Here is a 487587-nt window from a genome sequence, read left to right on the forward strand (position 1 = left end):
TATGAAATGGTACAATAGAGAGCAGGTTATGGACCGAGAAGAAATACAACCACTGATTATATGTGTAGACGACCAACAGGATGATTCAAGCAGTGAGGATAATTTTTCAGATTAATGTAACATTTCTATTGTTAGGTTATTAAGTAAATTGCACATGTAAAGGGTGTTTTTTTTCGAGGTATAGAACTTCAAGTTGACATTACTGTTCAAGATGGCGACCGATTTAACAGCTGTCAAGTGATTTATTCTCAGTTTGGTTTGGCAATTCATCATGAATAGACTCACGCCTGAACAACGCTTGCAAATAGTGCAATTTTATTTCGAAAATAATGGTTCTGTGCGGAATACGTATCGCGCACTACGTCCATTTTATCGTCGACAAAATCGTCCATCAGAGCAGTTAATTCGATTAACCATGGAACGTTTTCGCACCACGTTTACTCTTATTGATAACTCGCATCCCCAGAGACGCCGTACGGTGCGTACAGAAGAAGCTATTGCTGCTGTAGAGCGTAGCATTGAGGAAGACCCGAATGAGTCTATAGTTGGATTTTTACCTTTTGAGAATGACGTCATCTGTTTACATCTTTGTTTCTCGCATATCAAACATGTGAAATAAACAATTTTAACAAAAAAGGCACGTTATTAATTTTGTCATCCTGTCAAATTAAAAACGTTGACATTTACTGTCACTTTGATATAAACAAATATCAAAGCTATAAAAATAATGCGCTACAGTGTGCAAGCCCAAATGCTAGTTCTAAATGTGCTGCTTTTTTGAGTACGAAAAGAAACAGTTTCCAGGTGTCATCCCGATTGATCATCAGTCCCTTCTGAACACACTAATTTTTCAAAGCATTTGTAGGTTAAAACTTGTGATCTAATTCCAGACATGCGTGTTTTTTCACCTGCCTGACGTCATTCTCAAAGGGTAAAAATTTGACTATATCCGCCATCGAGCACAGGAATTGGATCTGTGTCCATCCACTTTATGGACGATTTTACGGAAGGATCTTGGTTTGCGTGCTTACAAAATCCAACTTGTGCAAGAATTGAAGCCAAACGATCATGAAGTAAGGCGTAGATTCGTCGAATGGGCCCAAAACGAGATTGTCGTTGTTCCCGATTTTCATAAGCGAATTTTGTTTAGCGATGAAGCGCACTTCTGGTTGAATGGCTACGTCAACAAACAAAACTGCCGCATTTGGAGTGAAGCTAATCCTCAAGTGTATGTCGAAACACCGTTACATCCAGAAAAACTGACTGTTTGGTGCGCTTTATGGGCTGGTGGAATCATTGGTCCGTACTTTTTCAAAAACGATGATGGCCAGAACGTTACAGTCAATGGTGATCGGTATAGAGCCATGATTACTAACTTTTTCATTCCTGAATTGAACAACCATGATGTCCAGGAGCTGTGGTTCCAACAAGACGGCGCAACATGTCACACAGCTCGTGCCACAATCAATTTATTGAAAGACACGTTTGGTGACCGCCTAATTCACGTTTTGGACCTGTGAATTGGCCTCCAAGATCTTGTGATTTAACACCGCTAGACTACTTTCTGTGGGGCTATGTAAAGTCATTGGTCTATGCGGATAAGCCACAAACGCTTGACCATTTGGAAGACAACATTCGCCGTGTTATTGCCGATATACGGCCACAAATGTTGGAAAAAGTCATCGAAAATTGGACAACCAGATTGGACTACATCCGAGCCAGCCGTGGCGGTCATATGCCAGAAATCATATTTAAAATGTAATGCCACAAGATTATCTTTCGAATAAATAAAATTCATGTCAATCGAATAATCCATCGTTGTTTTATTGCAATTTAAAGTTCTATACCTCGAAAAAAAAAACACCCTTTATTTTAAAAATGTAAGAGTTAAAAATGCGTAAGTAAAAAAGAACAGATTTTTTTTGTTACTTACATCTACATAACTTTTATTGTTTAAAAATGGACCTGAGACACTGCTTTGACCTATTACAAGGAAGGAAAACCATAAACGGATTTTTTTTGGTATGACACTGATTCAATAAAGAGAGACGCACTTTAAACTAAACTAATTAGATCTGCTTGTTAACATTGCTATATTGCACGTTCAAGTTAAAATATTTATGTAATTATTACTTATTTGCAATTATGCAGATTTTTAAATTAATTATAAGTAGTATAATAATTGTTAGTTCTAAGATAACAACTTTTAATTAAAATATTAAGTTTAAATATTTTTTTTGATTTTGCTTTTAGAAGCACAAGATAGTTTTAGCAATTTTCAAAAGGATTAGGAAATAAACCTGAATATTGACTAATAATGTTATTCAAAATTATGTGTTAAAAAACTGCCTCAACTTCTATATATGAAGTAAATAAAAACAAAATTTATGTAAAGTTCAGGTTTTAATGAAGAAACTAAACATCTGGCAACGTGGCGCGTTAAACGTCAATGGACGTGCAACGCTCTCATTAGTGCCCTCGACCATACCCATTTAACCCCATGTAAAATGCAAATCCACAAAACAGCTACTTTTGGACATGTCCCGTTATCTTTAAAACTTGAATCGGCGCCGGCACATCGGATGGAATGTTCGCGATACAATAAACGTTTACTGGACGTGTAGCGGGAACATTCTGTGCATACAGGAACATTCGAGAATCGATCACCCACACATATACAGGGTCCTGCACCTTGACGCCTTCGGAAGCTTACGAGTTTGTATGTTATTCGATTAAAATTAAATTTTGGGGACATGTACAGGGCTAATGGAGGCACATTTTAAAATTAGTCAAGACTCTACAGGGTGTCGCAGAAAAACGTGGCGTTATAAAGGTGTATTTTTTTAAATGGAACATCCTATATATTATTACATATTCGAAATCGGCTCGTTTTCCCGATTCCAAAAATGTAGCATATTAAGGGTTTTTACCGAGTGGTTCCAAAATTACATCTATTTCTTTGTGAAAAAGATGCTTTGTTTACGCCGTCTAAACTGAAACTGCAAAAGGTAATATCGAAAAATTATTATATCAGAGGATAGGTCACATAACAAAGTTATGAATTTAAAAAAAAGCATGATTTTTTATTTTCTTTAATACAGGGCGTTTAAAGGTATTAATTTGTAAATTGTCGCGTTTTTTCAAATGCAACACCCTGTATATTATTGTTTCATCAAACTCGGCATTATTTACAGACAAATACTTTTAGAATAAAGTCATTATTCATTGTTGAACCTTTCACTTGTTTAAAAAAATGGTCATATATTTTAAACTACTTGGTATAAAATATTAAAACCATATACTGTTCTCGCGGTCTGAGTTTACCCGTGCGTCATCCCCCTGTGATTTAGAAGTAGACATGCATTATTGACTTCATCCTGGTCTATTGTTCACTTTCAGAAAGGGTAAATATCTAAGTGAATGTCTTCCAAAAAAAAACATTTACTGATTAGCGCTTCTATTTCAGTCATACAACCATCGAAATTTATTTGATTTGTTTACTATTAATTCTTTTCTGTTTCTTTGTGTTGTTAATCATTTATAAAGTTTTCTATTTTCCACACCACCACAGTTCTTTTAAGAGCTATTGTTTCTACGCTTTTAACATACTGTAAGTACTTTCATAATATTATTATTAATATTTTTAGTTTTTTTATGTCGGCTGTCACGGTCTAACCAAAATTGGCACAATTACTAACCTGTTTTGAAAAAAAAGTGGTGAGTGTCTATTATGATTTTTATTTAGCCATTTGGTTTTTCCTAAATTCGGAATTACTTACTATTACAGTATTTTTTTAAAAAATGCCTGGAAAAATTCTCTACAGACAAGCCCAGCAGTTAATTCTTAACCTTTGTGAATATTTTGAATTGGAAAAAACTAATGGAGGACCTTTAGAAGCTTTATCATCTGTTCAGGAAGAAAATAAGAAATTTTAAGACCTTACATATTCTTACTGATGTATTTTTTTTGATACTACAAGGTTATATATAATATATCTAGTTTTGTAAGAAACATCTATTAACATTTCATTGTTTCCAGAGATTGAGATTTTTGGGTTGCATTTTAGATTTTTCATAAAAATTTCTTCAAACATATTAATAATAAAGTCATAGAAAAAATAAAATAAGTGTCTAAAATATTTCAGCGGGTTTAAAATAAGTGGATTGCAACCTGAAAATGAGATATGAGATACTACAGCATCACTCAGAATGTCTTATTGAATTTTTAATTTGTTGTATTTATTTTAGAGAAACATGTAACCATCCAGAACCTAAATCAAGAGCTTAAAGTTAAAGAAATACTAGATATTGGTGATACATCTCTGCGAATTTTGGTAAATAAATTAGGTTTCAAATTTAGACGGAATTCTATGATCCAAACGGAGACTTCTCATAAATAAAAAATGTTATTTCGGTCAAGATATTTTTGATTTGCTTTGGTATAAGGTTGTTTTAGTGCAAATTTGCAGCCAAAGATCTCTACTTTCTGACTTACAATACACGCAAAATTTTAAACATGACGAAGCTTTAGACACGCCCTTTTCTATAATATGAACACAACAGGTTTGTTGATGAAAACTTGATTTGATTCATATGATTATAAATGACGTAGCCTTCGTGACGCACGGGTAAACTCACTCCGCGAGAACTGTATTTTTAGTATGGGGATGAAATGCCGAGTTTCTTAATACAATAATATACAATTTACAAGTTTAAACTTTTAAACGCCCTGTATTAAAGAAAATAAAAACTCATGGTTTTTCTTTAAAATTCATAACTTCGTTATGTAACCTATCCTCTGATATAGTAATTTTTCGAAAATACCTTTTGCAGTTTCAGTTTAGACGGCGTAAACAAAGCATTATTTTCGACAAAGAAATGGATGTAATTTTGGAACCACTCGGTAAAAACCCCTAATATGCTACATTTTTGGAATCAGGAAAACAAGCCGATTTCAAATATGTAATAACATACAGGGTGTTCCATTTAAAAAAATACAGCTTTATAACACCACGTTTTTCATCGACACCCTGTAGAGTCGTGACTAATTTTAAAATGTGCCTCCATTAGCCCTGTACATGTCCCCAAAATTTCATTTTAATCGAATAACATACAAACTCGTAAGCTTCCGTCAAGGTGCAGGATATAAACCGACATGTATAAACCGACCGAGCCAACGGACAGTCAGTTGTAAGTTGCGAGTTGTGAAATAACAGTGGCGCGATAAATCAAAGAACGAGGTAGTGAAAAGTAATAAAAGTAACTTTAGTGGTTTAAAAGTGATTTCTAGTGTTGTAAATTGTTGTGTAATTAGTAAATAAAGTTTTTTGACTTAATTCAAAGTCTCACTTATCAAAAAGAACCCAGTAAAGTGTAACATTTGGTGTCGAGAAGTGGGATAAGTTAGTGAAGAATTGTACTCTAAGTGAATGGTGAATACTAGATCGACCATGTTGCCCAGGAAGTTTGACCGTCGTATGTGGGAGGCTTGATCTTGTTGAGCCCGTTTCCGGTGAGAGACTATGGGTTACATACTCTTGGATTTCTGTCTTGGTCCCCGCTAGAACGTCCAATATTTCTACGTTACGCTTTTCTTGCCGCTCTCTGTCTTCTTGACGCATTTCTATACCTTTTTGTCTCATTCTTTCTTCTTGTTGTCGAATCCTTTCTTCTTTATCTTGTTGTCGAATCTCTTCTTGTTTTTCAAGCATTGCCATAATAGCTGCAAGTTGGGCCTCTATGTTTGCACTTTGACGTCTTGTTATTGGCATAAAATAAATTTAACACATCACTGTTCCGAAAATCTCTAGTCCGGTTCTGAACACAAGTCTCTAACCCGAAGTTTAGTTCCAATTCACGTCGCACTGAAGTCTGATCGCACTTCTAACAGCAATTGTTACGATTTTTCCGTGTGTTTACAGAAAGTCAATTTAACTCAACAATTAATAAATTTATTTACACTTCAAAATACTCCGTACAATAATTAATTCAGCTACCGAAAACACTACTACAATTCCGCAATTGTTCCACTATTTAAACTTTACCGCGTTCCCAAATTCACTACTCCCACCGTCGAGGCCGCTTCTTTTATATTCGGTAAACCACGTTCTACTCGTTCTAGAACCACTGTAGTGTAATTGTTGGTTTTCAGTCAATAAAAACACCACTAATCAAAAATCGTTTAATTGCTAATTCCGTAACTCACTACTTAACACTTTAGTTTAAATTTAGGTAACAATTGTTTATGGATGATTGAGAAAAACGTGGAAGATGATTTTAGAAAGAAATGTTATCTTTTCTTGGGCCGGGCTAGGGCAGGTTGACTTTTGACGGCTCAGTTGTTTTGCGTCAAGCGCTGTTGCCAAAGCACCACAGCACTCCCTCCCCAGTGGGTAACCACGGTGAAGTTCATAATGGTCAAAATCGCTGCCATCCTGAAACCTGACCGTCTTGAGTCAATGATTGGTATTCTTCTTAGGGTCCAACTCTAGACAATTGGTTCTTGCATAACCATGATCATGTGAAATTGGGTCATCGTATAGCAGGCTGCTGTGCTGGCTTCAGGCGATCGATTGAAATGTTTGTTTCTTTCCCATTAACGTTAATGGCAAAGTGCTTGGAATTCCGTTGATTGACTTTGTAAGGACCATCGTAGGGCTGTTGAAGTGGCTTTTTGACCGCCTCGTTCTTTACGAAGACATGACTGGTCCTCTCGAGATCAGGATGTACAAAAATCTTCGTTCTGGCGTGGTTGGAGTCTGCTATGGGTCGTAGCAAATTGATCTTTTCTTTTAAACGAGCGACAAATGAGGTGGGGTCTGCGGTAACAGAAGACTCGACGAAAATCTCGCCAGGGAGACGTAACGACTGTCCATAGACCATCTCTGCTGGAGAGGATGGGGCGTCGTTTCTGGTAACACTTCGTAGGCCCAATAGAATAGTGGGTAATACTTCTGTCCATCTGTTTGATCCTGTTGCTTTGATTGCGCTTTTCAGCGTCCTGTGCCAACGTTCAACTTTTCCGTTACTCATTCGATGGTACGGGGATGATCTGGAGCGGTGAAGTCCCATCATTACCGAGAGTGATTGGTACAATGCGCTTTCAAATTGTCTGCCTTGATCTGTAATGATGCGGAGCGGTGTGCCAAATCTGGTTATCCAGCCATTGTAGAAAGCTTCAGCTACAGTGTCTCTCTACTTCAGCTCTCTATCTCGTTGGTGCTGCTCGATGTCTGATGAAGCGATTAAGATGTCGTCTATGTAGGGGAAACAACAGTCAAGTCCATACAAAACTTCATGGATTGGTCTCTGAAATGTTTGGGCGGCATTACGAAGTCCAAATTGCATCTTGGTGAATTCGAATAAGCCAAATGGTGTTATGATTGCTGTTTTGGGAATTGATGTTGCTTCTATTGGTACTTGGTGGTAAGCTCTGTTGAGGTCTTCTTCTTCTTCTTCTTCTTTAGCCTATGTCCATCCACTCCTGAATGTAGGCCTCTTCCAATGATTTCCATGTCCGTCTATCCAGGGCAGTTTGAAACCAGGATCTTCCTGCTATCTTCTGGATGTCATCCCGCCATCATTGAGGTCTATTGTGCTAAAAATATTTTTGCCTGCCAAGAGATGTGAAAAGTCCTGGATATGAGGCACTGGGTAGCGGTCTGGAGTGGTGGCAGCATTGAGGCGACGGTAGTCTCCTACTGGGCGCCAGGTGCCATTTTTCTTGTTGACCATGTGCAGGGGGCTGGCCCATGGGCTATTGGATGGGCGGCAAATTCCCAAATCCGTCATGACCTGAAACTCTTGTTTGGCGATTTTTAGCATTTCAGGTGATAAACGTCGGGCTCTGGCAACAACTGGTGGTCCTTTGGTCTCAATGTAGTGGGTCGTGTTGAATTGAGGTTGATCTACATAACCAGTGTAAGTTGTGATGCCAGGAAATTCCTTGAGTAGATTGGGGAACTGTAGCCCTGGAGCTAAAGTTGAGAATGAACTGTGATAGCTGTGAATAGTCTTACCGTATGCTGACAACTTGGTGACAGGGTCAATTATTTTGCTGTTACCGATATCAATGATGATCTTAGTGTGGTGGAGAAAATCTGCACCAATGATAGCATCTTTAGTATCCGCGATAATAAAAGACCACTGGAATGGTCTGCGTAGACCTAGGCTTACTGTCAGTGTGTGAGAACCGTAAGTCTTGATTTGTGTCCCATTGGCAGCAAACAACTGAAATTTTGATAGGTTATGCGTTACTAACCTGTTTGAGTGTGGGATGATTGACACGTCAGAGCCGGAGTCAATGAGGAATTGGATGTTCGTTGTTGGGTCCTGAATGACTAGACGATGGGTAAATTGACGACCTTGGTTGTCGCCTACATCAGTTGTCGTCCTTACTGATGTAGGTTGGAGTTCGATTTCTGCTCGCTTTTCTGGGTAAAATTGCAGGGGCTGGTGCATCTTCTGGCTTTATTGCCATACCTAATATGGTACCAGCATAATTCAGAACCTGTAGCATCTTGTTGTCTGCTGCGGCTGCTAGAACGATTCCTAGGTTTGAAAGAGTTGATTGAAGAGCAAAGTTGTGCGACTTGTGCTTCGAGCTTCGAAATGCGATCGATATCGTGCGGTAGAGTGGGAGTTGAACCACAGCTTGAGTTGAAAAGCTGGATGTCGATAGTTCCATGATTTTGTCGGCCATGGCGGCAATATTATCCAGTGAGTCGCTACTGGTGGCTCAAATTGCTCGCACATTGTTTGGTAGACGTTGAAGAAACATTGTCCTGAGAAAATCTGTCTGTTCTTGCGTTCCTGCCAGAACTTTCATCTCACGTAATAAATGAGAGGGTTTGCGGTCACCTAAATCAAGTTCAGTAAGCAATTTGTTGACCTTCCTGCCATCAGACTCTTCAAATTCCACTTGCAACCGATGCATAAGGTCAGTGTACGGTTGTGCTGATTGTGGTTGGTACAGGAAGTCTGATATCATTTCAGCTACGTCGCTGTCTAGTGCAGCAAGAATGTGGTTAAACTTAGTTTTCTCCTGAACTATGTTAGAGTTGGAAAACTGAGCTTCAACTTGCATTTGCCAAATCTTGATGTTTTTGCGCCATAAAGGTGGAATTTTCACACTCACCCTGTTTACATCAGCCGGGTTGGGTGGTGCTTGTGGTAGAATTCGGTCAGCAGGAGGTTGCTGATTAGCTGGGAGCACAGCGGGTAAATCCACAGGAGGTTGGCTCATGTTTGCTGAGAGTCACAGGATCGGGCAATTAAACTCACGTCACGATGTTGTGATCAGGCCGGGCTGCTGCGGTAGGTTGGGCGGGGCTGCTTCAATCACGTCGGGGTCACCAATGTAGTGTAATTGTTGGTTTTCAGTCAATAAAAACACCACTAATCAAAAATCGTTTAATTGCTAATTCCGTAACTCACTACTTTTTACTCTATTTTTTTTACTTTTTCTTTTTCGTCCTCCGTCTTGTCCGTCAACTGCCGAGCAGGTTGACTTTTGACGGCTCAGTTGTTTTGCGCTGTTGCCAAAGCACCACACCACTCTGAAACGCTTCGCGATTTGCGTCGAACGTCCAAGATGTTTCTCGCTGTATCGCTATCTAACGATGGCCTACTTTAAACTGGTGTGAAGGCAGCAAGCCGGAGCCGAAGATGTCCGATCGGTCAGTGGCGCCGGACTTATTTTTTTCTTCACTTAAAATGTGTTAAATAAACATTGTGAGCAGTTACTTCGTTCTTTCACTATCCACAGGACATTTTAGAACAACATATTTGCATACCTTTATTTCCAGCATTCTCCTTTTATATCTATAATTTCACATACAGTGTGAACCATTTAGAATGGAAACACTCCTATAAAATTTTAGGTTATTAACCGATTTCAATGATTTTTTTTTTGAAATAATTAGGAATGAAATTATTACGGGAGAAAATTTTAAATATTTATTTCAGTTTTCAGGTCATATTACGATACTTTTTCTTGATAGAAAATGGAGAATTTTTATTAGCGATTTTTTTATTGAAAAAATTACTACGCCACTGGATCTATAGTGCTTTGAAATAGCTGTGACCAAAATTTCATGAAAATCCATTCATTAATAACAAAGTTATGACAAATTAAAATTCAAAAATCCTCTAAGCTAACGGTCACAAAAGAACACCCTGCATCAACTGTTGCCATAGAAATGGTGTTACTATTTACTTGTTTATTATTAATTATTAATTGATTAATTTCTAAAAAAAAAAAAAATAATAATTTGGTCACAGCTATTTGGAAGCACTATAGGATCCAGTGGCGTAGTAATTTTTCGCTAATAAAAATTCTCCATTTTCTATCAAGAAAAAGTATCGTAATATGATCTGAAAACTGAAATAAATATTTAAAATTTTCTCCCGTAATAGACATTTCATTCCTAATTATTTCAAAAAAAAAATCATTGAAATCGGTTAATAACCTAAAATTTTATAGGGGTGTTTCCATTCTAAATGGGTCACACTGTTTATCTACTTAACGCTTAACATCTGCACCATCAACAACAAAACCAACAAACAGGCTTCTTACCTACCCTGTATGGTGTATATCAGGTTTTGCAGCGTTGCCACATCTACGATCTACATATAAGCGCGTTCAATAATACTATTCCTAATTTAGGAGTTCGATTTTCAACTTGAAACGTATCGCACGTCTGTTTCGTGGGCGCCATTTTTTTGTCGCTAAGAAACCACGTTTCTTGAAACGGTGTTCAGAGAAATTTGAAGTTGACGACCGAATTCCGCAGCCGATCGAGTGGAAATGTGGGGCCTCTAAGTGGAAGCGTCGATTCCTAAGGGTCTACGGGGAATTGTCTTGTGCGGTGCACTTCCAAGAGGCGGAAAGGGTGAAAACCTAGGTCAAGACCACGTGGATGTGACAGTGACGGTTATAGTTTCCACGAGGAATGACTATATCTTTCACTCGGATCGTGCCCTTAAGGCGATTTTTAGTCTTATTTACGCAAGCGGGAGAGATGAGAGTTTCTCAGACGCACGCAAGTGCCTCTTCCGCGGAACTTATGTAATCGTGTATCGCGTAATCGCGTTATTTTAATCTGGCTGAACGTCTCACTGACGAGTGGCCATCGTAACTACAACACACACACACACTATTCCTAATAATAATTATAATGTGACGAATTCCCTTTGGTACGTTTATAGGGCTCATAATGATGAACTCCTTTCACCCCGTCAGAGGGCGGCAATTTTGAATTCCCTAGTCTAGCAAGCCAGCGCATATGACATTCAGATTTAAATTAATCCAAAACTAATCATAGTATCACAACGCCCTTTGGTACGTTTATAGAGCTCATAATGATGTATCTTTAGAGGGTAGTGAGAACTCCTTACACCCCGTCAGAGGGCGGCAATTTTGAATTCACTAGTCTAGCAAGCCAGCGCATATGACATTCAGATTTAAAAAATTCGCGGAAAGCACGGATTAATTTGCCGACAAAAGTTCTCCACTCTGAAAGACTTGGTGTCGGAGATAATAAAAAAAAGTCGGCACGCTTTGTGTAACTGTCAAAAATGTTCGTTCTTTTATTTATTTATTTATTTAAATACTGGTCTAGCATCAATGATATCTGGTGTTAAGTAACTAAATTGCTGGCAAATTGAAAGAAACCGCAAGATTTCTTTCAAAGAAATTTCAGTTAAAATATTTTGAAGTTTAAGCGATGTTTTAATTGCCCAGCGTTTAATTTAGTAAAATTAGACTAGTAGTGATCGACCAATACCGATACCGATATAGCGGCCGATATACCTATGTATAAAATATCTGCCTCGCGGGGCCGACATTATTTATAAAGAATTAAAAGCTACCAATTTTGGGAAGGAAAAAACGGTATGGGTCCAAAATTTCATATCGGTCGATCACTAGACTAGACTACATTGTAGGTTGTTTAAATTACCCGCTTTTCAATTACATTACCAAATTGTTTCAGGAGCGAAAATAATGCTGTAAATTGGGGTGAGATGCCAGAGTTTAGTCTGGCATCCATCCCAGAAGAGGAGCTATTGTTGTCGGATGGTATGTAGAATTAACATTTCCAACAAATTTATCGCACCACCAAAACTTAAATAAATCGGAAAAAATTTGTATTTTTTTTTTTGCAGAATCGATGTCGGTGGATATTGAACCGCGCCCCCAGCGCCCCGAGCCTGGTCAGCAGCTCCCCGGGGCACTTGCAGGTGCTAGTAGCCCTGAAGTTGCTAGCGGCCCTGCAGGTGTTAGCGGCCCTGCAGGTGCTAGCGGCACTGCAGGTGCTAGCCGCCCTGCAGGCCGGGAAGATCGAAGCCCGGACTGGGGAGGTTGGGCCGAAGCCGTGGCCGGGGTCGTGGGCGAGGCCGTGGCCGGGGCCTTCGATTTACCAGTAGTAAGCTTATAGCAATAAAGCATATAGGTATTTTTTAAATAATAACTATTTTCTTCTTTTTGCAGACCAATTAGCTGCAGCCCGTTTGCGGAAGATATTAAACTAGTTCTCTAGTTAATAAAAGCTAGCAATGCGTAATAAAATTGTTTGAAAACACCATATTTGCTTTATTTACTGCCAACTCGTTACAGCCACCAGAACAGCAACAATTTTGAAACTTAGTTTTTCTAGGAATGTTTAATAATATACTATACAGGGTGATTCACGGTGATGGTTAATTAGAAGTATCTAGAGAACAACTCAATATTTTTTGTTGAAATTTCGAGTGTAGCCTAGGTTGGGTCCAATCTCTCTATTTAAAATATTTTTAACTTTGCGGTGTTGCCAGATCAGTCAGAATAAACACCAACTTTTGATTTTCAAATGGAAGTCTGTTTTTAATCTCATTTTTGAATTCCTCGCAAGAAGGCTAGTAATTAATTGTTAATACTTCCCTGTACCTATCGCACCGTTCCTTAGATATTTTATAAAAATGGTGAACTTGTCAGCAAAACGGTGGTCTAAACTTTAATTAATTTCTCAAGTCCTGAAAGTTTTGCTGATGTGACCTTTTGTCTTCAGTTAGACAATACTACATGGTTGAAAAGCCCAGACACAAAAAATGAAAAAAACCTACAGTGTGGTTAATATTAACCTTTTATTCGGACAGATAAAAAAACCCTATAATATACTATAATTAAATGGATAAAACTATATTTTTTGTACGACTGTCTAAAGCCATATCGGTGAAAAATAAAATCTTGTATGCAGACAGATTTTTTTATTGATCCTACTTTTGTAATAAATAACAACAGTTTTATAATAATATTATATGTTTAATTGCTGGTTAACTACGTAAACCTAATATGAAAAGAAAAGAGAAAACATTCCTTACAGATAATATGACATTCTCTACTAAAAATCTTTGGAAATTTTTATAATATTATCGGATAGTACTTTTCAATTAAAATAAAATTTTACATTCAATTATTGTTACATTTTCCAGAAATAAAAAATCAAAATTAGTTTCTGGCATTCTAACTATGACCAGGTACGTTGATGACTAGTTAAAAAAAGTTTATGACAAACAGTATTGGAGTATTATTGCTTTTCAAAAATATTTACAAAAACACATAACATAGGGTTAAGATACAACTATATAAATAGTTAACACAACATTAAAAAAATCACTTTAAAATCGGGTACAACAAATTCAGCATTAATCTTCCTTGCAATTTGAGAATGACCGTACTAGCAGCGAGATAACGGTTTTCTCCGGAATGCCACATAAAATCTCCTTTTTCTATTATTTCCTAGCGCACTTGTACTTTTCTAGTGTTATTTCTTTCCATAAGAAACCAAACCATAAGACTGCAGCTGTTGGGCTTTTTCTTCTGATCGTATAAATGATTGTTGCCAAAGCAAAACGTGTCCACCATATCATCAGGAACCTAAGCATTTTATAAAATATAACGAATGTTAACATTATTTTGTAAACCCTTACCTTCTTCTGAAATACTGTATTGCGACAAAGTAGACGGACACTTGCAACATACCCACGTTTCCTATAGAATAAAAAGATTTCAATGAGAATGAAATTTGTAGTCTTCATATTGTAGATACTGATCAAAAACAAAAAAGTATATACTTACTTCGGATTTTCCTTGTTTATCTTTTGTATTCAAGGTATCATGAGATACTCAGTAGGTATCACGTTGCTTCATTAGACATTTATCAATTAATAAATGTATCCTTATGCTGGACCCTGGTATACTTACATATGAAACACGTGTAGATGTACCACAAACTGTTAAAGAAGATGACTCCGAGAAAGATATATTACTGGGTGCCTTTCCTGCTTATGCTGGCTGCATCACATAAATAGAAAATGTAAAATTATAGGAAAACGTACTTTTAAATTCGTATTCAATAGCAGACAAAACATGACTGGAAAACATTTACCTAACTGCAGCAAATTAGTCAAACTCAAAGACAGGAGTTCTTATGTGGCTATCAACTCGATTGAAAGACTGTGCTGAAAGTATCAAGTTGTTCCATTTGTTTCTTTGCTTCATTCCGTGGTAATGGAAGCTGTAGCATATTAATGAATTAATTAAAATCGCAATTTATTATTATTATATGTAAATTTTTTCACAATTGCACTAAATTTACATATGATGCAAAAAGCTATACAACATAATAATAGTTACCTACACATAATAGTAATATAAACTCACCTGTGATTCAGTATTCTTCAACACACTCTGTGTGCAAATAGGAAACAAGGTCGCTAATGCAAAAAAAAAACCTAGAAAAAATTGATTGCGCAATTTTTATGTAATCTTTATTGTTCCAATAATGGGCATTTTTGATTTTGTGAATGTTATAAATAGAAGAGCATAAAGCCCTTAAAACACCATTGTAACTATTTGCACAATTTTGTTTATTGCACAAATTATTGTTATTAGGGGGTCCCTGTTAAAATGGTCATTAAGCCTTTATAACGCCATTGTAACTTTTATTTTTGACACGATTATTGATTGCTCACATCTTATAGGACCCCTCTGTTAAAATGGTGGTTTTTTGTACCTAATTGTTATGGAAGCACGATGGTGTAGCTATGTCATTGAAGAACATTGGCCCGCCATGCATTTCAAGAAAATATTTCCCTTTGTTCGTTGTTTATAGCAAATAATAATAAAGGTAAATTAATTTGAATGAAGCAATTATCATAAATTGTCTTTTCCTTTTATATAACAGTTAAAACAATGAGAAAAGAGAGAATGTGGGGGCCAAAATTTCTTTACTGAACACATTTATTATACATTTGAATGCTACGCCACCGTATGGATGATTGACGGACACAACTAAGATACTATAAAATCATTGACTATATTTAATTTTTTATTTGTATAAATTTATAATTAAAAAGGAAATAAATATATTTTCATTACGGATTTAAGATAATTACTTTCAATGATGATTAAATTGAAATCAATGATTTTAATGTATAAGGCTCTGAATGTCTAAAATGCCATTATAACATTTGCGCTTTTTTTCTGTTGAGGAAGTATCCTTTTGTATATATAGCTATGGAAATAGCATAATGTTCTTATAATGTCTTACTGAATTGTATATTGCACCTTTTTATGTTACAATGAGTGCAATAGACTTGATCCAACATTTGTATTTCGATCAGTATTATTTTTGCATTTATTTTATTTCTTTAAGGTAAATTTTGCAAAAATAACAACAATTCTGAAACGACATTTTGTTTCTTTCTAAACAAGAAATACAAAATGCTCTTTTGCAATAATTACATTTATTGTATTCGTGGTTTTCTTTGACGCAACGACAACACAATGGACAGATATGTTGCATATTTTCTGATTCAGACAGAAACATGTATTTGATGTCATCTCGAAAATCATTAATATTTGTTTCGAGTGTTTCGTTGCGAAAATTGTTTAAAGAAATAGATTACGTATACACCGCAATTATAAGAATCCGTCTGAACGGCGTGGTCATAAGTAACTCAAATTTAAATCAAATGAAGTGTTAAATTTGTTATTGTAAAAGTTAAAAAATTGTTTAAACTTTTTGAAATAATAACGTTCACTTTGATTTAAAGCCATATTACGCATTTGTGTTTGTGGATCTATAAAACCGAACGTAGCTTTTTCGAAATCTGCGATAGCGAGACACCAATGATTTTGATTTACATTCACTGGGAACACCAATATAGGGGCAGTTATTCGAAAATCGTTCAAAAAGTCATGATCGAAGAATCCACCTAAAACGACTTCCACTAAGGTTATATCCATTGTTTGAATTTTTTTATTCTTGTTGCAAATATGTAAACCAAAATTAATTTTGTTATCATATAACCAACCCTCTCCAAAAAGGCTTTCAAATTCTACACAGTTAACTTTTGCAACTTTAACATTGAACTTTTTAAATGTAGCAATGTAATATGTCGTTTTGCCGATTTTCTTGTAATAATTGGGATCATTTATTAATCCATTTTCCAAAATTTGGAAGCTTTGGGATTCAGTTTTAGTTAGATCATCTTGATCTAAATTATGTTTTTTAGCGGCGCTAGCATCCCTAATATCTGATGATAAGGAACGAAGCCAGTTGCTTTCATCTTCCGAATACGTTTCGTTTGGTGTAAGCATGGCGGGTAAATAATATTTGAAATAAAAATCTCGAAGTACCATAAGTACTTGGGTATCAAAAAACCGTTTATCTCGGTTTATTCGTTCTATTATCATGTCGCATTTTGTAAATATAACAAAATCACACCAATTGCGACTCGAAACCTCCATTAATCCTTGTACCTGATAATAGTATAAATTGGTTTTATTTGGTTGACCATTAGTCGAATTGAGGTATTTCAATTTTGTAAAAGTAATTTTCTCATTTCGAATACTGTAGGGACATTTTACCTCAACTATTCCGTCATTGCCCACCAAACCATCTGGAGAACCAGCTAGATATGGATATTTGTTGTGAATGATTAAATCACTTTTCAACACCACATTACCAGACCTCATACTATACTCTCGAAGGGCATTTGCTTCTTCTTTGATGTCATGCCTAACTGAGTCGACATGACTGACAAGTTAAGCGCTTTCGTCGCTCCTCTAACCAAAATTGAGATTTCCTCTGATTTTTAGTTGTTTCTTCTACACGTTTACCAAAGGGCGTTGTGATACTATGATTAGTTTTGGATTAATTTAAATCTGAATGTCATATGCGCTGGCTTGCTAGACTAGTGAATTCAAAATTGCCGCCCTCTGACGGGGTGTAAGGAGTTCTCACTACCCTCTAAAGATACATCATTATGAGCCCTATAAACGTACCAAAGGGAATTTTGTCACATTATAATTATTATTAGGAATAGGACTATTGAACGCGCTTATATGTAGATCGTAGATGTGGCAACGCTGCAAAACCTGATATACACCATACAGGGTAGGTAAGAAGCCTGTTTGTTGGTTTTGTTGTTGATTGTGCAGATGTTAAGCGTTATGCAAATATGTTGTTCTAAAATGTCCTGTGGATAGTGAAAGAACGAAGTAACTGGTCACAATGTTTATTTAACACATTTTAAGTGAAGAAAGAAATAAGTCCAACGCCACTGACCGATCGGACTTCTTCGGCTCCGGCTTGCTGGAATCCGGATTGCGGCTGTACTTTAACACGCGCCCGGCCAGATATTGCGGCGCGTCGATTCCATCCCGAATCGAGTGCTCGTTCAGAAGTATCGAGCATAGTAGGCCCAAACCGTAACAATATTGTTTACCATGGACAATTAATTGTTTTACTAAATTTAGATAACTTCTTCATAATTATTTTCTGAAATTTGTACGTAGAAACGTAGATAGAATAGTTATTTGTAAACCCAGGCCGTGAAATGGTATTTTTTCGGCCGAAAGAAAGTTTGGCGTCCGAGGCCGTCTTACGGCCGAGGACCACAATCTTGAGGACGAAAAAATTATTTCACGGCTGAGGTGTACACAAGATTTTTTGTTCAGACGATATTTATTTAGAAATTCTTAATTTTTGATAAATAAAATGAGAAGGGTCTAGCAATCACGGTGACGTTTATTGTTATGTTTGCTGGTTATGCATTGTTGATGTAACGTTAAATAATGAACTAACTCTTCTGATATTTTCCATTTTTTCATATACGCGAAAATGAAATTGGAAGACGAAGATTGCTGTACTGATATGGATGGGTGTACTGCTGTAATTGGTGCACACACTCACATAGAGCAATCGTAACCAGCAATCATAAGCGTAGACGGTGACATAGTGATTGTTAATTTACTTTTTCCCTGTATTTATTTTTCGGCCGTTGCTATTGACACTGGCCGTAAATTACTATTACTGTTCGTGATGCTTACACTATTTTTTGTACGTCTTCAACAAAATAATCATAATTATTAAATAATGTGAAAATATTCTAACAAATTCCCTTTAATCCTGTATGTTACAGAACAGCAGGTATTTACTTCCCGGCTTGTTAGCCCTAGCAACCAGAAACTAGACAGGAACTAGTCCTTTTTTATGCTAATTATTAAAGAGCCTACATTCTTAGCTCTAAAACTAGATGGATGTTAGATTAACATAGTAATAAAGGTAATAAGTAAATTTAAGTGTTATTTTAAAAAACGGCCTTGCCATACCAAAGTAGTTTACTAGTGTATGAAGTAAGTACATACTTCACGTCCGTTTGAACAAAAACTTATTAAACGGTCATTCACTGGTTGGTAAACCGAGAACAACAGTGTTTGAGACACTTGACAAAAAATATCCAGGTACTTCTCGAAATGTCAACAGCTTTGTGCCGATGAGTATTTTAAACCTACTTAGGAAAAATTATTCAAGGATAATCAAACAAGCACCTTTGTTCCCTTGTACTGGTTGCTAATGGATTCATCTAGAAGTACTTTGGTTTGTTATCCTCTGAGTGTATTTACTTTGTATGTAACTTAAGTCTACTGTACAGGGTGTCCCAAAAAGCCGTACCCGCAGCTGTTCCTTGGAGACTATTCATCGCACTTGGGAAATAGTGATATGTATATACTGACATTACTAGTGTAGTATGACCATTTTTATAGTCATAAGTAGGAAACATCCTATAAAAATAGCTATTTAACAAGAAGAGACAGTTGAAAAGAGAAAGAGAATTAGAGAGAGATGAACTCTTCCTATCAAAGTTAAAGGGACAATCGACTGATATCGGCTTTCCTGCTAGTCAACGAATCAAGTTGACTATCAGGAGTTTCATTAGGTTGTTGAAGAACGTTGCCATATCTCAGACCACATCAAATATTTGTTTTAAAACACCGGTTTTATGTTAACATTAGTTCACAAGGATTGATATCTTCCAATGATTAAGAGGCAAACTTAAAACAATTTGGCTCAAAAGAAGTAAACAATGATTATAAGAAATTAGTTTACATTTCACACTGGAAATTGGATGCAATTTTTAATTCAAAATGTGATGATGATGAAGAATTATTACTAAGTAACTATAAACTAGTTTTGATTCAAGAATGGCGGATCACTATTTGTTATGATTTTAATGGGTTGGTAGCATTGAGTGTGTTTCAGCTCTAGAAAGATTAGGAAACGCCAAAAGGTGTTAATATCGATGAAGAAAAAATCCGAATCTGCACCTGCATAGAAGACGGGCGTCAATTTTGATGCGTTAGCAGATAGGGATCGCGTGACTAGTATAAGCAATTCTTTACTTTGGACTTCAAACGGCTTCGGGAGAATCATCTGATAAGTCGACTCACTCTTTTATCCTGAGACTGAAAAATCAGTCTCGAAAGCGGAGGAACCAAGGAATAGTCAACGGCATAAGGATGCAGAAGGTAAGAAGAAACCCCTGAATAGATATCTCTAGTATAATTATCATGGCTATGCAAAATGAAATAATTTCTAGTACTGATCATAGACGGAAACCAAGATACGGCAAGAAAATTATCTCAAGATAACAGGGCTTCTCAGGTGGTCATCCGGCAAAATCCCTGTTTCAAAAATACAACCAACAATACAATGAATGGGTACATGGAACGTCAGAAGTATGTGATACCGTTTTCGTTGATTGTGCCAATAAAGTTGTTTTTTGACGACTGACTTTGCAAGTACCTCATGTACGCTTCCATTTAAAAGCAGAAAGTGGTTATTCTCCGCGCGTGCGTAGAAAGTGAATCATTTTCTGCTCTAGAGCGTTTTCGCTTTCTACTAACAAACTACTCACCAACTTTTTCGGCGTTTCCATAACAACGCTTGACATACCTGTTTGAAATAAAGCCATTCCGTCAAAGTGATTTATCGGTGACAATGAGTTTGAGCTACGAAAATGATGTGAGTTGTCGAAAAAATATCGTCTATATTTCGAGCCGAAAGTACTTTTGCCGCTTTTACTATGATTGCAGCGTTCGGCTTCATGTGCCAGCGGCAAATATGTACTTTCCGCTCTTAATATACAATATACTATTTTTTTGTAACGCGAGAGTTTTTTTATTTTTTGCCAGTAAGTTTTTCCCGCGTCACGTTCGATTTCTTGGTAAGCTTCTAGCCATTTTTCTTGTCTACATTGATCTATTGGTGTTTTTACGTTTCTGTTCAGTTTGTTTAGTTTTCTTTTCAGTTCGTCATCATTCGTTTGTGTGTATAATCTGTATATTTTCTTTTACGTTTGAGAAGTCTGAGTATGTACTTCGGAAGGATATGTTGATAGAAGGTGTTTTTTATATGGGGAGAAAATTTTTCTATGGCTGTCGTCAATTGTTCCTGTCAGTTATCCATAGAACAATTTTCTGGCTGCAATGAATGAATGAAGTCATGTACGTGTTGTTTTACTTTATCTACGTCTGTTTTATTTAGGTTGATTAGCTTTTGTGAGTTTTTCTCTAATCCAGTCGTTTGTGTCTGTCCGAGGTCAATATTAAAAGTTATCGCCAAATGGCCTGACCCGAGTTCGTTTGTCAAGTTGACATTTGTAATCACATTAGTCAAGTTAGCTGTATGTTGTAGTAAGTCCGGGGTTGAGTCTTGGTTTCCTATCATTAGAAATGTAGGTGGTGTGTGTTTTCGGTGTGTGCAGTCGGAGTTGTTCAAAAATTGGTTCAGTTGCGCTGTCTTGTGTCGGTTTACGTCTCCAATCAGAATTGCATACTTTCGTGAATATATTCGGTTCCATATTAGAGTGAGGATGTACATATACCACAATTATATGGATGAGATCTTAGTAAGTAGGGTATAGTAAAATGCAGGCAGTCATTTAGTGGAATGTTAAGAGGCTTTTCCCAAGTTTACTTTAGGCGTGAGAAATACTGTAGCACCTCCCCTGGCATTCTGAATTGTATTGCCATGTCTACAAATATAATTGCAGTCTCTGTATGTCGGTGTTTGTCCAGGTATGGTTTTTGTCTCCACAAACATACAGCAGTCACAAAAAGCTTTCTGAAAGTGTCTGGCAAATGGGTTAGCTTTGTCTTGGTCTGTGTATTGATCGGTGTCATTTTCGTTTATTGTCCCTAGCGGATTGGTTTTCTTATACCGTGATAGTTTTTTTATTTTCTGCAAGTATGTTTTCCGTTGTCATGTTCGATTTCTTGGCACGCTTCCGGTCACTTGTCTTGTCTGTATTGATCTATTAAAGTCTTAACGTTTCTGTTGAGTTCATTAAGTTTTCTTTTTAGTTCATTGTTTTGTGTGTGCGTGTATAGTCTGTACAGTTCTCTTTTTCGTTTGATCAGTCTCAGTACAAATTTTGGCAGAGTATGTTGGTAGAAAGTGTTTCTTACCCGTGGAGAGAACCTCTCTACAGCCAATGTCAATTGTTCTTGTAAGTTTTCTATGGAAGGTGTTATCGTTTGTGATTGTATGTAGTCATGTATTTGTCGTTGTACTTTTTCTATGTTTGTTTTGTTTAAGTCAAATTGTTGTGTGTTCCCTTTCGTATTTAATATAGGTTGTGTTTGTTGTGTGTCAATGTCAAACGTTATGGCTAAATAATCGGAACCAAGTTTGTCAAATTAACATTGTTTTATAATATTTGTCAGGTTTGCTGTATGTAGAAATACGTCTGGAGTCGAGTCTTGGTTTTCTGGCATGAGAAATGTTGGCGGGGTTTGTTTTTTGATAAAGTCGGAATTGTCTAGAAATCTAGTCAGCCGTACTTTTTTGTTTCTGTTTAAGTTAAAGTCTCCAACAATTATGGCGTACTTGTACAGGCATGCTTTAGTCAGTATGTTTTGTTCAATGTCTGAGTGGGGATGGATGTATACAAAGAAGATATGAAATTTGTGGTCAAGGTAGGGTATAGTAAAGTGGAGACAGTCATTTAGCGGGTTATTCAGAGTGGGAGCGTTTGACTTTCCTAGTTTTATTTTTCGATTTAGCCACGCTGGGGCTCCTCCTCTAGCATTGTTAAGTATGTTACAGTGTCTGCAGATAAACTACCAGGCTCTGTACGTTGGTTTCTGTCCAATTTTAGTTTTAGTTTCTACAAACATACAACAGTCAGTATTGTTTTGTTCAAGGTAATTGTAAATAAGGTATTTTTTACTTTTCAGTCCGTTAATGTTGGCGTAAAGTACTTTTATATTGAATGTTCTATATTAGTGATTGTTTATTTTAGTTGGTCATAAACGTTCTGTCAAGGATTGTCTGTTAGGAAGAAGCAGGTCGAACATTAAACCATACATATGACTACCGAAGAAAACAACCGAGATGTCAATATTGTCACGTTTAGGGGTGCGTAGTGAGGGATGGTAGAGAAACAACTCAGGTCACAGGTAAGCCTCGTTTATTATAAAAAATAATGTAAATAAGGTATAAAGCGGGGTTAATCTTGCCCCTAGTTTTATTATGAGGAGGGCGAGTCTAGTTCAGCCCTTCAGCTACACCGTAAAGGGTGACACGCAAGGTGCTCTTGTACGGTGAGACCAAAGAACCAAGTAGTACACTGATAGGATTAAGGGTTCTAACGCTTAAGTTAGAGAGTTAAGTTAAGTTAACTCTAACTTAAGTTAAGTTCCGAGAGAACCCTTCTCTTTTCAGCCTGGGATCCTAAGAGGGCCGCCCCGCCACTTTAAGTTAGGGACTGTTACTCGCCGACCGACCCGGAGACCAGTGACCTCCCCCTGGGGATGACCCCAGAGTTCGGTGGTTTAGTCGAGCTACGGTGCATCTTTTATACTCGTCAACGACCTCATTATGCTAACCTTGCTGACTATGCTTGGTTACTGGGTGTGCTCCGTAACTACTAACACGGGTGTGACAATATCATAATCTTCGGTAAACTGTTTACGTAATTTTTTAAAAGTTCTTCTCTATTGATGATAGTCGTTTTATTAATTTCATGTTTGTACGTATTTATTATAAAGTGGTGTGTTGTTATCGGTTTACCGATTCTACTCTCTTTTGGAACCGTTTCTGACACCTCAGCTGTTCTCTTATTGAGGCATTTAATTCTAACATTGGGAATACCTTCAATAGAGGTTGTAGGTTGCTTCGGGCAATTTAGACTCCATGTCGCTTCATCACCGGAATTGCAGGCCACGCACTTGACAGGAAGTGGAGAGCTGCACGTAGAGGTTGAATGTTGCCCTAGACATTTATTGCATTTGATTGGCGTTTTACAATCTTCTGATCGATGCTCAAAAGAATTGCATTTCCTGCCAGGGGCAGAGATTGGCGGTTGTTGTTTGCTTTCCACAATAATTCTAAATACGTGACCGATGAACCCGTCCTGGGAAGAATAGTCGGATTCCGACTCTTCCATCCTTACTTTTGAAAGACCCTGTAGGTATAAGCCGCAAAGTGAAACGGCGTACACAAAACACTTAAAATTTTTCAACAATGTTAATGTTTTTTGTATGCAGAATGGATAAATATTTATTTTATCAAACTCTCACTAGCACGTCTTATCGGTACGATGGTTCCGACTCGAATCTGAGGAAATTCGATTAACGTTTACTAACCAAATCAGACATAAGGTAAACCTAACTGACGAGACACCTATCTTAACATAACATATCGTTATCCTGAGATTCATAAAACTATATGGATCGTCCCTAAAAGATTAGATGCATCAGGCAATAAGAAATGGAGATTACCCAGAGATTATAGAAAACTTAACGAACACACTATCGAAGATAAATATTCACTACCAAACATTGCCGATATTTTAATAACTAAGCAAATGCCAGTAGTTTGCTACATTAGATCTCGCAAATGGTTTTTATCAGATAGAAATGTACATGAATGATATTCAAGAAACGTGTTAGGTTCGATGTGGTTGAACAAGTAAGATACACGAGTACTGGTTAAGATGTTTAATGTACTACGCTCCTAAACTAAAAATCTATGATAACATGTCTGGTTGGGAGTCGGAATGAGAATGCTTGCGGCCTAACTTAAAACTAGTAAGCGAAGGTGAATTGCGATTAAAGAGAGAGATGGAATGAAGTGGGTCTAGAGCTGACTAAGTATAAAACTAAATATAAGAAAATATAGGGAATAACGTTATAACATAGGGAATAAGCGTGGGAATATAACATCCCTCCCTCCTTAAGATTAATCAATAAGATAAGAACAAGATGTCGTAATTGATTAATTTGACAACAAAATATTAATATACAATAAAATTAAGAATATGACAACATCTAAAAATAACGATTAAAAATAATACCATAAAATAACATAATGTAGTTATCTACAGTAAGATAGATAGGTAACTAACCTACCAAAAATAGTGATTAAAAATAACAATAACACAAATAAAGAATATAGGTAAGTGAAACTAGATAAATAATTAATTGTCTCTGATCGAGGTGGATTTTCGCGGTTTAAGAGGCCCTATCCAAAATACAGCGCGCGAACTGCATTCTCTCTCGACGAGTTCGGAGTAAGACAAAAACGTGCCGCGTAAATACCAAACCATTCGAGACACACTGCGTTTCGGATGGTTTTGATTTACGTCGCTCGGGTCAGGTTCGCTTGCATGGAACGTTTATTTTCTTCTTTTCACGACGATTTTCTTTGTAAATTTTGTTATAAAATATTTTGTGAGTAACTTTTTACAACAAACATACGACATTTGTCGTATTCCTTAATAAACTAAACTAATGGTCAATTATTGACCGACTGACTTTTTAGCGTACATTTGAAATGAAACATTTATTTTGAAAACGCAACAATTACAAATATTCAGTTTTGGGTATCGATTAGGGTCATTATCGCTTAAGGTAGCGTATATACAGGATAATTTTTAAAATGGCCGTACGTATGTATAGTTAAAAAAAATTCTTGATAAACGATAGTCATTCATCGATACCATAAACCGCATTTTTATAAATTGTTTCGTTTTCAAAATATTTCAAATCAACTGTATGTGTACTGTCCAGCAGTTTAGGTTGATGTCTTACGGAAAAGTTTAGATATTTTTTTTTCCGATTTTATTTCAAAGCATTTGCAAGTTATAATAAGTGGTGATTTAATTCAAGATATGCGTTTTTTTTCACCTGCTTGACGTCATTTAAAATGGGTAGATATTTGACAAGGTATATACAGCGTGAACCATAAGTAATAAGCAAACAGCACATTCCTGACATCCAAATAATACGATTTAGCTAAATTTAAAAGTCCTATAACGAAAGTTATTATTAAGAAAGTTACAGGGTGTCAAATTAATTTTTTTTCTTGGTTTATTTATTATAAAAAATTAATTTTTTGTTTTTGATTTGATTTGGTTTTAATTTACATTTACGTTAATATTGGACATAGACCAAAACTAATGACACTCCTCCACAGCAGTTTTTAAAGCGAATCAGTTTTTTGATTCAGACGTCTCGTCTTTGCGAAACCATCATCAGCCTAATTTTTTTAAATTCGAATATTGTTTTTTAATATCAGATTCTGATAGCCCTTTTTATTCCGATATAAATAATGTATGGCACTTTATGGTGTAAATGCGTTTTACTATGTTTTTTTAACCTTAATAAAAAATGTCCTATTACGGATCTGAAAATGATTTTTTATTTTTTATTTTAATTAAAAATTGCTTATGCCATTAAATTGTTCAGTTACTTAGATGGTTATCATTAATTTAAACTTAAAAATAAGACAAAAAATACATACACTACTAACACTAATTTTAATTTTTCTTCATGGTCAGATATGTTTGAGCCTACGATTACTAAATCATCTAAGTAGACAAAACATTGATTTCCTTGTAAACCAGTTAAAACATTATTCATTAATCTCTGAAATATGGCTGGTCCACATTTTAAACCAAAAGGCATTCATAGTGGGCATTTGGTGTAGAAAAAGCCGTTTTTGGGATATCGTCTTTATCCATTTTTATTTGGTGGAAACCAGAACTCACATCTAATGAAGTGAAATATTGAGAATGTCCTGACTGATCTAAAATTTCATCGATACTTGGAATTGGATGATGACCTACGATGACATTGTTTAGACGCCGATAATCTACTACTACACTCGAAATTTACGTTGTCCTGATGTATCCATTTTTTTTTCGGAATTACCCATAATGGTGCGTTATATGGGGAAACTGAGGGTTGTATAATTTTTTGTTTCGGCATTTTGTTGATCTGTTTAGAAACTTCTTCTTCATGCACTTTTGAAATTCTATAAATTTTTGATGCGATTGGAATATCCGTTGTTGTCTGGATTGTGCTCTGAATTGCATCTGTGTACGTAAGATCATCATTCGGTAAATGAAATACAGGGTGTCCCACGACGAAAGACCTCGATTGATATTGGAAAAAGTATAAATAGGAGAGTTTTGAAAATTTGGTAGGATACTGATGTGGGCATCCCCAATCCAACTAAAATATTTTCAAGATGGTTGCACTTCCGCTTATACCGGAAGTCGATCACAACTTTCTTATTTTAAATAGAACACCCTATATATTATTACATATTTGGATTCCTCACAAAATTCTGACCAACTTTTGTATAGAATGCCCTATGCCTATCTCTAGCCGTTTTCGAAATATTTGATGTTTTTCCAAAAAAGTGACAGTTGCAACGCTCAACATAACATGCTTTGCAGTTCTCCAATATCACCGTGTGTCAAAAGCATGGCTAACTAGAGTACCAGCTAATCCCAACCATGCAGCCTAATAAAAAAATGTTTATTCTCAAATAAAACGAAATGGGTTGGATTTAGGTATAGGCAAGTAAATTGAAACTTATAGTAATTTTTAATGCTCAAAATGATTCCGTCATAAAAAATGGGGGTTTCCATTTAAAAAACTTGAGATTTCTCATTTTTTTTAGTGGCAAGTTTATGATTTTTTTTTGACGACCCTGTATACAAATGAGTCGTTACGCACCCTCAGTTTAATAAAACGATCCTTTATTTACAATAACCCAAAGTTTCATTGCAAAATGAAATACGGTTTTAACATAGTACAAAAATATGTTGAGCGTTGTAACTGTCACTTTTTTGGAAAAACATCAAATATTTCGAAAACGGCTAGAGATAGGCATAGGGCATTCTATTCAAAAGTTGGTCAGAATTTTGTGAGGAATCCAAATATGTAATAATATATAGGGTGTTCTATTTAAAATAAGAAAGTTGTGATCGACTTCCGGTATAAGCGGAAGTGCAACCATCTTGAAAATATTTTAGTTGGATTGGGCATGCCCACATCAGCATCCTACCAAATTTTCAAAACTCTCCTATTTATACTTTTTCCAATATCAATCGAGGTCTTTCGTCGTGGGACACCCTGTATATGATTGAATTCTCTACATAAATTGATCACTGACTCTTTTTCTTCAAGGTTTGATGCCTTAATCTGAGATTTGCTTCTAGCTAGGAAAACTCCGTCGATAATAGTTTTATCGCAATAATATCCTTCTTTAACTTCATGACCATTTGTGATATTTACTCGTATTACAGTCTCAGAACGCGGTTCCAAGACCTAGATTTCTGCATCGTTTCCATTTGAACAAAAATGTATTTTGATTGGAAATGGAATAGATTTAAGTTTTATCTCATTTTTACTGTAGGAAAAAAAGGTTTCTTCAGCTGTTAAAATATCATTAGATATTAAGCCATCAAAAGGAATGTTTGTATTATCTCTGATTATATGGAACTTAGGATTGAATTCATGTTAGTCATGATATTTGATACTTAATGTTATGGTACCTGCAGTTTGAATAGGCTCACTTTTGTTTATGCCATGTAATAAGAACATACATAATTATTACACTACACATACAATATGAATCACACATAATTACACCTTACAATTATTAAAATAAAAACAAAACAAAAAGGCAGTTACCCTGTATAAGAGAGGAGAAAGAGGATTAAAAACACAAACAGTGCTGCTTGGTCAATTTATGGCAGAACAAGGCGCCTTAAGAACTGGAGTAGAAATCGTCCAGAGAATAGTACGCCCCGTCAAGCAAAAACCTCTCAGCCTCACGCCTAAATCCATGCGCAGATGGCTGGCCTCTCACGTGGAGAGGAAGGTTATTGAAAAGTCTCTTGCCACCGTAAATAAGCGACGACTTAATCTTCTCAGTGTGAGGAATGGGAAGCCTCAAAACGAATCTACTGCGAGTCACCGAGCCGGAGCCTTCGGACAACTGACCCCCAAACTTGTCACGGATAAGACAAATCGTCTCCAAGATGAAAATGCAGCACAAGGTGAGGATACCATGCTCAATGAAGAGGGGTCTACATGAGGCCCTGTATCCAACACGACACAAGCACCTCAATGCTCGCTTCTGCAGGACAAACACAGAATTGAAGCGGCTTCGAGAACAAACTCCCCAGAAAGCTATGCCGTAGCGGAGATGGCAGTCAATCAGTTCATAGTATGCACCTTTTAGCTACATGGTAATCCAGATTGCCAGAGATCACCCTCAATGCATGGCAACCCGACGCCAGTCTACAGCACAGACCGTCCACATGCTCAGCGAATCGAAGCGAGTCGTCAATAATAAGACCAAGAAACTTGTTCATTCCAGGGGCGCACAATGGCTCACCCTCAACAAAAATCTCCTGCAATGAGCATCCAAAATGTATGATCTTGGTCTTTCTGATATTTAATGACAGTAAGTTGGAATTGCACCAATGTTTGATTATGGAGAGGTCCCCATCAATAGTGGCAGTCAATGAATCGGCGCTCTTGCCGCTCCAAAGAATGGTCGCGTCATCAGCGAAAACAGTAGGCCGGCTGTCACAAATTATCTTTTTTTTAACAAATTCACACTATCTGAGCAAGTAAGCAAAATGTTTCACTTCTTCTAAAGTAATCTAACATTAAAAATAGTTATAATATAAAACTTTAATTTCAATAAATAAATACATGTAAACATTCTCTGGTTTGACATTGACGTGATGGTTCAGCGACGGTTGACTGTATTGATTGATGTATTGATTTTGTGGTTTTGTATTCTGTCATATTTAGAGTTCAAATTAACGACCAATAGTAAAATAGTTTTATTACAGGTGACTATTTTGACCAATTTCAGTTTAACTTAAAAATGGTCTAGAATCTAGTTTAGGCAAACTGCCATTTTTCGTTTTGGGATTTTGATTCCACATGGTGGACATTAACTATTAGGTTCGTCAGTCTTTAAAATATTATAGAATTAAGTTTCTAAAATACCTTCTTGGGGATTTAAGGAAAAGACTTGGGTAAATTCCTATTTTGTATCGCCAGGAAAAGCCCATCAACAACTTGGGTAAGTTTAAGTTGCAATTGTGCTTATAAGTACTCACTTAATGTAGGTTGCTATTGTCAATCCTAGCGTGCTTGACAGTCATTGTAACTAGAACATGTTTTCTAGGCTTTTCCTTTCCCACTTTTACCTCCGGTGCTCCACAAGGAAATCAGCACTTGACACAATTACAACAATCGATCACCAACTTAACGAACACCAGCACATACACTTGCAATCAGCCCTTGCTGAGAGTTTAAGCTGTCCTGATTAATTGGCACAATAGGCCTGCCTGAGCAGCATTAACTGAAGTGTCCAGGCAGTATTAGCAATCTTGAAATAAGGTCAGTCTAGTCATAAGCAAATCTGCTGGCTGCAAATACGGTTTCCTGGTCTCTGATTCACCATCGAGCTCAAGCCATCGATATATGGTAGTAATATGGAACTTTGACATCTTCCATTACCAGTGAGAGTGTGCTTACTAAGATTTTTGGGTTTGTAAGCTCACACTAAATGCATTTAGTTGTGGTCCAGTGCTGCTTGAAAGCACAAGTTTGTCTAATTTGATCTAAAATATTTGATTGAAGGTTACCCTTTTTGCCAACCTTCTGTGGACACAATTTAACACTCACCTATCCAGACTCGTACTATAGTTAAGGTTTCGTATTCCCAAATACCCAACTTTGAGCCCATCATTAAAGTAACCATTTACCCTCCCCTTTTGTAAAATGATATGATTATAAATAGTATACCAGGTGTCCAAGAGCACCTTGGGCATAGGAGATTAACATGGGAAAACGGTTTTGATTTTTTTGCGCCTGTACGGTTGATTTGATTGAAAAATCGTAATAATGAAAGTTGTAGTACCTATCACGGACTAGTTTTCTGTATTTTTTTCGAATCTCTAACTTGAGCCCTTTCGTCGTAAAACACGAACAAAAATGAGAAAATTTAAACTTTTGGCCTGCACTGTATAGGCGGTTGTCGGGCAACGGGTAAACAGATCATTGTTGCTGGTACGGTTGCTCGACAACCGCTTAACAGTGCAGGTAAAAAGTTAAAATTTTCACATTTTTGTTCGTGTTTTACGACGAAAGGGTTCAAGTTACAGATCTGAAAAAAATACAGAAAACTAGTCCGTGATAGGTACTACAACTTTCATTATTACGATTTTTCAATCAAATCAACCGTACAGGCGCAAAAAAATCAAAACCGTTTTCCCATGTTAATCTCCTATGTCCAGGGTGCTCTTGGACACCTGGTAATATATGGTACATTTTGCTGTGCTTTTAAACTTGACATTTTAAGGTTAGGTTCTGAATTGTCACTTGTCAGTACATTAACGTCAATTTTACGTATACCTTTGATTTTTGACAGTCGTTAATTTTGTTTTTAATTAAAGAAGAGGCCTTTGCCATTAAACGGGGTACTTGGTAGTATTATTTAGGATTTGTATTTTGCATTACTGATATTTGGTCTAGCGTTTGGGGATTTCCCGCTTTAACGTTTGTTTACTGCTCTTCTCAAGCCCTACACGACGGTGTAAAGTGGGTGGCGCCATTGAAATTTATCTTGTTAACCTACACCACTCTCCGTGAGTAGTTAGCCTGGGGCATTCACCGAGTGGCTTGAAGAGGTCATAAACAAAGGGGAAAAGGTCAAAAGGTTGTAAAATAAAATCTTTCATTTAATCTTTAGTATTTTCAATCAAGCAAATTCTATTGTTACATAGGGAGCGAAACAATATCATTGATGTATATCAAGAACAGCAAAGGTCCAAGAACAGAGCCCTGAGGGACACCCGAAGTTAACATTAACTCTCCAGAACCATGGCCCCCGATGAAGACTTCTTGGCTCCGGCCGGACAAGAAAGAGCGAAACCACAACAAAGAAGCGGCTCGGAAGCCATAAGCTTCAAGCTTCCAAAGCAAGATCTGGTGGTCTACGCAGTCGAACGCCTTCGACAAGTCGCAAAATACCGCGGCCGAAATATCGCCGGAGTTCATGCGACCATACAGATCCTGAAGAAAAGAAAAAATAGCATTATTCGTGCCCATCGCTGGCCGGAAGCCAAACTGAGATGGGCTGAGAAGCTCATGACGCTCCAGAAACGACATCATCCGCCTCTGGACCAGCTTCTCCAGCACCTTAGACAGTGCCGGAAGCAGGGCAATCGGTCGATAGTTAGCCGGGCAGGAGCGGTCACCGGACTTGTAAAGAGGAATAACGTGAGCCCTCTTAAGACATGATGGGAAAACTGCCTTAGAAAAGGATGCGCTGACTGCATCGGCGAGAAAGATGCCCAAGGTAAGATCTAGGGTCGCTGGAGCCCGACGGAATATCCCCAGCGAGGGCAGCTGCCACCCCGCAGTAAAATGAGAATAGTTTTGTAATTTTGTAGTTTCTTTAATTTTGCTTTAACATTTTTTTTTATAATGCTGGTTCGAACGTTCTAGAAACAATTCTGTGTGTTTCTAGTGTTTCTAGAACGTTCGAATCAGCATTATAAAAAAAATGTTAAACCAAAATTAATCCGTAATTTGTATAATGTGATTAATTTGTTATTATGGATTAATTGTATTGTCGTATGATGGGAATCTACGTTGATTGTTAGTGGTGTATGTGGTTGGGGTAGTTGCTGAGGTTTGTGATGTTTTACCTACTGCTTTTTATTTTGCTTCGGGTGTTACGGGAGTTCACGGGTTGAATGAGGAAGATTTTGGGTTTTGGTCCCGTTTTTTAAATTTGACGAACCCGCCCTGAGAAGAATAGTCGGATTCCGGCTCTTGCGAGCTTCCAGGGTACATCCTTACTTTTGAAAGACCCTGTATAAGCCGCAAGGTGACACGGCGTATACAAAACACTTCAACAAAAAATTTCAACAATGTTTATGTTTTTTGTATGCAGAACGGATAAATATTTATTTTATCAAACTCTCACTAACACGTCTTATCGGTACGATGGTTCCGACTCGAATCTGAGGAAATTCCATTAACGTTTATTAACCAAACAAAACATAAGGTAAACCTAACTGACGAGACACCTATCTTTACTAAAACATATCGTTATCCAGAGATTCATAAAACTATATGGATCGTCCCTAAAAAATTAGATGCATCAGGCAATAAGAAATGGAGATTACCCATAGATTATAGAAAACTTAACGAACACACTATCGAAGATAAATATCCACTACTAAACATTGCCGATATTTTAATAACTAAGCAAATAGTAGTAGTATTTTTCTACATTAGATCTGGCAAATGGTTTTTATCAGATAGAAATGGACACGAATGATATATTCAAAAAACTTTATTTATTTATTTAGCGTATGGAGCTACAGTGCGATAACAAATAGAAAACAAAAATAAAACTAAAACAATATATAAAAAACACAATACAGATAACAAAAAAAAAATTCAGATATATAAGGACAAACATAATTATTATGACAATATATCTATAACTAAATTATCTATAACGAAACCATTAACTTTCTAACAAAAGATTCCAAAGTAGTACATGATTCAGATTCCATAACATCACTTGATACTTGTAAAAATATTCTTATCAGTGTCTCATTGTTACATTATCCTGATTTTAACAAGCCGTTTATCTTAACGACGGATGCTTCGAATGTAGCAGACAACCTATAGCTTTTGCTTCTTGTACTTTTAATGAAAGTGAATCACGTTATAGTACTATCGAAAAAGAATTATTATCCATAGTATGGGCATGTAAATACTTATTAGAAAATTTACAATTTATACAGACCATAAAACCATTCATATGGTTGTTCAAATTAAAAGAACCGAACAGTAAATTAGTTAGATGTAGATTAAAGCTGGAAGAATTCGATTATGATATTATATTATAAACAAAGTAAACTGAAGAAGCTTTCAAAATAACCCCGCCCCAATGAAGATGTCAATATCTCTAGATTTATGGAATATTGGGTCGGCTAATTTAATATAGGAAGGAATATTAAAGATACTTGGAACTAAAGAAACCGTTGAAAGGCTATCAGTAATTGCAGGTAAAATTAGACACTTAATATCTGCAGTGAAACTTGAATAAAGAGACTGGAACTTAACATTGCATATTTTTGATACTTTCACACAAACTCCATCAACACCACTCACCAAAATCAGCTGAATCTTGTGACAATTTCAATTTTGAAACTAAATTGCGTGTTATGAAATTTGACATGGAGACACTATCAAGGAGCGCACGACAAACATGAATGTTACCTGGAGCATCTAAGACTTGGACTAACGCTGTAGCAAGTAAAACTTGACTTGGGGATACTGTATCACAAACTGTAGTTTTTTCTTGAATCTGATTATCAATGAAACTATTACCAAAATGATTAACTAATGCCAGTTCTGAAGCTGGATGTAGAAGCGAGTTATGTTTTTCATTACAATGCCTACATGAACTAAAACGACAGGTACTGACGTCATGGCCTTTTCTAAGACAATTAGTACATAACTTTAAAGACTTTACTTTATCATTTTTCTCATTCAGAGACAAGGAAATAAACTCCTGACATTTATTTGTAAATTGAATGTGGCTTATTACAGTAAAAACATGAAAACCCTTTTATTTTCAACCAGGTATGTAATAAAGTTATTTCTTATGTGTAAACCAGGTGGAAAGATGAAAATTACCTGCTTTTACTTTCCACCCGGGTGAATGTCAATATGCGTTTTGTCATATCTGGGCTTACTTTTTATATCGAAAATTAGTAGTCCATATGCACACAGTGGAGTAGTGAGTGTAAGTGAAAGCAAAACTCAGAGTCGATCTCCACAAATATACAGGGTGGACCATAAGTAATGGGACATAGAGCTACAGCATATTCCTGACATCAAATAATACGATTTAGCTGAATTGTCCTATACCGAAAGTTAATATTAAGAAAGATACAGGGTGTGAAAGTTGAAATTTTATTTTAGCTTTTTTGTCATATCTTCACGGTCTTTTGATATAAATTACTGAAAGTTGGTATAAAGGGGTTTTGGCAGGCGTAAAATACGATGCTTTCATTTGTTTTGTAGTAGCTGATAGGGGGCGCTAGCGGTAACCATCTCCGTCCCTTCAAAAGGCTCAAACTTTTTTTTACGGAACTGAAATGGCCATATGACTTCAAAATATGATTCTAAGATGTTTTCTACGTAAAAAAGGTATACTTGTTGTAAGTCTTAAAAGTCGACCGTTTTCGAGTTATTTAATCTTTTATTATTGCATGCATTTACATGTACAGCAGATTTTAATTACTATTTTTTTTAAATTCTAAGTAGGATTTGATACAAAAACAAAAAGGGCGTTCATAACAACTAGCTTTATTTTAAAGTTTACAAACATTTTTTAAACGGTCAAATTTACATACAGAAACTGTTATGTGTGTAACTTAAGGGTATACAGCACATATCGTATTAACATACGACAATGCATGCAATAATAAAACATTAAATAACTCGAAAACAGTCAACTTTTAAGACTTACAACAAGTATACCTTTTTTACATAGAAAACATCTTAGAATCATGTTTTGAGAGCATATGGTCGTTTCAGTTCCGTAAAAAAAAGTTAGAGTCTCTTGAAGGAACGGATATGGTTGCAGCTAGCGCCCCCTATCAGCTACTACAAAACAAATGAAAGCATCGTATTTAACGCCTGCCAAAACCCCTTTATACCAACTTTCAGTAATTTATATCAAACGACCGTGAAGATATGATAAAAAAACAAAAATAAAATTTCAACTTTCACACCCTGTATCTTTCTTAATATTAATTTTCGGTATAGAACAATTTCGCTAAATCGTATTATTTTGATGTCAGGAATATGCTGTAGCTCTATGTCCCATTACTTATGGTCCACCCTGTATATTAATGCTAAGTTGTTATCTGCCTAACATGTTTCGGGTGTATACACGTTTCGGCAAACTACCTAATTTCTCGACAGAAATATAATATACTATTGCCTGACCTATGAATTGACCACCTACCTGGTGAATTGTCACCAGCATCAATATTATTTAGTAAACATTTATTGGAATGGTTAGGTTTGACTATTTTGGGAGAAACTTTAGACTTTGGTTTATGTAAATTTACTTTCTCTAGAAAATCCGCACGAGCCCTTCAAAACGTTTTAAGTTCTTCAATGGTAGGAAGTTCATGTTCATGTACTCATATTGTTCGCACTGAGCTAATGTGTTCTGATCTAGCTTAGTACTGATAATGTAGATTATCAGTGGATCTCTAAACTCGGTATTTATGCCAATCATTTGCAATGATTTTAAACACTTTGATAACAAATCTATAACATTTCTTAGAGCACTTGGTGTATCTAAAATTAGCTCGGGAATATTGAAAATCGATTTTATGAACCTTTCACAGAAAACATCCCATGCTAGTTCATAGTTTTCACCTGTGGTTCAGGCTGAACTTTCTAGAGAAGCCTTTAAATAATGTAGTTTTTGAACTGGATCCAAAGTTGAATTGTTGTGAATTAGAGACACTCGTACACAGAGTTCTTTAAATTTCAACCAATTATAATAGTTTCCTGAAAACTTGGGTAATTCTATAACTGGAAGTTTTACATTCATTGATTTATGAAAATTGCTTCAATTATTTTCTTTATTTTCACTTTGAAACATGGAATTTGAATTGGACGGTTTGGGGTCAGAAATATTAAAAATGTGCTGTTTTGCAGAAGAGATAATTTCATAATATTTGCATTCAAATGAATTATAATCTTCTTCTCTGTACCTTTCATAATCTAAACCTTCTAATTCAAACTGAACTTCGGTATATTCTGTCAGTAAATTGCTTTTCAAATCATTCAGTCTCGTATCTAGTTTTATAAGTTTGGATCTATCAGGAGAATCATTTTTTAGAGAGTTTAAAAAGGACGTAAATCTTGCCAACTTGGAACACAACAGTCTTCTTTTACGTTCTAAGGCATTTTATTATTTAAAGTAAAAAACTAGAAAAAACTTAAATTGAAAATGCTGACACTTGAGACTGGAAATAATTGCATTGTTTTTCTCAACAATTCTTGGAGAAAAACACAAATAGTAACTTTTATTTGCAAATTCCTGAAAGACTGGGTATTAAGTGTATGGCGGTCACTATGCCTTTCCCTGACCATCTGAAGTTCCACGGCACGACGGACTTTAATTCAGTGACGTGTTCAGCAACCGTTTCCTTATTGTTGTTGTTGACTGTCAGTCAGAGATTTGAGCGTTCAAGAGATAGTCGCAAAACTCTAGTACTCACCTTCGTATCCGCGTATACATTTATTTATTAAAAGCATTGTTGCATTTCTGCCCCCTTTTATTTGTGGACATCAGTACCCACAATTTGGTGACCCCGACGTGATTGTGGAGGCATTAGGATCAACTGAGGAGCGACATACTGTGAAGATACCAGGAAGTCTACTCCCAGGACTCAAAAAATGAACGGAGACGACCCAATCAACGAAGGCGCTGCCCCCGTATTCTTCGCCAGTAGCATTAAAATCCCGCCAGTTTGGAGAGACGAACCAGATATCTGGTTTCTTCAGATAGAGGCTTCGTTCTCAATCGCAAAGATTACCAAGGATGAAATTAAGTACCATTTTTTAATTGCTAACCTCGATACCAGTGTTCTTTCTTTCATAGCGGACATTTTGCGAAATTCACCTAGCACTCACAAGTATGAGGTCGTTAAAAATAGAATTCTAGCTTCATTTGGACAATCTAACGAAGTCAAGATCCGACGGCTGCCAGAAACCATCGCACTTTTTGCAGCATTTGAAGAACTTGTAACGTCTGTACTAATGATATACTCAAATGCCTATTCCTAGATCAGATGCCTGTTCGGATTAAGGAGATTTTGATCGCTAGTCCGGAAGCTGAACTTGATAGCAGTTCTTGCCGACAGGCTTATAGATCTCGACCAGCCAAGTTCAGCAGTGTTTACCACGACTCAGGTTAAATCCCAGCTCGAAAATCAATTAGCTGCATTAACCTCGAAAGTTGATCGCCTCTTCCAAGAACCGCCACAAGTGTAAATAAGAGTTCAGTAAATCCTCAGACATACGACTTATGGTTAGGTTAGGTTAGGTTAGGTCGAAATTTGCTTGTCGTTTAAGTATATTTTAACTGGACTCAACTTACTTAAACTTATAGTTGCACTCGAGGTACCTACTGTATGTTCTGTACTGCACTGGATCAGGATACTGCAACTGTATTTTAAGGCCAGGTTTGCCCAAAACTCATCCGGCTCGAAGGACCAGACATATGACTCGATGGAACTGAATCTATTACACCGGCGCTTATCCGACTTGGTTATTTTGTCAACCACACGGCTTTTGCTTTTATATAGAAACTTAGTAAAACGCCAGGCAACTTTTAACCACTTGTATTGAATACTTAACCAAAGACCTAACCTAAAGACAACCTTCTTCGTCCGCACATTCTTAAGTTCTCGCGACTCCCAGCAGGACCTGTTCCGACAAACAGTGTTGTAACGTTTAACTTTTAGAATTTAATATGTTCTTTAATTAACATATTACTTCGAAACACAAACTAAAGGTGAATGCAGATGCATTATCGAAAATTCAGTTAAATGCTCAGAATCACTTTTAAATAATCCAGGTGATATTAATGAAGATCAAAAAGAAGCTCTTGAATATTTACAACAAATAGGCGCTACTCTTGACTCCAGTGAAACTACCACTACTCAAGATATTCCAATTGAAGACCCATTAATAACATCATTACGATAATATACAGAACAAGCTTTATCTCATTTAAATAACGATACTTCACAACAATCAAAAGTTCTAATAATATCAGACGTACAAATTCAACCACCTAATATAGATGAAAATGATGATAATAGTCAACATTCTAATACAATGAAACTTCCAATGACGGAATTAAGATTCTTGATGAAATGATAAATAATAAAACCAATCAAAATTTAAGTTTTTCCAAATGCACATCCTAAAATTGTTGTTAAACAAGAAAATTACTAACATAATATTGTAACGATAAAAATTCCATGAATTAACAATGAAAAACTAATTTTGCAATTCTTAAAAGACTATACCATTCATAACAAAACGTATTGCATATATTTCCATACAGCTGATTTCTATTTGAAATTTAATAAAATATATTTAAAACATTTTTGTGAAAAAGGACCTAAACTAATACGATGTACCAAACTAGTCAACACGAGAACAAATTTTGTTAGTAAAAAATCACCTCGAGGGAAAAGTTAATCATAGAGGTATTAATGAAATGATCGAACGATTAAAACGAAATTATTATTGGATTAATATGAAGGCAACAATATCTCAATTTATTATCTTGTGATATTTGTCAACATGCTAAATATGCAAGAAAAAATCCATATTCTCCTTTAATGCTTACAGAAACTGCCTCTAAACTAGAAAAAAATTAGCACTTGTGTTATGACCTATGCATCTACAGTTAGAATTATCGGACGTGTCACGAATGGAAAATCCATTAATTTAAAAGATGGATTTATTATTTAAAAGTATAAATTCATTAAATTAAAACAGATATTCGGAGATGGCAAAATAATAAAATGCGCGAGGCTAAACATTAAGTTCGACATGCGTTGGTAACGGAGACGGTCGAAGACTCTGCCTCATAGGGCCATGATGTAGTCGTTCCTGAATTCTGCAACCAGCACCGGGTTCGTAAATTAATTAAATAGTAAACCATTTCTCAAATTATAATAAATCGCGAGTGCCAAACCCTCCAGAAAGCTGCCCTCATCATTGTTTAACAAATGTAAGTATGAATTTAATTATTGTAATATTTTGTGCATGTAAAAGGTACTGTTTGAAGTGTTACTTTTGGGAATTATGTTGATGATTTTATTTTGATTTACTCAACTGATTTTGAACTGAACATTTTGTCATTTAGTTTTAACTGGTATTTAGTTATTAAATTATATTTTTCTACCAAGTGGTTTGATTCTACCTCTAAAACAAGATCTCGGTAAAGGCGTTTATTAAAGTATTAAACGCACGTCTCGTTTAACTTGTTGGGCCAAAAGGGCTTTACAATTTAAACGTGACAATATGTATAAACAGACCTAGAGACAGTTAGACAATTATTAGTGAAAAAAGTGGTGTAACAGAAAGCAAGAAGTAATAAAAAGTAGAAAAGTGACTGTATAAAGTGATATAAATTGTTATGTGTTTGTTTAATAAAGTCTGAATAAAAGAACTACTGATCAATGACAAAGTTTGAAGGCTGAGTGTGGCGAAGCCTCTAATTTGTCTGAGATCCGTAAAGCGGTTACTGTTCGTGATTTTTACAATATTTTTTGTAGGACTGAATATAAATCATCTCAAATAGTCGGTAAAAATGTTTAACATTAACTTACAATTTGATACAGTGGCCTATCTCGATTAACCAACTTATATTATTGTTATGACTATAATTAAACACATTATACAAATTCAAGCATTTATTGTTCAATATTTATCTTATTTTTTTCATCTTTTCTTCAGAATTTCTTCTGGAGCAATACAGCTAGTACCTATGTGACTATTTAAGATTTTCTGAAATTAGATATGTGAATTAAGAAACCCATTAATCATAGGCAATTTTAGCAACCAAGAAGAGGGATGAAATTGTTTGTCAATCAAGAAATTAGTCAGCAACCATAGATAATTTGATTAAAATGGATCACTAATTTGATTGAAAAGCAACCAAAACCTTAAATCAGATTGCTACTGTATTACATAGAGAATGGAAGAAGAAATAATTGCAAACTTCAATGTTGCTTCCAATTGACAATATTAATAAGTTTTTCGTGTAATACCGTTTTAAAATGTTTTTTATTGTTAAATTTGTGCGTTTTTCGGATAATTTCTGAAATCTTTCCTTTAAATCAATTAGAATAACAATTGAGTGATAAGAAATATGATTTAAGTACGTAGTTCCAGAGTGTCCCAAAGTTTATACTTTTTCAAACCCATACATTTAGTAGCAAGCAATCAACAAAAATAAATATTTCTGTTTGAGATCATACATTAAAGTTGTACAAATATTTATAAAAAGATACAAAATATTGTCGCGTTAAGGAGTAGCCCAGAAGGAAGAATACTCAGGTTCCCACAAGTAACCCACTTTATTTGAAAAGTTAAGTCAGTAGGTACAGTAATCTTACCCCCAGATCGCCAAGATGGCGAAGAGCATGATGTGGGATGATGGTCAGAGTTGATGGGAGGTTCACGGAGGGCAAACGCTTTATTGGGGATGAATGAACCCTAGACTCGTGTCCGAGGGCATTCACCGGGCCGGTAAAGACGTTATGGTTCTAGCAAAGGTAGGTAATTACGTGCGGCAACTCTTGCTGCACGCCCACACTATTTCCTTTGCTAGGGCTGATACTCGGGTGTGGCACTTTTGATTTTTACCCAAGTTTTGATAATAAATTCTCGCCACCTGGGGGGAAAGTCGTTGGTGGGTCGGGTGGTCTTCTTCATCTTGGCTGGATTGGTCATGGCTGTTACCTGAAACATAAAAACAGAAAACATTAGTAATAACTTACTCCAAAAATGAAGTTAAAGTCATGATCGGGTGTTGTCAAATCCGGGTGAGGTCATAATCGAGTGTTCAGTGCTGTCATCTATCGTCCAGCAACTGGCCGTTTATGGGGGGCTTCCATTCCTGGGTCATAGTCGATGGCGTTCCTTATGAGTGGATTCTGGTGTTCCGCCATCTTGCCAAAGAACTTGTGTGCATGTTCTTTGATCTTCTCTATCGCTGTTTTGTATTGGAGATCTCTGGTGATGGTGTCGTTTCTGACATACCACGGGGCGTCTATGGCTGATCTTAGCGCTATGTTTTCCACTGCTTGAAGGCGTTTCAAGTGGGTCTTCGCTGCAAGCTTTGCTTTCGCCCGGGCTTTTTCGAATTGACACTTCCATGTGTTTTGTCTAGTTCTACGCCGAGGTATGTCACGTTGTTACTCCATCTTCATCTTCATCTTGAACTCGGAGGTTGGTTTCCGGTCTGAGTTTGCGCCGCTTGCTAAATAGTATAGCTTGTGTCTTGGCGGCGTTCAGTTGGATTTTCCATTTCGTGCACCATTTTTTTTCTCCAGTTCGCCTTGGAGTCTTCGAGTGAGTAGCCTGACGTTCCTGGATTTGGCCAGTAGCGTAGTGTCGTCTGCGTATAGCGCCAGGTTACATCCTGCTGCGCGCGGTATGTCGCTTGTGTATATGTTGTACAGGAACGGTGAGAGGACTGCCCCCTGCGGTACCTCTGCTTCCATCTCCCTGTATGTCGAGCAGACTTCTTCAGTCTCCACTCTGAATTTTCGCGCAGTCAGGAAAGATCTCACTATCTTTACTTGGCTGATTGGGAATCCGGCATCCAGCATCTTGATGAGCAGTCCTTTGTGCCAAACGCGATCAAAGGCTTTTGATACGTCCAGCAAGCTCCGGTTGCTTCCTTGTGATTGAATCCACTTGCGATGAATTCAACCATTCGGTGGATCTGTTGTTCTGTCGACTGTCCATGTCTGAATCCAAACTGCTCATGATGTGGAGTTCTTCTGCGGTTTCTTTGAGCCTCTTCAGGATGATATTAATGGAATTAAGCTGATTGGTCTGTAATTTTGGGGAAATAGGTGATCTTTTCCTTGTTTTCGAAACAAAATCACATCTGCCATTTTCCATCGCAGTGATGCGTTGATGATGTTGGTCAGGGCGGCTAGTTGTTGTCTTGGCAGTTTTCTCAGTGGAATGTTTCCATTCCAGCACATCCTGGTGCCTTTCTGGGTTTGAGACTCCGTGTGATGTCTCGGAGTTCTTCGGGTGAGGTATGCCGAATTGGTATGTTGTCCGGCTGCCTGTTGATACCTGGCTCTTCTCTCGCCTTCGGTTTCCCAATATTCAGCTTTGAGGTGATCGGTGTCATGTTCTCGAAACTGTCGGCGAATGTTTCTGCCTTGTCTTGTTTCAGGGTTCTCCCTGCAGAGGTGGTATTGGCTTTCTCTTTATTTTGAGAGCTCTGCAGGTTTTCCAGACGCTGCGGGTCTAGAGTTTCCAGATGTTCTTGCCACTGCTTGTCTCGATGTTCTTGCAGGGCTGCCGTCACTCTCCTGTTGAGTTGATTCAGGAGGTTTCTGTATCCGAGATTGTTTGTCCTGATAGCTGTTCTTTTGGCTCGTCTTCTTTCCTGGATCAGCTGTTTGGTAGTATCAGGAATTCCAGCAAGGTAATTCCTGATTCTTGGCCTGGTTTGTGTGGTTGATTTGTACGTGCTTTTGGTGCTGTATACCAATATCATGACCTCAATTCGCCGATCTTGCTTACACAGACATTATACTGGGGGAGACCGAGGCAATATTTGGTAACGGAACATAGTGTAATTTCTATGTTACAATATGACATCTTTCTCTACAGAAACTATACTTTCCTTCCCTACATTAAGCTGAGCTGGCCACTTCTTAGCACTCTTATTAGTCTTATTTCTGTGTAAATAACGCAAAATTTTGGTTTTGCCAAACTTATTGTAAAACGTCAGTCATTTTATCCGAAAATACATGCAGAAACCAAACCAAACAGCAAAGACTCATTCATCGAAATAAATGTTCCAATAGGCCAACAACAAAATTATGTAACGGAGAATATTCGTTATTATAATATAAATATGTAATGAATCGAGAGGATGAAATCAGATAAGCTTCTAGCAACATTGTTCCGAAGTTTTAGCTGTATTAGGTTTTCTGTCTTTGTCTCGCTTATGCTATTATTAATGTTTCTGTCAGTTACACGGTTTTCTTATGGATGATTTTTTTACCTCACCTGTATATCCAATAGTTTTCAAGACCTTGACGTTTGAAAAGAGTGCCATTGTTCCTAAACAGATTTGTTTTGATCTATTGCAGCGTAATATTGCAAAGTTTTACAGGTGTCAAAGTTAAAAAAATATAGGAACGTCAATATTTTGAAAATCATTGAATACAGAAATAGGCTATGATACATGTCACATACATAATAAAATCGTCAGGAGTATTCACAAAAGTATAATAATATAAAAATGTGTCATAACATTGAATATATTTTAGCTGAAATGACTTTCCTACGTTGCCAAATTTTTAGTTTTACTTATACTTACTTTTGACGTGGAACACTCTGTATAAGTAGGTGTGAAATAATTTAAACACGGTATTTTTTTCACGTTTAAACATTCTTAATGAGTGCTGTATTCATTTCGAGCAATTACCAATCTTTTTTTAATTCATTAATTAGTTTAAAAAGGTAATTTAAGTTTTTTATAACCTTACACTAGTTTACTTTTAAGTGACGTCAAGTTCGAAACATATATTGTATGCCTAATGTTTAGTTGTTTAATTAAAACGGGTACAATGTTTGCTTTACAATGTTGTTTGTTGGTTATCGGCGTTATTTTAAGTAGTTTACTTTCCAGTTTCTATGTCATATTAGCACCCCCAAGTCTTCCGGACGTCAATCATGACGCTTGGTGGGGTAATACTAATCGAAGTTTAGCTCAACCTGACATTCGGGAGTTTAAAATTAACGTAACCAAAGAGGTAAATCTATGTTTAAATTAACCAAAACTGTTAAGCATTTATTAATTTTTAGATAATCGAAGATCTGAACTATAGACTGAAACATTCAAGAATTCTAGCCCCCTACTTTGAGAATTCGGCCAATAAATATGGGACTAATCAACTTGTATTGAACGAAATAGTCGATTTTTGGCATACCAGGTATAACTGGACAGAACGGCAAAACTTTTTGAATAGATATCCTCAATTTTTGGTTAACATACAAGGTAAGGCACTTTTTGAAGCAGAATTTTAATTATTTTGAAAAGTTGATTATCATTTGTTTTTTGACAGGATTGGATATACACTATGTTCACGTGAAACCGAAACTGTCGAAAACCACTCCAATTTTGCTAGTGCACGGCTGGCCAGGTTCCGTAAGAGAATTTTACGAGTTAATCGAAATATTAGAAGCCAACAAACAATTTAATCTGGAACTTATCGCTCCAAGTCTTCCAGGTTTTGGATTTTCCGAAAAACCCGGAAAACCTGGATTCGGATTAGTGCAAGCTGCTATTATTTTCAAAAAACTGATGACACGGCTTGGACATCATCAATTTTATATTCAAGGTACGATTGCCACTCCCATTTTCACCATATTTCATAGGTTTTACTTGTCTTAAACTATACAGGGTGTTCCAAACATTGATGTTAAAAGAAATTTGAAAAATTGATTCTAGAAATTAACTAAATATATCGCAAATCTACCGTAATTATGATAGTCACCACCGCAGAAATGTGCATCGTATAGGGCGTCCAAATAAAAGTGGTACTCGGATTTTGACTAAACGGTTAATTGTAGAGGTTGGGGAAAATAAACTTTTGTCATAAAAAGGGGTTTAAAAAATCGCTAGAAAATATTTTCAAAAATGTCCACAAGAGGGCGTACTAACAACTTTGATTCAAAAAAGTGCATATCTCCAAAATTTCAAATACAATAGCACTTTGAAAATACTTACACACCCTTAAGTTAAGTTTGGTTAAAAATGATTGGTTTAAAATATAAGCGATGTTATAGATAATCTTCATTACTTCTTCTTACTCTTTCGGAACATGGAATGTCTTGACGTTAATCAGACCGGGAGCCCAGGCATCGCTACTTAACGAACTCAAAAAATACAAGATAGCGGTGACGGCAATACAAGAAACCAAGTGGCTAGGAAAAGGAATAAGAGACACAAGAACACACACAATTCTGTACAGTGGGAAAGAAAATGGACACAAAGAATTTGGAGTAGCCTTTATTGTGGATAACAAAATCAAACATAACATCTTAGACTTCGAAGCAGTAAACGAGAGAATATGTAAGCTAAGACTAAAATCAAAATTTTGTAACCTCTCAACCATCAATGCCCATAGCCCAACGGAAGAACACGACGTGGACATATAAAAAGAATTTTACGATCAGCTTGATGAAGTATATGAAAACTGCCCCAGAAATGATATCAAAATTATAGTGGGTGATATGAACGCGCAAATAGGCAAAGAAAAGCACTTATCGGGAACAATAGACACTCGAACGAAAACGAAACGAAATACTAACGAAAATGGAGAATTTCTTATTAATTTTGCTAGTAGAAAAAACATTATTATCAGCTCAACATTCTTCGCACACAAAAACATACACAAAGCGACATGGATCATGCCTGGCGGAGCTGTCGCAAACCAAATCGACCACGTACTGGTAGATAAAAGAGCAGCAACAAGTATTTTAGATGTTAAGAGTCGAAGAGGGGCATGCTGCGGATCGGATCACCTATTAGTACAAATAAAATTCAGATGCCGAATATCAAGAAACATCGACAAACAAGGGTGCTAGGCGAAAGACTGACAAAATATGCCGCAATCGAAAAAGAAAAATGACAGAACTCAGGAAATGGAGAATGGCTTTCAAAATAACGATCTAAGGGCAGCATACAAACATCTACGTAATCTGAGAGAAGAAGGATATAAACCCCGGACAATATTGTGCAGGCACGCAGAAGGGCAGATAACAAGTGACCCACAAGAAATAAAAACGATATGGAAAGACTATTTCCAATCCCTGTTAGGAACACAGGAATATGGTCACCCCTGTAACATGCAGCACCGGGACGGAGGAGAGGAAACAAAAGAACAACAAGGCACCAGGAATCGACAAACTCCCGGCAGAATTATACAAACTAGGAGGCGAATACCTAACAACACAAATGTATGCACTGATCACCAAGATATGGGACGAGAAACGCATTCCTAGCAAATGGAAAACAGGAATTATCTGCCCAATTTACAAAAAAGGGGACAAATTAACATGTGGAAATTACCGTGCCATAACACTACTGTGTTCGGCTTACAAAATTTTCACACATATACTCAATCAACGCATTCAACCCATTACCAAAGAGATTATCGGCCAATACCAAACAAGCTTCAGGCAAGGACAGTCCACAACTGAGCTTTTTACGGTGAAACAAAACCACCTGAACAAGTCCGGGAACACGACATAGACGTGTACAATATTTTCGTTGACTTTAAACAAGCATACGATTTCATTAACAGAGACCGACTGTACCAGATATAAATACACAAAAGACAAAAACACTAACCCAGGCAAGAACAAGAGGAAACGAAAACCATGCCCAGAGTAGAGGATAACGTGGATGCTGTCCAGAGCTTTACATATCTAGGTGTTGAACTCAACACGAGAGGATCAGAGGAATCGGAGATACAACATCGAATAATGTCGGCAAACAAAGCCTACTTCGCTCTGTCCCGTATATTCCGCTCCAAAATCATACACAGAAAATCAAAAATCAGGATATACAAAATCATCATCAGGCCGATACTATGCTATGGATGCGAGACATGGGTCATGACAAAGAACTCACAGAACAAACTGGAGGTGTTTGAAAGAAGAATACTAAGACGGATCTTCGGGCCACTAAATGAAAATGAGATATGGAGAAGAATATATAATCATGATCTCTACCAACTTTTCTCAGAATTCGTCAGACTACAGAGGCTACGATGGGCAGGCCACGTAGTAAGAATGCCGGATAACAGGCTACCAAAAAGGGCCCTCAATAGTAGGATGTAGGGCAGAAGACCGAAAGGGAGACCACGGAAAAGATGGGAGGATGGAGTGACATAAGACGCGCAGAACTTGATAGGTGTCAGAACCAGGAGGAGAGCGGCGTTGGATCGACAGTGTTGGAGGCGGAAGATAGAGGAGGCCAAGGCTCAATTTCTTCAATCTTCAAGCTTCAACTTTTATTTTGACTTTTTGTGACGTTGACGTGCCTATTGAGGTTAGGTTTAGGTTTTACGTCATTAAAAATATTGTATTGCCGTACTGTTAAAATAAAATTTGTTTAAGCAGGATACAAATACACTAGTTTTGCAATAAAATTGATAATGGCGACCCGAAAAGTGAACAGAGTGTCTGCCGTTATGTTAAAAAGGCTGGTACGTCATACTGACAAGATTTCTAAACAAAACAGTTTTTTATTACTATTTTTATTAGAGTGAGTATTTTGAAAATAAAACAAAATACGTGTTTATACGAAATAATAAATATCATGGAACACCCCCAGTTGAATCATAATTGTACAAATGTCTATATTTTCGACACACTGTAAATTTCACTAAAGTTTTCCAATAAGTCTAAAGAAACCTTAATTATTTTTGTATTAGATTAATATAGACTTGTTAAATTAGATTTCAAACTGTATTTCAGGTGGAGACCTAGGATCCATAACTTTGCACATTCTAAGCGTGCTTTATCCAGAATCGGTTTTGGGATTTCACACCAATTTTCCACTAGTTTACACATCACAAAGCTACATTAAACAAACTTTAGGGTGGATTTGGCCCTCTCGGTTTCTTAAACTGGAGCATTACGACAGAGTGTATCCGCTCACGGAAAAGGGCAGGTTTATTTTTCAGGAAAGCGGCTATTTGCATCTCCAATCTACTAAACCGGATTCAATTGGTCAGATATTTATTTCAGAGACTGGATAATTGTATGTAAGTTGTGATTGCAGGTCCGGCGCTGGATGATTCTCCTTTAGGTTTGGCAGCTTACCACGTGGAAAAGTTTATTACGGGAGCTAATTTTACCTGGATATCAAAGTACGAACAGGGAAATCTGCAGACTGTGTTCACTTGCACTAGTTTAATAGACAATTTGATGTACTATTGGATAACTGGAAGTGCTACCAGTGCTTTTCGGATTTACTATGAAACATTTAGTAAAACTTTATGGAGTGACACATTTACAATATTAAGGTAAAAATATTAGAGTTAGTTAACGTCAGTCTCGGATTTGTTTAATCTTCAGGATCCCTGTCAAAGTACCCACTGTGATATTAAGATCAAAGTACGATCTTTACATGGCCGACGGTGTTTTAAAAGAAATTTTTCCTAAACTGTTGCATCTAACCGATAGACATACTGGCCATTTTGCCGCGTTTCAAGAACCGCAACTAGTCGCCCAGGACCTGCTAAAAGCGATTAAAATTTTCCAGTCGTACAGTTTAGCACTTAAAGAAACATCGAATACCTGTTGTTTGTAAGAAAGTTTGTTAAACAGTTTCTGAAAAGATTTGTTAATTACCTTAACCATCTTCCTATTATTATAGTAAGTCTTCTTCTTTTGGTATTAAGCCTATGGCTTGTTCTCTCCAGTTCCACCTCTCCGTTGTCCTGCGATCCTGACGTTCAGCACTCTCTCCATCTCTTTGGTGGTCTGCCGAGTGGTCTTCGTGTTCCCAGTCTACCGTTTCTTGCTATCTCGACTAGTCAGTGAATTTCCATCCTGGTTACGTGCTCATTACATACTCTTCTTCTTTGCTTTATCCATCTTACTAAATATCTCACGGAAAAGATCGATACAGCTAAATTTTTGGCTATTTTTAACGCCCTGTATCTCCGAAATACCTCAGCCGAATTTAATGAACCACTATGGAATTGAAATACCGTTTCTTCTAAAATCAGGACCGTCATTCATTTTGCCTCAAAAGTGATGTCTTCACAGATATCATCATCAGCCTATACCAACTGTCCACTACTGGACTAAAAGCCACTCTCATACTTTGCCATTCCCTCCGGTCCTGTGCCATCAGCATCCAGTTTCCAGCGAGGATCCCTATGTCGTCATTCTATCGGGCTGGTAAGCGTCCTCTGTTTTTGCATGCTTCCACCCTTGGTCCCCATTGTAATATTTTTTTTGTCCATCGGCCATCGGTTACTCTGGCCACATGACAACGCTCACTTCCACTTCATACGCAGAATGGTCTCGACAGCATCTCTTACTCTTGTGTTGCGTCTGATGGTTCCATTTGGGATTCTATCTCGGAAGGTTAGTCCCAGCATTGATCTCTTCATTTTACGTTGCATGACTTGTATTTTCTTAATGTTGTTTTCGATCATTGTTAATGTCTCTGAACCGTAAAAAAAAAACTTGGAAGGCCTTTGTTGGCTGAAGCAAGTCATTCGATTTGGTAAATTATGACTTGCTCCTGGAAAAGCTGGAGTTCTATGGCCTTGCTCCATCTGCTTGTAGATGGTTTTCAAGCTATCTGTGCAACCGCATGTAGATTGTAGAGCTGTTTGAGGCAAAGTCAATTGTGATGGTGGTGAATCCAGGGATGCCCGAGAGTAACATTCTCGGACCCTTAAGGCCGAGTAAGAGTTTTGTAACGGCATGAGGTAAGAGCTAACAGTAAACAGTAAGGAAACTAAAGAGTCACACATCCATTCATAGACTTCTGTAAGAGGTAAGCAGTACGAAGTACAGAAAACTATGAATGGATGTATGCATTTGCACCAACCTTTTATGAGATGTTTAAGAGAAGAAAAAAATGAGGAAAAGTAACTTTACCGCACTCAGTGTGGAAAAGTACTCTTTCCACACACGAGTAGGAAAAAAATTAAACAGTTGATATGTCATACACCCATTCATTACTGGTTCTGTACCTCGTACTGCTTACAGAAATCTATGAATAGATGTGTGACATGTCGTCTGTTTAGTTTCCTTGTTGTTTACTGTTACCTATTACCTCATACCGCTACGGAACTCTGAACCGGCCTTAAGGGTCCGAGAATGTTACTCTCGGGCACACCTGGATTCACCACCATCACAATTGACTTTGCTCCAAACAGCTCTACAATCTACATGCGGTTACACAAATAGCTTGAAAACCTACAAGCAGATGGAGCAAGGCCATAAAACTCCAGCTTGGCCAGAAGCAAGTCATGATTTACCAAATCGAATGTCTTACTAGTAGTATAACACAATACATGACACAAGAGACCTGTCTGTTCTCAGAACAATGTCGTAGCAGTGCTATGTCCCGCTCTAAAACCTGACTGAATAGCAGGTAAAATAAACTGATCACGGAAAAGATCGATAGACAAATATTTTAGCTCAGAGGGAAGAATATTCGGTCCATTAGTAACTCGCTTTATTGTCTAAAACATACAGAGGGCGCGAAGGGCGAATGCTTAGTGGGGATGAATAGAACCCTAGACCTAAGTCGGAGGGCGTGCACCGGACCGACTAAGTCTCTTTGTTACTAGCAAAAGGAGATAAGCTGGTACGACTGCTTTTGCAACACACCCATACTATTTCCTTTGCTAGGCTGATTTCCGAGTGTGGCACTTGGTCGCAATGGTCGCCTAATGCTCCACTTTTGTTGCACAAGAAGCGTACTCAGACTAACCCAGAGATGGAAAGAGGACCCCAGATTTCGGTGATTTAGTCGAGTTACGGTGCATCTTTTATACTCTCCAGCGTCCTGGATTATGTTAACCTTGCTGACAATGCTGGTTACTGGGTGTGCACCGTAACTACTATCAGGGGTGTGACAATATTTCGGGACATATGATTGGAGTTTTCCTCGGAGTTTTTCAATTTTCGGTGTACAAAAGAAAGTTTATCTGTAAAATCAGTGACGTACATTAAAGGTTAATAAACTTCTTTTATTTTTTGTTGTATAAGAGTGGCAACAAATATAATAAAAAAGCTCTCAATGTAGTCTTAATTATGCTAGCATAGCGGTATTATTAACTTCCGTACTATCGTTGTAATGGCTTTTAGTTGCCATGGTCTTAAAACGGTTTGTCTACGTTTGTAAGTCCACTTACACTTTGTGTCGGCCTTCCTCAAACCCTCACTACTTTGAGCTGTTCTTCTAAGCACGCTGCCCACCAAGACACGAATGAAATCTTAAGGAATAGCTTATCATTCTTTCCTAATCGCATCCACCCATTCATTCAAAACTTGAAATTCTTGCTCTCTTTGATTTAGTTTCAGTTTTGATCTACTCCATACATGCTCAATTACGTTCACATTCGGCGAGCTATCATGCCCATTCAATCCATCAATGTTATTCTCTCTCAGAACTTCTTGGTCAATACGTGCCCTGAGGGGACGCGCATTATTGTCTACTACGATAAATTAATTTCCGAAGTTCTGAGCAATGGAAATCACAACCTCATTTAGACACAAATCACGATACCTAACTGCATTCATCGTAAACCACGAAATCAGTCTCATCACTCGTCCGCACACAGTCACCTCTACCTCCATATGGCACTCTAGCTTCCATATTTTCCTCAGAAAATCGTTCGTTCCTTCTCACCAAAATACGTCCATTCAGTCCATACAAAGCAAATCGACATTCAACACTGAACATTCATCCACTCCATTCAGCTAGTCCCCAGTTCAGTTGGTCTTCTGCCCAAATTACACACTAGCATGGTAATATTTATTTACATTACTAGTGTGGTATGAGCATTTTTATAGTCATGATTGGGAATCATTGCGACGACGAGATCGTAGATCAAGTTGTGGTGATCACACGAGTCCATTAATTTGCCATACCACACGAGTATTGTACAATAGTTATTTACATTACTAGTGGGGTATGAGCATTTTTATAGTCACGAGTGGGAGAGTTTTCAAGAAGAAGAGAAGAAAGGTTTCAAAGTACACGAGTAACATTTTTTCTTGAAAAGGACTCTTTATGTTCTTGGTCTCGCACCAGGTGACAAAACGTTGATACATTTTTTCATATTTCTCCTTTGACTTGGCAGGCAACAAGCCAGATACCACGTTTGCGGCAGCTTCTTCAATATCTGACGGAAGTTCTTCAGACATGTTCATAACGAAATGCACTTTTAAAAATTTGTGACTGACACTGTTAAATTGTCGCTTAAGTGATATGTGGAAACAAATGGCCACCATGGCAACAACACCAAAACAGTACAGCGTAGATGACAAAATTTAAGGGTAACAAATAACTACCCGTAGCAAGCATATACGAGACGTTCCTAAATAGTTCACATTGCACAAAATATGAATTTTTTTCTTACTTTACGCTGCTTCTGATGGTCGTAGATAAAATGTTGTACATCACCCGTGGGGTATGGCAAATTAACGTACTCGTGTGATCACCACAACTCGGTCTACGACCTCGTCGTGGCAACACTCCCACTCGTGACTATAAAAATGCTCATACCCCACTAGTAATGTAAATAACTATTGTACAATACTCGTGTGGTATGGCAAATTAATGGACTCGTGTGATCACCACAACTTGATCTACGATCTCGTCGTCGCAATGATTCCCAATCATGACTATAAAAATGCTCATACCACACTAGTAATGTAAATAAATATTACCATGCTAGTGTGTAATTTGGGCAGAAGACCAACTGAACTGGGGACTAGCTGAATGGAGTGGATGAATGTTCAGTGTTGAATGTCGATTTGCTTTGTATGGACTGAATGGACGTATTTTGGTGAGAAGGAACGAACGATTTTCTGAGGAAAATATGGAAGCTAGAGTGCCATATGGAGGTAGAGGTGACTGTGTGCGGACGAGTGATGAGACTGATGATTCGTGGTTTACGATGAATGCAGTTAGGTATCGTGATTTGTGTCTAAATGAGGTTGTGATTTCCATTGCTCAGAACTTCGGAAATTAATTTATCGTAGTAGACAATAATGCGCGTCCCCTCAGGGCACGTATTGACCAAGAAGTTCTGAGAGAGAATAACATTGATGGATTGAATGGGCATGATAGCTCGCCGAATGTGAACGTAATTGAGCATGTATGGAGTAGATCAAAACTGAAACTAAATCAAAGAGAGCAAGAATTTCAAGTTTTGAATGAAAGGGTGGATGCGATTAGGAAAGAATGATAAGCTATTTCTTAAGATTTCATTCGTGTCTTGGTGGGCAGCGTGCTTAGAAGAACAGCTCAAAGTAGTGAGGGTTTGAGGAAGGCCGACACAAAGTGTAAGTGGACTTACAAACGTAGACAAACCGTTTTAAGACCATGTCAACTAAAAGCCATTACAACGATAATACGGAAGTTAATAATACCGCTATGCTATCATAATTAAGACTACATTGAGAGCTTTTTTATTATATTTGTTGCCACTCTTATACAACAAAAAATAAAAGATGTTTATTAACCTTTAATGTACGTCACTGATTTTACAGATAAACTTTCTTTTGTACACCGAAAATTGAAAAACTCCGAGGAAAACTCCAATCATATGTCCCGAAATATTGTCACACCCCTGATAGTAGTTACGGTGCACACCCAGTAACCAGCATTGTCAGCAAGGTTAACATAATCCAGGACGCTGGAGAGTATAAAAGATGCACCGTAACTCGACTAAATCACCGAAATCTGGGGTCCTCTTTCCATCTCTGGGTTAGTCTGAGTACGCTTCTTGTGCAACAAAAGTGGAGCATTAGGCGACCATTGCGACCAAGTGCCACACTCGGAAATCAGCCTAGCAAAGGAAATAGTATGGGTGTGTTGCAAAAGCAGTCGTACCAGCTTATCTCCTTTTGCTAGTAACAAAGAGACTTAGTCGGTCCGGTGCACGCCCTCCGACTTAGGTCTAGGGTTCTATTCATCCCCACTAAGCATTCGCCCTTCGCGCCCTCTGTATGTTTTAGACAATAAAGCGAGTTACTAATGGACCGAATATTCTTCCCTCTGAGCTAAAATATTTGTCTATCGATCTTTTCCGTGATCAGTTTATTTTACCTGCTATTCAGTCAGGTTTTAGAGCGGGACATAGCACTGCTACGACATTGTTCTGAGAACAGACCGGTCTCTTGTGTCATGTATTGTGTTATACTACTAGTAAGACATTCGATTTGGTAAATCATGACTTGCTTCTGGCCAAGCTGGAGTTTTATGGCCTTGCTCCATCTGCTTGTAGGTTTTCAAGCTATTTGTGTAATCGCATGTAGATTGTAGAGCTGTTTGGAGCAAAGTCAATTGTGATGGTGGTGAATCCAGGTGTGCCCGAGAGTAACATTCTCGGACCCTTAAGGCCGGTTCAGAGTTCCGTAGCGGTATGAGGTAATAGGTAACAGTAAACAATAAGGAAACTAAACAGTCGACATGTCACACATCTATTCATAGATTTCTGTAAACAGTACGAGGTACAGAACCAGTAATGAATGGATGTATGACATATCAACTGTTTAATTTTTCTCCTACTCGTGTGTGGAAAGAGTACTTTTCCACACTGAGTGCGGTAAAGTTACTTTTCCTCATTTTTTCCTTCTCTTAAACATCTCATAAAAGGTTGGTGCAAATGCATACATCCATTCATAGTTTTCTGTACTTCGTACTGCTTACCTCTTACAGAAGTCTATGAATGGATGTGTGACTCTTTAGTTTCCTTACTGTTTACTGTTACCTCTTACCTCATGCCGTTACGAAACTCTGACTCGGCCTTAAGGGTCCGAGAATGTTACTCTCGGGCATCCCTGGATTCACCACCATCACAATTGACTTTGCCTCAAACAGCCCTACAATCTACATTCGGTGGCACAGATAGCTTAAAAACCATCTACAAGCAGATGGAGCAAGGCCATAGAACTCCAGCTTTTCCATGAGCAAGTCATAATTTACCAAATCGAATAACTTGCTTCAGTCAACAAAGGCCTTCCAAGTTGTTTTTTTTACGGTTCAGAGACATTAACAATGATCGAAAACAACATTAAGAAAATACAACTCATGCAACGTAAAATGAAGAGATCAATGCTGGGGCTAACCTTCCGAGATAGAATCCCAAATGGAACCATCAGACGCAACACAAGAGTAAGAGATGCTGTCGAGACCATTCTGCGTATGAAGTGGAACTGAGCGTGTCATGTGACCAGAGTAACCGATGGCCGATGGACAAAAAAAATATTACAATGGGGACCAAGGGTGGAAGCATGCAAAAACAGAGGACGCTTACCAGCCCGATAGAATGACGACATAGGGATCCTCGCTGGAAACTGGATGCTGATGGCACAGGACCGGAGGGAATGGCAAAGAATGAGAGTGGCTTTTAGTCCAGTAGTGGACAGTAGGTATAGGCTGATGATGATGATGATGATGATATCTGTGAAGACATCACTTTTGAGGCAAAATGAATGACGGTCCTGATTTTAGAAGAAACGGTATTTCAATTCCATAGTGGTTCATTAAATTCGGCTGAAGTATTTCGGAGATACAGGGCGTTAAAAATAGCCAAAAATTTAGCTGTATCGATCTTTTCTGTGAGATATTTAGTAAGATGGATAAAGCAAAGAAGAAGAGTATGTAATGAGCACGTAACCAGGATGGAAATTCACTGACTAGTCGAGATAGCAAGAAACGGTAGACTGGGAACACGAAGACCACTCGTCAGACCACCAAAGAGATGGAGAGAGTGCTGAACGTCAGGATCGTAGGACAACGGAGAGGTGGAACTGGAGAAAACAAGGCATAGGCTTAATACCAAAAGAAGAAGACTTACTATAATAATAGGACGATGGTTAAGGTAATCATTTCACTTTTAATATTTATAAAAAGTAAAATATAGTTATTATTTAAGATAGGTCTGTTCATGGTTTTATCAAAGTTATGTTTAAATTCAATAAACAATTACAGCAGAAATTTTCATTTAAAGTTTTTTTATCGCACTAGTGCGATAAAATCGATTATTATCGCACTAGTGCGGTAAAATCGCTCATTACGTAACTCAAAATGAGCTATGTAATGAATGATTACCATGCTAGGAGTAGATAAATATTTTATCTACGATTAACACAGAAATTATCAATTTTTAACTATAACTTTGAGTTATGTAATGAGGAATTTTATAGTCACTAGTGCGATAATGATTTTTTTATTGTACTCTTAGGGTGCTTTACCGCACTAGTGCAATAAAATCAATCATTATAGGTTCACGGTGTTGTTTCACAGGGATGGGCGTTGACACAGAAATTGGAATGATGTTGAATGTTGACGACACTCGTCAACAATTATCAAAAATTAATATTTGAGGTTAGGTTTTGAATGTTTTGATCAGAAGGCGAACTCCCTAACGATGCATGAAATAGAAAACGTATAGTGATAGACAAGAAAGAAAATTTCTTTCTATTAACAGTTGGTACTCTCTAAGCTGTTTTCTATCACATTCGGTAGACATCGGCAACAGAAAATGGGAACCTATCCGACCTGAAAACATTGACTCATTTCTAGTAATAAATCTAGGGATTTTACTTGTTTCGTTTTATTCCGGTAAATTTTAAATATTTAAATTTTTAGTTCCATTTGATTGTGGATGGTGGATTTCAAAGTTTACAGTATATTATAAAATAGATCGTTTTGCGTTTCTTTGTCATTATTGTTGTTTTTCTAGTTGTTTCTTATTTCCTTGTTAGACCATAAACTTTTGTTTATTCCTTGTACATAAACATTCTACCAATGTTTATGCATTTTGTGGAGGAAGTAGAAGGCGAAGAAATCCTGGAAGGATTGCGGGTAGAACGAAGAGCACTACGAGACCATTCTAACCCATTTGAGTTTCCTGAAACGGAGTTTCGCAAGCATTATCGCCTAAGCAGACATTTAACCCGAAATCTCATTGAGGAGCTAACACCTAATTTAAATATGGGCAGAAGGAGCACAAAGATTTCGATACCAGCCAGAATTTGCCGCTCTTAGATTCTTTGCACAAGGGTCTTATCAAAGAAGTGTTGGGAATGAAGCACATGTTGCATTGGCCCAACAAACTATGAGTAGGGTACTTAATGAAATTTGTCAAGCAATTGAAATCATTGCCCCCCGATGGGTGAAATTTCCGACAAGTCCTGAGGAGAAGGAACAGAAAAAGTTAAATTTCATGAGAGCATTTGAGTTTCCTGGGGTTTAAGGATGTGTTGATGGAACCCACATATCCATAACGCAACCATTCCATGATGAACATCTTTATTTCAACAGAAAAGGATTTTACTAAAAAAATGTACAAATTATTTGTGACTCTGATTTGTTAATTTTAAATGTGAATACCAATTTTGGAGGGGCTACTCATGATGCTTTCATTTGGCGAAACTCTGCAGTCAAAACCCATATGGAACAGAGTTTTAGGGCAGGTGACAGAACTAGTTGGTTATTAGGAGATAGTGGTTATCCTCAGGAGCCTTGGCTCATGAAATCGATAAGAGGTGCTCCAGAAGATAGTCCTGAAGGTCGGTACACACGGGCTCTAACAAGAACTAGGAATTGTGTGGAAAGATGTATAGGTATGAATATTTACTAGTTGTCAATACTAGTAAATATTCAATACACAAGTCGAAAATGACAAAAACAGATTTGAAACATGATAACAATAATGTATTTTTTGTACTATTATACTTCCATTCCTAACATCTTCTGTACAAATTAACAATTTTTACAATATTGAAATTGGTGGAAAGTTATATTAGAAACATCATGACTTCAATAACTAAAATTTGATATTTTTGGACTTGTTACACTACAGAACTAAGATATCAATAATATGATATATTACACCCTTGTATCTATTATAAAAAACTTTTTCGTAGGTGTCTTAAAGATGAGGTTTCGCTGTATATTGAAAGACAGAGTATTGAAGTATCAACACCATAAAGCAGGGCAAATCATAAATGCCACTTGTGTTTTGCATAACATGTGCATTAGAGGAAATTTGCCTTTTGAGGAAGCTGAGATCATCCCTCCAGAAGAAGTTGACCAACAACTACAAAACAATGATTTAGTTGCAAGAGATGACCTAAGACAGGCCCAACAAAGAAGAAAGGAATTAATTCACCAAAATTTTAATTAATATTTCATATAACATTAACTGATAACTGTTAAGTGCTTTAATTTTATTACATAAGTACTTGTTTATAGACCATATATTATTCAAGTGTAAATAAACAGAAAAATATATAAATCCATCATTTTTATTATTAAAAACATGAAACAAACCAAAAATTAATTTTTCATAAATTTTTCATACCCATAGCATTGAAATAAAAATCAGTAAATGGAGTCATAACATTTGAGCAATCTTTAATAACTAGTTTTTAACAAATAAATATAAACCAGCTTCAACATTTCTAATACCTTAAAAATATTAAACTTTAAACTCATCACAGAAAAACAACAACAGGAACATCACTTAAATGGTTCTATTCACTAATTAAGAGTATATCTAAGTAAGACATCACATCAATTTCAGTCTTAATGAGACTACTTTTATAGCAGTAATCTTCATAAAAAATATAAAAGAAAAAAGCTGAGTAGCCCTAACAATTAATGATCAAAAACTAAAAAAGGTAAATTCTAAAGTCACAAAAAAAATAAATAATTAGGGCTGTACAAACATAATAACTAAGTAAGTAGTAACCTAATAATCTTTCATTTTATGTTGACAATAGGCTGTTAGGGCATTGCTCATTTGTACTAGGGCACTTGCCATTGTACCCACATTCTTATCAATACTGCTCAATTTTTCCATGAGCTCTGCGTGCATTCGATTCATATTTACAAATCTTCTGGTTTTTTCACCAGTAGTTCGAATTTTTTTTCTTGGGGGAGCACCTGTTGTACTTTTCTCAGAACCCCTTTTTGCTACTTTTGGAGTCAGAGGTGCCAGGGTAATATTTCATCAGACCCTTTGATGAGGCCACTAGCTTCATCTATGGTTTCTACTACTGCTACTGGGGCCATTGGCAAAATATTGTATGTTGACTAAGATATTGATTTTTTATGTAAACATTGCAATTTTTTAAATCATTCTTATATAAAAATACTATATAATACTCACAATGCCTAATTCTTTATTCATGTCCCCGGTGATGGACTTGTTCATTAACCGTTCCCCCGTTGTATTTAGAGGTGGGGCAATAGTTGGACCTCCTCCAGTTCTTTGAGAGTCCAGTCTTATGGCACTGGCTTTGGCCTTAGTTTTTGATTTCCATCTTCCAACTGCCTGGAGAAAATTATATTTTATATTCGGTAAATCACTCTTTATTCCCTTATTAAATATTGGACTTACAGCTTGCCATTTGGAGACAGTTCTTATTCCCAGCCCCATTGAATTTAAGTGGGTTGCAAGGTTTTTCCACAATTTTTGGTGTTTCTCATAATCACCATCTAAAGATTGAAATTTGTTTTTTAATAGAATGGGATATTCTTCTAGATATCCTACTATTATCTTCCATTGTTCTGGAGACGTTTTAAATTCCCTTTGTCTAGTTTGGTCCTCTGCAATGAGTTAGTGCAATGTAAAGTGATATTAATTTAATAATTTTAAGTGATGTTATCTACTTACCCATTTTGAAAAAGTTTATCTCGGTTTATTCACTTTGATAAAATTCAGTACGGATCAAACTTAACCAAAACTAAACACAAACTCTAAAACAAAAACCACACAAAAACTAGTAAATAAAAAAACAAATTCTAAACACAATCAATAAATCAATATAGCCTATATAGGGCACAACTCACAACATTTATTATTAAGATGGGTACTTTAACCACACTTTTACGTCTAGGGAAAAGACAAAGGAAAAGAAAGATAAACCGTCAAAAAAAGAATGTAAAATTTCATGCCCCAAAAAGAGATAAAATCAATAAAATCATAGCAAGACCTTATTTGGTCTTTCTATTTTGCACATCCCGAATAGCTACGATAAGTGCCGATCTTCGCCGATCGAAACATAGAGAGTGCCGTGTTTTACGATAGAGAAGAGTTTGCTATAATAGCAATTAATTTTTCTTGCTATTCGTTAGAGAGTTCGCCTGCAGGTTTTCATTTGTAAACAAACCAAGCTTCATTGCTTAAACTTGAAACTAGTGAATTAGTGAATCTTCTAGAGGCCGAAAAGTAAATAAAAATTTCAAAAAATTAGGTTTTGATTTAATTAAGGACAGAAGAAAATACAGGGCAAAAAATTCAGTAGTTTTGTGATTTGTTGGACTTTTTTAGAAAGATGTGCCGAAGTAAAACAAACATAAACAAGACCTCAGAGAAAGTTGAGGTAGGTGGACTATTGTCATTTTGGTTGGTATGCTAAGTGCTAATCTTAGTTTTATTATTGTCACAGACTGCCAAAGCTAAACTATGCTCGTTGCCTTTTTGCAGTTAATTTAATGTAATTTCACTTTTCACTAGGAGATTGAGGTAGAAGAATACGAAGTTATGGACAATGGATCTTTGATACTAGTCCCATCTACATCCTACAGCATAACAAAAAATATTGAAGGTGATAATAAATCAACAGATTCTCTGAGTGAAACCTGTGACTTGTTAATTAATAACATTGATGCTGATAGTAGCTTAAATTTTGATGCTGAACTGGATCAAGAGACTTTACTTAATTTTCGTACAACATCTAGAGTGAAAGATTGTGACAGTGGAGCTACTCCTAAGACTGCATCAAGGAAACAAAATGTAAGGATATTTTTATTGTTTTTCTTAGGTCATACATGACAATAAGCACAACTTTTCGATTACAAGTACCAATAGCCTCTGGAGGGCCTCTGGAGCCACTCCAAAGTTAAAAAGTAAAAAATTAACTAAGTACTTTGATGTTCTACATCAGGATGAGGTCGAGATCGATAAAACTCTAGCAAGATTATTATTTGGATGTAATCTGCCGTTCTCCATAGTGGATTTACCCATTTTCACGGAATTTATTAGAATAATTCGTCCAGCATATGAGGATAAAATTCCTGGTCGTAAAAAACTGAGTACCACCTTGCTACCACTATGCTACAAACTGTCGAAGGAAAATGCGCTTTTCTTGATGCCTTTTTGAAATTTGAAATCTATAGCAATTGTTAAAGAAAAATCCGGAGTTGACTGTTATGCTGTAGTATCTGACAATGCAAGTTCTATGGTAAAAATGGGATCCCTTATGAAACACGCTATATGGCATAGTACATGTAGCAGTCATACGGGAAATCTTTTAGCAAAAAGTATTTTGAACAAAGATTTGGCAGATAAAGTTAGCCTTGTACTTAAAGAGTTCAAAGAACCAGACTTTGAAAAGAACATAATTTTCAAAGGAGGACACCGCATTCTACTTCCCGCAGAGACACGGTGGTGTTCGTAAAGAGACTCTAAGTCACATAAAAGCAATAGCGGCATTTACAAGAAAGAAAATTAAATGAACTGTTAAAGAACTTCTATTTAATGATGAATCTACAGAATGAGTAGAAGAACATCTAAAAATACACAACCCAATATTGTCACACCCGTGTTAGTAGTTACGGTGCACACCCAGTAACCAGCACAGTCAGCAAGGTTAGCGTAATGAGGTCGCTGACTAGTATAAAAGATGCACCGTAGCTCGGCTAAGGCACCGAACTCTGGGGTCATCCCCAGAGGGAGGTCACGAGCGACAGTCCGAACTTTCTAGTGCCCGGACGGCTCGTTACCCTGTTGCAGTGTCTTAAGTAAATCCTTTGGGCGTGTCGGACATAGGGGCACCCTGCTCGTATCGAGCGGGTTCCGCTTGGCGGCACATCAGAAGGCCTTACGCACATTCACCCACACCCACACACCCCCTCTTGGACAGTGTTCACTGCCTAGCCTAATAAAAAAGACATACCTACTTGAGCTACAGTCTTGTTTCTCTTCCTACGCTACCCCCTTAAACGTGACAATATGTAACTTGATCAACTAAACCATACCAAAATAAAGTGAAGGATAGACAACAGATGGCATTAAATACTTATGCCTTGGTTTGGTTTTTTTTTGTAGTTAGTTTAAACCGTTTTGTATAGTTACTTTCACTTCAGTTTTGTGATTTGATTTTATAAATAACAAAACCAATAAAGCAATAAAACAATTGTTGACAATGTTGAAATTGTTGACTATGTTGACACGACTATTTTTATTGACCTCAACCTAATTGTTGACATGTCAACAATTGAATTGTTGACTCTGCCCATCCCTGGATTTCAATTTACATATAAAACGTTTTTTTTAGCCTTTTACAGGTTCCAACGATCATGGGTCGCATATGCCTGTCGATGCAACGAATAAACTTTTTTGGATATCAGCTAAGTCCAAGACAATAAAGGCGGTTATTTCAAGAAGCTTCACGATTATTGAAGAAGCCTCTACAGTCAATGCTGTAGAAATATGTCGAAAATACATAAATTTACGACCTAAAACTGCTGATGGGAGATTGTACTTGCGATATGTGGCTGGAAAATGTACCAATGAAAATGTAAAATGTAATAAGCGTCAACACAATTTCGAAAACTTGATCCAGAAAGTTTTACCGGACATGGAATGAGGCGCTCTTTGGCAACATCATTGGTCAATGCTGGAGGCGATATTACCACTCTCAGTTATATTGAAGATTAATTGTGCCACAAAATGACAATTGCTGAAAAAATAGAAGTATTACCTAAAGACCGCAAAGTGGTTGGCCTCCCTCCCCATTTCTTCAGAAACTCCCAATCAAGTGGATTCGATTCTTTGTTTTTGACATAAATGTTAATGTTAATAATAATCCCAAATAAAATACTATAAAATCAAAGGGTGGTTTTTATTGTGATTCCGACTACAGCCTAAACTGGTCAATTATAGAAAAGTGAAAGCGGAGTAATGGTAATGGTAATGGTAGGTGTGGATGGTGACAGATGTACTGCGACCTGATTAGATCTATTGTACCCCATCTTCTTCTGCTATCTCAAGGTTTCCTTGTTCATAGCAGCCCCTCAAGATTTAGTTCCTTTACAAATTTCAGGATCTTGAGTGAGTCTGTTCGAGGTTTTTCTTCCACAGTGTTTAATCTTCTGTGGCGTACAGAATAACACTCCAGCAAGATGTGGTGGGGTTCTTCTCCGCAAAACCTGCAGGTACTGTCCTCTTCTAGGCCTTGCTTCCTTAGGTGTTCTCTGAGTCGACAATGACCCGTTAATACCTTGAGACTAATTTTGCTGAGGTTAACCAGTGTTTTCGATCTTGCTCGGTTAAAATTTTCGAGGAGATCTTTGGCCTGCCTCAGTCCTGAAAGTCTTTGTCAGTGCTCAGTTCTTCTTCAGCTTTATTAAGTACTTCCTGGACATATGCTTTCCCAAGGCCGCAGAATGGTTCTGGCCCGATCAGTGGCGCTGATGACCCTCTAGAAAGCGGAGTGAGAACAGGAGGAAACAAATTTTGATAAAAATAGGTACCTACTGATTTTGCAGGTAAGCGTAGTGTACTTTAATACACTGTCGTGTATTGGAAGGTCTTTAATCCACGCCAAACAGACGTATTACACCTTCATAATATACCGGTCGTGTCTAAATAATTATATGCTATTTCTTAAGTAACACTTACATAACATGCAGTGCATTTGTACTGTTGAATGGTAAAAATGGTAAGTGCACTGCAAGAAGTAGACAAATGACATCATTCACAATAAACTCAAAATTAAAATTAGAAAATAGGAATCAGGTTAGGATTTCAGAAACACAAGACATAAACGTCATCATACAAATAATCGGAACCGTAAATACAAACTAAACACTTTCATTCATAAACAAATACAAAAAAGCATTCTTTCAAATTTTCGAATTTTGAATAGTTAATTGACAAGAAAAATACGCATGTATCAAACTGAAACCTCTGAAACGACTCTCCTTATTGGTTGATTGTATTAAGGCAAAACTTAAGAGTAAAATCTAGATAGGTTATGCACTACTATTAAGTTATTAATTCCACAGTGTACAAGTATGAACAGTGCATTAGTTCATAATGTACCTAACCTTTAGCAGTGCACATACCTTACCGTTGCAATAGCCATAAAGTTTCTTGCCTTGACTTGCACTGACCTTTCTTGCAGTCTCATCAATCTGTTCCATGGCAATTTCTTCTTTCATTTATGCGACGAAGCTGATATCAACACGTGTCAAAAACTATATTTACAAAATGTTTTTAAATTAGATGACGACCTATAAACAAACTTATTTTTGAAGGCAACAATGATCTTTATGGAATTATTGACAAATTGAACCCTTATGTATTTTTAACACGATTTTTAACAATATTAACTTTTTATTTGTTTCAATGTAATACGATCATTCTATATGTTTAACACAATTTATTGGACACAGATCACTTGAGATTTGAGACACTTCAGTTATGCTTCAATAAAAGCTAGTCTAAAGCAGTATCTCGAGCAATGTTTTTTAATACTGCAAGCACTAAACAGATAAAATAATGATTTTCCATAAACTGATTAGAGCGCCACATATTGTGCAAAAATGTGTTAATTTCCGTAAAATAAATTCGTTTTACAATTTCAAAAAATATTCCAGTTCTGCAGACCTTCCTGATGGATATATTTATGTAAAACCTAAAAGGTAAGTTAGATTTTTTTGTGTTTTACAATAACGTGAATTTTTAATAGGGGTGTTAAGTCTGCAAAAAACAATACAGTTCACAAAATCACAATGTTTATAGCGCATTGTCCTCGATGTGCCCGATAAAATTTCTTTTCAATAACATTGAAGCAAGACTTAGTAATAATTTCATTACGTAAAGTTATTCATTAAAAATGCAGGCACCCAACAAACTCCACTCTGAAATACACGGAATATTCGAAAAATGTTATTGACGTTGTTGTTAATGAAATTTTATTGACCTAGGTAAATAATAATGTCAATGTCTAGTCTTCTTCTGCTTCTGCTGCGTGTCCATTAATGGATGTTTTCGATCACATTTGTCCACTCTTCCTTATTGCGTGCATATATGCATTAGTTCTTGCCTTGTCCTCAGTCCTGTCCACTGCCTAACGTTGCGAAGCCATGACAACTTTTTCCAGCCGATTCCTCTCTTTCCCTCAATCTCCCTCTAAATTATCAATTGCAGGAATTGGTACCTCTTGTTGCGTATTACGTGGCTCAGGTATGCTGTTTTTCGACGTTTAATGGTGTCTAAGAGTTTGCGGTCTTTATTAATTATTCTCAAGACCTCATCGTTGTTCTTTTGCAGTCCATAGAATCCTCAGTACACGCCTATAGCCCCACATCTCGAATGCTTCCAGCTTGTTTATAGTGCTAACCTTCAGTGTCCATCCCTCAATGCCATAAAACAACACTGTCCAGACATAGCATTTGACAAATTTAATTCTCAATCCAAGATCGAAATCAGTATTAGTGTACACTTTTTTGAATTTCATGAATGTGTTGCGGGCATTTTCAATCCGGCATTTGATTTCTGTGTTTGATTCCCAGTTTTCACACAGCAACGTTCCTAGATATTTAAGTTTATTAACTTGCTCTATTGGTTGATTCTCAAATGTTAGGCTTGAGTTTTGAAATTCTTGTGGTTTTCGACTAATTATCATGAAATTAGTCTTTTTGGTGTTAATATTGAGGCTCATGTTCTTACTGCATTCCCCGACAGTCCCCGCATAACGAATATTGTTGACCCATACACCATTTACCTTAACGCCCACGTTGCGTTCTTCTAGGGCACTACACTTCTATTGTTACAATGTCTCACCTTGAGATTTTTGCTGGCACTGTCAATTTTGATTTTTGTTCGTATTGTTTTGGTTATGGCTCGCTTCGGATAGAGTTCTACTGCAGAAAATCAAAAGAACCAGAAAAATTTATTTCTGCGAGTACAAGGCAGTCGCAGTCTTATGAGTCTTATTATATTATTGATTATATTCATGGAATTGTCTTATCAAATACCATTCGAGCTCAGATTTTGAACAGGATAATTTTTCCGCTTGTCTTCTCATACTTTGTTTATGGTACAAAACTCGACCTGTTTGGCACGACAGGTCTCGTGCAGTTACACTAAAAAGAAAGTGTTCTAAGACAAGCACAAACATTATCCGGCTAAATCTGAGCTCTTATGGTATTGCCCCCGACAATTCCACTCATGTACAAAAAATGCCATATATAAGACTTTAATTTTTGTTCATATTGTTCTGGTTATGGCTCGCTTAGGATTGAGTTTTACGGCAGAAACTGAAAAAGAAGTTGAAAAATTGATTCCTGCCAATACAAGGAAGTCCCAGTCTTCAATATGGAAACAATTTAGTCAGTTTTGTGAAGAAAGGCAGTTCGAACTGGAGACACCGTTTGTGTCTACCGTGGTTTTTCTTACTGTGTATTCTAATGCTTGAGCATTGAGGCTCCCTGCTTCAGGCTTGGTTTATTTAAAATTGTTCTGTTAGGTTTCCTTGTATCTTCACCCGGCTTTCAGAGATCTCCATTGTTAGTCGTGTTAGCCTTTCACATTTTGGTGGTATGTTAAAGTCTAACATGATTCTGTAGAACTTTTTTTCTGTTCATGCTGCCATATGCCTGTCTAAAGTCCATGTAGAGTTGATATACATCAACGTCATATTTCCAGCATTTTCCAGAACTTTTTTATTGCACATAATTGGTCTGTGGTTGATCTTTCTGGCCTAAAACCTGTTTGATATTCGCCAAAGATGTTTTCGGCTATTGGTTCTAGTTTGTTTCGGAGGATGGTTGTGAAGACTTTATATGTTGTTATTAGGATTTTTACATTCTAGCTTGTCTCCTTTGTTGTGGATTGGGCAGATGATGCTGGTTCTCGTTGGGCATTTTTTTGGTTCTCCATTTAATTAGGCCCGTTATCGCTTTTGCTAATTGGGCTCCTCCATATTTTATTACTTCTGACGGGATGTTGTCCATACTTGCTGATTTGTTTTTCTTTAGCGGCTTGATTGCTTTTCTCACCTGATCTTGAGTTGGAAGGTCGTGCTCCTGTTTCGAGGTTGGATTCGTTCCTTTGTTGGTTCGATTCTGTTCTACCACACAAAGACCAGAGACAAGATCACGAATCACAAATCACTTTAAAAATGTTCATACCATAATAGTAACGCATGTTAACGTTAACAACTATTTCCGAAGTCTTACGACGAATCGTCTCCGAACAACAGCAAGATTTAGCTTGTTGATTCAGTTTGTTGCGACTCCCTGTACGGGGTGATTGATTGAATTTTGACCACCCCCTTAACTTTCTTAATTTTGATTTTAGCAAAAAACGTTAAATACAAAACTAGTAGATATTTAGGTCTACTTTATTCTTAGATAAACAGTTATTATACAGGGTGTCCCAAATTTGAGTAACGATCCAAACTTATGTTTTTTTAAATACAATGACCAACTTTTTATCCGATATTTGAATTCTACGCCAAATTCTAGGCCTAATTGATGTAAAATGTCTGTATCGATATTCAACTATTTCCGCAGCAGCGTCCTTGATTGAGTGAATTTTGACCACCCCCTTAACTTATTTAATTTTGATTTTAGCAAAAAACGTGATAACGAGATAACTGGCAAAGAGTGGGCTGCGCAAACTTCTTTTGTTTCAAAGATACGGGTGGTTTTTGAAAAATGGTCATTTTTGAACCTCCTCTGTATTTCATTTGCTATTAAAGTTATCAAAAAAGTTTCTGACATATGACAGTAATTTTAAATTTAAAAAAAAAAAAAAAATTACAAAAAATTACAAATTACATTTTTTTTTTTTAAATTCCTAGATTTTGGAACGCCATCTGTACTTTCTAACTCATAGAGTTGAGTACAGATGTCACCAGATGTTGCACACAACTATCATATGACAGTAAGTTATATATTTTTTTTTTTTTTTTTTCACCCTATATATTTTTAGTTCATTTAATTCTGTTAATTTTTACTTTTTCAACATATAAGTTTGTAAACGTTAATCTTGGTAATTAGAAAAAAAGCGTTTCCTTGACAAAAAAGTGCTCAATAATATGTTAAAAATACCCACAGTCGAAACAAAATTTGGCTATGTTGATATTAACATGTTACCTGTCGTTTATAAACAGTTTTTTCAACTTCCACCTTAAAAATAGTAGAAAATAGAAATGGCCACTTTTCTTATTAAAGTGACGGTAGAACTGTTTGTAACTTAGATTTTTAATAAGATTTATTAAAAATATTTAATTTTCTGATGTGTTAGTTTATATGATTTCCGATTTTGTTTGGTATTTTAGATATTGGCTTTTTTTTAGCTTAGCAAAGGTCTTTTTTAAAAATAACAGGATTAACCTCTACAAACTTATATGTTGTAATATACCGTTGAAAAGGTAAAAATCAACAGAATTAAATGACGTAAAAATATATAGGATGTTCCATTGAAAAAAATGTAACTTACTGTCATATGTCAGAAACTAAACGGAACAGAAAAAAACTGACTACGCCATTGGATTCTACATGAAAACTTGTACCAGAAACCGTCCTTCCTTTTTTGATAACTTTAAGAGCAACTGAAATACAGAAGAGGTTCAAAAATGACCAATTTTCGAAAACCCCCCGTATCTCTGAAATAAAAGAAGTTTGCGCCGCCCACTTTTCGCCAGTCATCTCAGCTCAGAAAAAGAGATCAGAACACGTATGCTACTTTTTTTCTATCTATTACCGTTTTCTCTGTACCCCGTAAAACCATCGAAAATGCAGCACCCTGTACAATACCAATAAAATTAACTTGACGACAACACTATTTAATGACTAAACTTAAAAGTAAAGTGCTTTTTAATTTAGATTCAAAGTAAAAAGAAGTCAGACGCTAAAAAAGCGAAGTACTTCAAGATTACATTTTTTAAGAAATAATGAAGTATCACAAAACCATAATGCTTGTTTGATAATCGTTATTGTGTATAACGAAGGTACTTAAATTCTTAAAAAGATATTTTTTTGAGACGTACAACCTTGTTTTCGTATTTCTAAACTGTTGATAACCATTTAGTAATATTTTTTCTATTCCTACAGGGATATTAGCTAATTCTTAACAGTTCAGTGAATGGATAATTAAGCAATTGCCGCTGGCTGAATGAAAATGGTATCACAGTTTATTCCTAACTGTGAAATAGAAAATAGACCAACCACGTGCAGTTTTAAGCGTGATTTATGAAACAGACCAATTACAATTTAGCTTGCTAGTAAAAAATGGTTTTTATCGTCACTGACAGTTTGCCAACAAAACATTTCGGTTTGGCTTGGGTTGTTTGGCCAAAGGGAGGCCTTTCAAGATTCAATTACTACTCACTTAATATGTAAAACGCATCTGCTTTATTATATGCTTAAGAAAGTGATGCAATCTACTGACTACTGAACTTAAAACGCCTCCCTCGAGGTTAACGTTAAAGTGACAGTACGCAACACCGAATTAACTATACCTATGCGTATTTTTAAAGTCACTTTTACGTATTGTTGCCAAACAAAAGCACCACAATAATGTTACGGCTTTCCCGTGGGTTTAGACAAAGTCAATTTAACTCAACAATAAATTTATTTACACTTCAAAACACTCTGTACAATAATTAATTCAGCTACCAAAAACACTACTACAATTCCACAATTATTCTACTATTTAAACTTTACCGCGTTACCAAATCCACTACTCCACCACTGGTCCACCGTCGAGACCGCTTCTTTTATATTCGACAAACCACGTTCTAGAATGACCGCAAAACGCTTCGCGATTTCGAAGATGCTTCTCGGTGTATCGTTTTCTAACGGTGGCCTACTTTAACACGCGCCCGGTCAGATATTGCGGCGCATCGGATCCATCCCGAATCGAGTGCTCGTTCAGTAAGTATCGAGCATAGTAGGCCCAAACACTGCCCCCCTCTTAAAGCTGATCATCCCGATCCGCTTCATCTAGTCCCTGGTATTAACACAACATAACACATCATATGTGAATGTGAAGCACTTGGTCAAAGGCGACAAACAATCTTCGGGAAAACTAAGTTAGTACTGAAAGAGATACAAAGAGCACCAAGCAAGGACCTTCTTCACCTCGTACGGGAAACAGGGATAATGGACTGGTGTAACTAAAGTACCACAAACATGGGGACAGTACAATAAGCCATTAGGCTTACGTGCTATCTGGAGCTGACAGCCGACAGACCCATGGAGAAAGAAAAAAAAAAAAAAAAAAAAAAGTCCCTGGTATTTCTTGAGTCTGTCCAGATGGACAATTTTCATCTTGCCTTTGGGGCTGCGTTGGACTCTGTACCCGACGTCGTTGAATCTTTTTACCACATTGTAAGGTCCCTCCCAGTGTCGTTGCCATCTTTGACTTAATCCTTTGCTCCTCCTGGGTTCAAAGATCCACACAGAATCACCTTACTTATAATTGCCACCAGCTGGTCTGTGGTCCAGTGTCATCTTCATATGGTCGTTGTTTGGTTTCATCTTCTCTCTTTCAAGTTCCTGAATTGTGCTTGATCCCTTCTGTAACGAACACTGGTCGCACCGTTTACACCATTCCTCAACGTCCTTTCTGAAGTTAATCCATTAAAATCGATTTCTTATTCTAGCCAAAGTCTGGTTTACTAGAAAGTGTCCTCCTCCGCGACTGTCATGTAGTTCTCGCAGTACATTCTCTTTGCAGGATTCGGGCACTATTTTTGTTTGGTAAACCAAGCGTTTTCCGTCTAGACTTTCCCATTTGCGAGTAATTAAGTCATCTCGCAGTCGAAGCGAATTCCACTGCAACCAATAACCCGTTACTGTTCTTCCATATCTGGAAATCTGTTGCTGTCAGAAATGTTGGGTATAAGAGACGGTTGAATGGGGCGGAAAAGAAGAGAAGTAGAAGACAACCTAAAAAAGTGTGGTTAAGCAAGGTTGTTATTGGATGGATGTAGAAGGGAAAAAGATAGCGGGAAACTTTATTAGATTTTGCTAGTTTTGTCAGGAAATTAAAGTGTTTTGTACAGACCTTCCGTATTTTATTTAACGAACCGGTCGACGGCCCTTGAAACGGGTAGTTTCTTTGGTGCACGACACAACATTTGGCGACCGTGACAGGACTTATTGTGGAAAATAGTGGAACTCTTTTTCGGTCTGTAAATAAGCTGGAAAACCCCCGTGTTACTCTGGAAAGTGCGTGGAAAATCCGTACCATTGCAGTCGAGTTTTGTAAACTTTTACCGGGTTTCGAACTTTGTCGTTTTAACCTCGAAACTTTGAGTGATTTTGAATCGGGTTTGCAAATCGTTTATTATGGCTACGGGACTTGAAATTACAAAGAAAAGCCGTACCGTGTACCGGAGTGCGTTTACACGAGCCGCGAATGAACTAGAAGTGGGGTTACAGTCGGAAAATCCTGACAAAGACTTAATACAAGCTTCCCTCGAAATGTTACAGTCAAAATTCGAGTGTCTGAGCAAAATTGACTGTGAACTATATGATCTTTTGTTGGAAACGTCGACAGCCGCTGAACTGGAAGCTGATATAGAAAGCTGTGATGTTTATGCCAAGAAATTTACTATACTGAGGCTGAAATGTAACAAGGTTATTGAATCTAGTACCCTAACTGGAAGTAGTGATAACAGGGGGGCTGATGGAAGAAGTACTGTGAGTATTGAAGATAACCACACAGGTATGCGTAAATTTAGACTTCCTCGTATTGAGTTCAAACACTATGACGGTAGCATCAAAGACTGGTTGGCTTTTTGGGCTCAATTTAAAAAGGTTCACCAAGACGAGAGTATCGATAACCATGATAAAATTGAATATTTAATCCAGGCAACTTTAGCTGGAAGTCGAGCACGACAACTTGTTGAGAGCTATCCGGCCATGAGTGAGAACTATTATAAAATTATAGAAAGCATGCAAAGTAGATTTGGCAGGGAGGATCTCCAAATAGAGGTATATGTTAGGGAGTTATTAAAGTTGATTTTAACCAACACAACCTCTAAACAAAAGATGGAGATAAGCAGTCTATATGACCAAATTGAAACTCAGTTGCGAGCTTTAGAGACACTTGGGATAACAACTGATAAATGTTCCGCCATGTTGTATCCATTGATAGAGTCTTGTTTACCCCAGGATTTACTTAGGGTTTGGCAACGTTCAGCTATTTTTAATAGCCCTGCTAGTGGTGACGACCCAACCGACTTTTCGTTGGAAATTCGGCTAAAGCGACTTATGCTTTTCCTTAAGCAAGAAGTGGAAAATGAGCAGCGCATTAGTCTAGCAGCTGAAGGCTTTGGTTTAGGAAGTGGTATGAGGTCGTCTGGAGGAGACAATGCCGGTCAAAGACGGGGAAAAGACAGACTTCATAACGAACCAACTGCTTTGGGTCTTGTAAATGCAGAGGTTGGTCGCATTAATCGCTGTTTGTTTTGTTCAGGTACTCACTTGTCCGAAGCCTGTTTTAAAGCCCAAAAAATGAGTCTAGAACAACGGAAAGAAGTGGCCGCTAAGTATAAAGCCTGTTTTCGTTGTTTGAAAATTGGTCACCAGTCGAGACAATGTAGGGGCAGAATGAGATGTTTGTTATGTGGTCGTTCACACGTTTCTTTAATGTGCTCAGAGTTACTCGCCACTACTAAACAGGATGGTGGAAATGACAAGCAGTGCGAACCAACTACGACGGAGGAACCAAGTGGTAGTCATTTTCGTGAACATACGCTAGCTAATCACACGTCTACTCAAGTATTTTTGCAAACGCTGCGTGTGACAATAAAAGGAGATAGAGGGTCAAAAGTAGTTAGGGCTCTGGTGGATACTGGCTCACAACGGTCGTATATACTGAAAGATACTGCCACACAGCTTTACTGTCAACCCAAAAGAGTGGAAAAGGTTGTACATTGCCTTTTTGGGGGATCAGAGATGTGGGTGACGCATGAGTGTTTTGATATTACTGTTTGTAGAGGTCTATTTTCCCATACTTTTGAAGCCCTGGATCAACTTACTATTTGTGGAACTGTACCACCGGTGTTTTACGGACCTTGGACCAATGAGTTAGACATTTTGGGCGTCCAAGTATCAGATAGTGGGCAGTCTGGTCCCATAGAATTGTTGTTAGGGGCTGATGTTATAGGCATGTTGTACACCGGACGACGAGAACAGTTACCCTGTGGATTGATCGCCATGGAGACTCAACTAGGCTGGACACTTATGGGAAAAGTTTCAAGCAAAAATGGCGCTCGTTCAACTACCGTCATGACGACGTTAAATTTGTTCGTGCAAAACGCGTCCCTTACTCAACTGTGGGAACTGGAAGCTCTTGGGATTAAGGAACCCTCGGATAAACGCAGCAAAGAAGAAGCTGCCATTGCTGCCAGGGAACTTTTTAATCAGACAATCCACATCGATTCAGAAGGGCGATATGAAGTCAGGTTACCATGGATAGAAGACCATGCTCCACTTTCCAGCAATTATAGCTTAACACAGAAGAGATTAGAGTCTGTTGTTCGAAGGTTGAAATCCACCGGTTTATGTGATCAATACGAACAGATTTTTGCCGAGTGGGAAGCAGAAGGAATTATCGAGAAAGTTAGTCCAGACAAAGTTAATCATCTTCTGGGACATTACCTGCCCCACAGGCCCGTCATCAAAGAGAGCAGTCTAACTACAAAAATAAGGCCGGTTTTTGACGCTTCGGCCCATGAGAAAGAGAAACCTGCTCTAAACCACTGCCTTGAAAAAGGACCCAATCTGATAGAACAAATCCCTTCCATGTTATTGAGATTCAGAGAAAAAAGGATTGGGGTAGTGGCGGACATTCGTAAGGCTTTCCTGCAAATAAGTGTACATACTGCAGATCGCGACTTCTTAAAATTTTTATGGCTAGACTCTCAAGGACGCGAAGTCGTATACAACCACCGAAGAGTAGTTTTTGGTTTGAATAGCAGTCCTTTCCTTCTTGGGGCCACTTTGGATCATCACCTGTCCCAATGTTTAAATTTATGCTGTTCCACTAAGTCGAGTAGTAATCTGCTGTATACCCGTGAGACGGTGGAAAAATTGAAACGAAGTTTTTATGTGGATAATTGTATGGTTAGCTTATCCACAGAAGCAGGAGTTGAAAAGTTCATCAGAGAATCAACAATCGTCATGAAACAAGGACTGTTTGATCTAAGAGGGTGGGAGCGCACTGGAGGAATGGATTTTGGTGATTTTGAAGAAACCTGCGCAGTGCTCGGACTGAATTGGCACCCCAAAGGAGATTATCTTACTTTGAATTATAGTTTCATGAAAGACGTTACTTTGGAGATGAACGCCCTTACTAAACGACAGATACTTGCTTTGACACAGAAAGTTTTTGACCCAATTGGTTTTGTCAGTCCCACTACGCTCATACCGAAGCTGATGCTTCAACAATTATGGAAGGACGACCTGACCTGGGATCAACCAGTGACTGAAGACTTAGCTCACAAGTTTATGAGTTGGATTAATGAGTTGCATTACCTGCAACAGATTAAAATACCTCGTTGGGTAATGGCTGGTACCAACGAAGCGGAGGAATTGAATTTGCACACGTTTTGTGACGCCAGCCAATCAGCATATGCTTGTGTCGTCTTTCTACGAGCTGTCCGAGGCGGTAAAGTGTCGGTATTTCTGTTGGGTGCAAAAGCAAGGATATCGCCTCTGTGTAAAGCAGCTACAAAAATGACCATACCTCGACTGGAACTGTTGGCGGCCACCATAGGCGCTCGTCTTTACTCATCCTTGGTGGTAAATTTTGAACAAGAAGTTCCATGTTTTTTTTGGAGCGACTCTTCCACTGTGGTACATTGGATTCAACGAAAGGAAGAATGGGGAGTGTTTGTGTGGAACCGCGTAAACGAGATAAGAAAGCTGACATCGGCAGACGACTGGCGACATTTACCTGGAGTGTGTAATCCAGCTGACTTACCATCCCGTGGGTGCTCTCCGAAGCAGTTACTCGACTTAAAATGGTGGGAGGGACCCCGATGGCTTTACGACGACCCGGTTACTTGGCCAACTGCCGTTGAAGTTCCCAATGAGGAAGAGATTAATGGGGAAAAGAAAAAGAAACTTGTCACTACATTGAACCATTTGGAAAAAACCGATATTTGGCACTTTAATTACTTTCAGAAGTACACCAAAACCGTACGTATGTTTGGGTGGATCCAGAGATTTATTAACAATTGCAAGCGCCCAGATACAAAGAAGTATGGTGAACTTGATGCGGACGAGCATAACGCGGCAGAGGTACAAATCCTGAAACTAGTGCAAGCTGACTGTTTCACTGGATTGAATGACTCAAGACTAATTGGTTTTTCCCCCATGTGTGACGAAAAAGGATTAATTCGTCTCATGTCCAGAATATCTACAAGGTCAGATAACGATGACTTTCGTTTTCCCATAGTGTTGCCATCTAAACATCCTATAGTGAAGAGTATGATCATGGAAGTCCATATTAAGTCATGTCATGTCGGAACCCAGGGTCTACTTTCACTCCTTCGAGAGAGATTTTGGTTGCTTAACGGAAGGCGTACCATTAGATCCGTAATAAAGCACTGTGTGGTTTGTAACCGGTTTAACTCCAAGAACTTGTCGGCGAAAACGCCACCGCTACCTATGGATCGTGTACGAGATGCGGCAGTTTTTGAGGTGACCGGAGTAGATTTTGCGGGACCGTTGTATCTCAAAACTGGAGAGAAGGCTTGGATCTGTTTATTCACTTGCGCCGTGTATCGAGCCGTACATTTAGAACTTACGACTTCACTCTCCACTTCTAGTTTCCTCCAGGTACTTCGACGATTTGTAGCGCGTAGAGGAAGACCTAATACGGTTTACAGTGACAACGGTACGAATTTCCTAGGAGCAGCAAATGCTTTTGCGACATTAGATTGGGAGAGAATTATGCGAAAACCCACAGATACCGCTTTCTCAGGAGAGTTGTGAACCTGAGATGGAAGATGTTGGCATTGAAGTCGAGAAAACAACTAGGTGTGGACGCATTAGTAAGATTCCAAGTCGTTATTTAGACTAGTGTTTGTTCTATAGGAAATTTGATGTAGTTACCATCTTTGGTTTGTTTAGCTTTACGAGCTTAATTTTAGTTTTAAGAAACATTTTTTTTGTCAGCAATGTTTCTTAGGTGGGAGAATGTCAGAAATGTTGGGTATAAGAGACGGTTGAATGGGGCGGAAAAGAAGAGAAGTAGAAGACAACCTAAAAAAGTGTGGTTAAGCAAGGTTGTTATTGGATGGATGTAGAAGGGAAAAAGATAGCGGGAAACTTTATTAGATTTTGCTAGTTTTGTCAGGAAATTAAAGCGTTTTGTACAGACCTTCCGTATTTTATTTAACGAACCGGTCGACGGCCCTTGAAACGGGTAGTTTCTTTGGTGCACGACACAACAGTTGCCAATCAGGTTTCCAATCCTTCTCCAACCATCTTCTGATTACTTTCAAATCAGAGTCTGAGCGCTGTCCTTTTATTATGTCTTCCTTAGAAACGCTGCTCTTCATTCTTTTTGTAGCCTCTTTATCTGTCACCTTCGCGATTTGACCAATCCTCCAACCATCATAAATTTGTCCTTTCCGGTACCTTAAGTCACTATCAAAAGCTTGACGATCCTCTACATAGCGTGGTATTTGTCCTTCCGGGTTCTTCATTTCCTGCTCCTGGTTACGCCAGTTCTGCGGGGTCGGCAAACGAGACTGCTGTCTGCAATTCCAGCGGTAATGTCCTTTACGTCCACAATTATAACACGAAATGTTTCTTTTAGCAGAGGAGTTCCGGTGATTTGTTCTGATGTCCTGATTTCGTCGGCACTGCGGGTTTGGAGAACAAGACCGCTGCCTGCAATTCCTGCTATAGTGTCCTTTGTGTCAACTTCCAGCGCTCGAACCATTAATTTGCTGCTGTTGCTCCCTTTGAATATCTTCAGCATTTTCTTCACCTCCGGATCTCGAATTCCTTCTACAAAATACTGTGCTACAAATTCTTCCTGGATTTCATCCGGGACGGCAAGGTAAGCCAGATGCACAAGGCGACGAATATCGGCTTCAAACTCTTGTAAATTTTCACCAGTTTTCTGCAGTCTTGCCTTTAATTGTGTTTGATACACTCCTTTCTCAGCTCATCTGGAATGTTGTATTGTGATTTGAACTCACATAAAAGACTGAGATGCTCCCGCATTGCCCTAAGATAATTGTCAAGCCACGTAATGTTTCAGGATGTAGTAGTATAAGTAAAAATAATAGCGCTGTTTGGTAGTTGAGTCAGCTGTTATTCTCAACTTGCTTATCTAGAAGAACTACTACTTGATTAATTATTATTCGTGAAGTAAATGAGTGAAACTTGCACATTATAAGAATTTTCAATGTTAGTATAATATAAGTTCTATGGATTTTAAAGTCTGATTTATTTGCAGTCACTTTTGTTTCGTTAAAGTGCTTTTCATGCCTCATAATCAAAATCTGTCGGGAAAAGTTACATTATTTTTGCTCACAAATGAATCTCTCTAACAACGAGCGGGCCTAGTGCCAATTAGCCTGGCTCGGGTCTTCTGAAAACCCAATAACTGCCGAACCAACTCGGATCGAACTGACTCGGCGCTTGAAGGTACCACAGAGACGTGGAGAAAGACGAAAGGGTGCAGACAAGCCAAAGAATTGATTGAAATTCCAAGCGAAGCCAAGTCAACCTCCAAACGGTTGATGTCAAAGAGTCGCTGGCTAATAAAAACTCTGGTGGCGGTTCTGACAGGCCACTGTGGCACAGACATTTGCATCTACTAGCAACTGGTTATAGCCCTGTTTGTTCACAATGTGGAACGGCGGAGAAAACATCATATCATCTTTAGGAGTCTGCTATCGCTGTGGGCTTGGGGCCTCCCTTGGGGCCAGGTTGAGTTGGCTAGGTGGGGCTTGTTTGAGGGGAAAACGGCAAAAAAGGACCTAAAAATACTCGCTAGACCAATTAGATTCCCCGGCATTACTACTAACTAACTATCTAGCCTATTTCCTAAAAGCATTTTTTAATTTTAATTTTCTACGGTTAAAATTTAAAATCCTAGGAAAGGATCATTTCCTACAAGTTCGCAGTTGATCCGTTTATTTTCAGCGAGCGTTTAAAAATGCCTACCAATCAGGAAAAAATAGTGTTAGCTAGTGCTGCTTAAGTTGTATTGAATTTACTTAAAAAGGAAACGGAAAATGATAGTATGAGGTGTGGTTCCCATAAAGTTGAAGTGAGTGAGAGAATGACAGGGATGGCGCATGACATTGATGTCATGTCAAGTGCTTTCTTTGATGTACCGCCTTCTTCTCGAACTTTTTTGAGCGCGAACATACAAACGTTCGGTCACTCACTAGATGATTATTTGTGTAGAATGTTCGCTCTTGCTCGCATTTTTGGTAAATACGAACACTAAGATGATTATTTGTCCAGAATACTCGATCGCTACTGTTCGATCTTATAATATACCGAATACACCTTAAGGTATTTCCAAGGGTATTTTCAATTTTTATCCTCGGTAGATAAGGATGTCATAAATACCTTTGTTGTTGTACATGCAGTATTAAGAAAACCATTCCCACATACTTTAAATCTAAATTTATATTTACAGGTTACTGAAAATTCCATATGCTCTAACGATACCGCCATTTGCAAATAACCAGGAAGTCATAAGTAACTTGAAAGAAATGGACGATTTGTTTCCGGAAGTAATGGACAATTTAAAAAACGAACCACCTTATCAAGAAATACCAGAAATGATAGATCATTTAAAAAGAGTGAGAGCAACTTTTTTTGTGATGTTTTATAATGCTTGTATACTGGGTTTTAGGCCATTGAGTATATAGTTCCTTACGGGAAACGGGTGAGAAGCATTCGTATTATGCAAGATTACAACAGGCTAGTCAAGCCCGAGGATCAAACAGCCGAAAAGTGGAAACTCGTCAAAATATTGTGTTGGATTCAGGAAATTGTAAGTTTATACACTTTAATGACTATTTATGGTATAATTAGAGAGTACAATTATTATTATGCATGCAAAATTACGTGTTTTCAATAACTTGGGTCGTTTGTATGTGAAGTGTTAGGAAGAGGCTTGAGAGAGGTGATTCGGTCGTCCTCATTGAATATTTGCAAGGAAAACCAGAGTTTTCTTAAATAATTTAGCGCCAAAGTAAATAAGTTAGGTGGAGACATTGAACGATGTTATAAATGCAACGTACCAGATTTTTGGTCTGTGGTTACTGATAAAGTATCTTTATCACGATTTTTTTTTTTTCTTTGCATTTTGTGGGTAGTAAGTAACTTAAAATTATTACTAAATAAACTTGTTTTGATTAGAGAATGACGGACGGCGATTGGTTATGATTTTGAAAGGTTGGTAACACTACCGAACGTGAATTTTCCTTAACGGCCGCTTGGCGCAAAATTTTAAATTTCCGAATTTTAAAGGCCCTTTGAGTCTTAATGGTCAAACCTACGGTATTGAAAAAATTACAAGTTAATAGCCGAAAATGTGCTCTACAACTTTTATCTAAAGGGTTTTTCCATTAAATGAACCGTACAGGCGCAAACAAATAAAAACTGATTTCCCATGTTAATCTCCTATGTCCAGGGTTCTCCTGGACACCTGGGGGGGTCAATTTTTGACATCATACGTTAATTTACGTATACGATTAAATGTAAATATAGATGTAATAATGCGTGGTGGACTATTTTTGACCATACGCAACTTTAGAAACGTATGAAAATTATACGCAAATTTGCGAAGAAGCTCTCAACAACACGCATTATTATATCTACCTATATTTACGTAGAATCGTATACGTAAATTAACGTTTGATGTCGAAAATTTACCCCCTGGTATACAAAGTGAGCGATCGCATGCAAAAAAATAAATTTTCACGTCGCCGTCAATTAAAGGTGTGTCTCCTCAAACTGGAAACTAACATTTTATGGTTTTTACGGCATATACCTTTCGTGCAGATTTTCTTAACCGCAGTGCGTATATCATGAACCATTTTCTCCTTCAACTTGTTGATATCCATTTCTTCTAGAGTTTCAGTTGGTTCAATTTTTTTTTTCAGCTCTCTTTGATATTCTTCCTCCTTACGACTCAATTCTATTGTGGGAAATCTGTCTTGATGAATCAGTTTATTTCTTTCGACTTTGAGATTAAAAGCGAACGAGGCTCTAACCATCCTATGGTCACTATCCGTGTAAAAACTGGTTCAATACTGAAATATTAATGCATATTTTTGTGCTATTGGCAAGTATGTAATCTATCTCGTTCTTGGTTTTGCCGTCGGTGCTTCTCCATGTCCATTTCCTCTGTTTGGGTTTCTGGAAATAGATATTCAGACAGTATAGGTTTTCTCTGTTTAAATATTCCAACAACATATCTCCACGTGGGTTTCTTTTGCCCAGACCGAAACTTCCAATGTTTTCTGAATCGGCTTTGTTTTTTGTCCGATTTTTGCATTAAAGTCACCACTTATAATTTTGTAGTGACATTTCTCTGATTCAATTCAACTCAACAAGAAATAAATTTATTTACACTTCAAAACACTCCGTACAATAATTAATTCAGCTACCAAAAACACTACTACAATTCCACAATTATTCTACTCTTTAAACTTCACCGCGTTCCAAATCCACTACTACTCCACCGTCTGAAACCGCTTCTTTTATATTTGGTAAACCACGTTCTAGAACCACCACAAAACGCTTCGCGACTTGCGTCGAACGTCGAAGATGCTTCTCGGTGTATCGCTTTCTAACGGTGGCCTACTTTAACACACGCCCGGCCAGATATTGCGGCGCATCGGATCCATCCCGAATCGAGTGTTCTCTAAAGAAAATGTTATTATTTTTTATGAAATCGCTGAGGTTCTCGAGCAAAATAAACTTTTCGATGCAAGGATTAAACTCCGACCTGGTGAACATATGATTTAAAACGCCTTGGGCAGTACCTAAAATCTCAAAATTGTTCTGTGGTATACATTTTAACCGCATACTCACAAAGCTTATAAAGACCATCATTTACACTACTGATAACAGCCAATACATTACGGGGCGAACCACGAGCTCTGTGTACATCCGGTATTGGTACACGAACCGTAGTTCCAACCTGAACCTTGGAGAATTTTTGATCGGAGAGCATCAGCATTTTGGTTGCTTGTTTTTCTAAAGATTCTCTCGATCTTTTACGCTCATAAGCAATGTTTTCCTGTCGCTCGCAATTAAGACAAATTGGGTCAATATTAACTTCTTCTTTGAGATCTAAGACTGTAGAGCACTGGTTGCAAACTATTCTCTCTTCGTACGCTACAACCATAATGAAATAGAATGCTATTTGTTAAGCCAAATTCCGAATAATAACATCACCTTTAAATAAACTACTCTTTTCCGGCACACTTTCAGCATCTACTGTCTCAGCAAATTGAATTTCCAATTGAAGATTTTCAGGAACTGTGTTCATGTTTTTTTTCCTAGGCGAATTAAATGTGGTATGAGTCTCAAGCTCGTTAGGCTCTTCCTCCATTTTTTTGCGCCAACTTTCTACATCTTCTTCAGTGGTCAAATGGTTGATTACATCATGTGGAATGCCAGCTGAAACTAATCCCACCCGAGGTGGACATCCGAACATAGCCTCATATGTAGATCTTCCAATTCCTTGTAAACAAAATTGTTATAATATTGGCGATAAAACTATTTTCGAATTTTCGCTATCATGCATAACGAAACTTCTTAAACTGGATAAATTTTATTCCTACAGGCCAGTCTTTAGTTTTATTTTCATCCATCCAGGCCGATAACTTTTCCTCAATATCTATATTGGCCCGTTCAACCGATCCCTGGCTCTGGCTGTGCCTAGGTTTCCTATGGACAATTTTAAATTCTGGCCACATTGTATGTAATTCTGCCAGAACTGAATTGACGAACTCTCGGCCATCGTCGGAATGAAGTATTAAAGGTGCTCCAAAAGTAGTGTATATTTCCAACAAATGAAATGCTACTTCTTCGGCCCGTTTGCTTTTCAGAGATTTTAGCAACACATACTTAGTTAGATGGTCTTGATATACCATAATGAAGCGGTATTGGTTGAAACTTTGCGACTGCATGTCGATCAAATCAACTTGGGCACGCGAATTAAAGTTAGAATGTAGAATTGGTCTCGAAACTAGTCCTCTCTTTGGAGTGCTACTTTTCTTTTGACTCTGGGTACAAAGCTGTAGGTATTTCATTATTGTTTCCTTGGCGATGTTACAGTATAGTTTATTTACTTCACAAACCATCCTATTTCTCCCACCGTATCCGATAGCCAAGTGAGCATTATGTATAATATCAAACAATTCTGCATTCGTTACATAGTAGAGAACCTTAGATTCCTGAGTTTCACCAACAGAGCAATACGATTCTTATATTCCTGTACGTTTAAAAACGATTTATTGTCATCTCGTTTGTTTTGTATGATTGCGTTTATATTTTCAGTAAATTTACGGCGCATTTTATCAAAATTCATGTCAAACTTTGTTCACAATAGCTACTCACTAAATTGTACTCTACAAACACAACAAAAACACAGTGGGAATACCCGAGAACACGTCTTTACCACCAACATAACCCAACTTATAAATTCATCGTCAATGGCCGTGGTCTTATGGGCCATATCGACATCACCCGGACAATGATGTTAACAGTGCTATTTTATTAGGAGTTATTAACATTCTCCAAAATTACATGGACATTAACGTTATTGGCCGGTCATTATGGGTGATGTCTGGATTTTCTGGGCCTTATCGTCTTTGACCGGCCAATGTCGTTTATCGTCTTCGCCCGTAACATAACCCCTAACATACACTTAGTAGCTTTGTCCATTTTTCAACTTGCTTTTAGGTTAATATTTCGGATTTCAGTTGATAGTATTTTCGTAGGTGCATGCTGCGGTTTTGTTAAACGATGATTTAATGGACAATTCGGACTTTAGACGAGGAAGGCTAACGTGGTTCAAACAACCTGGAGTCGGTATGAGAGCACTTACTGACATGATCTTAATGCATGAGTTTGGTTTTTTTCTACTAACTAAGTATTCTTTTACCGATTTTTGCTTCCATAGTTCTTTGGTACTAATACAATGAACTTTCTAGATATTGGGCCAACCACAGTTCCTACGTTCTGCTAATGGAATTGTTTCACAAATACTCGTTTTACACATACATGGGTCAAGGGTATGACTCAACATTCCGGGATGATATTACAGGGCGTATCAAATTTGAAGACTTTACAATGCAAAAGTACCACGATTAGTCCTTATTGTCAACATGATTTAAAATGTAAAACCAATTTAGGTTTCGCAATTGTGCCAAATACAAGACCACGTCTAATGCGCTAGCGCCTCCTTTCGAGTTATCATTAGCTGCCGCCAAAAAGCATAGCCCCAAAATCTTCAATGATATCGCACCAATTTTGATTGAAATTGGGAATTTTTTTCAAATTCTGGTATTACTCTTCCATATTTGTGTCAATTTTTACTTAAACTGACTTTACAGAACGACTTTAAAGATTTGTTCCACGATCAAGGAGAAGTGGTAACCAAATCAGAACAACCCACTTTAGGAGCGGATATTCCTACTGGTCAGTTGACCTGGTTTTCCGCCAAAGTTCTAGAAAGTGGTACTGAGGAACAGAAACGAATTTTAATTGAAAACTACGGCAGGTACTGCTTTAACCGTTAGATTACTTACACTTAGTATAAGAATATCTTTATTGCAGAACTGATCCGAAATGTGTTGAAACTGTATACAGAATTTACGAAGACATGAAACTGGATGAAGTACTTTTCGAGTACGAAGAAACTAGTTTTCGATGGTTAGAAAGTGAAATAAGGAAAATCAACAATGGTGTTCCTCATGCAATTTTACAAGACTACGTTGAAAATCTTTATAAACGACGACCTAATATATAATGTCCAATAAAGCACTTCTTAAAACAAGTTCCTGCAACCAATTTAGTCAATTTAGACCTTTTTAGACTTTTTGTGATATTATCAGATTTGATGTTTCAGGATCAACATCAGAAACTATCCAACATACTCGCAAATAATTTCGATGTATCTTGTTTTTCTAATACTTATGCACAAACGAATGGACAACCTGCGATAATCTCAATTTTATTAAGGGGGTAATATCAGAAACAAAACATAAGCGTTTTACTGGAGTCTGTTATTATTATTATTATGTAGCGTATAGTTGGACAAATTCACATGATATCACAAAGGTTACAATAGTACATACACCAAAATATAATTCTATGTACAGCACAATAAAAAATTTGATTTTATCATTGATTCAGTCCAACACAGAGTCGGTGGCCCCAAAGATGTCGCTCTCCTCTCTTTCATATGCTGTGAGGGGGCATTCTGTTGCAATATGGTGATGAATAGTGTGGCGAGGTTCTCCGCAGCTACAAGTCGGTGTTTCAGTGGGTTCCCATTTATAGAGCGAGTCACGACAGATGCCGTGGAACGTTCTTATCCTGTTGAGGATTGTCTACTCAAGGCGAGGCAGCTCCATTCCTGGTTTACAGGGTGTTCCATAAGTAATGGTAAATATAAGTGAAAACAAAACTCAGAGTCGATCTCCACAAAATACTAAGTCTAAAGTACAGTCTTTTTACCTTCTCTTTAATCCGAACCCTCGAGGCATGGTGGAATGCCTTCTTAGAAGCTGTGGAGTTGGATCGCAGAGAGACATACTTGGATTGTAGGCCTCTACGCAGGCACTCGGAGTTGAACCATATGTCTAGACGGGTAAACTTCCTCCTTAGTACGTTCTTCTGGAGTTCACGGACCAGAAAAGTTTAACCAGCTGATTGTATCGAAAAGTAGTAGTCCATATGCACACAGTGGAGTGGTGAGTGTAAGTGAAAACAAAACTCTGAGTCGATCTCCACAAAATATTCGTTTTGTGGAGATCTACTCTGAATTTTTTCGTAAAACTAGATATTCGGAGGTTTTTGAGGATAACAAATTTGATTATCAACTCAGTTTTAAGCCAGTGCGTAGAGGTTGCCACTTGTAGCAAATAATTCGTCTTGAAATTGACACAACTTTTTTCTGGTATAGCCAAGTGACAACTGGAACCCGAATATCTGTCTCCCAGTATCTTCTAGCCAAAAAAGGTTAGTGGTATGCGAGCGAAAGAGAGGGATGGCGCATGACGTTGATGTCATGTGGACTTGCATGGATAAAATGGCTTGTGAAGCTAAACCAATGGAAGAAACTAGCAATACCAGACAAAACAAACCCAGGAAAAGAAGCCGTACCGAGGAACAATATATTGATCAATTTGATGTCGATCATATTAACGCAACATTGCAAGCATTGCTCAACAACACCAACGAATTAAACAAAAAAGTTGATTATCTAATTACAGAGAATAATTTGTTAAAGGAAGAAATTATTTTATTGAAACAACAACAAAATTCAACGAGGACTTCAGTTCAACAAGGAAAATCGTACGCAATGATGGCCAAAAACAATATGAATGTTTCTTATTCCGACAACACTAAAACTAATTCATCGATAACCAAAAACGACAATAAAACTTTACTAATTAGACAAAAATCAAATCAGTCTGATGTTTCTGTAGTAAAGCAGGATCTAAAGAATAAAGTAAATCCAACTGAGTTAGGCATTAGCCTTTCAATGGGCAAAACAACCAGAGATGGTGGTGTTATTCTTAATTGCAGTGGTCAACAGAATATAGATAACATTCAAACTGAAATACAAAATAAACTTGGTGACAAATACAGCGTGAATTGTCCAAAAATAAAGGAACATCGAGTGAAAGTTGTGGGCATAGAAGAAGAGGAATACAATCGTAAAAATGAAGAAATTGTTGAAAAAATAATAATTAAACAAAACCATATACAACACCGGGAGGAAACTGATTTTAAAATAAAGATTCTGCGAAAATCAAATGTGTTTAACAAAAGATTTAATATCATAATGGAAGTAGATACAAAGACTTACCAATTATTTACTGTAATGGAAAAAATTAGTATTGGTTGGACACGTTGTCCAATATACAGTGATTATGGCATTTTAAGGTGTTTAAATTGTTGTAGATATGGTCATCTAAGCAAAGAATGTAAAGAAAAAACTGTTTGTCCTAGATGTAGTGAAGACCATGAACTGAAAAACTGTAATAATAAAACAAACAAATGTATAAATTGTGTTACGTCAAACAGTAAATATGGATTAAAACTGGACACCAATCATGTAGTTTGGGATGTGCAAGGCTGTGATGTGTATAGACGTTGTGAACAGGTGCAAATGAATAAATTCAAGAAATAGCAACTAGATACTGAAATCAGTTTAACATCCGATGTTGTTTATTTTAATTGCCAGGGCTTTTTGAACAACAAAGACAGTGTCAACGTTTTACTTAATGACTGGAAACCTAAATTAGTGTTTATGTCGGAAACACATGTAACACCGAATATTGATTATTCAGAGATTCAAGTTGGCGGTTATCAAGTTGAACAGTGCTTATCTTCGAACCCTAGAACTGGTGGAGTGATGGCATTGGTGAGAAGTGACATTAAATATAGACTCAAAACGAGTGAATCTATTCAAGGCTATGTTTGGATGTTATCCCTTGAAGTTGTTATAGAAGGTCAGAAGTATTTGTGTAGTGTACTATATCATCCACCACAACTAGAAAATGCTAAATTCATGGACTACTTTACTAGTTACTTAGACAGGGTAAGTGACATTGATGGCACTAACATTATTATGGGGGATTTCAACTATGATCTTTTAAACACGTCATACTATGCTGACAAAATAACGAATATTATTTACTCAAATGGTTTTTCCCAAATTATCAATTTTCCAACCAGAATAACTGACAAAAGTGAAACCCTAATCGATTTTATAGTTACAAATGAAAAGTCTTTAAAGTGCACAGTACATTTAACTCCCAGAACTGGAGACCACTGTTTGTTGTCAATTAATCTGGAAAAAGCGAAAGAATATCCTTTTGAAACAACACAATTTAAAAGGTGCACAAAAAATTATAATACAGATTACCTACAACATTCATTGTTAAACACCACTTATAATAATGATACAGTAGATATAAATGTTCTAGCAAATAATTTTACAGAAAGCATAAGCCAAATTCTTGATGAAATGTGCCCTATGAAGAAAGTTAAGTTCAAACAGAAATACTCAGACAAAAAATGGATAACAACGGAAATTAAAGAATTAATGAAAAAGAGAGATACACTTTATCGTAGGGCGGTTTATGAGAAGACAAAGGAGAATTGGAATGAATTTAAAAGAGTCAGGAATCAGATTGTGGAACAAATAAAAATCGAAAAGGATAACTACTTTCATAGAATGATTGATCAAAATAAGGGAAACCCAAAAGAGCTATGGAAAAATTTAAAAGTCCTTCTTCCTGGAAAAAACAATGGAGTCCCTAATGAAATTTTATTTGGACAAGAAGTGTGTACAGACGAGGTGTTGATCTCTAAACGATTTAATGAATACTTTGTTAATAGTATTGCCGATATTGTGTCCGTCATTCCACAATTTAATGGTGTAGAAAATACTATGACAGCCATCTCCACTTTTACTGAGTTTTCTAAATTTGAAAGTGTGTCATTGTCAACTATAAAGAAACATGTTTATGGTATGAAAAACGTAGGCGGTGGGGAAACTGGAATCTCAACTAGTGTACTTAAGGACGTTTTCTGTGTAATAGGAAATCGCCTCCTAGACATTATAAATACTTCACTCTCTGCTGGCGTCTTTCCGCAAGAGTGGAAAACATCGACGGTGATTCCAGTTCCAAAGATTCCAGGCACAACTAACCATGTGGAGTTTAGACCGATTAATACAGTCGCTGTCTATGAGAAGGTCCTAGAGATGGTGGTCAAAGAACAACTTCAATCATTCTGTGATAGTAATAACATTTTAGTGTCTAACCAGTCTGGTTTTCGACAACGTCATTCTTGTGAGTCTGTGATAATTAATATATGTGATGATTTCCTAAAAGCTGCGGACAGTGGTAATTTTGTATTGGCTGTGTTTCTGGACTTTAGAAGAGCTTTCGAAACTATCGATAGATTTACATTAGTGAAGAAAATGGAAAAGTTGGAAATACGGGGTCCAGTTCTGAATTGGTTCAAGTCATACTTATTTGAAAGAAGTCAAAAAGTCAGATTTAAGAACAGTGTGTCTAATCCAATAAATACAATGTATGGGGTGCCGCAAGGAACTGTATTGGGGCCTTTATTATTTTTACTGTACATTAATGACATTGTTAGCGTAATTAATGGTAGTAATATTGAGTTGTTTGCAGACGACACAATGTTATATGTAGTTGGAAATGATGTAAGTGAAATGGCTAGGACAATTAACAGTGATTTGGACCGCATTTTTGAATGGTTATGTGTAAATAAATTAAGCATTAATACCTCGAAATCTAAATTTTGCATATTTGGGAAAAAATATATGTTGCATAGTCTTCATATAGAAAACATAAACATTAAAATCAACAACGACAGGTTAATACATGAAAGTAGAATTAAATATCTTGGAGTTATGTTGGATTCTGAACTAACTTTTCGTCCGCATGCTGACTATATCATGAGAAAATTTTCACAAAGAGTTGGATTTATTTATACAGTGCGTTTTTTTTAACGCGCAACATAGGATTTTACGTGTTAAATTTTTAAGCCCATGTTAGACCATTTTATTTTGGAATTGCAAGTCTATAACTTGACGGGTGTGTCTTTAGTACCCTGAAGCTTAAGTAAGTGTACCAATTTGGTCTAAAAAGTGATTAAAAACTGGAAAAAAATCATTTTTTTTCGAAAAGATTTTATCGTTCCATACTCCCTGTATGCATTGTTGTTCCTTGTTGTTTTTATACTGGCAGGGCAGGTAGCAGGTAAAGTGACATATTTTGACTGCATCACGACTGCATTGACTGATCTTTTGAACGTCAAAAGGGCATTTTGATTGTTTGGAATACTGTTTGGCTTCAAATGGAGGTCACTTTGAACAATTCAGTTATAAAAATACTTCTTTTGTTCTTAACTTTCTTGATATAAAGTTAATGATCACCCTGATTTACTTTCTACGCCAAATTTTACCTGCTACCTGCCGTGCCAGTATCAAAAACAACAAAGAACAACAATGCATACAGGGAGTAAGAAACGATAAAACCTTATCCAAAAAAGATGATTTTTTGCAAGCTTTTTAACACTTTTTAGGCCGAATTGGTAAACTTACTTAAGCTTCAGAGTACGAAACAGCCACCCGTCAAGTTTTATACTTGTAGTTCCAAAATAACATGGTCTAACATGGGCTTAAAAATTTAACACGTAAAATCCTATGTTGCGCGTTAGAAAAAACGCACTAGAGTTGGCAGAAATCTTTCTATGTATACCAAGTATCTTATGTATAACTGTCTGGCGGCACCGTATCTTAAATTTTGTTCTGCATTGTTATACAATTTGCCAAACTACAAAATAAATGAATTTCAAGTAATTCAAAATAGAGCATTAAGAACAATTTTAAAATGTAACAGATACACTCCTGTAAAGTTGATGTTGAGTGTTGCCAATGTCATGTCGGTTGAACAAGGACTTATCTATGATGCCTATGTTTTTCTCTATAAATTAAGAAATAAATTACTACCTGCCTATATCTGTGATAGAGTAACATATTTTAAGGACGTTCATAATTATCAAACAAGAAATTGTAACGATTTTATCTTAGTTGATAGGTATCGCTCAAACAAAATGTCAAACTCCATCTTATGTAGAGGACTATCTGAGTACAATAAGCTACCAAATGATTTGAAAAACTGTGATAATTTTAAAAATTTTAGTACAATGTTGAGGAATTATGTGCTGTCCAACATGTAAGGTAGTCGCCTCATCGATTTAAATCAGATTTTTTCAAAAAATGGATGGTTTCGTGTCGATCTAAAGACAGATTCATACAAACACATGCAAAATGGTTGAGTTTGCAAATGAAATTTTTCAAAAGAAGCAATCAAGTCAAACGAATATCAAGCAATAAAGGTCGACCTACCTAAAGTATCTTTTGAAGATAGCAGTGATCGTTCCAAACGAATGAAAACTAGTAATTTGCGAAATACATCTAGTGCAGTAGAACTCGCCCATGCAACGCAAATGAACTTTCGTGCCGAAGGAAACAATCAAGCTGCAAAAATACTCAAAGACATTACCAATACACCATCAAAAGCTCACGAGTATTGCAACGCCTTAAAAGATCAAACAACAACTGAACAACTTATACTAAATTGAGTGCTGATGAGGCACTTTCTCTTCTAATAGAAGCAAAGTTAAGCAAGAGTCAATACAATTTAATCAGGCGTCAAGTCATAGAAAAAAACTCTCATATTTATCCTTCCTATGATGAAATCCTTAAAGCAAAGAAGCGATATTACCCTAACTCAATAATTGTCTCTTCGGATACTGTAGCCGAAGTTCCAATGCAGTCAATGCTGAATCATACTTGCAAAAGATTGCTTCAGTTACAAGAAGAAGTTATTGATAGTTTAAACTCCTGCTCAAACGTAAATTTAGTTTTAATATGTAAATGGGGCCTAGACGGTTCTTCAGGTCAATCGGAGTACAAACAAAAATTTGACAAAACCGGTAGTTCTGACTCTAGTATAAAATTGACATCATTAGTACCCATAAGGCTTATATATCGTACAGAAACCAATAAAAATAATCAAATAATTTGGCAAAATGTAAGAACATCATCGCCTCGTTTTTGTCGTCCTTTAAAATTACAGTTCATTCACGAAACAGCAGAGCTAATTAAACTAGAAAAAGAGTTTGTGGACCGTCAAATTAATAATATCGTTCCATTTACTTGTACCATTAATAACTCAAATGTAACTGTTAATTTTGAACTACATTTTACAATGATTGACGGTAAAGTTTGCAATTCTTTAACTTCAAACAAATCTTCTCAAAGATGTTATATTTGTGGAGCCTGTTCTAAAGACTTTAATAATATCGACAATATTGTTCTACGACCAGCAAATACTGATAACTTTAAGTATGGCCTGTCTACTTTACATGCTTGGATACGTTTTTTTGAATGTCTCTTACATTTAGCTTATAAAATGGATATTAAAAAATGGCAAGCTAGAAGTGATATTGATAAACAAATTGTATTGGATACCAAAAAGCGTATTCAAGGGCAATTGCGCAACCAGATAGGGCTTATTGTTGATAAGCCTAAGCCCGGTTTTGGTACTGCAAGACTTTTTTGTGACATTGTATCCTTGGTATGCCATGACTCCAACTATACACAAAATTTTAATACATGGCTTTGAAGTTATTAAATCATTTTGCTTGCCAATACGACAATTATCCAAGGAAGCACAAGAGGCACGCAACAAGGATATCAAGAAGTATAGAGGGGATTTTTCCAGAAAAACATCCAGAAAAGATAACATACGAGATATAATAAATTGCCTTCTGGTTTCGTCAGATCCTTGCATCTCGAGTTTACGTAAACTACCTATTAAAAAATTAAAATGTTTCCGTCCTGAAACTTTTGAGTTATTAGATACTCCAAAAGTAAATAATTCCACGGATACTAAGTTTTTAGAGTTAAGTAGTTCTGATGAAAAATAAAAATATCATTAGGTATTTTTTTAATTAAAAAGATGTTTTTGATATTTTTAATGAATTATGTACGATATATAAGACCTTAAAATGAAATCATTAGACACATTGAACCGAATATTACCATTCAGCACTTTACTTTAACTAACAACTATTTATCTTTATGAAATACTCTGTATATTATATTGGGCGACTATTAATTTCTTTAAAAACCTGCTTAAAAAATTCCATGGTGTCATTTATTAAAAATTCCTTAACTGTATTTAACTCTTTTAATTATTGCCTAGATTTTTTAAAAATCTTGTTGTTTTGAAAGCGAGGTACCTACCCAAACAACACAGCTATAACCAATGGATGTCCATTAGATGCTTTGATTCCATCTGTTGGGGTGGGGTAATCAATGAAACTGTGTAATAATTTGAGTGGACAGTATTAACTTTGATTCTTGAACATGCATCAAGGTAAAACAATAAAAAGGTGAACAGATTTACAAAATCATGCCGCCATGCTTGAGCCAAAAAAAAAACAACTCCAAAAACGATTAACAATTAAAATTAGGTTAGGTATACATAAAACCTTCCTTTCGTCTTTTTACAAACTAACACTACTTTCGGCCACTTATACCTCGACACCATCAATGTGCCCATCCAATGTATGTCCATATCTAAGAGAAATTCAACCTTTTGGACATCCATTCTTCTCTTCTTCTTGTGCATATTTACTAATGAATGTTTGCTACCACATGGCACATTTGTGTTCCGTCTCTGGCCGTGTGTCCCTGTTGAAAATGCTTAATTAAACCCAATAAAAAAATTGCCTATAAGGTTTAATAAGAATGAATGTGTGTATTGGAGACCTGAGTTTGATAAAGTTTCTATGAGGATTGGATCATTAAATCGTTTGTTTCCATCAGGAAATACCTATTAGTTTCTAGTAGCTTTAGTATGCATTGAAACTGGTAGGTCACAACAAACCTAATAAGATTTAACAAGTGTCTATTAGAAGTGCTATTGGTTTCTACAATAAATCTCTAGTAAGCTATACTGGGGATATAGTGTTTTCTGAATTATACTTTATTAGTTTCAATGGGTTTTAGTTTGTCATTATTACTATTGGAATTTATTAGCCTAAATTGGAACAGTATCTAATAACTTATCTCAAATAGTTTCAATTAGGCTTTCCTATTGCTTGATTTATTGGAAAATTTATAGTGCTTTCAAAACCATTTAAAAAAAAGAAACGAGTGCATAACTCCGTTATTTGAACAAAACAGCAAAAAAGTGTAATAAGAAGTGTGGTAGCAAACTAAATTCTGTATAAGAATGCGTCAGAGCCCTTTTGCCCTAAAAGGTCATTTGAGGGAGATATTCCTCCAAAAGGATTTTAAAAAAATAAACGAGTGCATAACTCCGTTATTTGAACAAAATAGGAAAAAAGTGTAATAAGAAGTGTTGTAGCAAACTAAATTCTTTTCAAGATCTCTTCAGGGAACTTTTGCCCTAAAGGGTCATTTGAGGGAGATATTCCTCCAAAAGTATTTTAAAAAAAGAAATGAGTGCATAACTCCGTTATTTGAACAAAATAGCAAAAAAGCGTAATAAGACGAGTTGTAGCAAACTAAATTCTCTACAAGATCGCGTCAGGGCACTTTTGCCCTAAAAGGTCATTTGAGGGAGATATTCCTCCAAAAGTATTTAAAAAAAAGAAACGAGTGCATAACTCCGTTATTTGAACAAAATAGCAAAAAAGTGTAATAAGAAGAGTTGTAGCAAACTAAATTCTCTTCAAGATTCCCTCAGGGAACTTTTGCCCTAAAGGGTCATTTGAGGGAGATATTCCTCCAAAAGTATTTTAAAAAAAGAAACGAGTGCATAACTCCGTTATTTGAACAAAATAGCAAAAAAGTGTAATAAGAAGAATTGTAGCAAACTAATTCCTCTACAAGATCTCTTCAGGGAACTTTTGCCCTAAAGGGTCATTTGAGGGAGATATTCCTCCAAAAGTATTTTAAAAAAAGAAACGAGTGCATAACTCTGTTATTTGAACAAAATAGCAAAAAAGTGTAATAAGAAGAATTGTAGCAAACTAAATTCTCTACAAGATCGCGTCAGGGCGCTTTTGCCCTAAAAGGTCATTTGAGGGAGATAATCCTCCAAAACGATTTTAAAAAAAGAAACGAGTGCATAACTCCGTTATTTGAACAAAATAGCAAAAAAGTGTAATAAGAAGAGTTGTAGCAAACTAAATTCGCTACAAGATCGCGTCAGGGCACTTTTGCCCTAAAGGGTCATTTGAGGGAGATATTCATCCAAAAGTATTTTAAAAAAAGAAACGAGTGCATAACTCCGTTATTTGAACAAAATAGCAAAAAAGCGCAATAAGAAGAGTTGTAGCAAACTAAATTCTCTTCAAGATCTCTTCAGGGAACTTTTGCCCTAAAAGGTGATTTGAGGGAGATATTCCTCCAAAAGTATTTTAAAAAAAGAAACGAGTGCATTACTCCGTTATTTGAACAAAATAGCAAAAAAGTGTAATAAGAAGAGTTGTAGCAAACTAAATTCTCTTCAAGATCTCTTCAGGGAACTTTTGCCCTAAAGGGTCATTTGAGGGAGATATTCCTCCAAAAGTATTTTAAAAAAAGAAACGAGTGCATAACTCCGTTATTTGAACAAAATAGCAAAAAAGTGTAATAAGACGAGTTGTAGCAAACTAAATTCTCTTCAAGATCTCTTCAGGGAACTTTTGCCCTAAAGGGTCATTTGAGGGAGATATTCCTCCAAAAGTATTTTAAAAAAAGAAACGAGTGCATAACTCCGTTATTTGAACAAAATAGCAAAAAAGCGTAATAAGACGAGTTGTAGCAAACTAAATTCTCTTCAAGATCTCTTCAGGGAACTTTTGCCCTAAAAGGTGATTTGAGGGAGATATTCCTCCAAAAGTATTTTAAAAAAAGAAACGAGTGCATTACTCCGTTATTTGAACAAAATAGCAAAAAAGTGTAATAAGAAGAGTTGTAGCAAACTAAATTCTCTACAAGATCGCGTCAGGGCACTTTTGCCCTAAAGGGTCATTTGAGGGAGATATTCCTCCAAAACTATTTTAAAAAACGAAATGAATGCATAACTCCGTTATTTGAACAAAATAGGAAAAAAGTGTAATAAGAAGAATTGTAGCAAACTAAATTCTCTACAAGATCGCGTCAGGGCACTTTTGCCCTACAAGGTCATTTGAGGGAGATATTCCTCCAAAAGTATTTTAAAAAACGAAACGAGTGCATAACTCCGTTATTTGAACAAAATAGCAAAAAAGCGTAATAAGAAGAGTTGTAGCAAACTAAATTCTCTACAAGATCGCGTCAGGGCACTTTTGCCCTACAAGGTCATTTGAGGGAGATATTCCTCCAAAAGTATTTTAAAAAAAGAAACGAGTGCATTACTCCGTTATTTGAACAAAATAGCAAAAAAGTGTAATAAGAAGAGTTTTAGCAAACTAAATTCTCTTCAAGATCTCTTCAGGGAACTTTTGCCCTAAAGGGTCATTTGAGGGAGATATTCATCCAAAAGTATTTTAAAAAAAGAAACGAGTGCATAACTCCGTTATTTGAACAAAATAGCAAAAAAGCGCAATAAGAAGAGTTGTAGCAAACTAAATTCTCTTCAAGATCTCTTCAGGGAACTTTTGCCCTAAAAGGTGATTTGAGGGAGATATTCCTCCAAAAGTATTTTTAAAAACGAAACGAGTGCATAACTCCGTTATTTGAACAAAATATCAAAAAAGTGTAATAAGAAGAATTGTAGCAAACTAATTCGTCTACAAGATCGTGTCAGGGCACTTTTGCACTAAAAGGTCATTTGAGGGAGATATTCCTCCAAAACGATTTTAAAAAAAGAAACGAGTGCATAACTCCGTTATTTGAACAAAATAGCAAAAAAGCGCAATAAGAAGAGTTGTAGCAAACTAAATTCTCTTCAAGATCTCTTCAGGGAACTTTTGCCCTAAAGGGTCATTTGAGGGAGATATTCATCCAAAAGTATTTTAAAAAAAGAAATGAATGCATAACTCCGTTATTTGAACAAAATAGCAAAAAAGCGCAATAAGAAGAGTTGTAGCAAACTAAATTCTCTTCAAGATCTCTTCAGGGAACTTTTGCCCTAAAGGGTCATTTGAGGGAGATATTCATCCAAAAGTATTTTAAAAAAAGAAATGAATGCATAACTCCGTTATTTGAACAAAATAGCAAAAAAGTGTAATAAGAAGAATTGTAGCAAACTAATTCGTCTACAAGATCGTGTCAGGGCACTTCTGCCCTAAAGGGTCATTTGAGGGAGATATTCATCCAAAAGTATTTTAAAAAAAGAAACGAGTGCATAACCTCGTTATTTGAACAAAATAGCAAAAAAGTGTAATAAGAAGAGTTGTAGCAAACTAATTCGTCTACAAGATCTCTTCAGGGAACTTTTGCCCTAAATGGCCATTTGAGGGAGATATTCCTCGAAAACGATTTTAAAAAAAGAAACGAGTGCATAACTCTGTTATTTGAACAAAATAGGAAAAAAGTGTAATAAAAAGAATTGTAGCAAACTAATTCGTCTACAAGATCTCTTCAGGAAACATCTGCCCTAAAGGGTCATTTGAGGGAGATATTCCTCCAAAAGTATTTTAAAAAAAGAAACGAGTGCATAACTCCGTTATTTGAACAAAATAGCAAAAAAGTGTAATAAAAAGAATTGTAGCAAACTAATTCGTCTACAAGATCTCTTCAGGGAACTTTTGCCCTAAATGGCCATTTGAGGGAGATATTCCTCGAAAACGATTTTAAAAAAAGAAACGAGTGCATAACTCTGTTATTTGAACAAAATAGGAAAAAAGTGTAATAAAAAGAATTGTAGCAAACTAATTCGTCTACAAGATCTCTTCAGGAAACATCTGCCCTAAAGGGTCATTTGAGGGAGATATTCCTCCAAAAGTATTTTAAAAAAAGAAACGAGTGCATAACTCTGTTATTTGAACAAAATAGGAAAAAAGTGTAATAAGAAGAGTTGTAGCAAACTAATTCGTCTACAAGATCTCTTCAGGAAACTTTTGCCCTAAAGGGTCATTTGAGGGAGATATTCCTCCAAAAGTATTTTAAAAAAAGAAACGAGTGCATAACTCCGTTATTTGAACAAAATAGCAAAAAAGCGTAATAAGACGAGTTGTAGCAAACTAAATTCTCTACAAGATCGCGTCAGGGCACTTTTGCCCTAAAGGGTCATTTGAGGGAGATATTCCTCCAGAACTATTTTAAAAAACGAAATGAATGCATAACTCCGTTATTTGAACAAAATAGCAAAAAAGTGTAATAAGAAGAGTTGTAGCAAACTAAATTCGCTACAAGATCGCGTCAGGGCACTTTTGCCCTAAAGGGTCATTTGAGGGAGATATTCCTCCAAAACGATTTTAAAAAAAGAAACGAGTGCATTACTCCGTTATTTGAACAAAATAGCAAAAAAGTGTAATAAAAAGAATTGTAGCAAACTAATTCGTCTACAAGATCTCTTCAGGGAACTTTTGCCCTAAAGGGTCATTTGAGGGAGATATTCCTCCAAAAGTATTTTAAAAAAAGAAACGAGTGCATAACTCCGTTATTTGAACAAAATAGCAAAAAAGCGCAATAAGAAGAGTTGTAGCAAACTAAATTCTCTACAAGATCGCGTCAGGGCACTTTTGCCCTAAAGGGTCATTTGAGGGAGATATTCCTCCAAAACTATTTTAAAAAACGAAATGAATGCATAACTCCGTTATTTGAACAAAATAGCAAAAAAGTGTAATAAGAAGAGTTGTAGCAAACTAAATTCGCTACAAGATCGCGTCAGGGCACTTTTGCCCTAAAGGGTCATTTGAGGGAGATATTCATCCAAAAGTATTTTAAAAAAAGAAACGAGTGCATAACTCCGTTATTTGAACAAAATAGCAAAAAAGCGCAATAAGAAGAGTTGTAGCAAACTAAATTCTCTTCAAGATCTCTTCAGGGAACTTTTGCCCTAAAAGGTGATTTGAGGGAGATATTCCTCCAAAAGTATTTTTAAAAACGAAACGAGTGCATAACTCCGTTATTTGAACAAAATAGCAAAAAAGCGCAATAAGAAGAGTTGTAGCAAACTAAATTCTCTTCAAGATCTCTTCAGGGCACTTTTGCCCTAAAGGGTCATTTGAGGGAGATATTCCTCCAAAACTATTTTAAAAAACGAAATGAATGCATAACTCCGTTATTTGAACAAAATAGGAAAAAAGTGTAATAAGAAGAATTGTAGCAAACTAATTCCTCTACAAGATCTCTTCAGGGAACTTTTGCCCTAAAGGGTCATTTGAGGGAGATATTCATCCAAAAGTATTTTAAAAAAAGAAACGAGTGCATTACTCCGTTATTTGAACAAAATATCAAAAAAGTGTAATAAGAAGAATTGTAGCAAACTAATTCCTCTACAAGATCTCTTCAGGGAACTTTTGCCCTAAAGGGTCATTTGAGGGAGATATTCCTCCAAAAGTATTTTAAAAAAAGAAACGAGTGCATAACCTCGTTATTTGAACAAAATAGCAAAAAAGTGTAATAAGAAGAGTTGTAGCAAACTAAATTCTCTACAAGATCGCGTCAGGGCACTTTTGCCCTAAAGGGTCATTTGAGGGAGATATTCATCCAAAAGTATTTTAAAAAAAGAAACGAGTGCATTACTCCGTTATTTGAACAAAATAGCAAAAAAGTGTAATAAGAAGAGTTGTAGCAAACTAAATTCTCTACAAGATCGCGTCAGGGCACTTTTGCCCTAAAGGGTCATTTGAGGGAGATATTCATCCAAAAGTATTTTAAAAAAAGAAACGAGTGCATTACTCCGTTATTTGAACAAAATAGCAAAAAAGTGTAATAAGAAGAGTTGTAGCAAACTAAATTCTCTACAAGATCGCGTCAGGGCACTTTTGCCCTAAAGGGTCATTTGAGGGAGATATTCCTCCAAAAGTATTTTAAAAAAAGAAACGAGTGCATAACTCCGTTATTTGAACAAAATAGCAAAAAAGTGTAATAAGAAGAGTTGTAGCAAACTAAATTCTCTTCAAGATCTCTTCAGGGAACTTTTGCCCTAAAGGGTCATTTGAGGGAGATATTTCTCCAAAAGTATTTTAAAAAAAGAAACGAGTGCATAACTCCGTTATTTGAACAAAATAGCAAAAAAGTGTAATAAGAAGAGTTGTAGCAAACTAAATTCTCTTCAAGATCTCTTCAGGGAACTTTTGCCCTAAAGGGTCATTTGAGGGAGATATTTCTCCAAAAGTATTTTAAAAAAAGAAACGAGTGCATAACTCCGTTATTTGAACAAAATAGCAAAAAAGTGTAATAAGAAGAGTTGTAGCAAACTAATTCCTCTACAAGATCTCTTCAGGGAACTTTTGCCCTAAAGGGTCATTTGAGGGAGATATTCCTCCAAAACGATTTTAAAAAAAGAAACGAGTGCATAACTCCGTTATTTGAACAAAATAGCAAAAAAGTGTAATAAGAAGAGTTGTAGCAAACTAAATTCTCTTCAAGATCTCTTCAGGAAACTTTTGCCCTAAAGGGTCATTTGAGGGAGATATTCCTCCAAAACGATTTTAAAAAAAGAAACGAGTGCATAACTCCGTTATTTGAACAAAATAGCAAAAAAGTGTAATAAGAAGAGTTGTAGCAAACTAAATTCTCTTCAAGATCTCTTCAGGGAACTTTTGCCCTAAAGGGTCATTTGAGGGAGATATTTCTCCAAAAGTATTTTAAAAAAAGAAACGAGTGCATAACTCCGTTATTTGAACAAAATAGCAAAAAAGTGTAATAAGAAGAGTTGTAGCAAACTAATTCCTCTACAAGATCTCTTCAGGGAACTTTTGCCCTAAAGGGTCATTTGAGGGAGATATTCCTCCAAAACGATTTTAAAAAAAGAAACGAGTGCATAACTCCGTTATTTGAACAAAATAGCAAAAAAGTGTAATAAGAAGAGTTGTAGCAAACTAAATTCTCTACAAGATCGCGTCAGGGCACTTTTGCCCTAAAGGGTCATTTGAGGGAGATATTCATCCAAAAGTATTTTAAAAAAAGAAACGAGTGCATAACCTCGTTATTTGAACAAAATAGCAAAAAAGTGTAATAAGAAGAGTTGTAGCAAACTAAATTCTCTACAAGATCGCGTCAGGGCACTTTTGCCCTAAAGGGTCATTTGAGGGAGATATTCATCCAAAAGTATTTTAAAAAAAGAAACGAGTGCATTACTCCGTTATTTGAACAAAATAGCAAAAAAGTGTAATAAGAAGAGTTGTAGCAAACTAAATTCTCTTCAAGATCTCTTCAGGGAACTTTTGCCCTAAAGGGTCATTTGAGGGAGATATTCCTCCAAAACGATTTTAAAAAAATATACGAGTGCATAACTCCGTTATTTGAACAAAATAGCAAAAAAGTGTAATAAGAAGAATTGTAGCAAACTAATTCCTCTACAAGATCTCTTCAGGGAACTTTTGCCCTAAAGGGTCATTTGAGGGAGATATTCCTCCAAAACGATTTTAAAAAAAGAAACGAGTGCATAACTCCGTTATTTGAACAAAATAGCAAAAAAGTGTAATAAGAAGAGTTGTAGCAAACTAAATTCTCTACAAGATCGCGTCAGGGCACTTTTGCCCTAAAGGGTCATTTGAGGGAGATATTCATCCAAAAGTATTTTAAAAAAAGAAACGAGTGCATAACCTCGTTATTTGAACAAAATAGCAAAAAAGTGTAATAAGAAGAGTTGTAGCAAACTAAATTCTCTACAAGATCGCGTCAGGGCACTTTTGCCCTAAAGGGTCATTTGAGGGAGATATTCATCCAAAAGTATTTTTAAAAAAGAAACGAGTGCATTACTCCGTTATTTGAACAAAATATCAAAAAAGTGTAATAAGAAGAATTGTAGCAAACTAATTCCTCTACAAGATCTCTTCAGGGAACTTTTGCCCTAAAGGGTCATTTGAGGGAGATATTCCTCCAAAACGATTTTAAAAAAAGAAACGAGTGCATAACTCCGTTATTTGAACAAAATAGCAAAAAAGTGTAATAAGAAGAATTGTAGCAAACTAAATTCTCTTCAAGATCTCTTCAGGGAACTTTTGCCCTAAAGGGTCATTTGAGGGAGATATTCATCCAAAAGTATTTTAAAAAAAGAAATGAATGCATAACTCCGTTATTTGAACAAAATAGCAAAAAAGTGTAATAAGAAGAATTGTAGAAAACTAATTCGTCTACAAGATCGTGTCAGGGCACTTCTGCCCTAAAGGGTCATTTGAGGGAGATATTCATCCAAAAGTATTTTAAAAAAAGAAACGAGTGCATAACCTCGTTATTTGAACAAAATAGCAAAAAAGTGTAATAAGAAGAGTTGTAGCAAACTAAATTCTCTACAAGATCGCGTCAGGGCACATCTGCCCTAAAGGGTCATTTGAGGGAGATATTCATCCAAAACGATTTTAAAAAAAGAAACGAGTGCATAACTCCGTTATTTGAACAAAATAGCAAAAAAGTGTAATAAGAAGAATTGTAGCAAACTAAATTCTCTTCAAGATCTCTTCAGGGAACTTTTGCCCTAAAGGGTCATTTGAGGGAGATATTCATCCAAAAGTATTTTAAAAAAAGAAACGAGTGCATTACTCCGTTATTTGAACAAAATAGCAAAAAAGTGTAATAAAAAGAATTGTAGCAAACTAATTCGTCTACAAGATCTCTTCAGGGAACTTTTGCCCTAAATGGCCATTTGAGGGAGATATTCCTCGAAAACGATTTTAAAAAAAGAAACGAGTGCATAACTCTGTTATTTGAACAAAATAGGAAAAAAGTGTAATAAGAAGAGTTGTAGCAAACTAATTCGTCTACAAGATCTCTTCAGGAAACTTTTGCCCTAAAGGGTCATTTGAGGGAGATATTCCTCCAAAAGTATTTTAAAAAAAGAAACGAGTGCATAACTCCGTTATTTGAACAAAATAGCAAAAAAGCGTAATAAGACGAGTTGTAGCAAACTAAATTCTCTACAAGATCGCGTCAGGGCACTTTTGCCCTAAAGGGTCATTTGAGGGAGATATTCCTCCAGAACTATTTTAAAAAACGAAATGAATGCATAACTCCGTTATTTGAACAAAATAGCAAAAAAGTGTAATAAGAAGAGTTGTAGCAAACTAAATTCGCTACAAGATCGCGTCAGGGCACTTTTGCCCTAAAGGGTCATTTGAGGGAGATATTCCTCCAAAACGATTTTAAAAAAAGAAACGAGTGCATTACTCCGTTATTTGAACAAAATAGCAAAAAAGTGTAATAAAAAGAATTGTAGCAAACTAATTCGTCTACAAGATCTCTTCAGGGAACTTTTGCCCTAAAGGGTCATTTGAGGGAGATATTCCTCCAAAAGTATTTTAAAAAAAGAAACGAGTGCATAACTCCGTTATTTGAACAAAATAGCAAAAAAGCGCAATAAGAAGAGTTGTAGCAAACTAAATTCTCTTCAAGATCTCTTCAGGGAACTTTTGCCCTAAAAGGTGATTTGAGGGAGATATTCCTCCAAAAGTATTTTTAAAAACGAAACGAGTGCATAACTCCGTTATTTGAACAAAATAGCAAAAAAGCGCAATAAGAAGAGTTGTAGCAAACTAAATTCTCTTCAAGATCTCTTCAGGGCACTTTTGCCCTAAAGGGTCATTTGAGGGAGATATTCCTCCAAAACTATTTTAAAAAACGAAATGAATGCATAACTCCGTTATTTGAACAAAATAGGAAAAAAGTGTAATAAGAAGAATTGTAGCAAACTAATTCCTCTACAAGATCTCTTCAGGGAACTTTTGCCCTAAAGGGTCATTTGAGGGAGATATTCATCCAAAAGTATTTTAAAAAAAGAAACGAGTGCATTACTCCGTTATTTGAACAAAATAGGAAAAAAGTGTAATAAGAAGAATTGTAGCAAACTAATTCCTCTACAAGATCTCTTCAGGGAACTTTTGCCCTAAAGGGTCATTTGAGGGAGATATTCCTCCAAAAGTATTTTAAAAAAGAAACGAGTGCATAACCTCGTTATTTGAACAAAATAGCAAAAAAGTGTAATAAGAAGAGTTGTAGCAAACTAAATTCTCTACAAGATCGCGTCAGGGCACTTTTGCCCTAAAGGGTCATTTGAGGGAGATATTCATCCAAAAGTATTTTAAAAAAAGAAACGAGTGCATAACTCCGTTATTTGAACAAAATAGCAAAAAAGTGTAATAAAAAGAATTGTAGCAAACTAATTCGTCTACAAGATCTCTTCAGGGAACTTTTGCCCTAAAGGGTCATTTGAGGGAGATATTCCTCCAAAAGTATTTTAAAAAAAGAAACGAGTGCATAACTCCGTTATTTGAACAAAATAGCAAAAAAGTGTAATAAGAAGAATTGTAGCAAACTAATTCCTCTACAAGATCGTGTCAGGGCACTTTTGCACTAAAAGGTCATTTGAGGGAGATATTCCTCCAAAAGTATTTTAAAAAAAGAAACGAGTGCATAACTCCGTTATTTGAACAAAATAGCAAAAAAGTGTAATAAGAAGAGTTGTAGCAAACTAAATTCTCTTCAAGATCTCTTCAGGGAACTTTTGCCCTAAAGGGTCATTTGAGGGAGATATTCCTCCAAAACGATTTTAAAAAAAGAAACGAGTGCATAACTCCGTTATTTGAACAAAATAGCAAAAAAGTGTAATAAGAAGAGTTGTAGCAAACTAAATTCTCTTCAAGATCTCTTCAGGGAACTTTTGCCCTAAAGGGTCATTTGAGGGAGATATTTCTCCAAAAGTATTTTAAAAAAAGAAACGAGTGCATAACTCCGTTATTTGAACAAAATAGCAAAAAAGTGTAATAAGAAGAGTTGTAGCAAACTAAATTCTCTTCAAGATCTCTTCAGGGAACTTTTGCCCTAAAGGGTCATTTGAGGGAGATATTCCTCCAAAACTATTTTAAAAAACGAAATGAATGCATAACTCCGTTATTTGAACAAAATAGCAAAAAAGCGTAATAAGACGAGTTGTAGCAAACTAAATTCTCTTCAAGATCTCTTCAGGGAACTTTTGCCCTAAAGGGTCATTTGAGGGAGATATTCCTCCAAAACGATTTTAAAAAAAGAAACGAGTGCATTACTCCGTTATTTGAACAAAATAGCAAAAAAGTGTAATAAAAAGTGTTGTAGCAAACTAAATTCTCTACAAGACCGCGTCAGGGCACTTTTGCCCTAAAGGGTCATTTGAGGGAGATATTCCTCCAAAAGTATTTTTTAAAATGAAACGAGAGCATAACTCCGTTATTTGAACAAAATAGCAAAAAAGCGCAATAAGAAGAGTTGTAGCAAACTAAATTCTCTTCAAGATCTCTTCAGGGAACTTTTGCCCTAAAGGGTCATTTGAGGGAGATATTCCTCCAAAACTATTTTAAAAAACGAAATGAATGCATAACTCCGTTATTTGAACAAAATAGCAAAAAAGCGCAATAAGAAGAGTTGTAGCAAACTAAATTCTCTTCAAGATCTCTTCAGGGAACTTTTGCCCTAAAAGGTGATTTGAGGGAGATATTCCTCCAAAAGTATTTTAAAAAACGAAACGAGTGCATAACTCCGTTATTTGAACAAAATAGCAAAAAAGCGCAATAAGAAGAGTTGTAGCAAACTAAATTCTCTTCAAGATCTCTTCAGGGAACTTTTGCCCTAAAAGGTGATTTGAGGGAGATATTCCTCCAAAAGTATTTTAAAAAACGAAACGAGTGCATAACTCCGTTATTTGAACAAAATAGCAAAAAAGCGCAATAAGAAGAGTTGTAGCAAACTAAATTCTCTTCAAGATCTCTTCAGGGAACTTTTGCCCTAAAGGGTCATTTGAGGGAGATATTCCTCCAAAACTATTTTAAAAAACGAAATGAATGCATAACTCCGTTATTTGAACAAAATAGCAAAAAAGCGTAATAAGACGAGTTGTAGCAAACTAAATTCTCTTCAAGATCTCTTCAGGGAACTTTTTCCCTAAAGGGTCATTTGAGGGAGATATTCCTCCAAAACTATTTTAAAAAACGAAATGAATGCATAACTCCGTTATTTGAACAAAATAGCAAAAAAGTGTAATAAAAAGAATTGTAGCAAACTAATTCGTCTACAAGATCTCTTCAGGGAACTTTTGCCCTAAAGGGTCATTTGAGGGAGATATTCCTCCAAAAGTATTTTAAAAAAAGAAACGAGTGCATAACTCCGTTATTTGAACAAAATAGCAAAAAAGCGCAATAAGAAGAGTTGTAGCAAACTAAATTCTCTTCAAGATCTCTTCAGGGAACTTTTGCCCTAAAAGGTGATTTGAGGGAGATATTCCTCCAAAAGTATTTTTAAAAACGAAACGAGTGCATAACTCCGTTATTTGAACAAAATAGCAAAAAAGCGCAATAAGAAGAGTTGTAGCAAACTAAATTCTCTTCAAGATCTCTTCAGGGCACTTTTGCCCTAAAGGGTCATTTGAGGGAGATATTCCTCCAAAACTATTTTAAAAAACGAAATGAATGCATAACTCCGTTATTTGAACAAAATAGGAAAAAAGTGTAATAAGAAGAATTGTAGCAAACTAATTCCTCTACAAGATCTCTTCAGGGAACTTTTGCCCTAAAGGGTCATTTGAGGGAGATATTCATCCAAAAGTATTTTAAAAAAAGAAACGAGTGCATTACTCCGTTATTTGAACAAAATAGGAAAAAAGTGTAATAAGAAGAATTGTAGCAAACTAATTCCTCTACAAGATCTCTTCAGGGAACTTTTGCCCTAAAGGGTCATTTGAGGGAGATATTCCTCCAAAAGTATTTTAAAAAAAGAAACGAGTGCATAACCTCGTTATTTGAACAAAATAGCAAAAAAGTGTAATAAGAAGAGTTGTAGCAAACTAAATTCTCTACAAGATCGCGTCAGGGCACTTTTGCCCTAAAGGGTCATTTGAGGGAGATATTCATCCAAAAGTATTTTAAAAAAAGAAACGAGTGCATAACTCCGTTATTTGAACAAAATAGCAAAAAAGTGTAATAAAAAGAATTGTAGCAAACTAATTCGTCTACAAGATCTCTTCAGGGAACTTTTGCCCTAAAGGGTCATTTGAGGGAGATATTCCTCCAAAAGTATTTTAAAAAAAGAAACGAGTGCATAACTCCGTTATTTGAACAAAATAGCAAAAAAGTGTAATAAGAAGAATTGTAGCAAACTAATTCCTCTACAAGATCGTGTCAGGGCACTTTTGCACTAAAAGGTCATTTGAGGGAGATATTCCTCCAAAAGTATTTTAAAAAAAGAAACGAGTGCATAACTCCGTTATTTGAACAAAATAGCAAAAAAGTGTAATAAGAAGAGTTGTAGCAAACTAAATTCTCTTCAAGATCTCTTCAGGGAACTTTTGCCCTAAAGGGTCATTTGAGGGAGATATTCCTCCAAAACGATTTTAAAAAAAGAAACGAGTGCATAACTCCGTTATTTGAACAAAATAGCAAAAAAGTGTAATAAGAAGAGTTGTAGCAAACTAAATTCTCTTCAAGATCTCTTCAGGGAACTTTTGCCCTAAAGGGTCATTTGAGGGAGATATTTCTCCAAAAGTATTTTAAAAAAAGAAACGAGTGCATAACTCCGTTATTTGAACAAAATAGCAAAAAAGTGTAATAAGAAGAGTTGTAGCAAACTAAATTCTCTTCAAGATCTCTTCAGGGAACTTTTGCCCTAAAGGGTCATTTGAGGGAGATATTCCTCCAAAACTATTTTAAAAAACGAAATGAATGCATAACTCCGTTATTTGAACAAAATAGCAAAAAAGCGTAATAAGACGAGTTGTAGCAAACTAAATTCTCTTCAAGATCTCTTCAGGGAACTTTTGCCCTAAAGGGTCATTTGAGGGAGATATTCCTCCAAAACGATTTTAAAAAAAGAAACGAGTGCATTACTCCGTTATTTGAACAAAATAGCAAAAAAGTGTAATAAAAAGTGTTGTAGCAAACTAAATTCTCTACAAGACCGCGTCAGGGCACTTTTGCCCTAAAGGGTCATTTGAGGGAGATATTCCTCCAAAAGTATTTTTTAAAATGAAACGAGAGCATAACTCCGTTATTTGAACAAAATAGCAAAAAAGCGCAATAAGAAGAGTTGTAGCAAACTAAATTCTCTTCAAGATCTCTTCAGGGAACTTTTGCCCTAAAGGGTCATTTGAGGGAGATATTCCTCCAAAACTATTTTAAAAAACGAAATGAATGCATAACTCCGTTATTTGAACAAAATAGCAAAAAAGCGCAATAAGAAGAGTTGTAGCAAACTAAATTCTCTTCAAGATCTCTTCAGGGAACTTTTGCCCTAAAAGGTGATTTGAGGGAGATATTCCTCCAAAAGTATTTTAAAAAACGAAACGAGTGCATAACTCCGTTATTTGAACAAAATAGCAAAAAAGCGCAATAAGAAGAGTTGTAGCAAACTAAATTCTCTTCAAGATCTCTTCAGGGAACTTTTGCCCTAAAAGGTGATTTGAGGGAGATATTCCTCCAAAAGTATTTTAAAAAACGAAACGAGTGCATAACTCCGTTATTTGAACAAAATAGCAAAAAAGCGCAATAAGAAGAGTTGTAGCAAACTAAATTCTCTTCAAGATCTCTTCAGGGAACTTTTGCCCTAAAGGGTCATTTGAGGGAGATATTCCTCCAAAACTATTTTAAAAAACGAAATGAATGCATAACTCCGTTATTTGAACAAAATAGCAAAAAAGCGTAATAAGACGAGTTGTAGCAAACTAAATTCTCTTCAAGATCTCTTCAGGGAACTTTTTCCCTAAAGGGTCATTTGAGGGAGATATTCCTCCAAAACTATTTTAAAAAACGAAATGAATGCATAACTCCGTTATTTGAACAAAATAGCAAAAAAGCGCAATAAGAAGAGTTGTAGCAAACTAAATTCTCTTCAAGATCTCTTCAGGGAACTTTTGCCCTAAAGGGTCATTTGAGGGAGATATTCCTCCAAAAGTATTTTTTAAAATGAAACGAGTGCATAACTCCGTTATTTGAACAAAATAGCAAAAAAGCGCAATAAGAAGAGTTGTAGCAAACTAAATTCTCTTCAAGATCTCTTCAGGGAACTTTTGCCCTAAAGGGTGATTTGAGGGAGATATTCCTCCAAAAGTATTTTAAAAAACGAAACGAGTGCATAACTCCGTTATTTGAACAAAATAGCAAAAAAGCGCAATAAGAAGAGTTGTAGCAAACTAAATTCTCTTCAAGATCTCTTCAGGGAACTTTTGCCCTAAAGGGTCATTTGAGGGAGATATTCCTCCAAAACTATTTTAAAAAACGAAATGAATGCATAACTCCGTTATTTGAACAAAATAGCAAAAAAGCGTAATAAGACGAGTTGTAGCAAACTAAATTCTCTTCAAGATCTCTTCAGGGAACTTTTGCCCTAAAGGGTGATTTGAGGGAGATATTCCTCCAAAAGTATTTTAAAAAACGAAACGAGTGCATAACTCCGTTATTTGAACAAAATAGCAAAAAAGCGCAATAAGAAGAGTTGTAGCAAACTAAATTCTCTTCAAGATCTCTTCAGGGAACTTTTGCCCTAAAGGGTCATTTGAGGGAGATATTCCTCCAAAACTATTTTAAAAAACGAAATGAATGCATAACTCCGTTATTTGAACAAAATAGCAAAAAAGCGTAATAAGACGAGTTGTAGCAAACTAAATTCTCTTCAAGATCTCTTCAGGGAACTTTTGCCCTAAAGGGTCATTTGAGGGAGATATTCCTCCAAAACTATTTTAAAAAACGAAATGAATGCATAACTCCGTTATTTGAACAAAATAGCAAAAAAGCGTAATAAGACGAGTTGTAGCAAACTAAATTCTCTTCAAGATCTCTTCAGGGAACTTTTGCCCTAAAAGGTGATTTGAGGGAGATATTCCTCCAAAAGTATTTTAAAAAACGAAACGAGTGCATAACTCCGTTATTTGAACAAAATAGCAAAAAAGCGCAATAAGAAGAGTTGTAGCAAACTAAATTCTCTTCAAGATCTCTTCAGGGAACTTTTGCCCTAAAGGGTCATTTGAGGGAGATATTCCTCCAAAACTATTTTAAAAAACGAAATGAATGCATAACTCCGTTATTTGAACAAAATAGCAAAAAAGCGTAATAAGACGAGTTGTAGCAAACTAAATTCTCTTCAAGATCTCTTCAGGGAACTTTTGCCCTAAAGGGTCATTTGAGGGAGATATTCCTCCAAAACTATTTTAAAAAACGAAATGAATGCATAACTCCGTTATTTGAACAAAATAGCAAAAAAGCGCAATAAGAAGAGTTGTAGCAAACTAAATTCTCTTCAAGATCTCTTCAGGGAAGTTTTGCCCTAAAGGGTCATTTGAGGGAGATATTCCTCCAAAAGTATTTTTTAAAATGAAACGAGTGCATAACTCCGTTATTTGAACAAAATAGCAAAAAAGCGCAATAAGAAGAGTTGTAGCAAACTAAATTCTCTTCAAGATCTCTTCAGGGAACTTTTGCCCTAAAGGGTCATTTGAGGGAGATATTCCTCCAAAACTATTTTAAAAACGAAATGAATGCATAACTCCGTTATTTGAACAAAATAGCAAAAAAGCGTAATAAGACGAGTTGTAGCAAACTAAATTCTCTTCAAGATCTCTTCAGGGAACTTTTTCCCTAAAGGGTCATTTGAGGGAGATATTCCTCCAAAACTATTTTAAAAAACGAAATGAATGCATAACTCCGTTATTTGAACAAAATAGCAAAAAAGCGCAATAAGAAGAGTTGTAGCAAACTAAATTCTCTTCAAGATCTCTTCAGGGAACTTTTGCCCTAAAGGGTCATTTGAGGGAGATATTCCTCCAAAAGTATTTTTTAAAATGAAACGAGTGCATAACTCCGTTATTTGAACAAAATAGCAAAAAAGCGCAATAAGAAGAGTTGTAGCAAACTAAATTCTCTTCAAGATCTCTTCAGGGAACTTTTGCCCTAAAAGGTGATTTGAGGGAGATATTCCTCCAAAAGTATTTTAAAAAACGAAACGAGTGCATAACTCCGTTATTTGAACAAAATAGCAAAAAAGCGCAATAAGAAGAGTTGTAGCAAACTAAATTCTCTTCAAGATCTCTTCAGGGAACTTTTGCCCTAAAGGGTCATTTGAGGGAGATATTCCTCCAAAACTATTTTAAAAAACGAAATGAATGCATAACTCCGTTATTTGAACAAAATAGCAAAAAAGCGTAATAAGACGAGTGGTAGCAAACTAAATTCTCTTCAAGATCTCTTCAGGGAACTTTTGCCCTAAAGGGTCATTTGAGGGAGATATTCCTCCAAAACTATTTTAAAAAACGAAATGAATGCATAACTCCGTTATTTGAACAAAATAGCAAAAAAGCGTAATAAGACGAGTTGTAGCAAACTAAATTCTCTTCAAGATCTCTTCAGGGAACTTTTGCCCTAAAGGGTCATTTGAGGGAGATATTTCTCCAAAAGTATTTTTAAAAAAGAAACGAGTGCATAACTCCGTTATTTGAACAAAATAGGAAAAAAGTGTAATAAGAAGAGTTGTAGCAAACTAAATTCTCTTCAAGATCTCTTCAGGGAACTTTTGCCCTAAAGGGTCATTTGAGGGAGATATTCCTCCAAAACGATTTTAAAAAAAGAAACGAGTGCATTACTCCGTTATTTGAACAAAATAGCAAAAAAGTGTAATAAGAAGAGTTGTAGCAAACTAAATTCTCTTCAAGATCTCTTCAGGGAACTTTTGCCCTAAAGGGTCATTTGAGGGAGATATTCCTCCAAAACGATTTTAAAAAAAGAAACGAGTGCATTACTCCGTTATTTGAACAAAATAGCAAAAAAGTGTAATAAGAAGAGTTGTAGCAAACTAAATTCTCTTCAAGATCTCTTCAGGGAACTTTTGCCCTAAAGGGTCATTTGAGGGAGATATTCCTCCAAAAGTATTTTTTAAAATGAAACGAGAGCATAACTCCGTTATTTGAACAAAATAGCAAAAAAGCGCAATAAGAAGAGTTGTAGCAAACTAAATTCTCTTCAAGATCTCTTCAGGGAACTTTTGCCCTAAAAGGTGATTTGAGGGAGATATTCCTCCAAAAGTATTTTAAAAAACGAAACGAGTGCATAACTCCGTTATTTGAACAAAATAGCAAAAAAAGTGTAATAAGAAGAGTTGTAGCAAACTAAATTCTCTACAAGACCGCGTCAGGGCACTTTTGCCCTACAAGGTCATTTGAGGGAGATATTCCTCCAAAAGTATTTTAAAAAACGAAACGAGTGCATAACTCCGTTATTTGAACAAAATACAAAAAAAGTGTAATAAGAAGAGTTGTAGCAAACTAAATTCTCTTCAAGATCTCTTCAGGGAACTTTTGCCCTAAAAGGTGATTTGAGGGAGATATTCCTCCAAAAGTATTTTTAAAAATGAAACGAGTGCATAACTCCGTTATTTGAACAAAATAGCAAAAAAGCGCAATAAGAAGAGTTGTAGCAAACTAAATTCTCTTCAAGATCTCTTCAGGGAACTTTTGCCCTAAAGGGTCATTTGAGGGAGATATTCCTCCAAAAGTATTTTTTAAAATGAAACGAGAGCATAACTCCGTTATTTGAACAAAATAGCAAAAAAGCGCAATAAGAAGAGTTGTAGCAAACTAAATTCTCTTCAAGATCTCTTCAGGGAACTTTTGCCCTAAAGGGTCATTTGAGGGAGATATTCCTCCAAAAGTATTTTTTAAAATGAAACGAGTGCATAACTCCGTTATTTGAACAAAATAGCAAAAAAGCGCAATAAGAAGAGTTGTAGCAAACTAAATTCTCTTCAAGATCTCTTCAGGGAACTTTTGCCCTAAAAGGTGATTTGAGGGAGATATTCCTCCAAAAGTATTTTAAAAAACGAAACGAGTGCATAACTCCGTTATTTGAACAAAATAGGAAAAAAGTGTAATAAGAAGAGTTGTAGCAAACTAATTCCTCTACAAGATCTCTTCAGGGAACTTTTGCCCTAAAGGGTCATTTGAGGGAGATATTCCTCCAAAAGTATTTTAAAAAAAGAAACGAGTGCATTACTCCGTTATTTGAACAAAATAGCAAAAAAGTGTAATAAGAAGAATTGTAGCAAACTAATTCCTCTACAAGATCTCTTCAGGGAACTTCTGCCCTAAAGGGTCATTTGAGGGAGATATTCCTCCAAAAGTATTTTAAAAAAAGAAACGAGTGCATTACTCCGTTATTTGAACAAAATAGCAAAAAAGTGTAATAAGAAGAGTTGTAGCAAACTAAATTCTCTACAAGATCGCGTCAGGGCACTTTTGCCCTAAAGGGTCATTTGAGGGAGATATTCCTCCAAAAGTATTTTTAAAAACGAAACGAGTGCATAACTCCGTTATTTGAACAAAATAGCAAAAAAGTGTAATAAGAAGTGTTGTAGCAAACTAAATTCTCTACAAGATCGCATCAGGGAACTTTTGCCCTAAAAGGCCATTTGAGGGAGATATTCCTCCAAAACGATTTTAAAAAAAGAAACGAGTGCATAACTCCGTTATTTGAACAAAATAGCAAAAAAAGTGTAATAAGAAGAGTTGTAGCAAACTAAATTCTCTACAAGATCGCATCAGGGCACTTTTGCCCTAAAAGGTCATGTTTAATATTGAGGAGGTTGCAGGTTTAGATTGGGTAGGTAGAGTTATTGAAAGTCTTGAGTGCCATTTCAATACTGATTTAATCCTACGCATGTAACTAACAATCTTACTAAACTATTAAACAAACTAGTGGCTCAGAAACAATTAAACTCTATGGTTTTGACATGGTTGTTACAGTCATCATTTGTAAACAATATATAAACAGTTTGATGGCTGCTGAACTATAATTATTGCAACCACTGTTAATTAATATAGAACGCTACGTTAGGCTGTTTTGAATATAGTTAAACAATTATTGTTTTGCTTACTAATTGTAATTATGGAATGTTAAAAGATCTATAAACTATGATTGTCCTTAATTACCCTGATTATTTATATAACATTAAGATATATGTTTAGCTGAAGACTAAACAATGGATTATCCCAGACTCACCGCCGGGTGAACTTCTAAGCAGATTTAGTTAACAGTCATTAATGCGACCGTATAGTCCTGGCAGCTCAAGGTCGTTAAACCAAAGCGTAGTAGTAGTAGTAGTAGAATCATCATCACCTCAAAAATTAGTTTATGGTTGACGGTTTTTTCGGTTTGTTCCACAGTTTAGCAAGCTTATGAGAGTGACCTGTTACATTAAAATGGATATTGGAATATGTTCTGTTTGCGAAATGGAGGGAGAGTATGCCGATATTATAAAACATTTCAACAATAAACATCTGGATGCCAGATGTCAAAGACATATCAGAAATAGGAATACCAATTGCGTTCTAAAATTCATTCAACCGTAATGAACCAGTATAATTTTCGTAAATGCCTATAGTGAATGCACTGATTACAAATTTTATGCATCACTTTCCAATAAAGCAGAGCATTGTAATTTTGTCACACGTAGTCCTACCGCCGCCGATAGATGGCGATCACAATTTACAAGAAACTGTATGTTAGGGGTAGCGTCTTTAGAGTGATTACAGACATATGCCTAGTGGCGGCTCGTAGTAAATTTGAAAGGTAGTGCACAAAACTAGGGCCAATTAGCGCTGCAGGCGACAAATTTTTTGAGACCACGCCCAATATTCCTACAATTTTAAAATATGTAATTGTTTTCAAATATTGCACACTAACGTTAGGAAATACTGGAGGCATTTTAAAAAGTCGCGAAGAAAAATAACACGTGACTGATAAGAAAAACCCCGAGTGCACGATCTAATTGTGCACACGGGCCAGCTTAAAACATCGACTGACTCTGGACAGTCGCGGGGTACAGAGGGGGCGGACGGCGGAAGTTCGACCAATCAGATTTACTATACCCATGAGCTGTGCACTTGATTTTACCACGGCACACGGTGCACGGTGGCGGCGGTCATCCGTAATTCGTCCAGATTTCGTTTATTTATTAATAAAAACTTATTTATTTCCAAGATTAATACTTGGTATTAATAGAAAATTATTTCAATCATTATAAGATTTATAATAAAAACATGCATTTTTGGACTCAAAATTTGGGAGTGCACGTGCACATGTGCACCTATTGAGGAGCCGCCACTGCATATGCCTCCACTTTGCAGTTTTCCTTCAGGTATGCAACCATTTTCGTCACACGTCGTATTTCTGATTGCATAGCAAATTCATTTCTAAACATGTCTAATTCGCTCGCATTATACAGAAACGTTCTTATTCTTATAACTGTTCTGTTTATTTTTCTGTTAAAAGGAGAAACCGATTGTTAAGAATTGTATGTAATACACTGCCGTTTATTCTCTTGACAGGAGTTTGTAAAACAATTTCGTGTTAATCAACTTTTTATATTGGTAATAATTTGCAACTTAAAAATTATTTTCGCACATCCGACTAAGCTGAAAACAAGTTTGCAGTAACCAATGATCTAATTTATGATCCTATGTAGTTAAAATGCGTTTTTAAGAAAGTTAAGTTTTTCCGTTAACAAAACAGTAAGGCTACTTTTTGAAGCCAAAATAATTATTTTTTTCACTTTTTTTGAACTACTTGGGATCTTAAATTGGTTCATCACTATCAGCTACTGCGGAAACGATTTTCAGCCTTGTAGGCTATTCAGAAATACAAAAGGAAGGGAATGACACGCAGTCGTCTCCACAATACTTATTTCGACCTTCAAAGGGTAAGGCCTGCTCTACTAGTTTTGGACATATAAATATTTTTTCGCAATTAAATATGTAGTGTTCGATTCCCAATAAATAATGCTTTATCACTGCCATCTGTACTTGTCAGGCTTAACCAGTAAGCGAGTTGATGCGAAAAATTGTACTTTTTGCTAGTGGTACCAGTGTTTGCCAACAGATGGCAATGCTAAGAAAACGTCATTTGTCATGTTTCCTTTTTGGAATGGAGGACGGTGTGTGGCTCGAAAAACCAGCGTGCGAGTTCGGTTTATTCTTTTTTGGCAAAATATACCGAGTTACCGAAATGATTCAAAGGTTTCATTTTCACAATCAACCTCAAAATAATGTAACATAAAGATTACACTAGGTACCGTTAACTTAAGTTGCCCCGGTCTCCCCCAGTACAATGTTTGTGTCAGCAAGATTGGCGAATTGGGGTCATGATGTGAGTATAAATACTGTACCAAAAGCACGTACAGATCACTGATCTCTGGGTTAGTCTGGGTACGCCTATTGTGCAACTTAACGTGGAGCAGTAGGCGACCAAGTGCCACACCCTAGATCAGCCCTAGCAAAGGAAATAGTGTGGGCGCGCAGCTTAAGTTGCCGTTCCAGCTTACCTCCCTTTGTTAGGTTCTTCACGTCTTTGCCTAAGCTAAGTCTAGGGTTCATTCACCACCGCTAAAGCGCTGCCCTCCGTGTATCTTCAGCCTAGCCAGTTCACATCATGCTCCCAGCCGTCTTGGCCATCTGGGCGTAAGATAACTATCTAGACAATAAGGCACAACTTAATTAAATAAAGTGGGTTACCTGTGGAATCCTGCGTATTCTTCCCCCTCAACCAACCCTTAACGCGACAATAATACAGTCCACTAATCAACGCAAAGTCCGACGGCTTTTCAGTTCTAGTGAAAACCACCGAGGAAAAGCGGATTGGGTTCGCAAAGTTCATAGCACCCAATCATGTAGTGTCAGGTTTTTTCTCCATAATCAGCTTTATTCCTCCCTTTAAACAACTATTAAATTCACAAAATCTTTATAATATGGGTCTCACTGTCTCCCCCTTTCTAAAAAGACAGCCGGCGCATTGATTGTCGAGTTCAGCTCCTGAAGATGGCCATTTATATGTCCGAAACTAGTAGAGTAGGCCTTACCCTTTGAAGGTCGAAATAAAGTACTGTGGAGACGACTGCGTGTCATTCCCTTCCGTTTGTACTTGTACTCCACTGAAAGAATATGGACTACTAATTCTTTTTTATTCAGACATAATTTTCTTACTTGTAAAATATTTTTCCCACAATCGTGCGGAAAGGTGCACTTTGCCGCACGATTTTTCATGGCGGAAGTAGCACATTTCCGCTCTAGTACGGTAATAGTTATTTACATTACTAGTGTAATATGAGAATTTTTATAGTGACGAGTGGGAAGTATTAACACGATGAGGTCGTACACCGAGATGTGGTGAGCGCACGAGTTTTTTTATTTGCCATACCACACAAGTACTGTACAGGGTGCTGCATTTTCGATGGTTTTGGAAAATTCGGAAATCTTTAGCTTGCGACATGAAATAAACCAATTACAGTTAATCTTAAACGTAAACAAAATAATTGTTCTGATTTTCATCCTCACTGACAGTTGGGATCAATCAAAAATTGCATTTTGGCTTATGTTTAATTTACAATGAATCAAATCTATTCAACACCTCAACCTAAAAGACGAAGTTAATCAGCTGTCAAACGGTGACAATCCGGGACACCGGTCAAACTTTGGCTGCGTTTTCAAAAAATTCACACAAACTAAATTTTTTTTTTTTTTGAAACGTTTCCGTGTTTACATTAACACGGAAACGTTTCAAACATTGAGAGTTTAGTTTGTGTGAAATTTGGTAAGTAATTCCAATTAGTCGTCGAAAAAATAGCCTGTAAAACTCGGGCGAATTGTCCATATCGCCCTCGTCTTATTTTTTAACCTTTGTCCTTTTTTTGTGCGATAGGGACATCTTATTCACCCGTGTTGTACAATAGAACTATTACCATACGATTTTGGTTGCATTGATAATTTAATGTCTTTGGTTGAATTATTACAGTTTAATTATGCGTTATATTTATTATTTTTTTACATGCTCAGTTTAAGTGACAATTTAATAAATACTGTTACGGTTTGGGCCTACTATACTCGATTCGGGATGGAATCGAAGCGCCGCAATATCTGGCCGGGCGCGTATTAAAGTAGGCCACAGTTAGGAAGCGCCACACCTGGAATATTCGAAGCAAATCGCGAAGCGTTTCGCGGTCATTCTAGAACGTGGTTTGCGAATATAAAAGAAGCGGCGTCGATGACAGAGTAGTAGTGAAGTAGTGAATTTGGGAACGCGGTAAAGTTTAAATAGTGGAATAATTGTGGAATTGTAGTAGTGTTTTTAGTAGCTGTGTTAATTATTGTACGGAGTGTTTTGAAGTGTTAATAAATTTATTAATTGTTAAGTTAAACTGACTTTGTGTGAACCCACGGGAAAATCGTAACAATTGGTGTCAGAAGTGGGATCAGACTTTAGTGCGACGTGAATTGGAACTAAACTTCGGGTTAAAGACTTGTGTTCAGAACCGGACTAGAGATTTTCGGAACAGTGGTGTGTTAAATTTATTTTATGCCAATAACAAGACGTCAAAGTGCAAACATGGAGGCCCAACTTGCAGCTATTATGGCAATGCTTGGAAAACAAGAAGAGATTCGACAGCAAGACAAAGAAGAACAAGAAAGGATTCGACAAGAACAAGAAAGGATTCGACAACAAGAGAAGGAAGAACAAGAAAGGATTCGACAACAAGACAAGGAAGAACAAGAAAGGATTCGACAAGAACAAGAAAGGATTCGACAACAAGAGAAGGAAGAACAAGAAAGGATTCGACAACAACAAGAAAGAATGCTACAACAAGATATAGAAATGCGTCAAGAAGATAGAGAGCGGCAAGAAAAACGTAACGTAGAAATATTGAACGGTCTAGCGGGGACCAAAACAGAAATCCAAGAGTATGTATCCCATAGTCTCAAAAAGATGGAGTATGACGTTCAGGTAACATTAGACGATGTTCGGGAGGACATTAATAAAATTCAGAACGATGTTCGGGAGGACATTAATGATGTTCGGGAGGACATTAATAAAATCCAGAATGATGTCGAGATAAAGTTACGTGACTTAGAGCGGAAAATTGACAGCAGAAGAGCCAGCTCTACAGTGATCACCGGAAACGGGCTCAACAAGATCAAGCCTCCCACATACGACGGTCAAACTTCATGGGCAATGTACCAACTCCAATTTGAGGCCGCTGCAAATGCAAATGGATGGAGTAACGAGGAAATGGCTGTAGCACTAATAGTGGCATTACGAGGACCTGCATTGGAGCTGTTACAGACGGTGCCTATCGCCCAACGGAGCAACTATGAAGCATTAGTAGCTGCATTAGAACGTCGTTATGGGGATCAACATAAGAAAGGACTGTATCGAACGCAATTAATGGCAAGACAGCAGAAAACTGGTGAAAATCTAGAAGAGTTTGAAACCGAAATTCGTCGCCTTGTGCATCTGGCTTACCCAGCCGTCCCGGATGAAATCCAAGAAGAACTTGTGGCACAGTATTTTGTAGATGGGATTCGAGATCCGGAGGTAAAGAAATGGCTGAAGATGTTCAAAGGGAGCAACAACAGCGAATTACTGATTCGAGCGCTGGAAATTGAAGCTGCGTGCAATGATTTAAAGCCAGAGCCTATTCAAGAGGAAAGAGTACCGCCAGCCGATCATGCTGCTACATTAATAGATGAAATTAAAGCAATGGTAGGCCAATTAGTGCAACAAATGGCAGCATTAGGAAATGGTCAGTCCAGACAGTTAGAACGGTCACGTCCGATCACGAGAGTGGAGTGTTATCGATGCGGACGTACGGGACACATTAGAAGGAATTGCAGACAGCGGTCTTGTTCTCCAAACCCACAGTGCCGACGAAATCAGGACATTAGAACAAATCACCGGAACTCTTCTGTTAAAAGAAACATTACATGTTATACTTGTGGACGTAAAGGACATTACCAATGGAATTGCAGACAGCAGTCTCGTTTACGGACCCCGCAGAACTGGCGTAACCATGAGCAGGAAATGAAGAACCCGGAAGGACATTTACCGCGATATGTAGAGGATCGTCAAGCTTTGGATAGTGATTTAAGGTACCGGAAAGGACAAATTCATAATGGTTGGAGGATTGGTCAAATCGCGATGGTGACAGATAAAGAGGCTACAAAAAGAATGAAGGGCAGCGTTTCTAAGGAAGACATATTGAAAGGACAGCGCTCAGACTCTGATTTGAAAGTAATCAGAAGATGGTTGGAGAAGGATTTGAAACCGGATTGGCAACAGATTTCCAGATATGGACCAACAGTAAGGGGTTACTGGTTACAGTGGAATTCGCTTCGACTGCGAGATGACTTAATTACTCGCAAATGGGAAAGTCCAGACGGAAAACGCTTTGTTTACCAAACAATAGTGCCCAATTCCTGCAAAGAGAATGTGCTGAGAGAACTACATGACAGTCGCGGAGGAGGACACTTTGGAGTAAACCAGACTTTGGCTAGAATAAGAGATCGATTTTACTGGATTAACTTCAGAAAGGACGTTGAGGAATGGTGTAAACGGTGTGACCAGTGTTCGTTACAGAAGGGATCCATCACAATTCGGAAACTTGAGAGAGAGAAGATGAAACCAAACAACAACCGTATGAAGATGACACTGGACCACAGGCCAACTGATGGCAATTATAAGGAAGGTGATGCTGTGTGGATGTTTCAACCCAGGAGGAGCAAAGGATTAAATCAAAGATGGCAACGACACTGGGAGGGACCTTACAATGTGGTAAAAAGGAGTCCAACGCAGCCCCAAAGGCAAGATGAAAATTGTCCATCTGGACAGACTCAAGAAATACCAGGGATTAGATGAAGCGGATCGGGACGATCAGCTTTAAGAGGGGGGCAGTGTTACGGTTTGGGCCTACTATACTCGATTCGGGATGGAATCGAAGCGCCGCAATATCTGGCCGGGCGCGTATTAAAGTAGGCCACAGTTAGGAAGCGCCACACCTGGAATATTCGAAGCAAATCGCGAAGCGTTTCGCGGTCATTCTAGAACGTGGTTTGCGAATATAAAAGAAGCGGCGTCGATGACAGAGTAGTAGTGAAGTAGTGATTTTGGGAACGCGGTAAAGTTTAAATAGTGGAATAATTGTGGAATTGTAGTAGTGTTTTTAGTAGCTGTGTTAATTATTGTACGGAGTGTTTTGAAGTGTTAATAAATTTATTAATTGTTAAGTTAAACTGACTTTGTGTGAACCCACGGGAAAATCGTAACAATACTTTGCCTGAGTAGTATGGTAGTGATCGTAGAAGAAATATTTTAACGTCTAAAGGCGGGTCCACACATTTGGCATTTAGCGAATACCGAGCAAATGTGCGTCAAACACCGATAGTGTGGACAAGGTTGCTCGGTGTTAAGTTAAAGGGAACGAATAATTGTTGTTCCCATACTGGCTCGCTAAGCGGCAAACGTCGCATATGTGGTTTAGCGTGCTGGCATTTGCCGAGCACTAGACGATTGCTCGACATTCGGCGAGCACGTGCTCGGTATTCGCCGGATGCCGCATGTGTGCACCCGCCTTAAGGTTCGGTTGTACAACTGCGGTTTAGTGTCGAGTTTAATCGGGTTGTAATGTGTTAAATAGAGTTTTCGGGGGTAATTGCACGAGTGCATAAAAATTACCGATAATTTTGCATGAAAACTTGTTATCTCTTAACTGCATGAGTTTATTTTGCCGAATGCAGTTTGCAAAGATAACAAGTTTGAACGCAGAATTATCAGGTCATTTTTAAGGCACGAATGTAATTTTGGGGAATATTTCCCGAATAAAGAAAATGTTTTGGTTTTGCTGCAACCATAGATTGCTCAATGGAGCTCAATGAGCAAGTTCCAAACCGTTTATTAATTTTTGTTGACATCGAGTTTGACATTTTTTGGTTATAAAAAGTCAAAAAAATGCGCATGGACAACAATTAGTGCACTAGCAATAGGCTCTACAACAATGCAGTCGTTATAGATACGTACAGTGCAATTATCGAAATGCAATTATCACTTTAGAATGCAATTATCGCTGTCATTCTGGTGAAAATGCACTGCTCATATGGGACATTTAACACATGAGGGAAATATTCGGGGGTAATTGCACAAGTGCATAAAAATTACCGATAATTTTGCATGAAAACTTGTTATCTCTTAACTGCATGAGTTTATTTTCATATTTTTTTGGCGAAAGAGCCCGACACCAAAGGTGGAGGGCTTTTTTAGAAAAAAATATGAAAATGACCGAATGCAGTTTGCAAAGATAACAAGTTTGAACGCAGAATTATCAGGTCATTTTTAAGGCACGAATGTAATTTTGGGGAATATTTCCCGAATAAAGAAAATGTTTTGATTTTGCTGCAACTATAGATTGCTCAATGGAGCTCAATGAACAAGTTCCAAACCGTTTATTAATTTTTGTTGACATCGAGTTTGACATTGTTTGGTTATAAAAAGTCAAAAAACTGCGCAAGGACAACAATTAGTGTACTAGCAATAGGCTCTACAACAATGCAGTCGTTATAGATACGTACAGTGCAATTATCGAAATGCAATTATCACTTTAGAATGCAATTATCGCTGTCATTCTGGTGAAAATGCACTGCTCATATGGGACATTTAACACATGAGGGAAATATTCGTCCGTAATTCGTTTAGTTTGTATTTTTAATGTCCGTGGGCCTAGTTACACTAGTAGACCGATTCCGATCGCTTAATAGCTCCATTTGCACTTTATGCACATTTGGTTAATGTGGGTGCGTGACCTGATGAGTTATCAGGTGCCGTAGTCACGTGATTAGTTTCGATTTTTGTCGGAGAAGCGTCGGTTTCTGGTCGTGTTTCTTTGTGTCACGTGCCATGTGGCCTATTTAATCACCCCACTTTGTGGTATCGGTCCTTTTACCACTACAGCACCCGAACTGCCGACATCTGACCTAGGTTCTGAGCGTTGTGGCACGTGTGTGACTTAAATTTTTTTAATCCTTGATCATCTGACCGACTCACAGGTAAATTGGTTTTATTGTTGGTTCTTTTAAATTATTTTGTATCGGCCCAATTTTCCAACACAGTATTGTGTTCGGCCCGACCAAAGATCTAAGGGCTTTTCGACCAGAGATCTGAGGGTTTTCTGACCAGAGACCTGATTTCCTACCTGGAAATCAGCGGTGGCCACTACTGACTGCTGGGGAGAGGATACTGGAGGTTCCAGGACCCAAATATCGTCTTTAAAGACTGGTAAGGGCAGTTAAGGACAGTTTGGTACTGGTAAAACTTTTCCTGTTTAAATTTCATTCATTTAGACTTTCATCAGTAATCTTGCAACTTTTTCTGTAATTTTTGTAAATTGTAAATGTTGTGGTTGTTTTTTCTCTTGTAATATACACATGTACATATACAACTAACGGTTCGTTTGATTTCCTACAGTAAATCCAAGAGTGTTCATTTATAAAGAGCTAGTGATTGTCTCATGCAATTAATCCACAACCTTGAGCTAACACAATTAAGAATGTTGAAATCTCATTAACGTGAGGTTTCAACATAATAGTGTATTACGTAATAAATCCACAATTTTAACATTTATTTCAATCACTTAAAAACGATTTTAATATAATTTATAGGTAGGTTAAGTAGGTATACAATTAATAATACCTTATGGTCTATTTTTATTTTGTTGAAAAATAAATGATAAGGTTAATTCTTGCATTATTTTCGTAGAAGCTCTAGAGAGAGTAGTGATTTATATTGGAAGATGCGACCTCATGATAAACAAAAGAAATTATCAAAATTTTCAATTGATGAGGAGTTTCTACTTCTGGTGTTAGTGTAAGTAAAACATTTTTTCCACTACTAACATGATAAACATACCATTATTGACCGATTAGTGACTTGAGAAATTAGTTTTCTCTACCTTAATGGTCATTGTTGACCTAGGTCAATAATAGAGTCTAATCTCTAATTCTAGTCTGGCACAAACACAACCAAAAATAAAATTTTATTGACCTAGGTAAATAATAATGTCAATGTCTTTGTAGACATATGACATATGAAATATACTTGACTTTGACAGAGACAGAAGACAGATAAATTAGCAAATCACGTTGTCTCTTAATGTTGTTTTGTTGTGATCCTAAATTTTTTTAAGTTTTTATACAGGGTAATTAAAATTCGACCCTCACCATTGGGATCTCAGAAACCATGAGAGATACGCGAAAGTTTAAATTGGGGCAAAATTGCGCAATTTAAAGCTCAACCAAATGCTGTTTTAAAAATTTCAATTTTCCGAGTACTTCCGAAGATATCCGAAAAAAACTGAAAATTTCATTTTTTGTTTTTATTTATTTCTAACCTTATTTAAAGAGATATCCGAAAACTAAAAGCATCTTTTCATTGCCACTTTTTCCTACCTATTCAATGATGGATTCAAATTTGCCACACGACGTTTCGTTTTTTATCAGTCATCATCAACTTTCTTTTTTCTTATGGGCGCCATTTTGGATTTTTAGCCCACCAAATAGTACATTTTATTCTGATTTTAGTGATGTATAATAACTTATAATTTGCTTCATAAATAACAAAATAATTCAATAAAAACTATTTTTACTTTATCTATTGGCTTTGAGTTAATGGGCCGTTTTATAAAATGTCATTATTTGACAGTACTTGTCAAACACGATAATTCGGACGATTATTAGAGCGTCAATCATAGTTAAAAATGTATCTAGAAAAGAAACCCCCGCAGAAAATGTTATTATTATACAAGCATTGCTGAACTATTTAGGTTAATCAGAAAAAGAGATTTGTTAGCATTATCTCTAACTTAAAAGGCTCATTTATGTTTCCAAGAGAAAGATCATCATTTTAGGAACTTCATTTTTTGCCAAATTTCTATGTTTTAAAATGTTAAGTGCAAGTTTATAGTTATTTATACAGCAAGTGACTCGTCTTCGACTCGGATGATTTTTAAAACCACTCTCGCTCATGCTATTTGTTAAAACAAATTACTTAGAAACTCGTTTTTCCGAATTTTTCCGGAAAAATTAAATGCACTAGGGATGTTCAGGCCAATTGCGTGTGACAAGTACTACCAAGTAATCTTCATAAAACGTCTCATTAACTCAAAGCTAACTAAGGTAAAATAAGTTTTTATTGAATTATTTGGTTATTTATGAAGAAAATCATCAGTTATTATAAATCACTAAAATCAAAATAAAACGTACTATTTGGTGGGCTAAAAATCCAATATAGCACCCATAAGAAAATAGAAAGTTGATGATGGCTGCCAAAAAACAAAACGTCGTGTGGCAAATTTGAATCCATCATCGAATAGCTGGGAAAAAGTGGCAATGAAGAGGTGCTTTTAGTTTTGGAATATTTCTTCAAATAAGGTTAGAAATAAATAAAAACAAAAAATCAAATTTTCAGTTTTTTTCGGATATCTTCGGAAGTACTCGGAAAATCGAAACTTTTAAAACGGCATTTGGTTGAGCTTTACATTGCGCAATTTTGCCCCAATTTAAACTTTCTCGTATCTCTTATAGTTTCTGAGATCCCAATGGTGAGGGTCGAATTTGAATTACCCTGTATATTTTAATATTTTATAATTTCGGCTTTCGACCACTCGGCGTAAATCAACCTCGTAACTACCAAATCGACTGAAATCTTTGTAATTACTAACATCATTCTAATATGAGTAATATGCAAAAAAATCGAGTAGGTTTGTAGGTTATGTTCTTATTAGGGTTATGGTTCAGTCAGTATTGCAGTAAAAGTGAAGCTATTTTAAAGAGCAAGCAACAACAGCAAGTTTGCAGAAACTGGTCAGTGGAGTAGAAGATCTCGTTGGGATAAAAGTTGAAGTACTTTGTCCAGAAAAGCTGGTAGCTTCTGACTCTTATTGATGTATGTCCCTGTACCGTAGTCGCAATCCTTTTCTTGCCAGAAATAGATTCTGCAATATAACCTTCCGCAACTGTGGAAGATTTCCACCCCCCATGTTGCTTCAGTGTCAGTAAATCACCACCATTTTCAGCAAGAATAGTGGCTGAGGTTCTTCGAAATGAATGGCCAGTATAATTTTCTGCATTGGGTAAGTTTAAAAATTTGGCAATTCGACTGGGCATTTTGCTAACTGTATTATGTCCTATAGGTTGTCTGGTGGGTTTGTTGTTCCGAAAACTAATAAACAACCTGGGGAGATCTGGTGTTGGTTTGCAACATATTGCTTAATAAGTTTAATCCAGGTAAGTTCTATAATAACAAATTTTCTTGACTCGCCATTTTTACTAGTTGGAATATTAACAATTATTATGTCGTCTCTAATATTGTAACATAGAAATTGCACTATGTTCCGTTATCAAAAATTGCCTCGGTCTCCCCCAGTACAATGTCTGTGTAAGCAATGTCAATGTCTGCAACGTGGAGCAGTAGGCGTACCCAGACTAACCCAGAGATCAGTGATCTGTACGTGCTTTTGGTGCAGTATTTATACCCACATCATGACCTCAATTCGCCGATCTTGCTTACACAGACATTGTACTGGGGGAGACCGAGGCAATATTTGATAACGGAACATAGTGCAATTTCTATGTTACAATATCAACATCTTTTTTTAGCATATTACATAACTCATCTGTTCTACATGCTCCAGCCACAACAATAACCAGCACAGCCTGTAATTTTTATGATTGAATAATGTAAATATTTATTATAAGTAAGTAAAACAAGTAAGGTTACCTTAACCGGCAAAAAAATCCATCCCATGCATTTTCTAAAAAACTGTTTATATGTAATTCTGTAAAAACTAAAGATTTCTTAGCTTTGTAAGTTGTATTTTGTCTCTTCAAAAAAGCAATTAGTTTGAAGTACTTTGATATGTCGATGTTCTCTTTTAAAGATATAGTCGACTTTAACATTGAATATACAGGGTGGTCCAGTTTTAAAAGTCAATAATTCACCAATCCATAGCCAATTAAAAAATAAGTTGACATTCATGATGCCATTTTCCTGAAAAGTGCTTCCTAAGGAAAATACAACTCATCAAATTTCTGTTTAAAAAATCGTTTTTTTTTGTCATAACTGTCAAACCGTTGGAGCAATATTGATCAAGTTTGGAACAAGCACTTTATTACACGTTATTACGGTCAATGACCCAAAACTAACCCAACCCAACTTAAAAATTGTCTTGGAAACGGAAAATTCACTTAAGAAGTTTAAAAAATATTATTGTAGCCAGTTTTCATAGTTTCCAGACAAACTGAAAGACTTTAGTTTTGAAAATTGAATTAGAAAAGATAAACATTTCAAAAGCTTAAAAATTGTGTTTGTAACCAGTTTTCATGCAAATCGAGAGACTTTAATACTAAAAATTGACTTGTAGACATAAAAACTACTTTTTCAAGAATTTGTTACCACAAATTCATACATTTAAACCTTAAAAGTTGACTTGAACCCCAAAATGTGACTGAACTAATGAAAAGTGACATCAGAAGCTTAAAATTTGCATTTGAAGTAAGTTTTCATAATTTGAAGACAAATTTCAATATTTTCGTCTTGAAAAAAGTCTTAGAGGCAGGACATTGACATTAGATTCATGAAAATTGTCTTGAAAACTAACTTTTTGTGCTTTTTACTTTGCTTTTCATTTTCTTCGAATTGTGGACTATTGTTAGTGCTTCAAAACTGCTTTCAGCTTGGAAAATCGAGTTTCAAGATTATCTTTACCAAGTTATTGACATAGCAAACTTAAAAAACAATTTTTACATTCTTCATAGACTTAAAATGGCATTCCAAGCTTAGTCACTATTAAATCGACTTCTAGACACCTCAGTGCTAAAAATTCGGGTATTTCTTAATAAACTAGACTGGTTTTAGTGTTTTAAGGCTGTTTTCAGTGCCTCAAATCGAGTTTCAAGACTATCTTTACAAAGTTTATGACTTATCAGGCCTAAAAGCCAGTTTGTCCACTGACCATAGTCTTGAAAATGTTATTTCAAGCGTCTTCACTATTAAATTGACTTCTACACTCATAGGTGCAATAAATTGTAGCATCTCTAAGAAATTCAGACAGTTTTTAGTGCTTTTTAAGACTGAAAAATCGAATTTAAGACTATTTCCAAAAGTCAAGTTTCTTCAGTAATAAAAGTAAAAAATTTTGGTACCAAATGCTACAATAATAGTCTTGAGAACTAATTTTTAGAAATAAAATAGTCCGAAAATTTAATTTACTTCTAGACTTGTTGACCAGTCCAGAAAATTGAGTTGTACACCAATTAAAGTCTTGAAAATATACTTTTGGACTCTCTTTAGTCGTAGTAAAGTCAGTTCTAGCATTAAAAGTCAACTTTTATATTATTTTTAGTAGTAAAAAATGAGTTTCATGCACAATACAATCTTTGTCTTGATTTCCGGACTTTTTTTAGTTCTTGAATGCCAGTTTCAGACACTCAACCAGGATGGCAGTCTGAGAAAGCGAATCATAAGACCATTCCTAATAGTAAAAAGCAAGTTTTTAGACTATTCAGTACAAATTTGGACTTTCACAAGTCTTGAATGTTCAGTTTTAAACTATAAAACGATTTTTTAAAATACAACTTGAAAATACACTAACATGGTATTTTCAGAAGTACAAGTTATATATGTATTAAAACACAATGTCTTTTACAACATTTTACCACTTGATAATAGCAATTTCAACAACAGAACTGTCAAAATTGACAATTATAGGAAAAAAAATGGCATAATGATCTTTATGTAGTTTTTATCCTAGACAACGTAATAAATATAAGTGTGTGGTTTTCATGACTGCAAAAGTGCAAAACGCAAATAAATAAGTATTTAGTGTAACTGCTGTTTTTTTAAGAATCTTTTTTGCTGTTTTTTTTGACGGGGCTTGGGCTTGGATAGGTAGGTGTGGTTTAACACTAATGTCTGTTTTTTTAAAGACGACGTATCGCGTTCTTTATTGAGGCATAAGTGCATTTTTAAGTGAGATTTGCTTTTTTAGGTGACAACAAGAACAATACAAACAATCATGTTGTTATAAAACAAGTGACTGCTATGATATAATGTCACGTTTAATTTATGAGCCCTTCTTGATTCATTAATTAAACTGACTCACGACGTTAAACGTCGCGCCGGGATCTCAGTTTTAAGGATGGAATCAAACACGGAGTTTTCTATTAAACACTTAAATCTATTAAATATAGTATACACAAATGGGTCTGCACAATACACATAAATACACTAAAAGTTGGCAATTTAACAATTGTACTTACATAGGTTCATAAGCTAAGGACTTTGTGTGTTGGAACAATTCTGGAGAATGGACTACTTAACTTGATCTTCTTTTCCGAGGAGAGTCGACATCTCGACTTCCTGGTTCAGCTGGTCGCACTACTGTGGATTGGTTCACACTCCCCCTATACTGCTGAAATCGGCGTGTTTTATACCCGATTGATCGGCTGACGTAGTTTGTTATTGTTCGTCGCCTATTTTTCATATTCCTGCAAACCAGGTGGTGGTGATTCATCACCGATATGATGCACTCGGTGCATCATGGTGTGACCTTGCCTCGTGCAATTTCAGTGCATTTCGCAATCCTCGAATATTCTTATGTTTTTAAGTCAATAAGTCCATCTTTTGAATTGATGGATTTTCCATTCGTGACAATATCCATAAATGTAGTATAAATAATATAATACATTTTCAATAACAGGATCATTAAAAATATGGTTAATAGTGGATAATATAACGTTTTTTCCACTATTAACAAAATTTAGACTAAACAAAACAGCAAAATGAAGAGACAACCTAATTATCTGTCTCTGTCAAGTATATTTCATATGTCATATAATAATAGACATTGACATTATTATTTACCTAGGTCAATAAAATTTTATTTTTTGTTGTGTTTGTGCCAGACTAGAACTAGAGATTAAACTCTATTATTGACCTAGGTCAACAATGACCATTAAGGTAGAGAAAACTAATTTTTCAAGTTACTAATCGGTTAATAATGGTATGTTTATCATGTTAGTAGTGGAAAATAGTATATTATTAACCAAGGTTTAGACAGAAGCTCGTCGCTTCACTCCTCGGGATTTAAACTTGACATATGGTCAATAAAAGTAAAAGCTATCTAAACCGTGGATAATATAGCGTTTTTTCCACTATTAACCATATTTTTGATAGCCCTTTTATTGAAAATTTAAAAACTTAGGATAACAACATAAAAAGTCAACCTAATTTATCTGTCTGTGTCAAGTCAAGTATACTTCATGTGTCTTGTGTCTTAATAGACATTGACATTATTATTTACCTAGGTCAATAATATTTCCTTTTTGTTGTGTTTGTGCTAGACTAGAACTAGATATTAGACTCTATTTTTGATCTAGGTCAACAATGACCTTTAAGGTAGAGAAAACTAATTTCTCAAGTTACTAATCGGTCAATAATGATATGTTTATCATGTTAGTAGTGGAAAAAACGTTTATTATTAGACTAGAGTCGACGGAAATATTTAAGCAACTCTTAATACTCTCAGCGATTAATACTCTCAATTCTATTAACCATTTTGATTATTAATCGCTATCATTAATACACTCGTTAGCTAAATAACTATTATTAAAAATTTCTATATCATCTATTTTAAACTTTATTTTTGGAGTGTATACGATGATAAATCTTACTATAAAGGTAGCACTCGTATAACTGCATCTAGAACGAGTCTCTTAATTTCTTCTATTTCTCATTTCTGTTACTGTAATATCATTAACAAAACAACAAATCTAAGTTAATATCTAATATCATAAGGGCGCACTCCAATTACATTAACCAAGTTGAGATCTTGTTCTTAAATTAACCGCACATATTTCCACGGCCGCTAAACTGTCCGACTAGACGAATTGTTCGTCCTCCTTATTAATGACGGTACTATTTAGCCGGTTTCCTTCTTACTTTACTTAGTTAATGTGATGTATTCAAAAGGTCCTTAGAAAGCATGACGATTTATTAACTCGCCAAAGCGTGCAATATATCACGCTCACCAGAATAAATTCTGAGTTAAATTAGTTTGAGAAACATTCATTAATAATTTGAATTAATATAATCAAAGATACAGAGGTTCGAAATACAACGATTTGTTCTTGGCAATGTAATCTGATATTTTTAATTTATCTTTACCATATTATAATAATTGTGCCAGGACAATAAATCAGTTTAAAGTGTGGTGAACGAAAAACGAGCCTCATTGATTAACTTTTTAGTATGAGTAGGAAGGCAACATGAGCAGAAACCATTAGAAACAAATTAGATTTTAAGTGATTTCCGAATTAGCTGTAACGTAAAAAAAATCATTTTCTAGGAGATTAGCACTGATCGGAAAGCAAATTCGGCTGGGATCAACTATTTTTTGTAAGGAAACTCAACCTTTAGGATGACAATGCAAGTCGTCAAAAATAGCTCGAAATCTCTTGAAATTAAATACGAGGAGAGTTTGGAGTGCTGCTTAAAATTAGTTGGAACCACCAACAAGTTTTATGAATCTTCTGCAATACTTCATTTATTAGCTGATTTTAGTTAAGAGAATCGGATGCGTTTCAACGAAATTTCTTGAACGAGAGATAGCAATGCTAATGCATCGAATTTGTAACACCTTGTACACTCAATTTGTAAAACGTTTTCGTGTTTACTTATCAGTTTTGACGCATAGTAGGCTCCGCAACATAAAGGTTATGAATTGGTTTGATTCTGTATAAAACTTTTGTAACGGTATGAATAGTAATAGTCTGCTTAGTAATTTTCGATCGATAACCAAATTTTCATACACTGTAAATATAAAATATGGGGTGTTTCATTTGATTTTGACAAGTTATTACAATTTAAAAGTTTTAATTTCCGAATAAAATTCCTGTAGGAGCTTATGGATCATGAAACTGGATGTTACCACCGTCCAAGCAAATTTTGGTAAATAAAACTCAAATAAAAGTTGAACGTTAAAATGTTTTCTACATTTTTACAAAATAACAAATATCTGACAAACTGTAAAATTTAGACGTATCAAAACCTTAATGTAATTACCATTGTTTTCAACGTAGATTCTGAAAATCACATAAAATACTAGGTGAAAAAATACAACTCATACAGGTGTTACAAATTCGATAAATTAGCATTGCTATCTCAGAAACTATGTATAGTTGACAGAGTTTTAGTAAAATGAAGGCAAAGTTGCACATTTTATTGCTAAATAATTTCGTAAAAAAAAATTTCATTACATCCCGAGATATCCGACAAAAACCAAAAAAGTCAAATTTCTGATACCATTCTCATTCATTTTCTTTATTGAAAAGAAGTAAGTCCATGTTCACACAGTGGAGTAGTGAGTGTAAGTGAAAGCAAACTCAAAGTCGATCTCCAAAAGTATGTTAGTAATCAAGTATGTGTAGAATAAAATAAACAACCACCTTTTATACACCTAGGTTTAGCTGTCGCCCCTTGTAGAATGACAGCCAGCAGACTGTGACTCTAGTTAAACCTCTGAAGATGGGTGTCTAAATACACTCGAAACATGTCAGGCACATAACAACTTAATAAATACTTTTTGGAGATCGACTTTGAGTTTGCTTTCACTTAAAACAGTTTTAGTTTCCAGCTCCGACGTTTAGTTGTTTAGATACCATCATCATTTAATAGATAGATAGATACATAGATAACAGCTTTTATTTAAAACAAATAATTACAGGGTAATTATGTTTAAACACGACAAAGAAGAAAAAAGTATCTAGTATCAGTGGATAGATACGTACGAAGAACGTTGCACTTTTTGAAAAAACTCCTCAAAATTGTAAGGTTCGATGAAAACGAGAAGATTAAACAAATCCTTTTTAAACTTACCCAAACCTTGTGTTTCTCGAAGCTTTCTAGGTAAAGTATTAAAGCATTTTATAGAAAAATATGTACACTGTTTTTCAGTTTTCAAGTTAACTTGTGTTGGGGAAGGTTGTACTGATTCTGACTGCCTCTTGTGTTGCGTGAGTGATTGACTAAAAAATGTTCAAATAAATTTGGATTTCGTTTTAAAAACAATATGTGTTCAAAAATAGATATTGCTGGCAAAGTTAGAAGATCATTATTTCTAAATGCATTTCGACAAGTAGTTAACGGTGGCGACTTGGTGATTATTCTTAGTGCGACTTTTTGGTTAGTGAATAGCAAGCTTATGTTTGTGCTGTTTCCCCAGAATATGATATTGAATTTAAGCAATGAATACACTGTTCCATAATAAGCAATTCTTAATGTGTCTAAGCTACAGTGTTTAGCTAAAATTCTCAAAGCATAGCATGCCAATGATAGCCTGGCGCTCAATCCGTCGACATGATAACTGTACGTCAGGCCAGCATCTACCTGCAGTCCCAATAGTTTGGTATTATTACTTATAGGTACAGTGTTAGTCTTGAAAGTTATACTTTCTGGAAGTTCCACCAAATTATTACTCGTTTTGAAAATGATACACTGGGTTTTATCCATATTTACAGTAAGATGGTTCTGACTAAACCACCTCTCTATGTGCTCGAAATGATATATACAAAGTTCTTCAAGAGAAACAAATGTTTTTGCGTGCATAAAGTCAATTTAACTCAACAATTAATAAATTTATTTACACTTCAAAACACTCCGTACAATAATGGGCCTGTCCCACAATTTTTTTTTATTTCATAACTACAAAGACGGATTGAAAATATTATACCCGTATTTTTTTGTTTTCAAAAATATTAAGTCTAAATAGAAAAAAAATGATGATAAAAACTACATTAATCTCATGTTTAAAACGCCCGCCGCCGGTGACGTACTACACAATCAATCAATCAGCGACAAGAAGTGAAACAGATGGCGTGCAACAGCCAATAAAATCGCCCAGAATTACGTACGTCACATGCGCGCCAAAACAATCTTTTAAATTTAATGGACAAATTCAAACTAATGTAGGAACATTTACGACCATAATTTTTTCTTCAAGAATATGAAAAATTAGTTTTTTGATCCTATTCTTTCGATTCCAGTCATTAAAACAAAAATTTATGATATGTGGGATAGGCCCATTAATTCAGCTACTAAAAACACTACTACAATTCCACAATTATTCCACTATTTAAACTTTACCACGTTCCCAAATTCACTACTCCCGCCGTCGAGACCGCTTCTTTTATATTCGCAAACCACGTTCTAGAATGACCGCAAAACGCTTCGCGATTTGCGTCGAATATCAAAGATGCTTCCAGGTGTCGCTTCCTAAGTGTGGCCTACTTTAACACGCGCCCGGCCAGATATTGCGGCGCATCGGTTTCATCCCGAATCGAGTGCTCGTTCAGAAGTATCGAGCAGCGGTAGGCCCAAACGGTAACAATATAATAGAAAAAAAAAAAAGAAGAAAAAAGGCTATCGACCACTACGGTCTTTCTGCCAAAGTTTACAATTTTTTTTTCTATTCAGGTAATCTTATTTCTAATTTATATAATTATAATATAAAAGGTAACGGGATTGTCTGCTCTGTCTTTTTATGCATAGTGGATTTATTATTTTCCAGTTGTTTGGATTGTTTTTTATTTAGTTTGTAGTTGTATGGGTCTATCAGTTATTTTGGTCATGTTCGTTTGGTCTTATTTTGGTTATCAGTCTTAGAGCAATTTGTTCTGTAGTCTGAGTATATCTTTTAGTATTGTCAGTAGCGTTTGCTCTGAGTATATGTCCGTGGTCCAGAACTGGTTTACAAATGAATTTGTAAATTTTAGTTGCTGTTTTTGTGCTAATACCTTTATTTTTGTATGTTAATGACCTAAAGTGTTTTGTCTTTTTAATAATTTCAGTCCTCGCATTTTTTAGGTGTTTTGTGAATTTTAGCTTTTGGTCTAGTGTTACTCATAAGTATTTTACGTCGTTTGTGGGCTCAGTTCTGTGGCTGTCCGCAGTAACAGTTGGAGAGTCATCTTTGATTTGATGGTTTGCTAATAATAGTTTTGGTTTTTAGTTGCGTTGGACGTTAGTCTCCATCTGTAGAAACATGTCATTGAATCGTCAGTAAGTGATTAAAGTATTGACGCCGCTCTCTGTGTAGTTTTCGTGAACAATTAGTGCTGTATCGTCTGCGTATTGTAATATGTAGTCCGTTTTGTCAATTTGGTTTTTGTCCTGTTTGTTGTGGTGGTATATTTCGTAACAGTAGATATTGTAGAGAAAGGGTGAGAGAGGTGATCCTTGCGGTCAGCCCTGTTCAGGGGGAAAAATAAATAATTAACCAAAAACATATTTTTTTAAATGAATGAAAAGTCCTATAAGAAACTCTCTCTTTCTTTTTCGAAGGAGCAATGAACCTAATTATCAAATTAAATTAAACTAAATTATCTACTTGTTATGACGAAAACGAAACGTCGGAGTTGAAAACTAAAACTATTTTCTTGAAGAGCATAAAAAAAGTGCTTTCAAAAGGTGTGATTAATTTTTCAAAATAATCAGGGGCAATACCATAAGAGCTCAGATTTAGCCTAATAATTTTTGTGCTTGTTTTAGAACACTTTCTTTTTGGTGTAACTGCACGAGACCTGTTGTAACTAAATCACAAGAGCGTAGCCAAACAGGTCGAGTTTTGTTCCATAAAGAAAGTATGAGAAGACAAGCGGAAAAATTATTCTGTTCAAAATCTGAGCTTGAATGGTATTTGATAAAACAATTCCATGAATATAATCAATAATATAATAAGACTGCGACTTCCGTGTACTGGCAGAAATAATTTTTTCTGGTTCTTTTGATTTTCTGCAGTAGAACTCTATCCGAAGCGAGCCATAACCAGAACAATACGAACAAAAATCAAAATTGACAGTGCCAGCAAAAATCTCAAGGTGAGACATTGCCACAATTGCACACAAAATAGTAAAAATCCATTGAAACGATGAAATTAACAGCAAAATTTATTTTTAAGATTTTTTTATCCGCTAGCAAACTCTCTTCCTTCCTTATTAGCCGATAGCAAACCGTGTTTTGATGAAGTATATATGGCATTTTTTGTACATGAGTGGAATTGTCAATAATAAAGTGGTAAAAAAATAAAATTGAAAGTTGACTTTTTCGGTTTTTGTCGAATATCTCCAACAAAAATAAAAGATTTTTAAAATAAAAGATATAATAATATGTAATATAATATAAATATAACGATATAATAAAAGATTTTTCAACTTTTTTTAGCAAATTATTTTGCAATGAACGGCGCAACTTTGCCTCCATATAACTACAGCTCTATCAACTATAGTTTCTGAGATAGCAATGCTAATGCATCGAATCTGTAACACCCTGCAAGGTTTTTTTCCTTTTTGTTCCTTCTCTGAATTTGGGACAACCGGTATATCTTGAACATATTGTTACGGTCTGGGCCTACTATGCTCGATACTTCTTAACGAGCGCTCGCCTCGGGATGAAACCGATGCGCCGCAATATCTGGCCGGGCGCGTATTAAAGTAGGCCACAGTTAGGAAACGCTACCTGGAAGATTCTTGAATGATCAAGGCAACCCGCGAAGCGTTTCGCGGTCATTCTAGAACGTGGTTTGCGAATATAAAAGACGCGGTCTCGACCGCAGTAGTAGTGAATTTGGGAACGCGGTAAAGTTTAAATAGCGGAGTAATTGTGGAATTGTAGTAGTGTTTTTAGTAGCTGTGTTAATTATTGTACGGAGTGTTTTGAAGTGTAAATAAATTTATTAATTGTTGAGTTAAATTGACTTTGTGTGAACCCACGGGAAAATCGTAACAATATTGTTACACTTTTACACTTTACGGGGTTCTTTTAGATAAGTGAGACTTTGAACAAACTCAACAAACTTTATTCAATAATTGCACAACAATTTACAACACTAGAAATAACTTTTTTGTTTGAGAGATGGCGTTAAACCAAATTTTCCATTTTTTGAAACCTCAGTCACACCCGGTATACTCAGTTTCGTGACAACTTATTTAAAGTCATCAGAAAGCAAAGGAAAATACCCTTTTTTGTTCAAACGGATGTGAAGTACTCAGCTCCGTTTAGTGGCCGTGAAATGCACTTTTACGGCCGGTGTCAATGGTACAGGAAAAAAAATACAGGAAAAAAGTAAATTAACAATCACTATGTCACCGTCTACGCTTATGGTTGCTGGTTACGATTTCTCTGTGACCACTGTGTGCACCAATTACAGCAGTACACCCATCCATCTCGTCTTCCAATTTCATTTTGGCGTATATGAAAAAATGGAAAATATTTCACATCAACAATGCATAACCAGCAAACATAACAATAAACGTCACCGTTATTGCTAGACCTTTCTCATTTTATTTATCAAAAATTAAGAATTTTTAAATAAATATCGTTTGAACAAAAAATGTTTTGTACACCTCGGCCGTGAAATAATTTCTTCGTCCTCAAGATTGTTGTCCTCGGCCGTAAGACGGCCTCGGACGCCAAACTTTCTTTCCGCAGATAAAACACCATTTCACGGCCTAGATATACAGGTCACCGTTTCAATCAGATAGAGCATTTCAATCCTGTTATTTTTTAGGATTGACTAGTCAAAACAAATAAAAAAAATAACATGATCGAAAAGCTCTCCGATTGAAACGGTGACGTCCATGCCATGGATGTCCGATGTAAACAGGATTTACTTGACATTGACCACCGCCCTCTGTACAAGAAAGCCAAGAAGGTGCATGCCAAAAATTCCAATATGGCCGAAATATGGGATTGACAGTTTGCATTTGTTTGTATTGTGGAAATTGAGTTTTTGGATGATTAACTTAATTTTTAAGGTTTAAAGTCAAGACTTGGGATTACTTGCCAAAGTAATTTTTGTTTGCTATTATATATTGTTGTTTATATGTTTATTGTTCTAGTGAAAGTGTAGTTTGTGTTCATTTTATTGTGTTATCACTATTGTTATTGTTCCTTCATTGTTCTATAATTTGTGGTTGGTTTTTTAACTTAAATTCTATTGCCTCTACAATATGCCGTCCACTGGTTGTTTGCCAAATTTCTAAAAGCAATTTGGTGAAAGGTCCAAAAGTGTCAGTCTTTTACTTTCGAAAAGACCCTGCTCGAACCCAACAGTGGTTGAAAGCTTTGAAGTGGAATGATTTTACTCCAACACAATACTCAGTGGTAAGTACAATATGCTTTCTCATTCAGTAAACTTATTGCCTCTTACATACATTGGTATGTGACTTATGTGAGTTACATTTTGAGAGCAACAAAGGTTTACTCTGAAGAAACAGGACAGCTTTTAGAAGTTCTATTGGCACATTTACATTTTAAAAGAAAGGTCTTGGTAATAATATAAAACCCATTTACCAGTTTTGCTTACCTAGATTCAAGGATTTCCAAATTTTCTTTGATTGAGCAGTTTTTACATTAGTTTGTTGTACTTTCCGAGACAAAGGGTTCTAACCAAACTTGCTTTGGCTGGACTTTATTGGGTATAAAAAGCCATATCTATACATATCTGGATCAGGAATGAAGCGTTCTTTGGTTTTTCACCCACAACTTCTAATCAACTACACGAAAAAATAAAAAAAAACATATTTTCTACTGTATCTCCATAGGTTTGTGTACAAAAAAAAATTCGATAACGCCGCCATTAAAAGCCACATTCTAGGCTTTCTTGTAAAGAAGGCGGTGCATTGACACATTGATTTGATGGACGGTTGTCATTTTTTATTTGAATTGTGTACTATTAATCTCAAATTCAAATTACCGACCTTTTTGAATTTTGTTTTCGTTAATGCGAAATAGATTTCGGGCTTTGTTGATTTGCCAAGGTGGGTTTTTTATAGGTAAAATACATACCTATATTTCTGTAACATTTGTGACACTGCTGATGACTGGCTTGGCCTCTACAAGTGTGTTTGCTCGGCTCTCCTCCGTAGAATTAGGCTGACAGTACGTAAACAGATCTTGGACAACCAAAAACTAGAATCATTTATGATTTTGCCATGCTACTTTTACACCAATGTATAAAAATTCAACTTAAAAGACGTATTGTGGCGTCAGTGTTTTCAGTGTTTGTTGTGGTAGAGTGTTTACAATATCTGTCTCATTTTAACTCATTCAGATAAAATAAGATGATCTATGTTACTACAGCTTAAAACTCAGGTTAATACTTACTTACCGCCAAAGAACGCCTAAAACGAGATTTTCTAAGATGACTGTATGACACAAACTGTCAGTTTTGAATTTTCAACAATATGGCACCTGCTATTAAAACAAACCCAATTTTTATTGACAACGTCGTAAACATGTTGGTTTGTTTACACCCATCAAGCTAATTGTAACAGAAATTACACTATGTTCCGTTACCAAATATTGCCTCGGTCTTCCCCAGTACAATGTCTAGGCATTTACGAATATTCTACCGGTAGATACCTGTTTAACCTAGAGCGTTCGAAAATTATTTTTGGTAACTACTATTGCCGTTCTGAAATTTTACCCATATACCGAATATATGTACCCGGTTTATGATTTATGGATCGAGAAGTTCCGTCGGTAAATTGAGAAAAAAGTGACTTTTGACAGGTTTTCCGTTAAAATTTAGAATCATAGCCTCAAACATTAGTTTATGTTTGACCGTTTGTCGGTTTGTTCCTCAGTTTAGCTAGCTTATGAGATTGACCTGTTAAATTAAAATGGATATTGGAATATGTTCTGTTTGCGAGATGGAGGGAGGGTATGCCGATATTATAAAACATTTCAAATATGAACATCTGGATCAGATGTCAAAGACATATCAGGAATATGAATACCAATCGCGTTCTAAAATTCATTCAACCGTAATGAACCAGATCCTTAAAAGTTACACCGATTGTGGTAAACGGTGGAATTAGCAGGTATAATTTTCGTAAATGCCTTCTGTGTAAGCAAGATCTGCGAATTGAGGTCATGATGTGAGTATAAATACAGCACCAAAAGCACGTACAAATCACCGAACTCTGGAGTTTTCCCCAGAGGGAGGTCACTACGCCTACTCACTCATTAGCTCGCTTCTTGCTAAACATTTTAAATCCTTTAGTGGGTAACACAGCTTCTTACATAAAAAACTCTCCTCACTTTCTTGAAAAACTCAAACATATCGACATTAATCCAAATCATATTTTGGTAAGTTTTGATGTTGTAAGTTTATTCACAAACGTCCCAGTTGACAAAACTCTTTCAATTGTTAGATCTAAATTGCAAAAGTCTTGGGGAACGTACAAACTTAAGCGTAAACACTGATCTCTGGGTTAGTCTGGGTACGCCTTTTGTGCAACGCAACGTGGAGCAATAGGTGACCAAGTGCCACACCCGAGTATCAGCCCTAGCAAAGGAAATAGTGCAGCAAAAGTTGCCGCACCTACTTACCTCCCTTTTCTAGTATCATAACGACTTTACCGGCCCGGTGAATGCCCTCGGACAGGAGTCTAGGGTTCAATCATGCCCGATAAAGCGTTCGCCCTTCGTGAACCCTACCGCCCTCTCTGTCCAGCATCCCCCATCATGATCTACGCCATCTTGGCAATCTGGGGGTAAGATTACTGTACCAACTGACTTAACTTCTCAAATAAAGTGGGTTACTTGTGGAAACCTGAGTATTCTTCTTTCTGGGCTACCCCTTAACGTGACAATATGAAACTAATACTATTCAATAATATGATAAACAAAATGCCACTTTTACAATAAAGTAAGTTGTAATTTACTTGAATATTAGATTGGGTGGACAGTCAGTTGTTTCGGAGATTTTTTATGCCTTAAATTATTTCAAAAATTACGTCATTGATGACGTGCACGCATAGTTATGTGGCGGCTCCTTTACTATAGGTAGGTACACACCAAGGACGGTAAACAGTAATCTACTATCTTAACTTCACAGCGTTACCAAATTCACTTCGCCTTTCGTGTTGAACCCTGCGAAACGCTTTGCAATTTGCTGCGAAGACAAGAGAAGTGTCAAGATGTGGTGGTTTCAAGACGACACTCGTATATATCCTTCCGAATCGAGTGCTCGCTCGGTCAGCGCCAATCCGTAACACTGTCTCCTTCTGAAGGCTGATCGTCTCTATCCGCTTATCCAGTTCTTGATACATCTTGATTCTGTCCAGATTATCAATTTTTATCTCGCCTTGGGACTGCGTTGCATTCTTACCCGACATTGTTTATCCTTATTCCCACGTTATAAGGTCCCTGTTACACCGGTGTCAATTTTAGTGATTTGCATTTCTTCCACTGAGGATTAAACAACCGAACTATATCATCCTGGAATCCTCTCAAATTGATCCTAAGATCATAACGAGCTTTCATCTTTTCACCAGCTACTTTCACGGTTTTTGGTCGCGAAGATAACTAGGACCCTGCCACCAAAGACTGTGATGTTTGTGAGCAGAGAGGTCTGCTATGTCAAAAACTTGGTGAAGATAGCCTTGAAATTCCAAGCATTTCCAAGCTGAAAGCAGTTTTAAAGCCCTAAAAATAGTCGAGAGTTCTAAGAAAATGAAAGGCAAAGTAAAAAAACTTGAAAAGTAAGTCTTCAAGTCAATTTTCATGAATCTATTGTCAATATCCTGTATTTAAGACTATTTTCAAGACTAAAATATTGAAATGTGTTTTCAAATGATAAAAAAATTACTTCAAATGCAAATTTAGCGCTTCTGATGTCACTTTTAAGCGCTAAAAACAGTCTAGATTTTTAGGAAATGCTCGAATTTTTAACACTGAAGTGTCTAGAAGTCAATTTAATAGTGAATATGGAAAATGTAAATATTTTTTTTAAAGTCTATTTTCAAGACTAAAATATTGAAATGAGTTGTGAAGCAATACAGGAGAGATTCCCCTGGAAGGCAAATCTGCCGGGTTTAAATCAGATTTAATGTAGTGTCATTGGTAATCCTGGGTTAATTCTTGAACTGTAAAACGCGATTGGGCACAAATACAGACCAACGAGAGGAATGGGATTTTATCCAATTTAATGCAATTTGTGAATCGCTCCAGAGAATAACTTTATCCAATGCAAACTGACCTTTAAATATTTCTACTAGTTTGGTTATAAGGCGAGAAAGGATAACTATTCCACACAATTCTAATCGCGGAAGGGACACTGTCTTTAGAGGAGCGACGCGAGTTTTACTAGATACCAAGCAGCAAGCAATAGAACCGTCATTATATATGGTACGCAAGTAGACGCAAGAACCATAAATTTCTTATATTCTTGAATGTAATTCACATCTCGTAGAAACCTTCTTTCTGAATTGTCAAACCGCTTTCGAGCGATTGCGAAAGAATCACCGAGTTTAAGATTCTCTGTAGGTGTTTTTAATTGAAGATTAACCTGAAAGGTTGTAAAGTGAAAAATGTCTTCGGCAAGCTGATCCTCTTTTGACAGATGTTTTTTAGAAGGTATTTCTTCAAGAGACCAAAACTTAGAAACCAAGTTTTCAATAGAAGAATCAGTATGGGTAAGTAAGGACACGTTTACATTGGAACTAGAGTCAACGATTTGATGATGAGGTGACTGAACAAATGATCCTCCAACAATCCACCCTAATTTGGTGTTTATCAAGGTCGGAAGATCTTTGCCTAAGCGATGAACTCCTATCCTCCTATCTGCACCAAGCAGGAGATCAATCTCTGCGGCTCATGAACATAGATCTGCTAAAACAACTCCATCGGGAATTATCCAATTTTTGTCAATTCAATCTATTTTTGTTTCAGGAAGAGCGCAATTAATGGTTGTTAAAACTGCACAGGGAACATTAAATTCCATCATCACATCTTCAATAAAATGATTTTTAATGATTTAAAATGATTTTTTATTGAAGATGTGATGATGGATCATTTTATTGAAGTGAGCGAGACCAAGTTTTGTGACCATTTTATCAGTGATGAATGAGTTTTGGGATCCATTATCCAAAACAGCGCCAGCATTTATGGTATTACCATAAATATCATAAAGTGTAACAATGGCGGTTGCCAATAAAACTTGACACTTTCGAGTAGAGAGAGTAGTGAGCGAGGCACCTTGGGTGATCTGAGTATTACTTGAAGGTAATGGGTCTATCTCATTTGAAGTCAATGTTGAGGGTGATGTAATTCGAGATGTAGAAGGGCTTTGATCTTCACGTGTTTGAAAAGAAGTAGTAAGGTAAATATTTCCATTTGGGTTCCGAGAAGAGGGAAAAACGCCTTGCTCGGATGGCGACAAAACGTTTTGTCTTGTAAAACGTCACATCTGTTAATCTCATGAGAATAAGTTGATTACTTCTTTGTTGCATCTGTTGGGGGTTTGAGCTTAATGGTGCGGAAGCATAAGACTCATGAGTGTGGTGCCTTTTATGGCAAATGAAACAACCTTTTGAGGCAGGACAATAGTTCCCTGAATGTTTGGAGCCTAGGCAATTAAAACATAATTTTGATGAAGTAACAAAATTTCTTTTTTGTGTAGAGGTTTTTAAAAGTGTTACAAGTGTAAATTTTGTGTGAATTTTCCTTGCAATAGAGACAGGAAACCGTAGGATTTTGTGTTTGGGTCGTGCGAGCAATAAAAGCCATTTTGTGTTGAGGTTTGGGCTCAGGGGCGACCTTGGAAGTAGGTTTTTAGGTACTAGCTAAATTTTTCAATATCAAGCATCGATTTTCCAAACATTTAAAGAATTAATTTAATTCTGAAAGTTCCCCTAAATTGCGTTCCGATTCAAAGGCACGTCTTGTACCATAATCTACTTTTTTACCCAAAAAAATAGATTATTACAAACTCAAATATTTGTTTGTCAGAATAATTCAAATTTCTTAGAGAACTTAAATTTCGATGACAACTAGTGAAACTCGCTTAGGGCTGATGCGTTACACTTTGTTAGAGGTTCTATTTCAAGAAGTGCATTAAAATGCGCGTTAATGACAGATAACTTATCCTCATAGCGTCTACGTAAGTTTTCATTAGTCACCTGCAAACTGTGTATCAAACTTAGCGGTTCGTCACGTAAAAACGATTTTATTTTAGATATTGTTACGGATTTCCCGTGGGTTTACACAAAGTCAATTTAACTCAACAATTAATAAATTTATTTATCTACTCCTAGCATGGTAATCATTCATTACATAGCTCATTTTGAGTTACGTAATGAGCGATTTTACCGCACTAGTGCGATAATAATCGATTTTATCGCACTAGTGCGATAAAACAACTTTAAATGAAAATGTCTGCTGTAATTGTTTATTGAATTTAAACATAACTTTGATACATTTTTTCATATTTCTCCTTTGACTTGGCAGGCAACAAGCCAGATACCACGTTTGCGGCAGCTTCTTCAATATCTGACGGAAGTTCTTCAGACATGTTCATAACGAAATGCACTTTAAAAAATTTGTGACTGACACTGTTAAATTGTCGCTTAAGTTATATGTGGAAACAAATGGCCACCATAGCAACAACACCAAAACAGTACAGCGTAGATGACAAAATTTAAGGGTAACAAATAACTACCCGTAGCAAGCATATACGAGACGTTCCTAAATAGTTCACATTGCACAAAATATGAATGAATTTTCTTCTTACTTTACGCTGCTTCTGATGGTCGTAGATAAAATGTTGTACATCACCCGTGGGGTATGGCAAATTAACGTACTCGTGTGATCACCACAACTCGGTCTACGACCTCGACGTGGCAACACTCCCACTCGTGACTATAAAAATGCTCATACCCCACTAGTAATGTAAATAACTATTACACTTCAAAACACTCCGTACAATAATTAATTCAGCTACTAAAAACACTACTACAATTCCACAATTATTCCACTATTTAAACTTTACCGCGTTCCCAAATTCACTGCTCCTCCACCGTCGAGACCGCTTCTTTTATATTTGGTAAACCACGTTCTAGAACCACTCTGAAACGCTTCGCGATTTGCGTCGAACGTCGAAGATGCTTCTCGCTGTATCGCTATCTAACGGTGGCCTACTTTAACACGCGCCCGGCCAGATATTGCGGCGCATCGATTCCATCTCGAATTGAGTGCTCGTTCAGAAGTATAGAGCATAGTAGGCCCAAACCGTAACAATATACCAGGTGTCCAAGAGCACCCTGGACATAGGAGATTAACATGGGAAAACGATTTTGATTTTTTTGCGCCTGTACGGTTGATTTGATTGAAAAATCGTAATAATGAAAGTTGTAGTACCTATCACGGACTAGGGTTGTCGGGCAACGGGTAAACAGGTCATTGTTGCTGGTACGGTTGCTCGACAACCGCTTATACAGTGCAGGTAAAAAGTTTAAATTTTCGCATTTTTGTTCGTGTTTTACGACGAAAGGGCTCAAGTTAGAGATCCGAAAAAAATACAGAAAACTAGTCCGTGATAGGTACTACAACTTTCATTATTACGATTTTTTAATCAAATCAACCGTACAGGCGCAAAAAAATCAAAACCGTTTTGCAATGTTAATCTCCTATGTCCATGGTGCTCTTGGACACCTGGTATAAAACTACAAGTAAACAATTCATTCAATTGATTATGTTATTTAAATTATGTTATGTGTATAAAATAAAGATTATGTTTTACTACCCTACTAATGCATTGTCTACCTTTCTTACTGCTACTACTACTACCATGAGGATTTGGGCACCCTGTGTTCCTCATCATCCCCCTCTTCTTCCTCTTCTGCTATTTCCCCTAGTGTCCATTCGTCGTAGAATGGTAGTATTCTGCCTATGTGTACCACATCTGTTTTTCTGCCCCCCTCTTGTTTTACTTCGTAAATAACCTCGCTTATTTTTTTCGTAATTCTGTACGGCCCAAACCACCTTAACAACAGTTTTTCACTTTTGCTCACTTTTCTTATTGGTATGAATATGTTTACTCTGTCTTCAACTTCATACTCTCCTTCTCTATGTTTGTTAGAGTAGCTGAGAATGGTGCGAAGTATACCGTGTATCAACAGTACCTTTTCCAGTAAGAATTTCGCAACTGGCCCTGCCTTGCCGTTGGGTGAGGCCGCCGTTATTGCATATCTTGTCGCATAGTCTGGTACCACCACGATGTTTGTTTTCCCCTGGCTGCTTTTCCGAAAAGGACGCAACAGATCCCCAGCTGATCGAACACTTGCCCTACTTGAATAGGATGAAGTAGACCCAAGGGTTTTCTGTTTGAAGGCCCCTTTCTTGCCTGACAGTCCCTCCACCCTCGGATGTACATGTGTACGTCTTTCAACATGTTGTCCCAGTAGTATTTTGGGCTAAGTCTACTCAGAGTTTTAGTCATGCCCATGTGTCCACTTGTGGGTGCGTTGTGGGCTTTCCATAATACTTCCTCCTTTAGTGCCCGTGGTATTACTAGTGCGTATTCTAAACCGTCTTTATCTATGGTGGCCTTGTACAGTACATTGTCTAAAATTTTTTGCCTTACGTCGCATTATGGCGCTGCAGTTGCTGTTATTTGGGTCTGAAATTGCTTCTTTTAATTCCTTTAAGTCTTTGTCCCTGTCTTGAAGTTCGTCTATTTTCACCGTCGAGATGGTGAAGGTGAGTACGTCATCCAATTCCTCGATTTCCACATTATCTATGTGTAGTGCGGGGTTGCGAGATAGACAGTCTGCGTCTTGATGTTTGCTGCCTTTTTTATAGTCCACCGAGAAGTCGAACTCGGCCAACTTTAGTGTCCAACCGTCTTGAGTGGTCTGTATGTTGTGGATTCATCCAGAGTGCATGGTGATCGGTAGCTATTTTTACCGGTCTTCCGTAAATGAAATGTCTCAAGCACGTCATACCAGATACCGCGGCTAGCAGCTCCAACTCACTTATAGAGAGTTTTTTTCAGCGTTTGACAGTGACCTGCTTATGTATGCTATGGGGTGGTTTTGCTTGTCTTCCTCTTCCTGTAGTAGTATTGCCCCTATGTCTTCTGTGCATACTTTTTTCAGTCCCTGAAATCTTTCTTCTTGTTCTGTTTCCCAACGAAACTTGTTTTTCTTTGTGGCCTCATGTAGGGGTCGGGCTATTACCGAATCATTTTTAATAAATTTCCTGTAGAAGTTGCATAAACCAAGGAAACTTTGAAGATCTTTACTTTTCTTCCGCGTTGGGAATTCTTTAATCCCTGCCAATTTCTCTTCTTCGGGGTATATGCCTTCTCCACTCACTGTGTAGCCTAGTATTCTTACTTGTTCTTGCAGATACTCGCATTTACTGAGTTTTAGCGTAAGGTTAGCCTCTCTCATTCTTGTGAATACTTTTTCCAGCTTCTTGATATGGTCCTCTAGATGTTCGGAGAATATTATTATGTCGTCCAGGTATATCAATATTTCTCTCCATTTAAGATCTACAAAAACTTTGTCCGCTAGCTGCTGGAAGGTTGCGGGGGCGTTACAGAGTCCGAAGCTTAGTACATTGAATTCATACGAGCCATGACCTTGTGCTGCGAAGGCCGTATATTGTTTTGACGATTCCTCGATTGGGATCTGCCAGTACCTCGAGAACATGTCCAGTGTTGTGAAGTACCTAGCGTTTCCTAGATATGTCAATATATCATCTATCTGTGGTAGGGGGTAGCAGGATTTCTTTGTCATCGGGTTAATGGTTATTTTCTAATCTACAGAGAATCTGGTGGAACCGTCTTTTTTCTTGACTAGGACCACCGGGCTTGCCCATGGTGAATGACAGGGTCTTATTATCCCACAGTCTACCATTTCCTGTATCTGGGAATCTATTATTTCTCTTTCATTTTGGGACACTCTGTACGGGCGACACTTTACTGGTTTATTCTCAGTTACTTCAATCTTGTGTTCGATAAGGTTTGTTTTGCCCATGTACTTGGGTGATTTGCAGAACACGTCTTCATAATCCGCCAACAATTGCCTTAGCCTTTCTTTAAAGCGTCCTTTAAAGAAAGGCTAAGGTATCCTTTTTAAAGAAAGGCTAAGGTAAGAAGGGCTTAAAGGTATATGTTTTAGTTTGTGGTCCTCTAGGTATACTTTTCCATCGTCTGACTGGCGGATTGAAAATACTTGACTGATCGCCGTTTCCTTTTCTATCTTTGCTATTGTCGTACCCTAATACACTATCCTTGGTACCGGACCGACGTTTTTGAGCTCTAACTTGGTGCATTCTTCGTTTTGCCCGCGACTGCACAGCAGGCGATTTCTAATTAGCCAATTTTCGTTAGGTACTATGTGTGCTTTTTCTCTTGGGGTATTTTCTGCTTCCGTTATTATTGTTCTTGTGTCGCCAGGCATGATAATTATGTCTTCCGTAGCCCTCAACTTAATTTGTTTTGGTAAAACCTCCTCAAAATAGTTGGGAAGAATTTCCCATCCTGTTTTCACCTTGCCGGTGCGCGTCTTCCTTTTTCCTTTCCCTCTTGATATCCAGATTTCTATATCTGTGTCTCTAAAAGTGTCTGATAAGATTTATTTGGTGGTTATCCAGCCTGTGTGGTCGCTTCGGCGGTTCAGTCTCGGTAAAGCGATGTTCTTTATTTTCTTTTGTATTGCCTATTATTTTCTTTTGTATTGCCTATTGGCCGTCATTTTGATTTTGATTTTGAAGAAATCCAGTTCTCCCAAGTACGAGTTATTCCTATTTTTTACCCCGGCGTGGCTGGGGTAAAAAACTCTGATGGTTCTTGCAATACCTCTATCATGGCAGGGTGCGGTTGACACCGTAAATGCCCACGCTGTGTCCTTGGGGAAGGAGAATATAGATTTGGGTATCTCGTGTATGCTTGTCTTTGGTGAATGTGGTATTGCTTGCTTTTCTTTGTTTTTAGGTGCCTTTATTCGCGGGTTCACCTGCTTTGTGCTTTTTGCTTGCTCTGTCTTACTTTTTTGCGGGAATAGTCGTGGGTTTTGTTGGTTAGTGCTTTTTGCTTGATGGCTGAATATGATGGTCAACTGTTCTTCTAAGGTTAGTGTCACCTCCAAAAAAGCGTGGGTCTTCATAACGTGCAGGTTCACTGAAGCTAGCGTAAAGCGGGCGTTTTTTCCCCATTTTCCACTGTGGAGATTGTAGTGTTTGCCATTGTGTGGGTGTGAACTTCTAATTCCTTAATTGTTTCTACGGGGTGTGTTGGTTCACGTATCGTTACGTTCTCTTCGTTTTCTGATTCTTCGTTTTCACTTTGTCTTTCGTCTTTTTTCTCTGTGATTGGTGCGTCTTTTTGACGTACCAATGTCAGGGTGATATATCTCGGTTTTCCTTCTGTATCTTGGCTCCGTGTGTCCTCTACACTTGAGCTGCTGTGCCTTGGTGTAAATGGGCTCTCAATCTTTGCGAATCTTAAATTGTACCCTATATTTATTCCCTTTTCCTGTGCCAAAAAATGCGTCTGCGAGGGCGTGGATACCAATGCGAGGATGAGCAGACGGGGATGAAACGAGACACCTCCACCATGTCACGTTAAAGGGTAGCCCAGAGGGAAGAAAACTCAGGATTCCACGGGTAACCCACTTTATTTGAGAAGTTAACTCAATTGGTACAGTAATCTTACCCCCAGATTGTCAAGATGGCGTCGAGCATGATGTGGGATGCAGGATCGAGAAGACGGAAGGTTCACGGAGGGCAAATGCTTTATCGGGGATGAATGAACCTTAGACTCGTGTCCGAGGGCGTTCAACGGGCCGGTAAAGTCGTTATGGTACTAGCAAAGCGAGGTAAGTAGGTGCGGCAACTCTTGCTGCACGCCCACATTATTTGCTTGGTACTCGGGTGTGGCACTTGGTCACCTAATGCTCCACGTTGCGTTACACAAGAGGCGTACCCAGACTAACCCAGAGATCAGTGATTTGTACGTGCTTTTGGTGCTGTATTAATACCCAAATCATGATCTCAATTCACCGATCTTGTTTACACAGACATTGTACTGGGGGAGACCGAGGCAAGATTTGGTAATGGAACATAGTGTAATTTCTATGTTACAATATTAACAAATAAACTAAACCTAAGATGTTGAACAGAAACCAGATGCTTCAATATACACAAACAGCCGCTAAATAAACTCTCGTTCGTATTAAAACGAATGTGAAACAGTCCGCCTAAATGTCCAAAAAATAGTCGTTTAAATAACAACGTCCCATTAAATCGCACAAATATAAGTGATAAAACAAAAAAAACTACATTAATATCAATGTGAACGGAGTAAATAGACTCAATTACACCAAATATGCTTAAAGACCAAACAACTACGTTTATTTCACTCCTAACACTGACGCACAATGAAAAATTGTCGTCATCAGCCCTCAGAAACGGTGAAGAAAGGCAACTTTAAAAATCAATCAGCACATACCTTTTCCACTGCAATATAAAAGGTTGAGTACCTTCCAAAGGTTCGACACTGGCTTAATTGAATCAATCCTTGAAATTATCCAGCGCAAACCCTTGTCGGCCTACAATTCTAGGTGTGGGTGTTTTGGCAACAATGTTTTTTACTGCCAAAAATGGGAAAACAAACGTCCAGTTACCATCAAATGGGAGTGAGTATCAACAGCCAATTAAATCTCTGAGTGACAGTGGGTTCCAACAACAGGAAATGCCTTGATGTCTACAAGAGTAGAGACAAAAATACCAAAATTAGGGCCCAGGTCAATGACCGGGAATCTGCGTAATTGTTTGCCAATTACGGGACAGGGAGTGAATGCTCTCGGCGACAACTGAATTGATACTGGTCGATTTCAACTAAAAAGTCTGCAGACCTCCTCCTCAATCTTGCATCAACCTTCGACACGTTGCTTCGGCGGTTGTTAAGAGAAATTAACCGGGCACAAGAGAAAGACAAAGCATATCTGAAGATTAGGCGGTAGAGGATGAAGAGAAATTGAATCCGCGGAAGGGATTTTTTAAAATAACTCTTGTTGCGACGAGTAATTTTGTGCAGCAAGTTACTTGGACTACAGGTTCGTATACTGTAATAACTTTGTTTTTGTGATTTTGACGTCGTCTGGAAAGATGTTTGCAGCTCTTATCGGGATTTAATTTCTTCCATTTACAAGTGATTTTAGTACAAGTCAGCTTCTAGAATTCTTCTCCAACTCTCCAGTGATTATTTGCTCGAAATTTTCGCTTATTTTTACTGTACGGGATGCCAAAATATTAATATGTGACTCGTAGTTGTGGTTGGTTGACAGGATGAACTCTTCACCTCTAAATATGAGGATATCTTGCTCTTGATAAGAAAAAAATCCATGTTGTCGTATGAGACTCATTCCCAGAATAAATTCATCTTTAATATCTGAACGAGCACGATGTGGTAAAATCTAATCAAAGACAAATTTGGACAGTCTTCAGTCACTGTACGAAGAACAATACTTCGTAAAAAATCTGACTTATCCACAAAATTCCTGGCTAGTGGATATCGTTGTAAACCAACAGAAAGAAAGTAAAGTGAGAAAAATAAGGAAATTTTCTTTTACATAGTTCCAACAGTGGAGACCTTAAAATAGGTTGGGACCGCTGGTATGCGATTCTCCAGCGACACTATTAAAGCAATTTTATTAAATTTGGTAATGTAATGTTTAACTTTTTTTTTTGAAAAATAAACAGGTTTGGTGGTCCTTATGAAGTCGTAAAATAAAAAAACTAACAATTTAATACAAAAAAATATAGAAATTCAGTAGATATATTTTAAATTAAAGCTGTTATCAATTTAAAAATTGTTCACGCTTGATTATCCTTCCTGTCATTTTGGTTTGCTAATGCAAGTACCCGTAAACTCTAAGAACATTTTGTGTTCTAATTCTAAATGAAAACTTGAAAACGCATTTTCCGAGCAATACATAATTGCCTCATGTTTGCATGTGTTTAAGCGTAATTCGTTGTCGCTATAAACGAATTAGTTTTGTAAGGGTTTGAAGCCCAAATATTCCGGCCATGCAATTATTATTATCCTTTGATGTCGCCGTACTCGACATACTTAATTAAGCTTGGAGCATTCCGGATCTTTGTGATTCGCGCCGCTTTGATGCTGAACAGCACACGTTAAATATTACGAGTTCCACCGTTGAACAAGTTTCCAAGTATAATAATACACACGGCGAGACTTATCTGTCCCTAGTTAATCGTTTAGGTTTTCAAGTCAAGCAAGTTTCTATCTATTTAAGCGACTATGAGGTATAGTCTATACGAAGTCAGTTGAAACAACTGAAAACACCAAAATAGTCGGCGTCTTTGTGGAGCATGGGCGGCGTGAAAAGAAAAAATATTGAGGGACTCATCATATAATCGCTTACTCCAATGCAAACTATAAACACCGGACTGCACTGCCTTTGCCACCTGTACGGAAGATAGGATTGTCTTAAGAAAGCATATGAAGAAACTAAAAATAGATTTTAAGCCGCCGACCAATAAGAACTGTCGGGTGACCAATTAAACGGTCTTACGGTGCTTACTAATAGTATATTACATACTCAGGTGGAAAGTGTTTGTTGAGAAATTAGGTAGTTTGCCAAGACGAAGTCGAGGTGAACTTTATCTCGAGACAGAAATTAAACTTTTTACCGTGGTTTGTATACTATTTTATTTTCAACTATTTATCAAAATCTCATCGAACTTTTAAGAAATAATTCAGTCAATAGTCTCTAACAATAAGGTACTATAGGTGTACGAGTAGTTATGACTTCAACCATAATAAACGACTGGTGATTTGTTTACAATCTTGAAAACGTCATTATTGTGCTATTGTGTCTTTAATATTTTGAGCTAAAACGTTTCTGAAAGTGCTTTTAACATGGAGATTTCTGAAGACGCAGATGTTACTCATCATCACCTGAGCTACGAGCTGTTGCAGAGGTGGCGGCACAGTCTCTTAACTATAAAAGGTAAGCCTAGATACGACAAAACGAATATTGACATTCACCCGGGTGGAAAGTGACATTTACCCGGGTGGAAAGTAAAAGCAGGTAATTTTCATCTTTCCACCTGGTTTACACATAAGAAATAACGTTATTACATACCTGGTTGAAAATAAAATTATTTGTGACACCTACTCGTCAAGTCCACGTTGACTCCTCGTAAATTACTACGGGGAACAATCACATACAAATTTGCTCGGTTTTTCCTATGCTTTATGTGGTGTGTTGATCGAACCCCGTATTTTGACCTGTCCCAACTGACTTTGTATAGACTATACCACATTCAATATAGAATATTAATGTTTTTCCTCGATGTTCTGTACATTCTTAAAAACGAAATAATTGGTAATATCTATCAACTACGACAAAGTATATTTTATTTTATATTTATATTATATTTAGTATATTTATATTAACAATATTTTGTTCTATAATTCCTATAGAAAATAAAATTATTCTTCCTCAATTGATAGATGAGTATATTACTTTCACTCCCTAGGGAGGAAAAGTGCCACCAGTAACAATAACACTAAGCCGCCTCGCGTTGGGTCTCAAATTGTTCGCTAGAACAAAAGTTGCACTTTCCTTCCTAGTTGCGCAAATTACTATTTTCTACTCCTACAGGGATATTGGTTCATTCCTTAACAGTTTAGAGAACGGATAAGTAGGCAATTGCCACCGGTTGAACGAATATAGAATCCTAGTCGGTTCGCAACTGTGCGATATGAAATAGACCAATCACAGGCAATTTTCAGCCTGCCTTATGTTTTGAGGCAATGAAAACATCTACTTTATTATATGATGAAGCAAATGATACAAACTTACAATTTACATTGAATCAAATCCATTCAACACCTCAACCTGAAAGACAAAGTAAATCAGCTGTGACACGGTGGCAATCCGAGACACCGGTCGAGTGCGGGAAAAGCACTTTCCGCCCGTTATCGAAACATTATTTTTTATACTAGCGTTTCCAATAATAAAAAAAGAATTATTGAAACTGAATCATAACTTTTAATAATAGTGAATTTAAAAATATTTTTCTTTTATACATATTCATATGGTATACAGGGTGTCCCACGACGAAAGACCTCGATTGATATTGGAAAAAGTATAAATAGGAGAGTTTTGAAAATTTGGTAGGATACTGATGTGGGCATGCCCAATCCAACTAAAATATTTTCAAGATGGTTGCACTTCCGCTTATACCGGAAGTCGATCACAACTTTCTTATTTTAAATAGAACACCCTATATACTATTACATATTTGGATTCCTCACAAAATTCTGACCAACTTTTGTATAGAATGCCCTATGCCTATCTCTAGCCATTTTCGAAATATTTGATGTTTTTCCAAAAAAAGTGACAGTTGCAACGCTCAACATATTTTTGTACTATGTTAAAACCGTATTTCATTTTGCAATGAAACTTTGGGTTATTGTAAATAAAGGATCGTTTTATTAAACTAAGGGTGCGTAACGACTCATTTGTATACAGGGTCGTCAAAAAAAAATCATAAACTTGCCACTAAAAAAAATGAAAAATCTCAAGTTTTTTAAATGGAAACCCCCATTTTTTATGACGGAATCATTTTGAGCATTAAAAATTACTATAAGTTTCAATTTACTTGCCTATACCTAAATCCAACCCATTTCGTTTTATTTGAGAATAAACATTTTTTTATTAGGCTGCATGGTTGGGATTAGCTGGTACTCTAGTTGGCCATGCTTTTGACACACGGTGATATTGGAGACCTGCAGGGCATGTTAATAACACTAGTTTTGAGTGTTTTGACAACTGCAAATATGCCGTCGCGGTTACGTTATTCAAACCAAGATTACTTAAATCTGTTTATTATTTACGGAGAATGTGATAAAGTTGTGAGTAGAACATGTGAGGTATTTGCCGCTCGTTATCCAGAAAAACCAAAGCCATCACGAAAAGCTGTCAAGCAAATAATTGAAAATTTTAAGAATACGGGATCTGTGAAGATAAAAGCTATTAAAACAAAACCAATCCTTAATAATACAAATGTAGAAATTGCAATTTCTAACCAACTTTTGTGTACAATGCCCTATTCCTATCTCTAGCCGTTTTCGAAATATTTGATGTTTTTCCAAAAAAGTGACAGTTGCAACGCTCAACATAACATGCTTTGCAGTTCTCCAATATCAACGTGTGTCAAAAGCATGGCTAACTAGAGTACCAGCTAATTCCAACCATGCAGCCTAATAAAAAAATGTTTATTCTCAAATAAAACGAAATGGGTTGGATTTAGGTATAGGCAAGTAAATTGAAACTTATAGTAATTTTTAATGCAAAAAATGGGGGTTTCCATTTAAAAAACTTGAGATTTTTCATTTTTTTTAGTGGCAAGTTTATGATTTTTTTTTGACGACCCTGTATACAAATGAGTCGTTACGCACCCTTAGTTTAATAAAACGATCCTTTATTTACAATAACCCAAAGTTTCATTGCAAAATGAAATACTGTTTTAACATAGTACAAAAATATGTTGAGCGTTGCAACTGTCACTTTTTTGGAAAAACATCAAATATTTCGAAAACGGCTAGAGATAGGCATAGGGCATTCTATACAAAAGTTGGTCAGAATTTTGTGAGGAATCCAAATATGTAATAATATATAGGGTGTTCTATTTAAAATAAGAAAGTTGTGATCGACTTCCGGTATAAGCGGACCATCTTGAAAATATTTTGGATTGGGCATGCCCACATCAGTATCCTACCAAATTTTCAAAACTCTCCTATTTATACTTTTTCCAATATCAATCGAGGTCTTTCGTCGTGGGACACCCTGTATAACTAAAATATAACAGCACATTAAAAATATTAAGTACAAAATTAAAACTTGATTACCATAAATAGGTTATTAATGTGATGAATTACCTCTAATCTACTAGTTACTAAAATTAATAATAAATCAACAGTTATTATATGGAATAATAATTTAAAAATAATATGATGCATAAATTAACATAATTTAATTTTTCCACCCTAGTGCAGGACTAGCATATTTCATTACCAAAAAATACTTTTTTCGTGCGTGCGTGACAGTTTTGTCTTTGCTTCTCACGCAAAAACGGAAATAGTATATTCTAAATTAAGAGCGGAAAGTACATATTTGCCGCTTCCACATGAAAATTGCAGCTTGAGGCGAAGCCGAACGCTGCAATCATGTAATCTCTTTGTCACCGATTATTTCCTTCCTATCAATTTTGACCAATCGCTAAAGAATTAGTATAACAAATGTAAATTTGAAGTGGAAAAATCACTTAACAACTGTCAACTTAGCTGTCAGCAGTTTTTCCGAAAAAAAGAAATCGAAAAAATTTCATGCAAGTTGCCTTGTAAAAACAAACTTGATGGTTTCTATGCTGTGTTGCTATGTACCGTTACCAACAACAAAAATCACAAACGAGGCTTACGAATTTATTAATTTTTCAACTGAAACTCAAAATGAATCGGTTTGAAAATGTTTCCGAAAGTAAAATTAACGCGGCTGTTGAAAATAGTGTTCCACTAAATACTCAGAAGACTCGATCTGGAAGGAATTTATAGAATTTTGCCATGCAAAAAATTACCAATTACTCCAGACAACAACTACAGGCGAGCTAAATTTACTCCTCAAGGACTGGGCATGGAACATGCGTAAAGCTAATGGAAAAGACTATAAAGAACTGTGTGTAAAAGTAATGTGGAATATCGTTGCCAAAAAACTACAGGAAAAATATTTTCAAGAATTTAATATCGTGTTCGACCCATTCCACGACATTACCTTTAAGCCAGCTAGAGACGCTCGAAATGCGAAAAGGAAAAGTCTCCAGAAACATGAAGAAAAAAGGAAAACAAGTTCAGCTTCTTTAAATATGGACGAGTACTACAAGATGGTGTCCTTATGGGATGAGACAACTCCAACCGGGTTGCAGCGTAAATTTTACTTTATTGCAGCAGTTGAGCTTGCTTGGAGGGGCGGAGAAGCGGCCCGTTGATTAACAGAACATTTTAAAGGAGAAATTGATAATTGTGGGACCAAAACAGGTCAGATATTGCTTTTTAATTTTGCAACAAAATCTGTAAATATTTATTCTAATTTGGCACAAAAAACGCTTATATCAAAACAAAATATGTGCGCATACTTTTTATCTTGGCATAAAATCTGTTTTCGCAATTTTCTAATATCTTTTTTGCAATACCTTGTATAAATCACGTCACTTTTTAGCATCCAAAATTTGCTAGCTATACTATTTTTGTAATAAAATCAAAAACGATAAATAACCACAAAAATTCCTTTTGCTTTTCCAAAAAAATTAAAAGCTACATACATCTACTTCTAAAAATCTAAAATTCTAAAATCACACTACAAAAGATATTTTGACATTTAAGTTAAATTATGTATCCCTTGTTTCAGGAAGGATTCAGTACAATACAGTCTTCAGCAAAACTGCACAAGGTGGTGCAAAAAATCTGTGCGATAGCAAGTGGCTTGTTCCTAATTCAAAAAACCCTGAGTTTTGTCCGGTACGTTTGTACAAATCCCTGTTGGACAAACGAACGTCTAAAATAACAACAAATAGATTGTTTTTGACACCAAATTCAGCATCGCAATCCAATCGTAACACTGGATGGTTTTAAAACGTTCCTGTTGGAAGAAATGAACTATCAAAATAGACAAAAGACGCAGCTAGCATAGACATTCTAAAGTTGCGTCTATCCAACCATATCTACAAATGGACAGTCAACATCATTCAAATATCATCACTGCTTTAAGAACCGTCCAAAATAATGTATCATCTACAAGCTTCGAAGCTCCCTTGAAAAAACAGAAAATAGACACTTCTTCGAGCCAACACCATCAATCGTTTGACACTCCTCACAGCAACATAGAGAATAGTGCTACTACAAACATAATTAAAAACAATCTAACCGATATGGCTAACAATACTCCTGTAACCTACAATAATTGTAATTTTTATATTAATTGTAATTTAAAATGAGTTTGAAGTAATTACCCTTTCTAGCTTGAAAGTTATTGTTCTTATTAATTATTGTTCTTATTGTTTTAATTTAAAAAAAATGTTGTATTAAAATAAAATGTTTATTTAAGTCAGGAAATAATCTTACCAAATATCCCACGTGCATCTAATTTTTCCATAGGAAATCCATAGGAATTTTTCCATAGGAAAAATTAGATGCACGAGGGATAACCGCCGACGTACGGCGAATAACCACTTTCTGCTTTGAAATGGAAGCGTACATGAGGTACTTTCAAAGTCAGTCGTCGAAAAAAGCTATTTCGGACGTGTAATGAACGATACTTTTCATTGTCAGACTATGAATAGTATATTGCACAACAAGGGTGAATAAGATGTCCTTATGGCACAAAGACGAAAATTTGACGAGAGCAATATGGACGAGGGCGATATGGACAATTCGCCCGAGTTTTACAGGCTATTTTTTCTACGACTAATTGGAATTACTTACCAAATTTCACACAAATAAACACTCAATGTTTATTTGAAACGTTTGCGTTACATGTTGCGTTTATTATCACTTTTGACGGAGCCAAAGTTCGACCGGTGTCTCGGATTGTCACCGTGTCACAGCTGATTTACTTCGTCTTTTAGGTTGAGGTGTTGAATGGACTTGATTCATTGTAAATTGTAAGTTTGTATCATTTGCTTTCTCATATAATAAAGTACATGAATTTATTTTTTAATTAAACGCTAACTGCAACTTGAACGACCTTTCCATTGCCTCAAAACATAAGCCAAAATGTAATGTTTGATGCCAATAAATGTCAGTGAGCATGACAATCAAATGAATTATTTTGTTTTCGTTGAAGATTAGCTGTAATTGGTCTATTTCATATCGCACGCTGAAGATTGTCTGTGATTGGTCTATTTCATATCGCACGCTGAAAATTGCCTGTTGCTGGTATATTTCATATCGCACAGTTGCGGAAAGTCTAGGATTTTATATTCGTTCAACCAGTGGTAATTGCCTACTTATTTATTCTCTAAACTGTTAAGGTGTTAACCAATATCCATGTAGGAGTAGAAAAAAAAACGTTTATATCACTTTTGTTTCTCTTGCCGGTTACGTCATCATTTTCTTTTCTTGTCTATTATATGCGTTCCGAGCATCAAGTCACGTCGGCATTGAATCAGTACGACAAGGCTTGGAAAATTCCATTGTTGGTTAAAAGTAAACAAAAACAAATTCTTATTTGTAATGCAAATTTTCCAATATTTTAATGATTACTTTGATTTAACACACCCCCTTCTTTTCCTTTCACTAACAAGGACTGCCACAAGAGTCTCCTTTATCGCCATTTCTTTAGAATATATATTGCCATGACATTTACAACGACGCAACAAATACGCTGATGATACTGCACTAGTAGTGCATGTGAAACTACAGCAAAAGCTGCAGAGAAGCTTCAAACACTGACAGACAAAACCATGTTGTGGTTCTACAGATGGAGATTGACATCAAACGCTACGAAAAACCAGCTGCTTTTAACAAACCACCAAACTAAAGACAACTCTCCTGCAATAACAGCAGACGGAAATAGAATTACTCCTAAACAAGACGTGAAATCAGAGACAAGGTCGAAACGAGAATCTTTAATGTACGTTTTTATCCGAACTGATCTGCACCTGATCAGACTGATCCGGGTTCACTCTCTCTTTCTGTGACACGCAGAATATTGTATTTGATTGTATCATGTTTTCCATTGTTAGCACAAAAGGAGCTATCACTGACATGGCACCACTTGCAACGTCAGTTCGGTCTGCCGCATTGCCAAATGGCGTTTCTTTGTCCTATCTTTCACTAAAAACTATATTTTGTCTCACTTGAAAATTCATTGTAAAAGTGTAAAGAATTTTTTTGTCTTGGCAATATAGAGGAAACGAATAACTTTTATCTTAGTCTTAAGTCACTTCCTATCTTGTGCATCAGTCATGTTTACCCCGGCTCCACACATTGGGGCCAATGTTGGCCCCAAAAGTATTCGTCTAATGTGTGGACCGAGAAAATAGCATTGGGGCCAATATTGGTGCAATAATAGTTTTTTTTAGCAGAGTCTTATGCCATCCTCGCCATTTACAAACTTAGAAATAATGCTATTCCAAGTTTCTTTCCTAAAAGAGACATGATTTGCAGAACACAATTTCATAATATAATCAATTAGCTTTAGATCACTCAGTCAACTCAGATTTAGAGAACAAAGGAGAAATATTTGCTGAAAGACCTTTCTCAATTCCTATGTAGATGTTGGATTCGTTGTAAGAGGTATAACGAAGCATGAATACAGTTTGTAGAATCATGTAAACTTTTGTGTTCATTTTTGCATAATAACAAAGATTTTATTGAATTTTGGTGAATGAGCTGAACCTGTTTACATTTAGATGAAAGTATGTTGAGCAATTGAATTAATAATTCCGCTAAATCCACTAAATCAGATAATAAACACACAAAATGCTGGATAAAACAGGTTACTTATTAGATAGAAATTAAATATTGTTACACTTTACTGGGTGCTTTTTGATAAGTGAGACTTTGAATAAACTCAACAAACTTTATTTACTAACTACACAACAATTTACAACACTAGAAATCACTTTTAAACCCCTAAAGTCACTTTTACCACTTTTTACTGTTTCGTTCTTTGCTTTATCGCGCCACTCTTATTTCACAACTGACTGTCCGTCGTCTCGGTCGGTTTATATATGTGTGGGTGATTGATTCTCGAATGTTCCTGTATGCACAGAATGTTCCCGCTATACGTCCAGTAAACGTTTATTGTATCGCGAGATATATCCCTAAACCATATATGCACCTAGTATTTATGCTGATGCACCCAATATTTCTGCTGACGCTAGTATTAAGTTTTATAAAGGCAGGCGATTGTAACGCTGCAACCGTAATCATTAAGACCGTGTGTGTCAAAGCTTCAGGCTGTTCGGCTTAATTGTTCACCATAATTTTAAGTTTTTAGTTTAGTAAACGTCCTATTTCAACAAATAAAGTCTTTTTTAAAAGTTACTCCGTCTGACTTCTCATTTAATTGGCGCAGCCGGTAGGATAGTGCAGTTTCGCCCTTTATCGGATTCCGTTGTGCGAAAGTGGTTTTTAAATCTTAGTGCACTATCTGTAACCAATTTTTCGGGACATTTTGTTTGTACGTGTAACGTGCTACACCAAACGGTATTCGTCGCGACGTCGTATTATTCCAAGTAAGAAGAGTACCAAGAAGTCACCCCGAAAAGACGAAGATTGACGTTCCAAGACAAACAAAAACCCCAGGACATCAGCCACGCCTTTATAGGACTCCTATGGTTGTGAACCGCTGCAGTACAGGTTTTATGGATTCTTCTTTGACTCTACTGTAAGTTTTTGCTGAATGACCATTGTTTTTCATGTCTCAAGCGTCAAAACGACTAAAAGAAATTTTGTATAGAAATAGGGCTCGTTTAGGTTTAGTACAAGAACGAAACAGTTCAGATTCAAGTTCAAGTGTGAGAACGAAAGCTCAGATAGCGAAGAGAAAACAAGATACGATTCAAATCCTCAACAAAAGGAATTAGTAGATTTATTTGACAACTTAATTTTAGAGAACTCTAGTCATACAAGTAAGGAGGTACAAAGTAGTAATAATATTAACTTTAAAATGGAAAATATTAGATTCCATACCTCTCTTTTGCCCACTTTCTCTGGCAAACAAGAGCACCTTGAAAGCTTTATTCTAGCTATCGACGAATTTTATGCAGTATATTACGGCAATAGTGAAGCCCAAAAACAGCTCGTAACAGCCGCAATTAAATCAAAGTTGCAAGATGCTAGAAATTTCTATCTTTCTAGACCAGATTTAAATGAATGGCTTGCTATTAGAGCAGCACTTAGACAAAAGTTTGGCGATCCAGTGACTTTTCTTGTTTTAATGCAACAAAAGCAATACATTAAAATTAATAGAAATGAATCAATGTTAGAATTTGTTGACCGATTAAAAACCTTTGTGCAACGAATTATTGCTAAAATTCAATGCGAAGTTACCGATGTCACTTCAAAGACAACTTTACTTTCTCAAGTAGAAAATACATCTGTTTTATTACTAACTGCAAATTCACCACAAACTTTAAAAACCATGTTAATGATACAAAGACCTAACACATTAGATACTGCTCTTCAACATGTCATTAACTATAATATGATTGAATCTCAAGTAAATTTTACTAACAACCATTCTCCTATGCGAAATCATATGGAAAAACCACACCAATCATTAAATCACAATAACAGAGGTTTTAATAATAATTTTATTAACCCTCATACTAATCAACATAATACTAACCAAATTCGACCTCAACCTTTTCCAAGTCAACCTATAAATGTTCAGCCTAGATTTGTTCCAAGACATTATCCCACAAACTCACAAGTTTTTGGCAAGTCAAGACAAATCCTCAACAAAATAGACCGAGACAAGATACACCTACACCTATGTCTATTTCAACTGCCGGTCCTTCTCGTTTCTTACATCAACAAAGACAGCCCCTAGTGAGACATAATACGTTTATTCCTACAGGACCACGTAACTTTATATCTCAAGAACTTACCAACGTTGAAGTTAACTCACAGACTCCCCTATATGATGACTCCTTTATGTATAATCAATCTGATGAAAATTACCTTCAACATCAAAACGACGTTTTTCCTCAAAATGATTTTCAACAAAACCTTGCGTTTCGAAATTATTGTGACACAAACTATGAAACTTGTCAAGAGACAGAGGAAATAAATAATGAAAATTTTCAAAAAGTAGCTTCGGAAATACCCTTGACTTAAATAATATCGCTCAAATGATTGAGTTGCCTTACTTCCAACTACCCCGAAAACAAATGACAATTCTTATAGACTCCGGAGCATCCGATTCACAATTTGCAGAATTATTTTCAAATAATATGTACATTGAACCTTTCGAAATAATTTCTTGTAAACAAATCCATCAAGAAAATAGGAATTTAAAATTAAATTTGCTAGAAGAATTAGGTATTAACTACACATTTAAGCTTCGTGTTTTAAATTGGCATAATGATTTTGATGCTCATATAGGCACACGAGATTTGAAGAACTTAAATGCTAATTTATGCTATAAAACTAAAACTCTAACCCTTAATGGCATAAAAATCCCCTTTTCTCTTGCATACAACAAACCTCTAACTAGACCAATAGAAAATTTAAACAACATTTTTTTAGTCATACCAGTAAACTATGAAAAAGGTACAGCAATTTTACCATATTTTAACATAAATGAACATATTATACTAGACTCACTAGTCGAAGTAAATAATGGTTCATGTAAAGTTCCTAATCCCACACCAAATGTACAAGTTAATTTCCATCAAAGAATAAAAGTAATCCCGCAAGACCAATTCGATTTACTTGACCCACCGACAAGTAATATAAAATTTAACCCTGAACATCAATTACGACTTGATCATTTAACCCATCTAGAAAAATCAAAAATTTTACCACTATGTCATGAATTTAAAAATATAATGTACAATGAAGATTGTGATTTGACATTTACAAGTCAAACAAAACAATTCATACGAACTACAGACGATAGACCAGTCTATGTAAAATCCTTTAGACACCCCCCAAGCATGAATCAAGAAATTCAATCTCAGATTCAAAAACTGCTTGACAACAAAATTATTCGACCCTCAATATCACCATATTCTGCCCCTGTTTGGATAGTTCAAGTAAAAACAGTAACAACAAGTAAAAAACAAGACGCATCTGGAAAACGGAAATTTCGAATGGTTATCGATTATCGAAGACTAAACGATGTTACTGTTGAAGAAAAATACCCATTACCCAGAATAGAAGAAATTTTAGATCATCTTGGTAAATGTACTTATTTTACTACACTTGACTTAGCTCAAGGTTTTCATCAAATTGAAATGGATCCTTCATCTATTGAAAAAACAGCTTTTTCAGTAAATAATGGCCATTATGAGTATCTGCGCATGCCATTTGGCTTAAGAAACGCGCCAGCGACCTTTCAAAGGATGATGGATGAAATTTTACGTGATTATCTTTACCGATTTTGTTTTGTGTATATGGATGATGTAGTAATATTTTCGAAATCTCTATCAGAACATATTGATCACACCAGAATTATATTCAAAAAGTTCAAAGAAGTAAATCTCAAAATTCAATTAGATAAATCCGAATTTCTGCGTAAAGAAGTTGCTTTTCTTGGACATCCTATAACGTCCGAAGGTATTAAACCAAACCCTTTAAAAATCGAAGCAATCCAACGATATCCAATTCCTAAAACTCAAAAAGAGATAAAGGCTTTCTTAGGACTAGTTGGTTATTATCACAGGTTTATTAAAAACTTTTCTAAAATTACTTTTGCAATGACAAAATGCCTTCGTAAAGGAAGTGAAAATTATATCGGAAATCAAGAATTTAAAGAAGCTTTCCAGAAATGTAAGGAACTTATTAGTAATTCACCTGTTCTTCAATATCCAGATTTTAACAAACCGTGACAATCAAATTGACAACTGATGCATTCAATGTAGCGATAGGTAGTGTTTTATCTCAAAACGACCATCTTATAGCTTTTTACTCTCGAACTCTCAATTCTGCTGATAAAAATTACTCTACTATAGAAAAAGAACTTCTTTCAATCGTAGAGTCAACTAAACATTTTCGTTGCTATCTCTATGGTGTTAAATTTGTAATTGAAACTGACCACAATCCTCTTGTTTCGCTTTCAAAGATTAAAGAACCAAACTAAAGATTAATACGTCGGAAATTAAAACTAGAAGAATTCAATTTTGAAATTAAGTACAAAAAAGGAAAAGAAAATGTCGTTGCCGACGCATTGTCTCGGATAGACATTAATACGAAAGAAACTCGATCTTGCGTTGATAACGAGTTGCAGTCGATTGTACCGAACACCGACGAGACAGTTGCAAATCTTGCAGACTTTGACTTAGCTGACTATGTGTTAAATCAAGGATACCTTAATGAAAATGATCCGAACACAACACCACAGTCTACCACTGATAAACAAAGGAAAGGAAATGAAACTTTGACTGATACCACTGTTCACTCAAATAATGACCCCGAAGGAAAATACCTTCCTATTTCCGAATTACCAGTAAATCACGCTTCTAATCGATTAATTATCGATTACGGCAAAAATGTCGAACACAAATTCACAAGACCTTTTAATAAAAATCATCACTTTGTTCGCATTCCTCAAGAAGACAGACAAGGACATATTTTGAAAATCCTAAAAGAAATAATTAAACCAGACGTGACTTTTACAGTTCATATTCCAAATACAGAGTTACGGATTGAATTTCAAAGATTAATCGCTGTAAATTTAAATACCACCGCTAAACTTGTGTTATCAAACATATACTTAACCGATGTAACGAATACAGAACAGCAGATAGAAATAATTTCACAATACCATCAACACAATCATAATGGTATAACTGAGACCTATCACCACCTTAAACAAAAATATTACTGACCAAAATTAAGAGAATCAATAACCAATTACATAAATAAATGTGAAATATGTTTACAAAATAAATACGAAAGACCCCCGTATAGAATTGCATTCGAAGGTCCACTACTATCAGATAAACCTTTTAAAACTCTTCACATAGACATTTTCCAATTTTCGAACTGTCAATTCCCAACCATCATTGATTCCTTTTCAAAATACGCCCAACCATATTGTCGCGCTAAGGGTTGGTTGAGGGAGAAGAACACACAGGTTTCCACAGGTAACCCACTTTTATTAAGTTATAGGGCAGAAGGAACACGGGGGGCGACGCTTTAACGGGGATGAATGAACCCTAGACTTAGGTCCGAGGGCATTCACCGAGCCGGTAAAGACGTGAAGAACCTAGCAAAGGGAGGTAAGTAGGAACGGCAACTTAAGCTGCTCGCCCACACTATTTCCTTTGCTAGGGCTGATCTAGGGTGTGGCACTTGGTCACCTACTGCTCCACGTTACGTTACACAATAGGCATACCCAGACTAACCCAGAGATCAGTCAGTGACTTCCCTCTGGAGAAGACCCCAGAGTTCGGTAATCTGTACGTGCATTTGGTGCAGTATTTATACTCACATCATGATCCCAATTCGCCAATCTTGCTGACACAAACATTGTACTGGGGGAGACCGGGGCAACTTAGGGTAACGGTACCTAGTGTAATCTTTATGTTATACACATTACAGACAAAAACGCTGTAACAATTTTGAATAAACTTAGACATTACTTTGCTTATCATAACATTCCTCAAAAAATATTTTCGGATCAAGGTAAAGAATTTCAAAATAACACCTTCATCAGAATTTTGTTTACTTGAGAAATTAAGAGTACTAAAAATGCAAAATCCAGATGAAACACCTCAAAATCTCATGATATCGGCAATCTTAATTTACAATCAAAACATTCATTCAACAACTGGACATTCACCTTTTTCAATCTTGTACGGTCCGTATTTCAATGAACCTAGTTTAAATAATGATTTCACTATTTATGAGCAGTATAACGACAAAAGAAAGAAAGAACTTTTACCCTTTTACGAGCATGTTTATCAGACAGCACATACAAAACAATCCCAAAACACCCAAAAACAAAACAAAAATCCTGAACAAACACCTAACATTCAAACGGATGATACTGTGTACAGAAAAAACCCGCTTCGTAACAAAATGAACCCTCAGTACATTCGCAGGAGAGTTACGGAGACTAACAGAAATAAAATTACAGGTATTTCTAAAACAAGACCTGTAAACGTTCATTTAAGAAAAATCAAAAGACTTAGGAAAAATCCTACTTCTTTTCAGCCTCCCGATCCTGATCCTTCAGACGCAGGCCCTTCAAGTACACCGACTACCTAATACAGGGTACTACATGGAAAATGAATCCCCAACGCTTATTACTAACCATTATCATACTACGTATATACCATTTAACATATCTAGTATTAAGTTTACTTTATCTCAGTTCTTAACTAACATTGTAGTCTTAAAACCTTTAGTAGATGAACAAAATAACAAAGCAGTAACAACTTTATATTTTCATACATAAAAGCTTATTAACCATACATATAGCAATTATGAGAAACTAAAGTTAATGCAAAGCAAAAATCGCAGTAAGCGAGGACTAATAAACTTTCTTGGAAGTGGTATTAAATTTATCACGGGCAACCTAGACGATAAAGACCTGGATACAATTACTCAGAACTTTGATATACTAAAGCGAAATCAACTAAATTCGATGCATAAGATCAACGAACTTAGTTCCTTTCCAGGTAATATAATGAATAAATTCAAGATATCATCAATAAAAATTCAAACACCATTAAAATGGGTTTTTCAAAACTATCGAATGAATTAACATTAAACTTGTGTTTACAAGATCAATACATCCAAATAAATGACCTAAATCAACTATTGGAAAAATTATTAAGGATGATATCTTTTGCACACTTAGAAACACTAGATTTAGAAATTTTGTCTCCAAGCGAAATAAATGAAATTTGGAAATATCTATAAAAATTCATTATCCTAAAAAAGCTCTATGGCCTATACAACATATCACAGAATTAACCCTAATCTGTAAAACTGGTCTATTAATAATGGACGATATGGTCATTCTTGCAATCAAAATACCAGTGTTTGAAGTGAGTGCTTGTGATTTAAAATTTGTTTACCCCGTACCCAACAACGAGTCGCAAATTGTGATTACACCTAGCAAGTTCTATTGTAATGAACTTTGGTATAAAGTTTGTAACGAAATAAGTGACAAGTGGATATGTTCGAACCCACTTATTGATAGCTGAATTTTATCCAAAAATTGTCGATATGCTTTAGTTCACAATAACTATAAAGTTCACACATTAACACATGCACATGCTTCATTGTTCTGTACAAAAACATCAGAAATAATTTATGAAGATTGTTTTAGATTTGAAAAAGTGTTAATAGATGGCTGTACACTTTTACAAAGTAAATGTGATGTAATTATTGATAAGCAAAAGTATTCACTAGCTATTAATAATGTAACCACACTTTTACCAGATGTACCAAGTTTACAAATTACCAACTTAGATAATCCAGGTCAGGTTCAAGACGATCTTTTAGAACCTATTAAATTTGAAGAATTACTTTTGCAGAATAACTCGCACTTAACTTTAGTTATTATTACTAGTATTTGTATTATAGTTTTAATTTGTGCTTTTTGTGTAATATTTTACCAATGGAAAAAAACATAAAGATTTTAAAGTTATTCCCTTAAAAACGCTTCAAAATATTATCAACGAGGACGTTGAATTAACTTAGGGTGGAGGAGATATATCCCTAAACCATATATGCACCTAGTATTTATGCTGATGCTGATATGGCGATTGTAACGCTGCAACCGTAATCATTAAGACCGTGTGTGTCAAAGCTTCAGGCTGTTCGGCTTAATTGTTCACCATAATTTTAAGTTTTTAGTTTAGTAAACGTCCTATTTCAACAAATAAAGTCTTTTTTAAAAGTTACTCCGTCTGACTTCTCATTTAATTCGCGAATTAAATGAGAAGTCAGACGGAGTAACTTTTAAAAAAGACTTTATTTGTTGAAATAGGACGTTTACTAAACTAAAAACTTAAAATTATGGTGAACAATTAAGCCGAACAGCCTGAAGCTTTGACACGGTCTTAATGATTACGGTTGCAGCGTTACAATCGCTTTTATAAAACTTAATACTAGCGTCAGCAGAAATATTGGGTGCATCAGCAGAAGTACTAGGTGCATATATGGTTTAGGGATATTTCTCCTCCACCCTAAGTTAATTCAACGTCCTCGTTGATAATATTTTCAAGCGTTTTTAAAGGAATAACTTTAACATCTTTATGTTTTTTCCATTGGTAAAATATTACACAAAAAGCACAAATTAAAACTATAATACAAATACTAGTAATAGTAACTAAAGTTAAGTGCGAGTTATTCTGCAAAAGTAATTCTTCAAATTTAATAGGTTCTAAAAGATCGTCTTGAACCTGACCTGGATTATCTAAGTGTTTAATTTTAAGATTTAGAGAAAAGTTGGTAATTTGTAAACTTGGTACATCTGGTAAAAGTGTGGTTACATTATTAATAGCTAGTGAATACTTTTGCTTATCAATAATTACATCACATTTACTTTGTAAAAGTGTACAGCCATCTATTAACACTTCTTCAAATCTAAAACAATCTTCATAAATTATTTCTGATGTTTTTGTACAGAACAATAAAGCATGTGCATGTGTTAATGTGTGAACTTTATAATTATTGTGAACTAAAGCATATTGACAATTTTTGGATAAAATACAGCTATTAATAAGTGGGTTCGAACATATCCACTTGTCACTTATTTCGTTACAAACTTTATACCAAAGTTCATTACAATAGAACTTGCTAGGTGTAATCACAATTTGCGACTCGTTGTTGGGTACGGGGTAAACAAATTTTAAATCACAAGCACTCACTTCAAACACTGGTATTTTGATTGCAAGAATGACCATATCGTCCATTATTAATAGACCAGTTTTACAGATTAGGGTTAATTCTGTGATATGTTGTATAGGCCATAGAGCTTTTTTAGGATAATGAATTTTTAGATATTTCCAAATTTCATTTATTTCGCTTGGAGACAAAATTTCCAAATCTAGTGTTTCTAAGTGTGCAAAAGATATCATCCTTAATAATTTTTCCAATAGTTGATTTAGATCATTTATTTGGATGTATTGATCTTGTAAACACAAGTTTAATGTTAATTCATTCGATAGTTTTGAAAAACCCATTTTAATGGTGTTTGAATTTTTATTGATGATATCTAAAGTATCCTTGAATTTATTCATTATATTACCTGCAAAGGAACTAAGTTCGTTGATCTTATGCATCGAATTTAGTTGATTTCGCTTTAGTATATCAAAGTTCTGAGTAATTGTATCCAGGTCTTTATCGTCTAGGTTGCCCGTGATAAATTTAATACCACTTCCAAGAAAGTTTATTAGTCCTCGCTTCCTGCGATTTTTGCTTTGCATTAACTTTAGTTTCTCATAATTGCTATATGTATGGTTAATAAGCTTGTATGTATGAAAATATAAAGTGGTTACTGCTTTGTTATTTTGTTCATCTACTAAAGGTTTTAAAACTACAATGTTAGTTAAGAACTGAGATAAAGTAAACTTAATACTAGATATGTTAAATGGTATATACGTAGTATGATAATGGTTAGTAATAAGCGATGGGGATACATTTTCCATGTAGTACCCTGTATTAGGTAGTCGGTGTACTTGAAGGGCCTGCGTCTGAAGGATCAGGATCGGGAGGCTGAAAAGAAGTAGGATTTTTCCTAAGTCTTTTGATTTTTCTTAAATGAACGTTTACAGGTCTTGTTTTAGAAATACCTGTAATTTTATTTCTGTTAGTCTCCGTAACTCTCGTGCGAATGTACTGAGGGTTCATTTTGTTACGAAGCGGGTTTTTTCTGTACACAGTATCATCCGTTTGAATGTTAGGTGTTTGTTCAGGATTTTTGTTTTGTTTTTGGGTATTTTGGGATTGTTTTGTATGTGCTGTCTTATAAACATGCTCGTAAAAGGGTAAAAGTTCTTTCTTTCTTTTGTCGTTATACTGCTCATAAATAGTTAAATCATTATTTAAACTAGGTTCATTGAAATACGGACCGTACAAGATTGAAAAAGGTGAATGTCCAGTTGTTGAATGAATGTTTTGATTGTAAATTAAGATTGCCGATATCATGAGATTTTGAGGTGTTTCATCTGGATTTTGCATTTTTAGTACTCTTAATTTCTCAAGTATTGTTGAATGCAATCTTTCTATTGGACTGTTTGATGATGAATTTCCTGGTGTAGTGTAATGAATTTCTATATTAAATAATTGACAAAATTCTTTGAAGGTGTTATTCTGAAATTCTTTACCTTGATCCGAAACTATTTTTTGAGGAGTGTTATGATGAGCAAAGTAATGTCTAAGTTTATTCAAAATTGTTACAGCGTTTTTGTCTGTAATGTAATATGCTTGGGCGTATTTTGAAAAAGAATCAATGATGGTTAGGAATTGACAGTTCGAAAATTGGAAAATGTCTATGTGAAGAGTTTTAAAAGGTTTATCTGATAGTAGTGGACCTTCGAATGCAATTCTATACGGGTGTCTTTCGTATTTATTTTGTAAACATATTTCACATTTATTTATGTAATTGGTTATTGATTCTCTTAATTTTGGCCAGTAATATTTTTGTTTAAGGTGGTTATAGGTCTCAGTTATACCATTATGATTGTGTTGATGGTATTGTGAAATTATTTCTATCTGCTGTTCTGTATTCGTTACATCGGTTAAGTATATGTTTGATAACACAAGTTTAGCGGTGGTATTTAAATTTGCAGCGATTAATCTTTGAAATTCAATCCGTAACTCTGTATTCGGAATATGAACTGTAAAAGTCACGTCTGGTTTAATTATTTCTTTTAGGATTTTCAAAATATGTTCTTGTCTGTCTTCTTGAGAAATGCGAACAAAGTGATGATTTTTATTAAAAGGTCTTGTGAATTTGTGTTCGAAATTTTTGCCGTAATCGATAATTAATCGATTAGAAGCGTGATTTACTGGTAATTCGGAAATAGGAAGGTATTTTCCTTCGGGGTCATTATTTGAGTGAACAGTGGTATCAGTCAAAGTTTCATTTCCTTTCCTTTGTTTATCAGTGGTAGACTGTGGTGTTGTGTTCGGATCATTTTCATTAAGGTATCCTTGATTTAACACATAGTCAGCTAAGTCAAAGTCTGCAAGATTTGCAACTGTCTCGTCGGTGTTAGGTACAATCGACTGCAACTCGTTATCAACGCAAGATCGAGTTTCTTTCATATTAATGTCTATCCGAGACAATGCGTCGGCAATGACATTTTCTTTTCCTTTTTTGAACTTAATTTCAAAATTGAATTCTTCTAGTTTTAATTTCCAACGTATTAATCTTGAGTTTGGTTCTTTAATTTTTGAAAGCCAAACAAGAGGATTGTGGTCAGTTTCAATTACAAATTTAACACCATAGAGATAGCAACGAAAATGTTTAGTTGACTCTACGATTGAAAGAAGTTCTTTTTCTATAGTAGAGTAATTTTTCTCAGCAGAATTGAGAGTTCGAGAGTAAAAAGCTATAGGATGGTCGTTTTGAGATAAAACACTACCTATTGCTATATTGGATGCATCAGTTGTCAATTTGAAAGGTTTGTTAAAATCTGGATATTGAAGAACAGGTGAATTACTAATAAGTTCCTTACATTTCTGAAAAGCTTCTTTAAATTCTTGATTTCCGATATAATTTTCACTTCCTTTACGAAGGCATTTTGTCATTGCAAACGTAATTTTAGAAAAGTTCTTAATAAACCTGCGATAATAACCAACTAGTCCTAAGAAAGCCTTTATCTCTTTTTGAGTTTTAGGAATTGGATATCGTTGGATTGCTTCGATTTTTAAAGGGTTTGGTTTAATACCTTCGGACGTTATAAGATGTCCAAGAAAAGCAACTTCTTTACGCAAAAATTCGGATTTATCTAATTGAATTTTGAGATTTACTTCTTTAAACTTTTTGAATATAATTCTGATGTGATCAATATGTTCTGATAGAGATTTCGAAAATATTACTACATCATCCATATACACAAAACAAAATCGGTAGAGATAATCACGTAAAATTTCATCCATCATCCTTTGAAAGGTCGCTGGCGCGTTTTTTAAGCCAAATGGCATGCGCAGATACTCATAATGTCCATTATTTACTGAAAAAGCTGTTTTTTCAATAGATGAAGGATCCATTTCAATTTGATGAAAACCTTGAGCTAAGTCAAGTGTAGTAAAATAAGTACATTTACCAAGATTATCTAAAATTTCTTCTATTCTGGGTAATGGGTATTTTTCTTCAACAGTAACATCGTTTAGTCTTCGATAATCGATAACCATTCGAAATTTCCGTTTTCCAGATGCGTCTTGTTTTTTAGGAACTATCCAAACAGGGGCAGAATATGGTGATATTGAGGGTCGAATAATTTTGTTGTCAAGCAGTTTTTGAATCTGAGATTGAATTTCTTGATTCATGCTTGGGGGGTGTCTAAAGGATTTTACATAGACTGGTCTATCGTCTGTAGTTCGTATGAAGTGTTTTGTTTGACTTGTAAATGTCAAATCACAATCTTCATTGTACATTATCTTTTTAAATTCATGACATAGTGGTAAAATTTTTGATTTTTCTAGATGAGTTAAATGATCAAGTCGTAATTGATGTTCAGGGTTAAATTTTATATTACTTGTCGGTGGGTCAAGTAAATCGAATTGGTCTTGTGGGATTACCTTTATTCTTTGATGGAAATTAACTTGTACATTTGGAGTTGGATTAGGAACTTTACATAAACCATTATTTACTTCGACTAGTGAGTCTGGTATAATATGTTCATTTATGTTAAAAGATGGTAAAATTGCTGTACCTTTTTCATAGTTTACTGGTATGACTAAAAAGTTGTTGTTTAAATTTTCTATTGGTCTAGTTAGAGGTTTGTTGTATGCAAGAGAAAAGGGGATTTTTATGCCATTAAGGGTTAGAGTTTTAGTTTTATAGCATAAATTAGCATTTAAGTTCTTCAAATCTCGTGTGCCTATAAGAGCATCAAAATCATTATGCCAATTTAAAACACGAAGCTTAAATGTGTAGTTGATACCTAATTCTTCTAGCAAATTTAATTTTAAATTCCTATTTTCTTGATGGATTTGTTTACAAGAAATTATTTCGAAAGGTTCAATGTACATATTATTTGAAAATAATTCTGCAAATTTTGGTGAAATTATAGAATCGGATGCTCCGGAATCTATAAGAATTGTCATTTGTTTTCGGGGTAGTTGGAAGTAAGGCAACTCAATCATTTGAGCGATATTATTTAAGTCCAGGGTATATCCGAGGCTACTTTCTGAAAATTTTCATTATTTATTTCCTCTGTCTCTTGACAAGTTTCATAGTTTGTGTCACAATCATTTTGAAACGCAAGGTTTTGTTCAAAATCATTTTGAGGAAAAACGTCGTTTTGCTGTTGAAGGTAATTTTCATCAGATTGATTAGACATAAAGGAGTCCTCATATAGGGGAGTCTGTGAGTTAACTTCAACGTTGGTAAGTTCTTGAGATATAAAGTTACGTGGTCCTGTAGGAATAAACGTATTATGTCTCACTAGGGGCTGTCTTTGTTGATGTAAGAAACGAGAAGGACCGGCAGTTGAAATAGACATAGGTGTAGGTGTATCTTGTCTAGGTCTATTTTGTTGAGGTATTTGTCTTGACTTGCCAAAAACTTGTGAGTTTGTGGGATAATGTCTCGGAACAAATCTAGGCTGAACATTTATAGGTTGACTTGGAAAAGGTTGAGGTCGAATTTGGTTAGTATTATGTTGATTAGTATGAGGGTTAATAAAATTATTATTAAAACCTCTGTTATTGTGATTTAATGATTGGTGTGGTTTTTCCATATGATTTCGCATAGGAGAATGGTTGTTAGTAAAATTTACTTGAGATTCAATCATATTATAGTTAATGACATGTTGAAGAGCAGTGTCTAATGTGTTAGGTCTTTGTATCATTAACATGGTTTTTAAAGTTTGCGGTGAATTTGCAGTTAGTAATAAAACAGATGTATTTTCTACTTGGGAAAGTAAAGTTGTCTTTGAAGTGACATCGGTAACTTCGCATTGAATTTTAGCAATAATTCGTTGCACAAAGGTTTTTAATCGGTCAACAAATTCTAACATTGATTCATTTCTATTAATTTTAATGTATTGCATTTGTTGCATTAAAACAAGATAAGTGACTGGATCGCCAAACTTTTGTCTAAGTGCTGCTCTAATAGCAAGCCAATCATTTAAATCTGGTCTAGAAAGATAGAAATTTCTAGCATCATCAACTAACTTTGATTTAATTGCAGCTGTTACGAGCTGTTTTTGAGCTTCACTATTGCCGTAATATAATGCATAAAATTCGTCGATAGCTAGAATAAAGCTTTCAAGGTGTTCTTGTTTGCCAGAGAAAGTGGGCAAAAGAGAGGTATGGAATCTAATATTTTCCATTTTAAAGTTAATATTATTACTACTTTGTACCTCCTTACTTGTATGACTAGAGTTCTCTAAAATTAAGTTGTCAAATAAATCTACTAATTCCTTTTCTTTAGGATTTGTATCGTATCTTGTTTTCTCTTCGCTATCTGAGCTTTCGTTCTCACTTGAACTTGAATCTGAACTGTTTCGTTCTTTTACTAAACCTAAACGAGCCCTATTTCTATACAAAATTTCTTTAAGTCGTTTTGACGCTTGAGACATGAAAAACAATGGTCATTCAGCAAAAACTTACAGTAGAGTCAAGGAAGAATCCATAAAGCCTGTACTGCAGCGGTTCACAACCATAGGAGTCCTATAAAGGCGTGGCTGATGTCCTGGGGTTTTTGTTTGTCTTGGAACGTCAATCTTCGTCTTTTCGGGGTGACTTCTTGGTACTCCTCTTACTTGGAATAGTACGACGTCGCGACGAATACCGTTTGGTGTAGCACGTTACACGTACAAACAAAATGTCCCGAAAAATTGGTTACAGATAGTGCACTAAGATTTAAAAACCACTTTCGCACAACGGAATCCGATAAAGGGCGAAACTGCACTATCCTACCGGCTGCGCCAATTAAATGAGAAGTCAGACGGAGTAACTTTTAAAAAAGACTTTATTTGTTGAAATAGGACGTTTACTAAACTAAAAACTTAAAATTATGGTGAACAATTAAGCCGAACAGCCTGAAGCTTTGACACGGTCTTAATGATTACGGTTGCAGCGTTACAATCGCCTTTATAAAACTTAATACTAGCGTCAGCAGAAATATTGGGTGCATCAGCAGAAGTACTAGGTGCATATATGGTTTAGGGATATTTCTCGCGAACATTCCATCCGAGGCGCCGATCCAAGTTTAAAGATACCGGGACATGTCCAAAAGTAGTTTTTTTGTAGATTTGCCTTTTTACATGGGGTTACAACTCCCTTATTTTAAGACCTAGAGGGTTGAGACTTCGTATTAGTGGGGTAAGTTTGGGACACCCCTGGGATGCGGTGTTGCCAAGTTGTGCACTTTTTCCCTAAATTTAGGGAAATAGTGACCCCTCGTTTTTCCCTAAATTTCAAGAAATCTTAATCTGGTTATGAGGCCTTTGTAACAATATGTTTTTATGGCCTGTTTTGCACTTGCTTGTATAGGATCACTCGCAATGGCTGGCTTTAACGTCACTCGTGTGTTGCGACAATTTCGGTGGGAAACGCCCAATGGCCGAAATCGGTTAACCGGTTATGTTTTATATTCAAAAAATCATTGTCCAGCTAGTGCCGGAAGTGGTCGAGGGTAGAAGTTGGAAAATTCAAACAAACAGCCGTATCTCAGTGAAATTGGGTATTCTAGTTTATTCTTAATCAACGTAAATAAACGTCTTTACGGTGGTAGTGCCGGGTAGGTGTCCCGAGTAACAGCAGTCTACAGTGTCAAATACAAATAATCAATGACAAATGTCAAAAACAAATTAGAGGCTTAAAGGAGCACCCTCTACCCTACAAATCTAACCTGCTGTTAGTAAGATAGTAAGTATGCTCAAGCTCAAACAAACAGTTCTAAATGACAAACAAACGCTTGCAACTATGTGGTTGGTGATTTTTAAGAAGGTTGTTGAAACAAGTGTGTGTTGTCTTAAACCCTTAGTCAATTTACAATCAGGAATGAGGCACCCTTGGGTATACAGTGCGTTTTTTTTAACGCGCAACATAGGATTTTACGTGTTAAATTTTTAAGCCCATGTTAGACCATGTTATTTTGGAACTACAAGTATAAAACTTGACGGGTGTGTCTTTAGTACCCTGAAGCTTAAGTAAGTCTACCAATTTGGTCTAAAAAGTGATTTAAAACTGGAAAAAAATCATTTTTTTTCGAAAAGATTTTATCCTTTCATACTCCCTGTATGCATTGTTGTTCCTTGTTGTTTTTGATACTGGTAGGGCAAGTAGCAGGTAAAGTGACTTATTTTGACTGCATCACGACCCGACATCTTTTGAACGTCAAAAGGGCATTTTATGATTGTTTGGAATATACTGTTTGGCTTCAAACGGAGGTCAATTTGAACAATTCACTTATAAAAATACTTCTTTTGTTCTTAACTTTCTTGACATAAAGTTAATGATCACCCTGTTTTACTTTCTACGCCAAATTTTACCTGCTACCTGCCGTGCCAGTATCAAAAACAACAAAGAACAACAATGCATACAGAGAGTATGAAACGATAAAACCTTTTCGAAAAAAGATGATTTTTTGCAAGTTTTTTAACACTTTTTAGGCCGAATTGGTAAATACTTAAGCTTCAGGGTACGAAATAGCCACCCGTCAAGTTTTATACTTGTAGTTCCAAAGTAACATGGTCTAACATGGGCTTAAAAATTTAACACGTGAAATCCTATGTTGCGCGTTAAAAAAAACGCACTGTATATACGCTGATGTGTACACTAATTCAGCTTAATAAATGTATGCTAAGGTAAATCTAATTAAGTAAGTATGTTGGGGTTAAACTATCTATATTTCTACTAGGTGGCTCAAATATCGCAGGATCAACCTTGTTAGGCTTCCTTCAGTTGGTTTGGTGGTAAAATAGAGTAAAATATATGACCTCGATCTAGCTGGCTGTACTTTTGAAACCTTAGGCTCAGATAGGCTCGGCCCAAATCCTGTACGGGAGGGGCGTCAAGCAGCTGTCGAGATGAAAAAGCAGCAATTGGTGGTCGTGCTGTCCTAGTTAAGCTTATATGTCTGGTGATGTGGGTCAGATGGTAGTAAACCTTGTTGCGTGGCTCTGAAAGGGTGTCTACCAGGCAAGCATGGGGGTGTATGTAGGCCTAAACTGACATGGAGCTGATAAGTGTTTTATACTATATTGGGATCTCGGTAACCGTAAGAGTTACAGAGTCGGTTAAATGGGAAAAGTTTTAGAGAATTTTTTATGTAAAACTTATTCCCGGTTTTCAAATTAAATTATCCTTCTCCATTTTCGGAAAGAATTGGGAAAACGTCAGAGGCTGCATTTTAAACAATTGCATAGAGCTTCTTAACAAAGCCAAAACGACAAAATATACTGTATTTCGGCTTGTTTGGACTTGTATTTGGGTCTTCAAATTTTCAAATCTACCGCCAACTTTTCGACACTATATCGGTGTCATCCTCAGGGCTTGGATTTTTCGAATAAAATTAATAGACCTAAATCGTGTTAGGAACATCACCCATAGTTGCTGTATTTCGCAAAGCCAAAACGAGATTTGAAACTAAAACATTATTTGGGGCACTTTTTTATTTATTTATTTTTGTCATTAATTTGTTGACACTATGACAAAAATTTACAAAACCTTTTTCTGCGCTATAAAAAGGAAATAATAACATCATCAAGTACATCATTGAAAGGAAGCTTTTTAAGCGCTTTTCAAAAATGAAAAAATTCAAGATTGCGGCCATAAGTCTAGTTCGAAAACTCTCTTTGGCTTTGTTAAGGAGCTGTAAACCATTCTTTAAAATGCAGCCCCTGACGTTTTCCCAATTTTCCGGAAAACTGAAAAAGATAATTTAATTTGGAAATTTGGAAATATATTGATGATTTCGAATCATGAGAAGATACTCTAACCTGAGTGAAGTTTGTACATTTAACTCTGAATTATCCTGTATAGGTGCATTTTTAAACTGTTAATTCAATAGCGCCTATAGTCGGTAAAGAAAAAATCATTTATATACTTATTAACTTAGCTTTATTCTAGGCCAATACTGATTGAAACCATAAATAAAATAAATACAAAAATACATCAAGATTAACTGCAAATCAAAAGTAAATATAGGAAACAAAGGTAAACTTTACATCCATATACTTACACTGGAATGTTTAATATTAATACTAACTACACTTTGTTGAATTTTTATTTAAGAAGTACCTCAATAATTTATCTAAGCGGACATTTACATTCCAGGTTATAGTAATAATATAATATAGGACTAGATTACTTTGCATCTTTTAACTTTACTAACCTATTCTTCAGCCTCATATTTATTTAAAAAAAAAATCAAAACAACTCAGTTAAAGATACAAAATACAATTTTTGTAATAGTGGTATTAATAATAGTTAGATTGGACTATTGCTAATTTTATTTAATTTGTTTATCATTGAATGTTTCGAATTTCTTATAATGCGGTCAGTTGATTTATTAAGCGTCGGTTTTGGAAGATTTTCTGTTGATAGTTGCTTCGATCGAACAAATTCCGTAAGGCCTGAATGGGAGCTTGCACGGACAACGTCGGTGTGTAGTTGTATCGTTTATTTCTAATGCGGTGTGGTTTCTCCCTCTGAAAATAATTAGAAAATATATATTTTGAGTTGTTGGTAACTTGCAAACAAATACACATAAATAAGATGTACGCACTCAATGTTTGTTTCTCTACGAGTATCAAATAATATATGAGTTATATGGATTTATATATCCATTTCCGATGATCCATTATTAAATAGACATCTTTAGAATAGCTTTGTTAATTCAACATTTATTTTCCTTTATTTTATTTATACAGCAGCGTTTGTGCATGTAATTAGTCATTAAGATAACTCGCTTGGTTTTTTATAAATAGAAGTTGCATTAATATGAACAAAATTGGCGCAGTGGGTAGGATCCTTTCGGAGTGCGAATTAAAATTCGGATTTAGTGAAAAGTTCGGAGTTCGTGAAAGTTCGAAGTTTGTGAAGATTACATTACTGGATTAAGTAGCAGCCTTTGTGTCAACAGTTAAGGAAGGATTCTGAAGAAAGGACCAACGCAAAGCATCTTGTGACTCCTGGCAGACATTGCTTTCTGGTGCGCCAGAACGAGAGATTCCAGAAGGGACATGTTAGCCGTGCTAGAGTGGACACAAGCAGTACTACCCTGGATAGTAAAGCTACTTAGCGACGTACCGTTTGATACGAAATACTGGGAGACAAACTGTGAGTTAGTAATTTCCTATAGTTGGTGTACCTGTTAGTTAGGGATGAAAAGTAAATGAAGAAACTTACTCATAAAGATAAAGTATTAGAAGATATATCGTATCCAAAACGAAAAATTAGTACAGATCAGGACTTTCTACAAATTTTCCGCATCAATTAGAAGAAATCGATAATAGTAGTATAAGAAGTAATTTAGAGAATAATTTAGTAGTAAGAAGAACCCTATTGACAAAATGAGTGATGCTTTAAGATCAACCGTTACTCTTCTAAAAACTTTTGACGGAAATCCACTGAGATTGGAATCCTTTGTAAAACCAACTTTGTAACAGTTCAGTGACCCAATCAACAGAGCTAACTTGCAGCAACAATTAATATTTCTTTCTAAAACAAATGAATCTACACCAGATTATATTCAAAAACTAAAATCTCTAGTTACTAAAATTAACACAAAAATCTGCACTGAAGTAATGAATGCAGAAGCAAGAACTATATTAATTTCCCAAAATGAACTTACCGCGACACAAAACCTATTAGCAAATATTTCAATTGAATTGTGAACTTTATTAATTGTTCAAAATCCCCAAAATTTAGACAGTGCAATTGATATAAAAACTAACTAAGAAATTTTGACTAGCCAAACCACTTTCAAAAATAGCTATTTACAGAACCATAATAAACCGATTAATAAACCTACTAATCAAACCGTTGTAAACACTCAAAAAGCTTTTCAACTCTTTCAAACCTCAAAACTCTTATAGACCACAAAATCAATTCCGAAAACCACAATTTCGAAAACCTTGAAGATAATCAATCATCTTCGATGTTACCTTCAGTTCAGATGTTACCATCAATTTCGGTCAATGAAATAGAAATGTATAGTGTGTCCCAAATTGCTTCTACATGTATTGGGATATCGAAAACGGTAAGAGCTACATAGTTCGGGTAAATGGGGAAGTTTTAGAGAATTTTAGGTAAAACTAATTTCCGGTTTCCAAATTAAATGATCTTTCTCCGTTTTTCGGAAAATTGGGAAAACGTCAGAGGCTGCATTTTAAACACTCTTTAACAAAGCCAAAGAGAGTTTTGAAACTAAGACATTATTAAGGCACTTTTTTACGTAGAACACGACAACGTAATTATAAAAAATCTATCGTCATTGGTTTCCGAGATATAGATGATAACTTTGTAAGCCATCTTGAAGGCGGCCATAAGAATTTAAAAAGTATTATTTTCCTAACAAATATACAGGGTAATTCAAATTCGACCCTCACCATTGGGATCTCGGAAACTATAATAGACACGAGAAAATTTAAATTGGGGCAAAGTTGCGCAATATAAAGCTCAACCAAATGCCGTTTTAAAAAATTAGATTTTCCGAGTACTTCCGAAGATATCCGGAAAAAACTGAAAAATTGGTTTTTGGTTTTTATTTATTTCTAACCTTATTTGAAGAGATATCCCAAAACTAAAAGCATCTTTTTATTGCCACTTTTTCCTAGCTATTCGATGATAGATTCAAGTTTGCCACACGACGTTTCGTTTTTTGTCAGTCATCATTTCTTTTTTCTTATGGGCGCCATATTGGATTTTTAGCCCACCAAATAGTACATTTTGTTCTGATTTTAGTGATGTATAATACCTTATGGTTTGCTTGATACATGACAAAATAATTCAATAAAAACTATTTTTACTTTAGTTATTGGCTTTGAGTTAATGGGCCGTTTGATAAAATGTCATTATCTGACAGTACTTGTCAAACACGATAATTCGGACGATCATTAGTCAATTATAGTTAAAAATGTAGTGTAGAAAAGAAACCCCCGCAGAAAATGTTATAATTATACAAGCATTGCTGAACTATTTAGGTTAATCAGAAAAAGAGATTTGTTAGTATTATCTCTAACTTAAACAGCTCATTTATGTTTCCAAGTGAAAGATCATCATTTTAGGAACTTAATTTTTTGCTAAATTTCAATTTTTTATAATGTTAAGTGCAAGTTTATAGTTATTTCTACAACAAGTGACTTAAACCATTATTTATTCATTCATATTTATTCGAGTGAATAAACCGGTTTAAGTCACGTGTTTTATTCAGTATTTTATTAAATTTCCACTTCTTATATTAAAAAAAAACTCAAATTACAGTTCTATCTCTATTCGCACCGCGCCCCGTAGATGTAACATTGATGTTTGTTTGTTTACATCTGTAAATAGGCGAATGTCATTCAGAGTGATTTAATAGTATATTCTATATTAAGAGCGGAAAGTAGATATTTGCCGCTTGCACATGAAAATCATGCAATCATGTAAAAGCGGCAAAAGTACTTTCGGCTCGAAATATAGACGATATTTTTTCGACGACTGCTGTGGGGTGGAGTAGAAGGACAATTCACATCATTTTCGTAGCTCGAACTCATTGTCACCGATAAATCACTTTGACGGAATGGCTTTATTTCAAACAGGTATGTCAAGCGTTGTTATGGAAACGCCGAAAAAGTTGGTGAGTAGATTGTTAGTAGAAAGCGAAAACGCTCTAGAGCAGAAAATCTCTCTTTCTGCTCGCGCGCGGCAAATAACCCCTTTCTGCTTCTAAATGGAAGCGTACATGAGGTACTTTCAAAGTAAGTCGTCGAAAATAGTTATTTATACAGCAAGTGACTTAAACCATTTTTTATTCACGAAAAGTTCAACTAGGTCCACGAACGTAGCGAGTGGCCTAAGCTCTTCGATTGAATAAACCGGTTTAAGTCACTTGTACACCTTTGTGACTATGTTCAGGCCAATCTGGTTTGTCTTGTTATGCACAGTGAATTTATTATTGTCCAGTTCTTTGGATTATTTATCCATTTGTTTTGTAGTTGTATAAGTTATGTAAGTTAGTACACTGCTATTTTGGTCATGTTTGTACGTTCGTAGAGAAGTTGGTTGGATGGGTTGTGTAGTGGATTTTCTGGGTGTGTTATTTTGGTTATTAGTGTTAGAGCAATCTGTTCCGTAGTCTGAGTATATCTTTTAGTTTTGTCAGTAGCGTTTGCTCTACGTAAGTGTCCGTAGTCTAGAACTGGTCTACAGATGGATATGTATATTTGTGTGGCGGTTTCGTGCGGATACCTTTGTTTTTGTATGTCAGTGATATAAAGGGTTTTGTCCGTTTGTGGTGTGTCCACGGTTATGTTTGGGGAGTCGTCTTTGATCTTATAACTAGGTAGTAAAAGTTGGTTTTTAGTTGCGTTGGGGGTCAGTCTCGATCTGTAGAACCATGTCATAGTATCGTCAGTAAGTGATTGTAGTTTTGAAACTGCTTTCGATGTAGTTTTGTCATGAACAATAAGTGCAGTGTCGTCTGCGTATTGTAATATGTATGCGGTTTTGTCAAATTGATTTTTGTCCTGCTTGTTGTGATTGTAAATGTCGTGGTAGTATAGGTTGTAAAGTAAGGGTGAGAGGGGTGATCCTTGGGGTAGTACTTGTTCAGGACTAAAAGGAAAGGAAAGTGTGTTGTCTATCCGAAGATGCAGTTGTCTATTTTCTAGTAAATTTCTGATTGTGTAAAGTAAGTATTTTGGTGTATCAAGTTTATGTAGTTTGTAAAGTGCCAGTAAAGTGCCAGCACTTTGTGCCAGACACTGTCAAAAGCCTTGTTAATGTCCATGAACAAACAAGCTGTTTTGTTGCCGTTGAGGTGCGTTGTTTGTATTATGTTATTTGAGATAAAAAGTGGATGTATAGTCGACTATTTTGGTTTAAAGCCAAACTGGTATAGTGGAACGTGCTGTCCAATCTGTTCTTAAAATTTTGAAAAAATTTGAATATTATTCATAAATTAACATAATATAATTTTCCCACCCTAATGCGGGAAAGTATATATTTTGAGAACAAAATTAGTGAGGGAATGTTATCATTTGCGCACGCTCGTACAAAAATAATAATTTAATAGAAAAACAATTTTTGACTGTAATTGCAAAATATGTCATATTGCATACCGTATTGTGTCAATTTCTTAAGCACTGTAATGATCGTCTTTTTCGGATAATAATCATTTCTTGAGACACGGGACGTTAATTGAGAAACGCCCAAAAACATCCGGAGATATTGACCTAAAAAACGCTTTCTTACGTTAAAACAAAACCAAAAAGAATTATTGGTCAATTGAGGACTGCTTGAAAAGTTCACTTTTTTGCACGCGCGTCTTTCACACCCTGTATAAGGCAGTTAGAGTGCATTTAAGCAAAAGTTCAAACAAACAAACCCTATGACAGTCCAAACCGCATTAAAATCTATTGATTTGTTTCGGAATTTCAAAGTTTCAAAAATGACCCAAAAAAATCACTGTCTCGGTTGAGGTGGCGAGCAGCTTATTTGCAAGACTACAATATTGAAATTTGTCTTCAATGAAAATTTAAATCAAATGCAAATTTTAAGCTTCTGACGTCACTTTGCATTGGTTCAGATTTTCACAATTTTGTGTGTAAGTCAATTCTTAAGGTTTAAATGTGTAAATTGGTCAAAGACTTAAAAATTGGCTACAAAAACATTTTTTAAGCTTTCTTAAGTTAATTTTTACCGTTAGTTTTGGGTTTTTGAACATAGTTGCTCAATTATCTCATAAACGAAGTTTCAAATCGGAATTTTATAAGATATACTTTTTTTGAACAAGAAAATTAAAAATCATTTCGAAATTTTTGAAAAATATCTCATGAGGTAGAACTTAAGGCGGAAAAATGAAAACCATCTTCCTGTCTACGCCACTTGACAATTTTGACAAACAAGAATTATTTGCTCAAAAATGTTTTAAATTGTTCCAAATGTCTGAGAGATATGACAGAAAACTAATTTTTAAAACTGTAGTTTGAACGGCTGTATTTTCCTTTTGATGGGCTATCAAAAGATGATTTATTGACATTCAAAACTGGACCACCCTGTTTTTGAATGCAACCTAACGTCAGTGACTTTTATTTTCGTCACAAGAATCGGCCATCCCTGCTTACATAAGTACAGGGTGTCTCAAATTCGATGGTTTTCGGTATCTCGAAAACTAGCAAAGATTGATCAAAGCGGTTTTCGCAAACCTGCTCGATTGTTGTGAAACGAACGATGGGGCAGTCGTACCTTCCACAGCTGCCCTCGTTTCTGAGCTACAAGGTGATTTTGAAAATATGTCAATTTGGAACCATCCTCGTATTTTCTTTATTATTAAAGACATGGAAAAACTAAAGATGGATTTCCCTAGAGAATTTCACGTAGAATCCAAATATGTATTCTGTTTTTCTCTGGATTGCATCGTTTTTATGATATGAACCAAACCTACCTGTTACGGTTTCGGAATGGTTTCCAATAAACGATGACATTCATGTTGGTTAAGTAACACTTTACTTTAAAAAAGATACCATTAAAACGTGTGAATATAAAATTAACAAAACTAAACGGGACTTGCGACCGCTCTCGTCAAAAACGTGAATTGCAATCGCTCTCGTCGAGGTCGCCCTCGTTCTTCTTCCTTGAACAATGCAGCGTTGCCGCACTGCTCACTTTCATCCCAACACCAAGGAAAAGTCTAGCAAACACTCAAACACTCAACAACAATACCTTTTTTTAAATGCCCTATATAATTTTGCAGATTTAGAATAAGCAAAAAATTACATTTTCAAAAATATATAACACTATAAAAATCAACTTGAAAAACAACGTAGTAATAGCTAATTTTACTTTGCAATTGAATATGCCATGAGTAAACCAGCGGCTGAACAAATTAATAACGTTTTATGGAACATGTTTCTTTGTCAAAACAGTGAAATTGTAGTCAAATATTTTAGTACGTTTTATAAGAGAATTATAATTATGAGAATTTTGAAAAATTTGATGCTTTTGTCTGTTTTATTGAAATTAGCAATTTTTACGTTGTTTTTCAATTTAATTTTATAGTGTTATATATTTTTGAAAAGGTAATTTTTTGCTTATTCCATATTGGACTGTCTCCTTTAAAGAAAGGTATGTTTGGTTCATATCTTAAAAACGATGCACTCCAGAAAAAAATACATATTTAGATTCTACGTAAAATTCTCTATGGAAAGCCATCTTTAGTTTTTCCATATCGCTAATAATAAAGAAAATACGAGGGGGGTTCCAAAATGACATATTTTCAAAATCACCCTGTAGCCCAGAAACAAAGGCAGCTGTGGAAGTGACGACTGCACCATAGTTCGTTTCACAAAAATCGAGCACAGGTTCGCGAAAACCGCATTGCACTATCTTTGCTAGTTTTCGAGATACCCCGTAAAACCATCGAATTTGAGATACCCTGTACAGGGTGCTGCATTTTCAATTGGTTTACGGGGTACAGAGAAAACGGTACGAGATAGAAAAAAAGTAGCATACGTGTTCCGATCTCATTTTCCGAGCTGAGGTGACTGACGAAGAGTGGGCTGAGAGATACGGGGCTTTTGAAAATTGGTCATTTTGGAACCTCTTCTGTATTTCAGTTGCTCTTAAAGTTATCGAAAAAGGAAGAACGGTTTCCGGTAGAAGTTTTGCCGTAGAATCCAATGGCATAGTCAGTTTTTTTCTATTACGTTTAGTTTCTGACATATGACAGTAAGTTATATTTTTTTAAATGGAACACCCTATATATTTTTAGTTCATTTAATTCTGATGATTTTTACTTTTTCAACGGTGTATTAAAACATATAAGTTTGTAAACGTTAATCTTGGTAATTAGAAAAAAAGCGTTTTCTTAACAAAAAAGTGCTAAATAATATGTATACAAATACCCACAGTCGAAAAAAAATTTGGCTATGTTCATATTAACATGTTACATGTCGTTTATAAACAGTTTTTTCAACTTCTACCTTAAAAATAGTAAAAAATAGAAATGGCCACTTTTCTTATTAAAGTGACGGTAAAACTGTTTGTAACTTAGATTTTTAATAAGATTTATTAAAAATATTTAATTTTCTGATGTTAGTTTATATGATTTCCGATTTTGTTTGGTATTTTAGATATTGGCCTTTTTTTAGCTTAGCAAAGGACTTTTTTAAAATAACACGATTAACCTCTACAAACTTATATGTTGTAATACCGTTGAAAAGGTAAAAATCAACAGAATTAAATGACGTAAAAATATATAGGATGTTTCATTTAAAAAATTTAACTTACTGTCGTCATATGTCAGAAAATAAACGGAATAGAAAAACACTGACTACGCCATTGGATTCTACATGAAAACTTCTACCGGTAACCGTTCTTCCTTTTTTGATAACTTTAAGAGCAACTGAAATACAGAAGAGGTTCAAAAATTACCAATTTTCGAAAACCCCCCGTATCTTTGAAACAAAAGAAGTTTGCGCCGCCCACTTTTTGCCAGTTATCACAGCTCAGAAAAAGAGATCAGAACACGTATGCTACTTTTTTCTATCTATTACCGTTTTCTCTGTACCCCGTAAAACCATCGAAAATGCAGCACCCTGTACATTAATAAACACACATTTTATAAAGCACGGAAAGTACTGTTAAATTTAACCAGAGGTTAATCTTTTATCTTCTACTGCTTGGACTGACCTTTAGAGTGATATTTTGTGTACTGATAATGCAATAGAACTATTTGTTTTGTTAACAAACTTGAAAGCATTTCAGAGATATTTACTTTGTTCTAACCAACTCGCATTTCATACTTCAACAGGAATTAAAAAAAAAAGAAACTTTAAAACTGAACCTCGGTCGGCACGTCTACACTGCATTTTCTGTTGATTTTCCCAACTTTCCCCGAACCTACCGCAACTATTTTGCTTACTGCGGGGCTCCAGTTAATTTATTTACCTTTGCGAGAACATCGTTATCGAACCGACTTTAAGAAACCGGGATTGCCGGAATTTAATGCTAAAGGAGTTCGCATCACTCTTGGGAATTACGACAACCAAAGTTTTCCACAAACTTTACCCACTCACAAAGTGTAAATTTAATCAAAGCGAATCTGGTTTGTACGAAGTGTCAGACCAGATGCTACTTAATTTAATAATAATGCGAATATAGCGGGTTTTCCTGTCCATAATAGGATAAGCGAAACAGCAAATAATAGTATACTCTATATTAAGAGCTGAAAGTAGAGGGTGATTGATTGAATTTTGACCACCCGTTTAAGTTTCTTAGTTATTATACAGGGTGTCCCAAATTTGAGTAACAAACCAAACTTATGTTTTTTTAAATGAATTGACCAACTTTTTATCCGATATTTGAATTCTACGTCAAATTCTAGGCCTAACTGATGTAAAATGTCTGTATCGATATTCAACTGTTTCCGCAGTGGCGTCCTTGATTGATTCAATTTTGACCACCCCCTTAACTTTCTTAATTTTGATTTTAGCAAAAAACGTTAAATACAAAACTAGTAGATATTTAGGTCTACTTTATTCTTAGATAAACAGTTATTATACAGGGTGTCCCAAATTTGAGTAACGAACCAAACTTATGTTTTTTTAAATACAATGACCAACTTTTTATCGGATATTTGAATTCTACGTCAAATTCTAGGCCTAAGTGATGTAAAATGTCTGTATCGATATTCAACTATTTGCGCAGCAGCATCGTGATCGAGACAACGTTGCTTGAGTAACTGAAAAACAAATCTTAAACAATGCTACTGTCACATAATAATGTTATGTCAGTTCAGATGTTTATTAAAAATAATTACAACAAAAGACGTGCAAGAGAGGAGTATGAAGCAAGATACGCCGGAGAAAGAACAATTCCAAGTTTAAATTCATTTTATTACATATACAGGGTAATTCAAATTCGACCCTCACCATTGGGATCTCAGAAACCATAAGAGATACGAGAAAGTTTAAATTGGGGCAAAGTTGCGCAATATAAAGCTCAACCAAATGCTGTTTTAAAAATTTTGATTTTCCGAGTACTTCCGAAGATATCCGAAAAAAACTGAAAATTTGATTTTTTGTTTTTATTTATTTCTAATCTTATTTGAAGAGATATTCCAAAACTAAAAGCACCTTTTCATTGCCACTTTTTCTCAGCTATTCGATGATGGATTCAAATTTGCCACACGACGTTTCGTTTTTTGTCAGTCATCATTTCTTTTTTCTTATGGGCGCCATATTGGATTTTTAGCCCACCAAATAGTACATTTTGTTCTGATTTTAGTGATGTATAATACCTTATGGTTTGCTTGATACATGACAAAATAATTCAATAAAAACTATTCTTACTTTAGTTATTGGCTTTGAGTTAATGGGCCGTTTTAAAAAATGTCATTGTTTGACAGTACTTGTCAAACACAATAATTCGGACGATCATTAGAGCGTCAATCATAGTTAAAAATGTATCTAGAAAAGAAACCCCCGCAGAAAATGTTATTATTATACAAGCATTGCTGAACTATTTAGGTTAATCAGAAAAAGAGATTTGTTAGCATTATCTCTAACTTAAAAGGCTTATTTATTTATGTTTTCAAGAGAAAGATCATCATTTTAGGAACTTCATTTTTTGCCAAATTTCAATTTTTTATAATGTTAAGTGCAAGTTTATAGTTATTTATTTTGGAAGTGACAAACCATTTTTTATTCATTCATATTTATTCGAGTGAATAAACCGGTTTAAGTCACGTGTCTTATACAGTATTTTATTAAATTTCGACTTCTTATATTAAAAAAAAAACTAAAATTACAGTTCTATTAAATTTGCACCGCGCCCCGTAGATGTAACATTGATGTTTGTTTACATCTGTAAATAGGCGAATGTCATTCAGAGTGATTTAATAGTCATTTATACAGCAAGTGACTTAAACCATTTTTTAATCACGAAAAGAACAACTAGGTCCAGAGCGTTGCGTGGCCTAAGCTCTTTAAGTGAATAAACCGGTTTAAGTCACGTGTACACCTTTGTGACTAAGTATGTTCAGGCCAATTGCGTGTGACAAGTACTACCAAGTAATCTTCATAAAACGTCTCATTAACTCAAAGCTAACTAAGGTAAAATCTCTAAAAGCTCTAATGATCGTCCGAATTATCGTGTTTGACAAGTACTGTCAAATAATGACATTTTATGAAACGGCCCATTAACTCAAAGCCAATAACTAAAGTAAAAATAGTTTTTATTGAATTATTTTGTTATTTATGAAGCAAATCATAAGTTATTATACATCACTAAAATCAGAATAAAACGTACTATTTGGTGGGCTAAAAATCCAATATGGCGCCCATAGGAAAAAAGAAAGTTGATGATGGCTGCCAAAAAACGAAACGTCGTGTGGCAAATTTGAATCCATCATCGAATAGCTGAGAAAAAGTGGCAATGAAAAGGTGCTTTTAGTTTTGGAATATCTCTTCAAATAAGATTAGAAATAAATAAAAACAAAAAATCAAATTTTCAGTTTTTTTCGGATATCTTCGGAAGTACTCGGAAAATCGAAATTTTTAAAACTGCATTTGGTTGAGCTTTACATTGCGCAACTTTGCCCCAATTTAAACTTTCTCGTATCTCTTATAGTTTCCGAGATCCCAATGGTGAGGGTCGAATTTGAATTACCCTGTATAAACAAAACAAAAATAATATATCGTTTAACCGCAAAAAGCCTGTCTTTATGGAAAGCGAAAATAATGAAAAAGAGCTCGTAGTAAAATTTGGTCCCTTACCTCGCGGGACACCCTGTATATTGAGTTCTTGTGTTCTGGGTTCTACCGTTATGTTCTTTTTTAGATTCTCTGAAGATGGACCAAAACGTCAGGTTTTTTAGGTATCAAGACTGAGCCTAAGTGAGTTGTCTTGTGTTGGGAAGACTAGGTTAATGTTATTTTCAACTTAGTTGAAAATAGTGCGAAATTCGATTTTCCCAACAAACCTTTGTTGTGTCAGTGAGACAGTAGACCCAACTAGCAACAAAGAAATGAGTAACTCGTCTCAACAAACATATAGAACGCATCCATAACAAAGGTATAAAAAGTCTAAAAACTTTGATTCACTAGACATTAAACAAGCAATCTGATTCAGTGTTCAGGTTGCTTTCCATCAATATAATAGTCGCTACAAATGAGAGATCAGTAGATTAAGTTTTTCTTACCTTGTTATTCTAACATACAACAACCTTATTATCATCAACAAAGTCCTTTAAGGGTTGGATTGTTAAATCTCACTTTGAGTGCTCGACATAACCAAATTAAATATGTTATAAAAGTAAATGGAAATTTAGGAATGTTCTAATAACAAAGTTATGTGAGTAATTATAATCCAGTCAGTATGACAACGCTGGTGCAAAATTATGGCCTGCTTCATACTTTTTTCGATTTCCGTCTTTGTCCCGCACATGCAATCATCATCATGTTTCTCTGTTCGTTACACGGTTTTTCTATGGAGAATTTTGGATTTACTACACCTGTATAAGGAAATGCAACAATGCAGATTGCAATAGACGAGGATCTAATAAGAGATCAAAACCCAATCAACAGAGGCATTTGTCAAAGGGTTTTGGGTCTCACCCAAATAGTTTACATTCGCCACGGAAGATAGATATTTAAGAAGTTGCACTTCGAAGCAAGAGAAATTAAGGTGAACAGAGTATATTTGAACAATCTACGCTTTGCCGATTATATTGCATTAATAAGCAGCAACCCCATTAAAACAGAGATTATGATAAAAAAAAAACTCTATGAAGAGCCTCTGCGGGTGGGACTAAAAATGAACCTGAATAAGGCCAAGAATATGAGTAGAGATGACTTACATATAACTAGAGTCCGGATTAAAAAGCAGTAAAATAGTGAAAAAAAGCGCTTAAAAAGCAAAATTATTTTCCTCAAAAAAACATAAAAATCGGTAAAATGCAAATATTTTTACTTTTTTTGAGCTCTAGAAATTTTTTAAAGCTTTCAAACTGCTTTAGAAGCATACGAAAGATTTTAGACATAGAGACATTTGGAAGGTTTTTGGACAGTTTAAAGAGCATATTGAAGATTCTGAAATGCTTTAGAGGAATTTGGAAATTCTTAGACGGTTCTAGATTTTTTTTGAAGCTTTTTAGACTGTTTTGATATCTTTTGGGAGCATCTGGACTAGTTAAAGAGCATTTGAAATCTTTTAGACTGTTCTAAAAGCTTTTAGAAGCTTCTAAAATGTTTAGAAAGGCTTCCGACTGTTACAGAAGCATTTTGGTGTTTATGCAGTGGTTTGAAATCTTTTTAGACTACTTTAGGAACACTGAAGGTTCTGGACTGCTTTTAAGGCATTTTCTAGAAACTTTTAGAAGCTTTTAAACTGTTTTAAAAGCATACGGAAGCTTTTAGACTGCCTTGATTTTTTTAAAAGCTTCTAGATTATTTGGAAGCTTTTAAAGCGTTCTAAAAGCTTTTGGAAACTTCTAGAATGTTTTGGAAGACTTTCGACTGCTTGAGAAGCATTTTGGAGTTTCTGCAGTTTTTTTTTTAATTCTAACCGTTTTCGAAATATTTTCCAAAAACTACTTTGATGCACTTTTTACCGATAAATAGTTCAATAATTTAACACCCTGTAGCTTGGTTATTTTTGGGAGTTCAGGGTGGTTCAACCACTCAAACAAACACTCTTGAACTGCTCTTTTCAGGGGTGTAGAGCAAAAAATTGTATCTAAAAAAATTGTGTACAGGGTGAGCAAAAATAATGATTCACTAAAAATTTTGTGCAAACGTTACGTAGTTTGGTTTAGTGGTCCATTAGGAACAATTTTGCACTCTTGTAGTTTTTATGTAAACTTATTCGTTTTCGAAATATTTACTAAAAACCCCTTTAAATTCAGGCGGCGGTCAGTATAATAGGCCAGGAAGAACCTTAATTTTGACAAAATTTTGGTGCATATTTCCAAAAAATCGCCAATAACTTGATTATTTGAAACGTACCGTACCGTAATTTAGAGCTATCACTTGCCCCGTTTGGCCGCTAGAGGACTTTATTACTTTTCTTCGGACATTTTTCTAAATATCTCGAAAACGGTTTTGAGTTAGCAGTGTGAAATTTTTACCACGTATGCTCCTCAAAGCCCCCTATACAGTGCGTTTTTTTTAACGCGCAACATAGGATTTCACGTGTTAAATTTTTAAGCCCATGTTAGACCATGTTATTTTGGAACTACAAATATAAAACTTGACGGGTGGCTATTTCGTACCCTGAAGCTTACGTAAATTTACCAATTCGGCCTAAAAAGTGTTAAAAAACTTGCAAAAATCATCTTTTTTCGAAAAGGTTTTATCGTTTCATACTCCCTGTATGCATTGTTGTTCTTCGTTGTTTTTGATACTGGCACGGCAGGTAGCAGGTAAAACTTGGCGTAGAAAGTAAAACAGGGTGATCATTAACTTTATATCAAGAAAGTTAAGAACAAAAGAAGTATTTTTATAAGTGAATTGTTCAAAGTGACCTCCATTTGAAGCCAAACAGTATATTCCAAACAATCATAAAATGCCCTTTTGACGTTCAAAAGATGTCGGGTCGTGATGAAGTCAAAATAAGTCACTTTACCTGCTACCTGCCCTGCCAGTATCAAAAACAACAAGGAACAACAATGCATACAGGGAGTATGAAAGGATAAAATCTTTTCGAAAAAAAATGATTTTTTTGCAGTTTTAAATCACTTTTTAGACCAAATTGGTAGACTTACTTAAGCTTCAGGGTACTAAAGACACACCCGTCAAGTTTTATACTTGTAGTTCCAAAATAACATGGTCTAACATGGGCTTAAAAGTTTAACACGTAAAATCCTATGTTGCGCGTTAAAAAAAACGCACTGTATAACAACATCATTCATTAAATATAACATTTTATCATACAACACACCTATCGACCTTTAACTAGATTTTTGACATTTTTTAAGGGGGTTGGTTACCTCGTTGGTTACCCTATAAATTTTTTGGAAAATTTTTGAATTTTGAAAATTGTCTTTACTGCTTTAGTTAGTTTATGTTAATGTGATACACCAGATTCGTGTTCTCCATGCCATAATTAGTTAAAATTGACTTTTTAGACTACTTTAAAAGCATTTAGAAAGTGTTTTCAGTTTAAAGAGCGCTGAAGGTTCTAGACTCTTCTTAAGGCATTTAAAACCTTGTAGACCAGTCTAGAAACCTTAGGAAGCTGTTAAACTGCTCTAGAAGCATACGAAAGCTTTTAGACTATATTAGAAATCTTTTGAGAGCTTCTATAGATAAGATTTGGAAGCTGCTAGATTTAGCTAACATTTAGCGTCAACTGTTTAAAGCAATAAGCGTCTAGATTGAGCAACAGAATAAAGGAATACCATCAGTTACTAGGGTTGTCGAACAAAAATCCGTTGTTACCACTGATTTCATGTAATTCCGGCAACGCTAGAATCACGAAAATAATTTAGATGTACTCCTTATGGCCATATTACTTAATAAAATTTGTGTTCAAAAATGTTTCATTATTGGTTTCCTAGATACTTTACCTCGCATTCTTAGTTGACCGCCATTCATGAATTTCTTATCAGCAGAAGCACAGTAGAATATCAGTTGACTTGTCCGAGACTTCTTCGAAAAAACTAACCAGGTACTCAATTTATACTGATGAAATTTGCACCATACTCTCTATATTATTATTGAATGAGGAAATGAACTACATGTATTTAGTGTGAAAGGTGTGTGATAGACTGACAAATTTAATTTGTTTGAAAAGGGTTTGAAATTAGCAATAATTTTGAACTGGTAGTTTATATACACATGTACAAATTTACTAAGACGTGTATGTGTCCTTACAGTCTTATTTTTGCAAATCATTGATAAAGAATCAAATGACAAACTTACTTGATTCTCAATGCCGTTCGAGTCCATCTCAGCCGACACCAAAAGTCTGGGGTCAACCATCCCTTTCCATCGGTTGCTAATTCTATATTTAGCCGCCAATTTTGGTAACAGATAACTTATCCTCTCGGCGTCCGCATCTATGTTCACCGGCTCAAGAACTTCAAAATGTTGATTTTCTTCATTTTGAACGGCAACAACCAGCGCCGCGTAGACTATATAGACTGGCACTCGCATAATTTTTGACCTGCAAATAAGTTAGCTTGGTGTAAACAAACCGGAAATATGCCAGATGAAAAGGACGAAAATCAGAGACAAAACAATATTAACAGAAGTATCAAAAGTGTGAGGGGTGCTTGGCAATTAATTTTGTTTGCTTTTCACCCTTGTTTTGTTTTGTTTTGTTTGAATACCGTTCATTAACTGAATATAAATATTTTGTTATCACTTTTATTTATTGACAATCAAAATTTGCCTTTATTTGAGTTTCCTTCCTCATGCTTAAGAAGATGTTAATTAGACCTTTGAATAATCATGCGTGATGATAATCTTGTGGTCAATCACTTAAGTTTTACAGTATCTACATAACGAGTAGACAGAGTAAGCAGTTAACGTTTGGCTTCGCCTCAAGCTGCAATTTTCATCTGCAAACGGCAAATATGTACTTTCCGCTCTTAATATAGAATATACTAGTGTAATTAGTAAATAAAGTTGGTTGAGTTAATTCAAAGTCTCACTTATCAAAAAGAACCCAGTAACATTTGGTGTCGAGAAGTGGGATAAGTGAGTGAAGAATTGTGCTCTACGTAAATGGTGAATACAAGATCGACCAATTACAACGCAATGGCTGAAATTAAGGATTTGATTGAGATCTTCAGAGCTGATGAAGAGGAGCGGAAAAAAGCGGAAGAGGAACGACGACAACAAGAAAAACAAGAGGATGAGGAACGACGACGGAAAGAAAAGCAAGAAGAGGAAGAACGACGACGACTTGAAAATCAGGAGCAAGAGAGACGCTACCAACAAGAGGAAGAACGCAGACACAAAGAACAGCAAACTATACTTCAAGCTCTGGAGATAAAGCGATCGGAGTTGCAAGCCTATATCAATGAACAACTACAGATGGTAGACGATAAATTAGAAAAGGTAGACTATAAAGTTGAAAAGGTGGATCATAAAGTGGACGAGGTGCAAACTGAGTTTGGTAATAAACTTGGACAAATGGAGGCTCAATTTGTACAAGAAATTGCAACTTTACGAAAGGAAATCATGAGCGTTTGCGAGGAATCGAGGAATTTAGTCGAAGTATCTCCGATAGAAAACTGCCCGAAAGTTCGACCGGATGCGACAATGAATTGTAAGGTGCCAAAGTTTGACGGGGAAACGTCGTGGGAGTTGTACAGGAAGCAGTTTGAGGCTGCCGCCGTGGCTGATGGGTGGACCGAACAGTCAGCGTTTTTAGGCATCAAGACCGAGCCTGTCAGTGGTCTTGTGTTAAGACGACTATGTTCATGTTATTTTCAACTGAATTGAAAATAGTGCAAAATTCCATTTTCCCAACGAACCTTTTTTGTGTGAGACAAAAGACCCAATAAAGAAATAACAATTTTTTTTTGCATTTATCTCAGAAAACTTGAAGGAAACGGTATCTTTTGTTTATTTTAGATAGAAAGAGCATACAATTTTGATTGTCCTAAAAGTTCCAAGTTGCTATCAATATTCGTTTCATAAATATGCATGTTTTAAATCGATGCGTCCTAAACATATTAAATTAAAAAACTATACTATAGTTTTGTTATTAGGTTATAGAATGAACGGGCTTCATACCTAAATATTAATAACGAGTTAAACTTAAACTAACTTAAAAATAGTGTTTAACGTATGCACTTAAATTATACAGGGTTTTTCAATGAAAAGTAGCCACCCTGAATATCTTCCAAAATAATTTCTCTGTTAAAAAATGCTAAGACACGTCAACAAAGATTGCAAGGGGGATCTTTTTACGTAGGATTTGAATTTCTGCAATCAGCCCCTTTGCCGCCATAGCCACCCCCACTAAGTTTTCAAATGGCACCATACCCTGTGTGGCACATCGTTAGAAAGGGTATTTCATAAGGAATTAATTGGACTATTTTATTTGTACATTTGCTTTGAATTGAGGCCAAAAAAAATAAAAAATACGGTTTGGGTTTATTTTTTGTTAACTGCAGAAATAATAGCAAATAGCGGTTATCATTTAATTAATGGCTCAAAATAACCTCCGTTAACTTCCATACAATAATACAAGCGACTTTGGAAGAGTTTGCGAACATTTGTGAGGACTTGCGGTGTCAGTTGTCGGCATTCATGTATTATTCTCTGCCTAAGGTCTGCAATATTGGCCGGCTGTGTTGCATAGACTTTAGATTTTAAATGCCCCCATAGAAAAAAGTCCAACGGAGTGAGGTCGGGTGATCTCGCAGGCCATTCCATGGGACCACGTCTACCAATCCATCTTCCAGGTAATCGATTCTTCAGATATTCTCGAACGGGAAGTGAATAGCGTGGAGGTGCACCGTCTTGTTGGAAAATTAGTTGATTTTCAAATAAATTTTCATCATTTTCTAGTAGCTCTGTTATGGTCGGATCAACAGTGGTGTCAAGAAGCTCAAGATAAGTAGCGCCATTCAAATTACCGTCAATAAAAAACGGACCAACAATGTGGTCCGTTTTTACCTCCTCCTAAAATACCTCCCAAACATTAAGTTTTTCTGGATATTGGGTATGGGTTTCCCTAAACCAATGTGGATTCGTGTCTGACCAATACCTACAGTTATGCCTGTTCACTTCTCCATTCAAAAAAAACATACACTCATCACTGAAGCAAATATTGTACAACAAGTTCACGTTGTTTGTCAGATTAGTAAACATAATTTCACAAAATTGTAGTCTTCTATCATAGTCATCTTCGTTTAATTCCTTAACCAATTTTACCTTGTATGGATGAAAATTGTGTTTTTTTTAAATTCTCCATACACTGCTTGTCGAAACACCCGATGCATGGGAAATTTGAGTTAATTATTATCCATTGCAACGTGTCCCAAAACAGCAACTTCAATTGGTTCATTAATAATTTGTCTTTCAGGTTGATGTTTTTTGTTTGTCACTGAACCAGTTTCCATGAATTTTTGCATCAACTTTAAGACATACTGATGACCAATTAATTTATCTGGATGGATTGCGTTGAAAGCGCGCGCGGCAGATCGTGCACAGTCGTTATGTTTGAAATAAAAACGTACAATTTCTATTCTTTCGGCAGTCGTGTAAACCATATTGACAATGTTCCTTCAAAACGAACTTACAAGTTGACCGACTGAGGCAAAAACATGGAGTGGAAAACAGGTATTCGGTAGTGTTATCAGCAGTTTGACCAAAATAACAAAAAAATGTTTTTATTTTTTTTGGTCTCAATTCAAAGCAAATGTACAAATAAAATAGTGCAATTAATTCCTTATGGAATACCCTTTCCAACGATGTGCCACACAGGGTATGGTGCCATTTGAAAACTTAGTGGGGGGTGGCTATGGCGTCAAAGGGGCTGATGGCAGAAATTCAAATCCTACGTAAAAAGATGTCCCCCTTGCAATCTTTGTTGGCGTGTCTTAGAATTTTTTAACAGAGAAATTATTTTGGAAGATATTCAGGGTGGCTACTTTTCATTGTAAAACCCTGTATAACAGAAATGATTGAAAAAAGCAGATAAATAAAAGAAAGAAGTCCTCTAGTGCCGTCCTAAATGTTCAAATTGACGCCCGTTGTTCTCGATGCACATAAGTAGCCTGTCTCTCGTTGATGTAACAGCAGATTATATTTCTACTACAGGAATTCTACCTATGCATTCAACTATTGCTTGCATCATATCTTCCTTTGAAGCGGGTTTAGACGAGTAAACATCATGCTTTAATTTTCCCCAAAGGTAAAAATCTTCTTCTTCTTAATCCGCCGTCTCCCGCCGGAGGTTGGCGATCCAATTGGCAATCATTATTCTGGATGTAGCAGCTCTGAAGATGTCAATTGAGGTACATCCAAACCATCTTCTTAAGTCTTTCAGCCAGGAGTGTTGTCTTCTTCCCACTGATCTTTTTCCTTCAATTATCAGTCTCAAGAGTTCATACCTTTCGCCTCTCATTACGTGGCCTATGTATCCCGTTTTTTTTCCTTAAGCAGGTTAAATCCGGAGACCTTTACACAAGTAGGTATACTTAAGTGAGGATTAAAATACAATTTTTATTTGGAACTAATACCTAGGCGGCCACGGAAATAAACTGTATCTTCCAATCCAGCGGTTACGAAAAGAAACATCTAAATGGCCCCGAACATTTTGCGTATAATGTGCAGAACACGCATCATGCTGAAAAAACATGTTCTGACGGGGGTCCAGAGGCACATCTGCTAATAGAAGAGGTAAATTATTTTCGAGGAAATGTATACGTTCAAATGCCATCGACCCTGGGCTGCTACATGCTACATGAGGTTCAATGTAACCATCGAGGGTTGGTACGTGACCAATACCTAGTATTACGCAGATTAACTGTTCCATTACTGTGAAACGTTGCTTCGTCGGACCATAATATTCGGTATAGGAATCTATGGTCTTGTGCAAGCATCTTTAGCATCCAATTGCAATGGTTTAAACGACTGTCAAAATTGTCTATATAAAGAGCTTGATGGCGAACCATATGGTACGGATGTAGTCTAAATATGAATAATACAATGTATTATAATATTGGAGTAATTGGTTATTATTTTATTTAATAAGTAATTAAACTAATGGGTCCAAATGAACATCACAAAAACACCTCGAATAACTTCAATAAAATGAAGTGTTGACAAACCGGGTATAATTGTGATTTAACTGTTATACAGTGTGGAACAGCCAAATGGAATAAATTCGATAACGAATAAATGAGAGCGTGTTAGGAAAAACGCTTGGACACGTCGATTTGTATTTTTAGATGCGCATTTAAAAAATAATAAAATTATATAGGGTGTGTCATGTGACAGTGGCCGATACCAACTTTCTTATTTTAAATACAACCCCCTGTATATTATTAGTTTTTTGGATTCTTCAGAAAATTCTAGACATAATTCATGTACAGGGTGCTGCATTTTCGATGGTTTTACGGGGTACAGAAAACGGTAATAGATAGAAAAAAAGTAGCATACGTGTTCCGATCTCTTTTTCTGAGCTGAGATGACTGGCTCTGGACTGGACTGGACTGACTGGAACTCCCTATATATTTTGAGTTCATTTAATTCTGTTGATTTTTACTTTTTCAACGGTGTATTAAAACATATAAGTTTGTAAACATTAATCTTGGTAATTAGAAAAAAAGCGTTTCCTTAACAAAAAAGTGCTAAATAATATGTATAAAAATACCCACAGTCGAAACAAAATTTGGCTATGTTCATATTAACATGTTACATGTCGTTTATGAACAGTTTTTTCAACTTCCACCTTAAAAATAGTAGAAAATAGAAATAGCCACTTTTCTTATTAAAGTGACGGTAGAACTGTTTGTAACTTAGATTTTTAATAAGATTTATTAAAAATATTTAATTTTCTGATGTGTTAGTTTATATGATTTCCGATTTTGTTTGGTATTTTAGATATTGGCCTTTTTTTAGCTTAGCAAAGGTCTTTTTTTAAAATAATAGGATTAAATTCTACAAACTTATATGTTGTAATACACCGTTGAGAAGGTAAAAATCAACAGAATTAAATGACGTAAAAATATATAGGATGTTCCATTTAAAAAAATGTAACTTACTGTCATATATCAGAAACTAAATGGAATAGAAAAAAACTGACTACGCCATTGGATTCTACATGAAAACTTCTATCGGGAACCGTTCTTCCTTTTTTGATAACTTTAAGAGCAACTGAAATACTGAAGAGGTTCAAAATTACCAATTTTCGAAAACCCCCCGTATCTTTGAAACAAAAGAAGTTTGCGCCGCCCACTTTTCGCCTGTCATCTCAGCTCAGAAAAAGAGATCAGAACACGTATGCTACTTTTATTCTATCTATTACCGTTTTCTCTGAACCCCGTAAAACCATCGAAAATGCAGCACCCTGTACAATGTCCCATACCTATCTTCAACTGTTTCGGAAATATTAAATGTTTTCAGATGTATTACAAAAATTAATATTAAAAAAGGAAAATTATTTTATTTCACAAATAATGTAAAAAAAACAAAAAAACATTAATTTCAATGTAAGAGATGTTCAAAATGTTTGCGAAAATAAGTATTGAGTGTAATGTAGCGAATTTGTGAAATAAAATAATTTTCTTTTTTTAATGTTAATTTTTGTAATACATCTGAAAACATTTAATATTTCCGAAACAGTTGAAGATAGGTATGGGACATTGTACATGAATTATGTCTAGAGTTTTCTGTAGAATCCAAAAAACTAATAATATTCAGGGGGTTGTATTTAAAATAAGAAAGTTGTTATCGGCCACTGTCACAGGACACACCCTCTACATATTTTATTTTATTTTTTTAAATGCACATCTAAAAATACAAATCGACGTGTCCAAGCGTTTTTCCCAACACGCTCTCATTTATTCGTTATCGAATTTATTCCATTTGGCTGTTCCACACTGTATACCATAAACAATGCTAAAAAAAGGAAAAGCCGAAAAAAAAAATATTGGAATTGAATGTGTAAATCAGATATTTTGATTATCTGTGTTTCTTTAAAATTCGGTTGACAGTAGTTGAAGAAAGTCTCAACTCCCGGGCAACAGTTCGAATACTTAAATGGGGATTAAATTCGATGTAGGCCAACACGTTTATTGTGTTTTCTTCATTTTGACCTCTGCTATGTCGCCGAAAAACAGGAGGATAAATAGCACCCGTAGTTCTCCAGCGATTAGCCAAGTGAATAAAAGCACGCCGATTATAGTGACGCCTATGAGGATATCGCATGGCATAAACTCTCGAAGCTACGGATGCATTCTCTATTACCTCAAAATACACCCGCATCATATCAATGCCGTTTTCATAAGAAATACGCATTAAGCACAACATTTACAAAAAGCTTTCAAGTAAAAGTGATGAAATATGGATTTTAAGGAAACTATCAACAAAACGCCATTTAAATTTGTTTATGACAGACTCTAGGGGACGTTCTCCAAAACGATGGCTGGACCAGGTGAAGCAGTTTACAGGAAAATCTTTGCAGGACAGCTTTAGAAGCACGTCGGATAGAGAGGAATGGAGGGAAACTGCTAAAAACACAACATGAGACTAACATAGGATCACGACGCTTCAAACATGAAGCTAACGACTAAAGAGAGAGATGACGGAAAACTCCGCTTCTTTTGTTTCCGCAGCCTACTACATATTTTTAATCAAGATACCTAGACACTGCAAAATTCTTACCATAGGTCAGTAATAGAGTCCGGATAAAAAAGCACACAAATCGTGAAAAAAATCGCTTCAAAAGCTGTAAAAAAACACAAAACTCTTTTAGAGATGCAAAACTTTTTTTTAAAATGCTTTAGAAGCTCGGAATTTTTTAGAAAAAATTTTTGAACTGCTTAAGAGCATTTGGAAAGTTTTTGAACTATTTAAACAGCATATCGAAGGTTTTGGAATGCTTTAGAGGCATTTGGAATCTCTTACACGGTTCACAAAATTTTTGTGAAGCTTCTAAATTGCTTTAATATCTTCTTGGAGCTTCTAGACTAGTCGAAAAGCATTTGGAATCTTTTAGACTGTTCTAAATGATTTTGGAAGCTTCTAGACTGTTTTGAAATTGCCAAAATTTCCGACTTCTTTAGAAGCATTTTGGAATTTCTGTAGTGTTTTGAAATCTTCTTAGATTACTTTAGGAGCATTGAAGGTTCTGGACTGCTTTTAAGACATGTGAATTTGAAATTTTGGAAGCTTTTAGACTGCCTTGAAATTGCCAAAATTTTGAATAGCTTCTAGACTATTTTGGAAGGCTTTAGACTGCTTGAGAAGCATTTTGGAGTTTCTGTAGTATTTTAAAACCTTTTTAGACTACTTTAGGAGGATTTGGAAGGTGTTTGGACAGTTTCAGCCTTGAAGGTTCTGGACTGCCTTTAAAGCATTTGAAACCTTGTAGACAGTTTTAGAAACTTTTGAAAGCTGCTAAACTGCTCTAGAAGCATAACTTTTGAGAGCTTCTAGATAAATTGAAAAGCATTTGGAAGCTTTTAGAAGCTTCTACGATGCTGTGTAAGCTTTGCAGGTCATTTTAGAGGTTCTATGTTTTGGAATGTATTGACATTTTTTTAGACTACTTCAGGAGCTTTTGGAAATTTTTTGGTCAGTTTAAATTTGTAAATTGATACTTCGCCGTCTAGCAGTTAGTTAGTTAACTAAAATAAAATGTGTTATAGACTATTAAATAGAGCAAACCAATACCTTTCCAACGAGCTACTTCATTAAATAATCATTATCGGTTATCAAGATATTTAAGTTTTTTTCTGTGACGAGATTCGCAGCGCCCTCAACGAAAAACGTAAGTGAATTATTTTTAACATAGCTTTTCATTTAGATTTTCACAGTTATTTCACTTTTTTGCGTTTATTATGTAAGTTGCGCCACCTAGCGGAAGAGTTAGAGTTAAAACAAATATTTTCAGCCACATTAGTTATACAATTTTTTTTTCAAAGCTGTATCTTTCATAGTTTTTGAGATATGGCCGATGAACTCTGTTAGTGGAACACCCGGTACAGGGACAACCACAAAGAGACCAAATACTTCCTTCAAAAGTGATGTGATTTAGCTTCAATGTGCTTAACTTCATGGACTACCATCAGTGAAGGTCTTAAATTAATTAACAAAATAATAAAATTCTTTAAGAGAGTTTAAGTCAAAAATTAAAGCACCTGTTTTGAAGGCTAGTCTAGTTTCTGGTTGCTAGGGCTAATAAACCGGGAAGTATAATAAATACCTACTGTACTTACCGTTCAGCTGAACGGGAAGTAACATACACGATTAACGAAAATTTGTGAGAATATTTTCATTTTATTTAATAATTAGGATGATTTTGATGAAGTCGCACAAAAGATAGTGTAACATCACGAACAGTAACAGCTTTACTGATCGCTTCGCTCAGCCTCCAAACTTTGTCATCGATCGGTAAAGCTTACTTACTGTTCTTGATACTTAATATACTATTCAGATCTTTTAAGCTTTTGTAAAAGTTTCAGGTGCTTTACCAAACTAATTATAAGGTTATGCCAGCATCTACGCCTCTATTGGAAGACCAACACGTAAAGTGTAGGGTGAAGTACCAAGAAATAATAGACAACAGCCAAATAAAACCGTCATCGTTTGGAAACATCTAAGAACATTATGTTTCGACGAAAATAAATGGATCGTCAATCAAACTTCATTAAAATTAAAGTACTGAATGTTAATAAAAGGCTATTGTCAAAGAAAACTTGTCCTTAATAACGTCAGAACTAATATTTTGTAGTATACCTAACCACCACAGATTTGAATTTGTTTTACACACTTGATTTAAAAAAATATGTATGCAATACATTTGCCGCTCACTGTATATTAGTGCTGAAAAGATTTCCCAACAAGTTTGTCGTTGATCGTGATTATCTTTAAACAGCGTCGTAGGTTTTTCCGCTCCACCAACAACGACTTTTCACCTCGCACTTTGCTCCTTTTAAAAAACTAGCTTTACTCCAAAAGACCGTCATTTTCCACGCGGATTACTTTACTTTGGTGTCATCCATGTCTTCTTGCGCATTGGCTCTCGGCGCGGAAAAGCTTTGATGTTATTCGCTCGATAAGACCGGAAAATAATGTTAGTGAATTGAGTCACGTTTGCCATCTACAACCATATACAAATCCCAGATGCAAAAATTTAAATTTCAAATTATTAAATTTCGATGTCGGACAGTTTGATATAGTTTGATTTTGTCAACCAGATAATGATTATTGGAGTTGCTTTTGTGTTCTCATGTTAACGATGTTTCAAATAATGATCAAACGATTTGCGTTGCGTTTCTTAATGTGTAAGTACGACTTTCTCAAAGCGTTTTTTCACAATTTCAATTAACCTTCCACTAATCGCACTGTATCTACCAGATCTGAGTGCAGAAAGTGAGCCTTTTCCGCACTAATGCGAAAAAAATAAAATGAGTGCGGAAATAATAGTACCAGTCCAGAAAAAAAGTTTTTCCCGTGCGTGCGTGACAGGCAAAGCCGACACGGGAAATCATGAGTACGGAAAAAACTATCTCGGACGTATAATGATCGAGACTTTTTATTATCAGACTCTGAAAAACGTTTACATCATTTAAATCAAAGTAAACATATCAATTACAAAACGTCAATTACATCAGTTTGAGTATTATTTGCTTCCAAAACATATTGCAAAATGCAGTCATTGGACTCATCAGATGAAAAACTTCCTGAATTCGTCGTATCAACCGGGTCAACCGCCAGAAGCTTGAATTTATTACCGTCAAAAAGGAAAAACCAGGTGAAGAGTTTGAAGGAGGAACTACTCCTTGTGCTGAAGAGTACCTACTACAAAGCTAAACAAAAATTTAGTTTATATTTATTTAGTTTAGTTTAAAACCATTTTTTTTAATATAGAATTCTTGAGTTTTTTTTGAAATAGGTATAATTTTCAATCGCTCGTAGAAAAAAAATTGTTCCTAACACTTGTGGAAAGCATCAATCATCGTTCAGCTGAACGGGAAGTAACATACAGGTATAAAGACAATTTTTTTTAATATGTTCATTTTATTTAATAATTAGAATGATTTTGATGAAGTCGTACAAAAAATAGTGTAAGCATCACGAACAGTATCAGCTTTACTGATCTCAAACAAATCCAAATTTTGTCATCGATCAGTAAAGCTTACTTATTCTTCTTGATACTTTATACTATTATTGACATAATTTTTAATTTAATTTTTTTTACTGTATATTCTCTTTTAAAAGTAGAAAACAAATAAAAACGAAAACATTTACCGAAAAACAAAATTGTGCATGTATTTCATTTTTATTTGTTTCTTTTGAATGTCGTTTACTTGAAAATTAATCAGCAGAAGTATGAATAATTTTGTTGATATTTTCTAGTATTATGTTGACAAAGTCATCTGTTCCAGCAATCCGAAGAAGTGGGTGTGTTTCCTGGGTTCATATTTTTGTTATTTAATATTTCTAAGAAAGTGAGACAATCTGGCTATTATTTCTTCCTATTCAGATTAACTTCAGATGTAACCATCTCTGGATTTTTGTCTGATCAACTTCATTTTCTTGAATCTCATCATCGTTATCATCTGGTCGATCTTCACCGATGCAGACCAGCTTGCTTTTGTTCATAAGAAAACATTCCTAAACAAAAACAACCCATTACCAATATAAAAAATAAAAATCACAGAGTCAGATCAGACTAGTCGCATTGGATCTGACAGATTCAACTCCATACGGCGTTTGATATACGACAAATCGGACTGATGTATGCGCAACTCACGACTTGTCAAATACAAATTCGACATAAACTTCATAAAAGAACTTAAAACTCTCGCAAATATGGAGACTAATACATTTCGGACTGAATTTATAGATCTCTATCGTGAGCAGGTTTGTTTGTGGGATGTGAAATCCAATGAATATGTCAATAGACATAAACTTTTTCCTTTCTTTTCTTTTTCCTCACTCTTCTTTCATCATGAACTAAAGCGACCACTATTGCTGCTATAGTTGTTTTTGACAACGTACGCGGCATGATGCTCTGTGTGCTACAGAAGTTTAAAAAGTACTACAAATTTTCAAGACCGATTGATGCTCAGATCATTTGTGTTTGTAGCCACAATCATGTGCAACTTAGTAACACTTAGTCGTCTCCACAATATGCCAGCCCAAATGGCCACGGGCATTTTTTAGAGACGTTTAAGACCTAATAGATTTATTGTGGAGACGACTGAGTGTTACTGTTACCCCTGTATTTGTACAGCTCCACTGAGTGAGAATGTACCACTACTTTAATCTAATTGTATAATGTTTGGGCTGTTTTACTAGTAGTGTTGAGTGCGACGTTGAGAGGTACCAGAAACGGCAGATGCGTAACTGGGGGTTTATTCAAATTACAACCACATTTGTAACGACTTGATCTGTCAGATCAGGTAGTCGCACCTGACGACTTTAACCTCGAAGGTTAAATTGATACTTGTCAAACTTGATGACAGTATCGCATTACCAATGCCCGATTTCTAAACCCATAGATTACCTAGTACGTAAGAATATCGATAAGTTGTCTTACAGCTGTATGCACCATTTTTCCTTTAATCCCGATTTCCGTATCCAACTTAAATAATTGTAATTAATGTATTATGCACCACCATTCTCTATTTAGCAATTAGTGTTAATCTTTCAAAAAGTTTGGCGACACTGCAAAATTAAATCGAAAGTCAAAGAATATATGCTTTAAACCTGGGACAGGAGGAAATCCATTTTTTGACTTTAAAGTTTAAGAGTTTTGACTTGGCTTAACTGCAGCAACTAGTTAGATTAAATTATTGACAGTTCAAACTTGTTTTTAGCAACCGTGCAAGCAAAAAGTTTGTACTAAGCGCGACTTATTCTTAATCCGAATATTGCGACGGTGGTGCATGGCCGTTATCTAACGAATTTGGGTTTCTGTAAAATTCTTTCAAAACTATCGTTTTCATATTTTGTGAGATAGATATTTCAGCCCGAAGTATTGCCCTGCTGAGAATCGTCTACAAAGTATTCTCAGACATTCTGCTTCAGACATTTTGAGCATGTGCAAACCTTCAAGTACCTGTGCGCAGTGGTAACGGCCGACAATAATATGCAGGAAGAGATTAAACAGCGAATCACACAGGCAAACAAATGTACATTTGCAGTACAAGCCCTGCTAAAATCAAAATTCATCACAAAAAAGCCAAAACCGGAATCTATCAAACGATGATACGACCAGTAGCAACATACGCCAGTGAAACATGGACACTGACAGTTCGCGACACAGAGCTCCTAAGAAGGTTTGAGAGAAAGATCCTGCGCATGATATATGGTCCCGTTCGAGACCCTCTAACCGGCCATTATAAGATGAGAAGCAATGCTGAGCTTGTCCAAATATATCAAAGCCCCGACATCATTCAGGAGATGAAGTCCGGCAGACTAAGATGGGCAGGGCACCTACAAAGAATCCAAAACGATCGCCTAATAAAACGGGTATGGGAGGAATCACCAAAAGGAAAAAGACCACTGGGAAGACCCAGGCTCAGCTGGAGAGATAACATCATTAAGAATCTGGTTATCCTTGGTGTAGACTAGCAATAATGGAGGGATATGACCCACGACCGATCCAGGTGGAGGCAGATAGTCAAGGCAGCCAAGACCCACCCTGGGTTGTAGTGTTACGGAATAGTAGTAGTAGTAGTAGATATTTCAGCGAATTCGACTAGATATCCGATCACGGGTATTGACGGTTCATCATCATCATTCTCAGCGTGTTTTGGTCCATCTTTGGACATACGCCTCACCAAGTTGTCTCCATCTGATTCTGTCAGCTGTTCTGCTCATCCATTGCGCTCCCGCTACTTTTTGGATATCGTCCTTCTACATAGTATTTGGTCTTCCTGGGGTTTTACTTCATCCTCTTAGTCGCCATTCGGTCACTTTTCGGTCACCATTGGACGGTCTCATGAGATGTTGTGCCCATTTTAATTTGAATCTTGGTAAGTGTTCAGCAACGTCGGTTATCCTGGCTTTCTGACGGATCCAATAGATGGTCTTTCTATCACGCAGTCGTACTCTTGCCATATTTCGTCCTATCGTATTGATGGTTAACCTAAACGAATTGAACTTATAAAGTACTAATTATTTTGATTTTTGTTTTCTGTGTTGTTAATTTCTTGTCAAATTGATTTTTCAAGTTCATCCATCGTCTTCTTTAGATGGAAAAGTCATAGAAATTTGTCATGCTTCAATGATGGAAATATTCAGCCGATTAAAGTTAATAAAAAACTAAAGTTATACAGGTGATTCACAGTGACGGTATACTAGAAGTATCTAGAGAACGGCTCAATATTTTTTGTTTAAATTTGAAATATATAGGTTGGATCCAATATCTCTTTCTAAATTATTTTGGATTTTGCAGTTTTGCCAGATCGGTTTGCAAAGAACACCAACTTTTTATTTTTAACACACATATACATTCTGTTTCTAATTTCATTTTTGAATTCCTCGCAGAACGTTTGGTAATTATACTTTACTTATTTTGCACTGTTTCTTAGATATTCCATATAGATAGCGGATATGCGGATTCTCAAGTCCTGAAAGGTTTGCTATTGTGACCTTATATCCTCAGTTAAACAACACCACAGGGGTTAAAAAGGCCTTAGAAGGGAAAATAAAAAAATCTACAGGGTGATCAATATCTTTTAGGCGGATGGTTAGAAAAACTGATAAAGGTTTATTTTTAAATGGATTCATCAATGTATTATTGTTTGCAATAAAAGAGAAACGTATGTATACTTTTCCTATACCTAATTTCAACCGTTTCAGACTTATCAATAGTTTAAGGAAAAACTTTAAAGGAAAAACTGTGGCATAAAATCGCAATCCATACTTATCTAAACTACTAAAACAGTAAACTATTATTTCAAAAAGTTAGCATAAGGTAACTTTGACACTTCACTTTTGTTCGATAGTGTATGTATACTTTAGCTAATAACTGTGAAAAGCAAAAAGGCCAAAGCTTGCTTTTCGCTTTTGCTGTGGAGAAAAAGCTTTCAACATAATCTGCGGATTATTTACATGCAATGCAACCGCGGCAAAAATGAAATAATAGACAACCACTTCCTATGCAAATACTTTAGCGGCTATCGATTTAAAATTGCAAGATTTTATTTCTGATAAGAATTTTGCGTACACTTGTAAGCAATAAGCGATCCTTATTTCATTACGAAATAGGCTATCGACCGGAATGGTCTTTCTGCCCTTGTGTACATTCGTTAGTTTAGGCTTACTTTAAGTTGTGGTATAATATAATAATTTAATAAGAAGTGTTACAAAAATGTATCTATAATATCTTTATATTTTGTTACAATTGTCTTAGTTGTGTTATATTTGTAAGTGTTCGAGTAGAGTCGTCGATGGAAAAAGAAAACGAGATTATCTTGTCTGTTTTGTGATGCAAAGAGGATTTAGTATGGTCTAGTTCTGTTTGTTGTTTTTCCATTTGGATTGAATTTGTAGTAGTCTTTCTGTTATTCTAGTTAAGTTTGTGCGCTGGTACAGTTGCTCATTTGGGGGATTGTGGAGTGAGTTTTGGGGATGTCTTATCCCTGTTATCAGTCTCAGTGCGATTTGTTCTGTTGTTTGTATGTGTAGTTTAGTTCTTTCTGAAGCGTTTGTCATAAGTACGTTGCCATAGTCAAGTAGTGGTCTACAAATTTCTGTGTATATCTTTGTAGCCGTCTTTGGGCTAATTCCTTTGTTCTTGTAGGTCAGTGAGCGAAAATATTTTGTTCTTTTAGTCATTTCTGTTGTGATGTTTTCTACATGTTTTGTGAATTTAAGTTTAAGGTCTTTTGTATTTTGCATAAGATCTTGGTTCAGTTATGTGGTCGTCTGCTGTTCTGTGGTTGGAAAGCAAAAGTTGATTTTTTGTCGCGTTAGGTATTAGTTTTAATTTTTTGTAGATCCTGTGTGGTTTGTGAGTGACTGAAGTTTGTTTACGGTTTTATCAGTAGTCTTTTCATGGACAATGGGTGCGGTATCGTCAGCGTATTGTAGTATGTATGCCGTTTTATCTATTTGTTTTTTGTCCTCTAGGTTTTCATTATATATGTCGTGGCAATATACATTATAGAGAAAAGGCGAAAGCGGTGAACCTTGAAGTAGCCCGGGTTCTGGGGAGAAATCAAAGGAAAGGGTGTTGTCAATTCGTAATTCCAATTGTCTGTATAGTTTGTACAGTAAACCTTTATGCCAGACACTATCAAACGCCTTATTGATGTCCATAAACAGACAAGCTGATTTTTCGTCGTTTAGGTGAGTAGTTTGAATGTTATTTGTTAGGACAAAAAGAGGATGGAATGGTGCTGCTTAAAACCGAATTGGTATGCTGGGATATGTTGTCCGATTAATTCTTGCAGTCTGTTTTTAATAATGTGTTCAAAAACCTTGCTCAGCACCGGGGGAAAGGGGTTGATTTTTCGGAAAAAAGATATTAGGGCCAATTTTAGTTAACTTTTTCTACCAGATTTAGAATCAGCATCCCCAAAAACCCCTTTGTCCATATTTTAATTTCTTATAACCTAACTCTGTAATAAATAACCTAAATTGTAATTTAGGTATCAAAAATAAAATAAAATTTGTGAAGTAAACTGAATTTTGTTTATGCTAAAATCAGCTGTTGAGATTTTAAAAATATTGACTTAGGGGTTTTTCGGGATGCTGATTCTAAATCTGGTAGAAAAAGTTAACTAAAATTGGCCCTAATATTTTTTTGTGAAAAATCAACCCTTTTTTACCCTCTTCAACACCGTAAGCCAATGGTAAATTCAAATGTTTACTATGCCAAATACTTCATTTTTCTGACATATAATCACCACCATAATTTAAAGAAAATCGCATTATTATTAACTAAGACATCAAGCTGTACTTATGAAAAGCGGGACACACTGTATATCAAAAATACGTGCAGTAGGTCGTTTAAAAGTAGGGTAGGGTGAAGTGAAGACATTTATTTAAGGGATTGTTAAAGCGGTGTTGATTTGCTTTTCCTAGTCTTACTTTTGGTTTGAGGAGTACCGTTGCTCATCCTCTGGCATTGTTGATAGTGTCGCCATGTTTGCAGATGTACTGCCCGTCTCTCTTCAAGTCGCTGTTTGTTCAAGTTTAGTTTTAGTTTCTAAACATTCAGCAGTCCGTATCGTTTGGTTCTATATAGTTGTAAATAATATGATTTTTATTATTTAGTTCGTTGATGTTGGCGTATAATATTTTGAAAGTGAATGTTCTACGCTTGTTACTGTCTGTTTAAGTTGGTCTTGAGGTTCAGTTGGGGAATTTCGGTTAGGGAGGAGCATGTCAAACATTAGAATGTACATGCGGTTTCCGAAAAATACCACAGAGGTGTCAATGTCAAATTCGTCCATAAATCGTTTTCGCAGCTTTTTTAACAGTTTCTTCTCTGTTAATGTTAGTAGTTTTGTTAAGTTGGTGTCTGTATTTATTTATAATATGGTCATGTGTCGTAATGGAATTATGTATTCTACTTTCTGCAGTTAGGGTACGTGTTAGGTTTATGAAACATTTGACTCTGACATTGGGGATTCCTTCTATGAGGGCTGTAGGGCGTCTGGGGCACTTCATACTCCATGCTGCATGTTCTTCTGAGTTGCAAGCTGCGCTTTTAACAAAAAGAGGGGATTTACATGTGGTCGTTGAATGAGGTCCCTGGCATTTATTGCACTTTACTGGTTTTTTGCACTCTTCTGTACGGTGGTCGAACAAATTACATCTGCTGTATTGAGCAGGAACAGGTGCTGGCGGTTTGCTCTCTCGATTATTCGAGAGACGCGGCCCAAGAAATGTACTGTGCGCTCGTTTATGAGCTTTTCATATGTGTTGAGATCTCCCGTTATCAGCTTCATCATTAGGGTCGGGGTCCCTTTCTGAGAAATAATTCTCCTACAAAATCTGATTTGCACATTAAGCCTCTGCAGGTCGTTCAGAAACATCTCATATGTGATGTCCATGCCCTCTCCAGTGGCCACCACAGAGTATGAAGAGGTTATGTGTCGATTTGTGCACGTTTGCTTCATTGTAGTATTAGTTGTTTCTATTTTTTCAAACGAAGTTAAAGCGTTTTGGTGCAGAAGCAGTTGAAGCGATTCTGTAGCTTTGTTAGCATAGTTCGTTGTGATGACAAAATTGTTTTCCTTCTTGTCCTTCCTCCCATTTAATGGCCAGTTGGACTCTGGTAGTTTCTGGCGGTGTGTACACTATAAATTTGTGGAGAAATGTAGGCATGCAATGCTGTAAAGTTTTGGTTGTTTTGCTTGAGTTAGATGTTGTTGTATTGGTTACTGTTGTTGTTGTATGTTTGGTTGTTCGTTGTGCAGAAGTTGCTAGCGCGTCCAAAGCCGGTTTTTTAACTTCTTGAATTGGTGATATGGGGATTGAGCGGGTAAGCTTCCTACCCCTCTTCTTACTTTTTGGCTTCGCGAAGAAACCATCCTGGGAGGCTCGGTCTGATTTGGACTCCTGTGAGCTCCCAGGCAGGTCCATTCTACTTTTTCGCACACCTTCGTACTACCATCCAATTGTATTGGTTTGCCTTAATTTTGATAAGCGAAGCACGTCGTTTGTTGTAGTCGGATTTGATAATAAATAAATAAATCAAAAATTTTTAAATTCTTATGGGTTTCTCAGAATCAGAAAAGATAAGATGTTGTTTGTACAAAAGAACACAAAACACATCTGCACCGAGGTTGCCTCAAGACTCCAGCAAATTATTTTTCACGAAGTTTTAAAGTAAACGCCAAACCGCTAGGATTTTTTCCGTTTTATTGGGTTTACCGTAAATAGCATACCACGGCACTTAAGTGAATGTTTTATTAAATAAAATATTCAAATTCTCTAGTTGATGTTTCAAATCATCTCTTTGAACTCTTAATATATTATGTTAAAACACCTAGTGATCACCATTCCTCACAGTTACAAACGATTGTAATTTTCCTAACTATAGTTATACAAAAAGCAAAACGTGACGCCATTGTCATCAGTTAACGTTTTGTGAAAACATCATTCAAATTATATGAATGTTGTGTATAATGGTGACCCTATCTCTTCAAATAATGGAGACCCTCAGGTCCTAATCAGAAAACTGATACCTACCTCCGGAAGTGACATAACATAATATTTTAAATTTAAAGGGAAAGTAAGGGTAAAAGTAAGCCTTCTCCACAAAGCTTTTATTTTAAGCATACGGGATTGTGTATATTTAAAATCTGTGTTTTGCTGTCTCCCCCATGTAAAATGACAGCCGGCGCTCCTTTCACCATACTATAAGCTCCTGATGATAGATATTTCTGTACCCAAAACTAGTTAAACCCCCCTTTATTTACCTTTTGGGGGTTAATAAAAGTTTTATGGAGAAGACTTTGTGTTACTTTCCCTTTAGATTTGCTTTCAACTCCATTTTGAGAAAATGGACTTTTACTTTGCTTTATAATATTTTAGTTGCATTAGGCATGCTGACTTTACTGAGTTGCCAAATTTTCAAGCCTTACCTATTTATATTTTGTTAGACACTTTATTTTACTTAATTTTTTAAGTTTAGTTTAGTGTTAATTGGTTCTGTTTATTCTCATTATTGTCAGGCTTTTTCCATTCAACTTTGTGAAACTCACTAAACCAGAGTTGATAAAGCTACTTACAATTCGATGGCGAAGAAAAGCGATTAAAACACCCTGCAAGTCTGGTCCACACCCAGTACAATTGGCTGATCACCGTCGAAAACTGTAACAATAAGCAATTTATGAAGATAGTTAATTTCAATATAAAATTTGTAGAGCAGTAGTAGACAATATAAAATCTAGCGACACTTGATAAAACCAAATAAAATTATGTTTTTATAAAAGTATAATTTTCAGCTTAATTGGCTGCTTTCAAACGGGTAAATAAGCAACAACTTGTTTGTAAAGAAGTCTCCTAAATCCTTAGATTTTCTAAGTATTTGTGAGTAAATTGGACCACTTGTCCAGAAGGAAAATATCTGTTTTCATATCCTGAATTTTGATTTAGGAGGAAAAGGTGTAGATGTTATTCACGGAATAGAAAAGTAAATCAAAAATATGATTCAAACTTTTTCTAAAAATGTTGGTTTGGTTCTCTATTACCAGTGACATCTTGTTGTTGCTTACATTGACATATTAGAAAAATCAGTTTATCAAGCTAAAATTAGCGCACATCTCTCAAAGTTCTAGCCTGTAATTGGGTTAATCTTATAACAATACCAAAAATTTGCAGGTTTGTGTAACTCTTCTTTCATAACTAAACACAGCATAAAAATACTTGGCTGTTCCAGCGTAGTTATTAATGCATGTCCTGTAATGATTTCTGGATGGTTTGACGAACAGTAACATATTGTTACAAAGGCCTCATAACCAGATTAAGATTTCCTGAAATCTAGGGAAAACGAGGAGTCCCTATATAGAATTTCCCTAAATTTAGGGAAAAAGTGCACAACTTGGCAACACCGCATCCCAGGAGTGTCATAAACTTAGCCCCCTAATACGAAGTCTCAACCCTCTAGGCCTTAAAATAAGGGAGTTACCCATTTAACCTCATGTAAAATGCAAATACACAAAACGGCTACTTTTGGACATGTCCCGGTATCTTTAAACATGGATCGGCGCATCGGATGGAATGTTTGCGATACAATAAACGTTTTCTGGACGTATAGCGGGAACATTCTGTGCTCAGTCTCTCAAGTCTCACTTATCAAAAAGAACCCATTAAAGTGTAACATTTGGTGTCAGAAGTGGGATAAGTGAGTGAAGAATTGTGCTGTACGTGAATGGTGAATACAAGACAACAAACGACAAAAATGGAGGAACAACTGGCGACATTTATGGCGACAATACTACAAAAGATGGATGCCGAAAAAGAACAACGACAGAAGGAAAAACAAGAGGAACAGGAACGACGACAACAAGAGAAACAAGAAGAACAAGAACGACGACGACTTGAAAAGGAGGAACAAGAGAGACGCTGTCAACAGGATGAGGAACACCGACAGAAAGAACAACAAACTATACTTCAAGCTTTGGATAATAACCGAGCAGAGCTGCAAGCCTACATCAACCACCAACTTGAAAAGGTAGACCATGAAGTACAAAAAGTAGACGAAAAAGTGGAAAAGGTAGACAATAAAGTGGAAGAGGTAGATAACAAATTTGGACGAATGGAGACTTAATTTGGACAAGGAATTGCAATTTTAGGGAAGGAAATCATGAGTATTCGCGAGGAATCGAGGTTAGTCCAGGTATTTCCCATAGAAAACTGCCCAAAAGTTCAACCGAATGCGATACTGAAACATTATAAGGTACCCAAGTTTGACGGGAAATCTTCGTGGGGTTTATACAGAAGACAGTTTGAAGTTGCTGCAATGGTTAATGGGTGGACTAAACATCAAAAAGCCACCGAGTTGGTACTGGCGCTGCAAGGTAAAGCTCTCGAAATACTTCAGAACATCCCGGAGAGTAAACAAGGAGACTACTACTCCCTTACAAATGCGCTGGAGCTAAGGTATGTTACCAAAAACTTGACGCCGGTGTACCAAAGCCAACTTAAAAGTAGATTACAAAGACCATCAGAAACCCTACAAGAATTTGGGACTGAAGTTGGACGGCTAACTCGACTGGCATATCCACAAGCACCCGAAGAGTGTCTGAACCAGATTGCTGTGCAAACCTTCATTGATAGTGTCAAAGGCGCAGATCTACAACTGGCACTTCGCCTTGGCCGTTTTATCAACTTGACCGATGCCTTAGTTTACACTCACGAGTTCGAAGTTGCAAAGAACCTCTCCCATAAAAAGGATAGTGTGCAAGACGTCAGATTTCCGGAAGATCAGTACTAAACGGGAGACGTAGCTGTTATGGAGTTAATTGTAAAAATTTTAGACAAACTTTCTCATCGTCTTAACCAGAACAACAGAACAAATCACCGGTACTCCTCTGCTAAAAGAAACATTACCTGTTATAATTGTGGACGTAAAGGACATTACCGCTGGAATTGCAGACAGCAGTCTCGTTTACCGACCCCGCAACTGGCGTAACCAGGAGCAGGAAATGAAGAACCCGGAAGGACAATTACCACGATATGTAGAGGATCGCCAAGCTTTTGATAGTGACTTTGAAGGCACCGGAAAGGACAAATTTATGATGGTTGGAGGATTAGTCAAATTGCGAAGGTGACAGATAAAGAGGCTACAAAAAGAGCAGCGTTTCTAAGGAAGACATAATAAAAGGACAGCGCTCAGACCCTGATTTGAAAGTAATTAGATCATGGTTGGAGAATGATTTGAAACCGACTTGGCAATAAATTTCCAGACATGGACCAACAGTAAAGGGTTACTGGCTGCAATGGGATTCTCTGCACCAGCGAGATGATTTAATTACTCGAAAATGGGGAAGTTCAGACGGAAAACGCTTTCTTTACCAAACAATAGTGCCCAATTCCTGCAAAGAGAATGTGCTGCGAGAACTACATGACAGTCGCGGAGGCGGACACTTTGGAGTAGACCAGACTTTGGCTAGAATAAGAGATCGATTTTACTGGATTAACTAAAGAAAGGACGTTGAGGAATGGTGTAAACGATGTGACCAGTGTTCGTTACAGAAGGGATCAAGCTCAATTCGGGAACTTGAGAGAGAGAAGACGAACCCAAACAGCGACCGTATAAAGATGAGACTGGACCACAGACCAGCTGTTGGCAATTATAAGGAAGGTGATGCTGTGTAGTTGTTTCAAACCAGGAGGAGCAAAATATTAAGTCAAAGATGGCAACGACACTGGTATAAGTAGTAAAGAAAATAAACGACCTAGTCTACCGAATTCAAATGTTACCACTATCTAAACCGAAAGTTGTTCATGTGGAGAGACTAAGTCCATACAGAGGAACGAATCCGCCATCTTGGAACCTTCAGAATGACGCTATCTTATATTATAGAATAGACTAAGCAACTGGAAAAAATCTTTCTGTTACTATAACCTCTTGTTATCATTCCACAATATTTGTAAATACCCGCCTGTTGTTCTCACTTAAACTGTTTTAAACGTGGTCACTTGACTTTTGTCGTAAAATTTTGAAAAATTGTCGTAGTGACATCGGAGTTTAATTTACTTTAAATTATAGCATTGTTCTGCGTTGGTTTAATTAATAGTGTTTGATTTTGTCAAACTTTAATCTACCACATAATTCTCAAGATTGATTTACTTATTTTGCTTTTACATTTTACGATAATACAGTTTGTCATTGTTTTTGTCTACTTGTTTAATTTACAATCAACTGTTCATGGTTTACCTTCTTATAAAACATCCATAAAAAGAATTGCACTTAAATCCTCACTCTATGAAATGAGCATAGAATAACTGAGGTAACTCACCCTTTTCGTTTATTTTCAAAACTCTTCCCCTTTATCCGTTTGATAATTTCCAAACATGATTGTTTTGGCCTGTCCACGGTCAAAATATTGGCTACGAGTATACAGAGTCATTCAAATTCGATTTTCCCATTTTGGAAATTATAAAAGATACGAAAAAGTTTACAATGGTGCAAAGTTGCACAATTTAAAGCTGAACCAAATGCCATTTTAAAAATTTCGATTTTTCGAGTACCTCCGAAGATTTCCGAAAATTATTAGTTTTTTTGTTTTAATTAATTTATAACCTTAATTGTACCTGTCAAGGGCGTTTATTTGATTTGCACTACTTTCAATTAAAATGATTTTTTTCAAATAAAAAACCTCTTTACCCACTTTTGTTACATTATTTTTAATTTTAGACTTGATTAGAAATTTAATACGATCACTTTGAAAGCAAACTAACTTAGTTTTATGTCTCCAAGAGAAAAATCATTATTTTGGAAGCTTTACTTTTTTAAAATTTTATATATTTTATAACGTTAAGTGTAAGTTAAACTAACCTTGGCCACTACATATTAGCACAAATAAGGCTTTTTCTTGGCCTACTATGCTAGCCTCCGCCATATGAGATTTAAACCTGTCAAGGTGACCATTCTTACTAATTTTGGCCAGAAGAACACGAATCCGGTGTTCGTTTTGCTAGAACTGTCGCAGCTTTATTGCTGACAGTTTTCACAACATGGCAACCTTAAAAATTTACATTTTTAAGAATGATGATTTATGTCACACTTCTATTGTTAATTTAAACTAATTAAGTTTAAAAATTAAAATAGTTTCTAAAAATATATTGTCACGTTTAGGGGGGTAGCGTAGGAAGAGAAACAAGATCGTAGCTCAAGTATGTCTTCTTTATTTGGTACTGTATAACTCTTAGCATCGAACACTGTCCAAGAGGGGGTGTGTGGGTGTGGGTGTATGTGCGTAAGGCCTTCTGAAGTGCCGCCAAGCGGAACCCGCTCGATACGAGCAGGGTGCCCCTATGTCCGACACGCCCAAAGGATTTACTTAAGGCACTGCAACAGGGTAACGAGCCGTCCGGGCACTAGAAAGTTCGGACTGTCGCTCGTGACCTCCCTCTGGGGATGACCCCAGAGTTCGGTGCCTTAGCCGAGCTACGGTGCATCTTTTATACTCGTCAGCTAACCTCATTACGTTAACCTTGCTGACTGTGGTGGTTACTGGGTGTGCACCGTAACTACTAACACGGATGTGACAATATATCGGGTACACTTTAAAAATGTCAAAATTCTAGTTTTTTATTTTTTAAGGTCAACCGGTTACTTGTATGGGAAAATGTTATATTTATTAAAAGTTGCGTCTCTTAGGGACATACATGGTAAAAAATGTTACACTGCTAACTCAAACCGTTTTCAAGATATTTATAAAAATGTCCGAATAAAAGTATGTGGGTATTAATGTGCACAAATGAAGGGAGGCAAGTGGTCAGGGAAAGGAATAGTGACTGCCACAAGTAATCAAGTTTGACGATTTCTAGCGACCAAACGGGAAAACTTAGCTGTCCACGTCACGTGATAGCCCTATTTATTAGCTACCTACGATCGTATTATGTGTCTATCTGGATTGTTTGAAATAATCAAAATTATTCCAGATTTTTTAGAAAAATTTACCACACACATTTATTTTTATTACACATTTTGTTAAAATGCAGGTTTTACTTGACCTACTATACTGACCGCCACCATAATAGATTGAGACGAGTCAAGGTAGCAGTTTTAGGTAGTAGCAGGTAGCATTTTAAAAATAATATGTATAATACAGTCTGTCCCAAATTGGTTCTACAGTAACTTCTTGTTATTATCCATGTCAAGCATCCTGTACGCATTTAAATACAAGCACAAAGTATAAGTGCAGTGAAAGGTATGAAAATAAAAATGAATACAAGTCAACTGGAAAAACGAAAGTTGTAAGCAATAATGTTATTCGCGTGTATTTATTTGAAAACTCAAATCAGGATAAAAACTAATTAAAAATAGATTTTCAATGTTGAAAAGTTATCCAGCACACTAGTATAATGTAGATGTATCCAGCTTCTCCAAAACATTAGGTTTTTTAAAACGTCAGTCTGATGGTTACCATCTAAAAAATCAAACAAAAATTGGACACACAGGAAGCGATAGTCGCGACACAGGTGCTCATTCAAAACTGTTACGATCAGAAAAAAGACGTGTCCGTGCTTCATAGGCTACGAAAAAGCTGTCGATCGAGTGCAACACCGGAAGTTGATGCTGAACTACTCTTGAGGCTTAACATAGACCAGAAAGACATCCAGTGCATCAAGAACCTGTACTGGAACCTAAATGCTTAAGCGAGACTAGCAAATACAGTGTCCCACACTATACAAATTAAAAGAGGAGTGAGGCAGGAGTGCGTGCTGTCTCCACTTTTATTCCACCTCTATTCAGAGACAATTTTTCCTTGCCCTTAGAAGACGCAGAAATGGGTATAAAAGTTAATAAAGTTTGGATTAACAACATTTGTTAAGCCGATGATATGGTTTTGATAACCGATAATATGAACTATCTAGAACAAATGGAAGGAACGTGAATGTATATGCATGTTTCCTTGACTGCAAAAAAGCATTTGACTGCGTTAAGCACGACAAACTAATAGAGATTCTTTAAGCTACGGGAATAGACAAAGAAGAAATCATAATCATTTCACAGTTATACTGGCATCAAACGGCAGAAGTTAAAGTTGAGCAATCAACATCAGAGGCTATTATAATAAAAAGGGGAGTGAGGCAGGGCTGTATCCTATCACCACTTCTGTTTAATTTATATTCTGAAACTAGTTTTAGAGAAGCGCTGCAGGGGGTCCAAAGAGGATTCAAAATCAATGGAGTCATTGTTAACAATCTGAGATACGCCGACGACTGTGTTGTGCTGGCAGATGATCTGTCCGATTTACTAAGACTTAATGAACCGTATAGTAAGCCACTGAACGGCATGGACTATTCACAAATGCGTCCAAAACTAAGCTTCTTGTTTTTTCAAAGACGAACATAGTTGCCAATTTGTCCATTAACAATATACAGATAGAACAAGTAAATTCATTCAGATACCTAGGGACAATCATTAATAATTAGTGCGACCCCAAGATTTATTGATATGAAGCAAATTTTTCACCAGATCCGAACTGAGCCTAGAACTTAGAATGCGCATGATCAGATGTTATATATTCTCAACCTTGTTATATGGTAGTGAAGGATGGACTCTCGATGCGACTACAGAGAAAAAGCTGGACGCTTTTGAGATGTATTTATACCGCCGTATGTTAAGAATATCGTGGGTGCAGAGAATCACCAACTTGGAAGTCGTTGCGCGGATGGGAAAATCAAAAGAACTGATGCGTTAAAGAAAAAAAAACGGGATACATAGGCCACATAACGAGAGGCGAAAGGTATGAAACCTTGAGACTGATCATTGAAGGAAAAATACAAGTGGGAAGAAGACAAAACACCTGGCTGAAAGACTTAAGAAGATGGTTTGGATGTACCTCAATTGACATCTTCAGAGCTGCTACATCCAGAACAATGATTGCCAATTGGATCGCCACCTTTCGGCGGGAGACGGCGGATTAAGAAGAAGAAGAACAAATGGTAAATATGATGGGAGAACACAGTAAATCCTGATCTCCTGATCCTGGTCTGAACATCAATACTAAAGAAATCAAAATAACCGTTATTTTCAGAAACTGAATGCATTCGTAAACTTCAAGATAACATTTGGGGCAGCGCCCATTGAAAGAGTGGATAAATTCTCGGACAAAGAAATAAAAAGCCGTATTGAGTAAGCCTGACACAGATTCCTTAGGTTTAGAAGTGTGCTTGTCTGTTCGGACTTTGATATCGACCTGAGGTCCTGAGGATAAGATTCATAAAATGCTATGTCTGGTCCGTGCTTCCTTATGTTGTGGAAAGTTGGACACTGAATAATATAGATAAGCAATATCAGCAAATTGGAGGCCTTTAAGATGTGACTTTATCGCGACGAGACATACCTACGTGATATATAGTCTTCGATTCACACCGCGCGAGACAGAGAAGCAATGAAACATGCGATCGCAAACATCAATTGGTATGCATCTGAAAAAAGAAGTCCGATTGCCAAAACTGTTTTTTTTTTCATGAAAATATAAGTTTGATAAATTATTTTTTCCACTACTTACATGATAAACATTCCATTACGGACCGATTAGTAACTTGAGAAATTAGTTTTCTCTACCTTATGGACATCGGTAAACCAAAACGTCCTATGGGAGATTCAATGCATTTTATGACTATCTTTTAACTCAAATTAAAAAAAAAACTAGGCTAGATATTGCTGTTTTTTAAACGGCATAGGAGAGGAGACACTTCCTAGAAGCAGGCAAAAAGGATTTGCAAACCATCAGAGTTAGAAAAGGAGCTTAAACATCTGGAAAGGGTTTTCGGGTGGAATGGATACAGTTGACAACAATTCAACAGAGCTACTCGCCCAAGAAATATCGAACTACGTAGACAACAAACGGTGGATGTTGAAGAGAAAGTTGGTTGAACTTGTTTACCATACATACACAAGATCACGGATTGGATTGGAAGATTTTAGAGAAGCACAAGGTCAAGGCGGTCTTTAAACTAACCCGCACGGTACAACAGAGTCTCAGATCGGCCAAGGACAAACGGGATCCTTTATCGGCTTCTGGAGTTTACAGGATCCCTTGCAGCTGTGGATCCGTATACATTGGAACGACTAAACGTAGTGTCAACACAAGAATAGCAGAGCACAAGAGAAGTTGCGAACTAGGAAAGACCGAAAAATCAGCGGTGGCAGAACATGCACTTTCTAGAAGACATGATATACGTTTTGAAAAGGTGGAAGTTTTGGATCGATCACAACGTTACTATCCTAGATTAACTAGAGAAGCCGTTGAGATCTTTAAGCACGAGAACATCATCAACAGAAAGGAAGAGATCACTTTGTTAGATCCGGAGTGGAAACGAACCTTGCGCCAGACTTCTTGCGCGCCGATGCGCATGTGCAGCCTCCCACAGGTATTAATACGACCGACGCTCCAGCACTCCAGCAGTCGAGCCAGTCATCGTCGAGAGGTACGGAAGAGCACTTCGACCGTTAAGTCATCGCCTTTGATAATGTCCGCGGCAGATGTGGACGAAACGTCAGGAAGAAATTTCATTGGACCACGGCTTATAAGCATGGATAGATAAGTTTTGTATTTAACCGGCCTTCCTAGTCTGATACTTCTTAGGATGTTTGAAAGTCAATACAATTTTAATAGTACGTCAATTAAAAGTTTTAGAAGCATTTTAACAAAATGCTAAAATGACCATAATTTTCAAGTCACTATTTTTTTTATCTGCACTAAAACTACTTACTTAAAACTTTTTTGGTGGCAAAAATAACTTTGGCACATTTCCCAAACCTTTAGCTATTTAATAAAAAAAAATCACGTAAATAAAGTGGTAGATTGGGTTAAAATATAGGACTAAAAAGTTGCTCGAAATTCGAACCCGAAATTCTTGCATCTTTGTTCCACATCACTCTAGGAGCATCGTCGCTTAAACAGTAATATCTGCGTGAACACTGCCGTAGTTTTGTCCACAGAAACAAAGAACGAACATGTTTTTTTATATATTTTTTTTACACGTAAGCCAAGCATTGCGATCGTAAAGCCCTTTTTCCACTACTAACATGATAAACATATCATTATTGACCGATTAGTAACTTGAGAAATTAGTTTTCTCTACCTTAAAGGTCATTGTTGACCTAGGTCAAAAATAGAGTCTAATCTGTAGTTCTAGTCTGGCACAAACACAACAAAAACATTTTTTTATTATATATATATATTTTTTATTTTACTTAGGTAAATAATAATGTCAATGTCTATTAAGACATATGACATATGAAATATACTTGACTTGACAGAGACGGATAAATTAGGTTGCCTCTTTATGTTGTTGTTTTTTTGATCCTAAATTTTGTTAATAGTGGAAAAAACGCTACATTATCCATGATTTAGACAGCTTTTATTGACCTTATGTCTTAAATCCGTTGTCGCTTTGCTCCTCGAGATTTAAACTTGACATATGGCCAATAAAAGCTTCTGTCTGAACCTTGGTTAATAATATGCTATTTTTTCTACGACTCCTATGGAAAATAAAATTTTCCTCCTTCATTTGAGGGTTAAAAAATCACTTTTGCTCTCTAGGGAGTGAAAGTGCCACCAGTCAAAGTGAAATCAATGCGGTGTCTTTGACACTTTCTTGAAAAATTGACAAACTTATCCTTGATGACAATACCTTCTTTTTCATACAGGTATTAACCTAATATTTAACTGATGCTTTTTTTTCATAAAACGTACATAATAGTCTGGAGTAAACAGCTTTTTGCACCCTTGAACTTTGAAACCCTCTGCTTTGCGTCGGGTCTCAAATTGTTCGCGTGAGCAAAGATTGCACTTTCCTCCCTTGTTGCGCAAATAACTATTAACAAAAATGATAAATTACATACCGCGCTAATTGTTGTTGCTTTTCAACTACTACATAATATTGGTTTAATTTTAATTTTCTTTATTATATTTTATTGGTCAAGTTTCTGAAATCTTACACAAATTAGCAACAGTGGATTTAGTAATTGAGTATTAAAACCCACCAGTTTTAAACAGAATTAAGCTAATATTGTGGTTTAATTTTCAGAGAGGCCGTCTTCTTTCCTAATCCAATAATGCAGGGGGGAAAACGCCGTTTTGAAATAAAAATTCAACTCAGAGTAATTCAACTTGAAAAATCGGATAATGCTAAATTCTGAGATGCAACGTCTTATAATAAAGAAAGTAAACAAGCTAGAGGCATACAGTAATTTGATTCTTCGATAATATAAATCTGGGTGAAGTTTGGAGAACAATTCAAAATTGTATAAACACAAGCTCCAACAAAATATTGATCAAAATTGAAAGCTTGCAGTATTTATTCAAGGTAAATCACAATTTATCCGACAAATTTTAATTGTTGAAAAAAAATGTCTAAAAAAAGTCTAACAAAAATCGTTTTTAATTTAACGAAAAAAAAATTTCTTGGGTTTTCGGAAGTTAAAGAAAACTTCTAGGTTATCAAGCTTTTGTCAGTGTTAAGCATCACTGTCAGTGGTACTCACTTCATCAGGACTACAATTTAAGTGAGTTAGAAGGGGGATCCCACGCGAGTCCCGCCATGTCACTTACTGGCTATTTGCACATCTTAGGCCCAGTTGCACAACACTGGTTTAATCTTTGAAACTGGTTCAAGTCAGGAACGTCTCTTTGACAGCAATGCATTTCATATGGTTAAGTTCAACAACCAGTCGCAGTTCAACTAAATCGTTCTTGAACTGAGATTGTACAACAGAACCTTGGACCATCAATTAAAAAATGTAACTCAGGTGAACAGAACGAAACACGCGGACAAACTTACCAGGTGTCCAAGATCACCCTGGACATAAGAGATTACTATGTTTAAGACATCTAAGATACATTACTTTGTAAATCTAGGGAAAAAACTATGAGTTGTTCCTGATGAAAAAATCCGTTATATTTACATTCAACATAGATATAACAAACTTAACAGTCATGTTATGTTGTACTTGAAACACACTGTAAACCGGAACAAAAAACATAATAAAACAACAAAAGTCACTAAAACCGATCACTTTTGAAAGTGGTATTTCCACAAGCCTAACCAAACCAAGTTTCAATGTTCTGAGAGTCCACTATTCCAACTGTGATTTGTCTACAAATCCATTTGAGTAGTTAGGTACCTATTATAGTTTACTTATTATTACTAAAGTATAAATTAATTTTTAGAAAATAATTGAAACTTTTCTTTAGAAAAGAGTAACAAGCGAACAGAAAATATTTTATTATGGTAAGACACTATAATATACATTCCATTACTGTGTCAATTTCCGGACTGTTTTAGTTAACTAGTTAGCACTCGACAGTGGACAGTGGATTAAATTTTAATTTTAAGACTATTTCTAATAGTAAATATCAAGTTGTTAGACTATTCAGTGCAAATTTGGACTCTCACAAGTCTTGAATGTTTCTTGAATTAGTCCAAAAATCAGATTTTTTTGACAATTTTCGATTTCGAATTTTTGACGAGTGTTAAAAATTAACTTGTAAACCTCCCAGATGACTAGATTTGAATCCTCTTAAACCATTTTAACTAGTTCAGTTAAGTAAAGTAAAAGAATAACCCAGGTAGACAGTGGTAATTGCCCTAGACTGGTATTAATCTGATTAAGTTGATATACAGGATGAATGAATTTATTATCATGCATGCTGAAATTTGCTGCTCACTTTTTTGCGATTTTATTTCAAACGGGGTGGTTTAAAGATTCAATTGAAATAGCTGAAATTTATTTTTTATGCTAACCGTGCCTAGAATTGAAATACAGGGTGTTCAAAAGTTTAGTTTGAACTGTCAACATTTTTGAAACGTACTTAAATACTTAAAAAAAGCTATTCAAATTAGTACAGGGTGTTTAATTACAAAACGTGGTGTTTTCATGTGGAAAAAGCGTTTGCTGCAACTAAAACTACCAGTGAACCAAGCGTCTACTTGATTGGGACATTCTGTATAATAGTGTTTATAAAGTGGAAACATGACACGTGTGAAACGTCGTGAAATATGAGAGCGTCCTGGAAGACCTGTAAAAACACAGTTCTCTAAATAATTCTGAGATCTTTGAAGCAATTTTGATCGAATTTGGTACAAGTACTTACAAAATTGATAATCATTTCTTGGCAAAAAAAACTTTTGACGTGTCGTTACAGGAGAGTTGGTTCACTTATTTTGAGTTACATACATTTTTGTATCTCTCGACTTGGTTCAAAGTGATGATAAATGAAGATAATGAGATATTTTTTTATAGGTGGCTTCTGGACTCGGTAATGAGGTTTCTAAATCTTTGTATCAAATTTTATCAAAAGTTATAAATAATCTTTTTGAAACTTGCCACGGATCCGAGTATACAGGGTGTGACTGAGATGTAGTCAAAAAATGAAAGTTCGCTCTAACGCCATTTCTCGCAAAAATATTTTTTGGATTTCACAATAACCTTAATCGAGACTTGTGATCATCGAGACTATTTATAGACATTTTCGCCAGTTTGGCAATTAAGGACCGTTTACATTTATTGCAACATTTTTAAAATGTGGTTTATTTTAATTCTCTTGTTTCAAATTCAACAATTTCTTTAGAACCTTTCCGGAAAAAGTAGGGGATTTGCAAGGTTACACGTAAAACTACTCAATTTAAGTAAAAAACTTAAACTGCGCTAACCGGGCCACCCAAAAAAACTTTGAAAACAAAATCAAATGTTTTATCATAAATCTTAGCATGTTCAGGAATTTTAATGGAAATTTATGATATTGGATAAAGAAGCACACACACAAAATGTTGTTACTTTTAAGTTTCTTGATTCAAATTCAACAACTTCTTTAGATTTTTTCCGGAAGAAAAACGGGATTAGAAAAAATAGACTTAGAACTACCCAATTTAACTAACATTTCAAGAAACGTTTCAGCTGAAAATATTAAAGACAGAATAGCACAATAATGACGTTGTAAAGATTGTAAACAAATCACCAGTCGTTTATCATGGTTGAAGTCATAACTATTCGTACACCTATACCACCTTATTTTTAGAGACTATTAGCAATCAATATTTCAACTGAATGATATATTAGAAGTTCGATGAGATTTTGATAAACGGTTGAAAATGAAATAAAATACAAACCAGGGTAGAAAGTTTAATTTCTGTCTCGAGAGTTCTAACTACCTAATGTCTCGACAGAAATCAAACACTTTCCACCTGAGTATGTAATATACTATTTCAATTCACAAATTTGAATGAGTTAGCACAAATTGTGAGAGTTGAATGGGAGGCAATTCCCCAAAATTTTATTGCAATGTTGGTGGATAGCATGCTAAAGGTTTCGGAGTTGCAACGAACTGCTGGGAAAACGACAAGAACAAATGGGTTTGTAGCCCGCAAAGTCATCGGATATGAACGCTGTGGATCGGTTTTTTTTTAAATTAAAAACCGTTATTTTCGATTAATATTACCGAATAAAAATAAATCGTTTATTTTTATGGTAAAACATGATTTTTATTTTGTATGATTTTTTTAACCCACCCTGTAGAACGCGGTTTATAAAAAATGTTCACCTAAAGTGGGTAAATTGAAATGTAATGTTGCTAATCTCATTTTGGTGGCAAAAAAACTTACTTCTCTTGTTTTAAATTCAATAATTTCGAATTTAAAAAAAAAGGAATTAAAAATAACCACATTTTAAAAATTTTACAATAAATTTTGTAAACGGTCCTTAATCGCCAAACTGGCAAAAACCACAAGACGATATTGACCACAAGACTCGCTAAAAATTATTGTAAAATCGCAAATGGCGTTTGACCGAATTTTTCATTTTTTGACTCCACCTCAGTCACACCCTGTATACTCGGATCCGTGGCAACTTTCAAAAAGATCATTTAGGTCGTCAGAAAAAGACAGAAAATACTTTTTTATCCTCAAAAAAATTATTAAAATCGAGTGAATCAATTTGAAGAAACAGCCGCTCAAAAAATATAAAAATATTTTGCTGTCCCATTCTTTTTGACGAGCAGTTTGTTAAGGTTCAGGCGGTCGAAAGCTAATTCTTCTTTTTATTTCGGCAATTTGATTTTCTCTGCCTAACTTTAGAATACATATGTCCCAGGTATATGTAATTTTCGGGATTTTTCAGAGTTGTGTTGTCCATCAGCTTTATCCGTACGTCCCTCCGATTCATCATCTTTGTCTTGATCATGGTTCATCTCCTATCCAATCTGTTTAGGTGTTTGATTTAAAACTTGTAGCAAATCATTGATTTTGTTTTAAATCAAAGTGATATTAGAATGTTATTAACTGTTAGGTCTGCGTTTCTTGGTGAGTTTGTGTTTCCGCTTTCTTTTAAACACTTTAAACAATTTTTGATCTCTTCAACTTTTTCTTGAATCACTTTTCTTTTCTTGTTTTGCTGTTGCCTTTTTGTTTGTAAAAGTTTTGATAATTCATCTTCATGATAGCTTGTAACGTTACCTCTTTCTGATTTTATATCAACTACTTATTTAATGGTTTGTGCTACTGATGAGAAGATAAATCAGTCTCAAAACGTCTAAATATAAGTGATCAAGCATTTAATTTCTGTGTTTTATTACCGACCACAACTTTATCACCCACCGTACATACAATAAGGAAATTTATTGTTGTACTAGTATGAAAACGGAGTCCTTCTATCCCGGTAGTACAGGAGCAACTCATCTTACAGTTCTTACAGCTTTGGTGATCCCCATGCAATGCATTCTTAACTTGAACACCCTGTATGCATGCGCAAGCATGTATCACTTACATCATATGTCACAGAAATATCTAACTAGTCTAACTGTATATTCTAGATTTCCGCCGTAATTTCAGTATTGTATTCACATATCGATTTTTCAGCACTCACATGAAACTTTATAGTGCCAACATAAATAAATAATCTATTCAGTCGTTTACTTCAAGAAATGGGAAAATGTTACACCTTTTTCACGATATTAAAACAGCTTTTTCCCTTAATGTCCCTTGGGGGCAGTCATTTATGGCAAAGGATTTATATACGGAGACACGCTTTCCATTGGTGACTTTATCGATTATGTAGCCTGTTTTAATCCATATTTAGATGTGTAAGCTACACACTGTATAGGGAGCTTTATTTTGACCGAAGGTAAAACGGCCATAAAAATCCGTATTCGGTCGTTATAAACAAGAGTTTACGATTTGAAAATGGTTACGATTATTAGGGATTTAATAAAATTGCTTTTATAGTTTAGGTCATTTTGTTCAATTCAATTTATTACTAAACTAATGTTTTATTGCATTACTGAAAATTGCGCTGTCAGGCATATTTTGTTGGGTTAAATAAATTTTAACATTTTAGTTATGCGCTGTCAGATAAAGTTTGCGTATTCTAAATTTCAGTAGCTCAAGAACGCACGACTTGCTTGTGTACTCAAAAGCAAAATTAAAAGCCCGCAATTACGTGTCAGGCGCTTCTAATTTAGGCTAGGCTAGGCGAAATGTTAACTTCTGGAAATGCTCCCAGCTTAATATTAACGAGTTGACAAAACGTAATAAAACTTACCCTAATTGCGAGCTGGCTGTTGCTTTTATTACCAGCTGCGGAAATTTTCGCAAACTACACATTTGGCAATTTAAGATGTTCGTCCCAGTTTATGTATTATTCGGTGATTCTTTTAACAAAGATAAAAATATATTCTTTTCTGCCAAGTAAACCCCCTGAAGGAGAGCGCAATAGCCTACAACTAATCGTTTAGCATCGAATGCTGTTTTTAAAAACCTCAAATTTACTGATGACGGGCAACGGACGAATTGATATACGCCGCATCATTTGGTAAACACCGATCTGATTGGTTGAAAATGGTGAATTTTATTTTTTTTTTCTGATGCATTAATGGTGCTGTTCCTAGATTTGGGAACGCCATCTGTACTTCCTAACTCATAGAGTTGAGTACAGATGTCACCAGATGTTGCACAACTATCATTTCTGGCATCCAGTTGACTATACTGGAGTGAAGGTTTTGTTCTTTGGTTATCAAGCCCTATAGCCTCTCTGATGAGCCGTAACACGGCGAAACCGGTCAGAGGATTGGGATTGATAAACAAAAAACAAAACCTCACCATTTTCAACCAATCAGATCGGTAGTTTACCGAATGATGCGGCATTAATGGTGCTGTTCCTAGATTTGGGAACGCCATCTGTACTTCTTAACTCATAGAGTTGAGTACAGATGTCACCAGATGTTGCACAACAACTAACAAGTTGTTATGTTGGCAAAACTAAAAAAATATTTTTATTATACTTAACAGAAAATACTACATTTTCAACTGTTTATAAAATACAGTAAATATGACATTTTCGGAACAGCGCACGGAAATTTTTTCCCGATCCCTCTTTCCGTGCGCTTAATAATAAACATAGATATCCATGATACTAGATATCCTATGGCAACCAGAAGAAAAAAAAAACGAGTAATGTGTCTATAGCAACGATTTATTTATTAATGACAAATTTTATTTTCTGTCAGTGAAAATTAAGTATTTATGTATTTATTACATTTTGCAAAAATGAATTCAGATTGTGAAGAAAATCGGGATATTCCCGAAAATATCTTACAACGAGCGGCAGAAGTGAGTGCAGATTTATTACCAGTGAAATCCAGGTTGAGATATGAACAAGAATATAACAGTTTTACCGAATGGCGGACTCAGAAACGAATCAAAATTGTGAGTGACGATATTCTTTTAGTATATTTTTCTGAAAAAGCCAACACTATGAAATCCTCCACTTTATGGAGTCGATTCTCTATGTTAAAGAGTTGTTTGGCAATAAAAGAAAATACTCACCATCAATATCCAAAAACGATTGCTTTTTTGAAACGACAAGGTGTAGGATATACAGGGTGTCCCACGACGAAAGACCTCGATTGATATTGGAAAAAGTATAAATAGGAGAGTTTTGAAAATTTGGTAGGATACTGATGTGGGCATGCCCAATCCGACTAAAATATTTTCAAGATGGTTGCACTTCCGCTTATACCGGAAGTCGATCACAACTTTCTTATTTTAAATAGAACACCCTATATATTATTACATATTTGGATTCCTCACAAAATTTTGACCAACTTTTGTATAGAATGCCCTATGCCTATCTCTAGCCGTTTTCAAAATATTTGATATTTTTCCAAAAAAGTGACAGTTGCAACGCTCAACATATTTTTGTACTATGTTAAAACCGTATTTCATTTTGCAATGAAACTTTGGGTTATTGTAAATAAAGGATCGTTTTATTAAACTGAGGGTGCGTAACGACTCATTTGTATACAGGGTCGTCAAAAAAAAATCATAAACTTGCCACTAAAAAAAATGAAAAATCTCAAGTTTTTTAAATGGAAACCCCCATTTTTTATGACGGAATTATTTTGAGCATTAAAAATTACTATAAGTTTCAATTTACTTGCCTATACCTAAATCCAACCCATTTCGTTTTATTTGAGAATAAACATTTTTTTATTAGGCTGCATGCTCGGCTGCATGGTTGGAATTAGCTGGTACTCTAGTTGGCCATGCTTTTGACACACGGTGATATTGGAGAACTGCAAAGCATGTTATGTTGAGCGTTGCAACTGTCACTTTTTTGGAAAAACATCAAATATTTCGAAAACGGCTAGAGATAGGAAAAGGGCATTGTACACAAAAGTTGGTTAGAAATTGCAATTTCTACATTTGTATTATTAAGGATTGGTTTTGTTTTAATAGCTTTTATCTTCACAGATCCCGTATTCTTAAAATTTTCAATTATTTGCTTGACAGCTTTTCGTGATGGCTTTGGTTTTTCTGGATAACGAGCGGCAAATACCTCACATGTTCTACTCACAACTTTATCACATTCTCCGTAAATAATAAACAGATTTAAGTAATCTTGGTTTGAATAACGTAACCGCGACGGCATATTTGCAGTTGTCAAAACACTCAAAACTAGTGTTATTAACATGCCCTGCAGGTCTCCAATATCACCGTTTGTCAAAAGCATGACCAACTAGAGTACCAGCTAATTCCAACCATGCAGCCGAGCATGCAGCCTAATAAAAAAATGTTTATTCTCAAATAAAACGAAATGGGTTGGATTTAGGTATAGGCAAGTAAATTGAAACTTATAGTAATTTTTAATGCTCAAAATGATTCCGTCATAAAAAATGGGGGTTTCCATTTAAAAAACTTGAGATTTTTCATTTTTTTTAGTGGCAAGTTTATGATTTTTTTTTGACGACCCTGTATACAAATGAGTCGTTACGCACCCTCAGTTTAATAAAACGATCCTTTATTTACAATAACCCAAAGTTTCATTGCAAAATGAAATACGGTTTTAACATAGTACAAAAATATGTTGAGCGTTGCAACTGTCACTTTTTTGGAAAAACATCAAATATTTCGAAAACGGCTAGAGATAGGCATAGGGCATTCTATACAAAAGTTGGTCAGAATTTTGTGAGGAATCCAAATATGTAATAATATATAGGGTGTTCTATTTAAAATAAGAAAGTTGTGATCGACTTCCGGTATAAGCGGAAGTGCAACCATCTTGAAAATATTTTAGTTGGATTGGGCATGCCCACATCAGTATCCTACCAAATTTTCAAAACTCTCCTATTTATACTTTTTCCAATATCAATCGAGTTCTTTCGTCGTGGGACACCCTGTATACCAAAGAAATCCAAGATTCTTACAGCAGAACAAGTAACCAAATTTTTATGTGAAGCTTCAGATGGAGAATATCTACTAGCAAAAGTAATTTTAGTGTTTGGCATCTTCGGTGCATGCCGCAGAGATGATTTAATACGTTTGAGTTTAGATGATGTGGAAGATAATGGGCGTTTCCTTGTCGTGTTCTTACGAGATGGAAAAACTCACAGGTCAAGAAGTTTTACCATTACCAATGAAAATTGCAAATTCGATCCCTGTACAATTTACCGTAAATACGCAGATCTCCGCCCTAAACATATGGAGAGTAGAAGATTATTTGTTGCATACCGAAACCAAAGATGTTACGCTCAACATGTTGGGTGCCATACTATCAGTGGTATTCCAAAACTTGTTGCAAAATACCTAAAACTAAAAAATCCCGAAGAATATACCGGACATGGGCTAAGGCGCTCTTCGGCAACCATGTTGGTGGAAAACGGCGGTGATTTGCTCACTTTGAAAAGACACGGAGGATGGCTTTCTTCCAATGTAGCAGAAGGATATACCAGGTGTCCAAGAGCACCCTGGACATAGGAGATTAACATGGGAAAATGGTTTTGATTTTTTTGCGCCTGTACGGTTCATTTAATGGAAAAACATTTTAGATAAAACTTGTAGAGCACATTTTCGGCTATCTACTTGTAATTTTTTCAATACCGTAGATTTGACCATTAAGACGAAAAACGCATCTAAAATTCGGAAATTTTAAATCTCCCGCCAAGCGGTCGTTAAGGAAAGTTTATATCCGGTCGTGCTACCAACCTTTCAAAATCATAACAAATCGTTGTCAGTCATTCTGTAATCAAAACATTCAAAACAAGTTTATTTAGTAATAATTTTGAGTTACTACCCACATACTGCGAAGAAAATACAAATAAATCGTGATAAAAACACTTTATCAAGAGCCACAGCCCAAAAATCTGGTAAGTTGCGTTCATAACCTCATTCAATGTTTCTACTAAACTTATTTACTTTGTAGCAAAATTATTTAAGAAAACACTGGTTTTGCTTGCAAATATTTAATGAGGATGACCGAATCACCTATCTCAAGCCTCTTCATAACACTACCAAACGATTTAAAGTGATAAAAACAATGGACTAGGAAGGCCTGCAGATGTTTGAAGATAAGTTGCTTTACTATACAGGGACCACAAAAGAGGGTAAATACTTCCCTCAAAAGTGGTGCAATTTAGTGACCTATGTGACTGATAGTTTTATTGTATCCTTCTGTTTTGTAGTGTTATCAACACACCATAGTGTTTAAGTGGTTTTACATTGTATGATGTTAATAAAACGACATTTTTTATAACTGATTGTCAATGTTTTTTCCCATCTCTACAGGGTAAGGTAAGTACTGATATTTAATTAGCTCCATTAGTTAACTTGAACATCATTCACCTACAAGGATACTTGTAAAATGTCTACTAACCAAAAATAGCATTTGCAAGTTATGTGTAACTTGAGTTCACATTTGATTAGTAAAGGTATGTCCTGTGAAATGGTGTATTGAATTAGAAGCAAATTGTTTCCCTTTAGAGACTTCACTATCATCCAAACAAACATTAGGTTAGTAAGACAAAGTTGTTTTTATCATAGCTTGTATGGTGAAAGGTTCACCCACTCACACTCAATCTGTGGAACAATCACTGTTTATGTGGTAAGACCAGTTTTCTTTGCCACCTATTGTACCTAAGCTTTTCACTTGAAGAAAATGTATACTGCACCTTGAACTGTGAATAAATAATTAATACAAACGTTCAGTGTACAAAGTTTTATTTGGAACAATTGAGTGTGTGGAAAAAAGAACACAATTATAATGTTAATACCTAAACCTAGAATAGAACAGCTCATGTAGATAGCTCAATTGAAAAGTTGGTTTTTCGACAATACCTACCCATATACAAAAAGTTTTGTCACCTGACTGATAATTTGACTGTGTAAGTCCATATTCTCTTCTTAGAAGGGGTTTCTCAGAGGTTTTATAGCCAGTTTAAGATTATTCACATTTAACAGGCACATCAAATTTTGAGATTTAAGTCAGATATCAACACTGAATCATTTTAAGTTTTAGTTGCAACACTGGTGAAGACCCTCGCTGATGATAGTCCATGAAGTTAAGCACATTGAAACTAAATCACACCACTTTTGAAGGAAGTATTTGGCCCCTTTGTTGTTGTCCCTGTACAGTAGGAAACTTATCTTCAAAGATCTTCATTGTCCACTGTTTTCATCACTTTAAATCGTTTGGTAGTGTTATGAAGAGGCTTGAGATAGGTGATTCGGTCATCCTCATTAAATATTTGCAAGCAAAACCAGTGTTTTCTTTAAGAATTTTGCTACAAAGTAAATAAGTTTAGTAGAGACATTGAATGAGGTTATGAATGCAACTTACCAGATTTTTAGGCTGTGGCTACTGATAAAGTGTTTTTATCACGATTTATTTGTATTTTCTTCGCATTATGTGGGTAGTAACTCAAAATTAGTACTAAATAAACTTGTTTTGAATGTTTTGATTACAGAATGACTTGACAACGATTTTTTATGATTTTGAAAGGTTGGTAGCACGACCGGATATAAACTTTCCTTAACGACCGCTTGGCGGGAGATTTAAAATTTCCGAATTTTAGATCCGTTTTTCGTCTTAATGGTCAAATCTACGGTATTGAAAAAATTACAAGTTGATAGCCGAAAATGTGCACTACAACTTTTATCTAAAGCGTTTTTCCATTAAATGAACCGTACAGGCGCAAAAAAATCAAAACCGTTTTCCCATGTTAATCTCCTATGTCCAGGGTGCTCTTGGACACCTGGTATAGAAGAGTCCATACAAAGAAAAATTGAAGTATCCCGGAAGTTGTTTAGCCCTTGTAACTTGGAAACTACAACATCTGTAACAGTCAATCAAGAGAACCAAAGCACACACGAACACTCCGCTTCAACATCTTTAGCAGAGTCTTTAGTTCAACAAAAAGAAATGCAAAAGTGATTGAGCTTCAACAATAATACGAATTGTACAATAAATATTACTATTAATAATAACGGTTCTGTCCAAAATTAATTTTCTTAGAATTACCTACTTGTATTTTTTTTGTTAATTTGAGTTGTATGTACTTACATTTTTACTGTTTTAAAAATAAAAATAAATATTCCCGATTTTCTTAATAATTTTTTGCGATATTTTTTGTTTATGTTGATTTCAGGTATATAAGTATAATAAAAAATATCGTTCATTACTCGTCCAGAAATGGATTTTCCGTTCTTGCATGACTTCCCGAGAATTTGTCACGCGCGCACGGAAAAATCTTCATTTCTGTACTGGTAATGAAATATACTATAATTTTTAAAACTACTGTCAGTTGAAACTTTTTTGCGCACAAGATTTCCTGCAACTTTGACTGTCTCTAGGTACCCTTTATTGTCTCATCGGTCATAGGGTTGCTTTCAAATTATGTAACAAATAATATTGGAAATGCACCTGGCTTAAAATGACAAATGAAAAAAGCTACTGCGATAACTTAATAATTACCAAATTACACATTGATATTTTTCATTTATTAGCGCTTGTGTTTCTTTTGACGCGTTTTTATTTGGTTATTTATTTGAAAATAACCGAGACAAAATAAAGGAATATTATTATTATTAATATTTAAGAAAAAACGAGACAAAATCTGCTTATTTGCTTAAAGTTCTTCTCGTGCATAGACAAAGATTTAACTTACTACCTATGTTAATAACTATCAATTATCTAATACATATAATAATCTTAATTATTTAATTAAAACTCTCTTTAAGTCGGAAATAGTTGATCCAAAAGTGTGTTACTCTTCATTTTAATGGAACTTACACAGCTGAAAGAAACTCAATTACTGCAAGACTTTTGTCTATCGCGAAGCCAATTAAACTTACAACAAAATCGTGCTTCTCCGTCTTTATTTAAATTCAACGAAGTGAGGAAAGGTGACAATCGTAATTAGATAACTGCAATAAGCTGAAACTTTCATATATCTACCTACCAGGAAAACAACTTAACTAGGTGTATGTACAATATCTGGTTTAATTCTGCAAAATAACGTCTAGTGAAGTTGTTTTCTGTGAGAAAAGTTTGGAATTGACGCAAACTTCATAGCTAAACTCGAACAAAGTTGAAAGGCAATTTAATTTAAGTAAATTAACAAATTTGTAATAGCAGTGCCAGTCGGATGTTCCAGGGTACTAAGAACAAATTGACGCAAGTTTCCAATTTAATGCATGTATTTAAATTGTTAACGATAAGAATATATTGGATTTGCACACTAATTGTGCAGCAGGTAAAATACAGTGCAGTAGAGTGTTGCAAAATTAGGGTGATGTATTGTGTATTCTACATTCAATTTTAAAACAAAAATGATCTTGCAGATATATTGTCTTAAAAACCTTGTAAGGAAAATATGCATCTTATAAGTTTGCTCTCTGAAGAAGATTTTAAGGTCATAATTTCAAACTCAGTTACGATAAATACTACTTATTACAAAGGAACGGAAGATTACAGTTTTTTCGGACTAAATATGCATTTATTTCATGAATGCCTACGTTTTGGCGCCCATCGCACCATCTTCAGGACTAGATGATAAAGTTATTCAAAACTACACATTATGTCAAAAATAATAACGCGACACTACATTAAAACTTAAAACTAAGTGGCACGTTCACCAGCACAAGCAATCAGCCACAGAACACATATCCAGGGCTGAAGGACAGGACTCAAGACGTCCACAAAAATTCAGGGGCGGAACACCCAACACATTAACACTTAGTTAATTACGATTACGACCTCTAAAGGACGGTTTAAGGCAAATTTTTAAATAAAAGACTATTTTGACGAAACGCGTTTTACGCGCGACTATTCAGATAGGTTTCTAGCAAGGTTACCTGTTAAGGCGATAATCAAAACCTTCATGTTATGAATTTAACGCCTTAAGTAGAAACTAAGTGCTACGTTTTTAGAATGCATTGTATTAATCTTCCTAAAATGCAAAATCCAGACGCTACGTCATCGAGGCGACTTTTGCACCTCGGTTGCATGCTTTTTCTATTGTAGCCAGGAGTTCGTTAGTATCGACGCGAGAGTCCGGTTCAGTCTTTCGCTAATCGATCACGTTTTGGAAATAAAACATTCATTTTGGAAGTTTGCGGAGTGTTTTTATTTTCGTATGTCCATCAAATCTTGTTCAATACAGTACACAGACGAGCAACCACGAAGTATCGTACAGTACCAATGTTTTGGTTATATGATTCCTTCGTCTATACACACAGGAGTCATAAAACAACAAATTTCCATTTCTCGTTTTCTAACTTACCACTTACCATCAATCAGCCTGTATATTAAAAGGATTCCATGACCTGAAGAACAATAACTCAACAAAGGTTAAAGCAGGAAGTCAGTTCACCGAGAAAATCCTAACACCGGGGGAAATGAGACAGGGTGAAAGCTTAAGTCCATTTTTGTTTAAGCCCCTTATGGATAAATTTATAAATAAATTAACAGATCTTAACCTCGGATATAGAATGGGCAACTCAAGAATTAATATGGCGGGTTACGCTGATGCAGCATTTATTGTCAAATTAGAAAACGACCTACAGGTACAACTTATTTAGTTTTGTCAAGTAAGCCACCAACTCAATACGAACATCTCTATCAACAAAACTAAACGTCTGACAATTGCAAAAGGTTTGTTACGATGTAACCTAGTGGTAGAAGGTGACCCCCCATAGAACAGATGACGTTAATTAGATATCTGTGCATAGACATATCAAGCACCTTCGACCCAGTTAAAGACAAAAGGAACTAGATTAACAAAGCATCCGCCCTATTAGGATGCATACGAGATATAATCTGGTCAAAGTATATGCGCAAAGATAGCAAAATAAGAATATACAAAACTTGTATTAGGACGATCATGACGTACGGTATAGAAGTCCGCGTAGACACTAACAACATGAGAACATTATGAATAATAGTGGAATGAACGAGAAGAGACTGAGTAAGAAACACAGATATCACAGAGCAATGCGGAACACAGGGTATTGTAAAATGGGAAACTCAGCGTAAGAGACGCTGGTTCAACCATGTAAGACAAATGGACGAGAACAGGCTACCGAAAATTGCCCTAGAAAACCCGCCCGGCTCAAGACCTCCCTGGAGGCCACCCAAAAGATGGAAAGGTAGTTGGCATTTTGCCTCCCTGGAAAAGACGCAGAAGCAACTTCAGAATTAACAGATCGACAGATCTTCAAGAAGTAGAAGACGATTTTAACGACAAAGAAATTATATGAATAAACCGTGTTATTTTGACCCCTCCTACTACCTCACTAAATATTGTTACATACTTACTGGACACCCTGTATAATAGCATTTTTGTATTCAGGTCAGACCAACAAAAAATGACGCGTGGGCATCTTAATGACCACACCTAATTCATCTGAACCGATCCCAACATCTTAAAATTATTATATCCGAGTCTGCGATTAATGGAAACGTCAAAATTTGCAAATCTTTGATCATCAATCTCAGCTCGTGTTAGAAAATGTTGGGTCAGACAAGTGAATCGAAGCTCTAAATCATTAATTTTCGCATTCGTTTGCCAAGGTTTCTTATCAAATGGATTGTATATTGATATGAATCATGCTGACAAATTATGCTAATAATTGCTTTCTAACCTGTTTAATATTGTATTTATAGTAAATTTGGTAAACAATTCAGTTATTCACCCAAATACAAAGTAAATCAGAATCATTAGTAGAGAACATTACTCTAATAATTGCATCAGGTACAAAATGTAATTCAGCAAAATTGAATTTAAGGTTTCAAGTGGCTATAATGTGCGTGTTACACACAAACGTAAAAAATGCATTCTTCTTCTAATGACTCTAAATCAATACGGAACTTCGTAGTTTATGAATATTTTTTCTAGCTGGCAAATGGATTTTCCATGAAAATAACTCGAGTCTGTAAATGCGGATACAATGAGGCTGCCGTTATATATATTTCTTAATAACGAGCGTGTAACAATAGCGCGCCATGACAATAGAAATCACAACAAAGTGTTATGCTAGTTATAAAATACAAAACGAATGGCGCTATACGGTTCATTTCCATTCGGTTGACGCTTAGGCGAGTTAACTGATTTTCTGACTGTTGACGAAGTTTAGTGAAATTGACGGTTATGTCATTATCAGCGCCGCCGTATTGAAAGTTACGATCCATGGCGCGGATTGATTTGACACACTGTGATTTTTTTGCCCTGCTTGTCATATTTTGATAGATTGCCAAGTGGATTATTTGATTTTTTATCTACGACTAGCACGGTAATGATCCATTACATAGCTTCTTTAAGTTACGTAATGGTCGACTTTACCACACTAGTGCGATAATATAATTTTATTAAATTTCGTCCTATTATTAGACAATTATTCAACTCTTAGGAGCAAATTAAAAATTTTTTATTCACTAGATGTTTAAAATTTGTTTAAATCACTCTTAATGACATTGGCTTATTTACAGATGTAAACAACTAGACAAACAAATCAATATTACATCTACGGGGCGCGGCGCAAATATACAGGGTGTCCCACGACGAAAGACCTCGATTGATATTGGAAAAAGTATAAATAGGAGAGTTTTGAAAATTTGGTAGGATACTGATGTGGGCATGCCCAATCCAACTAAAATATTTTCAAGATGGTTGCACTTCCGCTTATACCGGAAGTCGATCACAACTTTCTTATTTTAAATAGAACACCCTATATATTATTACATATTTGGATTCCTCACAAAATTCTGACCAACTTTTGTATAGAATGCCCTATGCCTATCTCTAGCCGTTTTCGAAATATTTGATGTTTTTCCAAAAAAGTGACAGTTGCAACGCTCAACATATTTTTGTACTATGTTAAAACCGTATTTCATTTTGCAATGAAACTTTGGGTTATTGTAAATAAAGGATCGTTTTATTAAACTGAGGGTGCGTAATGACTTATTTGTATACAGGGTCGTCAAAAAAAAATCATAAAGTTGCCACTAAAAAAAATGAAAAATCTCAAGTTTTTTAAATAGAAACCCACATTTTTTATGACGGAATCATTTTGAGCATTAAAAATTACTATAAGTTTCAATTTACTTGCCTATACCTAAATCCAACCCATTTCGTTTTATTTGAGAATAAACATTTTTTTATTAGGCTACATGGTTGGGATTAGCTGGTACTCTAGTTAGCCATGCTTTTCACACACGGTGATATTGGAGAACTGCAAAGCATGTTATGTTGAGCGTTGCAACTGTCACTTTTTTGGAAAAACATCAAATATTTCGAAAACGGCTAGAGATAGGAATAGGGCATTGTACACAAAAGTTGGTTAGAAATTGCAATTTCTACATTTGTATTATTAAGGATTGGTTTTGTTTTAATAGCTTTTATCTTCACAGATCCCGTATTCTTAAAATTTTCAATTATTTGCTTGACAGCTTTTCGTGATGGCTTTGGTTTTTCTAGATAACGAGCGGCAAATACCTCACATGTTCTACTCACAACTTTATCACATTCTCCGTAAATAATAAACAGATTTAAGTAATCTTGGTTTGAATAACGTAACCGCGACGGCATATTTGCAGTTGTCAAAACACTCAAAACTAGTGTTATTAACATGCCCTGCAGGTCTCCAATATCACCGTGTGTCAAAAGCATGGCCAACTAGAGTACCAGCTAATTCCAACTATGCAGCCGAGCATGCAGCCTAATAAAAAAATGTTTATTCTCAAATAAAACGAAATGGGTTGGATTTAGGTATAGGCAAGTAAATTGAAACTTATAGTAATTTTTAATGCAAAAAATGGGGGTTTCCATTTAAAAAACTTGAGATTTTTCATTTTTTTTGAGTGGCAAGTTTATGATTTTTTTTTGACGACCCTGTATACAAATGAGTCGTTACCATTGACATATTATTAAAATGGACGCGGCGAAAGACAGAGAAGAACGAATCGAGATTAAACGACAGAGACAGATCTACAGTACAGTATTACAAGCCACGCCCACCCATTTAATTGTATGTGTTTTCAGTGTCGTTGTTACTTTTTCAAGTGTATTTTTCTAATAGTTTTTTAGCCCTACCCTCAAAAACGGTTTTTTTAAAACCTAACCCACTGAACAATGGTTCAAAGTTGCTCTGCGTTCGGATGTTCATCCAAAAGTATTGGCGGGTGCAATATTAAGTTTCACAGGTATGGGGTTAGGTTAGGCCATTTTAGCATCAGGCAAAGTTCACTGAACTTGTGCCAAACAATCCTTCCAATTAGTTCATAAGTCTCTATTAAAGTGAATAAACATTCCTTAGGTTCGCTAAAGATCCTGTGCTTCAAAGAAAATGGGTAAACGCCACTAAGAGAAAAAACTTCAAGCCTAGCAAAACTTCAGTGCTTTGCCAAAAACATTTTCTTGAAAGTGATTACAAAGAAACTGTGATGGAAACTAAGGTTCTGAAAAAGGAAGCAGTCCCTTCTTTATTCAACTTTCCTGCCAAATTGATTAATACCTCAACCCCTACAACCAAACCTAGAAGAGTGTTAATTCGAAAAAGACAAGATGAGGAAGGTAATCATTAAATAGTGTTCTCAAACTTGGTTGTTCAACTATGCACTTTTATTTATAGATACATGTTTGTTGCCTTTAGCTAAGCAAGTAGCTGAGGTATGTAATTCTAATATAAATAATGATGAACCCGAGCAAGCCAGTACCCAGTACAGCCCTAATCAGTTTCGTAAGTTAAAGAACAAACATGATTCATATTGCTGGCAACATTTTTTCATTAACATTTTAATAATTTAGACATTACCACATCAAAGCCAGATAACAAAGTTATTCAAACCACAGCAGGGGAGAAAGAGGTTTTACTAAAAACACAGACTGTCCTCGAAGTGAAAAAATCAAGTCATAGGAAAAGGTATGGAAGTAAGGCTATATTATTGAGCAGTGTGTACCTAAATCCCTTTATAGGTATTGTTAAAATAAAACAAATAGGGCTTTAAAACTGAAAAAAGAGGGTTTTACTACTCTCTCTTTGAAAACCATGTTCTCGACCATGTTTTTAAGGTTTGCTGATTTATTTTAGAATCAGAGTTGAGCCAGTATTCCTTGGGGATTTTAGAGAAAAGGATCTTGAGTGTCCTATAAAGAGAAAACGCTATTGGATGCAAACTCAAGATAAACTAAAAATGTTGTCAAGAAAGACTAAAATTCTGCAGGCCTGTTTAAAACGACGAGAGTCTAAAATAGCCGGTATGAACTCCCTAGTTGACCATCTTAGAAAGCAAACTCATTTAACTTCAAATCACTCGACCGATTAGCAAGCGTGCTGCAGCTTGTATTGAAGTTGGTGGGGGTATTTTCGAAAATATTCTAAATTAGTTTAGTTTTGTTGTTTAGACCACAATTATTTGTTTGTATTGCTTTTGAAATGAAAAACAGTCATACAAAACTTAAGGACCGATTATTTCAGCAACGGTTAGGAATCGGATTAAACAATATGGGTTCATTTATCTTATTTTAACCTCCTGAACGCATTCCTAAAATATTTCCCTTTCCACCCGAAACACCCTGTATAATATGTAGAATTAAAAAGCCATTAAACCATAGAAGTAATATATGACATAAAACTAAAAAAAAGCATTATAACTTTAAATTAATTTATGGGATTATTATTAAAAAGTATATTAAGATGCAATTGGATTTGAAAATAAACATTTTCTACCCCCAGATATGGATATAAATTCTCCTGTGTAGAAAACCATTATTATTAATAGTACCTATAGGTTATAAGGTACTTATAGATATAGATATAGATTATTAGTTCACGTTACACATATTATTTGTAAAACATAAGTAAGAGTGTTTTGTATTATTGCTTAAAAAGGATTTGTAGACCTACCTACATGTAGATTTTCTTTTCTCTTTTTATATAGGTAGGTATATATTCAAATGTAAACGAATTTTATTGTTTATTCACATGCAGCAGATGAAGAATAAATCAAGACCATTATATAAATTATTTCAACCAGTTTCAAATTTCAATTAATACCTATAATTGAAAACTTGATTACTTTCATGTTTTATAAAACTTTTAAATATACCTATTTAGGAACTTATTGCGATAATGTGTTCTAGGTCTAGGCTTGGTTTTATGTACTTCCAATCTCACACAAGTATACATACAAGATCCTCAGAGAGAGTGCACTTTTTGTCTTAATATCAAATGCTTTTAAAATCATTTTATATTAAGACAAAAAGTACACGTCAATAAATAATAATTTTCTAATATAATTCTATGTAGATGTGACTTTAACTTGTAGTTTATAGTTGAAATTTATCAGTAAATTAGTTTAGAAATATCCAAAACTATTAAAACTCTATAAATAAACATTGATAAGTAAGTAGCCCACAAAATTATTCCAAAGTACGAGCAAATACGAGCATGGTAGGAGCAGGCTACCCGTACTAGTTTCTCTCTCTCTCGCTCCACTCTCCGGCCTGCATGCTTAATGTGGGAGAGCGACTATAAGGCCGGTCCATATTTAGTATGTCAATGGTCGTTACGCACCCTCAGTTTAATAAAACGATCCTTTATTTACAATAACCCAAAGTTTCATTGCAAAATGAAATACGGTTTTAACATAGTACAAAAATATGTTGAGCGTTGCAACTGTCACTTTTTTGGAAAAACATCAAATATTTCGAAAACGGCTAGAGATAGGCATAGGGCATGCTATACAAAAGTTGGTCAGAATTTTGTGAGGAATCCAAATATGTAATAATATATAGGGTGTTCTATTTAAAATAAGAAAGTTGTGATCGACTTCCGGTATAAGCGGAAGTGCAACCATCTTGAAAATATTTTAGTTGGATTAGGCATGCCCACATCAGTATCCTACCAAATTTTCAAAACTCTCCTATTTATACTTTTTCCAATATCAATCGAGGTCTTTCGTCGTGGGACACCCTGTATTAGAGCTGTAATACAATGCTTTTTCAAAGTTGGTGCTTTCCTTTCACCTGCGAATAGGGCTTCAAAAAATAAGGTTTTTTTCCTTTGACGCTTTTTCGAAATATGAACAATAACAAAGATACAGGGTGTCAAAGTTTTACTGAAAAAATAAAAATTTAATGATTTTGGCCAAACCACTTGAAGTAATTAAGGTAGTGTAGCAGGTGTCAGTAGCTACGTGGAAAGGAAATTTTCCAAGAAACAACAATTTTCTTGCCAGTGGCGCGCGTATAATTATTTTAAAACATTTTCGAAATAAAAAATATTACCCTACTGGTTTTTTTTCAACATAAAATTTATGATTGAATTCCTTGTTCAATTCTAAAAATAAAACCCCTTTAATTATTTTTTGCTACGACGCACCGCTTTCGAGTAAAAAAATAAAAACCGTCTTAATGCGTGCCTAAAATTAAATGCTGTTTTAATTTAAAATGTCAAAAAATTAAAATTTAGTTCAAAGGCGGCTGAAATCTTTTGTTTTTGTTTATGTCTGTTGATAAGGAATAACCTGTAGTTAGTTAAAATTAAATTACCTGGTATACCAGGTGTCCAAGAGCACCCTGGACATAGGAGATTAACATGGGAAAACGGTTTTGATTTTTTTGCGCCTGTACGGTTGATTTGATTGAAAAATCGTATTAATGAAAGTTGTAGTACCTATCACGGACTAGTTTTCTGGATTTTTTTCAGATCTCTAACTTGAGCCGTTTTGTCGTAAAACACCAAAAAAAATGCGAAAATTTTAACTTTTTACCTGCACTGTATAGGCGGTTCAACAACCGTACGAAATCAACCGTACAGGCGCAAAAAAATCAAAACCGTTTTCCCATGTTAATCTCCTATATCCAGGGTGCTCTTGGACACCTGGTATGTTTCATAATGGCAATAATTAGTACACAAAACTCCGTTTAATTTCCAAGCATTTTTTGTTTGTTTTTTAATGTTGATGGACTTTATTCACTTTATTGAATAAATGGCATTTGGTATATGAGTACCTATTATTTCTATATTACTCTAATGGGTGTAAACGTACCAACTCATGTTTACAACGTGTTAATAAAAAGATACTTACTGCAATTTGGGATATATTCTTTAAAAATAAATGAAACAAGTACGAACAAAAAGGCATATTTTTTCTAAAGTTATGAGGAAACTAAGGTAACTGTTTAATAAATGGAATAGCTGATAAAAATTTGTTAAGCCAACTCAAATACCCAGGGGGGGTGAAACTGAAACGATAGATTGCCTTGCAGCATGAAAAACTTGACGGCCTGCTCAAACTCTGCGTTGTCAGATTTACTCATTGGCTAGCAACGTCGCAATTGAAGTTGCCGAAAATGTCAATAATTTTGACAATTGACATTGGTTTTGAAGGTTTTGTGTTATGTCGGGTTGTGTTTAGTTATTTAAATATTCAAATTAAAGAAAAATCTTTGTCTTTTTGCTGTATTCTACAACTAGTCCGGGTAGCTGGGCCGTAAAACTAACGCAAGAAAGAAGAACCATGATTTAGTATTATTTTTTGAACCAACTAAGAAGCAAGTAGGTATTTAAACTCATGCTCTAAACGAACTTTACGTGTAGCAATTTGGCACATTTAAGGATAAACCATTCAATTATGAACCACAGAATCTCTCTCTATTGAGATGATAAAACTGATGAAAGATCCAATCCTGAATGCAGAATGCTCTAACAGTGAATTGTTTTATTTATCAGTCAACTTTCAGAAGCTTATAAGTTATTTACCAATATGAAATTGGTGGCCATACCACCAAATTAATTCTGGCATATTGGCCAGCATAATTTACGTCAAAAATAGTTTTCCTGCGTGTGTTTTTCACATTTTTTACAAATGTGTTTTGTGCTTTCATCTCGAAAATGTTGAGAAGTTCGGCTACATTGTTTATCTCAGACGTAATGATCGTATAAGACGTGAATGCAGTTTTCGTTGGCTTTTCCTATACCAAAGTTTTTCAATGAGATGTTAGTTTATGGAGGATACGTCCATAAACTCAAAAAACAAAAAAAAATGCTTTGAAACGAAACATATGGTAATCTTATTTAATCAGTAATGTAATGTTTACAACTGTAAAAAGGCCTTTTTTAACGATTTTTCCAGATATCTCGTATTACAGGAGAGATAGAGAACTGCAGTTTTCTGGATGGATTCTTTATGGAATAGGTAAGAAAAAGCAATATCATTGTATTTGATTTTTTCGAGCTATCTACAATAAAAGCGTAAATCTCAAACTAAATGCAACATTGTTTAGGGCACTTTAAACGCCAGAAAATGCTCTTTAATATGACGCAAAAACCAAGTTTCTATGATTAACTGTTTTCGAGATATTTAATTTATTTCATAACATACTTTGAGCTATCCTCACCACTTTATATAAAGAAATTGATAAAACGTTAAATAATGTTGAGATATCTTACTAATTGTTTTAAATGGCAACATTCTTACTATTTGGCTGACGTATGAAAAATGACAGTAGACATTATAACATGACATGCAAAAATTCGTTTTGGGTATTTTCATCTTTGGTCTGAAACCGTCTGTAATGTCTGTATCGAGTCGTAGGGTCAGAAGTCAGATTAGTTTGTAATATTGTCACGTTAAGGGGTAGCCCAGAGGGAGAAAAACTCAGGTTTCCACAGATAACCCACTTTATTTGAGTAGATGAAATAACAGGTACAATAGTCTTACACCCAGATCGCCAAGATGGCGAAGAGCATGATGTGGGAAGATGGTCCGGGTTGAAAGGAGGTTCACGAAGAGCAACGCTTCATCGGGGATGAATGAACCCTAGACTCGTGTCCGAGGACCATCACCGGGCCGGTAAAGCCGTTCTGGTACTAGTAAAGGGAGGTAAGTAGGTGCGGCAACTTTTGCTGCACGCCCACACTATTTCCTTTGCTAGGGCTGATACTCGGGTGTGGCACTTGGTCACCTACTGCTCCACGTTGCGTTGCACAAAAGGCGTACCCAGACTAACCCAGAGATCAGTGAGTGACCTCCCTCTGAGGAAGACCCCATAGTTCGGTAATTTGTACGTGCTTTTGGTGCTGTATTTATACCCACATCATGACCTCAATTCGCCAATCTTGCTTACACAGACATTGTACTGGGGGAGACCGAGGCAATATTTGGTAACGGAACATAGTGTAATTTCTATGTTACAGTATTTTATGTATTCGATTATAATTAAAAATAATTGTGGGCAAGACTGTTTTGTCTCGTAAGATAAGATCTTTTGTTTGTAAGACAGGACTTAAAAAGGTAAGCCGAAATATTTCAACATGTCCTTTCTAACCTTACATATCCTTTAGGCGCCTTTTTTTTCAAGTCCAGTTATAATTCTGTCCGGATTCCTGTTTAAACTTTGTTTTCACAACTCTGCTGCAATCACACCAGTATCCAGTTACTTTTAATAAACTTATCTAACTGAGTTTGAGTTTTCCTACACTGCAACAACCAATAATAATAATATAAAACGGACAATTACGTTCATCGAATTTCTGCTGTACCATTCCATTTAACTTTCCAGAGTTTTTTGGTATTTTTCATTTTAGTGGTACCGAAACGCCCCCTAGCGATGGATTTAGAAAGCTGGAAATTATTTCCAGCATTTTCTCGTGTCCACTTTTACTAGTCAGACTTTTTTCCCGAAACCCTACTATGTATAGTTTCCGAGAAACAGCCGCGTGCACGGCTTATTGGCACTGACATTAATCATGTACATAGTATGGCAAATTGTTGTCCCTTGTCTCTTGTGGTCACCACAACTCGATCTACGACCTCGTAAATTCTTGCCAATACTTCCCACTCGTGGCAATCAAAATGCTCATACCACACTAGTAATGTAAGTAACTATTATTTTCAATTCTTCTCTGTCATTACACAATATACCAGGTGTCCAAGAGCACCCTGGACATAGGAGATTAACATGGGAAAACGGTTTTGATTTTTTTGCGCCTGTACGGTTGATTTGATTGAAAAATCGTAATAATGAAAGTTGTAGTACCTATCACGAAATAATTTTCTGTATTTTTTTCATATCTCTAACTTGAGCCCTTTCGTCGTAAAACACGAACAAAAATGCGAAAATTTGAACTTTTTACCTGCACTGTATAAGCGGTTGTCGAGCAACCGTACCAGCAACAATGAAATGTTTACCCGTTGCCCGACAACCGCCTATACAGTGCAGGCCAAAAGTTAAAATTTTCTCATTTTTGTTCGTGTTTTACGACGAAAGGGTTCAAGTTAGAGATCCGAAAAAAATACAGAAAACTAGTCCGTGATAGGTACTACAACTTTCATTATTACGATTTTTCAATCAAATCAACCGTACAGGCGCAAAAAAATCAAAACCGTTTTCCCATGTTAATCTCCTATGTCCAGGGTGCTCTTGGACACCTGGTATGTATTTATTCTACGACCCCTATAGAAAATAAAACTTTTCTCCCTTATTTGAGGGATAAAAATATTACTTCCCAGGGACTAAACTAGATTTCCACACTCAACATAAACTTTAGCAATTAGGTCGTGCTGGTAGAGTGCGGCAAAGAGGTTCTATGATACAATTAATAGTTTTCCTAACAAGTGTGCAAATAAGTCTTGTACGCATGATGGCTCGATATGCACAAACGACGCAAACCGGAGTTCGGGCACCTTGCGCGCAAAAGTGTGCGCATAATTATTTATTATTAATAGTTATTTACCTAAAAAGTGCGGAAAGTGATACTTTCCCGCACGAGACTGCAGTTCCGCTTTGCATCGTTCGGGCAAGCAGTTAAAGGGCGGATAAGACGCTCTCCGCATGTGTTAGGTACAAATTGCACTTGACTCTTTCTGAATTTCAAATGACTATTGTTACGGTTTGGGCCTACTATGCTCGATACTTACTGAACTAGCACTCGATTCGGGATGGATCCGATGCGCCGCAATATCTGGCCGGGCGCGTGTTTAAGTAGGCCACCGTTAGAAAGCGATACACCGAGAAGCATCTTCGATGTTCGACGCAAATCGCGAAGCGTTTCAGAGTGGTTCTAGTACGTGGTTTGCCGAATATAAAAGAAAGCGGTCTCGACGGTGGACCAGTAGTGGAGTAGTGGATTTGGGAACGCGGTAAAGTTTAAATAGTAGAATAATTGTGGAATTGTATTAGTGTTTTTGGTAGCTGAATTAATTATTGTACAGAGTGTTGTTTTGAAGGGTAAATAAATGTATTAATGGTTGAGTTAAATTGGCTTTGTGTATACCCACGGGAAAATCGTAACACTTTTCTGAAATTCACTTGATCTTTCTGCATTGCAGTTAGAAATGGTGTAGACAGGATCTAGTCCTTCCAGCCTTCAAAACAGGTGTTGTAATCACTCAAAATTAGACAAGTTGTACAAATAATATTATTTTTTTAACTTTTTAAAATTTATTTTTAGAAAATAAATAGTTTTCAAACACTATTTTTAATTAAAGTTTTTATCTAAATATCCAATGAATTAATAAACTATTGTGTAATAAGATGCTTACTACGTAAATAGCCCGCAATTCTGCTTGTAAACATAACGAACACAAGACGAATGTGTGGACACAAATTACTAGTCAGCACCGCGAATATTTGTTCCCTTTGAAGTGGAAAGTAGGCGAGCATCAAGTACAGCAGGTACCCGGTTTGTTAGCCCTAGCAATCAAGTAGGGTAAGTAAGCTTTACTAGTAAAGCTGTTACTGTTCGTGATGCTTACACTATTTTTTGTACGACTTTATCATAATTATTAAATAAAATAAAAAATATTCCAACAAATTTCCTTTAATCCTATATTTTACGTCCCGTTCAGCTGAACAGTAAAGTAACATTCACATAACATGCAGTGCATTTGTACTGTTAATGGCAAGTGCACTGCAAGAAGTAGACAAATAGCCGACCTCGGTGGCGTGGTGGGTTAAATGCCCAGTCCGCCTATCGAGTAGTCGTGGGTTCGAGTCCCACCTCGGGCATGGTTGTTCTGTGTGTTGGGAAAAAAAAAAATTGATTTGGCCTGGATGAGTGCCCAAGTGGCGAAATCCATTAAAAAAAAAAAAAAAGTAGACAAATGACATCATTCACAATAAACTCAAAATTAAAATTAGAAAATTGGAATCAGGTTAGGATTTCAGAAGCACACGACATAAACGTCATACTAATACTCGTAACCATCGTCTAGACTTGGACTATTTGTTTCACAATTTTGAACAGTTAATTGACAACAAAAATACGCATATGTCAAACGGATGAAGTGGCTCTCCCTATTGGTTGCTTGTATTAAGGTGGCAAAACTTAAGAGTAAAAGCTAAAAGCTAGATAGGTTTTGCATACTATTAAGTTATTAATTCCGCAGTGTACAAGTATGACCAGTACATTAGTTTATAATGTACCTAACCTTTAGCAGTACACATACTTTACCGTTGCAATAGCCATAAAGTGTATGTGAATGATGCTTAAGTATAATAAGTATTTCCTTCTCGGTTTTTTAGCCCTAGCAACCAGAAACTAGACAGTAAATAGTCCTTCCTGCTTTGAAAACAGGTGCTGTAATCACTAAAAATTATACAAGTCGTACAAAAAGTAAATTTATGCAGTACAACAACATGGCAAAATATATAAAAAAAAGAACGGAATAACAAATTGAAAATCGCAAAATTGCAAAATCGAGACTCGAAAAGTGCCACGTCCACTTGAAACGATTTGGATCAAAGTTTTAATTAGAATACCATTTCAACTCTTTGAATGCGAATCACGGATTTCGTGCGTATTGGAAATTGGGGGCACGTAAATCTGTTCAAATTACATTTGGTTTAGTCAATCAGCGAGTTAAATATACCAATTTAATGCTGTATTGCATTTGTAATAACTTTGTAATAGACTATGTGTAACACAGAGTTGCAGTACAGGATTTTTTTTATTGATTTTGTACTTTTAACCTATTTTCCAAGTCAATCAATATTTTTTCGATATACGTTAATGCGAAACTCCTTAAGTAAATTTCAAAGTATTCGTTGCGGGAGAGCTGCGACACTTATAAAAACAATATTTCAGATACACCTCAAAGAAACCTTTTTAGGGCTTCAATAACGATTTTCTCAAGTCTCTTTTGAAGAGAACATAATATTGTATTTTTTTGGGTCGGATCAGAGTATAAAATATAAACAATTGATGTGTAATAAATATACATGAGCTAAGCTGTTCTAGAAAGAAAAATGCAAAACCTCAACATTGAACAGCTAAATCCACCGGATAAAACTAAAAAAAGGATGTAAAGTTAAATGGTTTATTGTTCGTTCGTGCTTGATTATTAAAAGCTTTTCACCAGAAACATGCGTTCTTCATGTGGATTACCAGCAAAAAATCTACCAAGCAACTGTTAAAAATTGCCTATTTGTGATAGATGTGTAAATATTTTTTTGAGCTAATCTGTAGTAGCTCAGCAAAACAAACTACTTTTTTGTACGACTTGTCTAATTTTGAGTGATTACAGCACCTGTCATAGACAACCTAAAAATAGACACTAAACTGAGATAGAGTAGCCTGAGGCCAGGCATATGACGGTTCTTTAAAGAAAAAATGACCGCAAGAGTGCCAGTCATATTTTACTTGTGTCAATACTGTCATGTCACACATCAAGATCAACCTGTTTAATTTTTTTTGTCTAAATCCTCACCTAACCCTATTTCCTATTTCTAACCTGCGTTTCTAAGGGAAACAATTGTTTTGGTTGTAATTTTTTTCTGTTTTGTGAGTGTTTCCTTAATCGGTTATTTTAAAAACATGGGAAAAGCTGGTTCTGCGATTCCTGGTTGCAAACCAGACAGTGGTGGTAGCTGCTCTACGTTTCCTAACTCTTTTAAAAACCCTCTCCGCTTTGCTCCGTGGAAAAAGGATTTTGAGCTTTTTGTCGATCTGGAGAAGTGGATAATGCGACCAGATATAGAAGTGTACACACATAAGTTTAGTCGTTATTAGAAGTGCGCAAATTAAGGTATTTTCTCGATATTTATATAACATACCTAATTTAGGTGTTACTAAGATTTTTTTATTTAAAACAAGAACGTCATAAATTATAAATAGAACCGTTTAAATTTCCCGCCGCATTATAATTCCCTTACCAGCCAGTATATGGCTCTTCAATCAATGTGGTGCTGGCGCCATCTAGCGGCAATAAATTTTTTAAAGAACTGGCAAAACAGCGACTCACCGCTTAGTATTGCAGATTTAGTTCTATTTATGTTAGGTTTTCTATGGCACCTGTTTTAAATGCGGGAAGGACTAGTTCCTGTCTAGTTTCTAGAGAAACTTGTTTGAATATTTTTATTTTATTTTATAATTAGGATGATTTTGATGAAGTCGTACAAAAAATAGTGTAAGCATCACGAACAGTAACAGCTTTACTTACTGTTCTTGATACTTAATATACTACTGATAGGTACTGTTTATACTTATTTTACTGAATTTTAAGATTGTTTTTTGGTTTTACAGCATGATGAAGAGGATTTTGAAAATAGAGTAAAATCAAGTCAGAAACAGATAGCCAATGTTACAAATGTCAAAAGTGCACTGATGGAGATATTAAATTCATTCAACCAAAGTCACACTAAGTTTGTTACTTTTTTTTTGTGCCTCTATTGGATTGAATTTGACAGTTTCTGGGTTTAGAACAGAACGAAATACAAAACTGCAACCTGCACCTGAAGGCCAAATGTTATAACTGTCAAAATATGACGTACTAACGTAATACAAAGGAAAATCAAGGTTTAGAAATAATACTACTAACTTGTACGTCGCCACGGAAAGGTAAATACTTTAAATTTTACAAATGAAGAAACAAACGTTTACAAACGGTCCATTCAAAACATTTTATGTTTCTATTGCACTGTTACGTCACTCCATTTTACTTTGATTTTTGCTTTATGTATATCGGTGGTGTAAACGAGTGGACTGAACCAGTGAGAAATAGAAGTGAATTACTCATTACTCACGGGTAGGCAATAGAGTTATTATCTATTCAAAACCAGTGAGTAATAAGCATATTATTACACAGTCATAGAAAAAGAATGTTTTCTCTATGATGAAAGATTTCGTAAATAATTGCAATAAACAACATTTTTTGTGTGTCAATTTCAACACTCTGTGTCACAAAATGGTACATTTTAGAAGTAAGGTAATGAGGGTAAGTTCATTTTTCTTTCATAATTTTGGATGAGCTTTCATATATTTCCTGAAGTCCTTTGAATAATAATTAAAAACCGACAAAGCTAACTACGCCACTGAATTCTACGGAAAAATATCTGAGATACGGGGAGTATAAACCTCAAAATTCACATTTTTAAATTACTCCCCGTCTCTTAAAACTGAAAAGAGTTATGAATATTAATTTCATTTTATGACGACAATGGGACACCCTGTACAGCCCCCAACATGCAATTTAACAAAGTTCTCATAAAATTTCTATTTTCAATCGCATCAATCCAGGTTATGCAAATATTAGAGCGTCAACGTTCGTTCCGAAACATTAACTTTATGTGTATTTTAATATATTACAAATTGAAGGCTTGTTTATATTTACTAGATTTTCATGTTATGAAATAAATTATTATTAATTAAATTAAAAGACCTTCATAAATAAAAAGTCACAGGCCAACAAACGATCTGAGGTCTGTGAAGTAAATTAATCAATAAGTTGAAATTTGGCTAACTCTTGTGTTATACTGTGCACTCGTGCTGTGCTTGTCCATCTAAAAATTGACTTGTATCTTGTATATGTCTTACGTTTTAGGTTTATATGCTATGCTTGTGCATGTGTTGTGGACCCTGGACTCTCTTCAAAGCGAATAAATCTTTCGCCCTTCTAAAGTTTCCTTTAGGGCTGAAGATAAAAGCGATTCGTGCGACGCAATTTGTGGCAAAAGGGGCAAGTGCGACAGGCACATTTAAGATACGTACCAACAAAGTCTCCAATACCTCCACGGAAACTTTAGGCGGTCCACCTCCACGTGGTAAAGGGCGGACAACGACCTACGGCAATTAGTCGTGGGCTTGTTCACCACGCTATAAGTCCGTGGGCGGCTAAGGACCTATTGGCCACGAGAATTTCGGCCACCCACTGAAGCGAGAGTGGGAACGCTTTGGCACACCATCTAGCCAGTCCAGGGTTCTTTGTGTTGTTGTGTTTGGCGCAAACGGAAAACTCACATCCTTATGGATGAGACTACCTAGCCTCCGGCTACGGCGATACAGGAGGTCCTCCAGGAACCTTAAATAATGAAATGGGCCCAAGTAATAATTCTGGGACTCAGGAGCCCTCTACATCTTCAGCACCCCACTGCTGTGAAAAGTGTGGGAAGGGCTACCAGACACGTTCGGGTATGCTCAAGCATTTTAAAGAGTGCGGTTCAAGGGATCGCAGAAAGTGCAACTTCTGCAGCAGAGAGTTTGCGACATTCTTGGCTCTGAGGTGTCATGAGCGGGCGGCTCACAAAGATGCTTACCTGGCGCAAGAGTAAGGGTAAATAGTAAAATTACGCCCAGCGAGGCAGATGTATTAGCCAAAATTGCGCATATGGAAGCTAATAAACGCAGCAACTACTTCCTAAGCGATATCGCAAAAGCGCTAGGGCTAACCAAAGACCAAATACGCCATCGGCGTGACAAACCTGAATATAAGGAATATATTCGGATCGCGCGCGAGAAGTCAAAACCTGTTGCGACTATCTCGTCACTACTAGCGGGACCGAAGAGAAAGATCCAGGTTTCCACTACAGCCACTGTTAGTAAGCCATCGAAAACCGCCGCCGCTGCTGTAGACGCTAACGTTCCGACCATTGTCCTCGAGTCACCAACTGGTCCGGGCAACGAAACAACTGATGGACTTTCAGTCACTCAGATAATAGACGGTCTAGATGCCCCTCAGGCAATAAATCCAGTCGAGTTTATGTGTCGATTTATAAATCCAGCTTAATTATGTTTATATTGCAAACCCTTAAAAAAGCCGCATTTTATCGTAAACAAATATGAACAGTTCACATGGAAATGCTGCTTTGACTTACGGATTTCAACTAATTATAACATGAATAAGGCTTGAAAAAAATATTTCTGGGATAAATATTACGTGTTTCTTATGTTACCGACCATTGTGAAAGTCCATACTCTTCAATTATTGAAATCCTGGTGGGACTATATGAATATTAATAATCAGGCCATTGTGATGGCAGACACGCGTTAACAAGGATAATTATTGACAATAAGTGCGTTCGCACTTGAATTCTGACTGAATTGATGTCGTTTGCAATCGGGACATTACCGACAGACGCAAAATGGAAAAGACGCATTCAATAAAAAAATTTCAATAGCCCTGACAATAGTATATTTTTTAACATCAAGGATGGATATGATATTTTACTGTCAGATGCAAACAACAGTCGTTTTTTATGATCAAAACTAGCTGTAATTGATCTGTAACTATGTACCCTAAGAGCTCATTTATCATGAACGTTAATATAAGAAGCACGTAAGCATAAACATAAGTTAACTATAGCGAAACATACAGTGACGTTTTTATATTTGAACAAAAGCTCAAATGTAATGTTAATTACCCGTTACCAGGTGTCCAAGAGCACCCTGGACATAGGAGATTAACATGGGAAAATGGTTTTGATTTTTTTGCGCCTGTACGGTTCATTTAATGGAAAAACACTTTAGATAAAAGTTGTAGAGCACATTTTCGGCTATCTACTTGTAATTTTTTCAATACCGTAGATTCGACCATTAAGACGAAAAACGGATCTAAAATTCGGAAATTTTAAATCTCCCGCCAAGCGGTCGTTAAGGAAAGTTTATATCCGGTCGTGCTACCAACCTTTCAAAATCATAACAAATACCCACATACTGCGAAGAAAATACAAATAAATCATGATAAAAACACTTTATAGTGTGCCACACTTTTTAGCCACAGTCCAAAAATCTGGTAAGTTACGTTCATAACCTCATTCAATGTCTCTACTAAACTTATTTACTTTGCAGCAAAATTCTTTAAGAAAATACTGGTTTTGCTTGCAAATATTTAATGAGGATGACCGAATCACCTATCTCAAGCCTCTTCATAACACTACCAAACGATTTAAAGTGATAAAAACAATGGACTAGGAAGGCCTGCAGATGTTTGAAGATAAGTTGCTTTACTATACAGGGACCACAAAAGAGGGTAAATACTTCCCTCAAAAGTGGTGCAATTTAGTGACCTATGTGACTGATAGTTTTATTGTATCCTTCTGTTTTGTAGTGTTATCAACACACCATAGTGTTTAAGTGGTTTTACATTGTATGATGTTAATAAAAAGGCATTTTTTATAACTGATTTTCAATGTTTTTTCCCATCTCTACAGGGTAAGGTAAGTACTGATATTTAATTAGCTCCATTAATTAACTTGAACATCATTCACCTACAAGGATACTTGTAAAATGTCTACTAACCAAACATAGTTTATTTGCAAGTAATGTGTAACTCGAGTTCACATTTGATTAGTAAAAATATGTCCTGTGACATGGTGTATTGAATTAGAAGCAAATTGTTTCTCTTTAGAGACTTTCAATCACTACATTTCACCTACCTTTGCTAATTTGGAACTCCACTATTATCCAAACAAACATTTAGGTTAGTAAGACAAAGTTGTTTTTAGCATAGCTTGTATGGTGACAGGTTCACCCACTCACACTCAATCTGTGGAACAATCACTGTTTATGTGGTAAGACCAGTTTTCTTTGCCACCTATTGTACCTAAACTTTTCACTTGAAGAAAATGTATACTGTACCTTGAACTGTGAATAAATAATTAATACAAACGTTCAGTGTACAAAGTTTTATTTGGAACAATTGAGTGTGTGGAAACAAGAACACAATTATAATGTTAATACCTAAACCTAGAATAGAACAGCTCATGTAGATAGCTCAATTGAAAAGTTGGTTTTTCGACAATACCTACCCATATACAAAAAGTTTTGTCACCTGACTGATAATTTGACTGTGTAAGTCCATATTCTCTTCTTAGAAGGGGTTTCTCAGAGGTTTTATAGCCAGTTTAAGATTATTCACATTTCACAGGCACATCAAATTTTGAGATTTAAGTCAGATATCAACACTGAATCATTTTAAGTTTTAGTTGCAACACTGGTGAAGACCCTCGCTGATGATAGATACTGATGATAGTCCATGAAGTTAAGCACATTGAAACTAAATCACACCACTTTTGAAGGAAGTATTTGGCCCCTTTGTTGTTGTCCCTGTACAGTAGGAAACTTGTCTTCAAAGATCTTTATTGTCCACTGTTTTCATCACTTTAAATCGTTTGGTAGTGTTATGAAGAGGCTTGAGATAGGTGATTCGGTCATCCTCATTAAATATTTGCAAGCAAAACCAGTGTTTTCTTTAAGAATTTTGCTACAAAGTAAATAAGTTTAGTAGAGACATTGAATGAGGTTATGAATGCAACTTACCAGATTTTTGGGCTGTGGCTACTGATAAAGTGTTTTTATCATGATTTATTTGTATTTTCTTCGCAGTATGTGGGTAGTAACTCAAAATTATTACTAAATAAACTTGTTTTGAATGTTTTGATTACAGAATGACTGACAACGATTTGTTATGATTTTGAAAGGTTGGTAGCACGACCGGATATAAATGCGAGTTAAGGCGACCAACGTGAATACACGTATATCGAAGTGCTCTCAGTTTTTCTTCGTTTTTCATAGTTTTTAGTAAGTCTTAGTGAATAAAATTTATCATGGAGGCTGCTAGTGACGGTGGGAAGACATCAGTGAAAAAGAAGACCAACATGAACCCTGTAAGTGGAGTTAAAACGCGAAGTAACTCACTAGGAAACGTTAATTTATCAGCATTTCAAATCAGGCAAATAATAGGAACCGACGATATCAAGAGACCACTGATAAGCGACGTAAACACAAACAAGGCCAAATGTATACAAACCAGTGACCACAAGATACGAGGGGAGGATAAAAAGTTGCAAAGTGGTATATGTATGGGAGATGAAAATAAAAATAAAAGACCACGATCTGAATTGAGTCCAGAACAGACAGGCAAAAAGCGACAACGTGAGGAAACTAGTACTAGTAACAACCAAGCAGAAAATTATGGAGATGCAGGAAAAACGGAAGAATGTGTTATCTCCGAGGAAAAAATTTCCGAATTTTATGCTGCTTTGGATATTTTTGCCGCCGTCATAGGGCAAGGACAAGACGAATTTTCGCAAAATTCCATGAAAAGGGCTCACTCACAAATATGTAAAATATTTACTTTGCTGGTTTTCAAGCAAGGTCAAATTGAAAAAGAAAATGTACAACTCAGAAGTAAGTTACTCTTTCAGTCTGAAATGCAGAAAACTTTTGAAATGGGACCTCGGAATCACAATCAAGAAAATATAACGTATGCAAAAATTGCCGGCTCTGTTCCAAAAACAAACGTAAATCAAGAATCTACCTTAGAAAAACAAGATGAAAAGGAATGGACAACTCCAAAAACATCAAGAAGATACGAAACAATGATAAACGTTCCAAATGTCACAGATCCAAAAGAAGCCATGAAAAAGCTTAAACAAAACGTTAATGTAAAAGAGATAGGTGGAGCATTCAAAAACGTAAAACAAACGAAAAGTGGAACAATAATTGTTGAAAGTCACAGTAAGGTCCAACAGGAGCAACTACAGGCAGCAATACAAAAAGTAGAAGATATCAATGCAAAAGAAAAACTAATAAATGATCCTATGTTCATGATCACCGGGATTGAAAAAGGCTTTTCTGAAGAAGAATTTATAGAAGAACTGATTAGGCTAAATGACGAAGTTGAATCAGAGCTACAAACAAGTGTTCGGGATAAAATTAAAGTGGTCACGAAGAGACAGTGTAAAAACATTAATAAAGAAAATTGGATTTTACAAGCCCCTCCCGCCATCTCAAAGTGGTTCTTAAAAAGAGGTACGGTTTATTTTAACTTATTGACAGTTTACGTGAAGGAGTATTACAACCTAGCCATGTGCTTTCAATGTGCCGGTTTTGACCATGTAGCAAAGTATTGTTCACAAAAAGAGTGTTGCCATAAATGTGGAGCGGAGCACAAGTCAAGTGAGTGTACTGAATTAGTTCTACGATGCCCGAATTGTGTCAAAATGAAACTGGAAGATACTAACCACTCTGCCAGAGATATGAGAATCTGCCCAGTGTATCAGCGAAGACTTTTAAGGTACAAAAATAATATTAACTATAGCACGGTTTTTCAGTAACTGAACAAGGGGAAAACACGTCTTACAAGAAATTTTTTGAAAATATTAGCATTATACATCAGAACGTGCAATCACTCGGGAATTCAGTAGATATACTAAACGACATGCTTGGGGACCACCCTGAATGTAGGATATTGTGCATTACAGAGCATTGGAAATCAGAAGAACAACTCAAATATATGTCTTTGAAGAATTTCAATTTAATTGCAAGTCATTGTCGTGAATTAAATAAGCATGGGGGGAGTGCAGTATATGTGCATAAAAGCATAAAATGCAAAACGCAAAAAAAATATTCCAAAGTTTCGATAAAATATCAGATCGAAATAGCTGCAACAGAATGTGACCTACAAGGTGAATTAGTTTTGGTACTATCAGTATATAGACCTTCAGGTGCAAGCATAGAGATATTCTTTGACCGCTTTGAATCCTTACTTAGTGCTGTAATGAAGGAGAACAAGCGCGTTATTGTTGCTGGCGATTTTAATGTGGAAATGCTGAAAAGTAATACAGCTAAGGGAGACTTTGGTGACCTGTTGGAGTCGTTTGGATTGAAACAAACAATTTTTGAGAACACTAGAATTAGTAAAAATTCTAGCTCTTGTATAGACAATATATTTGTAAACTTTAACAATATTGTACATAGTGCCGTGCTACATACATCTACCTCAGATCACACTGCGCAAAAAGTAACTTTTAAGAAAACCTTTGAAAAAAATATGGAATACAAAAGATTTTTTTCAAGTGAGAATAAAAATAATTTCTTTAAATATTTAAAAGAGCAAAACTGGGAACTTGTCTATAAAATACCAAAGAACGAAGTAAACATGCAGTGGTGCACCTTTTTAAATGATTTTATCAGAATATTTAATTTCTGTTTTCCTTTAAAATTAGTAAATACCAATCAAAAATATAAAATCAAACACAAGAATCCCAGAATCAGTGAATGTAAAAATAGATTGGACTTACTGTTGTCTTTGTCCAGAGTTAATAATGATTTTAAAGAGAGCTACAACAAAACTAAAAAAGAATATGACCAAATATTAAAAGCAGTGCGGTCTGAGGAATATGAACATAAGCTAAGATTATCAGACAACAAGAATAAATGTATGTGGAGGATTTGCAGAGAGATAACTGGACAGAATAATAATTTTCCTGAAACTGCAATTAAGGGCGATCCGGAAGATATTCCCAACGAATATAATAACTACTTGCTTTCAATTGTTCCAGATATTTTAAAACAATTAAACACCATCCCCTTTAACTGCAGCATTAGGGAGAATGACCAGTCTATGTTTCTTAGAAAGATGTCCACTCAGGAGTTATGCGAATTGTCAGCAAAAATAAAAAATAAGCATAGTAGTGGGATTGACGACCTACCTACTAGCATCATCAAACCAGCTATTCCGGTTGTTAAAGATGTGCTTTGCCATATAATTAACAATTCCTTCAAACATGGTATATTTCCAGAGCAATTAAAGATAGCGTTGATTAAGCCTTTATTTAAAAAAGGAAATGCGGATTTGATGGAAAACTACAGGCCTATTAGTTTGTTGCCGGCTTTTTCAAAAATTTTTGAATTATGTATGTGTAAACGGTTGATAGATTTTTTCAAGCATTGTAATTTATTGAGCTTAAATCAGCATGGTTATGTGCCTGGAAGGTCCACGCAGACTGCAATATTTAACTTTACAAAACGGATATTACAAAGTATGGAAAAAGGTAACCTGGCGATTGGCATCTTCTTGGACCTGTCAAGGGCGTACGACTGTGTTGACCCAGATATGTTGCTTAGAAAACTTAAGGCTTACGGTGTGCGAGGTCAAACATTACATATGTTTTCATCATATTTAACTAATAGGCAACAAAAAGTTAAAATATTAAAAAATGGACAAAATTATTTCTCAAGTCTGAAGGAAAATAAAATTGGAATTGCACAGGGAAGCATATTGGGACCTATTTTATTCATTGTATTTCTTAATGACCTGAGCAACATTCTGCTTTCAGAAAATGAGCATGTGACGTGTTATGCCGATGATACGAATTTATTGACAGGGGGAAGAAATGTAGAAAGCCTAGCACTATCGGGAGAAAACTTATTTTGCAGGGCACAAGATTGGTTTAAAAGTAACAGATTATTACTTAATAATAATAAAACAAAGGTTCTACTCTTTAGAACAAAACAATTCAAAATTGAAAAACCTGGAACACTAACTTTTGGACAATCAAATACAGAGCTAGTAGAACATACCAAATTTCTTGGAATTCACTTGGATGAATTCCTAAACTGGTCAAATCATATTTTAGAGTTAAACAAAAAGCTTAGTTCAGTTTGCTATGGCATACGAGTCACTGCGAAATACATGAATGAAAGAACATTAAAAATCCTATATTACGCAAACTTTGAATCTGTGCTCAAGTATGGGATAATATTTTGGGGTTCTAATAGCTTAATGGAAAAAAATTTTGTTTTACAAAAACGAGCACTTAGAATAGTCAAGAAAATGGGATACAGGGAGAGCTGCAGGGGGGTTTTCAAAGCTAATGGCATTCTGACGGTGTGGGGACTATATATTTATGAATGTATAGTTTTCTTTTTCAAAAACAAAAGTATGTTTGATCTGGAGGTACATCATAGTTATAACACTCGAAGCGTAAATGTAAATTATCCGATACACAGATTAACTATAACCGAAAAAAATCCATATTATGCCTGTTTGAAGCTTTTTAATACATTACAAAATGATTTAAAATTAGAAAGAAATGAGAAGCTTTTTAAAAGAAAGGTAAAACAGATGTTAATTAATTTAGAGCCATATTGTATCAGGGATTATGTAAGAGACTATTAGGTGTACACTCATTCTTAAAATGACGCTGTTTCTTTTTGTGTTTTCATGTATGTTTTTTGTAGTTACAGGAAATGTATTGTGACCATAATTAGAAATAAAGAAGACTAACTAACTAACTAAACTTTCCTTAACGACCGCTTGGCGGGAGATTTAAAATTTCCGAATTTTAGATCCGTTTTTCGCCTTAATGGTCAAATCTACGGTATTGAAAAAATTACAAGTAGATAGCCGAAAATGTGCTCTACAACTTTTATCTAAAGCGTTTTTCCATTAAATGAACCGTACAGGCGCAAAAAATTCAAAACCGTTTTCCCATGTTAATCTCCTATGTCCAGGGTGCTCTTGGACACCTGGTATGTTTCACTATGTGCATTTCAGTTGGTTTTGAAACCCGTTTCATACAGATGGAGTTACATGCCTGATGAAGCTAAAAAGCAGAAACACGTGTCGCCGGGTTATCATCCTTGTTGGGCTTTACCGTTTTTTCGGAATTATATAATATACACTTTCCTGTAATTCATCATCCACAAAACAAACAAACTCTTCCATGTTTTAATGGAAATAATTTTCAGCTTTCTAAATCCACTGCTAGTGGGCGTTTCGATACTTCTAAAAAATGGAAATCTATAATACAAATATTGTTGCGAAAAGGATTTTTCAACTTATAAGCAGTAGGATAGTTTAATCAAATGTCGAGAGTGACCTTTCTCAGTGTTTCCTACACGTATTTTTGGCCACTAAGAAACAGGGATTTTTGGCCAGCTGCTTCTCAACTACAAGGAAGTGTTTGCCGTAGACAAAACAAATTTGGAAAAAACTCAAAATTAGGTGAAACATAAAATTGAAACCGGTGACCATTTGCCAATCAAGCAGAGTCCCAGAAGAATCCCATGGGCTGAACAAACCGAAGTGGAGAATTTGATAAAAGATATGACGAATCGAGGCGTTATCAAGCCATCCACCAGCCCTTGGAGTTGTCCTGTGGTACTAGTTACTAAGAAGGATGGGACTACCAGATTTTCCGTGGACTACAGAAAACTGAATGACGTCACCAAGAGGAAATATCTCGAAAAGGGCTAATCGTAGAGACTTCGTTTTTGCGGCATTTTAACGAGCATTTGCTATCCTGTAGAGTGTTTAGTTTTCGATCTTTTTGATAGAGGGCGTGTTTACAAAAATTACACTTTTACCTTAGATGTTTCGAAAAAACTCTTTTTTGTAACATGAGATATTATTGAAAAATCGTTATAAAAAGCCTTTTTACAGTTATAAACATTACAGTATTAATCAAATTAGAATACTATATGTTGCACACAGAAAATGATTCAGGGATAAAAACACTTATTCTTTTCCACTGTTTCCATGACGTCCGACGTTTTTCCTGACGTTTCCGAGACTCCGGTCCTCCTAATTTCATCGTTTTTTATTCTATCCGTAAGGCTACCCAGCATAGAACATTCGATGGCTTTCTGGTACACTCTCAGGAGATTGGCACTTTTTTGTTTGATGGTCATGGTCTCAAGTGTCATGACCGGTAGAAGGCATCTCTCGAACACTTTCCGATTTAGATTAATTGTTGAGTTCTAGGAATTTCTAGGATGTGATAGAGGTTATTATTTCCCACCCAGGCCAAGCGCACTCTTGTTGCAATCTCCATCGTTTGGTTCTCACTCCCTCACTTTATTTTATGACCTAGGTTCATCCACAATTTCAATATTAATGTTTTCTAGGATGATCTGGGTGTTATAAGAAGTCATAATCCTGGTCTTACCTAAGTTCATCTGAAGTTTCACTGCTTGCAATGCTTCTTTTAGCTCCTTTAACATGTTGATGAGCATTAACATCCTCATAATCACTAATTCTAAACAGGACCATGTCGTCTGCAAAACGTAAATGGCTCAAGTACTTGCCGTCATTTACTTTGCCGTTAATGCCTTTTGACTCCCAATCCAAGATCTTGAGGACTCTCTCCAAGGAGAAAAATTTTGGGGATATTGGGTCTCTTTGTCTAACTTCTCTATTTATTGGATTTTTTTCTGTGTTGAAGTCTTCTGCTATCTTCACGTGAAAAGTGACATTCTCGTAGCAGTTTTCAATTAGGGTGGAGTATCGTGAGTCGACTATAGCCTTATTCAATTCATTTAATACTGCTCATCCTTCTACCGAATCAAATGCCTTCTCATAGCCGACGAACCCAATGTGAAGATGGACATTGTATTTTCTACACTTCTCCAGCAGTGTCCGCCCAGTCTGGATTTGGTCGGTGGTGCTATAGCCTTTCCTGAGTTCCGCTTGTTCTACGGGTTGATAGAAGTTTAATTACTCAGGCGTCTGATCAGGATCTTGCTAAGTAATTATTACAAGCTATATATGAGTTTGTATTTTTCGATGTTACTACAGTCTCTGTTCTTAAATACGTTTTTGACCTCGACCTTTCTACAAGCCTCTGGTATGCGGCCTTTATCCATACACTTATTGAGCAGGATGAGGATTGCTTTCTCCAGTGTTGCTCCTCCTTCTTTCAGCATTCCTTTTTTTCATGTAAAAGTTTTGGATGATGGTCACGATATCCTGTTTTTCATACACTACTATTCCTCGTTTATTTATCATTTTTCGTATAGTCTGTTTTCCTCTTGTCATATTCTCTCTCTCTCAAAACATTCTTTCAATCAAAGTACCCATTATCTAATTAAATATAAAACTGTGCAGATAAGTTGGGCAAGTACTTCCCATAAATGGCTGTGGTATGAAAACGTGGTATGCTAGAATTCAAGAATGAAATACGTGAGCCAATTCTTTACTTAATTTTTGGAAATTTTGTTATATTGTTGTTAGGTTTTAGTCTTCTGACCAACTGCAACCAGTTTCAAGTTGTCCATTGTCCATACAAACTGTTCTAAAAATCATCTTAGAATTATCTTAAATGTTATTGTGTAGACCGGTTTGGCACTGTTTTCAATCAGTTCGTTTTGAACTTATTTGAAATGAAAAGAAACAAAGCACCTGGCGAAGAGGGAATAAAACTATAGAAGCTATAGAGACAAACTATTAGGAGCCCTAAAGCTGCTTTTTAACGAAGGCCTTATTAAAAGGACCTAGCAAATGAAACAACGCTGTTATTCTTAAAGTTTAATTATCCACAAAAAAGAGAAATATCGAAATTAGAAAACTATCTTCCGATCAGCCTGCTTTCCCAAATATATGTATGAGCACTTCACTATACTTCACCAAAATATTTGCCACAAGGGTAAGTGCCAAATTGAACTCACAAAACAAACTGGCTCTAAATCAGGGTTCGGAACTAACGATCACCTCCAATTTCTTAAGAGCCTGATTGAGAAGTCGGTCGAATATAAGAAATCTCTTGTACTAATATTTATAGATAGTGAGAAGGCCTTTAACACAGTAAATGCGCATGAAATGTTAAAGGTACTATCCAGCTGCCGAATAGACCATCGTTATACGACGCTCATAAAACATCTTGGTTAAATGTGAGCAGAGCAGATAGTTCACTCATCTGCAAAATAATTAGTAGTTTCTCTAAGATTTTGTTATTGTTTACAATATTTTAATTCCAGAGTGTCTGCAAAATATCTGTACAATATCCTACCATAAATTCATGGTGTAAAACCGTTATTTTTTATATGTAAAGGTCATCTACAACCATCTTCACTAAATTTACTAACGAGAAATCAGAATATGAACTGAATTGAACTGAAATTCACTTCTGTATCATTTGGCTGAAACTCAAATTGATACAGTCTTAAAACTTAAAAAAAAAACAGTGTTTTGGAGTTGGAGAAGATTATTTTAATTAAAAATCTCAAGTGAAAATGACTATAATTGAAACATTTTTAAATTGATAATTGTCAAAATATACAATATTGCAAAAATTTTGATTAACTCATAGTTTTGCTGCCAAATCTAAATTTCATACTCACAGTATAGTTAAAATCATAAATTTCAAGTTAAATAGCTATTTATGTAACCAGTTACGAAAAGATCGATTTTGTGTAACGAATGAATGTTTGTAGGGCGAGCGCAGCGAGGTCCTACAATTTGAATGAGTTACTGAATAAGACATTTTCGAAACGTGTTGCATATATAATTTTTTCTAATTTTGACCAAAAAGCGGTAAAAACCATCTTTTAAAGTGATTTAACACAAATATTCACTTTCATAGCACCTTGTATAAACTGTGACAACGACATGTTATGATGGATGTCGCCCATATGTTTCTACGGAAATGCATAAAAACAGGGAGTGATGAAATGAACTTTTCATAACTAGTTACATAAAGTAAAACGTTTTGTCACTCTAATCAGTTTTGAAAAGTGTCACTTTATATGCCAAAATTAGAAAAAATTAATTAATTACACATTATAAAAATGAAAAATGAACTATAGTGTAATTACGGTTAAATTTGGCAGTTTTTAAATAAAAATCACAATTTAACCTGTTAAATAGTGGTAAATTTTATCACTTTTGTCATACATCATAACATCATCGTTTTAAGTTTCTGATGCTTGTTTCCCTGACACTTCCAAGTCGATTTAGGAACAACCTGAGCTAAGTTGAGGTTTGAATGAGACAGATCAGGTGCAAAATATCACAGTATAAACTAAACTGATCTAAGCTGTCCTTAGAATCAACTTAGCCAATGTTGGGGAAACGGACATGAAAAGTCAAGTTTCAGTAACCTTTAAAAATGTCCATTTAATTAATTTTCAGTAAAATTGTAATTTCAATTTCATTGTTTAAAATCAGGATTTATTTCACTGTAATAATGTGGTCAGTTGTCATTTATTTTGACAATTTTTCGTGTCTTTATCAGTTAGAACTTAGAATATGATCATATTCAATTTTTAATAATTAGATTGATATTAACGATATAAGTGTGATTTTGAAAATAATTTATAGAATAAAAAGTTGCATTTTAGTAGCTTTTTAAGTAGCAAAACATTATTTTGAAAATAAAGTTAAAAGATCAATGGTTTCCAGATTCAAAATAGACAACAAAAGCATTATAATATTTATACAACAAGTGACTCAAACCTTTTTTTATTCAGGAAAAGAACAATTAGCTCTTGGAGTAAATAAACCGGTTTGAATCACGTGTTTTATAAAATATTTTATTAAATTTCGACGTCTTATATTAAAAAAAAACTAAATTTGCACCGCGCCCCGTAGATGTTATATTGATATTTGTTTGTTTACCTACGACCTCAGTGTAAATAGCTAATTATGCATAGTTTTCCGTTACGTAATGAACCTCTTTACGCACAGTTGTAAAAAAACGCACAGCTGTAAAAAAAGCGCACAGTTTTAAGATCGGCCACAAACTATCGCTATAATGTTGGGAAAAATTGATTTTGTTTACATTTCTTCCTTTATCAGAGTATATTAGATGAAGATCATCGCGTAATGCATTGTTTATACGGTTTTAAGTAACTACCACTTCGTCTAGAATATTATCTGCACATCAAGTAATATTACTCAAAGTTTTCCCTTTCTTCTTAATAACTGTAATGCCACCATAAATAATTACTTCAAGAACAACACTATTAAGAATTTAAGTAACATGACTTGTGAATTTTTTTTATTACGTTATAATTTTTTTCTTTAGTGGCATAATACATACTTTTTTAATGAAAAGTTACTCTGAATTATATGAATTGCGAAAACAGTACTTTCCATTTGGTCGTAGGTAAAGTATAGTAAGTCACACGTGCTCTAAGGCGTTTTACGCACCCATGGAATTACACACTCGCCGCTACACGGCTTCGTGCGAAACTTTTTCCATATCGTGCGTAAAATGCTTCTAACAGCACTAGTTACGTAATATACTATTACATCTGTAAATCAGCGAATGTCATTTAGAGTGATTTAAAAAAAATTAAACCTCTAGTGAATAAAAAATTGTTTAAATCGTTGCTAAGCGTTGAATAATTGACTAATGATAGGTAAAAATTTAATCAAAAATTTAAATTGTATTTTATTTTAAAAATTACTGTTTAGAAAATTATTATTGTCTTGCCAAAAATTGCTAGATATAGTAATTGCATTAGTAATTTTTCACTCACCTCTATAATAATGATTGTTCGTTATCGTTTTATATTTATCATAAAATCAACGTTTTGTTTCGTTTCCTGTATTTCATTGGATAAAATCAACAAATTCCAAACAACAAGCCAAATTAGGCACAACCAGCAATGTTTGCTTCTTTTTCTAATAAACATTATAAGATTTTCGTAGTTTTTTATATTCACGCACACTCAGATTAGATTCTTATTAAAACTAATTAATGAATACAAAAAGTAAAGTAGACTTAAGAAACTCTAAGTTGATTGAACTATAAGAAAATACTGAGTCTGAGATGAGTGTAAATTTAAGATCATCTCTGAATTCCGCTCTTAGAGTGTAAAATAAAATCTTTTCAACTAATCTAAGACATGAGTACTTTCAAAATGATGTTCCAGCATTGTCGTCACTGTTATAAGGTTTGTATTTAATTCCCCTGCTCAGTTACAGGCTTATATGTAAGCCTTTATATTATTCTGTAGTTTTTGTCCAAACTGTGGTGATAAAATTAATCGTTATCCACATTCTAAACAGTCAAGATAGTGAATTTTATTCTACACATCAATAAAGTTGAAAACGTTCACGTTTCTCAACGTTATTGCAAATTTCCCACATACTTTGGTCTTTTGTGCAAGAATGGGCACTTTACCTCGTACGTGCACAACTCCGCACCGATAGAAGCATTCAATCGAAAATTGCTATTTAATATTTAATTGTTTTACTTATAGATAAAAGTTTGCAAAATTTAATGAGCGTCATGCGAATTGTGCTAGAAATTCGATACTTTTATAACAAAATTCTGATTTTAGAGTAGAGACTTTGATTTTGCGACATTTTAAAGAGTATTTTCTGTCCTTTAAAGTGCTCCTAAACAATGTTGCATTTAGTTTGGATTTAGTTTGCGGTCTGTCCGGTAGAGGTCGCTTTTCCAAAATTTACGCTTTCATCCTTGCTAGCTCGAAAAAATCCAATGCAATAGTATTACCTTTTCTTACCTGTTCCATAAAGAATTCAATCATCTATAGTGGTGTGAAAATTGCAGTTCTCTATCTCTTTTGTAACACGAGATATCAGGAAAAAATCGCTAAAAAACGTTTTTTTACAGTTGTAATCATTACATTACTGATTAAATAAGATTACTATATCTTTAAAAGATGTTGTTTAAACGAGGTTAAATGGTCAGTACTTGGTCTCAGAGGTGATGAAGTTGGTGGAAGAGCGGAAGGCTAACTACCTGCCCTAGTAGAAAAGGAGCTAGTTATGGAAACTGCACGTATACCTCGGAGTCAAACTGGTCAACTTAGAAGACGAAACTCGCAACGAAGGTGGATTATGAATATGGTAACATGGAACGTGCAGAGCTGGTACAGAACGGGAGCTGCTAACAGCGCCATACAACAACTCGAAAAAATAGATATGGACATAGTGGCGGTACAGGAGTTGAGTAGTAGCGGAAACCTGAAAATAAGTGGATCTGTGGTATTTTTTCGTGGAAATCAGTATGGACGACATGAGGGTGGAACTGGTTTCGTCATAAAGTGCAACTTGAGGACAATGTTCTGTGATTTGAACCCATAAGTGATAGGCTCTGTTACATACGACTAAGGCACATATCCTTACTATCAATATACGCTCCTACAGAAGACAAGGACAAAGTCACTAAGGACTCCTTCTACTTCTAAAGAATAGTAGAAAGCCTACCCAAACAGGACATGATATTACTATGTGGCGATTTCAACGCAAAAATAGGCAAAGAACCAACCTTAAAGCCGACAATAGGTCAACATAGCCTTCACAATATTTCGAACGACAACGGACAAAGACTAATAGATTTAGCATCAGCTAACAACAATCTGATAAAATCCACAATGTTCCCTCATAAAACCATCCACAAACACACCTGGGTATCCAACGACCATGTGACCCGTAACCAGATCAACCATGTGGTGGTAGACGCCAGACATGGGAGCAATGTCTTAGATGTGAGTAGCCTTAGAGGAGTAGACGGAGACACAGATCATTTCCTGGTAAAAGCCAAACTCCGAATCAGAATACCGAGCTAGGAAAACCAAATCGCACAATGGGACATATGGCGAATTCGACTGGGAAGCACTATCCGAGTGCACGGCCTACCCCAGTTCAATTCGTATTTTCTCAGTGCCATGTAAAAGTTGCTCTAACTCCGATTAGGTGCAGTTAGCAAGCTGCACTAAGAAAGTGCCAGCCACGCCAGTGCAGTTATTAAAACGAGGTTGATTCGACTGGGATTGACAATTAACAGAAAATTTATCTAATTTATCAAATTGTCCCAAGCAAGCTAACCACTCTTCACCATGACCTCCACCAGGATGACCAGCTGACGAAGAAAGAAGAATTCAAGACAAGAAGAGCGCAGAAGAGCCCCGTTGTCAGCCGGGGCACTCTCACCCAGGACAGGGGACACCGTTGCAACACTGGTAATTCCCGAAAGGGAAATATTTCAAGGGAAATACCAGTGACTGTTAACGGAGTCCTTCTTCCGGACCTTTCCTTTTGGTCTACAGCGATGGGAGGGTAAAAAGCAGTAGTCTTGCTTGACCCGCTTATCTGAGACCATTCTCTCCTGTCATGTATAATAACCACTCTTCATCTCAGGAATCACTCTTGCTGCTAGATGACGTGTTTATTAAAAATTCTTCAAGTAAAGCCGTTGACACCATTTCTATTTATTTGTTTTGTTTGTTTCTCTAGACAGAACTGAACTATACTAGCAGCACAGTTCTAAAATTTTGCACTAAGTGCTAAAACACCGCACCAAATGCAACCCAGCCGAATTCTCACAGACCGCACTAAATCAGTGCATTTCCGAGACGAACATAAATATTTTCAAAACCAGTGCAGAACTTTGTCAGTCGAACAACCAGCACCGAGCGAGTGTGCTTTCAGTGCAGAATAGTGCGCACTAGTGCCGCCAGTCGAATTCGCTAATAGAGAAACTCCAGAATCCAACAGAAATACGAACAAGAACTGAAACAAAAACTCCTTGAGAATGAAAATCGGACAATGGATGTTGAATGTTTGTGGTTGTGTTGAACTATATTGAACAAACTATAAAAGAGACAGCAGAAAAGCCATCGGGAAAACCAATAAGAAAGCGCCTAAATCTTGGTTTAATGAAGAGTGTCATCAAAAACTAATAGAAAAAAAAACTTCTAGGAAAGCCAGGATTTAGCACGACACACCTGAAAACCGAGAAAAATATGCAAACTCTCGCAAAGAAACCAGGAAGTTTATGAAAAGGAAAAAACAAGAATATGAACGTCAAAAATACGAGACGATCGAAAGGAACAGGTCTAAAGCAGCCTCTAGGAAATTCTACAAGGCAATAAGAAACGAAAAACGAGGATATCAGCCCAGGTCGGTCCCGATGTTGAAAAGCGATAAAAGATACATGATAATCAACAAACACGAATAGTTGGAAACATGGAAAAACTACTTTGAGAAGCTACTATAGTATATTCTATATTAAGAGCGGAAAGTACATATTTGCCGCTTGCACATGAAAACTGCAGCTTGAGGCGAAGCCTATAAAAGCGGCAAAAGTACTTTCGGCTCGAAATATAGACGATATTTTTTCGACGACTACTGTGGGGTGGAGTAGAAGGACAACTCAGATCATTTTCGTAGCTCGAACTCATTGTCACCGATAAATCACTTTGACGGAATGGCTTTATTTCAAACAGGTATGTCAAGCGCTGTTATGAAAACGCCGAAAACGTTGGTGAGTAGATTGTTAGTAGAAAGTGAAAACGCTCTAGAGCAGAAAATGATTCACTTTCTGCGCACGTGCGGCGAATAACCACTTTCTGCTTTGAAATGGAAGCGTACATGAGGTACTTTCAAAGTCAGTCGTCGAAAAAATATAGAACCCGATGAAAAGCACACGGAAAATATATACCATACAGCAGATATCCCTGTAGAAGAACCATCTAGAGAAGAAATTAGAAAAGCGGCAAAAAAAAAATAAAAAATTCAAATGCTCCTGGACCGGATAACATACCATCAGAACTATTAAAGTACGGAGATGAATCATTATACAGACAATTACACCAACTAATTTTTTTGATATGGAAAGAGGACCAATACCGACAAAATCGCAAAAAAGCATTATAATACCAATTCACAAAAAAGGGGACAAGTCAAGGTGCTCAAACTACCGGGGAATCTCACTCATCAATACGGCCTACAAAGTCCTAGCCAATATTGTTCTGGATAGACTAACTCCGTACTCAGAGAGCGTCGTGGGGGAATATAAAGAAATTCAGATCCTGTTAATAACGCGCCTTATGTTTTTGTTGTACTTTGTAAATTGTTTATTCAAAAAAATTAAAATTAGAAAACTTATTAATTGTTGTGTTTTTCAATGTCGCCGTTTTCGTCTCGATGTGAATTCGTCGTCTCTCTCGCGTTCGCTTGCTCGCCAATCCTCCCAGCGTTGCCGGTAATAGCTCTCGCGACCCGATCTTGCTCCGACGTTGCCGAACCTAACCGTTTGTCAGATTCTTCACCGACATGCCCCCCGCCTTGAAAGATTGAATGACTTTCAACTTCTTCTTCTGCGTTCTTCAAAGGAACGACACACAGCTTCTGAACAGCCCTCTGAATTTCACCAGTTCTCGTCCGAAGGGTAACAACTCGTGTGATCCCATCTGGTCCAGGGTGTAAAGCTGTCACTCTCCCCAGTTTCCAAAATAGTGGTGGAAGGTGGTCGTCTTTCACCAGCACTAAGTCGTATTTCTTTATCTCATTTTTAGTGGTTTGCCATTTTATCCTTTGCTGTAGTTCCGAAACGTATTCCTTAGCCCAGCGAGTCCAAAAGTTTTGCCGAATTTGTTCCAACATTTGAAATCGTGATAGGCGCCCCATTGGTATATCCGTCAAGTTTGGTTCAGGAACAGACAGTATTCTTCGTCCAATTAAGAAATGGGCAGGAGTCAGGGGATTTAAATCATTAGGATCGGACGAAAGTGGAGAAAGTGGACGGGAGTTTAATATTGCCTCAATGTGTGTGAAAATCGTATATAGCTCTTCGAAAGTTAAGGGTGTTTTACCGATTACTCGCTTTAGATGGAATTTGCTCGATTTGACTCCGGCTTCCCACAACCCCCCGAAATGAGGTGAGTTTACTGGAATAAAACGCCATTCAATGGTGTCATTTGCGCAAAAATCAGTTATAATCGTTTTATTTTTGTCGTTTTTTAGAAATTTAGCAAGTTCCTCAAGTTCAGAGTGGGCACCTACAAAGTTGGTGCCATTGTCTGAATAAATTCGTTCTGGTTTTCCTCGTCGGTTAATAAAGCGTTTTAATGCCAATAAAAAATTATCGGAACTCAGATCTGACACTAGCTCTAAGTGCACAGCTTTGATCGAAAAGCAAACAAATAACGCCAAATAACACTTTGTAATTTTACAACCCCGTCCTCGGCGGTCCTTAATCAAAAAAGGTCCCGCATAATCGACGCCACACGTTTGAAAAGGATAGCTTATTTGTAGTCTTCTTTTAGGGATATCACCCATTTTGATTGAAATTGGTTTAGGGTTATGTCTGAAACAAACTACGCATTGTCGAACTGTTAGTTTTGCTAAATTTCTTCCAGAAATCGTCCATAGCGTTTCCCGGATATGATTCAATAAGGCTTGTGGCCCTATGTGAAGAAGTTTTACATGTTCAAATTTGAATATTAATTTAGATAAGTGATGTTTTGCTGAAATTATAATTGGATGTTTTTTGTTTTCATTAAAATCGGCATTACTTAAACGACCTCCAACTCTTAACAATCCCAAACTGTCAACAAACGGATTCAGATTGAATAACTTACTTTTTGAAGACAAGGTATGTCCTTCTGACAATAAATTGACTTCAGAAGAAAAATCATCTGTTTGTGCTTGTTTTAATAAAAATGTAAATGCATTTTCAAGTTCTTGGACTGATAAAGGTCCTGTCCATTTTTTGTCAGAATTGCGGCAGTTATGTACAAATCGAAATATATAGGCTATGGTTCGTTTCAAACGTAAAATACTAGAAAATTTGGTTACATCAACTACGGGATTTTTTTGTATTCCAGGTTTTGAAATCAATGTTATCGTTTTAACCTCCGGCAAGCTTTCTGTCAAACAGTCCGGTTGATCAATTGAACCGTCTAGTAACCACTCAGGCCCGTACCACCATTGTTTGCAATTTATTAATTGACTAGGTAACATACCTCGACTCGCGATATCAGCAGGGTTATCCTTCGTGGGTACGTGTTTCCATTTATGATTATTATTCAATTCTTGAATTTCGCAAACTCTGTTTGCAACAAAAGTTTTTAGTGAACTAGGCATCATTTTTAACCATCCTAGTACAATCGTCGAATCTGTCCAAAACGTAACGTTGTTTAGTTGAGCCTCTAAGGATAACTCTACCTTTTTGGCCAATCGGGCAGACATAACTGCACCACACAATTCAAGCTTGGGTACAGTGATGACCTTTAATGGTGCCACCTTTGTTTTGGAACACATTAAACGAACATGAGGTTGATTATTTGAGTCTATCGACCGAACGTATATGCAAGCCCCGTAGGCTTGTTCACTCGCATCAGAAAAGCAATGAAGTTCTATAAATTTTGGATTGTTACATACAACGTGACGAGAAATATCAAGATATTTTAAAAATGGAATTTCATCTCGAAACTTGATCCACTCTGTATGAATAGAATGAGGTACTGATTCGTCCCACGATAACCTTTCCAGCCAAAGTTTTTGCATTAATATTTTTGCTAAAATAACAGCTGGACTTACAAGCCCCAAAGGATCAAAAATTTTTCCCACGTTGGAAAGAATTATGCGCTTAGTTACCCTGCCTTCCTTTGCGTTTGAACCTATATTAAAAACTAATTTATCGTTTGCGCATAACCATTTTAAACCAAGAGTTTTTGTAGATTCACTGGGACAGATTTCTATTGCTTCTGATAAAGTGGATCCATCATTTATTAAACTGATTTCCTTGATAACTTCATTTGAATTTGAATGAAATTTTCTTAATTCAAATCCTGCATCATTTAAGATCTTGTACAAAGAGATCCTAAGTCGTGATGCATCCTTAACAGAATCCGCACCGAAAAGAACATCATCGACATAAAAATTGTTCTTAATTATTTGAGAGACTTCAGGATGTGAATTCTCACAATCAATTCCAAGTTGAAATAAACTACGTATTGCCAAAAAGGGTGCACTACTTGTGCCGTAAGTGACCGTTTTAAGCTCGTATGTACAAAGAGGATCAGAAGAATTTTCTCGCCAAAGAATTCGCTGAAGTGATTGTTGTTCGGGTGTTATTAAAATTTGGCGATACATTTTTGCGATGTCAGCCGATACCGCATAAGAATATATTCTGAATCGCAATAAAATTGACAACAGATCGCTTTGGATTGTTGGGCCGACCATTTGCAAATCGTTGAATGAAACACCCGTTGAAGTCATCGCGCTGCCATCAAATACTACTCTGAGTCGAGTAGTAGTGCTGTCTTGCCGCCATACTCCATGATGGGGCATATAATAGCAATTATTTACCGTATTACAGTCAGAAACCTTGTTCATATGTCCAAGATCTCTATACTCCCGCATAAACTTAATGTATTCGCTTTTGAATTCCGGATTTTTATTTAGCCTTTTTTCTAAATTTAAAAATCGTTTTTCCGCCTGTTGTTTGGAGTCGCCTAACTTTTCTAAGCTGTCCTTTAAAGGAATTGTCACTATAAACCGCCCATTCTCGTTGCGTTTCGTATTTTGTTTAAAGTGCTCTTCACACATTTTCTCTTCTTTTGAAAAACAAGGTTGTAAATTACACTCTTCCAAAATCCAGAATTTTGCCAATTGATTTTGAACATCTTCGTTCTTTGAAAAGTTACAAAAGGTATTTACACCGTTATTATTTGTATTTATTGGCCCTGAAATTACCCATCCAAAGACTGTTTTTTGTAAAACAGGGAGACCTGATCCTAATCTAATCTGACCTATACAGAGTAACCCCCAAAACAAATCTGCACCAATTAAGACATCGATGGGTCCAGGTTGTGCAAAAGACGCATCTGCTAAGGTAATATTAGCAGGTATATTCAAAGCCGTTACATCAATGTTAAAACTTGGAAGAGTTCCAGTAATTTCATCCATAACAAAACAAGTTGCATTTATTTTATAAGAAGTGTGAAAAGAAAGCATTTCTAAATGACATTTTTGTTTAATTTTTGATTTTACATTATTAATTCCAATTACAGCCATATCTACTGGTGACAAATCTATGTTTAGTTTATTACAAAAATCGGCTGTGATAAAACTCGATTGAGAACCCGAGTCTAAAATGGCGCGAGCAGTATGTAACTTATGGTTTTTATCCATAATTTGAATTAATGCCGTCGAAATCAAAACACCTCTTTGAATATTTGCATTTAATGTTGTAATAGACGTAGTTTGAGTATTGTTATCGTTAGAATCGGATTTTGGGTGATGTAAGAGTGTGTTATGACGGCCATTACATTTTTTACAATTTGACAGTCTGCATTCTACGTTTCTATGTCCAAATCTTAAACAATTTAAACATAAATGCAATTGTTTGACTTGAGCAGTTCTGTCAATTGGAGATAATTTAAGAAAGTCTGCACAGTTTCGTATAAAATGATTATTTCTTTTACAAAATGCACATTTCATGCTGTTAAAATTATTATCATGATAAGCAGTTTTCGAGGAAGTCGAATTATCAGTTTCGTCAATATTAGTATAAAATGATTTTGAAAAATTATTATTTCCTTTCTTCGGTGGTGAATGATTCGATTCCTTTTTTAGCTCTAATGTTTCCAATAGATCCGCCTTTGACTTTAAAAATAGTTTTAAATCATTAAGAGTCGGGTATTCGTTGGCAGCTATATAGCTTTCCCATTCACGAGCAATAACACCTTCTAATTTTGATGTTACAATAAAGATAATTAAAGTATCCCAAGACTCGGTAGGTTGATTTAATTGCTTTAAAGCCTTTAAATGCTTTGATAAATTATCAACTACATTTCTGAGCAATTTTGCTGATAATTTATTACCTGAAATCTCCATGTTGAATATTGTTTTCAAATGATTTTGTATAAGTAAACGATTGTTATTATATCTTTCGTTTAACAGCTCCCAAGCAATTTCATAATTTTCATAAGAAAACTCCAAAGAAGCTATGACTTCGGCTGCACCTTCTAATAAAGACGCCTTAAGATAATGATATTTTTGTATGTTATTTAACGTCGTGTTTGTGTGAATTAAGGATAAAAATGTTTCGCGAAACTCTAACCAAGATTCATAGTTTCCTGTGAACTTGGGAACTTCGATTGGTGGGAGTCTAACTTGTTGTTGTTGAAAAGTGTTACCATTTGGAACAGAAAACGAATTCTGACGCATACTTTGACTCTCACCTTCATTTTGTTTCAAAATATTTTTCGCTTTAGCAATTTCACGGTAGTAATCTGTTGTAAACTTTTCGCGTTCCTCGAATTGTCGGTCTAAATCATCATCATCGACTAAAGACTCTACATAACCTTGCACCTGATTAAATTCATCTAATAATTTTTCGCATTGAGTCAAACGTAATTCTAACTCAACATATTGTTCTTCAATATTCAAAACATCATGATTTTGAATCCGTATACTTATTTCTGCAAGAAACTTTGAAAAAGTGGTCAATTTCGCTTTTACCGACCCCCGTTGACGAATAAATGTTTTTATTTTTGAACCAACCTCGTCAGTTGCCATTATTAAAATTCGTTTTCGAATGAAACTAGTAAAGAAATCGAACAAACAACCAATAAATGGCGTTTAACGCATAAATAAATGCCCACGCATAAAATAACTAAATCGGTTAACGTTTAACACAAGAAAAAAGTGCATCTAAACCCCAAATAATCAAGCGAGTAAATTCCACCAGTTTCGCATAAACGCATGTGCCTAAACCCGAAACGATTTATAAACGATTACGATGTACGCCCGAAACACATTGAAGCAAATTCAGGTTAGGATTAAAATTACTGGCTAAAAGGAACTTACCCCGTTTCTTTTTGAAGCACTTAATTATCCGGCTCTCGAAGGACCATGTTAATAACGCGCCTTATGTTTTTGTTGTACTTTGTAAATTGTTTATTCAAAAAAAATTAAAATTAGAAAACTTATTAATTGTTGTGTTTTTCAATGTCGCCGTTTTCGTCTCGATGTGAATTCGTCGTCTCTCTCGCGTTCGCTTGCTCGCCAATCCTCCCAGCGTTGCCGGTAATAGCTCTCGCGACCCGATCTTGCTCCGACGTTGCCGAACCTAACCGTTTGTCAGATTCTTCACCGACAGATCCACTATTGACCAACTTTTTACACTCACGCAACTACTAGAAAAAGGATGGGAGTTCGACCGTACTATCAATAATCTATTCATAGATTTTCGGCAGGCATACGACAGCATTGAGGGATCTCAAGTATGGAATGCATTGGCCGAATTCGGAATACCAAGAAAACTTATTCAGATGACCAAGGCATATTTGGAAGACGAAAAACCCAGAGTGCTAATAAATAACAGGTAGTTTTAAGATACGTAGTGGATTGAAACAGGGAGATGCCTTGTCACCTCTGCTTTTCAATATCACCCTAGAGAAAGCTACGAGGTCAGCAGAAATTCAAACAGAACTCCTGACTGCCCAATGCCCGAAACTATTGTTAGCATATGCAGATGACATTGGCATCGTTGTAGACTCCACACCAACAGTAAAAGGTATATTTCATATTTCATAATAGAAGAGGCTACAAGAGAAGTAGGACGGACTCAGGATTAACGAGGAAAAGACCAAATATACAGTGAGGACGCGTAAGTTGGAACAAATCCATTTAAAATTAAGGGTTTTGTTTATAGGAAATAACCTCGTACAAGTCGATTTTTATTTTTGTCTGCGGTTTTTTATGGTAAATGCATGTATAAAGAGCGGCCCAAAAATAAGTTTAATATATAAGTTTATTTTTTTATTAAAAAAAATAAAATTTATTTTTTAATTTAATTTTTTTCTTACTTAGAATGCGATGCACAATTCAAAAATAAAATTAAAAATACGTAATTCCATTTGAAAAAAGGAAGATGATGGTAGTAACTTATTTTTCGGCCGCTCTGTATACATGCATTTACCATAAAAAAAAACCACAAGTAATATAACAAAAGTAATTATCGACGTGTACGAGCGTATTTCCAAAAAAACCAAACCCTTAATTTTAAATGAATTTTTTCCAACCTGCATGAACAGACAGGCGCACAGAGATAGAATAGGGCAGAATGCAACAATAAACACTTATAATTTTGAACGAGTGGAGCGTTTCAAATATCTAGGAGCTATAATTACAGCCGATAACGATGCTACAGAGGAAATAAAAGGCAGAATACAAGCCGCAAATCAATGTCAGTTCTCCCTAAACAACTTCTTCAAATCCAAAAACATCTCAAGAACCTCAATGGTGAAAGTCTATAAAATCACTATAAGGCCAATAAACACTTATGGATGCGAGACATAGACAATGACTAAGGCTGATGAAGAAAAACTTAGGCGTTCTGAACCTTATTTTTTTAAGCCCTATTCGCAGGTGAAAGGAAAGCCCCAACTTTATCTGTATAGACGCCTTGGGGGTTCTTTAAAATGTCTATTGTATGTAGCTATAATTAAGTCATTTCCTTGGCAGAATTGCACTAATCGATCTCTTCTCTCATTTGGTGCACCCAAGCCATAATCTCCTACGATATCCTCTCTCCAACCTTTACCTACTTTTGCATTAAATTTGCCTATGATTATAATAGCTTCCGAGGATTTGGTCAATTTCAGTGCTCTTTTAACGTCGTCGTAAAAAACTTCCACTTCATCGTTAGAACCATCACACGTGGGAGCATAAACCTTTATAAGATTACTTGCTATCGGCATCGTATTAAGCTGTAACATACACACTCTGTCAGAGATGGACACAAAACTCTTGACGGATCCACCCACACTACGCCCCACCAAGAAACCTACACCATTCAAATGTCGCGCACCAATAGTAAATGCAATGATCCTCCACTCTCATTTCTCTAGTCTCTGGCCAGTGCATCCCGTTAATAACCAGCACGTCTATCTTGAGTCTTTTTATCTCCCCAATCGTGTTATGTTTTCCGCTTTCAAACAAACCTCGAACATTCCATGTTTATGACCCGGGGACTTTTAGCACCCCTGCCCACTAAAGGGCTGCCGGGGACTGAAGGCCGTGTTTGGATTTTTCTCGATCATGCTAAAGATTTTCCTGGGGATGTCCTGAGGTCCCTTAATGCAGTGGTTTCCTGTTGCTTTCTGCATCTCTATGCCGTTGAACTTGTAACAGTTTCATCCGCCTTTAGGAAAAATTTCTTCTTCCAAGGACAAGAAGGTGCCCGCGCCCTCACTCTTGTCAGCTCCTCTACCCGAAGCTGTTGGCCAACAAGAGGGGATTACTTATACCGGTAATCACCCGGTGGACAGAACCTCGTCGATTTCCTAGCAGGGTGCACCACGTGCAAGTGAGGTTGTCACTTGGGTCAGCTATATATACATATGTGCTGTCACCCCTTACATCTTCACCTACATGTTTAATCCGGTAAGTCTTATTATATTCAGAGTGAAGTAGTAGTCCTTGTTACTCGCAGTGGAGGTGAAATCATAAAAGTGGTGAAAAAACACACAACCTTCACCACAATATATTTATTACACCCTCAAACTGAGGTGAAAGTCAAAACGTCTGACATGTTTCAAGCATATAGATGCTCATCTTCAGAGGCTTAAGTTTGGTAAATACCGCCGACTGTCTTTCTAGATGGGGAGAGACAGTAAGACCCAGGTTAAACTTACATAAACAATTTTTTGTGATACATTACAGAGTTAATAAATCTATTATGGGAAAAAAAGAAAAATAAATTACATACTACATTGAATTTAAAATTATGGGCTACTCGCCGCTTGCCCTGCTCGAATTTGACATGCTGCCATTGTATCTTCAGTCCAACAGAAAAGCAGACGTGACTTCAATTAGGTATTTGGAGACGTATCCAGAACAACGCCAACCTCACAAGACCCACTTTAGGAATCTAGTAGTTAATTTAGAATGGTAGGACAAGATGTCAAACGTACCAAAATCAACTGTTCACTAAGTTCTTAAATCTTCTGGATATCGTCCTTATACGCCAACAGTTGTACAAGGACCGATGATCCCAGAAGACTGCGTTTCTCGAACGGGTACATTAATAAATGTAATGAGGACCCAGAATTTTCTAATTTTGTTGTATGGACTGATGAAAGCAGGATTACTAATTGTGGTGTTTTTAATAAGCACAACAGACATTTTTGGGCGGTAGAGAATCCCCATGAGGTTGCTCAAAGACGGATGCAGACAAGATTTGTCTTAAATATTTGGTGTGGAATCATTGCTATGCAAATAAAATATTACTTTTATAATAAAGTTGCGACTCAGTAACTGAGCAATGTTTCTCATTTTAGGAAATTGTTTAATACGGCCATTTACATTTGAGTATAATCTTAATGGAAGGAATTATTTGGATTTATTGAGAGCTGAGATCTTACTAGCTCTTCGAGAAATTGTGCCAAATGAAGCTGATTTTAGTGAATTATGATATTCTATCTTATGATTTTCTTAGAGAACATTTTGGAAACAATGTCATTGCATTAAAGGGTTCAATCCCATGACCAGCTAGATCCCCAGACCTATCCCCTTTAAATTTTTATCTTTGGGGTCATGCTAAGTATGAGATTTATGAGTTTGAACCTCTACAAATGTTGATGTTCTCCGAGAAAGGGTAATAAATACTTTTGCAATGATAAACCGAAATACACTTGACAGAGTCATAAGTAAGGTGCTAAAGAATTGTGAAAAGTGTCCACGAGCGAACGGGAGACATTTTGAAAATTTACCAGATTAAGATTAAGTTACGTTTGGTTAGATTGAAAGCTAGTTTAGACCTTAATTACATACTACATTTTGTTCATTTTGTAATCTTTTAGATTTTGCATTAACGTAATTTTAAGACTTACTGTTTTTTAGCTTTTTCAACATAAAAGTACATTTTTTTGTAACATGTAATACATCATTTTAATGCAAAAAACGTGCTCTTTTTAACTAGATAAAAAAACAAAATGGCGTCCATAAGAAAAAAAGAAGTTGATGATGGTATCTCGAGACCGAAACGTCGGAACTGAAAACAAAATACACAGAAAGATAGCCCTTAAAAAGTTGCTCTAACAATGTTCAAGCCAAATTTTAAAATTTTTAAAATTAACGAAAATATAGCATTTTTTTAAAATGGAAGTTTTTGGTTTTTCGAAAACAATGCAAAATTTAAATATTTTTAAAATGGTGTTGGATTGCATATTAAATTCTCTAAAACTTTCTCCATTTAACCTTTGCAATAGCTCTTACGGGAAGCGAGATCCCTGTATAGAGAATCGAATCTTGGACATACTGTATATTTGACATGAACCTTCAGCAGACCGAAAATTATATTAATGAAATTCACTCCCAGGTTCATGTTATCCAAACCAAAATATGAACTCACAATGTTTGCCAGATGCTTAGAAAAGGCATTAGTGAAATGGTTTCGAAGAGTCAAGTTGCCTTTTTAAAAAAATAGCATTTTAAGCTTTTTGTCACTTTTCTCTATTATCTCATTTTAAATTATGACAAATTATTATATGTTTGTGAGATGAGAGATAAATGACGCGAATCTGAAAATATTACTTAAACAATTGTCAAAATAACTGTCATAAATCTGAAAAACTCATCTGGTATCGAAAACTGTAAGAGAAGTGTTAACAGTAATTCTTGTAAAAATAATTCTAGCTCATTTTTTTTACGGTTTTGACATTAAATATCACGTGGTTTTTGGAGGATAATTTAGCAAGGCCAGTCACATGACGGTCAAAATAACTGCCATAAATCTCAGACACATGTTTTGTATCGAATACTGCAAGAAAACTTTTTTAAACCCTGGTTTTTGCAACTTTTAAGCATAGTTTGAGAGACAAAATTGCTTCTCAAACCCACTTAAAAACGATTCAAAATTTGGTACAGTTTGAGAAAATCGGTTTTGAACTGCCGAAAACACAGTTTGAAAAGACTGTCAGGGACAAAATCGCCTATAAAACTCACTTGGAAAGAGAAAATTACTGTTTTAGGCACATTTTTAGAGAAAAGCGGTGTCAAAATTTGAACTACCAAAACACAGTTTGAAAAGACAGTCAGGGACAAAATCGCCTGTAAAACCCACTTGTATTGAGATATGCCGGTTTTAAACACATTTTTGGAATCCTCATTAAAATTCCTATTTAATAACCTGGTAAAACAAAATTTGATAGAGTCAGGGAGAAAAGCGGTGAAATATTGAACTACCAGAAACACAGTATTTGTAATTTACCAATCATTTATGGTCAAAGTAAATAATTTACTCTACTGGTAATTTAACCATCACTAGAAATATAAGGCAATGAAAAGATTTACATAACATCCAGATACTCATACACACGTCTAGAAACAGAGTGGTAATGGTGAATGTGGTCGCTAACATCAATGAATTGATTGCAGAATTTGCAGATCAAGAAGATTATCACCATCACTTCAGATAACAAATAAACCGGTAAATTTTCAAGAAAGTTCAAATGCACGGTCCTGTGTAATCCTGATTTAAGTTGCATAACAGTTATTTACATTACTAGTGTGGTATGAGTATTTTTACAGTCACCGGTGAGTAGTAGTAGACCGAGGTTTTTAATTTGCCATACCACACGAGTAATGTACAATATGTTATCTACGATTAACTCAGAATTGGCTCATTTTTTACTCTAAGTTTGAGTTAGGTAATGAGAGAATTTACAGGCACTAGTTATCTTCTGAAATATTTGGAGGAAAATTTGTAGTGTGTCGCGTTCAGGCCAAGTAATCTGGAAGTTTACTGTCGGCTATAATAAGACATAAATTCATTATCCAAGGGTTTTATAGCGAATAATAAATTCGCCGATAAATATCAAAGTTTATGTATAACACGTGACCGTGGGCACATTGTAGTCGGGCCAATCGAATATTTTATATGATAGTTTCTATGTTTACCAGGTAAGTTTCAGAAATGTGATTGGAACCACTTCCAGGCATGCTTTCACTCTGCAAGCTCGTAAAAGTATGATTTTGCGTGTAATAAAGTAAAACTTTTAGAGGTCGCTTTTTGGAGGATTTTAACATGAAAATGTATGTATGGCCGCTCGCATACGGCATCTTTGCGACATTGTAGTTGACATTGACTTAGTAGTAGTAAGTTTGTAACGAAGTTACTAATATTTTTGTTTGTTTACCGCAGGGCCTATCCCAAAATTGTTATCTTGATTTTTACAAACTTGTGTGGAGTCAAAAAGAAACTCCAAATTTGGATGACAATTGATTGATGACAATACCAAATTTGGTATATTGGGTGCACTTGGAGCCGCCCACCGCCCGTCTTCTCCCTACTAACGGTGCCACTACGATGTTTACAATCACTCTGGTGGCGATGTTATCCCATCGGGGGGAACTTAACAAACCGTTGTTTTTTTGGGTTGTTAACGTTTCATTTTTCTTTAACCGACAGTTTATGGCTGATGTTTCTATTTTTGCTTAAATTTAATTAGTTTGCTTTGATGATTAGTGAATCATTTAATAAGTGAACGTAATATTCCTTCTTTCCTTTATGGTGCTCAGTAGTTCTTTTTGTTTGTGCATGCGCTGGAGTACTTCATCGTTGGTGACTCTTTGTATCCATGAAATTCGCAGCATCCGTCTATACACGTACATTTCGAAAGCTTCTATTCACTTTTCGGTCTGTGGATTTACTGTCCAGCTTTCACATCCGTAGGGTAGAACAGAGAAGATGTAGCATCTGATCATTCGAATTCTGAGTTTCAAACTAAGGTCTAGTCTTGTAAAAAATGATTTCATACTTATGAAGATTTTTCTCGCTTGCTAAATCCTTGAAAGTATTTCCCTTTTCGGGTCGCACGGGCTATTGATGTTAGCTCCCAAATATTTTATTGAGATCACTTGTTCGATTGTTTGTCCCTTGACACGCAGGTGTGTATTTATTGAAGTCTTAGAAAATACCAATAGTTTGGTCTTTGAGACATTGAGATGCAATCCAAACATCTCGCTGTAGTAAACTACGGAATCTATGATGCTTTGCAGTTCCTGTACATTGTTGGCTATTATGATTATATCATCGGCGTATTTGATATTGTTTATTGGCGTTTCATTGATCTTTATTCCGCCTTGTACTCCATCCAGTGCCTCTTTAAATAGCGTTTCTGAGTACAGATTAAACAGGAGTGGAGACAAGACGCAATCCTGTCGAACACCCCGTCTGATCTGCATATCTTCCGATGTTGATTGTTCTATCTCTACCACCGCCGTTTGAGGCCAATAAAGTTCTGATATGGACCGTAGGTCTTGTTCGTCAGCTCCGGTTCATCATCATCTTCTGATGATTAACACAGTCGAACGCCTTTTGGTAGTCTATGAAAATAGATTCAACAGGATGTTGTCCATCTGATATTCGCACTTCTTATAGATTCGCGTGTGGATGATTCTAAGAAAAGTTTTCAGGACATGGGACATAAGACTTATCATCCGATAGTCATCACAATGTGAGGCGTTGGGTTTCTTTGGCAGGGTTACGAATGTTGATTTAAGCCAATCTGACGGTATCTTGGTTGAGCTGTATAGTTTATTAAACAATGCCGTTATTAAATATAGGTTTTTACTTTCATTATCTGCAATTAATTTAAGTATTTCAACGTTGATTTTATCGGAATCGGTAGCTTTTCCGTTTTTCTGTGCCTTTATTGCATGAAGAACCTCGTCTCTGGTTATTTCTGGAGCCCTTTCATTTAATATATGATCTATCGGTGGTGGGGAGCAAAGTCTATCATCATTAAAAAGTGTTTCGACATATTTTTTCTATCTCGCAAGCTTAGCTTCTGCTCCTATACTACTATTATCTCATTGTTCTCGTCCCTTAAGATTGCTCCTTGATGTTTTCTGTGTCTGTAAATTCTTTCACGTTTTTATGGACATTGAAGGTGTCATATTATTCTTGTAATTGTTCTATTTCTTGGCACTTTGTCGACGGAATATTCCGGTAAAATTAATTGAGGGAACTTTAAGGGATTTACTGACATAAGGTAATTGAGCAACTTAAAATAGCAGCCGCCGTGGTATTTGTGATAAACAAGACAGACGTTATTGTGAGTTATCGACAGGTGCGTAAATCTTAGTTGTTCTTTCTGGGGAACAGGAATAGCAACCAAGGTGGTTGATTGGTCGGGGTGCTTTTGCGGTGGTTAGGCTAGCGGCAATTTTGGTTGTGCATTTCTGGGGAACAGGAAGGGTACGACCGGAGTTGTTTGTTGGATTGACTGCTGGGATTGCGTCTGTGCCGGTCAGGGCGCTCAACCCTGTTATTTGCACAAGTTTATGCGGAAACGGAAATGGCAAACAGAGTAACGTGTAATACAGTCGGAAGTTGGTCTCGTGAGTCCAAATTTTTGGGTGTTTGCTTCTGGGGAACTGAACTGTCAGCTGGAGGCTTGTTCGTGTTTTACGACAAAAGGGCTCAAGTTAGAGATATGAAAAAAATACAGAAAACTAGTCTGTGATAGGTACTACAACTTTCATTAATACGATTTTGCAATCAAATCAACCGTACAGGCGCAAAAAAATCAAAACTGTTTTCCCATGTTAATCTCCTATGTCCAGGGTGCTCTTGGACACCTGGTATAACTTTGTATATTCTTATGGCCGCCTTCAAGATGGCGTCCTCCATATCTCGGAAACCAATGACGATAGATTTATTCGAATTACGTCATCGTGTTCTACGTAAAAAAATGCCTTAATAATGTCTTAGTTTCAAAACTCTCTTTGGCTTTGTTAATAAGTGTTTAAAATGCAGCCTCTGACGTTTTCCCAATTTTCCGGAAAACGGAGAAAGATAATTTAATTTGGAAACCGGAAAGGCTTCACATAAAATTCTCTAAAACTTTCCCCATTTAACCGACTCTGTAGCTCTTACCATTTTCGAGATCCCAAAACATGAAAAAAGCAATTTCATCAACGTTTAAATACAACATAGAGTAATTATAATGTATACAAGTCCATAAGAAGAAAACAAAGAATTTTGCAAAAAGAAAACCCTCAAGATTTAAACAATTTTAGGTCGACGAGTCTCTTGCCGAAAATCTTTGAAAGTGCAATGAACTCTGGACTGACAGAATTTTTCAAAATTTATGATTTATTCAATAACATGGTTTTCAAAAACACAAACTGCTGTGTTTAACCTGACACAATCTATTGCAAACCAGATAGCAGATAAGAAGTTGGTGATTGGAATGTTGCTGGACTTATCAAAGGTTTACGATTGTTTGGATCGAGATTTACTTCTTTTCAAGTTGAAAAAATACGGCAAAATGCAAAAAGTTGGATTACGTCATACCTGGATGATCGAAGACAGATGGTGCAGGTCACAAAAAATAAGGAAAAGTACTTGTTGGCAACCTTAGCAAGTAGTGTAGGAATTGCACAGGACAACATTCTTGGCTCGGTTCTGTTCGTAATTTTTATAAATGTCATTAGCTCACTAAGTAACCCGCCCCATAGACAATAATAAATTATGCTGATGATACGACCCTAATTGCTGGGGTATTGAAAATGTCGTAAAAAATACACAAAAGTTCTTTGGATTGGCAAACAATTAGTTTGCCATAAACAAATAAAAGTAATTTTTTAGAACAAACCGAACAGTAAATATCAAACCAGAACATATGGAGCTGACTGAACATGAAAATAGAATTTTATTATGAATATTCCCAATTATTGGGAATATGGCTAAATGAGCACATGGACTAAGCAGAACAAATAAGAGTAACAGTAAATAAATTGAATTCTGCTAATTATACGCGTTGTCGGTAAGTACAGGGTGATTGAATTTTAACCACCCCTTAACATCCCTAATTTTGGTTTTAGCAATAAACGTTAAATACAAAACAAAGTAGATATTTAGGTCTACTTTACTCTTAGATAAACAGTTATTATACGGCGTGTCCCAAATTTGAGTATCGAACCAAACGTATGTTTTTTTTTTAATACAATAACCAACATTTTATTCGGTATTTGAATTCTACATCAAATTCTAGGCCTAATTGATGTATCGTGTCTGTATCGATATTGAACTGTTTCTGCATCAGCGTTATTTTAACAATGTTGTCTCGACTATGTGATTAAGATTTAATTTAGTTACTCAAATTTGGAACACTCTGTATAATAACTGTTTATCTAAGAGTAAAGTAGACATAAATATCTCAAAATTTAAGGTTTTTTTTTTCGGTTTTTTTTTACTAAAATCAAAAATAAGGAAGTTAAGGAGCTGGTCAAAATGAAAAGGACGATGCTGCGGAAACAGTTCAATTGATTTGGTCAAATTATCAAGTCAATTTTCATATCTGAAAAGTAAATTCAATCAAATTCTCAACTTATTCTCAACTGTTCAAGTATTATTTCCAGTTTCAAATGTCGAAACCTAAAAAGTACATTGTTCAAGTAGGTTTTCATATCTAAAAAGTAACTTCTCTCAAATTGTCAACTTTTCAAGTCATTTTGCATGTATCAAATGTCAAAACATAAAAAATGCAAGTTTTCAAGCCTATTGTCCAGCTTTAAACAAGAAAATCTGAAAATTCTCTCTTTGGTAAAATTATCAATAGTAATATGTTAAGTGCGTGTAAAATTGCTGAAAATCATGCATGAAGGTTGTTGCCCTAGAAACAGCTTGAATGAATTTTACACTTATTTGACAATAAATGCCCGATCCAAACGGCACTTTTTTAGGGCAATAACCATAAAATGGATGAAAGCTGTTTCTTTAGGGCAACAAGTCTGTAAGCAAGATTTTCTAAAATTTTACGTGCACGAAACGTATTTTTTCTATTCCTACAGGGATATTGGTATATTCCTTAACAGTTTGGAGAACGGATAAGTAGGCAATTGCCAACGGTTGAACGAATACAGAATCCTAGACAATCTTCAGCGTGCGTAAAGAAATAGACCAATCACAGGCAATCTTCAGCGTGCGTAAAGAAATAGACCAATTATAGCTAATCTTGAATGTAAACAAAATAATTCTTCTGATTGTCATCCTCGCTGACAGTTGGCATCAAAACATTGCATTTTGGCTTATGTTTTGAGGCAATGAAAAAGCCGTTCAAGTTTAGTTTAGTTTTAATTAAAGAATAAAAACATCTACTTTATGATAATGATAAAGGAAATGATACAAACTTACAATTTACAAAGGCCGCATTCGTTTTCAAGCTCCATGGAGCGAGCAGAGCGTTTTTGACGTCACGATGACGTAATTTAGCAAAATTATAATTTGACATTTAACAACTGTCAAATTACGTCATTGTGACGTCAAAAACGCTTAGCAAAATTATAATTTGACATTTAACAACTGTCAAATTACGTCATTGTGACGTCAAAAACGCTCTGCTCGCTCCATGGAGCTTGAAAACGAATGCGGCCAATGAATCAAATCACCGCCTACTATACTAGAAGGCCTAGAAGGTGCTTGTCAAAAATTCCAATATGGCGGAAATAGTGGTGACAGTTTGCGTTTGTTTGTATTGTGGAAATTGAGTTTTTTGAGGATTACATGAATTTTTACGGTTTAAAATCAAAACTTGAGGTTATCTGCGTAAGTTATCTTTGTTTGCTGCGGTTCACAAGTTTTTCAAGCCACATTGTAACAGCAATTCAGGAAAAAGCCCAACCGTGTCAGTTTTTTACTTTACAAAAACCGGATCTAACTCAACAGTGGTTGAACACTTTGAAGTGAGATGATTTTACTCCAACACTATACCCAATGGTAGGTACAAGTACTTTCTAGTACAGAAAACTTATTAGGTACCTGTTACATGCACAGGTATGAGAGTTACATTTTAAAGCATCTTTCATTGTGAGAGCAACAAAAATAATTTTGAATGAATGTTCTTGGTAATAACATAAGAACCATTTTCCAGTTTTACTTACCTAGTTTCAAGGATTTACAGATTTTCTTACATTGAACAGTGTTTAAACGTGTTTGCTGTTTGTTGTACTTTCCAGGACAAATGTTGTGTATAAAAAAGCTCTATCCATACATATCTGGATTAGGAATGAACCTTTTTTTGATTTTTCACTTACAGCTTGCAATCAACTACACGAAACAATTTTAAAAAAACATATTTTTTACTGCATCTGCATACGTTTGTGTATAAAACGAAAACCGCTAACGCCGCCATTAAAAGTGACATTTTAGGCTTTCAAATCCATTCAACACCTCAACATAAAAGATGAAGATAATCACCGCCCTCTGTACAAGAAAGCCAAGAAGGTGCATGCCAAAAATTCCAATATGGCCGAAATATGGGATTGACAGTTTGCATTTGTTTGTATTGTGGAAATTGAGTTTTTCGATGATTAAATTAATTTTTAAGGTTTAAAGTCAAGACTTGGGATTACTTGCCAAAGTAATTTTTGTTTGCTATTATATATTGTTGTTTATATGTTTATTGTTCTAGTGAAAGTGTAGTTTGTGTTCATTTTATTGTGTTATCACTAGAGTCCGGATTTCTAGAAATTTAGCTTTTTGTAAATAATAAAAGCAACCAACTTTTGACATCTAATGTGAACGATTTATACAAAAACACGTCATTTGACAGATTTTGTTCATGCTTTTTTTGCTTTTTTCTTCTTTTTGTGCTTATTTTAGTTTTTTGTGCTTATTTACTGCTATTATTGTATGGTTTAACCAGTTTTTAACAAGTTTTCAAGTTTTTAAAAATAAACTAATAACTGCTTTGACAGAAAAACGCAGGAGTTTTGACGTAATCTTATTGGTTCTGTAACGTTGCACAGTAGGCCATTGGGCCACGTGGTAATATTGACTTTTGCTGTATTGAAACGACAAAAACATGCTGCAAAATGTATAAGTATCAATTTACAAATTTAAACTGACCAAAAAATTTCCAAATGCTCCTAAAGTAGTCTAAAAAAATGTAAAAATATTCCAAAACTCTATAGAAGCTCTAAAATGCCTTACAAAAGCTTACAAAACAGACTAGAAGCTACCAAAAGCTTTTAGAACACTAACAAATGCTTTTCAATTTATTATCTAAAAGCTCTCAAAATATTTCAAGACAGTCTAAAAGCTTCCGTATACTTCTAGAGCACTAACAGCTTCAAACGTCTACAAGGTTTCAAATGCCTTAGAACCTTCAAGGATCTTGAAATTGTCCAAACAGCTTACAAATTCTCCTAAATTAGTCTAAAAAGGTTTTAAAACACTGGAGAAACTCCAAAATGCTTCTCAAGCAGTCTAAAGCATTCCAAATAGTCTTCAACTAGCCTAGAAGCTCTCAAAAAGTTTCAAGGCAATCTAAAAGCTTCCGCATGCTTCAAGAGCAATTTAAAAGCTTCCAAAAGTTCAAAGTAAAATGTCTTAAAAGCAGTCCAGAAACTTCAATGCTCCGAAAGTAGTCTAAAAAGATTTCAAAACATTACAGAACCTCCAAAGCATTCCGAAGTCTTTTAAAACAGTCTAGAAGCTTCCAAAAGCATTTAGAACAGTCATCGAATAGATTCCAAATGCTTTTCAACTAGTCTAGAAGCTTCCAAAAAATCCTAGAACCGTTTAAGAGTTTCCAAATGCCTCTAAAGCCTTTCAGAACCTTCAATATGCTCTTTAAACAGTTCAAAAACCTTCCAAATTATAATCTTCCGTATGCTTCTTGCAGTTTGAAAACTTTTAGAAGTTGAACTCAATAGTAAAAAAATTGTATCTCTGAAAGAGTTTTGTGCTTTTTTAAAGCTTTTTTACAGATTTTTATGCATTTTTGGAGGAAAATGATTTTGCTTTTTAAGCACTTTTTTTCACAATTTTAGTGCTTTTTAGTCCGGACTCTAGTTATCACTATTGTTATTGTTCCTTCAGTGTTCTATAATTTGTGGTTGGTTTTTTAACTTAAATTCTATTGCCTCTACAATATGCCGTCCACTGGTTGTTTGCCAAATTTCTAAAAGCAATTTGGTGAAAGGCCCAAAAGTGTCAGTCTTACTTTCCAAAAGACCCTGCTCGAACCCAACAGTGATTGAAAGCTTTGAAGTGGAATGATTTTACTCCAACACAATACTCAGTGGTAAGTACAATATGCTTTCTCATTCAGTAAACTTATTGCCTCTTACATACATTGGTATGTGACTTATGTGAGTTACATTTTGAGGCCGCCTGCATTTTGAGAGCAACAAAGGTTTACTCTGAAGAAACAGGACAGCTTTTAGAAGTTCTATTGGCACATTTACATTTTAAAAGAAAGGTCTTGGTAATAATATAAAACCCATTTACCAGTTTTGCTTACCTAGATTCAAGGATTTCCAAATTTTCTTTGATTGAGCAGTTTTTACATTAGTTTGTTGTACTTTCCAAGACAAAGGGTTCTAACCAAACTTGCTTTGGCTGGACTTTATTGGATATAAAAAGCCATATCTATACATATCTGGATCAGGAATGAAGCGTTCTTTGATTTTTCACTCACAACTTCGAATTAACTACACGAAAAAATAAAAAAAAACATATTTTCTACTGCACCTCCATAGGTTTGTGTACAAAAAAAATCCGATAACGCCGCCATTAAAAGTTACATTCTAGGCTTTCTTGTAAAGAAGGCGGTGAGTTAATCAGCTGTCACCCGGTGACAATCCGTGACACCGGTCAAACTTTGGCTGCGTCAAAAGTGATAATGTAAACACGGAAACGTTTCAAACATTCAGTGTTTATTTGTGTGAAATTTGGTAAGTAATTCCAATTAGTCTTTGAAAAAAATCCTTCGACCGGCGGTCTCAGGATTTCATCGTCGAATTATGTAGTCTCAATCATTTTCCAAGCAAAATTTTACAAAAAACCACCTATGCATAGTTTACCCGATAAAACCCTCGGCCCAAAATAAGTTAATTTTAATAAAACAAATATTGATTTTTAAATTTTTTTATTAAGAAAAAAATTAAATTATTTTTTAGTTTATTTTTTTTCCTACTTAGATTTTGATGCAAAATTCAAAAAATAAAATTAAAAATAGGTATTCTATTTGAAAAAATTAAGTTGATGGTAGTAACTTATTTTTGGGCCGCCCTGTATACATGCATTTACCATAAAAAAAAACCGCAGACAAAAATAAATATCGACGTGTAGGGGCGTATTTCCAAAAAACCAAACTCTTAATTTTAAATGAATTTGTTCCAACCTGCGCGTTCTCACTGTATATGGAATTCCCTCCCTTTTTAGTTTCAATTATCAGATTTGATTAGATGTGCCGCCAATTTGTTATACAGTACCTATAATTTGAACCAGAAGGATGCAATTTTCACTTGTCGCTGTGATAAAGTGAAAATTGCATTGTAGTTTCAATGGCTGAGGGATATAGTCAAATCAATTTGCATGTCTGAATAGTAAATTCAATAAAATTATCTACTTTTCAAGTCATTCTTCATTGATGTAAAAACACATTTTCAAATGTAAATACGTACTCAGAAACAGATTCAGATAGGTATATGACAATATACATAAAATATGTTTTTTTTCAAGCGGTCTAAAATAAGCCTATTGTGTACCTGTACTGCCGGCGTAGAAAGGCTATTTCATATCCTAGGAGGTAAAAAAATAATGTCCAGAACTTGATCCAGACTAAAAGCGTTGCATTTAGAAAAAGCAGATGAAATTAATGCAACACTTACTTTGCTTTGATTGGCTTGTGTGGCTGTATATTTACCAGTCCGAATTAATCGGTTAACCTGGCTAGGAAACGATACACATCCTATGTTTACCTTATTACGCTTTCACTGTGTCATCTGTCAAAAATCGTGATGTCTATAGCACACTAATTCAAAATTCAAACACCTTGTACTAATACTACTAATTGCGTTGTTGTATTGTCAAATAAAGTTTCAGTGAAGCCGTAAAGCGACCTAAATCGCCGAAATGAGTGATAGTGATAAAATAAGTTGTACACCACCTGCTTTAGCAGCAATAGCGTCAAATACGCTAAATAATTTGATTCCTGGCAGGTCCCCCGAAATGTATGAACGAGCGTACAATAAATTCACCACTTGGGCCAAAGAACACCAAGCGGTCAATTTTACCGAAAATGTTGTATTGGCCTATTTTGCCCATTTAAGTTTAAATCATTGAAGAGTTCGACAATGTGGGCGCAATATTCCATGCTTAAAGCTGAGCTAAATATTAGAGACAGTATAAATATTCTATCGTATAAAAAGGTGCAAGCATTTTTAAAGCAAAAAAGTGAAAACTATGCAGCTAAAAAGTCTAAAACTTTCACCAAGAACCAAGTAGACACTTTTTTAACAGAAGCACCTGACAAAAAGTTTATTTAGCCATGAAGGTAAGATCCGAAACAAAAATGAATTTATGATTTTTTTTTAATACCTATATTCAACATTTTTAGCTTGTTTTAATATACGGCATATCAGGGGCATGTCGATGTAATGAACTGGTAAACTTGAGAATTCAAGATATTGAATATATGGAAAAATTAATTCTGGTTAAAATTCCAAACACGAAAAATTACAAGCCCAGAACATTTACAATTGTTGGAGAATTTTACATAAATATTTGTAAAAAATACTTGTCTCTTCGTCCAGATGTTATTGATACAGATCGTTTTTTCATTAAATATCAAAATGGAGTTTGCCACAGAGTTGTAATGGGTTTCGAAATAGCGTTGTTTTTGAAATTGGCTGATGTCAAAGAACATACTGGTCACTGCCTTCGCCGAACCTCTGCAACTCTTCTTGTAGATAATGGTGGAGACATTTGCTCATTGAAAAGACACGGTGGTTGGAAGTCTACAACTGCAGCAGAAGGCTACATTGACGATTCTTTAGGAAATAAAAATGGCACAGCAATGAAAATTCTGGATGTAAATGATTGTAATTTAATACCAATGGAGAACAATACCACAGATGATATCAGAGAACCAGTAATTTCAACAAACCCACAACAACAACCTACTTTAAATGTAGACCATGAAGTAAAGGGACAGGAATTTCATTTATGGCAGAATTGTAAATTTGAAAATTGCTCATTTAAACTGACGGTTCATAGTTCGAATACCCACAAAGAAAATGTGTAGATTATTAGTTACATTTTTCTATTAATTGATATTGAAACCTTCGTGTAGTTAAGACGTGCCTATATAGTGATCGGAAAGCAAAACAATTTTTTGTCACTTTAATCGCAAAATACTGCAAAGGAATTCGAAAAATTTGTAAACACTTTGTTAGTTCTACATTAATATACAGGGTCCCTTTAAAAAGAAGGATGCACCCTGGGGGCTCCCAGGAGTCCGAGTCGTCGGACTATGGCTCCCAGGACGGTGGTTTTATTAAGCCAGCGTCTAAAAAACGTGGTCGAAAACCAAAAAATCCAGTCCCTACTCCCACAACACCAACTCAGGACACCAAGAGAATTGCGCTTGGAGAACATTCATCTAATATGACCAAAACTCCTACAACAATACAACCACCAACTATAAGAGCTCCACACAATAAACATCCGGTATTCAGCCACACCTTCATTGTTAATGCTGCACCAACAACTACCCGGGTTCAACTCGCATTAAAGTGGGAAGAACTGAAGCCCAACAACAAGGACATCATAATTAAACAGGAAAGCTTTTTCCTGATCAAAACGAACGACGAAGACAAATCAACTCAGATTCTACATCATCTCCAACAAGACAATTTAATCACGACATTTAAACTACAGAAAACTGACAACCTAACAACATTTCAACATCAAAAAACCAACCGTAATATCACACCATCCTACTCTGTGGTGGCTACTGGGGTAGACCTAGATATTACAGACGACATGTTCTTAAAACATCTGGACAACTTGGGTCTGAAAGTCAGATTCTGCAAACGTATAATCTCTAGGGAGAGAAACAGCCCAACTCTGATGATGCGACTCATAACTGGCGACCTCACTACCTATGAGAAGCTGATGAATGACCGCTCGGTACACTTTCTTGGACGCGTATTTAGAGTGGTAGAAAGTAAACCACCAGCCCCGATTCCTGCTCCGTGCAGCAGGTGCAACTCCTTTGAACACCGGACGGAGAACTGCAGGACGCCGGTCAAATGCACCAAATGCTTTGGGCCGCATGCGACCGGTTCTTGTAAGTCTCCACTACCCCCCAAATGTGCCGCCTGCCAATCTGACGATCATGCTGCATGGAGCATGAAGTGTCCAAAGAGGCCGACCACACCCATCAACGGTATACCCAACGTCAAAATTAAGTGTCTTAATAAGCGGACAGTCGAGGTGTCAGATGTACTTTCTAAAGAGAGTAGAATTCATCAGCCAGTAACCACACACGATCTCATTATCAACAAATACAAACATGAACTAAACAAACCCACTAATTTAAATCGTGAAGAACTGTTGAAAAAATTGCGCAAACGGTTTGTGGAAGATTATGACATCGACACCTCGGTTGTCTTCTTTGGCAATCACATGTATATACTTATGTTTGATATGCTCCTCCCTAACAAAAATTCCCAGACAGAACCCCAAGACCAACTCAGACAAACAATTACGAACATAGAACATTCAATCTAAAACTACTTTACGTCAACATTAACGGACTGAACAACAAGAAACATTTAATCTACAATTACATTGAACGTAACGAAACTGACTGCTGCATGTTTGTAGAAACCAAAACAAAACTGGAACAATCACCAACATACAGAGACTGGCAATTCATATGTAAACATGGAAATACTGCAAACAATGCCAGAGGGGGGGCTACTGTATTACTCAAACCTATACTAAAATTAGGTAGTCAAGTCAAATCCTCCTTCACTTAATAACCCACTAAACGACTGCCTCCACTTTACTATACCGTACCTGGACGACAAAATCCATATATTCCTAGTTTACATTCATCCGCACTCAGACATCGAACAAAACATACTGACTAAGGCATGTCTTTACAAATATGCTATAATCATTGGCGACTTAAACTTAAACAGAAATAAAAAAATACAGTTAAACAGATTTTTAGACAACTCAGACTTTATCAAAAAACAAACCCCGCCAACATTTCTGATGCCAGCAAATCAAGACTCGACACCAGACGTATTATTACACACAGAAAACCTGACAAATATTATAAAAAATATTGATTTGACAAATGAGCTTGGTTCCGATCATCTGGCCATAACTTTTGACATTGACATCCAACCAATACAACCCTTACTTAATACAAAAAAACACACAAAAAAGTTTGACTTAAACAAAACACACATAGAAAAAGTGCAACGACAAATACATGACTACATTCAATCACGGACAATAACATCATCTATAGATGAATTACAGAAACAACTGACATTGGCAATAGAAAAATTTTCTCCACAAGTAAAAAACACCTTTTACCAACATATCCTGCCAAAATTTATACTAAGACTGATCAAACGCAAACGAGAATTGTACAGACTTTACATACAAACGCAAGACAATGAATTAAAGAGAAAACTTAACGAACTGAACAGGAACGTAAAAACCTTAATAGACCAATACAGACAAGACAAATGGTTGGAGGCCTGCCAGGAAACCGAACATGACAACGGAAAAACATATTGGCAGAAAATAAAAAAACTGTCACGTTACAAAAAAAACAATCCACTTGGTATAATTAATGAAAATGGCTCAGAACAACACACAGACCAAGACAAAGCTGATGCATTTGCTAGACATTTTCAGAGGGCTTTTCAAACGTCTACCAATCCCAACTTCGACGACCAAAACTGGACTTTAGTGAATGACTGGTACGACAACTACTTTGACGACCGAATAGATTACAATATTCCACTAATCTCTGACAACGAGTATGACGAAGCACTTGCTCACTTAAAAAACACTGCACCTGGCATAGACAAAGTGAAAAGCAAACTTCTAAAAAGCTTAACTCCTGAAACCCACAAACTCATACTAGACTCACTTAACGACTGCATCAAATCCAATTTTTTTTTTGTTAGATAATTAGAAGTAGGATAACCTGTACATATAAAAAAAAACCATGTATACATAGGCAGAAAGACCGTAACGGTCGATAGCCGTTTTTTCTTTTGAAAAAGAAAGATTGTTTATACCAGGTGTCCAAGAGCACCCTGGACATAGGAGATTAACATGGGAAAACGGTTTTGATTTTTTTGCGCCTGTACGGCTGATTTGATTGAAAAATCGTATTAATGGAAGTTGTAGTACCTATCACGGACTAGTTTTCTGTATTTTTTTCGGATCTCTAACTTGAGCCCTTTCGTCGTAAAACACGAACAAAAATGCGAAAATTTTAACTTTTGGCCTGCACTGTATAGGCGGTTGTCGGGCAACGGGTAAACAGGTCATTGTTGCGGGTACGGTTGCTCGACAACCGCTTGTGCGGTAACAGTGCAGGTAAAAAGTTAAAATTTTCTCATCTTTGTTCGTGTTGTACGACGAAACGGCTCAAGTTACAGATCTGAAAAAAATACAGAAAACTAGTCCGTGATAGGTACTACAACTTTCATTAATACGATTTTTCAATCAAATCAACCGTACAGGCGCAAAAAAATCAAAACCGTTTTCCCATGTTAATCTCCTATGTCCAGGGTGCTCTTGGACACCTGGTATATATATATGATATTTTAATTTATGTTAATTGTGTTGTGAATATAAAAAGTTTGTAATGCAAACAAAAATGAAAAATCAGTGGTTTATTATGCCTAATGAAAAAGTTGAATTTATAAGATTGTGTTAAAATGATTGACCAAATTATGTATGCTAGTATTATCCTAACTAGCCAACAAATTGGGTTGTCCGGTCAAAACATCGCAAATCCATACACCCTGTATACATGCCGCTTGAAAAAAAAATAGTATACGTTACACGGACGTAGAAAGCGATTATTGTGCTTCGCTCAGTTGTCGACCTCAGTTGTCAACTTCGCTTCGGTCGGACAATTCCGAGCTCAGCACAATAATCGCCTCTTTCTACGCCCAATAACATAATATACTATTTAAATTCGATGTAGTATCCGAAAATCCAAAAATATACAAAAGGTGTACTATCGGTTAAACCGGGATAGAAAGATGAAAATATTTTTAAAATATAGCACGCAACAAAATTATCTTAATTTACAAGATTTACAATTTCTATAAATAAACTGCTCGTCAAAAAGAATCGGACAGCAAAATTGTTGGTCTTTTTTGAGCAGCTGTTTCTTCAAGAAACAGCTGCTCAGTTTCTTCAAATTGATTCACTCGATTATAATAATTTTTTTGAGGATTAAAAAGTATTTTCTTTTTCTTTCTGATGACCTAAATGAACTTTTTGAAAGTTGCCACGGATCCGAGTATACAGGGTGTGACTGAAATGTAGTCAAAAAATGAAAAATTCGTCTAACGCCATTTATGGCAAAAATATTTTTTGGATTTCTCAATAACTTTTATCGAGTCTTGAGGTCAATATCTCCAGACGTTTTCGCCAGTTTGGAGATTAAGGACCGTTTACAAAATTTATGGCAAAATTTTTAAATTGTGATTTATTTTAATTCTCTGGTTTCAAATTCAACAGATTCCGGAAGAAGTACATGATTAGGAAGTTTACACGTAAAACTACTCAATTTAAGTAAAAAAATTAAACAGGGTGACCTAAAAAAACTTTGAAAACAAAATCATATGATTTATCATAAATCTTAGCATGTTCAGTAATTTTAATGGAAAATAATGATATTGGATAAAAAAGCACACTATTTGTTTAATAATACAATACAACATATATGTTTTTACCACTTTGGCAATTAAAGGCCGTTTACAAAGTTTATTGCAAATTTTTTAAAATGTGGTTATAATTTTTTTGCCAGCAAAATGAGATTAGAAAAATTACATTTCAATTTATCCACTTTAAGTGAACATTTATAAACCGCGTTCTACAAGGTGGGTTAAAAAAATCATACAAAATAAAAATCAAAAAATAATGTTTTACCATACGGAATAATTCGATTTAATTTCATATTCGGTAGAATTTAATCAAAAATTACGGTTTTAATTTAAAAAAAATTCATATCCGATGACTTTGCGGGATACAAACCCATTTGTTCTTAATAACTTGTCGTTTCCCCAGCAGTTCGTTGCAACTCCGCACCCCTTGGCATGCTATTCACCAACTTTGCAATAAAATTTTAGGGACTTGCCTTCCATTCAACCCTCACCATTTCTGCTAACTCATTGAAATTTTGAAATTAATGCTCTGATACAAAATTACCGAACACGAAGATTTACGATTAAACGTATGATTTTATTTTAATTTTTTTTTGTTCCACTCTGTATGAAGGCAGTTGACAAGTTTTTACCTAAATTGGATAGTTTTAAGTGTATTTTTTTTCTAATGCTGTATTTATTCCGGAAAAGATCTAAAGAAGTTGCTGAATTTGAAAAAAAGAGAATTAAAAATAACCACATTTTAAAAAATTTATAATAAATTTTATAAACGGCCTTTAATCGCCAAACTGGCGAAAACCTCTAGAAATATGAATTGGATTATTAAACAAATAGTGTGCTTCTTTATCCAAAATCATTAATTTCCATTAAAATTACTAAACATGCTAAAACTTATGATAAAACAAATGATTTTGTTTTTAAAGTGGTTTGGGCATCCCTGTTTAACGCAGTTCAAGTAGTTTACTTAAATTGAGCAGTTTTACGTGAAACCTTGCTATCCCCTACTTCTTCCGGAAAGATTTTAAAGAAATTGTTCAATTTGAAACAAGAGCATTAAAATAAACCACATTTTAAAAATTTTGCAATAAATTTTGTAAACGGTCCTTAATCGCCAAACTGGCGAAAACGTCTAGAGATATTGACCACAAGACTCGATTAAGGTTCTTGTGAAACTTGCAAAACATATTGTTGCGTGAAATGGCGTTAGACCGAATTTCTCATTTTTTGGCTACACCTCAGTCACACCCTGTATACTCGGATTCGTGGCAACTTTCAAAAAGATCATTTAGGTCATCAGAAAGAGAAAGAAAATACCTTTTAATCCCCAAAAAACTTATTAAAATCGAGTGGCTCAATTTGAAGATACTGCCGCTCAAAAAGACGAAACATTTTGCTGTCCCATTCTTTTACAACAGTTTTCAACAGTTTATTTATAAATTTTTAATGAACGGTTTGGGTGCTACCCCTGTATACGAATGTATTATGTTCTTTTTTAAAATGGCACAGATTTATTTGAGTTGTCTTCATCAGGGATCAGGATTATCAAAGTAGAAACTTAAATGCAAATTTCCCAAAACATCATCTAACACTAATTGCATAAAAGGATAACATGAGACAAAGCGGTCTAAAATATGCTTATTATTGACGTGTACTGCCGGCCTAGAAGGACTACATTATGTTACTAGTACAATAATGAATTTTTATTATACTTAACCGAAAATACTACATTTTCAACTGTTTATAAAATACAGTAAATATGACATTTTCGGAACAGCGCACGGAAATTTTTTCCCGATCCCTCTTTCCGTGCGCTTAATAATAAACATAGATATCCATGATACTAGATATCCTCTGGCAACCCGAAGAAAAAAAGAAACGAGTAATGTGTCTATACACCGCCTTCTTTACAAGAAAGCCTAGAATGTAACTTTTAACGGCGGCGTTATCGGATTTTTTTTTGTACACAAACCTATGGAGATACAGTAGAAAATATGTTTTTTTTTATTTTTTCGTGTAGTTGATTAGAAGTTGTGAGTGAAAAATCAAAGAACGCTTCATTCCTGATCCAGATATGTATAGATATGGCTTTTTATATCCAATAAAGTCCAGCCAAAGCAAGTTTGGTTAGAACCCTTTGTCTTGGAAAGTACAACAAACTAATGTGAAAACTGCTCAATCAAAGAAAATTTGGAAATCCTTGAATCTAGGTAAGCAAAACTGGTAAATGGGTTTTATATTATTACCAAGACCTTTCTTTTAAAATGTAAATGTGTCAATAGAACTTCTAAAAGCTGTCCTGTTTCTTCAGAGTAAACCTTTGTTGCTCTCAAAATGCAGGCGGCCTCAAAATGTAACTCACATAAGTCACATACCAATGTATGTAAGAGGCAATAAGTTTACTGAATGAGAAAGCATATTGTACTTACCACTGAGTATTGTGTTGGAGTAAAATCATTCCACTTCAAAGCTTTCAACCACTGTTGGGTTCGAGCAGGGTCTTTTCGAAAGTAAAAGACTGACACTTTTGGACCTTTCACCAAATTGCTTTTAGAAATTTGGCAAACAACCAGTGGACGGCATATTGTAGAGGCAATAGAATTTAAGTTAAAAAACCAACCACAAATTATAGAACAATGAAGGAACAATAACAATAGTGATAACACAATAAAATGAACACAAACTACACTTTCACTAGAACAATAAACATATAAACAACAATTACTTTGGCAAGTAATCCCAAGTCTTGACTTTAAACCTTAAAAATGAATTTAATCATCCAAAAACTCAATTTCCACAATACAAACAAATGCAAACTGTCAATCCCATATTTCGGCCATATTGGAATTTTTGGCATGCACCTTCTTGGCTTTCTTGTACAGAGGGCGGTGGTCTATAGCAACGATTTATTTATTAATGACAAATTTTATTTTCTGTCAGTGAAAATTAAGTATTTATGTATTTATTACATTTTGCAAAAATGAATTCAGATTGTGAAGAAAATCGGGATATTCCCGAAAATATCTTACAACGAGCGGCAGAAGTGAGTGCAGATTTATTACCAGTGAAATCCAGGTTGAGATATGAACAAGAATATAACAGTTTTACCGAATGGCGGACTCAGAAACGAATCAAAATTGTGAGTGACGATATTCTTTCAGTATATTTTTGTGAAAAAGCCAACACTATAAAATCCTCCACTTTATGGAGTCGATTCTCTATGTTAAAGAGTGGTTTGGCAATAAAAGAAAATACTCACCATCAATATCCAAAAACGATTGCTTTTTTGAAACGACAAGCTGTAGGATATATACCAAAGAAATCCAAGATTCTTACAGCAGAACAAGTAACCAAATTTTTATGTGAAGCTTCAGATGGAGAATATCTACTAGCAAAAGTAATTTTAGTGTTTGGCATCTTCGGTGCATGCCGCAGAGATGATTTAATACGTTTGAGTTTAGATGATGTGGAAGATAATGGGCGTTTCCTTGTCGTGTTCTTACGAGATGGAAAAACTCACAGGTCAAGAAGTTTTACCATTACCAATGAAAATTGCAAATTCGATCCCTGTACAATTTACCGTAAATACGCAGATCTCCGCGCTAAACATATGGAGAGTAGAAGATTATTTGTTGCATACCGAAACCAAAGATGTTACGCTCAACATGTTGGGTGCCATACTATCAGTGGTATTCCAAAACTTATTGCAAAATACCTAAAACTAAAAAATCCCGAAGAATATACCGGACATGGGCTAAGGCGCTCTTCGGCAACCATGTTGGTGGAAAACGGCGGTGATTTGCTCACTTTGAAAAGACACGGAGGATGGCTTTCTTCCAATGTAGCAGAAGGATATATAGAAGAGTCCATACAAAGAAAAATTGAAGTATCACGGAAGTTGTTTAGCCCTTGTAACTTGGAAACTACAACATCTGTAACAGTCAATCAAGAGAACCAAAGCACACACGAACACTCCGCTTCAACATCTTTAGCAGAGTCTTTAGTTCAACAAAAAGAAATGCAAAAGGGATTGAGCTTCAACAATAATACGAATTGTACAATAAATATTACTATTAATAATAACGGTTCTGTCCAAAATTAATTTTCTTAGAATTACCTACTTGTATTTTTTTTGTTAATTTGAGTTGTATGTACTTACATTTTTACTGTTTTAAAAATAAAAATAAATATTCCCGATTTTCTTAATAATTTTTTGCGATATTTTTTGTTTATGTTGATTTCAGGTACCTAAGTATATTAAAAAATATCGCTCATTACTCGTCCAGAAATGGATTTTCCGTTCTTGCATGACTTCCCGTGTTCGGCTGCGCCTCACACGAGAATTTGTCACGCGCGCACGAAAAAATCCTCATTTCTGTACTGGTAATGAAATATACTATTTCGTTGTTATACTAGTAAATAAATAATGTCAATATTGTCATTTTTGACGCATGATGAATGGGTTTGCGTGATATTGACATTTATAGTTTATATGAGTTTATAATAATGTCATATACCTAAACCTAACAGTTTTTCTGATATTTCAATTTTTTCACAAAAATATTAGTTTTTACTATGATGGAAAATTATCTGTATAACCATTCTTTCTAAAGGTAAATATAATATAAACATAACATTATATAAATAAAGAATACTCATAATTGGTACGAACGTTCTACAGGGATGACAAAAAAGATAACTTTTATTAAGTATGTCATATAACCACATTTAATAGTATGCGATTTATTTACATTTTTTATACTTTTACCTTTAGTAAAATTTCAACATTGCCTTCGACATAAACATTATACGTAAACTGTTGTAACTGACGTAAAAAATAAAACATTTATGTTTTTTTCTAGAAAATTTTAATACATTTTCTAGAATCATTCATCATTTTTATATAAGCTTTTGGAAAGACTGACAAAAATAAGTAATAATGATTTTTTACCTAACTTATTTTACATGTCAAAGTTTGGCGATACCTGCATATTTGGTTTGTCGTAATAAATTTAGTTATAAAACTTAGTTTAGTTAAGATAACAAAAACGAAGGTAAAAATTAAAAAGGGATAAATAAATCGCAGACTATTAATATTAGGTATATGACATACTTAATAAAAGTTAAAGTGATTCATAAAAGCTATCAGAAAAAAGAATAATGCAAAAAAAGTCGAGATTTCTTAAGGTGAATTAGCCAAATTAGGTTTTATAAAAATTGATATGAGAAATCTACTTTTAGAAACAATGGCGATACAGACAATTTTCCCTCATAGTAAAAACTAATATTTTGCTGAAAAAATTTAAATATTAGAAAAACTGTTAGGCTTATTGCAACGACATTATTAACAAAAAAGTATTAAAATTTTTTAGAGGATCTAAAAAGGTGTTAACAAATAAGGGGTTCTATTTAAAAAAGCCAATATTTTATCTGCCACGCCTTTATGAATTACCCTGTATATCCAAAGTAATTTTAAACTATGCATCTCAATATTCTCTAAAAATGTTGTATTTACCATTTTTTTTTATTTTTTGAAACTAATCAGATAATAAACTTTACTCTATCGTTGATTCACTCTGTATATTGTAATTAATTGTATAATCAGACATTTTAGTGTAATTCTCGAATTGTTTGTTAAACTTATGACGGCATTTACGTATAATTTATATTTGAAATAAAAAAAATTATTTTTTTATTATTATTATTATACTTGATTAAAAAATCATGAAATTTTTTTATGTTTCACGCTTTTTTGAACTACTCTCTAAATTGTTAGAATGCTAGAGTTTTATTTAATGTGTATATTTAAATAACAGTGCTAACCAGAAATAAACAAAAAATAAATTACCTGTCAATCTGGATAATCGAATGTAGTCCTTTGCGAAGTGGATGCAACAGGTTGCGTTTCTATTCGACGAAAAATCCGAGTGGATCGCGTCCGGATGAAACGCGTCCAGGACCGATTTTAATAGCACTCGTGGTTGTCGTCGGGACGTTCGCGGAATGTGACGCCAGGACGCTGATGGACCATTTTTATATAAAGCGTCGTAGTGGCGCAGAAGAAACGAACGCATCGTCGATGGTCCAGAAAATCCGTTTCGGTGGTGGTTTTTTTTTTTGCTATTTTTTCCACTGTGTTAACCTGTAATTATCACGTCGATCTAGATTTAACCCAATTACTGTGTTTTTGCAAAATCCTGTTTAATTTTCATCAAAATTTTCCGACAATTAAGCAATTATAAGTTGTACAAAGAATTTTCATATTATAGCTATTTATTTTAGATTTGCAGAATATTGGAAACAGAGTATTTTATAAAATTGTTACTATTTATTTACTTAGTTAATGTTAGTTTGCAACGATGCTTTAATAATCAAGTTTTTTTTAAGACTTAACAGTGACTATAGTTCTTTATTACTTTACTGTTTTAAGTACTTTCATTATTATTTTTTCGCAATAAGTAAATCATTCGGAAAAACACACAGTCATCCAGGAAGGCAAGCTAAGAATGCGAGTTACAGTATCTAGGAAACCAAAAATGATTTAAAAGATATAATATGTTATGTATAAGATGTTTGAAACAAAATTTTATTAAGAGGTATGGCAATAAGTAGAGTCCGGATTACTAGGAATTCTGCTTTTCGTAAATAATAAAAGCAGCCAACTTTTGACATCTAATGTGAATGATTTACGCAAAAACACGTCATTTGGCAGTTTTTTTCATGCTTTTTTTGATTTTTTCTTCTTTTGTGCTTAATTTAGTTTTTTATGCTTATTTGCTGCTATTTTTTTGTATAGTTTTATTTTGGATAGATTAATTTACAATTGAAGCTTTTCCAGCTATATTGAGATATTGAAGGCTTCTGAGAGACAAAAACATACCAATTATCTGTTGCCAAACCAAATGCTCCAATTTCCAATGCAAAAAATTCCAAAACACTATATAAGCTCCTAAATGTCTTGCAAAATCTTACAAAACAGTCTTGGAGCTTCCAAAAGCTTTCAGAACAGTCTAAAAGCTTTCAAATGTTGTTCAACTTATCTATAGATGCTCCCAAACGAATTGAAGACAGTCTATGCTTCTAGAGCAGTTTAGCAGCTTCCAAAAGTTTCTAGAACCGTCTACAAGGATTCAGATGCCTTAAAAGCGGTCCAGAACTTTCAGTGCTCTTTAAACTGTAAACACTTTTCCGTGTTTGTTTTGCTGTAACTGCCGCCATTTTGTCACTGACTTTGAAATTAGGACATTTTTTACAGTTTTCAAGACATGGCACCCTTAAAAATTATATTTTGACAAATGACACTTTACGTCACATTTCTACTATTAACCTTACCTAACTAAGTTAGTTAAAGACAATTTTCAAAATTCAAAAATTTTCCAAAAAAATCTGTAGGGTACCCTTTAAAAATGTCAAAAATCTAGTTTTTTATTTTTCAAGTTCGACCGGTGCGTTGTACGGTAAAATGTTATATTTAATGAAAGCTGTGTTTCTTTGAGAGGCATACATGAAAAATTTTTACACTGCTAGCTCAAACCGTTTTCGAGATATTTAGAAAAATGTCGAAAAAAGGTAATCAAGTATGACGCCCTCTAGCGGCCAGACGGGGCAAGTCTGCCCGCTCAACGTCACGTGATAGCTCCAATCATTAGCTACTTACGATCATTTAATGTGTCTATACGAAACGTTTTAAATAATCAAGTTATTAGCGATTTTTTGGGAAAATGTACCGAAATTTTGTCCAAATGAAGGTTTTTCCTGGCCTACTATATTGACCGCCGCCTGAATTAAAGCGTAATATTTCGAAAACGGTTAGATTTACATAAAAACTACAAGAATGCAAAATTGTTCTTAATGGACCACTAAACCAAACTACGTAACGTTTGAACCTCAATACAAGGTGTGCACGAAACTGTTAGTGGCTCAATATTATTGCTCACCCGGTACACAATTTTGTAGATAGAATTTTTTGCTCTTCACCAGTGAAAGGAGAAATTTAAGACGTTTTGTTTGAGTGGTTAAACCTCCCTGAACTCCCAAAAATAACCAAGGTACAGGGTGTTGTACAACAATTTTTGAACTAATTTTCGGTAAAAAGTGCATTAAAGTAGTTTTTGGAAAATATCTCGAAAGCGATTAGATTTACACAAAAAAACACTGCAGAAACTCCAAAATGTTTCTCAAACAGTCGAAAGCCTTCCAAAAGCTTTTAGAACGCTCTAAAGGCTTCCAAATGATCTCCAAATAGTCTAGAAGCTCTCAAAAAATTTCAAGGCAGTCTAAAAACTTCCGTATGTTTCTAAAGCAGTTTAAAAGTTTCCATAATTCTAGAACAGTCCATAAGTTTTCAAATGCTTTAAAAGCAGTCCAAAAACCTTCAATGCTTTTTAAACTCTCTAGAAACCTTCCAAATGGTCCTAAAGTAGTCTAAAAAGATTTCAAAATACTACAGAAATAACTCCAAAATGCTTCTAAAGCAGTCGAAAGCCTTCCAAAAGCTTTTAGAGCAGTCTAAGAGCTTCCAAATGCTCTACATCTAGTGTAGAAGCTCTCAAATCATTTCAAGACAGTCTAAAAAAGCTTCCGTATGCTTTTAGAGCAGTTTAAAAGGTTCCAAAAGTTTCTAGAACCTTCTACAAGGTTTCAAATGCCTTAAAAGCAGTCCAGAACCTTCAATGCTCCTAAAGTAATCTAAAAAGATTTCAAAACACTACAGAAACTCCAAAATGCTTCTAAAGCCGTCGGAAGCTTTTCAAAACGGTCTAAAAGCATCCAAAAGATTTTAGAACCGTCTAAGAGTTTCCAAATGCCTCTAAATCATTCCAGAACCTTCAATATGCTCTTTAAACTGTCTAAACTCTTCCAAATGCTCCTCAAGTAGTTGAAACAAATTTTGAGATCAGAAATTTCCAAAACAGTCTAAAATCTTCCGTATAAGCTTTAATTCTAGAACTTGAATTAAAAAAAAGTAAAAAAAATTGCATCTCTAAAATAGTGCTTTTTTACAGATTTGTATGCTTGTTTGAGAAAAATTAATTAGCTTTTTAAACGCTTTTTTTAACAATTTTAATGCTTTTTTTAATCCGGACTCTAGCCATAAGAAATGCGTCTAAAATATTTTCGTCTTTTCAGCGTTTGCATGAAATCAGTGGCAAGAACGGATTTTCGTTCGACAACTCTTGTAACTGATGCTATTTGATGATTCTGTTGCTTAATTTAGTCAGTTTTAGTCCATTCAAAAAAAAAAAAAAAAATTAACACCATTTTAAGTAATAGGAAAATTTGCCAATTAATTTAACATTATATTGACGTTAGCTGTCATTGTTACACCTATCATTGTTATAGGTAGGTACAAAAAAAAAAAAAAAAAAAAAAAATCGTATATCGTTGTATTGGCCTTTATAAGTACTCTTAAAATCTGAAGTAATATACAGTGTGTTAGGTTTGAATTAAGAAAGTTGGTATACTTTGTGACTGACCCTGTATACTTGCGAACCTCATTTCACCCTCACGTCATGCGCTGTTATTTACTATAACAAGACGCAAATTTTGAGAAAAATAAAATCAGCAGTTTTCGAGATATTTTCAATATTCCAGACTTTTTAGACACCCTGTATATATAAACAATCTTTATTTTCAATAGAAAAAAGGCTATCGACCACTTGGTCTTTCTGCCTATGTTTACAGTGGGATTTTTTATGGTTTTAGTATACATGTTAACTTATTTCTAATAATTTACAACTTATTTACAAAAAAAAAAAAAAATAGTCTTAGTTAAAGTGCTCTAGTAGGGTGGCAGTGGGAAAGAGGTAATGGGATGGTGTGGTTTGTCTTGTTATGCACAGTGGGTTTAATATTGTCCAGTTGTTTGGATTATTTTTCCATTTGTTTTGTAGTTGTATAAGTCGGTCTGTTATTTTAGTCATGTTTGTACGTTCGTAGAGAAGTTGGTTGGATGGGTTGTGTAGTGGGTTTTCTGGGTGTCTTATTTTGGTTATTAGTCTTAGAGCAATCTGTTCCGTAGTCTGAGTATATCTTTTAGTTTTGTCAGTAGCGTTTGCTTTAAGTAAGTGTCCGTAGTCTAGAACTGGTCTACAGATGGATCAAAAAAAAAAGTCAACAAAAAAGCTATGCGAATGCGGCGGTAAATAAAAATGATGATAGGTTCTATCACCAATTAGTTCCTGCGACATCGGGGACTGTCGACTCTGCCCCGCCTGAGTTGGTGTCTGACAGATCAGAGGGAAGGTTGACGACTGTACGTGTACCAGTACCTAACCAAAAAGTGCAAAACATAAACAATAATAATAATCATTTCTCAAATCTATCAAATCTTAAAAATAACGACCGGATTACCAAATCTGGCTTTTTATTTCCAAAGTTAAAAACACAATAGACCCAGAAACCGTGCATGCATACATTTTGAAGCACATTCCATCAGCATCAGATACATCTGTGTGTGAAATTATGTAACGTGAAAATACCGAATCCAAATCATAAGTCATTTATGATTGGGGTAGATCCTGAACACAAAGGCCGCATTCGTTTTCGCGCTCCATGGAGCGAGCAGAGCTTTTTTGACGTCACGATGACGTAATTTGGGAAAACCATAATTTGACCAATTCATTGTGACGTCAAAAACGCTCTGCTCGCTCCATGGAGCTTGTAAACGAATGCGGCCAAAGAAACTGTCTACAATTATTAAAAGCATAATGAATCTTATTATTTCAGCACTAACTAAGCTTTTCAATTTCAGTATTAGAGACTCGGTGTTTCCTAAAATACTCAAAGTCTCAAAAGTGGTACCTGTTTTTAAAAAGGGTAGTACTAATGAACTCACGAACTATCGTCCTATCTCTGTTATACCGATTTTGTCTAAACTGCTTGAAAAGACACTTAGTAACAGAATTAGCAACTTTTTTGAAAGTCACAAGCTTTTCACTGAATGTCAGGTCGGATTACGTAATAAAAAATCTACGACTATGGCTATCAACAAACTTGTTGAATTAGTTAATGCCAGTTTCGACGATGGGTACTACTGTGGGACTTTATTTTGCGATCTAACGAAAGCTTTTGACTGCGTTTCATCTAATATTCTTGCTTAAAAGTTAAAATATTATAAATTCTCTTCAGAGAGTGTCAATTTGATTAATTCTTATTTGACTGACCGGTCGCAGCTCGTGAGCTTAAACGGAAAGTCATCCGAACTTTGTCGTGTACACTATGGAGTGCCTCAAGGGTCAATACTTGGACCTTTGTTATTTATTATTTATATTAACGACTTAGTAGGCTGTGACACCTCGGCTGATTTTGTCCTTTACGCAGATGATACAACCATAGTTAGAAAGGCATGGTCATCTAAGTGAGTCTCAAACTATTGTCACTGACTGGTTTGTGGCCAACCAGTTGAGCATGAATGATGCAAAGAATCAGAAGCTAATTTTGTCTACTCGTGCCACCAGTAATATTCCCAACGATCCTATCAAATTTCTTGGAGCTAAAATTGACTCAAAACTCTCATGGATATTACATCTGGCTGATGTATGCAGCAGTGTGGCATCGGGTGTTTTTGCGTTGCGGACACTTGCTTCCACAATCTCAAAAGAAGCAGCTTTGACGGTTATTTTGCTTGTGTGCACTCTAAAATTTTCTATGCTATTCTAGCCTGGGAACATGCGGCTGATACAGTGAGAGTGTTTGCCCTGCAAAGGAGGGCTATTAGAATCCTCAGTAATATCGGTTACAGAGACAACTGCCAATTTTATTTTACAAAATTGAAAGTTTTTACTGTATATTCACTATACACATGTCTCGTAGGGGAGAGTGGACCACCATGAGACTAAAAAAGTTAATCCTATTTTTCTTAAAAACTTTTATTTTAAATAACAAAAATATTGTAAACTCCAGTTAATATTAAGATTATTTAAGGGTATAACAAAAAAAAATGTTAGTTTTCTTCATTTAAAGAAAATACAACAACTTAATTGTTTTTCCAGTTGTCTCATGGAGCCCCACAACAAAGGCAACCATGAGACATGGCAGAAACATGAACAAAAACTTTTATTTGTACGTACTTAAAAGATAATAACAAGATTCTATATCTAAGAAATTAATATATTTTCTCAGCAGTAAAAGAATAATATTTATAAGAAAAAAAATTCTCATTTTTATTATTTAACGTAGGTCAAAATTGCTAAAATTTATTTCAAACTTGAAAAATGATTGCAATCTTTTTGTCTGACCGAGAACACATGGTGGCAGCAAAATCATTTTAACGTCTTGAAGTGCAACATGTGCAATGTCAGGTTGAACAGGAAAAACAAAATGCCGGTCGAACTTCAATGACTTCCTTAAAAAACTAACTTCAACTTCATTAGAACTTGCGTCACAACTTGTGACTTTGCCTATGTAAAAAACTTTTTGTTTTGATTGAAATTCGACCAGCACATAATCATTTATTGTTGGATTTCTTTGAAGTTCTTCAAACGCCATAGGATCAGGTTGTGGAATCCAGTCTGTCTCTTCATCGGAACTTTCAATGGGCACATCTTCATCTTCTTCTTCATCCGAAGATATTTCTTTTAATAGAGGCTTTATTTTCTTAGAAAAAACGTTTTTCTTAGCTGCTTCCTTTTTGGTTAAATTTCTTTTCCTATTCTGTTTTTCTTCCTTTTCTTGATGCTTAAGTTCAATTCGATCTTTTTCTGGTGTATCGGTAGGTACAATGCTGGTTGCTTTTTTCCGATGGCTATTTGACAGTTTTCTTTCTCCAGCCTTAGGAAAACCTCGAAAAATTTCCGGGTTTACAAATTTCTCTGTGGTGTTGATTTTGCCTATCATACGTTCAGGGACGTCTATATCCGGAGATGTTAAATTATTTGAGCAGGAGGCCCCTTCTGATAAAGGTGAAGATGTGGTTGGTGCTGTAAGTGGAATAGTTAACTTTTTCCAGATTGTCAAAAAAAATTTTTACGTTATGTTCGTTAAAAGATGATGCTCTTGAAAGGCTGCAGCCTTTAAGTTGCCTAATACTAAGGTTGGGGTGCCTTTTTAAAAATCCGTACAACCAGTCTATCCCAGCCATCTTAGTACGACGCCAACTTGCAGGTATCTTAATTGAATTAAGATGCGCCATTTCATAAGCTAAAGTTCTTCCGTAACACATCTAGCTAGCTCGTTTTCTTGGTTCTCGTTAAAAACTAAACGGTGTTTGTAATTACTCTTCATGGATGACTCTCCTATTGCGTCTATGTTACATCGTGTTTTTTCACGTATCTTTGTAGAGTTTGGAAAGATACACCATTTTCTTGAGCAGCTTTTTGAAGTGAGAGTTTTACTCCATTATCTCCTTCCTTACTAGATGTCTCCACAAATAATTATAGACAATATTTCAGTGTCTCACAGTGGCCCAGGTCTCATGGTGGCCCACTCTACCCTACATGTAAAAAGTCATGAAAACTCATACAACACACAGGAAAGCATCCAATACCATCATACGAGAACCAAAGGGAATATACCATACGGACTTTTGTAGAATTCATAAATTGCAAACTGGGATATCTTATTACGGTCCTAAATTCTTCAATCTGTTGCCATCTCACATAAAATCGTTACCTTTTCTGCAATTTAAAACAAAAATAAAAAAATATTTGATTGTTAAATCATTCTACTCGATCAATGAATTTCTTATTAATGACTTTTCTGATTTGTTATAATTTACATAAAATTGTAGCATTATACATATAGATTTAGTATTTTTATACTATCAAATTCATTAACTATTTTGACGTGTGTACCTTTTGCTATAAGCACGAATAAATTTTGATTGTTTTGTTTGTAGATTAATTTTTATTGTGAGGTTTTGTTTTAGTTAAGTGTTATCTTAATGTGTTTTGAGTTCTAAATATTGTTCTGATTTTATGATTTTCAGCTATTCGTTTTATTCTGTCAGAAATACCACGATGTATGAAAAGGTTTGTAAAAGGTAAAATTTGTTTTTGGTTTCCAGATGGATATTTTCGGTCTAGAAAAAGTGTCGGACGTGTTTATACAGAGCTCTGTTTTAGATTGCATATTGCAAGTGAAATAATACTTGGAAAGTCGCGGTTTTCGCACTGGTGGTGGAGTTTGGTGTCATTAATCCGTTTGGATGTATTTTTGAACTGTCCGATAATCCGGTTAGCGGTAAATCAATAAATAAGTGTGAACAATAGAAATTGAATCAATTTCTGTTTTTATATAAAAAACAGATAAGACGTGATAAGGCGGTCAGCGAGTTCGTAGTGATGGAGAGCGCGGACGGAGATGATCTGGGTGGAATTAATTGTTTTAAGTGTAAGGTACTGTTTGAAGATGCAAAGAGCATTGTTCAGTGTGTGGAATGCTACTATCATGGCAAATGCGAAGATGTGGATCTGCGAGGGTTTCATTTGAGAAGTGTGGACGATGCAGTGATGATAATGGTTGTCCGAGACCGAGAAAGCGAAGCAGGGTTGAAGATGGTATCGATCAGAGTCTCATTGAAGGCATACACCGTACTTTAAGTTCGCTGCTGAAAACCCCAGTGTCGCTCACTCGGTCCTGCCTACGTATGCTTCGACTGCGGCTAAACCATCTAATAACAGCAAGGTCCTATTGATTAAACAAAAGGGTCAACAAAAAGATGTGAAACAAGTAAAAAGGATTTGCAAGACAGAGTCAATCTGGAAGAGCTGGGCATTGGCGTCTCAATGGGACGTCCAACCAGAGATGGGGGACTGGTGCTTACTTGTGGAAATGAAAAAGAGATCTCTGCAGTCCAATCGGAGATTCAAACCAAACTTGGAGGTGACTATCAAGTAGATAGGCCGAAAACACGGGAGCATAGAATTAAAGTTGTCGGTATTCATGAGGATCAGTATGAGGCTACAGAAGAACAAATTATAGAAACAGTTGCTAAACAGAATGACCTTCGAGTAAACAACCGAAACTTTAAAATGACGATTCCCTCCCTCACCAGCGTGTTGGTCGGTGTTCGCACTTTTTCTGGGGTTTACCACCTTATTTGAGCCCTTAGCTACCCTCATTTTGCTCATTGCGGTGTCCACCTGCCACCTGTTTGCTAGTTTGGTGCATTGTTTGTCTAATTTTAACTTTACATCTTGTTGTATGAATGGTTGCGGCTTTAACCTTTTTAGTGTTAATCTTTGACTGATTTGTGGGTTGCAGAACTATCTACCGGTCGTCACTTTGGTTACTGATTTTATTGTAATCCCCTCTTAAACGCTCCCCCTGCCTTCGAATTAACGGCTTATCATTGCGGTTTTTTCGAAAAATGTTGCACCTCCATTTTGTTTCCTGTTCGATCGCCTCTGCCGTGGATGGTGGATTAAATCTAAAGTTATCTTTTTTCTCCCCATAGGGTCTAACCCAGCCCTTAAAAATGGGTCTAATTTAAGGTTTTTGTTTTGTGATTAAATATGTAGTGTCAGGTTTTTTTCTCCATAATCAGGTAATTATTCGATTTTAAACCTTTTTTTATTAATACTACATGTGTTAAATTTTATAGCTTTATTCCTCCCTTTAAACAACTTTTTAAATTCACAAAATTTTTATAACATGGGTCTCACTGTCTCCCCTTTTCAATAAAGACAGTCATTGATTGTCGGGTTGAGGTAGGTTTTCTCGTTTCTTAAACATCTGTTACACATAAGTAGAGTAAGTTATTCTTGTAGCTCCTGAAGATGGCCATTTATATGTCCGAAACTAGTAGAGCAGGCTTTACCCTTTGAAGGTCGAAATAAAGTATTGTGGAGACGACTGCGTGTCATTCCCTTCCTTTTGTATTTAAAATGAAGATTCTTAGAAGAATGCAGTTGTTGAACAGGAAATTTAATTTAATTGTGGAAGCCGATTCTGATACTTATAACTCACTGGTTTGTATTATGATTATGGTATTATCCAATGCTATAATTGTAATAAATATGGACACTTTCAGAAAGAAAAACAAAAAGACCTGTGCTAAATGAGCATGACATCAAAGATTGGCAGGGAGTTTCCGCCAAATGTACAAACTGCATTACATTTAATGAGAAGTATAATATGAATTTGAAGACCGATCATGTAGTATGGGATGACGCAAATTGTGAAACCTACCAGCGCATCGAAAAATCCCGGAAAAACAAATTCCTCCAATAGCAATTAGATGTAAATATAGCCCTAACATCCAGTGTTTTATACGTTAATTGTCAAGGTTACTTAAATAATAAAGACAATATAATGATGCTGTTGAATGACTTTGTCGGAAACTCATGTGTGTGCGGATGTGGAGCAAGTCGAATTGAGCATCGTCGGTTATCGTATGGAACAGTGTGTGACGACTAACAGGAGAACTGGGGGAGTTTTGATGTTGATGAGGAGTGAGTTTAAGTATAAGTTTAAAACAGTGCAATGTGTTGATAATTTTGTGTGGATGTTGTCTGTCGAGATTTATATGTTTAGGATAAGATATCTTTTTACATTTTTATATCATCCGCCACAGACCGAGACTGCTAGATTTGTTCAGTTCTTTAGACAATATCTAGGGCTTAAGTGTGTTCGGTGGAGTCAATGTAATTATGGGAGATTTTAACTTTGATTTGATAAAACCATCTTTTTATGGTGAAAAGTTAATATCGAATGTGTGTTCAAATGGATTCTCCCAAGTTGTTGACGTTCCCACGCGGGTGACTGATAGGAGCCAGACATTGATTGATTACATAATTACCAATGACAAGAACCTCATCAAACAAAAAAGATTAGTGATCACTGTATATTGTCCGTTTGTCTTGATTGTAAATTAAATAAGGTTCCGAATATAATAAAGCGTTATCGTTCAATGAAGAATTATGATGTGAATGTATTGCATGACTACTTTATTGGTGTGCCCTGGATGAATGGAAGTGGAGATGTGAATGTACTTGCGAATAGTTTTGTTGACGATATGGAATCGATTTTAAATAGTATTGGTCCTAAAAAAGATGACGCTTTTAAACCAAATTATTTGAATAAAGAGTGGATAACAGAGTGTGAGAGAAAATATGCAAATTTGTATATTAGAGCGATTGGACAGGGCGGTGAAGATGCTTGGGCGGAGTACAAAAGAATGAGAAATTATATAGTGACACAGATAAAACATGAAAAAGAACGATATTTTAAGGAAATGATTGATGACAATAACAAAAATTCTATTGTAATGTGGAAGAAACTAAAATTGCTATTGCCCGGTAGACAGCACACAACACCTGATGAGATCAAATTTGAGCATCAAACAATAACTGATGAATTTCTAGCGGCCCAAGAATTTATTTATAAATATTTTATTACAAGTATTAATGACATTATAGACGGCATTCCTAAATACATACCACCTGAACAGGTTTTTCTGACTGTCCCTAAGGTATTTGCTCATTTTAGCAAATTGAAACAACTGTCTATGAAAGATATGAAGAATATTTTAGCCGATATGAAAAATGTCGGAGGGGGCGAAAGTGGAATCTCGAAGAAGGTCTTGTGTGATGTCTGCTGTGTGGCTGGAAATCGTTTGTTGGATATAGTAAACACGTCGTTATGTAATGGTGTGTTTCCTGAAAGATGGAAGAAATCAACTCATCATTCCTGTGCCAAAAGTTTCAGATACGACTCTTTATAATCAATGTAGACCTATGAATACAGTTCCGGTTTACGAAAAGGTGCTGGAACTGGCGGTAAAGAAACAGTTACAAGAGCACTGTGATATCAACAGTCTTTTGGTGGTCAATCAGTCTGGTTTCCGTGAACGTCACTCGTGCGAGTCTGTGGTTGTAAATTTGTGTGACATTTTTTAAAAAGAAATAGATAACGGTAATTATGTCCTGGCAGTCTTTTTGGACTTTAAAAGAGCATTTGAAACGGTTGACAGGGGGCTGTTGTTGCGCAAGCTTAGCGGCATGGGCGTGAACGATATGGTTTTGGGTTGGTTCGAGTCATACTTAACCAATAGGCATCAATTGGTTAAACTTATAGAATGTACATCTGATTCTCTGGAGGTTCTGTATAGTGTTCCTCAGGGGACCGTATTGGGTCCTCTATCATTTTTATTGTATGTCAATGATATTGTTATGTAAGGATATATTTTCGAAATAATAGGCCCGTTTTCCCAAAAATAAGTTTAATAACTGAAACCGTACACGCTCGTCAACGTATTAACAGGTACTACCCATTTTCTATTGATTTACATGCCAGCGCACACCTTTGTGCTCCTTTCGTAAATCTCAAACTTATATAATCATTCCTAACAAAATCAATATTCTAAAGTAAACAAACCCAACAATAACGATACATTTTAAACTCAATATTAATATTTTGCTAACAGTTAGTTGTGTAAATGAATGTAAAATTGAACTATTTGCCGATGACACCATGCTTTATTTGGCTGGGAAGAATCTGGACTTTATGCAGAACACTATAAATTGTGAACTGGGCAAGTTATTCAAGTGGTTATGTATCAATAAGCTTTGTGTTAATGCTTCAAAGTCAAGGTTTTGTGTATTTGGTAAAAAAGCTCACTTGAGGCGAGTAAATTTTGAACATTTGAACATAACCATTAACAGCCAGAGAGTTGAGTTCGCTCACCAGATCAAGTACTTGGGTGTTTTATTTGATTCGTGTTTGGACTTCCACGCTCCTGCTGATTGTGTCACACGCAAATTTACGAAAAAAGTTAGCTTTATTGCCACAGTGGGGGGTCAATTATTACTCGGTACCAGATTATTATTGTATAATAGCATAGCTGCCCCACATCTGGAATTCTGCTTTTCTCTGTTGTACAACTTGCCATCTTTTAAAATTGATCAAATTCAGGTTGTGCAAAATCGAGCAATGCGAACAATTTTAAAGTGCAATTATCGGTCAAACAAAAAACTGTGTTTAGCGTTCATGTATTTGCTTTTAAGTTAAGAAACATTCTGTTGCCTTCTCACATTTGTGACAAGATTAAGGTTTTCAGAGATATTCACAACTACAGTACAAGGCATTGCTCAAATTTTGCATTAATAGAAAAATGTAATTCTTGTCACATGCACAATTCTATACTGTATGGAGGCTTGCTCGATTTTAATATGCTGCCTAGTGCTTTTAAGGACTGTAAAGATTTGAATGTTTTTAATAAATTAATTCGTAATTACGTATTGTCTTTAAAATTTTAATCTGTTTTACTATACCTGACTGATATTTTATTTTCTTTAATTTTTAGTACTGTAGTTTTAAGTTTACTTTGACATGTACTTGTTTTTCCTTATAGCCTCGTGCTAAATAAAGACTATTATTATTATTATTAGTGTTTTGGATGTTCTAAATCTCTAAAACATTTATTAATAAATGTTTCAGGAGGGTCATTTTCTTTTAGAACATTTTTAATGAACAATTTTTCTTTAAATAAAATTTTACTTTCCTTTTTTTAACTTAATTTAATTTCTTAAAATAAACTTTTTAAAATACCTTTTTTACTATTATTGGATGATTGGATTTGTCGTTTAAATATCTATTTTTGTGTGTGTATACTTTTGTTTCAAATTTGTTTATATCTTTTTTGATTAGAATGTCCAAGAATGGAAGTTCGTCATTTTGTTCAGTTTCTGTTGTAAATTTGATTGTGGGTTATATTCAATTTATGTGTGTTAGAAATAGGTTGAGATTATTATTACCGAATGGATATATTGAGAAAACATCATTAATATATCTCCACCAAATTGTTGGTTTATAATTAAAATTATTAATGTTATTTTATATTAGAAATAATGGAGAACCTATTACCGTACCAGAATTTTATTGGTTAATAATCATCTCCATATTGGAAGAATGTTGTTTTTACACAAATTATTAAAAGTTCTAAAATAGAGTTTATGCTTAAGCTTGTACGTTCCCCAAGACTTGAATCATTTTGCAATTTAGATCTAACAATTGAAAGAGTTTTGTCAGCTAGGACGTTTGTGAATAAACTTAGAACATCAAAACTTACCTGAATATGATTTGAATTAATGTCGATATGTTTGAGTTTTTCAAGAAAGTGAGAAGAGTATTTTTATGTAAGAATCTATGTTACCTACTAAAGGATTTAAAATGTTTAGTAAGTAGCAAGCTAATGAGTGAGTAGTCGAATTTATACTAAGTATAGTCCGTCTAGAAAATATCCGGACAAATTAAAACTGAATTATAATTTTCCTCTGTACATTTTTATTATGTGAATATTAAAATTAGGCAAAACCCATTTTATTTACTAATACAACACCCATTAAACTCTAAACACTTAACTAAACATCCAGGTACACCCGAAACCAGGTCAAAGCCATATTGTTCCGTGATGGTGGCCCAGGCCTCTAAAACGGACTGAATCAATTCTTGTTTATTTCGGGGCGCTGCTCGTTCTACTTCAATCTTCATTAGTCCCCATATGTTCTCAATGGGACTGAGGTCTGGGGAAGTTGCTGGCCACAGAATTGTTGCAATTTGGTGTTCTTGCATCCAAGCTTGAGTATAGGCAAAAGTATGGCATCTTGCTGAAAACGCCACCATTCTGAGTATAAAACATGAGCCGTTTCAAGAAGAAAACCACTTAAAATTTCACAATATTTTGGACTCTTAACGGTGCCATCAACTATACAAAGAGGAGTAGCACCACGCTGAGATATGGCAACCCAAACCATTATTTTAATGGAAAACTTAGAACACTGAACGGTAACTTTTTCTCTTGAGAGGATTCTTAGATGATTTGCACCAAGCTGAATACAATTTTTGGAAGATGCGATATAATTCAATGAGAGTTGAATGTAATCTCTCAACTGGACTATTACTGTTGGAATTACCAGCTGTTGTAAAGTGTAATTTAATTTTGTGAAGTTTGCAAAATTCTAAGAGCAAGGACGTTTTAAATTCCGTACCATTGTCACATGTTATTTGTTGAGGTAGGCCATGGTGACTGATAAAAGTTGCAAGATTATCTAACACAATTCTAGCGGTGCAAGCTGGTTGGAGTTCATAAGCTTGTGCATAACGCGAAAAGACATCAATAATTGTGAGAAACTTGACACTATTAATTTGGAATACGTCCATGTGAATGCTCTCAAAAGGTTGTAGTGTTGAAGGTGTAGGAGAAATACTGAAATTAATTTTCGGTGGATGTCTGTCGTATTTCGTTTGTTGACAAATTTCACAATTATTCACATAAGTTGTCAGATCTAATTTCATGTTTGGCCAGTAATAGAGCTTTTTTAGGGTCATTAAACCTTCATTAATACCACGATGACTTTTATTATGATGATATTCAATGAGTTGGTTTTGACGATTTTCATCCTCAATGTCTGTTTTGGCTGGAGGAGCTTTTTTTTAAATAAATTTCCCTTGTAAATCAAACACAATTTATTTTCAGCTTTCGCTCCAAAACCCTCTTTTTCACACTGTTAACATCTAACCTAATTAATTCTATTGTCTTCTGTCATTTTTCATTTTCGATAATTCCTTGACACACGCGACACTGTGGAGAAACGCACGACTGACAGACACTAGAGATGGGCGCACACTTGTTCTGCACATTGGCCGGAACATGCCCCCCACCTTGAAGGTCCCCTTCAAATCTGACAACTTCAGAGGACTGTTGTTCTTCGCCGTCTAATATTTCCGTGGGAAGCACACACAGTTTGGCAAATGACCGCTTCACAACTCCTTTGGCAGTCTTGACAGAAGCAACCCTAGCTATGCCATCAGCACCAAGATGAACTTCGATGATGCGACCCATCAGCCATTGTAGCGGTGGCGTGTGATCTTCTTTAAGCAGAACCAAGCTTCCTCGTTTTAACACACCATCGTGAACGTGCGATTGCCATTTTGTCCTCACTTGGAGTTCGCTGACATATTCCAACGACCACCTGGTCCAAAAATGCTGTTTTAACTGCTGTACTCTTTGGAAGTGGGATAATCTCGTCTCCTTGGTTTCTCGAATGTCGGCCTCTGGGAGTGACGTGAGTTCTCTTCCAATTAGGAAGTGGGATGGTGTAAGAGCAGTAAAATCGGATGGATCAGAGGAAATTGGAGTTAGTGGGCGGGAGTTTAGGATAGCTTCTATTTCGATTAAAACCGTTAATAGCTGTTCATAAGTTAACGACGCGTTGCCTACTACTCTTTTTAAATGTGATTTACAAGACTTAATGCCAGCCTCCCAAATACCCCCAAAATGAGGCGACATACTCGGTATAAAATGCCAGGTTATATCTTGGTTTGAAACACTCTCTGATATGAAATTTTGTGAATTTTTAAGAAATTTACCCAAAGCCACCAGTTCATTTTTGGCCCCCACAAAATTGGTGCCGTTATCTGAATACACGTTTAATGGTTTTCCCCTTCTTCCAATAAATCTTTTAAAGGCAGCCATAAATGCTTCAGTGGTCAATTCGGTCACCAATTCAATGTGTACCGCCTTGGTCGCAAAACACACAAATAAACATATATAACACTTCGATTTTTTAGAGCCCCTACCTTTTCTATCTCTTATTAGTAATGGACCTGCAAAGTCAACACCCACATTACTGAAAGGTGGTGCAGGGTTCAGTCTGGATTCAGGTAAAAGACCCATCACAGGAGCCTTTATCCTTGGATTGGCTCTAAAACATTTCACACATTTAAACACGGTAGCTCTCGCAAGACTTCTACCTCTAAGAGGCCAGTATCTTTGACGAATGGAGGATAACAATAATTGTGGACCAGCATGCAAGAGTCTTAGATGTTCGAAAGAAAATAAAAGCTTAGTTAGAGGATGGCTATGTGCAAGAACTATAGGGTATTTCCTTTCATATTTGACATTGGCAAGTGTAAGTCTTCCCCCCACCCTCAAAACACCCTCTTTATCCAGAAAAGGATTTAATTTCGTTAAACAACCCATAGTTATTCTTGAATTTGGCTTGTTTAGCTGTTGGATTTCAGAGAAAAATGACTCATACTGAGCCAACTTAACCAAAGTGTTTTCCGCCTCATTCAACTCCCTTGCCGATAAGGGACCTACATTTTTTAAACTTGATCTAGTATTTTGTCGAAACCTTAAAATATAAGCCATTATGCGACGCATTTTGGAAATCTCTCAAATGTAAACAACGAACAAATCTCCACCTTAAATATTTGAGCCTTTTTCTTCAACTCAGGAACTTCACCTTGTGGTTGAAAACGCGTCATAGGCCATGAATCCTGAGTTTGAGAGAGCCAAAATGGCCCATTCCACCATAAGTCACAACTACCAATTTGGCTTGGACAAACACCTCGCGATAAAAGATCTGCAGGGTTCTCCCTAGTAGACACATAGTGCCACTCAGACATTGAAGTAAGTGATTGTATTTGAGCTACTCGATTACTAACAAATGTTTGAAGAACACCAGATGGGGTATGTATCCAGCTTAATACAACCGTAGAATCACTCCACAAGAAACAAGAATTAACTGGAAATGTTATCGAAGAACGCACCTTCTGCAGTAGATTTGCTAATAATAGAGCAGCACAGAGTTCCAGCCTAGGTATACTCAGCGACTTGAGAGGACATACCTTACTTTTACCACACATAAGCTTCACACTAATCCTACCACTTACATCAACACTACGTATGTACACACATGCTCCATACGCTTCCAAGCTGGCGTCAGAAAACCCATGTATTTGAATTTCCACAGGATTTACACAGAGAACGTGCCTAGAAATTCTTAAATTATTCACCTGCTCGAGATTTTCCTTAAACTTACACCAATGTCTCTTAATGTCCAGGGGAAGTGAGTCATTCCAGTTGAGATTCAGAAGCCATAACCTTTGCATCACAATTTTAGCTATGACTATGCAAGGACTCACTAAACCCAAAGGATCAAATAATTTTGCAATGCAAGAAAGAACTACACGCTTAGTGACTTCAGTGTTATCATCAAATTTTTCAACATAGAACATGAATTTGTCTTGTTCACACGACCAGTAAACACCTAACGCCTTATGTTGACTCTGATTACCAAATATAACATTTGAATTTGCTTCTGACCTGATATGCCTAATTACCTCTTCGCTGTTAGAAGCCCACTTTTGAAGTTCAAAACCAGCAGATTTTAAAATATTAGCCACCTCCTTATAGATTTTTAAAACTTCTGCTACTGATTGGCCTCCTGTTAACAAATCATCCATGTAAAAGTCCCTTTCAATAACTGAAGAGGACTCAGGAAAAGCTTCCCTATTTTCGAGGGCTAATTGTTTTAGACATCTTACCGCTAAAAATGGGGCAGAAGCTGTGCCGTAAGACACAGTGCACAGCTCAAATGTTTTCAACTTCTCTGAAGGATCACCACGCCAAAGAACTCGCTGAAGGCACCATTGATCTTTCTTCACCATAATCTGCCTGTACATCTTTACCACATCAGTAGTGAGTACCACATTATGTTGCCGGAACCTCAGCATCAAAGAAACCAGGTCATCTTGTAGCACCGGACCCACTAGCTGAATATCATTAAACGATTTTCCGGTATCTGTCACTGCGGACCCATCAAAAACGACCCTTAATTTAGTTGTTTGGCTATTCTCATTTGAAACACCATGATGTGGAAAATAATATGAAACAGCTGACTCACTTTCATTCTCACATTCAATCATATGACCCAAAGCCTTGTATTCCTCAATAAAATTCACATACTTACTCTTAAACTCTGGTTTCTTTTGAAACTTGGTTTCCAAAGACTGAAATCTGTTTAAAGCAATTTGCCTTGAATTTCCAAGCACTTGAGGAGACTCTTTAAGTGGAATTTGTACTACAAACCGTCCGTCATTGTTTCTGGCTGTAGTTTTAACGAAAATCTCTTCACACACCTTTTCTTCAGCTGATGGAATCCTAGTAAACGACACTTCCTCAATTTCCCAAAACCGAGACATTTGTTCTTGAAGATCAAGATTAGATGACAGGTTGCAATAAAGCCTTTGTGTAGGATTGTGGGATGAAACTTCTCCACCAAGAACCCAACCAAATTGAGTTTTTTGCAGTGTAGGCATCTTAGTACCTAGACGAACTTGTCCAACACACAACAAGTTTAGGTAAATTCCAGATCCAATTAAAACATCAATGTTACCAGGAGTATTAAATGTTGGATCAGCTAACTGTAAATTAGTTGGAATTTGCCAAGGTGAAGCATTAACATACTCAACAGGATATACACCACTGATTTTAGGAATGACAATTAGTGACAACTCTGATTTAAATGAATTAAAACGCGACTGAATTTGGGCACAACACCTGTATTGTAAATTACATGTGTTTTGACCAACACCCACAATCAAAGTTGGCAATTTGATTTTATTTAGACCCAATCTATTGCAACACTCTTCACTTATTAGATGGCTTTGACTGGCTCCATCCAATAAAGCCCTACATACCTGAGGAACACCTTGTGAATCTAAAATCTCAACTAATGCAGTTTGCAATAGTACTTGAGGAGTTACACCACCAATCCCACTAGTCAAAGTAACACTATTATCAATATTTGTTACCAGTTCTCTAGCATTTGAATCTAAATTCCCTTCTCCTTGTCGATTTGAAGCACTCCTGTCAAAATGTAAAATTGTGTGGTGTTTCAATTTACACTTTTTGCACGCAAAATTAGATTGACATGACCTTGAGGCATGACCACACCGTAAACAGTTAAAACACAATCTCAACTCTTGAACCTTTTTTACCCGTGAATCAACTGGCAAATTTAGAAACTCTACACAACTTTGAATATAATGAGAACCACCACAAACAACACACTTGACTGTTGGACTATTATTTAGAGTTGCCAACCCATAAACTGGTCTATTTTTATAGTTACTACTTTCCTTAGCTTTATTTGTGCTTTGACTCCACTCACCTGAAGTCTTTCCACCTCTGGCCACCTCCAAAGTCTCTAACATGTCTGCTCTCCTCCTGAAGAAATCCAAGAACTCCTCTAAAGTCGGAAGAACATTTTCCTCTACACTCAAATTTAAACTTCCAGCTTGTTCCCCTCTTAGTAATTTTATATCTGCAGACAAAAACTTTTTTTCCTCCCACTCCATTTCTGTTTTTTTATCCAATTTTGCACTCAAGATAAATATCAATAATGAGTCCCATGAATCAGTTGGTTGTTTTAATGTTTTAAGGCTTTGTATATGTTTTGACACTGAATCAACCATCACTCGTAAGTTAACACTGGACTCAACTGTTACATGGGGTAAATTAACTAAGGCTTTAATGTGATTTTGGATAAGGACATTATTGTTATTATATCTTGTACACAACATATTCCAAGCAATATGATAGTTACTATCAGTTGTTTCCACTCCTCGTATAACCTGAGCTGCACCACCCTCCAGTGATGCTCGTAGATAATGAAACTTTTGTACATTACTCAGGGACACATTTGAATTAATGAGAGAATCAAACAAATCTCTAAACTCTAACCAATTTTTATACTCACCAGAGAATTTTGTAAGATTTATTGGAGGAAGCTTTAACCCTTGATGTGGTAACTCACCACATGCAATACCACTGGTGACATTGGGCAACATTGGGGTGTTTGTACTGACAATATTATCACTAGTTATGGGCATAACAAAATAACTGTCAATTATTCCTTTTGCCTCTGCACTTAATTCAAAAAACACATCCTCAAACCCAGCTCTTTCCTCAAGTTGATCCATAGGATTGATAGACATTAATTCAATTTGAGTTTGAATGTCATCAAACTCCCCTATAAGTTCAGAATACTTATCAAGACGTTTCTGAAGCTCTATAATCACTTGTTTGTCAGTTGATTGTATATCTAACTTAAATTTGGTTTGCTTTGCTGTTTCCAAATAAGTTTTAAATAAAGTTTGTTTTGATTTAATAACACCTCTTTTTTTAACTAAAAGTTTAAGTTCATCCTTGTCTTTTTCCTGCATGATTACTCGAGATTAACACTACTCTACACTTAGAAAACACCTCAAATTTGGAAATATGTAAGCAGCTAGCATTAAGACACTTAAAATTACTGCTTACCACCTCTGTTTTCGAAAAACTCCGAAATAAAAGCTATCATAAGGCACGAAAAGGATATCACAGGAACTCACGTGTTTTGCTTATTGGTTAAGTCGCTTTTTTGGACTTGGACTCTAGACTCGGCTTCACAATTTGCACACTGACGTTGAGGAACTTCCATACACCACTTAGAATCCGGCTCGACGAAGGACCATGTTTTGGCTGGAGGAGCTTTTTTTTAAATAAATTTCCCTTGTAAATCAAACACAATTTATTTTCAGCTTTCGCTCCAAAACCCTCTTTTTCACACTGTTAACATCTAACCTAATTAATTCTATTGTCTTCTGTCATTTTTCATTTTCGATAATTCCTTGACACACGCGACACTGTGGAGAAACGCACGACTGACAGACACTAGAGATGGGCGCACACTTGTTCTGCACATTGGCCGGAACAATGTCTGTTACTAATGTTCTTGTAAGTACTAGCTTATAAGAATTATGTTGAAACGTTTCTGGTAAAATGATACTGATTCTATTAGCTAAGTCTATTTCGGATTTAGCTATATATAAACAGTACAGTTTATTTGGACTTATGTGCTCTTTAAAGAATTTTATAAGTTCTTCCCAATAGTGTTCAGTAAGACACACAGAATATCGAAATTTGGTTTGAAATAAACTACTTCGAATTACGTATTAAGGCCTTTAGGTTTTAGGGTAAAAATGATTTGATTCGTATAAGTATTGAGACAATTTTCAGTTATTGGAATGTTTAAAATAGGGTCTTCTGCAGCTGAATGTACAGTTATGTCATCAGACTCTCGACTTGGGGCTTGTATTTGGATATCAGATATTACATTGATGTTGGATGTATTGGTTTCAGCTTCTACTGGTCTAATTATGTCATTTAATTCTTGGATTTCTTCTTGACTGAGACTTCGATTTCGTTCTTCTTCTATGTAGTGATCAATTTCTCGATTTATATCTCCTGGATTTCCTAGTATTGATTGATTTTCGATAGCATTAATCTCAATCCTTGACAATGCATCAGCATTTGTATTAAGAGATCCGTTTTTATATTGAACTTCATAGTTAAACTCTTCAAGTTTCAGTTTCCATCTAATTAATCGCGAATTAGGTTCTTTCAAGCTGAAAAGATATTGCAAAGGTTTATGATCAGTTATGATTGTAAACTTGCGCCCAAATAAATACGGTCGGAAGTATTTAGTTGCCCACACTATAGCGAATAGTTCTTTTTCTATTGTCGAATAGTTGGTCTCTGCCGGATTTAGAGTTCTGGAGGCATATGCTATAGGAAGGTCACTACCTATTTTTCCTTGACTCAATACAGCGCCTATAGCTACATTAGATGCGTCGGTAGTCAAAATAAATGGTTTTTCAAAGTCGGGGTACTGTAAAACTGGATCGTTACAAAGAATATTTTTACAAATTTCAAAAGTTTTTATATATTCAGGAGTGTGCTCGATGGTAGCTCCTTTCTTTAAACATTTCGTAAAGGGTCGAGTTAGTTTAGCAAAACCTTTAATAAATCTCCTATAATAACCAAGCAATCCCAGAAAAGATTTGATTTCCTTAGCGGTTCTTGGAATTTGAAATTTTTGAATTGCCATTATTTTTCTTGGATTCGGTTTTATACCATCTTTTGTTACTAAGTGGCCCAAAAATTCAACTTCTATACGTAAAAACTCTGACTTATCAAGCTGAATTTTTAGTCTGGCATTTCTTAATCTTTCGAAAACTTTTTGGAGATGTTTAATATGTTCTTCGAGACTAGTTGAAAACACAATTATGTCATCCATGTAGACAAGACATATATTTCCTTGCAATCCTTGCAGAACATTGTCCATGACACGCTGGAATGTTGCAGGTGCATTTTTTAGGCCAAATGGCATTCGAAGGTATTCAAAATGACCATTTTCGACATTAAATGCTGTTTTCTCAATCGATTTGGGGTCCATTTCTATTTGGTGGAAGCCAGAAGAAAGGTCTATAGTCGAAAAGTAAGTACATCTACCTAACTTGTCTAGGATGTCAGTAATGTTGGGTAAAGGGTAACGGTCGTCAATAGTCTTGGCATTGATACCGCGATAGTCTACGCAAATCCTCCATTTTTGCTTGCCACTAGCGTCTAACTTTTTGGGTACAATCCATATTGGACTACTCCATGGACTTTGGCTAGGACGGATTATGCCTTCTTCTAACATTTTATTTATTTGTCGATGTACTTCATTTTTATGTACAAAAGGGTAACGGTAAGTTTTTGAATGTACGGGGATCTCGTCAGTTGTTCTAATTGTGTGTTTGACTTTATTGGTAAAGGACAATTTTTGATTTTCTTGGTGGAAAACATCTGAAAATTGTTTACAAAGTTTCGTAAGAGCAGATTTTTCTTCAAGATTAAGGTGGTCACATCTTAAAGAGTCGATAATGTTAACTTTGCTATTTTTAGCACTTTCTTTTGGAAGAATATTATCCATATGAAACAATGAAAAATGTTCGTATTGTTCGTGGGAAAATAAGTGACACGGCATGGGTTCTTTGAATAGCACAGTAATGTCATTACTTGTGTAATTAAAAACTTCTGTTACTGCAAATCCGTTCTTTGCAGTGGTTAGTGTTTCAGGAAAATAAAGATCATTTAAATAGGTTTCGGGTATGATTATGTCAACATTATGGTGAGAAACAGGGACGTTTACCTTCTTGACTTCATGAGAATGTACGGTGAAACCGTAAGTTTCAAGTTGCGGTTGTCGGAATTGTATGGGAATCGTTAGTTTGTTGTTGCTAAGTTGATCATTTACAAGGTCAATCGATAGATTGAAACGTTTTAAATCATACAATCCTATAATACCGTCAAAGTATTCATGAAAATCAAATAAGATGAAAGTAATATAATCATGAACTTGAAATTCTTGAAATGCAGTATATTAGGTTATTTTACAGGTGAATTAAAAATTGTATTTGGAAAGTATTTTTCAGCAATAGAAGGACGAATTATTGAATTATAGCACCCAGTATCTACAAGTAGCTTTAAACTTGGATTTTTAATTTTGATGTAGGGTAAACTATTCAAAATCTCAGTATGCATTTCTACTGTTAGGTCTGAGAAGTTGGAGGGCTGATCTGATGAAAATTTCCATAGTTTTCTTCTGCTTCAGCGTAAGTTAATTGGTCTTGGCTTTCTCCATGGACTTCTTCATTATTAAAATGTTGGTGCATATTGTGATTTTGAGTCTGTTCGTCTTCACAAGAATAGTCAATTTGTGGAAAAGCAAATTCATCAATTTCTTGTGGATTTTCTTCCAAATGGTAAAGTTCTTGAGACACAAAATTTCTAGGTCCGTTTGGTCTAAAGTGGTTATTTCGGGATGAAAGGGGTGGCATTGTATAACGAGAACGTGTTGACATTGGTTCAGGTTTCTCAACAGGTATTTTACCGGTTGGTTTAAAAACATCTTGAGGAGGTCCGAAAACTTGTCTGTTTGTCGGGAAATGTTGATTTTGGATTGGTCGATGTTGTATATTAATAGGTCCTCGTGGAAATGCAGGTTTGTTTCCATAATTTGGAAATGATGGCTGATTATTAAACATGTTAGGTTGACTAAACCGATTGTTAAGTTTAGTTTTGATTAAAATGATTTGGAATCGGGTGTCTTTGCATATGACTTGCATTAGGTTGGTAATTTCGGTTGTAAGATGACATAGAGGGGTTTACGGGTGGATAATACGATTTATGTTGTGGTTTGTTATGAAAAGCAGATTTATCTTGTACTGGATTTTTGAAAAGGTTTTGGGTGTATTGAAAGTTTTCCTCTTCAATAATGTAATTCATTGCAGTTTCAATGCAATCGGGATTTTTCAAACGAATTATACTTTGCAAAAATCCAGGTAAGCTTCTAATGAAAGTTTTCAAACATAGTGTATCGTATTGCCGTAAATAAATCACTTTAGTGGGTTGGTCCATTACATTAGTTGGAAGTGAATTATTTTTTTGAGCAAGCGTGCTTCTTAGAACTTGTATCCTTTTAGCAAATTCTAAGGAACTTTCACTTTTATGAGGAGTTGCCATAAACAAATCCTGTTCTAGACATTCTAAATAACGTCTATCGCCGAAACAATCTGACAAAGCTGTTTTAAGTTTGTTCCAAGTATCTAATTCGTGTCTTGAACCAACTAAAATTTGAGCCCTATCAGTAAGCTTCATTCTTATAGTACGAAGTAAGTAGTTTCTTAAAACATTGTCATTAGGTTGACCATATGTTGAAAAAAGAAAGTCACCAGCTGATAGAAAACTATTCAATGTGATTATTGAATGTATTATTTCTACTCTCCTAACCAGGGAAAGTGGAAAAGCGACAGGAATACTGGGGCACTCACCCTTGGTGTTGTCAGTCTTTTCTTCCTGCGTGGTGATCCTCTAGAGCCTTATGTAGCACAACCCAAATTGAGGAAGTGATGTCCTGTTCTTCGGTAACACACGCACAGCAAACTCAATCACTTTTCGGAGTCCGAAACAGTCTATCACGTTCGATAAGAGCTGAGTAGTTGAAACTCGCGTTAACAATTGAATCGTTCCGATAACGTGACTTCGATTGTAACTGCTCTTATCCTACCGACTGCGCCAATTATAAGTTTGAAAATACAAAATCCGTTTTTAAAAACTTTATTTCTCTAACTTGGATGTGAACTATAGCAAAGCGGTCTAAAGAATGATTTGATTTGATACAATGGGTTATACTTAATACCTATGCACTGCTACTATACTAGACACTGGTCAGCTGTTATGGGTTCATAACTCATATTATGGTTCATTTTTTTCCCGTGGCAGTTACGTCATAATTTGCTCTCTAGAATTTTGACGTCATCAAGTCACATCGGCATTGAATCACTACGACAAGACTGGGAAAATCGGCCGCCATTGTTGGCTAAAAGTAAACAATGGCAAATTATTTATTTTTAATGTATATTTTACAATATTTCAATGAGTGAAAAAAAATGGTGAGGTTTTGTTTTTTGTTTGTCAATCCCAATCCTCTGACCGGTTTCGCGCCGTATTACGACTCATCAGAGAGGCTATAGGGCTTGATAACCAAAGAACAAAACCTTCATTCCAGTATGGTCAACTGGATGCCAGAAATGCCATTTGTTGTGCATCATCTGGTGACATCTGTACTCAACTCTATAAGTTAGAAAAAACAAAACCTCACCATTTTTAACCAATCAGATCGGTGTTAATGGGGCGGCAATTATGCGGCATTAATGGGGCTGTTCCTAGATTTGGGAAGCCCATTTGTACTTTCTAACTCATAAAGTTGAGTACAGATGTCACCAGATGTTGCACAACAACTATTTCAATGAGTATTTCGATTTCACCGCGATACTACGTGTGAGACTGAGATATTGTGTTTGTATTTTGATAGTTTAGTTTTGAAAATGCCAACTTCCGAATATACTTTACAACTATCAAGGGGCCTAGTGAAACCACCATTCTGAAGGAACTAGTGTTTGTATATATAAGTACAGAAAATGATGTCTTTCTAAAAAAAAAAACACTTACAATGAAATATAGGTATATATTTCTTACTCTCAAGAAGAGTTTTTACACGAACACTACAAAACCAAGTTAAGCCAGTGGTTCTCGAAGTATTTAGCAGAAGGGTGATTTACCTAATATTATAAAAAAGAAAAAAATACTAAATAGCTTATGTTTCAGGTATCTTCTTTGTAGTGCCTAATCTGGGAATTTGCTTATCATGCTTTGAATGGATCCAATTTTGAAAATTTACCATTATCAATTGCTCGAAAAGACTCTGAACAAAAGGTGTTTGAAACCATGTTTGTAGTGATTTCATTACTTTATCAAAATCCATATGCAGTGTGTTGAAAAAAACAAATTTCTAGTAAGTTACAGGTAACTTAACTGTGGGATTTTATTGTTGGCTAGGTTGGATGATAGATAACTAGCTGCATGAATTATTTCATTTCATTTTCTTCGCGTTTTTGCGTCCCTCTCTCTCTCCCTCGCTGTCAACTGTCTACCGTCACTACATCTGTCAGCCGTCTAACTATGGAGGTATTAAGCACCACCTTACCTCTAATTACTCTCACAAACCGTAACACTGCCCCCTCTTAAAGCTGATCGTCCCAATCCGCTTCATCTAGTCCCTGGTACTTCTTGAGGCTGTATTTTAAACACTCTTTAACAAATCCATCTTGAAGGCGGCCATAAGAATTTACAAAGTTATCATCCATATCTCGGAAACCAATGACAATAGATTTTTTCTAATTATGTGATCGTGTTCTACGTAAAAAAGTGCCTTAATAATGTCTTAGTTTCAAAACTCTCTTTGGCTTTGTTAAAGAGTGTTTCAAATGCAGCCTCTGACGTTTTCCCAATTTTCCGGAAAACGGAGAAACATGATTTAATTTGGAAACCGGAAATAAGTTTCACATAAAATTCTCTAAAACTTTTCCCATTTAACCGACTCTGTAGCTCTTACGGTTACAGAGATCCCAATACATGTAGAACCAATTTGGGACACACTGTATGTTTTTTATGCAAAAGCTTATAAAAAGATATACTTTTAGTTTCAATGTATCTTATAAACTTTGTAGAACTTATGTAAAAACATGATGTAAGTAGATTAAATGAAAAAACACTTATCTATTCCTATTTTACTGACCAAATACTTGTGTTTTGGTTTAAGTTGTTGAGGCTTTCTCTGCTTTTGCATATAAATATGGGAAAGATGATCTTTTGTAATCAGTCTGGAACAGAAAAGAAAGAATAACTGTGAAACTATGATTAATTTTTTTCCCGTGGCGGTTACGTCATCAAGTGCTCCGCCATATTGAAATTTACGCACGTCGTTTATTACAAGCTAGGCTATACATCTTTTTAATCACCTGTTTGGACGTTGCCGTATTGACAAATTCCTCCTTTAAACCTCACAATATGTATCCTTCATTAAGCAATTATAAATGAAAATGAGGAAACGTTATTGTTTTGAAAAAAAAAACGAAGAATGTTACATGTTTTGCATGCAATAAATACTTTTTTCTACAAACATTAAATAATGATGCATTTTTCGCTTCCAAATCTCAACGACAAGTTACCCTTTACTGAAGAGTTTACTTTATCGCGCGTTGCCAAGGGTAGCGAGCGATAATAGTTATTTACATTACTAGTGGGGTATGAGCATTTTTATAGTCACGAGTGGGACTGTGGACACTTGTGGTGATCACACGAGTACGTTAATTTGCCATACCCCACGGGTGATGTACAACATTTTATCTACGACCATCAGAAGCAGCGTAAAGTAAGAAGAAAATTCATATTTTGTGCAATGTGAACTATTTAGGAACGTCTCGTATATGCTTGCTACGGGTAGTTATTTGTTACCCTTAAATTTTGTCATCTACGCTGTACTGTTTTGGTGTTGTTGCTATGGTGGCCATTTGTTTCCACATATTACTTAAGCGACAATTTAACAGTGTCAGTCACAAATTTTTTAAAGTGCATTTCGTTATGAACATGTCTGAAGAACTTCCGTCAGATATTGAAGAAGCTGCCGCAAACGTGGTATTTGGCTTGTTGCCTGCCAAGTCAAAGGAGAAATATGAAAAAATGTATCAAAGTTATGTTTAAATTCAATAAACAATTACAGCAGACATTTTCATTTAAAGTTGTTTTATCGCACTAGTGCGATAAAATCGATTATTATCGCACTAGTGCGGTAAAATCGATCATTACGTAACTCAAAATGAGCTATGTAATGAATGATTACCATGCTAGGAGTAGATAAAAAAAATTTTGCGTGCTGTCCAGAGCAACGGCACTGCATACCATTACTGGAAATGTCAGTGTCACCAGTTTGATGTCAGTATTCAAATGTGTATAGTTTTGATCCTGTTTTTGAGTACCTACGCATTAAGTTTAGTTGTATTAGATATTTAGCGATCTTTATCGTATTATATATTACTGTAGAAAAAATATTGTGTTTATTAATTAGTGTTGTTATTCCGAGACCTTCATAAAATTTAAGATTTTTCTTCACCAAACTGGAAAACTTGCAACACTTGGTGGTAAACAAAGGCGGAAAGTTCCAATAAAACTTTGGCTTGGGAGCAACAACCACATTCTATTTTAATTATCTATTTTAATTATCTAGAACATCACAGATAGGTGCATTCAAATGAGTCATTAACAGCCCAATACCAACGTTTCAAGAATTATTCCATAAAATTTGCAAGAAACAAAAAGGCAATGTGTGTATTCTGGTGACTATAAAATCCTTGCAGTTTTGTGATGATTGTAAAGCAGTGTTTTTATAACAGAATTGTTGCTGTTTTAAGAACTTGCTTTTTGGTTTTCTGATTTAGATTGCTTATTTATTTCCTTTGGTAAATTTACCCACCATTAAATACATCATTTTGGTTTTGTTGTGTGATTTCTTTAACATGTTTTTCAATTTTAGTTAAATTTATTGTAAGAGCAGGTAGGTACCTCAGTTAAAAAAGTTATCTAATTTTATGATTATTTATGAAAAAAACTAGACTTCTGAAAAAAGGAAACTCGAATGTAAATAATACAATTAAAATAGTAATTTAACCTACTAGCTGATGTAAAAGTATTTAACAGTAGCACCATCTGTTTCTAGCCTTATAGTCAGAGAAGATATGGCAAAATTTATAAGGGCTAATTCTGCAAAGTAATGGCATTTGATAAAATTTACGTATTAAGTAACTTATATCTTTCTAATATTACCTGAAATTTACTATAAATTTGTTTTTTCAACATTCTGCATATGGATTTTGACTACCGAAAGACACACACATTATCTAGTCTCACACGTAGTATCGCAGTTAAATCGAAATACTCGTTAAAATATTGTAAAATTTAAAAAAAATAAAATAAAATTCTATTTTGTTTACTTTTTGCCAACAATGGCGGCCGATTGTCGGAGCCTTGTCGTCCTGATTCATTACCGACGTGACCAGATAACGTCAAAATTCTATCGCGCACGGAACGCATGTAATAGACAAGAAAGGCAAATGATGACGTAACCGCCACGGGAAAACAAATGGACCATACCAATTCTTTGATACAATTTATTATCTCCTTCAGAATGAGGGTGTTATAAAAAGATCACAAGAAACAGGTGAGTACAACTTTTGTGGTCCATTGATATTAGACACAAAAAAAGTAATATGGAAAGCTTGGTACCTTACTTAACAGTTTATTTTTTCTTTACTGTCCAAGACAATTTTACTTGTGGGTCAAGAATTTACTGTCTTGTTTGTATAAGAGTCATATTTGTCGGTGGTTACAATGTTTTGTATTCTACTTATACTTATTGCACTTACCTGATTTATTCACCAAGTCTCAATTGAGACATAATAAACACTTAACACCTCAAAAAAACTAACTTTAATATTTTCTAATACTATAAGTATTATATACTTTAAGTTTAAACTATTTATAGGCGAGTAAAGTAAGGTTATGTTATAAATAAAAAATACAAGGACGACAAGAAACACATCAAACGTCGAAATTAGTTTTGCTAACCTCCGTCACAACGCCATGCGCGGCTTACATGCGCATAAACACACCAGCCAATTTCGCCTATAATTTAAAAGCTCTTCTTAGTTATTAGCATAGTTATTAGTTTCTCTATGGTTAACCTAGCTTGTAATAAACGTAAACATACGTAAATTTCAATATGGCGGTGCACTTGATGACGTAACCGCCACGGGAAAAAAGTGAACCATACCAAGTGCGTTAGAGAGAACATAAAGTTCTGAAGATGAAAATATATAATGTTTTATATTTACGGTATGTACCTTTACCGGTATGTTGTTTAGTGATTTTTCACCTGAATGATGTAATTTTGATATTTCTGTCAGTCAGTGAAATTTGCAAAAGATTAGAAAATATAAAAGAAAATAATGTAGCAAAAGCTAACGAAAGGTTATTATCTAACGCCCGCCTATAATGCCCTCAGGTTGTTATGAACACCATCACTACATCGTTTCCAAGGTATTATTTATATAATGGATAGGTGAAACAAAAACCTTATAATGTTACTTGGGCCAGTCGCTAAACGATAATACAGTTTTATATAAAATCTTTAATGCGGTTTATTAAATGATATTAATCTAAAAGGCAAAACTAATATTAATCCAAACGAAGACATACATTATGTACCTACTCTGAATTTAACCAAACCACTAATCGGAGGTCATATTATATGCGTTTGAAGGTCATTTAAATATTCATGACTGCCCTCACCCTACTATTAAGCGGTACACTACCCATGTTTCGCAAATACACCTCTGTTAATAGGAAGGTAATTTAGGCTTTTAATAACGAATCACATTTTAATTGGATGTTGGTTAAAGGCAAATAGGCGTATAATTAAAAGTTTTAACTGGGCACTATGTTGTCCATTAATTTTCGAAAATTACTTTTATCCCATTTTACAGGATTTATAATATGTAGTTAGGATCAAGAAGCTAATATCAAGCGATGTTTTTTTAGGTGGGGGAATTCGTGAATAATAATGGACTTAAACAAAACTTGTTTTAGTTTACTTGTCGAATATAATATACAAGAAGTTTATTTGTAAGAACAGTTTTTTGGTATGTTTATTGTTACAGAATAGTATATTACATACTCAGGTGTTTGATTTCTGTCGAGAAATTAGGTAGTTCGCTGATACGAAGTCGAGGTAAACTTTATCTCGAGACAGAAATCAAACTTTCTACCGTGGTTTGTATACTATGTTATTTTCAACCATTTATCAAAATCTCATCGAACTTTTAATAAATCATTCACTTAAAATATTGATTGCTAATAGTTTCTAACAATAAGGTAGTATAGTGTTACGATTTTCCCGTGGGTTCACACAAAGTCAGTTTAACTCAACAATTAATAAATTTATTAACACTTTAAAACACTCCGTACAATAATTAACACAGCTACTAAAAACACTACTACAATTCCACAACTATTCCACTATTTAAAGTTTACCGCGTTCCCAAATTCACTACCACTCTACACCACTAACTGACTACGCCGTCGTCAACGCCGCTTCTTTTATATTCGCAAACCACGTTCTAGAATGACCGCGAAACGGTTCGCGGGTTGCCTTGACCATTCAAGAATATTCCAGGTAGCGCTTCCTAACTGTGTGGCCTACTTTAATACGCGCCCGGCCAGATATTGCGGCGCATCGGTTTCATGGAGTATCGAGCATAGTAGGCCCAAACCGTAACACTGCCCCCCTCTTAAAGCTGATCGTCCCGATCCGCTTCATCTAGTCCCTGGTATTTCTTGAGTCTGTCCAGATGGACAATTTTCATCTTGCCTTTGGGGCTGCGTTGGACTCTGTATGCGACGTCGTTTAACCTTTTTACCACATTGTAAGGTCCCTCCCAGTGTCGTTGCCATCTTTGACTTAATCCTTTGCTCCTCCTGGGTTGGAACATCCACACAGCATTACCTTCCTTATAATTGCCACCAGTTGGTCTGTGGTCCAGTGTCATCTTCATACGGTTGTTGTTTGGTTTCATCTTCTCTCTCTCAAGTTCCCGAATTGTGATGGATTCCTTCTGTAACGAACACTGGTCACACCGTTTACACCATTCCTCAACGTCCTTTCTGAAGTTAATCCAGTAAAATCGATCCCTTATTCTAGCCAAAGTCTGGTTTACTCCAAAGTGTCCTCTTCCGCGACTGTCATGTAGTTCTCGCAGCACATTCTCTTTGCAGGAATTGGGCACTATTGTTTGGTAAACAAAGCGTTTTCCGTCTGGACTTTCCCATTTGCGAGTAATTAAGTCATCTCGCAGTCGAAGCGAATTCCACTGCAACCAGTAACCCCTTACTGTTGGTCCATATCTGGAAATCTGTTGCCAATCCGGTTTCAAATCCTTCTCCAACCATCTTCTGATTACTTTCAAATCAGAGTCTGAGCGCTGTCCTTTTATTATGTCCTCCTTAGAAACGCAGCTCTTCATTCTTTTTGTAGCCCCTTTATCTGTCACCATCGCGATTTGACCAATCCTCCAACCATTATGAATTTGTCCTTTCCGATACCTTAAGTCACTATTCAAAGCTTGACGATCCTCTACATATCGCGGTAAATGTCTTTCCGGATTCTTCATTTCCTGCTCCTGGTTACGCCAGTTCCGCGGGGTCGGTAAACGAGACTGCTGTCTGCAATTCCATTGGTAATGTCCTTTACGTCCACAAATATAACATGTAATGTTTCTTTTAGCAGAGGAGTTCCGGTGATTTGTTCTGATGTCCTGATTTCGTCGACACTGTGGATTTGGAGAACAAGACCGCTGTCTGCAATTCCTTCTAATGTGTCCCGTACGTCCGCATCGATAACACTCCACTCTCGTGATCGGGCGTGACCGTTCTAACTGTGTGGACTGGCCATTTGCTGATGCTGCCATTTGTTGCACTAATTGGCCGACCATTGATTCAATTTTATTTATTGATGTAGCAACATGATCGGCTGGCGGTTCTCTCTCCTCTTGAATAGTCTCTGGCTGAAAGTCATTGCACGCAGCTTCAATTTCCAGCGCTCGAATCAGTAATTCGCTGTTGTTGCTCCCTTTGAACATCTTCAGCCATTTCTTTACCTCCAGATCTCGAATCCCATCTACAAAATACTGTGTCACAAGTTCTTCTTGGATTTCATCCGGGACGGCTGGGTAAGCCAGATGCACAAGGCGACGAATTTCGGTTTCAAACTCTTCTAGATTTTCACCAGTTTTCTGCTGTCTTGCCATTAATTGCGTTCGATACAGTCCTTTCTTATGTTGATCCCCATAACGACGTTCTAATGCAGCTACTAATGCTTCATAGTTGCTTCGTTGGGCGATAGGCAGAGTCTGTAACAGCTCCAATGCAGGTCCACGTAATGCCACTATTAGTGCTACAGCCATTTCCTCGTTACTCCATCCATTTGCATTTGCAGCGGCCTCAAATTGGAGTTGATACGTTGCCCATGAAGTTTGACCGTCGTATGTGGGAGGCTTGATCTTGTTGAGCCCGTTTCCGGTGAACACTGTAGAGCTGACTCCTCTGCTGTCAATTTTCTGCTCTAAGTCGCGTAGCTTTATCTCAACATCATTCTGATTTTTATGAATGTCCCGAACATCAATCTGAATTTTATTAATGTCCTCCCGAACATCAACCTGAATTTTATTAATGTCCTCCCGAACATCGTCTAATTTTACCTGGACATCACACTCCATCTTTTTGAGACTATGGGTTACATACTCTTGGATTTCTGTTTTGATCCCCGCTAGAGCGTTCAATATTTCTACGTTACGCTCTCTATCTTCTTGACGCATTTCCATATCTTGTTGTCGAATCTTTTCTTGTTCTTCCTTCTCTTGTTGTCGAATCCTTTCTTGTTCTTCCTTCTCTTGTTGTCGAATCCTTTCTTGTTCTTCCTTCTCTTGTTGTCGAATCCTTTCTTGTTCTTCCTTCTCTTGTTGTCGAATCCTTTCTTGTTCTTCCTTGTCTTGTTGTCGAATTCTTTCTTCTTGTTGTCGAATCCTTTCTTGTTCTTCCTTGTCTTGTTGTCGAATCCTTTCTTGTTCTTCCTTGTCTTGTTGTCGAATCCTTTCTTGTTCTTGTCGAATCCTTTCTTGTTCTTCCTTGTCTTGTTGTCGATGTTGTTTAAGCATGTCCATAATAGCTGCAAATTGGGCCTCCATGTTTGCACTTTGACGTCTTGTTATTGGCATAAAATAAATTTAACACACTACTGTTCCGAAAATCTCTAGTCCGGTTCTGAACCCAAGTCTTTAACCCGAAGTTTAGTTCCAATTCACGTCGCACTAACGTCTGATCCCACTTCTGACACCAATTGTTACGATTTTCCCGTGGGTTCACACAAAGTCAGTTTAACTCAACAATTAATAAATTTATTAACACTTTAAAACACTCCGTACAATAATTAACACAGCTACTAAAAACACTACTACAATTCCACAACTATTCCACTATTTAAAGTTTACCGCGTTCCCAAATTCACTACCACTCTACACCACTAACTAACTACGCCGTCGTCAACGCCGCTTCTTTTATATTCGCAAACCACGTTCTAGAATGACCGCGAAACGCTTCGCGGGTTGCCTTGACCATTCAAGAATATTCCAGGTAGCGCTTCCTAACTGTGTGGCCTACTTTAATACGCGCCCGGCCAGATATTGCGGCGCATCGGTTTCATGGAGTATCGAGCATAGTAGGCCCAAACCGTAACAATAGGTACGAGTAGTTATGACTCGAACCATTATAAACGACTGGTGGTTTGTTTACAATCTTGACAACGTCATTATTGTGCTATTCTGTCTTTAATATTTTGAGCTGAAACGTTTCTTAAAGTGCTTTTAACATGGAGATTTCTGAAGACGCAGATGTTACTCATCATCACCTGAGCTGCGAGCTGTTGCAGAGGTGGCGGTACAGTTTTCTTAACTATAAAAAGTAAGCCCATAGGTATATGACAAAACGCATATTGACATTCACCCGGGTGGAAAGTGAGTACTTTCCACCCGGGTAGAAAGTAGAAGCAGGTAATTTTCATCTTTCCACCTGGTTTACACATAAGAAATAACGTTATTACATACCTGGTTGATAATAAAAGTGGTTTACGCCAGAGGTGCAAACACTGGTTTAGTTTTGACTTTTAAGGTGTAAGTATCACTTTAGTCATCCCGTATGTTGATTTTATTTCACGGGGTTTCGCCTTATTTACTTAATTTGTTTTTTCTACAAACATTCAATAATGATGCATTTTTCGCTTCCAAATCTCAACGAAAAGTTACCCTTTACTGAGGAGTTTACTTTACAGCGCGAGCGATAAAAATTTTTTCGCTTGCTGTCCAGAGCAACGGCCACAATGCATGCCATTATTGGAGATGTCAGTGTCACCAGTTTGATGTCAGTATTCAATTGTGTATAGTTTTGATCCTGTTTTTGAGTATCTACGCAGTAAGTTTAGTGGAATTAAATTACTTAAAAAATATTGTATGTATTACGCGCACAATGTGACTTTTATGCTCTGAGAATGAAATTAGCTGCGCGACCAAAGTGGAGCGCAGCAATCATACTTTTTGCGCTTAATACGTAAATAACTTTTTTTTTATTGTAAGCCCATGGGCGTAAAAGTGCTATTTTACGCCCGCAAATGGGGGCGTAAAAGTACACTTTTACGCCCGGAAGTAGAAAAAAAATTTTTAAGGGTAATTTGCAGAGCAATAAACAGGGAATAGGTAGGTACTCATCTGATGCAAAATGGCATCAGTATCAGTAAAATTTCCTTATAAACTTTGGTCTTCAACTTTTATTAAATTATTTTTATAACAGCTTGAACGTTTTTAATTGACTTTTTGAGACCGAAAAATAGCATAGTAAGCTGTGCTACTACTGCTCTTCAAACGTTCTGTTGCTGGGCGATTTTGTTGTCAAATCTGACGTCTCGTAAATTACAAGCATCAGTTTCGTGTACATCAGGGTTTTGTTCGTAAAACCGAGCTGTTTTTAATACAAATGGCTGGAAAATTTTCATTTAATGAGCCAGTTCATATGATATTAGTATTGGAGTTTTGTAAGGGTAACTGCCGAAGAAGTGTGGTTTAGTACCGAAGAAGATTTCCAAAACGTGTGATGTCAAATCGACAAACGTTTGCTAATGTTGAACGGAAAGCTCAGGAGAGGGGCTCTCTTTGCCAACGCATTAAAGGAGGTCGCATTTACGCAGTGAACGCAAGAAATGAGGAGAGAATTTTACGCCAGATGAACACGAAAATGAACCCCAAACAAGTACCCGAAGAATATTCCGGCAATTTAATACACCACAATCCACAGTCAATCGAGTTATACGACGTAATATGCTGCATCCATATCATTATCAAAAACTGAAATACAAAAGTTATCCATGCTTATAAGCCGTGGTCCAATGGAATTTCTTCCTGACGTTTCGTCCACATCTGCGACGGACATTTTCAAAGGCGATGACGTAACGGTCGAAGAGCTCTTCCGTACCTCTCGACGATGACTGGCTCGACTACTGGAGCGTCGGTCGTATTTATGCCCGTGGGGGACTGCACATGCGCACAACGGTCTTGCATCGGCGCGTACGGTGTCTGGTGCAAGACATCTACACCAGTGGGGGGCTGCACATGCGCATAACGGCTACGCATCGGCGCGCAAGAAGTCTAGCGCAAGGTTCGTTTCCATTCCGGATCCAACAAGGTGATCTCTTCCTTTCTGTTGATGATGTTCTCGTGCTTAAAGATCTCCATGGCTTCTCTAGTTAATCTAGGATAGTAACGCTGTGATCGATCCAAAACCTCCACCTCTTCAAAACGAGTATCTTGTCCTCTAGAAAGTGCTTGTTCTGCCACCGCTGATTTTTCGGTCTGTCCTAGTCTGCAACTTCACTTGTGCTTTTCTATTCTTGTGTTGACACTCCGTTTAGTCGTTCCAATGTATGCGGATCCACAGCTGCAAGGGATCCTGTAAACTCCAGAAGCCGATAAAGGATCCCGTTTGTCCTTGGCCGATCTGAGACTCTGTTGTACCGTGCGGGTTGGTTTAAAGACCGTCTTGACCTTGTGCTTCTCTAAAATCCTTCCAATCCTATCCGTGACCTTGTGTATGTATGGTAAGCAAGTCCAACCAACTTTCTCTTCAACATCCCCCGTTTGCTATCTACGTAGTTCGATGTTTCTTGGGCGTGTGGCTCTGTTGAATTGTTGTCTACTGTATCCGTTCCATCCGAAAACCATGTCCAGATGTTTCAGCTCCTTTTCTAATTCTGAGGGTTCGCAAATCCTTTTTGCCCGCTCCGATAGGGTTTTGATCACTCCTCTTTTTTGGCTAGGGTGATGATTAGATCCACTATTGAGATAACGATCCTTGTGTGTTTGTTTTCGATACACCGTGTGAGCCAGTGTTCCGTTAGGTTTCCTTGTCACCATTACATCCAGGAAAGGTAGACGTCCTTCGTTGTCGATCTCCATAGTCAATTTAATTCTTGAATTTACGGAGTTTAGATGTACCAAGAATCGCTGCAGTTGTTCTTCACCGTAGCTCCAAACTACAAAGGTATCATCAACGTATCGAAACCAGCACTTTGGTTTCTTTGGAGCGGTGTCTAGGGCATAAATTTCAAATGTTTCCATAAAATAGTTTGCTATTACCGGACTGAGGGAACTGCCCATTGCTACACCATCATTCTGTTCGTAGAATTCACCCTGCCACTGGAAGTAAGTGGTGGTTAGGCAGTGTCTGAACAATTTGGCGATGTCCAGTGGAAAATCTCGTTTTATCTGCTCCATAACCGTTTTGATGGGTACCATAGTGAATAAAGAAACGACATCAAAACTCACAAGGACGTCACCTGAAGAAAAAGTTAAGGCATGTAATTTGTCCACAAAATGTGCTGAGTCTTTGATGAAGCTGTCCGTCGATCCTATTTTTGGTTGAAGGAGTGTTGTAAGGTACTTTGCTATCTCATACGTAGGGCCTCCTATGGCACTAACGATGCGTCTCAGAGGTACATCCGGCTTGTGTATTTTAGGCAAACCATAAAGTCTGGGTGGAAGGGCCTCTGTCTTCTTGAGTTTCGAGATATCTTCAGCAGCGACAGTCGTGGAATCTTTAATAAGTTGGTTTGTGGTTCTAAGTATTCGACCTGTTGGATCACGTGGCAACTTCTTGTAGGTTATGGGATCCAAAAGGGTTTCGATCTTCCGTTCGTAGTCAGTTGTTGATATGATCACTGTTGCGTTTCCTTTATCAGCAGGTAAAACGAGGATCTCTCTGTCTTGATTTAGTGTTTTAAGAGCTGTTCTTTCTCCAAAAGTGAGATTGCTTTTCAGGGGCTTTGCTCGCTGTAGAATCCGTGACGTTTCTGCTTTTATGTGTTCCGTAGTATGTATTGGCAACGACCGTATTCCACTCTCCACATTTGCAATGATTTCCTCTACCGGCAGCTTTGCAGGTACTATCGCAAAATTTCCTCCTTTGCTGCTAACATTATCAAAAAGTTTAAGAACTGTTACCACAACATTTTTTTTTATTTTATTTTGAATCAGAACGTTTTTTTTTTTTCACAGAAGTATGCTTTTTATTGATGAAGCCTGCTAAAGGCGGAGAGAAATGATAAATCTTCACAACAGCCATGAATATTCCAATTAAAATCCACATATTACAATAACCCACCCAAAGAGAATTTAAAATAAATAAGTGGGCTGTAATCCTTAGACGACATTTAGTTGCGTTTTATTTTACCTAATCGATTGAACGGTGTAAGTTATTTGGTTTTGATGCAAAACACTCTTCCAGAGCTTCTAGAAGATTTGCCTATTCAATTGCGACTTGATATGTGGTATAAGCCTCCGCATTTTTCTATGAACTTTCGTGAATTTTTGAACCAACAGTTTCCAAATTGATGGACAGGACTTTAAAAGACTGTTTCCACTCTTACATGGATATTGGTTAATTCTTTAACAGTTAAGAGAACGGATAAGTAAGCAATTGCGACCGGATGAACGAATATAGAATCCTAGACTTTCCGCAACGGTGCGATATGAAATAGACCAATTACAGCTAATATTGAACGTAAACAAAATAATTGTTTGGATTGTCATGCTTACTGACAATTGGCATCAAAACATTACATTTTGGCTTATGTTTTGAGGCAGTGAAAAAGTCGTTCAAGTTTCAGTTAGTGTTCAATTAAAAAACACATCTACTTTATTATATGAGAAAGCAAATGATATGATGATAATGAATTTACAATGAATTAAATCCATTCAACAGCTCAACCTAAAAGATGAAGTTAATCACAATCCGGGACACCGGTCGATCTTTGGTTGCGTTAAAAGTGATAATGTAAACACGGAAACGTTTCAAACATTGAGTGTTTATTTGTATGAAATTTGGTAAGTATAGCCTGTATAACTCGGGGGAATTGTCCATATTGCACAAGGCCGAAAATTTGAGCAAGACGCCGAAGGCGGATTAGTCGCTTCTGAGACACAAAGATTCTAGTAGCATATGGCGATGAGCCCCAAACGAGATTCCGTAGCTTATTTATGATTGAGCATTAGAGAGAATATTTCCCTCATGTGTTAAATGTCCCATATGAGCAGTGCATTTTCACCAAAATGGCAGCGATAATTGCATTCTAAAGTGATAATTGCATTTCGATAATTGCACTGTACGTATCTATAACGCCTGCATTGTTGTAGAGCCTATTGCTAGTACACTAATTGTTGTCCTTGCGCAGTTTTTTGACTTTTTATAACCAAACAATGTCAAACCCGATGTCAACAAAAATTAATGAACGGTTTGGAACTTGTTCCTTCAGCTCCATTGAGCAATCTATAGTGGCAGCAAAACCACAACATTTTCTTTATTCGGGAAATATTCCCCAAAATTACATTTGTTGAATCCAAAGGCTAGACCCAGTATTTTCTCTCTTCTTTTTAGTTGTGATTAAATAAAAGTGGACTGTATATCATTTTTTTGATTATTTTATTCAACACACCAACAATGGTCAAACCACATGCTTTTTTAGACAAAATATATATCTCTCCGACCGGAATCTGTCGAAAAACACACTTCTAAAAACAATGTCACTTTTGTTTGGTTAAGTTCACGTCCACTTGCTCTTCGGCTGTCACCCTTTTCTTCTCCTCTTCTTTCGCGACTGAACATGCCGCCCCCCTTGAAACTTCGTGGACGAATTTCAACTCTTCATCTTCGGGCAAAGGACAAATCTTCGAGAAGCTTCGCTTGACAATTCCCCTCGCAGTTTTCACCGTTACCACTCGAACTGCTTGATCAGGTCCAGGATGGACTTCAATAATCCTGCCAAGTGGCCATTCAAATGGAGGAAGCTGCTCATCCTTTACGAGGACCATCATTCCTGGCTTCAGAGCTACACCAGGCCGTTTCCATTTCAGCCGCGTTTGGAGCGTGTTCAAATATTCTTCATGCCATCTTCTCCAGTAGTGCTGTGCAAGTTGCTGCATCCTTTCATAATGACGAAGTCGGTTGGTCGGTGTATCTTCCAAATAACGTTGCGGTAAACCAGTAAGCAAACGTCCGATGAGGAAATGGGCTGGTGTTAAGGGTTCCAAGTCATTGGGATCAGAGGACAACGGAATTAAAGGTCGGGAATTCTGAATGGCTTCAATCTGAACCAATACAGTATATAACTGCTCGAACGTTATATGGGCATTCCCAACAATACGCTTTAAATGAAACTTACAGGAGTTTACGCAAGCCTCCCATAACCCACCAAAATGTGGAGATCGCGGAGGAATGAAATGCCATTGAATTCCATTGCCAACTAAAAAATCTTTGACAATATCTACCTTTGAAAAATCGTTTGCAATTCTATATATTTCGCGAAGACTAGCAGCTGCACCCACAAAATTTGTGGCGTTGTCAGAATAGATATCACTGGGCAACCCTCTGCGTGCTACAAACCGTTTCAAAGCATCCAAAAAGGTTTGAGATGAAAGATCCCCCACAAGCTCGAGGTGAACCGCTTTTGTAGTGAAACATATAAAAACGCATACATATGCCTTTACAGAAGTTCGATTTCGTGCCTTTCCGTCCTTTAACATCAAAGGACCAGCAAAGTCCAAACCAGTTTTAGTAAATGGCGGCGAATATGACACTCGTGCCGATGGTAGATCTCCCATCTTAGGGCAAACTCCTCTAGGTTTTGCTTTGAAACAGACAACACACCGTCTGATAATACCTCTCACCAAACTTCTTCCATTTAGAGGCCAAAACCGGCTTCTTAAATTACATAATACAGTCTGTGCTCCAGAGTGCAACATTTTTTCATGTTCATATTTAACTAAAAGTTTAGTGAGATGATTTTTATCAGACAACAGTAACGGGTGTTTCTGTTCAAATGATAAATTTGAGTGTCTAAGCCTCCCCCCTACTCGTATCAAAGATTCATCTAAAAATGGGTCTAAAGATAAAATTTTGCTTTTATGCGAAACGGTTTTTAATTTATTTAATGATTCTATATCACTTGAAAAATCTTGTCTTTGAGCAATTCCTATCAAAACATTCAAAGTCTTTTCTAATTCGCTCACAGACAGAGAGCCTTTAAAACGATTAGCAGGATTACGGACATTATGAATAAATCGTAATGTATAAGCAGTTACACGCAATAATTTTAAAAAAGATGAGTATCGTTTTAATAGGTTAAAATCATTAAAAGTGCTTGTAAAAATTACAGTTTTATTTTCTCGTCTTTCTGGCACATTTGCCATTTCAAATTTGCTAGTAGGCCAAGATGAATCATCCTTCACTAACCAATCAGGGCCAGACCACCAGATACTGGACACCAATAAATTGCGCGGGCTTAGACCACGAGAAATTAAATCCGCAGGGTTATCCTGCGAAGGAACATGTTTCCAGTGACAACTACTGGTTAGAGACTGAATAGAAGAAACGCGATTTGACACGAATGTTTTTAAATCACTAGGCTCCATGGCCAACCAAGACAAAACAATTGTGGAATCTGTCCACAAATATGTTTCGGTTACAGGCACACTCAAAGAATCCCGGACCTTTTCAAATAAATTTGCCAGCAAGAGTGCACCAGAGAGTTCAAGACGAGGCAAAGTTAATGTTTTCAATGGAGCGATACGCGATTTGGCGCATAAAAGTTGAGAAGAATGCACACTTTCTGGACCATGCGAGACCACGTATAAACAGGCACCATATGCTGTAATAGAAGCGTCACAGAACCCGTGTATGGTTAAGGTTTTGGCATTTAACATTGAAACATGTCTTGGGACTATTATATCGTTGATATCCGAAATTTGATTATAAAAATGTGTAAAAGCCGAAAACAAATCTTGTGGAACAGTTTGATCCCAATCAATCTTTTCCCTCCATAGTTTTTGTAAAATTAGTTTAGCTCGCATATTTACCGGAGCTAATAACCCAAGCGGATCAAATATCTGTGATATTATTGACAATATGAATCGTTTCGTTATTCGTCCCTTTAAATTTGTATTAAAGTTAGTGGAATATTTTAAAGTATCATCAGAGGGACTCCAAAAAACGCCTAAGGCCTTAATATCTTTGTCATCAGATATGGAATAATGTGAGGTGTTAAGTTGGCTGGTTTCAGATTTCAAAATATTTTTATTATTAGATGCCCATTTTCGGAGTAAAAATCCAGACTTAGCCAATAAATTAGAAATGTTATTTCTTAATTTGAATGCTTCTTCAATCGTGGCTGCGCCACTAATCAAATCGTCAACATAAAAGTCTTTTAATATAATATGACACTCTTCTGGATATTTTTCCATGTTTTCGTAAGCCACTTCATGCAAACATCTAACGGCCAAAAACGACGCTGGACCTGTTCCGTAAGTCACAGTGTTAAGCCTATACGACCTAACCTCGTCATTAATATCAAATCTCCAAAGAATTCGTTGTAGATCACGGTCAGGCTGGTAAACTTGCACCATACGATACATTTTTTCAATATCACCGATAAAAACAAAATTGTGACAACGAAATCGTACAATAATTGAAAATAAATCATCCTGAATTTTGGGTCCCACTTTTAGCACATCATTAAGAGACAAATTTGAGGTAGTTTTCGCCGAAGCATCAAAAACCACACGACACTTTGTTGTTAAACTAGAAACTTTCAGAACGGGATGATGAGGTAAATAACAAATTCGAGAAGAACTTGCCTCATCTTCATCTGATTCAACTAAGGACATGTGACCCATATCAATGTATTCCTGCATGAAATCATGATAATGCCTTCTAAGATTTTCGTTATTTGAAAGTCGCTTTTCAATGCCAATCAATCGTTTAAAGGCAAAATCTTTAGACTGGCCTAAATCTTGAATGTTCTCTCGAGTTGGAAGACTGACAATAAAGTTGCCAAATTTATCTCGTTTAGTTGTATCAACAAAGAAACGTTCACATTCCAACTCTTCCTTGGAAAACCTTGAAACAGGAAGACACTCCTCCACTTTCCAAAATTTTTCAAGTTGTTCTTGAATTTTTATATGCTCAATATTCAAATGACAAGAAGTAGTCTGAAATTTAAGAGGACATAAAGAACCTGAAATTATCCATCCAAAATGTGATTTTTGGAGAACTGGCATACCCTTTCCAAGGCTAATTTGGCCTACACACAACAAAGACCAAAATATTCCTGCACCCAACAGGATATCTATAGAATTAGGAACATTGAAATTAGAGTCTGCAAGATGAATGTTGTTAGGTATATTCAAAAATTCCTTATTAAAAGATGTATTTGGCAAATTACCTGTTATTTTATTTAAAATTAAGAAATTTGTTTCAATCTGAAAGTTGTTGTAAGTAGAAAAGACTTTTGCTCGAGAAGAATGCTCAATATGTATGCTATTTTTGCTAATTCCACTAGCCAATATATTTACCTTTGATTTTTCTAAATTCAATTTTTTAAGCAAATTATAAGTCATATAATTTGACTGACTACCTGAATCCAAAAGTGCTCTACATAAAACAGGTTTACCATTTGCATCATTAATAAATACATTAGCAGTAGAAAGCAAAATAAAAGGATTCGAATTCTGATTTGCCAATATTGTCACTGAATCAGAAGTCACATCTGAGCTACTTGCACTTATTATTTGCTGCGAATCATTATTTGAACAAAGAAAATTATTAACTTGATGCATATTATCATTACTAGTTTGTTGAACAACATCAGCAGGCAATGATGATTCAGAATGACTCGTTTTATCCAAATGGAGTAATGTATTATGATTCTTTTTACATTTACGACAATCTTCTGATTTGCAATCCTTATTAGGATGGCCTGATCGTAAACACTTGGTGCAAAGTTGTAATTTTCTTATTTCATTAATGCGCTCATTTATTGATAGCTTTAAAAATTTATAACAGTAATAAATCAAGTGTGAACCTTTACAAAAGTTACAAAACTTTGCTCCTTGATTTGACAAATGAGAATAAGAACGTTCATTATACTTTTTATTACTATGATTGCTCTCATTACTTCCTATTTTTGATTTAAATTCTATCATTTCCAATGCTTGACTGCGTTTCGATAAAAACTTAATAAAATCATCATAAGACGGCAATTCTTTACTATCACTAAGTGATAACTCCCATTCTCTGCGGGTTTTATCATCAAGTTTTGAAGACATGAGAAAAAGAATGATAGAATCCCATGAGCACACTGGTTGACCTAAGTTTTCAAGTGCACGAATATTTTTTTGTAAATCATTAATGAATTGGCGCAAACTATCTTTGCTTTCTTTTATTAATGCTGGAATAGCAAAAAGAGCTTTCAAATGACTATTAATTATTAATCTGGAGTTTCGATATCTATCACATATCAATTCCCAAGCTACAAAATAATTATTGTCACTTACCTGTAGTGATTGAATAGACTGTCTTGCTTCACCTTGTAAACTTGAAAGTAAGTAATAAAACTTTTGTGCTGGTGATAAGTTAGTATTTACATGTATAATACTATTAAAGGCATCATAAAACTGCAACCATTTATCAAAACTTCCATCAAAATGAGGTAAATTAAGTGGTGGAAGTTTGATATTAACCAATGGTTCATTCGTTACAGGCTTAGACTGTGATTCATTACTATTAACCTGACCAATCTGTTGACCATTCAACAGTGAGCGAGCTTTCGATATGACCATGTAATAAAAATTTTCAAAATGTTCCCTCTCCAACTCATGATCATCATCCTCACCCAATATTTCTAACTGTAGTTGACAATCCTCAAATTTACTTAAAATATCTTCATTTTTTTCTAAGCGAGTAGCTAACTCCGACAAATTTAAAGATGATAAGTTTATATTACACAAATATTTATCAAATCTGGTCAACTGCCCATTTAAAGTAGCTTTTTGTGTTTGCAGTTTTATAATTTCACTATTATTCTTTTTTACAGACATTTTAAAGATCAAGATAATCACTCAAACCTATATTTTAATCAATTAAAGGGGTGCAACCTTCACTCTGAAGACTTGCAAACAAATAATCAAAAATATTTATTGTCGAATACAGAAAAAACATGCAACCTGGCTGTAATTATAAAGCAACTCAATGTCACCTCACTTATATTGGAAGGTATGCTCTACAAACTACAAATAAAGCCAAATAAAAACATGTATTGATTCAGATTAACTCAATTCAAATAATATTCAGATAAATAAAAGGCTAATATGGAACGGACTTACTCAAGGTTACGATGTGGATAATACGGCAACTTTCTGGTAACTTTGTACAAACAAGCTGCAGCTATCAACTCGAACTCTGGAGGTGCTCTGTTTCTGCCTCAATCCGACTCGTAGGACCAAAATGTTGAATCCAAAGGCTAGACCCAGTATTTTCTCTCTTCTTTTTAGTTGTGATTAAATAAAAGTGGACTGTATATCATTTTTTTGATTATTTTATTCAACACACCAACAATGGTCAAACCACATGCTTTTTTAGACAAAATATATATCTCTCCGACCGGAATCTGTCGAAAAACACACTTCTAAAAACAATGTCACTTTTGTTTGGTTAAGTTCACGTCCACTTGCTCTTCGGCTGTCACCCTTTTCTTCTCCTCTTCTTTCGCGACTGAACAACATTCGTGCCTTAAAAATGACCTGATAATTCTGCGTTCAAACTTGTTATCTTTGCAAACTGCGTTCGGTCATTTTCATATTTCTTTCGCCAAAAAAATATGAAAATAAACTCATGCAGTTAAGAGATAACAAGTTTTCATGCAAAATTATCGGTAATTTTTATGCACTTGTGCAATTACCCCCGATAATATACTCGTAAGCAGTGCAACGGCCATGCATCCCTAATACGATGCATGGCCATACATACTTTGTTTAATTTCGGGCAGAGTTTCCCTATACGTCGCTCCCACCTAATACATGGGTCCAGGTGAACCCCAAGAAACTTCACGAACCGTGCACTCGGGACAGAGGCCCCATGGAGCCAGACCAGCGACGGAAAATTCTCTCTCTTGGAAATCAGCATAAGACCGGTCTTGCCAGAGTTCAACCGCAAGGACGAAACCAAGTCCTACACCAAGCAGACATCTCAGCAGCACCCCGAGAGCACGCAACTGACAACTCCGACATAGACTTATGCGCCAGAAGCAGTGTAGTGTCGTCTTCGTACTGACAGACCAGACCATCACTGCAATCCCGGAAAAGATCATTCACATATATAATGAATAATAGAGGACTCAAAATTGATCCCTGAGGGACACCCTGGGTAATTTTTACTGTATCCGAGTGACATGTTTTATTTCCAGAAGATATGCACACTAACTATGTTCGATCGTGCAAATAGAAGCGCAATAGTGAGGAACAGGCACCCCTAACACCATACCTCCACAGTTTTTTCATAAGAAGCGCATGGTCCAGAGTGTCGAACGCTGTTGATAAATCAAAGTACATTCCAAACTGTTTATCCGTGAGGATTTTATGTTTGTTGATAAAGTTCAGTAGTCGATTATACCTATATCGCTTTTTCAAATATTTTAGATATCGAAGAGATATTGATTGGTCGGTAATTTTTAAGATCCTGCTTATCCCCTTTTTTGTATACTGGAATCACTTTTAATTTCTTAAGTTTACTCGGGATTATTCTCGTAGCAAAAACTTCATTGATTATGTGTGAAACAGGTTTACAAATCATTCCTGCTATATGCTTCAAAATAATCCTCATCTAGTCCAGATGAGAGTTTGTTGGGGAGGGACATAATAAGACTGAAGATTTCATTACAATCTACTGGAGATAAGTATATAGAATTGGACACTGCATTGAAATTCAGTTCAGCATTGTGCAACTGTGTAGTATAGTTAAAGTGTTTGGCAAACAAATTTGGAATTGTTCTTGGGTCATCAGTGACTGAAGAATCATCCTCATTGATAAGATTTATATCATCAGGCGGGCAATATTTCCTATTTGTTTCTGAATTTATTATACTCCAAACCGACTTAGACATATTTTTTGATTTTAGGATTTTATTATTATTGTAACTTTTTTACTTACTTTTTTGATACTTCGATTTTTCAGATTTATAGATTTGATGATAGTGACTGTTTGTCATAGGATAGGTTACATGAAGGACCTTAACATACCTGCCATATGCCTTAATTTGAGCATTCATCCATCCATCAGTCCTTCTTGGTCTGCATTTACTTATTGGAAACGAGTTGTTAAAATGATCAAAATGTATATTGAAAAAACAATCATATTTTGAGTCTACATCTAGAGCGAGCATAACGTCATGCCAAAGCTCATTTTGTAAACACTTCCTGAATCGTTCAATATTAATAGAGGAGACAAACCTTTTTTCAATGTAAGTGGATTTATTATTTATATCGACCGAAACTGTGAGCTTTTGTGCATAATGAGAGATGGGTGATAGAAACTTCTGATGAAATTCTATGTAGGGGAATATTACTGAAAAAATTGTCTACCTGGGTCTGGGAGCCGGTACAAACCTTTGTCATACCTGCAATATGTGAATGGAGACCGTAACTTTGTATTAAGTTGGACACCGCAATGGAGTGTGAGCTGTGGTGGGCAAAATTTATTTTAAAATCTCCACCCAGTACCAAGAGACTAGACGGACAGTACACCTCATTCAAAAGACCTTCTAAAACAGACATAAATACATTAAAAGTTACCGTTCGGTGGTCTATAGAGACAAACAACATGTATGGGCTCCTGAAGCTGCAGCTTACAAGCCGAGAATTCACATTCATTTTCATGTGGTAATGCCCTAAGTCCCTAAGTTGTGAAGCCTTAAAATCCTCACGAAGAAAGATAGCGAGCGGTACCTCCTCCTCGCTGGCCGGTTCTGGATGAGTGGGCCACAGGATTATAGCTTGGAAGACTCACTCGTAGTATATCATCGTGCATCAACTAGTACTCTGTCACTAAGAATATTGTTGGGTCCTCCTCAGAGAGCAAGGCTGCCACATGTAGAGACTTGTTGTGGATACTTCTGACATTTTGGTGTAGGAAAACGATCGTATTTTTGTTCAATGGAGTCGAGGGTGGAGTGGAAACGTCGGCCTGCCCCGCAATGGGAAAGTTAAAATTTTGTTGTTGATTTTTTATCATATCATCAAGGTCTTTTCATATAAATCACTGAAAATTTGTATAAAGGGGTTTTGGCAGCCGGTAAATACGACGCTTTCATCTATTTTTTGGAAAACATATTAGACTCATATTTTAAAGTTGTGTGTCCGTTTCAGTGGCTTAGAAAAAAGTTTTAGTCTTTTTAAGCAGCTGAAAAGGTTGCAGGGAGCGCCCCCTATCAGCTACTGCAAAATAGATGAAAGCATCGTATTTACCGGCTGTCAAAACCCCCTCATACACATTTTCAGTAATTTATTGCAAAAGACCTAGATGATATGATAAAAAATCAAGAACAAATTTTAAACTTTCACACCCTGTAACTTTCTTAATATTAACATTTGGTAAAGGACAATTATTTAGCTAAATCGTATTATTTTGATGTCAGGAATATGCTGTAGCTCTATGTCCCATTACTTATGATCCACCCTGTATATTATGACTTTGAGTCTCTTTGAGAATATGGACTATATACGTCTGTCATGTTTGTAGAATGTAATCATTTTTATTTCATACTGTACCCTATTATAATCTATTATGTTGTCGGTTTCAGTCCGGGAAATGATTCTGTTGTGAATAAATGCTCCTTCACCATCTGTCCAGAACCCCGGGGGTTACGTAATAGTATAATACATACTCAGGTGGAAAGTGTTTGATTTCTGTCGAGAAATTAGGTAAAGAAAAAAGGTAAAGTAAAAAAAAGCACAAAAAAATTATAAGAGTTTAAATAAAAAAGTTACAATTATTCCAAAACTGAAAAAATGCCGTTTTTGCTAAAAGTCCAATTTTGGCAATTTTTTATTTTGCTTCAGGAGGATTCTAATGCACAGCAAAAAACATATTTATACCAATGGACCTTAAATTAAGTGAAATAAGTACACAAAAAGCACATTAAAATTTTTAATTTTTCACAAAAATTGAAAGAATGGGGTGGTATTAGGGATCTTTTTTTACCACTTTTTGAAATTCAATATCTCGGTAACATAGAGAGCTAGAGAGGCCAGTTTTGGCTCATTTTGTAGTATTTTTTATACTCTTTCTAATGGCGTTTGTTTTTTGTGAACACTATAAGAGTTTAAATAAAAAAGTTACAATTATTCCAAAACTGAAAAAAGGCAGTTTTTGCTCAAAGTGCAATTTTGGCAATTTTTTATTTTGCTCCAGGAGAGTTCTTATGCACAGCAAAAAACATATTTATACCAAAGGACCTTAAATTAAGTGAAATAAGTACAAAAAAAGCAATTTAAAATTTTTCATTTTTCACAAAAATTGAAAAAATGGGGTGGTATTAGGTGTATTTTTAACCGCTTTTTGAAATTCAATATATCGGTAACATGAGGAGCTACAGAGGCCAGTTTTGGCTCATTTTGCAGTTTTTTTTTATCCTCTTTCTAATGGCGTTTTAGTGAAAACTATAAGAGTTTAAATAAAAAAGTTACAATTATTCCAAAACTGAAAAAATTCCGTTTTTGCTAAAAGTGCAATTTTGGCAATTTTATATTTTGCTCCAGGAGGGTTCTAATGCACAGCAAAAAACATATTTATACCAATAGACCTTAAATTAAGTAAAATAAGTACAAAAAAAGCACATTAAAAATTTTCATTTTTCACAAAAATTTAAAGAATGGGGGGGTATTAGGGGTATTGGGGGGGTATTATTTATTAAAATGTGTGGTACGCCGTACCGGACGGACGTGTAAAACGGTGCTCTGCATATAAAGCGAATTTCTATAAGATCTAAGTGAAAATTAAAGTCAAAAAATTAAATTGAAGTAAACAGCTGAAGTAAATACGTTTCTAACGTGTCGAATCGTAAAAACAATATAATATTAGTGATTGTCCGTGCCCGTGAATTTAACTGTATGAGTATATTATCCGTTGTTTGTGTTTATATTAAAATCTGATAAAGTTCTACACTTCGAACCAATATGGTAGGAAACGAAAATAAACATATGGACGATGGTTTGTGTTTTCTTTGTGGAGGAATTTTTGAAGACCTAAAATCGATAGCTGAATGTACAGGGTGTAAAAATGTCAAATGTGAAAACATAGATCTGAGAGGATTCCACCTAAGAAAGTCTTACTGGAAATGTAAGGCTTGTGAAGCTAAACCAATGGAAGAAACTAGCAATACCAGACAAAACAAACCCAGGAAAAGAAGCCGTACCGAGGAACAATATATTGATCAATTTGATGTCGATCATATTAACGCAACATTGCAAGCATTGCTCAACAACACCAACGAATTAAACAAAAAAGTTGATTATCTAATTACAGAGAATAATTTGTTAACGGAAGAAATTATTTTATTGAAACAACAACAAAATTCAACGAGGACTTCAGTTCAACAAGGAAAATCGTACGCAATGATGGCCAAAAACAATATGAATGTTTCTTATTCCGACAACACTAAAACTAATTCATCGATAACCAAAAACGACAATAAAACTTTACTAATTAGACAAAAATCAAATCAGTCTGATGTTTCTGTAGTAAAGCAGGATCTAAAGAAGAAAGTAAATCCAACTGAGTTAGGCATTAGCCTTTCAATGGGCAAAACAACCAGAGATGGTGGTGTTATTCTTAATTGCAGTGGTCAACAGAATATAGATAACATTCAAACTGAAATACAAAATAAACTTGGTGACAAATACAGCGTGAATTGTCCAAAAATAAAGGAACATCGAGTGAAAGTTGTGGGCATAGAAGAAGAGGAATACAATCGTAAAAATGAAGAAATTGTTGAAAAAATAATTAAACAAAACCATATACAACACCGGGAGGAAACTGATTTTAAAATAAAGATTCTGCGAAAATCAAATGTGTTTAACAAAAGATTTAATATCATAATGGAAGTAGATACAAAGACTTACCAATTATTTACTGTAATGGAAAAAATTAGTATTGGTTGGACACGTTGTCCAATATACAGTGATTATGGCATTTTAAGGTGTTTAAATTGTTGTAGATATGGTCATCTAAGCAAAGAATGTAAAGAAAAAACTGTTTGTCCTAGATGTAGTGAAGACCATGAACTGAAAAACTGTAATAATAAAACAAACAAATGTATAAATTGTGTTACGTCAAACAGTAAATATGGATTAAAACTGGACACCAATCATGTAGTTTGGGATGTGCAAGGCTGTGATGTGTATAGACGTTGTGAACAGGTGCAAATGAATAAATTCAAGAAATAGCAACTAGATACTGAAATCAGTTTAACATCCGGTGTTGTTTATTTTAATTGCCAGGGCTTTTTGAACAACAAAGACAGTGTCAACGTTTTACTTAATGACTGGAAACCTAAATTAGTGTTTATGTCGGAAACACATGTAACACCGAATATTGATTATTCAGAGATTCAAGTTGGCGGTTATCAAGTTGAACAGTGCTTATCTTCGAACCCTAGAACTGGTGGAGTGATGGCATTGGTGAGAAGTGACATTAAATATAGACTCAAAACGAGTGAATCTATTCAAGGCTATGTTTGGATGTTATCCCTTGAAGTTGTTATAGAAGGTCAGAAGTATTTGTGTAGTGTACTATATCATCCACCACAACTAGAAAATGCTAAATTCATGGACTACTTTACTAGTTACTTAGACAGGGTAAGTGACATTGATGGCACTAACATTATTATGGGGGATTTCAACTATGATCTTTTAAACACGTCATACTATGCTGACAAAATAACGAATATTATTTACTCAAATGGTTTTTCCCAAATTGTCAATTTTCCAACCAGAATAACTGACAAAAGTGAAACCCTAATCGATTTTATAGTTACAAATGAAAAGTCTTTAAAGTGCACAGTACATTTAACTCCCAGAATTGGAGACCACTGTTTGTTGTCAATTAATCTGGAAAAAGCGAAAGAATATCCTTTTGAAACAACACAATTTAAAAGGTGCACAAAAAATTATAATACAGATTACCTACAAAATTCATTGTTAAACACCACTTATAATAATGATACAGTAGATATAAATGTTCTAGCAAATAATTTTACAGAAAGCATAAGCCAAATTCTTGATGAAATGTGCCCTATGAAGAAAGTTAAGTTCAAACAGAAATACTCAGACAAAAAATGGATAACAACGGAAATTAAAGAATTAATGAAAAAGAGAGATACACTTTATCGTAGGGCGGTTTATGAGAAGACAAAGGAGAATTGGAATGAATTTAAATGAGTCAGGAATCAGATTGTGGAACAAATAAAAATCGAAAAGGATAACTACTTTCATAGAATGATTGATCAAAATAAGGGAAACCCAAAAGAGCTATGGAAAAATTTAAAAGTCCTTCTTCCTGGAAAAAACAATGGAGTCCCTAATGAAATTTTATTTGGACAAGAAGTGTGTACAGACGAGGTGTTGATCTCTAAACGATTTAATGAATACTTTGTTAATAGTATTGCCGATATTGTGTCCGTCATTCCACAATTTAATGGTGTAGAAAATACTATGACAGCCATCTCCACTTTTACTGAGTTTTCAACATGTCATTGTCAACTATAAAGAAACATGTTTATGGTATGAAAAACGTAGGCGGTGGGGAAACTGGAATCTCAACTAGTGTACTTAAGGACGTTTTCTGTGTAATAGGAAATCGCCTCCTAGACATTATAAATACTTCACTCTCTGCTGGCGTCTTTCCGCAAGAGTGGAAAACATCGACGGTGATTCCAGTTCCAAAGATTCCAGGCACAACTAACCATGTGGAGTTTAGACCGATTAATACAGTCGCTGTCTATGAGAAGGTCCTAGAGATGGTGGTCAAAGAACAACTTCAATCATTCTGTGATAGTAATAACATTTTAGTGTCTAACCAGTCTGGTTTTCGACAACGTCATTCTTGTGAGTCTGTGATAATTAATATATGTGATGATTTCCTAAAAGCTGCGGACAGTGGTAATTTTGTATTGGCTGTGTTTCTGGACTTTAGAAGAGCTTTCGAAACTATCGATAGATTTACATTAGTGAAGAAAATGGAAAAGTTGGAAATACGGGGTCCAGTTCTGAATTGGTTCAAGTCATACTTATTTGAAAGAAGTCAAAAAGTCAGATTTAAGAACAGTGTGTCTAATCCAATAAATACAATGTATGGGGTGCCGCAAGGAACTGTATTGGGGCCTTTATTATTTTTACTGTACATTAATGACATTGTTAGCGTAATTAATGGTAGTAATATTGAGTTGTTTGCAGACGATACAATGTTATATGTAGTTGGAAATGATGTAAGTGAAATGGCTAGGACAATTAACAGTGATTTGGACCGCATTTTTGAATGGTTATGTGTAAATAAATTAAGCATTAATACCTCGAAATCTAAATTTTGCATATTTGGGAAAAAATATATGTTGCATAGTCTTCATATAGAAAACATAAACATTAAAATCAACAACGACAGGTTAATACATGAAAGTAGAATTAAATATCTTGGAGTTATGTTGGATTCTGAACTAACTTTTCGTCCGCATGCTGACTATATCATGAGAAAATTTTCACAAAGAGTTGGATTTATTTATAGAGTTGGCAGAAATCTTTCTATGTATACCAAGTATCTTATGTATAACTGTCTGGCGGCACCGTATCTTAAATTTTGTTCTGCATTGTTATACAATTTGCCAAATACAAAATAAATGAATTTCAAGTAATTCAAAATAAAGCATTAAGAACAATTTTAAAATGTAACAGATACACTCCTGTAAAGTTGATGTTGAGTGTAGCCAATGTCATGTCGGTTGAACAAGGACTTATCTATAATGCCTATGTTTTTCTCTATAAATTAAGAAATAAATTACTACCTGCCTATATCTGTGATAGAGTAACATATTTTAAGGACGTTCATAATTATCAAACAAGAAATTGTAACGATTTTATCTTAGTTGATAGGTATCGCTCAAACAAAATGTCAAACTCCATCTTATGTAGAGGACTATCTGAGTACAATAAGCTACCAAATGATTTGAAAAACTGTGATAATTTTAAAAATTTTAGTACAATGTTGAGGAATTATGTGCTGTCCAACATGTAAGGTAGTCGCCTCATGGATTTATCGGTTAAATTTTTTTAAAATGTATTGTATTGTAAATTGTATTTTAATTCTATTGAATATTTTGTATTATATGTTTACACTGTTTACTTTTTAATCGTTTTTTCTATATAGCATTTGGCTAAATAAATATACATTATTATTATTATTATTATTTATTACCACTTTTTGAAATTCAATATCTCGGTAACATGAAGAGCTAGAGAGGCCAGTTTTGGCTCATTTTGTAGTATTTTTTATCCTCTTTCTAATGGCGTTTTAGTGAAAACTATAAGAGTTTTAAAAAAAAAGTTACAATTATTCCAAAACTGAAAAAATGCCGTTTTTGCTAAAAGTGCAATTTTGGCAATTTTTTTATTTTGCTCCAGGACGGTTCTAATGCACAGCAAAAAACATATTATTTTAATTAAGTGAAATAAGTACAAAAAAAGCACATTAAAAATTTTAATTTTTCACAAAAATTGATAGAATGGGGGGGTATTAGGGGTCTTTTTTTACCACTGATGCAAAAACTGTGCTTCGATTTCGTTGCGAGCGGACGTATTGTACATTGCTCTGGTGTTTTCATCAATTTGTATAAGTAAAAATAATTGAAAAGTTACAATTTTTATCACAGTGGTGCAAGTTATAATGTGAAATCCATCATATTTGGTTTTGCAAGATTTTGATTTCTGCTTTAGTGAGAAATTAATAATTAAAGGGGGACAATAGCAGATAATACAGCAAAGCAGATAGTGGACAAGGCCAATGAGTACGCAGATATGGATGGTGGTATGCCGGATGACCTCGGTGGAGGTTTGAGGATTTGGGTTAACTCTGTCAGTTTTGGAGATATCGTCAAACTGACTACACCAAAGTGTTTTCCAGGAAATTTTAGCATAAAATGACGTTGAGACGAACGCTCTATCTTAAATAGCAAAAAAGTTAGGTTTCATCACTTGGCAACGTCGCACAAACTGTAGTTTTGTTATTTTTTGACTTGGACCCCTTGAGTGACTACTCGTTTTCGACTAATTTGGGGTCGCTGATCCTAAATTTGCAGTCAGATTTCACGTACCTCTTACACAGCTCGAGTTTTTTGCTAAAACATGGTTAACTCTGTCAGTTTTGGAGATATCGTCAAACTGACTACACCAAAGTGTTTTCCAGGAAATTTTAGCATAAAATGACGTTGAGACGAACGCTCTATCTTAAATAGCATAAAAAGTTAGGTTTCATCACTTGGCAACGTCCGCACAAACTGTAGTTTTGTTATTTTTTACTTGGACCCCTTGAGTGACTACTCGTTTTCGACTAATTTGGGGTCGCTGAATCCAAATCCTTAGTCAGATTTCACGTATCTCTCACACAGCTCGAGTTTTTTGCAAAAAATTGGTTAACTCTGTCAGTTTTGGAGATATCGTCAAACTGACTACACCAAAGTGTTTTCCAGGAAATTTTAGCATAAAATGACGTTGAGACGAACGCTCTATCTTAAATAGCAAAAAAGTTATGTTTCTCGCTTGGCAACGTCGCACAAACTGTAGTTTTGTTATTTTTGACTTGGACCCCTTGAGTGACACTCGTTTTCGACTAATTTGGGGTCGCTGATCCTAAATTTGCAGTCAGATTTCACGTACCTCTTACACAGCTCGAGTTTTTGCTAAAACATGGTTAACTCTGTCAGTTTTGGAGATATCGTCAAACTGACTACACCAGAGTGTTTTCCAGGAACTTTTAGCATAAAATGACGTTGAGACGAACGCTCTAGCTTAAATAGCAAAAAAGTTAGGTTTCTCGCTTGGCAACGTCGCACAAACTGTAGTTTTGTTATTTTTTAACTTGGACCCCTTGAGTGAGCTACTCGTTTTCGACTAATTTGGGGATCGCTGATCCTAAATTTGCAGTCAGATTTCACGTACCTCTTACACAGCTCGAGTTTTTTGCTAAAACATGGTTAACTCTGTCAGTTTTGGAGATATCGTCAAACCGACTACACCAGAGTGTTTTCCAGGAAATTTTAGCATAAAATGACGTTGAGACGAACGCTCTATCTTAAATAGCAAAAAAGTTAGGTTTCATCACTTGGCAACGTCGCACAAACTGTAGTTTTGTTATTTTTTGACTTGGACCCCTTGAGTGACCTACTCGTTTTCGACTAATTTGGGGTCGCTGATGCTAAATTTGCAGTCAGATTTCACGTACCTCTTACACAGCTCGAGTTTTTTGCTAAAACATGGTTAACTCTGTCAGTTTTGGAGATATCGTCAAACCGACTACACCAGAGTGTTTTCCAGGAAATTTTAGCATAAAATGACGTTGAGACGAACGCTCTATCTTAAATAGCAAAAAAGTTAGGTTTCATCACTTGGCAACGTCGCACAAACTGTAGTTTTGTTATTTTTTGACTTGGACCCCTTGAGTGACTACTCGTTTTCGACTAATTTGGGGTCGCTGATCCTAAATTTGCAGTCAGATTTCACGTACCTCTTACACAGCTCGAGTTTTTTGCTAAAACATGGTTAACTCTGTCAGTTTTGGAGATATCGTCAAACTGACTACACCAGAGTGTTTTCCAGGAAATTTTAGCATAAAATGACGTTGAGACGAACGCTCTATCTTAAATAGCAAAAAAGTTAGGTTTCATCACTTGGCAACGTCGCACAAACTGTAGTTTTGTTATTTTTTGACTTGGACCCCTTGAGTGACTACTCGTTTTCGACTAATTTGGGGTCGCTGATCCTAAATTTGCAGTCAGATTTCACGTACCTCTTACACAGCTCGAGTTTTTTGCTAAAACATGGTTAACTCTGTCAGTTTTGGAGATATCGTCAAACTGACTACACCAAGTGTTTTCCAGGAAATTTTAGCATAAAATGACGTTGAGACGAACGCTCTATCTTAAATAGCATAAAAGTTAGGTTTCATCACTTGGCAACGTCGCACAAACTGTAGTTTTGTTATTTTTTAACTTGGACCCCTTGAGTGACTACTCGTTTTCGACTAATTTGGGGTCGCTGATCCTAAATCCTTAGTCAGATTTCACGTATCTCTCACACAGCTCGAGTTTTTTGCTAAAAAATTGGTTAACTCTGTCAGTTTTGGAGATATCGTCAAACTGACTACACCAGAGTGTTTTCCAGGAAATTTTAGCATAAAATGACGTTGAGACGAACGCTCTATCTTAAATAGCAAAAAAGTTATGTTTCTCGCTTGGCAACGTCGCACAAACTGTAGTTTTGTTATTTTTTGACTTGGACCCCTTGAGTGACTACTCGTTTTCGACTAATTTGGGGTCGCTGAATCCAAATCCTCAGTCAGATTTCACGTATCTCTCACACAGCTCGAGTTTTTTGCTAAACATGGTTAACTCTGTCAGTTTTGGAGATATCGTCAAACTGACTACACCAGAGTGTTTTCCAGGAAATTTTAGCATAAAATGACGTTGAGACCAACGCTCTATCTTAAATAGCAAAAAAGTTATGTTTCTCGAGTGGCAACGTCGCACAAACTGTAGTTTTGTTATTTTTTGACTTGGACCCCTTGAGTGACTACTCGTTTTCGACTAATTTGGGATCGCTGATCCAAATCCTCAGTCAGATTTCACGTACCTGCTTACACAGCTCGAGTTTTTTGCTAAAACATGGTTAACTCTGTCAGTTTTGGAGATATCGTCAAACTGACTACACCAGAGTGTTTTCCAGGAAATTTTAGCATAAAATGACGTTGAGACGAACGCTCTATCTTAAATAGCAAAAAAGTTAGGTTTCTCGCTTGGCAACGTCGCACAAACTGTAGTTTTGTTATTTTTTGACTTGGACCCCTTGAGTGACCACTCGTTTTCGACTAATTTGGGGTCGCTGATCCTAAATTTGCAGTCAGATTTCACGTACCTCTTACACAGCTCGAGTTTTTTGCTAAAACATGGTTAACTCTGTCAGTTTTGGAGATATCGTCAAACTGACTACATCAGAGTGTTTTCCAGGAAATTTTAGCATAAAATGACGTTGAGACGAACGCTCTAGCTTAAATAGCAAAAAAGTTAGGTTTCTCGCTTGGCAACGTCGCACAAACTGTAGTTTTGTTATTTTTTAACTTGGACCCCTTGAGTGAGCTACTCGTTTTCGACTAATTTGGGATCGCTGATCCTAAATTTGCAGTCAGATTTCACGTACCTCTTACACAGCTCGAGTTTTTTGCTAAAACATGGTTAACTCTGTCAGTTTTGGAGATATCGTCAAACCGACTACACCAGAGTGTTTTCCAGGAAATTTTAGCATAAAATGACGTTGAGACGAACGCTCTATCTTAAATAGCATAAAAGTTAGGTTTCATCACTTGGCAACGTCGCACAAACTGTAGTTTTGTTATTTTTTAACTTGGACCCCTTGAGTGACTACTCGTTTTCGACTAATTTGGGGTCGCTGAATCCAAATCCTTAGTCAGATTTCACGTATCTCTCACACAGCTCGAGTTTTTTGCAAAAAATTGGTTAACTCTGTCAGTTTTGGAGATATCGTCAAACCGACTACACCAAAGTGTTTTCCAGGAAATTTTAGCATAAAATGACGTTGAGACGAACGCTCTATCTTAAATAGCAAAAAAGTTAGGTTTCATCACTTGGCAACGTCGCACAAACTGTAGTTTTGTTATTTTTTGACTTGGACCCCTTGAGTGACCACTCGTTTTCGACTAATTTGGGGTCGCTGACCCTAAATTTGCAGTCAGATTTCACATACCTCTCACAAAGCTCGAGTTTTTTGCAAAAAAGTTTTAACTCTGTCAGTTTTGGAGATATCGTCAAACCGACCGCACTAGCGTGTTTTCCAGTCAATTTTAGCATAAAATGACGTTGAAACCAACGCTCTATCTTAAATAGCAAAAATGTTATGTTTCTCGCTTGGCAACGTCGCACAAACTGTAGTTTTGTTATTTTTTAACTTGGACCCCTTGAGTGACCTACTCGTTTTAGACTAATTTGGGGTCGCTGAATCCAAATCCTCAGTCAGATTTCACGTATCTCTCACACAGCTCGAGTTTTTTGCTAAAACATGGTTAACTCTGTCAGTTTTGGAGATATCGTCAAACTGACTACACCAGAGTGTTTTCCAGGAAATTTTAGCATAAAATGACGTTGAGACCAACGCTCTATCTTAAATAGCAAAAAAGTTAGGTTTCATCGACGTGGCAACGTCGCACAAACTGTAGTTTTGTTATTTTTTGACTTAGGACCCCTTGAGTGACTACTCGTTTTCGACTAATTTGGGATCGCTGAATCCAAATCCTCAGTCAGATTTCACGTACTGCTTACACAGCTCGAGTTTTTTTGCTAAAACATGGTTAACTCTGTCAGTTTTGGAGATATCGTCAAACTGACTACACCAAAGTGTTTTCCAGGAAATTTTAGCATAAAATGACGTTGAGACGAACGCTCTATCTTAAATAGCAAAAAAGTTATGTTTCGCGCTTGGCAACGTCGCACAAACTGTAGTTTTGTTATTTTTTGACTTGGACCCCTTGAGTGACCACTCGTTTTCGACTAATTTGGGGTCGCTGATCCTAAATTTGCAGTCAGATTTCACGTACCTCTTACACAGCTCGAGTTTTTTGCTAAAACATGGTTAACTCTGTCAGTTTTGGAGATATCGTCAAACTGACTACATCAGAGTGTTTTCCAGGAACTTTTAGCATAAAATGACGTTGAGACGAACGCTCTAGCTTAAATAGCAAAAAAGTTAGGTTTCTCGCTTGGCAACGTCGCACAAACTGTAGTTTTGTTATTTTTTAACTTGGACCCCTTGAGTGAGTACTCGTTTTCGACTAATTTGGGATCGCTGATCCTAAATTTGCAGTCAGATTTTACGTACCTCTTACACAGCTCGAGTTTTTTGCTAAAACATGGTTAACTCTGTCAGTTTTGGAGATATCGTCAAACCGACTACACCAGAGTGTTTTCCAGGAAATTTTAGCATAAAATGACGTTGAGACGAACGCTCTATCTTAAATAGCATAAAAGTTAGGTTTCATCACTTGGCAACGTCCCACAAACTGTAGTTTTGTTATTTTTTAACTTGGACCCCTTGAGTGACTACTCGTTTTCGACTAATTTGGGGTCGCTGAATCCAAATCCTTAGTCAGATTTCACGTATCTCTCACACAGCTCGAGTTTTTTGCTAAAAAATTGGTTAACTCTGTCAGTTTTGGAGATATCGTCAAACCGACTACACCAAAGTGTTTTCCAGGAAATTTTAGCATAAAATGACGTTGAGACGAACGCTCTATCTTAAATAGCAAAAAAGTTAGGTTTCATCACTTGGCAACGTCGCACAAACTGTAGTTTTGTTATTTTTTGACTTGGACCCCTTGAGTGACCACTCGTTTTCGACTAATTTGGGGTCGCTGACCCTAAATTTGCAGTCAGATTTCACATACCTCTCACAAAGCTCGAGTTTTTTGCAAAAAAGTTTTTAACTCTGTCAGTTTTGGAGATATCGTCAAACCGACCGCACTAGCGTGTTTTCCAGTCAATTTTAGCATAAAATGACGTTGAAACCAACGCTCTATCTTAAATAGCAAAAATGTTATGTTTCTCGCTTGGCAACGTCGCACAAACTGTAGTTTTGTTATTTTTTAACTTGGACCCCTTGAGTGACCACTCGTTTTAGACTAATTTGGGGTCGCTGAATCCAAATCCTCAGTCAGATTTCACGTATCTCTCACACAGCTCGAGTTTTTTGCTTAAACATGGTTAACTCTGTCAGTTTTGGAGATATCGTCAAACTGACTACACCAGAGTGTTTTCCAGGAAATTTTAGCATAAAATGATGTTGAGACCAACGCTCTATCTTAAATAGCAAAAAAGTTATGTTTCTCGAGTGGCAACGTCGCACAAACTGTAGTTTTGTTATTTTTTGACTTAGACCCCTTGAGTGACTACTCGTTTTCGACTAATTTGGGATCGCTGAATCCAAATCCTCAGTCAGATTTCACGTACTGCTTACACAGCTCGAGTTTTTTTGCTAAAACATGGTTAACTCTGTCAGTTTTGGAGATATCGTCAAACTGACTACACCAAAGTGTTTTCCAGGAAATTTTAGCATAAAATGACGTTGAGACGAACGCTCTATCTTAAATAGCAAAAAAGTTATGTTTCGCGCTTGGCAACGTCGCACAAACTGTAGTTTTGTTATTTTTTGACTTGGACCCCTTGAGTGACCACTCGTTTTCGACTAATTTGGGGTCGCTGATCCTAAATTTGCAGTCAGATTTCACGTACCTCTTACACAGCTCGAGTTTTTTGCTAAAACATGGTTAACTCTGTCAGTTTTGGAGATATCGTCAAACTGACTACATCAGAGTGTTTTCCAGGAACTTTTAGCATAAAATGACGTTGAGACGAACGCTCTAGCTTAAATAGCAAAAAAGTTAGGTTTCTCGCTTGGCAACGTCGCACAAACTGTAGTTTTGTTATTTTTTAACTTGGACCCCTTGAGTGAGTACTCGTTTTCGACTAATTTGGGATCGCTGATCCTAAATTTGCAGTCAGATTTTACGTACCTCTTACACAGCTCGAGTTTTTTGCTAAAACATGGTTAACTCTGTCAGTTTTGGAGATATCGTCAAACCGACTACACCAGAGTGTTTTCCAGGAAATTTTAGCATAAAATGACGTTGAGACGAACGCTCTATCTTAAATAGCAAAAAAGTTAGGTTTCATCACTTGGCAACGTCGCACAAACTGTAGTTTTGTTATTTTTTGACTTGGACCCCTTGAGTGACTACTCGTTTTCGACTAATTTGGGGTCGCTGATCCTAAATTTGCAGTCAGATTTCACGTACCTCTTACACAGCTCGAGTTTTTTTGCTAAAACATGGTTAACTCTGTCAGTTTTGGAGATATCGTCAAACTGACTACACCAAAGTGTTTTCCAGGAAATTTTAGCATAAAATGACGTTGAGACGAACGCTCTATCTTAAATAGCAAAAAAGTTAGGTTTCATCACTTGGCAACGTCGCACAAACTGTAGTTTTGTTATTTTTTGACTTGGACCCCTTGAGTGACTACTCGTTTTCGACTAATTTGGGGTCGCTGATCTTAAATTTGCAGTCAGATTTCACGTACCTCTTACACAGCTCGAGTTTTTTGCTAAAACATGGTTAACTCTGTCAGTTTTGGAGATATCGTCAAACTGACTACACCAAAGTGTTTTCCAGGAAATTTTAGCATAAAATGACGTTGAGACGAACGCTCTATCTTAAATAGCATAAAAGTTAGGTTTCATCACTTGGCAACGTCCCACAAACTGTAGTTTTGTTATTTTTTGACTTGGACCCCTTGAGTGACTACTCGTTTTCGACTAATTTGGGGTCGCTGAATCCAAATCCTTAGTCAGATTTCACGTATCTCTCACACAGCTCGAGTTTTTTGCAAAAAATTGGTTAACTCTGTCAGTTTTGGAGATATCGTCAAACTGACTACACCAAAGTGTTTTCCAGGAAATTTTAGCCTAAAATGACGTTGAGACGAACGCTCTATCTTAAATAGCAAAAAAGTTATGTTTCGCGCTTGGCAACGTCGCACAAACTGTAGTTTTGTTATTTTTTGACTTGGACCCCTTGAGTGACCACTCGTTTTCGACTAATTTGGGGTCGCTGATGCTAAATTTGCAGTCAGATTTCACGTACCTCTTACACAGCTCGAGTTTTTTGCTAAAACATGGTTAACTCTGTCAGTTTTGGAGATATCGTCAAACTGACTACACCAGAGTGTTTTCCAGGAAATTTTAGCATAAAATGACGTTGAGACGAACGCTCTAGCTTAAATAGCAAAAAAGTTAGGTTTCATCACTTGGCAACGTCGCACAAACTGTAGTTTTGTTATTTTTTAACTTGGACCCCTTGAGTGACTACTCGTTTTCGACTAATTTGGGGTCGCTGAATCCAAATCCTCAGTCAGATTTCACGTATCTCTCACACAGCTCGAGTTTTTTGCTAAAACATGGTTAACTCTGTCAGTTTTGGAGATATCGCCAAACTGACTACACCAGAGTGTTTTCCAGGAAATTTTAGCATAAAATGACGTTGAGATGCACGCTCTATCTTAAATAGTAAAAAAGTTAGGTTTCATCACTTGGCAACGTCGCACAAACTGTAGTTTTGTTATTTTTTGACTTGGACCCCTTGAGTGACTACTCGTTTTCGACTAATTTGGGGTCGCTGATCCTAAATTTGCAGTCAGATTTCACGTACCTCTTACACAGTTCGAGTTTTTTGCTAAAACATGGTTAACTCTGTCAGTTTTGGAGATATCGTCAAACTGACTACACCAGAGTGTTTTCCAGGAAATTTTAGCATAAAATGACGTTGAGATGCACGCTCTATCTTAAATAGTAAAAAAGTTAGGTTTCATCACTTGGCAACGTCGCACAAACTGTAGTTTTGTTATTTTTTGACTTGGACCCCTTGAGTGACTACTCGTTTTCTACTAATTTGGGGTCGCTGATCCTAAATTTGCAGTCAGATTTCACGTACCTCTTACACAGCTCGAGTTTTTTGCTAAAAATTGGTTAACTCTGTCAGTTTTGGAGATATCGTCAAACTGACTACACCAAAGTGTTTTCCAGGAAATTTTAGCATAAAATGACGTTGAGACGAACGCTCTATCTTAAATAGCAAAAAAGTTAGGTTTCATCACTTGGCAACGTCGCACAAACTGTAGATTTTGTTATTTTTTGACTTGGACCCCTTGAGTGACTACTCGTTTTCGACTAATTTGGGGTCGCTGATCCTAAATTTGCAGTCAGATTTCACGTACCTCTTACACAGCTCGAGTTTTTTGCTAAAACATGGTTAACTCTGTCAGTTTTGGAGATATCGTCAAACTGACTACACCAGAGTGTTTTCCATTAAATTTTAGCATAAAATGACGTTGAGACGAACGCTCTATCTTAAATAGCAAAAAAGTTAGGTTTCATCACTTGGCAACGTCGCACAAACTGTAGTTTTGTTATTTTTTGACTTGGACCCCTTGAGTGACTACTCGTTTTCGACTAATTTGGGGTCGCTGATCCTAAATTTGCAGTCAGATTTCACGTACCTCTTACACAGCTCGAGTTTTTTGCTAAAACATGGTTAACTCTGTCAGTTTTGGAGATATCGTCAAACCGACTACACCAGAGTGTTTTCCAGGAAATTTTAGCATAAAATGACGTTGAGACGAACGCTCTATCTTAAATAGCAAAAAAGTTAGGTTTCATCACTTGGCAACGTCGCACAAACTGTAGTTTTGTTATTTTTTGACTTGGACCCCTTGAGTGACTACTCGTTTTCGACTAATTTGGGGTCGCTGATCCTAAATTTGCAGTCAGATTTCACGTACCTCTTACACAGCTCGAGTTTTTTTGCTAAAACATGGTTAACTCTGTCAGTTTTGGAGATATCGTCAAACCGACTACACCAGAGTGTTTTCCAGGAAATTTTAGCATAAAATGACGTTGAGACGAACGCTCTATCTTAAATAGCAAAAAAGTTAGGTTTCATCACTTGGCAACGTCGCACAAACTGTAGTTTTGTTATTTTTTGACTTGGACCCCTTGAGTGACTACTCGTTTTCGACTAATTTGGGGTCGCTGAATCCAAATCCTCAGTCAGATTTCACGTATCTCTCACACAGCTCGAGTTTTTTGCTAAAACATGGTTAACTCTGTCAGTTTTGGAGATATCGTCAAACCGACTACACCAGAGTGTTTTCCAGGAAATTTTAGCATAAAATGACGTTGAGACGAACGCTCTATCTTAAATAGCAAAAAAGTTAGGTTTCATCACTTGGCAACGTCGCACAAACTGTAGTTTTGTTATTTTTTAACTTGGACCCCTTGAGTGACTACTCGTTTTCGACTAATTTGGGGTCGCTGAATCCAAATCCTCAGTCAGATTTCACGTATCTCTCACACAGCTCGAGTTTTTTGCTAAAACATGGTTAACTCTGTCAGTTTTGGAGATATCGCCAAACTGACTACACCAGAGTGTTTTCCAGGAAATTTTAGCATAAAATGACGTTGAGATGCACGCTCTATCTTAAATAGCAAAAAAGTTAGGTTTCATCACTTGGCAACGTCGCACAAACTGTAGTTTTGTTATTTTTTGACTTGGACCCCTTGAGTGACTACTCGTTTTCGACTAATTTGGGGTCGCTGATCCTAAATTTGCGGTCAGATTTCACGTACATCTTACACAGCTCGAGTTTTTTGCTAAAACATGGTTAACTCTGTCAGTTTTGGAGATATCGTCAAACTGACTAGAGCTCGAATCAGATGAGAAAAGGCCACCGCATCATCAATGACGCAGTTTTTAAAACTATTTCTTTCTCCTTCTACAGTTGCCGTCGCATTAGATATAATCAGAGGCGTCCTATTAAAATATTCCCGAAAATATATTGTTAAGCGGTCAAAAAGCCACTTGGCAACGTAGTACGGTTTTTACTTGGACACAATTAAAACAGATGCGGCAGCGGCCAGGGACATTTGGACCTTTTTATATGCTTTTACTAGCAGGCACTCTAAACGGTGTTGCCAAGTTTAAAAAAATGTAGTGGCGGACAGGGAGACTTAGGGGGTTAGGTTAGGTTCCGTTTTAGTCTGGTGTTTTGGTTGTATTGTTGATGGTCGCAGTTGAAGTTCCCATAGTGTTATGAATAAATAACGTTATTTTGTCAAAATGTCTTTCAAAAAGGTTGGAAAGAAAGGTGTTATCATATACAGCCAAGGCCGTGAAATCGTCAGTAACGTCTTACAATTTATGAAGAAAGAAGCAGAAGGAGTTTCCATTCCTTTAAAAAACTTGTTGTCTTTTATTTTCTTTATTAAAAACGACGAAAATGTTTCATTTTACTGATAAAATAATAGCACGCCACTGACTGGCTGCAACAACTTGGAAAGTAACGAGAGCAGCAATATTTAAAGCGAGACGTACAGAGATCGTGACATCATCGTTTGATGACGCCTGTGGCCTTTTCTTAGCTGATTCGAGCTCTACACCAGAGTGTTTTCCAGGAAATTTTAGCATAAAATGACGTTGAGACGAACGCTCTATCTTAAATAGCAAAAAAGTTAGGTTTCATCACTTGGCAACGTCGCACAAACTGTAGTTTTGTTATTTTTTGACTTGGACCCCTTGAGTGACTACTCGTTTTCGACTAATTTGGGGTCGCTGATCCTAAATTTGCAGTCAGATTTCACGTACCTCTCACACAGCTCGAGTTTTTTGCAAAAAATTGGTTAACTCTGTCAGTTTTGGAGATATCGCCAAACTGACTACACCAGAGTGTTTTCCAGGAAATTTTAGCATAAAATGACGTTGAGACCAACGCTCTATCTTAAATAGCATAAAAGTTAGGTTTCATCACTTGGCAACGTCCCACAAACTGTAGTTTTGTTATTTTTTAACTTGGACCCCTTGAGTGACTACTCGTTTTCGACTAATTTGGGGTCGCTGAATCCAAATCCTTAGTCAGATTTCACGTATCTCTCACACAGCTCGAGTTTTTTGCAAAAAATTGGTTAACTCTGTCAGTTTTGGAGATATCGTCAAACTGACTACACCAAAGTGTTTTCCAGGAAATTTTAGCATAAAATGACGTTGAGACGAACGCTCTATCTTAAATAGCAAAAAAGTTATGTTTCGCGCTTGGCAACGTCGCACAAACTGTAGTTTTGTTATTTTTTGACTTGGACCCCTTGAGTGACCACTCGTTTTCGACTAATTTGGGGTCGCTGATCCTAAATTTGCAGTCAGATTTCACGTACCTCTTACACAGCTCGAGTTTTTTGCTAAAACATGGTTAACTCTGTCAGTTTTGGAGATATCGTCAAACTGACTACACCAGAGTGTTTTCCAGGAAATTTTAGCATAAAGTGACGTTGAGACGAACGCTCTAGCTTAAATAGCAAAAAAGTTAGGTTTCATCGCTTGGCAACGTCGCACAAACTGTAGTTTTGTTATTTTTTAACTTGGACCCCTTGAGTGACTACTCGTTTTCGACTAATTTGGGATCGCTGATCCTAAATTTGCAGTCAGATTTCACGTACCTCTTACACAGCTCGAGTTTTTTGCTAAAACATGGTTAACTCTGTCAGTTTTGGAGATATCGCCAAACTGACTACACCAGAGTGTTTTCCAGGAAATTTTAGCATAAAATGACGTTGAGACCAACGCTCTATCTTAAATAGCAAAAAAGTTAGGTTTCATCACTTGGCAACGTCGCACAAACTGTAGTTTTGTTATTTTTTGACTTGGACCCCTTGAGTGACTACTCGTTTTCGACTAATTTGGGGTCGCTGATCCTAAATTTGCAGTCAGATTTCACGTACCTCTTACACAGTTCGAGTTTTTTGCTAAAACATGGTTAACTCTGTCAGTTTTGGAGATATCGTCAAACTGACTACACCAGAGTGTTTTCCAGGAAATTTTAGCATAAAATGACGTTGAGACGAACGCTCTATCTTAAATAGCAAAAAAGTTATGTTTCTCGCTTGGCAACGTCGCACAAACTGTAGTTTTGTTATTTTTTGACTTGGACCCCTTGAGTGACTACTCGTTTTCGACTAATTTGGGGTCGCTGATCCTAAATTTGCAGTCAGATTTCACGTACCTCTTACACAGCTCGAGTTTTTTGCTAAAACATGGTTAACTCTGTCAGTTTTGGAGATATCGTCAAACTGACTACACCAGAGTGTTTTCCAGGAAATTTTAGCATAAAATGACGTTGAGACGCACGCTCTATCTTAAATAGTAAAAAAGTTAGGTTTCATCACTTGGCAACGTCGCACAAACTGTAGTTTTGTTATTTTTTGACTTGGACCCCTTGAGTGACTACTCGTTTTCGACTAATTTGGGGTCGCTGATCCTAAATTTGCAGTCAGATTTCACGTACCTCTTACACAGCTCGAGTTTTTTGCTAAAAATTGGTTAACTCTGTCAGTTTTGGAGATATCGTCAAACTGACTACACCAAAGTGTTTTCCAGGAAATTTTAGCATAAAATGACGTTGAGACGAACGCTCTATCTTAAATAGCAAAAAAGTTAGGTTTCATCACTTGGCAACGTCGCACAAACTGTAGATTTTGTTATTTTTTGACTTGGACCCCTTGAGTGACTACTCGTTTTCGACTAATTTGGGGTCGCTGATCCTAAATTTGCAGTCAGATTTCACGTACCTCTTACACAGCTCGAGTTTTTTTGCTAAAACATGGTTAACTCTGTCAGTTTTGGAGATATCGTCAAACTGACTACACCAGAGTGTTTTCCAGGAAATTTTAGCATAAAATGACGTTGAGACGAACGCTCTATCTTAAATAGCAAAAAAGTTAGGTTTCATCACTTGGCAACGTCGCACAAACTGTAGTTTTGTTATTTTTTAACTTGGACCCCTTGAGTGACTACTCGTTTTCGACTAATTTGGGGTCGCTGAATCCAAATCCTCAGTCAGATTTCACGTATCTCTCACACAGCTCGAGTTTTTTGCTAAAACATGGTTAACTCTGTCAGTTTTGGAGATATCGTCAAACTGACTACACCAGAGTGTTTTCCAGGAAATTTTAGCATAAAATGACGTTGAGACCAACGCTCTATCTTAAATAGTAAAAAAGTTAGGTTTCATCACTTGGCAACGTCGCACAAACTGTAGTTTTGTTATTTTTTAACTTGGACCCCTTGAGTGACCACTCGTTTTCGACTAATTTGGGGTCGCTGATCCTAAATTTGCAGTCAGATTTCACGTACCTCTCACACAGCTCGAGTTTTTTGCTAAAAAAGTGGTTAACTCTGTCAGTTTTGGAGATATCGTCAAACCGACTACACCTAGAGTGTTTTCCAGGAAATTTTAGCATAAAATGACGTTGAGACCAACGCTCTATCTTAAATAGTAAAAAAGTTAGGTTTCATCACTTGGCAACGTCGCACAAACTGTAGTTTTGTTATTTTTTGACTTGGACCCCTTGAGTGACCTACTCGTTTTCGACTAATTTGGGGTCGCTGAATCCAAATCCTCAGTCAGATTTCACGTATCTCTCACACAGCTCGAGTTTTTTGCTTAAACATGGTTAACTCTGTCAGTTTTGGAGATATCGTCAAACTGACTACACCAGAGTGTTTTCCAGGAAATTTAGCATAAAATGATGTTGAGACCAACGCTCTATCTTAAATAGCAAAAAAGTTATGTTTCTCGATTGGCAACGTCGCACAAACTGTAGTTTTGTTATTTTTTGACTTAGGACCCCTTGAGTGACTACTCGTTTTCGACTAATTTGGGATCGCTGAATCCAAATCCTCAGTCAGATTTCACGTACTGCTTACACAGCTCGAGTTTTTTTGCTAAAACATGGTTAACTCTGTCAGTTTTGGAGATATCGTCAAACTGACTACACCAGAGTGTTTTCCAGGAAATTTTAGCATAAAATGACGTTGAGATGCACGCTCTATCTTAAATAGTAAAAAAGTTAGGTTTCATCACTTGGCAACGTCGCACAAACTGTAGTTTTGTTATTTTTTGACTTGGACCCCTTGAGTGACTACTCGTTTTCGACTAATTTGGGGTCGCTGATCCTAAATTTGCAGTCAGATTTCACGTACCTCTTACACAGCTCGAGTTTTTTGCTAAAACATGGTTAACTCTGTCAGTTTTGGAGATATCGTCAAACTGACTACACCAGAGTGTTTTCCAGGAAATTTTAGCATAAAATGACGTTAGAGATGCACGCTCTATCTTAAATAGTAAAAAAGTTAGGTTTCATCACTTGGCAACGTCGCACAAACTGTAGTTTTGTTATTTTTTGACTTGGACCCCTTGAGTGACTACTCGTTTTCGACTAATTTGGGGTCGCTGAATTCAAATCCTTAGTCAGATTTCACGTACCTCTCACACAGCTCGAGTTTTTTGCAAAAAAGTGTTAACTCTGTCAGTTTTGGAGATATCGTCAAACCGACTACACCAGAGTGTTTTCCAGGAAATTTTAGCATAAAATGACGTTGAGACGAACGCTCTATCTTAAATAGCAAAAAAGTTATGTTTCTCGCTTGGCAACGTCGCACAAACTGTAGTTTTGTTATTTTTTGACTTGGACCCCTTGAGTGACCACTCGTTTTCGACTAATTTGGGGTCGCTGATCCTAAATTTGCAGTCAGATTTCACGTACCTCTTACACAGCTCGAGTTTTTTGCTAAAAAATTGGTTAACTCTGTCAGTTTTGGAGATATCGTCAAACCGACTACACCAGAGTGTTTTCCAGGAAATTTTAGCATAAAATGACGTTGAGACGAACGCTCTATCTTAAATAGCAAAAAAGTTAGGTTTCTCGCTTGGCAACGTCGCACAAACTGTAGTTTTGTTATTTTTTAACTTGGACCCCTTGAGTGAGTACTCGTTTTCGACTAATTTGGGGTCGCTGATACTAAATTTGCAGTCAGATTTCACGTACCTCTCACACAGCTCGAGTTTTTTGCTAAAACATGGTTAACTCTGTCAGTTTTGGAGATATCGTCAAACCGACTACACCAGAGTGTTTTCCAGGAAATTTTAGCATAAAATGACGTTGAGACGCACGCTCTATCTTAAATAGCAAAAAAGTTATGTTTCTCGCTTGGCAACGTCGCACAAACTGTAGTTTTGTTATTTTTTGACTTGGACCCCTTGAGTGACCACTCGTTTTCGACTAATTTGGGGTCGCTGATCCTAAATTTGCAGTCAGATTTCACGTACCTCTCACACAGCTCGAGTTTTTTGCTAAAAAATGGTTTAACTCTGTCAGTTTTGGAGATATCGTCAAACCGACTACACCAGAGTGTTTTCCAGGAAATTTTAGCATAAAATGACGTTGAGACCAACGCTCTATCTTAAATAGCAAAAAATGTTAGGTTTCTCGCTTGGCAACGTCGCACAAACTGTAGTTTTGTTATTTTTTAACTTGGACCCCTTGAGTGACCTACTCGTTTTCGACTAATTTGGGGTCGCTGAATCCAAATCCTCAGTCAGATTTCACGTATCTCTCACACAGCTCGAGTTTTTTGCTAAAACATGGTTAACTCTGTCAGTTTTGGAGATATCGTCAAACTGACTACACCAGAGTGTTTTCCAGGAAATTTTAGCATAAAATGACGTTGAGACCAACGCTCTATCTTAAATAGCAAAAAAGTTATGTTTCTCGACTTGGCAACGTCGCACAAACTGTAGTTTTGTTATTTTTTGACTTGGACCCCTTGAGTGACTACTCGTTTTCGACTAATTTGGGGATCGCTGAATCCAAATCCTCAGTCAGATTTCACGTACTGCTTACACAGCTCGAGTTTTTTTGCTAAAACATGGTTAACTCTGTCAGTTTTGGAGATATCGTCAAACTGACTACACCAAAGTGTTTTCCAGGAAATTTTAGCATAAAATGACGTTGAGACGAACGCTCTATCTTAAATAGCAAAAAAGTTATGTTTCGCGCTTGGCAACGTCGCACAAACTGTAGTTTTGTTATTTTTTGACTTGGACCCCTTGAGTGACCACTCGTTTTCGACTAATTTGGGGTCGCTGATCCTAAATTTGCAGTCAGATTTCACGTACCTCTTACACAGCTCGAGTTTTTTGCTAAAACATGGTTAACTCTGTCAGTTTTGGAGATATCGTCAAACTGACTACATCAGAGTGTTTTCCAGGAACTTTTAGCATAAAATGACGTTGAGACGAACGCTCTAGCTTAAATAGCAAAAAAGTTAGGTTTCTCGCTTGGCAACGTCGCACAAACTGTAGTTTTGTTATTTTTTAACTTGGACCCCTTGAGTGAGTACTCGTTTTCGACTAATTTGGGGATCGCTGATCCTAAATTTGCAGTCAGATTTCACGTACCTCTTACACAGCTCGAGTTTTTTGCTAAAACATGGTTAACTCTGTCAGTTTTGGAGATATCGTCAAACCGACTACACCAGAGTGTTTTCCAGGAAATTTTAGCATAAAATGACGTTGAGACGAACGCTCTATCTTAAATAGCAAAAAAGTTAGGTTTCATCACTTGGCAACGTCGCACAAACTGTAGTTTTGTTATTTTTTGACTTGGACCCCTTGAGTGACTACTCGTTTTCGACTAATTTGGGGTCGCTGATCCTAAATTTGCAGTCAGATTTCACGTACCTCTTACACAGCTCGAGTTTTTTTGCTAAAACATGGTTAACTCTGTCAGTTTTGGAGATATCGTCAAACTGACTACACCAGAGTGTTTTCCAGGAAATTTTAGCATAAAATGACGTTGAGACGAACGCTCTATCTTAAATAGCAAAAAAGTTAGGTTTCATCACTTGGCAACGTCGCACAAACTGTAGTTTTGTTATTTTTTGACTTGGACCCCTTGAGTGACTACTCGTTTTCGACTAATTTGGGGTCGCTGATCCTAAATTTGCAGTCAGATTTCACGTACCTCTTACACAGCTCGAGTTTTTTTGCTAAAACATGGTTAACTCTGTCAGTTTTGGAGATATCGTCAAACTGACTACACCAAAGTGTTTTCCAGGAAATTTTAGCATAAAATGACGTTGAGACGAACGCTCTATCTTAAATAGCAAAAAAGTTAGGTTTCATCACTTGGCAACGTCGCACAAACTGTAGTTTTGTTATTTTTTAACTTGGACCCCTTGAGTGACTACTCGTTTTCGACTAATTTGGGGTCGCTGAATCCTAAATCCTGCAGTCAGATTTCACGTATCTCTCACACAGCTCGAGTTTTTTGCTAAAACATGGTTAACTCTGTCAGTTTTGGAGATATCGTCAAACTGACTACACCAGAGTGTTTTCCAGGAAATTTTAGCATAAAATGACGTTGAGACGAACGCTCTATCTTAAATAGCAAAAAAGTTAGGTTTCATCACTTGGCAACGTCGCACAAACTGTAGTTTTGTTATTTTTTGACTTGGACCCCTTGAGTGACTACTCGTTTTCGACTAATTTGGGGTCGCTGATCCTAAATTTGCAGTCAGATTTCACGTACCTCTTACACAGCTCGAGTTTTTTGCTAAAACATGGTTAACTCTGTCAGTTTTGGAGATATCGTCAAACTGACTACACCAGAGTGTTTTCCAGGAAATTTTAGCATAAAATGACGTTGAGACGCACGCTCTATCTTAAATAGCAAAAAAGTTAGGTTTCATCACTTGGCAACGTCGCACAAACTGTAGTTTTGTTATTTTTTGACTTGGACCCCTTGAGTGACTACTCGTTTTCGACTAATTTGGGGTCGCTGATCCTAAATTTGCAGTCAGATTTCACGTACCTCTTACACAGCTCGAGTTTTTTGCTAAAACATGGTTAACTCTGTCAGTTTTGGAGATATCGTCAAACTGACTACACCAGAGTGTTTTCCAGGAAATTTTAGCATAAAATGACGTTGAGACGAACGCTCTATCTTAAATAGCAAAAAAGTTAGGTTTCATCACTTGGCAACGTCGCACAAACTGTAGTTTTGTTATTTTTTGACTTGGACCCCTTGAGTGACTACTCGTTTTCGACTAATTTGGGGTCGCTGATCCTAAATTTGCAGTCAGATTTCACGTACCTCTTACACAGCTCGAGTTTTTTGCTAAAACATGGTTAACTCTGTCAGTTTTGGAGATATCGTCAAACTGACTACACCAGAGTGTTTTCCAGTAAATTTTAGCATAAAATGACGTTGAGACGAACGCTCTATCTTAAATAGCAAAAAAGTTAGGTTTCATCACTTGGCAACGTCGCACAAACTGTAGTTTTGTTATTTTTTGACTTGGACCCCTTGAGTGACTACTCGTTTTCGACTAATTTGGGGTCGCTGATCCTAAATTTGCAGTCAGATTTCACGTACCTCTTACACAGCTCGAGTTTTTTGCTAAAACATGGTTAACTCTGTCAGTTTTGGAGATATCGTCAAACTGACTACACCAGAGTGTTTTCCAGGAAATTTTAGCATAAAATGACGTTGAGACGAACGCTCTATCTTAAATAGCAAAAAAGTTAGGTTTCATCACTTGGCAACGTCGCACAAACTGTAGTTTTGTTATTTTTTGACTTGGACCCCTTGAGTGACTACTCGTTTTCGACTAATTTGGGGTCGCTGATCCTAAATTTGCAGTCAGATTTCACGTACCTCTTACACAGCTCGAGTTTTTTGCTAAAACATGGTTAACTCTGTCAGTTTTGGAGATATCGTCAAACCTGACTACACCAGAGTGTTTTCCAGGAAATTTTAGCATAAAATGACGTTGAGACGAACGCTCTATCTTAAATAGCAAAAAAGTTAGGTTTCATCACTTGGCAACGTCGCACAAACTGTAGTTTTGTTATTTTTTGACTTGGACCCCTTGAGTGACTACTCGTTTTCGACTAATTTGGGGTCGCTGATCCTAAATTTGCAGTCAGATTTCACGTACCTCTTACACAGCTCGAGTTTTTTGCTAAAACATGGTTAACTCTGTCAGTTTTGGAGATATCGTCAAACTGACTACACCAGAGTGTTTTCCAGGAAATTTTAGCATAAAATGACGTTGAGACGAACGCTCTATCTTAAATAGCAAAAAAGTTAGGTTTCATCACTTGGCAACGTCGCACAAACTGTAGTTTTGTTATTTTTTGACTTGGACCCCTTGAGTGACTACTCGTTTTCGACTAATTTGGGGTCGCTGATCCTAAATTTGCGGTCAGATTTCACGTACATCTTACACAGCTCGAGTTTTTTGCTAAAACATGGTTAACTCTGTCAGTTTTGGAGATATCGTCAAACTGACTAGAGCTCGAATCAGATGAGAAAAGGCCACCGCATCATCAATGACGCAGTTTTTAAAACTATTTCTTTCTCCTTCTACAGTTGCCGTCGCATTAGATATAATCAGAGGCGTCCTATTAAAATATTCCCGAAAATATATTGTTAAGCGGTCAAAAAGCCACTTGGCAACGTAGTACGGTTTTTACTTGGACACAATTAAAACAGATGCGGCAGCGGCCAGGGACATTTGGACCTTTTTATATGCTTTTACTAGCAGGCACTCTAAACGGTGTTGCCAAGTTTAAAAAAATGTAGTGGCGGACAGGGAGACTTAGGGGGTTAGGTTAGGTTCCGTTTTAGTCTGGTGTTTTGGTTGTATTGTTGATGGTCGCAGTTGAAGTTCCCATAGTGTTATGAATAAATAACGTTATTTTGTCAAAATGTCTTTCAAAAAGGTTGGAAAGAAAGGTGTTATCATATACAGCCAAGGCCGTGAAATCGTCAGTAACGTCTTACAATTTATGAAGAAAGAAGCAGAAGGAGTTTCCATTCCTTTAAAAAACTTGTTGTCTTTTATTTTCTTTATTAAAAACGACGAAAATGTTTCATTTTACTGATAAAATAATAGCACGCCACTGACTGGCTGCAACAACTTGGAAAGTAACGAGAGCAGCAATATTTAAAGCGAGACGTACAGAGATCGTGACATCATCGTTTGATGACGCCTGTGGCCTTTTCTTAGCTGATTCGAGCTCTACACCAGAGTGTTTTCCAGGAAATTTTAGCATAAAATGACGTTGAGACGAACGCTCTATCTTAAATAGCAAAAAAGTTAGGTTTCATCACTTGGCAACGTCGCACAAACTGTAGTTTTGTTATTTTTTGACTTGGACCCCTTGAGTGACTACTCGTTTTCGACTAATTTGGGGTCGCTGATCCTAAATTTGCAGTCAGATTTCACGTACCTCTCACACAGCTCGAGTTTTTTGCAAAAAATTGGTTAACTCTGTCAGTTTTGGAGATATCGCCAAACTGACTACACCAGAGTGTTTTCCAGGAAATTTTAGCATAAAATGACGTTGAGACCAACGCTCTATCTTAAATAGTAAAAAAGTTAGGTTTCATCACTTGGCAACGTCGCACAAACTGTAGTTTTGTTATTTTTTGACTTGGACCCCTTGAGTGACTACTCGTTTTCGACTAATTTGGGGTCGCTGATCCTAAATTTGCAGTCAGATTTCACGTACCTCTCACACAGCTCGAGTTTTTTGCAAAAAATTGGTTAACTCTGTCAGTTTTGGAGATATCGTCAAACTGACTACACCAGAGTGTTTTCCAGGAAATTTTAGCATAAAATGACGTTGAGACGCACGCTCTATCTTAAATAGCAAAAAAGTTATGTTTCTCGCTTGGCAACGTCGCACAAACTGTAGTTTTGTTATTTTTTGACTTGGACCCCTTGAGTGACTACTCGTTTTCGACTAATTTGGGGTCGCTGATCCTAAATTTGCAGTCAGATTTCACGTACCTCTTACACAGCTCGAGTTTTTTGCTAAAACATGGTTAACTCTGTCAGTTTTGGAGATATCGTCAAACTGACTACACCAGAGTGTTTTCCAGGAAATTTTAGCATAAAATGACGTTGAGACGAACGCTCTATCTTAAATAGCAAAAAAGTTAGGTTTCATCACTTGGCAACGTCGCACAAACTGTAGTTTTGTTATTTTTTGACTTGGACCCCTTGAGTGACTACTCGTTTTCGACTAATTTGGGGTCGCTGATCCTAAATTTGCAGTCAGATTTCACGTACCTCTTACACAGCTCGAGTTTTTTGCTAAAACATGGTTAACTCTGTCAGTTTTGGAGATATCGTCAAACCTGACTACACCAGAGTGTTTTCCAGGAAATTTTAGCATAAAATGACGTTGAGACGAACGCTCTATCTTAAATAGCAAAAAAGTTAGGTTTCATCACTTGGCAACGTCGCACAAACTGTAGTTTTGTTATTTTTTGACTTGGACCCCTTGAGTGACTACTCGTTTTCGACTAATTTGGGGTCGCTGAATCCAAATCCTCAGTCAGATTTCACGTACTCTTACACAGCTCGAGTTTTTTGCTAAAACATGGTTAACTCTGTCAGTTTTGGAGATATCGTCAAACTGACTACACCAAAGTGTTTTCCAGGAAATTTTAGCATAAAATGACGTTGAGACGAACGCTCTATCTTAAATAGCAAAAAAGTTAGGTTTCATCACTTGGCAACGTCGCACAAACTGTAGTTTTGTTATTTTTTGACTTGGACCCCTTGAGTGACTACTCGTTTTCGACTAATTTGGGGTCGCTGATCCTAAATTTGCAGTCAGATTTCACGTACCTCTTACACAGCTCGAGTTTTTTGCTAAAACATGGTTAACTCTGTCAGTTTTGGAGATATCGTCAAACTGACTACACCAGAGTGTTTTCCAGGAAATTTTAGCATAAAATGACGTTGAGACGAACGCTCTATCTTAAATAGCAAAAAAGTTAGGTTTCATCAGCTTGGCAACGTCGCACAAACTGTAGTTTTGTTATTTTTTGACTTGGACCCCTTGAGTGACTACTCGTTTTCGACTAATTTGGGGTCGCTGATCCTAAATTTGCAGTCAGATTTCACGTACCTCTACACAGCTCGAGTTTTTTGCTAAAACATGGTTAACTCTGTCAGTTTTGGAGATATCGTCAAACTGACTACACCAGAGTGTTTTCCAGGAAATTTTAGCATAAAATGACGTTGAGACGAACGCTCTATCTTAAATAGCAAAAAAGTTAGGTTTCATCACTTGGCAACGTCGCACAAACTGTAGTTTTGTTATTTTTTGACTTGGACCCCTTGAGTGACTACTCGTTTTCGACTAATTTGGGGTCGCTGATCCTAAATTTGCAGTCAGATTTCACGTACCTCTTACACAGCTCGAGTTTTTTGCTAAAACATGGTTAACTCTGTCAGTTTTGGAGATATCGTCAAACTGACTACACCAGAGTGTTTTCCAGGAAATTTTAGCATAAAATGACGTTGAGACGAACGCTCTATCTTAAATAGCAAAAAAGTTAGGTTTCATCACTTGGCAACGTCGCACAAACTGTAGTTTTGTTATTTTTTGACTTGGACCCCTTGAGTGACTACTCGTTTTCGACTAATTTGGGGTCGCTGATCCTAAATTTGCAGTCAGATTTCACGTACCTCTTACACAGCTCGAGTTTTTTGCTAAAACATGGTTAACTCTGTCAGTTTTGGAGATATCGTCAAACTGACTACACCAGAGTGTTTTCCAGGAAATTTTAGCATAAAATGACGTTGAGACGAACGCTCTATCTTAAATAGCAAAAAAGTTAGGTTTCATCACTTGGCAACGTCGCACAAACTGTAGTTTTGTTATTTTTTGACTTGGACCCCTTGAGTGACTACTCGTTTTCGACTAATTTGGGGTCGCTGATCCTAAATCCTTGCAGTCAGATTTCACGTACTCTCTACACAGCTCGAGTTTTTTGCTAAAAAATTGGTTAACTCTGTCAGTTTTGGAGATATCGTCAAACTGACTACACCAGAGTGTTTTCCAGGAAATTTTAGCATAAAATGACGTTGAGACGAACGCTCTATCTTAAATAGCAAAAAAGTTAGGTTTCATCACTTGGCAACGTCGCACAAACTGTAGTTTTGTTATTTTTTGACTTGGACCCCTTGAGTGACTACTCGTTTTCGACTAATTTGGGGTCGCTGATCCTAAATTTGCAGTCAGATTTCACGTACCTCTTACACAGCTCGAGTTTTTTGCTAAAACATGGTTAACTCTGTCAGTTTTGGAGATATCGTCAAACTGACTACACCAGAGTGTTTTCCAGGAAATTTTAGCATAAAATGACGTTGAGACGAACGCTCTATCTTAAATAGCAAAAAAGTTAGGTTTCATCACTTGGCAACGTCGCACAAACTGTAGTTTTGTTATTTTTTGACTTGGACCCCTTGAGTGACTACTCGTTTTCGACTAATTTGGGGTCGCTGATCCTAAATTTGCAGTCAGATTTCACGTACCTCTTACACAGCTCGAGTTTTTTGCTAAAACATGGTTAACTCTGTCAGTTTTGGAGATATCGTCAAACTGACTACACCAGAGTGTTTTCCAGGAAATTTTAGCATAAAATGACGTTGAGACGAACGCTCTATCTTAAATAGCAAAAAAGTTAGGTTTCATCACTTGGCAACGTCGCACAAACTGTAGTTTTGTTATTTTTTGACTTGGACCCCTTGAGTGACTACTCGTTTTCGACTAATTTGGGGTCGCTGATCCTAAATTTGCAGTCAGATTTCACGTACCTCTTACACAGCTCGAGTTTTTTGCTAAAACATGGTTAACTCTGTCAGTTTTGGAGATATCGTCAAACTGACTACACCAGAGTGTTTTCCAGGAAATTTTAGCATAAAATGACGTTGAGACGAACGCTCTATCTTAAATAGCAAAAAAGTTAGGTTTCATCACTTGGCAACGTCGCACAAACTGTAGTTTTGTTATTTTTTGACTTGGACCCCTTGAGTGACTACTCGTTTTCGACTAATTTGGGGTCGCTGATCCTAAATTTGCAGTCAGATTTCACGTACCTCTTACACAGCTCGAGTTTTTTGCTAAAACATGGTTAACTCTGTCAGTTTTGGAGATATCGTCAAACTGACTACACCAGAGTGTTTTCCAGGAAATTTTAGCATAAAATGACGTTGAGACGAACGCTCTATCTTAAATAGCAAAAAAGTTAGGTTTCATCACTTGGCAACGTCGCACAAACTGTAGTTTTGTTATTTTTTGACTTGGACCCCTTGAGTGACTACTCGTTTTCGACTAATTTGGGGTCGCTGATCCTAAATTTGCAGTCAGATTTCACGTACCTCTTACACAGCTCGAGTTTTTTGCTAAAACATGGTTAACTCTGTCAGTTTTGGAGATATCGTCAAACTGACTACACCAGAGTGTTTTCCAGGAAATTTTAGCATAAAATGACGTTGAGACGAACGCTCTATCTTAAATAGCAAAAAAGTTAGGTTTCATCACTTGGCAACGTCGCACAAACTGTAGTTTTGTTATTTTTTGACTTGGACCCCTTGAGTGACTACTCGTTTTCGACTAATTTGGGGTCGCTGATCCTAAATTTGCAGTCAGATTTCACGTACCTCTTACACAGCTCGAGTTTTTTGCTAAAACATGGTTAACTCTGTCAGTTTTGGAGATATCGTCAAACTGACTACACCAGAGTGTTTTCCAGGAAATTTTAGCATAAAATGACGTTGAGACGAACGCTCTATCTTAAATAGCAAAAAAGTTAGGTTTCATCACTTGGCAACGTCGCACAAACTGTAGTTTTGTTATTTTTTAACTTGGACCCCTTGAGTGACTACTCGTTTTCGACTAATTTGGGGTCGCTGAATCCTAAATCCTGCAGTCAGATTTCACGTACCTCTCACACAGCTCGAGTTTTTTGCTAAAACATGGTTAACTCTGTCAGTTTTGGAGATATCGTCAAACTGACTACACCAGAGTGTTTTCCAGGAAATTTTAGCATAAAATGACGTTGAGACGAACGCTCTATCTTAAATAGCAAAAAAGTTAGGTTTCATCACTTGGCAACGTCGCACAAACTGTAGTTTTGTTATTTTTTGACTTGGACCCCTTGAGTGACTACTCGTTTTCGACTAATTTGGGGTCGCTGATCCTAAATTTGCAGTCAGATTTCACGTACCTCTTACACAGCTCGAGTTTTTTGCTAAAACATGGTTAACTCTGTCAGTTTTGGAGATATCGTCAAACTGACTACACCAGAGTGTTTTCCAGGAAATTTTAGCATAAAATGACGTTGAGACGAACGCTCTATCTTAAATAGCAAAAAAGTTAGGTTTCATCACTTGGCAACGTCGCACAAACTGTAGTTTTGTTATTTTTTGACTTGGACCCCTTGAGTGACTACTCGTTTTCGACTAATTTGGGGTCGCTGATCCTAAATCCTTCAGTCAGATTTCACGTACCTCTCACACAGCTCGAGTTTTTTGCTAAAACATGGTTAACTCTGTCAGTTTTGGAGATATCGTCAAACTGACTACACCAGAGTGTTTTCCAGGAAATTTTAGCATAAAATGACGTTGAGACGAACGCTCTATCTTAAATAGCAAAAAAGTTATGTTTCTCGCTTGGCAACGTCGCACAAACTGTAGTTTTGTTATTTTTTGACTTGGACCCCTTGAGTGACTACTCGTTTTCGACTAATTTGGGGTCGCTGATCCTAAATTTGCAGTCAGATTTCACGTACCTCTTACACAGCTCGAGTTTTTTGCTAAAACATGGTTAACTCTGTCAGTTTTGGAGATATCGTCAAACTGACTACACCAGAGTGTTTTCCAGGAAATTTTAGCATAAAATGACGTTGAGACGAACGCTCTATCTTAAATAGCAAAAAAGTTAGGTTTCTCGCTTGGCAACGTCGCACAAACTGTAGTTTTGTTATTTTTTGACTTGGACCCCTTGAGTGACTACTCGTTTTCGACTAATTTGGGGTCGCTGATCCTAAATTTGCAGTCAGATTTCACGTACCTCTTACACAGCTCGAGTTTTTTGCTAAAACATGGTTAACTCTGTCAGTTTTGGAGATATCGTCAAACTGACTACACCAGAGTGTTTTCCAGGAAATTTTAGCATAAAATGACGTTGAGACGAACGCTCTATCTTAAATAGCAAAAAAGTTAGGTTTCATCACTTGGCAACGTCGCACAAACTGTAGTTTTGTTATTTTTTGACTTGGACCCCTTGAGTGACTACTCGTTTTCGACTAATTTGGGGTCGCTGATCCTAAATTTGCAGTCAGATTTCACGTACCTCTTACACAGCTCGAGTTTTTTTGCTAAAACATGGTTAACTCTGTCAGTTTTGGAGATATCGTCAAACTGACTACACCAGAGTGTTTTCCAGGAAATTTTAGCATAAAATGACGTTGAGACGAACGCTCTATCTTAAATAGCAAAAAGTTAGGTTTCATCACTTGGCAACGTCGCACAAACTGTAGTTTTGTTATTTTTTGACTTGGACCCCTTGAGTGACTACTCGTTTTCGACTAATTTGGGGTCGCTGATCCTAAATTTGCAGTCAGATTTCACGTACCTCTTACACAGCTCGAGTTTTTTGCTAAAACATGGTTAACTCTGTCAGTTTTGGAGATATCGTCAAACTGACTACACCAGAGTGTTTTCCAGGAAATTTTAGCATAAAATGACGTTGAGACGAACGCTCTATCTTAAATAGCAAAAAAGTTAGGTTTCATCACTTGGCAACGTCGCACAAACTGTAGTTTTGTTATTTTTTGACTTGGACCCCTTGAGTGACCTACTCGTTTTCGACTAATTTGGGGTCGCTGAATCCTAAATCTTGCAGTCAGATTTCACGTACTCTCTACACAGCTCGAGTTTTTTGCTAAACATGGTTAACTCTGTCAGTTTTGGAGATATCGTCAAACTGACTACACCAGAGTGTTTTCCAGGAAATTTTAGCATAAAATGACGTTGAGACCAACGCTCTATCTTAAATAGCAAAAAAGTTATGTTTCTCGACTTGGCAACGTCGCACAAACTGTAGTTTTGTTATTTTTTGACTTGGACCCCTTGAGTGACTACTCGTTTTCGACTAATTTGGGGTCGCTGAATCCAAATCCTCAGTCAGATTTCACGTACCTCTTACACAGCTCGAGTTTTTTTGCTAAAACATGGTTAACTCTGTCAGTTTTGGAGATATCGTCAAACTGACTACACCAGAGTGTTTTCCAGGAAATTTTAGCATAAAATGACGTTGAGACGAACGCTCTATCTTAAATAGCAAAAAAGTTATGTTTCATCGCTTGGCAACGTCGCACAAACTGTAGTTTTGTTATTTTTTGACTTGGACCCCTTGAGTGACTACTCGTTTTCGACTAATTTGGGGTCGCTGATCCTAAATTTGCAGTCAGATTTCACGTACCTCTTACACAGCTCGAGTTTTTTGCTAAAACATGGTTAACTCTGTCAGTTTTGGAGATATCGTCAAACTGACTACACCAGAGTGTTTTCCAGGAAATTTTAGCATAAAATGACGTTGAGACGAACGCTCTATCTTAAATAGCAAAAAAGTTAGGTTTCTCGCTTGGCAACGTCGCACAAACTGTAGTTTTGTTATTTTTTGACTTGGACCCCTTGAGTGACTACTCGTTTTCGACTAATTTGGGGTCGCTGATCCTAAATTTGCAGTCAGATTTCACGTACCTCTTACACAGCTCGAGTTTTTTGCTAAAACATGGTTAACTCTGTCAGTTTTGGAGATATCGTCAAACTGACTACACCAGAGTGTTTTCCAGGAAATTTTAGCATAAAATGACGTTGAGACGAACGCTCTATCTTAAATAGCAAAAAAGTTAGGTTTCATCACTTGGCAACGTCGCACAAACTGTAGTTTTGTTATTTTTTGACTTGGACCCCTTGAGTGACTACTCGTTTTCGACTAATTTGGGGTCGCTGATCCTAAATTTGCAGTCAGATTTCACGTACCTCTTACACAGCTCGAGTTTTTTGCTAAAACATGGTTAACTCTGTCAGTTTTGGAGATATCGTCAAACTGACTACACCAGAGTGTTTTCCAGGAAATTTTAGCATAAAATGACGTTGAGACGAACGCTCTATCTTAAATAGCAAAAAAGTTAGGTTTCATCACTTGGCAACGTCGCACAAACTGTAGTTTTGTTATTTTTTGACTTGGACCCCTTGAGTGACTACTCGTTTTCGACTAATTTGGGGTCGCTGATCCTAAATTTGCAGTCAGATTTCACGTACCTCTTACACAGCTCGAGTTTTTTGCTAAAACATGGTTAACTCTGTCAGTTTTGGAGATATCGTCAAACTGACTACACCAGAGTGTTTTCCAGGAAATTTTAGCATAAAATGACGTTGAGACGAACGCTCTATCTTAAATAGCAAAAAAGTTAGGTTTCATCACTTGGCAACGTCGCACAAACTGTAGTTTTGTTATTTTTTGACTTGGACCCCTTGAGTGACTACTCGTTTTCGACTAATTTGGGGTCGCTGATCCTAAATCTTGCAGTCAGATTTCACGTACCTCTCACACAGCTCGAGTTTTTTGCTAAAAAATGGTTAACTCTGTCAGTTTTGGAGATATCGTCAAACTGACTACACCAGAGTGTTTTCCAGGAAATTTTAGCATAAAATGACGTTGAGACGAACGCTCTATCTTAAATAGCAAAAAGTTATGTTTCTCGCTTGGCAACGTCGCACAAACTGTAGTTTTGTTATTTTTTAACTTGGACCCCTTGAGTGACCACTCGTTTTCGACTAATTTGGGGTCGCTGAATCCTAAATCCTCAGTCAGATTTCACGTACTCTCTCACACAGCTCGAGTTTTTTGCTAAACATGGTTAACTCTGTCAGTTTTGGAGATATCGTCAAACTGACTACACCAGAGTGTTTTCCAGGAAATTTTAGCATAAAATGACGTTGAGACCAACGCTCTATCTTAAATAGCAAAAAAGTTAGGTTTCTCGCTTGGCAACGTCGCACAAACTGTAGTTTTGTTATTTTTTGACTTGGACCCCTTGAGTGACTACTCGTTTTCGACTAATTTGGGATCGCTGAATCCTAAATCCTGCAGTCAGATTTCACGTACCTCTTACACAGCTCGAGTTTTTTTGCTAAAACATGGTTAACTCTGTCAGTTTTGGAGATATCGTCAAACTGACTACACCAGAGTGTTTTCCAGGAAATTTTAGCATAAAATGACGTTGAGACGAACGCTCTATCTTAAATAGCAAAAAAGTTATGTTTCATCACTTGGCAACGTCGCACAAACTGTAGTTTTGTTATTTTTTGACTTGGACCCCTTGAGTGACCACTCGTTTTCGACTAATTTGGGGTCGCTGATCCTAAATTTGCAGTCAGATTTCACGTACCTCTTACACAGCTCGAGTTTTTTGCTAAAACATGGTTAACTCTGTCAGTTTTGGAGATATCGTCAAACTGACTACACTCAGAGTGTTTTCCAGGAACTTTTAGCATAAAATGACGTTGAGACGAACGCTCTAGCTTAAATAGCAAAAAAGTTAGGTTTCTCGCTTGGCAACGTCGCACAAACTGTAGTTTTGTTATTTTTTAACTTGGACCCCTTGAGTGACTACTCGTTTTCGACTAATTTGGGATCGCTGATCCTAAATTTGCAGTCAGATTTCACGTACCTCTTACACAGCTCGAGTTTTTTGCTAAAACATGGTTAACTCTGTCAGTTTTGGAGATATCGTCAAACCGACTACACCAGAGTGTTTTCCAGGAAATTTTAGCATAAAATGACGTTGAGACGAACGCTCTATCTTAAATAGCAAAAAAGTTAGGTTTCATCACTTGGCAACGTCGCACAAACTGTAGTTTTGTTATTTTTTGACTTGGACCCCTTGAGTGACTACTCGTTTTCGACTAATTTGGGGTCGCTGATCCTAAATTTGCAGTCAGATTTCACGTACCTCTTACACAGCTCGAGTTTTTTTGCTAAAACATGGTTAACTCTGTCAGTTTTGGAGATATCGTCAAACTGACTACACCAAAGTGTTTTCCAGGAAATTTTAGCATAAAATGACGTTGAGACGAACGCTCTATCTTAAATAGCAAAAAAGTTAGGTTTCATCACTTGGCAACGTCGCACAAACTGTAGTTTTGTTATTTTTTGACTTGGACCCCTTGAGTGACTACTCGTTTTCGACTAATTTGGGGTCGCTGATCCTAAATTTGCAGTCAGATTTCACGTACCTCTTACACAGCTCGAGTTTTTTTGCTAAAACATGGTTAACTCTGTCAGTTTTGGAGATATCGTCAAACTGACTACACCAAGTGTTTTCCAGGAAATTTTAGCATAAAATGACGTTGAGACGAACGCTCTATCTTAAATAGCAAAAAGTTAGGTTTCATCACTTGGCAACGTCGCACAAACTGTAGTTTTGTTATTTTTTAACTTGGACCCCTTGAGTGACTACTCGTTTTCGACTAATTTGGGGTCGCTGATCCTAAATCTTGCAGTCAGATTTCACGTACCTCTTACACAGCTCGAGTTTTTTGCTAAAACATGGTTAACTCTGTCAGTTTTGGAGATATCGTCAAACTGACTACACCAGAGTGTTTTCCAGGAAATTTTAGCATAAAATGACGTTGAGACGAACGCTCTATCTTAAATAGCAAAAAAGTTAGGTTTCATCACTTGGCAACGTCGCACAAACTGTAGTTTTGTTATTTTTTGACTTGGACCCCTTGAGTGACTACTCGTTTTCGACTAATTTGGGGTCGCTGATCCTAAATTTGCAGTCAGATTTCACGTACCTCTTACACAGCTCGAGTTTTTTGCTAAAACATGGTTAACTCTGTCAGTTTTGGAGATATCGTCAAACTGACTACACCAGAGTGTTTTCCAGGAAATTTTAGCATAAAATGACGTTGAGACGAACGCTCTATCTTAAATAGCAAAAAAGTTAGGTTTCTCGCTTGGCAACGTCGCACAAACTGTAGTTTTGTTATTTTTTGACTTGGACCCCTTGAGTGACTACTCGTTTTCGACTAATTTGGGGTCGCTGATCCTAAATTTGCAGTCAGATTTCACGTACCTCTTACACAGCTCGAGTTTTTTGCTAAAACATGGTTAACTCTGTCAGTTTTGGAGATATCGTCAAACTGACTACACCAGAGTGTTTTCCAGGAAATTTTAGCATAAAATGACGTTGAGACGAACGCTCTATCTTAAATAGCAAAAAAGTTAGGTTTCATCACTTGGCAACGTCGCACAAACTGTAGTTTTGTTATTTTTTGACTTGGACCCCTTGAGTGACTACTCGTTTTCGACTAATTTGGGGTCGCTGATCCTAAATTTGCAGTCAGATTTCACGTACCTCTTACACAGCTCGAGTTTTTTGCTAAAACATGGTTAACTCTGTCAGTTTTGGAGATATCGTCAAACTGACTACACCAGAGTGTTTTCCAGGAAATTTTAGCATAAAATGACGTTGAGACGAACGCTCTAGCTTAAATAGCAAAAAAGTTAGGTTTCATCACTTGGCAACGTCGCACAAACTGTAGTTTTGTTATTTTTTAACTTGGACCCCTTGAGTGACTACTCGTTTTCGACTAATTTGGGGTCGCTGAATCCTAAATCCTCAGTCAGATTTCACGTATCTCTCACACAGCTCGAGTTTTTTGCTAAAACATGGTTAACTCTGTCAGTTTTGGAGATATCGTCCAAACTGACTACACCAGAGTGTTTTCCAGGAAATTTTAGCATAAAATGACGTTGAGATGCACGCTCTATCTTAAATAGTAAAAAAGTTAGGTTTCATCACTTGGCAACGTCGCACAAACTGTAGTTTTGTTATTTTTTGACTTGGACCCCTTGAGTGACTACTCGTTTTCGACTAATTTGGGGTCGCTGATCCTAAATTTGCAGTCAGATTTCACGTACCTCTTACACAGCTCGAGTTTTTTGCTAAAACATGGTTAACTCTGTCAGTTTTGGAGATATCGTCAAACTGACTACACCAGAGTGTTTTCCAGGAAATTTTAGCATAAAATGACGTTGAGATGCACGCTCTATCTTAAATAGTAAAAAAGTTAGGTTTCATCACTTGGCAACGTCGCACAAACTGTAGTTTTGTTATTTTTTGACTTGGACCCCTTGAGTGACTACTCGTTTTCGACTAATTTGGGGTCGCTGATCCTAAATTTGCAGTCAGATTTCACGTACCTCTTACACAGCTCGAGTTTTTTGCTAAAAATTGGTTAACTCTGTCAGTTTTGGAGATATCGTCAAACTGACTACACCAAGTGTTTTCCAGGAAATTTTAGCATAAAATGACGTTGAGACGAACGCTCTATCTTAAATAGCAAAAAAGTTAGGTTTCATCACTTGGCAACGTCGCACAAACTGTAGTTTTGTTATTTTTTGACTTGGACCCCTTGAGTGACTACTCGTTTTCGACTAATTTGGGGTCGCTGATCCTAAATTTGCAGTCAGATTTCACGTACCTCTTACACAGCTCGAGTTTTTTGCTAAAACATGGTTAACTCTGTCAGTTTTGGAGATATCGTCAAACTGACTACACCAGAGTGTTTTCCAGGAAATTTTAGCATAAAATGACGTTGAGACGAACGCTCTATCTTAAATAGCAAAAAAGTTAGGTTTCATCACTTGGCAACGTCGCACAAACTGTAGTTTTGTTATTTTTTGACTTGGACCCCTTGAGTGACTACTCGTTTTCGACTAATTTGGGGTCGCTGATCCTAAATTTGCAGTCAGATTTCACGTACCTCTTACACAGCTCGAGTTTTTTGCTAAAACATGGTTAACTCTGTCAGTTTTGGAGATATCGTCAAACCGACTACACCAGAGTGTTTTCCAGGAAATTTTAGCATAAAATGACGTTGAGACGAACGCTCTATCTTAAATAGCAAAAAAGTTAGGTTTCATCACTTGGCAACGTCGCACAAACTGTAGTTTTGTTATTTTTTGACTTGGACCCCTTGAGTGACTACTCGTTTTCGACTAATTTGGGGTCGCTGATCCTAAATTTGCAGTCAGATTTCACGTACCTCTTACACAGCTCGAGTTTTTTTGCTAAAACATGGTTAACTCTGTCAGTTTTGGAGATATCGTCAAACCGACTACACCAGAGTGTTTTCCAGGAAATTTTAGCATAAAATGACGTTGAGACGAACGCTCTATCTTAAATAGCAAAAAAGTTAGGTTTCATCACTTGGCAACGTCGCACAAACTGTAGTTTTGTTATTTTTTGACTTGGACCCCTTGAGTGACTACTCGTTTTCGACTAATTTGGGGTCGCTGATCCTAAATTTGCGGTCAGATTTCACGTACATCTTACACAGCTCGAGTTTTTTGCTAAAACATGGTTAACTCTGTCAGTTTTGGAGATATCGTCAAACTGACTAGAGCTCGAATCAGATGAGAAAAGGCCACCGCATCATCAATGACGCAGTTTTTAAAACTATTTCTTTCTCCTTCTACAGTTGCCGTCGCATTAGATATAATCAGAGGCGTCCTATTAAAATATTCCCGAAAATATATTGTTAAGCGGTCAAAAAGCCACTTGGCAACGTAGTACGGTTTTTACTTGGACACAATTAAAACAGATGCGGCAGCGGCCAGGGACATTTGGACCTTTTTATATGCTTTTACTAGCAGGCACTCTAAACGGTGTTGCCAAGTTTAAAAAAATGTAGTGGCGGACAGGGAGACTTAGGGGGTTAGGTTAGGTTCCGTTTTAGTCTGGTGTTTTGGTTGTATTGTTGATGGTCGCAGTTGAAGTTCCCATAGTGTTATGAATAAATAACGTTATTTTGTCAAAATGTCTTTCAAAAAGGTTGGAAAGAAAGGTGTTATCATATACAGCCAAGGCCGTGAAATCGTCAGTAACGTCTTACAATTTATGAAGAAAGAAGCAGAAGGAGTTTCCATTCCTTTAAAAAACTTGTTGTCTTTTATTTTCTTTATTAAAAACGACGAAAATGTTTCATTTTACTGATAAAATAATAGCACGCCACTGACTGGCTGCAACAACTTGGAAAGTAACGAGAGCAGCAATATTTAAAGCGAGACGTACAGAGATCGTGACATCATCGTTTGATGACGCCTGTGGCCTTTTCTTAGCTGATTCGAGCTCTACACCAGAGTGTTTTCCAGGAAATTTTAGCATAAAATGACGTTGAGACGAACGCTCTATCTTAAATAGCAAAAAAGTTAGGTTTCATCACTTGGCAACGTCGCACAAACTGTAGTTTTGTTATTTTTTGACTTGGACCCCTTGAGTGACTACTCGTTTTCGACTAATTTGGGGTCGCTGATCCTAAATTTGCAGTCAGATTTCACGTACCTCTCACACAGCTCGAGTTTTTTGCAAAAAATTGGTTAACTCTGTCAGTTTTGGAGATATCGCCAAACTGACTACACCAGAGTGTTTTCCAGGAAATTTTAGCATAAAATGACGTTGAGACCAACGCTCTATCTTAAATAGTAAAAAAGTTAGGTTTCATCACTTGGCAACGTCGCACAAACTGTAGTTTTGTTATTTTTTGACTTGGACCCCTTGAGTGACTACTCGTTTTCGACTAATTTGGGGTCGCTGATCCTAAATTTGCAGTCAGATTTCACGTACCTCTCACACAGCTCGAGTTTTTTGCAAAAAATTGGTTAACTCTGTCAGTTTTGGAGATATCGTCAAACTGACTACACCAGAGTGTTTTCCAGGAAATTTTAGCATAAAATGACGTTGAGACGCAACGCTCTATCTTAAATAGCAAAAAAGTTAGGTTTCATCACTTGGCAACGTCGCACAAACTGTAGTTTTGTTATTTTTTGACTTGGACCCCTTGAGTGACTACTCGTTTTCGACTAATTTGGGGTCGCTGATCCTAATTTGCAGTCAGATTTCACGTACCTCTTACACAGCTCGAGTTTTTTGCTAAAACATGGTTAACTCTGTCAGTTTTGGAGATATCGTCAAACTGACTACACCAGAGTGTTTTCCAGGAAATTTTAGCATAAAATGACGTTGAGACGAACGCTCTATCTTAAATAGCAAAAAAGTTAGGTTTCATCACTTGGCAACGTCGCACAAACTGTAGTTTTGTTATTTTTTGACTTGGACCCCTTGAGTGACTACTCGTTTTCGACTAATTTGGGGTCGCTGAATCCTAAATCTGCAGTCAGATTTCACGTACCTCTTACACAGCTCGAGTTTTTTGCTAAAACATGGTTAACTCTGTCAGTTTTGGAGATATCGTCAAACTGACTACACCAGAGTGTTTTCCAGGAAATTTTAGCATAAAATGACGTTGAGACGAACGCTCTATCTTAAATAGTAAAAAAGTTAGGTTTCATCACTTGGCAACGTCGCACAAACTGTAGTTTTGTTATTTTTTAACTTGGACCCCTTGAGTGACTACTCGTTTTCGACTAATTTGGGGTCGCTGAATCCTAAATCCTGCAGTCAGATTTCACGTACTCTCTACACAGCTCGAGTTTTTTGCTAAAACATGGTTAACTCTGTCAGTTTTGGAGATATCGTCAAACTGACTACACCAGAGTGTTTTCCAGGAAATTTTAGCATAAAATGACGTTGAGACGAACGCTCTATCTTAAATAGCAAAAAAGTTAGGTTTCTCGCTTGGCAACGTCGCACAAACTGTAGTTTTGTTATTTTTTGACTTGGACCCCTTGAGTGACTACTCGTTTTCGACTAATTTGGGGTCGCTGATCCTAAATTTGCAGTCAGATTTCACGTACCTCTTACACAGCTCGAGTTTTTTGCTAAAAATTGGTTAACTCTGTCAGTTTTGGAGATATCGTCAAACTGACTACACCAAGTGTTTTCCAGGAAATTTTAGCATAAAATGACGTTGAGACGAACGCTCTATCTTAAATAGCAAAAAAGTTAGGTTTCATCACTTGGCAACGTCGCACAAACTGTAGTTTTGTTATTTTTTGACTTGGACCCCTTGAGTGACTACTCGTTTTCGACTAATTTGGGGTCGCTGATCCTAAATTTGCAGTCAGATTTCACGTACCTCTTACACAGCTCGAGTTTTTTTGCTAAAACATGGTTAACTCTGTCAGTTTTGGAGATATCGTCAAACCTGACTACACCAGAGTGTTTTCCAGGAAATTTTAGCATAAAATGACGTTGAGACGAACGCTCTATCTTAAATAGCAAAAAAGTTAGGTTTCATCACTTGGCAACGTCGCACAAACTGTAGTTTTGTTATTTTTTGACTTGGACCCCTTGAGTGACTACTCGTTTTCGACTAATTTGGGGTCGCTGAATCCAAATCCTCAGTCAGATTTCACGTACTCTTACACAGCTCGAGTTTTTTGCTAAAACATGGTTAACTCTGTCAGTTTTGGAGATATCGTCAAACTGACTACACCAGAGTGTTTTCCAGGAAATTTTAGCATAAAATGACGTTGAGATGCACGCTCTATCTTAAATAGCAAAAAAGTTAGGTTTCATCACTTGGCAACGTCGCACAAACTGTAGTTTTGTTATTTTTTGACTTGGACCCTTGAGTGACCACTCGTTTTCGACTAATTTGGGGTCGCTGATCCTAAATTTGCAGTCAGATTTCACGTACCTCTTACACAGCTCGAGTTTTTTGCTAAAACATGGTTAACTCTGTCAGTTTTGGAGATATCGTCAAACTGACTACACCAGAGTGTTTTCCAGGAAATTTTAGCATAAAATGACGTTGAGACGAACGCTCTATCTTAAATAGCAAAAAAGTTATGTTTCTCGCTTGGCAACGTCGCACAAACTGTAGTTTTGTTATTTTTTGACTTGGACCCCTTGAGTGACCTACTCGTTTTCGACTAATTTGGGGTCGCTGATCCTAATTTGCAGTCAGATTTCACGTACCTCTTACACAGCTCGAGTTTTTTGCTAAAACATGGTTAACTCTGTCAGTTTTGGAGATATCGTCAAACTGACTACACCAGAGTGTTTTCCAGGAAATTTTAGCATAAAATGACGTTGAGACCAACGCTCTATCTTAAATAGTAAAAAAGTTAGGTTTCATCACTTGGCAACGTCGCACAAACTGTAGTTTTGTTATTTTTTAACTTGGACCCCTTGAGTGACTACTCGTTTTCGACTAATTTGGGGTCGCTGAATCCAAATCCTCAGTCAGATTTCACGTATCTCTCACACAGCTCGAGTTTTTTGCTAAAACATGGTTAACTCTGTCAGTTTTGGAGATATCGCCAAACTGACTACACCAGAGTGTTTTCCAGGAAATTTTAGCATAAAATGACGTTGAGACCAACGCTCTATCTTAAATAGTAAAAAAGTTAGGTTTCATCACTTGGCAACGTCGCACAAACTGTAGTTTTGTTATTTTTTAACTTGGACCCCTTGAGTGACCACTCGTTTTCGACTAATTTGGGGTCGCTGATCCTAAATTTGCAGTCAGATTTCACGTACCTCTCACACAGCTCGAGTTTTTTGCAAAAAAGTTGTTAACTCTGTCAGTTTTGGAGATATCGTCAAACCGACCGCACTAGCGTGTTTTCCAGTCAATTTTAGCATAAAATGACGTTGAGACCAACGCTCTATCTTAAATAGTAAAAAAGTTAGGTTTCATCACTTGGCAACGTCGCACAAACTGTAGTTTTGTTATTTTTTGACTTGGACCCCTTGAGTGACCACTCGTTTTAGACTAATTTGGGGTCGCTGAATCCAAATCCTCAGTCAGATTTCACGTATCTCTCACACAGCTCGAGTTTTTTGCTTAAACATGGTTAACTCTGTCAGTTTTGGAGATATCGTCAAACTGACTACACCAGAGTGTTTTCCAGGAAATTTAGCATAAAATGATGTTGAGACCAACGCTCTATCTTAAATAGCAAAAAAGTTATGTTTCTCGAGTGGCAACGTCGCACAAACTGTAGTTTTGTTATTTTTTGACTTAGACCCCTTGAGTGACTACTCGTTTTCGACTAATTTGGGATCGCTGAATCCAAATCCTCAGTCAGATTTCACGTACTGCTTACACAGCTCGAGTTTTTTTGCTAAAACATGGTTAACTCTGTCAGTTTTGGAGATATCGTCAAACTGACTACACCAGAGTGTTTTCCAGGAAATTTTAGCATAAAATGACGTTGAGATGCACGCTCTATCTTAAATAGTAAAAAAGTTAGGTTTCATCACTTGGCAACGTCGCACAAACTGTAGTTTTGTTATTTTTTGACTTGGACCCCTTGAGTGACTACTCGTTTTCGACTAATTTGGGGTCGCTGATCCTAAATTTGCAGTCAGATTTCACGTACCTCTTACACAGCTCGAGTTTTTTGCTAAAACATGGTTAACTCTGTCAGTTTTGGAGATATCGTCAAACTGACTACACCAGAGTGTTTTCCAGGAAATTTTAGCATAAAATGACGTAGAGATGCACGCTCTATCTTAAATAGTAAAAAAGTTAGGTTTCATCACTTGGCAACGTCGCACAAACTGTAGTTTTGTTATTTTTTGACTTGGACCCCTTGAGTGACTACTCGTTTTCGACTAATTTGGGGTCGCTGAATCCAAATCCTTAGTCAGATTTCACGTACCTCTCACACAGCTCGAGTTTTTTGCTAAAAATGGTTTAACTTCTGTCAGTTTTGGAGATATCGTCAAACCGACTACACCAGAGTGTTTTCCAGGAAATTTTAGCATAAAATGACGTTGAGACGAACGCTCTATCTTAAATAGCAAAAAAGTTATGTTTCGCGCTTGGCAACGTCGCACAAACTGTAGTTTTGTTATTTTTTGACTTGGACCCCTTGAGTGACCACTCGTTTTCGACTAATTTGGGGTCGCTGATCCTAAATTTGCAGTCAGATTTCACGTACCTCTTACACAGCTCGAGTTTTTTGCTAAAACATGGTTAACTCTGTCAGTTTTGGAGATATCGTCAAACTGACTACATCAGAGTGTTTTCCAGGAACTTTTAGCATAAAATGACGTTGAGACGAACGCTCTATCTTAAATAGCAAAAAAGTTAGGTTTCTCGCTTGGCAACGTCGCACAAACTGTAGTTTTGTTATTTTTTAACTTGGACCCCTTGAGTGAGTACTCGTTTTCGACTAATTTGGGATCGCTGATCCTAAATTTGCAGTCAGATTTACGTACCTCTTACACAGCTCGAGTTTTTTGCTAAAACATGGTTAACTCTGTCAGTTTTGGAGATATCGTCAAACCGACTACACCAGAGTGTTTTCCAGGAAATTTTAGCATAAAATGACGTTGAGACGAACGCTCTATCTTAAATAGCAAAAAAGTTAGGTTTCATCACTTGGCAACGTCGCACAAACTGTAGTTTTGTTATTTTTTGACTTGGACCCCTTGAGTGACTACTCGTTTTCGACTAATTTGGGGTCGCTGATCCTAAATTTGCAGTCAGATTTCACGTACCTCTTACACAGCTCGAGTTTTTTTGCTAAAACATGGTTAACTCTGTCAGTTTTGGAGATATCGTCAAACTGACTACACCAAAGTGTTTTCCAGGAAATTTTAGCATAAAATGACGTTGAGACGAACGCTCTATCTTAAATAGCAAAAAAGTTAGGTTTCATCACTTGGCAACGTCGCACAAACTGTAGTTTTGTTATTTTTTGACTTGGACCCCTTGAGTGACTACTCGTTTTCGACTAATTTGGGGTCGCTGATCTTAAATTTGCAGTCAGATTTCACGTACCTCTTACACAGCTCGAGTTTTTTTGCTAAAACATGGTTAACTCTGTCAGTTTTGGAGATATCGTCAAACTGACTACACCAAAGTGTTTTCCAGGAAATTTTAGCATAAAATGACGTTGAGACGAACGCTCTATCTTAAATAGCATAAAAGTTAGGTTTCATCACTTGGCAACGTCCCACAAACTGTAGTTTTGTTATTTTTTAACTTGGACCCCTTGAGTGACTACTCGTTTTCGACTAATTTGGGGTCGCTGAATCCAAATCCTTAGTCAGATTTCACGTATCTCTCACACAGCTCGAGTTTTTTGCTAAAAAATTGGTTAACTCTGTCAGTTTTGGAGATATCGTCAAACTGACTACACCAAGTGTTTTCCAGGAAATTTTAGCCTAAAATGACGTTGAGACGAACGCTCTATCTTAAATAGCAAAAAAGTTATGTTTCGCGCTTGGCAACGTCGCACAAACTGTAGTTTTGTTATTTTTTGACTTGGACCCCTTGAGTGACCACTCGTTTTCGACTAATTTGGGGTCGCTGATCCTAAATTTGCAGTCAGATTTCACGTACCTCTTACACAGCTCGAGTTTTTTGCTAAAACATGGTTAACTCTGTCAGTTTTGGAGATATCGTCAAACTGACTACACCAGAGTGTTTTCCAGGAACTTTTAGCATAAAATGACGTTGAGACGAACGCTCTAGCTTAAATAGCAAAAAAGTTAGGTTTCTCGCTTGGCAACGTCGCACAAACTGTAGTTTTGTTATTTTTTAACTTGGACCCCTTGAGTGAGTACTCGTTTTCGACTAATTTGGGATCGCTGATCCTAAATTTGCAGTCAGATTTCACGTACCTCTTACACAGCTCGAGTTTTTTGCTAAAACATGGTTAACTCTGTCAGTTTTGGAGATATCGTCAAACCGACTACACCAGAGTGTTTTCCAGGAAATTTTAGCATAAAATGACGTTGAGACGAACGCTCTATCTTAAATAGCAAAAAAGTTAGGTTTCATCACTTGGCAACGTCGCACAAACTGTAGTTTTGTTATTTTTTGACTTGGACCCCTTGAGTGACCACTCGTTTTCGACTAATTTGGGGTCGCTGATGCTAAATTTGCAGTCAGATTTCACGTACCTCTTACACAGCTCGAGTTTTTTGCTAAAACATGGTTAACTCTGTCAGTTTTGGAGATATCGTCAAACTGACTACACCAGAGTGTTTTCCAGGAAATTTTAGCATAAAATGACGTTGAGACGAACGCTCTATCTTAAATAGCAAAAAAGTTAGGTTTCATCACTTGGCAACGTCGCACAAACTGTAGTTTTGTTATTTTTTAACTTGGACCCCTTGAGTGACTACTCGTTTTCGACTAATTTGGGGTCGCTGAATCCAAATCCTCAGTCAGATTTCACGTATCTCTCACACAGCTCGAGTTTTTTGCTAAAACATGGTTAACTCTGTCAGTTTTGGAGATATCGCCAAACTGACTACACCAGAGTGTTTTCCAGGAAATTTTAGCATAAAATGACGTTGAGATGCACGCTCTATCTTAAATAGTAAAAAAGTTAGGTTTCATCACTTGGCAACGTCGCACAAACTGTAGTTTTGTTATTTTTTGACTTGGACCCCTTGAGTGACTACTCGTTTTCGACTAATTTGGGGTCGCTGATCCTAAATTTGCAGTCAGATTTCACGTACCTCTTACACAGCTCGAGTTTTTTGCTAAAACATGGTTAACTCTGTCAGTTTTGAAGATATCGTCAAACCTACCGCACTAGCGTGTTTTCCAGGCAATTTTAACATAAAATGACGTTGAGACGAACGCTCTATCTTAAATAGCAAAAAAGTTATGTTTCTCGCTTGGCAACGTCGCACTAACTGTACTTTTGTTATTTTTTAACTTGGACCCATTGAGTGACCACTCGTTTTCGACTAATTTGGGGTCGCAGAATCCAAATCCACAGTCAGATTTCACGTACTTTTTACACAGCACGAGTTTTTTGCAAAAAAGTTGTTAACTCTGAGAGTTTTGGAGATATCGTCAAACTGACTACACCAGAGTGTTTTCCAGGAAATTTTCGCATAAAATGACGTTGAGACGAACGCTCTATCTTCAATAGCAAAAAAGTTATGTTTCTCGCTTGGCAACGTCGCACAAACTGTAGTTTTGTTATTTTTTGACTTGGACCCTTTGAGTGACTACTCGTTTTCGACTAATTTGGGGTCGCTGAATTCAAATCCTCAGTCAGATTTCACGTACCTCTTACACAGCTCGAGTTGTTTGCAAAAAAGTTTTTAACTCTGTCAGTTTTGAAGATATCGTCAAACCGACCGCACTAGCGTGTTTTCCAGGCAATTTTAGCATAAAATGACGTTGAGACGAACGCTCTATCTTAAATAGCAAAAAAGTTATGTTTCTCGCTTGGCAACGTCGCACTAATTGTACTTTTGTTATTTTTTGACTTGGACCCTTTGAGTGACTACTCGTTTTCGACTAATTTGGGGTCGCTGAATTCAAATCCACAGTCAGATTTCACGTACCTCTTACACAGCTCGAGTTGTTTGCAAAAAAGTTTTTAACTCTGTCAGTTTTGAAGATATCGTCAAACCGACCGCACTAGCGTGTTTTCCAGGCAATTTTAGCATAAAATGACGTTGAGACGAACGCTCTATCTTAAATAGCAAAAAAGTTATGTTTCTCGCTTGGCAACGTCGCACAAACTGTAGTTTTGTTATTTTTTAACTTGGACCCCTTGAGTGACTACTCGTTTTCGACTAATTTGGGGTCGCTGAATCCAAATCCACAGTCAGATTTCACGTACCTCTTACACAGCTCGAGTTTTTTGCTAAAACATGGTTAACTCTGTCAGTTTTGAAGATATCGTCAAACCTACCGCACCAGAGTGTTTTCCAGGAAATTTTAGCATAAAATGACGTTGAAACGAACGCTCTATCTTAAATAGCAAAAAAGTTATGTTTCTCGCTTGGCAACGTCGCACTAATTGTACTTTTGTTACTTTTTAACTTGGACCCCTTGAGTGACCACTCGTTTTCGACTAATTTGGGGTCGCTGAATCCAAATCCACAGTCAGATTTCACGTACCTCTTACACAGCTCGAGTTTTTTGCAAAAAAGTTGTTAACTCTGTCAGTTTTGGAGATATCGTCAAACTGACTACACCAGAGTGTTTTCCAGGAAATTTTAGCATAAAATGACGTTGAGACGAACGCCCTATCTTCAATAGCAAAAAAGTTATGTTTCTCGCTTGGCAACGTCGCACAAACTGTAGTTTTGTTATTTTTTGACTTGGACCCTTTGAGTGACTACTCGTTTTCGACTAATTTGGGGTCGCTGAATCCAAATCCACAGTCAGATTTCACGTACGTCTCACACAGCTCGAGTTTTTTGCAAAAAAGTTGTTAACTCTGCCAGTTTTGTAGATATCGTCAAACTGACTACACCAGAGTGTTTTCCAGGAAATTTTAGCATAAAATGACGTTGAGACGAACGCTCTATCTTAAATAGCAAAAAAGTTAGGTTTCTCGCTTGGCAACGTCGCACAAACTGTAGTTTTGTTATTTTTTAACTTGGACCCCTTGAGTGACCACTCGTTTTCGACTAATTTGGGGTCGCTGAATTCAAATCCTCAGTCAGATTTCACGTACCTCTCACACAGCTCGAGTTTTTTGCAAAAAAATTGTTAACTCTGTCAGTTTTGGAGATATCGTCAAACCGACTACACCAGAGTGTTTTCCAGGCAATTTTAGCATAAAATGACGTTGAGACGAACGCTCTATCTTAAATAGCAACAAAGTTAGGTTTCTCGCTTGGCAACGTCGCACTAACTGTACTTTTGTTATTTTTTAACTTGGACTCCTTGAGTGACCACTCGTTTTCGACTAATTTGGGGTCACTGAATTCAAATCCTCAGTCAGATTTCACGTACCTCTTACACAGCTCGAGTTTTTTGCTAAAACATGGTTAACTCTGTCAGTTTTGAAGATATCGTCAAACCTACCGCACTAGCGTGTTTTCCAGGCAATTTTAACATAAAATGACGTTGAGACGAACGCTCTATCTTAAATAGCAAAAAAGTTATGTTTCTCGCTTGGCAACGTCGCACTAACTGTACTTTTGTTATTTTTTAACTTGGACCCATTGAGTGACCACTCGTTTTCGACTAATTTGGGGTCGCAGAATCCAAATCCACAGTCAGATTTCACGTACTTTTTACACAGCACGAGTTTTTTGCAAAAAAGTTGTTAACTCTGAGAGTTTTGGAGATATCGTCAAACTGACTACACCAGAGTGTTTTCCAGGAAATTTTCGCATAAAATGACGTTGAGACGAACGCTCTATCTTCAATAGCAAAAAAGTTATGTTTCTCGCTTGGCAACGTCGCACAAACTGTAGTTTTGTTATTTTTTGACTTGGACCCTTTGAGTGACTACTCGTTTTCGACTAATTTGGGGTCGCTGAATTCAAATCCTCAGTCAGATTTCACGTACCTCTTACACAGCTCGAGTTGTTTGCAAAAAAGTTTTTAACTCTGTCAGTTTTGAAGATATCGTCAAACCGACCGCACTAGCGTGTTTTCCAGGCAATTTTAGCATAAAATGACGTTGAGACGAACGCTCTATCTTAAATAGCAAAAAAGTTATGTTTCTCGCTTGGCAACGTCGCACTAATTGTACTTTTGTTATTTTTTGACTTGGACCCTTTGAGTGACTACTCGTTTTCGACTAATTTGGGGTCGCTGAATTCAAATCCACAGTCAGATTTCACGTACCTCTTACACAGCTCGAGTTGTTTGCAAAAAAGTTTTTAACTCTGTCAGTTTTGAAGATATCGTCAAACCGACCGCACTAGCGTGTTTTCCAGGCAATTTTAGCATAAAATGACGTTGAGACGAACGCTCTATCTTAAATAGCAAAAAAGTTATGTTTCTCGCTTGGCAACGTCGCACAAACTGTAGTTTTGTTATTTTTTAACTTGGACCCCTTGAGTGACTACTCGTTTTCGACTAATTTGGGGTCGCTGAATCCAAATCCACAGTCAGATTTCACGTACCTCTTACACAGCTCGAGTTTTTTGCTAAAACATGGTTAACTCTGTCAGTTTTGAAGATATCGTCAAACCTACCGCACCAGAGTGTTTTCCAGGAAATTTTAGCATAAAATGACGTTGAAACGAACGCTCTATCTTAAATAGCAAAAAAGTTATGTTTCTCGCTTGGCAACGTCGCACTAATTGTACTTTTGTTACTTTTTAACTTGGACCCCTTGAGTGACCACTCGTTTTCGACTAATTTGGGGTCGCTGAATCCAAATCCACAGTCAGATTTCACGTACCTCTTACACAGCTCGAGTTTTTTGCAAAAAAGTTGTTAACTCTGTCAGTTTTGGAGATATCGTCAAACTGACTACACCAGAGTGTTTTCCAGGAAATTTTAGCATAAAATGACGTTGAGACGAACGCCCTATCTTCAATAGCAAAAAAGTTATGTTTCTCGCTTGGCAACGTCGCACAAACTGTAGTTTTGATATTTTTTGACTTGGTCCCTTTGAGTGACTACTCGTTTTCGACTAATTTGGGGTCGCTGAATTCAAATCCTCAGTCAGATTTCACGTACGTCTCACACAGCTCGAGTATTTTGCAAAAAAGTTGTTAACTCTGAGAGTTTTGGAGATATCGTCAAACTGACTACACCAGAGTGTTTTCCAGGAAATTTTAGCATAAAATGACGTTGAGACGAACGCTCTATCTTAAATAGCAAAAAAGTTAGGTTTCTCGCTTGGCAACGTCGCACAAACTGTAGTTTTGTTATTTTTTAACTTGGACTCCTTGAGTGACCACTCGTTTTCGACTAATTTGGGGTCACTGAATTCAAATCCTCAGTCAGATTTCACGTACCTCTTACACAGCTCGAGTTTTTTGCTAAAACATGGTTAACTCTGTCAGTTTTGAAGATATCGTCAAACCTACCGCACTAGCGTGTTTTCCAGGCAATTTTAACATAAAATGACGTTGAGACGAACGCTCTATCTTAAATAGCAAAAAAGTTATGTTTCTCGCTTGGCAACGTCGCACAAACTGTAGTTTTGTTATTTTTTAACTTGGACTCCTTGAGTGACTGTCAGATTTCACGTACGTCTCACACAGCTCGAGTTTTTTGCAAAAAAGTTGTTAACTCTGTCAGTTTTGGAGATAACGTCAAACCAACTACACCAGAGTGTTTTCCAGGAAATTTTAGCATAAAATGACGTTGAAACGAACGCTCTATCTTAAATAGCAAAAAAGTTAGGTTTCTCGCTTGGCAACGTCGCACTAATTGTACTTTTGTTATTTTTTTACTTGGACCCCTTGAGTGACCACTCGTTTTCGACTAATTTGGGGTCGCTGAATTCAAATCCTCAGTCAGATTTCACGTACCTCTCACACAGCTCGAGTTTTTTGCAAAAAAGTTGTTAACTCTGTCAGTTTTGGAGATATCGTCAAACCGACTACACCAGAGTGTTTTCCAGGCAATTTTAGCATAAAATGACGTTGAGACGAACGCTCTATCTTAAATAGCAACAAAGTTAGGTTTCTCGCTTGGCAACGTCGCACTAACTGTACTTTTGTTATTTTTTAACTTGGACCCTTTGAGTGACCACTCGTTTTCGACTAATTTGGGGTCGCAGAATCCAAATCCACAGTCAGATTTCACGTACTTTTTACACAGCACGAGTTTTTTGCAAAAAAGTTGTTAACTCTGAGAGTTTTGGAGATATCGTCAAACTGACTACACCAGAGTGTTTTCCAGGAAATTTTAGCATAAAATGACGTTGAGACGAACGCTCTATCTTCAATAGCAAAAAAGTTATGTTTCTCGCTTGGCAACGTCGCACAAACTGTAGTTTTGTTATTTTTTGATTTGGACCCTTTGAGTGACTACTCGTTTTCGACTAATTTGGGGTCGCTGAATTCAAATCCTCAGTCAGATTTCACGTACCTCTTACACAGCTCGAGTTTTTTGCTAAAACATGGTTAACTCTGTCAGTTTTGAAGATATCGTCAAACCTACCGCACCAGAGTGTTTTCCAGGAAATTTTAGCATAAAATGACGTTGAAACGAACGCTCTATCTTAAATAGCAAAAAAGTTATGTTTCTCGCTTGGCAACGTCGCACTAATTGTACTTTTGTTACTTTTTAACTTGGACCCCTTGAGTGACCACTCGTTTTCGACTAATTTGGGGTCGCTGAATCCAAATCCACAGTCAGATTTCACGTACGTCTCACACAGCTCGAGTTTTTTGCAAAAAAGTTGTTAACTCTGTCAGTTTTGGAGATATCGTCAAACTGACTACACCAGAGTGTTTTCCAGGAAATTTTAGCATAAAATGACGTTGAGACGAACGCCCTATCTTCAATAGCAAAAAAGTTATGTTTCTCGCTTGGCAACGTCGCACAAACTGTAGTTTTGATATTTTTTGACTTGGTCCCTTTGAGTGACTACTCGTTTTCGACTAATTTGGGGTCGCTGAATTCAAATCCTCAGTCAGATTTCACGTACGTCTCACACAGCTCGAGTATTTTGCAAAAAAGTTGTTAACTCTGAGAGTTTTGGAGATATCGTCAAACTGACTACACCAGAGTGTTTTCCAGGAAATTTTAGCATAAAATGACGTTGAGACGAACGCTCTATCTTAAATAGCAAAAAAGTTAGGTTTCTCGCTTGGCAACGTCGCACAAACTGTAGTTTTGTTATTTTTTAACTTGGACTCCTTGAGTGACCACTCGTTTTCGACTAATTTGGGGTCACTGAATTCAAATCCTCAGTCAGATTTCACGTACCTCTTACACAGCTCGAGTTTTTTGCTAAAACATGGTTAACTCTGTCAGTTTTGAAGATATCGTCAAACCTACCGCACTAGCGTGTTTTCCAGGCAATTTTAACATAAAATGACGTTGAGACGAACGCTCTATCTTAAATAGCAAAAAAGTTATGTTTCTCGCTTGGCAACGTCGCACAAACTGTAGTTTTGTTATTTTTTAACTTGGACTCCTTGAGTGACTGTCAGATTTCACGTACGTCTCACACAGCTCGAGTTTTTTGCAAAAAAGTTGTTAACTCTGTCAGTTTTGGAGATAACGTCAAACCGACTACACCAGAGTGTTTTCCAGGAAATTTTAGCATAAAATGACGTTGAAACGAACGCTCTATCTTAAATAGCAAAAAAGTTAGGTTTCTCGCTTGGCAACGTCGCACTAATTGTACTTTTGTTATTTTTTTACTTGGACCCCTTGAGTGACCACTCGTTTTCGACTAATTTGGGGTCGCTGAATTCAAATCCTCAGTCAGATTTCACGTACCTCTCACACAGCTCGAGTTTTTTGCAAAAAAGTTGTTAACTCTGTCAGTTTTGGAGATATCGTCAAACCGACTACACCAGAGTGTTTTCCAGGCAATTTTAGCATAAAATGACGTTGAGACGAACGCTCTATCTTAAATAGCAACAAAGTTAGGTTTCTCGCTTGGCAACGTCGCACTAACTGTACTTTTGTTATTTTTTAACTTGGACCCTTTGAGTGACCACTCGTTTTCGACTAATTTGGGGTCGCAGAATCCAAATCCACAGTCAGATTTCACGTACTTTTTACACAGCACGAGTTTTTTGCAAAAAAGTTGTTAACTCTGAGAGTTTTGGAGATATCGTCAAACTGACTACACCAGAGTGTTTTCCAGGAAATTTTAGCATGAAATGACGTTGAGACGAACGCTCTATCTTCAATAGCAAAAAAGTTATGTTTCTCGCTTGGCAACGTCGCACAAACTGTAGTTTTGTTATTTTTTGATTTGGACCCTTTGAGTGACTACTCGTTTTCGACTAATTTGGGGTCGCTGAATTCAAATCCTCAGTCAGATTTCACGTACGTCTCACACAGCTCCAGTTTTTTGCAAAAAAGTTGTTAACTCTGTCAGTTTTGGAGATATCGTCAAACCGACTACACTAGCGTGTTTTCCAGGCAATTTTAACATAAAATGACGTTGAGACGAACGCTCTATCTTAAATAGCAAAAAAGTTAGGTTTCTCGCTTGGCAACGTCGCACAAACTGTAGTTTTGTTATTTTTTGACTTGGACCCTTTGAGTGCCTACTCGTTTTCGACTAATTTGGGGTCGCTGAATCCAAATCCACAGTCAGATTTCACGTACCTCTCACACAGCTCGAGTTTTTTGCAAAAAAGTTGTTAACTCTGTCAGTTTTGGAGATATCGTCAAACCGACTACACCAGAGTGTTTTCCAGGCAATTTTAGCATAAAATGACGTTGAGACGAACGCTCTATCTTAAATAGCAACAAAGTTAGGTTTCTCGCTTGGCAACGTCGCACTAACTGTACTTTTGTTATTTTTTAACTTGGACCCATTGAGTGACCACTCGTTTTCGACTAATTTGGGGTCGCAGAATCCAAATCCACAGTCAGATTTCACGTACTTTTTACACAGCACGAGTTTTTTGCAAAAAAGTTGTTAACTCTGAGAGTTTTGGAGATATCGTCAAACTGACTACACCAGAGTGTTTTCCAGGAAATTTTAGCATAAAATGACGTTGAGACGAACGCTCTATCTTCAATAGCAAAAAAGTTATGTTTCTCGCTTGGCAACGTCGCACAAACTGTAGTTTTGTTATTTTTTGACTTGGACCCTTTGAGTGACTACTCGTTTTCGACTAATTTGGGGTCGCTGAATTCAAATCCTCAGTCAGATTTCACGTACGTCTCACACAGCTCCAGTTTTTTGCAAAAAAGTTGTTAACTCTGTCAGTTATGGAGATATCGTCAAACCGACTACACTAGCGTGTTTTCCAGGCAATTTTAACATAAAATGACGTTGAGACGAACGCTCTATCTTAAATAGCAAAAAAGTTATGTTTCTCGCTTGGCAACGTCGCACAAACTGTAGTTTTGTTATTTTTTGACTTGGACCCTTTGAGTGACTACTCGTTTTCGACTAATTTGGGGTCGCTGAATTCAAATCCTCAGTCAGATTTCACGTACGTCTCACACAGCTCCAGTTTTTTGCAAAAAAGTTGTTAACTCTGTCAGTTTTGGAGATATCGTCAAACCGACTACACTAGCGTGTTTTCCAGGCAATTTTAACATAAAATGACGTTGAGACGAACGCTCTATCTTAAATAGCAAAAAAGTTATGTTTCTTGCTTGGCAACGTCGCACAAACTGTAGTTTTGTTATTTTTTAACTTGGACTCCTTGAGTGACCACTCGTTTTCGACTAATTTGGGGTCGCAGAATCCAAATCCACAGTCAGATTTCACGTACTTTTTACACAGCACGAGTTTTTTGCAAAAAAGTTGTTAACTCTGAGAGTTTTGGAGATATCGTCAAACTGACTACACCAGAGTGTTTTCCAGGAAATTTTCGCATAAAATGACGTTGAGACCAACGCTCTATCTTCAATAGCAAAAAAGTTATGTTTCTCGCTTGGCAACGTCGCACAAACTGTAGTTTTGTTATTTTTTGACTTGGACCCTTTGAGTGACTACTCGTTTTCGACTAATTTGGGGTCGCTGAATTCAAATCCTCAGTCAGATTTCACGTACGTCTCACACAGCTCCAGTTTTTTGCAAAAAAGTTGTTAACTCTGTCAGTTTTGGAGATATCGTCAAACCGACTACACTAGCGTGTTTTCCAGGCAATTTTAACATAAAATGACGTTGAGACGAACGCTCTATCTTAAATAGCAAAAAAGTTAGGTTTCTCGCTTGGCAACGTCGCACAAACTGTAGTTTTGTTATTTTTTGACTTGGACCCCTTGAGTGACCACTCGTTTTCGACTAATTTGGGGTCGCTGATCCTAAATTTGCAGTCAGATTTCACGTACATCTCACACAGCTCGAGTTGTTTGCAAAAAAGTTGTTAACTCTGTCAGTTTTGAAGATATCGTCAAACCGACCGCACTAGCGTGTTTTCCAGGCAATTTTAGCATAAAATGACGTTGAGACGAACGCTCTATCTTAAATAGCAAAAAAGTTATGTTTCTCGCTTGGCAACGTCGCACTAATTGTACTTTTGTTATTTTTTTACTTGGACCCTTTGAGTGACTATTCGTTTTCGACTAATTTGGGGTCGCTGAATTCAAATCCTCAGTCAGATTTTACGTACCTCTCACACAGCTCGAGTTTTTTGCAAAAAAGTTGTTACCTCTGTCAGTTTTGGAGATATCGTCAAACTGACTACACCAGAGTGTTTTCCAGGAAATTTTAGCATAAAATGACGTTGAGACGAACGCTCTATCTTAAATAGCAAAAAAGCTATGTCTCATCACTTGGCAACGTCGCACAAACTGTAGTTTTGTTATTTTTTAACTTGGACTCCTTGAGTGACTGTTCGTTTTCGACTAATTTGGGGTCGCTGAATTCAAATCCTCAGTCAGATTTCACGTACCTCTTACACAGCTCGAGTTTTTTGCAAAAAAGTTGTTAACTCTGTCAGTTTTGGAGATATCGTCAAACTGACTACACCAGAGTGTTTTCCAGGAAATTTTAGCATAAAATGACGTTGAGACGAACGCTCTATCTTAAATAGCAAAAAAGTTATGTCTCATCACTTGGCAACGTCGCACAAACTGTACTTTTGTTATTTTTTAACTTGGACCCATTGAGTGACCACTCGTTTTCGACTAATTTGGGGTCGCAGAATCCAAATCCTCAGTCAGATTTCACGTACTTTTTACACAGCACGAGTTTTTTGCAAAAAAGTTGTTAACTCTGAGAGTTTTGTTAGTTTTGTAACTCTGAGAGTTTTGTAGTTAAGTTAGATTTTATCACTTGGCAACGTCGCACAAACTGTAATTTTTTTATTTTCTGACATGGACCCCTTGAGTGACCAGTCGTTTCCGATTAATTTGGGGTCGCTGAATCCAAATCCTCAAACCTCCACCGAGGTCATCCGGCATACCACCATCCATATCTGCGTACTCATTGGCCTTGTCCACTATCTGCTTTGCTGTATTATCTGCTATTGTCCCCCTTTAATTATTAATTTCTCACTAAAGCAGAAATCAAAAACTTGCAAAACCAAATATGATGGATTTCACATTATAACTTGCACCACTGTGATAAAAATTGTAACTTTTCAATTATTTTTACCCCCCCATTCTATCAATTTTTGTGAGAAATTAAAATTTTTAATGTGCTTTTTTTGTACTTATTTCTCTTAATTAAAATAATATGTTTTTTGCTGTGCATTAGAACCGTCCTGGAGCAAAATAAAAAATTGCCAAAATTGCACTTTGAGCAAAAACTGCCTTTTTTCAGTTTTGGAATAATTGTAACTTTTTTTTTAAAACTCTTATAGTTTTCACTAAAACGCCATTAGAAAGAGGATAAAAAATACTACAAAATGAGCCAAAACTGGCCTCTCTAGCTCTCTATGTTACCGAGATATTGAATTTCAAAAAGTGGTAATAAATACCCCTAATACCCCCCCATTCTTTCAATTTTTGTGAAAAATTAAAAATTTTAATGTGCTTTTTTTGTACTTATTTTACTTAATTTAAGGTCCATTGGTATAAATATGTTTTTTGCTGTGCATTAGAACCCTCCTGGAGCAAAATATAAAATTGCCAAAATTGCACTTTTAGCAAAAACGGCATTTTTTCAGTTTTGGAATAATTGTAACTTTTTTATTTAAACTCTTATAATTTTTTTGTGCTTTTTTTTACTTTACCTTTTTTCTTTACCTAATTTCTCGACAGAAATCAAACACTTTCCACCTGAGTATGTATTATACTATTACGTAACCCCCGGGGTTCTGGACAGATGGTGAAGGAGCATTTATTCACAACAGAATCATTTCCCGGACTGAAACCGACAACATAATAGATTATAATAGGGTACAGTATGAAATAAAAATGATTACATTCTACAAACATGACAGACGTATATAGTCCATATTCTCAAAGAGACTCAAAGTCATAATATACAGGGTGGATCATAAGTAATGGGACATAGAGCTACAGCATATTCCTGACATCAAAATAATAAGATTTAGCTAAATAATTGTCCTTTACCAAATGTTAATATTAAGAAAGTTACAGGGTGTGAAAGTTTTAAATTTGTTCTTGATTTTTTATCATATCATCTAGGTCTTTTGCAATAAATTACTGAAAATGTGTATGAGGGGGTTTTGACAGCCGGTAAATACGATGCTTTCATCTATTTTGCAGTAGCTGATAGGGGGCGCTCCCTGCAACCTTTTCAGCTGCTTAAAAAGACTAAAACTTTTTTCTAAGCCACTGAAACGGACACACAACTTTAAAATATGAGTCTAATATGTTTTCCAAAAAATAGATGAAAGCGTCGTATTTACCGGCTGCCAAAACCCCTTTATACAAATTTTCAGTGATTTATATGAAAAGACCTTGATGATATGATAAAAAATCAACAACAAAATTTTAACTTTCCCATTGCGGGGCAGGCCGACGTTTCCACTCCACCCTCGACTCCATTGAACAAAAATACGATCGTTTTCCTACACCAAAATGTCAGAAGTATCCACAACAAGTCTCTACATGTGGCAGTCTTGCTCTCTGAGGAGGACCCAACAATATTCTTAGTGACAGAGTACTAGTTGATGCACGATGATATACTACGAGTGAGTCTTCCAAGCTATAATCCTGTGGCCCACTCATCCAGAACCGGCCAGCGGGGAGGAGGTACCGCTCGCTATCTTTCTTCGTGAGGATTTTAAGGCTTCACAACTTAGGGACTTAGGGCATTACCACATGAAAATGAATGTGAATTCTCGGCTTGTAAGCTGCAGCTTCAGGAGCCCATACATGTTGTTTGTCTCTATAGACCACCGAACGGTAACTTTTAATGTATTTATGTCTGTTTTAGAAGGTCTTTTGAATGAGGTGTACTGTCCGTCTAGTCTCTTGGTACTGGGTGGAGATTTTAATATAAATTTTGCCCACCACAGCTCACACTCCATTGCGGTGTCCAACTTAATACAAAGTTACGGTCTCCATTCACATATTGCAGGTATGACAAGAGTTTGTACCGGCTCCCAGACCCAGGTAGACAATTTTTTCAGTAATATTCCCCTACATAGAATTTCATCAGAAGTTTCTATCACCCATCTCTCATTATGCACAAAAGCTCACAGTTTCGGTCGATATAAATAATAAATCCACTTACATTGAAAAAAGGTTTGTCTCCTCTATTAATATTGAACGATTCAGGAAGTGTTTACAAAATGAGCTTTGGCATGACGTTATGCTCGCTCTAGATGTAGACTCAAAATATGATTGTTTTTTCAATATACATTTTGATCATTTTAACAACTCGTTTCCAATAAGTAAATGCAGACCAAGAAGGACTGATGGATGGATGAATGCTCAAATTAAGGCATATGGCAAGTATGTTAAGGTCCTTCATGTAACCTATCCTATGACAAACAGTCACTATCATCAAATCTATAAATCTGAAAAATCGAAGTATCAAAAGTACATCTCAGAGTAAAAAAAAGTTACAATAATAATAAAATCCTAAAATCAAAAAATATGTCTAAGTCGGTTTGGAGTATAATAAATTCAGAAACGAATAGGAAATATTGCCCGCCTGATGATATAAATCTTATCAATGAGGATGATTCTTCAGTCACTGATGACCCAAGAACAATTCCAAATTTGTTTGCCAAACACTTCAACTATACTACACAGTTGCACAATGCTGAACTGAATGCAGTGTCCAATTCTATATACTTATCTCTAGTAGATTGTAATGAAATCTTCAGTCTTATTATGTCCCTCCCCAACAAACTCTCATCTGGACTAGATGAGGTCCCTATAATTATTTTGAAGCATATAGCAGGAATGATTTGTAAACCTGTTTCACACATAATCAATGAAGTTTTTGCTACGAGAATAATCCCGAGTAAACTTAAGAAATCAAAAGTGATTCATGTATACAAAAAAGGGGATAAGCAGGATCTTAAAAATTACCGACCAATATCTCTTATCTTCGATATCTAAAATATTTGAAAAAGCGATATAGGTATAATCGACTACTGAACTTTATCAACAAACATAAAATCCTCACGGATAAACAGTTTGGAATGTACTTTGATTTATCAACAGCGTTCGACACTCTGGACCATGCGCTTCTTATGAAAAAACTGTGGAGGTATGGTGTTAGGGGTGCCTGTTCCTCACTATTGCGCTCCTATTTGCATGATCGAACATAGTGTGCATATCTTCTGGAAATAAAACATGTCACTCGGATACAGTAAAAATTACCCAGGGTGTCCCTCAGGGATCAATGTTGGGTCCTCTATTATTCATTATATACAGGGGTGGGCATAAGTCACCTGGCAGCCTTGAAAACGAACGTTTCTTAAACTTGTGTTTCCGTTTTATAAACTTTCTTGAATTTTTGCAAATTTGCCAGGTGACTTATGCCCATCCCTGTATGTGAATGATCTTTTCCGGGATTGCAGTGATGGTCTGGTCTGTCAGTACGCAGACGACACTACACTGCTTCTGGCGCATAAGTCTATGCCGGAGTTGTCAGTTGCGTACTCTCGGGGTGCTGCTGAGATGTCTGCTTGGTGTAGGACTTGGTTTCGTCCCTGCGGTTGAACTCTGGCAAGACCGGTCTTATGCTGTTTTACAAGAGAGAGAATTTTCCGTCGCTGGTCTGGCTCCATGGGGCCTCTGTCCCGAATGCACGGTTCGTGAAGTTTCTTGGGGTTCACCTGGACCCATGTATTAGGTGGGACCGACGTATAGGGAAACTCTGCCCGAAATTAAACAAAGTATGTATGGCCATGCATCGTATTAGGGATGCATGGCCGTTGCACTGCTTACGAGTATATTATCTCTCTAATGCTCAATCATAAATAAGCTACGGGATCTCGTTTGGGGCTCATCGCCATATGCTACTAGAATCTTTGTGTCTCAGAAGCGACTAATCCGCCTTCGGCGTCTTGCTCAAATTTTCGGCCTTGTGCGATATGGACAATTCGCCCGAGTTATACAGGCTATTTGTTCTACGACTAATTGGAATTACTTACCAAATTTCATACAAATAAACACTCAATGTTTGAAACGTTTCCGTGTTTACATTATCACTTTTAACGCAACCAAAGATCGACCGGTGTCCCGGATTGTCACCTTGTGACAGCTGATTAACTTCGTCTTTTAGGTTGAGCTGTTGAATGGATTTGATTCATTGTTAATTGTAAGTTTGTATCATTTGCTTTCTCATATAATAAAGTAAATGTATTTGTTTTCTAATTGAACACTAACTGAAACTTGAACGACTTTTTCACTGCCTCAAAACATAAGCTAAAATGTAATGTTTTGATGCCAATTGTCAGTAAGCATGACAATCTAAAGAATTATTTTGTTTACGTTCAATATTAGCTGTTATTGGTCTATTTCATATCGCACGCTGAAAATTGCCTGTGATTGGTCTATTTCATATCGCACAGTTGCGAAAAGTCTAGGATTCTATATTCGTTCATCCGGTGGCAATTGCTTACTTATCCGTTCTCTTAACTGTTAAAGAATTAACCAATATCCATGTAAGAGTAGAAACAGTCTTATAAAGTCCCCCAGAGAAAAAAAAATTACACTTATTCAAATCTGGCGATCGCGGTAGCCAGCGTTGCGGGCAATTATTTCCGTGACCTATCCATCAATTTGGAAACTGTTGGTTCAAAAATTCACGAAAGTTCATAGAAAAATGCGGAGGCGTATACCACATATCAAGTCGCAATTGAATAGGCAAATCTTCTAGAAGCTCTGGAAGAGTGTTTTGCATCAAAACCAAACAACTTACACCGTTCAATCGATTAGGTAAAATAAAACGCAACTAAATGTCGTCTAAGGATTACAGCCCACTTATTTATTTTAAATTCTCTTTGGGTGGGTTATATTGTAATATGTGGATTTTAATTGGAATATTCATGGCTGTTGTGAAGATTTGTCATTTCTCTCCGCCTTTAGCAGGCTTCATCAATAAAAAGCATACTTCTGTGAAAAAAAAAAAAACGTTCTGATTCAAAATAAAATAAAAAAAAATGTTGTGGTAACAGTTCTTAAACTTTTTGATAATGTTAGCAGCAAAGGAGGAAATTTTGCGATAGTACCTGCATAGCTGCCAGTAGAGGAAATCATTGCAAATGTGGAGAGTGGAATACGGTCGTTGCCAATACATACTACACATAAAAGCAGAAACGTCACGGATTCTACAGCGAGCAAAGCCCCTGAAAAGCAATCTCACTTTTGGAGAAAGAACAGCTCTTAAAACACTAAATCAAGACAGAGAGATCCTCGTTTTACCTGCTGATAAAGGAAACGCAACAGTGATCGTATCAACAACTGACTACGAACGGAAGATCGAAACCCTTTTGGATCCCATAACCTACAAGAAGTTGCCACGTGATCCAACAGGTCGAATACTTAGAACCACAAACCAACTTATTAAAGATTCCACGACTGTCGCTGCTGAAGATATCTCGAAACTCAAGAAGACAGAGGCCCTTCCACCCAGACTTTATGGTTTGCCTAAAATACACAAGCCGGATGTACCTCTGAGACGCATCGTTAGTGCCATAGGAGGCCCTACGTATGAGATAGCAAAGTACCTTACAACACTCCTTCAACCAAAAATAGGATCGACGGACAGCTTCATCAAAGACTCAGCACATTTTGTGGACAAATTACATGCCTTAACTTTTTCTTCAGGTGACGTCCTTGTGAGTTTTGATGTCGTTTCTTTATTCACTATGGTACCCATCAAAACGGTTATGGAGCAGATAAAACGAGATTTTCCACTGGACATCGCCAAATTGTTCAGACACTGCCTAACCACCACTTACTTCCAGTGGCAGGGTGAATTCTACGAACAGAATGATGGTGTAGCAATGGGCAGTTCCCTCAGTCCGGTAATAGCAAACTATTTTATGGAAACATTTGAAATAAATGCCCTAGACACCGCTCCAAAGAAACCAAAGTGCTGGTTTCGATACGTTGATGATACCTTTGTAGTTTGGAGCTACGGTGAAGAACAACTGCAGCGATTCTTGGTACATCTAAACTCCGTAAATTCAAGAATTAAATTGACTATGGAGATCGACAACGAAGGACGTCTACCTTTCCTGGATGTAATGGTGACAAGGAAACCTAACGGAACACTGGCTCACACGGTGTATCGAAAACAAACACACAAGGATCGTTATCTCAATAGTGGATCTAATCATCACCCTAGCCAAAAAAGAGGAGTGATCAAAACCCTATCGGAGCGGGCAAAAAGGATTTGCGAACCCTCCGAATTAGAAAAGGAGCTGAAACATCTGGACATGGTTTTCGGATGGAACGGATACAGTAGACAACAATTCAACAGAGCCACACGCCCAAGAAACATCGAACTACGTAGACAGCAAACGGGGGATGTTGAAGAGAAAGTTGGTTGGACTTGCTTACCATACATACACAAGGTCACGGATAGGATTGGAAGGATTTTAGAAAAGCACAAGGTCAAGACGGTCTTTAAACCAACCCGCACGGTACAACAGAGTCTCAGATCGGCCAAGGACAAACGGGATCCTTTATCGGCTTCTGGAGTTTACAGGATCCCTTGCAGCTGTGGATCCGCATACATTGGAACGACTAAACGGAGTGTCAACACAAGAATAGCAAAGCACAAGAGAAGTTGCGTACTAGGACAGACCGAAAAACCCGCTGTGGCAGAACAAGCACTTTCTAGAGGACAAGATATTCGTTTTGAAGAGGTGGAGGTTTTGGATCGATCACAGCGTTAGAGCTCGAATCAGCTAAGAAAAGGCCACAGGCGTCATCAAACGATGATGTCACGATCTCTGTACGTCTCGCTTTAAATATTGCTGCTCTCGTTACTTTCCAAGTTGTTGCAGCCAGTCAGTGGCGTGCTATTATTTTATCAGTAAAATGAAACATTTTCGTCGTTTTTAATAAAGAAAATAAAAGACAACAAGTTTTTTAAAGGAATGGAAACTCCTTCTGCTTCTTTCTTCATAAATTGTAAGACGTTACTGACGATTTCACGGCCTTGGCTGTATATGATAACACCTTTCTTTCCAACCTTTTTGAAAGACATTTTGACAAAATAACGTTTTTTATTCATAACACTATGTGAACTTCAACTGCGACCATCAACAATACAACCAAAACACCAGACTAAAACGGAACCTAACCTAACCCCCTAAGTCTCCCTGTCCGCCACTACATTTTTTTAAACTTGGCAACACCGTTTAGAGTGCCTGCTAGTAAAAGCATATAAAAAGGTCCAAATGTCCCTGGCCGCTGCCGCATCTGTTTTAATTGTGTCCAAGTAAAAACCGTACTACGTTGCCAAGTGGCTTTTTGACCGCTTAACAATATATTTTCGGGAATATTTTAATAGGACGCCTCTGATTATATCTAATGCGACGGCAACTGTAGAAGGAGAAAGAAATAGTTTTAAAAACTGCGTCATTGATGATGCGGTGGCCTTTTCTCATCTGATTCGAGCTTTACCAAAGTTTACAGAATAAAATATAAGTTCCGTCACTCCTTGTCGGCACTTTGAAGTTCGGCGATCTTAAGCGTGCCGACTGCCGGCAAACGCGTCAAAAGGACGTGCTTACTGTCTGGAAAACCGCAGGGGAAGACGGAGTAATAATGCGCACCAAAATTTTATTGGGGAAGGTGGAGTTAATTTTGGAATATCTGGGGTAAAAATTATTGGAAGAAAAAAATGAATGTTTTCGTATAGCATTAAACGAATTTAATAATTCTTATTAACTGAATGTGGTTAATGATTATTTAGGTTATGTTATGATTGCTAACATGCGCAATTAAAGAATTAAAACACTTATTCCGGAGAAAAAAATAGATAGATATGGTTGAATATGGTTGAACAAAACCCTGATGTACACGAAACTGATGCTTGTAATTTACGAGACGTCAGATTTAACAACAAAATCGCCCAGCAACAGAACGTTTGAAGAGCAGTAGTAGCACAGCTTACTATGCTATTTTTCGGTCTCAAAAAGTCAATTAAAAACGTTCAAGCTGTTATAAAAATAATTTAATAAAAGCTGAAGACCAAAGTTTATAAGGAAATTTTACTGATACTGATGCCATTTTGCATCAGATGAGTACCTACCTATTCCCTGTTTATTGCTCTGCAAATTACCCTTAAAATAATTTTTTCTACTTCCGGGCGTAAAATAGCACCATTTGCAGGCGTAAAATAGCACTTTTACGCCCATGGGCTTACAATTTAAAAAAAAAGAAGTTATTTACGTATTAAGCGCAAAAAGTATGATTGCTGCGCTCCACTTTGGTCGCGCAGCTAACTTCATTCTCAGAGCATAAAAGTCACATTCTGCGCGTAATACATACAATATTTTTTCTACAAACAATGCTAAGTAATTTAATTCCACTAAACTTACTGCGTAGATACTCAAAAACAGGATCAAAACTATACACAATTGAATACTGACATCAAACTGGTGACACTGACATCTCCAATAATGGCATGCATTGTGGCCGTTGCTCTGGACAGCAAGCGAAAAAATTTTTATCGCTCGCGCTGTAAAGTAAACTCCTCAGGAAAGGGTAACTTTTCGTTGAGATTTGGAAGCGAAAAATGCATCATTATTGAATGTTTGTAGAAAAAACAAATTAAGTAAATAAGGCGAAACCCCGTGAAATAAAATCAACATACGGGATGACTAAAGTGATACTTACACCTTAAAAGTCAAAACTAAACCAGTGTTTGCACCTCTGGCGTAAACCACTTTTATTATCAACCAGGTATGTAATAACGTTATTTCTTATGTGTAAACCAGGTGGAAAGATGAAAATTACCTGCTTCTACTTTCTACCCGTGTGGAAAGTGCTCACTTTCCACCCGGGTAAATGTCACTTTCCACCCGGGTGAATGTCAATATGCGTTTTGTCATATATGGGCTTACTTTTTATAGTTAAGAAAACTGTACCGCCACCTCTGCAACAGCTCGCAGCTCAGGTGATGATGAGTAACATCTGCGTCTTCAGAAATCTCAATGTTAAAAGCACTTTAAGAAACGTTTCAGCTCAAAATATTAAAGACAGAATAGCACAATAATGACGTTGTCAAGATTGTAAACAAACCACCAGTCGTTTATAATGGTTCGAGTCATAACTACTCGTACCTATACTACCTTATTGTTAGAAACTATTAGCAATCAATATTTTAAGTGAATGATTTATTAAAAGTTCGATGAGATTTTGATAAATGGTTGAAAATAACATAGTATACAAACCACGGTAGAAAGTTTAATTTCTGTCTCGAGATAAAGTTTACCTCGACTTCGTCTCAGCGAACTACCTAATTTCTCGACAGAAATCAAACACTTTCCACCTGAGTATGTAATATACTATTCTATAACAATAAACATACCAAAAAACTGTTCTTACAAATAAACTTCTTGTATATTATATTCGACAAGTAAACTAAAACAAGTTTTGTTTAAGTCCATTATTATTCACGAATTCCCCCACCTAAAAAAACATCGCTTGATATTAGCTTCTTGATCCTAACTACATATTATAAATCCTGTAAAATGGGATAAAAGTAATTTTCGAAAATTAATGGACAACATAGTGCCCAGTTAAAACTTTTAATTATACGCCTATTTGCCTTTAACCAACATCCAATTAAAATGTGATTCGTTATTAAAAGCCTAAATTACCTTCCTATTAACAGAGGTGTATTTGCGAAACATGGGTAGTGTACCGCTTAATAGTAGGGTGAGGGCAGTCATGAATATTTAAATGACCTTCAAACGCATATAATATGACCTCCGATTAGTGGTTTGGTTAAATTCAGAGTAGGTACATAATGTATGTCTTCGTTTGGATTAATATTAGTTTTGCCTTTTAGATTAATATCATTTAATAAACCGCATTAAAGATTTTATATAAAACTGTATTATCGTTTAGCGACTGGCCCAAGTAACATTATAAGGTTTTTGTTTCACCTATCCATTATATAAATAATACCTTGGAAACGATGTAGTGATGGTGTTCATAACAACCTGAGGGCATTATAGGCGGGCGTTAGATAATAACCTTTCGTTAGCTTTTGCTACATTATTTTCTTTTATATTTTCTAATCTTTTGCAAATTTCACTGACTGACAGAAATATCAAAATTACATCATTCAGGTGAAAAATCACTAAACAACATACCGGTAAAGGTACATACCGTAAATATAAAACATTATATGTTTTCATCTTCAGAACTTTATGTTCTCTCTAACGCACTTGGTATGGTTCACTTTTTTCCCGTGGCGGTTACGTCATCAAGTGCACCGCCATATTGAAATTTACGTATGTTTACGTTTATTACAAGCTAGGCTAACCATAGAGAAACTAATAACTATGCTAATAACTAAGAAGAGCTTTTAAATTATAGGCGAAATTGGCTGGCGTGTTTATGCGCATGTAAGCCGCGCATGGCGTTGTGACGGAGGTTAGCAAAACTAATTTTGTTATGTTTCTTGTTTGATTTGACTGTTAAGTTCGATGTGTTTCTTGTCGTCCTTGTATTTTTTATTTATAACATAACCTTACTTTACTCGCCTATAAATAGTTTAAACTTAAAGTATATAATACTTATAGTATTAGAAAATATTAAAGTTAGTTTTTTTGAGGTGTTAAGTGTTTATTATGTCTCAATTGAGACTTGGTGAATAAATCAGGTAAGTGCAATAAGTATAAGTAGAATACAAAACATTGTAACCACAGACAAATATGACTCTTATACAAACAAGACAGTAAATTCTTGACCCACAAGTAAAATTGTCTTGGACAGTAAAGAAAAAATAAACTGTTAAGTAAGGTACCAAGCTTTCCATATTACTTTTTTTGTGTCTAATATCAATGGACCACAAAAGTTGTACTCACCTGTTTCTTGTGATCTTTTTATAACACCCTCATTCTGAAGGAGATAATAAATTGTATCAAAGAATTGGTATGGTCCATTTGTTTTCCCGTGGCGGTTACGTCATCATTTGCCTTTTTTGTCTATTACATGCGTTCCGAGCGCGATAGAATTTTGACGTTATCTGGTCACGTCGGTAATGAATCAGGACGACAAGGCTCCGACAATCGGCCGCCATTGTTGGCAAAAAGTAAACAAATAGAATTTTATTTTATTTTTTTTTAAATTTTACAATATTTTAACGAGTATTTCGATTTAACTGCGATACTACGTGTGAGACTAGATAATGTGTGTGTCTTTCGGTAGTCAGTTTTGGAAATGCCACCTTCTTAATACACTTTACAACTATCAAGGGGCCCAGTGAAACATTCTGAAGGAACTAGAGTTTGTGGAACAGAAAAGGATGCCTTTTCTAATAGAAAACGCTGTCACAAGGAAACAGCCCATATAGGTATTTACTTACTCCCAAGAAGAGTTTTGACAAGAACACTTCAAAAATCAAGTTTATTCAAGCCAGTGGTTCTCGAAGAAACATGGATATAGAGTAAAGGTGTATTTAGCAGAAGCTGACAAGGTGATTTACCTAATATTCTAAAAAGGACTTTGGTAGAGGTATTAATGAGCTGCTAATACTGTGAGGGGCCAATATTTTCCCATCCAATTCACTTAGAAATTATACAAATTGTTTCTATAATTAGTATTTTAATTAACTCCAAAATACATTCGAATTTAGGTGCAAGCGTGACTAACCAACCATACCAACGCCAATAATAATCACTCACATAACCACACTTTCACGTTGTTCGCTCCACAGAGTGACAGCAGACAGATTGACTGACGTCAGACAGACACCGGAGACAGTTCAATGTTCATATACTTTAAAAACTTGAACATATGCCCCCCACCTTGAAAGGGTCACTTTAAACTGCACACACTATGTCTTCTTCCATTGGTAATGGACAGATTTTTGAGATAGCTCGTTTAATGCCCCCTGTGGAGGTCTTAATTGAGGCTACACGGCCTATTCATCTCCATAGTAGACATAGTAGTAGTAATCCGTGCCATTCTCCACTGGAGTGGCGGCAGATTGTCTTCCTTGATGATTACTAATTCTCCAACCTTGATTCTACGGTGTGGTTGTGTCCACTTTGTCCTTTGCTGAAGTACGTGAATGTATTCCTTTGACCATCTAGTCCAAAAGTGCTGCTCTGGTTGTTTTCATTTTTTGGTTTCCTTTCTTGCCACTCACGGACAGTAACAGAATCCAATTTAGTAACCTTAAAATAAATTACTATTTAGTCCCAAGAATTTACTGGTATACCTAAAGACTCCAGTGACCTGATATTTTTAACCAAATTATCCAATAATGTTCTAATTCCTGAAGCACTCTCCTTTGTAACCTCAAGAACACTTACTTACTTTACTTTTTCGTGTCCGAGTCCAAAACTACAGCCTTTCAGCCCAAAAACGGGCTACGTCGACAGCTTCATTGTTAGCGAGCCATAAATCAAGAACACTAAATACATTTTTTATATAGTTATTTACCAACACAAGTCTGTTATCAAATCTCTCACAAACTACATCCCAAGCAATCACATAGTTATTAGAACTGATCTCCAAATTGTGCAACGAATCTGCAGCAACATCAGTCAAGGCTCCCTTCAAAAAATAAAACTTTTTAACATGTGACAGCTGTTCATTATCATGGACTAATGACTTAAAAGTGTCTCGACACTCCAACCACTTGGCAAATTCACCATTAAACTTTGGTATTGGTATTGAAAGAAGTCTTGGCCCGGTTGCCACTCTATTATTACCACCTACAACTGAAGACTGGTGAGATTGCCGATCAATGTCACCCACAGTCCCACCAGTACTATCAGTACCTAAAGATTTCTTTTTCAAAAAGTCTTTTCCAGCAGTAAATAAACCATAATAGTCATTTTCAAATAGCTCTCTTTCTTCTAATTGCAAATCATAATTTGCATGATTCAACTCGATAAAAGTTTGATAGGGGTCAAAATCAGAGAACACTTCTGGAAGTTTACTTACCCTCGCCTCAAGCTCCTCAAGTTTAACTGCATCTACAGTCTCCAACAATACAAGTAAATTCAAAAACTTCTCAAAACTAGTAAGCTTAAACTTGCAAACACGTTTTGTAATAAATTCTTTCAACATAGCATCCCCTACTGCGTCAGAATCAACCATTTAGAATTTTGCTTTATTCTTACCAATCTTACCAAATCAATGACAAATGCAACCAAATTTTAACCACAAAACTTATAATCAAGCAATTATTACCAAATATCCAATAAAATTCAACAAACCAATATTTATTTTTGTTTTTAACCAACACAAGTAGAAATTTAAAACCCAAAAGGAGTAGGATAAAAGGATACAGCCTATCCACCCTTTTTCTGCTTCCCAGTGTTTCAGATTCCAATTTCTAATTTTCCAATTTCCACGTGGAGGTGAAGTCCAAGTTCCATCCAACAAACCAAATCCAGAACTCCAGAAGACCAACATGTTACCGGCCAATATTTTCCCATCCAATACACTAAGAAATTATACAAATTGTTTCTTTAATTAGTATTTTAATTAACTCCAAAATACATTCGACTTTAGTTGCAAGCGTGACTAACCAACCATACCAACGCCAATAATAATCACTCACATAACCACACTTTCACGTTGTTCGCTCCACAGAGTGACAGCAGACAGAATGACTGGCGTCAGACAGACATCGGAGACAGTTCAATGTTCATATAGGGGAAGTTTACCTAAAATGGGATACTTAAGGTTTGAACCTGGTTTATAAAAAAGTTTAGCTACAAAATCAGAAACAAACGTCATGATGGATATATCAAACATAACTTTATTAAAAAAATAAACATAACATATGAAAGTATTAAACATAGAACAAAAACATTTTTTCTTCTTAGGTGAGTGAAATTTCCCATTTTAGGAACACGTATATCTAAAACGGGATCAGTATTGTTTCTAAAATGGGATTATGTGCATACGCACAGATCACATATGAAATAGCTGGCTTCGTTGTCTGATACACCGCAAGCTTCGTGGACCCATCTTTGACAGGAACTGCATTGAATCCACTGGTCACCAGGTTTGCTGCTTATAAAATCTACTTCACAATAAAAGCACACTGGATTTTCTTCCTCATCACTGTTTTCTTTGGTCATGTCTATTTTTTGGATATTCTTGTCTTTGGTCTTGTTTTTCCCATTCACATCTTTTTGGTATCTTGTTTGTTGCTTTATCAGTCTTTACTTCGGCCGAACTATTTTTCCGTAGTTTGGAGATTTTTTTTACTGATTTTTCCTTCGATAGTGCCTTTCCTTTCAAAGATGGCAATTTACCGGTTGACACTTTACGTTGTTTCTTTTCTATACTGGCATTTAATTCATTCTTATAAGGTGAGCTCGTTAAGATGGCAGCTTTACCTCTATTTCCAGTTTTCGCAGGCCTTCTTAATGCTGCTTTTGTATATGGTATGGACGAATCATTTCTGGTGAAATTTGAAAAATATTGGCCAAAGGTTTATCATCATCACTGGAGAAGCTGTCATCTGAGTCAAAAGGACGAGTTGATTCTGATTGTGGCAGTGTGTGGGTTGAATATGAAGTTGATGGCGGTGGCGTTTGATGTCTGATTAGAGAGGTTGATTTTGATTGTAGCAGTGTGTGGGTCGAATATGAAGTTGATGGAGGGGGAGTTTGGAGCCTGATTGGAAATGATGGTTCTCCGTCTGGTGAGCCGTCTTCCGTTGAAATTAATTCATTTTCTGGCTGATCAGTGGGATCAGCAGCTATAAACATATCGTCAGTGAAAACGTGGCGATTAACGGGAAATAAGCCAGTTTTCTCAAACCCATGAATGGCATTATTGGGTGTTGCTGCCCTTAAGTAGGCCTTTCCAAATAATTTGCCTATTTGGTAAATTGTAACGACTCTACCTGGATTGTTCCTTAGAAATGTTTCAACCTCTTCACTGTAGAATGTCGATAAAGGTGCCATAAAAGAAACGTCTAGCGGTTGCATGCGATGACTACAATGTGGTGGTATGCACAATATTGTAACACCGTGATCCCTGGCTTTCTCTATCACAATTATGTTTTGGGTATGAGTTTTATGGCCGTTCAATATAAGCAAAGAAGGGTTCTCTTTTGAGGCATTGGTAAATTTTAAAAAATGGTCGAACCACTTTTCGAAGAGGTTCAATTGCATCCAACCAGAAGAATGGCAGGCTACTATGGATTCAGGGGGTAGCCCAATTGAAAACTCCTCCTTTACGCGAACTCGTGGGAAAATGACCATGGGTGGAACATATGTTCCTGCAGCACTTATGCATATTACCGCAGTGCATAGTGTTCCTCGTTCTGCTGAGGTTAACGTTCCTACTTGCTTCCTACCTTTCATTGCAATCACCTTAGATGCCCTTGTACAGTTGTTAATCCCGTCTCATCGACGTTAAATATTCTAGATGGTGCATACGCGCATCTATCTTGCAGGGGCTCCAGCAAATCAAAAAATTTGTTTACGGCAGTTGCATTGAAACCTTTAGCGCGAGCTGCCGATGTTGCTTCTGGTCTCCTCAGGGAAAGGTGATTTTTTTTCATAAAAGATCGGAGCCAAGCCCAGCCAGCCATTTTTTTATTTTTATTAAAATAGTGTTTCAAATTGTTCCTTTCTGCTAACTGAAACGCTAACCTACGAACATCTGTACACGTTAATCCAAAAAGCATGCTCTCCATAGTTTTTACGTAGTCAACTAGAAGTTCTTCCATTTGGCGCGAAAAAGTTCGTTGTCTACTTCCCAAGCCTTTTTGATGCCCGGTAATTTGTTTATTTCAGTTTTTTACTCTTCGCTCAAGGGTGCTTTTTGGCACCGAAAAAATTTTTGATGCTTTTAAGTAACCGTATTTGCCAGTTGAAACCGATCTGATTGCTTTCGCCATTTCTCCCTCGGACCAAGACTGACGAGTTGTTTTCCGAGTTGCCATATTTGCTAATAATAATGATTCTGAAATGAAAAAATACCAACAATGTTCACGGCAATCGTATTAAAATTAAAACAGGAAACGAGCATCTTGTTTCTAAAATGGGACATATCCCGTTTTAGAAGCACATGCCGCATCCCATTTTATCAACACATGTACATATAACCGAAAATGGCTGCAATTTTTCTATATAGAAATATAACCTTAAAATTTCATAAGTTAAGTGATTGTTTAAGCCCTAGCAACTGACAAAAAAATAATCGGCGTCATCTCATTGGTCATATAGGTCAAAAACTTATGTTTGTAGATCGAAATTTTTACAATAAATATGTTGAAAACATAAAAACTCACCTAGCGGCGTTACACCTGTCACGATTTTGGTCAAACTGCTGCACGTTACTCATACACGGACTGGAAGTATTAAGTCAATAGTACAACAGGTGGCGCTATATCTTACTACGAAATAATTAGGGTATCCCGTTTTACCTTAGTATCCCATATTAGGTAAACTTCCCCTACTTTAAAAACTTACACAAACAAATACTAAATAGCTTATGTTTCAGGTACCTTTATTTGCCTAATCTGGAGTTTGCTTATCATCCTTTGAAAGGGTCCAAATTTAAAAAGTCCCATTATCAATTGCTCTAAAAGACTCTGAACAAAAGGTGTTTGAAGCTATGGTTATAATGGTGTTGTCAAAATCCATATGCAGAATGTTGAAAAAACAAATTTCTAGTAAATTTCAGGTAATATTAGAAAGATATAAGTTACTTAATACGTAAATTTTATCAAATGCCATTACTTTGCAGAATTAGCCCTTATAAATTTTGCCATATCTTCTCTGACTATAAGGCTAGAAACAGATGGTGCTACTGTTAAATCCTTTTACATCAGATCGTAGGTTAAATTACTATTTTAATTGTATTATTTACACTCGAGTTTCCTTTTTTCAGAAGTCTAGTTTTTTTCATAAATAATCATAAAATTAGATAATTTTTTTAACTGAGGTACCTACCTGCTCTTACAATAAATTTAACTAAAATTGAAAAACATGTTAAAGAAATCACACAACAAAACCAAAATGATGTATTTAATGGTGGGTAAATTTACAAAAGGAAATAAATAAGCAATCTAAATCAGAAAACCAAAAAGCAAGTTCTTAAAACAGCAACAATTCTGTTATAAAAACACTGCTTTACGATCATCACAAAACTGCAAGGATTTTATAGTCACCAGAATACACACATTGCCTTTTTGTTTCTTGCAAATTTTATGGAATAATTCTTGAAACGTTGGTATTGGGCTGTTAATGACTCATTTGAATGCACCTATCTGTGATGTTCTTTGCAGATAATTAAAATAGAATGTGGTTGTTGCTCCCAAGCCAAAGTTTTATTGGAACTTTCCGCCTTTGTTTACCACCAAGTGTTGCAAGTTTTCCAGTTTGGTGAAGAAAAATCTTAAATTTTATGAAGGTCTCGGAATAACAACACTAATTAATAAACACAATATTTTTTCTACAGTAATATATAATACGATAAAGATCGCTAAATATCTAATACAACTAAACTTAATGCGTAGGTACTCAAAAACAGGATCAAAACTATACACATTTGAATACTGACATCAAACTGGTGACACTGACATTTCCAGTAATGGTATGCAGTGCCGTTGCTCTGGACAGCACGCAAAATTTTTTTTATCGCTCGCTACCCTTGGCAACGCGCGATAAAGTAAACTCTTCAGTAAAGGGTAACTTGTCGTTGAGATTTGGAAGCGAAAAATGCATCATTATTTAATGTTTGTAGAAAAAAGTATTTATTGCATGCAAAACATGTAACATTCTTCGTTTTTTTTTCAAAACAATAACGTTTCCTCATTTTCATTTATAATTGCTTAATGACGAATACATATTGTGAAGTTTAAAGGAGGAATTTGTCAATACGGCAACGTCCAAACAGGTGATTAAAAAGATGTATAGCCTAGCTTGTAATAAACGACGTGCGTAAATTTCAATATGGCGGAGCACTTGATGACGTAACCGCCACGGGAAAAAAATTAATCATAGTTTCACAGTTATTCTTTCTTTTCTGTTCCAGACTGATTACAAAAGATCATCTTTCCCATATTTATATGCAAAAGCAGAGAAAGCCTCAACAACTTAAACCAAAACACAAGTATTTGGTCAGTAAAATAGGAATAGATAAGTGTTTTTTCATTTAATCTACTTACATCATGTTTTTACATAAGTTCTACAAAGTTTATAAGATACATTGAAACTAAAAGTATATCTTTTTATAAGCTTTTGCATAAAAAACATACAGTGTGTCCCAAATTGGTTCTACATGTATTGGGATCTCTGTAACCGTAAGAGCTACAGAGTCGGTTAAATGGGAAAAGTTTTAGAGAATTTTATGTGAAACTTATTTCCGGTTTCCAAATTAAATTATGTTTCTCCGTTTTCCGGAAAATTGGGAAAACGTCAGAGGCTGCATTTTAAACACTCTTTAACAAAGCCAAAGAGAGTTTTGAAACTAAGACATTATTAAGGCACTTTTTTACGTAGAACAAACACTAGTTCCTTCAGAATGGTGGTTTCACTAGGCCCCTTGATAGTTGTAAAGTATATTCGGAAGTTGGCATTTTCAAAACTAAACTACCAAAATACAAACACAATATCTCAGTCTCACACGTAGTATCGCGGTTAAATCGAAATACTCATTGAAATAGTTGTTGTGCAACATCTGGTGACATCTGTACTCAACTTTATGAGTTAGAAAGTACAAATGGGCTTCCCAAATCTAGGAACAGCCCCATTAATGCCGCATAATTGCCGCCCCATTAACACCGATCTGATTGGTTAAAAATGGTGAGGTTTTGTTTTTTCTAACTTATAGAGTTGAGTACAGATGTCACCAAATGATGCACAACAAATGGCATTTCTGGCATCCAGTTGACCATACTGGAATGAAGGTTTTGTTCTTTGGTTATCAAGCCCTATAGCCTCTCTGATGAGTCGTAATACGGCGCGAAACCGGTCAGAGGATTGGGATTGACAAACAAAAAACAAAACCTCACCATTTTTTTTCACTCATTGAAATATTGTAAAATATACATTAAAAATAAATAATTTGCCATTGTTTACTTTTAGCCAACAATGGCGGCCGATTTTCCCAGTCTTGTCGTAGTGATTCAATGCCGATGTGACTTGATGACGTCAAAATTCTAGAGAGCAAATGATGACGTAACTGCCACGGGAAAAAAATGAACCATAATATGAGTTATGAACCCATAACAGCTGACCAGTGTCTAGTATAGTAGCAGTGCATAGGTATTAAGTATAGCCCATTGTATCAAATCAAATCATTCTTTAGACCGCTTTGCTATAGTTCACATCCAAGTTAGAGAAATAAAGTTTTTAAAAACGGATTTTGTATTTTCAAACTTATAATTGGCGCAGTCGGTAGGATAAGAGCAGTTACAATCGAAGTCACGTTATCGGAACGATTCAATTGTTAACGCGAGTTTCAACTCCTCAGCTCTTATCGAACGTGATAGACTGTTTCGGACTCCGAAAAGTGATTGAGTTTGCTGTGCGTGTGTTACCGAAGAACAGGACATCACTTCCTCAATTTGGGTTGTGCTACATAAGGCTCTAGAGGATCAGCACGCAGGAAGAAAAGACTGACAACACCAAGGGTGAGTGCCCCAGTATTCCTGTCGCTTTTCCACTTTCCCTGGTTAGGAGAGTAGAAATAATTTTAAGTTTATTTTTTTTAAGAAAAGTTAAAAGAAAAAGTAAGAAAAAATAACTAACTGTTAATGAACAGAGAACTTGAAGATTTAGTCCATCAATTTGATAATACTTTAAATTTATCTAGTAATTTAAGACAATCTTCCAACATGCAGAACGCATCTAACGCTTCTCAAGCACCTCAAGTAAATTATACTTTACTTAAATTGTTTATTGACACTGTTCCTCTATACGATGGAAATTCTATCACATTGAATAGTTTTCTATCAGCTGGTGACTTTCTTTTTTCAACATATGGTCAACCTAATGACAATGTTTTAAGAAACTACTTACTTCGTACTATAAGAATGAAGCTTACTGATAGGGCTCAAATTTTAGTTGGTTCAAGACACGAATTAGATACTTGGAACAAACTTAAAACAGCTTTGTCAGATTGTTTCGGCGATAGACGTAATTTAGAATGTCTAGAACAGGATTTGTTTATGGCAACTCCTCATAAAAGTGAAAGTTCCTTAGAATTTGCTAAAAGGATACAAGTTCTAAGAAGCACGCTTGCTCAAAAAATTAATTCACTTCCAACTAATGTAATGGACCAACCCACTAAAGTGATTTATTTACGGCAATACGATACACTATGTTTGAAAACTTTCATTAGAAGCTTACCTGGATTTTTGCAAAGTATAATTCGTTTGAAAAATCCCGATTGCATTGAAACTGCAATGAATTACATTATTGAAGAGGAAAACTTTCAATACACCCAAAACCTTTTCAAAAATCCAGTACAAGATAAATCTGCTTTTCATAACAAACCACAACATAAATCGTATTATCCACCAGTAAACCCCTCTATGTCATCTTACAACCGAAATTACCAACCTAATGCAAGTCATATGCAAAGACACCCGATTCCAAATCATTTTAATCAAAACTAAACTTAACAATCGGTTTAGTCAACCTAACATGTTTAATAATCAGCCATCATTTCCAAATTATGGAAACAAACCTGCATTTCCACGAGGACCTATTAATATACAACCTCGACCAATCCAAAATCAACATTTCCCGACAAACAGACAAGTTTTCGGACCTCCTCAAGATGTTTTTAAACCAACCGGTAAAATACCTGTTGAGAAACCTGAACCAATGTCAACACGTTCTCGTTATACAATGCCACCCCTTTCATCCCGAAATAACCACTTTAGACCAAACGGACCTAGAAATTTTGTGTCTCAAGAACTTTACCATTTGGAAGAAAATCCACAAGAAATTGATGAATTTGCTTTTCCACAAATTGACTATTCTTGTGAAGACGAACAGACTCAAAATCACAATATGCACCAACATTTTAATAATGAAGAAGTCCATGGAGAAAGCCAAGACCAATTAACTTACGCTGAAGCAGAAGAAAACTATGGAAATTTTCATCAGATCAGCCCTCCAACTTCTCAGACCTAACAGTAGAAATGCATACTGAGATTTTGAATAGTTTACCCTACATCAAAATTAAAAATCCAAGTTTAAAGCTACTTGTAGATACTGGGTGCTATAATTCAATAATTCGTCCTTCTATTGCTGAAAAATACTTTCCAAATACAATTTTTAATTCACCTTCAATAATTAAGACAGGTGTTGGCGAAAAGGAAACTTTGTTTAAAGCTAATATACCTGCATTTCAAGAATTTCAAGTTCATGATATTACTTTCATCTTATTTGATTTTCATGAATACTTTGACGGTATTATAGGATTGTATGATTTAAAACGTTTCAATCTATCGATTGACCTTGTAAATGATCAACTTAGCAACAACAAACTAACGATTCCCATACAATTCCGACAACCGCAACTTGAAACTTACGGTTTCACCGTACATTCTCATGAAGTCAAGAAGGTAAACGTCCCTGTTTCTCACCATAATGTTGACATAATCATACCCGAAACCTATTTAAATAATATTTATTTTCCTGAAACACTAACCACTGCAAAGAACGGATTTGCAGTAACAGAAGTTTTTAATTACACAAGTAATGACATTACTGTGCTATTCAAAGAACCCATGCCGTGTCACTTATTTTCCCACGAACAATACGAACATTTTTCATTGTTTCATATGGATAATATTCTTCCAAAAGAAAGTGCTAAAAATAGCAAAACATTAACATTATCGACTCTTTAAGATGTGACCACCTTAATCTTGAAGAAAAATCTGCTCTTACGAAACTTTGTAAACAATTTTCAGATGTTTTCCACCAAGAAAATCAAAAATTGTCCTTTACCAATAAAGTCAAACACACAATTAGAACAACTGACGAGATCCCCGTACATTCAAAAACTTACCGTTACCCTTTTGTACATAAAAATGAAGTACATCGACAAATAAATAAAATGTTAGAAGAAGGCATAATCCGTCCTAGCCAAAGTCCATGGAGTAGTCCAATATGGATTGTACCCAAAAAGTTAGACGCTAGTGGCAAGCAAAAATGGAGGATTTGCGTAGACTATCGCGGTATCAATGCCAAGACTATTGACGACCGTTACCCTTTACCCAACATTACTGACATCCTAGACAAGTTAGGTAGATGTACTTACTTTTCGACTATAGACCTTTCTTCTGGCTTCCACCAAATAGAAATGGACCCCAAATCGATTGAGAAAACAGCATTTAATGTCGAAAATGGTCATTTTGAATACCTTCGAATGCCATTTGGCCTAAAAAATGCACCTGCAACATTCCAGCGTGTCATGGACAATGTTCTGCAAGGATTGCAAGGAAATATATGTCTTGTCTACATGGATGACATAATTGTGTTTTCAACTAGTCTCGAAGAACATATTAAACATCTCCAAAAAGTTTTCGAAAGATTAAGAAATGCCAGACTAAAAATTCAGCTTGATAAGTCAGAGTTTTTACGTATAGAAGTTGAATTTTTGGGCCACTTAGTAACAAAAGATGGTATAAAACCGAATCCAAGAAAAATAATGGCAATTCAAAAATTTCCAATTCCAAGAACCGCTAAGGAAATCAAATCTTTTCTGGGATTGCTTGGTTATTATAGGAGATTTATTAAAGGTTTTGCTAAACTAACTCGACCCTTTACGAAATGTTTAAAGAAAGGAGCTACCATCGAGCACACTCCTGAATATATAAAAACTTTTGAAATTTGTAAAAATATTCTTTGTAACGATCCAGTTTTACAGTACCCCGACTTTGAAAAACCATTTATTTTGACTACCGACGCATCTAATGTAGCTATAGGCGCTGTATTGAGTCAAGGAAAAATAGGTAGTGACCTTCCTATAGCATATGCCTCCAGAACTCTAAATCCGGCAGAGACCAACTATTCGACAATAGAAAAAGAACTATTCGCTATAGTGTGGGCAACTAAATACTTCCGACCGTATTTATTTGGGCGCAAGTTTACAATCATAACTGATCATAAACCTTTGCAATATCTTTTCAGCTTGAAAGAACCTAATTCGCGATTAATTAGATGGAAACTGAAACTTGAAGAGTTTAACTATGAAGTTCAATATAAAAAAGGATCTCTTAATACAAATGCTGATGCATTGTCAAGGATTGAGATTAATGCTATCGAAAATCAATCAATACTAGGAAATCCAGGAGACATAAATCGAGAAATTGATCACTACATAGAAGAAGAACGAAATCGAAGTCTCAGTCAAGAAGAAATCCAAGAATTAAATGACATAATTAGACCAGTAGAAGCTGAAACCAATACATCCAACATCAATGTAATATCTGATATCCAAATACAAGCCCCAAGTCGAGAGTCTGATGACATAACTGTACCTACATTCAGCTGCAGAAGACCCTATTTTAAACATTCCAATAACTGAAAATTGTCTCAATACTTATACGAATCAAATCATTTTTACCCTAAAACCTAAAGGCCTTAATACGTAATTCGAAGTAGTTTATTTCAAACCAAATTTCGATATTCTGTGTGTCTTACTGAACACTATTGGGAAGAACTTATAAAATTCTTTAAAGAGCACATAAGTCCAAATAAACTGTACTGTTTATACGAGTATAGCTAAATCCGAAATAGACTTAGCTAATAGAATCAGTATCATTTTACCAGAAACGTTTCAACATAATTCTTATAAGCTAGTACTTACAAGAACATTAGTAACAGACATTGAGGATGAAAATCGTCAAAACCAACTCATTGAATATCATCATAATAAAAGTCATCGTGGTATTAATGAAGGTTTAATGACCCTAAAAAAGCTCTACTACTGGCCAAACATGAAATTAGATCTGACAACTTATGTGAATAATTGTGAAATTTGTCAACAAACGAAATACGACAGACATCCACCGAAAATTAATTTCAGTATTTCTCCTACACCTTCACAACCTTTTGAGAGCATTCACATGGACGTATTCCAAATTAATAGTGTCAAGTTTCTCACAATTATTGATGTCTTTTCGCGTTATGCACAAGCTTATGAACTCCAACCAGCTTGTACCGCTACAATTGTGTTAGATAATCTTGCAACTTTTATCAGTCACCATGGCCTACCTCAACAAATAACATGTGACAATGGTACGGAATTTAAAACGTCCTTGCTCTTAGAATTTTGCAAACTTCACAAAATTAAATTACACTTTACAACAGCTGGTAATTCCAACAGTAATAGTCCAGTTGAGAGATTACATTCAACTCTCATTGAATTATATCGCATCTTAAAACCTAAAAATTCCTCATTAATGCCTAAGGAATTAATGCAATTTTCTATAATAGGATATAATTCATCAATTCATAGTGTTACTAAACAGAAACCTTTCGATGTTATTAATGGACGTATTAACGCTTTAGATCCCTTTGATTTAACAGACGAAATAATCGTTAATAAATATATTAATGACAGAAAAGAAAGACTGAAAACTATATATCAGAAAATCTATGACCTTTCTTTAGAAACGAAAACACGAACAATTGAAAAACATAATAAAAACCGTGAAACTCCACCTGAGTTTAGTGCAAATCAAAAAGTATTTGTTACTGACAAATCAGCTCAAAGAAGTAAAGATAAACCTCGAAGGAAAAAGCATTTTGTCGATCACGATATTGGTAACAAAATAATAACTAAAGACAAGAAGGTTATTCACAAATCACAGATTCAAAAACCTAGACTTTTTTCTGTTCCACAGGAAAATGAACCTGATGGTGCCATTCCTTCTTGTAGTTACACCGTTTGTGACACCGACTCATCTGACTGATGACGACCTCAAAACCATTCCATTAAAAGCACCTCTCTTTCCTTTTAATCTAGGAAATGCTAAAGTCGTAAACACCAAACATACATTCCTACATTTTGTAGAACTTACACCCTTAGTTCACCAAATGGAAAATCTAGAATACTTTTATGATTTTGTAAATAATTCACTTAACATAACAAACTTTCAGGCATCGCAACTTACATACCATACTAATGCCATCAATTTGCTTAATCATGCAAAGTTTTTAATCCTAGAAGCTAGAAATAAGTTTAATAATATACGACCACATAATCGAAATTGGCTTTTTGGTATTCCTGATTCTGACGACGCTGACAAATATGATAAAGCCATTTCAGAATTGCACTATCAGAAAACTACATTACAAAAAGAACTGTCTTTTCAAATTTCACTGACTAAACAGCTGATTGACAACTATAACAGTTCAATAACGATTTTGTACAACAATCAAGCTTTGATTAAGTCTCATATTAAAGCTTTTGAAAAATTAATAAATAAAACCTTAATTGACACTACTTTACTAAGAATTCAAAGTACCATCCTTCAAATAATCTTTAGTAGTCAAAACTTAATAACATTTTTGGATAACTTGGAAAATGCAATTATGTTTGCACAACTTAATGTTTTACATAGTAGTATAATTTCATACCATGAATTGGATACCATCCTTAAAGATTTGACAAAACTTTATGGTAATGATAAACTATTAACATTAAGTAATATTCAGTACTATTATAAACTGTCTGCTCTCCAAGTAACCTTCTCCAAAAATAAAATAATTTTTGCAATTCACTTTCCAATATTTCTCAAAGAATCCTTTGAAATGTTTCACCTTTTACCTATACCAATGAACAATTCCATCATTGTACCCCACTCACCCTACATGGTAATTGGAGCCGATTCTGCCAAATATGAAGAAGTGAGAAAGTCCGATGATCGAAAACACCTACATCTGTAAAAATCACCTGGAAACTCAGAGAGATGATTGTGCTGTTCAACTTATCAGACACGCCAATATTGGAAAATGTGAAGTGACACCAGTACGAGTAACCGACGCCATAATTCAATCAATAACAAATGAATACGTTTTGGCAATACCAACAAATAGTCCACTTAAAGTTCACAAGTTATGCCAAACTAAAGAGATTGTATTTTTAAACCACCCTAATTTGGTCAAAATTTCAAGAAATTGTGGGATAAGCATCTTAGATAACCAGTTTTGGAATAAAGAGGACATAATTCCAGGAAATCCATTTATTCTTCCTCAAATGGGGTTTTCCTTAAACCACTCTGTTGCCCTTAAGCTGAAGCCTTTGGAACTGACGTCATTAAATTTAAAAGATATCAAGAGTCTTAGTGAAAGTAGATACTACGCAGACTTTCTAGACGAAGAAAACATTCATCCAGTGGTTTGGAGCTTTTCAACATCTTTCCTGATGGTAACCCTTGCCATGCTTTTGATGTGTGCAGTCTGGAAGTTCTACCAATTCAAGAAGACGAAGCGTCAACCGACCGGTCATTCCACCACCGAGAGGGATGTTCCTGAAAACAACATGGTACCCCTGTTGTTTCCATCTAGGTTGGGAGGAGTTATGAACCCATAACAGCTGACCAGTGTCTAGTATAGTAGAAGTGCTTAGCTTAGCAGTGCATAGGTATTAAGTATAGCCCATTGTATCAAATTAAATCATTCTTTAGACCGCTTTGCTATAGTTCACATCCAAGTTAGAGAAATAAAGTTTTTAAAAACGGATTTTGTATTTTCAAACTTATAATTTAAAAAAATTCACTTTTTTTTTAAACAGTGTTTTTCATCATTTTTCATCCTTAGCTGACCATGAATTATTTTTTCCCGAATTATTTGATAATCCTCCACTGTTTCCTGCTTGAGAGATAATAATTTCTTCCTCTTTCGAAGATGTACCACCCATATTAAACCAAAATTTTATCAAATTAGCTCTTCAATAGCAAAGGTAACCCCCAAAATATCATTAAATACATTAACGTTACTATCTCTAACCAAAAGATAATAATACCTATACTTTCTTTTATAGCCCACACATTATTTTCCTCAATCTGTATCATACCCCAAAAGATAAAATAAAAATAAAAAAACTCAACTATTGTCTTTCATCCATCTCAAAACAGACCAGCGCCTCCACCAAATGTCACGTTTAATTTATGAGCCCTTCTGGGTTCATCAATTAAACTGACTCACAACGTTAAACGTCGCGCCGGGATCTCAGTTTTAAGGATGGAATCAAACACTGAGTTTTCTATTAAACACTTAAATCTATTATATATAATGATGTACATAAATGGATCTGTACAATACGGTCATAAGCTAACACACTAAAAGTTAACAATTCAACAATTGTACTTACATGAATACATAAGCTAAGGACTTAGGATTTTCTGGCGGCTGGCTTGGTCACTTTCTCGTTGGAACAATTCTGGAGAATGGACTACTTAACTTGATCTTCTTTTCTCGAAGAGAGTCGACATCTCGACTTCTTGGTTCAGCTGGTCGCACTACTGTCGATTGGTTCACACTCCTCCCTTAATGCTGAAATCGGCGTGTTTTATACCCGATTGATCGGCTGACGTAGTTTGTTATTGTTCGTCGCCTGTTTTTCATATTTCTGTAAAGCAGGTGGTGGTGACTCATCACCGATACGATGCACTAGGTGCATCATGGTGTGACCTTGCCTCGTGCGCTTAATATTTCGCAATCCTCGAATATTCTTATGTTTTTAAGTCAATAAGTCCATCTTTTGAATTAATGGATTTTCCATTCCTGACAATATTAATCTTGCAAGGTACGGAGTTTGCAAACTACTCCCGAGATTTCTGTTGCCGACTAACTCGTCGACTTCAATTCTTCGGGTTGGTACGCGCGAAAGCCGAAACTGCGAACCACTCCGATCGGGAAACGCGCAAAACAGCGACTGGCCAGAAGGGCGACGGTTCGGAACCGACCCGAAGTCGCTTCGGGCGAGATCGCGACGTCATCCGAATGGGAAACGCGCAAAACAGCGACTGGCCAGAAGGAGATGGGCTCAAAAGGGCGACCGGCCAACACAGCGACCGGTCAGAACAGCGACATGAGAGATCGGGATGAGCGTAAGGGCGACTTCGGCATTCTTCGGTTTTACTGGTGGAGGGGGAAATGGCAAATGATCATCATCGGTTTTCGTTCCTATTCTAACCTCACATTATTATTAATTAAAATATTGTTTTGTTTGGTTGGAAATACCTTGTCTTTGAGTATTTTAATATTGCAATAACAGATACTGCAATATATACCTATTTTCTGGCCTCAAACTATCTGTGGTGTTCGTCTACGTGTTGGTGTAATTATTTTTCAGGTTGTGGACGAGAAAAAGCGCAGACTATTTTAAAGTTTTGGAGATGCTTGTTTATGACTTCAACAATTACAAGTAGGTAGGTATACTATTTGAAATTCGTTTTAGCTGGTATGGGCTTTTAATGGCTTAATTTAGGAAGCCGTCAAGTAGTGATGTGTATTATTTTGTTGTTGAATAATAATATTAAATCATTTGAAAATAAATAGGTATTACCTTAAATTGAACTGATTATGTTTACAGGATAAAGGATTACTCCAAAGGCTCTGAAGATTTGGTCTTTTGCAACAATAAGAATAAACCAGAGCAACCATTAATGTTAGGATGGTAAGTTTTACTAGAATTTATTGTGATTACATACTTATTTATTTTTGTATTGTTTACAAACAGGGCACTACTGAAATCCAATGTGGAATGTTTTGGAAGAGGGTACCAATTTTTAAGGCAACATTTTAAACAATGAAGTGTAATAACCAGTGTTTGAACTGTATTATTTAGATAATACAGCTAGATATCTATACTATAGCTGTTACTCCTTATGGTTTTATTATGTTATTTGTAATTTACATACACCATTACATTTAGACAAATCTTTAAAAGTGTAGAAGCAGCTTGAAATCAATATGTGTTTGTATATTATTATTATTTGGAGGGGTGTCATCATTTCTCTCCGATATAGGTAATTTGTCCCAATATTTCCAAATCCCCAATTCCTTATTAAATTATTTCTGATATATTTCAGTCTAAAATGATTAGGCCCAAAAAGCTAGACATCCAATTTAAAAACAATCTGTTTTTTGTTGTGTAAATGTGTACAAAGACTAACCTAACCTAAAACATCTTATTTTGTCAACATAACCTAATTCTACGTTTTTCTGCCTTAGTAAAAATGATGGTGATGAGCAAATCACACCTTAGAACTTACAATACATGAATAATATTGCGCTCTCTGATTATGCATGCCTTATTAATTTTGCGCAATACATCAAATCAAAGAAAATCTGCTTTTGTTTCATTCAATCCCTATAGTCTTAGATAGATACAGATTTACTTTAACTATTAAATAATACTTTGTTTTTATCTTAGGTAAAAAGTATACACCCAACTTAACAGTTATTGTCACAGCTCAAAGTTCACAGCAATGTAGGTAGTAAATAAATTACCATACAACAGGACTAATAATGAGTTTGTTGTATAATCTACCTTTATTTTCTCCTTATTTGAAAATGTGTAAAATACATCAATTTTATTTAATTTAGTAGTGATATGGAAAGTTTTTTTTTCTCATATTAATTAAATTAAAGCAAGTTTTGCAAAAACCTCTAGTTGTAGACCATTTAATATCCCTATACTTTCAAAGATAGTTATAGATCATTTTGTTTTGAACATAAAAATTCAAATTAATGTAGAATTTTTTTAAGGTTTTTATTGTCTTTAAAATAGCCAGTTTTATCCATTTATAGGATATAACAACCAGCAAAAATAAATAAATAATTATTTTTTGAAAAATAATCAAAACTTTGTTTGCCACCACAGACAAAGGCTTGTTACACAGTGTAATAATTACACAGTGTTAACATATGCACATTGTTATCAAGTCCTGCTAAATTTATTACATATTGTCTGTTATTTAAAATACTATCTTTTTGCAAGTATCATAACTATCCTGCTGCTAATGTTTATAACCTCTCCTTGTTTCCCCATGTCTATAAAAACCACTATTTATGATATTATTATGTTTACCATTAATATATGTGTATGACCATTATGTCAAAGTAATAGGAGTGCTATTTTTTTAATTTGATGGTGTGTCCATAATTTTCTGAAGATATTCATATTTCATTACCATTTTACTAGGTTTAACAATTATACAGTGTCAAAAACAATGATTATTTTATTATATCCTCATGCTCATAGGAAAAATTGAGAAAAAATAAAATATACAAAAGTGAAATAAATTTAATAATAATTTATTTTTCTTTAATAAATTAGTAAAAATAAACATAAAATAGACATAAACATAGCCTAATTAAACTTTTAAACAATGTATTAACATAAAAGAATAACATTTCTACCAACTTACAATAGCACATATACTTATAGGTATAAATACTATTTAATAATACATTATACCTAATTAGTGTAATGGAAACTATAAATTTCATAGATTTATTTAACTGTTAACTCCCATATGATATTACAAGTTATATTATCACAGTTATAGAATCACTACTATAATATACAAACTATAAAAGCATATGTAACTTTTGTTGGTACTGCATTGGTGTGACCTGCATGCAAATCAAAAAAATCATCAGTATACATTACAATAAAATGTAGCAATTCATGGATCTAGAAACAAAAAAAAAATGATACACAGAGAATATGAGAAGTAGGTATTAACTAGGTAACATACCTATACTTACCTACATATTAAACAATGTGTAAATCAACTAGATTTATACCTCAACAGGTATATGCTGAAGCTGGATGCAGTTTTTTCAAATGTATTTGCCTCTCGGTTTCCAAATACGGTTTCCATTTGGTTTTTATTAAATACTGTCTTTGATAACCATTGTGTTACTTAATAAAAGTTCCAGTATACTTCATGCACATTGGCTATATGAGCTGTGGGGGCAGATTATCAAAGATTTTCTGAAATAAAAACGAAAATGTTGAAATTTTAAGTCCTACATACCATTCCACTTACCTGTTGCAACTTTCCTCAGAAAAACTCGGCTGATGATAAACATAAACATGCCCAACTATAAGTAATCGATTTAACTCTGATTTACCAGTCTAAAACTGTCCAGTAATAAAAATCAAACACAATTTGAGCAAATTTCCAATCAACATGTAAACAAAGCCGCCATTATTAAATATGACCTGCTGTCCGCATTCCACAAATTCCACAAAACCGCGGCCTACCGAACGCCATTCGGATGACGTCGCGATCTCGCCCGAAGCGACTTCGGGTCGGTTCCGAACCGTCGCCCTTCTGGCGAGATGGGCTCAAAAGGGCGACCGGCCAACACAGCGACCGGTCAGAACAGCGACATGAGAGATCGGGATGAGGAGATGGGCTCAAAAGGGCGACCGGCCAACACAGCGACCGGTCAGAACAGCGGGAAACGCGCAAAACAGCGACTGGCCAGAAGGGCGACGGTTCGGAACCGACCCGAAGTCGCTTCGGGCGAGATCGCGACGTCATCCGAATGGCGTTCGGCAGGCCGCGGTTTTGTGGAATTTGTGGAATGCGGACAGCAAATCATATTTAATAATGGCGGCTTTGTTTACATGTTGATTGGAAATTTACTCAAATTGTGATTGATTTTTATTACTGGACAGTTTTAGACTGGTAAATCAGAGTTAAATCGATTACTTATAGTTGGGCATGTTTATGTTTATCATCAGCCGAGTTTTCCTGAGGAAAGTTGCAACAGGTAAGTGGAATGGTATGTAGGACTTAAAATTTCAACATTTTCGTTTTTATTTCAGAAAATCTTTGATAATCTGCCCCCACAGCTCATATAGCCAATGTGCATGAAGTATACTGGAACTTTTATTAAGTAACACAATGGTTATCAAAGACAGTATTTAATAAAAACCAAATGGAAACTGTATTTGGAAACCGAGAGGCAAATACATTTGAAAAAACTGCATCCAGCTTCAGCATATACCTGTTGAGGTATAAATCTAGTTGATTTACACATTGTTTAATATGTAAGTATAGGTATGTTACCTAGTTAATACCTACTTCTCATATTCTCTGTGTATCATTTTTTTTTTGTTTCTAGATCCATGAATTGCTACATTTTATTGTAGTGTAAACTGATGATTTTTTTGATTTGCATGCAGGTCACACCAATGCAGTACCAACTAAAGTTACATATGCTTTTATAGTTTTTGTATATTATAGTAGTGATTCTAGAACTGTGATAATATAACTTGTAATATCATATGGGAGTTATAACAGTTAAATAAATCTATGAAATTTATAGTTTCCATTACATTAATTAGGTATAATGTATTATTAAATAGTATTTATACCTATAAGTATATGTGCTATTGTAAGTTGGTAGAAATGTTATTCTTTTATGTTAATACATTGTTTTAAGAGTTTAAAAGTTTAATTAGGCTATGTTTATGTCTATTTTATGTTTATTTTTACTAATTTATTAAAGAAAAATAAATTATTATTAAATTTATTTCGCTTTTGTATATTTTATTTTTTCTCAATTTTTCCTATGAGCATGAGGATATAATAAAATAATCATTGTTTTTGACACTGTATAATTGTTAAACCTAGTAAAATGGTAACAAAATATGAATATCTTCAGAAAATTATGGACACACCATCAAATTTAAGAAATAGCACTCCTATTACTTTGACAGAGATTTGAGTGAAACTGACTGAAACAGACTTTTCCTCTGATTTTTCATTGTTAGCAAATTAGACACCACATTCTACTTTTATAGGGTTTCTCCATGTTTTTCTTATAAAACTGTGTAATTTTTTGACACAAGTTGTGCAATGAACAATGCCAGAATTATGTTACCATGTATAAAGTAACTATAAGTATGTGTGTCATATCGACAATGCCTCTTTAGGTGCTTATTCTATGGTGGTCCTAAGTAACTATCATAATGGTCATACACATATATTAATGGTAAACATAATAATAACATAAATAGTGGTTTTTATAGAAATGGGGAAATAAGGAGAGGTTATAAACATTAGCAGTAGGATAGTTATGATACTTGCAATAAGACAGTATTTTAATGATTTTATATAACGGACAATATGTAATAAATTTAGCAGGACTTGATAACAATGTGCATATGTTAACACTGTGTAATTATTACACTGTGTAACAAGCCTTTGACTGTGGTGGCAAACAAAGTTTTGATTTTTTTTTTCAAAAACATAGTGCATGTATATTCTTCAGGTTTTTGCTGGTTGTTATATCCTATTAATGGATAAAACTGGCTATTTTAAAGACAATAAAAACATTAAAAAAAATTCTACATTAATTTGAATTTTTATGTTCAAAACAAAATGATCTATAACTATCTTTGAAAGTATAGGGATATTAAATGGTCTACAACTAGAGGTTTTTGCAAAACTCGCTTTAATTTAATTAATATGAGAAAAAAAAAATTTCATATCACTACTAAATTAAATAAAATTGATGATTTTACACATTTTCAAGTAAGGAGAAAATAAAGGTAGATTATACAACAAAGTCATTATTAGTCCTGTTGTATAGTAATTTATTTACTACCTACATTGCTGTGAACTTTGAGCTGTGACAATAACTGTTAAGTTGGGTGTATACTTTTTACCTAAGATAAAAACAAAGTATTATTTAATAGTTAAAGTAAATCTGTATCTATCTAAGACTATAGGGATTGAATGAAAACAAAAGCAGATTTTTCTTTGATTTGATGTATTGCGCAAAATTAATAAGGCATGCATACTCAGAGAGCGCATGAGCGCAATATTATTCATCTATTGTAAGTTCTAAGGTGTGATTTGCTCATCACCATCATTTTTGCTAAGGCAGAAAAACGAAGAATTAGGTTATGTTGACAAAATAAGATGTTTTAGGTTAGGTTAGTCTTTGTACACATTTAATTTACCCAACAAAAAACAGATTGTTTTTAAATTGGATGTCCAGCTTTTTGGGCCTAATCATTTTAGACTGAAATATATAGGAAATAATTTAATAAGGAATTGGGGATTTGGAAATATTGGGACAAATTATATTGGAGAGAAATGATGACACCCGTCCAAATAATAATAATATACAAACACATATTGATTTCAAGCTGCTTCTACACTTTTAAAGATTTGTCTAAATGTAATGGTGTATGTAAATTACAAATAACATAATAAAACCATAAGGAGTAACAGCTATAGTATAGATATCTAGCTGTATTATCTAAATAATACAGTTCAAACACTGGTTATTACACTTCATTGTTTAAAATGTTGCCTTAAAAATTGGTACCCTCTTCCAAAACATTCCACATTGGATTTCAGTAGTGCCCTGTTTGTAAACAATACAAAAATAAATAAGTATGTAATCACAATAAATTCTAGTAAAACTTACCATCCTAACATTAATGGTTGCTCTGGTTTATTCTTATTGTTGCAAAAGACCAAATCTTCAGAGCCTTTGGAGTAATCCTTTATCCTGTAAACATAATCAGTTCAATTTAAGGTAATACCTATTTATTTTCAAATGATTTAATATTATTATTCAACAACAAAATAATACACATCACTACTTGACGGCTTCCTAAATTAAGCCATTAAAAAGCCCATACTAGCTAAAACGAATTTCAAATAGTATACCTACCTACTTGTAATTGTTGAAGTGATAAACAAGCATCTCCAAAACTTTAAAATAGTCTGCGCTTTTTCTCGTCCACAACCTGAAAAATAATTACACCAACACGTAGACGAACACCACAGATAGTTTGAGGCCAGAAAATAGGTATATATTGCAGTATCTGTTATTGCAATATTAAAATACTCAAAGACAAGGTATTTCCAACCAAACAAAACAATATTTTAATTAATAATAATGTGAGGTTAGAAAATAGGAACGAAAACCGATGATCATTTGCCATTTCCCCCTCCACCAGTAAAACCGAAGATTGCCGAAGTCGCCCTTACGCTCATCCCGATCTCTCATGTCGCTGTTCTGAGATGGGCTCAAAAGGGCGACCGGCCAACACAGCGACCGGTCAGAACAGCGACATGAGAGATCGGGATGAGCGTAAGGGCGACTTCGGCAATCTTCGGTTTTACTGGTGGAGGGGGAAATGGCAAATGATCATCGGTTTTCGTTCCTATTTTCTAACCTCACATTATTATTAATTAAAATATTGTTTTGTTTGGTTGGAAATACCTTGTCTTTGAGTATTTTAATATTGCAATAACAGATACTGCAATATATACCTATTTTCTGGCCTCAAACTATCTGTGGTGTTCGTCTACGTGTTGGTGTAATTATTTTTCAGGTTGTGGACGAGAAAAAGCGCAGACTATTTTAAAGTTTTGGAGATGCTTGTTTATCACTTCAACAATTACAAGTAGGTAGGTATACTATTTGAAATTCGTTTTAGCTAGTATGGGCTTTTTAATGGCTTAATTTAGGAAGCCGTCAAGTAGTGATGTGTATTATTTTGTTGTTGAATAATAATATTAAATCATTTGAAAATAAATAGGTATTACCTTAAATTGAACTGATTATGTTTACAGGATAAAGGATTACTCCAAAGGCTCTGAAGATTTGGTCTTTTGCAACAATAAGAATAAACCAGAGCAACCATTAATGTTAGGATGGTAAGTTTTACTAGAATTTATTGTGATTACATACTTATTTATTTTTGTATTGTTTACAAACAGGGCACTACTGAAATCCAATGTGGAATGTTTTGGAAGAGGGTACCAATTTTTAAGGCAACATTTTAAACAATGAAGTGTAATAACCAGTGTTTGAACTGTATTATTTAGATAATACAGCTAGATATCTATACTATAGCTGTTACTCCTTATGGTTTTATTATGTTATTTGTAATTTACATACACCATTACATTTAGACAAATCTTTAAAAGTGTAGAAGCAGCTTGAAATCAATATGTGTTTGTATATTATTATTATTTGGACGGGTGTCATCATTTCTCTCCAATATAATTTGTCCCAATATTTCCAAATCCCCAATTCCTTATTAAATTATTTCCTATATATTTCAGTCTAAAATGATTAGGCCCAAAAAGCTGGACATCCAATTTAAAAACAATCTGTTTTTTGTTGGGTAAATTAAATGTGTGCAAAGACTAACCTAACCTAAAACATCTTATTTTGTCAACATAACCTAATTCTTCGTTTTTCTGCCTTAGCAAAAATGATGGTGATGAGCAAATCACACCTTAGAACTTACAATAGATGAATAATATTGCGCTCTCTGAGTATGCATGCCTTATTAATTTTGCGCAATACATCAAATCAAAGAAAAATCTGCTTTTGTTTCATTCAATCCCTATAGTCTTAGATAGATACAGATTTACTTTAACTATTAAATAATACTTTGTTTTTATCTTAGGTAAAAAGTATACACCCAACTTAACAGTTATTGTCACAGCTCAAAGTTCACAGCAATGTAGGTAGTAAATAAATTACTATACAACAGGACTAATAATGACTTTGTTGTATAATCTACCTTTATTTTCTCCTTACTTGAAAATGTGTAAAATCATCAATTTTATTTAATTTAGTAGTGATATGAAATTTTTTTTTTCTCATATTAATTAAATTAAAGCGAGTTTTGCAAAAACCTCTAGTTGTAGACCATTTAATATCCCTATACTTTCAAAGATAGTTATAGATCATTTTGTTTTGAACATAAAAATTCAAATTAATGTAGAATTTTTTTTAATGTTTTTATTGTCTTTAAAATAGCCAGTTTTATCCATTAATAGGATATAACAACCAGCAAAAACCTGAAGAATATACATGCACTATGTTTTTGAAAAAAAAAATCAAAACTTTGTTTGCCACCACAGTCAAAGGCTTGTTACACAGTGTAATAATTACACAGTGTTAACATATGCACATTGTTATCAAGTCCTGCTAAATTTATTACATATTGTCCGTTATATAAAATCATTAAAATACTGTCTTATTGCAAGTATCATAACTATCCTACTGCTAATGTTTATAACCTCTCCTTATTTCCCCATTTCTATAAAAACCACTATTTATGTTATTATTATGTTTACCATTAATATATGTGTATGACCATTATGATAGTTACTTAGGACCACCATAGAATAAGCACCTAAAGAGGCATTGTCGATATGACACACATACTTATAGTTACTTTATACATGGTAACATAATTCTGGCATTGTTCATTGCACAACTTGTGTCAAAAAATTACACAGTTTTATAAGAAAAACATGGAGAAACCCTATAAAAGTAGAATGTGGTGTCTAATTTGCTAACAATGAAAAATCAGAGGAAAAGTCTGTTTCAGTCAGTTTCACTCAAATCTCTGTCAAAGTAATAGGAGTGCTATTTCTTAAATTTGATGGTGTGTCCATAATTTTCTGAAGATATTCATATTTTGTTACCATTTTACTAGGTTTAACAATTATACAGTGTCAAAAACAATGATTATTTTATTATATCCTCATGCTCATAGGAAAAATTGAGAAAAAATAAAATATACAAAAGCGAAATAAATTTAATAATAATTTATTTTTCTTTAATAAATTAGTAAAAATAAACATAAAATAGACATAAACATAGCCTAATTAAACTTTTAAACTCTTAAAACAATGTATTAACATAAAATAATAACATTTCTACCAACTTACAATAGCACATATACTTATAGGTATAAATACTATTTAATAATACATTATACCTAATTAATGTAATGGAAACTATAAATTTCATAGATTTATTTAACTGTTATAACTCCCATATGATATTACAAGTTATATTATCACAGTTCTAGAATCACTACTATAATATACAAAAACTATAAAAGCATATGTAACTTTAGTTGGTACTGCATTGGTGTGACCTGCATGCAAATCAAAAAAATCATCAGTTTACACTACAATAAAATGTAGCAATTCATGGATCTAGAAACAAAAAAAAAATGATACACAGAGAATATGAGAAGTAGGTATTAACTAGGTAACATACCTATACTTACATATTAAACAATGTGTAAATCAACTAGATTTATACCTCAACAGGTATATGCTGAAGCTGGATGCAGTTTTTTCAAATGTATTTGCCTCTCGGTTTCCAAATACAGTTTCCATTTGGTTTTTATTAAATACTGTCTTTGATAACCATTGTGTTACTTAATAAAAGTTCCAGTATACTTCATGCACATTGGCTATATGAGCTGTGGGGGCAGATTATCAAAGATTTTCTGAAATAAAAACGAAAATGTTGAAATTTTAAGTCCTACATACCATTCCACTTACCTGTTGCAACTTTCCTCAGGAAAACTCGGCTGATGATAAACATAAACATGCCCAACTATAAGTAATCGATTTAACTCTGATTTACCAGTCTAAAACTGTCCAGTAATAAAAATCAAACACAATTTGAGCAAATTTCCAATCAACATGTAAACAAAGCCGCCATTATTAAATATGACCTGCTGTCCGCATTCCACAAATTCCACAAAACCGCGGCCTGCCGAACGCCATTCGGATCTCCGATCACTCTCCGAAAATCGTAAAATTTACCTCACCTTGCGTCCCGCCTAAAGTCGACTAGCCAAGCTAGAATCTAATATTCGCAATGACTAACTGAACATTGTGTGTAATTGTGGGATAAAGACGGGTGAAGTTTCGTATGTTACGTTATTTGTGCTGCAGCGAATTTTATTCTTCGACCGACTAAAAACCTTTTTAAAAAAACGACAATCAAATATGAAGAGCGGACTTTATTAACAACTACTTGTGCGATACAAAGTTGGATTAATAAAAGACACTTAAAACTACGGTACACTGTTACTTATACTAAACCTTATCAACTAAAGCTTGGGAAGTGCGACCAAGAGTGCTTGCGTCGGACTTCTCATATTTGTCAGCGGTTAAGGTGTCTGTCAGAAATGTTGGGTATAAGAGACGGGAAACGCGCAAAACAGCGACTGGCCAGAAGGAGATGGGCTCAAAAGGGCGACCGGCCAACACAGCGACCGGTCAGAACAGCGACATGAGAGATCGGGATGAGCGTAAGGGCGACTTCGGCATTCTTCGGTTTTACTGGTGGAGGGGGAAATGGCAAATGATCATCATCGGTTTTCGTTCCTATTCTAACCTCACATTATTATTAATTAAAATATTGTTTTGTTTGGTTGGAAATACCTTGTCTTTGAGTATTTTAATATTGCAATAACAGATACTGCAATATATACCTATTTTCTGGCCTCAAACTATCTGTGGTGTTCGTCTACGTGTTGGTGTAATTATTTTTCAGGTTGTGGACGAGAAAAAGCGCAGACTATTTTAAAGTTTTGGAGATGCTTGTTTATGACTTCAACAATTACAAGTAGGTAGGTATACTATTTGAAATTCGTTTTAGCTGGTATGGGCTTTTAATGGCTTAATTTAGGAAGCCGTCAAGTAGTGATGTGTATTATTTTGTTGTTGAATAATAATATTAAATCATTTGAAAATAAATAGGTATTACCTTAAATTGAACTGATTATGTTTACAGGATAAAGGATTACTCCAAAGGCTCTGAAGATTTGGTCTTTTGCAACAATAAGAATAAACCAGAGCAACCATTAATGTTAGGATGGTAAGTTTTACTAGAATTTATTGTGATTACATACTTATTTATTTTTGTATTGTTTACAAACAGGGCACTACTGAAATCCAATGTGGAATGTTTTGGAAGAGGGTACCAATTTTTAAGGCAACATTTTAAACAATGAAGTGTAATAACCAGTGTTTGAACTGTATTATTTAGATAATACAGCTAGATATCTATACTATAGCTGTTACTCCTTATGGTTTTATTATGTTATTTGTAATTTACATACACCATTACATTTAGACAAATCTTTAAAAGTGTAGAAGCAGCTTGAAATCAATATGTGTTTGTATATTATTATTATTTGGAGGGGTGTCATCATTTCTCTCCGATATAGGTAATTTGTCCCAATATTTCCAAATCCCCAATTCCTTATTAAATTATTTCTGATATATTTCAGTCTAAAATGATTAGGCCCAAAAAGCTAGACATCCAATTTAAAAACAATCTGTTTTTTGTTGTGTAAATGTGTACAAAGACTAACCTAACCTAAAACATCTTATTTTGTCAACATAACCTAATTCTACGTTTTTCTGCCTTAGTAAAAATGATGGTGATGAGCAAATCACACCTTAGAACTTACAATACATGAATAATATTGCGCTCTCTGATTATGCATGCCTTATTAATTTTGCGCAATACATCAAATCAAAGAAAATCTGCTTTTGTTTCATTCAATCCCTATAGTCTTAGATAGATACAGATTTACTTTAACTATTAAATAATACTTTGTTTTTATCTTAGGTAAAAAGTATACACCCAACTTAACAGTTATTGTCACAGCTCAAAGTTCACAGCAATGTAGGTAGTAAATAAATTACCATACAACAGGACTAATAATGAGTTTGTTGTATAATCTACCTTTATTTTCTCCTTATTTGAAAATGTGTAAAATACATCAATTTTATTTAATTTAGTAGTGATATGGAAAGTTTTTTTTTCTCATATTAATTAAATTAAAGCAAGTTTTGCAAAAACCTCTAGTTGTAGACCATTTAATATCCCTATACTTTCAAAGATAGTTATAGATCATTTTGTTTTGAACATAAAAATTCAAATTAATGTAGAATTTTTTTAAGGTTTTTATTGTCTTTAAAATAGCCAGTTTTATCCATTTATAGGATATAACAACCAGCAAAAATAAATAAATAATTATTTTTTGAAAAATAATCAAAACTTTGTTTGCCACCACAGACAAAGGCTTGTTACACAGTGTAATAATTACACAGTGTTAACATATGCACATTGTTATCAAGTCCTGCTAAATTTATTACATATTGTCTGTTATTTAAAATACTATCTTTTTGCAAGTATCATAACTATCCTGCTGCTAATGTTTATAACCTCTCCTTGTTTCCCCATGTCTATAAAAACCACTATTTATGATATTATTATGTTTACCATTAATATATGTGTATGACCATTATGTCAAAGTAATAGGAGTGCTATTTTTTTAATTTGATGGTGTGTCCATAATTTTCTGAAGATATTCATATTTCATTACCATTTTACTAGGTTTAACAATTATACAGTGTCAAAAACAATGATTATTTTATTATATCCTCATGCTCATAGGAAAAATTGAGAAAAAATAAAATATACAAAAGTGAAATAAATTTAATAATAATTTATTTTTCTTTAATAAATTAGTAAAAATAAACATAAAATAGACATAAACATAGCCTAATTAAACTTTTAAACAATGTATTAACATAAAAGAATAACATTTCTACCAACTTACAATAGCACATATACTTATAGGTATAAATACTATTTAATAATACATTATACCTAATTAGTGTAATGGAAACTATAAATTTCATAGATTTATTTAACTGTTAACTCCCATATGATATTACAAGTTATATTATCACAGTTATAGAATCACTACTATAATATACAAACTATAAAAGCATATGTAACTTTTGTTGGTACTGCATTGGTGTGACCTGCATGCAAATCAAAAAAATCATCAGTATACATTACAATAAAATGTAGCAATTCATGGATCTAGAAACAAAAAAAAAATGATACACAGAGAATATGAGAAGTAGGTATTAACTAGGTAACATACCTATACTTACCTACATATTAAACAATGTGTAAATCAACTAGATTTATACCTCAACAGGTATATGCTGAAGCTGGATGCAGTTTTTTCAAATGTATTTGCCTCTCGGTTTCCAAATACGGTTTCCATTTGGTTTTTATTAAATACTGTCTTTGATAACCATTGTGTTACTTAATAAAAGTTCCAGTATACTTCATGCACATTGGCTATATGAGCTGTGGGGGCAGATTATCAAAGATTTTCTGAAATAAAAACGAAAATGTTGAAATTTTAAGTCCTACATACCATTCCACTTACCTGTTGCAACTTTCCTCAGAAAAACTCGGCTGATGATAAACATAAACATGCCCAACTATAAGTAATCGATTTAACTCTGATTTACCAGTCTAAAACTGTCCAGTAATAAAAATCAAACACAATTTGAGCAAATTTCCAATCAACATGTAAACAAAGCCGCCATTATTAAATATGACCTGCTGTCCGCATTCCACAAATTCCACAAAACCGCGGCCTACCGAACGCCATTCGGATGACGTCGCGATCTCGCCCGAAGCGACTTCGGGTCGGTTCCGAACCGTCGCCCTTCTGGCGAGATGGGCTCAAAAGGGCGACCGGCCAACACAGCGACCGGTCAGAACAGCGACATGAGAGATCGGGATGAGGAGATGGGCTCAAAAGGGCGACCGGCCAACACAGCGACCGGTCAGAACAGCGGGAAACGCGCAAAACAGCGACTGGCCAGAAGGGCGACGGTTCGGAACCGACCCGAAGTCGCTTCGGGCGAGATCGCGACGTCATCCGAATGGCGTTCGGCAGGCCGCGGTTTTGTGGAATTTGTGGAATGCGGACAGCAAATCATATTTAATAATGGCGGCTTTGTTTACATGTTGATTGGAAATTTACTCAAATTGTGATTGATTTTTATTACTGGACAGTTTTAGACTGGTAAATCAGAGTTAAATCGATTACTTATAGTTGGGCATGTTTATGTTTATCATCAGCCGAGTTTTCCTGAGGAAAGTTGCAACAGGTAAGTGGAATGGTATGTAGGACTTAAAATTTCAACATTTTCGTTTTTATTTCAGAAAATCTTTGATAATCTGCCCCCACAGCTCATATAGCCAATGTGCATGAAGTATACTGGAACTTTTATTAAGTAACACAATGGTTATCAAAGACAGTATTTAATAAAAACCAAATGGAAACTGTATTTGGAAACCGAGAGGCAAATACATTTGAAAAAACTGCATCCAGCTTCAGCATATACCTGTTGAGGTATAAATCTAGTTGATTTACACATTGTTTAATATGTAAGTATAGGTATGTTACCTAGTTAATACCTACTTCTCATATTCTCTGTGTATCATTTTTTTTTTGTTTCTAGATCCATGAATTGCTACATTTTATTGTAGTGTAAACTGATGATTTTTTTGATTTGCATGCAGGTCACACCAATGCAGTACCAACTAAAGTTACATATGCTTTTATAGTTTTTGTATATTATAGTAGTGATTCTAGAACTGTGATAATATAACTTGTAATATCATATGGGAGTTATAACAGTTAAATAAATCTATGAAATTTATAGTTTCCATTACATTAATTAGGTATAATGTATTATTAAATAGTATTTATACCTATAAGTATATGTGCTATTGTAAGTTGGTAGAAATGTTATTCTTTTATGTTAATACATTGTTTTAAGAGTTTAAAAGTTTAATTAGGCTATGTTTATGTCTATTTTATGTTTATTTTTACTAATTTATTAAAGAAAAATAAATTATTATTAAATTTATTTCGCTTTTGTATATTTTATTTTTTCTCAATTTTTCCTATGAGCATGAGGATATAATAAAATAATCATTGTTTTTGACACTGTATAATTGTTAAACCTAGTAAAATGGTAACAAAATATGAATATCTTCAGAAAATTATGGACACACCATCAAATTTAAGAAATAGCACTCCTATTACTTTGACAGAGATTTGAGTGAAACTGACTGAAACAGACTTTTCCTCTGATTTTTCATTGTTAGCAAATTAGACACCACATTCTACTTTTATAGGGTTTCTCCATGTTTTTCTTATAAAACTGTGTAATTTTTTGACACAAGTTGTGCAATGAACAATGCCAGAATTATGTTACCATGTATAAAGTAACTATAAGTATGTGTGTCATATCGACAATGCCTCTTTAGGTGCTTATTCTATGGTGGTCCTAAGTAACTATCATAATGGTCATACACATATATTAATGGTAAACATAATAATAACATAAATAGTGGTTTTTATAGAAATGGGGAAATAAGGAGAGGTTATAAACATTAGCAGTAGGATAGTTATGATACTTGCAATAAGACAGTATTTTAATGATTTTATATAACGGACAATATGTAATAAATTTAGCAGGACTTGATAACAATGTGCATATGTTAACACTGTGTAATTATTACACTGTGTAACAAGCCTTTGACTGTGGTGGCAAACAAAGTTTTGATTTTTTTTTTCAAAAACATAGTGCATGTATATTCTTCAGGTTTTTGCTGGTTGTTATATCCTATTAATGGATAAAACTGGCTATTTTAAAGACAATAAAAACATTAAAAAAAATTCTACATTAATTTGAATTTTTATGTTCAAAACAAAATGATCTATAACTATCTTTGAAAGTATAGGGATATTAAATGGTCTACAACTAGAGGTTTTTGCAAAACTCGCTTTAATTTAATTAATATGAGAAAAAAAAAATTTCATATCACTACTAAATTAAATAAAATTGATGATTTTACACATTTTCAAGTAAGGAGAAAATAAAGGTAGATTATACAACAAAGTCATTATTAGTCCTGTTGTATAGTAATTTATTTACTACCTACATTGCTGTGAACTTTGAGCTGTGACAATAACTGTTAAGTTGGGTGTATACTTTTTACCTAAGATAAAAACAAAGTATTATTTAATAGTTAAAGTAAATCTGTATCTATCTAAGACTATAGGGATTGAATGAAAACAAAAGCAGATTTTTCTTTGATTTGATGTATTGCGCAAAATTAATAAGGCATGCATACTCAGAGAGCGCATGAGCGCAATATTATTCATCTATTGTAAGTTCTAAGGTGTGATTTGCTCATCACCATCATTTTTGCTAAGGCAGAAAAACGAAGAATTAGGTTATGTTGACAAAATAAGATGTTTTAGGTTAGGTTAGTCTTTGTACACATTTAATTTACCCAACAAAAAACAGATTGTTTTTAAATTGGATGTCCAGCTTTTTGGGCCTAATCATTTTAGACTGAAATATATAGGAAATAATTTAATAAGGAATTGGGGATTTGGAAATATTGGGACAAATTATATTGGAGAGAAATGATGACACCCGTCCAAATAATAATAATATACAAACACATATTGATTTCAAGCTGCTTCTACACTTTTAAAGATTTGTCTAAATGTAATGGTGTATGTAAATTACAAATAACATAATAAAACCATAAGGAGTAACAGCTATAGTATAGATATCTAGCTGTATTATCTAAATAATACAGTTCAAACACTGGTTATTACACTTCATTGTTTAAAATGTTGCCTTAAAAATTGGTACCCTCTTCCAAAACATTCCACATTGGATTTCAGTAGTGCCCTGTTTGTAAACAATACAAAAATAAATAAGTATGTAATCACAATAAATTCTAGTAAAACTTACCATCCTAACATTAATGGTTGCTCTGGTTTATTCTTATTGTTGCAAAAGACCAAATCTTCAGAGCCTTTGGAGTAATCCTTTATCCTGTAAACATAATCAGTTCAATTTAAGGTAATACCTATTTATTTTCAAATGATTTAATATTATTATTCAACAACAAAATAATACACATCACTACTTGACGGCTTCCTAAATTAAGCCATTAAAAAGCCCATACTAGCTAAAACGAATTTCAAATAGTATACCTACCTACTTGTAATTGTTGAAGTGATAAACAAGCATCTCCAAAACTTTAAAATAGTCTGCGCTTTTTCTCGTCCACAACCTGAAAAATAATTACACCAACACGTAGACGAACACCACAGATAGTTTGAGGCCAGAAAATAGGTATATATTGCAGTATCTGTTATTGCAATATTAAAATACTCAAAGACAAGGTATTTCCAACCAAACAAAACAATATTTTAATTAATAATAATGTGAGGTTAGAAAATAGGAACGAAAACCGATGATCATTTGCCATTTCCCCCTCCACCAGTAAAACCGAAGATTGCCGAAGTCGCCCTTACGCTCATCCCGATCTCTCATGTCGCTGTTCTGACCGGTCGCTGTGTTGGCCGGTCGCCCTTTTGAGCCCATCTCAGAACAGCGACATGAGAGATCGGGATGAGCGTAAGGGCGACTTCGGCAATCTTCGGTTTTACTGGTGGAGGGGGAAATGGCAAATGATCATCGGTTTTCGTTCCTATTTTCTAACCTCACATTATTATTAATTAAAATATTGTTTTGTTTGGTTGGAAATACCTTGTCTTTGAGTATTTTAATATTGCAATAACAGATACTGCAATATATACCTATTTTCTGGCCTCAAACTATCTGTGGTGTTCGTCTACGTGTTGGTGTAATTATTTTTCAGGTTGTGGACGAGAAAAAGCGCAGACTATTTTAAAGTTTTGGAGATGCTTGTTTATCACTTCAACAATTACAAGTAGGTAGGTATACTATTTGAAATTCGTTTTAGCTAGTATGGGCTTTTTAATGGCTTAATTTAGGAAGCCGTCAAGTAGTGATGTGTATTATTTTGTTGTTGAATAATAATATTAAATCATTTGAAAATAAATAGGTATTACCTTAAATTGAACTGATTATGTTTACAGGATAAAGGATTACTCCAAAGGCTCTGAAGATTTGGTCTTTTGCAACAATAAGAATAAACCAGAGCAACCATTAATGTTAGGATGGTAAGTTTTACTAGAATTTATTGTGATTACATACTTATTTATTTTTGTATTGTTTACAAACAGGGCACTACTGAAATCCAATGTGGAATGTTTTGGAAGAGGGTACCAATTTTTAAGGCAACATTTTAAACAATGAAGTGTAATAACCAGTGTTTGAACTGTATTATTTAGATAATACAGCTAGATATCTATACTATAGCTGTTACTCCTTATGGTTTTATTATGTTATTTGTAATTTACATACACCATTACATTTAGACAAATCTTTAAAAGTGTAGAAGCAGCTTGAAATCAATATGTGTTTGTATATTATTATTATTTGGACGGGTGTCATCATTTCTCTCCAATATAATTTGTCCCAATATTTCCAAATCCCCAATTCCTTATTAAATTATTTCCTATATATTTCAGTCTAAAATGATTAGGCCCAAAAAGCTGGACATCCAATTTAAAAACAATCTGTTTTTTGTTGGGTAAATTAAATGTGTGCAAAGACTAACCTAACCTAAAACATCTTATTTTGTCAACATAACCTAATTCTTCGTTTTTCTGCCTTAGCAAAAATGATGGTGATGAGCAAATCACACCTTAGAACTTACAATAGATGAATAATATTGCGCTCTCTGAGTATGCATGCCTTATTAATTTTGCGCAATACATCAAATCAAAGAAAAATCTGCTTTTGTTTCATTCAATCCCTATAGTCTTAGATAGATACAGATTTACTTTAACTATTAAATAATACTTTGTTTTTATCTTAGGTAAAAAGTATACACCCAACTTAACAGTTATTGTCACAGCTCAAAGTTCACAGCAATGTAGGTAGTAAATAAATTACTATACAACAGGACTAATAATGACTTTGTTGTATAATCTACCTTTATTTTCTCCTTACTTGAAAATGTGTAAAATCATCAATTTTATTTAATTTAGTAGTGATATGAAATTTTTTTTTTCTCATATTAATTAAATTAAAGCGAGTTTTGCAAAAACCTCTAGTTGTAGACCATTTAATATCCCTATACTTTCAAAGATAGTTATAGATCATTTTGTTTTGAACATAAAAATTCAAATTAATGTAGAATTTTTTTTAATGTTTTTATTGTCTTTAAAATAGCCAGTTTTATCCATTAATAGGATATAACAACCAGCAAAAACCTGAAGAATATACATGCACTATGTTTTTGAAAAAAAAAATCAAAACTTTGTTTGCCACCACAGTCAAAGGCTTGTTACACAGTGTAATAATTACACAGTGTTAACATATGCACATTGTTATCAAGTCCTGCTAAATTTATTACATATTGTCCGTTATATAAAATCATTAAAATACTGTCTTATTGCAAGTATCATAACTATCCTACTGCTAATGTTTATAACCTCTCCTTATTTCCCCATTTCTATAAAAACCACTATTTATGTTATTATTATGTTTACCATTAATATATGTGTATGACCATTATGATAGTTACTTAGGACCACCATAGAATAAGCACCTAAAGAGGCATTGTCGATATGACACACATACTTATAGTTACTTTATACATGGTAACATAATTCTGGCATTGTTCATTGCACAACTTGTGTCAAAAAATTACACAGTTTTATAAGAAAAACATGGAGAAACCCTATAAAAGTAGAATGTGGTGTCTAATTTGCTAACAATGAAAAATCAGAGGAAAAGTCTGTTTCAGTCAGTTTCACTCAAATCTCTGTCAAAGTAATAGGAGTGCTATTTCTTAAATTTGATGGTGTGTCCATAATTTTCTGAAGATATTCATATTTTGTTACCATTTTACTAGGTTTAACAATTATACAGTGTCAAAAACAATGATTATTTTATTATATCCTCATGCTCATAGGAAAAATTGAGAAAAAATAAAATATACAAAAGCGAAATAAATTTAATAATAATTTATTTTTCTTTAATAAATTAGTAAAAATAAACATAAAATAGACATAAACATAGCCTAATTAAACTTTTAAACTCTTAAAACAATGTATTAACATAAAATAATAACATTTCTACCAACTTACAATAGCACATATACTTATAGGTATAAATACTATTTAATAATACATTATACCTAATTAATGTAATGGAAACTATAAATTTCATAGATTTATTTAACTGTTATAACTCCCATATGATATTACAAGTTATATTATCACAGTTCTAGAATCACTACTATAATATACAAAAACTATAAAAGCATATGTAACTTTAGTTGGTACTGCATTGGTGTGACCTGCATGCAAATCAAAAAAATCATCAGTTTACACTACAATAAAATGTAGCAATTCATGGATCTAGAAACAAAAAAAAAATGATACACAGAGAATATGAGAAGTAGGTATTAACTAGGTAACATACCTATACTTACATATTAAACAATGTGTAAATCAACTAGATTTATACCTCAACAGGTATATGCTGAAGCTGGATGCAGTTTTTTCAAATGTATTTGCCTCTCGGTTTCCAAATACAGTTTCCATTTGGTTTTTATTAAATACTGTCTTTGATAACCATTGTGTTACTTAATAAAAGTTCCAGTATACTTCATGCACATTGGCTATATGAGCTGTGGGGGCAGATTATCAAAGATTTTCTGAAATAAAAACGAAAATGTTGAAATTTTAAGTCCTACATACCATTCCACTTACCTGTTGCAACTTTCCTCAGGAAAACTCGGCTGATGATAAACATAAACATGCCCAACTATAAGTAATCGATTTAACTCTGATTTACCAGTCTAAAACTGTCCAGTAATAAAAATCAAACACAATTTGAGCAAATTTCCAATCAACATGTAAACAAAGCCGCCATTATTAAATATGACCTGCTGTCCGCATTCCACAAATTCCACAAAACCGCGGCCTGCCGAACGCCATTCGGATCTCCGATCACTCTCCGAAAATCGTAAAATTTACCTCACCTTGCGTCCCGCCTAAAGTCGACTAGCCAAGCTAGAATCTAATATTCGCAATGACTAACTGAACATTGTGTGTAATTGTGGGATAAAGACGGGTGAAGTTTCGTATGTTACGTTATTTGTGCTGCAGCGAATTTTATTCTTCGACCGACTAAAAACCTTTTTAAAAAAACGACAATCAAATATGAAGAGCGGACTTTATTAACAACTACTTGTGCGATACAAAGTTGGATTAATAAAAGACACTTAAAACTACGGTACACTGTTACTTATACTAAACCTTATCAACTAAAGCTTGGGAAGTGCGACCAAGAGTGCTTGCGTCGGACTTCTCATATTTGTCAGCGGTTAAGGTGTCTGTCAGAAATGTTGGGTATAAGAGACGGTTGAATGGGGCGGAAAAGAAGAGAAGTAGAAGACAACCTAAAAAAGTGTGGTTAAGCAAGGTTGTTATTGTATGGATGTAGAAGGAAAAAAAGATAGCGGGAAACTTTATTAGATTTTGCTAGTTTTGTCAGGAAATTAAAGTGTTTTGTACAGACCTTCCGTATTTTATTTAACGAACCGGTCGACGGCCCTTGAAACGGGTAGTTTCTTTGGTGCACGACACAACATTTGGCGACCGTGACAGGACTTATTGTGGAAAATAGTGGAACTCTTTTTCGGTCTGTAAATAAGCTGGAAAACCCCCGTGTTACTCTGGAAAGTGCGTGGAAAATCCGTACCATTGCAGTCGAGTTTTGTAAACTTTTACCGGGTTTCGAACTTTGTCGTTTTAACCTCGAAACTTTGAGTGATTTTGAATCGGGTTTGCAAATCGTTTATTATGGCTACGGGACTTGAAATTACAAAGAAAAGCCGTACCGTGTACCGGAGTGCGTTTACACGAGCCGCGAATGAACTAGAAGTGGGGTTACAGTCGGAAAATCCTGACAAAGACTTAATACAAGCTTCCCTCGAAATGTTACAGTCAAAATTCGAGTGTCTGAGCAAAATTGACTGTGAACTATATGATCTTTTGTTGGAAACGTCGACAGCCGCTGAACTGGAAGCTGATATAGAAAGCTGTGATGTTTATGCCAAGAAATTTACTATACTGAGGCTGAAATGTAACAAGGTTATTGAATCTAGTACCCTAACTGGAAGTAGTGATAACAGGGGGGCTGATGGAAGAAGCACTGTGAGTATTGAAGATAACCACACAGGTATGCGTAAATTTAGACTTCCTCGTATTGAGTTCAAACACTATGACGGTAGCATCAAAGACTGGTTGGCTTTTTGGGCTCAATTTAAAAAGGTTCACCAAGACGAGAGTATCGATAACCATGATAAAATTGAATATTTAATCCAGGCAACTTTAGCTGGAAGTCGAGCACGACAACTTGTTGAGAGCTATCCGGCCATGAGTGAGAACTATTATAAAATTATAGAAAGCATGCAAAGTAGATTTGGCAGGGAGGATCTCCAAATAGAGGTATATGTTAGGGAGTTATTAAAGTTGATTTTAACCAACACAACCTCTAAACAAAAGATGGAGATAAGCAGTCTATATGACCAAATTGAAACTCAGTTGCGAGCTTTAGAGACACTTGGGATAACAACTGATAAATGTTCCGCCATGTTGTATCCATTGATAGAGTCTTGTTTACCCCAGGATTTACTTAGGGTTTGGCAACGTTCAGCTATTTTTAATAGCCCTGCTAGTGGTGACGACCCAACCGACTTTTCGTTGGAAATTCGGCTAAAGCGACTTATGCTTTTCCTTAAGCAAGAAGTGGAAAATGAGCAGCGCATTAGTCTAGCAGCTGAAGGCTTTGGTTTAGGAAGTGGTATGAGGTCGTCTGGAGGAGACAATGCCGGTCAAAGACGGGGAAAAGACAGACTTCATAACGAACCAACTGCTTTGGGTCTTGTAAATGCAGAGGTTGGTCGCATTAATCGCTGTTTGTTTTGTTCAGGTACTCACTTGTCCGAAGCCTGTTTTAAAGCCCAAAAAATGAGTCTAGAACAACGGAAAGAAGTGGCCGCTAAGTATAAAGCCTGTTTTCGTTGTTTGAAAATCGGTCACCAGTCGAGACAATGTAGGGGCAGAATGAGATGTTTGTTATGTGGTCGTTCACACGTTTCTTTAATGTGCTCAGAGTTACTCGCCACTACTAAACAGGATGGTGGAAATGACAAGCAGTGCGAACCAACTACGACGGAGGAACCAAGTGGTAGTCATTTTCGTGAACATACGCTAGCTAATCACACGTCTACTCGAGTATTTTTGCAAACGCTGCGTGTGACAATAAAAGGAGATAGAGGGTCAAAAGTAGTTAGGGCTCTGGTGGATACTGGCTCACAACGGTCGTATATACTGAAAGATACTGCCACACAGCTTTACTGTCAACCCAAAAGAGTGGAAAAGGTTGTACATTGCCTTTTTGGGGGATCAGAGATGTGGGTGACGCATGAGTGTTTTGATATTACTGTTTGTAGAGGTCTATTTTCCCATACTTTTGAAGCCCTGGATCAACTTACTATTTGTGGAACTGTACCACCGGTGTTTTACGGACCTTGGACCAATGAGTTAGACATTTTGGGCGTCCAAGTATCAGATAGTGGGCAGTCTGGTCCCATAGAATTGTTGTTAGGGGCTGATGTTATAGGCATGTTGTACACCGGACGACGAGAACAGTTACCCTGTGGATTGATCGCCATGGAGACTCAACTAGGCTGGACACTTATGGGAAAAGTTTCAAGCAAAAATGGCGCTCGTTCAACTACCGTCATGACGACGTTAAATTTGTTCGTGCAAAACGCGTCCCTTACTCAACTGTGGGAACTGGAAGCTCTTGGGATTAAGGAACCCTCGGATAAACGCAGCAAAGAAGAAGCTGCCATTGCTGCCAGGGAACTTTTTAATCAGACAATCCACATCGATTCAGAAGGGCGATATGAAGTCAGGTTACCATGGATAGAAGACCATGCTCCACTTTCCAGCAATTATAGCTTAACACAGAAGAGATTAGAGTCTGTTGTTCGAAGGTTGAAATCCACCGGTTTATGTGATCAATACGAACAGATTTTTGCCGAGTGGGAAGCAGAAGGAATTATCGAGAAAGTTAGTCCAGACAAAGTTAATCATCTTCTGGGACATTACCTGCCCCACAGGCCCGTCATCAAAGAGAGCAGTCTAACTACAAAAATAAGGCCGGTTTTTGACGCTTCGGCCCATGAGAAAGAGAAACCTGCTCTAAACCACTGCCTTGAAAAAGGACCCAATCTGATAGAACAAATCCCTTCCATGTTATTGAGATTCAGAGAAAAAAGGATTGGGGTAGTGGCGGACATTCGTAAGGCTTTCCTGCAAATAAGTGTACATACTGCAGATCGCGACTTCTTAAAATTTTTATGGCTAGACTCTCAAGGACGCGAAGTCGTATACAACCACCGAAGAGTAGTTTTTGGTTTGAATAGCAGTCCTTTCCTTCTTGGGGCCACTTTGGATCATCACCTGTCCCAATGTTTAAATTTATGCTGTTCGACCGAGTAGTAATCTGCTGTATACCCGTGAGACGGTGGAAAAATTGAAACGAAGTTTTTATGTGGATAATTGTATGGTTAGCTTATCCACAGAAGCAGGAGTTGAAAAGTTCATCAGAGAATCAACAATCGTCATGAAACAAGGACTGTTTGATCTAAGAGGGTGGGAGCGCACTGGAGGAATGGATTTTGGTGATTTTGAAGAAACCTGCGCAGTGCTCGGACTGAATTGGCACCCCAAAGGAGATTATCTTACTTTGAATTATAGTTTCATGAAAGACGTTACTTTGGAGATGAACGCCCTTACTAAACGACAGATACTTGCTTTGACACAGAAAGTTTTTGACCCAATTGGTTTTGTCAGTCCCACTACGCTCATACCGAAGCTGATGCTTCAACAATTATGGAAGGACGACCTGACCTGGGATCAACCAGTGACTGAAGACTTAGCTCACAAGTTTATGAGTTGGATTAATGAGTTGCATTACCTGCAACAGATTAAAATACCTCGTTGGGTAATGGCTGGTACCAACGAAGCGGAGGAATTGAGTTTGCACACGTTTTGTGACGCCAGCCAATCAGCATATGCTTGTGTCGTCTTTCTACGAGCTGTCCGAGGCGGTAAAGTGTCGGTATTTCTGTTGGGTGCAAAAGCAAGGATATCGCCTCTGTGTAAAGCAGCTACAAAAATGACCATACCTCGACTGGAACTGTTGGCGGCCACCATAGGCGCTCGTCTTTACTCATCCTTGGTGGTAAATTTTGAACAAGAAGTTCCATGTTTTTTTTGGAGCGACTCTTCCACTGTGGTACATTGGATTCAACGAAAGGAAGAATGGGGAGTGTTTGTGTGGAACCGCGTAAACGAGATAAGAAAGCTGACATCGGCAGACGACTGGCGACATTTACCTGGAGTGTGTAATCCAGCTGACTTACCATCCCGTGGGTGCTCTCCGAAGCAGTTACTCGACTTAAAATGGTGGGAGGGACCCCGATGGCTTTACGACGACCCGGTTACTTGGCCAACTGCCGTTGAAGTTCCCAATGAGGAAGAGATTAATGGGGAAAAGAAAAAGAAACTTGTCACTACATTGAACCATTTGGAAAAAACCGATATTTGGCACTTTAATTACTTTCAGAAGTACACCAAAACCGTACGCATGTTTGGGTGGATCCAGAGATTTATTAACAATTGCAAGCGCCCAGATACAAAGAAGTATGGTGAACTTGATGCGGACGAGCATCACGCGGCAGAGGTACAAATCCTGAAACTAGTGCAAGCTGACTGTTTCACTGGAATGAATGACTCAAGACTAATTGGTTTTTCCCCCATGTGTGACGAAAAAGGATTAATTCGTCTCATGTCCAGAATATCTACAAGGTCAGATAACGATGACTTTCGTTTTCCCATAGTGTTGCCATCTAAACATCCTATAGTGAAGAGTATGATCATGGAAGTCCATATTAAGTCATGTCATGTCGGAACCCAGGGTCTACTTTCACTCCTTCGAGAGAGATTTTGGTTGCTTAACGGAAGGCGTACCATTAGATCCGTAATAAAGCACTGTGTGGTTTGTAACCGGTTTAACTCCAAGAACTTGTCGGCGAAAACGCCACCGCTACCTATGGATCGTGTACGAGATGCGGCAGTTTTTGAGGTGACCGGAGTAGATTTTGCGGGACCGTTGTATCTCAAAACTGGAGAGAAGGCTTGGATCTGTTTATTCACTTGCGCCGTGTATCGAGCCGTACATTTAGAACTTACGACTTCACTCTCCACTTCTAGTTTCCTCCAGGCACTTCGACGATTTGTAGCGCGTAGAGGAAGACCTAATACTGTTTACAGTGACAACGGTACGAATTTCCTAGGAGCAGCAAATGCTTTTGCGACATTAGATTGGGAGAGAATTACGCGAGAAACCGCTATCCAGCGTATTACCTGGAAGTTTAACCCCCCTACTGCAGCCTGGTGGGGCGGATTTTGGGAGAGGTTAATAGGTGTTCTAAAACAGATATTAAGGCGAGTGTTGGGACGAGCCAGCCTCAATTATGAAGAATTATCGACGCTATTGTGTGAGTGCGAGTCAGTAGTCAACTCCAGACCTCTCACCTACTTGTCAGAAGATCCCCAAGATCTGACTGCACTGACTCCCCTCATGTTTTTAAGAGAACAGATAGAAGACCGATTACCCGATTGTGACGTCATCGACAAAACTTCATTCAGCCGTAAGATACGGAAACTTCAGACTTTACGTGAAATGTTGCGAAAACGTTTTCGTTCAGAATACTTGGGACAGTTGAAGTTATTTTGCGATGGAAAAGTGACCCGCCCAGTTGACATTGGTGAGTTGGTACTCATCGGCAGCGACAATACGAAGCGTTTGGAATGGCCTATCGGACGTGTTGTAGACGTACTTCCAGGAAAAGATGGGCAGATTCGTTTAGTCAAGGTGGAGACTATCAAAGGGTGCTTACTTCGTCCGCTACAACGACTATTTCCATTGGAGTGTGGACGTGATCCTGAAAGACTCTCAGAGTTGGGCGATTTTAAGCTTCGTGTTCGAACTGAGACTGAAGGGGATTCGCCTGTGACTTCGACAGAATGCGAAAACCCACAGATACCGCTTTCTCAGGAGAGTTGTGAACCTGAGATGGAAGATGTTGGCATTGAAGTCGAGAAAACAACTAGGTGTGGACGCATTAGTAAGATTCCAAGTCGTTATTTAGACTAGTGTTTGTTCTATAGGAAATTTGATGTAGTTACCATCTTTGGTTTGTTTAGCTTTACGAGCTTAATTTTAGTTTTAAGAAACATTTTTTTTGTCAGCAATGTTTCTTAGGTGGGAGAATGTCAGAAATGTTGGGTATAAGAGACGGTTGAATGGGGCGGAAAAGAAGAGAAGTAGAAGACAACCTAAAAAAGTGTGGTTAAGCAAGGTTGTTATTGTATGGATGTAGAAGGAAAAAAAGATAGCGGGAAACTTTATTAGATTTTGCTAGTTTTGTCAGGAAATTAAAGTGTTTTGTACAGACCTTCCGTATTTTATTTAACGAACCGGTCGACGGCCCTTAAAACGGGTAGTTTCTTTGGTGCACGACACAACAGTGTCAGAGCTTTAACATTAAAAAGGGTATATTGGCCCTCCATAACTCCTCCACCCTTAGCGTAAAATTCTGGGGTTAACTTCAGAATTTTGTTCCTTAGAATGACTGGCCATCATGATCACTTCTTCCGAGGTTTCCTTTTGTTTCTTAGGGGCATAATATTTGCTTTTCAGAAACCTATATATGACAAAAAGTAAAATTAAAATTAGTATAACATATATAAGTATGGTCCAGCCATCAATAGAGTTAAATACTATTGAAGTATCTTCGATTTTGTCCATTTCTTGCTTCTTTGCTTCTAGGGCTTCTTTAATTGGTTGGAGTTCATTAAGGTTAACATCGTCCAGTTTGAATGCACTAAATTTTGAAGCAAGATTATAATTGGGTTTACTATAGTCTATACTTGGTAGAGTTATTTGCTTAAATTTGTTTTTATTGTTTTTGAGATTTTGTAAGAGAAAGTCTTTGATTTTCACTACACAGTCCGGGTTCAATTCCACTAAATAACTTCCTTTGAGAGGGATGTTCTCACTGGTTTTTCCACATTTCTGTACTGCTACTGTATGATCCGGGCTTACAATGATCCATTTGTTCAGCTCCACTTTTTGTATTTTTATATCAGTTATTTCCACAGGAATTGGTTGGCAATTAGACACATTTGTCATCATTTTCAATAATTGAACTTCACATGGTGATTTTTCCTGTGATTTTACAGTGATAGCTTCATGGCAGATAAATTCTTCAGGAATTATTTCGAAACAATTTTCGTTAGAGAAAAAGTGGTTTTGCTCATTTATCATTAGATATTTAGATTTTGGTATTATTAATTGATAAGAATTATCCTTCATTACCGGCATCGGATACAGATGATAGAAATTGTACATTTGACTTTCTACAGTAGGTATTTCGATAATAAATATTATTTTGTTTTCACTACTGTAACTCTTGATTCTTGATATTTTTTCAAACATTAAGATATTAACCTTGTTTGGTTCAAATGGAAGTTTTGTGGTAGTTAAGTATTTAGAGATATACTGAATTTCATTTAATAATTCATTTGGTTGAATTATTGAATTATGTAGAATATTCATCTTTGAAAATGTAATTGCAGTTTCAATTCTTTCAAATATATCATAGATAGCTTGAAATTCAGTAGTTAATTGAGAGATTACCATTTCTGTGTAGAAAAAGTAGTAAGTTCCGATAGCTTGGGCTTCCAATGCATAGAAAACGTCTTCAATATGATCTATTCTTGATTTTAACAGTAATTGATTTTGTGTTAAATTCTGCATACTTGCTTTAAATACATCAATTGCTTTTTGGAACAGCGTTATTTGATCTTTTACCGACGTTTTCAACCTTGATTGATTGGTAGATAGTTTTTCTATCGCTTTCTCATACTTTTCTGCATCTTCTTGATCAAGATTGCCTGTAATAGTTTTTATAATTGACCCTATAGCATTTATTAGTCCTCTTTTCTTTCTATTGTTGACAATTGGATTTAACTGATTGATTTGTTCTAAAATCCGATTTTGTAGAAATGTTGCTATGTTATAAGAGTTGATAAACGCTTTTTTATAACTATCAGTTATTTGTGTATTATTTTCAAAAGCGTTTTTTATACGTACATATTGTCCTTGTAAGTTGTAAAAGTTCTCAATTAGACTAGTTATTGTTCGCAGAGATGCTGCACAGTGGAATAAAACTATCGGTTACTTGAACACGCTGTATTGAAAGAATAAATGTGCAAAAAAGGGTTTTTAACACGTTTTACTTAACTTATATCCTTCTTATTATTCTACCGCCAAAAACACACTAAAAGTCAAAGTCATTAACATCATATAAGTCATATGTCATCAGTGACACTAATGACATTTCACATTCATATACTTGCAGAATTGTATTCCTATTTCTACACTCCCCCGCAATTCTGCAAATCTAAAACTAACATAAGCATGAACAAAATACTAAACTAAAATGTAAATTGAGCAAGACTGTTACATTTCTACAAATCCTCCATAACATTTAATTTATTTCTGAAATACTTAAATTTATTCATTGATAAAGGTTTTGTAAACATGTCAGCAATCTGCTCACCTGTTTCTACATAGTGTAACTCGATTTCATTTCTTAATACATAGTCACGTATGAAATGATGTTTCACGTCAATATGCTTACTTCGCTTTGTTTCGAGGGTTGAAGCCATTTTTATACAGGACTGGTTGTCCTCGAATATTTTAATAGGGTCAATAATCTCTGTATTTAAAATATCTTCCAAAAGGTGTTTTATAAAGATGACTTCAGTTAGGCATTGGGATAAAGCAACATATTCTGCTTCAGAACTTGAAATAGAAACTGTACACTGTTTTTTAGTTTTCCATAAAACTAAGTTACCATAAACATAAATTAAGTATCCTGACACACTTTTTCTATCTGACACATCATTGGCAAAGTCCGCATCAACATAGGCTAAAAGGGTATCATTTGCAATATCACATTTTGTTTTTGAAAACTTTAAACCAAAATTTTTAGTTCCTTTTAAGTATTTCAAAACGCACTTTAAATGTCTCCAATGAGTTTCTGTAAAACAATTTTGAAATTTACTAAAGTAAGTGATTGCATAACATAAATCAGGTCGACTTCCTAACATTATGTACATAAGATATCCGATTAGTTCTCTATATGGTAAGTTTGAATTTGAAGTTTCATCAGTACATTTTTCTAAATTAACATTGGGATGAATTGGTATATTACTTGTGTTACAATCAGTCATGTTAAAAATCTTAAGAACTTTTTCAATCAGGTCTTTTTGCGAAATAAAAATCTCATTCCTATCTATTTTAATATCTAATCCTAAAAATCTCAAACTTGTTGAATTAGTTAAATCTTTCATTTGAAAAGCTTTCGTAAAGTCCTGTTTAATATTATAAATATCTGACTCACTACTTGACAACATTATTAAATCATCTACATGCACAAGCAAATATGTTTTAGAATCAGTTTTCATTTTATAATAGAAGCATGGATCACTTTTGGATCTTAAAAATCCCAATTCTAACACATATTGATTAAAGGTTTCATACCAGCATTTTGATGACTGCTTAAGACCATATAAAGATTTTTGCAACTTACATACAAGGTTTGCATCAGTAGACATATCAACTCCTTTTGGGATGTACATGTACACAGGAGTTTTCAAAGTCCCATTCAAAAAGGCACTTTTTACATCCAATTGATGTATCACTAAGTTGTCTTTGACTGCAAGAGAAAAAAGCACTCTTATAGTCACCATTCGAGCAACTGGTGCATACACTTCTTCACTAAAGTCAGTTTGTTGGTAACCTCTAGCTACCAGTCTAGCCTTTTTCACTTTAACTCCGTTTAAGTCCTTTTCTTTGAATATCCACTTGGAGTCAATAACATGTTCTTCTTTTGGAACATCATCTTTAGGCACAATTGTCCAGGTGTTGTTATTCTCCAATGCTTCCAATTCTTGTTTGATAGCTTGTTTCCAACCTAATTCGCCATGATTTTCTTGGTCAATTGCATCTTCATAAGTTTCAGGTACATTTTCTGAAAAATCTCCAACTGACATAGCCATTAACATTTCCATCTCATAATCATCAAATTTTATGGGTGGTTTCACAGTTCTTGTACTTCTTCTAATAGGCTGTGTTCCAACTTTTGGCTTTTCTCTGTTGACGTGACCTTCAAGCTCGGGAGATTCTGGTTTACTTTCTTTGATATTCGTTTCTGGTACATTTTCTTCAAGGTCAACATCTGGCAATAAAGTGTTTGGAGTTTCTTGCCCTGGAAAATTGGTATTTTCATCAAAGATGACATTTCTGGCACTAATAATGGTTTTTGTTTTTGGGTTCCACAGATGATATCCATTGTTGGTATAGCCAATCATATACATTTTTTCACTTTGTGGCTCTAGCTTTCCTTGTCTCCGTTCAGCTGGAATATGTACAAATGCTACACTTCCAAAAACTTTAATTTTGTTCAAATCAGGCTTCTGCTTGTACCATATGTCACATGGTGTTTTTCCAGTTGGTAAAACTGAAGACTCAAGTCTATTTATTAAGTAAGCAGCAGTAGCAACTGCCTCTTTCCAAAAAGTTTTGTCCATTCCTGCTTCAAAGATTAAGCAACGCGCCATATTCATTACTGTCCTGTTCATCCTTTCGGCAATACCATTATGTTGTGGAGTGTAGGGCACAGTGTACTCAATCTGTATACCTTTGTCTGCACAAAAATTTCTAAAATCTCTAGAAATATATTCTCCCCCGTTGTCACACCTCAATCGACTTGGTATACCATTAAATTTAGCTTGTACCAAGGCAATGTACTTTTTAAAATGATTGACAACCTCACTTTTGTTTTCCATAAAGTACACACATGTGAAATGTGAAAAATGGTCGATAAATGTAACAAAATACCTTTTGTTATCAATGGAAGCTGGAGTGATAGGACCACAAACATCGAGATGATATCACTTCCAAAAGTCTACTTGCTTTTCTATCATCTCTAAGAGATTTATATGGAAATTGTACTTGCTTACCTTGCAAACAAACTCTGCATACATTAGCGGTTGGGTACCTGCTTGAATGCCCCATTCGACGATGCCATAAGTCCATATCTGCATCAGTTAGGTTGGCATAACTATTCCTCATCTTGAATGTTAGAATATACAAGTTTCCTTTTGATTTTCCTGTTGCTATTGTTTCATTCTGTCCTTTTTGTATTTTCACTAGTCCATTTTCAAAAATAATTTTCTGGCCTCTTTCTTCAATTTTCTTGACAGATAGTAAATTGTGTGTTAATGTATCACACAACAAAACATTTTCCAATTTTACTTTCTTGCCTTTATTTGTCTCCAATAAAAGTGTCCCTTCTTTGTGAGCTGTTACCACCTCTCCTTGTTTAGCTACTTTGATCTTCTGGTTTACTGACCTGGATTCTATCAGAAAACTGTCCATTTCTTTAGTAACAAGATGGTTAGTGGCTCCACTGTCTACTATGAAATTAACTACAGACATTTCATGTAGATTTGCTTCAGGGATTGACTCGACAGATGTCATAAAGACAAGTTCGTCATCATCGTCGGCCACATTGCACTGTTTATTTCTTTGTTGTTCCTCTCTTTTGCGCTTGAGACACTCAGACTTTCTATGGCCCTTCTTACCACAGTAATAACAATTAAACTGAAACTTCTTTGAAGGAGGTCTTCTACTTTCTGCTGTAAAAACTTGTTGAGAAACACCAGCCTCTCCTCTCAGTTTATTTTGCCTAACTTCTTCCATAAGTAGTTTACTCTTGACAAAATCTATTGTAACTTCACTTATGTTTTGACAAAATAAGATGTCAATGGCTGTGGTCACAGAGTGGTAAGTTTCAGGCATAGCAGACAAAAGTTGAGTAATACTTTCACATTCACTCAAATGTCCACCGCAATTTTTTAATTCTTGAACTGTTCTTTCATATTCAATTAGGAAATCATTCAATGAACTAGTTCCTATATATTTCATGCTTCTTAACTTACTTTGCAGTTGTACTTGCATAGCAATGCCCTGTTTCTTGTATATACCACTCAGTGTATCTAAAATTCCTTTTGCAGTTGTTTTTGACTTAACCAAGTCCAAAATATTGTCAGCAATACACTGAATTATTAAATTCCTAGCTTTCAAATCCCTTTTTTTGAAGCTTGCTAACCTGGTTTCATCTTCTGTTGGAGGTTCCTGTGTTAAGACATCCAGCACATCGTAATGCTCGAGTAGGAGCTTTAACCGGAATTCCCAATTGGAAAATCCATTTCCGTCAAATGGTTTGACTGTCCCGATATTGCTATTCTGGTTGGTTGCCATTTTATTCTTCTATTTTACCGTAGTTTTACACTGGAACATACACGGGAAACCTTCTGCCGATTTGAATAACTTTTACCACTTCAATGGCGATTCTGGGCCCATAACCTGTTCGCAGAGATGCTGCACAGTGGAATAAAACTATCGGTTACTTGAACACGCTGTATTGAAAGAATAAATGTGCAAAAAAGGGTTTTTAACACGTTTTACTTAACTTATATCCTTCTTATTATTCTACCGCCAAAAACACACTAAAAGTCAAAGTCATTAACATCATATAAGTCATATGTCATCAGTGACACTAATGACATTTCACATTCATATACTTGCAGAATTGTATTCCTATTTCTACAGTTATATCAAATATTTGTACGAAACTCCATGAGTCAATAGCATTTTGAGCATTTCCGAGTTTTAGCGGTAGTAATCCCGGATTATCTTCATATCATAGAATCTGGGGGAATTTATTTCCGCGAAGACGACGTTGAAGATTCTGAAAAACGAGGAGGTTGTTTTAATTCCTTAATATGAATTATTTCTTTTTTATTTGGATTGTTTTTACTAGTTATTTCAACGCGATTTCTTTCTAGTTTTTCAGTTATAGTATATGGGCCAATAAACTTATTACTTTTCTTTGAACGGGTTTGAGGGTTTTGTTTAAATACGGTTTGTCCGATTTTAAAGTCATTATTTTCATCACCATTAATATTAAACTTTTGAACTATCTTTTCCTTTTTATTTTCAAGAGTTTGCTTTACTTTATCATAGATTAGTTCTAATTTTTTCTTATGAGTTTCTGCATAGTCATTATAAAACTCTTTAAGAATGAATATATCATTAGGGTCGCGAGCATTTGTATGACCATGTATTAGTTCGAATGGGGTATAATTAGTTGCACTGTGTATGGAACTATTATACGCTATTATCGCATATGTCATTAAATTGTCAGTGTCATTTGGAAAGGATTCCTTTAAAAGTCTTAAGTGTTCAATGACAGTAGAGTGAAATCGTTCTACAACACTGTTAGATTCGTGATGAAGAGGTGTTGTGAAATGAATTTTGATTTTATGTAAATTCAAAATTTCTTTGACTAAGTCATTATTGAATTCTGTACCATTATCAATAATTATTTTCTCTGGTATTCCGCAAAACGAAAAATATTTTATTAATGCATTACTAATGCTGATAGCATTTTTGCTAGGTATTTCTAGAGCTGAGGCATACTTTGAGAATGAATCTACTAGAGTCAAGTAGATTTTATTATTGTAAAAGAATACATCAATATGAACAATTTGAAATGGTTTAGAGGCAGTTTCCGTAATCATTAAAGGAGAATATGGATTTTTCCTTGCATATTTAGCACGTTGACAAATATCACAAGAGTTAATAAATTGAGATATTGTAGCCTTCATATTAATCCAATAATAATTTCGTTTTAATCGTTCGATCGTTTCGTTAATACCTCTATGATTAACTTTTCCTTCATGGTGGTTTTTTACTAACAAAATTTGTTCTTCAGGGTCTGTTATCGTATTGACCAGTTTGGTACATCGTATTAGTTTGGGTCCTTTTTCAGAAAAATGTTTTAAATATATTTCATTAAAAAATCTAGGAACAGCACCATTAATGCCGCATCATTCGGTAAACACCGATCTGATTGGTTGAAAATGGTGAGGTTTTGTTTTTTGTTTATCAATCCCAATCCTCTGACCGGTTTCGCCGTATTACGGCTCATCAGAGAGGCTATAGGGCTTGATAACCAAAGAACAAAACCTTCGTTCCAGTATAGTCAACTGGATGCCAGAAATGATAGTTGTGTGCAACATCTGGTGACATCTGTACTCAACTCTATGAGTTAGAAAGTACAGATGGCGTTCCAAAATCTAGGAACAGCACCATTAATGCCGCATCATTCGGTAAACACCGATCTGATTGGTTGAAAATGGTGAGGTTTTGTTTTTTGTTTATCAAAAAAGATGTCACCAGATGTTGCACACAACTATCATTTCTGGCATCCAGTTGACTATACTGGAACGAAGGTTTTGTTCTTTGGTTATCAAGCCCTATAGCCTCTCTGATGAGCCGTAATACGGCGAAACCGGTCAGAGGATTGGGATTGATAAACAAAAAACAAAACCTCACCATTTTCAACCATATTTCATTAAATTTCAAATAGAAATCAGCTGTATGAAAATATATGCAATACGTTTTGTTATGAATGGTATAGTCTTTTAAGAATTGCAAGATTAATTCTTCATTGTTAATTCTTGGAATTTTTACCGTTAAGATTTTGTGATGTTGATAATTTTCTTGCTTAACATCAATTTTAGGATGTGCATTTGGAAAAACTAAAATTTGATTGGTTTTATTATTTATCATTTCATCAAGAATTTTAATTCCGTCATTGGTAGTTTCGTTGATATTAGAATGTTGAGTATTATCATCATTTTCATTTATATTAGGTGGTTTAATTTGTATGTCCGATATTATTCGAACTTTTGATTGTTCTGAAGTATCGTCATTTAAATGAGATAAAGCCTGTTCTGTATATTCTCGTAATGATGTTATTACTGGGTCTTCAATTGGAATATCTTGAGTAGTGGTAGTTTCACTGGAGTCAAGATTAGCGCCTATTTTTTGTAAATATTCAAGAGCTTCTTGTTGATCTTCATCAATATCACCTGGATTATTAAAAAGTGATTCATTTTCTAAAGCATTTAACTGAATTCGCGATAATGCATCTGCATTCACATTTAGTTTGCCTTGTTTATACACTATATCATAATCGAATTCTTCCAGCTTTAACCTCCATCTAACTAATTTACTGTTTGGTTCTTTTAATCTGAACAACCATACCAATGGTCTATGGTCTGTATAAATTGTAAATTTTCTACCAAATAGATACGGTCTAAAATATTTACATGCCCATACTATGGCTAATAATTCTTTTTCGATAGTACTATAACGTGATTCACTTTCATTTAAAGTACGAGAAGCAAAAGCTATAGGTTTGTCTGATCCTATATTACCTTGCGATAAAACTGCACCGAGAGCTACATTCGAAGCATCTGTCGTTAAGATAAACGACTTGTTAAAATCAGGATACTGTAACACTGGGGCATTGATAAGAATATTTTTACAAGTATTAAATGATGTTATGAAATCTGAGTCATGTACTACTTTGGAATTTTTTTTAAGACAGCGAGTTAATGGTTTCGTGATTTGAGCAAAGTTTTTGATAAACTTTCGATAATATCCAATTAATCCAAGAAAGCTTTTTATTTCTTTTGGCGTTTCTGGTATAGGGTAGTCTTTAATTGCTTTAATTTTATCAGGATTAGGTTTAACACCGTTAGGAGTTATAACATGTCCTAAGTAACTAACTTCTTTTCTGAGAAATTCTGACTTATCAAGTTGTACTTTAAAATTCGCATTTCTAAGTCTCTCAAAAACATGTTTTAGTCGATTCATATGTTCTTGTAAAGATGTACTAAATATTACAATGTCATCTAAATAAACTAAACATTCTTCATTTTGTAATCCGCGTAATATATTGTCCATAACTCTTTGGAAAGTGGAAGGAGAATTTTTTAAACCAAAAGGCATTTGTCTGAATTCGTAATGTCCGTTTTCTGTTGAAAAAGCAGTTTTTTGGATATCATTCGTGTCCATTTCTATCTGATGAAAACCATTTGCGAGATCTAATGTAGAAAAATACTGGCATTTGCCTAGTTTATCTAAAATATCGGCAATGTTTGGTAGTGGATATTTATCATCGATAGTGTGTTCGTTAAGTTTTCTATAATCTATGACTAATCTCCATTTCTTTTTGCCTGATGCATCCAATTTTTTAGGGACGATCCATATAGGACTTGACCATGGAGAAACAGAATCTTGTATTATTCCTTGAGATAACATTTTTTTGATTTGAGATTTAACTTCAGCTTTATGAATCTCAGGATAACGATATGTTTTAGTAAAGATAGGTGTCTCATCAGTTAGGTTTATTTTATGTCTTATTTGATTAGTAAACGTCAATGGAATTTCTTCGCAGTAGAAAATATCACGATATTCTAAACAAAGGTCACGAATTGCTTTTCTTTCTTCTGGATTGCAATGATTAAAACGAAGATTTTTTAAATTTGCTTTCAGTAAATTATCATTACTTTTGTTAAAATCATTTTGATCATTATCGATTTCCATCTTTTCAATAAAATTTAGTTCTTGTATATTAAGAGGTTCAATATGAAAAGGGCTTGAAATATCGATTTTAATTGGGTTGTCTCTAGCATTTGTTATAGTAGTAAAAGCAAAATTGTCTTTTATATTTACTAAAGCTTCTGGTGCTTCAACTAAATCATTGAATTTTAAATAGTTAAATATGCCTATTCCGTTTGGGTAATCTACGGGTAGTTTAACTATTTGTTTGGATCTAGGAGAAATTACAACTGTATAATTTGATATATTTTTCCTTGAAATTCTTTGATTTTCATGTTGTTGATCAGTTCTTCTGGTGTTATTAAAAGTTTTTTGTTACTATCTAATATTCCTTGTAATTGTGAAAATAAATCAAAACCTATAAGTCCATCATATTTATTACTAAAATTGAATACGAAAAACTTATGTTTTAATTCTGGTTTTTTGAAGGTTTGAAAAATTGGAATTACAACTATATCATCATGATAAGTAATCATGTGAGCTGTTTGAATTTGAAAATTTTCTTTATATTTACACTTTGGGTAAAATGTATTAACAATTTTTTCAGAAAGTAAACTTTTTGTACTACCTGTGTCAATTAACAGTTTTGCATCGATTTCCGGTATATAAATGTATGGTAAATCGGAGTTAATTGTGTTTAGATCAATTACGTCTTCTCGTTCATAAGGCTAGTCATAGAAAAATTTTGACTTGGTTGACATGGTTGAATTTTTTCAATAAATTCTTGTGAATAGTCTACATTTGCATACAAATCAGTCTGCAAATTTGGAGAATATGTGTAATTAATATTTTCCATTTCAGCTGGGTAAGCAGGAGTGATAGGATAACAGAAAGAAATATAGAACAAATAAATATATATAATAATATAGAACTTTTAACAATTTGTGTTAAAACAATATATATAATAATATAGAACTTTTAACAATTTGTGTTAAAACAACATTCTTCCAATATGGAGATGATTATTACCAACAAAATTCTGGAATGGCAATGGGTTCTCCATTGTCTCCAATATTAAGTAATATTTTTATGGAACATTTCGAAGAAAATAACATTAATAATTTTAATTATAAACCAACAATCTGGTGGAGATATATTGATGATGTTTTCACAATATATCCATTTGGTAATGATCATCTCCAACAATTTCTTACTCACATAAACTCAATAGAACCCACAATCAAATTTACAACAGAAACTGAACAAAATAACGAACTTCCATTCTTAGACATTCTAATCAAAAAAGACATAAACAAATTTGAAACAAAAGTATACAGAAAACCAACCCACACAAATAGATATTTAAACTACAAATCCAATCATCCAATAATGGTAAAAAAAGGTATTGTAAAACGTTTATTTGATAGAGCCAAAATTATTTGCAATAATGAACAATTTAATAAAGAAAAATTATTCATTAAAAATGTTCTAAAAGAAAATGACTATCCTGAAACATTTATTAATAAATGTTTTAGGGATTTAGAACATCCAAAACAATCTGGAAATCAAAATCAAATTTTACCTTTTACTAACCTTTTTATTCCTTACATTCCAGGTATTTCTGACAAAATCAAACGAATAGCTAAAAAATATAACATCAGAACAATATTTAGAACTCAAAACACATTAAGATCACACTTAACTAAAACAAAACCTTACAATGAAAATGAATCTACAAGAAACGTGATATATAAAATTCCTTGCGAATGCAATCAATTTTATATTGGTGAAACCTCCAGACCTTTAAAAAAACGTATTAAAGAACACCAAAATTATTTAAGAACTGGAGACTTTCACAAATCTAATATATGCCAACACGCGTTTGATAATGATCATAGAGTCAAATGGAATGAATGTAGTATCATAGACAAAGAAACTTTTTCAAAAAGACGTAAAATAAAAGAAAGTGCATATATTAGATTAAACCATGACTCCTGTGTTGCTACATCCTCTATTAATATTGACCAAACTTGGTTAAATATTCTAGAGGAGGAGATAACACTTGGTCATATCAAACGTAACTGAAATTTCTTGTAATTTTGTTTTCATTATAAAACCCACCTTTCACTACAACAATAGATAACCTTTCCTATTGGAATGACAAAAGTCAAAATTTATGTCAATTTTTATTGACAAAACCCTTCTCAGAGTTCCATATTGAACATTATCAGGTTTAATATTTATTAAGTTGTTGTTTTCTGTGTTCTGCCGTTGTGTTTTTTCTTTTTTAGATTCTCTGAAGACGGTGGTAGATTTTCCACCGAAACGTCAGCGTTTTTAGGTAACAAGACCGAGCCTAAGTCAGTGGTCTTGTGTTGGGACGACTAGGTTAATGTTATTTTCAACTTAGTTGAAAATAGTGCGAAATTCCATTTTCCCAACAAACCTTTTTTTGTGTGAGACAGAAGACCCAATAAACCAAGAAAAAAAAAATAACAGTCTTCGTTATCAGTGTAATTGAAGTAAGTTTCATTGTAATTAACAGGATTGGAATCAGGTTCAGTGAACTGATTTTCTTGAATATTATTTACGTCTAGACTGGGGTTAATGTCTTGTTGATGTAATTCAGTTGAAGTAAATTTTTGGGTTGGTCTTTGGAATCGAGTATTTCCTGATGAAGTATCCATCGGTTCATCTGATCGAGGATTATTTCTTGAAAAATTATGGTTGTTACTGAATTGTCTTTGATTATTATTGTTAAATTGATTGAATTGGGATTGAGATCTTTGCGCAAACAATGGTGGTTTGTTATTGTTATTCATTTGGAAGTTTGGTCTAAATTGGGGTTGTTGGTTTTGATAGTTTGGTCTAAATTGGGGTTGTTGGTTTTGGTATTGAAAATTCGGTGGTCTCATGTAATTGTTGTTGTTTGTATTTCTAAATGGATTAAAATTAGACATCAAACGTGGTAACTGTGTTTGATTGTTCGAAAAATTGTTAGTGGTTGGTCTCTGATTGTGATTTTGATTAAAATTTTGATTTAATGGTGTCATTCTAGTTAAGGGTTTAAATGTCGACTGTCCATTAATTGAATTTGATCTATTTTGTGCATATAAGAAATTCTCTTCTTCAATCACAAGTGCCATTGCTTTTTCGAGTGAATTGGGGTCACGCAATCTAATATTATTTTGTAATTGTCCTGACAAACCTCTAATAAAAGTTTTTAGAGCAAGTTCTTCATAATTTCTAATTCTTAAAATTCTATCAGTGGGTTGTAAGTTTAAAGAATTTAACTTGGTAAAGATCAAAGAACGTGCATCCTGACATCTCATACCAAATGTGTATGGTGTTTCATTTTTACTTGGAGACAATGAAATTAAGTCTTGTACTAAACAATCTAAATTTCTTTGGTCGCCAAAGCTAAGTTCAAGTGCATTTTTAATGTCTTGCCATGTATTTAATTCGTTAATTCTTGAGCCAATTAAACTCAATGCTCGACCTGATAATTTCCCAATAATAGCTCTAACAATAAAATTATTAAGAATTTCATCTTCTGGTCTATAGAAAGCATTAATTAAACTTGTACAATTATTAATGAAAATTGACAATGTATGTGGATTGCCATCGAAATTAGGAATTGTATCAACATAAAGTCTTAATAGCTGGTAATTAACTTGAGTTACTGGAGCTACTGAAACTGAGGGTTCCATTTTATTAAAATTATTTTTTAAAGTTTTAACTTCTGTTTTTAAACTTCGAAAGTTTGGAAGATTAAACTTGTTTATTATTTCGTCAAGTTCATCAAAATGAAGAGCGGACTTTACTAACAACTACTTGTGCGATACAAAGTTGGATTAATAAAAGACACTTAAAACTACGGTACACTGTTACTTATACTAAACCTTATCAACTAAAGCTTGGGAAGTGCGACCAAGAGTGCTTGCGTCGAACTTCTCATATTTGTCAGGGGTTAAGGTGTCAGAGCTTTAACATTAAAAAGGGTATATTGGCCCTCCATAACTCACGTAACTGATGATATAAGTGAATCAGAACTGAAAATTGAAGGGTACCGAATCGAACTATGTAAATCAAAAAACAAAAGAACGGGTGGTGTAATTGCGCTGATCAATAATGGCATTAAATACAAAATGCGCAATAGTGAGTGCGTGCAAGATTCGGTGTGGCTGTTGTCCATTGAAGTTATTGCGGCTGAATCAAAGTATCTCCTCAGTGTGTTGTACCATTCACCACAAAAGGAAAACGCTCAGTTTGTGGAATATTTTTCAGACTACCTGGAAAGGGTAAGTGAATATGATGGAATAATTGTAATAATGGGAGATTTTAATTTCGATTTACTCAAGCCTAATTTCTATGGTACCAAACTTATGGAAAAGGTGTATTTAAAAGGGTTTCACGCAGTTGGTCAGCTCACCTACCAGAATAACTATAAACAGCGTCACACTAATTGATTATATTATTACACACAATAAATATCTACCGCATTCGGTGCATCTAACACCGAAAATCAGCGATCATAATATACTTACAACATCTTTAAATGCGAAAATTAAAGATGATAATTATGTAACAATATACAGGGACAAGAGTCATGAACAAAAACAACCCAACTTTCTTACAAAACTTCATTATAGGCAAAAACTGGAATAATGACATAACGGATGTCAATGTGCTGGCTAACTCTTTTATTGACAATTTATCATATGTCATGAATGAAATGTGTCCAATACAAAAAATTGTTACAAAAAGGCAGTACGAAGAAAAAAAGTGGATTACTAATGATATTAAAAGTATGATGAGAGATAGATACGTTTTGTATAAAAGAGCAATCATAAGCAAAAGCAACAATACTTGGAATGAATATAAGTTCATCAGAAATATAATTATCAAACAAATTAATATTGAAAAAAACAAATTCTATATAAACAAGATAGATAACAATAAACATAATGCATATGAACTTTGGAAACATTTGAAGACTCTACTTAAATTTTATTACCAGAAAAAAATCCGTCTTTGCCAGATAGGATTTTAGATGTGATAAATGCATCACTTTCAAGTGGGGTGTTTCCGGAGTTATGGAAATGCTCAACAATTGTGCCGATTTCTAAAGTGACAAAGTCCAAAACTTTTTTAGTGAAAATAACATACTTGTAAGTAATCAATCAGGCTTTCGCCAGGGACATTCATGTGAGACAGTAATTATAAATATTTGTGACGAATTCCGTAAGAGCATTGACAAAAATAATTATGTACTAGCTGTGTTTTTGGATTTCAAAAGGGCATTTGAAACGATAAATAGAGATACTTTGATTAAGAAAATGAATAAAATGGGTTTCAAAGGCACTGTAATAAAATGGTTTCAATCTTACCTGCATAATAGAACACAAACTGTAAAATTTAAAAATAGCACATCTCATTGCATTGTAATAAATAATGGTGTACCACAAGGTACTGTTCTCGGTCCATTTCTCTTTCTTTTATATATAAATGATATTGGTAAGACAGTAAAGTATACGAAAATCGAACTTTTGCAGATGATACCATGATTTACATCTGTGGACCAAACATAAGTCAGTTGCAAGATTATATAAATTATGACATTAACAGTTTAAGCAAATGGCTCTGTAGTAATAGCCTAAGTGTAAATGTAAATAAAACTAAATTTTGTATTTTTGGAAAACAACATTTACTGTCAAAACTAGACAAGAACAAAAAACCGTATTTAACACATTTGTGTTTATTTATAAAATTAAAAACAAATTATTACCATCTTACCTGTGTGGCAAAACAAGTAACTTTAGTGACTTGTTTTAGCTAACAAATGTAATACGGAATCATTAGCCACCACTGTTTTATGCAGAAGTCTGTATGAGTTTAATTGCCTACCTGTTAATATTAAAATTTGCGAAAACCTAGATAAATTTAAACAACATTTAAGAGAATATATTTTATAGAATAAGGACATATTGTTATTATTGGCTTGCGA

At 35.8% G+C, this 487587-nt stretch overlaps 13 protein-coding genes, 16 long non-coding RNA genes and 1 pseudogene across 41 annotated transcripts; 17 read left to right on the forward strand and 13 right to left on the reverse strand.

Annotated features, from left to right (window-relative positions):
* The first annotated feature begins 11910 nt into the window (after positions 1-11910).
* On the forward strand, positions 11911-12582 carry LOC145724732 (uncharacterized). Its single transcript, XM_081973148.1, has 3 exons — positions 11911-12079; positions 12166-12425; positions 12491-12582. Exons 1-3 carry the CDS (start codon positions 12025-12027, stop codon positions 12497-12499), a joined length of 324 nt encoding a protein of 107 aa, XP_081829274.1. The 5' UTR covers positions 11911-12024; the 3' UTR covers positions 12500-12582.
* Positions 12583-13231: 649 nt separating this feature from the next.
* LOC145724735 (uncharacterized) lies at positions 13232-15301 on the reverse strand. The gene is made up of 4 exons (XR_014177071.1): positions 14427-15301; positions 14117-14332; positions 13969-14029; positions 13232-13915 (listed from the first exon to the last, which is right to left on the reverse strand). It is a non-coding gene; the product is annotated as an uncharacterized LOC145724735 (long non-coding RNA).
* A 14382-nt stretch (positions 15302-29683) lies between these two features.
* Positions 29684-30968, reverse strand: LOC145724737 (uncharacterized). Its single transcript, XR_014177073.1, has 2 exons — positions 30338-30968; positions 29684-30273 (listed from the first exon to the last, which is right to left on the reverse strand). It is a non-coding gene; the product is annotated as an uncharacterized LOC145724737 (long non-coding RNA).
* A 13096-nt stretch (positions 30969-44064) lies between these two features.
* LOC145724725 (juvenile hormone epoxide hydrolase 1-like) lies at positions 44065-48894 on the forward strand. The gene is made up of 6 exons (XM_081973137.1): positions 44065-44304; positions 44357-44549; positions 44617-44892; positions 48038-48292; positions 48345-48588; positions 48641-48894. The coding sequence occupies exons 1-6, from the start codon at positions 44089-44091 to the stop codon at positions 48873-48875; spliced, it is 1419 nt and encodes a 472-aa protein (XP_081829263.1). The 5' UTR covers positions 44065-44088; the 3' UTR covers positions 48876-48894.
* Positions 48895-60613: 11719 nt separating this feature from the next.
* LOC145725575 (uncharacterized) lies at positions 60614-61944 on the forward strand (annotated as a pseudogene).
* A 2858-nt stretch (positions 61945-64802) lies between these two features.
* On the forward strand, positions 64803-84366 carry LOC145724727 (geranyl diphosphate synthase-like). Its single transcript, XM_081973139.1, has 8 exons — positions 64803-64988; positions 78985-79150; positions 79204-79344; positions 83309-83460; positions 83522-83668; positions 83723-83873; positions 83924-84090; positions 84147-84366. The coding sequence occupies exons 1-8, from the start codon at positions 64846-64848 to the stop codon at positions 84337-84339; spliced, it is 1260 nt and encodes a 419-aa protein (XP_081829265.1). The 5' UTR covers positions 64803-64845; the 3' UTR covers positions 84340-84366.
* A 29944-nt stretch (positions 84367-114310) lies between these two features.
* LOC145724738 (uncharacterized) lies at positions 114311-138286 on the reverse strand. 2 transcript variants are annotated; one of them, XR_014177074.1, is made up of 4 exons: positions 138231-138286; positions 137913-138035; positions 115709-116124; positions 114311-115648 (listed from the first exon to the last, which is right to left on the reverse strand). It is a non-coding gene; the product is annotated as an uncharacterized LOC145724738 (long non-coding RNA). The 2 variants fall into 2 exon arrangements; XR_014177075.1 differs by having other exon boundaries at positions 138235-138274.
* A 39570-nt stretch (positions 138287-177856) lies between these two features.
* LOC145724730 (uncharacterized) lies at positions 177857-306829 on the reverse strand. 2 transcript variants are annotated; one of them, XM_081973144.1, is made up of 4 exons: positions 306662-306827; positions 213356-213437; positions 193887-194130; positions 177857-178469 (listed from the first exon to the last, which is right to left on the reverse strand). In XM_081973144.1, exons 3-4 carry the CDS (start codon positions 194118-194120, stop codon positions 178308-178310), a joined length of 396 nt encoding a protein of 131 aa, XP_081829270.1. In that variant the 5' UTR covers positions 194121-194130; positions 213356-213437; positions 306662-306827; the 3' UTR covers positions 177857-178307. The 2 variants fall into 2 exon arrangements, with proteins under 2 accessions (XP_081829270.1, XP_081829271.1); XM_081973145.1 differs by lacking the exon at positions 213356-213437 and having other exon boundaries at positions 306662-306829.
* LOC145725110 (uncharacterized) lies at positions 232771-234841 on the forward strand. Its single transcript, XR_014177171.1, has 2 exons — positions 232771-233452; positions 233509-234841. It is a non-coding gene; the product is annotated as an uncharacterized LOC145725110 (long non-coding RNA).
* On the forward strand, positions 241581-243050 carry LOC145725127 (peroxynitrite isomerase THAP4-like). Of its 2 annotated transcripts, XM_081973751.1 has the most exons (5): positions 241589-241607; positions 241659-241782; positions 241896-242152; positions 242211-242501; positions 242670-243050. In XM_081973751.1, the coding sequence occupies exons 2-4, from the start codon at positions 241712-241714 to the stop codon at positions 242384-242386; spliced, it is 504 nt and encodes a 167-aa protein (XP_081829877.1). In that variant the 5' UTR covers positions 241589-241607; positions 241659-241711; the 3' UTR covers positions 242387-242501; positions 242670-243050. The 2 variants fall into 2 exon arrangements, with proteins under 2 accessions (XP_081829876.1, XP_081829877.1); XM_081973750.1 differs by having other exon boundaries at positions 241581-241782.
* LOC145725278 (uncharacterized) lies at positions 246500-247823 on the forward strand. The gene is made up of 2 exons (XR_014177217.1): positions 246500-247467; positions 247520-247823. It is a non-coding gene; the product is annotated as an uncharacterized LOC145725278 (long non-coding RNA).
* LOC145725023 (uncharacterized) lies at positions 257471-258289 on the reverse strand. Its single transcript, XR_014177152.1, has 2 exons — positions 258120-258289; positions 257471-258063 (listed from the first exon to the last, which is right to left on the reverse strand). It is a non-coding gene; the product is annotated as an uncharacterized LOC145725023 (long non-coding RNA).
* Positions 266766-444259, forward strand: LOC145724734 (uncharacterized). 2 transcript variants are annotated; one of them, XR_014177069.1, is made up of 4 exons: positions 266766-266813; positions 443303-443689; positions 443858-443941; positions 444005-444259. It is a non-coding gene; the product is annotated as an uncharacterized LOC145724734 (long non-coding RNA). The 2 variants fall into 2 exon arrangements; XR_014177070.1 differs by lacking the exon at positions 266766-266813 and having other exon boundaries at positions 443303-443693.
* On the forward strand, positions 270558-270908 carry LOC145740599 (protein CFDP2-like). The gene has a single exon (XM_081996182.1). It carries the CDS (start codon positions 270558-270560, stop codon positions 270906-270908), a length of 351 nt encoding a protein of 116 aa, XP_081852308.1.
* LOC145740600 (uncharacterized) lies at positions 296369-297670 on the forward strand. Its single transcript, XM_081996183.1, has one exon. The coding sequence runs from the start codon at positions 296369-296371 to the stop codon at positions 297668-297670; it is 1302 nt and encodes a 433-aa protein (XP_081852309.1).
* On the forward strand, positions 318492-318932 carry LOC145740648 (uncharacterized). Its single transcript, XM_081996256.1, has 2 exons — positions 318492-318619; positions 318728-318932. Exons 1-2 carry the CDS (start codon positions 318492-318494, stop codon positions 318930-318932), a joined length of 333 nt encoding a protein of 110 aa, XP_081852382.1.
* On the forward strand, positions 420385-422025 carry LOC145723939 (uncharacterized). The gene has a single exon (XM_081971960.1). It carries the CDS (start codon positions 420385-420387, stop codon positions 422023-422025), a length of 1641 nt encoding a protein of 546 aa, XP_081828086.1.
* Positions 426897-428882, reverse strand: LOC145724731 (uncharacterized). Of its 2 annotated transcripts, XM_081973147.1 has the most exons (3): positions 428267-428882; positions 427789-427873; positions 426897-427730 (listed from the first exon to the last, which is right to left on the reverse strand). In XM_081973147.1, the coding sequence occupies exons 1-3, from the start codon at positions 428420-428422 to the stop codon at positions 427687-427689; spliced, it is 285 nt and encodes a 94-aa protein (XP_081829273.1). In that variant the 5' UTR covers positions 428423-428882; the 3' UTR covers positions 426897-427686. The 2 variants fall into 2 exon arrangements, with proteins under 2 accessions (XP_081829273.1, XP_081829272.1); XM_081973146.1 differs by having other exon boundaries at positions 426897-427873.
* LOC145724729 (uncharacterized) lies at positions 429004-443160 on the reverse strand. Its single transcript, XM_081973143.1, has 2 exons — positions 442634-443160; positions 429004-434968 (listed from the first exon to the last, which is right to left on the reverse strand). Exon 2 carries the CDS (start codon positions 430648-430650, stop codon positions 429703-429705), a length of 948 nt encoding a protein of 315 aa, XP_081829269.1. The 5' UTR covers positions 430651-434968; positions 442634-443160; the 3' UTR covers positions 429004-429702.
* A 1309-nt stretch (positions 444260-445568) lies between the features above and the next one.
* Positions 445569-446621, reverse strand: LOC145724311 (uncharacterized). The gene is made up of 3 exons (XR_014176979.1): positions 446325-446621; positions 446041-446269; positions 445569-445966 (listed from the first exon to the last, which is right to left on the reverse strand). It is a non-coding gene; the product is annotated as an uncharacterized LOC145724311 (long non-coding RNA).
* Positions 446622-449412: 2791 nt separating this feature from the next.
* LOC145724307 (uncharacterized) lies at positions 449413-450303 on the reverse strand. Of its 2 annotated transcripts, none has more exons than XR_014176972.1 (3): positions 449984-450303; positions 449731-449814; positions 449413-449667 (listed from the first exon to the last, which is right to left on the reverse strand). It is a non-coding gene; the product is annotated as an uncharacterized LOC145724307 (long non-coding RNA). The 2 variants fall into 2 exon arrangements; XR_014176973.1 differs by having other exon boundaries at positions 449980-450290.
* A 2567-nt stretch (positions 450304-452870) lies between these two features.
* Positions 452871-453851, reverse strand: LOC145724310 (uncharacterized). 2 transcript variants are annotated; one of them, XR_014176977.1, is made up of 3 exons: positions 453636-453851; positions 453352-453580; positions 452871-453281 (listed from the first exon to the last, which is right to left on the reverse strand). It is a non-coding gene; the product is annotated as an uncharacterized LOC145724310 (long non-coding RNA). The 2 variants fall into 2 exon arrangements; XR_014176976.1 differs by having other exon boundaries at positions 453356-453580; positions 453636-453849.
* Positions 453852-454311: 460 nt separating this feature from the next.
* Positions 454312-455280, forward strand: LOC145724309 (uncharacterized). 2 transcript variants are annotated; one of them, XR_014176974.1, is made up of 3 exons: positions 454312-454710; positions 454879-454962; positions 455026-455280. It is a non-coding gene; the product is annotated as an uncharacterized LOC145724309 (long non-coding RNA). The 2 variants fall into 2 exon arrangements; XR_014176975.1 differs by having other exon boundaries at positions 454322-454714.
* A 1309-nt stretch (positions 455281-456589) lies between these two features.
* Positions 456590-457640, reverse strand: LOC145725550 (uncharacterized). The gene is made up of 3 exons (XR_014177336.1): positions 457346-457640; positions 457062-457290; positions 456590-456987 (listed from the first exon to the last, which is right to left on the reverse strand). It is a non-coding gene; the product is annotated as an uncharacterized LOC145725550 (long non-coding RNA).
* Positions 457641-457756: 116 nt separating this feature from the next.
* On the forward strand, positions 457757-458843 carry LOC145725548 (uncharacterized). Of its 2 annotated transcripts, none has more exons than XR_014177334.1 (3): positions 457757-458078; positions 458134-458362; positions 458433-458843. It is a non-coding gene; the product is annotated as an uncharacterized LOC145725548 (long non-coding RNA). The 2 variants fall into 2 exon arrangements; XR_014177333.1 differs by having other exon boundaries at positions 457760-458078; positions 458134-458358.
* A 1590-nt stretch (positions 458844-460433) lies between these two features.
* On the reverse strand, positions 460434-461310 carry LOC145725545 (uncharacterized). 2 transcript variants are annotated; one of them, XR_014177327.1, is made up of 3 exons: positions 461005-461310; positions 460752-460835; positions 460434-460688 (listed from the first exon to the last, which is right to left on the reverse strand). It is a non-coding gene; the product is annotated as an uncharacterized LOC145725545 (long non-coding RNA). The 2 variants fall into 2 exon arrangements; XR_014177328.1 differs by having other exon boundaries at positions 461001-461310.
* A 209-nt stretch (positions 461311-461519) lies between these two features.
* Positions 461520-462310, forward strand: LOC145725546 (uncharacterized). Of its 2 annotated transcripts, none has more exons than XR_014177329.1 (3): positions 461520-461739; positions 461909-461992; positions 462056-462310. It is a non-coding gene; the product is annotated as an uncharacterized LOC145725546 (long non-coding RNA). The 2 variants fall into 2 exon arrangements; XR_014177330.1 differs by having other exon boundaries at positions 461529-461743.
* A 1581-nt stretch (positions 462311-463891) lies between these two features.
* On the reverse strand, positions 463892-464871 carry LOC145725547 (uncharacterized). 2 transcript variants are annotated; one of them, XR_014177332.1, is made up of 3 exons: positions 464657-464871; positions 464373-464601; positions 463892-464302 (listed from the first exon to the last, which is right to left on the reverse strand). It is a non-coding gene; the product is annotated as an uncharacterized LOC145725547 (long non-coding RNA). The 2 variants fall into 2 exon arrangements; XR_014177331.1 differs by having other exon boundaries at positions 464377-464601; positions 464657-464870.
* Positions 464872-465751: 880 nt separating this feature from the next.
* LOC145723940 (uncharacterized) lies at positions 465752-468463 on the forward strand. Its single transcript, XM_081971961.1, has one exon. It carries the CDS (start codon positions 465752-465754, stop codon positions 468461-468463), a length of 2712 nt encoding a protein of 903 aa, XP_081828087.1.
* Positions 468464-468527: 64 nt separating this feature from the next.
* LOC145723941 (uncharacterized) lies at positions 468528-471185 on the forward strand. Its single transcript, XM_081971962.1, has one exon. The coding sequence runs from the start codon at positions 468528-468530 to the stop codon at positions 471183-471185; it is 2658 nt and encodes an 885-aa protein (XP_081828088.1).
* Positions 471186-487587: the final 16402 nt, after the last annotated feature.

Source organism: Ips typographus, linkage group LG2 (assembly GCF_016097725.1).
Source record: "Ips typographus isolate SLU linkage group LG2, UJ_Ityp_2.0, whole genome shotgun sequence".
Classification (NCBI taxonomy): Eukaryota; Metazoa; Arthropoda; class Insecta; order Coleoptera; family Curculionidae; genus Ips; species Ips typographus.

Excerpts from the sequence above, each read along its gene's own strand:
- LOC145723940 (XM_081971961.1), top strand. The coding sequence starts at position 465,752 with ATGGCTACGGGACTTGAAATTACAAAGAAAAGCCGTACCGTGTACCGG.
- LOC145740599 (XM_081996182.1), top strand. The coding sequence starts at position 270,558 with ATGATATTACTATGTGGCGATTTCAACGCAAAAATAGGCAAAGAACCA.
- LOC145740600 (XM_081996183.1), top strand. The coding sequence starts at position 296,369 with ATGCACCCTGGGGGCTCCCAGGAGTCCGAGTCGTCGGACTATGGCTCC.
- LOC145724732 (XM_081973148.1), top strand. The coding sequence starts at position 12,025 with ATGCCAGAGTTTAGTCTGGCATCCATCCCAGAAGAGGAGCTATTGTTG. Across the intron at positions 12,080-12,165 it reads GGAGCTATTGTTGTCGGATG|AATCGATGTCGGTGGATATT; the intron begins GTATGTAGAATT and ends TTTTTTTTGCAG.
- LOC145724729 (XM_081973143.1), bottom strand. The coding sequence starts at position 430,650 with ATGAAAGGTAGGAAGCAAGTAGGAACGTTAACCTCAGCAGAACGAGGA.
- LOC145725127 (XM_081973750.1), top strand. The coding sequence starts at position 241,712 with ATGGTTCAAAGTTGCTCTGCGTTCGGATGTTCATCCAAAAGTATTGGC. Across the intron at positions 241,783-241,895 it reads TGCAATATTAAGTTTCACAG|GTTCGCTAAAGATCCTGTGC; the intron begins GTATGGGGTTAG and ends AACATTCCTTAG. Across the intron at positions 242,153-242,210 it reads AAAAAGACAAGATGAGGAAG|ATACATGTTTGTTGCCTTTA; the intron begins GTAATCATTAAA and ends TTTTATTTATAG.
- LOC145740648 (XM_081996256.1), top strand. The coding sequence starts at position 318,492 with ATGAATACAGTTCCGGTTTACGAAAAGGTGCTGGAACTGGCGGTAAAG. Across the intron at positions 318,620-318,727 it reads CGTGAACGTCACTCGTGCGA|GGGGCTGTTGTTGCGCAAGC; the intron begins GTCTGTGGTTGT and ends AACGGTTGACAG.
- LOC145723941 (XM_081971962.1), top strand. The coding sequence starts at position 468,528 with ATGGTTAGCTTATCCACAGAAGCAGGAGTTGAAAAGTTCATCAGAGAA.
- LOC145724731 (XM_081973146.1), bottom strand. The coding sequence starts at position 428,422 with ATGGTTGATTCTGACGCAGTAGGGGATGCTATGTTGAAAGAATTTATT. Across the intron at positions 427,874-428,266 it reads TTGAGGAGCTTGAGGCGAGG|GGAGCCTTGACTGATGTTGC; the intron begins GTAAGTAAACTT and ends TATTTTTTGAAG.
- LOC145724727 (XM_081973139.1), top strand. The coding sequence starts at position 64,846 with ATGATTTTCCATAAACTGATTAGAGCGCCACATATTGTGCAAAAATGT. Across the intron at positions 79,151-79,203 it reads TGATAGATCATTTAAAAAGA|GCCATTGAGTATATAGTTCC; the intron begins GTGAGAGCAACT and ends ACTGGGTTTTAG. Across the intron at positions 83,874-83,923 it reads GGAATTTTTTTCAAATTCTG|AACGACTTTAAAGATTTGTT; the intron begins GTATTACTCTTC and ends CTGACTTTACAG.
- LOC145724725 (XM_081973137.1), top strand. The coding sequence starts at position 44,089 with ATGTTTAGTTGTTTAATTAAAACGGGTACAATGTTTGCTTTACAATGT. Across the intron at positions 44,893-48,037 it reads TCATCAATTTTATATTCAAG|GTGGAGACCTAGGATCCATA; the intron begins GTACGATTGCCA and ends ACTGTATTTCAG. Across the intron at positions 48,589-48,640 it reads GACACATTTACAATATTAAG|GATCCCTGTCAAAGTACCCA; the intron begins GTAAAAATATTA and ends TTTAATCTTCAG.
- LOC145723939 (XM_081971960.1), top strand. The coding sequence starts at position 420,385 with ATGTGGAGAGTGGAATACGGTCGTTGCCAATACATACTACACATAAAA.
- LOC145724730 (XM_081973145.1), bottom strand. The coding sequence starts at position 194,120 with ATGCGAGTGCCAGTCTATATAGTCTACGCGGCGCTGGTTGTTGCCGTT. Across the intron at positions 178,470-193,886 it reads CGAACGGCATTGAGAATCAA|AGGGAGAAACCACACCGCAT; the intron begins GTAAGTTTGTCA and ends AATTATTTTCAG.